This window comes from Hermetia illucens, chromosome 4, assembly GCF_905115235.1.
Source record: "Hermetia illucens chromosome 4, iHerIll2.2.curated.20191125, whole genome shotgun sequence".
NCBI classification, from domain to species: domain Eukaryota; kingdom Metazoa; phylum Arthropoda; class Insecta; order Diptera; family Stratiomyidae; genus Hermetia; species Hermetia illucens.
In genome coordinates, this window is record NC_051852.1 from 121,852,071 (window position 1) to 122,407,847 (window position 555,777).

Below are 555,777 nucleotides of genomic sequence, written 5' to 3' on the forward strand. Positions count from 1 at the left end.
AGTAGAATCCTCCGAAGAATTTTTGGCCCCCTACATGAGGATGGACGATTCCGTAGACTACATAACGACGAAATTTATGAGCGGTACCATGACCGTCAAGTTGTGGATAAAATCCGATTACGGTGGACGGGTCACTTAATCCGTATGGATGAGGATGATCCAGCCCGGAAAGTCTTTAAGGGCAATATCTATGGTAGAAAAAGAAGACGAGGCAGACCCTGCCTAAGATGGAGCGATGGCGTAGGTCAGGACGCCAGACAGCTTTTAGGGATATCGAGTTGGTGGACCTCGGCGCAAAACCGGGATGTCTGGAATTCCTTATTAAGGCAGGCCTAGACCAGATACCGGTTGTTGCGCTGTTGATGATGATGATACCGTATCACGATGAAACTTGCATGTGGTTTCAAATCTTTCGATGATACTGTGGGGTTATTAACGATCGACTCGTCATTCGAGGTTTAATTGGCAGACCAGGTTGGTTGTCGCTCTGGATCCTCCTGCATTGATCACATCAACACCGGATGCCGATCATTTTCGAACAGTGTGCGGAATTTAGATTTGCGCTTCACCAGCTCTTCATCGATTTTAGAAGGCTTCCAACACCACGAACAGGTAGTGTATCTGGAGCACTCGGTATCTGGAGATAGGCTAGGATGGCGAGCATCATTGTTCTGCAAAATATCACGTGTTGCATTAAGCTAAAATCTTACAGGAAGGTAAGGTCGAAAGGAGAGTCCGTCAGGTTTGCACTTTCGTCGGTGTAGCATTAGATAGATAGAGCGACAATTTAATTACTCGCTACGCCATTCAGTGGAATCTCCCAAGATGACCGATTAGTCGGTCGTCGGAGGTTTACTTGGCGCAAAATAGTGGAGGAATATTGCAAGCGTTTTGGAAAGTCTTGAGAGAGTTGCAGCGCATTTCAGCTAATCGTAAACATTGGCGCGATATGCTCCATTAAGTGGTGAATGGCAACCATATATTTCAATTTTTGAGTAACAGTGGTGGTCACTTTCCATGTACTACTCGTCTATTGTAGCACAGACAGCGTACTGGCCTGGAACAACCTTAACTTGAAGTTTATATTAAGATAGTTGAATTTCCGCATTTTGATATGCATTCTTCAAATAAATGAAATCTGGAAGCGTGGTCCGATCGAAGACATATTTATCGCGTTGCATTAAAGATTTGCGGAAAGCTCAAGAATCGTCCACTTCCTGAGATAGTTATTGAAAGCAGTCCACTTTGCTTCACTACCTTGCCCCTTGCTCAGTTGCCTTGTAGTCTATTCTTTTCCTTCTTTACAAGTTTTATGTTGGATTCTCTGAGCTCATGTGGCTCCATACAAGTTGAGCGAGGATTTCCGAAAAGTGCTACATAATATGTTTATGTAGGTTGTTTATCTAGTGTTGAAAAAAAGTCAGGAAATCTACATGTGCCATATATGGAAAAACGCCTCACTTTCTTTAGACTACACACATTGCTCTCCACTTTCCACTTGTAGCTGCGCATTTAAGATGCTTTCAAATTTCAGTTGCTGCTTAAATTATAGCGCCAATATTGCTTGAAGACAGAAATAATAAATAATCGTTACTCTAAAAGCACTATTCGCCCTAAATATCTAACTGAAAGTCAAGACTCCAAAAAAAACCAATTAACAAAACGAAAACTGTTAACAATTTCCACTTCGTGAAGTGTAAGTTCGACTTGATCGAATTAGCAAACAATAATTTTGTTTTTTTTTGCATTCTCGTCTAATATCCATAATTATGTAGTTGTTCGTAGCGTACTCGTTCTACAACAATAATTCGATGAGTCACTATTGGCAAGTTACCTATACGGAGGCTTTTTAAATTTGTCGTAAACAGAAATATGTAACCACATCTAAATGTGCATACTTACATAGCATCGATAGTATCTGTGAAAATCAGTAACTTTAAGCCTAAGAAAAGTGTTATTTGCGGATTATGGCTATTTAGTTAAAAACATTTATGCATTCGATCTAAAACATGTTTAAGATATATTCACACTTGTATTACGTGTGTGCGTTTTCCCACCTAACGGAATGATCAGTTAACTTAACTCGTTAACGTTTTATGGCCAATTTCAGATTTAGATAAAGGTTGTAGATATATGTATAAACCAGGTGTATACATAAATACAAACATTTTAAAAGCACAAATATTATGTTTGCATAAAGTTAAACATAACTAAATGGTGATTTGATGTATGTGCATGGATATACGAATGTAGGTAGATTCGTCCCAACCTTTACGTGTTGTTTACATTTCTACTAGAATTCGCTCAGTCTCCATAGCAGATGAAATGAAACAATCTTCGTTGCGGAATTTAAATTAACTGAATGGCTTATAAACAAGTGCAATTATATCAGACCTCGGTAAAATAATCCACAATGTCATATAAATCTCAGATGGAGTGATGTAACCGCATAAAATGCGTTTATATATTATGCCGCTGCATGCACACATCCATAAGTATATTTTATCCAAACATACATACATCTATCTAGATTCTGAATTGAACTCATACTATGAACAGAAATTAAGCCGGCTTTGCCAAATACATGGCGGAGGTTGGGGATCGGTTTGCCTCAAAAGACTCGAAATTTCATCCCATATTTGGATATGTGGCACAAATCTTAAGAGGCACTCTGAGGTAAGAAGTTGTTTATCTGAGTGACTTCAGCTTGGACATCGTCATCTTAAGGTGTTTTCACAGATTGCCATCATGATCGCAATCTTTCGTCTTCACTTGATCAACCTCAATTGTAGGAGGTTGTTTACAACGATGAACTTACTAGAACAGCTTCTTGGGATTCAGATGGGAGATGAGGCTGGCGGATCTCAGATACGAATTTTTACTTTTCGATTTTGGCTTCTGAATAACATGGTGAAGCAAAGTAATCCGATTTTAATTTTTTGTAGCAGATAAATCGCTTTAATGATTTGTAGTGCTGCGAAGGAGTTTCACTCTCGAGAGAAAAAATTAACAAGATTAAGTAGATCAATAAATCTAGCATAATATGGTTCGGTAAAATATGAGAAATTGACATGATTGGCGACGCCATAGTTCTGCTGTAGTAGTGCTTAGTATGCATTTCTTATTTCGATTAGTAATTTCTAATTTAGATTACGCAAAGTCAAGTTTAGATGCGACGAGCGACTGATAATTCATCTGTTACGCTATACCAACCCTAATTCAAATGAAGATACTTCAGGGACTAAAGTATGTCTGAGTGATAGAGCCGGTCGGGGAGGGGGAAGGGGTTGATTCCCCCCTGAACCCGGAGTTTTTCGTAGACCAGAATAGACACTTTAAGAATGTTAGATATTTTGATAATAATGAAGAGTCCTGATTTTCTCTCTGCATGAAATTTTGTCAAAACGTGCAGAAGGGTATTGAATGATCCGTTCAATGCAGGAGTTGTAAAGGTAAAGGACACAGGCACAGGGATCCATCCTAGGGTCGGACCTGTGGAAGAGTCGCGCATGGTTGGTTATGCAGACGAACAGGCGCAAAGCAGACTTGGCATATTGATGCGACGGGTAAGTGGACGGATGATTGCTCACGGTTTCAGCCTTGCGCTGGAAAAAATCGAAGTAGTCATCTTGATGAGAATGAGAATCCCGACCCTGCGTCCCATATCGATCGACGAGTTGACTATAGAGTCAAAACCTGTGGTTAAATACTTTGGTTTAATGCTCGACTCGAAGACGAGCTTCTTCGAGCAAATCAAAGCAGCAGCAGACAGGGCGAATGTCGCCGGTCCTATATCAACTAGGAGACGTCTCTTTGTGGGAGCAACGCAGTCGGTTCTCCTGTATAGTGCGGAGGTATGGACTGATGCCCTTGACAAGGAGATGCATCGTAAACGCCTTGCTCAAGAGCAAAGACGGGGAGCTTTGCGAGTGGCGTCTGCTTATCGCATCGCCTCCGAACCGGCTGTGATGGTAATCGAGCGCAAAGCTATCTACAGTCGAAAGGGCGAAAACTTAGGAGAGGTGGTTGTCCGGGAAAAACTTCAACGCACCCTTACCGGGTGGCAACTTTCTTGGCAAAATGAGCAAAGGGGCAGTGGACTGCGCGGCTCATCGAAAAATTGGACCCGTGGTTGAACAGAACGCACGGTGAGATTGATTACTTCCTTACCCAACTACTAAGTGGGCATGGAGCTTTTCAGTCTTACCTGCACAGAATCGGGAAGGCACGATCTCCTGATTGTGTGTTCTGCAATGGAGTGGTGGACGAAGCTGGCCATAGTTTTTTCTCTTGCGAAAGGTGAGATGGCTTTCGTCGGCAGCTTTATGCAGACACAGGAGAGCTCTCTCCAGACAACATTGTCAGAGAGATGCTGACGCTGGCAGCTGGAATCGTATTGTGCATTATGTTCGGGCTCTTCTTATTGCGAAGAAGATTGAACTCGACTGGCGGAGGGATCGGGCGGTGAGGGGGTCCCTGAGCTAACAACTTCCTTCCTCCTTTCCCCTCCCGTTGGTGAAAGGAATTCCCTGACTTGAAGGCTCCCAAAGCCGGGAGAGTAGGAGGGCAAACCCGAAGTAATGTGTCAAACGGTTCCAGGCTAGTTCTCTGATGACAAGGAGGTGTTTAGTTGGTAGTCCGCCAGCGTGCTGTTGCGGGAGTCCAACACTCTGTGCGTAAACGCATTCACCTACCCTACTCCCAAAAAAAAAAAGAAAAAACAAAAAAGGGCATATTTCTAAGGAATGCAACATGACCTCAGAGTTCAGAGTTTGCGTGACTTCTGCCAGCGCCAAATATCCAGAACTGCATTAGGTGTTAATGGAACATGAGTGTTCGGTTACAAAACCATTGAGGATAGTAAGAGGCAGGTAAGTAGCTAGTGCCCACTCCGAAAAACCCAATTTGCACTGTGGTATGCCGTTTTAATACCACAAGCACCTAAAACCATATTTGCTGCGGTAAGAGTAAGGGGAACAGAATACAACCGGTCCAGATCTTTAGAGCCAGCCCGAAGCATTCAGGAAATATAGGTGTTTTCGCACCCGCCAAGTAGAGATCTCCTTAAGATACTAAAAAAATGGTTTACCTAGTGTTGTTACCCTAGCTAGAGCTGGGTAATCGCAAAAGAAGTGAAGAAAGAATGTTGTATCATAATCTTGCAACACGTCGTCGGTCCTCTACTTTGCTGTGGTTTTAGAGTCCATAACATAATTCTTCGTAAAGCTCGGCTTGCATGGTGTGATCCATAGAGTTCCGAAGGTACTCCGTCTAATATTTTATTATGGCTCTGGGGCCAACATTCGAACTCACGTACTCTAACGACACTACACACTACAGAGTATTCAATGTGAAGGTCAAGGGAGAGGAGAAGCAGGAGTACATTGATGAAGCGTCTCCATATGCGGCTCTTTAAATTCTGTTAAGTTTCATTCTATTGTACTTTTTGCTCGGCGTCTGTTGCCACACAATAGAACCGTATATTAGGATGGGACGAACCACGGTTGTGTACATCAGGAGAAACATCCTCGGCAGTAGACCCTCTTTCCTTACAAAGGTCCTCTTGCCGGCGTAGAAGGCTATACAGGCCTTCTTAACCCTCAGTTCATCTTACGATCCAGGATCACACCAAGGTATTACACATTGGAGGAAAGAACCAATCTTTGTTCATTTAGCCAGGGAGGAGGAATTTTGGTACCCTTGTCGTGATGCTGATGCTATTCATCACAGCTCCGTATTGATTGGATTTGTCCCCAATCCACGCCCTCCATGATTTTGCTCATAATGGAGGGAAACATTCCTAACATCAATATCACCAAGCCGTTGACATGTGCCACCACCTTGCTCCTGTCCAATATGCGTAGAATTTCGCCGTTGATAACCTGATCCTCCAGAGAGATGGAGCCTCCCTGCGGCGTACCTCTGCCCACAGCTCTGGTTAAATGGCTACCTCCCGCATCAGACTGGATTATCCTAGTTCCTAACATGGTTACAATCTAATGCGTAAGATACCCTTCCAATCATATTCTGAGCTTGCCAGTGTATATTATTTGTACTGTAACGCCCTCAAACCCGTTGTAATTACTTCGTGAAAGGTAAGCAAGGAGATCATTTTCTCCATAATCGTCCTTAACTAGATATAAAGCACGTGGTCTAGATCCTTCAACACGAAAAATATGAGGTTGATTGCTCGAAAGTCCTTCTCTGACTCATGGCATCGCAATAGTTCACAATAGTTCTTCCTTTCCCATAACAGAATATATCGCAAAGAGTTGCCCCTATGGTAAACCCCGACAAGTCTCTGTACCTTGGCTAGCATTACGCCATCTGGGCCCGGAGGTTTATTTTATGCGGTGAAGCTGTTGATAGCCCAACCGATTTTACCCTCGGTAATTACCAATTTGATTGTCTCACATGAGTGGGACCTCCGGGCAGGGAAGAGAGCCCGAACTACTAACTGCAGGGTCTTGCCAGAATATTCCATCCAGGAGCCCTTCCGACTTTTTAAGAAAGAATGGGCCAATATGTTCCTTGGTCAGTAACGTACTGAATGTCGCAGATTTACTGGTGATTTCATGTTCTGGGCAACAGTCCAACCAGGACCGCTCTGGCAGTCTTGTCCATGCGGTTAGATAAATCTTATTTCTATCGCGGTGCCAATTATTCCTTGTTATATCTAGCAATGCATGAGGTTTTGAAAGCGGTTTCGTATGTCTTCTCTAGATCTCCGACATATGACTCCATGACTGCCAATTTGCAGAACAGACCATTTGTTCTTGATTACTTGATTAAACTTCCTCCAGTCGGTCCTCCTGTGATCTCTGAAAAGGTTGGAACCCTATATAGCGTAATTTGGATCTCTGGTCAGAGACTCTCCAGCTTCCCCCCCCCCCCCCCCCCAAGCACCAGTTTTGATTAGTGGGGAAGGGGGCCGTCACAGTTCTAAGTGTTTTGGAAGTAGAGGTTTGTGTATTGCCCCTAATAATAAATTCAAAGGAGGCTCACCTCTTTTGTGGATTTCCAAACTGCCCCAAAGGTAACTGTATTATGTTTTTCAACCGAAACCACTTAGAAGGGTCTGCTACGGTCGGTATGTAGTCAAGTTTCGCTCTACTGTACCAAAGACTCGATCCCGATTTTTCCACCTAGAGGTATAGTAGTGCAAATGTTCTCATCCACATAGGGCTTCATTTCTTCACAGATACCATTTTTTCTGTCTTCGAGTTAACGCCGCCTTCAGTTTACGGTGTCTGCTTTGCGTATAATCTCATGGCATGAAACCTGTTTTGTTCACATTTCTCTCGTTTATTTTCTTCCACTTATTTCGTTGAAGATGAAAGAAGGAGAAGTTACTAATAGGTAGGATTTGCCTTGAAGTCCCTCCATCAGTGCGAGAACCCGCATACGTGGGTTCCACCACTGTATACACTTTCCTCCGCGTGCAGTTCCATTGTGGTGAAATGCATTAAATATGCTGCAATTTTATCTATTTTGTATGAGTTGAAGATATTCATTGTTCTTTGTTCACCAAATAAAAATGTGTCTCTACAGTTTTCTGATACAATTGACTCTGAATCTTTCTAGGAAAAAGTGAAGCATCATGTTTTGATTGTCTCAGGGACAATCACATTTAGACTCTTTGGTCCAGTTTAAATACCAAACTCCACGTTTGCGGATTTGTTGTTCCTAGCATTCATCAGCTTTACCTTTCTACTGTCCAAAATCAATGCCAAATCAATGGTTCTGTTCACCCAGTATGCTAATGTTGTCCCCTGGCTTCCTTTAAAAGCCAGGTATTCGATATCCGACATGTTCCGTCCTACACAGCTCGGTATTCACAATTGTGAACTTGGGTCAGCCACTAGAACTCAAAGCTGGGATTACTGCTGTAGCCACTTCAACGTGGCCTAATCAGTACACTCCAAATGGATGAACTCCTATGAAATCTAGATTATTAAACCTGTGCTTCGTTTTAGACTCCAACTTTTTCTTCCGCAGGTACTTCCCCAGGATGGTAAATTATCCCTGTAACATTTTAGAGGAACCTTTCACGGCAATGGTCAAAATAAAGACTTCAGCTTGCGTTGATGTACTCTTCTTTCTCGACTTCATGTTCGTATTCCTATTCCAGGGACCGGCTTAGTTGAGAACTCTCTCGCTGAGTTGATCGCTTCGAAGCACACCGGGTCTTAGTCCTCACAACGGAAACGTGTAAGTAAGCCCTAATACAAAGCAAAAACAAACCATTGGCTACCACAGGTTTATTGGTCTTACGCTTCTTGCGCGCATTACCGTTGGTCCTTTCTGGTTGACTACACAGTAGGTATTAAGTGTAAGTTTTTCGTATTTCTCCATGAGGCGACATGAATTAGGCGAGGCTTCCAAAGATTTACAGCGTCGAAGAGTATAGCAAAATCAGCGTAAATAGTATCCACTTCCAGCTATGAATTTGGCGACAAAAATGGTGAAGTCTAGCAAGTTGAAGGCACTGGACCTAAACTGTGAGGAAGCCAAAGTGGGCAGACAACCAGTCGTTTGCATGCCTTTCCAAGAATTTGGAGTAGGAGGAACAGAGCGAAATAGAACGATAGTTCTCATCAAAATTGCGATTGCCACTTTTCTGAATGAGGATGATGAGAACCTGTTTCCTCGGACTAAGGAAATATTCCTCTTCGAGGCTTTTGCTGAAAATAATGGAGAAGGGAAGGGAATTGGACTAACCCGCTTCAATCAGAAAGAAGTTACGAAGACCGTCATGATCAGCGCCAACACTGGAGTCAAGGTTACCTATGAGGTGCTCGACAAGGAAAGGGCTAAGAAGGATAATGGCAGGAAAAACAAAGCAAGTTCATCCACCCACTCGTGCGAAAAAAGGAGTAGAGTGAACATAGACTGAGGAACAGCAGCAGCAGAGTAAATCACAAGATGGGGGATTAGCAGAGAAGACAGCGAATTTAATGAAAGGAGGAAAAGAGGAAAGGATTACAGGAGTTATGAATATGAGACCAGAATGGTTCAAGGTTTCCACGAGAAATGCAGAGTCTTGTAAAAAAAATCGGCGTGATTTCCAGAAGACAGGAATATTTCCCTTGCAGTAAGTTTTTGTAAATTTCAGTGGTAAACAATACTGGAACTTAAGGAAGGAGCGGGCGTAATAAGAAAGAAAATTTGATAACATGATATGGAAGATGCCTAGTGTTTGGTCCATAATAATGGTGAGAGGTAGGAATTAGCTGATAGTCGCTTGAGCGGAGGCTTTCAGGATAGTAGAGTCGGGTAATTTGAGCATCAAACTTCAGTGCAGAATGATGGGCGTTGGGAACAGCGAAATAAGGAGTATGAAGGGATTGGGAAAAGCAAGGCGCAGGAAGGTTGAACTGGATAAGATCAAGAGGGCAAGTTAAGTGATTCCTGGAAGGTTAAATTAAGCGGGGCGGCACAGGGAAAATATGTACAGGATATAATACAGAGCTCGAAGAGCTCGGAATCTAAAATCCGGAGATGTTGGCTTGATAAGGCAGATAAGTTGAAACCTGACAGCTCCTCATATTTAGCAAATCCTTCAAAGTAAGCGACACAAGCGGCCGGACCGGAACTTTTCGCGAAGCTTGGTCCACTGATAAAGCTCGATTAAGACCCCTAAGGATGGGGATATGTCACTTTGAAAGAAGCTCATTCAGTCACAAGCGCCATTCTTCATCAGTTTCACAAAGTGACCAAGTTGAGTTGGCCTTATATTTTATGTAGGCCAGGATATCGTTCGAAGTGGTGGAATAGGCTAACCTTAGCACGAAGCCTCGTTTGTTGCTTCGGTGATGATGCATCGTTCAGAAGGGGCCGCTGGAGCGGCATGAGATCGGTAGCAGCAGCGGGCAGTATGGTAGAAGAGGCTGCTTGATTCAGCAGATTGGATGGCAGCATTGCTGCTGCGTGCCGCTAAATAAGCCGTGTGTTGATGCAGCATAAAATGTGTCATAAGTTTATTGAAACGAGTCGGGTCCCATTAATAACTAGCACGTAAAATATGCATATACTATGTGAGAATATCCACTTCCGCATGAAAGTCTTGAATTTGCACAGAAACGACAACTTTGACCTATTATAACTTTGTTAGTAATAATGCAGTTTTCACCAAACTGGGTAGGGTCATGCTTGTAATATAGCCAATATCACTGTAAAATTTCATGATTCTAGAATGAACTTATGGGGAAAGGAGGAGGGTTGCAATAAATTACTAAAATTTATATGAATATAGTATTATTAACTTTATTTGAAGAAATATCGGTATGAAGGGTATTTCAGAGTCTAGGCAGGGTTTTACACAAAACCTTAAAAATAGTCAAGTTCATATGCAATATTTCAAAGCAATTAAAGCTGCTGTTCTAACTTTTCCATTACATATTACAACATTCCACGTGGCCATGATAATGCAAATTTTCTGGGGAAAGTTATGAATCATGCCTCAAGGTTTTTATTTGAAGGAAAAATGAAGGAACATGAAAAGTCAACAATATTCGTATCAAGTTTCCTAAATACCTATTTTCTTTTGAGGTCAGGATGTAATCCTATTTAACTATGTCGTTAGCAATTGCTTACAAAAAGTTCACATTCAATTCAGTAATTAAATTTTAATATTGTATACGTTCTTGACCTTTTCAAAATTATCAGTGCGTACCTCCAGACCTGAAAGTGTGAGCAATATTTCTTGGTAAAATAACAGCCTCTCCAAACTTCTATCAAAACTTTTTAAAATCCAGCACTCATTCAATATTTGTATTCGGATAAGCCTCCAATATAAACGACATATATAAGGGCAACTCGTCCTACTTTCAAATTGTATCATTTTACACTGAAAAAAAAAAATCAATACTCGGGAAACCCAGGCTCCAATTGCTTCCAAACTCCTCACTTAATATGAGGAACATTTTCGTAGAACATATTTAACCTTACCTCACAAATAAGGCCATTGATCCTACTCTAATTAACTCCCACAAAGCATAAGTAGATTAACACCACTACCTTTATCCCCATTCCCTAGAAACTATTTTCAGTACACACATGGCAGCCTATAATGACCGATATTGAGTCGATGTCCTTCATTTCTTAGGCAAATGACCTAAAATTTCGGGTATTCCATAGGGTACTGAAATAATGAATGCCAACTGCAGAAAGGTGTTACGTGTCCTTTTTTGTGTTCCATTGACCAATCCCCCGACACTACTTCAACCTTTTACCCCTTAGCAACTAAGTGAATTACATTTAACCTGGGAAATTTAGACGTAACAACCACCGCTTTGGGGTTGTTGTCCCTTGTTCGATGTACACGTTTCATCAATTATCTGGATTGAAAATCGCTTATTTGCGAGACAAACGACTTTACCAATGACGCAGGCTCGGGGAAGCTTATATGTGGTGAGTGATATACGAGTGTTTATATCCTACAGAAAAGGGACACATTAAAGTCGGCCTTTTCACACAGATGGCAAACTTTTATAAAGCACTAAAGACTTTTCTTGAATACTTAGATCATTATTATCCCATGGAACCCTTCCGGACCTCCAGCATTTGTTCGGTAAAATTATACTAATTAACTTGGAAAGAGTTCCAGAAGAACAAAAGTGCAGCCCAAGCATGAAGACTTGCCTATTACACAAGAAAATTATAATTTTCTCGGTTCTTTTTGTCCCAGAATAAAGGGTTTTCCTCGCTCTTGTGCTTTTTCATAAATTAAATTTTTTTCACTTGTACCACTCCTATTTGCTCTACAACTTTTCCGCCGAGTTTTAAATTTCGCTCGGGTAGATTCTTGCAGAGCACGTACCATGAGCCACAGTCATAATGCTCCCGACGGGGATGATGACTCATGCCACCCTTTCTCCTTCCAAATCGCAATGCAAGCCGCACTCTACGTCCAGCAATACAGTTCCAAATGAATCCGTAATTTTATCCTGCTAGTTGCGAGTTGCATGAGTCATCGATTGTACACAGTCTGGATATCTTTCTGAAATTGACTTAAATTTTTTATTTAAGAGGGAAAAGAACATAAAAATAAATAAATAACTCCTGTTCAAGTACTCGTACTGCAAATTTATGTACATATGTTGGCACATATGTACATAAATTTGCTAGAAAAAGGATGTTCGTCGGGCAATTTTCCACCTATGTAGATTCTTGAAATATTGAAACATGATTTCCTCCATTCGGCCTGACTTAATATATTAATGGCTAGTGGTTGGGGGCTTCTATTAATTTCTAATTGAAAGTTGTGGTAATATTTTTATATAGCAGTAACTAGGGTCTATATCAAATAATACTCTAGATCTAAACGCAGTGAAGCCCTCTTGGGCACTCCTCTCCCTCACGATCTGTTACTCTAGTAAGTCAGAAGAAAGTAAAAATCTGGTAAAGTTTTGATTTTTAAAGTTTTGTGTAAAATTTTATTAAAATCGGTTTACTGCCTGCCTGCCCTCTTTTTCTGAAGAAGAAGATGAAAACCTTCAAAGAACATTGGTCTGGAGACGCTAATGTGTATGATTTTTACCCACTGTCTCTTTTCTTCTATGCGCGGTGTTCGTAGTCGCATCTTCCAGACGTCTTTCGCAGTTTACCTTGGGTTGTTGCGATCATTCAGTTGGTCGATTTCCAGATAAAAATTTCCGATGATAACATTTCATCTAGAGTTTCCTCGAAGTCTCTTTTCTTTCACTAACCTTGGTCATTGGAAGAGTACTTCCTCCGGGACCCCATCACAATTTTGATAATCAGGTGAAGTGTCCAATTTGAACCAGTAGACGTGTTGATGGTATTCTCCATGGCCGGAACAGAGTAGGTGAGATTAGACAGAATTGATCTCCCCGTGCTTTCCCTCCAACCGCTCTAGAATGGCTGAGCTTAACAGAACGTACCTTTTTCAAGTGGTTCCATTGCTGTTGCCATTTACTTCCCGTTCCCTTTCGGTTTTGTTCACCTACGATAAGGGAGAGATGGATTTAACAAGCTCGCCGTCTTCTGCGCCAAGATGTTTCTGATATGACGCACGCCGCATCATCAGAGATGGCCTTAAAAGCAGAGCACACCCGTACAGCTGTTCTTCGGTAGAACGCACTCAGTTTATGTACATTACTTAAAGCATGCAACACTGTTCCCCAAACTGGGGTTGCCTACAGCAAGATTAAACTCACCACTCTGGCTATGGCTCCTACATTCGGCTCATTGCAGAAACCCCGCTACCTAGATATACAAATTGATCGACGCTTTTGATGTTCTGCCCGATATTGCAAATAAGAAGAGTGTGATGACCCGTCAAACTGAGAACCTTGATTTTGTTGGTGTTTATCTTGAGTCCAACTATACTTGCCTCTCTTTCTAAATCCAGGCTCATTTGACCAAGGTTCAAGATTCGGTGAGCGAGCAAACAGATGTCATCCACGTAGTCGACCTCAAAATTATCCCAGATTTTACCTCAGTGCAGCCGGTGACATTTTGCACCATCATATGTCGGTCTGAAAATAGTTATTAGTTTCTCTCGAATGTCCCTCTTGCGTAGAGCTCTCCAAATACACTCCCTGTTGACGCTATTGAAAACTTTCTCGAAATCGAGGAAGAGCAGGTTCAGCGAAGATCTAAACTCTACGCACAGTTCTAAAATGGTTGGTAGGGTGTTGATGTGGCCAATGCAGAAGGATCTGAAGCGGAAACCAACCTGCTCTGTACCCATCAAGCTTTTGAGATTGTTCTTTGATGCGTTCTAGTACGCAGATACCCCTCCAATTGCCATACTCAAAATGGGTTCCCTTCTTTGGGATCTTGACGATCATCCCCTTCTTCCACTCTCTGGGAAAGATCTCGGGCTCCCAAGATTTCTGTAGGAGTGAAAGCAGCAGATCAGTAGCAAGTGCGGTTGCAGCGATAAATGACTCCACGGGGAGCCGTCAACCCAGCGGCTGTACTTCGTTTGAGCGCATTGATGGCCGACAGGATTTCTCTTCTGTTCGGACGAACAGTCCATATCTGCATGTTACGGTAACTATTCATTTCATCCACAAGATGAGGAACTTCACCAGATGTGATACGGTTAAGAACCGTGGTGAAGCAATCTTTCCGCCTTCTTAGTTGTTCATCATCGTGGATGAAAATTCGACCGTTGACGCCCTTCAAAGGACCACCGAAAGATTTGCGACCACATGCAATCTGTTTCGTGATACAGTATACATTCCTGAAATCATGCTTTTCAAAAACTTTATCGTATGTTTGTTTGTTCTAACATGGTGTGCTTAGCAGCATTAAGGCTCAGCCACCTGTCATTATGGGAAGTTTGTTCCCAGTTTTTGATAGCAGCGTTAGCCAATGCTACTGACATCCCAATTGCTGGTTCCGATCCGGGCATGCCGGAAATTAAACCCTTTTCTGCAAAAGCGTCTGAGATTTCATTTCCCTCTACACCAGAATGATTGGGTACACATGATTCCGAAGTCAGCTAAATCTTATGACACCCTTTCGTGACGCCAAAGACTTGTGTAACACCTGAGAAAAGAGCACTTTTGATAGCGTCCCAGTGCTCATCGATATTCTCAAGTAAATTACTAGATATATCTTCCGTCGGTCAGTTGAAACCTAACTGATCTTATGGCAGGCTCTGCGCTCTAACAATGTGCTACCAATGATTAGGTGGTAAAATTTGCAGCAATCTACAAACCTCCCATCATTACGCTCCCAGGTCAAGAGAGTGCACGTTGGCGTAGAAGTCACCAGACACCGGATTCGCGTCTGTTACCACTTGACTTTCCAGAGTACAAAAGCACATTGCCGCAAGATGGAGAGGAATATTCTCTAGAGTCCCACCATCTTACTTCGCTTAGGCCCAGAATATCCAGCTAAAGCTATTCTGCTAAAGTTGGAGAAAGCGAGCATTCTGAGGACCCTTGCTACCGTTATCGAGGAGCGTACACACATCCCAGAAACCAATCATAGTCGGCTTTCGGTAGTCAAAAGTCGTTGTTGTCAGCTCAGTCCCTATCCGAGGCGTTGTTAACATTTCGGTAGCAATCAAGTTTCAAAATTTGCAGGTTGCTAGCGCACAAATTCTTATCCTCTTCAGTCGCCTCTTATGACAAGCAGGAAAGACTCTGAGTGTATTCTTAAGCCCCAGCTCGCAGGGCCCAAACTTCACGCGTGGCAATGAAAATTAAGTACATCATGTTATTTACCATAATCAATGGTGAAGTATGCAATATTGCACCAACACATTGTCAACCATGCACTGCTGCATCAGGAAATATTAACCAATGAAACTTGCAATTGGGAAACATTCTGCTGCTTTATCAGCGGAAAAGCTTGGCCAGTTTTGGCAGGAGGCATTGGTTATAATGGATAACACAAAAATCCATAAAGGCCAAGAAGTGGCTGAAATTCTACATACTGCCCGCTTATTTTTAACAAGATGTTAATTTTATTTGTTGGAGTGTTAATTTGAATTGTTGAAGTGTTAATTTCAGTTGAAAGAGATTTAGTTTGTTTGATATTAAAAGACGTTAATTTCATTTGTAAGAACGTTAATTTGACTTGAAAATGGTATAGTAGAAAACCGAGCTTAAAAGATCTTGGTTAGAAAAAATCTAATTGAAAGTTCCAACACTCACTGCGTAGTTTTGAACCACAAATCTAATCGACGAGACCTAAATTCTTCTAAATCATGTTCTTTTCTTTAAAGGTTAATAAGTAATAACGATTCGAATGAAAAATCATCATTCGAAAAAAATTAATGTGAATACATTCAAATTTCCACCAATTTAAGAAACTGTCTGGATCCCATGTAGTGAAAACTCACTCAAATCCTTGGTGTGAGAACCACGCCATTCCCACCTTTAACCCGGTCGGCTATGGAGCATGCGAAATCATCGTATCAAAGTGCTCCCGGCCCGAAGTCTGAAGTAGAATTGTAAACATGATTGCATAACAGGAAAGAGAGAGAGGGGTCGGGAGCGAATTGTTGTCCTTGCATAGTCTGCTTGACATCAAGATGTCTTTATACGAGTAAGACCAACTGTATTCAGTATGACTCCTTCGAAGTGAGTCATCGAAATCACGTTATTTCCAGTACTATATAGTTACAACTATATCCTTGCATGCTTATCCCATTAGCAAAGAGGGGATAGTTTTAACGACAGTTTTTGGACTAATAAATGTCCTGGACATGTTTTCGCAAATATGTGTTTTCCCAATCGATAATGCTATAAGTGGTATTTGCGCTAACGTTGGTTAAATAGACAAAAGGGATGCATTGGTTGAAATGGGGGGTATTGCTCCATACCTTCTATAAGTTATTCTACACATTCTTCTAGAAGAGAGTGACTTTTTCAATCCCACACAATGGAGAAATTTCAGGTTATATGGGGATAATGCGTTCCAAAGTATATGAATGGAAATCCTTTTTGAAATTGGGTCATAATTGCTGAAAAAGAGATATTTTCATTTGGATATGTAATATGATAGTTTTAAAGAGGATAGGCAGTTTTGTTGCTTTAGGCATAATAGCAAATGTGTGAAGGAGTATATTCTTTTGTTTCTTGGAGAACAAAGCGGCTTACAAACAACTCACTTTTTAAAGGCCCGCAGCTCCACTGAACAGACTTTAAGACGGGTCAAGGTATTTCTGTCCATCCATTTATTTTGCCGCTAGAGTTTTTCGAAAAATTCAGAATGTTCTGATTTTTTTTTTCATCCTTATAGTACCAGATAGTATCCATCAGTCTCATGGCATGCGACTCAGCTTCGCTTTCGGTATAAACCGGGTTATTCAATTTAATTTGTCACAGGAGCTCATTTCAATACCGTATTGCAATGCTATTTGTATTTCCCTACTTATGCACAATTAGATTTATTTTACCTAAGCAAGCCCCGCTCAAGCCAGGGTACGAGAATTACTTAAGCATTACTTTCGATCTAACGGTCAGGAAATTTTTATGGAATACGGAGATGGTCGACCGCTGGAAGAGTTTTTGGATAGCAAAGTGGATGAGAATGGAGTTTGTCGAATAGAAAAGTCCTTACTAAGTCCTTACTAATTTAAATTTTAAGGTTGCATTTTGTTCAATTTCTGTGATATAAATTTATCACTTTTCCAACGTCCAGTCACACCGCAACATTCATAAGCTCAAATCAAGTGAATAGTTTTGGAAGGAGATGAGCGCGTCGGCAATTTCATTATATGTTCGGTTGAAACGTACTCGTTCAGTATTTCAATGAATTTAGATTTTTCGGGAAATTTTGGCAATTCAAAAGGTTGACATAAAGAAAATTGAGGGACACTATGAAAACGGGGTGAAGCAAAGATGTTTGGCGGGTCATAGACTTTCAGGGTGAAGAAGAGTCACATTTGAGAGCTATGCGAAATGATCGTAGGGTGACTGAAGGAATATATTTCAATTTTTTATAAAGAGCTGAAGATTTAGGAGGCGGCAGCGGCAGCGGTAAAGTAGAATTGGAAATCGACGTTTAGCATATCGTGTAGTAGGAGGCGGTGAAAAAAAGAATTTCTCCATCTTATGAAGTTACCTTGTGATATATTTTCACCTCTCGCAGCGAGCAAGGAATCCTCATTCGAATCGATTAGGAAGTAAGTCTCAGGTAGCCCAAGAACGAAAGTAAGGCCATAAAACCCAGTATTAGCGTTGCTAGTGCGGTTAATAAGACTTGCTATTGTTCTACTCCCGCAGGAAAAGATCTTATCGTCAAGTAGATGTATACGGAATAGAATGCCAAGCTGGATTTCAGCGGCGCACGCTTTCAACCAAGTAAACGTAGACTCTGCAACGGAGGACACGGCAGAAAAGCTTAGAATCACTGTCCCTAAAATGTTAGGCTAAGACATGGTACCAGTCGACTTTCTCGGTATCCGCAGCAAAGATGATAGAGAGGCCTGTCTAAATCGTATGATTATTCAAAGTGAAAATGTTTAGAATCAAAGCAAAGGAAAAGTGCTCACGATTGGACCACTCTTAAATTCAATTTAAAGTATAAACGTCCCTTAGAGTTCCTAACTGTGACTTTCTAACTAATCAAGTTCCACTGAAAGCAGACGGGAAACTCACGAACTAGATCAGAATGAACCAACCCAATAGAATTGTGAAGTATTGCGAGAAGAAGGGGCTACTCTTTCTTCTCAACTGATACTTAGCATTAGGCAAGAGGTCTTAGATATAGAGAACACTCTCACGATTGTTCTAGTTAGAAAATTTCAAACGAGTGTTCTATGTCAGATCACAATATAAATCGATATGACGTCCAGGGCAATTCTGAAATATTAGGATGTTGCTATTGTTGTTAATTTAGTTTAAATTGGTGGGTTAGCTGAGATATTGTACTATCCCTTAAAATTCCCTACCCAATGGTCTACCTCTTGCGACTTTTGCGAATCTCAGCACACCTTTCAGAGCCAGAGAGTGGGCAGATTCTTCGTTAAAAAAACATTAGTCTGGACCCATATGAAGTGCATGCCCATCTCCCAATTTTTTTGCATGCGGTAGTTTAAGGAGCAGGTTTCAATATCCCACTCTTTGAGGAACAATAATAATGTCACTTTAGAGTCCGCATGTTCTTTAACAAAGATTTGCTCCAGTCGGCAAAAATTCGAATTTTTCTACTCGCTTGCAATTTCACCCTTGCAAGTAAACTGGACATTGGATGGTCGGATTCAAAAAGCTGCTTCCTTGGCGAACTAATCTTCAAATTCATCATTACAAGCGATATTTGAGTGCCCTAGCAGCACAGGCAAACACATTTCAGCAGCAACTGCTCGCAACTGTGCACTAACTGACTTGTTGTTGCTATTTAGTGCTGATAACGCTGCCCGACTGTTGGGACAGATTCGACTGATGTGACCCCACCATTTTTGTAGCAAACATTCTTCTGCTTCCAAGAAGATGATATATATTTCCGCCTGACATATAGTCGTCATATTTGAGAGGCCAGGCCAGTCCCATATTCGGATTTTCCGAAAACACCTCGAGTCCAATTCAGTACCAGAAAATTATTAAGTCTGTAGCCGAATCTTTAGAGTATCCAGGACATTCTGCTTCAACAGACTCTCTTTGAGGGCTATGTGCAGCTGTCGGTACTGAATTAAGATTACATGCTCCTGGGAAGAGCATTTCAAGCAAATGGTTTGCCGCTGCAGACTATGTTCTTTAGGGCTTTAATTTGTAGGTCACCTTGCGTGAGTAAGGGTCTTCGCAAAAGCGTCTACATGATGATCGTTTAGCTGATCTTATGTTCTTCTTTAGAACTTTCTTAGCCTCTTTGTATCGAGTCTACCCAACAGCTGAAACGGACTTCAAAGTTCGGTTCTTTGGTTCTGTCAAATCAAATTCACCCCATGGTGGTTTACCTTTCTTTATCATGTTGAGTTGATAGTTCTTTTCGAAACCATCTCTCATAATATTAGTGATCATCTAAGTTGATTTATCAATTTTAGCAATGGATATGATGTGCCTCTAGGGATCTAACTCGGAGGCAATTTTGAACGTTACGCAAAATGTCTTCAGCGGATTTCGGAGTGAAGAGGTTGAAGGTGAATGCGTGCCCATTTCAAAATCAATTCGGCTGCAATCTAAGAGCATGATATGATTCGATATTCTCCATTCTCTGACATGAGGCAGAGGCCGCCGATAACATGGCGGACGTTAAGATTGCACCCTGCTATAAGTGTCATGCATTTACTACACATACACATAGCATAGTCTGGTATCCAGTCCTAAGCCCATCGCTCCATCTCATGCAGGGTCTGCCTTGTCTTCTTTTTCTACCATACATATTGCAAATCCTCATCCATACGGATAAAGTTACTCGACCAGCAACGGTAATGGCATCGCTCATAGCATGGCTACGGAATCGTCCATCCTTTTGTAGGGGAGAAGTGAAGGGGGCTGCCAACAATCGTGCGCGGATTTTATTGTCATAGCTGTTATCGTTGTTATTGCCACTTAACATTCATTGTTGAACCAGCCATTCCAACTTTTTTTTGCGACTGTGGCCAAGTATGTTTATGGCCGTATAAATGATAACTTTAGATGATTGTGAAGATCATTTCTCGATGCTTAATCTCTAGGACATCTCTCGACTGCATTTCTCCCTTATTACGGGGGCTTGTATTATGGATCGGTGCCGATAGCAGCATGTTTAATTTTTTGACTGACTAAGAGACCTGCTGGTTAATTAGATGGAAACTATAATATATTCTGTAGTGGGCCTTCTCCAAGAAACCGGTCCCTACCCAGTGGATCTCTTGTGACGGTGTTACATCAGCCGTATGGACGTGGAATAGAGTATCAGTTAGCTGCAGGGGTTCCGTTATTCCATTTTCGTTGCCGAGTCCGTCGTTGTAAAATCTTTCCAGTCCAAGGCACCTTTTGTGGATTCGTAACTTCAGTTTTTCGTGTAGGGTTGTCAGTCCTACCTAACCCCCAACGTGGAAGGCACGTCTTCATCCTTTTCCGTCTGCAGTTTTTCGTTAAGAAGGAACCTCCAATGGTCACCACGTGGAGGTCGAGATAGAATTTTGGAGTAGAGCTGTTGGTGTTGTTTCAACAGGCGTTTCCTAGGTTTTATACTTCAACGTGGGTAAAACCACCATGGAGGAAAGGGGCTAGCACTTCTATTTGCATATAACATGCCAACATATCGAAAGTTTAAGCACTTGATTTCCTTACCAGCAACCTATGGTCCTTTTATAGGGAATATAAATGCCAGACAGATACTCATTCAACGACTGGTTAGTACAGTGGCCGCTTTATAAATGCCACAAGCTTTATTAAGCATGTATTTCACCTAATATGCGCTTCAGATACGCGTCCTCTACACTGACTTTAGGAACGTGACTTTTTCAAGCCCGTAATATAATCGGCAGCCCGTTTGTTCCTCCTCCTCTTCTCCTTTTCTCCCTCCTCCTTTTCTCTTTCCCGCCTTGTTGCTTAGCAGCATCCTAATGATTGTGTCAAAGGTTATTCTGGACACCAACAAATCATTATTGTAACCGGATGGGAAAGTGTCCTCGTCCAACACTCTTCTAAGATAGTAACAGCAAAAGAAGACTTAACCTTTGCTAGTCGAACCTTTTTTGTTGCCCTTTAGGGTGGGGAGTTGAGATCGTCAGAAAACCATCGCCACTTCAGTTTGCCCTTAGCTGCAGATACCACAGACGTTCTTTTCTCCTCGGCCTTGGCGCCACCTGGGAGTTTTCCCAAACGTGGTTTAATGTGAAGCATAATTTTGCCACAAGATAGTTTGACCGGAAGCTGTTTTTTTTTGCATGAAGGTACTTGCTTACCCGGACGTAAAACTTTCGCCTCAGCAGGTAGGAGCGGGGTGATAGAAAGAATAGATTCCCAATTGAATGAGCGGAATATCTGAGTATAGACTCGGATTCTCCATCGATGAGCTCAATGTTGCCCGCTCACTTAGGGTTGGATTGCTACGATCGAAATTTAATTTTGATTATGCTTTATATTTTTTTTTCTAATTCCATCATAATTGACTGACATGGCCGGAGGAATTGAATACAATTGTAAACACCGTTTCCCTCGCTAGGAAATTATGTTTTATTCTGTATATGCCACTATTTTGAGAACAACTTCCTTTCCGCGCAAGTTGTTTCCGAAATACTAAAAGTAGCAAAAATACACACAAAAGGAAAGAAAATCAACGTCGGCACAGTCCCTTTTCGCCGAGACAAAGCTAGTTGAAGCTAAGGGTCCCCTGGTACACATAGTTCACCGTTCACACCTCAACCCCCGTGGCCATTCAGCCTTCGGTAAGGAATTCACATCTTGGATTGAAGTGTTGATTTCCACTTAGCTTCAGGTATTACCTCTGGTTCCGTAGATGGGTTTCCTTCCTGACCTCATCAGGTGACTGAAGACATGTGAAAGTGATCTTCATTCCAAAAGCGAACGGAAGAGATCGTTCCCCAATTTCATACACATTGAGACCCAGGGGAAAGGCTCTGGACAACTATGTTACAGCGGATCTAAAGATAGAAAAGAAATTTGCAGGAGTAAATAGACAATCCGGTCAAGATCGCCGTAGGACCATTCAATAGGATGCATATGTTACAATACGTAAAGGCTACACTACTAGTTACACACACACACACACAGTTACGCGTAGGAGTAAAACAGGAAACAGACCTCAAATATTTAGGAGTTAGCTACTATGGAAAACGCACATCACACACATGTAAGAAAGCTAAAAGAACTTTGATAATTTACAAATCTATAGCAGGAAAGAAGTGACAATGTACCCCTGGTCTTCGTGTATATCTAGATGCGGGCACAGAGGACAATCTGCGAAATATCCAGGGGTGTCAACGAGACAGAGAACAAATTAACATTCTTCTTAGGCGTTGCCCCGAATTACTGATACCGTGAGATAGCTCGACAATGAAGCTTCATTTCAATACGAAATTCAAAATAAAATGAAGCAACATGCTAGATTGGGAGATTATAGCAGTAATCTACCGCCTAAACCAGCAACAGATTACCTGGTATACCAACAGATTCCTCACAGCAGAAGGAGCGAGCGAGAGTTAGTAAAGAAGATAAATTAAAAATACTTGGTTCGTTATACGTACGGATACTACTCTCTCATACAGGTGAGTTAGCCAGGTAGGGGGCAAGGACGCCGAAAGGGGACAGGGAAAGCGAGCTCCATGAGAAAATGAGCAAATCCTTTCTTCTTTTTCTTTGCGGGGCCGTCGTAGTATGTCTTTTGTATCTTCGTGACAGGTTTTCCCAAATGAATTTATCTGTCCAGTCCAAAACTTATTACTGCAAATATATCCCTCTTGTGAAATATATAATAAACAATGATTACGGAGGAGTAAATTAAGATTCAAGGTAATTTATTAGCGAAATTGTACGGATTTTTCACAACACATGAAGTCAATCAAAATTTCGTATCTCCGCTCTTCATTAAGTCGGAATTCATCAAATTTTTCAGTAACTCAATTGAATTGAAGCCTATCTCTGAAGCATATGGTGCACTAATTGCATAAATTACGTATGTATCTTCAAGTTGATTTAAATTTACCTCGGCTACATGCAAGCAGAGCAGAATTAACAGCCAATTGAAAGTTATGTGAACGGCCTGCCCCAAGACCCCAGCATAAGTTTTAAGAGCTAATAAAGAAAGGAAAACCCACGCAAGAAACAGCTATCGTTCAGTGGATGTCGTCTACTCCAGCCCCCACAGTTCCGAGCTGAGGTCTAGGTAGCAAGTGACAATGTTGTTCGCCTACTGACTTAAATGAAAATCTTGAGATATTTATTTGCTCGAGCTAAAGATGAATGTGATGTCACTAGACTGCATGAAGCACTGCCACACTTCGAGATAATGACGCCACATCAATTCTGCTTTTACACTGCAGCAGCGTCTCCAACCACAGGGCAACCTTGGAGAGAAGTTGGCGATAAATCAATTTCTTTTGTTCCTAGCTGATGACAAATAATAACACGATGGGCACTTTGTTCAATCTCCCTATCACCAACTCCGCACTCGTCTTTTCCGACACCCATTCATTCATCACTAAAAATTGCTTCAATTTCCGTCCTAGTTTTCCGGAGTTTTTTTCGGTAATTCAATGATAACCTTCAGCGGAAACGCCTACCTCATCTAGTATACATATGAGCGTAAGACGTTTGCGGACGACCGGTTAGGCGAATGTTTCCCTATGGGAAGCATAAAAAATTGCCCATTGTTCTCTAGTGGTTATTATGCGGCGCTTCTATGAATGTTGCTTCGTCTTTTCTTCCCACAACCTTTTGATTGCATTGAGCATTAAGATTTCACCTCAGCAAGCCGGTTTTGGACCACTTAGGCATGAAGAAAGTTAAATTCATCTAAATTGCAAAGTGCTAATGCAGTTTGATCGCATGCATGGCCCCGACTTTATTCATTTTATTGCGAACTTGGTTTTCTTTTGTCCCATTATGAGTGAAGGGAAGTTTAAAACCCAAAGGAAAGACATCAGTGGGTCTAGACGAGCTGCATTTGAAGTATGTGTCTCCTGAGGAATGTGCTGGTTACCTGTGAATTTACAACTGTAGCAATCGATTTGGGGCGTCATAAAAACGAACTGTAACTACAGTACTAGGAACCTTCACATTCACGTCTACGGGGTCAAGCAGTGTACTACAGGATAGAGTGACGCGAAATATATGTAACTCCTTGGGACCAACCTTTCTCTGAGTGATCTGTCTCTATTCGAGGGAATATGTGAGTCTCCAGGCAACTCTCACCTACCAAGACCGTTAGTGAGTGGTGATAGCCACACCTGCACGAGGCGACTCTAATATTAGCAAATCGCTACGAATCTAGACTGAAGCACGAAAAACCCCTTCCCCAACCCAAGGTGTCATACGAATGGTACCCTATGGATAGTTTGAACTCATCGCCTCAGTGCGTAAGTTTGACGTTACTATACTAAGGAGGGCTATGGGACAAGGGACCTCCTAACGCCGGATCGCCGGATCCAGCACCTAGCTATAACCCCCGTTATCCACCCAATTGCCCAAATCCACAGCAACCTAGCCTTCATTGTGTAAAGTCAAGTAGTTAGCCAGGCATAGCCTCACGCTAAGTACCCCTATTTCCAACCAAATGTGCGCCATCAACCAACATATTTCTCGTGACAATGGGAAAAAAGTCTCTTCGACGATCAACAATGGAAACGGGAACATCTCTACATCCGTCTATGACATCCAAAACGAAAAAGATCACATCCTCAGATTACGTGTCTCCACTTCCAACCTGATACTCGCAAACCATCAGCTTCTTCCTAGCCAAAGAGAAGAGAAAATGTTCCTAAAACCTTGAACAGTACAACCTTTCAGTCCCCAGTTGGTAAGACCTAACACCTTAAATATAACAGAAACAAATGTCAAGACAAGACAGCTTCAGACGCATCTGTCACGACTTCAGCGAGGGTTCTCTTTTAAAATCTCGCTTAAATCTCGAAACAATACCAAATACACTCAGAAGAATAATTATTCCTTTTATGGTATACTACTGAGGAAAAGTTAGGAAAATCTACTCTACGAGTTAAGATAGGGATGAGCTATATAAACTTAGGAACACTTGCTCCGTGGGGAAAAAACGTGTAACCAAAATCTTAGAAGATGAAGTCAAGTGCATGTGATCCCTGCCCAGAATTGAGAAATTAAAACATCTCTATCGATTACCCCAAAACTGGGAGCTGAAAAAGGCTATCCTCCACAAATTCATTTGGTTGGAACTTAATGAACCCAAAATTTACCACAGTGTGGTTCATTTAAGGTCCCAAATTGTAAGCAGCCACCAAAGACGATCAACACCATTGCAACACCGTCGTCTTCATAAACCCAATACGCCCAAATTATTACAGTGAATGAACGGTATAACTCGCTATGATCACTTTCGAAGCGAGGACATTCGCTATTTCAATGCTACCTGCGTTCATAATAACTGTCTAGCCGAGATCAAATCAATGAGAAACTTGATTCGCTAGATGACAGCGGACTCCTTCGTTTAGAGATGTACGGTTTATGGCGAGGAGAGCGTCCATACAATCCAACTTCCTCCAGACGATTTCTTATAGTCTTCGTTGTAATATAATTGCCCAGTTGCGGAAATACTATATTTCTATTAGAATATCCCTACTTGTTACAAAGGGATTGGCTGTACTCTGCCGACAAATAAGTCTGTTTTCCTTAGGTTGTTGTTGTGGTTGTGTGTGAAACATTGTGATAATTCCTAGTAGAATACGAATTGGGACGCAGAAATCGTTGATTATAAAAAAAACTCGACTTACGTTTTCTTCTCTAACATTTTTGATTTTATTTCCCCACTATAGGAATAGAATAGGGATCCTGCAATATGATGCGTACCCATCCTGTAATTAAGAAGCGGGATCCGTGGAGCATTTTCTATAGGAATGCCCCGTCTATGGCCGCATCAGTCGTCAAATTTTTGGTGCAATGTGATCCAGCTGTATCGGATAACATCACATATCATCATCATCAACGTCCCAACAGCCGGTACCCGACTAGGCCTGCCTTAATAAGGAACTCCAGACATCCCGCTTTTGCGCCGAGGTCCACCCATTCGATATCCCTAAAATCTGTCTGGCGTGACCTACGCCTTCGCTCCATCTCAGGCAGGGTCTGCCTCGTCTTTTTTTCCATCATAGATATTGCGCTTATATACTTTCCTGGCTGGATCATCCTCATCCATAGGGATTAAGTGACCCGCCCACCATAACCTATTGAGCAGGATTTTATCCACAACCTGACGGTCATGGTATCGCTCATAAATTTCGTCGTTATGTAGGCTACGGAATCGTCCATCCTCATGTAGGGGGCAAAAAATTCTTCGGAGGATTCTTCTCTCGAACGCGGCCAGTTCGCAATTCTTCTTGCTAAGAACACTGGTTTCCGAGGAATACATGAGGACTGGTAAGATCATTGTCTTATACAGCAAGAGCTTTGACCCTATGGTCAGTCTTTGTAAGCTGAAATAGGCTCTGTTGGCTGAAAACAACCGTGCGCGGATTTCATCATCGTATCAGTTATCGGTTGGGTTCCTGCTGCTTTTATCTGGCCTCGCACATTGGTCAGGGTCAGCCTAGTCAGTCTTATCAATTTCGCTGGGATACCGAATTCTCTCATGGCCGTGTACAGTTTTGCCCTGGCTATGCTATCATAGGCGACTTTAAAGTCGATGAAGAGAAGGTGCAACTGATGTCCATATTCCAACAGTTTTTCCATCGCTTGCCGTACAGAAAAAATCTGATCTGTTGCTGATTTGCCTGGAGTGAAGTCTCTTTATTATGGGCCAATGATGTTCTGAGCGTATGAGGCTATCCGGTCCAGCAAAATAGAGGAGAATATCTTATAGATAGTACTCAACAACGTGATACCTCTATAATTGCTGCACTGTGTGATATCTCCCTTTTTATGTATGAGACAGATAATGCCTCTTTGCCAGTCGTCAGGCATTGATTCGCTGTACCACACCTTAAGTATAAGTTGATTAACCACTTGGTGTAATTGGTCTCCTCCATATTTAACGAATTCGGCTGTAATTCCATCGGCTCCTGGCGACTTATGATTTTTAAGCCGATGAATTGCACGGACTGTTTCTTCTTTGCTTGGTGGTGGCAGTATTTGTCCGTCGTCTTCAGTTGGTGGGACCTCCAACTCGCCGATGTTCTGGTTATTCAGTAATTCATCGAAGTACTCAACCCATCGCTCCAATATGCCCATTATGTCGTAAATTATATTTCCCTCTTTGTCTCGGCAGGATGAACATCGAGGTGTATAAGGCTTCATCCAGCTGACTTGTTGGTAAGACTTGTGCGCCTGGTGCGGTTGCTCCCTGTAGTTCACAGACCTGTTTATTCTCCCAGGCTTCCTTTTTCCGTCTGTGAAATCGCTTCCCCACTCGCCGAAGTTCGTGATAAGTGTCTCCGCGCGTGCCCGCGTTCTTTAAGAATGCAACATTGCTCGGTATGCAGCATTCTTCTGTTCCGTTGCTAGCTTACATCCATCGTCAAACCAGCAGTTCCGACTCTTTTTGCGGCTAGGGCCAAGTATGTTTGTGGCCGTATTTATGATAACGCTCTTCAGGTTGAAGATCATTTGTTGATGCTGCATCTCCAGGATCTCTGTTGACTGCGGTTGTTGCGGCGTCCATTTCTCTGTTATAGGTGTTAAGAAGTACTGTATTGTGGATGGTTTCAGTGTTAACTCTCCTGTGATTGTCAGAGGGGATTCTGGGTGGTGTTGTTATTCGAGCTCGGAGCACCATGCCAACGAGATAGTGATCCGAGTTTCTATTGGCCCCCCTATATGTTCTGACATTCATTGCGGCGTTCGACCAACACGTGGTCAATTTGGTTGAAAGTGGTCCGTCTGCAGAGGCCCATGTATGTTTGTGGACCACTTTCCGCGCAAACCAGGTACTTCCAACAATCATTTCATGTGACACTGCTAATTGAATGATCCGCAGTCCGCTATCGTTTATAGTTTGGTGTAAGCTATGGGAGCCAACGTATCGCCTGAATACGGAATCCTTTCCTACTTGGCTGTTAAAATCACACAGGCTTTGAGGGTTCGTTCTACTGTCTCGTAGAAGGTATCCTTCTCCAACTTGCAGTCTCCTCTGTAGGGGCGTAAACGTTAATGAGGCATATATTTCTAAATTTGCCACGCATGCATAGCCGTTCGCTTATGTTTCCAAAGCCGATAACAGCAGGTTTCATTTTTTGGCTGACTAAGAAACCTACCCCGAGCACGTGGTTTACTGGGTGCCCACTATAATATATGGTGTAGCGACTCTCCTCCAGGAAACCGGCCCCTGTCGAACGCATCTCCTGTAACGCTATTACAGTTGGTACAATTTGTCGCAATCATCCTTCTCCGTCTGTAGCTTTTCGTTAAGTGGTCACCACGTGGAAGTGGAGATAGGGTTTGGTAGTAGAGCTGTTGGTGTTGGTTCAGCAGGCGTTTCCCAGTTCTTATGCTCCATCGTACCAATCCACGTTTCGCTCTGGGACCTATACTACCCTTTGACCATATTACATATGCTAGCGGAAATTCTGCAATACATAAACGAATCCAGGAAAATCCGTTAGACGAGGTTGTCTGAGTGCCTAGAGCCACCTCTCCTCTACTTCACACACACCCTCCAGGAAACTCAAAGTTTAACATTTTATCCTCAAGTCAAGTTTCTGAAATACAAGTGGCATGATGTTGAGCCCGCGTTGACCCCCCAGGCTGCTTCTTAAATGAGAATGTTAGGTAAAATAAACGGACAATGAAGGCGGAATCAGCTGTACTCCTCGGTGATACAGGCGGATAATATGAAATTTGCCCGCGAATTGGTTCGCTTGTACCGCTTGAAGAGCACACCTCACGGCCAGAAAAAAATACGATGAAGCCAAGGCTGTAGAGGTAAGTTGTTTTGAATGAAGCTACCACGCGTTTAGGGTTGGTGTCCTTTGTGAGTTCAACACATGAAAGTAGTGAATGTAATCAAGCCTTTATTATTTATGTACTCCGCTAGGGGGGTTTGGCTGGGCCGATTTCAGATTTATCACGTCGGGGTCGTTTAGTCAGTTGGAAAGACCGACTGGGAGCAAAGAAGTCCAGTTGGCGACTGCGACTACAAAAACAGAAACAGTAGCCACAGACTCTCATAATCGAGTGATAATGTGAAATGTAATCGACGAACAACATGAGGACAGTTTAATGTCCTTAAACTGCCCCAATGATATTACTTTTGATCAAGCTGTGTCTCCGAAAATGAGAGACACATGATCTCCTAAACTTAAAGCAAAAAGAAACTTCAAACAGCGGAGAACATAACTGGATGTCTGGATTCTTAAAGAAAAGTTCTCTCCTTAACTTTTCGTAGATCTTTTCAACTTTCGCCATGGGACCAGAACAAACGCTCCAATGCATCCAGCTGCCAATATCTATCACTTCAATCTTCATTGCCAATGACCCTTTAAACTTTTCTAAGAACAGTCAAGAGAAAATCAATCCATCCATTCCGAAGGGTATAAACTAATTCTATTGACCTCAATCTGGACACTTAAGTCGAATCTTGAAACGGTCTTCAAAGGAAACTGGTTGAAATGGAGTCAATTAACTGCAACCATCGGACGTTTCCATAAATCAGTCAAAATCAACAGAAATACCATCGAAGAACCAAGCATCGCCCTAAACACCGTAAAATAGTGCTCTAATTTTAGACCCACGTTCACGCGACCCCAGGAAAAGACCAAGGGACGAATCATTCACCACCAAGTCAACTCTAGGCGAAACGGGCTAATAAATCAAAAGACCAAACTTCTAAGTTGTATTTTCTTTTTCTTTCGTGTTTGTATATTTATGTATGTTTAACATTTTCACGTTATTCTGACGGATGTTCGTCACACAACTTATTATTCCATCTCCCCATCGCTCGCGGCCAAAGTGCCGGAGGTGAGGAGAATGGATTCGTTACATAAATTATTTTTCTTCGCTATGTGCTCGCACAAAAATGCTGCCTTGCTGTGGTTGCAGCCGAGCTACCATCGAGATTTCTTCTTTTCTTTACTCTAATTGAACAAATTAGTAGTGAAATTATACAAGAACTGAAATTAAGGCAATTTTCTCGTACGTGAACTTTATGCTAAATGCAAGAGAATAACCAATTGTTACATCGTCTTAATTTCATTAAATGCACAATGAATGAGAGAGCAACAATTGCGGAGCCAATGTGCGTTTAGGACGCTTTTTTCGAGTTACGCAGTTCAGGGAGTTCTGAGGGAGGCATACAAAGTTAGTTCAAGACGGGCATGCGTTCTTTTTCTAGTCATTGGTGGCCAAGGCGTGATGCTGATACTTTGGAGGGTCCTTCGATGGTATATGATATGGTGGAATGAATGACTGATAAGCTTCTAATTTAATCAAAGTATACTCCAACGTGCTGGTTGCAGTCTTATGGACGCTCTCCTCACTTTGCAATTGAGGCTGGACAACGCTCTTCAACGTCCCTGATTTCTAAAGCCAATTTACTACATGGCCAACCGGTCTAATTGCTTTAAAAGCCGAATTAACCACATTTGAAAAGAACCGAAAGTTTCTTGACGGATAGACTATTTATTATATTCTCGACTAAATTACGAGTCGCTCTAATGCACGATAGAATGTCTTGCCTACCCAGACGTAGGCGTAATCAGGTGTTCAAATGTGTTGCGGGATGGAAAGTGTCTCGGGAGCATGAGGAAGGCAATCACAAGCGGCATTCAGGAATGTTGGCGCCACATAGAAAAAGAAAGCATGCACTCCAAAAAGTTTAAAACCAAAAACTCCAATGTTCTGGCCTCCAATTGTTGATAAGAAAAAAAAAAGTTTCGTTTTTTATAAATTAACAAAAGAAGCTCTTTATTCCAGTTTAGACTTTACTTAACATTTTTTAAAAACGACTTTCTTTCAAAGATCTTTTTCTATCATATAAAAAAGATTATAATTAAAAAATCTGTAGTAAAAGGTTCGCTTTTCATCTTATTTCACAAAAACTTAAAAAAAGATCTTAAAAAGAGGAATGAACGGGGAGTACAAAAGTAGTGGAGTGGGGATGAAACGGGGGGATATGACGCAACTGAGAAAAACCCAGGATCAAGGGGATTAAATTAATCATACGGACCATTATACACAAGATTCGACAAGGAAGAAGGAGGCTTGGCAGTGAGTTCTAAGAGAGACATCATTTTGAAATGAATTAGTTCACTTTGTTTTAGATTTTCTTCACATTTATTCTTAAGATTTTAGAGATTTTCTTTGAGTGAATTCTTATCATCTTAGTTCTCATCGACTTCAGCTTCCTGCTCCTCCTCGAATTCGGCGTCTTCGTCGGCCGTGGCTTCTTGGTATTGTTGATATTCAGAGACCAAGTCATTCATGTTGCTCTCGGCTTCGGTGAATTCCATCTCATCCATACCCTCGCCGGTGTACCAATGCAAGAAAGCCTTACGACGGAACATAGCGGTGAATTGTTCGGAGATACGTTTGAACAATTCTTGAATGGCAGTTGAGTTACCAATGAATGTGGCTGACATCTTAAGACCTCTTGGTGGAATATCACAAACGGCTGTCTTTACGTTGTTGGGGATCCATTCGACGAAGTATGAACTGTTCTTGTTTTGGATGTTCAACATTTGTTCGTCGACTTCCTTCATTGACATGCGTCCACGGAAGATGGCGGCTACGGTCAAGTAACGTCCGTGGCGTGGATCACAGGCGGCCATCATGTTCTTGGCATCGAACATTTGTTGTGTCAATTCTGGAACTGTGAGGGCTCTGTATTGTTGTGATCCTCTGCTGGTCAAAGGTGCGAAGCCAGGCATGAAGAAGTGAAGACGCGGGAATGGAACCATGTTTACAGCCAGTTTCCTAAGATCAGCATTCAACTGACCAGGGAATCGAAGGCAGGTGGTAACTCCAGACATTGTAAGCGAAACTAAATGGTTCAAGTCACCGTATGTTGGAGTGGTGAGTTTCAGTGTCCTAAAGCAGATGTCGTAGAGAGCTTCGTTATCGATGCAGTACGTCTCGTCTGTGTTCTCGACCAATTGATGTACGGACAATGTGGCATTGTATGGTTCTACAACGGTATCTGATACTTTTGGCGATGGTACAACGGAATATGTGTTCATTATCCTATCTGGGTATTCTTCACGGATCTTTGAAATAAGCAAAGTTCCCATACCAGAACCGGTACCACCACCCAATGAGTGGGTAAGTTGGAATCCTTGCAGACAATCGCATGATTCTGCTTCTTTTCGTACAACATCCAATACTGAATCAACTAATTCAGCACCTTCTGTGTAATGTCCTTTGGCCCAGTTATTACCAGCACCGGATTGTCCGAATACGAAATTGTCTGGTCGGAAAATTTGACCGAATGGTCCGCTACGTACTGAATCCATGGTGCCGGGTTCTAAATCAACCAATACGGCACGTGGCACGTATTTACCGCCGGATGCTTCATTATAGTAGACATTGATGCGTTCCAACTGTAAATCACTATCACCATGATAGGCACCAGTTGCATCAATACCATGTTCATCGGAGATGATTTCCCAGAACTGTAAATAGAAAGAAAAGAAAGATAATTAGATTGGATTGAATTTAGTTTTTAATTAGGAAAGTTTTAGTTAAGATAGGAAAACTCGAGGTTGTGTGCAATGGATGATGCTGACCCTTCATATTATTAACTTCTTGGGTAGGCGAGCCTGAAAACTGCTCCAAACATACCAAATTTGGCAATCAATTTGGGGGCTCAATATTGCTAAGTACCAAGTTATCCGGTCGACAATCAAATTTGAGTTATATTGCGCCCAAATCATATGTCGTGAAATCAATGCTGAGTTAGGGCTGAACATACTCATTGGGAGAAAAGGCAGTCCCAGGTTCGTAGTGTTCTTCCTGTTCCCAGATTCGTCGGAAGTGTGAGCCCCTCCTGAAAATGAGCTGCTCAGCACTTTTACATGTTTTCTATGCGAATGATTTGATTCGTGTCACCGAGGTACCTAAGATTCGAGGTAACATCAAACGAACGTATTGATTAGAAGGCGAAAATGGCAGTGCATAGGTCACACATGGGAGAAGGGTTACTGTTCAATTGCTGTCTATTGATGTAATCAAATTCATCGCCACTTTAGGTTGGCTGTCGAATGAGTTGCTCTAGAAATACGATCAGATCAATAAGTGTAACCAGTCATAATTGTCACTTTCTTAATTGAATTCTAAGTTGATGTGATAATATGAGCTGATTGACCACAGTTGCAACAAAAAGCATATAATAGTGCCAAACTGCCCATATTGGTCAAAGTAGATTGTCAGCATGCGATTGGAGACGTATGCACTATTACAAGCCTGAGTCGAAAAGACAAGACATTGAACGGAAGTGAACACCTTCTGTAACATGGAAAACATCAAAACTAAATAGTCCAAGTCTAGGCTAAATGTTGATGAAGCAATGTTTACACTTGAACTTTCTTGAAGAACAATCGTATCTGGGCGATACAAAGAAAACATGCTCCAAAACTCTTGCATTTTTTGTCTTGATGTCAGTGTTTCAATGAATAAAGACGAATATCCCATAAGTGGTAACCTTTAAATGAAAATTTTCAAGGAGTCTGCTAAAGTGTCAACTGGAATTTGCGAGGGACCTCAATATCAACTCAAAAGAACGATTGGGTATTCTTCTTCAGTCTTTGTCCCGTTCACAAGCGGGATCGGCTCGTCGTGATCAGTTTCGCCATTTGCTCTATCAAATGCCTGATCTGAATGCAATCTCGAGGCTTTTAAATCCCCATCCATTGTTTCGGCCTGCCTTTTGGTCGTTTACCATCGACTTCGATGTTCAGACCAATCTTGGCAAGTGATTTTTTCGTTAGCATGAATTGCGAACTCAAAAGAACAATTGGGTACTAGCAAAAAAAGATGTAGACGAACGACGGTGGAACACTTCTTTTACATTGCTGAACTTGTTGGCACTTTCCGGAATCATGTCAATTCCAGATACCAACCCTCTCAAAATTAATTCACACATTAGTTTTAGTTAGTTGTTTTCAAATCTTGCTGAAAGAAAATATGAAATTGTCTTCAAGGAAAACAAGTCTCAAAACTATAAAAACTAGGAGTGGTAAAAAGAGTTGCTCAATGATCAAGTCTATGCAGACAAAACCCAATTCGATGTTATGGCCCCAAGTCCTACGATAATAGCAACGTTGAAATACATGGTGACAGCAGGGAATATGCAAACAGATAATCCCTGAGATGAGGATAACCAAAGCTGCAATATTGAGCTACTACAGCAGGTTCAGCAAAAGGGCTAGCACCCAGTGTACATCCTACGTCTGGATGCCCCGAACATCGAAATCGGAGAACTAGAGGAGCACGTCCCATTATGCTGGATAAGAGTTAGACTTTTGCCAAATGGATAGAAAACGCTTGTCGGAGAATGATGCAAGCCTACTTAGCTTCGACCTTTAATGGCATTGAGAAAGAATAGAATATAGCCAAATAACAATTTTCTATCTTTAATCACATTGCTCGAAGACATAGCCATGGGTAGCAATCATTCACCAACCTTGTATATTTGAACCAATATTTACCATCTCTTGGACCAAAATTGCACTATTATCTAAAAATATTCAAGTTACGGAGCTCAGTATGTCATCAGCCAAACCAGATTAAACATAGTAGCAGGTTATCAATCGACTGAACCACTTTAAAAAATAACTGCAAATTCTTCACGCTTAATTTGTCAATATCAGTCACAGAAGTAATCTTATGATATCATTCCTCGCTTGACTTTGACCTTATCATGGTGTTTATATTCCACTAATTCCATCCAATTCTGGGGCTAGACAGTAAGGTAACCTCGCTTCAAGCATTCATTTGTCCGAGAAAAAAAAAGGTATGACATCAGTGCACACAAATCCGAACAGCAAGTATGCCTTGAAGGAGAATCAAATTTTAATGAATCAAAATGATGCATGTATCTTTTCTCGCTAATGGTTTCCTGTGATCTGCACATGATTGCAAGCTGAAAAGACCTTTTAATTTGCTTTCGAATAAGACAAATTTTACGACTTTGGAACTAAGATGGAGTCAGTGGTAATCGGAACAAAGTATTGTATCCCATCAGTAATGAATAGGGTTAAATTGAATCAGCCCAATTTGATGAAGATATTTCTGGCATTTATCATCAATTTGTATAAAAATATGATTTGTTCTTTTTTGGATTATCGATTAAACAACATGCGCCTTAGCTTGACGTATGTCATTAAATTTACTCGTCACCAAGTGGTACCAAATAATGGTAAAGACCTGGGTCGGAGGGAAAAAGACAAGGCCTAGGGAGGAAAAATAAACACTCCTGGCGGGTACACATTATCAAATTCGTATTGACTAATCGAATTTCGTACAATGTGCGTGATTTCAATGCTGGGAATAGAATTTCTGCTGGCATTGACGCAAAACTCAAAGAAAGATTCTTAAATCAAGTGTAAATATGAAATGGTAATGTGAGGAGTAAATACCTCCTTGCGGAACTAAAATTTCGCGTTCTTATTTTTAGGAAAATGAACTCCGGCTGCCATCCAGAGCATGGAGGTATCACCTTAGGCGCTGCCTCATTATTTGATGGTGATTTTGAAGTCAACACAATCCAATTCAGGCCAAGAAATTTTTTGAACATCAGTCAACTTCCTGATTTCAGATGTTAATCGAAGCAGTTGTACAATTTTCAAGAAGCACATGAATAATGAGGTTTTTAAGAACTCAAGATAATTTTGAACCCCGCCTTTCAAGCAAAAGCAATTTATAAACCAAACCCATGGAGCTAATCCCATTAAACCCATTGAAAAGACGCCACGTTGGCTGATTTTTTTCCTATCGAACTTTTGATTGCATGCCAATAAAAAGCTTGACGCCGGAAATTGTTACTTTGAAAAGCAGACATCAGTGATCATCAGAGATACTTGAGGGAGATTCGGTGCTGAGAAATGCATTTTTCCTAGAATATACTTTCAAAATAGCAAACTAGTTCCTCTCCTCTGAATGGACATGCCACGCTTTCATCCATTGCATGTTCAATTCATGATACTGTCCAACCAAAAACGAAAACCCATCACACTGCCCATGAAATTTTTTAGAATACAACATTTTAGCTTATATTTAAGCACCGTGATGTCATGCTCAATTCCGCATAGGCATTCTCACTCCACTTTTTCTAGTCACAACCACTGAATACACACTGGTATTCGTATGTTTGTCGTACTCATACGTATATAGAAAAGATAATATACATAAATTTGCATTCATTGCCAGTCTCGCAAAAGTTGAGAGGAGATGACGTGATTATTATGGCTAGCCTAGCCCCCTGTCGTTGCCGACATATATGCTCTTTTCATGAAACTATCATCGTCACAAGCCAGCCGTGCCGTGAGGCATAAAAATGTTTTCATTAAAAATTACCACGATGACAAAACTGTTCAAAAGATATTAGCAGTAACGTTTTAAATGGACATAATATTGTACATATGCTGGAAACATAGTGAAGGCAATGGTAGTCGCTGCAGGCCATACGTGTATTGTGTAATCCTCCCATCCTGTATGATACAAACAAGTACAAATAGGGGATAGCTTGCTTGTTAGAGACAGTGACTAACCATTTCCATACGTGGAACAGAGGCATTTGGAAGTTTCTAGTAAACAAAATCATGGGATTAAGAGCTCATTCAAATAAGTAAGAGTTTCAACATTCTGATGACAAGTTTGGATCGTTCTAAACATAGAATAGATGATGCACCATGCCGGAATGCTACTAGCAACTCCCATTCTATGGTCATTCAGGGAAGTATGAAGTGCATAAGCGTACAACGCCCTGCTATTTCCACTTAATGACGTGGTTTCTAAGTATGAATTACTAGCCATAAGCGAATAGATTCATGCATATATAATTCATAAAGTAGCCGGTTGGAAAAAATACAATCTTTATCGGATGTACGTGACCATCATGCATCATGTAATCATTGACCTTTCCTGCCATAGCGAAACACGATACTAACTTTTTCACTCCATCCATTCCAACAACCTGCCGCCGGCCGGTCAGCCATTAGTACACCACCGTGATAATCTCTCAATTGTTTGTAAAAACATATGAATTATAGAATAGAAGCGAGAGCGTACATTTAACTGGAGTTGTAACAGTTATACTATGGGCATGCCTTGCTCAAGATAAACTGGCAACGGCGAAATACCTGACGGAAACCAATTAAAGGTTGTGTTCATTCAATTGAAAAGTACAGTAATGAAATATCTAAATGAGATGGTTCGTTCGACTTTATTTTCTCACTTCAAGCATAGACGCATCATGAATTCCTCATCGCCAGAGCCCAGCAACAATCCAAGATCAGAGAATGCGCTATTGAAATCTTCTACAAAAAGCCGGCCTACCCGAAAACCTATTTGTAAACTTGAATATATCTCACGAAAATGAATTCACACAAGCATCTTTCAAATTTCCCTCCGTAAAAAGCAAAAATATATACTACTTATGATTGTCTTTTGGAGAACAGGTTTTTACGGTTACAAGGCATGCGGCAACTTTGTATAATACATACAAAAGCCTCAGCATAAGAAAATCACCACAGAAGAAAGCCAGCCAGCCAATCTCTCCGCAACCCACCTTATTCCTTCCAAATGAATATGTGAAGCTGAGAAAGATACGAACAGCACACAACGTGGTGCCAATCAGAAGAGAAGTGTAATGTTAAAATATGGCATGTTGCCGGCTGGAAAGAATATCGAATCATGGAGCTTAAGGCTAAGACACGTCCGCAACGAAGGGAAGGGACGACCGGAGATTTGTGAAAATAGAAAAGAAAAAAATAGATATCGATTTGGAGAAGCAGCAAGCGAGATATTTCTATAATTACACCATACAAACAGTATAAGATCTGATATTGCATTGCCTGAGCCCATTTCGTTCCTTCGGCAATGCCACATACCGAACATAACTTGGCGGTATCATGGGGAAAGTTTTGCTCTGTTGCTATTCAGCTTCTGTCGCCTTAAGTTAGACTTTTGCAAACAGAAAAACATGAGATGTGATATGGGTGTTCGTTCGTGTAGGGAATAGGAAGGGAAATTGGCGTCAAGTTGCTGGAAGAAAGGAGAAGGGATGTAGCAATAAATAAACATGACCCTAATCCTCGGCTTGGCGGGAGGAAACTTATTTGTTCTAACGAGAAAAGAAGGAAGTTGTTTATTCTAACAAGAAAAACGTCCAACTCACAACCTTAATTCGACCAAAATCTAGGCCAATTATCAAATATCGTGCACATTCCAAAGCCAACAATTCAAACCTTTCAACCAACCCCCATTAGTCCCTCAATACAATTGTATTGACCTCTTTTGAAAATTCCACTCCCTTCCAGCTTAATGACTTTTGGATAAGTGTTGGACATTTCCTATTCATGCCTAATGTCCAAACAACCCTCGACAGACAACAAAATCGATCACTTAATTTGATTTCATTTGCCATCAGCCATTCAACCCCCTACATGACAACTATAATTGAACCACTAAACTTTCTCTTACTTACGAGCGCACCCTCGTATTTCCACTAAAATTCACGCCCATCTCAAAACCAAATTACCAACCCCCCCTGAAAAAAAAACTAATTTTCTAGGGTAACGAGGTAATTATGAATTTTTCTTTTCCTTCTGTCGGAAGTAGAGATATATTTTCACCGAAAAATACCAAACGGGAATAAAATGAAATTCACGGGCCACTCACACTCTCCCTGGTCATTGACTTACTTGGAAAGATGTGGTGAGACTTTGGGCGGCAAGCATTCAATTGCTTGAACGTAACAATATCTAGTTTCTAGCGCGGAGGGTATACGGTGGCAGTGCAAGAGAGCGCATGAACTGGGCTTTTTGCCAAGAAATTAGAAGCCAAATTATTTCGAGTTCATGGGATGGAAGGTTGGACGACGTACGAAACATGAAAAATTTCATGAAAATAGATGTCTGGTGGGTCTATTTGTATATTGCAGTTTGGATTAATTTAGAATAAAAGTAGAAATAGAATTTGCAATTCAGCATGGAGGTTGTGACAGCTATGATTGATATTGTGTGCGATAAACCTTCATCGTTAAGTGGTAAAATGCGCTATTTCTGCAGTTTTATAGAAAATTGTATTCTATTCTGCTGATTCAGGGATCTATTCAAGTCTCCAAAAAGCTTCAAAATAATTAAATAATAGACTTCTGGCCGCCATCGACTCGAGTCAGAAATGCTTCCGAAATACAAATCCATACAATCTTTGAGTAATATCTATCCTGTTTATTCCGTCGTGGAATGTACGGCATTACATACTGTCTCCCTATTTGACAAACCTACAACAGCAAGACAAGCACAAAGGCGAACGTAAATATTCATGACTACTAAGTATTCGAATCGGGAGCAACAAGATCGAGAGGCCGACACCTAGTCAACTCACTCATCGCGACATCTAGGGTTTATAGAATTAGAAAATTACACTGCTCAAAAACCCTTCAACAGTAATCGTTCAGTTCATATGATGATATGTAGACGGCGCCACTGTTGGCAAATCCATGTGAACCACAACTCTTCAAATGACACTTGTCAACATTTCATGATATTCTGACGTCTAGTTCACAAGTTATGGTCGTTTAGGTGACGCTACATTATTTCTCAAACAATGGAATATCTAAAATCCGAATTTCGGCTCTTGGTAAACCATTATTATTTTATGGAAAAAGAGCTCAAGAAAGCGATGGCAGTGTTGTTCGTTTCATTGATACAAATGATAGGGAACTGATTTGCTAATGTTAAAGGCATAAATTCCGAGAATGCTAAATGCTCTGGTGGCTCAATTTGTTCCAGGAGACTAGTCTGCACAATATGTATCTTCTGCTCATCCCTTTGTACAATAGAAAACACTTAATCTTTTTTGGACATTCCATTTTCAAAGATACTGTTTTTCGTTATCATCACACTTGATGTTATACAAATGACGACAAACAGACAGGAGTGGGACAAGTACGAAGGAGATTATAACATATGACCAACCAGAATTTGAACCCTGGACAACAAGACCGACGGGCTGAAGCTTAAACCAAGCTTTTTTAGTAATTTGTTAGGTTTGGTTTACGACATCATAGTGAAAGAAAGAAGGAAATCAGGTCCGTCATACTGGCTTCTTTACAAATGCTTATAGTTTCGTCAATGTTCCCCCTAGAAAGCGTTTTGGCGGTAAATATCAAAGCTAGAAATAGGTCCTCATATTGAAATAGCGAAATGTTGGCTGTATGATGTTCTCTGTTGCCCCTTTTAGGGAGCCGAGAGTAACCAGCCTTCTTTCTCGCTATTATTTCTTTCTTCTAGTTTTCATAATGCATAGGCGATAAGCCTGCATATCCAGAATAAACATAAAGACGAATAGAAATGAAGTACTCATGATGCAATTTGCATTCGATTCCTTAACAAGGATCGAGAGGCTTTTGATCAAGCACCGCAACCATCGCATCTCGCCAAGGAAACTGAGCCCTTTGATCGCCAGAAATCCAATCCGAAATAAAACTCTCAAGATTACCGCTCCTAATCAGGAAGAAAGTACAGTCAACATGCAAACTTACAGGAGTGACGGCACTAGCAACCAATCACTGCGACGGATTGCCAAAAACGGGCTTAGCCTCATCCCTTCAAACTCTAAATAATTCAATTCGTTACAGATACTGCGTTATTAAGCCATTCACCTCAAATATTGAGTTATAAGTCGCAATTAGTGCGCTTCTTTCTTGCAAACGATCAGTTTACCGAGCAGCAAATGCCAGAGCCTACGCTAAACGACACAAAATTTCAAGTCACTGGTGCGGTGCAAATTTCATGTGTGCAGCAGTGCTACTTTGGCTAAACGCATAAAGCACACAAAGCAGCCTTATACGCTGCATCCCGCTATGTTTGAAAAGCAAGTGTGGTGTACTTTGGAGACCAGGACCCGCGACATCTCACACAAAATTTACAGCGTCTAGTACACCGAGAGTGAGACCGAATGTTGACAGAAGGATTGCAGCAAATCGACCATTGAGCTTTGATACTTTCACGTGTCAAACGAGACACATTAGCTTGAAATAACTGCCTTACTCACTGAATCCCACTTAATAGATTAAAGAATGTGATCGACGTTGGAAGCCACTAGATACGGTAAACGACAGAATTTCAAACCACTGGAGCGAGTGATCCCTGCACCGAGAGCAGGACCGAATGTTGACAGAAGATTTGTTAATTGACCATTGTTTGGGCCGCGATACACTCTTATACGCAATAGTATTTTGGCGAAGTGAAACCCACATGAGGGTGGAATATGGCATTTAACCGATATTCACGGTAAACCCTCAGAAGCTTCATCACATTGCCAGCAAGAGAATTTAAAAACCAACCGCATACATTACCTAATGCCCACAACAAAGCATAGGACTTCAAAATTCCACCGGGAAACAGAACCGTTGAAATCTCTTTGATTGGATCAATATCACTGTGGTCGATCCTTCTCAAAAATTTCACATCGAGATTTCTTCTATTGGGATTTTGTTATAACTAACTTCTTCGGCACAGAGGAAGCTGCGACCTCAGATATCGTTAAGAATTCATTTGATAGTTTTTCAACATCGAAGGCGAAATCATGGAAGATAGCAGAGGTCATTGGCATAAAGCTTATCCTCTCAACCAAAAGCACCCAAACACCAAAATTTTGAAAAGACGCGTTCATCCCAAATCCATCCCTAAATCTCCCATGAATTCACGCCCTATTGAAAATTCTCAAATATTTCCAAAATTAAATTAACTCAGACCACTACTCTCCCAAGAGATGGAAGCAAATCCCTTCCAGAAACCACGATCCATCGCATCATATGAAAACTCAATAAATCATCAATTTTCTGAAAACTTCACTACACCATACCGAGGGGATTCCCTTTGGGGCCGGAGTTTATTGCTTCTTTCTCTGTCTTATTTGATCAGTGCTCATTGGGGCTTGCACATAAAGACCATGATTCCATAAACAAATATTCTTTCCCGTTCATGAATAAATGAAGGATGGCAAACGATTTTTTAAGAATTTCTAAAGCCTCCAATTACTAATGGTTAATGCATTGGATTTGGAAGCTGGCACGAATCCAACAGGAACAAAAATCTGTAAAACATATTTTCTGTGTGTGTTCTTACTGTAACTGTTTCTAGCGTTTTTACGTTATCTTTCGTTATAAGTTTTATTCTACACGAATGTTCGCCTGATGGGTGTCTACCTGTAAATTTCAACTGCTCAACGCAGAATATGCGCATATCCAACCCATTATAGAGAAATTTTCTTGAATATTCATTGCGTTCACGTTTTTCATATATTTTCCTAATACTTCAATAAATTTTTCAGCTTATGGCCAGAGCAAGCGGCTCATATTTTAATCCCAAAGAAGATCGCATATAATATGCATTCTCGTCATTCATATCTTACGATTGATATGAACCCTCGTTTATATCAAGGGAATTTCAGGCGGATTAAGTATGTACAGAACAGTTTCCAGACCATATGAATTACATTCCAGTGCAGATACAGAGGAATTTAAATACCCAGCCTCGTTCGTCATACAGAATGGAGTGGAATAAAGTAATCATGATAATGGTACGTGAAACTGAGCAAATTTCAGTGAAGTGCTCTAGCGTGACGAGAGCGATTCCAGATTCGAAATCATACGTAGTGGAAGAACTTGGATGTTTTTGCCCGCTGGAACTGTGGTGAGCGTTTGGAATAAACGTACAACAAATGGGATGAATAAAACACAAGCGGGATATACAGGCAAATTATATCGTTCTTTTCTAAAAAGTGCAATATTATCTCCATATAGGGAAGCCCCTAACGAATATATGATGCTATTTTAGAATATGCTTCGCCCTCCTCCGACAATTCTCAACTTCAGCATGACTGGTTATTCGACATCATCATTATGCGATGGCCTATCATCACAGGCATATGAGTTGTAATGTGTTCATCCGATATGGAACTAGATATACCGGTTACGGTTCAAAGAGTTTTTTGTCCATCCTTTGAACTAAATTAGTGCAGACAATGCTGCAGAATTATACATGATTCAAATGTTATCTATCTTTTTTCCATTTCGCAGTTTTCTGTCTGAGAGACTCCGTTCCAGTTCAATAAGATCCGGATATGTACCACCTGGTGGAGAGATCATGCTTTTCTGCGCTTTTTTTTAAATAGTTCTCCGATTTTTTAGAGCAAATAGCTGGGAGCACACCCATAAATAATTTTGACATAAGAAATTAGAGGAAGCCAATCTTGGCGGAAAGATTTGGTAAACCATTAGGTATGATTTCAATGCAGCAACAAACTTCTTTCATTGTTGGAAGTGAGGAGATGTTTTTCGGTTGTGATTGACCCAAAAAAGACGATTCTGACTTGTAACCCTATTCGCCAATTTTCTTTACGCAGTATCAAGTGCGCTGACCTTAACAGATACCGCTTCAGAGGAACTTTTCGAATTAAATCTAAAATGTCTAATCGCTGCTGCTTAAATGCAATTAGCAGTCACTTCTGGAGCCGGATTAGCCCCTTATCAATTCAACATATTATTCTAAAAAACTTCGCTTTAATCATCCTCAATTCCATTGCAAATATATTTTTAATATTCTCCAAATTAAATCATCAAATATTTGATGATTTCATTATTATTCATTTAGCAAGTGCACACATTTTCATGCGAAGAGCCGATCGTTTGTCCACATTCGGATGAGGTCACACCAACATTTTTATTTAATAACTTAAAAACCGCAATAACAATTCCAATTTTTCTTTCCTTCTATTCTCTATGAACTCAAAAAGACGACGAATCAATATTTATTTTCATATCATTTACAGAGCATACTTCCCTGCGAGCAAGTGTGAAGTTGAGTTCAGTTTTGCCGCAATGACTTCAACTATTGAATAACTTCGGAAAAAAAAAGATCAATCATCGGAATTCTACGAGTTCAAAGACTTACGTCAGCATCTTTTGATAAAATTCGATATCAAACTCAAGACAGGTGATAGCATTGTTGGCGAAAAAGAGAAAGACAAAGAAAGTTTCAGGCTTGATACTATCGTTCAATAGAAGAGAATGTTCAGAAAATTAACATATCGACGAGAAAACCAATAGTTTTTCTGCGCTAAAAACTAGATCGTGCTCAAATAAAGGTTAAGTTTGCAAATATTCAAAATCAGTAGGAAATAGGCGATTTCTATCAATCTTGTGTGAGGCCATAACTTCTCCAATCTCTTAAACTCGTGCTGTTTTATATTCCACACAAAAAACCCAAATGCAGCTGGAATATGAGTACTCCTGAATTCGGGTCTTTTTTTTGGTATGCTGGACGCATGGAAACAACGATAGAAATTCGCAATACGCTGCGCTTCTTGCTTGTTGGCCGCAATATATTTAGCGAGGTCCACGGTCTTTCAACTGATCATTTTATGTTACCCTCCAAATTTCTGCTCCAGTTGATTGTGCTTCAACCCAAGCGTTTATAAATCAGCGCTTTCCCAATCTAAATTAATTGATGACGTCCCAAATAGGATCAACTGCTGAAAGATAAACAAAGTCAAGGCGGAATTTACACCTCGCATAGTTATTCGCTGTTTGTATTGCATCCCAAGGTTGAATGTAGAACAACTTGAAACATCGATAACAACGCACTTAAGCTTGTGATCATGAAAATGTAACTGACCTATTATGTTCATTTAGTCATACTTTATATTTAGACATTTACAATTTTAGTTGTGATGTGTTGTTTTGGATAGAATTATGTAGAAAATTTATAGATTAAATGGAGCTGATTAGAAAGTCAGTTTTCCTACGAACTTAAATGAGATTTGTTCTTCGAAAATGCAGAAGCTGACTTCTGGGATTGTAAGATACAACTCTCATTATTTCCCACTAAATAACTACAATCTCCATGTTGGCATTTCGGGGTATTGGGTATTTCGCAAAGCAACCACTTTACTGACTAGCCTCACTCGAACCAACCAAAAAAATTGAAACTCCGTTATTTCCAATGTCATTTAAGCTAAGGAACATTACGCTTTCCTAGTAATTCTTTGGAACTGCACTCACGTTAGCTTGCTGGGTATGGCACGAACTAAGGTTTACCAATTCAAAAAAAGGCGGAAACTATGAAATTTCTTTGAAAACCCAAAACTTCGTCCACAGCAGCGGGAAAACTCATCAACTGTCTCACCTTTCTTTGTGGATTCGAGGAGCTTTGAATTCGCATCGAACCCACGGTAAACCGTACAAATTACAGTCTCCCATGTTTTTGGTACAAACAGAAACAAGTACTTTTCATGAAAAAGAGGGTGTCCCTGCACCAAAAACCACCACCAATCAGTACGGTTGGTGACAAGCTGAATACGAACTTAATAAATCGAATTTTCCTCAAATTCATGGAACATGAACATGCAGAAATTGCACTTTGCGAATGCCGTGCTTTCTTGAGGCTGTCCCGAGTCTGTATCAAGGCGATGACGGATAATACCAAGTGCCAAATGTCGCTCAAATCCTTACAAATCTGGGCACCTTTCATAAAAAGGAGAACACATAAATACATACCAGTAAGTTTGCGTTTTAAATACAGAATATTTTGTAACTCTGTTTTGTAAGAAACTCTTAGAACATTGGCTGGCACTAGCCACGAATGAACTTGCACTATACGAGTCTTCACTTTAATATGATATTAGCATTTAAAATGTCGCAAATTCCCGTAAGTTCCCATGGAAAACCACTGTGGCTCAATGCAAGTTTGTTGATAATATCAGGATTTCCACCAAAATTTCCACTTCTATATAGGACAATTGCCTCTTGATAAGGATTTCTCTGATCTAATCACGCAGAACTGGCGTATTTTTTGTCTGTCCTTTGTCTTCACACTGGATTTTACATGATACGGAAGATATCGGATGGAGAAAGCTCATAAAGTGAAAATTATTTCATAGTCGTGTTTCAAATTGGCCAAATTCTCTGTAGTTGAAGTTAATAGTACATGACCCTTTAAAAACATTGCTAGCTCACCAAGGTATGTGCATTTTTGAAGTAAGAAACCAAGTCCAACAACTTGCATTGCAGACATACCAAGGCTCCATACGTTTTATATAGATTTCTGAATACACGAAAATATCGGAAAACAAGCTCAACTTGCCAATACTGAGGAAGCTTTTTCGACATAATAAACATCATAAAGGTCTAGCGTGTTGGTGATGCCTTATCAACCTTATGCTCGAACTCCAACGCCTTGCCTGGATCGAGTTCGTCACCCCTTCGGGTCACAAAGTTGATCCGGGAGGAGTTGAACATTTCTCAAATCACACTACATGCCAAAAACTGTCAGGTCCCATGATTGCTCGATTGACTCAATTTTCCGCCAGATTATGTGGATAGTGTGCTTCTCCCTCAGTTACTTCTACATAAATATAATTCTCTATATCAAGACAAGATGATTTGATATAGCAGAGCTCAAATAGCACGAAACGAAAGAAGCATCCAGGTCCATAGTGGATGTGAACCCAGCAGGCACATCACTAAATTCATCCAGAGAGCTACTTTGGTTCCCGTGTTGCCAAATCAAAAACCCCGTCGATTGGCATCCATTTTCAGACAGCTAGGGAAGGTCGACAATGACTGTTCCCAAGTTGCTACTTCAAAGAAAAGTGGAAACATTGCTAGAATTTATCTGTAAATTCAGGATAATTTCCCTAAAGGTAGTGGGGCTGTAGGCCCGGTCGGATGTAACTTCCATGAATATCCGAAGCAACGAAGAGATATGGTGAAACGAACTCTCGGTTCGTAGCACCTCCCTCGATATTCTCAAATTGAAATTAAAAAAAATTGTCTCCCTAAACTTAGTTCCAGCTGCATTCATTGCACACATGCATTGATTTGGACCCAATATTCATAAAAAATCCTGGAACTGGCAAAAACTCAACTTTTCCTCGCCAAGCACTCATGTTTAAAGCTTACAAGTTTTGCAAAAACGGCCAATGACGGGAATTGATTTAATATTAATCTTAGGTCCGAATCCTATTAAGGCCATGCATGTTTATATTCATCTTTGTGCTTGCCCCATCCCTTTAGGCTTAATACTTTACAACATTAAGTGTGATGGTCAAACAGAAGCATATTTTCGTTGGTAATAAAATAGGAGAAGAAGGAGAAGATTAGAGACCCTGAATGCCCTGATGTGAATGAACAACGCCACAGGCTTCTATCAAAGGGAATGGCGGTGAAATGCCTCTTCAAATATCGGGAAACAACGACATTCCTCCAAACTGAAAACAGAAGCACTTTGAATGCTAACCTTTGGAGTAGAACAAATTTAGCTCCCCAGCTCAGTTTAAATGATGACCTCTTTCTGTTCACCACACATATCCAAGCAATCATCAGTAATCAATGAGGTCATCATGATTAGCCCCAAAATATAAATTAAAATGAATTGGTTCCGCCCTTCTTTCGACTCTGCTTACAGAAAATACATTGTGCTTTTTGGCAGAATGGGAAACCTCAAAATTAAGGAATAATAGTTCCTAATAACGCACTTTCCCATAAACCAAAATTACCATAAATGCTCTGCACAATTCATTGTAGGTCATTTTGACACTCCCACCTACAAGCCTACTCGTCACCATGAAAAACGCTTCCTATTACATCTTTCCCACATTCAGAACTAAACTAGCCCAAACTGTTTTCAACGGCTAACCACCTCATTAAGAACTGTGCATCCAAGCAACATAACTTAGCCATTACGTAACAACGGTTAATAGCCATGGACTCGTAATAACAATTGGATAATCTGAAGCTAACAATCGGCGTTTAGTCGACACCGCCTACGAATTCAACGAAGAAAAGGCCTCGTTTAGCGGCTGCGGTAATGGTTCTTTCCAGTAATTCTCCCTCTCGCAATGTATTCTGCATATGAATTAGAATTCAAGTAAATTAGTCAGTTCTGACCATCTGTTCGAGAGTTTAGAAGTTCTGGGTTTGATTGGAAGTAAAAAAGTTACGGCTGCCTCTGGCTTGATTTTTTCTAATATCGTTAATGCATTACCCATGCGTGGATCATTTTGTGCACTCCTAGGCTTATTTTTTTATTCCGATAAGCTACATTTGGTAATTAATTGGATTAATTCTGATCAAATTCCATTCTGAAGAGATCAATTTGAAAATCTTATAACCCGCAGGTAACTGCTTTGAGGAAAATATTCATTCTTCCTCGTTCTATCCGAAATCTCCATCCCAAACCCATTTTTGATCCCATTAGCATTGCAATTGGGATTTTATATTTGCCTTTAAGCCTTCTATCTGCAGCCATCCAGCGCATTCCAATCATTTCGGCGAACCTGCAGGCAGGATAGGAGTAAAGTTCGCTTAATGACCTCTAACAAGAAATAGTGTCGCCGCGAGTTAGAAGAACTTGTTTTCGCACAAACATTGACATAGTCTCGAAAGACCAGCTTCCTCCCATTCTCTTCCATGGCCTGATTGGTTTGAAATGTTGACGTGTTCGAATAAGAATGAATTGAAAGCCGAAAACTCGAATAGATGCCAAATTTGATATGGATCGCCACAACGTGTGTGTGAAATATAAATTATGCAAATAACAAGTGGAGATTCTTGACTTATTCTCAGATTTACGAGATGCTGTTTTATGGAACCGGTTTATGTGAAAATAAAAGGCAGGTAGACTGAAAACGTAAGAATTCACAGGAAACGTTCAGCTTTGGCACGGATATCTCATGTTTTACGAAGTTTTATGTTTCCTCTTGCTCCAATTCTACTTTTTTTTCTCGCTACAATGAGATCTCGGTTCCATGATAAATGTGAGACTTCAAAAAACATAAAAACAGAACTTCTGCGAAATTCCCCTGAAAATCGATTGAAGGCCAAATTGGATGAATCACCTCGACCCACGCCCACCGCGATTCCCTTTCGAGCGAAAAACACCCTTCGGCAGCCAGGATTCGTGCGTTACCTCGAAAATCCCAACAGGAGACGCAGCGTTGTCTACCCTGGGCCGTTAACGTCCCGCCAAATTCGAATCAGAAGTGTTATACGGAGGGCGAATGAGCCCTACGCGCCGTATAACACGCCAACATCCGTACGCCTGGCAATGACAAACGCGCCATTCCAACGTACACCTCTTGCGCGCCGACGCTCTGCTTACGTGTTTGCAACGCACACAAGCGCCTAGAGAACACACCTAGAAAATCCACCCATCCATACACGGGTTTTGTTGCTTGGCTGCTTGTATAACAGCAGTCGCCGCCATTTGGCCGGCTCTGACCGCGATAATCTCGCCGGTCGGCGTCACTCGCCCCTTAACGGCGGCATGATCTCATTGATTTTGCCATCTGCTGGCTATCACTCATCGATCCGATCAGGAAACTATCCAAAGTCTGCTGGGAATCATCGGGAATCGGAAATGGCAGCACAAGAAGTCAGACGATCGCTTTTTTCACACAACACTGCGCACGCCTCATGGTATCGATTTTTGTCCAGAGTCGCTCTAGATGAGCTCATTCGCAGACAAAAGCGAACACAGGAAATGAGTTAATTCCGCAACGTTAACGCACGACCAGTGCTAGCAATCGCTAGGGCCAGGTGTGGCCCACAGGCATATCCCTTGCGACATGTGTTAAGTCCCCGGTGCTCTCCATACGCATCCCAACTCGGCAGATGTTCAGAATTTTTCACAGAAACTTCAAACGGACAAATTCCTTTGAACCAGGACTTTGTCGAATACTTCTCAAAATCGCCAATTTCTCGACTACTTTGATTCACCACAAGGACATCAAGGGTTCTAACTTGCAACAGAAACTCTTTCGCGACTCACTCCGACACATTGCACACATTTTCAGTTGGAATTTTCCCGGAAAATCCACTTTGTCCGACCAATGTCCTTCCAACCAATTCTGTCCCTGGCACACGCAAACAGGAAACTTACCTTGGCTCCAATCTGGTTTCCGCATTGACCGGCTTGAATATGGACGATTTCCCTCATTTTTACTCACGAATTTACTTCACAAAATTACAAATCTTTAAACGACGCACGCTTCTTCTCTGAACACACAACTTTGCTGTGCGAGATTCGCTTACAAATTGAAGACTGCGAGGAATTCGAGTCGGGCAACGGTTTTTTAGCGACTCGATGGAGCGCTCTGATTGGCTGACGACCGGCTGGCCGGAGGGGAAACAGCGCCGACGACCGCGACAGCATTGCAGCCAACACACGAAATTGGAAAAAAAGAACAAGAACGCGAAAAAGCAGTTGATCGTTGACGAGGGAATGTGTGGTGGAATGGTGAGTGGAGTGTGTGGAAGTTGATTAACCGGCAATAAAATGTGGGATGAGAATATGGTGAAAATTCTACACTGCCAAAATGGAGTGTGATGAAATCCAAAAGAATTTAGGGTTGAAATTCATTTAGTATTTTTTCAGCTTGAAATTTATCAATGGTTGTAATATGATTTGAAAGGATAAAGCTCTTTCTCCAAAGTACCTTCGTAAAGTATGCATAAATATATTCGCCTATGCACTTCATAATTATACACTTCTCGTCACATGAATAGCGTCAGCATTTGTGTTTTAATTACCTTGGATGTTATTATCCTTTTAGAGCTGTGTTCCACCCTTAAATATTTTAATAGGGTCCTAGAATATCGCGAGTCTACCGCTGTTACTCGAAAACTTCAAACTTTCATCAACTCATGCCTGCGTCGTGTCATCAGGGTATTCTGACCAGAAACAGTAACAAATGAAGAACTCCTTAGGTTGACGAACCAGATATCCTTGGACGTTTTCGTTAGAAGGTAGAAGTGGCAGTGAATCGGAACTCAAGGAAGGGCGGAATTTTCGTCGTAGGTTAAGCGTAGTCCCATTATGCTTTAGGGCTGGATCACGCGACCCTCGGTGTTTGTTATTCCAATTAGCACGTTTGACAGTATACTGAGAACGGTCAACGGGGAGCATGGTTTCTAGTATGCACACTCTGAATTCTCTAATTGGAAAAAAATAATTGATAAGAAAAGCTGTTGATGCCAAGCGCATCATTGGAGGTAACAACCGATAACAACCGTCGAGGGCAATCCAAAGTCACCGATGGACACCAACTTTAGGGGTCGAGCAGAAAAGCCGGAAGTGCTAATTTTGCAAGGGCTCGGACGCTAAGCAACCTCTGCACACAGTAAAGCAGGAGCCGCGCGTCAACCCTTCAGTGACGTGGTCGATAATAACTCTACTGGAGATAAATTGGTGTCGGAGCTATGGTTTAGCGTTGAGGCCAGGCTTGCCATCGAGTATCACCTAGACGGACGACAAAAGGCGAGGAGGAAGCTTTATCTTCTAATTTGATTCATTTCAATGGTCTGTGGGAACCATTTAATTGCATGCGGTTCGGTGCATGCGTCGCTAAGATCAGCGACGCCTCGGAAGGGGTCAAACTTAAAATTGTCCTAGACGGCGGAACAAGAAAACCGTTAACTCACACCTGGTTGTCGAAGATCCACATGGATATGGGGGCAGATAATTAACTGTAAATGATACATCTCCTCCCTCTGTATATCATTTTCAACATAACACTCCCTATCCTCAAAAGCGAAGATCCTACTCCAGCTATAAACTACCGTCCAATCTCTCTTCTCTCCTTTTGCTCTGAAATCCTTGAAAAATACGTCAACGACTGGGCGCAGTTCGGTCACCTCATAGTGAAAAAGCACCATGTGCTTCTTTTTCTTTATCTTTTGTCGCGTTCAAAAGTGTTGTCGGCTCGTCAATCAATCAATCAAATTACTTTGGTGTGTTGGTGCTCAGTGAATAAGCAGATGCAACTGGATGTGCTACTCGCTGAAATTCTTCTCATCACACTTTTCCTATTAGTTTCTTCGGAATGCCCCTCCTGCGCAGAGCAGGCTTTTATCAGAGCTACATATGATGGCGCAAAATGTCACGTGGTGCACCGAGATAAAATCTCAGAGGATTGAGATCCAAATCGGAGTCCATTAGGCGTTCATCTTGTTAGCGATATTATTTCTACTTGCTATCGACGTCGTACTTCATTCTGCTTTGTCTGAAGGACCTGGAGGAATTCAATGGGCGTTGATATCTTTCGTCAAATACCTCCATTGCGAAGATTACATCTTTTTGCTCTCACACTGGGCACCGGCAAACAGCTCTGGATTTGTAGTAGAGTTGGACTGAAGATAAACACCAACAAAATTAAGGTTCTCAATCTGACGGGTCACAGACCATCGAAGGCTTCGATAAATTTGTATATCTAGAAAGCATGGTTTCTGCCGACGGTGGCACGAAACTGAATGTGGCCTGATGCATTAACAGCGCTAGATCCGACTTTGATGCTTTGGCTAAAATTGGAAATGCAGTTATCTTAATACCAATATCAAGTTGAGACTGTTTGGTGTTAGGGTTCTTTCTGTATTATTATACGGAAGCAGCACATGGTATAGAGATTCACAAACACACAGATAATTTCACAAATGAAGAACTTGGTCGGCGCGCAGGCCTGCCACTTATACGCAATGTGATCAGAAAGCGGAAATGGTAGTAGGTAGGTCACACATTAAGGAGGCATTACTGGCTACGTTAGGCAGTGCAATCCACTCTCCCAAGATGACCAACGAGTGAGCCGCCCCAAGGGCACATGGCGCAGAACAGTAGAGAAGGATGGCAGGGATCTCAGGAATTCGTAAGAGCAGTTGGAGCGCATTTTAGCTAACCGCAAACGATGACGCGTAGGTATTGTTGACGCGCTATACCCCATCAAGGGGTAAATAGCAACCATGCATCCTTTTCCTACTCTCTTGGTGGACCTCCCTTCCAGGCCTGGGTGTAATCTTCGATGAAAAACTTCGTTTTAATTCCCATTCACTGGCATCAAAAACCGCGCTTCCAACATGTTTGATTTTATCTAACGCTTTTCGATCCAGGCCTCCTTAACACTTTTCAAATATCTTGTTAGAAACATTCTTGAATATTACTGTATAGTCTGGCCTCTGTTTCGCAACTATGACTGTCACGCAACGCAAATTCGAGTCGACTATACTTCGCAATCTCAATCTCCACTCGCTGCAACATCATCGAATTTTCTTTAATATGTGTGCCCTTTTCAGAGTTTTTAATTGCTTGGTGGACTGCTCTTGCACCTTGGATATTATATTCCGCATTGATTCCCATAATACACGTATTGTGGACGGTTTTTAAAGTCCCCTTCGCAGAGCTCGACCACAACTTTCAATTTACGATCCCGAGATTATGCGCATCTGATAACGGCCAACAGGTGGGCTCTGTCTCCTTCTTTAGTTTTAAGCGTAAGTTAAGCTACTTATTTGCTTTTCTTTCTGAGGATAATGTGTAATTAGAAATTTACTTTTCCGGGTATTATTTGTTAAATAAATAAAATAAAATAAACTTGATTATGACGACAAACTTGGTTATATACGCCAGAAAGGATCGTATGCCTTTTCGTTCCTGAATATGAGTTAGTGCGGCCTGACTGTGATAAAACTTGAACAGGCGTGAGCGAAGAACGCGTATTTTTGTGTTGTTCACAATCGACCAGTTCCACAAGAAAAACTATAAAAGATCTAGCTCTGTAGAAGGCATTCGAAATCGCCATTAGAGTCTCGTGCTGTGCAAAAAAAACAACAAAAAAACATTGTCACCGTGGAGGAACGAAGATCTGTCTAATCTCATGAAGTTGGTTAGATTACTGTTAGAACATCGGCAGTATCAGCGAAACTGTGGGCTTCAGTAAGGTTCGAGGGAAGAAACATTGAGGTCGATTCTTTTTTAAAAAGTCGAAGGGTTCCTACTCGAAATATAGATCGTACACGAAGGATCTAAATCATCATCATCATCAACGGCGCAACAACCATTCACCAATTCGATATCCTTAAAAGCTGTCTGGCGTCCTGGACACGCCATCGCTTCATCTCAGACAGGGTCTGCCTCGTCTTCTTTCCTAACATAGATATTGCTCTTACAGACTTTTCGGACAGTATCATCCTCATCTATACGGATTAGGTGATCTGTCCACCGCAACCTATAGAGCCGGACTTTATCCGCAACCTGATGGTCATGGTATCGCTCATAGATTTCATTGTTATGTAGGCTTCGGAATTGCCCATCCTCATGTAGGGGACCAAAAATTGTTTGGAGGATTTTTCTCTCGAATGCAGAGAAGGGATCGCAATTTTTTTTGCTAAGAACCTAGGTCTCCGAGGAATACATAAGGACTGGCAAGATCATATTGTGTAGTAAGAACTTTGACCTTATAGTGAGACGTTTCGAGCGGAATAGTTTTTGTACACTGAAATTGACTCTGTTGGGTGCCAACAAACTCATTGTCATAACTGTTATCCGTTGTGATTTTCGACCGTAGATAGGAGAAATTTTTAACCGTCTCAAAGTTGTAGTCTCCTATCTTTATTGTACTCTTTTGACCAGTGCAATCCGATGTTGTTCGTTCTTTGGTTTTTGGCGCTGACGTTGCCACCATGTAATTTGTAATTCGCTGTCATTAATGTGCACCCCAAGATCTCGCGCCGCCTGCTCAATCTGGATGAAGGTAGACTGCACAATTCTGGTTGTTCTTCCCATAATGTCAATATCGTCAGCGTGGGCCAGTAGTTGGGTGGACTTGAAGGAGTGGTATCTCTTTCATTAACATGTGAATCGTGGATCACTTCCTCCAGGGCCAGGGTAAAGAGGACGCATGATAGGGTATCCTTTGTCTTAGACCGTTGTTGATGTTGAATGGTCTCGTGAGTGATCCTGCTGTTTTTATCAATTTCGTCGGGATATCGAAATACTTTATGGCCGTGTACAGTTTTACCCTGGCTATGCTATTATAGTGTCCGGGTAGCTGAGTGGTTAGAGCACTAGGCTACCGTACGGAAGGTCACGGTTCAAATCTCACTGGTGACAGTGGAATTTGAATCGTGATTTGACGTCGGATACCAGTCGACTCAGCTGTGAATGAGTACCTGAGTCAAATCAGGGTAATAATCTCGGGCGAGCGCAATGCTGACCACATTGCCTCCTACAGTCTACTGTAGTGTATCGTTACGGTCTTGAATGAAGTGCTCTAACACACTTCAAGGCCTAGATCCAATATGGATTGTTGCGCCAACGATTATTATTATTATTATTATGCTATTATAGGCGGCCGTTCAGTTGCTGATTTGCCTGGAGTGAAGCCTTTTTGTTATGGGTCGATTAAGTTCTGGGCGTATGGGGCTATCCGGCTTAGCAAAATAGCGGAGAATATCTTATAGATGGTACGCAGCAACGTGATACCTCCCTCTCTCTCTCTATAATTATTGCATTGCATGATATCTCACTTTTATGTATGGGACAGATAATGCCTCGTTGACAATCGTCAGTCATTTATTCGCTGTCCTACACCTTAATCATAAGTTGATGGACCTCATGGTCTAACTAGTCGCTCCCATATTTAACCGATTCCGCTGTAATTCCATCGGCTGCTAGCGATTTATGATTTTTAAACCGATGAATTGCGCGGACTGTTTTTTCTATATTTGGTGTCGTCTTCAGTAGACGAGACCTCCAACTCGCCGATGTTTTGGTAGCGGTTCATCAAAATACTTAACCCATCGTTTCAATATGCCCATTCTGTCAGAAATCAGATTTCCCTCTTTGTTTCGGTAGGATGAGCATCGAGGTGTCTAAGGCTTCATCCTGGTGACTTGTTAGTAAAACTTCCGTTCTTGGTGCGGTTGCTCTCTGTAATTTTTGAGTTTATAGACCTGTTGGCGCTCCCAGGCTTCCGTTTTTTGTCTGTGAAGTTGTTACTCCACTCGACGGAGTTCGTGATAAGCCTCTGCGCGTGTCTGCGTTTTTTGAGAGTGCAGTACCATCTGGTATGCAGCATTCTTCCGTACCGTTGCTAGCTTACAATCATCGTCGAACCAGCCGTTCCGACCGTAATTGCGGCTGGGGCCAAGTATGTTTGTGGCAGTATAAACGATAATGCTCCTCAGGTGATTGTGAAGATCATTTGTTGATGCTTCATCTCCAGGACATCTGTTAGCTGCGGAAATTGCGGCATCCATTTCCCTCTTATAGGTGTTACGGAGGGCTTTGTTGCGGATGGCTTCAGTATTCACTCTCACTTGATTGTCAGAGGGGATTGTAGTGCTGTAACTCGAGCGCGGAGCACTATACCAACGAGATAGTGAGTTTATATTAGCACCTTCCACCCTCCTATATGTTCTGATATTAATCAAGGGGGTGACGGCGTTCAATCAACACGTGGTCAATTTGGTTGAAAGTGGTCCGTTCTCGAGAGGCCATGTATGTTTGGGGTCCACTTTCGGCGCAAACCAGGTACTTCTAACAACCATTTCGTGTGATACTGCTAACTGAATAATCCACAGTCCGTTATCGTTGGTATTCTTATGTGAGCTGTCGGAGCCGACGTATCGCTTGAATGCGGGCTCCGTCCCTACTTGACTGTTAAAATCAGGCTTCAACTGCCTCGTTGAAGGTATCCTTCTCCGACTCTGCAGTCTCCGTGAAGCTAGTCTGAGCATTTCAACATCGGAACGGTTCAGAAGAGCCTACAACAATTAAACACTTGGAGGACACCATTCCCTGATAAATTGATAGAGCTGAAATTTATTTGCAATGTAAATCTGCGGGAAACGTGAGCCCCACAATGCGTGACTTCATACTTAAGGCTTTGAAGTTCCTAAACGGTGGTCGAAGAAGATCTATGGTTGCCTTTAAAATTGCACGCCCCAGATTCCTTGTGTTCGTTTTTGGCACCGGCTTTGGATATTTAATTTGACGTGGAAGCTTATATTGAAATAAGAAAAAATAGCAAGGAACCAATGACTAAATTGATGTTCTATGTCTTATGAAAAAATAGTTAGGAGGTACATTTCCACGTACAGCTCTCAGATTCTTAATACTATGTGTTTGGAAGGATTTTTGCAATGAGACCCACAATGACATCTTACCATGATTGGTGGATAGAAAATTTCATTTCAGTTTTTATAATTAAAGTTCTATGGTGCATAGGTCCATACGTATATTTCAAGCGAAATATAAAGTAGTTCAATAAGTTCAACCAAGGAAATAATTCGAATGGAATCTAGTTCAATGAAATCCAACCCGAACTGTTTTTATCAGTGTAACGTGTCTCACCAGCTCACCAGCAGCATGGTGACGTAATACACCCAATGCATAAACCGCACACAAACGGCTGTTTATTCTGAATTATTGAACTGGCTCCGAGCCCCAAGTTACCATAATGGGAAGCATGAATAAAGCGACCAACTCGTTCTCGCATTGCCCCGAGCTCCACTCGCCGCTGACTTCTTGCAGCACCCACAAATCAAAGTGCATTTATGGAAGTCGCGGACTTTTTTCTCTCTTCCTCGCCATAGTCGCCTTTGCCAGTTTGGGGAGATTCACCTTCCGGCGGGGTGAATGTTGGCGCGCGCGTACACTGATTCCGGCTCCACGCCGGTAGTCGTCATCCTTTTACTTTCTTCGTCATCTTGGGGAATATGAAAATGTCTGCGCACCGCCACTTGCTGAAAAAGAAAATTTGCACCGCGACAGAATCACGACTGCTTCATTTTGGCCAGTGGTAAGGAGACGTGGGGGTGGGTTATGGAGTTCGGTGCCAGATGGAATCGATTAAAGTTGCTCTTGGAGGCCAGAAAAGGAGTCCGCCCAACAGTTTACATACGGAAAATAGGCAGAAAAGTGCTTGGCAACGAGTCATTTGTGATTTTATCAGGTGATGGCTGCGGTGACGCGAACTCAAACCCACCCGGGCCCACTCTTCCTGGGCTGAACAGATGATAGCCGGTCCGCACCTCAACATGAAACAGCTGACGCCAGCCGTCGACGAGAGGGTGCAATTGGGACTTTATGATTCGAAAAAGGGTTTCCGCTGCAGTGAGTACTCCACAGTAACTGCTTGCACAATTCAAGAGTACACCACTCAGGATACCTTTGTATGTCTATGTTATATAAGAGGGCATGCACGCGACCATATCAATAATTTGAGATTTTATATAGAAATGCAGCCCTAAAATCAGGATCTAAACATTTCCCAAAGCACTTCCTCACCACTATTCTAATAATATGTACATATATGAGTCTGAATGGACGCCGGGGTAGCTAGCACTTTTTCGGGTTGGAAGCAAATTATGTAGGCAAAGATGGGATAAATTTTAATTCAATCTGCACCTGCATAGAAATTACCAGTATACAGATGCGATACGCTGGAATGCTCAATACCATGTGAGGAAGTTAACTCTAAGCAATTTCCAAAAGAAAATACCAAGTCAAAGCCCTGAAACTTGTTACTTCTCTGACCTTAATTTAGTAATAATTAATTGTTGATATAAATTAATTATTAACCATTATTAATGATGATTACTTTGGAGCTGTGGAGGAGCTGTTGATATTTCAAAAGTGGGTTTGTCCTTTAGGTGACCAGGAATGGTAATTTTGTATGTTCACGTATCCATTATAATGAAAATAGGCTGCCATTGCAAGAGAGTTTGTTTATTGTACGAAAACGCTGTTGTTATCTCTCGGAAGGACGAGCAAGCAGTAATCATTGCGCCTAAGGGCTAGCACAATTTAATTTTTGTGTAGTGAAATTTTATATCGCTTTTCATTACATACAATTTCGGCTTTAATTCATTTTCGGTTGAGTCTCGGTTGCGGTTGTCTAGTGGTGAACTTGGTCCCCGGAATCACCTCAAAATCACCTCAAGGAATGCAAAATAGGATAATACAGCTCCGTGGTATGGAATGTATGGAAAAACCGAAGATAAAAGGAACTTGATTTCGGTCACAATCAGCCACAAGCTGAATTTGGTTGTTCAAACTCAGGCATTTTTCATAGGGGGGGAGTTTCACCCACTAAATTCACCTTCCCTCTGCCCGGTGGCATCAACAAAATTTCCCGGTGATAACATTCCCTGTTTCGTTCCCTTCTTTCATTCTAGTCTGTACAAATACTCTGTCTGATTCACTTAGGGGTGTCTAATACTTTTAGTGAGAGACATAAAGCTCGTCTGAGATTCCGACGTTCCGATAATGCCGAAGGCAGGCCAAAGTTTATAGCCCTACTTCCGACAGCAAAAATTCTGATAAACAAGTCGCGAACCCGGAAGCTGGACGCTTCAGGTACGAAAGGTTTTGGGTATTCCTTTTATAAAGACATTGTTCATGCACTTTTCTTTTCTGACTAAGCTTGCTTATCACTGGTGCGTGGGTCAAAATGGCTCTGGGAGAGATACCCATAAAATAAAACCAACATGGAAAAAGAGAGAAGGAGGAAACTACAAGTGATTTAGAGTTAGAGAAGGTAGTGTTGAAGTAAGACCTTGCCAAGGACACCAATGACGAATGCAAAAAATGATGGGTTGAGGGGAGATCTCACCCGAATAAGGCGGATTCGACACCCACCGCATTTGTCCAAGAGGAACAACCACGAGACCAAGAAATTGACCTCCCCCCCCCAAACACGGCAAAATATAAAACGCAAGAAAGTACATTAAATGCTACGTAGAAGATGCGTTTAGAAGGAACAATCCGGCCAAGACCAATGGAGAACAAAGCTTTGACCCGGGGGAACTACTTTTCAAGCAGCTTGGAGCAAAAATAATTCAACTGTCCAAGTTCATCAAGGACAAAACGTGCACCAAGCTATTAAAAATATGGTGAGAGTCATTAGGGTCCTTTATAACAGGTTGCAGGAGGAGGAAAAAGGTTCCAAGGACACGCCGAACGCTGCTATTCCAACAGTGTCACAGGCGACCCAAGTGATATCGAACCGTAGTGTTAGCGACCTGCCAGCAAAAAAGTCCGGGAGACAGACGGTGATCTTGTAGGGAATCAGCAGGCGCCTAAAAAGAAAAAAGTACACAAGCAATTCCGAAGAACTAACAGTGCGGAAAGTAGAAAGCCAGTGCCTCAAGTGAATCTAAGAGGAACGAAAATGGTGGATAGACGAAGTTTGTTAATAAAAAGGCGAAGGAGAAAGCGAAAGTGTCAACTCGTCCAGAGGCAATCGTGATCTCTAGTGACTGAAATTTGTCTTACGCGGAGATTCTAAAAAAGGTGAAATCTGGCCCCGACCTAAAAAATCTCGGTGGAAATGTCAGGAAGATCCAAACAACCGAAAAAGGCGATCTCATGTTTGAGCTAAAAAATCTAGAGTGGGAAAAACCGTCGGCTTTCGCACCTAAGTGAAGAACTTGCTTGGGGAAAATGTGACAGTTCGGGCCCAAAAGCATGAGATCTACATACAGTGCAAGGATCTTGACAAAGTGACATTTATAGAAGAAATATGCATTGCTTTAAACGAGGAAGAAGAAGAAGAAGAATCCATCGTGAGCTTGAGAAAAGCCTATGGTAATACTCAGACGGCCGCAATGCGACTACCAAAGGAGGCAGCGCAGAAATTATTGTCGGCCGGAAAGGTTCGAATTGGCTTCATTAAAGAGGTGCTTCAAGTACTTCAAGCTTGGGCAACTTGCGGAGGCATGCATCAGTGATATTGATTGATCCGATCGATGCAAAAAGTGTGGGGAAAAAGGACATATTGCCCAGGAGTGCAATAGGGACCTCAAATTCCTATTGTACAAAGAAAAGGAAGGAAGAGATAACTAGCATATTGCCGGAAGTGGTAAATGCCCGGAATTCAGGAAGGCGCTGATTGCAATGAAAACAACACATCTTCGGGTATAAAGGTTTTGTGTTCACTTTATGTAACTTCACCGCACATTTTTCTATTCGTATATACCCACAAATCTAACATAATCCTTCAAATAAACTGCCTATTTCCGAATACCGTACATGTATGTATATCCACGTATATAAATTGATCGTACCCATATTTCCGATTTACTTCGTACGCAAATCATGCATATGTACATATATAGTACCTATATTAAATAGGGCTGCTTTAATGTACAAATATATCTATCTGAATTAGACACTACCTGCAAACTTCATTAGCACGCATATACTATATATCTACATATCGCTATGTCTGTTTGGAGTAATTGATATTCATATGCAAATGACTAAAAAACTAAAACAAAATAATTCTTTGCAACACCATTCATACGAACTCATTTCGTTATGGTATTGACGAATTTATATGTGATGATGACGTCATACACGTTGTAGAATGCACGAAATTCACCAAAACTGGCAATGGTTTCACCCCCTATAACTTTGTTAATAATAGTTGGATTTTTTCCAAACTTGACCAAGTTGTGCATTATGTTATTCCTACACCCATGCCACTTGTACTTCGGGGATGGACATAAGGGGGGTTGCCGGGTAAATTTCTAAAATGTGGAAATATACTGTTATTATTATTTTTTGAGCCCACACTCCCCAATGTTTCCCTCGATATCAAATATAGAACGAAAAGTACTAATTGAGCCCTTTTATTTGATACCCCACATGGCTACATTTTATGAAAAAAAGTGTTGCACCCTCCATTCACATGTATGGGGATTTGGATCATTTCTGCTCGGTTTTTATTTCTTCTGATTCCCTCAAATGTAGAATTCCAAGGCAGTTGCGGTCCGTCGTAGCCTTTTATATTCAGAAATGTTACTTTTTATGCTAATCACGAAGAACCTCTCCCTCGACATCCGTTTATTGTCTTGATGGTCAGCGCTTAGCTGTGATTGCCTTTTACAAGGACCTAGATTTGACTTTTGACAGCAGCATGTAAAGGCCCGGCAGCAAATATTGAAGCTCCGTCGGCCTCTGTGCTACTCAGGCCCAGGAATGGGGGGGGGGGGTTGTTTTTGAGCTATTTGATCGCTCATGTGTCATTATACCAAAATTCATGTTTCCTTTGCGGTGGGTGGGACCGCACCGGATTCAGAAAAACGAACAAGGGGATTTGCGCAAACCTATCGAAAATGAAAAATAAAATAAACAAGTCGGGGTACCGAAAGCTAGGCACTTCGGATATAAAGGTTTTGTGTTCATCTTATGTGAGAAACTCTCTAATGTACGATTTTGCATTCGTTCATAGCTAAGCGGACAAAACATTCCGTCATATTTTACCAAACTGCAAGGTACACATATGCACATACATATTAACGATTTAAATATTGTGCTCGTCCTAAATAAACAAACATTGTCTATTGCGGCATTGATAAATTTATCTAACGCATCTTTACCCATTTCCACTTTAACGAGCCTAGCCGACGTGGAGCGAACTTTGCCGTCCTCAAATCTTCATTGTACATTGAAGCTGCGTGCCGTCCGCAGCTTTTCTCGTAAACATTTCGCACGGAATCGTGTTTCCCGGTTATTGACACTGATATGCAAATGACTAAAAAAGTCAAAAAAGGAAAACTAAAACGTTCCTATGGACCCCGCCGTTCATATAAGTTTAGTTTATATGATAATGACGTCATACACTTTTTAGGGTGCAATAAATTTACCTGAAATGCGAAACTTTGACCTTTTATAAAAACTTTGACCTTATAGTTGGATTGCCTTCAGATTATGTCCTATATTATGACCAATGCTGGTGTTATTTCTTAACCATGGTAATATACTATTATTAACTTTATTTATGTAGATATCGGAATGGGATGTGTTTTGGGGCCTAGATATAGATGCATCACTGTGATTTTTTCAGATTTTTCGGTTGGATAGGTGCTGAGAGCGAGACCTCCTTCCCTTTTTGGGGCACACATTTTGAGCCCTATCTCCCTTATGTTTTACGCAATATCAGTATTGAAAGAGAGAGATTAATTTCGGAAAGTACTAATCGAGCCGTTTCATTTTACACCCCACATGACCATATCCGGTAAAAAAAGGTACACCTCTCTTTCGTGGAGAGCTCCTTTTCGAACTCAACCAATAATGGTCCCACCCACTTGTTTCACACAAAATCTTAAAATATTGGAGCTGCATTCCGGTTAAGTACATTGTAAACACGGACAATATCCGACTAAGAACCACATATGATAGCAGGCATTGTCCCCATCGGCATCTAGGCGAACGAAAATCGACGCATTTATGAGATAACTTATGTAATCGGCGTTTCTCATACCTACCGTCGGGAATTAGGACAGACAGACAGTGAACCGATTTTGTTTTGCCAAAATACTGAAAACTATTTTTTGATAGGCAAGTAGTGTACTGAGATGAGCGGGGAGTAGGTTTATCCAGTTGACAAACATTGTTGCTGGTTATGTTTTCGGGGCAATTGCATTAACTGAAGCAACAGCTAGTCGAGGACAGTGTTCTATATGAAGATTGTGAAAGGTGCTGGAAGAAATCCAAGCGAAGAAGGCGTACGTTAAGGACAGCGAATGCTGTTCCACTTTGAGACTGACCTTGAGTACGCCGATTCCAAACACCCTAGGCACCCATCCTATAAGCACGTTCCCTACAATTGGTGAATACCTCGTTGTAACATGGGGGAATCGGTTCTTAATTTTCTTAACTCACGCCTTGTTAAGATGAGCGTCGCCTAGGAGAGGTTAAAGCAGAGCTTATATGACGAGATCTTTAGGAGAGTCTGTTGCTCGAATTTGACTATCAAAGGTTTGCATTGACAAGCAAAAGCTTCTCTAGTGTCTGCCTCTGCGTCAGGTTCGTAGGTCCGACGACTGTGTGATGCTAAAGGAGGAAAACCCTCAAAAGAATAGTAGCAGGCCAAAAACTATGGTTGCCAGGAATGCAAATTTGAAATTTGTTTCAATCCTCCTAATCACTGGAGGAGCGTTTCCTTCATAATTTTTTTTCAGGCTATTGGGTCTGCACTTCTCAGAATTTCTATTGAAAGCGTTAGCAGCACCATAGACGAATGGGAAAAGGTAACGAGAGTCTCCTTTAGAGTTGCACACGAGAACACACGAGAAGTTAACCTCTTTTCAATTTTCAACACGCGTACCTGGGAAATAAATCTTCAGACGTACAAATATTTTTCAAAATGTTATTACTAATGCCATCCAAGAGAAATCAAGCAGAAAACAATTGCAGAGGTGGTTTAAACATTGACGAGTATCTATACAAAGAAGGGGGATAATAACGCTGGTAGTGTATGCTGACGTTCTGGTAGTATTGGCATCAGGAATGTTTTCACCGTTAGCAGATTTTGGTGGGAGCGCTGAGAAAAATGAACCTGCGGACCGCAAGATGTGGACTTCAACCACTGATCCAGTACTGTTCACAATTAAGACAAATATTATATATCCGGATTCCATCTCCTGCGAGTTAAAAGGCAAATACTGTGCTCCCTATAAAAATTATCTTGAAAGTTAAACTGGAGGTTGAAGATAGAACTGCGGGTTAAGAAATTCAACATAGGTTTATATGCTTGTAAAAATTCCCTGATGAACAAATGGGTACTTTGAAAAAGGTCCTATAGGTTTAGACAGCCATAGTTCGGCCGATTCTCGCCTATGGTTCTCTTGTGGTGGCTTCCGCTGAGCAGGACAATAAAATCAAGTTCAATAAACTCCAAAAAATACCTGGGTGTGAGAACTATTGGGAATATGCTGTCTTGTTCAACGCTTGCTCTCATAAGACGCTGACATTTTACCACTGTCACCACTGTCACCTGTCGCTTTTCCCTATGAGACCATAGCACCTCATTGATTGCCGTCCTGCGAATTAAGCCACCGATAAAACAGCGTGAGTAACCCACTGGCCCGCGGCGCATTAAATGGTGGCGATTTGGTGAGAAGAAAAAAGAAACAATTTCACTCACACGATTATCCACCATTACGAATGTGGAAGAATCGTGGAACCAAATGAAAGACACGTTCCACAAAGCGGCCTCTGTAACCCACGGGGTACCACAGTTCTAATATGGAAAAAGAAAGGTAGTCCAGCAGAATGTTCAAATTGTCATCCGATCCAGTTACTTTCCGATACAATGAAGATTTTTGAACGCATTCTCGACAACCGTATTCGCGAAAACGTTGAAATAACCGTGAATCAAGCCGGATTTGTCAAAAACTGCGGAACTACTGACGCTATACACCCTGCGCGGTTACTTATGGAGAAACACCGAGAGAAACATCGCCATCTTTACATTGCATTTCTGGATTCAGAGAAAGCTTTTGACCGTGTGTCACGCGAACTCATCTAGTATGGTTTACGACAACTCTTAGTGCCAGACGAACTCCTGCGCTGAGTTCAATTTTTCTATCACGATCCGAAAAGTAAAGTTCGAAGTATGGCGGGTGTATCCAAACCGCTTCGTGTCTCTGTTGGTGTTCATCAAGGAAGCGCCCTCTCACCACCTCTCTTTGTTCTTGTTATGGACACCGTCACATGGGATATCCAACGTCCAGCGCCCGACACCCTGCTTTATGCAGATGTTGTTTTCCTAGCATCACATAGCAAAAATGATCTCAAGCAACTTGTCCAAAAATCGAGTGATCGCCTCATGCAACACGGTCTCAGATTGAATATCAATAACCCAGAATTTTTACCGACCAATCCCCATGAAACAGGCACAATCACTGTCAGCGGCAGTGATTTAAATACCTCGGATCAACGCTATCAGCCAATGGAGAACTGCGTTATGAAATTGCTTCACGCAATGACGCAACCTGGATGAAGTGGCGTTCCACAACTGGTGTCCTTTGTGATCGACGTATCAACAAACGTCTTAAATCTAAAATTTACCGCAATGTCGTCCGTCCAGTCGCTCTCTATGGTTCTGAGTGTTGACCGACCATAAAAGACAATGAACGGCGTCTTGTGGTAATTGAGACGAAGATGTTACGTTTCCGTCTTCAATGGTATGATCATGTAATTCGTGTTAACGAGAATTCACTTGCCAAGGTCGGATGGGGATTTAAAAGCCTCAAGATTGCAGCCAGATCAGGCATTCGATAGAGCTTAATTGGCGAGACCGATCACGACGAGCCGACCCCGCTTGTGAACAGGACAAAGGCTGAAGAAAAAGAAGAAGATGCACTTTGGGCCAGCGGATGCGCTGTCCCTTAGGAGAAACTTCACTATGGGAATCCTAACTAGGGCGATGGATGAAAAAGGGGAGTGGAGTTGGTATCTGATTCTGAATCATATAGTCTGCCAAGGTATAGCAGCGTCTACTAGGCGGGCATGCTCGCGATACGGGAGGGTTGCTGGCTGATGAGTTGCGATCCGACTTCTAAGCGAAATATAGATATTTCGATGGAGAGCCAATCCATTCCGGGTTAAGGAGGCCCTTTGTGACTTTGTGAACTCATCATTTACAGGATTATAGCGACCTGCATAAGGAACTGTTAACAAGAACTTTTGCCCTGTAATTTTGAAATTAACTTTTTCGGTAGAGTACTAAAACGGTTTGCAAATTTAAGCCATTTTTTATAGAAATAATAAAGTTTCTTCGCGCTTTAGATGAGGATTCCATCTCTGCCTATATATCCAAATTATTGTTCGGCTGGTTCACACCTATAGTCATTGCTTTAATTAGATCTACTTCCAGCTTAAGTGACGAGTGTTATCTGCTGAAATTTCGTTTATATTTCCATATCACGGCAGCACTAGCATTCGATATACTTTAAGGCGAAATGTTGACACTGCATTGCGACGCCAGGATAAAACTGAATCGGGGTACAAGGTCTGCCCGGAATGTCCGTCTGCGCCGGATGACTCGTTTCTTCCATCCTTTTTCTACGACATACATATGTATGCCTTCCTATGTATAACAAGCCCCACGGCTGTCTGCAATCCACTCTCAACTACAACTCAAGTGGAAGGATGAGATCCTTAACTCGATTTTCGTTGGGGCTCTTGCCAAATTCCATATATGGAAAGGAAATTGATTTGCGAGTGAAATGGGCAGATATTCGCTATTTTTCGTCTTTTAATTGGGCGCCGATTTCCGGCAAGAAAAATTGATTGCGTCCACATTTAAATTGCCGAGGGATGAGGAAAGAATTTTCAAAAAGGACTTTTATAAACTAAATGGTTCTGGGTAAGTGGTTTCGTGAAATGAGGCGAAATACAAAAAACGCTGGCAGGTGTGATTAGACAAGAGAGTCCTGACGACGAATAGTAGGGTGCAGCAACGGCGGCGCCGATCCCTACCTATCTCAATAATGGACTGGTCACGTGTTTATGTGCCGGCGTTGGGGTTAGGGTAGTTCTGAATATTCGTATGAAGCAATTGTTACGAGTATGTCCGATGATGTCACGTTGCTCAACAATGAAGTCAGTTGTTGGAGTATTTCGTGATTGAAGTAAATTTAAAATTTATGGAATTTATTATGGAGGAAAACCGGAAAAATTTTAGTTTAAGAGGTTTTGGAAGTGGCAGAAGAGTTGATGAATATTTATAAGTGCTAATAAATCTCCGTAAAAAACTAAGGCAGTAGTAGCATATCTGAATAAAATGAAGAGAAGTAAATAGCTAACCTTTGTGCATTTCGTTTAGATAAGGGTAGGTCCGAGTTTGAGATTGACTTTTCTTCTGCGTGGGTCCGCATAAGTCTTAGAAAGACATGTCCTAATGATGACTTCTGAAGATTCTCACGTGGTGAGAACCATGATGAAATGGTGGCCCTTGTTTCTTTTTAGTCATCGCGAGCCAAATGGTTGTCCCCCTTTAATATTGAGAATTCGCAGGACACGGTGCATAGACTGAGATCGAAAAATTGAGTAATTTGTCAAAAATGGTATTTCACATTTATCGGACAGGGTCACCCTACGAGTCCGTACGTATCCCTGAACTAAACATGTACTTTCTGGGTATTTTGCTCGTCTCTTACATACTAGAAAACTGGTTTTTGAGGCGCAATTGTGCACGCCAAGAAATACTTAACTTGAAGAATGAATTTTTATCTAGTGGAATGAATATTCAACTTGGGGAATGAATATTTTATTGTACTTGATTTGGCGAAATTGGAAACGTAATTTATCTGTGACATTATCATTATTTAAAGAACTTTCTTGGCAGATCTTCCACCGTACTTTCTTGCATTTTCGCTACCATTTCAATAAGCCATACCCGTTCTATATGATAGAGGATAGTCTGCCGCAGGGTCTTCTGGTGATGTACATGGAGAAAAAGTAACAATTTAATCCTCTCCTTTGAAGGTGAGGCGAAAATATCGATTTTGAAATTCGCGTGCATTCTGAACTTTTTACAGTAAGATATAAGAGCGACACTTTTTCAGGTTTTGTGTGGAAAAAAAACCTTATTAGAATCGTCTCTCTATCTATCACACCTGATTTACACGGAAACGGTTAAAGGGGGTCCCTTTAAGTTCATCCTAAAAGTACAAGTTTGACAAAAATCCAACTATTATTAACAAAGTTATAGAAGGTCAAAATTATGTACTTCACATGAATTTATCGCACTCTAACATGTATATGACGTCATCATCATATAAAGTGAACTCATATGAACGAGTTGGAGTTTGGGAATATATATGTCATTGTGAAGTTATTGGAGTTTGGAAATGTTATATATCAAGGAACATTTTGAATTGAAGATATATGCGAATGGGAAAACCTTGATAGGGAATTACTCACACAAGGTGAACGCAAAACTTTTATACCCGAGGCGTCCAGCTTTCGATATTCCGACTTGTTTTCAGAAGGCGCAGATATTGCTTTGTTCTCTTGAAGCTGCCTTTTTGGCATTCGACTAGTTTTCTGGTTTTCACAATTGCCTATTAGTTTACTAATTTCTCTCTAAGAGCAGATCCAGCATTGCTCATGAAAATTAATATTGATGATCTGGCATTCCATGAAGCCCTGGGCAACCTTCTTTTTCTATAGTCCTGTTTAACCTGCCTATCTTCTGACACATCTACCAATATTAAAGCTGCGGTATGTTCCAGTGATTATGAATACTTCTACTGGGTCAGCCATCCTAATTCAATTTAGGATTTTTCAGCAATTAGGTACCGACTTACCATATACCGCGTTGTAATTATTTGTGAGGTGGCTGTTGCGCTGTATTCTTCCCATGGTTTAAGAATATCGTATAGACGGATTCATGGTCTCGTTTTTCCATACATATGTTATCTGAAATATCATTTTAGTGTAATTTCCTCTCTTATCCGGTTCATAAATTAATCGATTTTTGTTCGCCCAACTGCTGTAAATTCGACACATTACATCGGGCTAGGCCAATACAAATTAGGAGCACAAAATCTGTAGTTTAGGGAGTCACAACTATTCTACCTTTCTTCCTCTCCATCTCCTTACGAATGCGTGAAGTATAAGGGTTAACCTGAATCTATCATATATGTTTACGCTCGCTTTGCAGAGTGACCTCAATTAAAGTCCCCAGAGGTACTTGAGTTCCTCCAACAAAAAGGCGACTATAATTTCCCGATTTTGTACTTATAAGACAGGAAATATGTTAACCATGCCCACTGAATAACTGGGTTAGGCAGCAATCGATTTTACCCCACCCATAGCTAAACCACGATTACTTTTCTCTGTTGAGGTGCGTGAACCCCTTGATTCGCTCTCCCAAAATTGCTGTCATGCATTGAAAGTGCGAGGTTTCCCTTCACGACTGGCCGTTTCAATATTCTTATCGACTTATCTGATATATAGATTACCGCTTTGGAAGAACTTCTGCTGCTGTCCCAAATACCGCTGGCTCTAGAGCATCACGGTCCTCAGGCGCTACTCACAAAGCTCCCCATTATTGAACCTGTGCTGGCTCGTGCAATATATCTGCGTATTAAGAGCATCAGTTTACACTTTGGAGCCGTGTTGCAGAATAGACTGAATGCCCCATTAGCATATGATGCCAATTCTATACAAGACTTCCGATATTATTCATCAGCCAGCTAAGCGCAAACATTCCAATTGCAACCTTGTCCGCGACATTTCGTATCGTATTAATCTGTCGAGGTATTTCACTCCCGGCTTAGACTATGCTGCGATCTTATCAATTCGTATAGAAAGGATTCTCTTTGGTCAGGACGATCCCTTCCGCTTTTTCTAGAGCAAGGAAGAATCACAGTCCGATGTTCCTTCGAGTCCCCTTTTGTAGTCTGTAAATATCTGCAAACAGTGGACTGGATATGGAAAATAAAGAACCAATGCACCAAGTATGATGGACCATTTCGTAGAATTGAATGACGACTGTGTGTCATAGCTCGATCCATAATTTTATCAATTGTAGGCTACTCCGTTCTAAAATTATACTGCTTCGACGACAGGATCACGCCAGTTAGTCTTGGCTTGGTGAGCTTCTGGAGCATCTTCCCTGCGGTGTTCAGAATATGAGAGGGTGCTACGTTGACGGCACATTAGAGTCTGGTAATGAGCGATGCGTAAAAACCATCAGAGGTGGTCGGAATCGACCAAGAGGGAAGAACTATCCATAAGGACATAAAAACATAATAAAATTGGGGATTGTAGTGAGGTACTGTGCCCAGCCGCCTCCAATACTTTGGATTCGGTTTGTTGAAGAAAGTGGAAAAATAAAACGTTTTGACTTCTGTGTAGCGTTGAGAGAGGGGAGAGAACGTGTATTAGCTTGGAAAAGGGTGATTGTAGCGTTTAGACGTCCTTGCTTCTTTTCGCGGATGTCATCCATGCAAGTCTTCGCGTTTCGATCCCCACGGAGAGACGGGGTGGGGACAATTCGGCTGGAAACAGAGGTAGAAGTGTAAGGCTGTGATTGACTGTTTTTAATATTCCTGATTTTAAACAGCGGAGACTATATTGGCCGTTCCCAGTGTTGAATTCTCATCTGGTTTTCGGATCCCAAATAAAGATGAGTGAATTCTAGATAGGAAAAATGTTTGACATTTTCTAAATCTGTACTTTTCACTTTCTCTTCCGATTTCTTCGTTTCTTTTTGGGTTTTGTTGCATTATATGAGTTCTGATTTTTATATTCTCCTTTTATTGTTATTCACCTTCCCTTCGCGATTTTGAATTAATTTCTTTTAGGTTCCGTTGACTGACAATGAATTTTAATCGTTCTCCATCTTGCAATATATCGCATCATCCAGATCACTTACTACGAGACCAAGTTGACTTTCTCCTGCTCTTCCGTCAGGCCATTGGAGTTCCGCTGAGACTGACTCCCAAGCGACTTGCGACAATTGATGGCTGGATGAGGCCACGAGGAACCTACGGGTTAGGTTGTTCACGCAAGAATGATTTATAAGTTAAAGGATTGAAGAACGTTCCAATTTGCGAACCCCAACACGTACGGTTTACATCAAGCTGTATGACAGCTGCCTGCCTAAATTCGTGCCACACATTTAAGCAAGGTCTTACAATAGATTTGAGCCTGACTACATATTTGTATATGACGAACTGGACCATGACGCCTTGCCTTTGGGATGCTAGGAATGACTGCTTAATACTGTTGGCTTTATTATACACCAGAGTTATTGTTTATTCTATTAGAGGGAGTAGTACATATTTGTATATAGTTAAGTTTACCTAAAATGGATGTGTACCACTATCCGGACTGACGGAGACTTCCGGCCATCAGCAAACGATTTTGTTATACGGTGCACAATGCGTTATTACTTACTTCTGTAACCAGAAGAATTGTGAAATTTAACTTTGTCACGGGATGCCCGTGGTATCTGAGAACCAACCAACCCGATTATGAAATATTTCTAGGAATGGCTCGAGCAAAAGCTAAGTCTAATTAAATTGTCCCCCCCACATTACCTCAGGCCAAGCCTATTCTGTATAAGAGCAAAGCGCCGTGGATTCAGTGAAGCTCAGCTACCTTGGTATCTCTCTAATCCATCTCCCCCTTTTTCGCTCTAAGAATGCCATGAGAATAAGGTGCCACTTTGCTGCATGTGCCCTCATTCTGTAGCATGCCTTCAATTGTGGAATCCGGGGACGCAAGACACCTTTCCATTGAAAGGTGGTGACGACGGTGCTCCCACCTTCTGCAGAAGAAAAAGGTGTGGCAGATACCATCGATCACATCCTTGCAATAAACGCAGTCGGGCGGCCGTGACATCCCAATTGTGGGCAGCTAAGATTGAAAATACACATTTCCGTTGAGTAGCTGGGTCAGATAATAATAAACCTCACCGTACTTTCAATTGAACCACGGCCGTACGTCTTTCACGTTTCTTTTTCTCAAGATTGCTGCCATGAGCAGAGAATACGGGCTTTCTTATCACAAGCGACAGCTTCCTTATTTCTCTCGCTTTTTCTGAGATATGCAAGCCTCTGCTCGACAGTATGGAGGGGGACCGGGATAACTCCCGCTACACTATTACAGCTAACTCTGAGACCGTACAATAAGCGGGCACAGCTTGCAGAGCCCTTCTTCTTTGTACTTCCGCTAGGCGCTTACGGTACATTTCCTTACTGAGGGAGTTACCATCACCTCCTCAATGGCATCAATTGTGAATCGTCCCGCTCTACAATCATATTGTGTTGCAATATGAGCATGCAATGCAGCATGCATTTCGTCAACCAGTCGTGGCTTGATAAGCTTCTTAAGCAGCTTCCCCGCTGTATCCAGCGTACTGACGTCGCCTTGGGGTCGTCTTGCCTTTCCTTTTCAACACAAGTCTCGCAATCTTTCAGCGGGAAGGATTCGTTCGGTGTGATGGAAACACTGAAGAACGTCAATTCCACACATCAAACCCAAACGAAGCCGTCTGGGTCCTAGACTAGAAATCACTGCTTTCGTACCTAGAATGCTCTGGATTGTCTCGCAAAATTCTTCTTATCGGTCCTCGACCCAAGCTCGACAAGTATATTACCGGTTCGAGTCCGCCAGAGAGATTTAATATCTACCCCAGCGTCCTCGACTTCTCGAAGAATTTCCATGAATGATCTTCTTTCGTTCGGCTCTGACCGCGGTTTGCCCCCTTTCTTTTTCTTTAGCGCTGATGTTGCCACCGTAGTCAACTTCGACTTTGCTACAGTGAAGTGACTACCGTCGGTATTCAACTTAGGTTGTTGCTGCGCAGTTTTCTCCTTTTTTCGACGCTCTTTGTTCCGCTTGGTTATCATCTTGCGAAATTCTTTTTGCTGTGTCCTCGTTGGCATATCCACGCTGTTTTCCCCTCGCCTCCTTTTATCGATTATTTGTGCTCCTCTGACGTGTGTAGTGAAGGCACTGCGTTTTGTGTAACTAGCGGCTGCACTACTGCTGTCTTCCAGGAGTTTTGCTGGTGTGCAATAAGATCCAGCAGTTTTTCCATTTCCATTATGCCATTTGTGCCATCCATCTTTTCTCGAGGTCGAAGTCAGAAGCGGTAAGCGTAATATATTGTTGCTCCATCTAAAAATTTCGGCTATTGTCGGTTCTGTCGTCATGTTTGTTTGGATCCCAGCTGTAAGCCGCTATATCCGCTAGAAAGTGTAATCGGTTTAAAGGATCTCCGTGATTGTCTATGCGAGTAGGGAGTCACAGATGGGTTGCCACAGATCCTTATGGAAGTTTGTGTTCAGAACCGTTGTCATTGTCGCCGAACACTTTAATTCACCGCCAGGTTGACTACTGATTATTCTAGGCTACTAACTAGGAACTGTGTGTCGACTTGGTTCGGAAATAACAAGGATCGTTGCCATCCAGCAACATTGCCCTGTTTGTCTGAACACGTTTGTTATGTCCTATAGTAACACTTCCATAAATGAGCCTAATAGGTCTTCTAGGAATCCTTTCTTACCAAAATTTCATAAGGGGATATCTCGGATTAAATAGGAAGGCAACTAATCAGGCATCTCCGTACATTTCGTGATTATATAATCTCCAGGGACAGGGACAAATAAGTGGCAAAATTGGTGCTGTGCTACTATTCAGTGAGGTTTTCACTTTGTCTTTTTCTGAGTTCAGAACTCTTGACTGTCATGAAACTAAGAACATAATATTTATGTACGAATAGGTAACCAAACACAAACATTAAAGCTCATATTTTCCATCTAGCATACATCATTTATCACCAAAATATAGAATGAATGGATGACCCTGTTACTTTTGAGTTTGGGTCAAACTATTATGTAATAGACCACTTATAATAAAGTATCGATCAATCAATAAAGTCCTCTAAATTGTCCTATATTGAGTGAATATGAATTTGATATTTATGAGCCAATAGAGCGCGTATGGGAAGTATGCTAATGTGTTGCCAGAAAGCGTTCACGGGAAGGTAAGGGCATGCATATTGAATGCGTGATACTTTTCTTGGGGCTGAAATTGATTGGAAGTTGTCATCGTTCTGAGCCCCAATTGTATGAAGTAGTTAAACTTGCGTTGTTTATGTCCACTTACCTCACACAAGAAATAGTTTAACCCAAAGTAAGCAACTGTTCCGGTGCTTATTGGGAAGTACAGTCGTTTACATTCGATATCATAACAGTTTGCTGGAGTCTTTAGATTCTCTAGTTACTTTAATTCATAACAGTTTTCCAACTGCGGTGGTCATAGCCCCTTATTACTTCAATAGTAGTTGCATAATGCAATGTGCGCTAAAAATACTCACCACGTCACTCTGGAGTCCCAAAATGGAAGTCCACTGAGTGCTGTACATACTCCCTAATATGCTGAAGCGCTGGATGTTATTGCAGCTTGGGGATTGAATCTATTCTCCCATCTTATTCAATAACAAAAAGACTCGACACCCACAAGTCAATTTAGTTGATTACTCGTATGTCTCGTGCCATATGCCTTGAAGAAAGCAATTTGTCTTCATTTTTGGTCGTGACTGATGATTCGACTTAGAATTCGGCGAGCGGTAGAGAACATTTGTTCGGGGTGAGTGGTGGAGGCACTTTTTCAATGGGTGTCAAAGGAAAGAGAATCCATAAAGAGATTATGTAATTTCTTTGCATTTGTTATTCTTTTAAAGTGGCGTATGGATGTTCTTGGATTTAAGAAGTGGTTTTTTATTTCACTTAATATTCATTCCAGATTGGCGCATTTAGGCTTGTTTATGAAACTTTTTTAGAGAGAACCGATACCATATCGACTTGACTGTCTTTCTATTCCTCAGAGGTATTTTCCTATAGGAATCTCCGCCAACTATCACGGAGGGTAGAATTAGGTGATTGGGAGTTTTGGTTAACGAAAACAACCGAAAAGTTTATGAAAATGAAAAGAAAATCTTTATGTGGGGTACAACGCGTTTATCGCATGTGAATAGTGCCAGTTTCTAGATACGTGTTTCAACAACTCTTTTAGTCTATTTGGCTCTACCGATCTGCATTCAAACTAGAACATAGAAGTGAGGCTTGTATTTTGACGTAGTCTCCTTTTGAAATAGTGTCGGAACTAATTATTGCTTTAGAGAGAGAATATAAAAGGTTAATTAAATAGCATTCCACCATCAAGTTTCATACTGCGTTCATCGTTTGTCATATTTGTTTAAGGTTCCGTGGAACTGAACTAGCGATGGGTGTGTAACAGATGGAAAGCCTAGGGTTTTGTTGGTATTAATCAGCGTCGGATGGTCCTTGAGGCGACCGAAGCATTGACAAAGCTCTCTCCGGAAAATATCAACGTGTCCAGGAACCCAGAATATAGCCTCGGATTAGACGGATCAAACGGCAACGACTTCGCCAAATTAAAATGGACTCTTTTGGGTCTTGGAATGTACTGTCCATTTTTCGAACGGGTGTTCTACGGGCTGGCTCGGAATGGCTCGGAAGCGAAGTAAATGATTGCGGACCTTACACAATATTCATAAGCGGCAAAGATCGAGGAAGCAAAGAATTCGGTGTCGTCTTTATTGTAAGCAATATATTTAGGCAGGTGGTAACTGATTTCAAACCGAAGATGAAGTTTCTCAAAGTGTGATGTATCAGCTGCCATGCACCACTGGGGGACATAGTTGAGGATATTAAAGGCGAATTCTACACCCGACTGGACAGCATTTTTGACGGTCTGTCTTCCGATGAAATCAAAGTATTATTGTGAGACTTCAACGCTAAAATTGGCAAGGAATTGTTCTATAGAAGCATAACACACTAAAACAGACGATAATGGCCAAAGGCTCATCTACTTCGCCTGCATCAAAAATTTTGTTGCGAGCATTTGCTTGCCTCACAAGAACATACATAAAATGGCGTGGACATCATCAGACAAGCAGACATTCAATCAAATCGATCAAGTCCTCGTTGGAAAGAAAAGTATATTGGACGTGAAGATGCTACGAGTAGCTAACTGTGGCACAGACCATTCCCTGGTTATAGGCAAATACCATTGTCGAATACGTCCATAGCCACAAGAGCTGGACTCCTCAAATCAATGTGGGATAGTTGAAAGACGACACGTCAAAGTGGCTTATATGTGCGCAATTTCGATGCACAACCTCATGCTGGTCCTGAGGGAAGTAGTGACGAAATGTGGCGAAAAATTAGGGATGGTATCCAAACTGTTGCCAAAATCACCCTTAGGCAGAACGGATGTCTGGATGTCTGGATGCGATTAACAATAAAAACGACTAATAATCGAAATACGAACCCGAGCCAGAGAAGACAAGTATCACGAATGAAGGCGATACGATCTTAGATCTGTAGACAGAACAACGAAAGTTCAATAACAACAAAATTTTAACAATTGACGACAGCTTGAAAAAGAACGCCGTACAAGTAGAATTTAGTATAGTAAAACAGATAAGGATAGGTTTTCAACCGCGAACCACCCTCTGTAGAGATCAGAATGGCGATATCATCAGCGACACGACTCCAATAAAAGCAAAATGATTTCAGTATTTTCAAGGTCTCTGGAACCCAACGATGACATATTTCCACCGTAATTCCGTATGACCCAAATGAAGAACAAGTGCCCACACCCCGACATTATGCAAAGTAGAGGTAGCTTTGTTTAAATTAAAATCAAATAAACCTCTCGGAATTGATGGAATCTCAGCCGAGCTCTTAAAGAAAGGGGGAACAGTGGGTCACCAGTAGAATCTGCAAATTAGTCAGCACAATCTGGCCAACCGAACAAATACCTGATGATTGGACGTAAAGTGTAATTTGTCCAGTGTACAAAAGGAGCGATCGTTTGCGTTGCTGTGCAGGGAGACAAACTGCATGAAGATTTTGGAGCGCATCTTGTCAAACATCAGCCAACAGAGCTTATTTCAGCTTACAAAAGCTGTTCCGCTCGAAACGTCTCACCATAGAGTCAAAGCTCTTACTGTACAAGACTATGATCTTGCCAGTCCTCATGTATTCCTCGGAGACTTCTTAGCAAGAAGAATTGCGAACTCTTGGTCGCGTTCGCGAGAAGAATCCTCCGAAGAATTTTTGGCTCCCTACATGAGGATGTACGTTTCCGTAGCCTACATAACGACGAAATCTATGAGCGATACCATGATCGTCCGGTTGTGGATAAAATCCGGCTCAATAGGTTCCGGTGGGCGAGTCACTTAAGGGGCAATATCTACGGTAGAAAAAGAAGACGAGGCAGACCCTGTCTGAGATGGAGCGATGGTGTAAGTCAGGACGCCAGACAGTTTTTAGGGATATCGAATTGGTGGACCTCGGCGCAAAACCGGGATGTCTGGAGTTCCTTATTAAGGTAGGCCTAGGCCAGATACCGGTTGTTGCGCCGTTGATGATGATGATGATCTTGTCAAACGCATTCGTGAAAGCTTTACCGTAAACCAAGTAGGGGTTGTTAAGAACTATAATACTGCTGCGAAGCATACCACATATGCACATACAAGTATCGTGAAGAACATCGCCTTCCTTACATTGCTTTTCTAGATCTAGAGAAAACGGTACAGTACGGTAGGTACCGCAGATACTGGTACGCTTTGGAACAGCCGAAAAGAACCTCATTTTCGGCGACTCTCTCATATGCGAAGTTGACGAAGGAGTCGAGCCCATGTAATAGCTTTCTTTAAGATGTCGTATCCCCACAGCCATCCCAATTTTTAACGATGTATAAGAGCCTACTTGGGATGACTCCGCCTATGATATTACCCATTTTGTCTATGAGACAGATGAGGAAATATGATATTGGGTCTCCTGGTGGCTGCTTTTCCTTTGGTTTCGCACGATTTAAAGGTATTCTTGAAAAACGCGAGCCTAGTCTTGCTTAGTGTGCCAGCTTCGGAACTTATTTTTATATAAACCTAGAGCCTTGTTTTCGCTGATCCTTCCTCATATTTCTACAGCTTTTTCACCCTGATATATGGCCAACTGTTAGTATTACACAGTGATTTGCTTTTGTAGTTTTTATCTTGATGCGAAAGAGTGATGGTTCTGATTTTAACCCACCCAGGCTTTTTATTACAGCACTCGGCCTTTCTACAAAGCTGCTTCGCACAATTTATTTTACTTCTTCTTGGTTTTCTTTCCAATTGCTTTGAAGATATGTTTACGCATTGTTTTGTTAGACACTATGGCTAAATGCTCGTCCACAGGAAAGTATTCCCCTTCTGGGCATGCATGTTTTCATAATCAACCAGGTAGTTCGCACAATTATCTTCGCCCCTGTCCAGTTGTAGGCCGTAGGTCGATCTCGAAGGTTTTGGAAAATCTACTCTCCTGAAAACCCTTCGTCGTCCAACATCCGGACACACTATAATCATAGCTTGCCGGACACTATCAGTATATGTTTCATTTCTTCGTTTGGGGTTAATGACCATCTCTGATCGCACCCCTTTCTGGTCTTGATTTTGTTGGGGGCTATCTTTTTCTATAGCTCTGCGTCTACCTTTAAGGTTAATTCCCTTACACATGTAGTTTGGCGATATGTTTTTAGCGAACCAATGGTCTCCTATCCCAATATAGTGCCTTGAAAGGGATCGGGCGTCGTCTGTCGGTCTGATTCATTCAGGTATTCAACTCTTTCACATTCCTTTAATTTTGGGCCCGTTGGATACCTGATGGTTTCGGGGAGGCTTTTGAGACAGCGACAACAGGGAGTGTACCTGGGTACTCTGCATAAGGGACGTTCTTGAGAAATTAATAGCTATTCAGATGGCCACGGTTCCGTTCAGGGGAGAGCCAATTACTATTACCCCTTGATGGGGCATAGCGCGTCAATCACAACTCCACGCCATCATTCGCGTTTCAGCTTCTCCCACGACTTCCCAAGACCCTCGCACTCCTCCTCTTCTGTTCTGCGTCAGGTACTCTTGTGGTGATTCACTCGTCGGCCATCCTGGGAGAGTAGATTCCACTGCATTGCAATTGCTACCCCTTCTTAATATGTGATCTATCCATTGCTATTTCCGTATCCAGATTACATTGAGTACGGGTGCCAGGCCTGTGTGCCGACCAAGTTAATCAATTGAAATAGTGTTGGGCAGCGTACTCCGATGATACGACGCAGACAGGTGTTGACGAAGGCTTGGAGCTTTCGTGTAACAGTGTGGTTCACTTTCCATGTGCTACCCCCCATATGGCAATACAGAAAGAACACTTGTACAGAGCAGACTTAACCTGTGTTGAGATAACTGCATTCCCGTCCCCTGCGGTAGGCAGAAACAACTCGTCCTAAATATACAAATTGGTCGACGCTTTTGGTGCTTTGCCCATTAATGCAAATAGGCAGGGTGCCATGACCGGTGAGATTGAGAACTTTGGTGTTTATCTTCAGTTCAGCTCTACTTGCCTCTCTTTCCAAATCCAGAGCCATTTGGCCAAGATCCATGACTTGGAGAGAGAGCAAACAGATATCACCAGCGTAATCGAGATATTTGAGGAAAGATGACATTGTCCATTGAATTCCTCCATGTACTCCGGACAAGGCAGCATGAAGAATGTCACTAATAACAAGAGGAAATAATATCGATAAGAGGATGTAACTCTGGAGGACTTCAGGGCGTCGAAATCTTCCAAGATTTCACCTTGGTCCAGCATGAGTGCGAATTATAATAATAATAATAATAATAATCGTTGGCGCAACAATCCATGTTGGATCAGGGCCTTGAAGTGTGTTAGAGCACTTCATTCAAGACCGTAACGGTACACTAGGAGGCAATGTGGTCAGCATTGCGTTCGTCCGAGATTATTACCCTGATTTGACTCAGGTACTCATTCACAGCTGAGTCGACTGGTATCCGACGTCAAATCACGATACAAATTCCACTGCCACCAGTGAGATTTGAACCGCGACCTTCCGTACGACAGCCTTGCGCTCTAACCACTCAGCTATCCGGACACGCGAATTATATCCCAACGAAAAAACGCCAAGCAGTTCTGCCCTAACTCGGTTGAAGTTGAACTAACAATTCAAAAACCAAAATAATAGCTGTTTTCAGAGCAATTATATGACGATGCATAATGTGAAAATGCGCATGTTGCATAGAAGGAAAATCTCAGAGGAATTCAAGGTGCACAGTGGAGTCCACCAAGATTACACCCTGGTAAATTTTTGTACCAGAAATTATGCTTTCAGAGCAGGGCCTCTCCAGTTCCTTGAGGTATTTACTGGGATCTGAGGGGTAAAGTCCGAAGTTTGTCAGGTATAAAAAAAGCATTCAGCAAGGAAGCAGCGAACAGTCGAGAAATAAGCCAAAAGCCAAATGTGATACAAAATCATTTCACGTATGAACGTAACCTAGATGAAGTTCCACAACTGGCGTTCTTTGTGATCGGCGATCCAAGCAAAATCTCAGTTCTAAAATTTATCGTATCGTCCGTCATGCGGCCCTCTATGATTCGCAAACGTAGTAATGAAGGCAAAGATGTTGCGTTGGCCAAGTGGCGTGACGTGACATGATCACGTCTGTAATGAGGACATCCGATATCTACATAAGGTTGCGCCCAACGTGAAAAAATTGGTCAAGAGGCATCTTCGATGGTACGGACATGCAACTCGTACTGACCAGAACTTGATGAAAACGTCCGACTAAAACAACCATGACTTCAGATCAGGCGCCGACTCTACTTTTGAACAGGACAAAGGCTGAAAAAGAAGAAGAACCCTCCTTTCGAGTAACGTCAGCGAAATCCATGCTCGCCATAGCTTTAATGTGAGTGCCTTTGACCGTAATCCGTCTCCCATACTGCCAGGCGGGCATATCCAAAAGTCCACGTCAATATTCTTCTTTGATTTCTCCGTATCGCCCCAATCGACTAAATGTGACTGAGAGCTTCTGTTCGAGTGTGTTTAGATTTTTAACTCCAGTAAACCCTCTGGGCTCTATTTTTCAATTGTCCGTTGGTATTGCTAGCGCTAATATTTTTAACGAACTTTTCATAATGCATTTCATTGAAATTCCATGCTCGTCTATTGGGATACATCCTGACCACTAAAGAAGGCTTTTGTCTGGTGGTGAAGAATAATGCTTCGGTAAGCACGTGCTAAGGCAACCAAGTAAAGCGAATGGTAAAGAAGTTCATTTCTTCAGTTAGCTTATGGAAACCTGCTAAAGTGGTCATCACAGGTTCTCTAGAAGAAGCTTCAGCACGCTAAGCCACGCTACTGCGATTTCGACGTGATGATTCCTATTACAAGAGCCTAATTCCATTGGTTACAAACATTGGACATTAAATTCTCCTCCAAATATTGAATGGAAAGTAGCTGGAAAGTCAAAGTTCAAATAGAAAATTATAAACTGATCCCACCAACCAGACTTGTTAAGCTAAAATCTATGTTTTATACCGCGGACGTCATGAAAATTCAAAAGAAAGGCATACCAGACAGTTAACTTGTAACTGAAGCTCCTATAAAAGCTAGAAAACGGACAAAAAACATTTTTTCTAATAGTCATCAGCGATCCAAAATGGAAGTTCAACATTCTTGAAAAAAGAACTTCAAGATTAACTGGACATTGCGAATAAGACTAACTGTGAATTCTACTTAAAATTACTCTTCACACCAAGAGTTAATTTCCCATAGGAGTTGGTTCAATCCAAAAATTGTTAGGTTAGTGCCTAGTCGAGTGAGTCATTCATAAATTCAGCAATTCTATTCCTTTCCAATTCTAGTCCGGTGTACCTTGTATGCGGGTTAACAAAAAACCCACAAGAGTCAGTCACGTTTGGACATAAATCACCATTTTCATATGAAATCAAAATACTTTTCCCATTCAAAACGTACAAAATGTTAAGATCAAGATCCCCATAAGGCTCGTGCAACTTTCAGACAGGTTCACTTATAAGGATTTCTTCGATCCACATTAATGCGCACAGAAGACAACTTCCACGAAGTGTGCAGTTTCTGTTTTTGGCCAATATTTCAGACAATCAGCACAAGATCGCTTTTATTTATGAGATTTTTCACCAAAACCAGCGAAAGAAGTAATAAATTTGCGTGACATCGTCGCTGAAATTTGCAGCATCCAAAAGACTTCATTTAGCGTGAAAGAGAATGGGTCAGCGAAGCTCATATGATGGAAAATGCAGATATCTAATGGAACCATCCCAACGCAGCAGCGATAAAACCGCTAAACCCAAAATCCACCTGTAGGATAATTACCTGCTTCATTCCTTGTGCCGGAGATGTAGCTACTTCGCTGATAATTGCAGGAATTGCAAGCAGATGTGGAGCATATGGACGCAACGTCACCAAGTGCAAGATCACCGGCGTCATGATCGTGATTCACATTCTGGGTAATACGTGAGCATGTTTGCTTACCAAATGAGATCTTTATAAGTCAGGAAAATAGCAGCACAAAAAGATACAATGGAATAGCCAAACATTACATAAATATCAGATGACGGGGATGAGAGGGCAGACAAAAATTCGAATCGGAACAAGTTGGCACTTTTATTACACGAATTTCTGAAGGTGCAATGTGAGTACGTAAATCAGAAATAAGAAAAAAAGATTAATGTTTATTCGTGGATGTCTTGAGGGACATATAAACTTGGCCAAGAGAGGCTCGAATGCGAAACATTCACTGAATTTGCCGATATGTGTTTATATGTGGGCGGTCTCGTTCCTAGAAAAATTAACTTCAGGCAATAGTATCCAAATTGTTCGCTAACGAGTCAGGTACCATTAAAACTAGGCTGGGTCTTTCAATGGGTGAGACTGGATAGACCTCTTTGGCACCTCATGGTCGGAGAAAGTAAGAGTTTCGCCGATGAACTTTAATGATCTACCACAATGGAAGATTGTATCTGAAATTTCCTTTGGTTTCTATCTTCTAGATTGCTACCTTTTTCGGGATCACTCATTCTAGGGAAACATCTGGTAGAATTGTAAAACAAACACCTCCGCTAATTGTATACTAATTGAAATGCTGAACAATCTACATACTACAAGATAAAAGAATTTTAACAATTTTCTTTTCAATGTTTTGCGTAAAACCAGAATCGTTTTACAATCTGCCTGCCTGATTCCTTATGGGTGGTGATATACATTTTGTGATAGAAAGGTTGCTGCGCTGGGTTGTAACAGAGGGTATGACACACACATACGAAAACCGCTCGTATTTTCCTTGAGTCCATTTCGCGATGAGACTGCTGTATTACTTCGGGGGGAAGGATTAGGCTTCCACCGGAAGTTTCATGGGGCTTTCGTTTCTGCAGCTTGTGCTGTTCGCCAAATATTATGGACTTTATTGTGGTTTTGTTCTCTGATTTCTTATTCTATTTATTCGTAGCTTTAAAGAATATTTCGGGCCTTGACTTTCTTCAACATTTACCTCCGAATCCCTTGATTTAGTGCAGCACGTCTTGGAACTTCTTACACCTAATAATATTTGGCGTTCAAAGATAGCGAGGTAGCAGATAAGGCAGCAACCCCGTTTGTTGAGTCAACACCAAATGGCCAAAGGAGAACCTCAAAATGGTGGCACACGGAAACACTATATTCCCATCTACATACTTGTCGTGGATGCAGAAGGCGAATGCTCTGAGGCCTAAGAGGCCGATCAGACATGAGTCTGCAGGGGTCTCATTTGAAGTGGCTCCTGCCACGAAGCCTCAGGACAGGTTATGTGGCACCATGGGAAACCGGATGGTTATCTTAGAGCTTATGTCCCAGGATAATTGCTGGGGATGTGCTCTCGGCCCGGTTGTTTAAGGTTAGCCCTTTTGTGAAGGTTTGAAGGTAGTTCTGGTTGGGTCCATATTGTAGACAGAGCTCCTTGCGGGTTCAACCGTCGAGTTCCGCGGTACCACTCGGAGATAAATATGTTAAATAAGCACCACATCCATTGATAGATAGATAGATTCTACGTTGTTATTAGAAGGAGGGGTTTAGAAAGCGGAAGTGGGATGGGTAGGAAAGTTTTCTTACAGAAGAGGGAGCCGGTGAATTTACGTTGTACCTTTTCAAGTGCAGGACAATCACAGTTATGGCAGGGTGATCACGGATCAGTAGATGTTGAGGGGAAATCCCACGAGAGAGTTGAAGATAATTAAGGAGGGTTGGGTGTAATCAAAATCAGAGAAGGAAGGAAGTATAAAGCCCGACAATTTTGCTGCTCGAATAGTGATCCCGAGGCAGTAGTTGTTGCGAAGCGGACCTTATTGTCCAAAGTGACTCCGAGGTCTTCAATAGAGTTCTGATATGATAAGAAATGCCCGTTATGAATATAGAAAAAGGAAGCGGATGTGCATTTGAGCGGGTATATAAAGTGACCATCATGATTCTATAAGCACTCCCCCAAGGGTTTACATCCATTTCTGAGCAGGTTTTTACGGGTTTCCTCAAAGTCGCAATCTTTTTGCCCTGATCGAGTCTACCCGTCGCTATCTGAGCTGCGCTTCTGGTTCTGGCCAGTTTACAATTCCACCAATAATTTCATCTTCTTCTGGAAAATGAGCACCTCCTAGGCTTGGATACGTCACATGCTATAATAATGCAGTGGGCCACATGAACAGCTCAGGCAGATTGCCTGGTAATCGCCGTGGGTGTAGTGTTCGCTGATGTACCAGAACATACCACGCGCTAGTGTAGGTTAGCATAGGTCAGGTCTACAATCGAGCCAAACCCCCTTTATGAAATGTGTTTACAACAACTTCGCTAGCCAGAACTATATTCATCTGTGCAAAAGCTTCTAATAAACTGCGGCCCTGCATTAGATTCTATGCTACCCCACTCAAGAACCCAAGCGCTGAAATCACCAGCAATCACCTTTGGACTTTGTCCTCTCGCGTCGAGAACAAGATTGTCAGGTATTTCCTTGAATTCAAACAGTGTCAAACTTGGTGGGGCATAGCAGCGGTATAAATTATTGCACCACTTATTATCGCCCACATGGAGCCACTGACTCCTTGACTCGCAGTACATTGTCAAGCCCATCTCGCCGCTCCACCAGTTGAATCTGTGCCTCATATGTCATTCCCACCTCAGATTCGTACGTGGTCTACTGAAGTAAACCCTGAGTGACCTGCAATGATTGAGGTTTATTTGAGTAAACCTCATGTTCACATTGCAGTAGTCACTGACTTCCTGAATTCCGGGCATTTACCATTCCCGGCAATATGACGTTTATCCCGTCCTTCATTTACTTCGCACGATAGAGCTTTAGGATCCCTATTCCACCTCCTGAAAATATGGCCTACCCACACTTTCTGCATCGATCGCATCGATCAACGCCACTAGTGCATGCCTTCGCGAAGTGCCCAAACATGAGGCATTTAAAGCACCTCTTTAGTGAAGTTTGTTCTCTTAAACGGCAGACTACCCATCCAATTCGCACTTTTCTGGCCACTAACAACTTCTGCGCTAAGTGAGTGCGAAAGTCATAAGTTTTGCCTATGCTGGATCTTTTCAGTTTGAACATGAGATCCCTTGCTTGGTTCTTCGGTTTCTATTCACATTTACGTTCAGATCTTTTGGGTCGGGACCGTTTTGAGTATTTCCGCATAGGACAAATTGCTCTTACTGCAGATAACGAATTCGAACTTTTGCTTTTCTTTTCGCTTTTTTGTTGGTAACTTTAGTCTATCCATATTAACTACGTCGATCAGCACGTAGCCTACGTTTGTTTGTGAACCGCTTTCCGCACAAACCAAATACTTCAAACAACCATTTCGTGTGACATTGCTATAATAATTGAATAATCTGCAGTCCGTTGTCTTGTTATTCTTATGTAAGTTGTGTTAGCCAACGTATCGCCTAAATATGGGCTTCGTTCATACTTGGCTGTTAAAATGTCCAAGTTTGATTTTGATATCATACCTGGAATAGGCTTCAAGCGTTGGTTGCACTGTCTCTCCGATTCTGCAGTCTCCTCTGTAGGGGCGTGAACGTGAATGAGACTTATGTTTTTAAATTTGCCTCGCAAGCGCAGAGTGCATTGCCTTTTGCTTATGTTTTCAAAGCCGATAATGCAGTTTTCATTTTTTGGCTGACTGAAAAACCTATTCCAAGCACATGATTTACTGGATAATCACTATAATATATGGTGTAGTGGCTCTTCTCCATGAAACTAATCGCTGTCCAGCGCATCTTCTGGCCCTATTTTGGGACAGGGTATAGGCTAGCTATTTGACAGCTCCTTCTCTGGGTCGCTAGGACTTATACTACCCTTTCACCACAAATATACTTACATAAAAAACAAACAAAATTGTTCATACCTGAAGCGCTGAGCTTCCGGTTTCCGACTTGTGGTTGGCCTATCCTGATAACTGTTCATTTGTTTTAGAAGTTATGGTAGAGGATCAGTTCTGAGCTTTCAAAATAATCATTTCTCAAACTTTCCCTTCATTTTGTTCTCGTAGCCTTCCCCGTTACAATTCACCCAGGTTGTTTCCTTTGCCCCCATTAGTGAAGTATACCGGTTTTTTTCTGAGCTCCTGAATTATTTTCTTCTCTCGTGTGCGCTCGGATCATATTAGTGTTATGTTTCTTGAAGGCGTCTGCTATATAAGACTTTGTACATGATGTGAGGGAGAGTAAGGTATCAAAAAGGACTCTCCCACATAATCAAGGCTGGGTAGCACAAAAGTATGCATGCGCGTGTTGACGGTACACTTCCGGAGAGCTACACTTAGTTGCTTTCAAACCGCAATGCCACCTTTTCTGTTTCTGAGATAGCTCTGCCCTTAAGATTGACCGTAGTCAATTCAAATAGTTTTTGGACCAGCCTAAACTTCTACGTTCATTATAAATTGTAAAATGTATAATTTGTTGAATAAAACAAGGAAATATTATGTAAAAATGTAACGGAAATTTGATGATGAGTAAGAAAACTCATTTAATGTAAATTTCGATCAATGCTCTCTTGACAAGGTCAGGTAAGACTTTCATTTATGTAATATAGAAACGAGTATTCATTTTCGTAATTTCAAAATGATATGTTCCACGCATATCGACATGGAAAATCAAACATAAATCACTTTAATATCGGCCATTCTCAACGCATCATTTAATTCAAGTCAAAACCTTGTCAACTTTTCGAGACAGTCATTTGTAATCGACAATTCAATGTTCTTGAACTTGCCTTATGTAACCGCCATTTAGGAAACTTTTGGAAAACTTCTCGTTACCATCCGAAAATGATTCAATCTCAATAAAATTTCACGCTTGCAAAGTTTGAAACGATTCAGTAGTCAAGCGAATCTGCAAATTATCTTACCATATCTGCAATATCGAAATTTCTAAGGAAAAGATACAACACCAACAACATAAACATTTTTTTATTCAATTCAACATGGATACTAAGTCTTAATCAGAAGCATGGCTTCTATATGATATACAATTAATAACAATAATGCGAAAAATGGTAAAGAATTAGATATAAAATTTAATGACTATTTTCAAAAGGATGTCAATGATTGAATTGCTATTTGAACTATTTGCCAACTTTAAGAAAATTTCGTTCTAGGCTTTCTATTATTTATCTTATAAAAGTACTAGAGCATATAAAAAATTAAACAGATAAAACAATAGTGTTTATACATATATAAACATGTTGAACTATTTTCTAGGTATCAGCTATTTGGGAAAAAACTGTTTTCCGTTTTGATGAGGGTGAACTTCGTCCTTAAAATATAAGATAAATGCTTCAATTAGCAAAAACTTGTTCAAATTATTCGAAGAAATTTGTTTATAATCTTGCTACCTATCGTGAGAGTATTTCACACTTATGTAATATTTGATTGGTTTCTTTTTTTATATCTGAATGTCCGATTGTTAATGGTTATCATAAATGTTCGTTTAGTTTAATTGATGGCAAAAATTACGAACAATTTTTGGCGTAGTCAGCATTGGATCTGCAGACACTAAAACACTACTTACTTAATGATTTCTGGTGTTGATTCACTTGTTGTCCACTGCATTGAGAAGCCTATTTTCAAAAAGTAGTACACCGACATATATGCATATAAACCGGAATAGACATGTGGGGTATCAAATGAAATGTATCGGTAAGTACTTTCCGAAGCTGGTCTTGACTTTTGTTGGAAAGGTTGAGAGTGGGAAAGGTCGGATCGAAAGTGATAATTTCTTCCGCGGACTCATTCTCAGAAACTAACCAACCGAAAAGTCTGAAAAAAAACCGAAAGGATGCCATCATATGGTGCCTAGGCTCAGAAATACCGTCCATACCGATATCTATTTAAATAAAGTTACTAATAGTATATTACTATAATTTTTAGAAATTGACTGCAACCCGGTATTTGCAAGCTTGATAAATATTACCAGCGCATAGAAAAGCCAAGTCTTAACTATAAGGGAAGAAGATGTTCGGGTGTCGAAAATTAATTTTTGGAGGGGGGAGTGTTATGGTGTGGGGGGAATTTGAGAATTTTCAGCATCTGAAAAAGTGATACATTGCTTTGTTCCGTCAATGGTTAATTCCGTTGTGTACAATAAAGTGGACTACGTTTATTTAGCAAGTGAACGTTTCAAAGGCACCAATTTTGTGGTAAAGAGAACAAAATATCAATATTGCAGTTGCCAGCGTGCAATCCGAATCTGAATACTTTAACGCGACTGAGACTGAAAATTAGAACCAAACAGATCTTAGTTTTCTCCAAACCTTAGCAAAATCTATATCAAACCAAATATCTGGAGTTATCTGAATAAATTAAGATCTTTATTTTAACAGGTTTTCGTATGTGCGTTTAAACCTATGTATATGTGGCCTAATTTGATACAAAAATTTACAAAATTGTTATAAGAAAATGTAGAAATATTTTTGTTTGTTAAAAGTCTAAAAATATAATAGGAAATTTAAAGTTAAAAATAACTAACCCTTAGTTTTTATAATATTTAAAAGTTAGTCTAAAAAAATTTCATTTTTCAAATGTACGAAACAGAAGCAATTCGGCCAAGTGATTGCCTATTTTTGAGTTACTTCGTTAATCGTCAGCAATCAGCAATCAGCATTCGCAACTGCAATTTTGGTCATTTATCACCGCTTTTTAACCTTATTCAAATCGATTCAATGTCGGGTTGGGATTAAGTGTGAAAGGGGGGTGTAAGTTTCTTTTTCTTTAAATATAGTCATGTGGGGTATCAAATGAAAGGACTTAATTTGTGCAGTGAAACTGGCCCTATTTTTGATATTGGATGAAGCATAGGGGAGTGAGTGCTCAAAATGTAGGCTCCAAAAAGTGAAACAGGTTTTGTTTTCAGAACCTATCAAATCGCTAAATTTGAAAAAAATCACAACGGCATATCTATACGAAATCTAGACTACAAAGTATGTCCCATTCCGATATCTGTTCAAGTAAAGTTTCCTCACGCCTCATACTATAATCTATATTATTATACTATAGTCTACTTCATACTGTAATCTATATAACTACATTTTTGTAACTCTAGGATAAACTCAAGGGGGTTTCTAGTCAATTTCCCAAAAACATAGTAATATACTACTATTAACCTAATTTGAATAGATATCGATATGGAGAGTGCTGGAGGCCTGGACGCCGTATAGAGGTAGTTTCATTATTTTTTTTCAGAATCCCATTTCAGGCAATCCCTGCCTTTCCAACAAATATCAAAACCAAGACAGGCCTCGTGCCAACTTTGTGGCCAGATTTTGATCACGTTTGGTGTCTCAAATAAATCAAGTCGGAAACCGGAAGCTCGGCGGTTCAGGCATTTAAGGTTCTGTTGATCTTTATTGTAAGCATATTTGGGCATACGGTGGTTCCATTTCTACATAGCTCGTAGTGTATATACGTTGAATATAACCGACATTTAATTCGATGCGATGCTGACATTTCATCTTTTAGGAAGTAGTAACATGACGCGCAAGACACTACTATAACTTTATCAATAATAGTAAGATTTTCACTAAACTTTCCAGTATGGCGCTTCATAGTAAAATCTATATTATGAAGAAGCTGTGAAACATATCCCTCCAATATATATAAACCTCTCTAATGATGAACTACCTAAGCACCTTGTTGCGCACGCAAAATTCAAATGAGTTGTTTAGCTCGACAGGATGTCACATAACTCCAAAACATCTGCATTTAGGTAGAAAATAATTAAAATCGCCGGTTATATGAGTGCAGGACTGTTCAATGAAGGATATTCAGCAATTTTGAACACCATATAATTTTTGGATCGGAAAATTGGTTAGCTATGTAAAATGTTTGCTGATTAGATGGACGCGCAACAAACAGAAAGAGGAAACATATGGAACTCATTGTCCAGCAAGGTAGATTGTACTGCGTGCAGATTAGAGCAGATGTATGCAAACGAACTTTTTATTTTTATAGAAAATAATTTTTTTTTTAATGTTAAAGCACACAGAAAATTTTGCAGAGGTCAATTCATTTTATCCCTTTAAAAAAAATCGAGGAAAACCCCCTTTGAGACCTCCTAAGGCAGCCTCCCATCTTAGCTTCATTTTAGCAGATATCGTAACGGAGGTTATTTCGGGGCCCAGATGCCATATATATGGACCAAGCCCCTATACTTCTCACCTTTGCAACAAATATCAACATTTACTTCCATAAGTACTAATCGAGACCTTCCATTTGATACCCTACATGACCATATTCGGTAAAAGAAGGTATATGGGACTGGGATACACTGTATACGTGGACGTTTAAAGCTCCAACATTTCTACCGAATTTCGTGTCAATAGGTTTAACCAGTTCTGAAAAAAGTGCCTGTGACAGATGGAAAGACAGATAATGAAGCGATTTTATTAAGGTTTTGTTGAAAACTAAACCTTAAAAAAGGCAACATTTGGGAAATCGCGTTTAAGGATCAATGACGATGTAATATGCGATTGGACAAATTCACAACTAAATCTATATTACCATGGCCGTGCGGTTGTCCATTTTTGTTAAGACTGGATGATTAAATTCTATTGGGAAAAGATTCATAGATTCAAAGATTCAGGAATCTGACTGCAATACTTCGCTCCAGATTAAAGAGAATCACAACTCTACATTCTATGGGTGAGATAATGGTGGGAGCACAGAGCTTGCCGTGAGGTCAGTTAGGTTTCAACTGATCGAGACAATACGAGCAATCAATCACTTTCTGATCAGCAGTAGATTTGGGAGTTGTTTTTTGGATGCGGGTAATAAGAGAGGCGCTGATATCGGCCTCGAAAGGGATCGCCTTCTGATGGACGCTTACTTTCGCTTACGTGTTTCGTCCGCAACTTCGCTTAGGATTGGCTACGACCCCCAAGTTCAACATTAGTAGTCCTTTCAAAGTGGGAGAACTATCTTGCTGATCGGACGGCAGGTACACTGAGTATTGATGAACCTTGGGCCGTCATATAAAATGCTCTTTTGTTGGGTGCTACGCAAGTGGTCGGCCATAAGGTCTGACTGATGGCGGCATCGTGGAAGCGGATCGATAAACGGAAGCGATTAAAGGTTCTATTGACCACTGCAAAATCAAAAGGAAAAACCAAACAAAACAATATATTTTCAACACTAGAAGGGATCTTAAGTCGATCATACGGTTGCACTAGTCACATGCAGTGCAAAGAGTCCTGCATTACAAATGGTTGATTGTTTTGCTTCGAATTACACAATAAATCTCGTAAAATACACCACTCTATACGTATGTATTTGATATATTACAAAAAGATGAGATAATTTTATTGTATCAAAGTTTTTTTTGTTTTATTTTCTTACCTTAAACATTTTTCCGTTGACGTAGAAGACGTCTCGCTCTTTTTATAATATTTGCTACCGGCCTCAATCTAGGGCCTCTTTGGTGAATGAATTGCGGTCCAGGTGAAATATCATCCAGATTGATATCCTTATCTAATACATTAAATGGATATGTATTGCTTGTAATAGCGAATAATTCTCCTGAAACCATCCTGAAAATAAATTGGGACTTAATTAATTTTGTTAAGTAGCAACTATACAACAGTTCACCTATGAAGATATTGAAGTTAAAAATTGCACAACTCATTTTCAAAAAGGAACCTGCCAAAAATAAACTTCACAAAAAACATAACGCCTCAAATTATCCCCATTAGGGTGTTCAAATAAAGTTATATGGTTACCATAAGCCCTTACGTTGAACATAGCTAGACAATCATGCTAACGCGTTAATACTGCCGGTTCCTGGCAACGTGCTTAGGTCCCCCCTCATGGCTTTCCGAGAAGCTTGCACTCTCTCCACTCTCGGTCGTAGTGCATGGTATAATCGGTTTCAGTGCATAGTATAATCCATAATAGAGTTTTAACTCTTTCTCAACGTGTGACTTTTCCACTGTCATTTCGAGATTCTTGCCAATGTATCCATGGAGACTTGGCAAGTACGTTGTCCAAACTTTTCAATAGTTATTGCCTCAGGTCGGAATAACCTGATGATACGATGGAAATATAAGTTGATTCACACTTGGAGAATCCATATAAGAATGGCGGTCACTTTCTATCTACTACTATATATGTAGCTGCACAAATTTTGAATAAAGCAGCGAAGGCAGATTTGGTTGTTGTTTAGCTTGCGTGTTGTTTATTTCGATTGGTTCACGCGAGTCCCCGCGTTTGTGTACATTTTCTTTATTTTACCGAATCCAGTGCGGACCCACGCACCGGAAAGGTCACGTGAATTTTGAGCAATGACACGTGATGGATCGAAGGATCCGCACCCACATTCCCGAGGCGTGCAAACACGTATCGACGGAGGGCTTCGATGGAGTTTCAATATTTGCGGGCGGACCTTCACAGTCGATTTCGCCATCATTTTTTTAAGGTTTATGGATAGCTTCCTCCTCTTCGTCGTCTTTGGCCGCTTAGGATGGTCGTCTGACCATCGACAAACTATTTAAGTCACAACACTCTGCTGTTGAAGAAAGCATGCAAATATACTTTCAGTTATCACCCTTCTTTGGAATCTCAACGATAATCCCCTTCTTCCACTCGGCTAGGAAAGATTGCCAGCATTTACGAATGAGTGAAACTAACAGCTCAGCAGAATTTGCAGGAGTTGTATGGAAAGTTTCGCAGAAATTACGTCAAGGCCTGTGGCTCTACCACATTGACAGCAAACGATTTTCCTTCTGTTTGGAAGAGCAGTCTGTATCCGCATGTAATGCTGGCTTGCTTAGCTTCCAAATGATGGAGAGGTGCTTTTTCTACCTAGGGCTGGCTGGTGTGGTTACCCAGTTATTGTTATTTGGAGGAAAATAAGTTACTAGGTCTTGTTATATTACCTTCTGAATCATTGCTAAATTCAATTATGCGTACGTCGTATACTTCCCCACATGTACTAGAAGACAAAATGTATGCTCAATTGTTGCAGAATCTAAAGTTGTTTGATTGTGTAACTATGAAGACAGAATCGTTCAGCTTGTTATAGTCTCACTTAGGATAATGGCAGAGGACTGGTTTCTGTGTAGTAATTTTGAACGTCTTGGGTCATTTTCTCCTTCTTTATAGAAATTAGAACAAGAAATGCTGACTACATATGCTAGTCGTAAATGCACCACGGCTCTAACATTCAGAAATTTGGCGTTGATAGTGGAATTGTAAGTGTATTGAACCCAAATGTTTTGAAACCAAAACACCAAATACTTCATCCATTCAACCTTATAAATTTCATGTCGGTTTATTTTTCTTGATAAAAGATATCTATTAAATAATGCAATTTCGTAGCTTAGCTAGGGTTAAAATGAAATTATTTTCTGCTTAAATAAATCAACTTACGGCTTCCGTGTTTCTAAGTATCCCATTTTAAAATCTTCTGGCCAAAATGAAGCTGGTCTGGAAGATGAACATCTTCTCGGCTGATTCACAGCAAAGAATGGATGGTCAAATGCGCTTATATAAAAATAAGGGCATAATCCATGAGATCCCATTGGGGGTCTATCAGCTGCATCTTGTGACGCCCCACAATTTCCCATCCGCCAGTCTTGATGACAGTCGTAGTTTTTAGTTCCTTTATCACGAGATGTGTGAATACATTGAACATTTTGGGCAGCATCCTTATGATCAAGACTGGCCACTCTGAAATCAAATCCTGGACCGGCCATATCACAAGCTAAAGTGAAAAAGTATGGTCTGTGATTTTATTGTTAATAAAATATCACAATTTCTTGTAGTGAACTTACTATCAATTTCTTTTATTTGATTTGGCCCAAAAGTATTCCCAATTGCAGTAGAAAGCTGACCGCCAAAACTGAATCCAAACATGAATGTTTTGTCAGGATTTAGTCCTTGAAGATACATATACTTCAGCTTGTTTGTCATAATATCTGTTAAAGGACCGAATTTTCTAAGTAAGCGTACATATGCTTCTTGTGCTAGTGCTCCATAATCTATACAAACAATGCATCCTCCACGATGTGCTGTTAACTCTGAAATGTTGTTAAAATACTTTTAAATTAACTAGCGATGTGTTTTGTATGTATGTATACTTAACTAATTTTTTATTTTATACAACAGTGAGGAATTGATTCAGGTTTTGTTGAAAGCAAAACCGTACTCAAATCGGTTTACTGTCTGTCTGTCTGTCCGCCCGTCTGTTTATCTGTCACAACTTTCCCTCAGAAACGGTTACTCCAATTGGTGAATAGGTGGGAACTGTGAATCCCCTTATATGCAGGGAGTAACTTTGTTCTATATTGAGTTTAAGGGGGGTCCCCATACAGGCAAAAGGGGGGTGGACAATTTTTTTTCCCCGAACATAGTCACGTGGGGAATCAAATGAAAGGGAAGACTACGGGGCCCCGAAAGACGTCAATTATTTCAAAGATGCGTTCTCAGAAACCATCTAACCTAAAAATCTGACCAAAAATCGTGGTGGCCCGCGCGCATGGTATCAAGGCCTCAAAATACTCGCCGTTAAGATAGAGTAAATAATAAGATATGAAAATTTACTGCCTACTCCCCTTAAGTTTATCCTAGATCCGCAAAATTACTGTAAGATGGACTTTAATAGGAAGCATCATACTAGAAAGTTTGGTGGAAATCCTACTACTATTAACAAAGTTGCAATACGTCAAAATTGCCCCTTTCGCGGCAAATTACTGTTCTACACAAACAAAATGTCAGTATCATGTCGAATTGGATATCAAGCATATTCAGAAGTTGCGAAGGTGAAACGGCTTATCATAGAAAAGTCATCATTATCATAAAAGTTTAACAGTTTCACCCTAAATCGTACACAATACTCTTCGAAATTTTTGGACTTACTGAGTAGAGCTCGCTTGTTTTCGTTGTTAATTGTTCATCATAATGTGGTCGATCTATTACCAGGCCGATGGTAGAACTTTTGCTCAAATAGTAAGTTGCTGATGACAAAACAGCCAACGATGTGGAAATTTACAAATTATTCGAGAAAGGAATAGTCGAAGGAAGATGAGACCGTAGGTTATTATCATCTTCAAAAGTGGTGAAGGCTATACCCAGATACTCTCAGGAGATGGGATACTGTTAGCCGCATTTCGGAAAGGAGACCTTATGTTGGAGCTCAAGAAATTTAGAAGTGTAATCGCTGACAAATTGTTGAATCAAATTGGAGAGACCTTAGGATAGGAAACCGAAATGAGGACTAGCTGGCCGGAGATCATTATAGTCTGAAAAAGTAAAGATGAAATCATCACGACGGACAACAAGTAGCGGGGAAAACGCTAAGGAAAGCTTCAGGGGAATCACAAAACAACCATCATCAGCTTGCCTGTCAAGGCAGCACTCAAACTATTGATAGCAGGGAGAATAGGAATAGGCCGCAATATGTGTCAGCTTAGTGAGTAGGTGGTTTTGATTACATCGCAAAAGCATGAACCAGTTCGAAAGACATGTTGAAGAAATGCAGGAGATGCGGAGCAGAGGAACAAGGACTCAAATTTTCAATATGGAAAGGGAGAATGTGTGGCCCATCGGTAGATTTCAGGCAGCAGCAGGTGCCTGGAATACAGGGGAACTCTCAGCACAAGTCGAACCTAACATACGTAAGCGGCGCTTAAGCCCACATAGTTGTTTGGCAAGTTAGTGAGAATTATTACTCACAGTGGCCACCAGACAATCTGCATGGAAAATAAAGGCGAGGGTTTCTGGGGGCAACAAATTCCAACATATCCCATGGTAGTCCACTCAGATCACCCGATGAGCGACGGAAACATGCAATGATATTATGCCCGGGCGGCTTTTTCCCAGTACTGGTGTAGTTGCGAAATCGCAACTTTGCGACCCGCATATTTCCGGGCAAGGTAGCTTTGTCCAGAGCGAAAGAGACAATTCGCAGGAGCAAATCGAACTGCTTGAGACAGTTGTGCGACTATGCTTATTATATAGCATTTAGCATTTTTGATATAGAATAAGATGGGTAATTTTAATTTTTGAAAAAAGATGTCATAAAACAACCACTTTCAGCATTTCCCTTTTCTTAATTTTTTTTGGGCGGGAAAAACGTGCTCAAAGTAATTTTCCCAATTTATGGTTGATTTATTGGAGTAAAAAAAGTAATTTTCTTAGTTGATTGTTGAATTATTCTGTTTTTAGAAAACACTTGTCCGAGAAGTTGAAGCCCTTTATAGTTAAAGTGATGTAAAAAAATCCTAGTCAGAGAATAGTTGCTAAGGAATTCAGCATTTTCCGATTCCGTAACACGAACCCCGTTGGCAGAAAGAAGGGTAGCTAACATATGGAAATCAAGTGAGGCGCAGGACCGTCTGCTTGTCCTTATTGTGTGAAAATATTTGTTTAAAATGGCGTCCTCATGTCGCAGATTAGGCCGGCCACTCGTGGAAGTTGGGAGTCACAACAGGTATATTTTGCGGTGGACAACGAAATTTGTGTTTTTTTAATGTCTTATTTATGTTACATTATGTTGTTATATGTCTAGGCATGCGAAATCGATTTCCCCCTACCCGACCAACTTGAAAGCCATCAACATTGGGGAAAATTGTTATACATAATAATCATTCGCGAAAGAGAACGCTGAATGGAGTGTCAAAGGCTGGACCGACGTATCTTATGATTCGACTAATCAAAATTTATCCTCTTTTCAAAAGAAAGGATTTGTCATGTTCGACCACCTTCTGGAAAACGTTAAGACGTCAAACACCAACTGGCCGCGGTTAAACATGGACCTATGATGGTATTTTCTTGCTTTTCTCATGACATATTTTGCCCAATGTCTAAGGTTGTGGTTTTAGTGATTGCAGCCAAATACTGCGATTTATTATCGGAATCTATGTTATCTTATTCTCGCGACAAATTGGGTAACGATTGGATTTCTATACACATCAATAATCCGAAACTTTCAACTCGAATTCCGAAAAGTTTCCTGGAGGAAAATCATAGGAATAAACGACCTTCCAAGGCCTACACAAACCCCTCACTTGAATCTGACCGAACATCTGTGAGAAATCATTGACAAAAAGGTCAGGGAACCTTATTTCACAAAAAACGGAGACCCCAATGAGTAAGAGTGCGTGAGACGTCCAAAGGACCTGATTTTTTGGCTTGTTGACTTGATGCTCCATCGCTGTCGTGCAGTTATTACTACGAAATGATATGTGACCCTATTAAAATCGGGTTTCTGCCTATCTGTCCGTCACACGCATTTTTCTCGGAGACGATTATAGCGATTGACACCAAATTTGGTGGAAAGGTGAGAACGCTCACGCATACAGTGAATTACACATCATTAAATTTAAGAGGAGGTCTCCATATATGCAAAAGGAGGGTGTACATTTTTTTTCACCATATATAGTCACGTGGTATCAAATGAAAAGTACTTTCCGAAGCCGGTCTTAGGTTTGACATTTGCTAGGAAGGTTTAACCGATCATTATCATGAAACTACCTAACCGGAAAATCTGAAAAAAATCAAGAGGCCGTCACTATATGGTGTTTAGGCTCCGAAATAACCTACATACCGATATTTGTTGAAATAAAGCTAATAATAGTACATTATTATCATTTTTAGTAATTGGCTGCAAAACCCCCTTAAATTCATCCTAGAATCACGAAATTGTGCAGCAATATTGGTTACAGTATAGAGCATGATCCTACCTAATTTGGTGAAAATCGCACTATTACTAACAAAGTTATAATAGGTCAAAACCGTCGCTTCTGTGCAAATTCAAGACTTTGAATGTCAATACCACTTGAAAGTGGATATTTTCAAATAATATATGCATATATTACGTGTTACATACTAATGGGACAAATGCACACTCAAATTTCTCATAAAAGAAATACACAAAACCTTTCATACCTGAAGCGTCTAGCTTCCGGTTTCCCGACTTGTTATTCAAGTTTTTGGTAACAAATTCATAGTTTAAATGAGTGATGAAAATATGCTACAAAATAATAATAAATAAATATAAAGATTAAAGATTAAAAATATATTCTTGAACGAAAAACATCTTTGAAAATTCTGAGCACGTTTTTTTCCGGGACTGTAGGAGCCAAGGCACTCGAACATAGGCAAAAATGAAGAGGCTGGTAGATTGGCTCGGTAGGAGTCTGGTTCTACAATAGAAGTATCAGAATCGGTTTAAGTGGCAAGTCAATGTTAACTCCGCTGTGAAAGATAAAGCTGGATTCACGCAGCTGAATGGGGAAATTTGAACTCTTGCTGTCAGGCAAAAATATTTGGCAAAAACCCAAGGCAGGTAGACGGTTATTTTAATTGTTCCTCAAGAAGGAGGACATACAAAAGCTAGTAGAATTTTCGACGAGATACAGCTCCTCAAATACCTGAAGATAATTAAGTGTTGTGGGCTCTAATATCTGCATCTTTAAACAGCCCTCTGGCGACGTCTTCTTCAATGAAGGATTTGCACACTCCCTACCCTTAGGAAGCACCATCTAATTCGTGACAATTTACGACCGCCGTCAATTGGAATTCACCTGAATGGACGTTTTTAGGGTAATACAATATTGTCAATATATTAGATCTGAGTGTCTGGGGCTACGACGTTCCTCATTTCCTCTTTCCACCAACCCTGCACGCTAACTCATGCTAAAATGACTTCGTCTTGGATAAGCTCAGCGTTTTTATCCTGAATCAGATCATGGCAAGAATGAGAAACACATCCCAAAATCAGCTATATTTTATGGCAATTTTGAAGAACGACCAACTAATTGGTTTGCGCAAAATACAATCGCATCACTGCCAACGGGGGGAAAATTAAATGGTAAGGCCTGGGTTCAAGTAGTAGATTGCTGATGATATATTCTAGAGCCTCAAAGAAGCAATGCCTAAATGGTGGTTCTGTGATAGAAGGTCTGAAGATAAAAGGGTGTGAGAATTGAAAAGGCGCTCATTTCAAATCGGAATCCCCATAGGGGCTTCGGGCTGAAGCAGTTGTGCTGTTCTAAGATTTTTACCAAGCTTATTTTTTACCGATCAAATTCTCGGGACAACAAAATTTGATCGGTAGAAGAAAGAGAACTTTTCTTTATTCCGTTTAGATTAGTATCTTCTGAACGGAATATGAAGACATCGCGTTAACGAAAAGTGTTAGCACTAAGTTAGTATCAGATTCAAGTTTGTGCCGCAAAGCCGCAACAAGCAAATTATTCAGATTCCTTGCTAGAAATGGAAAAGATATGCATTCCGGGTATCTTTGAAACGATCCTGAAGGAATGAGCAATTCTAACTATGTTTTTATGATTTCTTCGACCTGTAAATTTTAAATGTGTCTTCATGTTTCAGTTTTTACTGCTCTTTCCCAACGGGGTTTCCTCCGGCCATATATACGACTTTTGAAACATTATCAAGGGGTCAATTCTCAAATCCTCTTATAGACTATCTGCTTCAATAGATTTAAAATATGACATTATGAACCGAAAACTTAGTGTAAGACAAAACAGGTTATTCCAGCAATAATATGTACATACATAAACTTTGTGCTAGTAAATTTGCATTTTGAGAGTCAAATCTTAAAAATGAAGGAATTTTTACTAAACACGTATCTGTATGGATGCTGAATTCCAACGAAGACTCCCAGACACAACCTATGAACTTATGTATGTGAAAGTTATATAAAACTCGTTTCTCCAAATGGTACTCCAATTAAAGGTATATCAATAAATATCCATTTTTGTTGTCGATAAAAAATTACTCTTCAATCCACTTCGCTAATTTTCATTTTATTAACCCATTTGAGGTGAATGTTCTGGCTTTTTATTAAACGAGTATCCCAAAATAAGATATTATAACCGAAAATTATTCTAGCTACAAATAGGACAACTTTTTCTAAATATTTCAGGTGGTATAAGTGACATTGAGAAAAAAGGTTATTGTCATTCAATCACGCAATTTGGCCTAACCATTTTCAGAAAAGTGTCTCACTTGAAAGTCAATCAAATCAGCCCCAATGTGAGAGAATTTTCTTAAGCCTCCTACACATGCACTTATGGGTCGATTACCTGACGATAGTTATTTATGATTCTTTCCTTAGAAACTTTCCATTTACATATGTAAATTTGATAATATCTGATTCTCGGCGTTGCGAAGACACGATGGTTTTTTAGAAATTGCGTATTGAGTATTTGAAGAATAGAAGATGTTGGAGTGATGGCCAACTGTAATGATGTTTGTATGGGTCATGAGTTTTAAATTTGGAAGAGTTAAATTATGGACCAGTGGTATATATCTATATGCTATTATAAATCACTTATTTGTAAAACTGTAACTTTGCAACTTTCGACGGGAAACGTGTTAATCCAGTTTTCCTCGATTAGACACAGCATAAGCCAACTGCCCCATATACCATCAAAGCGTCATCTCTCCCGTCCCTTCGTTTCGATGGAAAGGAAGAAATTTAAAAATTTTCAAGAAATTAAATGAGGAGGTTTCACATAAACGTCGGGAAAGAGACCCCTCAGATGTTCGGATGGCAACGCCTTCCAGCATATAGCCGCAAAAGCCCGTAAATCCAATATCTCCTCGGAGGAAATCACTTACGAGACGAGCCTTAATCAGACTGCAAGAAATGATAAGCTCGTACTACTAAAGCAAAGGAGAGGAAACTCTACCCTACAAGGTGGATGGTTATATATAATATATTTAAAAAGATTAAAACATCATAGTTAGATTTGCAGGTTCACCTAAATCCTAGTTCCAAGTACTCAGGCCACACAAAGCCCATTGCTCCTTGGTAAGTCTATTCAGACAGTTTTCCATCTGCTCCTCTAGCAAGCTTTAGGTTATCAAAGGATGTCTGCTAAAAGCAGATTCAGCCGCAAATCGAGTACCAGACGATCTCCTAATCGCTTTTTCATCGGCGATAAATAGCACCCTGATGGTAATTAAGAGAGAGTTTTCAGAGCTTTCTGAAGAGGCAATGAGAATGATGATGGTTAAGGTGTTAAGTTGGTAGTCCGACAAGGTGTCGTTGTCGAAACCCAACACCTTTCCTACGTGAATCCTCCAAGTTTGCCCTTGAGAGTAGACTTCATAGTAAATCGCATGACCAGCTCTCACTATTTAGAGGCTACTAAACGTCGCTTGATGTTACATGATCCAAAAAAATTTGGCAAGTCTATTATTCGACTACTTCTTGCCTTGGGGATGAGATCTTCATCGTTTCTACTGAGAATATGATTGGTGCCAACACAGATAGATATGTTAGACATTTTCTCAATTACAAAGGTCACTATCACTCCGCAGAGATAATTGTTCAAACTTTAAAGAAATTTTATAATCGAACTATAGTCACGGTACAACATTACAAAGTTGACAAAGGTTGCCTTTGCTTTCAAAGCACATATAAAAATGGTGCGGTTAATTACGGAAAATTCACGGTCCTGAGGTGGAAAGGGTAGTATAGGTCCCAGGGCGAAACGTGGATTGGTACCCACGAGGGAACATACAACCTGGAAAACACCTGCTGAACCAACACCAACAGCTCTACTACCAAACCATATCTCCACCTCGACGTGGTGACCGCTAGGAGCTCTTTCTTAACGATAAGCTGCAGACGGAGAGGGATGAAGGCGAGTCTCCCGCGCCTAAAAACGGGACAAAATGTACCAACTGGTCCTCCAATTTGGGGGTTGAGTAGGGCTGACAACCCCAAACGGAAAACAAATTGTTACGAAGCCACAACAGGAGCCTCGCACTGGACGGATAATACAACGACAAACCCGACAACGAAAAAGGAATAACGATTTGCGCATTTTCTCATGGAACATGCGCTTCCTGTACAGAGATGAAACTGCTGAGCAGCAAATACCCTGTCCCAATATAGGGCTGATGTAACAGCATTAGAGGAGTTGCGTTGAACAGGGACCGGTTTCTTGGAGAAGAGTCACTACACGATATATTGTAGTGGCCATCCAGTAAACCATGTGCTCGGAGTAGGTTTCTTAGTCAGCCAAAAATTGAAACCTGCTGTTATCGGCTTGAAAACATAAGCAAAGGGCTATGCACTCTGCGCTTGCGAGGCCAATTTGGAAATATAAGCCTCATTAACGTTCACGCCCCTACAAAGGAGGATACCTTCTTCGATGCAGTAGAACGAACCCTCGAAGCTTGTCCCAGATATGATATCAAGATGATACTTGGGGATTTTAACAGTCAAGTAGGGACGGAGCCCGTATTCAGTCGATACGTTGGCTCCCATAGCTTACATCAAAATACAAATGATAACGGACTGCGGATTATTCAATTAGCAGTGTCACACAAATGGTTGTTGGAAAGAGGTTCACAAACATACTTGGGCCTCTCCAGACGGGCCCACTTGCAACCAAATTGACCACGTGCTGATTGAAGGCCGCCACCTCTCAGCCTTGAGGAATGTGAGAACATATAGGGGGCCAATATAGGTTCGGATCACTATCTCGTTGGCATGGTGCTCCGAGCTCGAATTACGACACCACCCAGATTCCCTTCTGATAATCAGGTGAGAGCTGACACTGAAGCCATCCACAACACAGCCCTCCGCAACACCTGTAAGAGAGAAATGGATGCCCCAATAACCGCAGTCAACAGAGTTCCTCGAGATGAAGCATCAACAAATGATCTTCACAATCACTTGAAGAACGTTATCATAAATACAGCCACAAACATACTTGGCCCCCGCCGCAAAAAAAATTTGGAACGGCTGATTTGAAGATGAATGTAAGCTAGCAACGGAACAAAATAATGCCGTATACCGAGTGTGTGTGTGTGTATGGTGGGGAGAAGCTACAGCTTCTGAGCACTCAGGCCGTGTTGGCCCATTGTACTCGCGTTCCCCGTCTAACGGAATATTCCGGATTCGTTAAAGTATCGTAGGATTTCCGTTAGTGGATGTGATGCTACCCGTCGTAATTGGAGAACATCGGCACCAAAGATCTGATGCCTGATGCGTCCATAGGCGGGGCATTCACATAGGAAATGCTCCGTGGATTCCGCTTCCTCATTACAGGAGGGACACGTATCATCTTCGGTAATTCCTATTCTGAACATATGCCCAGCTAGTGAATTATGGGCTGTCAGAATGCTCACAATACACCTGCAAGTCCTCCTGCTTTTCGACAGGATAAACTTTGCGGTACGTATGTTGGGTTCTGGCAGGAAAAGTTTGGTGTGTCGAGTAGCATTTAGGCTCTGCCACCTGTCATTATGGGAAACTTGTTCCCAGTTTTTGAAAACCGATTTAGCCAATGCTACTGATACCCCAATTGCTGGCTCCGGTCCCGGCATAGGGGAGATTGACCCCTCTTTCGCTAAAGCGTCCGAGATTTCATTTCCGTCTATGCCACAGTGACCAGGTACCCAGAGTAGTTCCACCGTATTGAATCTAGACATAGAGTTCAAACGGTTTCTGCATTCCTGAACGATTTTCGAGGTGATCAAAGGACTGCTCAATGCCCTCAGTGCAGCTTGACTGTCACTGCAGATTGCGATGCGCCTGCCCTTCAACCGCTCGTCAATCACCCAGTTTGCCACCCTTAGGATCGCATAAACTTCGGCTTGAAAAACCGTTGCATATTGTCTCAAAGGAAAAGCCCTGGGTCTTCCAAGTCCTCTCTACGCTTCAGGGTAACTACATATCTTCTACCAAACAGATGTATGGGGACACGAGAATCGGAAGGCATTGTAAGAACTGGATTCAGTCCTCCCAGTAACTCTTCCAATGCTCTGTGTCCCCCACATCCGTTGTTTTCCCATAGATCTAATCAAATTAGCCTATGAGCTGCTCTCATTGCAGTGCTTTGAATAAATATATCCAGGGGCTGCAAATTGAGTAGGGCATTCAGAGCTGCGCCGGATGTCGTGCTCATGGCACCAGTGATACCCAGACAAACAGTTCTTTGCAGTACAGCTAGTTTACGGTGAAAACCCTTTTGTCTCACCTTAACCCACCACACTACGGATGCATATACGAACATCGGCCTAATGATGGCAACGTATATCCACATTACCACATGAGGCCTGAGTCCCCATGTCGAGGCAAAGGTCCGTCTGCACAGCCCATAAGCTGTGAGAGCTTGTTTCATCTTTACCTCTATATGTTTGTTCCAAAGAAGTTTTTTATCTAGAGTAACCCCCAGGTATTTCACTTCTTCGGAGAGTTGAAGGGCAGTACCCCTCATCTCAGGGAGACAAAGTCCATCCAGTTTTCTCCTTTTTGTGAATAAAACCGTTGTGGTTTTATTTGCATTAACTGACAAACCATGTCTAAGGCACCAGCTGTCTATCAAATCAACGGCACGCTGTATATTCCTATACACCGTTCCAAGATCCCGATCAACAGCAAGTACAGCCACGTCATCAGCATAAGCTTGAGCGTGTATTGCCAAATTTTGCAGTTCGCATAGAAGTGAGTCGATCAGCATGCTCCACAGAAGCGGCGAAAGCACACCTCCTTAGGGGCAGCCCTTCGTTGCCTCCGTAGTCAGGTAACGATCGACCCCTACCTCAGCGCACAGCAATCTTTGCGTTAGCATAGCATGGATCCACTTAATTAAAGCATCATCAATACCATGCGCTCTGGCAGCATCACAAAGTTTTTGAAAAGGCGCACAGTCAAAAGCCCCTTCAATGTCCACGAACACCCCCATCGCGTACTCACCATTCAAAGTTGCATCCTCTATCTTTGTGACCAAAGAATGAAGAGCAGACTCACAGGACTTTCCACGTTGGTAAGCATGTTGGTTTTCACTAAGTGGGTGTGACCTAAGCGCCTTTCCACGAATGTGACGCTCGACCAGTCTCTCCAAACCTTTCAGCAAGAATGAAGTCAAGCTGATCTGTCTGAAGTTCTTTGGATTAGAATAGTCATCTTTCCCAGGTTTCGGTATGAAAACTACTTTAACCTGTTGCCAAGAAGAGGGCACGTAGCCCAGAGCAAGACATCCTCGAAAAATATTTGTTAGAGGTCGCTCTAAATGCTCCATACCCTCCTTTAGCATTGCCGGATAGATGCCATCCATGCCAGGTGCTTTGAAATGTTCAAAGGACAGTATCGCAGCTCTCACCTTTTCAAGGGTAACAACCGCACTCGCAGTGTTCCAGTTCCTCTTGCAACACTTGCGTGTTGAAGGGGTTGCAAGAACCGTCAACCCTCCCCCTACCACTTCTCTCACCCGTTCCCCCGGGTGGTGTACTTCCAGGAGGGTCTGTACTGAGTCCAGTCTGGAGTTCGTGAAAGTACCGTCGGGTTTTCTAAGAGAATCCAACTTGGCCGACTCATCCCTTTTGAGGACTCTGCACAGCCTTGAAGTCTCCCTTTCGCCTTCCAGTTCCTCACAGTACGCTCTAAAGGAGTCTCGTTTGGAGCACCTCACGAGCCTCTTATATTAACGTTGTGAGTTCCTGAAATTTAACCAGTCTTCGTTCTTGTTACTTTTGCAAGCACGATTTAGAAGTCGCCTGGTTGATTTCCTGAGTTTTTGCAGTTCTCGGTTCCACCAAGGAACTGTTTTACCGCTTTGGCCTCGGGAAATAGGACAAGCCTCTTCATAACACTCTAAAAGTGTGTAGTTCAGAGTTTTCAATTCATCTTCCAGCAGCAAAGGAGTCCTTAGTCGCCTAGGGAACTGTACTTTATTGCCAAGAAATTCGTTGAACTTTGCCCAATCCGTTTTCCTAGGGTTCCGTCTTTGTACTGCAGACTGTTCGGCCGCAATAGTCAGATTGAATTCTAGATATCGGTGATCTGACAGTGAGACCTCGTCTAGCACTCGCCAATGTGTAATCAACTCTAACAATTTTGGGGTACAGATTGTTAGGTCAATTACTTCGCTTCTTCTCGGTCCCACGAACGTAGGGGCGCACCCTACGTTTGCAGTCATAAGACCAGCTGAAGTGATGAAATCAAATAGCTTCTCTCCTCTTGGATTTCATTTGCTACTGCCCCAACAAATATGTTGAGCATTCGCATCGCAACCTATTAAGAGTTCGAGACCACTTGATTCTGCATACGCCACCAGATCCCTAAGTTCTTGCGTCGGTGGAGGATACAAAGAATCATAGGGTAAATAAGCGGAGGCAACTATGATGTTTTTCCTCTCGCCATTTATCTGGTATTGTATGATGACCGTAGCTAAGTCCTGGGAACAATATTGTCTCAGCATAGTTGGCTCTAACCGTCTTGACATCAGGACGCAAGCTCTCGGTCTTATGGATCTTTCGTCGTAGAAGATCCTAGCCCCCTTTACTGATCCAATACCACAGATTCTGTTAAATCGAACCCACGGTTCTTGCACCAGAAAGATATAGGGGAAATCCTGTAGCTTTGTCATTCTCGCTGCCAACAGGTAGGAGGGAGCTTTGGCATGCTGCAGGTTGATTTGACCAATCTTTATGCTTTTCGACATAAACTTAGTCTATTGTTTTATGGAAAACAGTTAGAAGCGTATGCGGCAGTCCGCGTATGACGGGGTTTCCCCCACGCCGTACCGCCAGAGACTCGATCCCCTCGTGATTGATTTCTCTGAGAAAAGCCGTACTTGGGAGTACCGCAATTCCCATATTCTCATCCACGAAAGATCTCACCTCATCCCGCAGAGCATTCGTCTGTTTTCTACTTAGCAACTTACTTGGTTTGCGGTGTCCGGGTTGCATAGATTCGATCACTCGAACTGGCATCAAGTCAGTTTCGTTCACGTCTCTGGCTTCCCTTCCTTCCGCCTGTTCCTTGGAAGGTGTAGGAGAAGTTACTAGCAGGTAGGATTCACTCTGTAGTCCCTTCCCCAGTGCGAGCCCCCATACGGGGGTTCCGCCCCTGTGTGCACTATCCTCCGCGCACATCTCCATTGTGGGAGAGCGCACCGAAGATGCTGCAATTTGCTCTATGTTTTGTGTGTCGAAAACCATCATTGTTCTTCGCTCTCAAAATGGAGATGATGCCCTACAGTTTCCTGATATGACTGAATTTCAGTCTATATAGGAAAAAGTGGAGCACCATATGGTGACTTCCCCTGAGCACATTCAGACTCTGTTGGTCCAGTTCGAATACCAAGTTGAAGCCCTCCACGTTTGTAGATTGGTCCTTCCTGGCATTCATGAACTTTTCCCTCCAGTGCCCAAAGTCCATGCCCGGGTTCTGTTCACCCAGCAAGCGGATGATGTCCTCTGCCTTCCTTCGAGGACCCGGTAGCCAACATCCGACATGTTCTGTCCTGCGTAGCTCAGTGTTCACAATAGTGAACTTGGGCCGACCGCCGGAACTCAAAGTTGGGATTACCTGCTGGAGCCACTTTAAGGCAGCCTCGTCAGCGCACTCCAAATGTAGAAGCCCATCACGAAAACCTTGATCGTTAAATCGTGGCTTCGTTCCAGGCCCCATCATTTTCTTCCACAGGCATTCCTGGAGGATGGTAAATTGTCCCTCTGACATTTTGCCATCCTTGGAGGAAACTCCCACGGCAGCAGTCAGAACAGAGGCCGCAGCTTGCGCATACGTCCTTTTCCTTCCCGCCTTCGTGTTCGTATTCCTGTGGGAGGGACCAGCTTCATTGAGATCTCTCTCGCTGATTTGATCACCTCCCGGCACACCGGTCCTAATCCCCGCGAGACGCGTGGATGTAAGCCCTGGTGCGGAGCACAATAAAGCGTCGGCCACAGCAGATGTGTTGGTCTTACGCTTCTTGCGCGCATTACCGCTGACTGAAGAGTCTGGTGCGTCCAGTGTGGATCTTACCGGGGTTTCCAGTTTATCCCCACCTTCCGCCGGAGATTCCGCTACCTTGCGTCCGATTTCTCTGGGCGTTACCGCACCTAGTGGTACAGCCACGTCCATGTCCTCATCCCAAGGTGCTTCATCTTCCTTCGCAGTGCTCTCTTCTGCCGTCGGCTTAGGGCCTTTCCAGGTTCACGGTGTTCGGACCGCTTGGATCAATTTCCACATACTGGCGTTGAACCAGTAGCGTCCACGTCACCAGCTTCCCGTTCTTCCGCTCTTCCCAGTAAGGATGGCGGAGAAGGTTCTGACAGGCAGGATTCAGCCTGTAGTACCGCGGACGGGCCGGCCGTAGTCGGATTTCCAGTTTCTCCCAATTTGAGAGTTTCCGTACCTTCCTTTCCGGCTAACTTCGCCGTAGGCACTAAATGCAAACTTTCCACTGAGTCGGAAAGCATGCCTTCTACAAATTGCTCTATAGGCAAATATGAACGCGCCTCGGCCGCGACATGATTGCTCATGGTCGCGGGTGGATTCGAAGTCTGTGACTTCTTACCACTTGGAGAGTTTATATCCATCGTTTCCATATTCATATTTTTGGACACCCTTAGTGTAGTAGTAAACTACTACAAGCTCCCCCACCACGACAAGGTGGTGTCCGAGGGGGAGCGCATACCGAGTAATGCTGCATTGTCAAAGACCGCGGGCACGCGCAGAGACTTATCACGAACTCTGTCGAGCGGAGAAGCGACTTCACAGACGGAAAAAGGAAGCATGGGAGAACCAATAGTTCTGTAAACTTGAAAAGTTCAGGGAGCAACCGCACCAGGCGCGGAAGTTTTACCAACAAGTCAGCAGGATGAAGCCTTACATACCTCGATGTCCATCCTGCCGAGACAAAGAGGGAAATCTGATTTTCGACAGAATGGACATATTGGAGCGCAAGGTTGAATACTTTGATGAACTACAGAACATCCAGAACATCGGCGAGTTGGAGGTCCCGCCAACTGAAGACGACGGACAAATACTGCCACCATCAAGTATAGCTGAAACAGTCCATGCAATTCATCAGCTTATCATAATTCGCCAGGAGCCGATGGAATTACAGCCGAATTGGTTAAATATGGAGGCGTCCAATTACACTAAGTGGTTCATCAACTTGTGCTCAAGGTACGGGACAGCGAATCAATGCCTGACGACTGGCAAAGAGACATTATCTGTCTCATACATAAAAAAGGAGATATCACACAGTACAGCAATTATAGGGGTATCTCGTACCATCTATAAGATATTTTCCGCTATCTTGCTAGGCCGGATAGCCCCATAAACCCAGAACATCATTGGCCCATACCAAAGGGGCTTCACTCCATGCGACGAAATTGATAAGACTGACTATGCTGACCCTGACCAATGTGCGAGGCCAAATAAAAGCAGCAGAATCACTCTCAATACCATTCGACATCAACAAGGGGATGCCCTATCATGCGTCCTCTTTAACCTGGCCCTGGAGAAAGTGATCCATGATGAGGTAAATGCAAGAGCTACGATCCTCTTAAAGTCCACCCAACTACTGGCCTATGCTGACGATATCGAATCATGGGAAGAACGACTAGAGACGTACAAACTACCTTCATCCAGATCAAGCAGGCGGCGCGAGATATTGGGCTTCCCATCAATGAAGGTAAGACAAAATACATGGTGGCAAAGTCAGCACCAAAGAGCAACCAAGCAACAACATCAAACCGCACTGGTCAAACGGGACGAATAAAAATGGGAACCTACAACTTTGAGACCGTTAATACTTTCTCTTATATAGGATCGAAAATCACAACGAATAACAGCTACGACGATGAAAACCGCACACGGTTGTTGGCTGCCAACAGGACCTATTTCAGCTTACAAAAACTATTTCCGCTCGAAATGTCTCACCATAGGGTCAAAGCTCTTACTGTACAAGACAACGATCTTGCCGGTCCTCATGTATTCCTGGGAGACATGGGTTTTTAGCAAGAAAAATTGGGAACTCGTGGTCGCGTTCGAGAGAAAAATCCTCCGAAGAATTTTTGGGTCCCTATATGAGGATGGACGATTCCGTAGCTTACATAACGACGAAATCTATGAGCGATACCATGACCGTCTGGTTGTGGATTAAATCCGGCCCAATAGGTTACGGTGGGCGGGTTACGGTGGATGAGGATGATGCAGCCTGGAAAGTGCATAAGGGCAATATCTATGGTAGAAAAAGAAGACGAGGCAGACCCTGCCTGAGATGGAACGATGGCGTAGGTCAGGACGCCAGACCACTTTTAGGTATATCGAATTGGTGGACCTCGACGCAAAACCGAGATGTCTGGAGTTCCTTATTAAGGCAGGCCTAGACCAGATACCGGTTGTTGCCCCGTTGATGATAATGATGAAGTCCATACTCCTGGCAGTTTATCGACGCAGACGATCAGCAATTATTGTCGCAGATTTCCTATCGAAACGCTGACTGTTAATCGATATCCGAAGTAAGAGACTCTCGGACCCACTAACTGGGCTTGCCACATTCGACAACTTAAAAGCCCCTCGCATCCACATCACAAAAACCGCTACACCTTCCGGAGAGCACGGCTCTACTCCAAGAGTTTAAGGATGTTTGCTTCCCGCTCAGCACTGCCATCGCGCTTTCAGATTTGCCGGTATTTCACGTAATACACACAATAGGCCCACCGATCTTCGTGCGATCACGCAGGGCTAGCAGCCCCCGCCAAGGAGCAATTTCGCGAGTTACAGGAGTAGGGAGCCATCCGTCCATTATCTACCCAGTGGGCCAGCCCACTCCATCTAGTCGCGAAGCCAGACGGGACATGGCGAATCACTGGCGACTATAAGCGTCTGAACGCTCGGACCATTATCCTCTGCCCATCATCGAGGATATGCTGCACGGTCTTCTCCGTAATCGACTTTCGTAAAGTTTTTTATCAAATTTCAAGGTTTTTTAACGGATATGGTAATTTGGCAGGTGAAACTACTATTTCGACGTAAAAAAACATATAGTCATTTTCTAAATCGGGGAGTCTACCCGAGAATACCCGAACGAAACTGATTGCCGTCAGTCATTTTTCTTGCTCGTCAACAGAAAAATATTCGAATGCGATGCTCAAAGTTGTATATCCAGCTGTTTCAAAATGGTAGCAATAGAACAACAATAATGTTAACGCATAAAAAAAAATAACAGCACGTAAAAAAACGGTATATAGAACCTAGGCACTTAAGATAATCAGAATCTTAAAAAAAAATATTGCTGCAAAAAGAAAGAGAATGAGAACAACCAGATGGTGATGACAGATAAAGTAATGAACAGGTTACGAAATGACGGAGAATATCGGTAGGTCATGAAAATAGTAGACATTACATATTAATCAAATTAAGCCCAAAAGCGCTAGGATACCTCAGGCCATTCGAAGTGTGATAAAATCACGCCAACTAGAGACGATGCTACAGGACGGGGGAGGGACGAATGCATAGGAAACATTAGCATGTAAAGATGAAAGACTGTCTTCATAGCAGAATCAACACTCTTCTCACGTTTATGAAATACTTTGAAAGTATTCTCACTTGAGCCATCTTTCAAAAATACCCTATAATAACACATTCTGAAGATTGCTCAAATATTTACCATAATTAATTTCGTTGCCAGAAAACACAAAACCCATGTAACTTATTAAGATTGGCTAGTTTCGCTTTTGCCATCTTCCGTGTCGGCGTACAAATGAGATTTTTTTTTATAGATATTGCAAAAAAGAATATTTACGTTGGCAAGTAGCGTGATATTGTTAATCATTAGATACACAATTCTAAATTTGGTCAAACATTTTGGTAGATATACTAACAGAAACTGAAGCCAATATATTATATAATAGATTCAAGGCCAACTAGTGAATCTTATGTTGCGAAGGTAGATTTTTATGAGGGATATGAAGGTACTTCTAACTTCTCATCAAGAAACCCTTTCGTTTTATGGACTGGTTTCCATTATTGTTTATAGCAATGGATTGTTTCGTACTTCGGACAACTAATTACACATATTCCGCTTCAATAGTTCTTCGAAACCCAATTTGTTATTTTACTTACTTGCTATTAACAGCTTCATCCAATCGACATCACACGATTCTCTCCAGCCATGTAGTAAAAAAGCAAATCGATCATCTGGTGTGCAACCAGTGTCACCCAATTGCTCCACGTTAATACCATTGGCTATATACGTTAATTGCCCGTTTCTTGCAGAATTAAAATGAAAATCGCATTAACAACTCAACTGGCAAATTTTCCGCGAACTTACTTATAAAACTTGAAGAAAACGGCTTGCTCCAAAGTATCGTAGCCTTTACGTATAATTAGCGTTTCATTATTACCCTCGTTATCATCATCAAATGTTTGAAGGTCATTCGGATATTGGGCAACAACTTCCACTGACCCCAATACCGGTACCGATACCACGCTCCACAACGTTAACGTGAATAGAACGTTAAAACCACTATAAACAAACACCTGCGGCATTTTGTTTACTTTAATATCCAACCATTCAGCACTACTTCTACACAGAGGGTTTGGCGGTTAACTTAACTTTAACGGAATTCCGTAATATGGTTACTTTATATAGTACCAAAATTTAGTAGCTTGGGCTCAGCAACGAGCTTTGACCTCATCTTCTACCTTAAATCGCGCCAAGTACTGTGCAAAAGTACGTATAGCAAGTGTACATTATGGATTGATTCGAATCGATGGAATCATTGCGAAAATCGTTGAAAAATAAATCAATTGCAAAAAGAAGGCGCAATCATGCAACAACCTCTCGAATTTCAATTTGTTCACGGTGACAAAAAAACCGACACCGAAGAAAGGAGGTGAAAACGGGTTACTGCACTACACAATTCGGACGAAAGATTCCAACACAATTCAGAACTGTTACACCGAACCTTTGCTGGGTTTCTTCACTATCTGGGGCTGCTATTCTGGATACCTCCCAAAAGATACTTTATTGACTTTTTCGCACGTTAAGATGATTTGCATCACTTTAACCGATGTCTGAATAGTGAGTACGCTTATCACTTGTTAACGACCAAAGACTAAAATTGTGAATACGAATAGTAACCGAATGGAGTGGAAACATTGCATGCAGTTGAGTCTGCATTTTTTGAAAATATATCAAACTGGATAGTATTGAAATTGTATACATATTATATATTGATATGGGGTTACCTCATGCCAGCTAAGCCAAACAAGGTCTTGCCTAATATCTTCAGTAGCCACCGGTCATTTTAATTATGGAGATATTCCGTTTCGTATTGAAAGTTTCTTGTTGCATGCACTTGAATATATTTTCCGGTGCTTATTAGCGGAGATGCCGAGGTAACGATGATAATGTATTACCTGTGAATACGTTTTCAATGTTCAGAAAATTAGTATTGTTCCGCCCGCAGAAGGTGACTGAAAAATCGTTTCCTGAAAATACATTAGACCCCTTCGACAAGATATGGAGATTCATCCACAAAAATGAGTCTCGCTTGTGATGTCTGTGAACTCCTCTATGGGTATTCAATGTGCATAAGTGGTTTGTATAAGAGATGCTTAAATTGAAATTCGGCAAGTCGTTTATGACCTATTGTTAGCTCTATTATTATGTAACCCAAAATAAACTTTTCGAGTCAAGCTGGGAATGTTTTTCACAACAATTTTAGGATATTGTCTTCAGCGTCTCATTCAATATTTGGAAGCTGGTCTTATAATGGTGGTTTTTAACATACGTACTATTGTTAGTATTCCTGGGTTACAAAAATCAGGAGGGGGCGGCTTTCATACAAATTTTTAATACCGAACCTACCATAACTTTAGAATACTTATCAGATTTTTGGAAGGGCGAAACCCGTTCCATGTTAAACTCCTACTTTGATTTTGAGAATCACTGATTTCAAATTTCCATTCTTTCAGTAAAATCGGTTCAATGTCTGTCTGTCACACGCACCTTTCTCAGAAACGACTATATGGATTGACATGAAATTTAGTGAGAAGGTGGGAACTGTGAACGCCCGGGCATGCAGTGAGTAACATCTTTCTATGTTGAGATTAAGGGAGAGGGGGTTCCCCATACATGCAAAAAGAGGGGGTGTAAAATTTTTTCTCACCGAACATAGGTCTTGATTAGTGCCGGTCATAGTTTTGACATTTGTTGGAAAGACGGGGTGTGGGAGGAGTCGAAAGTGATGATTTCTTTATCAGACCCATTTTTAGATACTGAACACCCATATTCTATAGTTAGAAAAATGTGTAGTAATATAGATTATAGTATCAACCATGCTATCACCAAGTTTGATCAGTCGTACTGTTACTAACAAAGTTACAATAGCTCACAGTTGACTTTATCGTGTAAATTTACTGCAACTATATATCAATATCACACTAAGTGAGTAGTCTTATATGCTAAATGCATATACATAACGGGTTACATACAAATGGGATAGTTCTGCACTCAAATATCCTCCCAGAAGAAACAAACCAAAGCTTTCATACTTAAAGCGCCGAGCTTCTGGTTTCCTGACTTGTTTCTTCCTATTCTTTTACAGTTCGATCTATATCGGAACTTCAAATCTTGACCACTGTCATTTATGGTATATCATTATTTCAGAGTGGTAACAATTTTGACTGAGGCCGAATTTTGCCCCCAACAAGCACTAAACTTCAAGCAGATCGGCTTGGACGATCCTACTTACTTAAAAAGAATAGTAGGTAGAATATGATTCAATTTATTTAATATGAAGGTCCAGGGGTACGAAACACACGAGTAGATTAAGGTCATCCATCGGACAGGATTGCAGAGCCCCGGTAGCTCTTTGGATCCTGCCATACGAGCGCCTTACAGTAAAAATAAACTTGTAACGAGTCGACTTGGCACGGACATTGTCCTGCAATATCCACTAGGCCACTATCTCCGATGCCACGAGGGAACTTCATTCGCTACACGCAGAATTTTGATTATGGGTTCGGAATCGGAAATTTGTTTTTTCCAATTAGTTTTCGTGCACCACAATATTCCGAATGCATATGCCATTGGAACAATACATTCAATGCGCTTTTTAAGGCTTTGTAGAAAATAAAACCTTATTAAAATCGGTTTCTGCCTGTCTGTCTGTCATACTTTATATCTCAGAAGCGGTTACTCCTATTGACACGAAATTTGGTAGAAAGGTGGGACTTGTGAATTCCATAAATGCAAAAGCGGAGTGTAAAAATTTTTTTCCGCCGAGTGTAGCCGTGTGGGATACCAAATGAAAAGTTTCCAATAGTACGTTACGAAGCCGATATTAGTTTCGACATTGGTTGGAAAAGGCAGAGGTGCGAGGCTCCGAAAAAAGTCAGCTACATCAATAACATTGTATCTAGGCCTCAAAATACTCTCCATTTCAATATTTATTTAAATAATTAGCTTTATTGAAACAGGTATCGGTATGGAGAGAATTCCGAGGCCTAAATACCATGTGCATGGACCACCATATTTCTTCTCAGATATCTGGGTTGAGTACCTTCCGAGAACGGGTCATTGAAGTAACTGACCTTTTTCGGAGTAATATATTGCCAAATTCATTATGAGTATATTTTTTTAGAAATTGACTGGCATTAAGGGATTGTCTTTGCCTTGAATCATCAACTAGTAATATAGGCTAAACTACAGAGCATGATACTTCAGAGTTTGGGGAAAATCGCACTATTATTAACAGAGTCAAAGTTGACAGTTTTGTGAAAATTTCATGCCTTTTACGACTTTGAATATCAGTGTAATACCACAGTGAAAGGGACAAATTACCATTTAAATATACTTATATAAGCAATACACAAAACCTTTTGTACCTGAAGCGTTGAGTTTTCTATTTCTCGATGTGTTTATTTTTCATCGAGGAAGATAATAGGACGTTCTTTCCAACGCCAACACGAGCTCGGATTTCTTGCAGAGTTTCTAGGTTTTTGTAAAAATCCCTTATAGCTGTAATGTGGATCTCCGTAATGTTATGTCCAGTATAGGGCTCGTAATGACCTTGCCGGGTGCACTGAATTGGGCGCTGGTCCAAGCTAAATTCAAATGTGCCCTACTAGCATACAATTTGATATCTAAGTATATCAATTGTAATGGCTCCTTCTTAGCATATGAGCCATATTTAATTGCATCTGCCATCTGCCAATAGCCACGAAATAAAGTTCGCCGCTTTACAAAACTAAAGGGGATTCAATGAATTCCCTCGCAAAATGCTACCCACTTAGACATGGACTTTGGGATGTTATTCCCCTCGGATAAATATACTGACTGTCACCCTTCCATGACTGTCGCCAAAAACTACACTAGTTTTGAATCTATGCAATATAGACGTAAGACATCGTATATTTCCCCAATGACTACCGAATCGCCAATGAGGAATTCCTGGAAACTTCTCCATCTAATCTGGGAAGCCCGTCTGCTTTTCGTTCAGAATATTGTTCGTACCAAAGTGCGCACTGATCCTTCGACTAATAACGGACGTTATAAGTTAGTAGATGTTTGTCAAACAAATAATTGATTTTATGTCAGCATGCTTCTGTACCTGTGGAAAGATTTCTGGCCAACAATGACTTGATTTACCATATGTGCCAATGGTGTATACCAGTTAATTGCTTGCACTACCCGGTGGTGGACAAGACTCCCCAAGTTCCGTTACCGAAAGCATGTTAATAGGCTTCTACGTTGAATGATCTGAATAACCTTTACCATACTGTCGTTATCGACTGTATAGCACAGAAAGTTTCAATTTGAATATGTTCGGAATGATGCAAGCCTTTCAGTGGGGATGGAGCAGTTTCAGAAGTTTCACTGGGGATGGAATAGTTTAACGAAACCCCTATTTTTCACCCGTCTGTTAGGATTGCCAATGTTGATTTCAGCCGGGCTAACGATTTTCTGCCCCAATAATACAAAATCAGATCTTCTGGTCGTATAGCTTCACAGCCACACAGTTGCAGTTGCAGTAGCCGCATGTCAGCACACGGTCGAAACGCAATCTTATCACTGATTGAGATAAAATTCTTGGAGTTTTTTGAGATGTATAAAGCCTGGAGTTGCCTAGTTTATGACATGGACCCATTTCCGAAAACACTGCACACACTCTTTAAAATTCGTCCTGAACCTAAGCGGAGAATTCAGCCTCCGTCGCTTCTCATCCACTTTCGGTCATCAGCTATCGTGATGACCTCAAATTGAACACATTCTAACGACTTGCTAGCGGTGTGTGTGATAAAGCGGTGGTGGCCTATGACTGACTTCATAGTCACGTGTGCTTATTGTGAGAAACACTCGAAGAATCATTGATGGACCAAAGTTCTGTATGATGTTGTTTCTCCCCCCACCATTGTGATTTCAAATTCAGAGAGAATTTTGGTCCCTACAAGAGGATGGACGATTCCATAGCCGACGACGCCATAACGACGAAATTTACGTCAGATACCACGACCGCCTGGTTGTTATAAAATCCGGTTTCACAGGTGGAGGGCCACATAATCTGTATAGGTGAGGATTATCCAGCTCGGAAAGTCTATAAGGCCAATATCAATGGTAGAAAAAGAAGATGTGGCAGACTCTTTTTCAGATGGAACGATGGCTTAGAGTAGGTCACCAGACAGCTGTGAAGGATATTAAATTGATGTCTGCAGTTCCTTATTAAGGCAGGTCTAGACTGGATACCGGTTGTAATGCCGCTGATGATGATGAAGTACGAACGAGTGTGCATGATGTCCTGGTCCAGACTGTTTGAAATCATGATACTGATGTAGATGACATCTGCGAGTTATATAGTGAGCTATATATACATATAAGTCATATAGGGTGCAGCAGCATAACTTCCTTTTTCAAAACTCAATAAAAACTATTGTATGCATCGGAAAATATTTATTTATTTTTTATAATGTAGGTACATGTCTAAAGTTTTTACTTACATTGTTTTGAAGATCAAATCTGTTAGGTATACATACATTGCGTAAACCGATTTCTGGCGTTTGTCATGACTCTTGTTAGCATATCAGGTGTTATATTGGCAATTTCTTCTTTGATGTTGGTCTTCAAATCTTGTAGGGTTCTTGGACACAAATGAAAATGGGCTTCATCGCTAAAAAAACAATAGCACCCTCGGGAATGACATAAAGAAGAAGCTCACACGCGTTCATCCGAGAATTGTCACGTTCTGAAAGTTCTTGCACTATCGCCATCTTATAGGGATGAAAATGAAGATCATCACGAAGAATTCTTCTCACAGAACGATCGGATAGTCCAAGGGCAGATGCGTGTTTGCGCGCAGAACGCCGTGGCGATCGCAACATTGACGCTCTCACTGCTTCAATGTTCTCAGGTGATCTAACGGGCCGAGGGACTCCAGTTCTTCCTTTTGTCGCACTTGCAGTTTGTCTGAATGTAGTGACCCATGTAACAATTGATTTGCGGTCTGGGACGTGAGCCAACGGGGCTAAATTAAAGCGATTCCGAAATGCACGCTGTGTTGCAATAACCGAACATCCGCTTGAAAAGTAAACCTCAACGGCAAAGGCACGCTCCTCACTATTCCAACGCATGATGGCGACTGAACCGTGTCGGGACAAAACTTTACAGTATCCCCTCTTGAACGAGACCACTAGCGCTCCGCTATGACATCAACTAACTGTGTGGCGCGCATTTTAAAAAAGGAAGTTATGCTGCCGCACCCTGTATAAGTGTTCTCATTTATGTTGTACAAGAGAAATAGGACCCCAAACGTGGAAAACTTGCAACCCTAACAAGCCAAGAATAGCCACTGGTTAGTAGTTATACCACGCTTTAACACAACATTAAATATGACAATCTCGAAGTGTGAACGATTTTTACTTGATACGAATATGGGTGCAGATAGACGGTTTACAATAATCAGGAGGCTTCAATGAATAGTTTATCGAATCCAACAAGATCACATCTTTCATACGGGAAAATATGCTCAGACGAAGGAAGTTCTATACTAAAGAGTGAAACCACTGACCCGCAGTGTACTCGAAGTTATATTGCTCAGCATAATGGAAAAGAAAGCGATATTACACTAGGAGGAACATTACATCCTGTCAGATGAAACACTGGGGATTAAACAGTTATTCTCGCAAATATTCGGCCAACTGGTCTCAAGAAACACTGGGGAAGATATCATTATAAACGGCAGTCAACTGAGAAAATGATTCCAACGCACTGGTAATTGAAATAATTCTGCTCAGAGATATGTAGCTTATACAATACTTCCGAAGAAGTTACATAAAACAGTCTACGAGAGCAAAGATCTTTCAAAAATTATTCTAAACGGCCGACATTCATCTGTGGAAAAGAACATAAGCAGGGATTTCAAAGTTAAGAGGAAGTTGGGTACTTTGGATCAAGTGTCCAATACTCATATGCAGGATAATAACGACCTTATTTTCACAGCTAATGAAATGCTCAACTGAAACATTAGATTTTACTAGCCCAGTTGTGATTATGAGCCTAGCATTACCTGCGCATAGCTAACGGACATCAAAACATTCGCGCAGAGCGAACACTCAATATGGCTATGAAAATGGCAGTTTTAGCTAGTCTTTATTTCCACTTTCAAAAGCTGCATTAATGAGGTCACTTTTTTGAGTCAATGGAAAGGGTAACTATTGCTGCTGGTTCTAAAGAGAGATAAACCATTTAGAGTACCGCTCTTCTACGGCAATATTTACATATTGCAAGGCTTCGGGAAACTTCTAGAATGTATTATATGCAAAAGCTAAAGCCGGTTATACAACAGGGATGGGATACCGTGCGGATCCCATGCAGCCCAATCAATAACGGATTCCACCAAGGCTATAAATAGCCAGAAGAAGAAATAATTAGAAATATGAAGTCGGAAGACGGCATAAATAAATTGCTGCATTATTACTAATGAGAACAGACTATGGCACCCCTGAATCCTAAATGCCACCGTAAACATCTAAGTAGTCGAAGGTAATTCGGGCTGCGATTTGAGAAATACCGACATTCTAAAGCCGCAGTGTTCTCGGCCAAAAAGCTGACCAGTGCTATCACCAGACCTGCCTAAGGACGTAGCGCAGCGAGTTCTGTCGCAATTCAGTCAATATATAAATAAATTTCCCCGGCGATGTCCGTGTACTGACGCGATCTGGTCTATTTACGGATTTAACCCCATCACCACTTGAAACCCAATTCTGTTTAGGGCATTATAGGTAACACTGCTGCAAAAAATCATTTTCCCTTAAGTGGAGCAAATAAAGGGAAAACCAGAACCATCAATTCTTTGCGTCAATTCGGTTCGGTATAAATAGAATATGCAACACCTCAATTTCAGGGCAACCAAGCAAAGTGTCAGTCGAAATTACCTTTGCTGACTTCATGCCAAGTCTGATCTGGTACACGACCTATTTGTGGCAATTCTTTCGTTATGTATCCCTTCTGTTTTGTCCGGAAGAAAAAATTGATAGAATTAAAGTAGGTATTGTTGGAAGGAGAGGAGAGGCGAGGAAGAAGACAAAGAGGGAAATCTGATTTCCGACAGAATGGGCATATTAGAGCGCTGGGTTGAGTACTTTGATGAGCTTCTGAACAACCAGAACATCGCCGAGTTGGAGGCCCCGCCAACTGAAGACGACGGACAAATACTGCCACCACCAAGCATAGAAGAAACAGTCCGTGCAATTCATCGGCTAAAAACCATAAGTCGCCAGGAGCCGATGGAATTACAGTCGAATTGGTTAAATATGGAGGCGACCAGTTACACCAAGTGGTTCATCAACCTGTGCTCAAGGTATGGGACAGCGAATCAATGCGTGACGATTGGCAACGAAGCATTATCTGTCTCATACATAAAAAGGGAGATATCACACAGTGCAGCAATTATAGAGGTATCACGTTGCTGAGTACCATCTATAAGATATTCTCCACTATCTTGCTAGGCCGGATAGCCCCATACGCCCAGAACATCATTGGCCCATACCAAAGAAGCTTCACTCCAGGCAAATCAGCAACAGATCAGATTTTCTCTGTGCGGCAAGCGATGGAAAAACTGTTGGAATATGGATATCAGTTGCACCATCTCTTCATCGACATTAAAGCCGCCTATGATAGCATAGCCAAGGTAAAACTGTACACGGCCATGAGAGAATTCGGTATCCCGACGAAATTAATAAGACTGACTAGGCTGACCCTGACCAATGTGCGAGGCCAGATAAAAGCAGCAGGATCACTCTCAAGACCATTCGACATCAACAACGGTCTACAACAAGGGGATGCCTTATAATGCGTCCTCTTTAACCTGACCCTCGAGAAAGTGATCCGTGATGCTGAGGTAAATGCAAGAGGTACGATCCTCTTCAAGTCCACCCAACTACTGGCCTATGCTGACGATATCGACATCATGGGAAGAACCACCCGAGACGTACAAACTGCCTTCATCCAGATCGAGCAGGCGGCGCGAGATCTTGGGCTGCACGTCAATGAAGGCAAGACAAAATATATGGTGGCAACGTCAGCACCGAAGACGAATCAACCAGCAACATCAAACCGAACTGGTCAAACACAAACACGAAAAAGAATAAGGATAGGAGAATACAACTTTGAAACCGTTGACAATTTCTCCTATCTAGGGTCGAAAATCACAACCGATAACAGCTACGATGATTAAATTCGCGCACGGTTGTTGTCAGCCAACAGGGCCTATTTCGGCTTACAAAGACTGTTTCGCTCGAAACGTCTCATCATAGGGTCAAAGCTCTTACTGTACAAGACTATGATCTTGCCAGTCCTCATGTATTCCTCGGAAACTTGGGTTCTTGACAAGAAAAATTACGAACTCTTGGCCGCGTTCGAGAGAAGAATCCTCCGAAGAATTTTTGGCCCCCTACATGAGGATGGACGATTCCGTAGCCTACACAATGACGAAATCTATGAGCGATACCATGACCGTCCGGTTGTGGATAAAATCCGGCTCAATAGGTTACGGTGGGCGGGTCACTTAATCCGTATGGATGAAGATGATCCCACCCGGACAGTTTATAAGGGCAATATCTATGGTAGAAAAAGAAGACGAGGCAGACCCTGCCTAAGATGGAGCGATGGCGTAGGTCAGGACGCCAGACAGCTTTTAGGAATATCGAATTGGTGGACCTCGGCTCAAAACCGGGATGTCTGGAGTTCCTTATTAAGGCAGGCCTAGACCGGATACCGGTTGTTGCGGTGTTGATGATGATGATGATGATTGTTGGAAGGACGATAGTATTTGGTCTTGGTTTTCCGAGTCCATTCATCGACTCCAAATAAGGAAAATGGGAATTTACGTTCTCCTTTGAGTTGAATTATTGTCTTTCTTTTCAATCAAACCTTATTAAAATCAGTTTACTCTCTATCTGTCTGTCACACTTTTCTCTTAACCGTCTATACCGATTGAAACGAAATGGGATAGACGTATGAATACTATTAGTTTCCGCAATACAGTGAGTGGCTTTATTTTGAGTGAAGTTGCAAAAGCGGGGGCAAAATGTTCAATATACCCGTGTGGGGTAGCAAACAGAATTCTGAATTGGTATTTTCGCGGGTAGACGTTAGTTTTCACAACCGCTGCAAAATAAGGGAGTATGAAGTCAACAGCGTAAACCTAAACTGAGACAGGACCCAACTATCCAATTCCAAAATCCGAAAAAACACCCAAAACCGTTCATATCTGACCTTCCGGTTTCCTCACTTGTTCTATCTGTTTTTAGGAAACTTTTGTACACTTGCTTGATAATGTTGAATTCTGAGCTGACTGAGTTTATTATGATGCGGTAGTTTCTATAACAAATTAGTTGTGTAAATAGTTTCTAGAAAATAGTATACAATTAATTTTTGGTTAGGGATTGGGGCGTCCTAAGTCCACATTCACTTGATGTCGGACCGGACCAAATGAAGAGCAACTTGATACCATTCTTTATGGTTCACGGACTCATCTTTTTGGGTTTAACAACCAAGGTTCAAAAATTAAAATAGGGACGAAAACGGTTACGGTTACAAACTCTGGGCAGATTTACGTTGAATGTATTTCCCACCCTTTTCGTGTTTTGCGAATTATAAAAGGGACCGTATAATATCTTCGAGCCACTTCGGTCACGCTGCTCCCAGGACAGAGGTGAGGCAGCGTCTGATGAGTTGCATCTGCCCTGGTATGAAACCGTAGCCGTCTTCGTCCATCTTTTAACTACACAATTGAATTTGAACTATGTGCAAATGGAACTGCAATCAAACTTGCTCGCATAGGAAAGTCTAGACGTCCAGTTCCCGTCTGATATTTTTTTTCTGAACAAGTTTGTTTATGAGTATCAAATGATTTTCTTGCTGGAGGCGAATCTTTCATCGCAAATATTCAGCAAGCAACTAATCCTAAACTTACTGACGATCGCATTGCTCCTATGCATAAATACTCTTTCGTTAGCATAACATTTGGGTATTTTTTGTTAATACTTCCTTCTGGTAAAATAAAGATACACACCTAACTATGTTACATAATTTAATGGCACAGTCATGATTATTCATTTTGAAACCTTCCAGTAAGTACATACTGTCGAGACGCCAAGGTGAAAGGGGTTGATTCCCCCTGGTGAGTTTTCTCCATGGGCTTGGAATAAAAGCTTTAATAAAATTCGATTGATTTTGCTGGATGGCTGAATCATTATTATTTTAGCCGGAATTTTCTCTCTACAACCCTGCGAGCATTGGATACTTTTTTCATTGCGGTAGTTGCTTTGTACCCTAAACCGTCTTTTAGGCACAAGGTTACGAAGTTCCAACTTTGTGAAATTCTAATGGTTTTTTGCTATTCAAATATATGACCTACCCATATTCCATTCCTAATCATGTTTAGAAACCTGTATATCGGAGTCTGTTTACTTTATTATTTCAAGAATTTTGCATGATGTTCCAATTTCTTGCAAATATTCTAGTGCAAATTGTCACCCTGTGAAGCGGACTGAAATATTCATGTTCAATGGGTTATGGTTATTAAAAGGAACGGGGAAGGTTACTCTTGGAATTTTAAATTTACACTTCAACTGAGTTCCTCATTTATATAGGAATGAAATCACTGGAAAAGTCAATATGTTATTGTCTAAATAAACATAGACACTTTGTTCCAATTGGAAGACGAACACTTCATTTTCAAACCGCTTATACCATTTTACAAATAAAGATTAACATTATCGTGTACTCGTAAGTTGACAAATTTGCATATTATAATTAGCACTAACGTAGATGTTGAGGGAGGCCATTGGCGCAAGAAGTTACAATATTTTAATTATTCATAGATTATTTGAAATAAGAATATTGTATGATAAAAAGATATATTCATAACATAGTAGAAAAATCTCCTGAGTTAATAATTCCCTGCTTCACATAATTATAATAAGTGAATCCTATATCCAGGGTTTTCCAACATTCCTCACTCCTATTATCACCCAGCAACTCAACTTTAAATCGATGGTCGCTATTTCCGTCTTGTGGTCCATATTCCATATTAATCGATCCCTTTGTACAACCGAGGCTCAAGATCTAGAAATTCAGCTTCCACAAAGCCGATTTCCCAGCCCTTAATAAACTTTTTATCCTTTTCTTAGCACTTCAAAGTTTACCATGCTGTTCTGCCATTTGGAGACTTCTTGGAAAATTTATTTCTTGCTTTAACCACATCTAATTTGCTAAGCTGCGTACATACTCATGGTTGATATTAGGAATTCATCATGCTTTAGGCCTAGACCGGATACCGGTTGTTGCGCCGTTGATGATGATGATGAATTCATCATCCTTTACGTCTCAACATCGATCTCGGTTGAGATTCCATCATACAGTTGATCAAGTGCCCTATGTTCGTCCACATCTGATTTCCAAACATCTTAATGTTCAACCGTTCTTCCTAATCTCTTTTGAACACTTGTAAACAACACATTTCCGCTCTCCTTTCATTTCTCTGATGGGAGGAAGGAGACTCGTATCGTCCCTTTAAACCAGCAGGCCGGGAAACCGGAAGCTGGACGCTTTTGTGTATTTCTTATATAAAAAGATTTGAGTGGACATTTGTTCCATTTGTACCTAGCACGTAATGTATATGCATGCATTATGCCAGAATAATCACTTTAGCCTGATACTGACATTCAAAATCATAATAATGTTGTTAATAATAGTGTAATTTCACCAAACTTGGTGAAATCATATATCATAGCCTATATTACTGCAAAATTTCATGATTCTAGGATGAACTTAAGGGGAGCTTTACAGTCAATTACTAAACATTATAGTGCTATGCTATTATTAACTTTATTTAAGCAGGTACCGGTATAAATGGTATATTGGAGCCTAGAACAGTACGCAGACACATTCGGTGAAAAAAAAATTACACATAGAATCTACACAGACTTCTCCAAACCTTTTGATTTGCATGACCATACGATGTTCGTCAAGGAGCTCTGCTGGTATAGTGTCTGATTCTTTCTGTAGCCCTGTGAGTTGGGGCTTAAGAATACACTTAAATTCCTCCCTGCTTGTCGTAATCAGTGACTTAAAGGGGTGGCAACCTGCAAATTTTGAAACGTTACTACCATCGCCTCGGATAGAGGCAGATCTCATCCCAAAGTGCTTTGGCTATCGGGAATGGGCTATGATTGGTTTCTGCAATGTACATGCGTTTCTCGACAACTATATCGAGGGTCCTCTAAATCGCTTTCTTCTAGTTGAGCAGGAATTCCAACAATATATGCTGGACATTCTGGGTCCAAGCGAAGTAAGATGGTGGGACTCTGGAGAGCATTTCTCTCCCCCTGGCCACAATTAGGGCAATGTTTTTTGTCCGGTATTGTTTTAGGCGGCTACTAAAAGGTCTCTCTTGACCGGACAACCGGTTTCTGAAAAACTTCTGACTGCAAGATTCCAGTGAAGGTTAAGGAGCATTAGAATTGTACAGTACTATCCACTAACAGAGACCTCCGATTTAGTAGAGAAGTATGTTTTCTACGAGCAATTGCACACAGTTCAGGAGAGGCTTCCTAAAGGTGACATTGTGTTCTTTGGTGTGGGACAACACCTTGCTTAGGCATGTGATGGGGTAACACGGTTTTGCCGACCATAATGATAATGGCGGGAGATTCGTGGATTTCCGCAACTCCCACCGCCTCGTCATTGGTGGAGCAATATTCGTGCACAGAGCCTGCCATAATGTCAGTTGGGTTTCAACTCACGGGTACCGTGCGAACAACCAAATTAACTACTTCGTGATCAACAGTAGACTTTGGAGTTATCTCGTGGATATGCGTAACAAGAGAGGCACTGACATCGGCCTCGAAGGAGACAACCATCTGATAGTCGCTTATGTTTGAATGAATGGTGCCTCTGTGGCTTCCCGCAAGGAGACCTGCGACCCCTCAAGTTCCACGTCGGCTGCTTGTATGATCAAGGTGCCGGTCCACAATGGAAGGGCTATCTTGGTGATCGGACGGCAGTTGCGAAATTGAGTTTTGGACGACGCTTTTTTTTCTTGTGGAAGGTGGGCTAGGATTCTTCAGCAGCTCTATTTAAACACAGGGGATCTCCCTCCAGGCAACATTGTCGAAGATATGCTGAAGAGTGCTGACAGGTGGAGCCGTGTTGCCCATTACGTTCGGGTCCTTCTCGTTGGTAAGAAGATAGAGCTCGACCGGCGAAAGAGCCAGATGACAAGGGGTTTCTTGAACTGACAGTTCCCTTCCTCTTCTCTCCTCCTGTTGGCGAAAGGAATTCCGTGATTTGAAAGCTCCGCAAGGCGGGAGAATTTGGGGACTAGGCCGAAGTAATGTGACATACAGTTCCTGGCTAGCTCCCTGACGATGGGGAGGTGTTCAGTTGGTAGTCCGACGACGCACCGAATCGGCAGTCCAACACTGTGCAGGTAAATGCATGAACCTACCCCACCCGAAAAAAAACAACACTCCATTCCTTTTCTGTTTTTAGTCGTGCTTTGGATATTTTACTGAGGGTGCAGAATGGGTTCGAAAGGTGACGATTGTGCTCATTAACACGCTGCAGCCAAAGTGATAGTCAAAATTTCTGAACTGAAGTTTGGCTGATTTTAAAACTATCGAATAATTTTACTCGTAATTTCCTTCATTTAACAACGTAACAATACTATAACACTTTGCAATCAGTCCTCTGACCTCGCCCTATACGAATTTCCCAAAAGAGGAAGTCTTTCAAGCAATACGCTATTGACTTTTCAGATTGATTTATAAAAGACGTATAAATAAATAAATTATTGTATAATTGTATCTTCGGAAAACAGAAATAGCAGAAAAAAAATCAACTTTCAGTTTGTCAGTCTACTTCTTCTGTTGAAACTCATTTCAATAAAAGTCTGATTTAAAAATATCAAGTTTCTGTCTTAAGTCTTTCGTTTTAGAGGAAGTACATATGCTCTCATATACTCGCACGTCTCCTACATTAACATTTTAATTAAAAAAAATTCAATGTCATTATATAAATCGAACGCGTTTTTACCTGTTAAAAATAACTATGATTAAAATCGTAGGCTGTTGACCACTTTCTAAGTCTCCGGCGATTTGGATTAGATGTGCATACATAAGCACAGAAGCCCCCTATGAGTCACGGCGGTCCTACCATATGCGGTTGCTTTGAAATTTAATTTCGATATGCTTTAGAACTTGCATGGATGAATGCTAATTGAAACCGAATCAATGAATGATTCAAGAGATCATCAAATGGAGTTATTAGGTATTGATGTAAATTAACCCACATGATTGCTCCACACGAATGTCTGGTTTATGATAGAGGGCAGCATGAGGTGTTTGGAAGGAATGTGGCTGTAGTGTTACTTAACGAGCTGTTATTGGAGAAAAACTGCATTTGCCAGATTAAGTGCGATAATTCAACATTGACTTTTGTTTTCCAGTTAATCATTGATTAAGAGACCGAACAATATTTCAATAGTTGGGACCCAGACAAGGTATCATTGTTAACAGAAATTTGTGGGCTTATAGCTACCCACTGCCAAGCGGAGGCGATTAACCTCGACCGTCACGATCGATTGGACTAGAGTGTGCTCTTATTACGGTATCAGGCATGTTCTTAATAATACAATCTAGTTTTTTATTAAAAAAAATGTCGGAAATATGGTGTATGATTTGAAATTAGTCTTTCGGCATAAGCACTTTTATTTAGTATTTTTTTTAATACAGAGACACAAACAGAATCATAGGAAAAAATATATGGGAATAACATTTCGCTTGCTGGTGTACTTTGCATGCTGCAAATAACATTTTGTATATTTTACAAAGAACCGGTAATTCAGCAGTCGATTCCAAAAAGAGGTAAAGAAGCCTGTAGAAAGATGACACCTAAGAAAAGCAGAAATTGAAGAAGGATACGACCAGAGGTGATAGTTGTCTCCAAAAGAGGTGCAGGGGCATACAAAGGCTTCAGAAGCGTAAAGGCAGATTCAGCACTCACCAATTTGGCGAAAATATTAGCTGCAGAAATCTAAGGATGTAACCACCGATAAATTCTTGAAGTAAATCTTAAGGAGAAAGGATACATCAACGCTTGTCGGTAAAAGATGCATTACATTGCAAGCGCATAAATGAGTTTACCACGAAGGAAATGTTTACGAGGGACTGGAGCAATTTCACCTTATTGGACATACGTCTGTTTGTGGAGGCAGTTCTCAAACTTCCGACAAGAGGAAGCCTTAAAATAGGCAAAGTTATGTGTCGGCATAATGAGTAAAATAGGTGGCCCTGCAACGATGCTTCAAATGCTTTGGTGTCAGGCAAATGGTCAAGGCATAGACCAGTGCGAAAACAAGGTTCAAGCAATGCAGAAAATGCGGAATGGAGTGTAGTAGAAGCAAAGTCTGCCGAGCTGGCCTAAGTTGTACATTGTACAAATGGGTGGAATGTGTAGGCAGCAATACATGCACCGAGTACGAAATTACCCTCAACGTAAGTGGTAAATGAAATTTATACAAATCAACCTGAACCAGTTCGAGGTCCCACAGAATTTACTTCCGCAGACCATCTGTGAGAAATACGCCGACCTGATCATATTAGTGAATCTTATCGGAATCGTAGTGATAGCATTTTAGTCAGAAATTGAACCGAATATGTACCCAAGCGTCACATTAGCCAAAAAAATCGCCGTACATGTTTGTGAGGGCTACACTAGGCAATTTGCCTCGGAATAAAGGGAGTGGAGCTACAAAAAGAGCTTCTGCATAATGCCCGGTAGGCCGCTCGGATGAAGGGTGAAGCATTTTAAGGGTGCTACAATGCAAGGCTGTTATGTAGAGGAAGACTGCGCCCCAATAGGCAAACGCATATTTTCGTGCACGGAGACTTTACAAGAGGCTAAGATGAAAACCTAGCAGTAACGGTTGTAAAGCGGTATACAGGCTATTTCGAGCACCTTAAAAACAATTATTCGAAAATGTAAGTCAAACATTGAGGAACATCATCATCATCATCATCGGCGCAACATCCGGTATCCGGTCTAGGCTTGCCTTCAAAAGGATATGCAGACATCCCGGTTTTGCGCCGAGGTCCACCAATTCGATATCCCTAAAAGCTGCCTGGCCTCCTGACCTACGCCATCACTCCATCTTAGGCAGGGTCTGTCTCGTCTTCTTTTTCTACCATAGATATTGCCCTTATAGACTTTCCGGGTGGGATCATCTTCATCCATACGGATTAAGTGACCCGCCCACCGTAACCCGTAACCTGTTGAGCCGGGTTTCATCCACAACCGGTCATGGTACCGCTCATAGATTTCGTCATTGTGTAGGCTACGGAATCGTCCATCCTCATGTAGGGAGCCAAAAATTCTTGGGAGGATTCTTCTCTCGAACGCGGCCAAGAGTTCGTAATTTTTCTTGTCAAGAACCCAAGTTTCCGAGGAATACATGAGGACTGGCAAGATCATAGTCCTGTACAGTAAGAGCTTTGACCCTATGGTGAGACGTTTCAAGCGGAACAATTTTTGTAAGCTAAAATAGACTCTGTTGGCTGACAACAACCGTGCGCGGATTTCATCATCGTAGTTATTTCGACCCTAGACGGAACGGTCTCAAAGTTGTAGTCTCCTATCTTCATTCTTCCCGTTTGATCAATGCGGTTTGATGTTGTTGGTTGGTTCGTCTTCGGTGCTGACGTTGCCACCATATATTTTGTCTTGCCTTGATTGATGTGCAACCCAAGATCTCGTGACAGTTGCCGCCTGCTCGATCTGGATGAAGGCAGTTTGTACGTCTCAGGTCGTTTTTCCCATGATGTCGATATCATCAGCATAGGCCAGTAGTTGGGTGGACTTAAAGAGGATTGTACCTCTTGCATTTACATCAGCATCACGGATCACTTTCTCGAGGGTCAGGTTAAAGAGGACGCATGATAGGGCATCCCCTTGTCGTAGACCGTTGTTGATATCGAATGTTCTTGAGAGTGATCCTGCTGCTTTTATCTGGCCTCGCACATTGGTCAGGGTCAGCCTAGTCAGTCTTATTAATTTCGTCGGGATACCGAATTCTCTCATGGTCGTGTAAAGTTTTACGCTGGCTATGCTATCATAGGCGAATTTAAAGTCGATGAATAGATGGTGCAACTGTTGTCCATATTCCAACAGTTTTTCCATCGCTTGCCGCACAGAGAAAATCTGATCTGTTGGTGATTTGCTTGGCGTGAAGCCTCTTTGGTATGGGCCAATGATGTTCTGGGCGTACGGGGCTATCCGGTCTAGCAAGATAGAGGAGAATATCTTATAGATGTTACTCAGCAACGTGATACCTCTATAATTGCTGCACTGTGTGATATCTCCCTTTTTATGTATGAGACAGATAATGCCTCGTTGCCAATTGTCATGCATTGATTCGCTGTCCCATACCTTGAGAACAAGTTGATGAACCACTTGGTGTAACTGGTCGCCTCCATATTTAACCAATTCGGTTGTAATTTCATCGGCTCCTGGCGACTTATGATTTTTAAGCCGATGAATTGCACGGACTGTTTCTCCTAAACTTGGTGGTGGCAGTATTTGTCCGTCGTCTTCAGTTGGCGGGACCTCCAGCTCGCCGATTGAGGATACCAACATAAACCCCCACTTTGTTTCCTTACCACTAGAGTCAACAATGACTAATTCAAGGAGTTCGCGATTCTTTCAGTTACCTAGACGAAACTATATGCCGGAGGATCCATCCATTGGATCAGGGCCTTGAAGTGTGTTAGAGCACTTCATTCAAGACTGTAGCGTTACACTACAGTACACTGTAGGAAGCAATGTGGTCAGCATTGCGCTCGCTCCAGATTATTATCCTGATTTAACTCAGATACTCATTCACAGCTGAGTCAACTGGGATCCAACGTCAAATCACGATTCAAATCTCACTGTCACCAGCGAGATTCGAACCGCGACCTTCCGTACGACAGCCTTGTGCTCTAACCGCTCAGCTATCCGGACATGGATCGGATAAAGAGGCTTCAAATTTGGATGACTTTCGAGGCGTGCTTCAAGGATGGAATATTGCCACTCTAGTAGGAAAGGATAAAGTCGCTGTCGATTCCCAAAACCAATAAGAAGGCAAAAGAGCCAACCCATATCGCATAATCTACCTTGTGGATACAATGGCCTGTCCATTGTGATGAAGAGATTCCTCTACAACAGATGACTACCCATTATGAAAGTAGACGATGGGCTACCAGAGCACCAGTATAGCTTTCGGCATGTCCACTATAATGCGAATGCAATATACCTGACAAAGACGCGGCGGGTGCTGTACTGTGTTGCCGTTAAAAAGTGAAACCAAATCAAGAACACACGCGGAATTAAAAGCTCTTTGGCTAACATAGGTGTTCCTATTTCGAGTATTCAGTGACAAATCGCCCCTTCGTGAGAGTACCCTGGTGCAGGATATACGAAGGTCTCAGTGAGTACATTGTCAAAAGGCTAGGTCAAAGATACTAGGTCTTCTGTTCTGGATGTGATGTATAATGGAGTACTTCTGCCTCCAACCTTAGTGGACACTATGATTATTGCGATCTGCAACTGATTTAGCTGGGGTTGTTACAGTACAGTGGCCACAGGGCGTAGAGGTTTGCGGCCGAGATAGTGAGAATAATAAAGTCCTGACTGGAAAGGCAGAAGCTGAACCTGGCTGGTGAAACGGATGTGGTCTTAATAACGATTGGCAGCAAAATGAACAGCGGCTATCAAATGCTTAGAGGTTATGATTAACATCAAATTAAGGTCTTGGGAATGCCTAGGATATGCGTGGTGATTTGTGACATCATGATACTTGCTAGAATATTGGCGGCAGAAACATAATCGGAGAATTGCTTTTAGCTAGAGTGATGAGATCTAATCATTTATATGCGTCGCCTATGTAGACAGAGGTAGTTGCAAACTCACAAATGTGGAAGCAAGTGACTCTGAAGGTCTACAGCATTTGAATTACATTAGATAAGTCAATACTGGTGAAAACAGGTATGATCTCGGTTCATATTCTCGCACGAGAAATCTGTGTGCTGCATGATGCAAGATGGTTGCGCAGGACACATACATACGGTGAGGTCAGAGTGGCATAATTGCTGATAATACAGACAGGAATAGTCCAGCTACCTTATTACCAAGTATCTCACGGAACACGGTGGTCGCTGTTGACTATATCTGCACCGTTTAAGTTACCAAATTGTCATAGATACAATACCATACTAGAAGATCCAGAGATTACGATGTTTCACTGTTTGAGGTTAGCGAGCGGGAGAGGGAACCTGAAATAGATGCTTAAAACGAACCTGGGCCCGGGGCCTGTAATTGGATAAAGGTCGAAGGAAAACTGGCTTTCAGTTGCTTCTGTTGATGTTGATGACAAGTTGCTGAAGGAGGCAAGGAGAAGGAAAACTGAAAGTGCCAAAAGTGCAAGGTTATAAAGGCAAAGTTTTCCTACTAGGACATGCCTGAATCGTTGTCCTATGAGGTCGGTACTGGAGAGACCCAAGGGACGTTTTTGGTGGATGCGATTCCCACATGCGCGGCATACTAGACAATGATAATCAACTTTGAGAGTCCTCTTTCGAAATAAGCACAATATAGCACGATTTAGCACGAACTTCCTTAATATGACACTGTTTTCAGAACAGCGTAACTGACTGAATCCCAAACTAAATGTGATAACAAACTCAGGCATATAGTGAAATTTAGTTGTTGTGCTGCAATAGAAAAATTGGTTTATGGTTGTACGGGTGTCAAAACGTTAAAAATCGACTACAGCTTATCGATGGAAATCTGAAGAATTTCAAATGACACTTCATAACCATTCAGTCATATAAAATGGGGCGAGTTACATAGTTGCCCCCCCCCCCTTCTTGATGTAATGGTTGGCCAAAGTCGTATCGGTCATACCCATCGTCAATGTTTTTGATCAAGTCAATTGTGGAGTCGTGTTCAAAGCATCGTCCGTTTTTGTACTTTCACTCTAACTACTTTCTACGAATTAGTGGGAAAACAAGCTGCCCATTTCGGTGTTAAGAAAGTATTGATTATTTTGAGTATAAGCTTAATTGGCTATTAGTCCGAGAGTCACAATATAAAGCCTTAAAGGATTTTCAAGTCTTCAAGTTGTTACTAATATTGATACCGGAGCCCGGTAGATGCTCTCAATTCCTGAGCCCCAAGTGAAAAATAGCCATTCTGACCGACGTTCATATGACCATTAAGGCCTTGTACTCAGAGGCGACGTTCTCCAAGCTGGTGGGGCGTGCAGGAAAACGCAGAACAGTTTGGCGGCACGCTTAAGGTCACCCTCCTCAGGGTTCTCGGTCATAGGAACATAGAGGGGATTGAGCGGGCTGACAGACTGGCCAGGCGAGGCTCTGCTTTTGGCAGTCCTTCGGTGGGTACAGCCTGTGTTTCGCTGGCGATTCTCAAGAGTGAAATCTAGTCGCATTACTTAGCAGCCGCGGACCTCAGATGGCAAAAACTCACCGCCACTCGCCAAGTCAAGGAGGATTTGACCGCTTACGACAAAACTCAATCGCAAGAGCTCCTGTGGCAGACGCGTGCAAATGCCTACAAGATTACGGAGATCTGCACGAGCACTTGCCTATAGGGGGCCATATCGCCAGACTCGGCATGCCCTATAATTTGCATTGCCGATTGCCCAGAGTCAGGCTACGGACACTAGGTAAACGATACTTTGAGGACTCCAGAGAGGTCTCTAGCTACAGGATGGGAGATCTGCTTTTCTTCGTGGATGCTACAGATTGACTCTGAAGATCTGAACCAGCTGGACTCTGCCTCTTTTTTTCTCATAGCTGCAGTCATGGTCTTAGAAGTTTGTGCTATCAAAATGGTTCACCATAGCGTTAGTTAGGCTCCTCGGAGCTTCCACATACACAATGATCGAGGAGAAGGTTGAAATTCCAAAAGCAGCTATCTAGGGAAAAATCATTCCAAACTAATCTATCCGCTAGTCTCCACAATTAATAGTGAAGGCACTGTTCCCGCGAAGATCCGACAGTGATTGAAGCAATCGAAGCACCCAATTCAAAGAATATACCTCGTTTTATACAAGAGAAATTCCGACACGAAAGCGATGGGTAGTGGAGGCTCCTGCGCATACAAGACCAGGCATGCTTATAGGTGTTAAGCGAAAATGCCTTGAAAAACCGATGTTCCCAAGAAAGTAAAGGCAACAAATTTTGGCTTTGTTATAAAAAAGAAACGAATGAGCTGAAAATCATACTGGGAACAATCTTAAAATGAATATTTGTCAATAGATTTCTGGAAACAGGTGAAAGTAAAAACTTTATCTTATATGCAGCTTGGATTCGTAAAATTCGCTCTAAATTCGATGTAATGAATGACGAATACCGAAGCCGTGATCATACAAGGCGTAAGGTGGCGAAAAGAGTAAAGAGTAATGTGGGGTGGTCACATTGAATGTGATAAATGCCTTCATCTCAATAAACTGCTCGTTCATCAAAATGTCGCCTATCAGAATTAATCTTTAGCATCCGAAAGCTGGAATCCCTCAGGGGTCGATGTTGAGTCACTCTTATGGGAGCTCAGGTTCGACCAAGAAAATCAGAAGAAGTCGATGAAAGCCATGGGAGGTGTTCCCTGTGGGTAATTAGCGCCACTAGGAGATTGGCAACCGAGGACGGTGTGAAACTGATCAAGAAAGAGGGAAGTCAGTATGAATTGTCAAATGGTAGAACCGATGGGATTGCTCAAAGAAGGATTGGTGAAGAAGCTTATTCCAATAATTAAAATATGGGTCGGTAGGCACTGTAGAAACTGCAGTTACCAGTTAACTAGGTTACTATCTGGCCATGATGCTACTATAAATACGCACACAGGTTTGGTACAGAATCAATCGCTAGAATGTCCAACTTTGACAGGAAGAAGACATAGGGGTTGTAAAATTCTGTTATAATCACTTCGCCAACAAATATTTTTAGCATCTATCTCCTGGTGGTGCACATACTTCAGTCGGAAGGCAAACAGCAGAGCGTAGCGCAATTTGTAATAAACGTTCAAAAAGAGCTCCATACAACAATAAGGGAAAGGTGAACAATGGTCATACAGGAACAATAGCAATTGCTAACTGGTTCCGTGAAGTGGTATCTAACGACAGTTCCGCAAGGTGGGCGATTGAAGGGTACACTTACATAGTTTATTATGTAGGGGCGGATCTTCCGTCAACAACTTAATGTACAATTTACTATCCAAGTTAGTATTATCAGAGTCGTGTTTATCCCCGCCGAAAGTCCTCCGAGTCCTCCTAGATTGACAACAACTGAAGCGGATTTATGAAGTATTTTCTAATATTGGAGAAGTCTATTACCACTCCAAACGTAGTGGCTTTGATAGTACGAATAATAAAGAAATTTCATATAAACAGGAATCAGGAATATGGTCAAGCAGAAGATACTCCTAGGCTTTAACCTGAAGTCACCTTTTGGAGGATGTCGAATATCTTCTTAAGTTGATCTTATACTTATCTCACTCATGAGTTAGTTCTCCTATCTAGGGTCGAAAATCACAACCGATAACAGCTACGATGATGAAATCCGCGCACGGTTGTTGTCAGCCAACAGAGCCTATTTCAGCTTACAAAGCCTGTTCCGCTCGAAACGTCTCACCACAGGGTCAAAGCTCTTACTGTACAAGACTATGATCTTGCCAGTTCTCATGTATTCCTCAGAAACTTGGGTTCTTAGCAAGAAAAATTGCGAACTCTTGGCCGCGTTCGAGGGAAGAATCCTCCGAAGAATTTTTGGCCCCCTACATAAGGATGGACGATTCCGTAGCCTACACAATGACGAAATCTATGAGCGATACCATGACCGTCCGGTTGTGGATAAAATCCGGCTCAATAGGTTACGGTGGGCGGGTCACTTAATCCGTATGGATGAGTATGATCCCACCCGGAAAGTCTATAAGGACAATATCTATGGTAGAAAAAGAAGACGAGGCAGACCCTGCCTAAGATGGAGCGATGGCGTAGGTCAGGACGCCAGACAGCTTTTAGGGATATCGAATTGGTGGACCTCGGCGCAAAACCGGGATGTCTGGAGTTCCTTATTAAGGTAGGCCTAGACCGGATACCGGTTGTTGCGCCGTTGATGGTGATGATGATGAATTAATTATGAACAAATCAAATGGTACTATTTCAGTGTTTGCTTATTCATAATCCAAAGCTCGTAAACAATTCCGCATAAAAATCTTCTCAAATGAATCATAAATCCAAGTACCAATATGTATCTTTCCTCTCGTATGTCTACCATATATCGTTCGAATCTTGACTCACGTTAATTTCATTTTCGCACCTGAGCAAAGTGCAAACATGGATTAAAACCATTAATACTCGTCTAACACTGGATATAGAAGCAAGAACCAGGTGAGAGATGTTTGGGATGCTCTAAATGGTCTTGGAATTGTATTATTTCAGAAAAGAATGTGGGACGAATGGAACAAAGGCCGCCGCTCTAGTCGAACCCAAATTAGTAAATGAAATCGAGAAATATCTATTTGATATTCTCGAAAAAGAAATTACTTTGAATGATTTTCGTTGTTCTGATGGATTAGAGATTTCGGTTGATCTCAAAGAAATCTTGGCCATATTCGATAATTTTATCTCATCAGCGTATGGGAAAGATGCAACATTTCGCTGGAACGATATAGTTAAAGTCCAATTTATGAGTTCTATAAAAGAGAAAATGCGACTAAAGAACTTTCTTAATTTATGATACGTCAGGTTATTTGCATGCTATTATGGTAGCGTACGAATTGTTTATTCAAACTCCCTCCGAAAAACGAGGAGGTGAGTTATATTTGGCAGCTTTCTCATTATCGAATTCTAGAATTTTATACTGGGGATGATAACTACTTCCAGCAGAGTGCTACAAAATTTTCGATTTTTTTTCTTCCATTGGGAGGCTATATTAGATACGAATAAATGAAAGAAATACTTTCCTGTTTATGTTAGTTATTTCACTTTCGTCTTATATCAAACCACTGGGAAAACAAAGCCCGTTGGTGGCAGCGGCGGGATCTGCAATTTGCTGGCATTCTGGCTGTTGGGCGTAAAAGTGCTCAACCCATCGCTCCAATATGCCCATTGTTGAAATCAGATTTCCCTCTTTGCCCCTTCATCTCCTGACTTATTGGTAACATTTACTCACTTGGTGGGGTTGCACCCTGTATTTTTCAAGTGTGTGGAGAGATGCATGTTTGTTAGTGGATTTGCTGCCGTGCAAACCAATAATCCAATAATCATTTTGTATGGCACTGGTCATTGATAACCTTACGCAAGCTCCCTTTCTATTTTCCTATTGAAATTTACAAGTATGACTTTGGCATCATGCCTGGGGCACGCTTCAAGGCTTTCTTTCTCTCACTTTAAAGTCTCCTTTATATGTACGTTAATGAAGCTGTTGTTTCGAAATTTGCCATACAAGGGCAGAATGCATAGCCGTTCGTCGTTATTTTCAAAACTAATAATAGTAATAATAGCAGGATTCATATTTTGGATGATTGGAAAACCCATTCCGAACACATGGTTTACTAAATGGCCGTTATAATATGTAGAACGGTGGCTCTACTCCAGGAGACTGTCCCTGTCCTATGCATTTCCTACACCACCAACTAGTGAATATTATTTTATATCTTAAAAAGCATAGAAATGCATTGACTATGGTTATTATTTATAATCATAAGAGTATCGCCCTTGTCAGTCCATGGTACTATCGGTAAGGAGTCGGAATCGACCCGTTCAAAATTCCTTGAATGCGATGAATACTGTGGGAAGGTATGCTAATATAGTTTTCCTGGCCGCCTTTGAAGTTCGAATATTCTAACTTGAAATTAAACTTCGAAAGTTTAAATTTGAATCTTCGGACTTCGACCACGGAAAGGAAATTTATCCGTGTGGCGCCCTGCTCTGCTTTACGCGCTTCACGGCGGGGGAATTGGCCTTTTCGAAGAAAAGAAAGGTCAAGCACGGTGTGTGCCGGGAAGTTAAAAGTTCTTCACGTCCAAACTTGGATGTCACCGGTATCTAACTGCAGGTAGAGGTGTCTAGCTAATGTTCAGGTCGCATTGGCTTGCGGAATTGCCAAGCCTTTTTAGGCTCAGAACACCCGAAATTCCACCCAGCTCTCAACCACTTTCGCAAAGTTTCAAGGCTCCGCTGCTGACTCATCGCAAGTACTTCTCCTCGGTGTATAACTCATTTCCGCATTCTTCCTCTCTACTTCCACTAGGAGCAGTTTGCACCCTATCTTCTGCGATGCCCCTCCTCATCTACTCCTTGGTCAAAGATCTTATTGGCAATCTTGACACAAATGTTAGTTTCCATTTAGTCTGTGGAAAAACGCTATCATAATCTCTCTACTTAAAAGATTTCGGCCAGGCAGGGCAGAGGTGAAGCAGCTCCTGATGAGTTGCCGTCTTTTATTGTATAGATGTTTTCCCTTATTTCCTTATGATCACAATAGTCTCGAGCATGCCAGTATCAACATTTCCATAACTACATACTAATCTAGAACGAGAATTTTTCTGCGAAAACTTTAAAAAGTTACTACGTCTATTATTTAACCAAATTGCGCAAAAAAAACTGATCAATTCTAAAATGCCTTTTGTTGCTCATTCTCTCCCGGTTCGAATCCTCATAATTTTTACAGCGTATAATGATTATGAAACTGAAGCATTTTCTCATTTTTAATAGGAAACAAAAAAAGGTGCGTATGAAAAGACAAGGGGGTTCAGCGAAAAAGCAAGCAACTTTGGTAACCATTTCAGCAAAGCGCACCATTTCAACTCCACATAATTGGCCAAAGCTTTGGTGCTGAAATTGATGCATCAATTAGCTTCGATCCCTACTGTCTTAAACTCAAACCGCTAGCCACACTGGACTTTTCCAGCAGCCTCTCTTCTCAAACAGTTACAATAGTTTATTCCCATCCCATCGTCGGGCATAACAAACTCCCTTTCATAATCCTTAAAAGATGCTATGTGTCCATTAGTCCCTTCCTGTCAAAATTATTCAACTATTGCTTGCTGAACGCTCAGTTTCCTTCGAACTGAAAGAGAAAGAGAAGAAGAAAGAGAAACGAAAATCTCTCCTTTTGGATAGCTACAGGTCCATCTCTATCCTTTCAAACTCTGTCAAAATTTTCAAGCAGGCAGTCATTCATTGATGAGCGCTGCGATAGAAATAACTCTATCCCGGACTTTGACCGAATGGGTAGGGCACTCCTATTACAGAAACGTATTATAACTTCGTTAGTAATAGTGCGATTTCCACTCCAAAATGCGTGTGACAGACTGGACTCACAGACATAATAAGGGTGACTGCGTTTCACCTTATTCTCTCCTTAGGTTCTTGATGTCTGTTTCCTGCACGTCCTCCAGATTCAATTGGTGTGTGAACGCTACAAAAATTTCCTTTCTGGTATTGACCTCGCCAAGATCTTTACACTCTATTGTAATCATTGGCCGACTTACACGGACGGTCGCTTGCTCGCCTAGTGAAGCCTCGATATTCCTTTGTAAATCATCGTGATCCTTCTTTTCTTTCGATAGTTCGAACAGCAATCCTCCTTTTTGTGTTCGCCTAATTCCCGTTACATTGCCTTTCTTAAAATATCAGCATAGGACACACCTTCTTTTATTGTTATTACCAGCGTTTCTCGGCGGTTTCGTTTCGTAATCATTCTCCCTGCTTCACTCCGCTCCTTCCTTTATTTAACATACCCAAGTCCAACTTCGACTCGGGTCCCTTTGCCTTTTGGCTCGGGACCTTCCTTATAATTTTCTTTCGTAATTGGTCTATGGTTGAATCGTCAGCGAGTTCCCTGACACTCCTTTGTGTTTAGTGTCTTAACTGTGAAACGATCTACCGAAGCCGGGTTTCGGCCTGATCTTTTCTGTGGACCAGCGTCGTTGGGGATGTTTGAGTTGCTCTATCTGCCGTCGTCTCCTTTGGCAGTTTTAAACAAAATTATTACCGGCGACTTCAACGCTTGGGCAATGGAGTCGGGAAACAAATAAAAGGGGAAGAATCCTACTCGGGAAAGTAAACACTTATAGGCGTGGAGAGCTAGTTTGCGTCTGGGGATTTTACTCTCGTAAATGATTCGCTGTTCAAGTGTCTATACTGGCATGTTGGCAATGAATACACACATAGTGACCACCAAGCGATGTATATTACTATTGATAAAGGACTCAGAACAATAAATCCTCACCTGAAGGAACCAAAAACAAGTTGGAGCGCTTGAGCACTTGATGAGAATACATTTCTGGAGGTATTCAGTGGAATACCGAGTTTAATGGAACGGCAAAAAAAAGCATCGCAACTGTCCCAACAGATATATCAAGCATGTGGCGCTTCCATGCCAAGACGTGCACACTCTCGGAAATGCAACGCTGAAATAGCGAAATGTCGTGCGGAATGCTCGAAAGCTAAACGGCGGAATCAACGCCGAAGAGACATGCCAGAGTATGAAAAAAACACTTCGAATACAAACAAGCACGCAAAAAGTTGCAGTGGGCCATCACTAAAAGTAAAAATTATTGCTTCCAGCGACTTAGTGATGAGGCGAACTCCGATTCATAGGGAGGAGCGTACAAGTTGGTTATGTCGGCAACAAAAGACAACAGATCCCTTTTATTATGTGCCCTAGATTATTGTGGGAGATAGTTTTGACATTGTTTCCCTAATATCTCAATGATACTAAGAGCGCCGTTTATCTCCAGTAACCACAGACGAAATCTTGGACGCAGTTTGCACGGGTATTTACAGGCTGCCTAAAATAAGGGTCCCTCCCCACAGAGTTCAAAATACAAAAACTTGTATCGATTCCGAAGACAGTTCGCCGATAGGTGAACCAACATCTTATAGACCTATTTGTCTTTTGAATACAATAGGCAAGGACAACGAGCGGGTAATCTATAACCGACTATATTCAATAATTGATTGTGGTGGATATTTATTAAATAGGCAGTATGGCTTCCGGAAGGCTCGGTCAACAGTTGATGCTACCAAAATAGTTTCTGAGCTAACCACAAAAGCCTACGACGAAGGGAAATACTTCGCACTCCGACACTAAGAACGCGTTAAATTCTATCGTATGGAACCATATCATCGAAGCGCTCATCGTGGCACGAATGCCAAAATATATATTAAATATAAACTAAGCAAGCTGTCGTCGTTGGAGTTGCAGATGACGTTGGAGGGGTCATAACATCCAATTACCCCGACAAAGTATAGATATAATTACGAAAGAGACCATATGGACGATCAAGTCTTGGCTTAACGACCACGGGCTGGCGTTTGCCGAACCCAAGACGGAATTCGTGCTCTTTACAAAGCGGCGGAAGCAGAAAACTGTTGAAATTTGCATCGGAGCGCATGTTGTCAGTTAATACCTGGGAGTAACTTTCAACTCCAAGCTGAGCTTTAAACTCCACTTAAAGCTTACTGGGCAGAAAGCGACGAATATCAACTCAACATTGGCAAGGATGCTTCCAAAGTCGTCAACTCTGTGCTTTTATACGCGGCACCAGTGTGGGCGTTGCCAATAAAAATCGGGGAAAGATTTATCGCAGCGGATATTCTAACCGATGAGGTGAGTCATTTGTACGATAATCAGGAAGCGTGCCTAAACAGGCAAAGTGAGCATATGTCAGTCATTGGCTGCATGGCAAACAGCGTGGGACCAGGCCGGTGGACATACAGACTCATCCCAGACATAAGTATATGGACTATGCGGAACCACAGTGAGACGAATTACGATCTGACTCAGTTCTTAACCCGACACGGTTGGTGCAGGAAGTACCTCTACAGGAACGGTCTCGATGGATCGCCCCATTGTTCGAAGATGCAGAACACGTATTCTTCATCTGTCCAAGATTTAAAAACTCAAAGAGAAAGCTTGGAACAGAGCCAAATACTCGTTTAACGGGAGAAATCTGGTAAGGTACAATCAAATACAGCATGGGACGCAGTAGTTGCAAGGGTGAAGCAGATCCACCAGGAGCTAAAAGAAGCAGAAACGCAGCGGAGGTGTAGAAGGGCAACTATTGCAATTAACGCTACGCGAGGCGGTAGCAGCTCATTTAGAGTGAATAGCTAAAAACTAAACACCCCCGCAAATCAATACCAGAACGGAGGTCCCGCGGGAAGAGTGTTGAGAGGTTTTAGTCGGTCGATGCGAAGCTTGTCATCGAAAGCTATGCCAAGGTCTTAGACGAAGCTCCAATATAATAAAGGGTGGCAGTCAAAAAAGTAGGAAAAAGAGTGGGATTGGTTTTGAGAGAGTAGCACCTCGAATGGCACTTGATAATGTTTGACGCTAACTTATTTATAGAAAATGAGCGAACCAAGTTGCCTAACTTCCATTGAAGGGACACACGGGCTATAGGAAGAGCTACCCATGAAAAGATTAAAGCCATCGGCGTAAAACAAGCAATGGACTGTGACTCGTTGATGTAGGATAGAAATAGTAGTGGATCCAGAATGAAACCTTGTGGCACACTACGGGAAGGGAGAAAAGAACAGGATTTGCTACCATAAAAAAACGCGGCAGGAACGGTTAAAGAGGAAATGTCAATAGTGGCGAGTTTGGTCAAAAGTATCGTGTCGAAGGCCTTAAATAATCCGTGTAGATGACGTGCACTTCCTGCTGAGAATTTAGATGCATGGCTACAAACTTGATAAAGTGGGGTATAGCAGTAGACCAATGTTGATAACTCCCTTATTTGTAATTAGTAAACATGAGATGGATACGAATTATAAGAGTTGTTCAGACCTAAGATTGGCCGAAATAGGTTCTTTTTTTTAAGAATCCTGAGTCGGCAATCACTTGATGACAAATGTTGCATGACAATTACTATACGGAAAGCAGTATGGGAAATTTTCCGGTGAATCCCAGCGCCGGTTGAAATCTATACCAAATGGGTTGAAGCGATTGGGAAGGAGTGTGGGAAGAACTCAAATACCGAATTCGATACGAAGCTGGAACAAGAGAAAAATAAGAAGGTACGTCTGGTCTTATTTACTACCCTAAAAAGCCTTTTTGTGCTTCTTCAAAGAGCTATCCAGCCTCCACACTTTCTTTACAATGAATTTCATTTCAAAATAAAGTTACAATTTCTAGTTCTGTATGTGCTGTTATTAAACAAACCATACGTAATTACATAATTGTTGAGATTTGATAAATTATGTCGTCTGGAAGCCAATTGTTGGTTTTCTCTGCCATAAATTTAATTAAATTGAACAACGTCCATGATGTCATTTTTAATTATACCACTGTCTTCTGCTGTAACATTGCAATAGAAACAATAAACCGATAAACGTATGTAATATATCCTAAAACGAATCAACATTATAACAAAAATATATGGAAATTCTGTCATCTACTCCAGCAAAGAAAATACTAAATACATTTATGGTCTTGGGACTGATTGGAGTCGACTCCCAAGAATACGAGCCGAAGATTCGCCCACTGATTTATTTACCACAATATTTGCTGAGCCAAAAGGTCTTCGTCATATTTTCATTTAATTGGCCGTGTGGGCTTTAATACTCACATATACGGGTAGAGGAGTAAGAAGCCATTTGCTGGAAAATAGAAATAAAACGGTTACTCACGTTGAGCTATAAAAGTTTCATTTCTTACAAGTTTACGGTCAGACGGTGGGACCCCTCGGAGTAAATAAGTCTCTTGACGAGGACCGTGACCTAGAACTAAACAGATTGATTAAGTTTTATGGCACGGCCCAATTTGGTTTAATCTAGTGAAATTCGAAGGGGGAAATATACTTATGCAGATACATCTCCAAGTGCATCTAACTTAATAAATGAATCAGTAAAAACATTTACTGTTTTTATAACTAGGTTGAGTAAGCAATAGATTAACAAAATTTTAGCTTCAATTTTACCTGAATTAAGACCCATTGTTGCAAGCATTCTAAACTGTTCGAGTTTTCGATACAACCATGTCTTGTCAGCTCCAGATGAAAATGGGGTGATAAAACTATTACCCGAAAACTGGTAGTAATTGGAATAAACATACACCTTGGCAAGGTAGTAAAACTTTCAGTCCTGATATCTTTTTCTCTCTCTTCTTTCAAGTTCATATTGGGAAAGGAGGGGATTCCAACACTCATATTGGGGATTCCAACACTCAAAGTTGAGTATTTTTTATTAGATGGTCTTTATAATCTTTGTTCGAGTATATTTGATATCGGGGATCTTAGAAAACACAGGTACGTCAGGTTGCAGCAGGCTATTGGATTTTCGCTCGTTACAATAACCCAGCATAATCTCCTACCCAGCTACATTGTCGAAGCTGAATTCACTTCCCAAGTCTGAGATCTAAAATTTCGTCCTCGCGAGATATTCTAGTAGCCAGCATGAAGAATTTCATTCGAATAATAGGGGAAAGTAACCAGACCACTGTTGACAAATTGTAGTTAGTTAAACCGTTGTGTGTTCTCACATAGGCTTACAAAACATCAGCACGCCAAAAATCCAAGACAATATCTTTCCTTTCCCTTTCCTTTACCGCACCATTTTTCGCGATTTGAATAAGATACATGTTTTGCAGCATAAATTTCAAACACTTATGAGGCAATGATTTCTCTATAATATTGCAAATTCATCATCATCATCAACGGCGCAACAACCGGTATCCGGTCTAGGCCTACCTTAATAAGGAACTCCAGACATCCCGGTTTTGCACCGAGGTCCACCAATTCGATATCCCTAAAAACGGTCTGGCGTCCTGACCTACGCCATCGCTCCATCTTAGGCAGGGTATGCCTCGTCTTCTTTTTCTACCATGGATATTGCTCTTATAGACTTTCCGGGTGGGATCATCTTCATCCATACGGATTAAGTGACCCGCCCACCGTAACTTATTGAGCCGGATTTTATCCACAACTGGACGGTCATGGTATCGCTCATAGATTTCGCCATTGTGTAGGCTACGGAATCGTCCATCCTTATGTAGGGGGCCAAAAATTCTTCGGAGGATTCTTCTCTCGAACGGGGCCAAGAGTTCGTAATTTTTCTTGCTAAGAACCCAAGTTTCCGAGGAATACATGAGGACTGGCAAGATCATAGTCTTGTACAGTAAGAGCTTTGACCCTATGGTGACACGTTTCGAGCTGAACAGTCTTTGTAAGCTGAAATAGGCTCTGTTGGCTGACAACAACCGTGCGCGGATTTCATCATCGTAGTTGTTATCGGTTGTGATTTTCGACCCTAGATAGGAGAAATTGTCAATGGTCTCAACGTTGTATTCTCCTATCCTTATTCTTCTTCGTGTTTGACCAGTGCGGTTTGATATTGTTGGTTGATTCGTCTTCGGTGCTGACGTTGCCACCATATATTTTGTGTTGCCTTGATTGATGTGCAGCCCAGGATCTCGCGCCGCCTGCTCGATCTGGATGAGGGCAGTTTGTACGTCTCGGGTGGTTCTTCCCATGATGTCGATATCGTCAGCATAGGCCAGTAGTTGGGTGGACTTCAAGAGGATCGTACCTCTTGCATTTACCTCAGCATCATGGATCACTTTCTCGAGGGCCAGGTTAAAGAGGACGCATGATAGCGCATCCGCTTGTCGTAGACCGTTGTTGATGTCGAATGGTCTTGAGAGTGATCCTGCTGCTTTTATCTGGCCTCGCACATTGGTCGGGGTCAGCCTAGTCAGTCTTATTAATTTCGTCGGGATACCGAATTCTCTCATGGCCGTGTACAGTTTTACCCTGGCTATGCTATCATAGGCGGCTTTAAAGTCGATGAACAGATGGTGCAACTGATATCCATATTCCAACAGCTTTTCCATCGCTTGCCGCACAGAGAAAATCTGATCTGTTGCTGATTTGCCTGGAGTGAAGGCTCTTTGGTATGGGCCAATGATGTTCTGCGCGTATGGAGCTATCCGGTCTAGCAAGATAGTGGAGAATATCTTACAGATGGTACTCAGCAACGTGATACTCTATAATTGCTGCACTGTGTGATATCACCCTTTTTATGTATGAGACAGATAATGCCTCGTTGCCAATCATCAGGCATTGATTCACTGTCCCATACCTTGAGCACAATTTGATGAACCACTTGGTGTAACTGGTTGCCTCCATATTTAACCAATTCGGCTGTAATTCCATCGGCTCCTGGCGACCTATGAGTTTTTTAGCCGATGAATTGCATGGACTGTTTCTCCTAAACAGTATTTCTCCGTCGTCTTCAGTTGGCGAGACCTCCAACTCGCCAATGTTCTGGTTGTTCAGTAGCTCATCAAAGTACTCAATCCATCGCTCTAATATGCCCATTCTGTCGGAAATCAGATTTCCCTCTTTGTCTCGGCAGGATGAGCATCGAGGTGTATAAGGCTTCATCCTGCTGACTTGTTGGTAAAACCTCCGCGCCTGGTGCGGTTGCTCCCTATACTTCTCTAGTTCACATACTTGTTGGTTCTCCCAGGCTTCCTTTTTCCGTCTGTGAAGTCGTTTCTCCGCTCGACGGAGTTCGTGATAAGTCTCTGCGCGTACCCGCGTTCTTTGAGAATGCAACATTACTCGGTATGCGGCATTCTTCCATTCCGTTGCTACATTCATCGTCAAACCAGCCGTTCCGACTCCTTTTGCGGCTGGGGCCAAGTATGTATGTGGCCGTATCCATGATAACGTTCTTCAGGTGATTGTGAAGATCATTAGTTGATGCTTAATCTCCAGGTCCTCTATTGACTGCGGTTATTGCGGCATCCATTTCCCTCTTATAGGTGTCGCGGAGGGTTGTGTTGTGGATGGCTTCAGTGTTCACTCTCACCTGATTGTCAGAGGGGATTCTAGGTGGTATTGTTTTTAGAGTTCGGAGCACCATGCCAACGAGATAGTGATCCGAGTCAATATTGGCCCCCCTATATGTTCTGACATTCATCAAGGCTGAGAGGTGGCGGCGTTCGATCAACACGTGGTCAATTTGGTTGAAAGTGGTCCCGTCTGGAGAGGGCCACGTATGTTTGTGGACCGCTTTCCGCGCAAACCAGGTACTTCCAACAACCATTTCGTGTGACCCTGCTCATTGAATAATACGCAGTCCGTTATCATTTGTTTTTTCGTGTGAGCTATAGGAGCCAACGTATCGCCTGAATACGGGCTCCTTCCCTACTTGGCTGTTAAAATCCCCAAGTATGATTTTGATATTATATCTGGGACAGGCTTCGAGGGTTCGTTCTACTGCCTTCTTATATTTTTAAACTTGCCTCGCAAGCGCAGAGTGCATAGCCGTTCGCTTATGTTTTCAAAGCCGATAATTTCATTCTTTGGCTGACTCAGAAACCTTTGTCCGGATAGCTGAGTGGTTAGAACGCAAGGCTGTCGTACGGAGGGTCACGGTTCAAATCTCACTGGTGGCAGTGGGATTTGTATCGTGATTTGCCGTCGGATACCAGTCGACTCAGCTGTGAATGAGTACCTGTGTGAAATCAGGGTAATAATCTCGGGCGAGCGCAATGCTGACCACATTGCCTTCTAGTGTACCGTTACGGTCTTGAATGAAGTGCTTCAAGGCCCTGATCCAACATGGATTGTTGCGCCAACGATTATTATTATTATTAAGAAACCTACTCCGAGCACATGGTTTACCGGATGACCGCTATAATATATGGTGTAGTGGCTCTTCTCCAGGAAACCGGTCCCTGTCCATCGCATCTCTTGTAACGCTGTTATATCAGCCCTATATTGGGACAGGGTATCGGCTAACTGCTCATCAGCTTCCTCTGTACAGGGAGCGCACGTTCCATGAAAAAATGCGCAAATCGTTGATCCTTTGTCGTTGCCGGGTCCGTCGTTTTAAAGTCCGTCCTGTCCGAGGCTCCTGTTGTGGCTTCGTAACAAGTTGTTTTCCGTGTAGGGTTGTCAGCCCTACCCAACCCCCAACCTGGAGGACCAGTTGGTACAATTTGTCCCGTTTTTAGGCGCGGGAGACTCGCCTGCATCCTTCTCCGTCTACAGCTTTTCGTTAAGAAAGAGCTCCCAGCGGTCACCGCATGGAGGTGGAGATAGGGTTTGGTAGTAGAGCTGTTGGTGTTGGTTCAGCAGGCATTTCCCAGGTTGTATATTCCATCGTGGGTACCAATCCACGTTTCGCCCTGGGACCTATACTACCCTTTGACCACCAAATTCATGATAAGCGAAATCTTCATGAGAAGCATAGAAGAAGAAATTGAAAAACGGGGTATCATGTCAAAAATTTGGGCGCGTTATGTAGACGACATATTGGTTATAATCCCAAATGAAGATATCGGGAAAATATTGCAAGCAATAAACAGCATACAACGTAACATAACTTTCAGCGGTGGAAAATGGATATAGTAGGGAGGAAATAGATAGAATACTACGTAAAAGACAAAATAGAATGAATAGAGGCCAACTCACAACACTCTACAAACAGCAAACAAGTCGGGAAACTGGAAGCTTGACGCTTTAGGTATAAAAGGTTTTGTGTTTCTTAATATAAGGAGCATAACGCAGTTCTCCATTGGCTGATAGCATTGACTCCAAATATTTAAATCGCTTAGCTCTAATGGCAGTAACCTGCTCAGAACTGAGCGATTCAAATACCCCGGGTCTATCAGCCAATGGAGAACTGCGTAATGAAATTGCTTCACGCATTAATGCAACCTGGATGAAGCGGCATTCCACAGCTGGTGTTCTTTGTGATCGACGTATTAGCTAACTTCTCTAATCTAAAATTTACTGTAATGTCGTCCGTCTGCCGCTCTCTATAGTTCTGAATGTTGGCCTACTATAAAAGAAAATGAACGGCGTCTTGCGGTAATGGAGACGAAGATGTTGCATTGGACTAGTGGCGTGATACGTTTTGATCACATCCGAAATGAGGATATGAGGTTGCACCGATCGTGGAAAAACTGCGAGAGAGGCGTTTTCGATGGTATGGTCACGTAATTCACGCTAACAAGAATTCACTTGTCAATATTGGTCTGAACATCGAAGTCAATGGTAAGGGACCAAAAGGCAGGCCGAAACAACGGTGACTTGATACGCTGGATGGAGATTTAAAAGCCTCGCGACTATGAACGGGACAAAGACTCAAGAAAAAGAAGAAATGAGGAGCGTCACATAGTTAAAAATTCCATTGCCCTCTATTTTTTAGAAAATGATTTAAATAAATCATTTGATGAAAAACCCTGTATTGATAATAGTCAACCTCATACGCTTCACACTCTGAGTTTAATATTATTAGCAAATGCGAAGAATTTAACCTACAACAAAAATGTATTGATGAATTGACATGTAATGATGACGTCATACAGGTTGTAGAATACATGAAATTCACAAAAAATAACAAAGATTCACCCCCCCCCCCCTATAACTTTGTTAATAATAGTTGGATTTTTTCAAACTTGACCAAATTGTGCATTATGTTCTCCATTACACCCATGCCAAATTTTGTAACATAAGGCGGGTTGTCGGGTAAATTTCTAAAATGTGGAAATATACTATTATTAACTTTATTTGTGCAGATATCGGAACCGGATGTATTTTGAAGCCTAGATTTCGTATAGTTGCACCACTGTGATTTTGTTCAGATTTTTCGGTTGGATAGGTTCTGAGAACGAGACCTGTTACACTTTTTGTGGGTCATATTTTGAGCCCTGACTTCTCTATGTTTCACCCAATATCAAATATGGAACTAGTTTCGAAAAGTACTAATTGAGACCTTTCATTTGGTACCCCACATGGCCACATTTTATCAAAAAAAATTTTGCACCCTCCTTTCACATGTATGAGGAGCCCCCCTTAAACTCAACACAAAATGGTGCTATATGTAAAGGGAACAACAGATCACACACTCTTCCCGATTTTCGTGATAATCGGTCAAGCCGTTTCCGAATAAATCGGGTGCGACAGACAGACAGACAGACAAACAGGAGGACAGACCTGAGGGTATGCTCTGCCTTCAGGACTGTCACAGATGATGTAGCATTCGTCATCTCTGGAATGATGCCGATTGACATCTTGGCAGATGAGATGGTGAACATATACTATGCGAAACCAACCTCTTCCTCATCGCGGACGAAGAAGACTGAGAGGGAGAGATCCATAAATAGATGGCAAGAGTGGTGGGAACGCTCGGGAAAGGGTCGGTGGACTCACAGGCTCATTCCTGCCATCAAGGAGTGGTTGGAGAGACGACACGATGAGATTAATTATAATCTCACCAGCTTCTCACGGGGCATGGAGGATATCTCCAATACCTTCACAGGTTTAAATTTGAGACCGCACCCGATTACCCAAATTGCGATGGAGTCCCAGAGGACCCAGAGCATGTATTCTTCCACTGTCCGAGATTTGTGGAAGAAAGGAGGAATCTAGAGGAGACTCTAGAAGAAGTGCTGGTACCAGAAAATCTGGTGGCGAAAATGCTAGCACATCAAGAGAATTAGGTTGCGGTCAACTCCATGATCGCATCTATCCAAAATAAACTGCGAAAAGCAGAGGAGAGGAGAAAAACGCGGTGACTAAGCTAGAGTGAGCTGACTCCGCCCCGTGATGTAATACCTTATGGTGGTTCCGCGGGGCAGGGAGGAAGTCGGGGGTGGTTTTAGTGGGTAAAAATCCCACACGTTGGTGTGTCCAGACCAGACAAACAGATAGACAGACAGACACCGAATCGATTCTAATAAGGTTTTTTTTTCACACAAAACCTTAAAAAGGGCAGGGGAGAAGTAGATTCTCCGTGAATGAAACTTGGCGTGTGTATGCACTGTGACTGCTCTCTATGTCGGTACAAAATTTAGTACTCCTAGGATGAACTTAAGGGGAGTTTTTCAGTCAATTTCTGAAAGTTAGTAATCTACTTTTAATAAGCTGATTTGAGCAGATATCGGAATGGGACATATTTTGAAGCCTAGATTTCATCTAAGCATACCACTTTGATTTGTTTCGGATTTTTAGGTTGGGTAGTTTCCCAACGCACTTTAAGTGCGTGCAATTTATAAGGTCAGCTGTCTAGTATGTGAAAAAGTGTACATTGGTCAGACTAAAAGGCTAGTGACCACAAGATTCGAGGAACACATAAGAGAGTACACCAAACGGAAAAGCGACGACCGTAGAAACATCAAGTCAATGGTAGCAACTCATATGGTGGAAGAATGACATACCGCGACGATGGACAACGTTTATATTATAAAACGGGTGCAGAAAACACACCTTTTGGATGCAGTGGAAAGCATATGTATCATCAAAGAAGGGAGGCACGATGACGGAAACTGGGCAACGACCTTGATAAAAAAGGTATGCAGCAGGAAATAATAAATAGGGGAAAAAACGGAAAGGATGGGAAAAATGTAAAACAATTACAGAGTATTAAGTAGAGTTAAAAGTTACCGTATAAATAGGGGTAGTTTAAGACAGATTAATTAATTGATGAATTGATGATGAAGAAGGCACGTTGTCTTCGAAACAATAATAAGGAACAATACCTAGTTCTTTTCTTAATTTATTTATTGCAAATTCATTTGTGGGTGGTTATACAGCATTTAAATTTTAAAATATATATCGTCGCTTCTGGCTTGAAGTGCCAACATTATAAAGTGACTCTGGCCTTCTTGACATCAAGCCTCATCTAGTCACACAACTTTCCCTGTGTCATTGAGACAAGGGCAATACTAACATATTTACGCCAATTATTTGTGTTGTCTTCGGTAAAATTTACTTGTAATCTTTTACATCAACCTTTTGATTTCGAGATGACCAAAGAATTACCGACCATGACTTATTTTATTCTGGAGTCAGTAATAAGAAGCGCCTACGTCTTTCGTTTTGCCAAGTCCATTTTAACTGTCTTTAACCTCTACCACGTCTTCAGTCAACTTCACAAATCCAACGCCCGCTAGCTTCAAGGGTAGGCTTGTTTGTGTACCATCGTGACTACGTGAACATGTGGGATATATTTTTTAATCATAGATGTGCATTTCGGGCACCAATTGTACTCTTCTTCAGTACACTATCAACTCATTTAATATTTAAATGTTTCATCTTACCAAGTGATATTTTAACTGGGTTAACTAAAGCAATTGTGGTTTGAGTTAGAACGAAGGATATCTTGACTATCGTGGTAGGCGGTATTATTGTTGTTGTCCGTATCGTGGTTTAATCTACATATGTTTTACCCGCTGGTTCTCGTAGGATCGTTTTATTGTGAATTTAGCATTCTACTCTTTCCGCATTCCTTAAGCACGTTCACGTTGTCTTATATTATGTTGTGTTCTTCCTCCATGATGTGCCGTGCTACCATCGATTTCAGTGATGCGTATTTCCGTTTGCTTTCCTGGCCATTTCTGCTTATCTCGCGTGATCTATCTTCTAGTTTGTCCTATATAGCTCTTCTCACAGTCTGGATAATTCAATTCAATTTTCGGTCTTTGGAAGATCTTAGCCGGATTTTGATTTGATGTACCTTGGAACTGGAATTTCCAGCAACTCATCCACTTGTGATTTTAGGGAACAGGCCGTGGTTGGGCTTTGTTAGTTTGCCGAACTTTTTCTACCCTTTTAAGTGAATACGCAAAAGGATCTGTCATTAATTCAAAATATCTTCCCGACCGATGTTTTTCCGTAGCGTCGTAATTTGTTTTCTCCATTACTACTGCATTCCCTTTCTACGCTGTTAAAAAGACACCGGCTTTTTCTTCAGTCCCTTCATAATTCTCCTTTTTTTTGCGCTATCCGTAGTTCCTTGAGGACGGATTTAGTACATGAGGAGAGCATGTATCCTACATTATTTCGGGTTGCTTCTTTCAATTCGTTTAAATTTAATTCCTGCCTCAATATCGGATATCGGTAACACTGCTATTATTTTCCATGTCTCTGTAAGATGAAATACTTAAAAAGCAAACTAGACCTAATGTAGACAGTTGATAGAATAGGAGAAAGGTTCAACTGATGCCAGAAATGCGTATCTACGAATAAATAATATATTCCGTTTTAGGAAAAGTCAACTAGAGTGTTCCTCCTTTATAAATTGAAGGCATGGATAAAATCAACAAAATTGAAATTGACTCCGACTTGTTAGCACTGATGGAGGGAACAAGTGGTTCCCGAAATATCGCCATTTGCAAGAATAAATATCTACACCAACGAAAAGCAAACAACAAGTTTTTCATTATTTCAGATTGAAATTGACGTTTACTAAGGGGGACCGGTGTATTTCAGGCGGAAATTTACGGTATAAGGAGGTGTGCGTACTATAGTAGTCTCCAAAACAATTATAGGGGGAGAAAATCACAACCCTAATTAATAATTAGCCGACTATCAAAGCACTCAGATCCAATCACGTAAACTCTAGGCTGGTGGGAAAATATGGTTTTGTCCCCGTACATATTAGGTTGGAAGGCAATGAGACAGCGGATGAGGTGGCCAGGAATTGGGTCTGCACGATTAGAGGCCTTTTGTGGTGTGTCAGAAAGGAGTTCGTGGCCACGGCACTCAGGAAGGAAAAGGAACGACTGAAGGACTATATTGGGCGAGGTAACCAGGAATGAAACAGTCCAGGGGTCTTATAGTGAGATATGAATCAAAGCGCGCGCATGGTTGTTTAAACGTCACCAAGGACACCGTCAGGATAATAGTAGGAATGTCCGGTAATTATGCAAAGTAGGAGAAGAACATTTGGAGATTACTTCTTAATCTTAGACATAGACTAAAACACGTTGAAGTAGATAGAATCTGTCATCTTCCATAATACTATTTACTGTTGTCTACATTGCGATAAATTCTATACACGAAAAAGCAAACATCTATTTTCTGGAATTCAATAAAACGTTTATTATTCTTTTTCGATAAATCAACAAACCATAGTAATACAAAATTTTAGTTAACTTTTCAACCAATCAATTCTGAACAATAACGTTTCAAGTTTCTCTAACACAATAGAAGAGATGATAGGATATCTTACATTGATTGACAGTCGTAAGTTCTGGGAGAAAAACTTAACACCTAACAGATACGTACATTCAAAAAGACGTGGAAAGTTGTTTTCAAGACACGATAAGTACTGGTGTGAGAAAATCACTTTGCATATGTTCGCTCTCTTATTACAAAAATAGATATTGATCTCCCTGTGATTTAGACGTTTCTTTTCGCCAAAGAAAGACACAAGTGTTTGGAAATTGATGATCATTAATTTTAAAGAAACACAACAACCATAACGGATTAATTCCCATTGCAATATTTAATTAAACATTTCATCCAAATTTACAAAAGTGCAATGATGCCATCATTATTGTTATTTTCGTTTACAATTATGATTATTATTATTTGAAAGAAAAACTGAATTAGGATATTGAACAAGATAAACATTTCCAAGATAATATTATTTTGATGTTGAATATTTTAAACAAATCACGACGTCTCGTCGTCACATAACCAAATTGATTTCTGATCTTCAGAAATGGTCCAACAGTAGCACCATCCAGCCAACAAAATTTCACCTTGAACAAATGTTCTGAGTTTAATTCCTATCTGATGTGTTCTGCACCAACGAAAGAATAACAGAAATCTGTCGGCGAAAAAACAAAAGTACGTCCCTGTGTCTTCCGTCCGAATTTCAATCGTTCTCCTTGTGGAGGGCCGTTGTAATGGCCAGTGCTCCTCCGGGAATGAAGCGAACAAAATTGTCGCCTACAAGTGGTCCCATTGCGTACAGCCCTTTCGGGGCTCGCAAAACTTGGTAGGTATATTTGTCAACTGCTATTTGATTCGATTTGCAGTCAATTGGCTTCGAAGGATCGACACCCAATCCGAGCCCCGAGCCATCGACTGGACACGTCTTAACCTCCGTTTCTGGGCTCACGGTTTGCGATTTATTGCAGTCACAGACTTTTCCTTGCACGTGATTACATATTCTACCGTATTCGGCTCCGTTTCGTCGACTCCAATCGCAAATATTTAAATGCTTGCACTTGGCACAGATATTTTTGAACCATGATATTTTCCGGCCGAATATGGATAGATGTTCCGGTGACTTCTCCAGTTTTTCATTTAGCGAGTCAATGATCGATGTTGGAGATCCCTTTAAGGATGCACACTTGATTGCTGGTATCGTGAATCGTAGATCTGGCCTGGAACCTATTAGAATCGCGCAAAAAGATACTTCGAACGTTTTCTGTTCCCCTGTTGTAATATGTTCGACGGTTACATGATGGATGCCGTCTTTTCCATTAACCAAATCACATATGCGATGTTCAGGAAGTGGCATGTAATTTTCATATGTTTGCGATGGATCCTTCATCATTCGGTGAACCTGGAAGGGAAAGGAATAAAAATGGTAAGTAAATTTCAGAATATTCAGAATGTTAGTTGAAGTTCGAAAATAATTTACAATCATGTTAGGTATTAAAAAAAATGAGCTATGTGGGAAACTTTTGTAAAGATACATAGTTGAAAGAAGAGAGGTGAAGTGTTGCTCTTATTATCTCATAATCTAAGAGTGAACTCCAAATTAGAGTTAAATTTTTGTGTAAAGATTGAGGGAGCATCCACTTTATGATAGTTCGGACCAATTGAAGAGGAATTTATTCACCCTTTTTTCGGTCAACGGGCCCCTCCTTTTGGGTTAAGCACCCAATTTTTCAAAAAGGACGACTGACGGAAAATTTTTCAATAATTGGTCCAGTCTTTCATCTAGTGGAGGCGCCCTCAGAACTTACTTAATCCTTGAGCAAAAAAAATGCTTCGACCAAAATTAAGCATAAATGGGGCGATTTTTGCCCTGGTTATAATTCATACCAATGTCTTGTTTGGGAATATATTGGGTGTGTGCACGTTTTTTTTCGATTCAATCATCAAGTCGTCACATTCATCGCTTTGCAAGCGATTTTTTACTACCTACTAGCCCCATCGGTTAAATGTGGGAAAAGAGTTCCATTGAAAGAGACTGCCAAGGAAGGGATAGTTGACCCTTGTCTGTCTTGAATGAACGGCGACGTCTTCGACATGGAGATAGGTCAAATTCACTTAAGGCATATTGCTTGCCATATGAGCTTGGCGATAGATGGCGTACCACGATAAAAAAAAAATCTGATCGCTGTTTTATGCTGCGAATTCGATTCTTGGCTTACTCATGACCCAACAAGGATGGAAGGAACAAGGAGTAATTACTTTTCACACCTGAAATCGGAAGTTTATCTTTAATATTTGCTCACTCCGAGTAAGAAATGGGTTCTTTCCAAAAATATTAAACGCCGGTGTCTATTTGCAGGAAGAACGAAACACCGCCATCGACATGGAGAGCAGGATATCACCCCCAGAAGATCTTATTGTGCTTGGTAAAAGATCCACACATTTTTTTTACGCAACCAAGCCCTATTAGCGGAAGTCTACTGTGCCCAGTTGAGCGTCCCAAGGCAGCGTTGAAGAAGAGAAAAATTGCGGATTAGTTTGGCAGCAATTGGTCCAACCCTCGTACTCCCCTGACCGCTACTTCGAAAATCATTTCAAAGAAAAGGGTTTTTTTTTTAAACGGAGATGCCATAACAACCCGACTTACGGACTTTTCATCAAATCACTATGATTTCACAAAAGGGGATTTTGTTGCTATGAGACCGTTGAAAGCGCCTAATAAACCACATCATCATCAACGACGCAACAAATGGTATCCTCGTACTAAAGAGGAATAATGGCTTCAAATTCGACATTTATCGGAAGCCACTGAGTACACAACGTACCGTTGTCAGGACGTCTAACCACTCACATCAGCATAAAGTGGCCGCTTACCGATCCATGGTGCACAGACTTTTGTCTATACCACTTTCTAAAGGAAGGTTTGAAGAAAAAGCCATACATTGTGGATACAGCTAAGAAAAATGGATCTCGGCCAACGTTAATCCAAAGCCTAATTAGGAAGATGCAAGACACGAATGAACGAAATCGTCTAACAACTTTGTTCGAACAAGAAAGGATGAAGATGGACATACAACGGGCGAGCGTAACATACTCACCGGAAATGTTCCCAGCTTTGCGTCGAATCTTGGCCAAAGAAGGTGTCAAAGCAGTAGGATCAGCAGGATTCACAAGTTTAAAACGCAATTAGGCAAAGAAAAAGACCCGAAGAAGGAAGAGGAAACAAGCGGCATTTATAAGATGCCTTGCGAAGATAGACAATAATAGAACGTGGCCTTCGTTACACTTCAGGATTTTCAACTAAGTCGATCACATTTTCGTTGAAAACGGAAGTTGCGATAGCGACTGCTATATCGACTATCACCCCAGAGTGAAGCATTGATATCAGAGTAGGTCCTCTTAAGGTATAGAATTTCATACCGAACAATTCAGAATTCCTTTATTCTGGCCTTAAAGTACAATGAAGCGTTCGAAAAACGAATCCTGCTAACACTGAGCTTACATAAAGCAAGCGACAGCATTGAAGAGAAGCAGAATCAGTTAAAATACCTGTTTAAAGTAGCGGCAAGGGAAACCATTGGGTATGGACTTCAGCCTAAAAAAAGATCGATACCACTACGCGATTGATGAGACAAATGTTTCTTATAAGCAATACCAAGAGGGTCCTATAAGAGCAAAGCATAGAATATATATCGAATTAAAACGTACCGCTGACAAGACCCAGTGTTATAGGAGATATGGCGCAGATCAAAAAGCGATAGGGCTAATTCTTTGAGCATGATTGAGGTTAAGATATTCCTAATGAAATAAATCAATTTCGTAGACTGTAACCAAGTATATGATGATATACACCACTTGGTACTGAATAAAGTACTGTCTGAAGATAGGGTTCCTGCAAAGTCAAATACAATCTTTCAGTACAACTTCCGGATTAAAAGAAGACGATGGACTAGCGACATTACCATTCAACATCACATTGGAGCATCTTTCTATAAAAATTCTGTCTTTTTAAACCATTCAGTAGCGAGTTTAAAATTGAGCACCGAAAAAGCCTCAATGACATATGGCGAAATAGTGAAATTGCCTAAAAATAAGTGATAATGAAACGAAAGTTATGATGCAAATTCGAAAGAAAACCCCAGTTAAGCAAAATATGATATTAAGCAACCTCCCGATCCAGATTCCTGGACGTCCATTCAAAGATAAAGGGGAAAGTAGGCGAATAACTACTTAGAAATCCAAGAAACAGAAGGGAAGACTCGGTGGACACAGCGAGCCACCCTCTGATCGCGTTGCGCTAGAAAACTCTATACAACAGTCCAACCTGAATAAGGTAATTCTCCACAAGTGGCGATCGACGAAGACAGCTCCATCGCCCTTCGCGCTTTACGGTTCGGAGTGTTGGGCAATTCAAGTCTATAAACGCGATTATAGCGTCGAAGATATGATGTATAACTCCATCACGTCCAAAATCGCGTTGCACCCATCATAGAGATGTTGTGAGAAAAGCGCTTTCAATAATATGATTATATGTATTAATGATAAGTTAGCAGCTATGATTAATCTGAACATCCACGTCGATGATAAATGACTTAAAGACCACTTAAAACAGCAGTGATTTGATAGAGATAGATGGTACTGCTGGGATACTATCAGTGCTTTCAAACAAAGGAAAGTCGATTTTGATGGAGAATTATTCAAGCTTATACAACTTTTCTAAATTTTCCAGGTCAACTACTGAAAAGACATAAGAAACTCAGAATACATGGTAAAGGAAAGCAGAAAACCTATTGGAACAGGCAAGTAATTTGAATGCAATAATTTGCAGAGTGGTTTGCACGATCTTTACATTAGCAAGGATCATCATCAACGGCGCAACAACAGGTATTTGGTCTAGATTTGCCTTAATAAGAAACTGCAGATATCCTGGTTTTGCGCCGAGGTCCACCAATTCGACATACCTAAAAGTTGTCTGGCGTCCTGGCCTACGTCATCACCCTATTTCAGGCAGGGTCTACCTCGTCTTTTTCTACCATGGATATTGCCTTATAGACTTTCCGAGCTGGATCGGCCTCACTCATACGGATTAAGGGTTCCGCCCACCGATACTACGGTCTTGGTATCGCTTATAGACTTCGTTGTTATTTAGGCTACGGAATCGTCCATCCTCATGTAGGCGGCCAAAAATTCTTCTCCCAAACGGGGCCAAAAGTTAGCAATTTTTCTTACTAACAATCTAGGTCTCCAAGGAATGCATAATGACTGGCAAAATCATAGTCTTGTAGAGTAAGAGACTCTATGGTGAGACGTTTCGAGCGGAACAGTTTTTGTAAGCTGAAATAGGCTCTCTTTGCTGCCAACAACCATGCACAGATTTGACCGTCGTAGTTGTTATCGGTTGTGATTTTCGACCCTAGTTAGGAGAAGTTATCAACGGTCTCAATGTTGTAGTCTCCTATTTTTATTCTTCCCGTTTGATCAATGGGGTTCTATTCTATTAGTTGGTTGGTTTTTGGCGCGACGTTGCGACGTTGCCACCATATATTTTGTCTTGCCTTCATTGATGTGCAGCCCAATATCTCGCGCTAATTGCCGCCTGCTCGATCTGGATGAAGGCAGTTTGTACGTTTCGGGTGGTTCTTCCCATGATGTCGATATCGTCAGCCTAGGCCATTAGTAGAGTGGACTTAAAAAGGATCGTACCTCTTGCATTTACCTCAGCATAAAAGATCACTTTCTCGAGGGCCAGGTTAAAGAGGACGCATTATAAGGCATCCCCTTGTCGTAGACCGTTGTTGATGTCGAATGGTCTTGAGAGAGATCCTGCTGCTTTTATCTGGCCTCGCACATTGGTCAGGGTCAGCCTAGTCAGTCTTATCAATTTCGTCGGGATACCGAATTCTCTCATGGCCGTGTACAGTTTTACCCTGGCTATGCTATCATAGGCGGCCTTAAAGTCAATGAAAATATGACGCAACTAATGTCCATATTCCAACAGTTTTTCCATCGCTTGCCGCACAGAGAAAATCTGATCTGTTGCTGATTTGCACGGAGTGGAGCCTCTTTGGTGTGGGCCAATGGTGTGCTGGGCGTATGGGACTATCCGACCTAGTAAGATAGCGGACGATATCTTATGTATGAGCAAGGGAATACCACTAAAATTGCTGCACTGCGTGACATCTTCCTTTTTATGCATGAGACAAATTCCCAGTCAGCAGGCATTGATTCGCTATTCCATACCTTGAGCACAAGTTGATGGACCGCTTGGTGATTGACCGTTTCTCCTATACTTGGTGGTGACAGTATTTGTCCGTCGTCGTCAGTTGGCGAGACCTCCAACTCGTCGATGTTCTGGTTGTTGAGCAGTTCATCAAAATACTCAACCTATTGCACAAAATTGCCCATACCCTCTTTATCTCAGAAGGATAAGCGTCGAGGTGCATAAGGCTTCATCTTGCTGACTTCTTGACAAAACTTCCACGCCTGGTGCGGTTACTCTCTATACTTTTCGAGTTGGTTCTCCCAGGCTTTCTTTTTCTGCCTGTGAAGTCGCTTCCCAGTAGCAAAGATAGTATCCAAAATTATTGCAGAAATATCTAATAGTGCTCCAATGTTCATTCGATAGAACATATTTTGAAAACTCCAGCATAGAAGTTAATATCCAGTCAAAAATGAAAGGAAGAAGATATATACAATGCTGACGTTTCGAAATTTAATTACATACTATTTAGAGGACGGGAAAAAAGTGTTATAATAATAACTCAACTATAACCGGTCCCAAACCCAGTTGTGAAAGGAAGAAGAATGGATAACTTCAATCTGAATGCCTACAGACAACCTCAGCGTTTCAGGAGGTGGTTGAGGAAAGTGCATGAACTTTATGGTTCTGCAGATTATTCATTGAGGAAGCTAACATGGTACCTGGAAAGCAACCATCAACTAATGGGAAGAAAGAAGAATTTATGCTTCGGCATGGATGACCAACGAGAGTCGTTTGACTTTGGGACTGAGGCGGTGCGATGTCTACGCACAACTTTTCCAAAGAATTAATTGCGATCAGTTCAGAAAATTTGCGTAAGCAGCGGATTGAATGGACTAAGCAAAAGTGAGAATTGTACCTGAAATCAAGGATGAGTGTGCACGCCGGCTGTGTGCAGATATGCTGCAACTACAGTCATTGATGTATTGTGGTGGAGCTGTCAAGCTGCACGATCAGAAAATCCACTTTTGTGTTATTAATTTGGCAGAACGTTTCTAGGCTGACACAGCAAACAGGAGTTCAAATGAGATGCAGAGGGTTTACTGAAACTATATCTCAGCAGTAAAACATTAGCAGTTCAAATTTTTGACACTCCAACAAAAACTTTCTGTCGTCTGCATGCGTCGGCCATGGCGGTTTCTCCAGGCATGTTCAGAATACAACGTTCGCGAGGAACACGCGCAACTTTTTCAGATCATTCAGAACGTCCAGATAGTGAAGTTTTCGATGACGGAAGCAAAAGAATATTGAAGTCCATTTAGAATAGTGAAGTGGGTTAGCCACTTAGCATACTGAGTAAACTATTATACATAGTATAAATCATATCATTAGTCGGCCGAAGGAACTTCTAAACGAAAAAGATACGCAGGGCCGCAGACGCAAGACCGATCACTTACCTACCAAATTTCTACAAATTCATAACGATCATTATTAATGGAAGCATCAGTCCGCATCTCGAAACTAACAAAATACTCGATGATGATGCTAAAGGGTGTTGTTTTTCAATCAAATATAACCTACGTGATAAGTGTAAAGACGTACTTAGATGACATCAAGTAGTACGCTGGTATTGACGACCATCTTGGCAATCTGTCAACATGTTTAGTTTGATTTAAGCAAGTGCCGAATCCAAAGTATCCGCACAGAACATCACGAATTGCATACCTACAAGCACTTAGTAATTTTGCAAAGAACCCATACCCGAGTTGGTAATTTTAAGATTGACTATGATGCCCGAATTCCTGCTACGAGATCTCATTTCTCGGGAAGAACAAAATAAGTGCATTGAATGTTTCCGCTATTATTTAACTGGCATATGCATTCGAAATTTTGTCGTAAACGAAGACCGATCTGTCCAGTCCAATGAGAGATACGGAAAAAAATCATCCAAATCCTTAAAAAAGTGGTAGTCGGTTGGCGAAAGGTCCGCATAATATGGTGGATGATGCAGAGTCTTATACTGCGATTCGTTCGTGTGTTGTGAAGGAGTATCACATCATCTCTGTTGATTAATCTCGGCCGTTGAATACTCAATTTTTGGTGCATTTCCTCGAGTTTGGCACAGTATTTCTGTGCATTTATCGTTTCTCCAGGTGCCAAAAAAGAATACTGGATAACTCCAGCTGTAGATCACCAAACAGTCCCCCTACCCCTTAGCTGCGACAGAGGTGTTAGATAGGCCTCGCATCTATCGGTATGAATGCTGAGCCTGCACTCAGTATAAACCAGTACCGATGTGCTAGTCATGGCGGGGCTCTGATTGTGGTCCCAAAATCAATCCGTGTCCAAAGAGGACCGTGGGATTATGTCTACATGGCAGGTACTCACGTTAAATGCCGGGAAACTCTCGACTAGCGCACACCCAGTTTCTCTGCAATATCTCTCACACGCAGCAGTGACTCCTTGAAGAGTATTTATACTTCATTATCCGACACAACAGCGCCAACTGGTGGTGGTTTGATACAGCAAAATCGCACCTAACTTCACTCGATTGCCAAATCGGCCATTTCATATGCAACAACCTAATACAAAATTAGATTCTACCACAAATTAGACTACCGTTTTAGCTTAGCATCTTCTAATCATTATCAGAACATTCACAAAACTTCCAACCAAATATAGGTAGGACCTTCGACATCCTAATCCTAATCCCTGATCTATTCCATATTAGAATGAGAGAGTTCTTCAAAGTCATGCATGGTAAATAAAATATATACACATAAACTTCCGTACTGTTTTGTTGATGATCGATACAGGCTACATAATGGAACTAATTACTTGATAAAAGCGCATATTTAATCCCCGTGTACGTTCGCATTATAACATAAGCTAAATTAATTTGAAAAAAACCTTAACATGATAAGATACGTTCAGATAGTACATTACGGCACTTGAAATAAAGATAAATTCATTTAATTCTGTTTTCATTGGATCTGGCATTATGTCATTATATGATAGTTTTTCTTCTAGATTACCAGATTGCGTTCTCAGTTTTCTCAGCGTAAAAATGCACCTAGCCTTACGTAATTTCGCTCTCATTTTAGATCAGATTTAAAAACCAAATACAAACCTCATGATATTCTGGGTATACATTTTCCGGTAACATTTTATCTAGTCCAGCACTTCTACTTCGGAATACATGAATTACTGGAATATCTGATGATCTACAAATGGTTACAGCATCAGCAGCACTCAAGCCAGCACCAACAACAAGTACAGGTTTCAATTCTAAAAGAAATAGGAGTTGGTTACGTGAAAAGCAAATCGGATTAAATGTGATGATTTAATTTTCTTACGTGTTCTCTCCCGATCATTAAATGCTTCCAAGGCAGATTCTAATTGCGGTAACTCGTGTTTCACCCAGGAAACATTGTAGTCTTCATTACGTAAGCCTAGTCGGTTTGGTAAATCTGAAGCGCCACTGGCTAGTACGACATTTTTGCATACAAAACAGAATGTCTTTGAAGTAGCTTTGTTGAAGCTGAAATCAGGAGATAAAAAATTAGTTGGAGATGTTCAAAGTTTAGAGAAACATGTTTCATTTGATAAGAATAGCTACTCACCCATAAACAATCCATCTTGATGCCTTGAATTTACCCATAGGACAACCGTCCGGAATCGGAGCGATCATGGTCACAAGTGTATCGTTCAAAAAGTACTTTTCCAAGTTCACCTTCTTCACATAGTCCTCGTAGTATTTTGCAACTCTTGATACAAGAGCTCTAGTTTGTACTTCTTTTGAAACTTGTCGTTTCAAAGACAAGTTACGTCTCGGTGGCAATCGAGTGACAGGAATCGTTGCCTTAAGTAGCGAATCGTCCGTGCTTGTTTCTACGCTATTTACACTTTCTATCAAATTCGTATCATCGTCAATAGTTTGTTCTTCAGCAAGTGCTTTTTCGCACTGTGATACCAATATCGTGGGTTTTTGTGCCGTCTCCTTTGTACATTTACAACATAAGGCACCCATTTCGGATTCATTATTATTAACTAAACATAAATTATTCGAGTCTTCGATTTGTTCTTGTGGTTTTGGTTTTGTTCGTAGCTCTAAACACTTTTCACACGGCGTAGTATTGTTCATGATCGCCTGTTTTCGTAAGCCTGAATCTCCATCGCCGCCATTTATCCTATGGTCAAGAGGTTTTTGTGTGAGTTTGAGTTGAGACTCCTGTTTTTGGTGTTGTTCGATTTCCCAATCTCCGAAACTGTAGCCGGGTAAAGACATCCAGGCAGCCAATGACAGGGTTCGCAAGTTTGGATCCATTCGATGCCATGAACCTCCCGGTGGGCCTTTTCCGAGGACAATGTGGTCAACCTAAAATTAAAAGAGAAAATCAATGTTGGTAATCATCTTAAAGAAAATAGGTTAGTGAGGCTAGAATAGCGGATTTGATCAGTTTAATGTTTCATTTCGATGTGGTGTCGAGAATAAAAAAAAAGTTTCACATATGGAAACAGCCTTTTCTAATGGTACAGGGAAATATTAAGTCCACACGCTTTATAGCATTCCTTTTTCTTCGTATTTTGACATTTATGGCAAGAGGAGAAATGATTGTGATTCTGTGATCTGGTGTGTTAAAAAGTACACATTTAAATCAATGGTGTATGATGAGTCCCATCTCTTGTATGACATCTATCCCTCAGAATATCCTCCATTGCGATATCTGTTCAAATAGAGTTGATAATAGTATTCTACCATATTTCGGAAATTTATTTTAAAAAAGCTCTAAGTTCATCCTACGAATGCAAAACTTCAAAATAACATAATATAAGACACAATACTGAAAAATTTGATGGAAATCCTGCTACTATTAGCAAAGTTATAACAGATCAATGTTATCATTTTTGCGTGAATTCACTTCGCACTAAGCTAACACCAGACGTTAATATCTAAATAAAGTAACAAATCTGACTTACTCCTATAGTTCTAAAGGCCCATATATGGATGGCTACACTATCAATAACATACACTTGTCGCGCAGCGAGATTGGATTCATGGCAGAAGAAAAAAAAATTCTATTGCAGACGACCATCTACAACTACCTTTACTACAATAGCTGCTTCGACCCTAATATGAACATATGCAACGCAATATCTCAAGAAACAACTACAACAGTTAATGCACCTTAAGCCTACCCACAATCAATATTCGGTGCAAGTGCTTTTGCAAATGCAGCGTCAGCATCCGACAGCCTTGTGCTCTAATCACACAGCTATCCGGATACTCGTTCATATTAGTTCACTTTATATGATGATGACGTCATACACGTCTTAGAGTGCGATAAATTCACGTGAAATACACAATTTCGACTTTCTATAACTTTATTAATAATAGTTCGATTTTTTTCAACGTTCAAAATTGTGTATTATATTATTGCTTATAACGGTACCAAATTTTGTACTTCTAGGATGAACTTATGGTTCGTTTTCATGATATATTTCCAAAATATGGTAATGTGCCATTATCAACTTTATTTGAGCGGACATAGGAATGAGATGTATTTTGAGGTCTAGATAGATAGATCGGTTCTGAGAACGAGACCTGTTCCCCTTTATCAAAAGTAAGATCGACTTCGAAAAGTACTAATCGAGCCCTTTCATTTGATATCCCACATGGCCACATTCTGTGAAAAAATGTACACTCCCCTTTCGCATATATGGGGAGCCCCCCTTAAATACAATGCAAACTTGAGCTCCCCATTGCATGTAAAGGGATTCACTGACCACATGTTTTCACCAAATTTTGTTACAAATGGTTTAGCCATTTCCGAATAAATCGTGTCACAGTCAGACAAACAGACGGACAGACAAACACCGAATCGATTCTAATAAGTTTATGTTTCACAAAGCTTCAAGAGACGACGCAGGACCGTTTTCCTTGCTTCTGCCTTTTCTACATTCCTTCCACTTGCTTGTTGTTGATCTTTGTAGGAGGTTCATTTACGCTCAGAATGGCTACCGATATAATGGAGGCAAGTGCGGGTGCCGCCGTTTTGTCGAAGGAACCCGATAAATGTACGCCACTCCAGCTCGAAGTCCGATTCGCTTTCGCCGGCGTTACAATGGACGCCATTCGGGCTAGATGAAGAAACAATTGAGCTTCTCGAAAACTGCTCTTACAAAAAATTAAAGGAGCAGCTCATAAAGCACCTGTCAGTAAGTGCGACAGCTAAACTTAGCTACTTACTGCCCGAGCTAACGCTAGCTGACGTGTGTCAAGCCAACTGTTGCACGGTATGAAGTAGTTTGATCGTGACAAAGTCGGAACCGAGCACACACCCCATCCTGGCATCGGCGGATTGGGAGCCTCTCGACACGTTAGCCGCCACCGCGGACAAAATTCATGAGGCCCAGGTGCGATCCGTATTTGGGAGGTGTCTTGCGACACATCAAGTCAGGTGGCTCAGTTGGAGCAGATGGTGGCAGCATTAGCAGCTACCGTCTCTAAGTTGGTAGAGGCCGTCGGTGCTTTGCGTTCAGGAAGTAGGACTAGACCAAGGTCTAGATTCGTCTCACAAAATAGAAGATCGGATAGTACGTCGCTGGAACCTCGCTGAAAGAATTAGACTAGCCGGGAGTTCTGAAAACCACTACCCGAAATGCAGCAATACGTCATCTCACAATGTACGGCCCCTTTGAGCCGGTGCAACTACCTGATCGATGCAGATGCTGAAGTCCCGGTTCTTCCCGTATCTCGCCATCATAATTTAACACAGCATTCTTTGAAACTCGCGGTAGCAAATTCCTCGTCGATCCGCACGTATGGCTACAGGCAAGTAGGTTTGAGTATAGGACTCTGACCGGCGTATTCTTGGCGCTCCATTATCGCGGACATCAGTTTTCCCATCTTAGGCGCGGGTTTCAAGCGGTGTGTTTAACGTTGAATATAAATGGTTTGCTTTTTACTCCTTGCAGTAATTCTAATAGATGAGAGCCTATTTCGGGGGAATTTCAAAGTTGGCATAAATTGCCAGAAAAAGAAAATGATCGGTATAAAAGAACATATTAAAGGTGAGGAAGAACTCATTTTCAGAAATTATCTAGCTGAAGAATTTGAAAAAATCACAAAAACAATAAATTACCACATTTTCGAAGTATAAAATTCTGCAGCAACATGAAATTTGACATATTATATGATACTGGAAAGTTTGGTGGAAGTGCTCACAAATTTCCAATATCCTCGTAATCATCACCCCCGATGTGTGGTAAATATTATCGGTATTATCAGTTCTGATAGGAGGGGTCCAAAAGTTTTTTTCGGGAGCCCGGATTTCCCGCTTAATTTTTACCCCAAACGCGGGGTTCCCCTGTGCAGTTATGCCATTTACTGATTCAAGCCACCAATATCCGGTTAACTTTTCCAAAATTTCGGACAAATGTCGTATGAAAGTAAATCGTTCTTCTTCCTGGAAATTGATCTGATGCTAAAAAGAAGATTTTGCGTGGCAACTTGTGAATTGTATGAGCATTACTTTCAGTCAAGACTGCGCTGCTATATGGGTTAGATTTTTAACTTTATTGGACAACTGCTCTTCACTAGATTTTGTCAAGAAGAGGGCAATTTATATGTTGCTCTTCATTTATATAATAGTATCGAGTGAGAGGGTGGGTAGAAAGAACGCTAATTCGCCCCTGCCGTTGCCACGTCTTCTTGAGTTTCTATGGGGCCGTATTCATATTGACAATTGAATTGAATTGAATACGTGCCAACAAAGCTCTTTGCCATTATTTCTCTTCATGTCTTGATATTCCACTAACTCAACAATTTTATTTCGCCTCGGGATTTAGGCTCAATGAGATTTGCCGAAATCTAAGATAATTCTTACGTTGATTGGAAGCCAGTGATAGAAAGAAACTCCGGGCCGAAGCGAAAATATGTGGGCCCTTCAATTTCAGAATCATAGTCCTTATTCCCAGGCCCCTAAGAAAACCCCAGGTCTGGGGGAATTGTCCTCTTCCTATCTCCTCTTGACGACCCTGCAGAAGTGCTTAGCGACGGCTCTCTTATTCGCGTCCGAGTCTTAAGAAAAGCTTTGATAAATATACCAATGACCTTTCAGATACGCACTTCGTAACGCTAGGGATATTACCTGGTTGCTCAAAAGGAAGTATATCGTGGAAATTTTGGAAAGTTAAAGAGATTCAGGCTTATTTTTTAAAATGTCTTCTACCAAGGGCTTGAAACTTCATCAACTTCTGCACTTCAAACTTCACCTTCAAAAGCCCGAAGCCTTTTACAAAGTAAATAAGGCTATTTCGCCATGCATTTGTGCGCTGCGGGCAGGATCAAAGAAAAAATCTAAGATCGGGGTGAACATTTTACACCCCACCTTAGAATCGAGTAATCTAGATTGATTGTTGATTTTGTTGAAGTCCCTCTACTCAAGCCCCCTGAAAAAACTAGGGACCAGTAGAGAACCCACTTTTCTCTCCTCATGCCAAGTTAGCTTTCAAAAAGGACCTGTGATTTTCATTTACCTCAAGAATGGAAAGGAATTTTCATGTTCAAAATGTTTAATTGCGGAAGTAGCTCCCCCCGCGGAGTTTTCTCGAAATTTTGATCCCAGGCCGGATTTTTTCTCTTAAGGCTCGGATAGTCCTTGTCATTTGCTATGCAACATGACCAAATTCGCTGATAAAAAAAATTATACTTGCTACATATAGAGGATTTCATAGACTATATATTTTCTCCGATTGACTGATAAAAGCTTTGAGTGAATTGGGTGTGATCAACAGACAGACAGCCACCAAATTGATTTTAATTAGGTTTCGTTTTACTCAAAATCTTATCTAGAGCTGCCAGAACAAAATTAGTATTATTTTCCTAATCACTACTTTTGATTTGAGTGAAAGCGAAAGCGAACTGTGGAGGTCATTACGCCGTTGATCAATGTTACTTATTTTTTAATCTACAGAACAGTTTTTTGGGCCATTTCCTTTCTCTTTTTTTCTAATAATTTGAAGCTAAATTACCACATTACATTCAATATCTTATTTCGCAATGCACAGGAATCCATTTCCTCTGACAGTAAGTACTTGATGGATCCTCAGGGTTGGAGAATACAGAAATTAAGCGGTCAGCATTATTACAAATTGATTGCTGTACATATGTAAATACAGAAAGGGTGACTCTCTGCTTTCTTCATAGATTTCTTTCGAACCGTAAGAAGTCGTACTTATGCTTGCGGAAGAAAACTCAATAAATACAATTGAAGGTTACCATTTATAACGGCAACATCACGGCTTCATACATATAACATGCACGTTAGTCTATTCACGTGGACATTCAGGTCTTATAGTTTCACGTGAATATTCAGCCACCCAGACTGTTCAGACACGATATCGGATTGAACTTGAATTGTTGGTGCAATAGAAAATATTTAATCGAAAACAAGCAATTACATTGTGGAGATAAGAAAACACCATCGTTATCGTATGCCACTTCAACAGTACACAATACAATTGACTTCACAAGGAACTAAAAACCACGTGCATGTGACTATGTTTCTAAAAGTTGAAAAGAAGGGAAGTTTTTGCGTCTATATTTTTTGCATGATTTCTTGATTTCGCATGAATAAATTCTGAATCTGTTCCGGTTTATTCGCTTATTATTTCCTCGTTCCATTCGATGATATTGGTTGTGCGAATAACATAACAACGTTTGTGGATATATGCTATGTACATTTGCTATCCTTCCAGGAATTGAAACATTTAGAAAGTGGTAAACAAACTAAATTTGCTTGAAATCGGGGTAACTGGTTATTACATGGTGGCAAACGTTAAATCCGAATAAATGCAGCAACAGTATTGACCTATAAACTGCCAAATCCGATTGTGAGATATAGAGCACTTTCCAGGAGGTTAAATTTTTTTAATTGCCGCACACTGTTGAATAAGGCTTCTAGCTAACAGGTTTTTTTGGGCAAAATGAATGTCGCTGATTCCTGTTTAATCACTTTGCTTGGTCACTTCTTCCCTGTTTTGATTTCAAACGCTTGAGATACTCCTTAATGTTTTATTTAGTGATCTCACAAGGATATTTATTTGCTTTTTATTTTCGAAAACAGGTAAATTACGAATGTTGAAGATCCGCCGTTCTTCATTGTCCAACCCCATAACACTCCCAACAACAACCCTCCTCCTGTGCACATATGTACGTTTGCTGTTGTTCCAACCTCTCTGACCCTCCGATTTCTCCTTCAAGCTACTACTTCATAGTTTCTGTAGCTATTTCCTCCAAGTTGAGGAAAGTAAAATTCATTGGTGAATAGTTAAAGCGTGCCACTATGCCATATACTTCGGTCTGATTCTGCGTGACGCTACGAGGAGTTTCCCGGATATTAAAGGAAATGACATCTAGGTTGCAGAAATTGTTTTCAAACAGAATTACAAACTCCCTTATTTTTAGTTGAGTGCCGTTGCAAAAGATATATATATTGTCGATCTGTCCCTTAAAGATCACCCCTTGGAAGAAACATTTTTTGAGAGCACCAAACCTGCAGCCGACGATTCCCTCGTAAAATTTACTTTATACACGACGACTCAATTTTCATCAATCTCGGTTCCTAGAGTAGAGGTAGAACCTCCACCGCCTCCTTCTCGAAGAAGAGTTTATTATTGCCGTTCCTTACATATCCCATGACTCATTGTTTCTGTCAGGAGTTGCGATAACTGCAACGCATTTACATTTCCCCCGATGGACCAATGGAAATTTTATATTTGATTCTAACTAACTCATTTCTCAACCCTGCGGTTCTCTAATTCTAGCGACACAACGTCAGAAACCTCCTTATTAATTTTGTTCACATATTCTACAGACTCGTTTGAAGGTCGAAGATACCACAATAACTTATTCTTAGCTCCAATTTCCAAAAAGTCATTGACTCTCATACAAAACTCCATAATATCTTGCCGGAGTCCTTGTTCTAGAACCCTCTGAATTTGCCTTTTCACTCACACAGATATTCCAGGCTCGTAACGTTAAGTGTTAAAGTATAATAGCAATCTTTGCTTGGTGATGGCTCACCGCCTCCAACTCGTTACTAATGACTGGGTTAACAATTCCAGCGAAATACTTAGTGCTTAGTTTCAGAAGTCCCCTGCAAACAAAACTGCAAACGTGGGTCTCCAAAACCATTTTTAATCTTGTAGAATATTGTCAGCTCCCTAACATCATTCGCTTCAATCTCAACTGAAGATTTCAAACTAGCGCAATAATTTCGAATTTCGTCCTTTACTAAATCTCCACCTGACGTGTAATGAGTTTTAAATTGAACGCGAAATTTAGCCAGATGATAAAAGGAATACTTCAGCTCGAATTTTTTCGTCTAAACGTCCCCAATTTCAACTACCTTGGGTAATAATACTGGATACAGCACTGCCTTTGAAGGGTAGTCGTTATCGCATGCAGCCGTGTTATTCATAATGTTAATGTTATTCATAGTAACACTGCTGCATGTAATAATGATTGTTGATGTGCTTTGGCACTACCTTGTGTCTGAGCCTAGTAAGGAACATGGAACGCTTCTAGAGGCTGATTCCTCTTGAATAGCATTCATTCTTCCTCCTCCTTTCATTCTTCTTTCACACTCTAATAGACGTTGTCATTGGCGAATGTTGTCAACTATTCTTCAGCATTTGTGACATTTTCCAACTCAAAGGACTATCACAGTTTTCCTGTATGACGACTGAATTCTCTTAATTGACTTACCTGGCCGCGTTTTTCCATTTGAAGCGTTTTTGTGAGTACCCTAAATAGTGATTTTTGATTTTATCCCAAAAATTCCTTCACATTTTTTTTTATTTAAAGCCACCTTTTTGGAGCTTTGTGGCGCAAGCCGTCGCTCATCGCAGGGGGCAATAAACTTCATTGAATTATAAAATGAGCGGCAGTCAATACTTGCAAATTATGGCTACTGCCCACCAAAAAGTACAACAATCTGCTATTCAACATTGTCTCCAAACTACAGGGGGCGATATAGAAGCCTTCGCAACGTAGAGCGCATTCGTTTGATATATTGTTTTAAATTGCCTATAGCGGCTTCAAAATACCCTCCGCAATGGTTAGCTCTAAGGTCCTAGGTTTGCCTCTTCTACACAAGAATCTTTGGGTGACAGAAATGCATCCATCGCAAGATTTAGACATATCCTTAGATGGGCGGCCTCAATAGCCATGAGTTCTTGGTTTGAATTAGGAGGTTATTTGTTAGCCGAAGTCTTAAAATAAAAGATTGCCTTGGAAGATATTTTTGCGTTTTATTGGCTAAAAGTGTCTAATTTTAATAAATGCGTATTTCGGGGACCAACTGACCATCTCCGCCCAGAATCAAATGCCTCACCAAAATATATAAAGAAGGCAACGAGGTCAGAGAGATTATCGCAGCAACGAATTGACCGACTTGGAAGAAGTCAAAAAGTTAGGCCTTAAAATAGGAAAACAGGCAGTGGGAAACAAGAGAGAAGTCATTGCCAGACTCAACGAAGTCGGGGGATGCAAAGTAATGAAATATTGGTATCCTTAGGCGTAAAAGCGGTGTTCCCAAGGGTACCGATGAAGGAAGTTCTACACTTGTTCGAGGAATGGATCAGGACACACGAAAACTCATCCGAATGGAGGAAGAAGGCTAAATTGTACAAGAAACTGGCCTTCACCTGCATGAATGAATCCTCCGGGGCAGCAATGAGCAACACTCTCTCACCGCCGCTATGCGAGGTATTTATGGAGAACCTGGAGGATGAACTCGAGGAAGCTGGGATACTCCCGAGATGCTGGATCAGATACGTGGATGATGTGTTAGCAATCATCAAAAGGGAAGAAGCAGGAAAAATCCTCGAGAAACTCAATCGAGCATACAGGAACATCGATTTCACCATGGAGATCGAAAACGAAGAGGAGATATCGTTCCTACACTTAAAAATAATCCGGGAAAGAGGGGATTTTGAATTCGACATCTACAAGAAACCGACCCACAAGAACAGGTATAAAAAACTCAAATGGAGGAAACTTTTCTCAGAAGATAAAAACATCCAAGAAGGGGACAGTTGGTCCTCGAAATAGGTACTTGTTTAAATTAGACACTTCCAAGGCACTCTTTTATTATGAGTTCTTATTGTCCGCAGGCTCGATGTTTCCAACTAAAATGATCCAGAAAGATCAGTTCCAACGTTCTCACATATCATTTTCAGTTTTACTCGCTGAAGAAAAATCGACCATCTTTGAATTTACAGCCCCACCTTTTTATGTATTTGATGCAACCATTTCTTTACTTTTTACTGCAATCCACGTGTGTATTATTTTCTTCGTACTAGTGTCATTGTGAGTTCAACCCGACAATGTTAATTCGTCTCCTGAATGTGCTTATATACCAAATTAATGCATGTGCTCATAACGTATGCATTTCTAACCTAAACGTCCTTTACACGAAGTGGCCCAGTCGCCTCCTCCACAAAACGTTGAGGATCATTAACCTTCTCCGCTTCTCCGCCAACACGCTACAACGTGCCTTCCCCAATTGTTTTCCGAAAATTTAATTTGGCCGTTTGTACTCCAGTCCCAGCTTAAGAGTTTTTATTTAGAAGCCAATATGTCCAGCTTCATTTGCAATTTCCTCAATGTAAGTCGTCTACACAAGTGCATACCGAGATACTTTACCTCACTTAGTCAAGTTTTGTCCCTTCAGAGAGAAAGTGACGTGACAAGGCTTTTCTTCAATTACACGAATTCTCCATTTTGCTTCAATTTCAATTCGTCCTAAGTGGATTTGTAGATTCTTCGATGCAACCTGAGGATTGAAGTGGGCAATTAAAATGGCAGTACCAAACGTTCAGGTTATCTGGTTAGGGCCAGTTGGTAATTCCGGAGTGGAGACGAGGTCGAATGCCAGCGCAAGGAATCTTGGAGCCTTGAAGAACTCCAATTGAATGTCATTCCTTCCTCATTTTAAAAATCAGACCTTGGTGGTACACTCTACCGCTAAGCAATACATTCTATCCTTCAGTGCACTCCTTATCATAGAGATGATCCTGTGGATTTGTGCGATTCTATCCTGCTTCTTTCAAAACCCCGACTGATGCTTTGAACTTTTTTTTCACCCGCATCATCATATCTAGGTGAGATTTTTGAAATTAGTAGTTTTCTTGAGCACTTTTGAAAGGTGCCAAATATATGGGCCTATAGGATGCAACCTAGGTGTGATCCTTCCCATACTTAGGAATAATCACTTTGATTAGATATCAAATTGTTCTCCAATAAAAGTAAAAGTTGATGGGAAATAGATTACAACTACTTTAGTTGTTGTTATAGACATTGGTTTAAGATTAGGAATTTACTCAGATGTCAAGCATAAATCTGATTCCGTCACTATTACTTATGCCATCAACTGCGAATTGCTTCCAACTTATTCGTACACCACGCTCAGTTAAAAGAGAAGTACCCACTTGACTCAATGCTCACATACGAACATACATGCATTCATGTAGTTCAATATCATTAGTCACACAAGTTCAATAGAAAAAAAACCTGCAGAAATGTTGCAAACATTTATCATCTTAAAGTCATTGCTTTTCTAATATCCATTCAATGTCACGTTGCGGAGTTCAACATACCTTTCCAGTTGAAAGAGATTAGAAAACCCAATATCGTTTGAATAATGGTCAGTCATCCTTGAATGACTGATTGTTTTACTATGAATATATACATCTGTATCTATGTTTATACAATGTATCACAAGCCCTGTTGTATCATTAAGCCGGTATTGTTTTACTCTTTATTCGCTTAGCAATTATTGTGTATTATGTGGTACATACCTGAGTATTGGGATTCGCTTTGTACTCCAACATTGACGGCAATTCCATACCTAAGTCGGCGCAAGGGTGCTCCAAGCTATCTAACTGTAATTAAAAGAAAATTAAAGTATAATTAGTGACGTCGTTAAAAATAATGGGATAGGATTAAGTAATGTGGAGTGTAAACAATTTTATGATGACATGGATGGAATTCGGTGTGGGAATCAGAGTTGCAGGACGGACTCCTTGCAACTGAAATTCAAAAGAGTTGGGCCCATCTCCTAGTAACAAAACCGAGTTCTTCTTCAAATTGATACTCAGGCCATAAAGTGGAAGGAAGAAAGAGACGATTCACCCCAGGCGTGGAGTTTTCTCGAAAGACCTGAAATAATAGCTTGATTTTCCAATTTTAGAGGAGTCCTGCCTCATTTGCATCCCAGACCCGAAATTTTCTCCGTAGAACCCTGTTGATAAACCCTCTACTAAAATTAAAGGGTAATATTCGTTACTGGCTAGTGGTTCTATATTTTCCAATAGCTGTTAATGTAACTGACCGCAATTTTCCGTGACTTGTCCTAGCTTATGACCTTAAAACAGTTGACAATATGAAACAGGCACTTTCTGTAGCGGTGTCCTGTCTTGCTGCACGTAAAAATTTGCGAATTCTTCCTTCTGATGGTCCGGTTTTGGTTCACCCTGAGACACCCTTCTCTTTCCACTGCAATTTAAGTGAACATCATACCACTTCGAAGTCCCTTTTAGTGAGAAAGGAATTATTCAAATTGCGAACTCTTAGCTGCGTTCAACATAAGAATCCTCTGAAGAATGAAGGACATGAAGGAATTCCACTTAGAAAAGCATCACTGAAGCACAAGCTTACCGAATGGCCAAACCTATGAACAAATAGTACAAAGTCTATACTGATGAAAGCCCTCAAAAGTGACAAATTCGTAGTAGCCATTGTTTGTAATCCATTGCGGATGACGGGAGACGATGATTAAAAAAATGTGTAAATGCAAGCGATTTGATAAAGTTCACACATAATATATCTAACAATTTCAAGAATTACTATTAATAAAACACCAATTTTGTTTTAGGATTAAGGGAGTCTTGAGTCCGTACCCACTTGATGATAGACTGGACCAATCGGGAAGTAGGTTTCTCTTACTTTCCTTTTGATTCACGGACCTCTCGTTTTGGACAAAGCATCCAGCTGGCCGAACCAGAAATATTTTTTTTTATTAAGGAGCTGCCCTGAAGGCAGAAGTCAAGCAGAATCTGATAAATTCCCCGCTTTGGACGAAACCCGATGAATTCGCCTATCCAAAACGCAGTCTACACCTCGCGGACGAATGAGGTACCCAAGAAATACTCCAGGACAGTACAAATTGCTATCCCATCTCTGACGAATGATTGAGATACAAACTTTTGTAATTACCAGTGGTCAACAACAAGAACTATACCACTAAAAAGTAGACATTCAATGATCGATTAATGGCGTTTTCTTCTGGGCACACTGTAGGAAACAAATTAGTGTTCGTAGGAGTCTTCCTACGAAAGGAAAATCATGAAGAGGGTGATACCTTCTTAGCAGAGCTAAGAGGAAGACTAAAATAATGAGTGCCTGGTGAGGGGTAGTAAACTAAGGTTATCCACCTGGCTTGATTCCGTGGATTGCAGCAGGTGTTGAATTCGTAGCTCTGCTTGAGTGACATGATATTAATTAGAACGTATCTATTGTACTCGAGCGCTATTGTGGCTCCTAAGTTAACATACGAGAGGCATTGGATCTCGCAACTGTATATACATATCCGATGCCATTCGTCGAGCACAATGAATCATAGACTGGTTGAATGCTATGAAAAACAAACTGGCCAAGAAATTCGGGATCAGCTGTGAAGAATGAGTGGGTGCATTACCGGCTACTTGCATTTCATTGCATTGAGAAGGAGATGAAGAACTTTTTGATAGTACTCCTTGGTGATAGTAGACGTACTTCGGGTCTGGAAGGTAAATCACGGCACAATCCTTTCTAGTCAGCTATTCGCAACTTTGGCACAAACTGGGCTGAGACCCTCCTGGGGTAGGGTGTCAGGTAAGCGTGAGGTAAAGCCTCTGAGCACCCAGATCGTAATGCCTATTGTACTCCTGAGGGCTTAATTTTAAGTTAAAGTAGAATGAGTAAATCTAACGCTCAACAACAAGTTCGTTAAATGATTCTTAATAATTCGGCATCGCCAGAGTCTTCACTTCATCAGTGATAGCATCATTTTTGGATTCTGAGAGCTCCCCAGAATGTCCTTCACTCTCCACCTTTAAAGTGGCTATTCCACCTCTATCCTCCGTGTGCATGAATAAAAGGATATACTATATAAAGGATATAATTCACACTCACGTCGTGCTTGCGACTATACAAAATTTCGTAAACCTGTAGCCACTTTCGGTCACGCTGTACGCAGTTCAGATGTGAGGTACCGTTTGATGAGTTGCCTCTGCGTTGGGTGAAACATCAGTTATTTTTATGAAAATTTGGGTATTTAGCTGAAAAAAGGGATTCGTGGAAAAGAAAATCGGTATTGGCCAGGTGGCCAGGCCAATTGGCCACGTCCGACAGCAATAGCATGCGGACTAAGCACCCCCTCAATCCTCCAACAAAAGGAGAAAACTTTTTAAATTCTTAAAATTTATTGTGGATGTGAATTAAATAAATTTGTTTCCATTTTTTTACCCGCTAAATTTTAGATTCAAATTGCACTTTGTTGAAATCTCAGATAATGCAGAATCATTGTTGGAAAAAGGTATTTTCAACCTCACCTGCGGAATGTGTGGGAAGTTTATAGAGCAGGAAGGGAGAGACCACTCTCTGCAATAACATTATTAATCGTGGGAAAGCAGCCCCTTTTGGCGTCGTCTTAGATATATAAGGAGGGGCGACCGATGCCAGTTTTCAATTGACCTAAGAAGGGGGAATGATTCAATCTGAGACCGTATTGCATCATTCCATTTTTGGGCAATTGGGCATTATCTGCATAAAGCAGTGTATAGGGCGTTGGACATTGGATGTCTCGTGTGGCAGTGTCCATTACAAGAACAAAGAGGAGTAGTGAGAGGGCGCTTCCTTGATGAACACCGACGGAGGCAAGAAGCAATTTTGATACAGCCGCCACACTTCGAATTTTATTTTTCGGATCGTTGTAGAGCAACCCAAGGCACGGATTTTTCTGGTACTAGGTGTTGTTGGAGAGCATGTCAAATGAGTTCGTTTGGCACACGGTCAAACATTTTCTCCAGACCCAGAAATGCAATGTAAAGGGGGCGATGCTTCTCACAATCTTTCTCCATGAGTAACGTGTATTGCGCAGCGTGTATTGCGTCAGTGGTTCCGCGATTCTAGACAAACCTGTCTTGATTCATGGTCGTTTGAGCGATATAGCGAATACGGTTGTCAAAATGCGCTCAAAAATCTTCATAGTATGGGACAGCAAATAGATCGAATGGTAATTTGAACAATCTGCTGGAATACCTTTCTTTTTCCATATTGGTACAGTGGTGCTTTCTTACTAGTCAACTGGTATTCTACCTTCCTCCACAATCGGATTGAAGAACCAACTGACCTGTATATGTCTCCTTATGGGGCTTGGTTATAGTCGATCGATGAAAAAAATAACTAATCCTCGAAATCTAAACATTTCAGAAGTAAATTATACCTTTGGGCAATATGGGAAGGATTAGTCTTTTTTCTAATTACTCAAAGTAGACGCTTTGGCATGCCTGAAAATTTCCAGGATGCTTGATAATAAAAGAATTAACAGGGATCTACGTTATATCAACAAGGGGCTATTTCGATTACAAGGAAAAAAAATAATTAAGATTATGATATTCAAAGGATAAACTGGACAGTAGGTAAAATTCACTGAAGATGAGGACAACTGGTCCTCGAGAGATTGGTATTTGATGAATGAAAACTATGCTTTCGGAAACAACGGAAAGATTAATATAATTTTTCCTAACTAAACCGGTTATACCATCAAAATAGTTAATGTTTAAAGGGTAGTGACTGCAGCAATTTTTAACGGGATTAGAAAGAGGGATCCTTTTCTCCTATATATCTTCATTATCCCCCTCCCCAAGTTGCCGGTCTGAAAAATTTTACCGTGATGTTATCAAAAACATCCTCACTTTAAGCCTCCGTGGCTTTTTAGGAGGTTGAGTACCACTAGTTTCTATTGAAGGTAAAGAGAAGAAGCACTCGCTTCCGCTCCATCCTTTTTTATCCTTATCATTTTTCTGAATTCAAATATTCCATTTTTTCCACGGTCTTCATACTTAAGAGTTTTATCCTTTTCTATTTCAATCCTTTTGTCCCCGTTTTGCTGCTTTCACATTTTCCGTGTTTCGCATTTTGTCACCCTATTTAAAAAGCTGCTTTTAAAAATGCATATAGCAGTAAAATTCAACCCTCAAATGATCGCTTTCATCTGTTACTACGCGACTTAGCGCTTTGTGTTATTCTTTACCTTTGAATATTTCTGTATGGCTTCTCTCAGTCACTTCCTACTTCCCACTATCGGTTGTATTACAATTTTTCGATTTATCTCCCCTTACAGTTTTTCTCAAATGGTCACTTCTTCACCCGTTGGCACCTCCTGATTGATCCATTCTTGCCGGCAGGGGCAGACATTTTCTTTTGTGTATTCAGAGTTTTCGCTTATGATTCTATTTACAGCTTGCTATATTCCTTCGGTTTTTAAACTTCATGATGAAGGAGAAGTTTTCAACGTTCCGCATTGTCTTATCTTAACATTATAAAGCTTCCTTTGCTTCTTACTTACTGTTGTTTGGGGATTTCTTTCCATCCCTTCCATCAACTTTTGCTTATCGTTTGTCGCGGTTGACATTCCATGTAGTTTTTCCAAGCCTTGATAGAATATTCAACCCCTTGCAATTTTGGGGCTCCCCGAAATTTAATTTATAATGCTGCCTTCGTTTCCGATGTAGGAGCTGACGTTACTTAATTTTTCCAAGTAATTTTCAGGATAATATAAAGTCATATGTTGGTCGCCAATGTTACAATGTTCATCTCGTAGTATTGCAGTACATAGCTTCATTGTACATACATACGTATCTGCGTTATATCGCTGCCGCTTATAACCGCACACTATTGGCGTACCACGTTGGTTGAGTAGACCTTAAAACATGATGAAAATTGCCCTCACATACATGAATCAAACAAATGTATCTTTTCCTACTCCAGCGACTAAATAAGTTACCATGGCAAAGAAAGTATTAGACCCATTCAGAGAAATTAGCTATAATTGTCAATGGTACTTCCCTTTCTTTATGCCTTACACACAATACAGAACCTTGAAATGAAATGTCGATGAAATCTTGAACAACTGCGTTAAAGTGCCCTTTCCATGACACCCTCAGAAAATCTGTATAGAAATGGTATTTATAGTCATCTGAAGGTCAAATAAAAAATCAATTATTCATCATTACAGCCAGAAAGCAAGTTGCTAAAAGTGCAAAGGACAACTTACACAATTTACATATAACTGACCCTATCTAGAGATCCTACAGATGCATGACTGGGGCGTTTTATTCCGTTTTAAACTATCAATTATAGTCATATGCTGAGGTTCAGTGCAGGATATACGTGTGTTTATTGAGTACATAATAGAAAAGGTCCCCCCTCCCATTACCAGTGAAAAATGTAGTTAACTTCATAGAATTAAATCGAAAAAGTGACAGGGAAGCATTTTGGATGTGGGCAGAAGGTATTTAGGTAAATTACTGTAGATTTTAGTAACTGTTTCCTCTCCTACTTTTCACATTTTTCTAAGTTCTCCTTCAAATCGAAGTAATTTCAAGGAGCATTAAATTGGGGATTGAATACGGCATGAATCATTTTATCAAGTTTTATTTTATATCATATTTAAGAGGCATCAAACCATTCTTAGATTTAAATTTAAAAACATCAAAGGACATTATTAAATATTCAATACTCACCAGTAACGAAACAGGATTTGTACTTCGTCCTTCTAAGCCTTCTGCTAATGCCTCTAAGTCTTGTACAACTAAGCTCTTATTACTATCTGCGTAATTTAAACGAGCTCTCAATAACTCGTCCGGATGTTTCGTAATTTTATCTGGCTTCCAATAAGGCCAATTACCAGCTAACATATAAGAGAGCGCCAATCCACTTGGACCATTCCCTGTAAATTAACAGAAAATGTAAAATAGTTTATAAGTCTTTTTCAATTATACTAAGTAATTGAGATGTCATTGAGTAAATTGAAGCAGTACGAGAAGTTGAAAATTGAGGGATTTGTCATGGAAAACTTTCCGAGGTTGTGTAATCCAGATACTAAGCACCAATTTCATAGATGTCTGTTCATAAATTGTACGTTTTATTTCGAGTAATCATTTGGTATGCACGTTAGATTGTTTAGGTAAGCTCTCAGATAGTGGAAAATTGAATGCTGCACTATTCTTTAAACCACGATAGACAGCAATAATCATTGACATAACTTTTACAAAATTCTATTAAGCGCTACAACAACAAAAAATGCTACATTATCTACTAATACGGAATGGCGAGATTGGTGCCCGGACACTGAATTGTATAACAATTATAATGGAAAGGAATGATCAAATTGATACTACGACACTATAACTAGATGCCACCAATCGGATTCGAGTCGCAGTCGCTCTATATATGCTGACTGCAGTTGTCCTATTCTCTGAATGACGAAACTATAGCACCTGACGAGTTCCAAGAGCAAAGAGTTTTAAATTTCCATTTATTTCCACCTAAGACGAGATGTTATGCCTTGCCATTGTAAAGAATGGGAATTGTCGATTCCAAAGGCTCCTTGAGGAGCCGAATTCATTGAGGATTCTCAAGATCCTAATTTATCAGAATAGATTAAAAAAAAATAATGAAAAAACTTCGACACTGATAAACTAGGTGGTGAGAATCTAATGAAATTTAGTTGATCAAACCAGTTCGAAACTCTATCATGGTCACATCTGGCAGGGCACGGTATACTGGCTTCTTCTTATGGCGCCTAAATTAATATGCCCATTTCCGCTTCTCCTCATATGGATTTTAAATGGTAGCTGAGATTAAAGATACGTAAGACAAGTCTCTCCCCACCTCTTTTGTTCTAACGGAGGTTGGAGATCTGTTCTAACTATAGATTGAATGGTTGACAGCCTGTACTTGGCCTTGCATTGAGTGGTAATATCCTCTAGGCTGGTGGACGGAGCAATGCAAAAAGATGCTAAATTATTTGGGGGGCACGCTCAAAATCTCTTTCCTCTGGGTTCCCGGCTGAAAGAACAGAAAAGGAAATGAACACGCCGACGAACATGTTAGATGGGGCTTCAAAAGTGACAATCACTCGGTGGGCACTGTCTGCGATTTCTTTGCGATTCTTCAGTGCTAGATAAAGCCAGGCAGCGAACACTAGGTAAATCTTGTTTAGAAGATCTCTGGTTGTAGCGTTCGACGTTAATACCCTTGGACAGGCTTTGAATATAGGAGCCAGTCAACTTCTGTTTCCCCTTACCCTCTTATAGCAGTGACGGTCTTAGGAGTTTATGGCATCAAAACGGCGCACCACAGCGCTAAATTTTTCCTCGGCGCGGCAACTTTGACCTATCTAATTAACTGTGTACACCTTTGCAAATACTGATAGTGAAAAATTTGACTATATAGGAAAATTTTTATTGCATACGTTCCCCTACATTTAGTAAAAATCCACATCTCAGTCCGCGCCCTGCAACGGGTTTTCAACTAGGTTATGAAAGCGACAGGTTGGTCAAAGTATTGTCCACATTTTTTCCTGAGGAAATTACCCACTTTTCTTTAGATGCCTGATAGGTGCCTAGTTTTGCTGAAGAATTGTGGACTTTCCCGACGCAGTTAGAGAGTAATTTAATATTTAATAAGTACTACATTTATAACTCAATGTGTATTTCCAGTTCGCTTGTTGGAGATAAACGCAATGGATGAAGCTCGTGATGGGAATTTCACTTCTTTTAATAAATGTCCCACTTAAATTAAACTTTTATCCCCCAGGACATATGAACACGATTCGTTGAGATAATATTAACCAAATGCATTAGACGTCTTAATGGAGAATAGTCGTTAGAGTCCAAATCCTTGTGTTCGTCACATTGGCTATGAATCCAGCCAGCATCTTTGCAGTTATTGTCATATTCAGTATTTGTATGCGCTGTATGACCTGGGGCAAGCGGTGACGCAATTATGGTACTAACCAAGCAATGGGAAAATCCGTGATGCAATAAAGACGTCTGTCGTCATTCCACTTTTAGTAAAGCTCAACTCCACTCACAAAGCATCCTCACATTATTTTCACAAACTCAATAGAAGTAGAACCTTTTAGTAATAGGAAAGCGATGTTAGTCTTAGCTGAAGAACATAACAACATGTAATTCCCGAAAAGCAAATATACTGCAGGTGCGATTATCGGATTGTTTGAAGGTCAAATTTAAATGTCATTTGCATCATGGATTTTCCGCTGTTATAGCCCTTTTTGATAATGTTAGTCTGACAGCCACCTTGGAGAAAGTAACAAGAAGACAGGAGCGGCTGTGTGGATTTCGCATTTTCAATACTACTGGATCAGCAAGAAATCACTTAATACAGACTTAGCATCACTTCTACCGGAAAAAAAGCTATAAAAGAACATATAAGAAAAAAAAAGAGAAGAAAAATACCGCCGTTACCGTGACAGAGTCTGTCATAAAAGTTCCCAGAATGACTTTTTGTAGTTAGCAATGCTGATTAGGGGAGAGGAGGGGCGGAAAAATTGGTCGGGGATCTAAGGCCCCCGGTGTCAGTCACTTGCTCAATCAGAGTTACGTCCCACGCAGAGGTACCTACTGAAAAAGGGTCGGACACGCCGAGGTTTCAGGAAGTCCGTCAACAACAACAAACGCGCGGGACGACAATTGAGATCACAAACGAAGGATTCGATTCAAGAAGTGCGTCAAATTTTTGATAAAGACCGATGATTAAGTCTTCCGATGATTGAAGAGGACTGCGGGATACTCAAAGCAAGGGTTCATCGCATTTCAATAGATGATCTTCAAATGAGGAAAGTCTACACAAAAAAAGGAAATGAAGAAGCAGTGTTTATTGGAGTGTCAGGCATCTCATGTACACTAAGAAACGGCCCGAGGATTTTTGGGCAGAGTGATATTAGGGGCTGAGATGTCGATTTTTGAGCATGATCCCAAATCAAAGCTTCAGGGTAAGGAGTGGCATACTAAAGAATTTCCTCGTCCGGAAAAAGCAAGGATGAGCAAATCGCGTGTTCTTTAACCGAAAAGGTTCTATTGTGAAATACACACACGGCAATAAATTGCTGAGGTTATTGATCTCTACTCGGCGACCAAAGGATCAATGCTTGAACAGGTCACTGAGAAAAACTAATGAATCTGCGTATTGGGGTCACCGAAATTATATGTGTCACCGGGTTCCTTTGAATGGAAGGAACTACATGGTCATGATTTCCCTCTTTTTAATGCTCGTCGCAGTCAGAGCCTATATTATACATGGTCGAACCCCGTCTAAATTTAACACGGTCGTAGGTTTTCACCTCAAACTAAGAGGGCAACAATGAATTTCCATATGAAACGTAGGAAGTCAGGATAATATTGTACCGCCTCAAACATACCACTTTGACAAAAGTTACCACAGGAAAATAACCTGTGATTGCATTTATCAGTAAATAGCGTAATCGCAAAATATTTTTTAAATATTGGGTCTTTGAATATCATGGACGTATAATCACAGATTTGTTGAGATTAAGGAGGATATTCTTGCCATCCTTCCTTCGAGGACTTTCTATGAAGACCCCTTCAAATTAAAATCCAACATTACCACAAACAATGGCAAGTTTCGGGAACCAGTTGTTCGCATTTTAAGTAAGAGATTTACCGTTCCAAGGAAGACATTAACTGGTTTCTAATATGTGATATATGTTGGTGCTTCCAGCTGTCTTTAAGGTTTTGTTTTAACCTTATTAAAATCGGTTTATTGTCTGTCTGTGTGCCACACGCACTTTCCTCGGAAACGATTATAGCGACTGACACCAAATTTGGTGGAAAGGTGGGAACTGTGAACGCTCACGCATACAGTAAGTTACATCATTCTACTTAAGGGGGATCCCATACATGCAAAAGGAGGTTGTAAACATAGTCATGCGGGGTATCAAATGAAGGATCTCAATTAGTACTTTCGGAAGTCGGTCTTAGTTTTGTCATTTGTTGGAAAGGTGGGGAATGCGGGGGGGGGGGGCGAAAGTGATCATTTTTGTCACGAACCTATTCTCAGGAACTACTCAACCGAAAAATCTGAAAAAAAAATCAGGAGGTTGCCACTATGTGGTATCTAGGCTCCGAAATACCCTCCATACTGATATTTGTTCAAATAAGGTTAATAATAGTATGTTACTATAATTTTTAGTAATTGACTGCAAAACCTCCTACCAATGGGTATTATTGGGACAAATGTCCACTGGAATGTTTTTTATAAACGAAATACACAAAACCTCTCACATCTCAAGCGTCCAACTTCCGGTTTCCCAACTCGTTTTATATGCTTCGGATAGTGCTATTGAATCTTGAACTCTGGACAGGAATTTCCGAATTGAAAGCTCAGATTTTCGTTAAAGATGCTACTCGCATCATATCTAAAGAATTCTTATTATTTAAATGATATTAAGGGTGAGTAACACACGGAATAGAGTATCTGAATAGTTTCAGGAGAATGATTGCTATACCTCACTTTTCGAGGGAAGAAGCCCCAAATTCTCACAGACAATTTTTATTGAATTATTCCAAGGGAGGTATCTATTCCTGTGCTCGACAGAATTGCGCTTCCTTCCACCCAAATATCGACCCCTCAAGGACGAAAGATCTATTAAATAAATCCTACATTCATTGATCTAAGTATTAAGGATGTACTGACCGATATTTTCTCTTAAGAGTGGAAACCACATTAGGAGAATAGCTATCCCAGAATACCCTGCAGTAATTTCAAAGCGAAATTCGTGGTGCTTTAGATTTTATGGGCGTAGAACCGGGCGATTATCGGTTTACGAAGAATATGAACCAATATTTGCGATGATAGCATATTTCTAAGGGTGCGTTTTTGCATAATTGTTGAAAAAGGTGGTGGAAATTGAATTATTTTTTTTTTAAAAAACCTACAAAATTTTTGATTTGGACTATTTTCAGCTGCATTGAGGTTCATATATTTTTAAAAAATAAGTCGAATTGTAAAATTGACAGCATTTTGCTTTCAGATAAAAATTGGGGTCGCTATACGTCCTGCAGTTAGAAAACTCGGAATATTGTTGCACAACTCTTTTATTTTTGCCTTAAATTAAAAAAAATTCTCAAAAGCTGCTTGGAATATGATTAATATAATGTCAAAATTTTTGTTGAATTCCAAATAATTCATCACACTGAAAAAAAAATCTCAAAAAGTATGTGAAAAGACCTAATAATGTTTCCCCGAGCTTTCTCTTTTCGGACATATAGCTGTAGATACTTGCATTGAAAAAAATTAACAGCTGACTGATCTGTTGTTAACACGAAAACTGAGTCGTAAGTAGGTTCAGCAGGAAAGACAAAATGACACAGAAATAGGGTTGAATAGGGTTAAAAAAAATATAGTGCAAACTTGTAACGACATCCAATCAGAAAAAAAAATTAGACAAAAGTATTAAGGAAATGAGCCAATCATAGATCATAAATCTAAGAGCACTATTGAAGTCGTCAAAAATAGTACACGGCATAGTCAAATCAACAGGTGCCACCAATTAAAAGACAGAAATTTAAAGTCATCAAACTTTACCATCAATAACCAATAATTGATTGGACAATTATCAATAATGATTTGAACTTTGCGGATAGTGGACGACTCTACTAATTTTAATTGTACTATATGATAGGCGTAGAACCAATTTAAGATAATATGTCGTAGCTCCGATGTTGAGAAGATCATCAGTCAAGGTCAGACTAACTATGAACGAGCATATTCATCAATTAATTACTGCGAATTGGGTATTAGCAAGCCTGGACATATGTTAAATTATCGAAGATTAAGGAAAAAATGAATATAAATTACTTGCCAAATGCATTTATGGTAGATAAAAGTATTGCTGGACTATTTCATCACAGTCATTTTGTAAATCTACATATGATACATACCCAAGAATAATTTTCCATATGCAACTTGATTCTTTTGTGAATCTTTGAATGTAAAAATTTCAAGAATGTTCTTTTGTAAATATGGCCTTTACTCGACAAAATCATCCCATCAGCAGTACAAACATGATAATTCATAAAAGCGTTTATTAAGTTAGGCGGTTGTATCTCACTAGAAAATCAGGTATAACTAAACCTACACAAAATTCAACTGGCCCCAGAAGAAAACCTTCAAACAAAATGTTAGTCAAATCGGCTATAATGGTTGTGGCATTAATATCCTTTTTTTATCAGGACTACGCTCAATCCTCAGTGAACACTAATAATCCCCCAATTTTCAACAACATCAGTGAAAGTTTCACTGAATTCCAAATCCATTTTTGATAACATTCATTAAGATGACTCTCGTGTGAAGTTAAGGAGTGTGGATGTTATTCGAATGATGTTATCCTTCCAATTCAACCTACAGAATCCTCTGATTTTCAAGAATTTGTGAAAAACAAAACCTTAGTAAAACCGGTGCACTGGCTGCTATCTATCACACCCAATTTATTTTATTCAATTTCCAAGATGAGAATTTTATGATGCGGATTGAATTTTTCATCGAATATGAATTAGGGTGAAATATTTTCGCTATTTTTGATGTTATCGTTTTCATCAAAGCATTCACTGGAAGATGTGTTTATAAAGATGAATTATGCAATATTTTTACGTGATTAAAATAATCTTATAAGACTTAATGAAACTTATTTATAGAAAAATAAGTACATCAATCGCATGATTGACAGCATTGCTATTATTACAACAATAAACAAAAAACGCGGATTACATAAATCTGTATTCTTAATCCCCAGACCAGACGGTAAACTTTGATTATAATCAGAAGAGTAATCAGCACTTTTCATCCCATTCATAACGCTTCAATAAGCTCTATGAAAAAATATATGCTGGCGATTACAATACAGTATGAACGCATTTATCACTCTGATCCCATTTATCATTTCTAGAATTTTGGAGGGAAATATTACTCCGTTAAAGTCAGTTTAATACATATATAGAATTCACATATTGGAAGGGATTCATTTGATGGTTAGAGATATCACCAGAAGCTTTGATTGGGGATGAATACTTTAGACAATCAATAATAAGATAACTTTGCCGTGAATGGGCTTAGCCCACCTGAACTTAAATTATAATACGATTTACATTGCTTTGTTTTTTAGCTTGCCAAGGTATAATATTCTAAATTTTAGCAATCGCCAGTTACATCTTCTTTGATTTATAAAGCAACAAAATACATTTCTATATCGGAACTTGGAACTACTCCTTTTGCCCATATCCTCAAGGGATCATTATATTACTTCGTTCTCTTCTACCGCAGCAAACTTCAATCGCGAATTCCGGGTTCATTTCAGTTCTTAGCGTTTCTTTTAGATCACTGCCATTGTGACGTTTACTGCGGCCCAATTGGCCTCAGCATCTACGAGTTTGTGATTTCCGATGTTTGCATTGAACACGTCGCACACTCTTCTTTTCTCCACCATGAGCCTTAGAATAATAATCCTATAACCAGGTTGTCTCGGCTGAACCTATTTCTCAATATACTAGATCAGTGTTTGAATTCAACGGTCCTTATCGGTCTCCTGTATAGTTCCTTTCTAGTGGCTTCCCGAGAGTCCTCAGTTTTATAATAGTAATTAAAAATTGTGACAAGGACGTGACCGTAAAACGATAAGGAAGATGGAGCTTAGTGGTGGATGATATATTAAGGGAATCACTCGTAAATAGCCTGCCCGGCACAAATTTAGAGACACAGGATAGGATCCCAAATGGCATTGACAAGTGTTAACTACCGAGTTCTACCCGGGACAAGAGAAGAGGGCTGGATAGCCCCATGCGGGTATAAAACTATTACGTTCGTCCTCACCTGAGCCTACACGGCGGCTAAAAACTAAAGTTTTAACGAGGACGAGGGTAGGTGAAATAAAGCGAATATTAAACACACTTTGATAATAAGCCAGAAGTAGTTCCCAATGAAGATATAGGCATAGCCTTCACGGCAAGATGCAAATCTGAACTGTAGTCGAAACATTGTGTTGATTAACCCAAATCAATATAGGGCTCTAAGGCATAAGCATGGTGGGTGTCAACCAAGTCTATGGAAGGGGCAAGATTGGACAGAGTTAAAACTTGATCAAGAGCTCACATGTTAGGAAAAAAGGCCACCTGAACCAAAGGTGGAAAAGGATCTGACCGAATAGGTTTTCACCCTAAGAATATTTCAAAATTCTTTAAAAGAATTAAATGAAAACTTGTCTTCTCCAGAATTAGAAGATGATGAGAGGATTTTATCCGGATATACAGTTTTATTGATGTTCAGTCATCCAAACAGCAAAAACCATCTTTTCTCGAAGCCTTAACGATAACGAGCAGGTTTTCACAAACCTTAGAAGGAACACTAGTTGTTTATAAAACAAACAGTCGCGGGAAATACTTGCCTCTAAGCGTCAAAATGTGCGGTGTCGAAAGGCGCCGCTGCAAAACGACCTGCTTCGATCAGGGCAAAGAGGCATTTGGAATCTAGTGAGATGAAGGCTAGCTGTCCCCTGAAAGATGACCCCCCCATTGCTCGACTTACTCCTATATAGTGAAGTGTTGCTACGTTAGCGATGAAAGCGGAGGCGGGGAGGTTTGAAAAGTAGGACGGTTGCAGAAACAGTTCCCAGATAGCTGGCGCGAATAGTGTTGTTTACCGAATTCGTTGAATAGACTACGGTTTTTTTCGATGAGCGCATAGTTCATTTCTCGTTCGCGGTCATAACCGATGCAAAAACAAAAAAAAAGTAAACACGCACACACTGTTTTCTGCGTCTCAACCAACCTTTCTTTCGATCGGTGGGCCAACAACTATTCTAAATGACCATCCCCAATTGGCGCCCAACGTGGGGTTAAACATACATTTAATTTGAGAACTGTGGACCTTCGGACGATATCCTATTCCGACTCTAAATAAAGTTTTAAACTTTGTTTTTGATTTGTTGGATAGAGATGCCACCAATCGCTCAACTTTTTCCAACCTAGATATTACGTTAGATTGATTTCGACTTTACCCGCCTTTCTGCTATAAAGCAAGTGTTCCATTATGTTTCATCCTTCATCACACCTTAAACAGTAGAGTTTTCCTTTTCTTGGTTAGACTACCACAAATTTTTGTCACTTTGTTTGAGACTTATGGTGTGGAAGTTGGGTGCCTTTCAGAAGTCTCTGCAAATATAGGTCCTCGAGCCTACAAGATAAAAGGCATTGCCGTTCGAGCTTTTGAGTTGTGTCCTTTCTTTTAATTTTGATGAAGGTTGAATTTTCAGCCCCATCTCCGAAGGGGATGGACACTTTTGGAAGAAGCAGGAGAAGGTGCTCCCTCTTCAAACCCGTGGCGCCCATCCCCGTTAAAATGTTATGGTCACTCAAAGTGGTGTTCCATTTAGATTATTATGGCCAAGTTGAGTTTTTAAACCTATCTCGTGAGGGGGCAGAATGGGAAGGATATATAGAAGAAAGAGAAAGGTTCTGTTTTTCTAACTCTGTTAAAGGATTGCGGCGATCACTATCACTTTAAACGGTTTAATTTTGAACCCTGCTCCTGCCGTGGTAAGGGAGGTCCTTTCTCTCAAATCATCCCGCCCCCCTCTAATGGAAATATTTTGATATTATGATGATAAAGTTCGCTTTGCCAACAATACCGAGAAGAGGGTAAAGGAGGAAAGAAGATCCGGCCTTTCTACTTCTGTTAAAGTTGCGGCACCCTGAAAAGGGGCTATTTTCGAACCATAAATAAACTGATAGGGGCTACAGAGAGAGCCGCCTCCTTGCCTTTCCACCCCCTCCTGCACCTGCGCGGATGCTCTCCCCTTCCGTTAACACCATTAAAAATTCAACTTTTACCATAATTTTTCCTAGTGTTGATTGTTATGTTTATATATATGTTTGCGGAGATACCATTTGCAAAAGATCTCCGAAAGTATTTTGTTTTTAAAATTAAGAGGGGAAGATAAATGTAATTAGAGTGACTAAGAGTTGCACGCGATAGATAGATGCAACAGCATTTAATGGCATGTTACTCGTACAATTTCCAACTTGTAACTAATGTTTGAACAAAATTTCACTAAGTGTATGAGAAATACACTTGCACAACGTAACGTTGCGCAATTTGTTTCACAGCGTATGGACCCTATTAGACTTAATCAGACCACGGACGATTCACTCAGACGGCGGATCGAATATCGCAGATACTGAACTCGTGGGCATTAATATTCTCATGAACAGAAGCATCTCTGCCGATTAACCGATCCCTGTACCGAGTAAAAACCTCAACTCGTTCCAACTTGGAGAGAAATTTCCACCTGTGGAGCGAACACGCGCTTTTTGTAGGAGACACTTCCGATTGGTTTCGGAAGCTTCAGCAATGTCAGGAAGGAGACAACTGGCGGGTAGCCTCGCAACGCTCTTTGGGATCGATTCTCGAGTATCGATATCTTTGGATAAAATCTGAGGCCTTTGGGGATTTTTACTGTGACATCCGTTCGATGTTGCTAAGTCTCCAATATCCTTCAAGAAAAATAAAAGTATTATAGTATAAAATTAGCGATGCCGCTTACGGTCCGATTTAATGAAAACGTTATACGCCTTAAAAGCTTCTTCAGCGGCAAATATGCACGAACGGATGGAGCATCGCCTAAGCGTCCACAGGATAACTGCCAATTCAATTACAAGTCGGAATGCGTCAGAGATAAGTTCGGAAAAATTCTATGTAGAACAAGTCGGTCAAAAGCCTCGGAAGCCATAAACGCTCTCCATTCTAACTGCCAACAATTAGCACTTGGCTATCAAGAGTAAAGGGGTATCTGTCATTAGGGGTGTGGGCTTTCCAAAGTATTCAGGTTACAATGCAAACGGTGTTTAAATCCAAACAGCCAGTTAGGTTCAAGTCCATCGAGCGATGGAAACGCCAAAATTGAAAGAATCAATATGGTTTATCGGTTCCACTGCCAACTTTTTCCACCGCAGCCCATTGGTAACACTTGAATGCAACATATCTTCTTGGTGTGAAAATGAAAATAATATTTATGAATTCTATAAAAACTATCAAATCCGCGTTATCGCTATCAATAGTACAAAAGCACTTTGAAGCAATATTCATACTTACCGGCACATAGCGTAGCACGTATCGTCGAAACACAGAAATATTCTTGCATATATATGTATGTATCGACTATGCGAGTACATATGTATTCATATTTACAGATATGGAGCGTAGCGTATCCGTACGGCACGACACACGCCAGTATTGTTGGAAAGAATATTTCTTCTGTGCTGATATGATCCGTGCTATATATGTACGCTACGTGCTGGTAAGTAAGAATACTGCCTATTGGGTATTGATTTAAGTATTCTTCGAAAGTTTTGATGAAAGATAAAGAAAAACCAAAAATAAAGTCAGGCATAAAAACACTTTATTTCTCGTAGCATTGTAAATCAATTACACATGAGAGATTTGTGACCCAGTTGGACCCATTCGAGCAAGTGTATTGTATTGCTAAGAAATTATCTCCAAATAAAATATGAGGTACAAGATTTGGATTCTTGCCCCTTTATATCGAACTGGGCTATCAAACCACCCCCATAGATAGATACATCAAATTTTAGTATAGATAAAATCAGATAAGAATCCAATAAATTTAATCCACGCCATAAATTTTTTCCATAAATCAATTTTGTGGCCAGTGAATGATACATAAATGCACGTGAAGCACATACAATTCCAGTTATGAGGCCTTCCATCAATTAAATCAACGATAAATTATTGATTGTTTCATACCCACTATACACATGTGTACATACGTACGCGCTATAGACTCAGTTGATTGCCATTTTTAACCATACAATAAATTTCAAACACATGCTCCTACTGCAAATAAAAACGTGATTCGTCAGATGTATACATGTTGAAAGAAAACTTAAAACAGATTCTTCTGAATTTGTGCGGTTTCTTTACTTATCCCCCATAAGAAGTTGACTTAGGTCGCCACTTATCAGTAAGATTGGATTCAAGAAAAAAAACTGGATTTCGCTATCTATGTACATGGCAAGAAAAAGTTTGCACTAAAAGGAGATAATGTGGTTTTTGGGTTACACGGTTGCTATGCGCTGGAAGCGGTTATGATAATTCACCATCAAAGAATGTGTTCAACCGTCGAGCTTAACGACACTAAAAGGCTTTGACCTCGAAGTGTCGTTAATGTGGGCGAATTTGAAATGTTCACACGTGATTATTATAATTAGATGGAAATATATTCGATACAAGGCAGATTATTTGTCTATGTTGGGTGGTCTATGATGAGAAATTAAGGAATGCTATTTCGAATTATGGTTTTGAATATTGAAATGTTGGAACCATGGTTTTAAACTTGATAGAGAAATGAAGGATATATGAGAAAACATCGAAAGTTTTCCAGAAACTGAAGAAGTCGATCTAATTTTAGGTAAAAATTATAGAATACATTGGCTGCCTTAGGTATTTCTTCGAATGGAATTCGCATTCTTTCGGAAAGTACTGATTCGATTGAGCCTCGTTTTTAAAGTGTTTTCTGCAAACCAAACCATCTCTCTGCAACACACCTTTTTCTTAGAAATTATCAGACCTATTAAGTCATGTAATGAATGGCATCGTTTACGATTGAATTTAGGGCAGAGGACATATAAGAAATTTTTTTTTCCACCAAATATATTTGTGTGGGATACCAAATGAAATGCTCCAATTAGTACTCTACGAGTAGTTTTGAAATTAGTTGTAAACATTAGAAATAAGGGGGCTAGAAAGTAGTCACTTATTTAAGGACCCATTCTCAGAATATATACCAAACTGAAGCATAGAAAGAAAACGAAAATGGTGTTTGGATACGATACCTAGGCCTCAAAGTCATCTCCATCCCCATAACCCTTCAAAGGAAGTTAATAATAGTATATTGCTATGTTTAGGAAAGTTTGCAAATCCTCCGTCCATCCTAGAATAAACAAAATTTAGGCAATAATAAAGAGCACCGTACTGGAAAATTTGGTAGGAATCTTACTAATATTAATCGAGATAACAAATCAAAGTTGCCGTGCAGTGATACTCTAGAATATAAAATGTCGGTATAGGTATTTTTGCATAAAATAACCGACAAAACCTTTCATATCTGAAGCGCCGAACTTCCAGTTTGCGAATTATATTGAATCAAAAGTAACGCAAATCTTAGTGTTTCGACAGGCTTGATTGGTCGAAATTATGATCTAAATCAAACTTGATTTTTTTCTTATATTTAAAATGATAATAATTAAATCAGCTACAGAAAAAAATAATTTGCGAAACCGGAAACTGGACGGTTTTGTGTATTTCTTTTATAAAGTTATTTGAGTGTGCATTTATCCCATTGACAAGCAGACAAACAGAAAGTAAACCGATTTTGAAAAGGTTTTATTTTACATAAAACCTTAAAAAGAGATTCGACGAGCCATAAACAGCTCGAAGAACTGGAAGGTGTCTGGTCTGGATCGCGTGTGGAATTTCTGGTGCAGAGGTATACATGGTTGGTTGGCACATAGCATAAACCACGTCAATCTGAGGAATTTCAACCTTTCTCGCTGCTGGAATTACCTACCTTGTTCCTGAAAAGGACACAGAGCAGGACCCGGCAGACACAAGATCGGTTACTTGATTACCAACCTTATACAAGTTCCTAACGACCGTTATTAGTGGAAGAGTCAATGCAGAAATGGTTAGTACCGCCAACAACATTCTGCGCAAGGAGCGAAAGGGCTGCAGAATTGAGTCAAGGGGTTGCAAAGAGCAACCCATTATCGACTCGATAGTTTTAGGGCAGGTAACTAAAGGCCAAAGAAATCTTCTTAGTTGCTATATCGATTGCACCAAGGCTTTTGACAGTGTCTCAGACACTTAGTCGATGTCTTACGTCTGTATCGCATTGATCCCAAACTAATAAATCATCTGAGGGAAGAAGTTCATCCCCATATGGAGGGGAATCTTACAGAAGGAACTGCTGAGTGCCCTTTGGATTTGTATGGCACTGAATTCCCTTTCATGGCTACTGAATGATTCTAGATGGCATAGCTTCGCAATAGAATGTGGCCTACGTTTTAAGTAAGAACTAGCACACTTGATATATTTAAATGACATCAAGTTGTATGTTGATATTGAAGACAACCTTAGAAGTCTGTTGGGAATAGACATGTTTAGCCGTGGTATTTGGATGGAATTTGGATTAAACAGTCGTCCGAGGCTAAAAGCTTGACACTTAGTCTGTACTGTATTAGATAAAATCCGGCGTCTGCCGAGATTATAACAACACAGGAAAATAAAAATCTATTCGCGCTTAATGCTTACGACCTGTTCCCATCTTTCGACCAATTTGTTGATTCCGTTCCGCCAAAAAGTGTCTTGTGTCGGTGTCGCATAATCTGAAGATTCTGGTGAGTGGTAACGAACCTTCAACTCGAGCTCTTGGGATGTACCTTTGGCCACTTGTGCTACATGAGACCTAAGGTTGAACAATTTAGAGCTCCATGCTGACCATAGTTGCCTTTGGATGAAGCTTCTGTTTGACTCTCGACTTTTCTTCTTCTTCTTTTTGTCTCATATTGACCTATAGGCATCATTCCTCATTGCCGTCACAATTCGATACAAGAAACATTGCTCATGTCCACGTGTAGATCAGTGAGCGGCAAGATGTGGAGAGCGAATTTTTGATGTCATGAGGCACCCATGTTGTAAATTCGGGCAAATCTTATTGAATGAAGATGATTCAGCACTGTTACATGACTGCAGCTCATTTTTCCGGCGGAAGCAAGCACCTAACTGGCGAACTTCCTTTTTGAAAGGAACTTTGAGACGATCCTCGTCGAATTCCTCAGTGCTTGGATTTGAAACTTACTAACTGCTGACCCTCTAAGAAAACTGCTACTGTGTTTGAAAACAGCCACTGAGGCAAGCGACAAGTAATTTTTTTGTAATTTAATTTATTTTTTTTTTTTTAAATTAAAAAAATCTTGCAGAAAGAAAAAGTCGTGATTTTTAGCGATCTTGGTTTTAAGGTAAAATATTGTTCGGGAAATGACAATTTTTGTACAGTGGAACAAAGCAAGTCCTAAATAAATGTGGATGAAAGCAAACACGGGGGGTGTATGGCGTGATATAAGCTTTGTATACTCTCCCAGTACCTTAGTTCGTCTCTGAGGTTATAAAATGTAGAAACTTTTCCCTGAATAATTTCTTTCTTCGTCAATTTACTGATAGTAAGGCCTATTAAAAAAGCTTCGATTAATTTGTTAAATTTTAAATTTTCTGGAATTACAGACAAGGGTCGCATGGCAGTGAAACATTCTTCTACCCATGTTTGGGCGTTTAATGACATTCCTTTTATTTGCGTGCTAAATGCATCTCAACATATTAGAGGGCTAGGAATCATTCATTATTCCGGACGGGAGGGTTATTTTGCTAGCACCTTTCGTTTTTATTTGATGATGTAAAATTTCGGCGGCGGATGAGTTGATAGGGATATGACAGTGATAGGTTCCATTTGCCAAACCAGCTTGTTATGCACCGACCTCAAGCAGGACACAAAGCATAGTGTCACTCAACAGCGCTGTTTTTCGTTTCGTTCTTAAATTACCAGGCGAAAATCCAGACCGGTGCTCTGGTGAAAATTATGAGCTCCGCCCTCCATTCCTGAATCTAAATAATCAACTTAATTTTGATCAAGTTTCTTTCCTTCAGCCTCCCCCATTTACGTAATATATTTCTTGTCGGTATATTTTTGAAGTCAAAAAGTATCGTCCTTTCGACCCTCTATTTACATTGCTCCAGTAGAACGAGTGTTAAATATGAACTGACAACTGTTTTCCTAGTTTTCATCCTGAATTAAAATGCTTAGCTTAACACATATTTAAAATCATTACAATTCAAGTGACTTTGCATTAATTACGAGCACACTATCATTTATTCTGTTTACTTTATATAATAGTTTCTATCTTATCATGTTAGCTGACTAGCACTAAGCTGATCTACTCGGTAAAGCAAAAAATGTAAATAAAGCACTAACCCATCCACGTTCATGGAAACAATGTACTCAACTGAGTCGAAAAACTAATATCTGTAAAAACATACACAGGTTTTATCTGCCATCATTGTTTACTAATTTATTACAAATTACAAACCGACGACAACTACGATGTACTTTTGATTGATGGGAACTGAGGGCTCAACAAAAACCGGTCGTTAATGGTTACTCTTTTCCGGAAAAAAACTGAATGGAAAATTTTCATTGATAAGGTGAATTATAAGCATCTTATCGGACATCTTAGCAGGCGGAAAAATCTTTACGGTCTAATGTCAGGGAGGGCAAATGCTTTTTTCCTTTTCAATTTTTTTATAGCGCCTGATAATGGCTATCGCTTAAAGTTCACAAGCTGCATATAGTTCAATGAAAAAATATGATGGTCATTGAAAATAAAGCAGATAAAAGATAATGAATTGACCAACATTGATAGATCGCACGCTTGTGTGAAAATTTTTATGATAAATAAATACTAGTCACGTTCAGATACGAAGTGGATTTTATTGTTAATTCTGGGAAGTGAATCAGAAATAAATTTGCAATCTGTAGCTTTTTCTTGGAATCTACACACGTCATTATTGCGAATTTATATTGTTTTACGTTTTTGGCTTCGCCATTCATACAAAGGTATCAATCATAATTTTGGACTATCTTAGTTAAGCCAAAGCTTTATAATTTTTTGCTACAAATATTACACTGTCATGAGCCTCCGATTTGTCGCTTTCCTTTCATAATATCGTAAGTATTTATAACCAACCACGGTTTAGTAACATACTATATATACTTCAAATATGAGTTTGCTACTGATATTTACTATTCAGAGGTCCAATCTACATTGTAAATTGAATTTTCGAGTGTACATTCTTAATATTGACTAACACGTTCGTAACCCCATTCTTTTGAACTATGGTGAAGACGATTCGTCAATTATCTCAACTATACTTTCGTCATTATCCACTTTTCTTCGATGATTGACTCGACCGAGGACATTTCTCCTACAAGTGGTCACACTCGGCTACCCATCGAGACCTCCAATGCCGTTTCTTAGAATTTCCACAAAAATATAAAAATTATTTTCTTGTATATAAAGTGATGATAACCTCAGGTATTAGGTTTTTGCCTTTTTCCTGGGATTTAACCTCTTATTTATTGAGCCAGACTTCTAGTTAGTAATTGACTTGTTAAGGGTATTGCGGAATAACACTTTAATGTCGAAAGATATTAACATCTCAATCGCATTTGTTACCGACATTCTGTAGCTTACTAAGTTCGGACGTGTTTCTTAATGCATGTTTGCTACATCCATGTTCTAACCCAGAATCTTCCCGAATTAACCATTTTGCAGTATTGTAAGATGGAGATTTAGAATTAATGATTATCTCTCTCATTTTGTTCTTCTCTTTGTGTATCTTACGTTGACATGGAATGTTTAGTAGCGATAGGTTTGACATTTTGAACTTCATGATGTCCTTGAAGCGGTCGCACTACGCTTTTTAGGGAATCAGGCGTTAGCTCTTTTTGCAATTCGAAAAAGTCGCCCTTTCTTAATTTTGTAGGCACGACATTATCGTATTCAATTTTATCTACAATAACACCCCAGTTTTGAGGGTATATAATGGCTCGTAGTTGAGACACCATGTCTCAAGCCCTTCATTTACATTTTGATTCCTTTTCTGGCAAAGTTGCTCACATTGCGGCTTGTTTTTATAAGGATTTGATGTTATTCTGGTGTTGATATTTTCCGCACTTCTGTAGAAATTTAACGTTCTCTTTATTCCTTGACAACAATTTCTTCGCTTGGGTAATTGATTGTGTACCCTACATGACTACATTTTGTGAAGAAAAATATATGGGGAGCCTACTCAATTTCAACACAAACTGATGTCGGTTGCTGCATGTAATGGAACCCACAGACCACATGTTCTCACCAAATTCCGTGACAATTGGTCCAGCCGTTACCGAGTGAATCGGGTTTAACAGGCAGATGGACAGATATTGAATCGATTTTCATAAGGTTTTATCTCACACAAAACCTCAAAAATGAAATAAAAAAATTATTTTCCGATCCCAAACATATTGTGATCAGTGTTATCGGATGCGGAAAATTATGATAACGCCTTTATATGAGAGTACTTAAGTTCAAGCAAAAAGAAGAGATTTCCATCTGTGTTGTTGGATTTTGTGCCATACTCTTTTGCTACTGTCTTCAAAAAGTAAGATCAGTTTTTTTATAATCACGCTTGTAAATCGCACACCAATTTTTTTTGTTAGTTGGCAGTATTATGACAGACATCTGTGACAAGTTTTATGTCAAAACATTCATTACATTTCGTTTTACGCTTGGTATACGACGCTAATTTTTGTTCAATGTCTATTTATATTGAGCAAAAAAGTTGGATTAAATACTGTCTGCGAAACAAAATTTCGAGTGTAGAAACGCTCAGGATGATATAGAAAGCCTTCGGGGACTACGCTTTATTGGAATGGAGTGTTTCCATGTGGTATAAACACTCCAAAGAAAGTCGATAAACTGACGCAACTAAGAACCACATTAAATAAAATTTTATAACATTTGCTGCAAACTTCACATTGACGCAGTTAGGATGTCCAGCTAATTGTTACTAACGCTTCTTCCACACGTATGCGGTTCGATTCGGTTCAGTTTTGGTCACTGCAAACAAGTGTGGGGCGATGTTTCGGTTTCAAATCGGTGTCTATTCGGTTTTAGGTTGTATTTTCACTTGTCGGTAGAGACTTAAACAGAACCGAACCGAATGATACCCTGTACGTGTGAAACGATCCTTTCGCATATACACAGTTCTTATCCGGTAAACTGACCATTTGACTCAAATAAAATCCGACAACTTTTAATTTAACAACTCATCATTAAAATCCATGAGGTCAAAACTGAAACAGAACCTGCGTGTGTGAAAGCTTTGTTTGCCTTTTATTCCCTGCACACGAATTGGGATCGTATTGAATGAAACTTGATAAAACCTATTCGTGTCGTGGGAACATTTAGTGCTATACGGTTTCCATTAGGTACCGAATAAACACCGTATTGAAACCGAAACACTGTTTCACACTTGTCGGCAGCGGTCGAAAATAGAACCGTATACGAGTTGGCTTTTGGCGCATCGAAACCGTTGAGTGGGAGATCTTTGTAGCAAATTTGTTTGGCGGTGAGTTTCCACTTTATGTAAGGATATGTATTGGGACGTTGGGAGAAGTAATAATCGATAGGTTCAAAACTGAGACTCCGATTTCTAGCGAAGTTGACCTGAGGGACAGGGCAAATATTCTCGAAACAGGGTAATGGTACAGTGGAGCTAACGAATTATTAGAAAAGAGCGGAAAGGGGGGATGATTAGGCTAGTTCAGCATGTTAATTTTAAAATACGGCAAAGAATTAAAAATCGTCACCATCATATCACCAAGTTATCAAAGCCTGAATAATCCTTATTTCCGTCTAATGTGGGTTTAATAAAAAATAAATTTTCTGGGAAAAGTTAATTTGCGGAATAATGATCGACAAAATAATTTTAAACAGCCTTTCTAGGAGGTAGATAGCAGAAACTTATTTGTAACGCGGTATCATTTGCTAGGATGATCCGATGCTGTCAAGGCAACCAACAGTTTAAAGTGTAGTAAAGCATTCATTCAAGTCTCAACTTACTTTTGATGGAAGCTTATTTTTTGAAAGGGATTTCAGCATATTTAACGGCCTAGATTTTCCTCAGAATATCAGAATTTGCCACTCAGAGTATATCAGGGTAAAAGACAAAAAAAAAGAATCGTATATGGATATTACCTTTCTCCGAGAATTGAATAAATAGATTTAAACAGATTATATAATTTTTGAATGTTAATTAATCACGTTGCAGGAAAAGCACAGGTTTCAAGCGTTAAAAAATCGCGATTGAAACAATCTCATTGGCAAAGCAAATTTATTATAATTTATTCTTGGGGTTTCCGCCAATGGTTCAAGTTACGATGTATTACTATTCGTATGTATGAATGCGAGTAAATAGGGGAAAAACAAATTTGTCGTCAATGAATTCGAATGGCATTTCGCTGTTGTGATAAGAAAGAATGTGTGAGGAAAGATACGCAATATGGATAAAACACTAGCATTTCTTCCTAAAAAAATTTCCATAAGAGTCGGGTGCTTGTTTATTAGTCACCGTAAAGTCACATGTAAAATTATGAAATGCGCGACGCATTGTAGACCTTGGCGGAAAACTGTATCTGGAATTTCCATTTATCTTTTATCACGTTATGGATTTCAAATGATTATTGTGAGATGTTGGAACCATAATTTTATTTCATGACGTTTTTCCTATATAAGCAAAATAATTTCAATTTCTAAATATTAAAATAACTCCTTTTTTCCCTTTTTACGAGAGTACGGGTTTCATTTTACATACATATGTATATGGTATTCCGCCAGATATTTATTCGCTTCATTAGTGCTTAATAACTGATAATGCTAAATGCTGAAGAACAGTCTATACAATAGCATATATATATATATATATATATATATATATATCTCTTTTAAATAAAGAGAAATGCTTTGTTATTGGCGTTTAATACAGCAACGCAAATAAATTCAAAGTTTTCAACGTTAGAATATGATTCAGGCCTTAGTAGGTCAAAAATAGATTGAATTCTTCATAGATCTTATTTCTGCCGTAAAAAATCTGATTACCAATAAACCATATAAACTAACTTTCAACAAACATTGAAGCTTTCAATGAAATTTCAGTTGAATATTGATTTGATTTCAAAGTAGGCGCACATGATGATAAAATAATAAAAAATAAAAGATGTATACACACTTCCAACCACCTAAGCATATAATTTCTCCAGTAAGTATAATAATTGGCAACAAACACCATATTTTCATATGGAAGATTGTAGCATCTCCCAGAAATGTTTGTTTTAATAAGCGAAGGAAAAAATAACAGCCCCTGAGTGTTTTATCGCTTCGGCGAGAAAAGAATGTAATTTGTTCATTGAAAGTTTAAAAGTGTTACAAGGCAATGACTTCCTGGGAAGAGATTCCGTTTTCTTTGATACCAAAAGTACGCCGAAAGTAAGCAAGGAAAAGCTTTTCATTTTATTTCTAATTAATCTGTGGAAAATTTACTAATCTATTTGAAAAATGTACCTTGAAGTGTGTGGAAAATGTACTTTATATGCAGATAAATAAGATTTGAAATTTCAGTTGGAATGATTCCTTCAAGCAACAAATATGCATTACATTTAATAAGCATTATATCCTTCAATTCTTCAATCTTTGAGTGACTGTCAATAACTGTTTCTGTATCTTCATATCCTCGACTTAAATTCGATTGCACTTTGCCATTGCCACAAAAGTACATATCGATGGAAACAATTTTCACTTTAAGTTTGAATTTTGTTTGGAGCTAATTTTAGACTTTTTAAAAAAAATTTGGCATATCATATACATATTTCCCTTGTTTGCTCCTTTGTTCTTCAGTCGGTTGCTGATTGCTTTTTTTTTTCTTTAACGGAATTATATTTTAATTTCATAAGCGTCAGGTTTAATATTGAACAAGTGATTAGCCTGCAACAGTGAGAAAAATGTAAGGCCAAAGACAAAAGCCCCAACTATGTTGGACTTAAATGGTCTTAAGGTTCCTCCCACAATATGGGAATGTGCCGTGTGAACTATGTTGAAGCTGCTGGACGTGCAAGAATATTTGAGTGGGCATTTATCCTACTTTTACCAAGCCCATAAATGTTAATTCTCGCTTACACCAAAAGTAAACTGGCCCTGTCACCAAGGAATATTGTTCAAGTAAGCAAGACTAATTTCTTTTAAAGCTTTGGGTGAGTTTGCCCAAGCGCTTGGCAATATTCCTTGGTCACAGAGCCAGTTCGATTTTAGTGAAAGACAGAATAAACATTTTGGTCCTTCGAGCGGGCTGTTATTATCCGTGTTCGAGTTCTGATCCAAGTTATACTCACAATCTCTATCGATAGATAAAATTCCAATTTGGTGCAGACGAGTTACTCGACTCCGTCAGTATAAAAATGAGAAAGCGTGAGAGAGTGGTTCTTGTGCAATTCAACATGTCAAAATAAGGGGCGACAAGGTGCCATCAGGAAGCATTTATTATGCAGTACGACAGCTTTACGAGCATCGCAAGGATGTGAACAAACTTTGGGAAGCTTAGCAAGGAGCGGCAAACCTTGCCTATTTTCAGGCAGGCTCGAACGACTGTATGAGAACACCAGCATCCCCTAATGCTTGTGGAGACTGTAATCAATCCCGAGCGGCAAAATTTGAAGGGAACTATTCCCAGTGAAGCATGTTCATTGGTTTGTTCACATCGATGGTGAACAAAATGAGCTGCCTGCATTCGAAAAAATGCAATATTTACATTTGGTTGTAGAGACAGCAGTGCATTCAGCACATGGACATCAATAGCTAGAACTACGAGACAGTGCGGCGGACGGACGACTTGACAATAAACGAACTATTGCGTGGAATTATCTATAACCAGGGAAGTCAGGGAAGAGCACGATTCCATCATAAGACGTGAAGGCTCAATTTCTAGTAAACGTGAGCAGCATCGGTATAAGAACTGTGAATTGGCACATACATATCATACTCAGTTAAAATTGGATCGGCAATCCAGGCAACTATTGGAACCATTCATTGGGGCATTTGTAGATACACCTAGCTTGGACAGCCTGATAGTCTGAAAATTCAAACAAAAGGCAGCATATTATCAAATATCCACATAAGATCTGGAAGTGAGGTTATTAGCGTGTCGACATTGATTGTATCAAATATTACCAATATCTGCCATTCGGTTGATGCTCAGGCAAATCTCCCAAAGACGTTATCTCGCGCTGATTTAGCAGACACATCGTGCGATACACCTTAGACAGATCTATATTCCGCTCGGAGAAGACATTATACTTCAGTGGTATTGCCTGGATTCTCCAAATACATAAGACCGGCGAAATGGGATGAAACTGGGAGATACGTTGTTTGATTGCCCTTCAAGGCAAACGCAGAACCTAAGCACGCAATTCTCAACAAAAATGAGTAAAGATTCGTTCTTTCCTCCAAAGTAAAGTATGCCTATACCTCTTTGAGTACAATATAGGGTCTGAGTGTGTAGAGGAGTTGCCTTTCCCCCACTTCATACACCCCTTCTATGTTTAAAAGACGACTTCCGCAAGGAAGTGGGGTCTCCGGCCAAGGACGGTTTTCTGGATGTACATAGCCCATTCTAACGTATGATTCTCAGCTTCACAGGATTTAAAGAATCGCCTCCTGCCCAGCAGATACTATGACCCAGTACTCTTCACCGATAGATAATCAAAGATGGTAATTGGGGTCGGTGAGGAAGTTTTCTCGGATACATACAGTGCAGCTGGGTCGTAGTCTCCCAAAATCCGCCAGTGTATTCCAAGCAGAAGTGCTGACGATACTGGAAGCCCCAAGCGTAACATAACCATTCTGACCGACAGCCAAGCGGCATTAAGACCTTGAATTCATCGGCGACATCCCCAGGCTGGTGGACGCGGGCTGTCGAACTGGGCAGGCAGTCCCTTGGTAGGCACAGTCTGTGTTCCGGGTTGCGAACGCATCCTACCAAGGATTCATTTTCTTTCAAGATGTACCACGAGCCACTGAACAATAAAACCCTAACTGAACGTTAGCTAATATCAGGAATCGCGAAGCTCTTTAACCCAGTAGGATGGTCACAGCCTTGCATCGTAATCGGGCAAAATCAAGCAACAATAATGGCTAAAAAGCTCGACTAGAAATCGCGAAGGTAGCTCAACTGTTACCTTTGAAAGGGATTTTTATGGCTTGGTGGTTAAATTAAACAAGCGGAGAATCTATGTAAATGCACGAATTTTGCAACACCTATGAAGCTGCTAACGCGGTTGTTTTACGTACGCATAGAAAAGTCAGAAGAAAAATCTATCATCGATAAAATACATCTATACCACGCCATGAAACGTGTGAAGAGGTTCTACTAAGTGAACTGATGAATTGTAGCCTACAGGCACATGAATGGTCACTGCGTCTTCAATCATACTCAACTATGTTGAAATTTTTCGTTAATTTCGAAAAAATACAGTAATATACGATTATTAACCTTATTTGAGACGATGTCGGTATGGAAGGCATTTCGAACCTAAGACACGGTGCGGTGGAAGCATCTACATTTTGATGCCCCATTAAAGATCTCCATTGTGTGTGAAAGTCTCCGTAAAGGGCAGTGACCCGTTATTATTATTCATAGCTTCGAGGGTTTTAATCCGTCGTTCATTCTGTAGTATTTACTTGCTATGCCTATAACTGTTTGAGTTCCTAATCTCGAATGGTGTTTAGGATCACTTCCTTGCAAGTTTATCTACCCTCTCATTGCCATCAATGCCTTTGTGCCCTATTATCCATTTGAATGATAGTGTCGCTTACTATCCCCGTACGCTACAGATGCCCGCATGTTGTTAAACCAAACCTGTATGATGGAAGTCTCGCCTCTTTCTTTGCTAAGAGGTCTAAGGATGGTAATTGCAGCAGCGATTCTAGTGCAAGTCTGACGTGTTTTTCATGGCATCCGGGACGCTTGTGTCTAGGCAAGTCTTTGGAGCGAGGACTGTCTATGACAGCTTAATTCTACTCCGCCTCTGGTCACCATGCTAATGTTGCATAGGTGACCACGGGCTAGCACACTATGTGTGGTTTCACTTGGTTTTATCTTCAGCGCAAAGTCCTCAATTGCTTATATTACACACTCGAGATATTCGCTTCGTATCCAAGATGATATTTTGCTTCATTTGATCGTTGAAACCGTTCACTACAAAAAGGGGGAAAAATTTGAGTTCATCAAGCTTTTTCCTTTTGATAAACGCTAAGAGACTGGCCTTGTTGGGATTTAAAGTCAGATTTTCGCATTCACATCACCCTTTTACTGCACTCCTACTTACACTTAAAGCTTGTAGTACCAGCTCCGAACTCGTTGGCAGGAATTTTCCTATATGAATTTGATGATGCCATAAGCATATCATTGGACATTATTTCCCGTAAAGTTCAGTTGTTTGCAGTCGCACTTTCGTTCCCAAGATATCCGGTTGATAAGCATGTTTGTTTCGATACATGGGGAGGATATCAACCCCTCCCCAATGTGTCTCTGAACCAGTGAAGGAGGTAAAACTTATGGACCAATCGGGTTGGATCTTATCCTGATTTTCTTAAAAATCTATCAGAACATTTGTTCAAGTCGTTGAACTGGCTACTGGTTCTTTATATTTTAACTATTATACATAGATGCTCGGGCAGAAAGGGAACCAGTTTGGGATAGATCCCATCTAGAGCAGGTGATCTATACGACTTAAATGGTCTTAACACCCAGTACACCTTATCCAATCCAATTTCTCGCATAATTGCCCTCTATAATAAAGACTGAGTGAATTTAAGATTTTCCACCCCGCGCCACTATCGCGAAAGTATCAAGAAATGTATTTATGCATTTGCTTTCTTTGCCTTGCATTCCAATTTGTTGCCGCATACGCGTACACCCGCTACTGTTTCATTAGTCACTAAAAGCAAAAATAAGATTAATCAGCACGTGTAATTAAAAATTGCATTTTTTAATTAGATCATGGCATTGATAGTTTTGGAATTCCAATCCGGGTTGGAGGCCATGTGCTTTATGTTTGCCACCTGGTATATATGGCCCAAATTCAAATGCAGTTCGAAGAGTAATTGAGGTGGGAAAAATAATTTATTTTCACCAGATAATTATTTCCTTTCGAAATCAATGGTTTTCATTTTCATATAATAAATTTACCATTGATTATTTATGCTGGTTTATTATTTTGGTTCAGAGATTTATCTGGTCTGTTTTTTTTTTTAGAAAATTTTTACCTGTTTTTCGTGAGTTTTAATCGATCTAGTTTGAAAGTATAATTCAAATAATAAGTGTAAAAAAATTTATTCAAAAATTTCCTTGCAACGAAAGTCTGTTTTATTACTAAAGAAGCCTTGAGTCATGATAAATTTGATTTTAAATAGATGATTTGCAAAGCATTGATTCAATTACTTTTTTGCACTCAGTAATTTAGCATGTCCTTGCTAAAACTACGTTCTATTTACTTTTCTTAATTAAAATTGCTACATCATTAAAACACAGGTGCTGTACACGATAGGCTGAATGATGAGGCTCCGTGAACGCTATTAACAACGGTAATTAAAAGAAACTTAACAATCGAGCACATCAGATAAACCTAAAGCACAGTACAGTAATTTTATATTAGGTTTTAAATAAACTTCCGAATTGAATGTTTAATGAGATAAAACATTTTTTTTTGCCCTGGATGTTCAAAATTTTTCGTTTCTAAGGTTTTGTGTATATCTGTCTGTCTGTTGTGTATGGCTGGCTGTCACAAGTATTTTGCTTGGAAATAGCTACACGTATGCAGGAAGTGACATCATCTATGTTGAGTTTATGAGTGATTGCCATACACGCAAAAGGAGGTGGGAGTGGTGCTGCAATTTTTTCCGAGTATACCCATGTGAGATATCAAAGATCTCGATTATTACTTATCGAATAAGACTCGGCTTCAACATTTGTTGTAGGGAGAGGGAAGTTAAGGCTGGGAAGTGTAAAAATCCCTTGCCGGAAACTACCAAGAATCCTTTGCCGGAAACTATGACGCATACGACAACTAACCCTCGAAAGACATCCATCCCCAGCCATATCTGGTCAAAGTTACAAACGCTGTGTTATTATACTTTTTAAATTTATTGTAGACCCCCTGGAGTTTATCCTAGAAGTTGCGTAGAGCATGAATTTGACATCACTGGGCTCAATGGAACCACCAGAATTCGCAGTTGGCATTCTACTTAGAATTATAAAGAAAAGTAAGCAAATAAAAAGGCTAATTCTAAAGAGCAGGCTGATTTTGAAAGTAATTGGCAAGAATTACCAGTCGCTCTGCTGGACGGTCAATGTTCTTTAGAATTAACTGAAAGATTCTAATTACCAAGCGTAATCGCTATCGACTTCCGACACTGGAGACATATTTCAGTTTTATATAAACTGCTGAATTTATTATGACGGAAATATACTTGAATCGCACCTTTAATCGATGATCCACAATTCGTATATGCAAAACTTGGAAAAATTGTGGAAATGAACGCCGCCACCACTCTTTTTAACAAGCAGCAACATGACAAAATGAACCCCGGAAGATACGGTTAGTTGTAAAAGCGGTTCTTCAATCACCTGGAAAGAAAACTCAAGAATAAAATTGCAAAAGTGTTGGCTAAAGTAATGATGGAGAAAAAATACACCCGAGCTGATTTTTATCAAAAAAGGATGTGGGTGTTTCTTTTTTTTAGCGCTGCAGTGTAGACTTCACAAAGGAAGATTTCCAAATGTTTCTGGAGATTCGACCAGGCGCCGGGAAGTGCCTTGGCCTGATGTTTGTTGGTGTTGTATTTGAGATCCAAGATCTCAAAAAGGAGATTTTTTGGATCTATGAAACATGGGCCTTGGCAGCTTGGTGAACAACGATTCTTTTAATAACTTCCGAAGCGCAGTCACTGAACTTTTCTGTCTTGTAGCGAGAAGAGGTAGATGGTTTAAGTGTATTTGTTTGCTAACAGAGTGAGGTACTATGGCCACTCGTAACAATAGAAAAGGGTGAAAAAGAGAACAATTCTTCTTATGCATCGGATTGAGCAAACGAGGGGAAAGCATAGCAGAGGACTAGCACGTATTTCATCTTTTTGTGGGAAGAAGGGGCAGACAGGTGAGCAGCACTTGGTTGGATAACGTCGATCACAAATAGGTGATCTAGTTGTCAACCATAGTGCGTCCTTTTTCAATTGTCGGATCCCACACAAACAAGAATAGATTATTTTTTCTTCTCCTCAAATAGGGCGAACTAATTCGACGTTTTCTTCCTCTATTCAGGACTTTATCTGAATTCGTCGTACATATTTTATAAAATTTTGGGGTTGGGGGTGAAGATGGGGATGGAAATGGTCTCGAGATGTTTTTTCCGCATTATATGGATTTTCTTTATTTTCTCTCTTTTCTGTGAATTCCTCTCTATGAAAGTTCTTTGCATTTTTTTTTTAAGCAGATTTATTCCTTTTTGTTTGTTTTCTTGAATGTCGGTTCAGTTCATTTTTTTTAAGAAAGAAAATACCTGTTGCAGCTTCAAATAACTCTTTTCATCTAAAAATGATGGTAATCTTCCAAATAGTAAATCCTAAAAATTTAAATTCGAAATTATTATTATTTTAAGTTATAGCTTTTGAAGTGTTCGTGCCTCTACTGGAAGCTTTTTTTTACTGTTTCACATAAAAATTAGGGACGCTAGGATGCACACCGATTTGGCATTCCGATAGCAACATCCTTGAAACAGGTGCAAATAATACTTTTTCGAGAGTCAAGGAAAATTAAAAATTTCATTTAAATATACTTAATTAAGACTATAATATTTAAAATATATATTATAAATTGTGAAGTTTCTGGATGAAAATATGTTGAATATTGGTTTATTTTTTCAAACTCTATACAAGTGGATTATCCAAGCTATTGTTAACAAAGTATTTTTCCGAATTAATCGTCTTTGAAATTCCAACCCAATTGAATTTTTAGCTGTATACCAGGGTTGTAAGAAGTAAAGCTTGGTCCAGGGTTAACTTTTTTCGGGTCCTCGATATTGTACAACCTAATTTCGTTAAGGGAGATTTCTTATGTGATGCTTTCCAGAAAACGATTTTGTTTATAAGCAGAATATATTTGTAATAGACTGTGGAAAGTTTGGACGGAAATTTAAAATATTTATCAAGTTGCAGCAAACAGAAAAGCACGCGGCATATTGAGGGGCATACAATAATTTTAAAAAATTTTAAACGTGTTTTCTCTAAACCACATTTTTTAAACTGGTGGGAAGCACAACTGAACTTCTGTTGAACCGATTGTGCTGAAATTTTTACCAATATTCTACACATGAATAGTTCTGGTTCGAACCACGATTATCTATCTTCGTTAAAAATTTCTTATTTTAGCTCTGGATTTTTAATGAAAAATAGAAGCGATTTTTAAAAATCTTCATTTTAATATTTAGTAGGTCATGAAGATCATTAACAAGAAGACGTTTCAATTTTTGGTTCCCGATTACTACAAATAGATATGTTCTTTCAACTAATCCTCCAACTGTTTTTAGAGAAGTCCACTTTGACCGCAATTTTATAATCAAAGATCTCAATAACAACATACAAAATTATTGACAGTAGTACATTTCTTTTTATTGTCAAAAAAAAAATCTAAAAAAAGTCGGAATATCAGAAGCTGGACGCATCTGGTGTAAAGGTTTTGTGTTCATCTTGAGTGAGAAATATTCTATGCACGTTTTCCTTAGCTCAAAATTTAAAATATTTCTTGATATAACTCCACCATTCATATGAGTTCACTTTATACGGTGACGACGCCATACATGTTTTATATTGCGATAAATTCACGTGAAATTCAAAATTTTGACTTTTTATAATTTTGTTAATAATAGTTCGATTTCCTTCAAAACTTCCAAAACTGTGTATCATATTATAAGTTATAGTGGCACCAAAATTTATAATTCTATGAACTTAAGGGGTTTTTCCAGTAAATTTCTAAAATATGATGTTATGCTATTATTAAGTTTATTTGAGCAGATATCGAAGTGGGATATATTTTGAGGCCTAGATTTTGTATAGATGCTCCATCGCATTTTTTTTCTAGATTTTTCGGTTGGGTAGATCGAGACTTGTTACAATTTTCTGGGCATATATTTTGATCTCTTACTCCCCTTATGTTTCGCCCAATATCAGAAATAAGACCAGTTTCGAAAAATACCGATCAAGTCCTATTTTGTAAAAAAAATATACACCCCCTTTTTGCATGTATGAACCCCTCCCCCTTAATTGCAACAAAAAATAGCGCTATATATGTAAAGAGATTCGCAGACCACAAGTTCTCACAAATTTCGTGACAAGGGAGGTTTGCAGTTAGTTATTAACAATTATGGTAATATGGAGGGTGTTTGGGAGCCTAGGTATCATATAGTGGCAGCTTGATGATTTCTTTCAAATTTTTCAGTTGGGCACTTTTTGAAAATCGGCCCATAAAGGGAATGGTCGCTTTCTACCCCCGCACTCCCATCTTTCTAACAAATGCCAAAACTAAGAACGGTTTCGGAAAGTACTAACTGAGACCATTCATTTGATACCCCAGACGTAGAATAATTTAACACAATACAACATATCACTGTATTCGTGACCGTTCACAGTTTCTACCTTTCCACCAAATTTAGTGCCAATCGCTGCAGCCGTTTCGAAAAATGCGTGTGACCGACAGACAGGCGGACAGACAGACAGACTGTAAACCGATTTTAATAAGGTTTTGTTTTACACAAAATCTTAAAAATGGCAAAAACACGCAAAATAAGTGATATCGACAAAGGAAAAATAATTACCTTATTCCATGAAAAATGTAGCACACAACAAATAGCGGTCGTTGTGGGCTTCATTCAGTTCTCTGTAACTGGCTTTTTAAAAAAATCCGGACCATTGGCTCTACTGCCCGAAAACAGGGTTCTGGAAGGCCGAAAAAGACCACATCAGTCAAAGACAGATTGATGCGGAGTTCTGCCTGCGGGATCGGTTCAAAAGTTCGTCGGACATTAAAAAGAGATCAAGGATGCAATTGGGACGGAAATTGACGCATCAACGATTCGCCGGAGGTTCAGAGAGGGCAAATTTCATTGCCGGCGTCCCGCAAGAACTCGGAAACAATTCTATTTATAGGCAAAGGACCATGAAAATTAGACACTGAAACAATGGCAAACTGTAATATTCTCCAATGAATCCCAATTTAACATTTTTGGGTCGGATGGAATCCACCACATATGGAGAGGGGGAGAAGGGGGTATTTCCAGACCATAGTATGTCAGCCGGTAAGTAGGATGATCTGGGGTTGCTATTCGTTTAATGGTGCCAAAAGACTTTCATTAATTGATGAAAGAGTCAATGGTGAAACCTATAAACGAATTATGGAGGACCATCTGATACCTTTGCACTTAAGAGCAATATCAGTATTCAAGTGAGGTCATCTTTCAGGAAGATTCTGCACCTTGTCACAGGTCTCGCATTGTAAGTAATATTTTTTTCCCCTTCTCTAGCTGTTGATTTTCTAATTATTTGACTTTTTTTGCTTTGGAGGTGCGCAATTTTCAGTAGAGCAACTGACTTGGCCCGGGAATAGCTCGAATTTAAACCCCATATGAAACTTGTGGGCACTAATGAAGAAAAAGATAGCTTAACAGAAACCGAAACGCCAACATAAGCTGGATATAATCCTTTTAAGGAACCATATTTCATCAATGACAGCGAGGATTAGAGCAGAGAAGACAAACGGAGATACAACAAAATTCTATATAATTAAACATTTATGAATTTATTATTTAATTATTAAGTAAACAACGATCCGACGAGTTTTGTGATTGATATGAAACATAAACCAAATTTCCCAATTTTTCGTAAAGTAGACTCATTTTCAATAAAAGCCCCTCCTGAAAAATTTTACATAGGTTCTTTTTCTACAAAAAACTATTTTGAGTGCAAAATATCAATATAAAAAACCCTCATATTTACTTTTTTTGAACAGCTCGATATTTTTTCTCAAAAATCATATTTTTTTACTGATCGGGTTTTTTGCCCAGAATGAATCCTCCCTTTCCACCCCATCTCGACCAGCCTGTTTCGTATAAATGGGTCAACATTTAGCTTTTGGTTTCCGACCTTTTGTAAATTTTCTCAGAAAATCTAACATATCCTCGAAGTAAAAAGAGATGAGAAAAGAAGGGTAATCCCAGGATAGAAGGGCTTCTTATAATAGCTAACATCTTCAATGCATCTACAATTTTTAAATTTCCCACGGTCACATGAACAATTTTAAACTCATAAAGTTTGAAAATGTATTTTTAGTATTTTCCGTGATCAGAGTCACATGGCACTTGTATCAAATGGTTCAAAACCGAAACAAAAACAAAAAACAAAGTTGTTTCACCCCAAAGTGATTAATCTTTTTTTAAACTGTTGACAATGATTCTGTGAGGCTATTCATTCACCACCATCTCATTCATCTGGATCGATTACTATTATTACCAATTATTAGTCCGATTCGATCGCTTTATCAGAAATACCACTTTAATTGCAAAAGATCAGAATTCCAACAAGTGCACTTGAAAACATTTGCCAAACATTAATACCCACAAGCACATAAAACTGAATGAATTTGTGACAAAATCCCGATTCAAAATATTACAAAAACCCAGAGTTTCTGTGGAATGATTCAACAAGAAACACACCCCAGCTCAAAGATACTTTATTATATGAGTGCCTTGTCTTCTGGGTGCATACTTTGATTGCGATATTATGTCTAGAGGTGCACTCAGCCATTCAAATGTGTTAAAATTGTAATAATGCAACTTACAAGATTGCGAAATAACGAAATTCAGCTCAGGAGCGCAATCGCCCAACACGACCGTACACATATATTGTGTGATATATAAGATGTGAAGTTCGAGGTTGGCAGTTTGCACATTTACCCAAATATTTACATTTTATAATTCTGTATACATCAAGAAATGCCGGTTAATTAATATTCTTATCAGGACTGCGTGATTTGCATGAATGAATAAATTTACTGAGGACTTTATTCGAAAACGGAATAATCTCGATTAAATATGCTGAAGGAATCATTGTCAATCGGTCAACACCAGAATCCATGGAACTGACACGAGGTAGGGACTTCGTTAATTTGAGCCACTCGAGAAAGTGTTCAATGAAATCATAAAGATTTTATGGTTTTTAGTATCAATCATCACAAAACACCTCCAATTCATCGGAATATTACCAAATAATGATGAAATATGACTATAATATGTGATCACCGAGATATAGTACTCACCAATTATGACAACATTCTTGTAAACCGCATTCGCTGGTATACTTCTAATATTAATATCCTTCATTGTGTCGAAGTTCTTCTGGCTACTAATCTCGAACTTACATGGACACTACCGCACTAGTCGAATGCTAACCGACGAACTTTCATACAATATAAATATTATAATTTATTCCACTCATATATAAACTTATCTGCTATTAAAATCACACTTTTTCTTCCGCAATTTCTTATTTTATCTTTAGCGCCCGATTTTATTTTTATAGAGATAAATATGTGCACTGAACAGCGCCGCCTCACGGCAATTTATTAATCACTCGCGCCCACTAATTTCAGATTTTTTTTCAAAGAAATGAAATGACCCAACTTAACATTCGGAATGGAAAATGAAAAATGAACAGAGAGTTGCGGGCAAACTGCTCTCAAGTAACGCGTCTTAAAAAGATAAACTTGCAGTTGGCCCGCTAAGCCGGCAACGTCTTATCCAAAGTGAATAAACGAATCAAATTAACTGGATTATTTTTAAATTTAAATTAGTTCGGGCAATATATATCCTACGCAGGTATTTTTATGTATTTATCTCTTGTTGCTGTCTATTCTTACGAACCACTCGGGGAATAGTTTAGTTAGGTTGGATTAGTTTGTATCTATTTTACATGCTGTCTTAGCTTCGCAACTTGTGACGGTTGTTAGTACGTATTGGATGTTTGATTCCGCGATTATAGATACTGTCCGCAGCGAATCGATGTGTTCACTACGAAAGCTTTCCTACACGAGTGGGTCATAGCCTTGGGTGGGAACGCGTTATATACCACCGGCCGTTTAGAGTCGTTCTACTCGCAAAGCTTAGTGAATCGGGCCGCTCGTATCTGACTCAGTATCAATTTTTACTTAGACAGAATTACTAATTCGAATCTACTGATAAGAGCAATAAAAATACTCAGATATTCTCCTTTTGCGTATTTGCTCTGGATCTAGCGCAGTTTGTTTGGCTATGGCTTAATTTTAGAGATGAGTTTAGCTTTAGTAGGCTCCTTGCTGGTTCATTTAAACCACATGGTCTTCGCTTCGTTTATTGTCGAGATTACAAATGCCGGTTCAAGTGCAATTTGTCAACCTTCCAGAATATGACCTCACTTCAGTCGTTCGTCGATTCTTGCAAGTCATACTGTCCGTACCACAAGAAATTCCATCAATAATTTTGAAGCATGTTGCGACCAGTACATTCTCCTCCTACTCTACGTATAATTGAACACAAATGCTGATATGAAGGCTGGCACACGGTTATTTCTCACAAATTAGTTAAATTCGTTGTCTCTTGTGCTGATAAGATGGACAAGGCTTCGTCTGGAATGAGAGGAAGAAAGATATTTTAGAAAGATATTTTTTAGTTTTGTTTGCCTGAATTACATGGTTCTACTTCGCTAGGCAACGTTACGTGGGTAGAATTTCATAATATGAGATAAATAAACCTTACAATTATTGCGAAATGGATCTTTTTAATGTTTATATGCTTAAATATTTGGTTTCGACGAAGGAACATTTGCTTAGTAAAGATAAATTGCAAGACAACTGAGATAAGAACGAAATTGTAGAGTTGGAACATTCTTTGCGAATGACGAAGGATATCGTTTTGAGTTTATTACATTGAAAATAGCGGTCACAAAGGTGTCCGGGGCTGTACATTATATACACTCCACGAAAAGAAGCTAGAACACTTCTCAATTTTTGCTGATTTCTACAATTTTTTGAACCTAGAATTTGATTCAATAAACTGCACTCTTTTAATGAAGAAGTGAAAGGTAGCAATACTACAAAATTATTCACTTCACGAGAAAGAGTGAATGACAGGAACTCTTCTCCCTTAAGGGAGTCATACGAGCTGCTGGTATTCTAGGTTGAGAGCTGTGAAACAGGATGAACATCTACTCACAAAAGTTACAGTCTCATAGAAGACGAAACTGAATTTATTATACAAAGACGACAATGACATCAAAAGACAGGGTACAGATATAGAATCTGGAACTTACCTTCCTTGTTAAGAACATTATTCCAACTGGTCGAAAAGTACAACACTGAAATTTTGGCCATCTATGCAACGAAATTGCTAGTGGAAAGTTTTGTTGGCTTGGAGATCGTCATTTAAATTGAAACAAGTCGGGATACTGGAAGCTGGACGTTTCGGGTATAAAGGTTTTGTGTTCATCTTATGCAGGATTTCAATTCGTACATTTCTAAGAATACAAAGCATTCCATCATATTATGCAAAACTCCTAGATATATACATACATATCAACGACATAAATGCTTTTTTTTATGAGTGGAGGTGGAAATCTAAAATCTGCGTCAGGTTGCAGCAGTATGTGGGATTCTTACCCACCAAAACCACCTCCACTTCTCTGAACATATCCCCGCGGGACCACCGTGAACTATTACTTCGCGAAGAGGGTTCTGATTTAGACCAGCGCAACTAAGTCGCGCTTTCCGGGCTCGATCCGGTCCCTGCAGCTTTTCTTGTATCACAGTTACTGTTGCGTTTATCGCACTCCAATTTGTTGCGAATCTCCGCATCTCCTCCATGAAATTACGGGGTCCGATAACTGCGTTGAGGACGTCGTTTAACCTGCCTCTTTCATACGCGAATCTTGGACAATGGAACATAACATGCTCCGGGTGCTCGGGTGAAGCGCCGCATTCGGGACAGTCTGAGGTTTCATCCAATCCGAAGCGATGCAAGTATTTTCTATATCCCCCCGTGTCCTGTAAGGAACTGCGTTAGGTGCTCGACCTATCTCTCAATATACGGAATCAGTGTATGGGTCCACCGGCTTTTTGCAGAATTATCCCACCGTTGCTGCCATCTCCTGTACAGCTCCTCCCTAGTGGCCTTTTGGAAGCCCGCGGTCCCTTCGGCCGGATTCGCCCTCCTTCTCCAGTAGAGATAGTGTGGCTCATTCGCTAGAAGATCCAAGGGAATCATCCCCGCGATGACACACATTGCCTCGCCAGATTCCGTCCTATATACATTGCACATCCCCAGCACCATCCTTGGTTCAATGTGATATCCAGTGCGCACGCCTATACAGGAGCCGCGTATAACCGGATGGATTCTACCATCCCTGTAATAAGCAGCCAGCGACTAGATTTTGGCCATTCAATATTAGGCATCATCCTTGCTAGAGATGAGCCAGCTTTTGTTGCCTTTTTGCGAGCATAATCCAGGTGCCCCTTGAAGCTCAACTTGGCATAAGATCATTACCCCAAGTATCTAATGACTGATTTTGAAACGGCATCATAACTACCAACCCGGATTTTGAGAGTGGTGTTTTTCCTGCGATTGGTAATAAGGACCGCCTGCGTCTAATGTTCCACCAGGTCCAGTTTCACCATCTGGAGCAATGCTTTGATGGTGTGAATGGTTTCGCTTGCATACAGTTCCACGTCCTGGTGGTTTTTGACAACTAGTACCACTAGCAAGCCGTCTGCAAAACCAATCATTATTGCCTCCTTTGGCACGCTAAGGCCGATCACTCCGTCGTATATTATATTCTACAGCAGGGGCCCCAGTACGGAAACTTGCGGAACGCCTGCTGTCACAACATATGCTTTTGGCCCATCGTCCGTCTCGTACCAAAGAATTCTCTCCGAGGGGTAACTCTCAATTATCCGGGCTACGTAACCAGGCACACCCAGTTTAGCCAAGGTACCTTTAATCAAACCCCGTTACCACCGCGAAGCACTTACCAGCGGCTGATGCCTCCCGGGCTAGGCCTACGACAGGTAGGGCGATATGAGGAGGGTACGGCAGGTGGGTTTTGGAGCTTCGGTGGCAGAACTAACTTATGCCTCTTCGACTGCACGGGAAACACTCCTTCCACCATGCACGATTCAAATGTACTTATGAACCATGCGGGCCTAATTTTTACTGCCAACTTCATGGTTTTGTTCGGAATCCCATCCAATCCCGGAGCCTTATTCTCCTTAATTCGTTCACAGATATACCGTAGTTCCTCCTCGGTAGCTCCTGGGATTGTGAAGACGTCCTGTTGCACCGTTGATTGAGGTCCACTTTCTTCCTGTTGTGGGAAAAGAATTGTGATTATTTTGAACAAGAGTTGCGGGCACGTCACTTGGGGTGATTTTTGTACACGAATCTTGTTCATTACAACCTTGTAAACAGCGCCTCACGGGTTCGTATTTCAAGGCACAACTGCTTGTAGCAATTCCGCTTACTTGCCCGTATAGCCTTCTTAAGGCTACGTCGAAGATCGAGGTATTCGTTCTCCGACTGCCGATGTTCTGGCTTCCGCCTGGTCCTTTGGCAAAGTTTCCTCGCTCGCAGACAAGATGTTCTCAATAGCGCAATTCTACCAGTAGTCTGGTTTCCTACTGTGATGAAACTTCTGTCGCGGCATTGTAGAGTCGCATGCCTCAGTTACCCGTTGACATAACTGGCCCATTTTTTCGAGCGCCGTTCCCTTTGGGTCGTAACCTCCTTCTAAGGCCGCCAAAAAGTCTCTTCCTCGAAAGCTTCAATGGAGCAATCCTAGTTTTTCTGTTTCTGTTGCTGACTCGACTGCAACGTGCCGATCGTCCACTCCTTTTTTCCCTTTGCATAACATGCATCGCCGATTTCCCGTGTGGTCTTTGATAAGGTGGCCCTCTTCTCTTCTTATGTTGCTTTCGAGCGTTCACGTCTGCTTGCTCACCTAGCACCTTTTCCACCTGAGCAGGAAAACTATCCACTGTCTTTTCGCTAGATTTGTTTAGTCTTATCAGGCGTACGCAGAAAGGGGATCTGATGCTGATCCCCTTTTTGCGTACGCGAGTCCTTTCATTTGACACCCCACATGACCATATTCTGTAAAAAAATATACACCCCTCTTTCGCAAGCATGGGGAGCTCCCTTTAAAATTTGGCACAAAATGGCGCCACTCGCTGTAAGTAAGACAACAGACCATATATTCTCACCAAATTTCGTGGCAATGGATTTAGTCGTTTCCGAGTAAATGGGGTGTGATAGACAAATATTTTGTTTCACACAAAACCTTAACAACACAATACGTTCTCATTATGGTCAATCACGACAGCAAACCTATATTAAAATCTGAAACTGGCAAAAAAAGGTTCATCACATGCTCCATCAACTAAATTAACACGCATTGCAATCCTTTGTGCTACCCAGCCCTCTTTGAATACGTCTTTTATTAGTTATTCATGAAATTCACGTGCCTTAAGTCAGCTGCGTTTGGGGTCCGACCAAATGGATCTAAAATCCATCTAGATGATGGAAATTGCATTAAAAACAAGCCAACCAAAAAATCGACATTTCATATTTGACTTTGGGATTCTACATATGACGTCTTAGAATGAAATGAAGCTACGCAAAAAGGCAAGTTTGACCTCGTCGATAATGACAAGATTCCTACAAAACTTTCTAGTATCGTACTCCTTATTATTATCATCATCATCAACGACGCAACAACCGGTATCCGGTCTAGGCCTGCTTTAATAAGGAACTCCAGATATCCTGGTTTTGCGCCGAGGTCCACCAAATCGATATCCTTAAAAGCTGTCTGGCGTAGATCAGCCATCGTTCCATCTCAGGCAGGGTCTGCCTCGTCTTCTGTTTCTACCATAGATATTGCCCTTATGGACTTTCCGGGCTGGATCATTCTCATTCATACGGATTAGATGACTCGCACACCGCAACCTGTTCAGCCGGATTTTACCCACAACCAGACGAACGTGCTAGTGCTCATAGAGTTCATCGTTATAGAAGCTGCGTAATCGTCAATCCTCATGTAATAATAATAATAATCGTTGGCGCAACAATCCATATTGGATCAGGGCCTTGAAGTGTGTTAGAGCACTTCATTCAAGACCGTAACGGTACACTACAGAACACTGTAGGAGGCAATGTGGTCAGCATTGCGCTCGCCCGGGATTATTACCCTGATTTGACTCAGGTACTCATTCACAGCTGAGTCGACTGGTATCCGACGTCAAGTCACGATACAAATCCCACTGCCATCAGCGAGATTTGAACCGCGGCCTTCCGTATGACAACCCAGTGCTCTAACCACTGAGCTATCCGGACATGTAGGAGGCTAAAAATTCTTCGGAAGATTCTCCTGTCCGCCCAGAGCTCTTCTTGCTAGGAACTCAGGTCTCCGAGGAATACATAAGGACTGGCAAGACCATTGTCTTGTATGACTCTTGACTCTATGGTGAGACGTTTCGAGCGAAATAGTTGTTGTAAGCTGAAATAGGCTCTGGTAATCGGTTGTGATTTTTGACCCTAGATAGGAAATTTTCAACGGTCTCAAAGTTGTAGTTGTATATTTGATGTTCTCGTTTGACCCGAACGATTCGATGATGTTCGTTCTTTGGATACAATGCAAAAGAATCAACGAGAAAGGATAAAATAAAACTCTTGCTGAGTGCGACAAACAAAAGAAACTCTATTTTCGTATTCAAAAATGAAATTCGGACAGTGCTAAAAAATCGTAATAATGACATTAAAAGTTCAAGAAATTACTAGTTAAGGGGGTCATCCCGTTTGTCGGATCCAATGAATCGAATTTTTTTTGGCGTTCGGAAATTATAGTGTTAAATAGGTAAAGTGTCACATGTCAAGTTTATGCCGGTCGCCGTAATAAAGGGCGTATTTATCAGTCTGAATGACGTTCGAATGGCTTCGCTGAAATCATAAGCATTGATGCTAAGGTTTTACGTGTGTTTCTTCAAGAAACCTAAGGTTTGCGGACTAGGTAGGGCAGATTAATGGTCAGTTAAGATTTTATGGTTAAAAATCGCATTCTACTTTTTAAATGCGTTTTTCTCGAAACTGCAAGTTGATAATCGGCTGCCACCATAGCCCAAAATCTATCTAACAAAATTCTTTGAAATTTTCACGATTTATTCAGAACATATTTCTACGGTCCGCAAACTAGGATAATTACGATTCATTAAGTAGTTTTTTTTATTCATTAAAGAAACCTTGAACAAATAATATGATAATAATAATCGTGGGCGCAACAATCCATATTGGATCAGGGCCTTGAAGTGTGTTAGAGCCCTTCATTCAAGACCGTAACGGTACACTACAGTAACACTATAGGAGGCAATGTGGTCAGCATTGCGGTCGCCCGACATTATTACCCTGATTTAACTTAGGTACTCATTCACAGCTGAGTCGACTGGTATCCGACGTCAAATCACGATACAAATCCCACTGCCACCAGTGACATTTGAACCGCGACCTTCCGTACGACAGCCTTATGCTTTAACCACTCAGCTATCCGGACAAAACCAAAGTTTTTTTTGATATAATTTAACAAGGCACCAAAACTTTAGCTTTTAATATTTTTTAATAATCCTAGTTTACGGACGTTAAATTGCCGTTTATATTTTTTCTTTGACATGAGCGCCCTTTTGCGTGGCAACAGAAAAACCCTTTTCCTTTGGAGATGAGTGTATAAGTTGCTCTGTATTTAAATAATGAATTATGCTACTGGGCTGGAAAAATTACTACACATGCTTAAGATATTGATAAATATATGGTTCCATCAAGTATTTTTTGTTCGGGACCTTTGTGAAGCCTACCGTTGATATAATTCTGATCAAGGATCAAGTCGAAATTGATATCCTGGTACTCCCGTTTGGAGATTATGGTGGATGGATGCTGGTGGATGGTGGTGGTTTCATATTCGACTTTTCCACACTTTTAGAGACGTTATGTGGTCTAAGCATGTTTCGCGTAATCCAGCGAAAAGTCAGGTGTTATGGTATGAAATCTCGCTTCAGGCATTTTCAAAAAAAGCAAGAAGAGAATGGAGCGAGTGTCAAAATGGCCTTCTTTTCTTACTACTAACTGGAACTGTGTTTCAAGAGAATCTTAACTAGGTGCGTGATATTTAGACATGAACTATTGCGAGGGCCAAGAGTAGCGGACACCTTGAATACATTAAAAAATATCGGCTGACATTCACTTATCAACCATATAAACTGTTATCGATTGCTACTAACAAACTTTGTCTTTCTTCGTAATTCGACTCTCCATGGCGTAGCCAACAATCCAGTTGTGCCCCCCCCCCCTTATTTGTGAGCTATCCACTGCTGCTTCCCACTTCAAATTTTTCGTTTGCAACAGCATCAGGCTAGCATACACCGATTATACGGTGCAGGTAGGTGTTCACGAAGGCCTAGAGTCTTCAAGTGACAGTACCGGCTAGTTTCCATAACATATACTCGTAATAATAAATTAAGAAAAACATTAGCACACAACACTCTCAACTTGGCCTTGGTATTGAGGTAACTGCATTTCCAGATTTTAGATATGACAGCGAAAGCGGATCTAACACTATTAATGCATCAGACAACATACAGTTCGGTGCCACCGTCCGCAAAAACCAAGTTTCTAAACATATAAATATGTAGATCAACGGTTTCGAAGTTCTTTCCATCAATGCAGAGAGAAAGTATGTCAGACTGAAAATCTCGACTTTACAAAGAGATGTCATCAGCGTAGTCGAGGTGTTTCAGGAACGATGTCAAAGTCTATTGAACTTCTTCACGTCTTCTAGTTAAAGCAGCATGATGAACGGCACCAACAACAAGAAGAAAAATTATCGGTGACAAGATGGAAAGCTGGTCGACCTCAAATTCGTCTGAACACCACTTTTTGTGTCGCTCTTATAATAGCTATTCGTTTCTCCGGAAACCTCCTCTATTTAACACACTCAAAACGGGTACCTTTCTTTGGAATTTGAGCATCATCCTCACTCTGGGAAAGGTCTCAGATTTCCAAAACTTTCGCACGAGTGAAAATAAAGCAGCGATAAATAACTCTGCAGGGAGAATGTTAATCCCAGCGGCTTTACTCCGCTTTAGTGTATTGATGGCCGAAATGGTTTCTCTACTATTTGGAAGGATAGTCCGTATCCGCTTGTTATGGGGACTAGCCATTTCATCCGCACGAGGGGGAGCTTCACGGAATGTGATACGGTTAAGAACTGTGGGGAAGTAGAAAAACCAAAATTGTTCCTTTGTATCCATCACATGTGCTTCTTTAATTATGTGTTTCGCCACGGTTGATTTTATATGCTGCCTATTGTGTCTTTTGGCTAATTTTGCTTCCTTTAGGTGCTCTTTGGCTCGAGCATGCACCAGTCGTTTTGTCTGGGCAGACTGGTCAGTTATGGCACTTTATCCGGTATATCCCGCATTTTCTTTGCCTTACTTCGGGTTCCTTTCTGGAGTCAACCGGCTCTTGAGCGTGTATGCCTGCTGGCTCAATGTCAGATTTAGACAAATTTGTCTGCATATCGTTAAAAACCCGCCACGATTTCGATGTCACCTTTAGGAAGTCTCTCGTAAGCTGCGGGTAATTGCTTCTCCACTATATCGGAAGTCTCCATTGATGCATAGCACTGTACAATTGTGCGGTCAAAAGTCTTTCAGAAGTCGGCTTTCAGCTCAAGAGAGCCTTGCGGTAGCCGTCAGAAAGAACACGACTTCAAGTTCGCATTTGCTACCAATCGGTTTTCAAGAGTGAAAAAGCATATTGCCGCAAAAAGGAGAGGAATTTCAAGGCGTTGTTGATGTTTCGGTGCAATAAAGTTTCAAAATTTGTAGGTAGTTAGCCCACAAATGTCTATCCTTTTTCGTCGCCTCTTACGACGAGCAGGGAAGACTTGTATTCTTGGACCCCAATTCATAGGCCAAACAATTTTTTTATTGCTGGCGAATGTTATATCTCGGCAACAGTTGGTTGCCGGAATAGAACCTTTGTAAACAGTAAAAATTATTTTAACCAAAAATAAAGCAAGCATTCTTTTTCTCTAAAATTCAAGCATTGGCTTCTAAGAAGTCACTTTAAACTTCAACAAGAAAACATCCTTTACCTTGCTTTATAGAGAGAATTATTATCATTCCAAATATGCAACTATGATGACCAATCTTTCTGGCCCAAAAAGAGAAGTCTCGAAGTTTTGGAGTCGCGAGGTGATAACGTTGAGGAACGTGAATTCCATCATGATCCTGCATCGACTATCGAGAGTCCGGAGGAAGTTGTTGGAACTTTCATGATAAATGACAACGATATGAAAGTTTTATTGCAAGCTTTATCAAGTATGCAAGAAAAATTTATATGAGAATCTAGAAAGCAACTGGAAGAATTTGTAAGGCAACACGAAGAATTTAGAAAAGAAACTAGAAGACGACTTGAATGGTTGAGACGTCAAGACGAAAAATACAAGCAATGGTTGGAAGCAATATTTAATGAAAAGGAGGTGAACGAAGAACAAAGGGAAAGCGCTTAGGAAGTAGCGTGCCGAGAGAATGAAAAGTCGCAGTATGAAAGTTCTCCAGAAGTAGTAGAACAGATAGCAGAAACTACAAAGCAATTGGGAGGTTTCCCTGAAGAACCTCAGGTAAGAAAAGAGGGAACTGTAGTGTGTCAGAATGAAAAGCCGATGTAGGAAGTGAGTATATAAAAGGAAGTGTACAGTACAGCGTGAGGACGCCAATGATATTCCAAAGCCGATGGAAGAGATGATGAAAGAAGTTGAAAAACGGCAGGGGGAAGTTGACAAGTTGCAGTTCAGTCAGGATATTCGAGAATCACAGAAAGTGATCAGTCAAGAGGTGACTAAAGAGGAGGGGCGAAACTGCCGAGAAGCAGTAGACCATCGAGAGGTCATAAATGAAGCTGTCAAATGGCAAAAGGAGGCCATAAGAGAAGGTACGAAACAGGAGGAAGAAATTTGTAAACAGTGCAAAGCCGGAGGAGATGTCTATTCGAGAAGTGATACGTCGGCAGACGCAAAGAGTGGCAGGAAGCGATTGAGAGGAACTTGAGACTTTTACGGATAGAGGTAGCAACAGGCGTATGCTGGACGGCAAGGAATCTAGTAACAGTCTACAATTCGCTTAGTGACTTGAAGACAATGGTTTGCCGAGTTGTGGAATTCATGAACGTAACACTTATGCGCATTTTGAGAAGCGAGTGTTATGATTGGAGTAGAGGAAGGTTCCTAACACGGAATTATAAGAAGCGTCGGAAGAAGCGGAAGAGATCACAATGGACGGATGAATGGACACGACAATGGCAAGAGTTTTGGGATAATTATAATGAAGACAGTGAAGTGAAAAATAGAAGGAAATTGAAGAGTAAGGAGAATACAGGAGGGAGTATCGTGGAGCGATCCAGCAGAGTTTATTGTTTGAGTGCTACGGCAGAGAAAGAGCTGACTTTCGAGCAAGTATGGCAACGCTCTGGAAAAGTGGTGAAAGTACAGGAAACAAATAATCTGAAGGAGCAGAATCAAAGTGAAAGCTGGCATTATTTCACGATCAAAAGTTGCATCGTTAAGATTTATGCGGCACGACGGCAGCATCTTCTGAAAGTGGGTAAATGTGTGTTCAACGATTCGGAAAATGAAGGTCGTAGAGTATTGCAAATTTTGATGGTTGTGTTACGGGCAACGACACGGGGCATCATTTTGAAGCATCATGAAGTAGTAACCAGTGAGTATTTGGATGTCACCGGAACTTTAGCGAAGAACGAACAGCAGTTCTATGGGGCTACATGTTTTGGATCAGATTGAGATTATGTGATCAATACAGTTCGCAAAAAGGCCCAAGATACGAAGTTGAAGGGAGCTGCTGATATGGCTCCTTGGGAGACCAATTAGCATTGTTCCAGAGTCTACAGCCCAAGAGGGAAGATAAACGAGAGTCGCAATCGAAATTGGAAGAACTTCGTTGGGAAATTAATGAATTTAATGACGCTGTTAACTAAATTAGGCGAAGTGGATAAATGCCGAATGAAGATGGAATTGGATTACCTGGAGAAATGGTCACGATTCGGAATACCAGGCAGATAGCGATGATTTTTGTTCGGGACGAATAAGTTTAGGCAGTGGGCAGGGTGACGAAAATCACTTTGGAAAATTATGTGTGACGTCAACGTAAATCGTAGTTATGACAATTAGCCAAGACGCCAAAACTGTATAACAGTAGGGCGAATATTTAGTTACGATAATTGTTAACAGATGACTCTAATGGCGGTAGGAAGATTTTGTCGCAAAGTAGTTGTCTAGTAAAGTGTTTACATGCCTTTCTGGAATGTTCCGCGTGGTATAAAACGGCCGGAAATCCGCCCACAAAGTCAGTCTAGTTCTAGAGTTAGAACAGATCGCGTCGGGTATGAATACTCCTTGAATTGTACTAGTTAAAGAATTGTTCTATAATTATTTATAGAGACGATTGTATAATTCAGTGTTTAATAAACGCTTGCATTAAAGTTATAGAACGGGTTTTTGTTTAGTGCTGCGTAATCCAGTGATACGAGCCTATGCAATGCAAGTAATGTAACTAGTGATGAGTATGAATAGCTAAGAACATAATAATTGGTGACAGCGACGGGATTACGTAAAGGAAGAAGTACGTAAAAGCAAATTCGTAACAATATGTTCTCTTCAGTGCTTTGTGCAGTATAGGATATCCGCAAATTACGTCGTTATTTATATTTTTATCCATTTTATTTTGAAACCGTGTTTCACTATCATCACAGTTAATGCTGCGCAAATGATAAGCCTACAGCTTACAACCAAAAAAAAAAAAACGAACACTATCATCCATGATGGCTGCGATTCGAACCTGGTGCAACAAGACCGGGAGGTCGCCTAACCTAAGAAGTACACCTTTGCTTTCGGTTCACATTACTGGATGACCTCAAAATCTACAACCTTCTTAAAATTTTCTTAGCTATCCACATCGCCTTCAACACAGAAGCTATACAACCTGAATTATAATAATTCATAGGGATGTTATGTTAATATCGTATATACGAGTAAATACGATAAAGCCGCAGAAGTAGTTCGCCCGGCTATACTTGTATTCTCTTTTTGAGGCTCGAGTAAAATGCAACACCTTGAATTTCTCTCGTTAGAAGATTAGTACTGGTCAAAGAATGTATGAAAAATGAGTGTAGTCCACAGCAAAGTGTAAAAATACTATTATTAATCTTATTTTATTATAGTGAAAAGTTGTTTCCACAAAACTATGAAAAGATAAAAAATGATTGAAATTATGTTTGTCAGCATGTCTGGTTTTTTTAAATAAACAAAAATTTATTCCCAACAAAAATTCATGAATACTAAGTTTCCATTCATTCTCTTTTGAATAAACAGTCCCAGTCAATTTGAATACCATTGGTATTCTGTCTACTTGAAATAAAAACAATTTGTATTTCAGTAAGTTATCACACTTTTGAGAGAATATTTCTGATTTATGTTCTTCTTTATGGCAGTTTTAGGAGCAATAAATTTGCGAAATTATTGAAAAATTGAAAAGATAAAGAGTGAAATAATGGACGTAAAAACTATCTCAAAATAAATAAAGCATCCAACGTATAAATAAAACATCCAAAAATTGTTAATATTTTTGCCTTTTGCAATTATTACTATTTCAGCTGTAATCAGATCCTCAAATGTAGTGAAAATTTTCCATTCCATGTTCACCAGCACATTTTTTTTGGTTCAGAAATGTTATAAAAATTTCATTAGAAAAAAAAGCTTAAAAACATGTCTCCTAAAACTTCAATCATCACAACTGAACCGATAATTAATCCAAACATTTATGTTATTTTTATAATTCTGTCTACGTGGTTCAAGGCTAAAAAATCGTCTTTTTAACTGATGGATACGCACGGGCCACTTTATCTTCTTTCGCCCGGAGTACCTGGCAGCAATCAAATTAAAAGCAATATCACACCAAGGAGAATAAAATCTTTTATTGCCGTGAAAAATAAATACTCTTGGGCCTTTTTATATTTAAAAACAGTTATTTATATTTTATATCGAGGAGACTAATTGAATTGAATGCTTGTGGTTAGAATGTTGAGACGCTAAAAATTAGCTCTGAATATTACACTTAATACTCATTTATGAGATTGAATAGGATGCAATAAAATTTTGTCTGTTATAGTTTCAAAACCCACAAATAAGATAATTTCATAAATTGCGTATTAATTGTGATTATTTATTTAGCAAAAATTGCTTTAGACCCTGTCATCTGGCTTCTATTTCAATTAAATACAGAATGTAGTATTATAGATATTGCCGATTTTGGCATCGGCCCAAAGCCAAACGTGGATTGGTGCCCACAATGGAGAATAAAACCTGGGAAACCTCAGCTGGACCAAAGTCAACAGTTCTACTAGCAAACCCTATCTCTAACTCCACGTGGTTCTTAATGAAAAATCGCAGAGAGAGGAGGATGGAGGCGGGCCTCCCAACCCTCAAAAGTCGGGAAACCAGAAGCTGGACGCTTCAGGTACGAAAGGTTTTGTATATTTCTTAGTACGAAGCACGTATTATATGCATATATTATGTGAGAGTATCCATTTTCAAGTGGTATTGACATTCATAGTCTTGAATTTACAAAGAAGCAACAACTTTGACGTATTATAATTTTGTTAGTAATAAAGCGATTTCCACCAAGCTTGGTAAGATCATGCTCTATATTATGGCCTGCACCACAGCAATTTCGTGGTGCTAGGATAAACTTAAGGAGGGTTTTGAAACCAATTACTAAAAATTATAGTAATATACTATTATTAATTTTATTTAAACAGATATCAGTATGAAAGGAATTTCGGAGCCCAGGCATCGTATAGTGGCAGCCTCCTGATTTTTTTTTGAGATTTTTCGGTTGGGTAGTTTGTGAGAATGACCCTCTTAAAGAAATGAACCTCCCGCACTCCACACCTCTCTAACAAATGTCAAAACTAAGACCGGCTACGAAAAGTACTACCCCACATGACTATATTTGATTGTCTCCGAGAAAAATGCGTGTGACGGAAAGAAGGATGGAAACCTTAAAAATGAAACGAGCTGTACCAAATGACCCTCGAATTTGGAAGTTGAATAAGGCTGAAAACCCTTCACTGAAAACCAAAGTTACGGAGTCACTAAAGGAGACTCGAACCAGACGGATTCTAAAATGGCGGACCCAGCAATGGAATTTGGCAGACGATTTGCGCATTTTGACGTGGAACGTGCACTCGTTGTATGGAAAGGGAGTAGCCAAGCAGCTAGCGAATACCCTATCCCAATATAAGGTTGATGTAACCGCGTTACCAGAGATGCGCTGGACAGGGACTAGTTTCCTGGGGAAAAACCACTACACCGTATATTATAGTCCCCATCCAGTAATAGTGTTGGTTTCCTAGTTAATTATAGAATGAAACCTGGTGTTATCGGCTTTGATAATATAAGCAAGCGGTTACGCACTATGCCTTTAGCAGCCAAATTTTGATATATATGGGTCTCATTAACATTTACGCCCCTACAGAGGAGACTGCAGAGTTGTAGGTATGATATCAAAATCATGCTTGAAGATGTTAACAAGTACGAATAAGCCCTTATTCTTGCGATATGTTATCTTCTATAGCTTACATAAAAATATCAATGATAACAGACTATGGATTATTCAATCAGCAGTATCGCACGAGATGGTTGTTGGAAGCACCTGGGTTGGGCGGCAAGCGGTCCACAAATAAATGTGGACCTCTCCAGACGGCACCATGTTCAATCAAATTGACTACGTTTTAGTTGAAAATCCGTCCTCGGCAGTAGAGTGCTCCGGGATCAAATTCCAACTCCGACTAGAAACCCCTCTGACAATCAGGTGAGAGTGAACAATGAGTCCATTCACAAAAACCCTCCGTATTACCAAACAGAGGCCTTGAAAATGAAGCATCAACAAATGATCTTCACAGCCACCTGAAGAATATTATCATTGATACGGCCACAAACTTGGCTTCAGTCGCGAAAAAAAGACGAAACGACTGATTCGATGATGAATGTAAGCTAGCAATGAAGCGGAAAAATGCTGCATACTTAGGCAATGCTGCTCTCTAAAAAAAATGCGGGTACGCTCAGAGACCTGTCACGGACTTGGTCGAGTGGATAGGTGATTTCACAGAGAGAAGAAATAAGCGCAGGAGAACCAATAGGTCTGTGAATTCGAGAAGTACAGGAAGCAACCGCACCAGGGACGGAAAATTTACCAACCAGTAACTAGTAAATAGCCTTACATAAAGAGGGAACCGCAAGTCGTCTAAATATTTTTGGGATACTAGTCTAGTCTATAACAGAGGCGTCTGTGTAATGAAAATGGAGAAAAACAGTTTCTTTCCAATTGGCCCCGTGCTTCATCAAGTGGATGGCGGACTCAGCGCTCCCTCATATTCAAGACCTTTGGACTTATTGGAGTAGTGGGTTGAGTACTTTAAGTTAGCTAACTGAAGTCGACGGGCAAATGCTACCCCACCCAGTTTCGAGGAAACAGTCCGTGCAATTCATCGGCTTAAAAATTAGCTTACAAAAACTAATCCTCTCGAAACGTCTCACCATACGATCAAAGCTCTCACTATACAAGACAATGATTTTTTCAGAACTCATGGGTTCTTAGTAAGAAAAATGTAAAACTCTTAGCCGCGTTCGAGAGAAAATAGCTCCGAAGAAATGAAGAGAATGGAGGATTCCGTGGCCTATAAAACGATGAAATTTTTTGAACAATATCGTTACATCTCGGTGGGTATAAGTCAGCTCAATAAGTTGGGGTGGGTGAGTTACTTAATCCGTATGGATGGGGTTGATCCTCCTCGAAAAGTTATAAGAGCCACATCTATGGTGGAAAAAGAAGGCGTGGCAGACCCTGGATGAGATGAAGTGATGGCTTAGGCCAGGACACCAGGTAGCTTTAAGGGTATCAGTGGTTGGTATATGATGGGCTTCAACGTAAAACAGGGATGTCTGGAGTTCCTTACCAGGGTAGACCTACCAGGTGGACTAAAAAGTTCGTAGGCTCACATAGAAATTTTTCTGATAAAATTTGATTTTATTATTCAATATAGTTGCCTTCGAGGGCAATACAATAGTTATAGAGGCCATACAATTTTTGGATACCATTTTTATAACACGATTTCTCTTTAGCCTTAAAATAGACCTCAGTTTCAGCGACTACCTCTTTACTGGCGCTAAATTTCTTTCCAGCGAGCATTCTCTTGAGGTATGGGGACAGGAAAAAGTTACGGGGGGCCAGAATTGGAGAATACGGTGGATGCGGAAACAACTTCGAGCTCAATTTATGCAATTTTGCTAGCATTTTCATTGATTTATGACAAGGTGCATTGTCTTGATGGAACAGCACTTTCTTTTTCTTCAAATGGAGCCGTTTTGCGCGATTTTATCGTTCAAACGCTCCAATAACGCTGTGTAATAGTCACTGTTGATGGCTTTTGAATATTATACAATGCCCATTCCAACATACTGATGCCATAGCCGTGCTAGCGGACTGTTGCATCTTTGTACGCTTTGAAGTCGATTCATAACGTGCAGTCTACTGAGATGACGATCTTTTTGATTCTGGTGTGATATAATGAAGCGTGTTTCGTCCATTGTCACATATTAACGCATAAATTAGGGTTTTTTATGTAGAAAGAGCGTCAAATACTGCTCAGAATCGTCAACCCGTTGAACAGAGCCTTCGCATACTCAAACATTCATACACGATATTTCCAATACGTTCCTTTGATATCTGTTGAGTCTCAGTTATCTTGATCAACTCACTTTGCGGTCATTCAAAATTATTTTGTGGAGTTTTTTTTGTTTTCACTGGTAATAGCCTCTTTGGTGCGTCAACTGCGTGCATCGTCCTCAGTGCTCATTTCGCCTCGTTTAAACTTAACAAACAACTTCTCACCGGGTGATTTTTTGTGGTGCAAAATCGGAATAATATTTATCAAGCCAAGCCTTGGTTTCAACTGTATTTTTTTCCGCCAAAAAAGCAAGCAAAAACACATAAGATTCCACTTTATCCATTTTCTTCAAACTAACAAAAGTTGATTCACTCAAAATGCTCTATCCCAGAAACTAATAGTCCGACAGCTGTCAAATTTGTGTACGTGGCTTCTGAAGGTTAGGGTTAACTAAAAATCATATGGATTTATTATAATACTAGTAGCGTCATATATGTGTTAGCCAACGAACTTTTCAGCCCACCTGGCATAAGGACAGTTAAGTCTAAAATTGATAGACCAGTAGCTTACTCCAAACTACAATTTTATTTTATAGTATATCTATCATAAATTAATTATAATTAATTAAATAAATTAAGGCTCTGTTTGTATTCTTCTGAAGATACGTATTTTCACTTTTTTTTTTGTGATTCTCTCTGACATTGGCTGTCAACACGTGTTCAAAATCAAAACGATGTTGCCTTATGAATTTAAATGCTGACTACTCCAGTGAAACCTAATTTTTTATTAGCACCATCAATTGATTTGAGATTTCTATCTTTCGCTCTCCGGCGAATTGAAATAAAAATGATTACTCTGAATGGAGGCACGCTGAAAATACGTTTGGTGACAACTTTAACAGTTCGTACCTGATGAAAGTCCTGAGGGTTTAACGTGAGTACCTGCCGTGTAGGCATAATCCCACGATCCTCTTCGGACACGGATTGATTTTGGGACCACAATCAGAGCCCCGCCATGACTGGTACAGCGGTATTGGTTTATACTGAGTGCAGGCTCATTATACCAGTGGATGCGAGGCCTATCTAACACCTTTGCCGCAACTAAGGGATACGGCGCATGAGTTGTACAGCGCAACTCCACGCTTGATCCCCGAGGAGCTCAGCCCGCGGTGTAGGCATAACCACAACCACCATGAAACTCCCACAAGGGGCCAATCGCAAATAACCGCGCCGAGAACACATCCTCCAGGAGTTCTCCCGGAGCATATGCTCTCAGAGGGCCGTCCCGCTTCCCATGGTACCAGATAACCTCGGGTGAGGCTTCGTGGCAGAGCCACTTCAGATGAGTCCCTTGCAGACTCGGGACTAATCACCCTCCTCGAGTACGCGGGGACCGCACTCCCAAACGTGTTAACTGGAATCAGCGCAAAGCGGAGAACCGCAACGGAACCTTTCACAAAATAACTTCCGTTCTGCGCACAACACAACATAAGAGACATCACAAGACAACACTAACACCAAACACGCAAGACTGGTGGCTAACCACCGCGACCACTAGACCATTCGCCCATCATACTGCAGACGAAGCAGCGTCGAGGAACAACCTCCTTCGTTGGGAGGCAGCACGCGTGAACTCATCAGCGCATTCAAGTGTCCCACTGCTAGCAAGGCACTGGCTAACATCGCAGATACCGTTCGATACGTGACCGCCCATGTCGTCTAGATTGCGGATGTCACGGTACGCTGGGCAGACACAGAGAACATGTAACCAGTCCTCCGAGTCAGCCCCACATAAAACACAACTCTGACTGGAGGCAAGGTTGCGCTTGAAGAGGAACTCATTCAAGCTACCATGCCTCGTCAGGAGGAAGCCCATCTCGAGTCCACGACGGAATTTCCTCTGGCAGACACATTTCTAACGTACTCATACGTGAGCAGACCTTTCCCACATTCATCCCATCTAAGCTGCCACTTAGATGTAACACATTCATTTAACAGCCTTTTTCCCGCAAGCGGTTCTATCTCCTCCACCTGTACATCACTAGCTAAATCCGTTTGCAGCAAAGGTACGCCCCTCCTGATCCTGTAGGCCGTGGGACGCCGGAATACCTTCAGATCAAGAGGAGGAACACCCAACAAGACCTGCATGGCGTGGGTCGAGACCGTACGACACACAGGAAGACACGCTAAAAAAGCCACTCGCTGGCAAGTGTAGAACTACTGCCTGCTCTGCACCGTCGGTGCCAAATCATACAACATAGCGGACCTATACGTAGAACATGCAAAAAAGAGTCCCACATAAATGGATATAGCAGCTTCCTTACTTAGACCCCACCCACACCTCAACATACACACCAACTTAGTAAGACGCGGCTTGAGTTCGCGAAGGTGCGCGCTCAAAGACATGCGTTCCGCGATCGTGGCTCCCAAGTAGGTCACTTTCTGCCGGTTTTTCAAAGAAACTCCGTTCAACCTGACGTAAGGCGGACCACGTAGGATTCCTTTTAGAATCATCGCAACGGTTTTTTCAGTTGAGATCACGGCACCGACTTTAAAGGGCCAGGCGCTAACGATGCGCATGTATTCGATAGCCTGCTGCTCGAGCTCAAGGCGCGTGCTCCCCTCAACAAGAATGAGGAAATCATCCGCGTATGCAACACACTCGAGGACGGAAGAAAGCTCGTCCATCATCAGGTTCCATATAAATGGACTCGCGATAGATCCCTGCGGGCAGCCGCGCTCAACATTCACTCACACACGCTCATTGACACCTTGGACGAATGCCTTCCTACCATGGAAGTAGCTCTTCCACAGAGCTAATTCCTGGCAGTCACACCCACGCATTTTGGACAACACAGACGACCAACTTAGGTAATCAAATGCGCCTTTGAAATCAACAAAGATTCCACGGACGTACTTGCGAGGACAACTGACAACAAAGTTCTTCACATGCATCAAGGAGTTCGTACCTGATGAAAACTTTTAGACGGATTGTTCGAGGTAGTTCTTACCTTATTGGACTCAGCGAGAGAAGCTTAAAGTAGATGAATGCAACCTATGCCCTGTGAAAAGAAGGATGATCTACCCTATGCTATATACTTACTGTAAAGTTCCATATTTACTGAGGCAGTCAGAATACGATGAAGTTATAGGCTTAGAACATTTTTTTTCTTCTAGCCCAAGCTTAACTTATCTACCATTCTCTGACGTAGGAATACAGAAAATACTAAAAGGCTATGCTATTAATACCATACATATGCGGAATTTTACGTCTATGTCGCACCTTAAGTGAAAGGATAAAGAAGGTATGAGGAGCAGGGTCTTGAGTTCCTTGAATCAATGAGAGAAAAGATACAGGAAAAAAAGATGGAAAGTTCAGGTAAGGAAAAGCTATAAAGAGGAGTAGATGAATGTAATAATTCGTAAAAGATGTGCATTGAACCAATCTTCTATTGCCACATTTGGTCAATCGAGACTAGGAACACGAGAGCGCAAATTTGACTAGAACCAATTGGCAGGGAATCATCAGGAGGAATGAAAATTAGTGCTTGAATGCTTTCGTTGATACCTACCAAATGTTTCGAATAGTTTATGAGGAGAAATTTAAACGAGGAAACATCCGTATAACTGAATATAAGCTGACTAAAGATGTGCATATGAGTACATATGTATATGTATATATTCAGCGTAGAATATGATGCAAGATTTGATATAGGTTGCAACCATAAACAAAAATGGGTGGCAAATGATTATATTATAGTTTAACTTTCAGAGCTTCAATGAAATCATTCTACCTCATCTGTCTCACTTTAATATCAACGATTGAAATATTTCACAGGAAATATAAGAAAATAATAATGGTTTATGGCCAGTCATGATGGCTATGCATATCCAGCTTAGTAAAAACATTCCATACGCGTAACACATATGTGTCTGACCGGTTTTGTTGCCGGTAAAAAAATCCAGGAACAAAAAACTCCATGAAAAACATGAATGAGTGTAATTTAAAGGCTTCTCGCTTATGTTTCCGACAGGCGTTCTTAGAAATCAAGTTGGCCGTTGTTAAACTGCGTCAGTTAATTGAAAATTTCCCAGGTTGATGTCTGAGAACTGGATGAAACCGGTTGGCGAATATTTGTGTAATTGTAAACTTCCACAGAACTCACATAAGTTATTGATGGATTCAGCTTCCGCTTGCAAAAAAACTGAATTACATTTTTGCATGTTGTTCTGATTTATCGTGTCAGCAACATAATAATAACAAGTCGGGAAACCGGAAGCTAGACACTTCAGGTACGAAAGGTTTTGTGTATTTCTTTTATAAAGAAATTTGAGTGTGCATTTGTCCCATTAGGATGTAACACGTAAGATATGCATATATTATGTGAAAATATCCACTTTCAAGTGATATTGACATTTATAGTCTTGAATTTGCAGGGGAGCGACAGTTTTGACCTAGTATAACTTGGTTAGTAATAGCGCGATTTTCAGGATCATGCTCTATGCTGTAGCCTACATTGCTGCAAATTTTATGATTGTAGGCTGAACTTAAGGGGGGTTTTCCTTTCAATTACTAAAAATTATAGTAATGTACTATTATTAACTTTATTTAAACAGATATCGGTATGTAGGGTATTTCGGAGCCTAGGCACCATATAGTGGCAGCCCCCTGATTTTTTTCAGATTTTTCGGTTAAGTAGATTCTGAGAATGGGTTCGATAAAGAAATGATCTTTTTCAACCCCTCGCACTCCGCACCTTTTCAACAAATGTCAAATGTCGAAAAGTACTAACCGAGACCTTTAATTTGATATCCCACATGACTATATTTGATGAAAAAAAAATGTACACCCCCCTTTTGCATGTATAGGGACCCCCCTTAAATTCGACGTAAAAGGATGTAACTCACTATATGCGTGAGCGTTCACAGTTCCCATCTTTCTACCATATTTGGTGCGAATCACTACAACCGTCTCCGAGACAAATACGTGTGTCGGACAGACAGACAGACAGACAGTGGTTACTGGCTTGGCCGAAGATGCAATCCACGGAAGGGGCAGTACTAGCAAATATTGCATAGTGGTGACACCCTGGATGTGAGAAGTGCATTCAATTCGGCCAATTGGAACCTAATACGGGAATCTCTGGCGAAGATTGATGTTCCCGCTTATCTTGCAGCTATTATTAACAGTTATTTACAAGAACGGAGGCTTTGGTATGACACCGATGACGGACCCCAAGAGTACGTTGTCTCCGCGGGTGTCCCACAGGGCTCCGTACTGGGCCCACTGCTGTGGAACATCATGTACAACGATGTTCTTAATCTTCCCCTTCCGGAGGAAGCCACGGTGGTGGGCTACGCCGATGATATAGCGCTGGTTGTTGTCGCAAAGCATCTCGAAGATGCTGAGTTATACTCATGCGAAGCGATCAGTGCTGTTAAGGGTTGGCTTGAGAGTTCTGGTCTGACACTTGCGGAGGAAAAAACCGAAGCGGTCCTTATCAATAAGCGCCGTAAAAGAAATTTATCCCGTATTCAAATTGGGAATCATATCATCACTTCTAAGCCTGCGATCAAATACTTGGGAGTGATGATAGATGGGAAGCTTAGCTATAAGGCACACGTGCAGTATGTCTATGACAAAGCATCCACTGCGAGTGTGGCCCTGGCAAGAATGATGCCGAACGTGGGAGGGCCACGGCATGTTTCCAGGTTGCTTATAGCTAGGGTAGTGAGTTCGATCCTGCTCTATACAGCCCCAGTTTGGGGAAAGGCATTGCAGGTTACATTTAACGGTAACAAACTGAATTCAGTCAACAGAAGAACAGCCGTAAGAGTGTGCTCGGCATTCAGGACTGTCTCAGACGATGCAGCATTCGTCATTGCTGGAATGATGCCCATTGACATCTTGGCAGATGAGATGACGAATATATATAATGCGAAGTCTATCTCTCCTTTATCGCAGACGAAGAACGCCGAAAGGGAGAGATCGCTAAATAGATGGCAAGAGCGTTGGGAACGCTCGGGAAAGGGTCGGTGGATACACAGGTCCATCCCTGCCATCAAGGAGTGGTTGGAGAGACGGCACGGTGAGATTGATTATAATCTTACTCAGTTTCTCACGGGGCATGGAGGATATCGCCAGTACCTGTTCAGGTTTAAACTGGATACCTCACCCGACTGTCCAAACTGCGATGGAGTCCCAGAGGACCCAGAGCATGTATTCTTCCACTGTCCGAGGTTTGTGGAGGAAAGGAGGAACCTTTTTTTTTGTGCGTACACGGAGGTGGAAAATCTTAGAAAGACACGTCCGCCGCAGCTCCGCCGCCCGAACGGCGGAAACAGCGGGCGCGTGTGGGATTCACACCCACTAAAAACCACCCCCGGTCTCTCCAGCCCCAGCCCCGCGGGACCACCATTGAGGTATTACTTCGCGGGGTAGGTTTGCTCTTAGGCACTCATCCTTCTCCTATTTGCAGCTTTCCTCCTTCTTTGTTCTTTCAGCAACTCCTCCTGCATTTGGATGATTACGGAGCTAACCGCAAGCCACTTCTCTTCGGACTCCAGCATCTCAGTAACCAAGCTCTCCGGGGTCCCGTTCCTGCCCAGCACCTGGTTTAAGCTCCTTCTCTCCATCGCAAATCGTGGGCAGTGAAACATCACATGCTCTGGATCCTCCGGTATGCCATCGCATCTGGGACAGTTCGGAAAATCATCCAACCCAAAGCGGTGCAGATACTGCCTGTAGCAACCACCGTGTCCCGTGAGGAACTGGGTAATGTGGTAGTTGGTATCCCCATGTTTTCGCTCAAGCCACACCCTAATGTTGGGGATGAACCTGTGCGTCCACCGACCTTTCGCAGACTCGTCCCATCTGCGTTGCCAGAGATCAAGCGACTCTAACCTTGCCGCATTTCTACGCTGTGCATGCCCCTCCATATGTCTTGCATTGTACAGGACACTCATTTCTTTGGCCAGAATGTCAACCAGGATCATGCCTGCCACCACCAATACTGCCTCATCTGATGTGGTTCTAAAAGCACTGCAAACCCTCAAAGCCATCCGCCGGTAAACCGAGTTCACCTGCTTCCGTCTCTGAGAGTTTGCAAGCGCCTCTGCCGACACAGGCGACGAGTAGAGCAGGATGGAGCGCACCACTCCGGCTAGCACCAACCTCCGGCAATGTTTCGGTCCACCAATATTTGGCAACATTTTTGTAAGTGCCGTGGTGGCACTGGCTGCCTTTTGGCATGCATACTCTAGGTGTTCCCGAAAACTCAATTTGGTGTCATTTATTACCCCCAGGTATTTGATAGCCGGCTTTGATATGACCGTATGTCCACCGACCTCCACTTTTACAGTATTATTTTTCCTGCGTTTCGTTATCAAGACCGCTTCCGTTTCCGCGCCCGCCAAGGTCAGCCCGGCCTTTTCTAGCCAGGACTTTACCGCTCTCACTGTTTCCGTTGCGTAAGCCTCCACATCTTCTGGGTGTTTTGCTGCAACAAAGTCGACAATCGTAGTCCCCTCTGGGACGGGAAGAGCAAGCACCTCATTATACATGATATTCCACAACAGGGGACCAAGTACCGATCCCTGTGGTACCCCGGCTGTGACAATGTACTCTTTGGGGCCCTCATCCGTCCCGTACCAGAGAGTCCTCTCTGAGAGGTAGTTTTCCACCAAATTCGCTAAGTATCCGGGGACACCTATGTCAGCCAACGCCCCTTTAATTCTATTCCAGTTGGCCGAGTTGAATGCGTTTTTGACATCCAACGCCACCACGGCACAGCAGCCGCCAGAAATTAGTGCACCTTTTGCCAGGTTTACCACCATGCCAATTGCGTCCACCGTAGAGTGGGCGCGTCGGAAACCAAACTGGCGTTCCGACAAACCATTGTTGGCTTCGACGATGGGCGGGAGTCTGTTGTAGATGACTCTCTCCATCATCTTCCCCATTGTATCCAACAGGCAGATAGGACGATACGACGCTGGGTTTCCAGGTTGCTTGCCAGGCTTCGGAAGCAACACCAACTTTTGCTTTTTCCACTGGGCAGGGAATATTCCTTCTTTTAGGCACGCCTCGAAGGTGTTGGCGAAAAGGTCGGGCCTAGTCTTCACTGCCAGTTTCAAAGCTCGGTTGGGGATGCCATCCAAACCTGGGGCCTTGTTGTCACCGAACCTACCACATATTTCTCGCAGCTCCTCCACAGTTACGGGCGGTATTATGCCGTCATTTAGCTGGACAAAAATTTGCCTTCCCCTATTTTCGTGGTGAGGGAACAGAGTGGTAACAATCTGTTTCAGGAGGCGCGGACAAGTCACCTGGGGTGATTTCCACAGCTTTTTCATCACCACTCTGTAAGCCTCGCACCAAGGGTTTATGTCGGCATGGTCGCACAGCTGTTTGAAGCAGTTCTTTTTGCTCCTCCGAATGGCTTCCTTTAGGCGGCCACGCAATTGCTTGTGTGCCTCCTCTCGACCGTCGCCACCGGGTTTTCCCCTGAGCCTCTGGCAAAGCCTCCTTGCCCGAAAACATGCGGCTCGCAAACTTGCGATTTCATTGTTCCACCAGTAGTTGGGTTGCCTACTGGGGAGCAATCGCCTTCTGGGCATAGTAGTATCGCATGCTTCCGTCACCCATCGAGTGATCTGGGTGGCTTTCTCTCCAGATGTACCATTCAGGGATATGTCGGATTTGAGCAGCGCGGAAAACGTGTCCCCCTCGAACGCTTTCACTGTCCAGCCAAGCATACCACCCGGCATTTTGCGAAAACTCTTTTTCGAGCTCGATCCGCCCTTGATCTCTATGCAGATTGCCTGGTGGTCACTGTGAGTATAGTCCTCACTGACATGCCAAGCGATTCTACTGGCTAAAGTGGCACTCACGTATGTCAGGTCCACTATAGACCCCAGGCCCCTTCCCCGGAAAGTGTACGAAGACCCAACATTCGCCAGTGCCACGTCCAGCTCCGCGAATGCTTCGAGGAGAACACGTCCCCTCACATTAGTTATCCGGCTGCCCCATTCAAGAGCCCACGCATTGAAATCGCCTCCTATTATGATTGGCTAACGTCCTCTTGCATCCAAAACAAGAGCAGCAAGCATCCGCTCATACTCGACGAGTGTAGCGCTGGGTGGAGCATAGCAGCTGTAGATGTGGATGCCCTTCACCTTCGCTCTGATGAAGCCGCGCTCCGGGTGCTCCATTATTTCCTCGAAGGCTTGTTCTCCACAAGTCCACAGCGCTGCTTGGCCCGTTTGGTCTTTGACCCAAACGCTACCACCGCGGTTTCGGTATAGTTCACTTAGTATGGCGACATCGATGTTTTTCTCGCGGATGGTTTGCGCGAGTAGATCCTGCGCCGCCTCGCAGTGGTTGAGGTTGATTTGTATCAACCTCATCTGCGATTTGTGCTAAGGGCTCTCCTGTATTCCGGGCACCTGCTGCTGCCTGCAATGTGCCGATGGTCCACACCCTCCTTTCCTTTGCACAGTAGACAATTTGGGTCAGCTCAGCAGTCCTTGCTGATGTGGCCCTCCACTCCGCATCTCCTGCATTGCTTTGACCTGTCATTTGGGTTAGTGCATGACTTCGCAATGTGACCAAAGCCAAGGCATCTAAAGCACCGTTTTAACGCCACCTGTTCCCTAAGGCGACACATAACCCAACCTATTCTCACTCTCCCTGCTGCTAACAGTTTGAGTGCATTCTCCACTGGTAGGCTGATGATGGCGGTTTGTGTTCCCCCATAGGCTTTCCTTAGCGTTTTCACCGCTGACTCTTGTATTCCGGCAAGATCGAACTGTTTCTCCAACGCTTCACGAACCTCCTCCTTCGTCGTGGTTTCATCTATATCTTTGCAGATTATAGTGATCTCCGGCCTGCTAGCTCTTATGTCGGCTTCCTGCCCTAAAGTCTTCCCGAGGTGGCTTAAGAATTTGTCCGCGGTTACATCCTTGGATTTCTTAAGTTCCAACATAAGATCTCCCTTCTGCGACCGTCTAATACGGCTGACGTTGTCTCCCAACTTGGTGAGTCTTCACTGCCTTCACTTTCCTGAGAATGTCGGCGTATGACCCTTCGCCTCGTTTGGAAATGAAAATCACCTCCGGTCTAATCTTCCTCCGATAATTTCTTTTCCGCGGTTCTACCTTCCTCCAAGCTTCCGCATCTGCCTTTGAAGGTTCGATCCCTTTTCTCGAGGTAGCCACTGCAGTATTTTCCCTGGTAGCTTCAGACATACTTTTCATGAACTCCGCCTTTTCGGGAGTTGAGTCCTTTCTTCTTTTCGGGGTTTGCTGGCCTGTTGAGTCATTCAGCTTCTCGCGCAGCCTCTTCCCCGGTTTCTCCCCTTTTGTGTTTTGAACCGGCGTTACTTGAGTTGCCTGGTTCACTTTGCCAATCGGCGACTTCCCTACTCGTTCATCCTGGGCCTTGCCGTACGTCAAACGGATGCCTCTTATCATGGCCCTTATATTTTGGTGAATGTTCCTGCGCTCCTTCATAAACTCACACAGCTTCATGATCTTTTTACCGAGGGCAGTAAAGGCAGCTCCAGACTGATCATTGCCCAAAACATCGCTCGGGTGAATCGGCGTCAGCGATTCTTCCTCATCGAAGACTCCCGTTATACGCTTCCCACTGGGGGGATCGTGGGGGCTTGTGCCCGTGTGGGAGGGGATCTGCGAAAAATCGAGCTCCTTCTGAACGGATCCATCACTGGAGCCAGTTCAAGTTCCTCCCGTACGCTTGTAACATTAGATGCCACAGTAGCCAAGGTTCCCACTACTGAAGCACTGCGGTCGTTGGATATCGACGGCCGGGAGCCCGCTTGCTCACTCCCAAAAACCGCCGGCACTGGGTTTCCGAAGCCCTGCACCGTAACTTCATTCTTCTTCTGCTCCTCCATGTTTGGTTTTATTTCTGAGTATCCTTCCCATAGCCAATTTTTATCCACGGGTGGGCGTTTACTTCCCACCTACCCGGCCTGCGCATAAACATGCCCATACACGCACATCTCCGGATGCGTGCATGTCATGACACATTCGCCGAGCATTCCCTTATCCGCACGAAGGGACGCGCCTGATGGGAGATATGGCAACTCCACACAGGCGCCGAAAGGGAGAGATCGCTAAATAGATGGCAAGAGCGTTGGGAACGCTCGGGAAAGGGTCGGTGGATACACAGGCTCATCCCTGCCATCAAGGAGTGGTTGGAGAGGCGGCACGGTGAGATTGATTATAATCTTACTCAGTTTCTCACGGGGCATGGAGGATATCGCCAGTACCTGTTCAGGTTTAAACTGGATACTTCACCCGACTGTCCAAACTGCGATGGAGTCCCAGAGGACCCAGATCATGTATTCTTCCACTGCCCAAGGTTTGTGAAGGAAAGGAGGAACCTAGAGGAGACTCTAGGAGAGGTGCTTGTAACGGAGAATCTGGTGCGAAGAATGCTAATATGTCAGGAAAACTGGGATGCGATTAACTCCATGGTCGTATCTATCCAGAGCAAACTGCGAAAGGCAGAGGACATCAGAAAAGCGCGGTTACGAGACGAAAGGGGACGAAGCTAAAATGAGCTGACTTCGCCCTGTGATGTAATACCGTATGGTGGTTCCACGGGGCTTGGAGGGAGTCGGGGGTGGTTTTAGTGGGTAAGAATCCCACACGCTGGCGTGGCCAGACCAGTGTCTTTTGAAGAGTTCCACCTCCAAAAAAAACAAAAGACAGACAGACAGACAGTAAACCGATTTGAATAAGGTTTTGTGTTTTAGGTTTGTGTTTTAAAAATGAGGAGGAGGAGTCTTGAAGTTTCAGCACGAAAATATTGTGTTAAGTGTCATATAGGTATTCGTCATGGATGTTCATGTTCGTTTTTGTGCTTGTTTCGCCGCTCTCGGTTTATCACTTGCAAAGTATAAAGACAGGAAATATTTTGCATTTTCTCTGGACATCCATGATTTTCTGAACAAAGAAAGGTGAAAGGGTCATTGATTATCCGAGAAGCGCGAAAAGAATGGAACCAGTTGTGATTAAGATACAGGAATGTGGAAGCGATATGGATCAGAAAAATAAAAAAAAAAATAAATAGACTACTAAAATATAATATTGGTAGATACATTAGAATTGGGCGAGTCTCAAAACTACACCTTCCAGTTCTGGAAACATTCAAATTGCACAAAAGGATACTTCAAATACATTTAATATCCTGGTTGGGGCACTCACGGTAGCAACACATCTAAGCACTTTCCCCATAGGACATCCGAATTGATCCGAATCCTACCAAAGAAATTATTAAAATTTATTCAATGTATGTAATGTATGTAATGTATTCATTTGAAAACAACTAAATACAAATTAGATGAGGGACAATTTTGTTTTTATTTTTTCAATCAGTTTGGAAGCAAATTCAATTAAAAAAGTAAACTCATCACATACTGTATCATCTCTATCCTGGAGTCACGATAACTGCAAGTGGTCCCTGGGTATTATTCGCTGTGGACTTCTCTGTCATATCAAGATCATTCACTTGCGCAATTGGAGCTTGCATCTTATAGTGAGACATTTCAAACACAAAAGATTCTCTTTCATGGCCGAGCAAGATTTTACCTTGGCTGTGCTACCATAGTTGCCCTTAAATTGAGGGCCATATTTCAAGAGTTGTCCGTCGATTGCTTCAAAGAGGAAATTTGATTTGTTACTACTATCTCTATCTCTAGTAAAGCCTCTTTCCTATAATGTTTTGAGTGTATGGGGCTCTATGTGGTCTAATACTGGATTTCATCCAGCCAGCAGAATAGCAAAGAATATCGTATATACTTATGTCTATCTGTCACAGTTTACCATGCGGGTAAAAAAAACGGGAACTGAATTCTGGATGGAATTTGGAGCACTAGACCACCATCGAAACCGTCTTTATCTTTGGCTACGTCCTGAAAGCACGTCACAGCACTTTTCTGACTGCGAAAGCAAAAGGCGGATTGATGGACGTAAGGAGTTGCGAGCTCTATTTATGGCTGCAAGCGGGGTTGAACGCGATACGTTCGAACAAGGTTACTGTGAATGAATAGGAGAAGTATAGCGTAGTGAATGCTGCAATAAAAGGGATTCCACCAGTGCGTTGGTGGGCGAACCATATATCCAATAACGAAAGAACATACATTCTTATCCAAGATGAGCAACTGAAAATGTGGAGGAAGTATTTTCCGATGATTTTCAACCGTATAACATCCGGTAAAATTCCACCTCTTTTGAATCATACAAAAAAAGCCACCGTAACATGTTAAACCGGATCGTCCCTTTCTCCCGGAGTCCAGAAAAATCTTTTTTGCAATCAACGCGCTCAAAGGGAATTCTCCTATGGAACACTTTCACGTACTTCCTGAAGTTTCAAATTTGCTACTGCCACTCGTTCATATATTCTGGAAATCAGAGACCTTTCCCAGTGAGTGGAAAAGGGGATGATAATTAAAACCCATTTAAGGGGTTGGACCATTGTAGCGGTCTAATAGAAAAGCATATTTTGGGATTTCTTTCGATAGGGATATCGACTTTTGAGTCCAAGCCATATACGCTGACAAGTATAAATTTTAGCATTTTCAGCTCCAAAGGCTATTCTTATGTGTGGCGTCATATTGCGAGCTGCAAAATAAAAATCTAAAGTCGACAGTTAAGCATGGGGTGCCAGTGTCATGGTTTGGACCTGCACGTCAGCACCCTTCGTTGGGAATTTGGAGTTTATGAAAAGCACTATGGACAAAACTTCCCACGTTAATATATTGAAACGAAATTTGATGAGCTGCTGACCAAATTAGGAATAGGGCGCAATTATCTGTTTTACCATGAGAATGAACCAAATCGTGAATTGAGCTTTGTTCAATATTGGTTCATTTAGAATTGCCCTTAGTTTTTTTATGGGTGGAGTTGGAAATCTTAAAAAGACGCTGCTATGTCAGGTTGCAGCAGAGTGTGGGATTCTTCCCCACCAAAACTATCCCTACTTCCCCGCACATAATTTCGCGAGACCACCGTGAAGTATTACTTTGCGAGGACGGCTCTGGTTTATACCAGCACAAGTAAGTCGCGCGTTCGTCGCGCTTTCCAGGCTCGATCCAGTTCCTGCAGCTTTTCTTGTGTCGCAGTTACGATTCCAGCATCTCCTCCACAAAATTGTGGGGTCCGATAACTACGTTGAGGGCATCATTTAACATTCCTCTTTCATTGGTGAATTTTGGAGAATGGAATATAACATGCTTCGGGTCCTCCGGTGTAATGGCGCATTCGGGACAGTCTGGGGACCAATCCAATCCGAAACGATGTATAATAAGTATTTCCTGTATCCACTGTGTCCCATAAAGAACTGTGTGTAATTCAACTTTCTATGCTTCCGCTCAACCTATCTCTCAATACACGGGATTGGTGTATGGGTACAGCGGCCTTTCTCGGAATTATCCCACCCTTGCGATTGGCCGGTATGCTGAACTTACCTTTTCTTGGTTCACTATGTTATGCAGTGGAGGAAAAACAGGAGCCGCGTATAGCAGGATGGATTTCACCACCTCTGCGATAAGCAGCCGGCGACTAGATTTTTACCCTCCAATATTAGCCATCATCCTTGCTAGAGATGAACTAGCCTTCACTGTTTTTTTGGCGTGAGTTAAATTATTAATCGCAGTTAACTGCTAAAAAACAAATGATACTGCTTAAAAATAATACTTTATTTGGGATTAAGATGGGTTGGACATAGGTTCAACTGAAGTTCTTCCTTACAAGTCCATCGTGGACTGGCAGTTCTCGAGTATTTGTACTTTTCACTAATCATAATTCTTATCTGCTAGCCATGAAGTCATAAATCTGGATTGTGGCGTATGGGACAATTCCCATATTTAACAAGTAAAGAATTAGTGACTTAGTGGATAATCTTATCTCTATTTGAAATGTTTCTAAATAGTTAATCCTATTTATATTTGGGATATTTTTTTTCGGGTGTTGACGGACTATGGGTCCTTAATTTGCGTTTAACCCAGGTGTCCCTTGTAGCTCAACTTGGCATCGATCATTACCCTCAGGTATCTGATGATCAATTTTGAAACGACCTCATGATTACCAACCTGGATTTTAACAGTATTGTTTTTCCTGCGCCTCCGTTTTATCTTCCGTCAGGTCCAGTTTCACCATTTGGAGTCATGCTTTGAATAGTGTCACTTCCATACAGTTCCACGTCCTGGGACTGTTTTGCAACTACTACCGCCGTCAGGTCGTCTGGAAAACCAATCAATGTTGCTTCCCTTGGCACGCGAACACTCCGTTATACATAGCTCGACGAAGGGAAGCAGCCTGTTGTTTATAACCCTTTCCAACATCTCCTCCATAGTGTCTAAAAGATAGAGCAATATGAAGAGGGTGCGCCCACGGGTTCGTATTTGTCTCAAGGCACACTTGCTAGTAGCAATTCCGCTTACTTTCTTGTATAGCCTTCTTAGGTCTACTTCGAAGATAGTGGTATTCTTTCTCCAACTGCCTATGTTCTGGCTCCCCTCTTGTCCTTTGGCAAAGCCTCCTCGCTGGCGGATAGGATGCTCTCAATGGCGCGATTTTTTTTGGTTCCACTAGTAATTTGGTTCCCTACTGCGGTGGAACTTCCGTCGCGGTATTGTAGAGTTGCATGCCTCCGACATAGCTGGCTTCGGGTCTTGACTTTCTTCTAAAGCCGCCAGGAAAGTTTCTTTCACGAAAGCTCCAGTGAACCACCCAGCTATCCTGGTTTTCCCGCTTCTGTTGCTTACTCGAACGTAGTTTCCTCTGTTCCTGATGTCGAGAAAGATGGCCTGGTGGTCACTGTCGGTGTAGTATTCATTTACCCGACAGACCATCCTTCTGGTCAAGGAGGTACTGAGGCACGTCAGATCGACGATCGAGCGTAGCCTGGCCCCTCTCCTCGGAAGGTGGGCACGCATCCAGCATTGTTTAGTACTATGTCCAGCTTGGGGCTTCAAGCAAGATTTGATCCTTGGGATTTGTCACTCTACTTCCCCAGTCTAAGGCCCACGCATTGAAATCGCTGGCAATGATTTTGGGGATATAGTCTCTAACGTCCAACACCAAGATGTCTAGCATCTCCTCATATTGTGCTAATGTTGCACTGCCGAGAGATATGGACGTCTTTGACTTTTGCCTTTGCAAAACCGGCTCCCGGAAATGCCATGGTTTCTTAAATGGCTTGTCATCCGCATGACCATACCGCCGCGTTTCCCGATGTATCATTCACCCACGTAGCATTACCGTAATTTCGGTAAGATTCACATATTACCGCCACGTCCACATTCGATTCTCAAATAATTTTCGACAGCAAATCTTGAGCTGCCTCGCATTGGTTGAGGTTAATTTGTATCAACTTCATTTAACCCTACGATTTAGCTTACTTCTGTATGCCGGACACCTACCACAACCTGCAATGTGCCGGTCGTCCACACCCTTTTCACTTTTGCACAATATGCATCGCGGATCTCCAGTGCAGTTGATAACATGACCCTCATCTCCACAGTTGCTGCACCTTCTCGACCTATCGTGCTCACTAGTACATGCTGCAAAGTGACCGAAATCGAGGCATCTTGAACATCAGAGATATTTGCTCCCTAAGCTGGCACACGACTCAGCCTATTTTTACCTTGCTAGCGTTAATCAGTTTAATCTCTGATTCAATTGGCAAACTAGTGATAGCGATCTGTGTACCTCCATACGCTTCCTTCATTCTCTTCTTCGCACTTTCTTCTATTCTGCTAAGGTTGAATTGTTGCATTAGCGCAGCACAGATATCCTCTCGTGATGCGACTTCGTCTAGGTCTTTACACATGATTACTATTTATTGCTTTCGAGCTTTTATTTCAACTAGCTCAAATAGCACCTTCTCCATCTCTCTCACAGACCTTATGTTGAGAAGGCGTCACCTGCTTGTAGTTTTTCTAAGGTTTTGAGTAAGTGCTGGTTGAAATTAGCGATGACTCACTATACGTGGTTAAAGAAGTACATAGACTTTTTTCAAAATGCCAATTGTTGCAAAAATGCCGCACTTTGAAAAAAATCAACATTTTATTCAACAATTTCTACGTACTTCCATGCAGAATGTAATCATAAATGTAAAGTTAAAACGTCAAGCCAATTGATCAAGATTTATTTGGGTTATGAGTTCGGCCAACTTGAAAAATTTCGAGCATAACACATCTGAAATTTTTGGAATGCCCGCAACGGACAAAGAAGTTCTTCTAAATAGAAGTATTTAGATATTTTCTCCAACTTAAACCTTTAAGTATATAATTTTTTGTGTTAGGGCATTTTTCAACAAGAAAATAAAAGATTGATTTTTTTCAATTTCTACACCGGTCTAATGGTACCCTTAAGAATATTTCGAAGGTTCGATCGACAGAGAACAGCCTGGTTTCTGCTCTGAATCTATAATACCTGTACCCTTAACACTTTTCACATCATTGTAAATCATTGCAAATGCCCAACCCACTCCTTCATCGATCTCCAAAAAGCTCTTGATAGCGTGACAAGAAAGTATATCGGAGTCCTTTATGCAACAGGGACATTCCAGAGAAACTAGTGGCTATTATCAGCGACACCTATTTTCGAAGCAATTTGCTGGCCAAAGCGGAGTCCACCAAAGTTAGCCCTCTTCTGCGGCAGTTTTCTCTCTGTGCTATTATACGGGAGTAGTATATGAAAAGTGACCACCTCTGCTATTCAAAATTCCATAATTTTTTATTAGTTCATGTCTGCGTCGTATCATGGTGCCATTCTGGCGATAAACATGGACGTGTTTCTCAGGCGGCGGAAATGGTAGTGAGCAGGTCACACATTGAGGAATTGCGACACCTAAGTATTCGAAACTCAAGAGAATCGTGCAGCGCCTATTAAAGGGCTGTATCTAATTGATAGTAGTTCAAATGCAGACACATGATGGAATAATTTGCAACGACAAAAAGAAGAGGGGCTGATTTTCCCTTCTTGTTTTCTTGCATAAACTCCACCTACACTTCATTTATCATAATGTTTCAGTGGTTACCAGAAGATAATACTCTGCTACCAACATAACAATGATAAATTTGTATTCTTTCAGAAATTTTTATGACATAGATATTTTGTTCTCTCAGAAAATCGGTCAGTTTTGGCTTAAAAAACTGGTAGAATAGATTAAACAGAAAAAAAAACAAATATAGTGAAGAACCAATGACTCAGACAACCGGCTCACTGCATTTTGCGCTGGAAAATGTTCAATTACTAGGAAAGTCTTATAAGAATCATAAATGTTTGATATTCCCAAAGATTAGAGATGTACATTGGAACAAAGAATCATAAAACTTTCGATTGGTACACTGGAATTTTTAATCGAAAAAAAAAAAAAAACAAAAATTGGGGAAAACCATAAATTTCAGGGAGATAAAAATATCGCACCGGAACATTTCAAGACAAACGTAATTCGCCATTTTCATGAAAAGATACTGTCGATTTCGTATCGAAAACCATGACTGAAGTTATTTGGAGAGAAACTATTTGGCCTGTGTGTTGGTCTACGGAGCGAAACACCCAATCTTGATAAAAATTTTTTTTATGCTCCATGTAGCACTTTTTTTATAATTAAGGTTTTAATTATTAAGCGATGTTAAATCTTTTCATGAATATCACTACATTTGACAATGAAATACAGCATTAACGGTTTCATAACACGCAAATGTTTTCTCTGGTCTGGAGAAATTTATCTAATATTTTCCCTTTCCTTGCGACATAGCATCTTTTATCATTTTTATTATTCCATTTTGAAATTTAATTGAAATTAACCCGTTTCAAATATATTCTTGTTAAGATGATACTTTCAACCTTGCTTTAAATTTTCCACTTAAAATTTTCCACAGCCTGAAATTTTATTTAATAATCGTATCATTTCATAGTGAATCATCATGGACTTTTTCTTATTGTGATTAACATTGCCATGTACCTGCCTATACTAGCTTACAATTACATGGACTTTGTCTGAGCGTTTTTCCTCCGGTAATATAAAAACATTCATGTTAGCATTGTTTCGAAAGTGTGAATGTGCGCTACACTTGCCATACGAATCAAGTGCAGCGGAGTATCAACCGCTATTTGTGGAGGACAACTGACTCGGGTCATGGTTTGAGGAGGTAAAGTGTAAATTTGACTCAGTTTAGACCACAAATACGCAGAAGTGTTTTTTTTGTATTTATAGACATTTTGATAACGCTACTTTTGGGGCTCGATTCGCGATAAATTCTGCCGTTACGAGACTAGCATATCAATCATCTTTGCCGGTATATTTATATTACAGTGACGAATTTGCAATTTATTCTGGTATGTTGATTTATATTAGAGGGGGAGGCTACGAGGACCTGATTTAGGATAGGAGAGACTCAATGGTTTTGAATAGAGGAGACTCTCTTAAAGTCACATAAAAAAAATAGAGGATGGTAGATTCCATGATCAGTAGGATAGCGGCAAGTGTTCTCTCCAGCAAGGAGTGGGGCAAGGATTTCTCTAGGTTGCTCGGAAAGTGGTTTATCTTCTTGCGTAGAATTGTGTATGCGAGGACCAATATAGAGCCTGAGATAAGGAGAACGGGATTCGTTTTGTAGAGGAAGATGTTAAGCTTTGCCATTTTTTTGAAGAAAACTACTTCACATTCACTGATTTATTACCGCTTACTGAACTATTATTGCGGGAACTGCGGAAAGATAAAGGTAAAGTGTGTAGCGCTGCCACAAATTTACTCTGGGTGTTATCTATAGCTATATATAGGTACAGGATACCGATAGAGTTTCAGAGGGTTAGTGTTGTATTCAAAGGACGGACGGATAGATGGTGAGAATATTTTGAACAGATTTCAAATGAAATATTCGTTCATCCTCCAATTCCATAATCATTGCCAGTATTTGAAGCAGTTCCACCTGTCAACGGAACTGAAGTCGAGGCAGCAATACAATGAGTGAAAACGGGGAAAGCAACAGGACCTGACGCATCAAAGCTCTGGAAACCTAAGCTGTGACTCAGTGAATTCTTTAATCGGTTTATCCAGGAAGGTAGAACACCATCTGACTGGCAACAAAGAACCACAGAATTCCAGCCCGATTTGGTTATTTTCCCGCACTTGAAAATTTTTGAACGCACTTCTTGACAATCGTATTCGCGAAATCGTTGAAATAACCGTGAATCAATCCGGATTTGTCAAGAACTGCGGAATTACTGACGCAGTACATGCGGCGCGGTTACTCATGGAGAAATATCGTGAGAAGTATCGTCCTCTTTGGATTGCATTTCTGGATCTAGAGAAAGCGTTTGACCGTATGCCACACGAACTCATCTGGTATGCTCTATGACAACAATTAGTGCCAGAAGAACTCGTGCCTTGGGTTCAATTGCTCTACCATCTCACCTCATCACCATCAACGGCGCAACAACCAGTATCTCCTGCCTTAGTAAGGAACTCCAGGCAACTCAGTTTTGCGCCGAGGTCCACCAATTCGATATCCCTAAAAGCTGTCTGGCGTCTTGACCTACGCCATCGCTCCATCTTAGGCAGGGTCTTTTCTTTTTTTACCATATATATTGACTTTCTAGACGGGATCATCCTCATCCATACGGATTAGGCGACCTGCCCACCGCAACCTGCTTTGCCGGATTTTATCCACAACCAGACAGTTATGGTATCGCTCATAGATTTCGTCGTTATGTAGGGTACGGAATCGTCCATCCTCATTTAGGGAGCCAAAAATTCTTCGACCAAGAGTTTACATTTTTTTGCTAAGAACACAAGTCTCCGAGGAATAAATAAGGACTGGCAAGATCAAAGTTTTGTACAGTAAGACGTTTGATCCTATGGTAAGACGTTTCGAGCCAAATAGTTTCTGTAAGCTGAAATAGGTTCTGTTGTTGCCAAAAATCATGCGCGCATTGTTTTCCCACGATTCAAAAAGTAAAGTTCGAAGTGTGGCCTGTGTATCAAAACCGCTTTGTGTTTCTGTTGGTGTTCACCAAGGAAGCGCCCCCTCACCACTCCTCTTTGTTCTTGTTATGAACACTGTCACACGAGACATCCATCATCTAGCGTCCTATACACTGCTTTACGCAGATGATGTATTCCTAGCGTCTAATAGCAAAAATGGTCTCGAGCAACTTGTCCAAAAATGAAATGATCGCCTCATGCAACACACATTAATGCAACCTGGATGAAGTGGGTTCCACAACTAGTGTTCTTTGTGATCAAAGTATCAACGAACGTCTCAAATCAATGTCGGCCATCGTGTCGCTCTTTATGGTTCTGAGTGTTGGCCGACTATAAAAGACAATGAACGGCATCTTGCGGTAATGGAGACGAAGATGTTGCGTTGGACTACTGTCGTGACACGTTTTGATCGTATCCAAAATGAGGATATTCAGGATCGGTGCAACCCCATATCGATCGTGAATATCCTCATTTTGCGAGAGAGGCGTTTTCGATGCGCTGGATGTGGATTTGAAGGCCTCGCTACTGCATCTAGATCAGGCATTCGATAGAACCAAATGGTGAAACCGATCACGACAAGGCGACCCGCCCAGCTCTATAGTGCTTAATTCACTAAAGCTTGTCTAAAGATGAAGATAAATTGATGGACACATAGTAGAAGAATTTTACATATGGATCAAAAGTCGACAGAGTCTATTGACGGGAAGCATCGACCTGCTATCCAAAGTTGAACAGATTTGGGAAGATCCTGCACCACCACTGCAGGTCAAGAAAATGTTCTGGTCTGACTCAGTTGCGCATTGATTAGAAGGTGAAAGAGCGAAAATATGTGGGCATGTATTATGGTATATATTGTTCTGTATTATACTTTCAATGGAATTTGCTTCCTGAGGGTTGCCAATTAATGTGTCCTCAAAGAAAAACATGGCGAATGACGGAGGACGAAAAATGTAAAGTTCTAACGACGTCCTGGTAAAAATTGACATGTATAACCAATAATTTGAGTTGATTCAGTCTTCCGTTACCGATTTAAATGTATAAATATATTAATAATAATTAGAAGAAAATAATTAATAGTTGCATATCAACCAAACCCCTTTACTTAGTAGCAGAACATTATTTGAAGAAAAACATCTGGTACCATATGTAACATAACGACTGCAATAAATCACTTCTATTTAATTGTGTGCTAAAAACTCTATTTATTCACCTTATGATTTATTTCCACAGACTAACAGATAAATTGGTTAAACTGGATTCAAAAATTTCAGCGCTGGAAATGAGAGAAGATCAGAAGCTGCGAATATTTTATTAATGAAACAATGCAAGTGATATAGGATGAAAGCTAATTCTTGACTTAAGTATTTGAAGAATTTTAATAGACAAAAGGAACCAAGAAAGCAAAATACATATTTGCTAAGAAATTTCAAATGGATCAGCAATTCCGTTACTCATTATTTCGGTATTTCAATTTTTGAGTCTTTGGTAAAATGATAGACTTTGTATTCACTCTGATTAATTAATTAATTTAAGAAGAAAACAGAATCTATTCATGTCTCCCCCTATCTTGTTCGTTATTCCAATTTATAATTTACATGCTGTCGATATTAAAAACACTACATTTTGGTATTACTGATTTCGTGATGGAAAATTTACTTCCTATCTTTCTGTTAATCAGTCAATGTTTTGCAACAGAGTATTTGACATAAATATTATCTTGAAAGTTGGTTTTTTTCCGCAAAAAACAAGTTTGAATCATTTCCACCAACTTATATCTCGTGGCATCACCGGGGACTAATGTGAAGGAATATTTTTATAAAAGGGGAAAATTGATAGAGAAAAAAGGTCGCAAATAATTATTTAGACGAAGCCAAAAGTTTACCTAAATATATAGATAAATTGAAAACATGTTTACCTGAGGAAAGAAGTTGCGCAAAGTGCAATAAAAGCTTGTAAACATTTGCATGATAAAAGGAAGCAGGCAAAGGAGGCTCCCAATGACGTTGATGCTATAACAAAATGGCCCCCGAGGGGTAGTAGAATGCCAATATATTTGAAAAATATCTTCAACAAAGTCAGAGGCGATTGTAATGGTCCTACAATTTGAAAAGGTTTTTCTATCGAAATAAAGCCTTGAAGCAAGTAACTATGATTGTCATTACTTTGCAATTGGCGCCAAATTTGGAAAATGGGTTTATGATTTCAGTGTACAGAATAAATTTCAAAAATTTGTAAGGAAAAACAACGACCAGTACTGCTTTTTAGATGAGGTTCATAAGAGAGGAAATACGAGTCAAGAGATCCTTGCCGAAGGCGTTGTCAATTTTAGAATGCTAAGACTGACTCTAGGTCTATGAAAGCATGAGACATTACTATACTATCAGCTATATAGTTATATAGTAGGCTTTTTTCAAATTCATTTGACGTTTAATCATCCGAGTCGGCTGCTGATCTTTTACTCTACTTTTTTCTTTATAAATAACTCTATGGAACGATAGTATTCAAAATACTTTACATAATTGGTCGATATGATCTGCTCTACATTACTTTGAATCTCCAGATTCATGGCTTGAGTGGATTGCTTGAGACATCGCGAGAGGATTGGCTTGGCAAATTTCATTTATTGAAGTATGTGCCGCTTTGGCGTGACCATATATTTTCGGAAGTATAAAAATATTTTTTTTTTATTATTAAGTTTTATTTAAATTTGTTTGCATAATTTAATTTTCATCCAGCCAATACTCATCTAATTAATGAGATTTCGCATTGGCAAACTTTCATTCCTTTAAAACTTTAAAATTGCGTTAGAGAAATGTGAGCGTGATGGAGGATATTGCCGTTCGTTTTGGGATTTCAATCTGTAGAGAAGTTGAGGCGACACCGAAGAGGAAAGTAAAAGCGTCGAGTAAACATTTTTGTCTTCAAATGAACAGTGTTCTGCTATGATTTCCATGATTGGCCTTCCATGAAGTTTTGCGGGAAATTCCAGAGGAAAAGTGGGGACGTGGGATTGGTGTAGTTCTCGAGTGTGAAGATGAAGGGGAGAAAGTCGAAGACGGACAAACTGGAGTATATGTGTTGTTGGCAGGAGTCCCCTTGCAACGGGCAGGAACTATACACGATTTTTTTTAAAAATAAATGTGAATTAGTTGACCATACATAGCAAGTTTCAAATATATTCCAATTTTTTAAATTATTCAATTATTTACATAGTCCCATGCCATTGCTGGAAATTTTGTTTTAACATTACTATATTTAGGCTTTTTCCAGTAATTTAAGTTAAGTTAAAGAGTAGGTTTTTAGAGAATGCAGGCCAATATTAGTTTAATTGTTAAAAAAGAGAAAAATTTTGATATTAGTGCAGATACCTTTTGAGGTCCAGGGGGTCAACTCTTTTCAGCCGTTTGGATTTTCTGAGACAAAATTCTTTTGGCCATTTTGTTGAGGGGACTCTTTAGTCTGGCTAAGTGTTTATTAGCGGAACCTTCACTTTTTTACTATTTTCGTAGACTCTAAGTCTTTATGGAGGTCAATGACGCGGAAATACTAGAACGTGCCAGATATACATTTCTGAATTTTAGACCAAGACGATTGAAGTAAATTAATGGTGGATGATTTTGCAGAGCCTCAAAGTTGAATCGCCTAAGTCCATACAGGCTTAAGCATCGATTTGCAGATCAACACTTTACATTTCAGAGAGAGAGTGGTGATTTTGAACTAAAGTTAAGTTTTCTATCCTCGTGTATCTGCAGGTATTTAGCGTCATCCAATTGGGATATAGAAATATTTTTGATTTTCACTTGAGGGCAATTTCCTAATCGCATGTTCGCGGCATTTCTAGCAAAACGTTTTTAGGAATTAAAACTCAACTTCGACTGGATAGGTAGAACGGGGCCTGTTTCATTTTTTGGGGAACATATTTTGAGCCCTCACTCCTCATGTTCCCCGAGTACCACAAATAAGCTCAATTTCGAAAAGTACTAATTGAACCTTTTCATTTGATATCTCACATTACCATATTTTGTGAAAAAAAAATTACACATCTTTTCGCATGTATGGCCAGCCCCAACTCGAACTCAACACAATAATTAATTAATTAAGAATATAAGTATATAAGTTCCAAATTTTTCTTACATCAGCCAGTATACACCCGGCACTGAAGAAGGGAATAAGTTGTTCTCCAAATATCTATACTTGCTGAATAAAAAAAAATACTAATAGCGCCGGAGACGGTATTGAGTTTTAATTCTAAAGACAGTTTCCTCTTCGCAAAGTAAAAATTTGCAACATTACACACACTTCGACTCGTTGACTTTCATCTTCTACATCTGGATTCAGATTTCTACTTCCATTAGATGCCTTAGATACAGACAAGCTAGTTTTGGGTCAGCATGTGAACTTAACTTTGCGGTATCGTCAGCAAAGATAGCTGTGGTGATTAGCCCGCTAACAGTACAGGACCGAGTACACTTCCCGATGGAAGTCCTGCTCCCATCTCATGTTTTTATCTTTTTATTTCAATTATTTTAAATGTTTTTCTGTTCCCCCTCCACCGGTCCGCCATGTAAAAGTTCGGTAAAAGTGTAGTTGCAGGCGGATTTCTAAGGTCAATATTCGGCAATTACCGTGGATGATTTAACTTTGCGATTTTGGTCCTCCGATAGCCACATGGACTTAGTTATTATATAAGGTATTAACGCATTTTGGCGGTGTCCTTTATATTTTAATTGCTAGGATTGTCCACTTATAATGGGGATTTCTGTTAAGATGTTGTTGCAATTTATTGCGCAGGGCCTCTTAAACTCGCGGATTCTAAAAAGAATATTTGGGTGATGGCTTATAGTAGGACAAATTGGTGAATTCCATCAACGCGCAAATCGGTTAGACTGTTGGGATACTTCATTCCTTGTAAAAATCTCTACTCAACTCGTCGGGCGATATGGAACGCAGGTTCGGGATTCTCTTTCTGGTCAAGATGACTACTTTGTTTTTTTCCGCAGCTCCGACTTTTCTGGCATGTTAAGTTTAAGAAAACTATCATAGGAAGTGCTCCAGAGGTGCGGCCCTAGGATGGATCTCTGTCCTACTCCTTCCTCGGATCCTACAGCGTCTCATAGAGCAGGGTGCGCTTCCTCAGATAATGCCCAATATCTGTAAGAGATCTAGTGCAGTGTCCTAATATCTGACGTTCGAAGGCCATTGAACTTTAGGAATTCATTGAGTTGGGTTTTTAAGCACTTGATCGATTCTGAGCTTCAATTGCTTAGCAATCTTGTCGGTGGACTTGGAATCAGAATATCTAGATTTTATTTGGAAAACACAGGCTTGCGTCTTTACCTCGTTTATTTTTATTCGCATTCCATGTAGTAGTTGCAGAGAAGTAAGACGTACTAGTCTATCGCTATAACTGCTTTGTTGAACCGGAGGGCTGAAGAATAGACTAATATATCTTCGCCAAATTGAATCAGGTCAGTGCCGATTTCAGGGGACAGGACGTGAGCCATGTTTGGGCCAGAAACGGATCCTTATGGGACTCCAGATATTACCGGCAAGAGATCGGAAAATTCATTTTCAACTCTGACGTAGAAGTGTCTATCTTTGAAAACATGAATAGCAAGTCTTATAATAGGAATAGTTAATTTTCAATTAATTTATAAATGAGTTCGTTTACCGACATGGACTAAATGTCAAGACCACATGCTATCGTAGGTTTGCTATTGTTCTTTAGTCAGGTACTTACGGTATCATGGAGGTTGAGTGTATGAATTGGAATCTAAATCGTTATTTATGCAGTTGTTGTGATAAATTCAGAAAATTTCGCGAAACCCACGGATTTGTGAGCAAGAATGAGTTATGGAGTTGTGAGTTTAAGATGAATTTTTTGAAAATTGATTAAACAGTCACAACGAGGGTTGAAAAATACGTCACTACTTTCCCGACGTACTGAGGCCTGTTGAATTATTATTATTACTGTAACTGGAACTTATCGACTTTAACATGCCTGGGGGTTTTACAGGAGACCACCTGAAAACTTTGCCTTGTTTCCTCAAACAGTAGAAAGTAGTCAAGCAAGGATTGACTAGATGGTCTTGTGGTAAATTCGGTAAGACTATCTCAACGTCGGTTGACGTGAAAGGGCCTTGGGTGCATTGCAGTATGTTTTCCCCATATCTGTTGACTGCCGTATCGCCCCAGAAGATGTGCCCCGAGTTGAAGAAACCACTGAAAATAAGATATTTTGACTTAACTTGAGATTGCCTAAGGCTTTCAAGTCTTGGCTAGTTGCTCAGTGTGATGAATCCATCTATTATGTATCTGTCATTTCTTATGGGTGTGATGGGTTTAGTTGGTGGCTCGAATGTTTGTATTCAACTTTGTGTCGCTCCGTAGCTATAATGTTATCACTTAAACAGTATTTAGTGCGACGACAATGAAGCCGAAACGATCTCATTGTCAAATCGGGAGCTCGGCGCTTCAAGTATGAAATATTTTGTTTATTTCTTATGTATATATAAGTAAGTATATTTGAGTGCCGAACTATCCCATTTGTACATAGCTTGTAATGTATAGGTGTATTTAGCATGTCAAACTACTCATTTTAGTGTGATATTGATATTGACTATTTTGTGTGGAGCTTTTGTAACAGTATGATTTTAATTAAACTTGGGGATATCATGCTCCATACTAAAGTCTATATTACTATGAACTTATAACTCTAGGATAAAATTAAGCCGGTTTCTAGTCCATTTCCTAAAAACGTAGTATTATACTATAATTAACTCATTTCGAGTAGATATCGAACCCCCCCCCCCCCCCCCCCACACACTAAGTTGGCGGGTCATTTTTCGGAGCGGCAGGGTTAGTTTCACAGAGAGCGATCCAGGATCGATGCCATTACAACGGTCGTAGACTGAGTTTACCTGGTTACTTAGCTCGAATAATCGCGAGTTACCTCTCAGAGATACTTCTTTAGTACGGAACGAACAACGTGCCGAATGATTATGTTGTGGCAGCAGATGTTCCCCAAGGGTCCGTACTGGACATTGATTGGTTTTGCAGGCAACTTCACAGTGGTAGTAGTTGCAAAAAACCACCAAGGCGTAGAACTGTATGCAAGTGAAGCTTTTCATCCCATCAAAACATCGAGATGGTGGAATTAGACCTGGCGGAAGACAAGATGAAGGCGGTTTATATTACCAATCGCAGGAAAAACAACAGTGTCAAAATCCGTATTGGTAATCACGTGGTTGTTTTAAAATTGATCGTTAGACACTTGCGGGTATGCCAAGTCGAACTTGAAGGGGCACTTGGATTAAGCGTGCAAAAAAGCAGCAAAGACTCATCTCTAGCAAGGATGATGCCTAATATTGGAGGACCAAAATTTGTTCCGCTCGAAACATCTCATCATAGAGTCAAAGCTCTTACTGTACAAGACAATGATCTTGCCAGTCCTCATGTATTCCTCGGAAACTTGGGTTCTTAGCAAGAAGAATTGCGAACTCTTGGCCGCGTTCAAGAGAAGAATTCTCCGAAGAATTTTTAGCCCCCTACATGAGGATGGACGATTCCGTAGCCTACATAACGACGAAATCTATGAGCGATACCATGGCCGTCAGGTTGTGGATAAAATCCGTATGTATGAGGATGGTCCAGATCGGAAAGTCTATAAGGGCAATATCTATGGTAGAAAAAGAAGACGAGGCAGACCCTGCCTAAGATGGAGCGATGGCGTAGGTTAGGACGCCAGACAGCTTTTAGGGATATCAAATTGGTGGACCTTGGCGCAAAACCGGGATGTCTGGAGTTCCTTATGAAGGCAGGCCTAGACCGGATACCGGTTGGTGCGCCGTTGATGATGATGATGATGAAAATTTAGTCGCCGGATATTTATCGCAGGGGTGATGAAATCCATCCTGCTATACGTGGCTCCTGTCTGGGTGTGCACATTGAGTAACACAGTGAACCAGGAAAGGATAAGTTCGACATACCGGCCAATCGCGCTAAGGGTGTGCAGTGCATATAGGACGGTATCAGGTGAGGCAGTGTGTACCATCGCTGGGATGATTACCTTTGATCTTCTAGCGAATGAGGCACATTGTCTCTACCGTGAATTCGGCCGAAATGACTACGGGCTATATAAGATTTTCACTTCCACCCAAAAAAAAGTAAACATCGATATAGAGAGTATTTTGAGGGCTGGACACCGTATAGGGGCAGTTTCATGATGTCTTTTTTAGATTTTTTGATTTAGGAGTTCCTGAGAGTGAGTCCATTCAAGATAGCATCACTTCCAACCCCCCCCCCCCCATCTCTCAACAAATGGGAAAACTAGGACTGGGTTCGGAAAGTATTAATCGAGGCTGAAAAAAAATGTATACCCATCTTTTGCATATATGAAGACCCCCCCTTAAACTCAACGTAGAAAGATATGGTTTCTTACATGTGTGGACGTTCGCCACTTTTTCACCAGATTTCATGTCAGTTCGTGTGACAAATAAACATAACTGAGTTTTACAAACAAGACCTTAAAAACTGAGTCAAATCTATCGGAATTAATCCGTATGAGGATTTACGAATTGGATTGTTAAATCTTGCAGCGTTCTCTATACACTCTCGACATTGTGGTCTGTAATTTTCATTTATTTTCAAACCTTGATTCCTGGATTAGAGAAATATAATCACACATGCTATAGAGCCATTTTTGGCGTTCCTTTATTGCAAGGGGACGTACGGCTTGGTATCCTGCGGAAAAATGATAGTGGGCGAGCAAAATTTAACCCCCTTCCACATTGTAGTTTGACAACGGTAACTGCCGCTAGTTAACTTGAATAAATATATTCCGAACCACCCACGAAGCACTGTCGATTTATCCTAACTAAGTCTAACGTTAACTAGTTCTTTATTCGAACTACTTTTCAAAATAAAAAAGATTCCAACAGAGTAATGAATTTTTTTAAATTTTTCCTAAATAACAAGCGTACCGCCTACATCTTCACACTTTTATATAAGAAATAATTGAGCTATAATAATAGTGATGTTTCTAACAAATTTTCTGATAGTCATTAGAATTTAACAGCAATGACTATGCAATACTAAATAGAAGCACAGAAGCTTCCAGATATACCAAATTAGAATAAAATTGATAACCTTTGCAGGGTTGAAGGCGTGTGCAAAAAATTCAAACGAAACGTTTAACTTAAAAGCACAATTGCATGACATCATATGTGTGTGTTGTATGTACATAGCAAGTTTAAGTTTTGATATCGTCAAACTTGATAACAATCTTGAATGGATTTCACCATCGCAATGAGATTGCATATTTTTTGTCAAATGTATTTGTTTTTAAAGATAACATTATCGAAGATTGCTCAGTGAATAGATGGGTGTAGCACTGGTGAATGCTTGCGCATACATGCTACATGAGTATGTACGTCACAGGGCATTCCGATTTTTATCACATTTATGATATAAGGTATACAATCATAGAACGCGAAGCAAAAAAAAAAAAAAAATAAACAAGATAATGAACAAAAAATCGACCTTAAGGGTCCTTGGTGGAAATTATCTCGTACTGTTTGCCATGTGTGTGTACATTCCACGATATTCACTTTGATTCAACTAGATTTTGACTTTTTCTAACTTTGCAGTAGTATGTTCTAGAAGTGGGGTGCAAATTCCTAGAAGAAGGGGTGTACATTTTTTTCGTTGAATCAAATGAAAAGTATTGATTGAATGAGCACTATCACATACCCAAATATTCTTAAATAAAAAATCTACAAAACCTTCAATACGTGAAGTACCAACTTACTGGTTTTCGACTTGGCTTGGCTTTCAACAATGTTTGACGTTTGAGATTGTCAACAAACAAATTGTGTTAGTATGCGTTTTCCAATTTTATTAACTTTTCGTTCTATGCTAGGATTTTTATATCGGGTAGTCATACCAATCAAATTTTCGAAAATGCATTTGATTTCACGTGGAGTAGCTAAGCGGGTGGGTAAAAGCGGCGTCGACGTTGAGTCGAAGCTGAACCGTATAATGGCATAAACTCAAACATTGACGGTTTTGAATGAAAATACTAAGTTATTTAATAAGTTTTGCGGTTCGATAAGAGAGGGCGTTTCTACTAGCCCAACTTTTTTTTGTTATATTGGTACACTCTTCATATTCAATTCATTGTTTGTTTACAAACCATTTAGTATCGACGTGTCACAGTATGTTTTACAATGGAAACAAGTCGGGAAACCGACACCTGGAGGCTTTAGGTACAAAAGGTTTTATGTATTTCTTCGTAGGTAGCACGTAATATATCCATATATTATGTGAGAATATCCACTTTCGGGTGATATTGACATTCATAGTCTTCAATTTTCAAAGAAGCAACAACTTTAACGTATTATAACTTTGTTAGTAATAGAGCGATTTTCACCAAACCTGGTAAGATCATGCTCCACATTATAGCCTACATCACAAAATTTCGTGGTGCAAGGGGGGGTTTCCAATATAGTAATATACTATTATTAACTTTATTTGAACAGACATCGATATGGAAGGCATTTCGGAGCCCAGGCACCATGTACTGGCAGCCTCCTGATTTTTTTTAGATTTTTCGGTTTGGTAGTTTCTGAGAATGGCCCCCTTAAAGAAATGATCATTTTCAACCTCCCGCACTCCCCATCTTTCCAACAAATTTCAAAACTAAGACCGGCTTCGAAAAGTACTAACCGAGACCTTTAATTTGATACCCCACATGACTATATTTGATTAAAAAAAATGTTACACCCCCCTTTTGCATGTATTGGGACCCCCCTTAAATTCAATGTAAAAGGATGTAACTCACTGCATGTGTGAGCGTTCACAGTTCCCACCTTCCTACCAAATTTGGTATCAATCGCTATAACCGTGTCCGAGAAAAATACGTGTGACGGACAGGCAGTAAACCGATTTTAATAAAAATCAAGTATCGTGCATTCGTGATTGAATTTTTATTTTTAATAATAATAATAATAATCGTTGGCACAACAATCCATATTGGATCAGGGCCTTGAAGTGTGTTAGAGCACTCCATTCAAGACCTTAACGGTACACTACAGAACACTGTAGGAGGCAATGTGGTCAGCATTACGCTCGCCCGAGATTATTACCCTGATTTGACTCAGGCACTCATTCACAGCTGAGTCGACTGGTATCCGACGTCAAATCACAATACAAACCCCACTGCCACCAGCAAGATTTGAACCGCGACCTTCGGTATGACAGCCTTGTGCTCTAACCACTCAGCTATCCGGACACACATATTTTTGGAAGGTTTAAAAGCAAAGGAAATTTATGAACGAATATTGAACGTGTATAAGGACTCTTTGCCTTTAATAAGTACAGTACAGAAATGGTTGTTGTACAAGCCTTGAAGACGATCCGCGTCAAGGACGTCCAAAACAGTAACAGCACCAGAAATCGTAGAAAAAATTCAGGATATCGTATTGGAAAATCGTTATGTGACTAAAAAAAATTTGGTGGAAGCCTCAGGCATCTCATTGGGCAGTGTAAGCAATATTTTGACTGGAGTATTGGGTTTCAGAAAGCTTTGTGCACAATGGGTGCCGCATTTGCTAACAATGGAACAAAAACACATTCGAGTGCGACTTTCTCAGCAACATTTAGAGTGTTTTCGAAAGGATAAATTGGATTTCGTCTGTCGATTCGTTACTATGGATGAGACTTGGGTCTATCACCATGATCTTGAATCAAAGCAAGAGGCAAAGAGTGCAGTGAACCTGGTTCTTCGGCTCCGAAATGAGTTCGTGCCCAGAAGCCGGCCAAGAAGGTGTTAGCATCAGTTTTTTGGGGTGACAAAGGAATTTTGTTCCTGGATTACTTGCAAACTGATAAAACAACAAATTCGGAATATTAATGTAATCTTTTGGACCAGCTGAAAGAAAAAAATCGTGAAAAAACCAAGTTTGCAGAAGAAAAAAATTCTTTTTCATCAGGACAATGCACCGTGTCACAAGAACATTTTGACAATGGCTAAAATCCATGAATTCAAGTTCGAATTGTTGGAGCATCCACCGTATTTACCCCTAGCGACTGATAAGCAACCAAAAAGCCGGCCGAAACAACGGTGGCTTGATACACTGGATGGGGATTGAAAGGCCTCGCGATTATATCCTGATCAGGCATTTGATAAAATAAAATGACGAAACCGATCACGACGAGCCAACCCCGCATGTGAATGGGACAAAGGCTGAAGAAAAAGAAAAAGATGTGAGGAGCGAGGAGTGCACGACAGCTCCGTGTCACATAGCTAAACATTCCATTGCCTTCTATTTTTTAGAAAGCGATTTAAATAAATCACTTGATGGAAAGTCCTGTATTGATAGCAGTCAAGCTCATACGCTTCACACTCACACTCACAGTCTAATATTATCAGCAAATGCCAAGAATTTAACCAACATCAAATATAAACAAGTCGGGAAACCGGGTAGTTTCTGAGAATGGCTCCGTTAAAGAAATCATCACTTTCCACCCCTCCCACTATTCGTCTTTCTAACAAATCTGAAAATTAAAACCGGCCTCGAAATACTAATCGAGACCTTTCATATGATACCCCACATGACTATATTTGATGAACAAAATTTTTACACCCCCCTTTTACATGTGTTTACACAAAACCTTAAAAAAGGCTGGGGAGAATTAGATTCTTCTTGAATGGAGTTTTAATATTTCACTCGAATATCAATTATTCTCGTTAATTATGACGTCAGCATCTTATTTGTATGGCTTAGGATGCTGTAATTCGCACGAAATTGTTAAGTTTGAACGACTATAACTTTGACACTGATAGTTGGATTTTCACGAAACTTGGCATGTCGCAAAATTTAGTACGCCTAGGATGAACTTAAGGAGAGTTTTCTAGTCAATTTCTAAAAGTTGATAATATACTGTTAGTAAATTTATTTGAGTAGATACCGGAAAGGGACATCTATCGAAGATTAGATTTCACATAAGTGTTTTCCACAAACCTTTAAAGAGGGTTGTAGATAAGTAGATTCTTCATAAAAGCGACTTTAATATTTCACGCGAATGTCAATTATTCCCGTTAATTGTGACGTCAGCATCTTATTTGCATGGCTTTGGAAGCAGTTAATTCGCGCGAAATCGCTAAGTTTGAACTGTTATAACTTTGGCCTTAATGGCCAGATTTCCATGAAATTTAGTACGTGTATGGAAATATTGTCCTCTATGCGGGTACAAAATTCGGAAGTCCTAGGATGAATTTAAGGGGGGTTTTTCAGTAAATTTCTAAAAGTTGGTAATATACTATTAGTAAGTTTATTTGAGCAGATATCGGAATGGGACATATTTTGAGGCATATGTTTCATCTAAGCGCACAACCCTGATTTCACTTTAAGTGCGTACATTTTGACTCCTTACTCACGTACTTTGCAATTCATGCCAAAGCTAATGTCAGTTTCAGAAAGTACAAATCGAGACTTTTCATTTGATACCCTACACTACTATATCCGGTGAAACATTTTTTTGAATCCCCTTTGCATGTATAGGGAGCCCCTCTTTAAACTCCACCTAAATTTATGCCATTCGCTGTATGCGTGGGATTTCGTAGTACCCATCTGTCCACCAAATTTCGTTCGGATCGGTTTAGCCGTTTTGCATAAAATGCGTGTGACAGACGAACCGACAGATATTGAATCGATTTTAATTAGGTTTTGTTTTACACAAAACCTTAAAAACAAGTCGGAATACCGGAAGCTCGCGCTTCGGGTATAAAGGTTTTGTGTTCATCTTATGTAAGAAATTTCAACGCACATTTTTCTATCCGTATATAGCTACAAACCCAACATTCCATTCATAAGAACTCATTTGGTTGGGGTATTGACGAATTGATATGTGATGATGACGTCATGCAGATTGAAGAGTGCACGAAATTCACAAAAAATGGTAAAGCTTTACCCCCTATAACTTTGTTAATAATAGTTGGATTTTCTTCAAACTTGACTAGCTTGTGCATTTTGGTCTTCATTATACGCATGCCAAATTTTGTACTTCTGAGATGAACGCAAGGGGGGTTGCCGGGTAAATTTCTAAAATGTGGAAATATACTATTATTAACTTTATTTGTGCAGATATCGGAACTGGATATATTTTGAGGCCTAGATTTCGTAGAGATGCACCACTGTGATTTTTCTCAGATTTTTCGGTTGGATAGGTTCTGAGAACGAGACCTGTTACACTTTTTGGGGGTCATATTTTGAGCCCTCCCTCCCCTATGTTTCACCCGATATCAAATATGGAGCCAGTTTCAAAAAGTACTAATTGAGACCTTTCATTTGATATCCCACATGGCAACATTCTATGAAAAAAAAATGTGTACCCTCCATTCACATGTATGGGGAGCCCCCCCTTAAACGTAACACAAGATGGCGCCACTTACTGCATGTAAAGGGAACACCAGATTGCATACTCTCACCAACTTTCGTGATAATCGGTCTATCCGTTTCCGAATAAATCGGGTGTGACAGACAGACGGACAGACGGACAGACACACCGTCTCGATTCTAATAAGGTTTTGTTTCACACAAAACCTTAATTATGCGTGGAAAGCGTTTTTCATCAAGTGATGAGGTCATAGAAGCTGTGGTAGCACATTTTTCAGTTCTTCTAGATTCTCACTTCAGGGATGGAATTCATAAATTAGAATTTCGTTGGAACAGGTGCAAAACTTATTGAACAACCTGGTATGTACTTCTCTTAACATTTCTAGGCAATGAGGAAAGAAACTCAAAAGCAATTGTGAATGCTCTCAAAAAGGAAAGATCATGGGCCGAGTTAAGACATCTTAATTTCATACTATTTGTGTATTTTATTCTTTCTCGCTTTTGAATATCGATAAAAGCCTTCACAGTAAGCTAGCCTAGCTACATAGAACTGTATGAACAGTATCTCTTTCTTAATGTTTCACTTATCCACTGTCTGTGCATATTGTTATGATCAATGTGAACCTAAATACATGACACAGAGTGTATAACGCAAGTAGAACCATTAGTGGGGGCGATTATCAATATGGTAGAAATTGCTAGTCATGATGAATAATTCAAGCAATTTAATTTACTTTTTACAGATATGTACATGTATTATATATGTATATACCTGAAATCGAATCAATTGAATCTCTCGAATCGAGTTTCTCTCTTATATAAATTTATGTACATTATGGTGCAGAGATGAATGAATACGAATTTTTCACAATCTCATTTTTTCGGCACTATTGCTTTCCTGGTATATAATAGGGTATATGCACTCATCTAAACATTTTTAGGATGCATGCAAATTTAACTAGCGGCAATCTTTTATTATTATATCTCATTACTGACACACCATTTTGTCAAGCGGTCTCACTGATTCGTTTCTTTCCAATGGATGGTCTGTCGTAGGTTTGTAAGTCAGACTCCGATTCCAGAATTTCCGACTTAATTTAATATTTTCCAAACAAATTTTAAACTTTCCAAATTGATTTTAGAAATTTCCAAACGAATTCAGAATTCTTCCTTTCAAATTAGTCAACCATCTTTAACCATAACAAAGTTTCGGCTGTTTTTGCTGGTTAGGTAATTTAAGTGTAGATTGCTTTCCGTTGTATGTCTCCTACGTATTGGTACACGGTTCCATAACGATAGTAAGAAAGAATACGTTAAATGAGTGTGAGAAAGGTCAGGTTTCCGCGCTGAAACTAACCTCTCTAATCATAAAATTGATAATTTCGTTGTGAGTTATTAATTATCGGCGTCAAATTACCAAAAAAAAATTTGTCCCAGACTCAATAGTGAATTTGATAATTTAAAAAAAAAACAAATACAAATGTAAAAAAAAGAAGTAGCAATTCCAGATAGATGTGTTAGAAAAGAGGGACTAACGGTGTTGCCCAGGGCAGAGGCAACTCATTAGACACTGTCTGACCTCTTTTAAGCTCATTAAGAAGCCAAGACAAAGTCTTAATTTAAAAACTACCAAAGTGGATGAATTTGTTTTATTTTAGCATCCTACATTCAACAGTTACACCCTTCGAAAATTTAGCCAGGTTCGGTGTACGATTAAACTTAAAGGGTTTACTCTCTTCAGATCCTCAGAAAAAAAGGTATTCCAGCTCTTTGATGGCCCGGGTTCAGGAAGAGATTGATTTCTTTAGAATAACGTCAAAATTAAAGTATTACAATTCAGTAAAACTTTTTTTCCCGCCTACAGGTTCGAACTAGACTATCTCAACAACTATTTCTCCACTGGCTTGACTTCGTCAATTAATGATGTTAGATTAAAAACGGTCGCAAATTCTATTCAGTAGAGCGAAACTCCAACTCCTAACTTGCCCAAATCAAATTCCCTGAAACCACTGTCTTCTACGATTGGTAATTAACTACTGGGCGTGCATTGACAGCTCTCCATACGCTTAAAAGAGAGCTGCGTAAGTTAGTTTCGTATTAGTTGGAAATGGGATTAATGCGGGGGTCCGAAAGAAGTTAATCACCCAACCCGAAAATCTGAAAAAATGGTGGGGTCCATACACATGGTAGCTAGGCTACTTATTAAGACCCCTCCCCCCTTAAGTTCATCCTAGATCCGCAGGATCTGGGTAGTAATATGGGTTTTGACATGAAGCAGCATACTGAAAAGTTTGGTGGAGACCTTACTATTATTAACAAAGTTATAGTAGGTCGAAGTTGCGTCTTTCACACAAAATTACTAATCCCTAGGAGATAAAAGTCTATGGAAGAAATTAACACCGCCACAATAATCTCCTGTAAGTGATTGAGTGCAAGGATATCACGATAATTCAGCTGGCCCTGCCGTGATGCCAGCTGATGGTTTGTGGTGTTATTGTTGAACTGCGGATAGTGTACGAAATTACTGAAGTCCTGCCTGATAGCAATCAGCAAATCTAACTCGTCTGTTAGATTTCGTTGAGTTGCCCACTGCAGGTTGTTAAACGCGAGTTTGGCCGGTTTTCAAGATGTCTCTCTCGGGACCGTGTATTGTCACGATGGCTTCCTGGTGTTGGTTCGAGATCGGGTTTCCTTCGATGTCGTTGGTCATCGCGTGGGGAGATCGCACTATCTAGCAAATTCAAGACAGCAGCACTGTTTGTGGATTCGTTTTGCGACGTGCTTTGATGAAACAGTTGCTGAGATATTGATGACACTGCTTGCATATCTTGGTCAAGTGATCGTTGCAGAGTTTGAGGTTGCTGATCTATTTGGTTTCGTCTGGCTGCCTTGGAACGTCTCTTTTTACATGCTTGCGATATAATGAAATGGGGCCATCTGCATGCACCAAAGTCCAATGTGCATTTAATGACTTCGGGATTGAACCTCCAGTGGTACCAACATATACCTTCGGGGCGAAGATTTTTGGAGTTGCGTTGTGTACGCGACCTGGACCGAGAACGTTGAGGTTTCCGTCTGGATGAATTCACGGAAAGAATTTGCTGTGTTTATATATGAACTGTGCGAATCTCCGCTCGCAATTCCGTGGGTTGGCTTAACAATTGCTGGGGTTGGGTTAAGCTTGTTTCTATTGCTGAAGGCGATGGTGTTTGTATAGCTGACGTTGCTTCCGCGAGGCATGGTGTCGAAAGAAGTGCGGCGTAGACCTTGTCAGCCACGTCGGCTGCGGTTTGGAATGGCTGGTCATCAACCGTCGGCACAATCGTTCGAAGAGTAGTTGGTAGGCGTCTCACCCACACAATATGCATTAGCGGCTCAGGAACTTTGGTACCGCCGACACATTGTAGACGACGGAGAAACTAGGAGAGTTTTTCGTCACCCATGGAAGTGCTTTCCATGAGCTTCCTTGTTTTCCTGGCTGACATTCAACCGCATTATTAGTTATATGAGATATCTGTCACCGATTCGAAAGTTATGCCGCGGACTTCGGTGGCATACCGCGATGGTAGCACTGCTATGACTTGGAAATATTGCCGTCGCGGATTTGTTATGTTACCCCTCACAAAGCTTGCCTCCATCGTTTCGAATCAAATTTCGGGCTCCGGGGGATTGAAGTCCGGAATTTTTGGAACACAGCTTACCGTGGCCGTCATCGTCGTACTCGTGTCTACAGGCGTGCTGCTTGCTCTAAGTATTCTGGTTGTCATTACTTATCTTCAGTCCAGCAATTCTCCTTTTGAGCTCGAGTTTACCACTTTCAGAATTGTCGGGTTAAGCAGATAGCACAGGTTGAATGAGAGCTGTGTTTATATATGTAACATGTTTATTTAAATTCAATATCAAACCTGTTTTCTCATTGTGTACTCTAGCAATTGGCTAATTTTTAGGGAGTCGATCGCTTAGGTAGAAGAGAAAAATAATTAAAAGTTCTAATGCCAGGCATGTGTTTGCAGGTAATTAGCACACACACAAGTATTCTTACAGAGAAAATCAACAAAGCCTTTCATACCTGAAGCGCCAGGCTTCCTGTTTCCCACTTGTTTGTATTTATTATGCTGGTTTGGTTTGATGGCTGGCATGATTAGACCTCTTTATTTCGTTTATTATTCTTATATTTTTAAGGTTTTGTGGGTGTGGCTGAACCAATTCATTTAACGGACAACAAACACAGTAAACTTCAATTACTTATTGTCCTCAGAAAGAGTTGAAAGCAATAATATTATCCTATTAAACTACTAGAGAAGTTAAAAGGACCAAGCTGTTGTGCGTTGTAATTTCGACAAAGCCCAGGAATCGGGGAATGGAAGTAGACCTCGAGGTCTGCGAAGGGCACGTTGAAAATATCTGCGTTACGTTAGCGGCGCAGCAGTCCATCAGACCCGAGGAAAGTTTAAAAAAAAATGTGCATAGAGTCAGATAGGATCTACGTTGTTGTAGGATGGGACGTTTTAGAAAGCGGAGGTGGGAGAAGTAGTCCACACGAAGGAAGCTTTTCTTAAAGAAGAGGGAACGGGTGAATTTACGTTGCACATTTTCAAGGGCAAGACAATGACAGTTACGGGAAGGTGACCTGTTCACGGAGCAGTACTCGAGGGTATTCCTCACGAGGGAATTGAAGAGAGCTTTGGTTTGGATGGAATCAAAAATCGCAGCGAAGTATAGTCGACAATTTTGCTGCTCGATTGGTGACTTCGAGTCAATGGGTATCAAAGCGGAGGTTATTGTCAAAAGTGACCCCGAGGTCTTGAGTGAAATTTAAGCAGGATAAGGAATGTCCGTTAAGAGAGTAGGAGGAAGAAGTGGGTGAGGATTTTAGGGAGTAGCACATAGAGTGACATTTTCTGACGTTTAGCGCTAAACTATTAATCAAGCACCAACGAACCAGAGTGTCTAGGTTAGATTGAAGGGAAACACAGTCCATAGGCGACGACATAGCGGAAAACAGCTAAAGGTCGTCGGCATAGAGCAAACAGGGATAAGTAAGGGGGGAAGGTCGTTGATAAAAAATGAGCCGTGTTGGAGGAGGGAAATGGAACGGTAATTCTCGGTAAGCGTACGATCGCCACTTTTGGCGGTGGATGATGAGACTTTTGTTGAAAATTAGAGATAGGGGAAGGGAGATGGATATGCCAGTATATAGGAACTTCTTCCACGCAGTGTGTTTTTGACGTAGTTTTTGTGGACGTTACCCCCACCTTTAACGATGGATGGGGCAGAAGAAGAAGAAATGCTCGTACAGAGAAGGCGGGCTGAGGCAGGGAAAATATACGTACGATATGATAAAGGGGCATACGTTTGGCGTAATATCTCGTGTGGTGACAGAATCGTAGGTGGAGGAGGGGGAGGAAAAGATTATTTCGGCACGAAGAGGGGACTTAACAGCTATTAGGACACCTCCACCGGTTGTCTTGCCAAGCGAAGCGCAGTCCCTGTCACAACGAAAAACAGAGTAACCCTCGAGGAGCTCGAAATCTAAAATCCTGTCATCCAGCCAGGTTTCGGAAATGCAGAGGACATGATGTTTCCAACATCATGCTAAGGCAGGCAGTTTGAAATCCGACAGCTTGGTCCATAGACCTCTTACATTTTGATAAAAGAGTGTAAAGTTGTCGGAATCATTTAAGTTCGGCGGGGCAAGCGGGGGGGCCAGAAATTTTCACGAAACTTACTCCCCTGATAAGGCTTGACGAAGACCCCTTGTGGCCAAAAGGAAAATTAGACGATAGGATCGAAGTCGTGGGGATATGGATGTGAAGGAAGCTATCACTCGATCAGGAGAACCATCCTTCGTCAGCTGTTTCGGCGGTGAGGCAACGTTCAATTGGGGCCCGCTTGAGCGACATCAGGTCAGAAGGGCCTGCGGTTCAGCGGTGGCGGGCGTCGATGATGTACAGGAGGAAGCGTGTGGTGGTGCTAATGCAGAGACAGTAGGACAATCGTCAGAAATGCGTAGCGCAGCCGATGCTGAGTAGGGAACGATTTTTCAGTTGGCTAGCGGACGTCGTCGGGTTGATACAATCTTTTATAGACGCAGTGGAACAGTTCGTGGCAAATAGAGGCAGAGAATGAGTCGACTTAGGCGACTTAGGTATGACGCCAGTATTGTTGGCCACAGTCGCCGGCAGGGTATAAGCCAGTGAGCGGCGAGTCAGGAGCTGAGAGAAGCAGCAGCTTGAGGGAGCAGAATTGACGGTGATTTTGAAGCAGCATGCAGCATTGACGCTAAAGTCGCCGAGTGTTGATGCAGCGGTTCAATTGTATCAGATAGCGTGGTACCATAGCAGGCGTTACAACGATAGGTAATTTCGGTGAAAATTTTGCACCAGTTTCTATGAACTCAGAGGGAATCCCCAACCGTTTGGCGTGGGGGGACAGATTGATGACTATTTATATACATACTTCTTTTTACCACGAACCCCGCATCGTGATATTCACTTTGTTGAGCAAGCGCAATATGGTAACATAGGCCTCTTGCAACAGATACAGATATTGTAGTTAACAAATTTTGTTAGTGTCGAAGTACAAATGTATCTGACTTTCGATCACTTGCAATCAATCTGCTCCCAGGATCCACATTTTACTATTTTAGGTATCGTCTGCCAATACCATTGATTGGATTTTCTGGTTGAATTCAGTGTATGAATCATAACCCGCTTGAACAGCTTTTTAATGATGCTTGCCTGGCTCTAGCCAACGATAACATCGATTTAGCATCCGGCAACATTAGTCTTAAATAATTTTGCACATCAAACAACTTTCAAGATTATCTCAGATTAACAGCAAATTAACATTTCAGAGCATTGCTAATTATATCGCCGCAAGACCACCACCACGTCCGAAAGTCTATTCCACCGTATAATCTTTCTCTCAATTTGACGCAAAAGTTTGCCAATGATTCATAGTAGTATTTCCGAATCAGTGATTATATCTTACGTTTTTATAGCAAAATCTTTTCATGTTTCCATACTTTATATTCCTCAGATAATTTAGTTACCTTAACGTTTCTGGGCGAGGTGCAAGCTCCTAAGATTGTATGTTTTCAAAAGATATTCCAAAGTTCATGCAAGCAATTTATGGATTTAGAATTCAAATGTTCGCAGCGTGGTTACCAGTGAATGGATACAGACATACAGACAGTCTGTCTATTTTTCTTTCGGTCTATGAACTGATTTATTGATGAAAATTATTGTTTGGTTAAATTTCTAATGATTTGCAGTGTAAAATTAAAATGATCAGAGATTATTTTGCAATGGTTTTCGAAAATAAAAGATTATTCCAGGAAATATGGGTTTTCGCAGCCTACGCGCCTTTAGTGTACTAAACGTAAAATAAATCTTGTTGTGAAGAAATTGTATTGTGAGGTAAATATATTTTTATTTGCAATCATTCCTGCAGAAGACTTGTTTATGGCAGCGATTCCGACATTTTTTCGGCGAATGTAGACCGCATGTGTGTCCTCCTTGAGGATTATTGCCACCTTAATCTTGAGTCTGAGATCGATTTCTTGTTCAAAATACACGTCAAGAGGTTCATTGTTTCGGGTAGCTTGCAATTTTGTATACATTTTCCCTTCCACTTTACTATATACTTTTCCATTCATTTAATGTTTGTTTATACACACTTTAATTATGCATTTGCAGAAAAAGCAGATTTCATTTATTGTTGCAGGTATCCTGCAGGTCACAGCGGATTTTAAAACTTTTGCGTATAATTACGGACAAAGATACTTGTTTGTTTGAAATTGGCTGCCTATTGAAACGTTCTATATTTATATTTTTACTACTTTATATGTCTACCGGATACGGGCTGAATTCCAAGCGTCAGACTCTCATACAACCTTGTTACTTGAGGTAGGTTGACAACACTTACAATATCTGAATCTTTAATACACAAGAAATACAATCTGATTGGAAAAATTTAATTGCCTGGGTTAACGCATAATTAAGTTTTTATTTGTTGTTATATTGGATTGAATTAGAATATAATGGTATGAGAGGGGGCGCAATTTAAAAGGTATTTTTCTAGGAATTTTGGATCTCCTTCTATGTATTTAATACAAATTCTAGAATTTTCTCGGAAATCATGAAATTTAAGTATTTATCTTTGGAGAGCATTTTCGTGGAAAAGGTAGAAGATAATGTCCATTCTCAAACAAATCAAAGAGTAAACAATATTGCGAAATAAAGCTGGCAAATCGGTAAAAAAGAAATTTTAACGGATTTTTTGAAAATGAAGATTATTTTTTAGCATTTTTTTCTACAAAACTTATTCACCAACCCAATTATAACTTTCTATTTGCTGCAAGCAACTTTTGGTAGATGTTGCATTTTTATACCTTGAGGGAGTGAATTGGTTGACCTCGGCGCAAAACCGGGATGTCTGGAGTTCTTAATTAAGGCAGGTCTAGACTGGATACCGGTTGTTGCGCCGTTGATGATGATGAGGGAGTGAGTTGCCTTCGAAAACTCGTGGCGGCCACCCCGCTAAACACCAATGGGCCCTTAAAGTATTTTTTTTATATTATTATGATAAAGCCTGAATTTTCTACGCTACTTCATGAGGGGAAGAGAGCGGGGAGAATATGCAGAAGAAAGTTCTTCCTTTCTAATTTCGCTATCCCGCAATTTAGCCCTTTGAAAAGCCATGGTGCCTTAAGTTGGTACCATGTTTATTCCAAAACGGTAGGATTTTTGAACCCTTTTCCTGCAATGCTTCTTAATCTCAATTGAAAAATCGCGGCGGTCACTTGAATAAAAAGTTACGACAGTAGTGATCACTGTGGGTTTTTAGTAGAAGCAAAAAGGCGTACCCTTTTCTTCCTCTTACATTCCCCTTCCCTCCGAAGATGGGATTAGTAAATCCAACTTTACCATGACCATACCGAAATACTTTCTATTTGCAGTATTATAACTTTTTAAGGTGGGGTGAGCGGTTATGATGAGATTTTTTAAAGGGGATTGAAGGAGAGGATCTTTCCTTTTCTTTTTTTTTTACTTCCTTTGGGCCCATGGTTGAGGAGATGACTTGGTTTGCGTTCGCTGTGTAGCAATGAGACTTTTCTATGTTTACTTCATACCTTTAAGGAACAGACAGCCGCCTTGGGAGACGAGATTAGAAACACGGAAGGGGGAGTTCTAGTTGGAGGATAATTTAGCGCCTGAGCCCTTGAATAGGCATGTTTCAACCAGATCCTTGAGGCAAATAGATTTTAGAGATGGCCGCTAGGTCAGAACTTGTCCTAAATTCCGGTAGCATTCCGACATTCGGACGCCCTGGTTGGGAGGGCACCATCCCTGACAGAACTTTTGGTATGGCATCCTTAGTGTCAGCGATCCAGCGATGGAAGGTACTGGACAATTTTACGGCCAGTGATCATCAGTAAATTTCCTTTAAGGGGGTCATCCCGTATGAAGGCCGTTTTTTTTTTGCCTTTTTTTGAAAAATTATTTTGGAGGACTGGATAAAGATAGAAATGTGATTTTTTTCACCATATGTTTATTGATATCTCTAGTATATGTGATAAATTCTTCAGCTTGATATCGTAACTAGTTTTTAGAATACGTGTCAATTTATCCACTCATCTCCAAAAAAAGGTGTTTTTCTACTGCCACGCTGAAGGGCGTGGTGTTCATCTGAGGAAAAAAAACTAAACGGCATTTTAATGTGGACAATATTCCACGGTCCGCAAATTAGGATAATTAGAAAATATTAAAAGGTAAATTTTTGGTGGGCTTTTAAACTTTTTTTTTTGGATTTTGGTGTTTTTTGACGTCTTTTTTTTATGAATAAAAAAAAAACGACCGGTCCGATTGCAATTATCCTAGTTTGCGGACCGTAGAAATATGTATTAAAGAAGTCGTGAAAATTTCAAAGAATCTGGTTGGATAGATTTTGAGCTATGGTGGCAGCCGATTTTCAAGATGCAGTATCGAGAAAAACGCATTTGAAAATTTAAATATGATTATCAATAGTAAAATTTTAACTCACCATTAATCTGCTATACCTGGTCCATAGAAAGCACACTCCGTTTCTTCAAAAAAGTCTTATAAGGCCGATTGTTGCTCTCTAGTTTCAATTCTAGGTCTTTTAGCGAGGTCAGTCGATCGTATTTCGGACCGCCAAATTCGCGCTTCATTACGGCGGTCGACAGAAACCTGACATATGTGACCAACTTGACATCCCATTGTCACTAGGATTTTGAGAATGCCATTGAATCCTTCATTGAAAATAATTATGGTCAGAAAAGTGGCTATTTCTACGATCTTGGCCCCAGAATGAAGGTATTTAAGAGCGAAAGTCCAGATGAATGCATTTAACAACTCATTGTTATTCTGGGTCTCTGCTCCTAAACATTTGTTCAAGAGATCATCTCGTGACAAATCTTCGTAGATTGGTTTGATGACTGTTTGAACTTCTTCAGTCAAAGGTGCCTTCTCGTGGTGGAAACTATCCAGTTCTCCTTTAGCTTCCGCTTTGCGCCATTTGCACCAACTGTCCTCGCTTGCTGGACAATTTTGATGCTGAGGATTTTCGTCTGTAGAACATTTATGGAAGAAAGTTGCCCAAATTTCTTGCTTCATTCCTTCTATCGAATTTGCGTGTCGACGAATAGCTAGCCCAAAAAATGTAGCGAGGTCGTTAATAACCTTATCAGTAAGTTTTCCGGACTCTTTTCCACCAATGCCTTTGTGATTCTTCTTTGCATTTCTAAGCCGCGTTCCCATTCTTTTCTCGACATGTCCTACGCATTCCTTTTTTACTACTACTAAAATATACGTAATATTTTATTATTTGCAGAAATACCGGAGAAAACTCCAGCAAAATTCAATATATATTGTATAATATACAAAACTTGTCGCAATTGGAACATCCATGTTCATGCTTCCTAAAAGTTTCTTTACTGATGTTGATGCGAAGTCCTTTTTCTTCTCTGATAAGTATTGATTCCCATGAAATACTCGTTTTTTAGTGCGAGTATGATGTTGAATGTTAAAGCGATCTCCCTTCGTACGATCCATTTAAAAAAATCACTGAACACACACAACAAAATATAACTGAGTATAACTTGAACGCCTTTCAGTGCTCACTCTAGACTGGATTATCCTTTTTATTCCAAACAGCAAATAAGTTTAGACAATTTATTGGTTTTTATATTTTTATATTTATACATGTGTTCGAATTTATAAGGCTCAGGTAAAAAACTAACAGGTAAAAAAAGATTCGATGCTTTTTCTCATCGAGTACTCTAGCCGCGGCTGCAAACTCCTTACCTGTTTAACAGTGTAATTTCTGAACGACTCGGAATATCGGAAAATCTCTTTGCCCACATATTCTCCACTATATACAGATATAATTCACGCAAAAAAAATCGATTTCTCCAACCCGACACACGGGATGACCTCCTTAAAGTGACAAACAGCTCCTCTCAATGTTCTAACGTCCGGCAAACACCTACTGGGTGGAACATCGGGAAAATTAACGTTGCCTAATTTGTACACAAAGTACACTTAAGGGGGTCATCCCGTGTGTCGGATCCGATGAGTCGATTTTTTTTCGCATCAATTGTATCTAGATATAGTGTACAATATATGGGCAAAGTGATTTTTTTATATTCGGAGTCGTTCGGAAATTATAGTGTTAAATACGTGATAAGTCACATGCCAGATTTATGTCGATCGCCGGAGTAAAGCTCGTATTTATCGGTCCGAATGACGTTCGAATGACTTCGCTAAAAGGACAAGAATTGAAGCCAAGGCCGTACATGCGTTGGTTTATGGACCAGGTATAGCAGATTAAAGGTCAGTTAAGCTTTTATGGCTAAAAATCACATTTTACTTTTTAAATCCATTTTTATCAAAACTGCAGGTTGAAAATCGGCTGTCGCCATAGCGCAAAATCTATCTAACGAAATTCTTTGATAGTTTCACGAGTTATTCAGAACATATTTCTACGGTCCGCAAACTAGGATAATTGCGATTCATTCAGTAGTTTTTTTTTTTTAACCATTTAAGAAACCGTAAGAAACACCAAAATCCAAAAAAAAAGTTTAACAAGGCACCAAAAATTTAGTTTTTAATATTTTGTAATAATCCTAGTTTAGGAGAAACAGTCCGTGCAATTCATCGGCTAAAAAATCATAAGTCGGCAGGAGCCGATGGAATTACAGCCGAATTAGTTAAATATGGAGGCGACCAGTTACACCAAGTGGTTCATCAGGTGAGGTTTAGATCCAGAGAATATAAGAGAGAGCACGCTGCTGGCAGGAGCTAATCAATGACATTAACAAAGATGCATGGAGCCTCGGGTATAAGCTGGTTACCAAAAAACTCGGTGCCCATCGGTCACCCTGTTTCATACAGACAGTGAAGATGGACGAAATCGTGCAGGCCCTTTTTCTTATCCGTTGCATTCAAACTGACGCTATCGATAAAGGAGTAAGTACGGAGGAAGGCCTACTCTACACTGCAAAGCAACTAGAAGAGGCGGTCATGTGGCACTAGAAGAGGCGATCATGTCCATAAAGGACAAAAAAGCACCAGGACCAGATGGGATTCTCAAAGAAGTCTTGAAACTTGTACGTAAATACAAGCCAAACTTGCTGCAAGATTTCTCACCAAAGCAATATTAGTTAGACTGGGACCAAAACTACTAGAAACTCCCAAGACTTGCTTGCGATACAGGGGCCATGAGCGCATGCGTAATCGCATCGTTAAAGTTCTTCCTAGGATCGAATTCTTCTGACCTTCACATACAGATGTAGACCATATCCAATCCGACATATCACATTTATTGATAAGGAATGGTAAGATGAAAACAGAAATTCACTTCGATGGAAATTTGAAATATGAAAAAGCTACAAGATAAACTGGCAGACTACGAGTATGACAAAGGGTACGACTTCACCATGGTATACCCGCGGTTCCCTTGTAGTAGACGAACCGGGTGCATGAGTTATTGGTCTAAGGAAAAATATGTTAGACCAACGGATGAACACACAAACATAATGTAAGTGGAAATATAGTCACAGGCAGGTAAGCATACTTCGACCTCCAAACAACCTATATGAAGTTGAACATTACAATTCTAACCGACGAAACAGTTGGGGGGAAAGCGAACGCCTGAATAAGTTCAGGATATTGTGTTTTGGGTCATATTGACGTAAAAGGCAATGAAGTAGTGGACAAGTTAGCAAAGATGAACTGGAACGCCAAGGTTTTAGGCTCATAATGGGCATGTTTATTAGCTATTGTAGGCTAAACTACCACTTAGGGAAGCTGGGTATGTTTGAGGACATCATCTGCAGATTCTGTGAACAAGACAATGAAACCTACGTATGCACAGAATAAAAATACACCTGGGAGAATATCTAATACCAGGTGAAAAGTGCCTTAAATCTTAAAATTGTTGTCGTGTATATGACAGATTGTTATATGTAACAAATGTATAACAGTTGTGATAGGGATACTATAACACATCAACATTAAAGGGAAACAGTGGTTCTTTTGGATTTAGTGCACAATTCCATGATTATTATTATTAAGTACAATGAATTCTGATCCCCAAAAAACAAGAGGCATTATCTGTCTCAAACATAAAAAGGACGATATCATACAGTGCAGCAATTATAGAGGTATCACGTTGTTGAGTATCATCTATACGATATTCTCCACTATCTTGCTAAGCCGGATAGCCCCATACGCCCAGAACATCATTAGCCCATATCAAAGAGGCTTCACTCCAGGCAAATCAGCAACAGATCAGATTTCAGATGTGGCAAGCGCTGGAAAAATTGTTGGAACATGGACATCAGTTGCACTATCACTAGCCAGGGTAAAACTGTACATGGCCATGAGAGAATTCGACATCAATAACGGTCTACGACAAAGGGATGCCCTATCATGCGACCTTTTTAACCTGGCCCTCTAGAAATTGGTCCGTGATGCTGAGGTAAATGCAAGAGGTACGATCCTCTTTAAGTCCACCCAACTACTGGTCTATGCTGACGATATAGACACTATGGGAAGAAACACCCGAGACGTACAAACTGCCTTCATCCAGATCGAGCAGGCGCGAGATCTTGGGGTGCACATCAATGAAGGCAAGACAAGGTATATGGTGGCAACGTCAGCACCTAAAGCCAACCAACCAGCAACATCAAACCGCACTGGTCAAGCGGGAAGAATAAACACAGGAGACTACAACTTTGAGACCGTTGAAAATTTCTCCTATCTAGGGTCGGAAACCACAACCGATAGCAGCTGTGACAATGAAATCCGCGCACGGTTGTTGGCTGCCAACAGAGCCTACTTCAGCTTACAAAAACTGTTCCGCTCGAAACGTCTCACCATAGGATCGAAGCTCTTACTGTACAAGACTATGATCTTGCCAGTCCTTATGTATTGCTCGGAGACTTGGGTTCTTAGCAAAAAGAAACTGCGAAATCTTGGCCGCGTTCGAGAGAACAATTCTCCGAAGAATTTTTGGCACCCTACATGAGGATGGACGATTCCGTAGCCTACATTACGACGAAACCTATGAGCGATGCCACGACCGTCTGGTTGTGGATAAAAGCCCGCTCAACAGGTTGCGGGGCGGGCCACCTAATCCGTATGGATGAGATTGATCCAGCTACTTTCCGAGCTACTATAAGGGCAATATCTATGGTAGAAAAAAAAAGACGAGATAGACCTTGCATGAGATGGAGCGATGGCGTAGATCAGGACGGCAATCATGATATCGAACTGGTGGACCTCGGCGAAAAACCGGGGGGAATGGAATGTCTTACTAAGGCAGGCCTAAACCGGATACCGATTGTTGCACCGTTGGTGATGATGTTACTGTAACTCTGACAGAAGAAAACAAGGGGGTAGATGTGCTGCTTATTGAGATGGAGAAAGTGGATCTCCTAAGGGTCAAAATGGACAGCGAACACTAAAAAATGGTAAAGGAAGATGGGGCGGAAAAAAATTTAGGAAATATCGCAATAGTGTCATCTACTGTGAACTATAAGCGGAAACGTTGGACGTCACATTGTGCGGTACAAACGTTCAACAGTAAACAGAGTTCAACAGTTATAAAACACTCCGGATCAAAAGCTATCCTGCAATATAATATGTCAGTAATAAGGAAAGCAGGAAAGAAATGGAGAAAAAATAAAAAGTATACAAACTCCAAGGACTTGTTTGCGATGCAGGGGCCATGAGCGCATGCACAATCGCATCTTTTAAAATCTTCCTAGGATCGACATATATATGCAGATGTAAGCGAAGTCGGATCCGAAATCTCACTTTTATTGATATCGAATGGCAACATGACAATAGAATTACATTTAGATAAGAAATTTTAAATATGAAAAAGCTACAGGTTAAACTGGGATAGTACGAGTCTGACAACGGGATATGGTTTCACCATGATATACCGGCGGCTCCTTTCTAGTAGGCGAACCGGGTGTAGGAGTTATTGGTCGAAGGGAAAAATATTTTAAGTCAACGGATAAACACACTAGCATATTGGAGGTGGAAACATATGTCACAGGCAGGAAAGCTTACTTCGACCTCCAAGTAACCTACATGAATTTGAACATTAAACTTCTGACAGAAAGCTAGGCTATCATCAAAGCATTTAGATCCAACTAGGTGACCTTCAAGCTGGTATGGGAATGCTTTGATAAATTGAACAGGCTTTGTCTTTGTACAGTCATTCGCTTTGTTTGAATTAAACGTTATGCTTTACGGCAGCCAACTAGCTTTCCGTGAGACGAAAGGTCACTACATATCCTAATCGACAAACAGCAATCTTCTTGGATCCATAGTGTCTGAAATATGATAGTTCGCTACTATCACTAGAGTCAGGGCGAAATATAAAGGGCCAACCGTCAACAATTTCTACAAAGCACCATTTTGGAATACGAATTTTCCAGTCATATCTCAGTCGTAGCCTTCAGACCGGAACGATACAGATCTCAATAATTCTCCTAATTTTTATTAAGACAGACTCAAAAGCCACCCCAATAGCAAACCATTTCGGCTTTTTAACGTGGGCACTATTGCCAAGGAGCACTATTGGTGAGCCATAGTACATTTAGTGAAAGGACCTTAGTTCATTAAGCTTTTCGTATTAAATTGTAATTTACTCTAGGAGTAAGGAATAATATTAAGTGCAGTAATAATGAAATTAAAGCTGAACAAAAAACGTTAAAAAAGAAACTAATTCAAAAGAAGAATCTGCGCGGAGGCTCTAGCTTCACAAAGAAGTAAACAGGGGCATATTTGCATAGATAGATATGTCTTAAAAAAACCTAACACACAAAGGCATAACCCCTTTATTATGTAGAAGAAAAACCACAGCTTGTGAGTAATTGCTAAATACTTATGGTTCTATCACCAACCACTTCTAGGTAAGAGATTGAAGTACGCGCACTTAGGTAAACCAAGCAGTTAACAGAAGGCGTTACTCTTACTTACATATGAACAAGGAATTCACTTAAGCGTTGACATACCATCTAATTTTTCATTCAGTTCGTCAAGCAATTCCACAATTTGAACTAATGAACTTGAACAATCGAAAACAATTTCACAACTGATATCGGAATTTCTTCTTATGCAGAAAGTGCTATCGAACAATGTCAATAAAATCATTAGCAATAGGTACGGCATGGCAAGGAGCAATCAAAATTCCTCGACGAGAATGGTTGCCAAGGTGACAGCTGAAATCCAAAACAAAGCATTATTTGCTCATATATTATCTTGAATTTCGCTCCCACTCGAAAGTGAAAGGAAGGATGAATATGAATTGTGGGATGTTTTTGTTTATGGGGCCTGAAATCATATCATATAAATCGGTTTTCAGCTTCTCAGGGAATGTGAAAAAAAGAAAATAAATCTTTAATAGGAAATGGCATGTGTATATGAGTAGTTATTTGTTGCAAATCTTCCAAAATACTAAACCGCATAGAAGACTACCACTCCTACAAATAAAAGGCAAGTTGAGACGGGAAGGGCAGATGCACAGATTACTAGTTCTAAAAACTAGCTAGCCAGCGCTAAGAAGAATAACTGCAAAGTACTTACGAAATTTATCGGCTACCCGTGGAAAGTTGCTAAACAAGTCGCAAAACGGAATCTCTAAGTTTGAGATATAAAAGGCTGTGTGGATTTCTTAAGTAAAGATATTTGCGTGCTCGATTATTCCATTTGTAGCTCGCAGTGTATCTATATTAAGTCAGGTTATTCACTTTAATATAATACTAATATGCTCTCTGTAAATTTGCGCGAAAGAGGCAATTATCACCCATTGTAACTTCGTTACTATTAACAGGATTTCAACTAAACTTTTTGGCGTTACACTTCATATTATCGTTTATATTATTGTGAAATTTGGTGCTTCTTGGATAAGATTAGATGGGTTTCCAGCAAGTTTATTATTAACTATTAATAATTAATTTATTAATAATTATTAATTAATAATTATTAATACTATTAACTATTAATAATAATATACTATTATTAGTGGTCAAAGGGTAGTATAGGTCCCAGGGCGAAGCATAAAGCCTGGGAAATGCCTGCTGAACCAACACCAACAGCTCTACTACCAAACCCTATCTCCGCTGGGAGCTCTTTCGTAACGAAAAGCTGCAGACGGAGAAGGATGAAGGCGAGTCTCCCGCGCCTAAAAACGGGACAAACTGTACCAACTGGTTCTCCAGGTTAGGGGTTGGGTAGGGCTGACAACCCTACATGGAAAACCGATGTTACGGAGCCACGAAAGAAGCCTCGGACAGGATGGACTTTACAACGACTAACCCGGCAACGACAACGGACTAACGATTTGCGCATTTTCTCATGGAACGTGCGCTCCCTGTATAGAGATAAAGCTGATGAGCAGCTAGCCGATACCCTGTCCTAAAATAAGGCTGATATAACAGCGTTACAAGAGATACGATGGACGGGGACCGGTTTCCTGGAGAATAGCCACCACATTATATATTATATAGCGGTCATCCAGTAAACCATGTACTCGGAGTAGGTTTCTTAGTCAGCCAAAAAATGAAACCTCCTGTTATCGGCTTTGAAAACATAAACGAACGGCTATGCACTCTGCGCTTGCTAGGCAAGTCTAGAAATATAAGCCTCATTAACGTTCACGCCCCTACAGACGAGACTGCAGAGTCGCAGAAGGATACCTTCTACGAGACAGTAGAACGAACCCTCGAAGCCTGTCCCAGATATGATATTAAAATCATACTTGGGGATTTTAACAGTCAAGTAGGAACGGAGCCCGTATTCAGGCGATATGTTGGCTCCCATAGCTTACACGAAAAAACAAATGATAATGGACTGCGGATTATTCAATTAGCAGGGTCACACGAAATGGTTGTTGGAAGTACCTGGCTTGCGCGGAAAGCGGTCCACAAACATAGGTGGGCCTCTCCAAACGGGACCACTTTCAACCAAATTGATCACGTGTTGATCGAACGCCGTCACCTCTCAGCCTTGATGAATGTCAGAACATATAGGGGGGCCAATATAGACTCGGACCACTATCTCGTTGGCATGGTGCTCCGAGCACCAATAACAATACCACCTAGAATCCTCTCTGACAATCAGGTGAGAGTGAACACTGAAGCCATCCACAACACAACCCTCCGTGACACCTATAAGAGGGAAATGGATGCCGCAATAACTGCAGTCAACAGAGGACCTGGAGATGAAGCATCAACAAATGATCTTCACAAGCACCTGGAGAACGTTATCATGGATACGGTCACAAACATACTTGGCCCCAGCCGCAAAAGGAGTCGGAATGGCTGATTTGACGATGAATGTATGCTAGCAACGGAACGGAAGAATGCCGCATACCGAGTAATGTTGCATTCTCAAAGAACGCGGGCAGCGCAGAGACTTATCACGAACTCCGTCGACCGGAGAAGCGACTTCACAGACGGAAAAAGGAGGCTTGGGAGAACCAACAAATCTGTGAACTAGAAAAGTGCAGAGAGCAACCGCACCAGCCGCGAAAGTTTTACCAACAGGTCAGCAAGATGAAGCCTTATACACCTCGATGCTCATCCTGCCGAGACAAAGAGGGAAATCTGATATTTCCGACAGAATGGGCATATTGGAGCGATGGGTTGAGTACTTTGATGAGCTACTGAACAACCAGAAGCTCGGCGAGTTGGAGGTCCCGCCAACTGAAGACGACGGACAAATACTGCCACCACCAAGTTTAAAAGAAACAGTCCGTGCAATTCATCGGCTAAAAAATCATAGGTCGCCAGGAGCCGATGGAATTACAGCGGAATTGGTTAAATATGGAGGTGACCAGTTACATCAAGTGGTTCATCAACTTGTGCTCAAGGTGTCCCATACCTTGAGCGAATCAATGTCTGACGATTGGCAACGAGGCATCATCTGTCTCATACATAAAAAGGGAGATATCACACAGCAGCAATTATAGAGGTATCACGGTGCTGAGTACCATCTATAAGATATTCTCCGCTATCTTGCTAGGCCGGATAGCCCCATACGACCAGAACATCATTCGTCCATACCAAAGAGGTTTCACTCCAGGCAAATCAGCAGCAAATCAGGTTTTCGCTCTGCGGGAAGCGATGGAAAAACTGTTGGAATATGGACATCAGTTGCACCATCTTTTCATCGATTTTAAAGCCGCCTATGATAGCATAGCCAGGGCAAAACTGTGCACGGCCATGAGAGAATTCGTTATCCCGACGAAATTGATAAGACTGATAATGTGCGGCCAGATAAAGCAGCAGGATCACTCTTAAGACCATTCGACATCAACGAAGGTCTAAAGCAAGGGTATGCCCTATTATGCGTCCTCTTTAACCTGGTTCTGGAAAAAGTGACCCGTGATACTGAGGTAAATGCGAGGGGTATGGTCCTCTTTAAGTCCACCCAACAACTATGCTGACGATATCGAGATCATGGAAAGAACAACCCGAGATGTACAGTCTACCTTTGTCCAGATCGAGAAGGCGGCGAAAATCTTGGGCTGCACATTAATGAAGGCAAGACGAAGGCCACCATATAGTGACAACGTCAGCGCCAAAAACCAACCATGATACCATGACCGTCAGGTTGTGGATAAAATTCGGCTCAATAGATAACTATGGTCGTGTCCTTAAACCGTATGGCCGAGGATGATCCAGCACGAAAAGTCTATGTTAGGGTATCTATAATAGAAAAGGAAGACGAGGCAGACCCTGCTTGAGATGGAACGATGGCGTAAGCCGAATTGGTGAACTGGGCGAAATGCCGGAATGTCTGGAGTTCTTTATTAAGGCAGGCTTACACCGAATACTGCTTTATATTAAAGCTTATATAACTGCAACTTTACCAATCTTGAATGACTTTAAGGAGGGGATGGTGTATGGTAAATTTTTAGAAAATAATAATATACATTGAAATTAAATTACATTACATTAAATAATAATATAATTTTTCAAATATAAAAAAAATTATTAACTTTATTGGAATAGATATTGTAACAGAAAATATTTCGGAGCCTAGATACAATGTGTATGGATCACCATATTTCTTTTCCATTTTTTCGTTTGAGTCACTTCTGATAACCCCATACGCCCAGAACATCATTGGCCCATACCAAAGAGGTTTCACTCCAGGCAAATCAGCAACAGATCAGATTTTTTCTCTGCGGCAAGCGATGGAAGAACTGTTGGAATATGAACAACAGTTACACCATCTATTCATCGACTTTAAAGCCGCCTATGATAGCATAGCCAGGGTAAAACTGTACACGGCGATGAGAGAATTCGGTATCCCGACGAAATTAATAAGACTGACTAGGCTGACCCTAACCAATGTTCGAGGCCAGATAAAAGCAGCATGATCACTCTCAAGACCATTCGACATCAGCAACGATCTACGACAATAGGATGCCCTATCATGCGTCCTCTTTAACCTGGCCTTGGAGAAAGTGATCCGTGATGCTGAGGTAAATACAAGAGGTACGATCTTCTTTAAGTCCACCCAACTACTGGCCTATGCTGACGATATCGACATCATGGGAAGAACCACCCGAGACGTACAAACTACCTTCATCCAGATCGAACATGCTGCGCGAGATCTTGGGCTGCACATCAATGAAGGCAAAACAAAATATATGGTAGCAACATCAGCACCGGAAACCAACCAACCAACAACATCAAACCGCACTGGTCAAACAGGAAGAATAAGGATAGGAGACCGTTGACAATTTCTCCTATCTAGGGTCGAAAATCACAACCGATAACAGCTACGAAGATGAAATCCGCGCCACGGTTGTTGTTAGCCAACAGAGCCTATTTCAGCTTACAAAGACTGTTCCACTCGAAACGTCTCACCATAGGGGTCAAAGCTCTTACTGTACAAGACTATGAGCTTGCCAGTCCTCATGTATTCCTCGGAAACTTGGGTTCTTAGCAAGAAAAATTGCGAACTCTTGGCCGCATTCGAGAGAAGAATCCTCCGAAGAATTTTTGGCCCCCTACATGAGGATGGACGATTCCGTAGCCTACACAATGATGAAATCTATGAGCGATACCATGACCATCAAGTTGTGGATCAAATCCGGCTCAATAGATTACGGTAGGCGGGTCAGTTAATCCGTATGGATGAGGATGATCCCACCCGGAAAGTCTATAAGGGCAATATCAATGGTAGAAAAACAAGACGAGGCAGACCCTGTCTAAGATAGAGCGATGGCGTAGGTCAGGACGCCAGACAGCTTTTAGGGATATCGAATTGGTGGACCTCGGCGCAAAACCGGGATGTCTGGAGTTCCTTATTAAGGCAGGCCTAGACCGGATACCGGGTGTTGCGCCGTTGATGATGATGATGGAGAGACCGCCTTTCTCTAAGGTTCAGCAAGCCTACTTTAAAGGCAAATCCACAGAAATCGCTCTACTAGTTAGTTATAATGACATGACATCATGGAAGGGCGCATTGTGAAGGGTGTGACTGTAGGCCGGAAGGTGCGGACTCGGCATAAACTCAGCCAAAACGGAACTGATGCTATTCACCAACAAGAAAAGAGTACCTGAGTTCCACCTACCACAGTTGAATGAACAAAGATTGGTTCTTTGTAATGTAAAGTATCTGGGTGTAATCCTGGATCCAAAACGAAATTGGAGATTGAATACAGAACTGAGGGTTAAGAAGGCCTGTATAGCCTTCTATGGGGTCTCCGGCCGCCGTTGGTTCTCTATCGCTGTGGTGCCGCCAATCTTAACCTACGGCTCTATTGTATGATGGTAGGCTTTGAGCAAAAAGTACAATAGAACGAAGCTTAGTAGGATTCAAAGAATCGCGTGTGCAGGTGCTACTGGGCTCTGCAGTCTTGCCCGGCCGATGTTCTCAATGTAGTCCTGCATCTCCTCCCCTTAGACCTCCACATGGATAGGTGGACTTTCCAACCAGGACAGAGTGGAAGACCGGCGGTGTGTTGCAAGGCTATGACAAATTATTCTTCAATGGTGGATCAAAGATGGTCTGTGGAGTCGATGCGGAGGCTTTCTTGAATGCACACAGTACATCCGAGTCGGATGGTTTCTCAGGTTGCGCCAGTGTATTCGAAGCAGAAGTACTGGCGATACTGGAAGTCCGTCGATGGCGGGAGCATGACCCGAGTCCCAAGCGAAACATAGCAATTCTGGCCGACAACGACAACGACAACATCCTCCTGGTTGTATTCTATCGCCGTTACTTTTCCCGTTATGCTCTTCATGCGGGCTTGTTTGGAGAATATGGATGGGTTTAATGGATGATATCAGCTTGTTTCAAATACAAGAGTTTAAACCTGCATTAACTTCGGACTTCAATGTGTTATAATGGTACAATACTGCGATACTATCTCGAAGAAACAAGACGTCGAAGTACAGACCATGTTCCAGTAGATGTGCTGATTAGCAGTCGGAAGTCGTCGGTTTAAGAGAGGGCGAGAGGTTCATTGCTGTAATACCTCAGAACGACTAAAATGTTGGTCGCTCTAGAAGCATATGACGCAGTAGGAGAGGTGTATAGGCTTCTCGTGAAGAACTGTAGGGAGCTGAAATGAGTTTCAGCAAACCGAAAGGGACTGTGCGGGGGGTGTCATTGACACGATGTGTCCTATTTAGGGAATAATGGCAACCACAATGCTTCATAAACACATCCTTGTGGTGCTTTCTTATTTCGAGATTTAGTCATCGAGGAACACACATATACGACTAACCGATAGTTAGTTAGGATTTCCAAATGCTGAATAAAAACTCTTGCAGCAGGTGAAACCAAATTCACAGGATTGGGGCATTCGAGTTAGAACAACGATGAGGAATTCGTTTTATATTATAAAAAATACCATAGGAGAAGGGAGCGCAAACCGACCCAAGCAAAAATAAAGTCTATTTTCCTTACCGAATTTCAAGAACAGACGTAACAAGTGGAAATGCATACAAATAAGGAGGGTTCCTGAAGCTTATTGCGAACTGGACCTGAAGGAAAGGGAAACGCGTAGAATAGAGCCTACAGGAAAGTGAATAGGTAACAGATCAATGAAAGCGAAGAAGGGGTACCAGCGCATAGGATTTTCGCATAAGATAGGAATTTCGCGAGGGAGGAATAACACTAATATAAATCCCCTACGTTGTTACAAGTATGTGTGCCTCAACTTCCTTCTATAGCTATCAAGTGTTGGCGATTATCGGTTCCACATGAGAGGCATGGGAAGAGAACACTTGGATCCTTATTACAAAACACTTTTTGCATTCATATCACAAATTATTATTGGGTGTGTGAATTAATTGTAGCCGTTTTCCATTAGATATCGCAACTACTAGTGGTTTCATGGAAAAATGCTCTGATAGCGCTTATGTACGAAAATATTTTTGTTTATCGCATTGAAAATGGAAAATTTTGTGGCAACAAAACAGCACTTACGGGAAACATTGCTGCTTGCAATTTTGCTTTTTTTGTGTAAACACAAAACCTTATTAAAATCGGTTTACCGTCTGTCTGTCTATCCGTCTGTCTGTCTGTCCGTCACACGCATTTTTCTCGGAAATGGTTATAGCGATTGACACCAAATTTGGTAAAAAGATGGGAACTGTGAACGCTCACATATACAGTGAGTTACATCCTTTTACGTTGAATTTAAGGGGGGTCCCCATACATGCAAAAGGGGGGTGTAAAATTTGTTTTCATCAAATATGTGGGGTATCAAATTAAAGATCTCGATTAGTACTTTTCGAAGCCGGTCTTAGTTTTGACATTTCTTGGAAACGTGGGGAGTGCGGGGGGTTGAAAGTGATCATTTCTTTAAGGCGGCCATTCTCAGAAACTACCAAACCGAAAAATTTGAAAACAATCAGGAGGCTGCCACTATATGGTGCCTTGGCTCCGAAATACCTTTCATATCGATATCTGTTCAAAGAAAGTTAATAATAGTATATTACTATAATTTTTTGTAATTGGCTGGAAACCCCCCTTAAATTCATCCTAGCGGCACGGAATTCTGCAGTGATGTAGGCTATAATGTAGAGCATGATCATACCAAGTTTGATGGAAATCACACTATTACTAACAAATTTATAATACGTCGAAGTTGTTGCTTCTTTGAAAATTGAAGACTATGAATGTCAATATCACCCGAAAGTGGATACTCTCACATAATATATGGATATATTAAGTGCTACGTACTAAGAAATACACAAAACCTTTCGTCCAGCTTCCGGTTTCCTGATTTGTTACTTTTGCAAAGAGTGGTTTTGAATGGTTATGAATCCAACCCCGCAAACTTTCCACTACTTTGTAGGTTTTTCTTGTGTTGATGCTCACAATGTTGCCGTCAATTTTCTTCAACTATTTCTTAAAAAAATTTGTCGCTTTTTTGCTTCAATATTCCCGTTTTCCTTTTCAAAAGCTTCCTGACATTCATCGTTAAACCAACCATCTATATATGTATGTGTGTATTATGTGAAGAACAGGTGAGGTCCCAAACATTCCATGGCAGGATTTCCCTTAGCTGAGAGGATAGGAGAGGAACTCATACGATATTGATCCGAGGACCCTGCTTTCTCATTGCAGGATGGACACGTATCATCTTAAAAACACATTATTCTGAACATGCATATATGGGTCCCGCTAGTGAATTACGACCACCCAGAACGCCCACAATACTTCTGCAAGTCTACCTGTTTTTCGAAAGAATAAACTACTGCATACTGCGAGTATACTTATTTGTTTCTGACAGGGAAAGTTTGATGCGCTAGCAACATTAAGGCTCTGCCACCTGTCATTATGGGAAGCTTTTTCTTAGTTTTTACTAGTAGCATTAGCCAATTCTACACAAACCCCGACTGCTGGCTTGGGTCCAGGGCATAGGGGAAATTGAACCCTCTTTTGAGTTGCCGCCTAAGAATACATTGAAAATCTTTCCTCCTCGTCGTAAAAGACGACTAAACGGGATAGAAATTTGTGGGTTAGCAACTTCTAAATTTTGAAACTCTATTTCTACCGAAACTTCAACAACGCCTCATGGTTTCTGGAATGAACACACGCTCCTCGACAACTTGAAAGTTAATTCCAACTATATAAACCGGACATCCTAGGCCTAAGCGAATTAAGATTGGAGGGCTCTGGAGGTTACTCCTCATTCCTTTACGGCAACATGCTTTTGTACTTTGGAAAGCCAGGTATTAACAAACGCTTATCCGGCGTCAGATTGCTTCGGACGGCTATCACCATCTGAAGGTCGCTTTCAACATTAACCGCTTGAATAATCCAACTGCCGATCGCCAGTGAGGGAGCTATCTTGCAGATCAAATGTTTTTTCTCGGGGGGCTGCATAGCTCGTCGACCAAGTTCTGATGGTCTGGCTGGCTGCGGAATCGTGGAAGGGGACCGATGAACGGTAGGGGTTAAAGGCCCTGAAACTCCGATTCCTGCGATATATCAAGAAGTTCAATGGCTAGTCACCGTATCATGCGGATGCGGACTGGACTGTGGAAATTGGAGGCATATCTGCGTGCTCTCTGTCGTCGCAAAGACAATAGCAAAAGTAATCCTGGAACGTGTCAGAAAACATCCCGGAAGCCTGATCGACAGCATGCAGGCCCCTTTTCACTCCCGTTTCTCCTGCATTGACCACATCAACACCGTGCGGATCAATTTGGAACAGAGGTTAGATCTTCGCTTCACCTGTTCTTCATCACTTTTGAGATACTTTTCGATAGCTCGAACAAAGAATGTATCTGGAGTGCTCTACGCAGAAGGGACATTCCGGGGAAACAAATAGCAATTATCAGAGCGACATATGATGGCGTACAATGTCACGTGTTCCACCGGGGTAAAATGTCGGAGGATTTTTAGGACCAAAGCGGAGTCCACCAGGCTTGTATCTAGTCACCGATATTATTTCTCCTTGTTTATAATTTAAAGAAATGTGCAACTGAAGTCATCGTTTACTTGTTGAAGTTGACGATGAACATGCTCTATACGATAGTATGTGCAAAAGATGGGTTAGACAATTCAAAAGAGTTTGTGATGTTAAAGCGCAAAACGTCCGGGAGCACCAAACCAGTTTAAGGATGAAGCATGGGAATTATTGCTTGATAAAGATCCACGCCAAATAGAATCTGAAGCGGCTTCTGCATTCAATGTTGATCGACCAACTGTTGCCAAATGTTTGAAAGCAATGGAAACGATTCAAAAGCTAGTTATTGGGTCACACGTTTGTGAAATGGTTCTTCAACGATAATAAAGTAAGGGGCTCGGCATCGAACTTTTACTGGAGGTGAAAAATGGATTTACAACGAGAATAACTATATTGATAATCGTTGACGTGACAATCTAATTGAATCAGGGGCTGTAAGTGACACTACTGGATTAACAGTACCCTGTAGGAAGCACTGTGACCAGCATTGCGCTCGCTCGTGATTATTGCCCTGATGTGAATCAGGTACTCATTCACAGCTGAGTCGATTGGTATTCGACGTCAAGTCACTCACAAGCCACTCTCAGCGGTAAGATTTGAACCACGACCTTCCGTACAACGAGAAAGCTAAACGCAAAAAAAAACTAGGTGAAGCTGGGGGAACCAGGTTATGTTACGTATTTGATATCTGTTGCTTTTGATGTCAAAACCTCCTTAGAAGGGCAGGACTAGGAAATCTCACCCCACCCGCCGTACTCGCCAGACATAGTTCCTTTAGATTACCACTTGTTCCGGTCGATGACGTTAGCTCTTGCAGACCAATGTGGACTAAAATGTGGACTTCCTCAGCCAATTGCAGATGGAGTAAATTTGCATAAAATTCCTATGTAACAATTATTTTAAATAAATATTTGATTTTAACAAAAATCAACTCGTACATCCAATATGTTCGCTATTTTGCGAAGTATTTTTCCTGCTAGTTGTTGATCGTTGAAAATGATGCGTTTTTTGCTAATATCTTCCCGTCAAAATATGTACATGGAAAACATCTTCTTTTATCTTGATAACACTACACATACCTACATTCGCACTTTCGTCAAAATGAAGAAACAATACTCAGTTGTATTCTTGATTAACTAAGTTTGTTTAATTTTTGGACAATGTTTTCTTCGCCGGAATATCGGCAATACATAACTATGATCTCTGATGAAAAGATAACAAGGAGCGCATATCGGTAATTGGGAATTTTTAATGACAACTCGACAACTCAGTATCAAGGTCTATGCCAATTTTAGAAGGTTTTTGGTAGATACTCCTTGGGAACATTAAAGGTTAATTGAAGAGATGCAGCAGCTAGTGACATTTTTAAGAAACACCTTATTGCACGAATTAGAAAATGGCGCCATTTTGTTTTAAGTCGAAATCGATCATCCTGACCAATAACACCATTGAATTCATAATTCAGGCATGTCAACAATAACTTTCCGTTTCTCGTTCTGACTCCATCTTTGAACATCTTTCGACAGATATTCGCGTGACCATCTTTGTCAGAATGTATTTTTTCATTAATCTGATTCCATTGCATGCCGTAAATTGGCGTTTATTGCCTGGACGTGTACACCCACTGGATTAGCCCTCGTGCATCTCCCAGAGTTCTGCATGATGAATGTGCTGGCTGCCTTCCGAAATCCGGCAGTAACCGTACCAGACGCCATCGATCCTGTGTTTATTTCAAGGCGCTAATCTTTTTGTTGCCGTTCCAGGTTCGGTATATAGACGCCTTATTTGGAATTCATCTATCGTGGGTGTCTAAGCTGAATCTAGTGTCTGCACATTTCTCGCCCATTTTGACGTTACGCTGTGTGGCTGGTCCTCAACAGCAAACGTTCTGAAAGAGGTTCTTGTTTTTCGCAAACAATATGCGAAGCTTGAAACCTGCTGATTTTAAGATTGTGTACAGTTGGTTTTGGTTCTCAATTGCTTCAGAAAGGGCGTTTGCATCTTATATCATATCGTCCGTATAACAACCCTCTTTTAATGTAGCCGAAACAAAAGGATATCTATGCACTGCAAGTGACGTGGCTAATACAGTGCAGAGGCAGTACAATACATGAGCGTATTCAAGTTTGCATGGAAGAATAAAAAAACAACTGTAAGTTTACCGGTTGTGCTATCTGATTTGAGCACGCAATGGTGCGGGAGAAAGTATTGAAGACTTGGAATACTATATCAATTTCAGTCATGTGACCCAGTGGCCTGTATTCGTCCATAAATTTTCTATATTCTTCTTCAGCCTACATCCCCCAAAAGTGGGGAGAAATTGGAGAAAGTGGCTCATTGGAGTGTCCTTAGATGCGGCTAGTTTCCCAGGATCGTTCTTGAAAGTAAGTCTTATTGCGAATCCTCCTTTGTTCATTCTTTTTATGGTGGATGGTTCAGAATGCCGACACACTTCATTATTTGCACTGTCATTGCAGGATTCTCAGTAGATTCCATTTTTTATATATGTCTGGAAAGTATGTTGCAACTCTTCCGGAATTGGAAATCCGTTAGCTAAAGATCGCTCAGAATGCATCAGAGTATAACATCTACTTTTCTTGGGAAGGCGGTAATTCTTCATTTTTCACCTAGACCCAGAATATATGTATATGTGGGCTGTAATCCCTGCTTTCTTACATCGGTTTCTGCAGTGATACCAGTGTCCAGCAGAACTCTCGTTTCCATCGAATTGCTTTTTTGGTGTACCGCCTCCATTGAGAGTGCGATGAAATGGTTGACATCTGGGAGACGATTTGCGATTGTAAAGGCTGCTATTTTGTCCTGATTGGTGGTATCCATATGTAATAGTATGTTGTCTTTCTGAAAATTTAAGGTAACTTCTTGTGCTGTACTGTGTATTTCGATGTCATTCGCATAGACAATTTAAACATACACGTTGGATTTCCCCGCCGATTCGATGGGGTCTACAGTTCTTGCGCGTTAGAGTTTGGTTGCCTTTGGTGGATATTAGGACCGGGGTTCAGTTCCTCTGAGTTTGTTCTGAGTTGTAATTCCCTTATTACTACCCAAAACCTCTAAAGATGAAAATCGTCTTCCCAGAAAGGTTGCAGTTCGCGTGGTGAAGTTTTGTTGGTACAGAGCCCGAATTAGATTGTCGAGCTTTTTGGGCGAAATATATAATAAAATGGGATCCCAGTTTACAATATTGATGTGAGGGTCCAGATCTTTCGTACCATCATGAAGCTTTTCAAGGCACTAGAGAAATTTTGAAGTGATCGTAGGCTGCTATGGTAGCCTATCCAATAATGTAGACCACAGTAGTCGTTTGCTGTAACTCTTTGTTAGTGTCTTCCAAGCATAATTTTTGTCTGTGATGGGAAGATAACGCATATCTTGCAACGCTTCTCCTTTTAAATTACTCGTCAAGTATCACATTTTTTAGCATTCCCCAATTGATGCTCGTGAATCATCTGACGAAATAAGCGAAGGAATGAAGGACTCTTGCGGAGGAGCCGCATTGCTTACCAACCCCTTTGGGAACGAAATGTTGCCATATGTTGTGATGGCCGGGACGGAACTCATCAACCCGTATTTTCAATTCTAAATAATAGTGCCAAGGGAAGTTATATCGTGTCCTAGAAGAACTATTTTGCCTCTTTAATGATGACAGTGTGCTTATTAAATACATATGTCGACTAATATATAAACGACAGAAATTGTAAGACGTTCGATATTTCCAGGTGTGTTAACTGTTCTTCCATTGGGTACCTTAACCTACTTTACGCAAGTGCCGGATACTGCCTCAGATAGTATTCACAGGCATCCCTAGCTTCCCCAGGTGATAATTCAGGCTACAGTTAATAGTGAGTGTTCCTATTACGATCTTGAGCGTTTGGGTTCATAGCCTCCCATGCAGACCTTGGACTGCTCGATTCCAGGTAAATTCGCCGTCACTGGTTCCTTTTCAGTCCTTAGCGTGAAAGCCAGGGACCACTTTCGGATTTCATAAAAGGGTTCTGGTCCGTATGCAGACTTTCCTTATCCTCCTTCGGCCAGCTCATTCGCTGTTTCTTTACCTGCTAACTAATATAGCCTTCGATTCTTGGTGCCTTATGAATACGAGATCATTGGAAATAGAAGACTGATCAATGCTGGTTGCTTGGGCAGTCTCTGTATCTAAAGTACCTGCGGTTGGTGTATAAGATTCTGCTTTAACATGTCTTCTAACCTCTGAAGGTGTTTGAATATGTCATCCATATACATACTTGGTGTACTCATGTTGTCAAATAATCTCCGAAGTACGGGTGCTCTGGAAATTAATGCACAAGCTGCTTGGGCTTCTTGCAAAAGATGCTGTGCAGATGTCCTCGAGTTGTTTTAGTTGCGACGCGGGATAATTCCTAACTTTCGGAACCACTGGAGTATTTCGATGGTTGCTTAAGACGCATTTCTTGGCCAGTCACATCTTTCCGGCGAATCAGTTCGTGCACCTTCTCATGCATTACCTTCATGGCTGGCAAAGATGCCTTTGCCTATGCTTGTGTAGATCTTGGCTTAATTATTTACGGCGCTTGTTCTTGCCGTGATCGCGGTCGAGATCACCAAAAAATATATTGATTATTGCGAGTTTATTCGGTGGAAAACCGTATGCATTTTGTCCTTAATTCAGAGCAACACTAAATAGAGGTACGAACAATAGAGTGTCTCTTAAATGCTAATAAAATTGATTGTTGGATGCCTTTTTGATTATGACTATGAGGTGAGTTGGAACAACAATAGGAAAACCCTTGTGGAATTAGCCTTATAGAGACCCTCGATTTTGCGTAGTTTTTCAACTTTCGACTTACGAGGTTCAGCCAAATATAAATGGGAATTTGATTATCAAGCGTTGTTGGTGAGTGTGAAAGCTCTGCATTTATTACATGAATATCGTCTGAATCTGGCTACTCCAAGCACCCACTACCAATATTATTTCTGTTCAGTGAGCAAGAAGCTCCTGCTTCTGCTGGAAAATGATCTGTTGTAAAGTTTTCGATGCAAGAAGAAGTGAAACCTTCAGAATTTTTAGCAAATTTACGGGTGAAGTTCGAGACTGGAACACTCTCTAAAGCCCGCGTGTCTGAGTGGCGTAAAGGTTTTTCTAAAGGACATGGAATGGTAGAAAATTACTAGTTACGAGCGATATTCTTAAGTTTTCATCACTGACGAAAACATCCGCTTAATTAGAGAGTTTTTCCTCCAATGTGAAGTATCTAGGTTTAATCATGGATCCAAAGAAATGAACATAGAATTGAGGGTTAAAATGACCTTCTATGCCTGCATGAGAACCTTTGCAAAGAAATGGGGTTTCCGGCCGAGGATGGTTCTCTGGATGTACACAGCTTTGGGATGTCCAATCCTAACGTATGGTTCTATTGTATGGTGGCTTTGAGCAAAAAGTACAATAGAACGAAGGTTAATAGGATTCAAAGAATCGCATGTGCAAGTGCTACCAATTCTGCCCGACAGATGCTCTTAATGTACTGCTGCATCTCCCACCCATAGACGTCCACATTAAATACGCGTCCAGTGTCGTCAGACTACCTGAGTTCGGATTCTGGACAGGGAAGCCCTACGGCCATAGTAATATCCCAGGCGAAGTACCCCACCACCTGTGCCAAGTCACGGAGGATTTGGTCCGCTTATAACAAAAACCAAATGCGTACAAGATTACGGTGGTCTGCACGGGGAAGTGGGCCATAGGAGCCTTGGCGCCTTGGCTTGGCATACCCTACAATTTACATCGTCGGAAAACTCTCACGCACTTCCTTTGCGATTGCCAGGGTCTAGCTAGAGTCAGGCTACGGGCACTGGGTAAACCATTCTTTGGGGAGATAGAAATTTCTAGATGCAGGGCAAGAGATGTGCTTTTCTTCTTGAATGCTATGGGCTGGCTCTGAAGATCTGAGTCGGCTGGGCGCTGGGCTTAGGGAGTTTGTGGCATCAAAATTGCGCGCCACAGTGCTAACTGGGATCCTCGGAGCGGCCACTGATACCTACCTACTTACCCTAGGGAGCCCTAGGGAGGAAGACAAGGGGCTCACCGTCTACGAAAATGCTTCTTCGGTAGGTCTAAGCCAACGAAATGTAGACTCCATTATCAGATAGGAGAACTTGGGTTCTCAGAAATCTCACCTGTGATGAGATATGGGTTCACCACTACACGTCAAATGAACAAAGAGTGGCAATTAAGATATGAGGCTGCACCAATAATGGCGAAAATTCGATTGAACTCTAACTCTTTCTGAGGCATTCATTAACGTCTTAAATTTTTTATGACGAGAGATGTATTTCAGTACAAGGAAACTATGTAAGTCGGGAAACCGGAAGCTGGACACTTCAGGTAAGAAAGGTTTTGTGTATTTCTTTTATAAAGCCATTTGAATGTGAATTTGTTCCATTAGTACGTAACACGGAATATACGCATATACATATTATCTGAGAATATTCACTTTGGGCTGATATTGACATTCAAAATCTACAATTTCCAAAGAAGTGGCAACTTTGACCTATTGTAACTTTGTTAGTAATAACGTGATTTTCGCCAAGCTTGGTAAGATCATGCTCTATATATAGCTCTATATATATGCTGCTAGATTTCGTAGTACTAGGATGAACCTAAGGGGGATTGGACAGTTTCTGAGAATGGCCCCGATAAATAAATGGTCACTTTCGACCCTCCGCACTCCCCACCTTGCCAACAAATGTCAAAACTAAAAGCAGTTTTGGCGAGTAATCGCCGAGATCTTTCATTTGATACCCTACATTACTATATTTGATGAAAAAAAATTAGCACCCCCCTTTTGCATGTATGGGGACCCCACCTTAAATTCGACGTAAAAGGATGTAACTTACTCTATGCGTGAGTAAAAAAAGATGTACACCCCTTTTTTGCGTGTCTGGGGACCCCCGCTTAAATTCGACGTAAAAGGATGTAACTTACTGCATGCGTGAGCGTTCATAGTTCGCACCAAATTTGGTGTCAATCACTACTATAGCCTCTGAGAAAAATGCGTGTGACGGACAGACAGACAGACAGCGCCGGGCCCGGACGAAATACCGAATAAGGCCCTTAAGCTCGTCGTGAAATCCAGGCCGGACATATTCGCTGAATTGTTCGAAGCGTGCATGTCCGAGGGTATATTTCCAGCGGCATGAAAGCGGCAGAAGCTGGGAATTCTGCCTAAGCCCGGTAAACCTCCAGGTGAACCATCCTCAAACCGACCCATATGTCTTTTGGACACTGTGGGGAAAATGTTAGAGCGAGTAATCTACAACAGATTACTTCCTGTTGTTGAGAGCCAAGGCGATCTTTCAGATCGGCAGTATGAGTTCCGTGAAGTCAGATCAACCACTGATACCATCGAATTGGTTACTGGCTTGGCCGAAAATGCAATCCACGGAAAGGGTAGTGCCAGCAAGTATTGCGTCTAAGTAACCCTGGACGTGAAAAATTCAATTCGGCCAATTGGAATCTAATATGGAAATCCCTAGCGAAGGTTGGTATTCTCGCCTATCTCGCTGCAATTGTCGATAGTTATTTAACTGAAAGGAGGTATGACACCGATAACGGACCCCAGGAGTACGTTGTGTCCGCGGGTGTCCCGCAGGGCTCCATATTGGGCCTTAAAGTACTTAATCTTCCCCTTCCGGAAGAAGCCAGAGTGGTTGGTTACGCTGACGACATAGCACTGGTTTTTGTCGCAAAGCATCTCGAAGATGTTGAGTTATACTCAAGCGAGGCAATCAGTGTTAACAAAAGTTTGCTAGAGAGCTCTGGTCTGACACTGGCGGAGGAAAAAACAGAACCGGTCCTCATCACTAAGCGCCGGAAGAGAAATTACGCCTGTATTAGAATTGGGAATCATATCATCCTCAAATACTTAGGGGTGGTGATAGACAGGAAGCTCAGCTATAAGGAACATGTGCAGTATGTTTGCGATAAATCATCCACTGCTAGTATGCCCCTGACGAGGATGATGCCGAACGTGGGAGGGCCACGGCATACCTCTAGGTTGCTTATAGAGATTAATTATAATCTCACCCAGTTTCTCACGGGGCATGGAGGATATCGTCAATACCTGCACAGGTTTAAATTGGAGACCTCACCCGACTGTCCAAACTGCGATGGAATCCCAGAGGATCCAGAGGATGTATTCTTCCACTGTCCGAGATTTGTGGAAGAAAGGAGGTATCTAGAGGAGACTCTAGGAGAGGTGCTGGTACCAGAAAATCTGGTGCCGAAAATGCCAGCACGTCAACACAATGATCGGATCTATCCAAACCAAAACTGCGAAAGGAAGAGGAGAGGAGAAAAGCGCGGTCGCGCGCGCCGCGTATAGAAGAAAGGTGACTAAGCTAGTATGAGCTGACTCCGTTCCGTGATGTAATACCTTATGGTGATTCCGCGGGGCAGGGAGGGAGTCGGGGGTGGTTTTAGTGGGTAAAAATTACACAAAACCTTAAAAATATTTGATAATTACTGCGTACTTAGAAAAATCATTTAAAAAAAATCTCGCTTATATTTGACTGACCCTCGTACTTATTGCCACGTGGTTATGAAGACAGAGATTTTGCTTGCTCCAGTGGCGTAATTATAGTCAGCACAGCGCCAGGGCCAGAGGTTCCCAGAGAAGAGTCTTTTTGTTCACTTTCGTGGCGACCACCCTGACGGTAACATCTGAATTGATGGAACCTACTTAAAGGCCGCTCGACAGAGCCATGGAATGGATGGATGAAAACTAACTTGATTGTACTCGGACCAAGTCTACGGCCGGGTTAACTTGTCTAAGATTTATTTTGATAGACATCGACCAGAATTCTAATTATTCACAAAAACATTTAGATATAGTATCCAATAGAATTCCAGAAGCTCCGAGAAAATATTAATCGAAAGTAAACTCTTGCATGAAGTGCGGAAATGATATCATCTTCAGCCGAAAATATTGCGTGCCGCTCGTCTCATCAGATAAAATATTTGCAAACGACGCAATTGCAATCAAGATTCAGATTAGTGTATTCAGTGTTCATATTTCATCAGCCAATCTATCAAATCAATTGCGAGCATTTGGTTTGCCAAAGAACGAAAAAGAAAGTTTGAACAAATCCAATCAATTTATAATCTGGGGAGGCTTGGTCACAGTGAGTACTCTTGATAATATAAATATCAACTTGGCAGCTTCTATGTTTTACCATAACATCAACCATTTTTAATCCTCACTAATCCTACTACCTGCGCCTAAATTCACAGAAATATGCCTTTCATAAATTACGACCACGATTTGGCATCTATTGTTGAAAGTGTCTCGTAAAAACAAAAACATTCTGAGATCAAGCCATCATCTTAGGTGAAGGTATGTTGAAATTGGGAATTTATTTTTCTTGGCACCGAATGGATCGCCAGCAACTGTTACTCATCCTTGTTGTGGCTTCAAGATAATGTTCTACATTTCATTGGTACAGGCATGAAATACAGACTCGTAGACTGTGGACAAAAATGCGTATAGCAGGTTTTTAAAAAAAATTACTGATTTGCAGCAATTTTATGCTATTGCATGTTGTGGCTTCACATTAGTGGGAAAGCACCGTTAGATAATGTCTTTTGAATAATGCATTTGAGAAGGAAGGCCTGCTGGGCTACCGCCATCTCTGATCATCGGCGGCTAGTGTAGTCGCAACTGACAAGTCAGCTTGGCTCCAGATATGATCCGACCACCGTTGGCGGTGAACTGACAAACATGACGGAGCGTGTAGGGCGGGCCTTACAGTCAGCCTGTTTCTAGGGCGAAGGTCTAGTCTGTCTGTCTGTCTAGTATGTTGCCTCTACTATGGAGAAGAACAGTGAACAGTTTTTCAATGATTGATGCCTCATGAAACTGTACACAATTTGTTCTGCCTCTAAATTGTAAGAAGCATCATCAAAAATCAGAATGTTCATTTCATGAAATAAATTTCAGGTTTGTCAATGCTTTTAAACTTACTGAAGACAGATATAAATGAGAAGAAATCTTCTATGAAATAGTGAACCTTGCAAGTATGCAATGAAAACAGGTGTAGAAGAGGATAATGGGTCCAAAAATCTGCTGGTTGTCACTGTGGCGAAAAAGTGGTCCTAAACTTCTTAATGGAGTAGTACCTACGAACGATAATGACACTGGCAAGGTGTTTCAGGTTCTTATTATGTCGACGTCCTATCATTCCGGACTCAAAATGTGACAAAAGCCATGAAGACTACTAACAATAATATATTAGTAGGCCGACATTTGTAGAGAACGGACGTGTCTACAAATTAATATTATTAATAAAAAGAATTTAAAATTTAAATTAAATTTTATCAATAATATACCTTTTTATATATTTTAGATACTTAACTAATACAATATAATTTAAAACTTAATTTAAACTACTTTACTTTTGATTTGTTATCTAAGTAACTTTTCCCAAAAAAATTGTTTTTTTGGCTTGTGTGTGGTTGACGGGAATGAACGGCGAACCGCCAGCCGGGTGGCGGGCTAGACCGGCCCCCCACCATAAGGCCTAGGAGCACTCGGATCGGTAGTGGAGTCCGTAACGAGGAGGATACAGACCTCAAAAGAGCCAAAGTAAGGATAGCCAACCTTCAAAGAAGAAATGGCGAGCTGGCGAAGACATTCGAAGATCTTAAAAGTCAATGCAGCAGCTAATGGCTGAGTAGGCGGGCCCGCCGTCTCCAAAGGTAGCCAGGAAAAAAAGTGAAGCTTTCTTCGAATACTTCTGCAGCCATGGAGGGGGATGCCTTCAGGGCGAACAAGTTTTCAGCTGCGAATCTGTTCGTATAGAGGACATAGAAAACAATCAAGCTGACGGTACGAGAGACAGTGACAACAGTTGCTGTGGAAATGTCCCAGAGGAGGGTGCTAACCAGGCTGGTTGTAGCAGTGACAAGTGCGGCAATGATAGCCCCGCAAAGGGAAAACTGGGTGAGTTTTTGCTCTATGTATAAAAATAAAAATGAAAAAATATCAACCAATGTAAAGAATAACATAAGTAGGATTGAAAATTTAAAAAATGATCCGACCGGGGCCACAAGTAGCACCCAAAATAAAGAAAAGGGGAAAAGGGTGCGCCCCATTAATGTAGGTTGTAGAGGTTTAGCCACTCTACTTAATAGGAGCGCGGGGCTCTCGAATTTTATTATCAAAAAGACGGGGGCCGTGAGAATTCAAATCAAATGTAAACGAATAGCGGATTACAAGAAAGCACGGGAGGTCCTGGAGCGAGTGAAGGCTTCCTCACTTCACCTACACTCCAAAGGAAGAGAAGGAGCAAACCTTCCTTCTGAAAGGCTTGGATGCGGAGGAAGAGCCCGATGAGGTGTCTGCTCCGAGAAACAGGAACTGAGGTCAAGTCCTTCTCAGTGCCACGCTTTAGCACGAGGAGATCCGTTTTGGAAAAACGAATTCTGTCGCACTTCCTCGTGCAGATAAGCCCGGAGAGCCAGGGAAACGATCTGATCGGCATCAGGTCACTTAATTACCAGGCGATTGGTTTGAGCGCCTGCTGAGGGGTAAAATAGCCCAGTGCTGAAGATGCCAGCACTATGGTCACTCGGCAGTGAACTGTCAAATGACCTTGTGATGTGTAAAGTGCGGAAAAGACCATACCCCAGCCGAATGTTGACTGAGTGAAGCAGACGGCAAGGAAAAAATATTCAACTGCGGAAGCGGAAGGCATCTGGCTTCGTACCGTGGATATTCTGTATAACGATCTTAAGGTCACAAGGCAGCAGGCGTCAAGATCGGCCCAAACGACGAAGGTGTCTGCGGCGTCGAGCGGTACCGTCCCGTCGGTACCAATCGTCACGGGGATCCCGTTTGCAGCAGTAGTCCGACAAGGAGGAGATAAGAAGCCCCAACAAGATGCAAGTGGCGGGATGAACACAATCCTCAATAAAATATTAACCATGTGTGGAAACATGCAGCATACACTACATGTACACAATACAAAAATAAACAGTATAATAGAATATTTACACAAACAGCATGCCCGCTGCCAGGTCTGCAATCACATCGGTACCACTGGGTCTCCGGATCATCGCGATTAATGTGAATTCCATCGTAGGAATCCACCGAAGAGCGGAGCACTGACATTGTCTTGATTTCAGAAACCCACCTCAGTCCGAGGCATTCGATAACATTGAAGGATTTTGAATTCGTGAGGAACGATAGACGAAATTGTGATGGGGGAGCTGCTACCGGAATATTTGTGGGTCGGCATCATCGTTTCAGGCATATTAATAGGCCTGAATTTGAAACCTTTAAATGAAACAATCGAGCCAAGTTCAAGGAAGAATTCTATTCTCTCTGGCGACTTGAATGCTAAGCATGCATCGTGGCTGAACGCCACAAAAAACCACAGAGGGGTATTTCTCAAATCTTGGATAGAGCAATACAAGATAGAGTATAAATGCGAATTATATGGGTCAGAGAGTCCAACCTGGCCCAGGGTAAATTCCTATCTGGATTTGTGTTGAGGAATGCCCACCTTTTGATGGGGAAAACGATAGTACAATTGTGCCAGGTGATACGAACTTGAGCAACGGGGACTACCTCCTTGATTACTTTGTCTCATGCGTGGAGCTAACTTCCATATTTAGAAGGGTAAACAATAAGAAATCATCCGGTATGGATGGCATTCCCAACGTGGTCCTCAGGCATTCACCAGACATTGCCATTCGTAATTGTTGCATTTTGTTCAATAATTTATTGAACAATTCCTTCATTCCAGGGTAATGGAAGAAAGCCCGAGTGTTCCCAGTTTTAAAGAGTGGGAAGGATTCACCCAGTCCTAAGAGCTACCGCCCAATCAGTTTGCTGCCTAACATCAGCAAGATGTTTGAGGTTTTGGTATTGAAAGCCTTGAACATATGCCCGTGCAAGAGGAAGGAATTATTATCGAATGCGCAATTCGGGTTTCGATCTGGACATTCGACAATACATGCAATATTGAAGGTAACGTCTGATATTTGCTGGCGGATTAACAATGGTGAGTGCGTAGGCGCTTGCCTTATGGACATGGAGAAGGCCTTTGATATCGTCTGATTGGATGGACTAATTTTCAGGCTCCTGAAGAACGAGTTTCCCACCCACTTCGTAGCGGTGATGTGTAGTATGCTGTATGGCAAGTTCTTTGTCATTACGGACGGAAATCTCACTACTGCTTGCTTGCACGGGACTTAATAGGACTGCTTCATCAAACGATGAGCATTATGTAACTACTGAAGTGATGTATGCAGCTGCTGTGCCGAGAATCGACAAAGTAAAAGTCAGATTGATTCGGAATCATATAGTGCGATCTGTTTCACATGGCGAGAACCATTGGGTTTCGCAGCGTACCAAGAATATAATATACCTCGAACTTAACTGTGGGGGCTCCGGAATTCGACTGGAGATACTCCAGAGAGAGAGAGCAATTGATGAAAATGATTGATGATAAAAATTAAAATTACTAATAATAGAGGGTGCGGCAGCATAACTTCCTTTTTTAAAATGCGCGCCACTCAGTTAGTTGATGTCATAGCGGAGCGCTAGTGGTCTCGTTCAAGAGGGGATACTGTAAAGTTTTGTCCCGACACGGTTGAGTCGCCATCATGCGTTGGAATAGTGAGGAGCGTGCCTTTGCCGTTGAGGTTTACTTTTCAAGCGGATGTTCGGTTATTGCAACACAGCGTGCATTTCGGAATCGCTTTAATTTAGCCCCGTTGGCTCCCGTCCCAGACCGCAAATCAATTGTTACATGGGTCACTACATTCAGACAAACTGCAAGTGCGACAAAAAGGAAGAACTGGAGTCCCTCGGCCCGTTAGATCACCTGAGAACGTTGAAGCAGGGAGAGCGTCAATGTTGCGATCGCCACGGCGTTCTGCGCGCAAACACGCATCTGCCCTTGGACTATCCGATCGTTCTGTGACAAGAATTCTTCGTGATGATCTTCATTTTCATCCCTATAAGATGGCGATAGTGCAGGAACTTTCAGAACGTGACTTCAATTTTCGGATGAACGCGTGTGAGCTTCTTCCTGATGTCGTTCCCGAGGATGCTATTGTTTTTTTAGCGATGAAGCCCATTTTCATTTGTGTGGGTCGGTTAACAAACAAAACATCCGCTACTGGGCTGACACCAACCCTCGAGAATTGCATCAAAAGCCTTTGCATTCACCCAAAGTCACAGTGTGGTGTGCAATTTCCTCATCTGGAATTATTGGTCCCTGGTTTTTTGAGGAAAATGAGGTTACAGTGACAGTGAATTCGGACCGGTATGTAAACATGCTACAGTATTATTTTTCCCACGGCTAGAAAATTTGGATTTGGGGGACACTTGGTTCCAACAAAACGGTACAACAGCACACACTTCAAGAGCATCGATGGCTGTTTTGAGGGAACACTTTCCAGAGCGCCTTATCTCAATTAGAGGCGATTTGGAATGGCCGGCACGCTCTCCCGATCTGTCCCCTTTTGATTTTTTTCTATGGGGTTTTTTGAAATCCCGTGTTTATGTGAACCGTCCAAGAACCCTACAAGATTTGAAGACCAACATCCAAGAAGAAATTGCCAATATAACACCTGCTATGCTAACAAGAGTCATGACAAACGCCAGAAATCGGTTTACGCAATGTATGGAGAATGGGGGACGTCACCTAACAGATTTGATCTTCAAAACAATGTAAATAAAAACTTTAGACATGTACCTACATTATAAAAAATAAATAAATATTTTTATTGAGTTTTGAAAAAAGGAAGTTATGCTGCCGCACCCTGTAATAATCGTTGACGCAACAATCCAATTGGGTCAGGACCTTGAAGTGTGTTAGAGCACTTCATTCAAGACCTTAACGGTACACTGCAGGATTACAGTGCCCTTTAGGAGGCAATGGGGTCAGCATTGAATTCGTCCGAGATTATTACCCTGATTTGATTCAGCTGTTTCAACTGTTATCCGAAGTCAAATCACGATACAAATTCCACTGCCACCACTGAGATTTGAGCCGCGACCTTCCGTACAACAGCTTTGGACTACTGCGCTCGAAAAAAATGGACACTATACTTCGAAACCCCAACACTGAACTCTTCCCTAAATTTGCTACTATATTCAAAGTTGTTCTTAAGTCATAAAATGCAAGCTGGGACTGCTGCAAAGTATAACGAAGCTAATTTGGGTTAAATACTTTTACCCGTATCTTTTTTTCCTGTTAATGTCATGTTATGTTTCATATGATAGATTTTTAGAAGTACCAGAAAATTAAAAAATGTGGACGGTAGCGTCTTCGAAAAACAGTGGCGATAACTTTCCATTTTTTATCGCCATATAACAGTAAACAGAGATATTAGAATTGTTCGCCGCCTTCAATGTTCGGTCCGTTAATGTAGATAGGAAGAGTGCGATGATCCATCAGACAGGGAACCTTGGTTGTGTCGGTGTTTATCTTTATATGTGGTAATCATTCACACCATGGTGGGGTATAGTTCGTCGCCATTGCTCGCGGTTGTCCGAAATGCGCCTCAGCCCCCTACGACTTCCCGAGACGATCGCATTCCCCTCTCTACTGTTTTGCGCCAAATGCCCTTGCGCCAACCTACTCGTCGGGATAAAGAGAGTGGAATTCACTGCTTGGCGTAGCTGACAATGCAATTGTCGTCCCTCCTTAAAGTGTGACCTAGCCACTGCCACTCCCATCTTCCAAATACAATGCGTACGAGTGACACGCCTGTGCGTCGTCAAAGTCCTTCGTTTGAGGTAGGGTCAGGCCAGCGTCTCCGATGACATGACGCAGACAAGTATTGACAAAAGGTTGGAGCTTTTAGGTAACAGTTGAGTTCACTTTCCATGTGCTACTCCGATATAGCAACGCAGAAAGAACAGTCTCAACTTGATCTTGGTGTTGAGATAACTGCACTTCTAGATTTTAGACAGGGCGGCGAAAGGGTCATACTGAGAACCTTGTTTTTGTTGGTGTTTATCTTCAGGCCGACTCTACTTGCCTTTCTTTCCAAATCCAGTGATTTAACCAAGGTCCTTGGCCCGATGGGAGAGTAAGCAGATGACATTAAGGTAGGCAATGAGTCTTTCTTGATGTTTTTTTATGCATTCCAAAACAATTTTCAATTAATGTCTTTGCGGCGGCATCGTTACATGTATTCACACGTGCTAAAGTGATTTGGTATGAGCCGAGTAAAAAAAGCTGACACCAGTAAAAAGCTAGAGCAGAATCCAACCAAACACCCTTTTCGGTAAATATGAAGTCTCTCCATTATATAACTATTGTTGTTGCTGTTGGTTTTGTTCATTTATCTCATAGCTATATATGATTTATAATAGTACCTGATTGTGATAATGTCCGAGGATTTGAAGAATACGTACCTTTCTGAAATTAAAAAAGAATATATACATATGAGGCATTTATGTTCGAGAAAAGATTGTAGTAAAATAATATGAAACGAAGTCGTTTATTGAGATAGAAAAAGCCTTCCCTGATATAGAAGAGAGAAGAGATAGAAGGAGCCTTCCGCGCTCTGCAAGAAACCCGATGGTCTGATGCCAAAGCTGCGACATAGAATGCGACTGCGGTAAAAATGTCTATGAACTTCTCTACTTTGGTAGCGCACACACTTAATACGGTGTTGGCATTGTCATCTCAGAGGGTTTCGGTGATGCTATTAAAGTAGCCGAACGATTCGATGATCGGCTGATGAAGTTCACCATTATATCAGCTGATCGCACTATACGCTTCTTCACGGCGGTGGTGCGTATATCACAGACAGGTCGACCTGATGCAAAGAAAGATGCTTTCTGGCAACTTTTCGATCCAAAGACTCGTAACGTGCCTGCTGATACCTATATCATCATTGCCGCCGACCATAATGGTTATGTGCGTGAAAAGACAGACGGTAACAATTGCCATGGGGAAATAGGGTTGGAGCACGCAATGAGTGTGGCGAGCGTATAATCGACTTTGCAGATACCCATGACCTTGTACTTATGAATACATGGTTCATCAAACGATTGTCTCATCTTCCCACATTTTATAGTGGGAACAGTAAAACGCAAATCGACTATATTCTCATAAGACGCCAACATTTTACCGTTCCCTATGAGACCATCGCACCTCAACATCCGCCATTGATTGCCGTCATGCGAATTAAGTCACCAATAAAACAGCGTGAGGAACGCACTGGCCCGAAAGAAGAAACGATCTCACTCACACGATTACCGACCATTACGAATGGGGAGGAATCGTGGAACCAAATGAAAGACACGATCCACACAACGGCCTCTGCAACCCTCGGGGTCACCAAGCCAGGTAAGCGGTACATAAATCGAACTATTTGGCTTTGGAATGATGAAGTTGAAAGGACGGTCCGTGAAAAGAAACACTGCTATCAAAAGTTTCTCGACGATAAAGCGCTCGCCGATTGGTAAATTTATAAGAATGCCGAACGCTGCCATCCGAGCAGCCCATTACAAAAATCTTTACGATGAACTGGACACTCGGGATGGCGAGAGAAATCTGTATCGACTTGCTGAAACACAAAACGAACGCACACGGTCTATCGAACACTTCTGTTGCGTTAATGACAAGAACGGTACTTTACTTACTAACCATCGAGCCATGACGAATAGATGGCGAGAATATTTCGAGCAGATTTCAACTGAAGAATTTGCTCATACTCCACTTCCACAATTACTGCCATTTGAAGCAGTTCCACCTGTCATTGCAATAAGGTGCTCAGAGGTGGCGGCGAGGAAGATGGGGCGGCAACCCTATCGGCCAAACCAAAACCTAGTGGCCGAGGAGAACCTCCATAGTGGTGGCACGGGGAGACGCTGTAATCACTTTGGTTTGCCGGTCATGATTGAGTAGGCGCATGCTCCAAAGGCCTAATCAGGGCGATCAGACCCGACTCTCCACGGGGACTCATTTGAAGTGGCAAATTGGTCACGAAACCTTACCAGGGGTATACTGGTACCATGGGAACCGGGAAAGCCCCTGGACTCACATACTTCGGGTGAACTCCTGTTGTATGTGAGCACAGCTCGGTTATTTGCGGTTGGCCCCCTTAGTGGGAGTTTCATGGTGGTTGTGGTTATGCTCAAGCGAGAAGAGACCTTCGGGCCTCGACGTGGTGTTGCGTATCAACACGGGTGCCGTACTCCATAGTTCGGTAGAGATTGAGGTAATTCTTGCATCCACAAGTATGCATGCTAAGCCATGCACTTGGTATAGACTGGTACCGTTGTTGCTTGTCTCAGCGGGGCTCTGATTGTGGTCACAAAATCAATCCGTGTCTTAAGAGGACCGTAGGATTAAGTCTCACGACAGGTGCCTACGTAAAACACCATGGGCTTCACTGTCATTGCAGTAAGGTGCTTAGAGGTGGTGGTGACGAAGACGGGCCGGCAACCCTGTCCGCCAAACAAAAGCCAAATGGCCGAGGAGAACCTCCGTAGTGGTGGCACCGGGAGACGCTGTACTCACTTTGGTTTGCCGGCCGTGATGCAGTAGGCGAATGCTCCAAAGGCCTAATTAGGGCGATCAGACCCGAGCCTGCATGGGGACCCCCTTAGTGGGAGTTTCATGGGAGTTGTGTTATGCTCGAGAAGAGACCTTCGGGCCTCGGCGTGGTGTTGCGTTTCAACACGGGTGCCGTACTCCTTAGTTCAGTAGAGATTTAGGTATGTCTTGCATCCACCAGTATGAATTCTAAGCTATGCACTTGGTATAGACTGGTACCGTTGTTGTTTGTCTCAGCGGGGCTCTGATTGTGGTTACAAAATCAATCCGTGTCTTAAGAAGACCGTAGGATTAAGTTTCCACGACAGGGCTTACCTGTCAGTGCAATAAAACAAATGGAATCGCGGAAAGCCACAGGACCTGATGACATCGCATCTGAGCTCTGGAAAGTGAAGAGCTGGGACCCAGCACTGTGGCTCAGTGAATTCTTTAATCGGGTTATTCAGGAAGGTAGAACACCATCTGACTGGCAAGAAAGTACCACAGTTCCAATATGGAAAAGAAAGATAGTCGAGCAGAATTTTCAAATTACCGTCCGATCCGGTTACTTTCCCATACCATGAAGATTTTTGAACACATTCTTGACAACCGTATTCGTGAAATCGTTGAAATAACTGTAAATCAATCCGGATTTGTCAAGAACTGCGGAACTACGGACGCAATACACGCTGGAGAAAAAACGTGGGAACATTGCCTTCTTTACACTGCATTGTTTGATCGTGTACCACACGAAGCCATTTGGTATGCTCTACGACAACACTTAGTGCCAGAAGAACTCGTGCGCTGAATTGCTCTACCACGATCGGAAAAATAAAGTTCGAAGTGTGGCAGGTCTATCAAAACCGTTTCGTGCCTCTGTGGGTGTTCTTCAACGAAGCGCCCTTTCACCAACTCCTCTTTGTTCTTGTTATGGACACCCTCACACAGAACGTCTAACGTCCAGAGCCCTATACACTGCTTTTCGCAGATGATGTTTTCCTAGCGTCTAATAGTAAATACGGTCTCTGATTAAATCTGAATAAAACTGAGTTTTTGACGACCGATCCCCATGAAACAGGCACAATAACTGTCAATGGCGTCTCGGGTCAAAGCTATCAGGCAATGGAGAACTGCGTTATGAAATTGCTTCACGCATTAACGCAACTTGGATAAAGTAGCGTTCCATAACTGGTGTTCTTTGTGATCGACGTAACAACGAACGTATCAAATCTAAAATTTAACGCAATGTCGTCCCTCCTGTCGCTCTTTATGGTTCTGAGTGTTGGCCGACTATAAAACACAATGAACGGCGTCTTGCGGTAATGGAGACGAAGTTGTTGCATTGAACTAGTGGGGTGACACGTTTTAATCACATTCGAAATGAGGATATCCGCGATCGATATGTGGTTGCACTGGGGCATCGGCGAACGGGTGGCGAGTCCTAGAAGACTTCTCGGCAAATGATTACCAGTACATCGCGTTCGAAGTGGTTGACTCTTCATGCGACGTTCCCCATGCTTATGGAATGTCGCAAGGGTGAACATCGAGAAGTTCGTCGAAGCTCTTGGAGCAGGCCGAGCCGCGCTAGAGGACGCTCCGGAGGGGTGGTAGCGTCGCAGCTGACACCGTCGTAAATTCAGCGATTAACCCGATAACGACGGCGTGTGAGGCTTTCATGTTCCGGAGGTGCCCCAGCCGCGACAATCCTTCTGTGTACTGGTGGACGGCAGAAATTGCCGACTTACGAAGGGAGTGTCATAAGTTCCGCCGTTTGGCACAACGTTTGCACGCCAACGAGGAGACATGTGTCATGAAGACACAGTATAGGTTAGCAAAAAGGAGACTCCGCAGCGCTATAAATAAACGCAAATCTCGCGGCTGGTAGAACCTTGTCAATGAGGTGAATGAGGACCCGTGGGGACCTGGCTATAAACTTATCACCCGGAAAATCGGCGCTCTGCGGAGGCCCTGCATATTAAGTACAGATGAACCGCATTGCACGGGCATTGTTCCCCAGACATCCTGTACGAGTTGATGTCAATAGCGGCGAAGCGTCGAGGATTACCCCCTTTTCACAATGAAAGAGCTCGAAAAAGCGGTTCTCACTATGAAAAGCCAGAAGGCGCCAGGTCCTGATGGCATCCCGGCGGAAGTTTACTAACTGGTGTTCCGCCAGAATTGCTGCTTGAGGCCTTCAATGCTTGCTTGAAGGAGGGCATTTTTCGTTGTCAATGGCAAATGGCGAGACTTGCTCTGATCAGCTAGGGTAAAAGAGACCCAGAGCATCCGTCTGCATACCGACCGCTGTGTATGCTTGACACCGCCGGGAAAGTGCTCGAGAAGCTCAACAGGAGTAGACTCATTGAGTGATCCGCGCTGCCGGGGACTTCTCCCCAAGGCAGTTTGGGATCAGACCAGGGGGATCCACAGTGGATGATATTATGGAGGTCGTAGATGCGGGTCATCGAGCCGAGGCACACATCCGCCGATCCCGACGTATAGTGCTCCTTATAACGCTTGATGTCAGAAATGCCTTCAATTCCGTAAGATGGACAGATATGCTAGGCACATTAGAAAACTCATTCCACGTGCCAAGCTATCTTTTGCGGATATTGAGGGACTATCTAAAAGACCGCTCCCTGCTCTATGAGATGCTGGAGGGCGAAATGAGAATGCAAATCACGTTGGGAGTAGTACAGGGATCCATCCTAGGGACCTCTGGAACGCTTTCTACGATAGTCTGCTGAGACTCAATATGCCCGACGAGTTGCGCCAGGTCGGTTATGCAGAAGATGTTGCGGTACTTGTTGCCAGACGCACTGTTGAACATGCGCAAAGCAGACGTGCATATTGATGCGACGGGTAAGCGGATGGATGAATGCTCATGGTTTCAGTCTTGCGCTGGAAAAACACTGAAGTGGTCATCTTGACCAGAAGGAGAATCCCGACCTTGCGTCCCATATCCAGCTGTTAAATACCTTGGTTTAATGCTCGGCTCGAAGGTGCGTTTCTTCGAACAAATCAAAGCAGCAGCGGACAGGGCTGCAGTTGGAGTCGCAGCCTTGACTCGGCTAATGGCGAATGTTGGGGGCCCTATATCTATTAGGAGATGCCTCCTTATGGGAGCAACGTAGTCGGTTCTGCTCTATGGTGCGGAGGTATGGGCTGATGCCCTTGCAAAAGGGTGCATCGTAAGCGCCTTGCACAAGTGCAGAGGCAAGGAGCTTTGCGAGTGGCATCTGCTTATCGCAACGTCTCCGAACCGGCCGTGATGGTGATCCTCCTTGCCCTCCTTGCTAAGGAGCGCAAAGCTATCTACCGCCGTAAGGGCGAGAACTTACGAGAGGTGGTTACCTGTGAAGAATATCAACGCACCCTTACGGAGTGGCAACCCTCTTGGCAAGATGGACTGCGCAGCTCATCGACAATTTGGGTCCGTGAGTGAACCAAACCCACGGTGAGATTGATTACTTCCTTACCCAATTTCTAGCGGGCATGGAGGTTTTCAGTCAGGATTGGGAACGCGCAATCTCCTGATTGCGTGTTTTGCAATAGAGTGGTGGACGACGCTGAGCACACCTTTTTCTCTTGCGAGAGGTGGGACGGCTTTCGTCAGAAGCTTTATGCACACGCAGGGGAGCTCTCTCCAGACAAAATTGTCCGGGAGATACTGAAGAGCGCTAGCAGCTGGAATCGTGTAGTGTATTATATTCGGGCTCTTCTTATTGCCAAGAAAATTGAACTCGTTCGGCGCAGGCATCGGATGGTAAGGGGTTCTCTGAACTAACAACTCCCTCCCTCCCCTCCCCTCCCGTTGGTGAAAGGGATTCCCGGGGAGCTCAAAGTAATGTGTCAAATGGTTCCAGGCTAGTTCTCTGATGACAGGGAGGTATACTGTTGCGGGAGTCCAACACTCTGGGCGTCAACGCATACACCTACCCTACTCCCAAAAAAATTATAACAATGTATATATGTACATACATATATTCCGCGGACAATGTTTGGGCAAATTGCGTGCAGAGAAATGCTAGGCCATCGAAAACTGTCCGAATTTATTTAAAATTTGAAAGAATAGGCGCCATCCCCAAAGCTTCAACAGATTTAAGTAAAACACTTTTCTGGCGCATATTTTCGGTGTCTGTTTGCTTAGGTGATTGCTCTAATTTTCCGATAAAAATCTTAAAACAAACAAAACCCAAAATTGAATCCGAAATCGGACACAACTGAACGTTTCCTTTTGCTCCAAATCACTATCAATTACGTGAATATTGAGTGCACTGTCCATGTAAATTCCTGTGAATTGCGATTAGGCACATCTAGATTGAATGCGTATGTTTTTGTTTTCGTAATAAAATTTCCGGAAGGAAAGAATTATACCCAAAGTCCAAGTAAATGAAGTCGGCACAGTTCCAAATTGGCATCTTGTAACGGGGGCATCTTCAGAAATGTAATCATTAGCCAGGTTATTAATGAATTACAGAATTTGCTTTCATCTGGTCCACGTCTAAATGTAGCAACTTTCTGACGTATGTAACATGTACGCTTGCTTTAGAAATTAGGTCAGACACATACGCTCCTAGGACATATCTACATACGAGAATGTACTTTCACGAAGAGTCTTTCGAGTGTCTAGCCTTAGCTATTCTGGTGAAGGTAATTTTATGATGAAGCCATTTTCGAAGGATATTTGGATATCAGATTAATAAGCGATTTGGCAAGAGCTCATTCAAGAGTTCATGTCTTGGGAGATTTAGGGGTGAACGCCTTCTCAGAACACAAGAATATCGTCATTGCATTAATAATTCACGTTAGCTCTGGGGATTTCGATCGATTTGCCATCATCGATTCGGTGAAGGTAAAGTTATTGTTCATTGGCACAGATATGTAATTAATCATGTTGACAATTGTAGCCTCAATTCATGACCATTACTTGAAGTAGAAATTATAGGCATTATCCACGAATTGACTATTCGTTATCATGTCTAGGTTGAAAAGGGGGGGTGGTTCGATAGGAACCACTTGAAAGGGTGTACCAACATTAAAGACAACACAATGAACAAAGTGTTTCTTTCGCCAGTGACTTTCAATGTAAAAAATGATTGTGATTGCCATTTGAGGGGCTTTGAGAAATTTGACCAAATTATTATATGAAAGAAGACCCTCTATCAGGCCAATTGTCCTTGACCTTGAGCTCCCCTATGGACACATTCAATTGCTAGTCATTTGAGAGTCAGACATGGACACAACAAATTGTCATTACTCGATGAATTGTAGTCAGTTTCCATGAAAACACGCTTTCGGAGCAGCCACTTAAGGCTATTAGCCTTATTATATGATTCAAACTCCAAATTGTCTGTAGGAATATATTTTGATTTATGAAATCGTTCAGTAGACAAGAGTCGATTGTTTTTTATTAAACACTGGTTCTGGGGTTATTTTGGATCGCCGTACAAAATGAAGTGTTCTATTAAACCTAGTCGAGACGTAATGAGTCTGAAGGACACACACAGCCATCACAGGAATACCTCGATTTAGGACACTTATTAGTTTTAAGGGGACTTTTTTGGTTAAAAAAAAAAAAAAAAACCCTTTCAAAATCATTTATTGTGAGAAAGCTATTATCTGTTGACATAAATCTTTTTCCACATTGAAGTACTTGTCAAAAAGTATCCGAAACATTTTTTATTTCATTTTGGCTCCTGTGGGGGGCGTTATCCAAAACATGTGTTTTAAACGAGGAGACACTTTTCTCAGCACCTGCAACAGATAGAGTAAAAATTCCAACGGGATTCGATTCACAAGACTCAAAACTAGTAAACCTGTATTATGTTTTTATACGAATCTATTTGAAAAAAACGGAAAGATGGCACGTTTTTTGAATGGAGTTATCCATATATAAACAAGTCGGGAAACCGGAAGCTTGACGCTTCAGGTATAAAAGGCTTTGTGTTTGCCTATGTGAGGAGCTTATAGCATTGACCCGAGATATTGAAATCGCTGTTCTGGGCAGGTTACTGCCATTGCCAGAACTGAGCGATTTAAATATCTGGAGTCAATGCTATCAGCCAATGGAGAACTGCATAATGAAATTGTTTCACGCATTAATGCAACCTGGATGAAGTGGCATTCCCCAACTGGTGTTCTTTGTGATCGACGTATCAGCGCACGTCCCAAATCTAAAATTTACCGTAATGTCGTCCGTCTGCCGCTCTCTATAGTTTTGAGTGCTGGCCGATAATAAAGGACAATCAACGGCGTCATGCGGTAATGGGGACGAAGATGTTCCATTGCACTGGTGACGTGACACGTTTTGATCACGTCTGAAATGAGAATATCCGCGATCGATATGGATTTGCACCGATCGTGGAAAAACTGCGAGAGAGGCGTTTTCGATGGTGTGGTCATGTAATTCACGCTAACGCTAGTTGGATTTTCATGGAACTTGGCATGTGTATGCACGAGACTGTCCTCTATGTCGGTGCAGTACACCTGGGATGAACTTAAGGGGAGTTTTTTAGTCAATTTATAATAGTTGATAATATACTATTAGTAAATTTATTTGAGCATAGACCGGAATGGGACATCTCTCGAAGATTAGAGTGTTTTACACAAAACCTTAAAAAGGGCTGCAGATAAGTAGATTCTTCATAAAACCGACTTTAATATTTGACGCGAATGTCAATTACTCCCGGTAATTGTGACGTCAGCATCTTATTTGCATGGCTTTGGAAGCAGTTAATTCGCTCGAAATTACTAAGTTTGAACTGCTATAACTTTGGCGTTAATGGCCAGATTTTCATGAAGTTTAGCAGGTATATAGAAAATATTGTCCTCTATGCTGATACAATTCGGAAATCCTGGGATGAATTTAAGGGCAGTTTTCAGTAAATTTCTAAAAAGTAGTAATATACTATTAGTAAGTTTATTTGAGCAGATATCGGAATGGGACATATTTTGAGGCCTAGATTTCATCTAAGCGCACCACCCCGATTTTTTTCGAATTTTTAGGTGGATAATTTCTGAAAATGAGTCCTGTCTCACTTTAAGTGCTTACATTTTGACTCCTTACTCACGCACTTTGCAATTCACGCCAAAATTAATGTCAGTTTCGGAAAGTACAAATCGAGACCTTTCATTTGATACTCTACACGACTATATCCGGTGAACAAATTTTTGAATCCCCCCTTTGCATGTATGGGGAGCCCCCCTTGAAACGCCACTTGCTGTATGTGTGGGATTTCATAGTTCCCATCCGTCCACCAAATTTCGTTCGGATCGGTTTAGCCGCTTTGGAGTAAAATGCGTGTGACAGACAGACAGATGTTGAATCGATTTTAATAAGGTTTTGTTTTACACAAAACCGTAAAAAGGCGAGGGGGGGGCTATTTTCTGAAATGTGAGAGGGTTGGTAACTATTATAGTATTTTTTATGAATATTCGAAAAAAAATTTGATTTGTGTAAATCGGTTGAGTAATGCTCAAACAATTTGTCTGTCTTTGTTTTTATTTATTGTAAAACAAAACCTTATTAAAATCGATTCAATGTCTGTCTGTCAATCTGTCACACCCGATTTACTCGGAAACGGCGGAACCAATTGTCACGGAATTTGGTAAAAATATGTGGTCTGTGTGCCTCTTTACATGCTGCACCATTTTGTGTTAAGTCTGAAGGGGACATGCAAGGGGGGGGGGGGGGGGGTATGTGACACACTTTAAACCATTATACCCCGAGCCGAGAATTCTAACCACAAACACCAGTCTCTGATTTATTTCGTATATATGTTTACCTATATACTGGGAATTTTTAATAAATTGCCTACCACAGGAAAACTCAACACATAGCTTAACAAGTCGGGAAACCGGAAGCTAGACGCTTCAGGTATGAAAGGTTTTGTGTATTTCTTTTATAAAGAGATTTGGGCGTGCATTTGTCCCATTAGCATGTAGCACGTAAAATATGCATATATTATGTGAAAAAAGCCACTTTCAAGTGATATTGACATTCATAGTCTTGAATTTGCAGAGGAGCGCAGATTTGACCTAGTATAACTTTTTAGTAATAGTGCGATTTTCACCAAATTTGGCAGGATCATGATCTATACTGTAGCCTACATTGCTGCAAAATTTTGTGATTCTAGGGTGAACTTAAGGGGGGTTTTCCTGTCAATTACTAAAAATTATAGTAATATACTATTATTAACTTTATTTGAGCAGGTATCGATATTTAGGGTATTTCGGAGCCTAGGCACCATATAGTGGCAGCCCCCTGATTTTTCCCAGATTTTTCGATTGGGTAGTTCCAGAGAATGGGTTCGTTAAAAAATGACCACTTTCAACCACCCGCACTCCCCACCTTTTCAGCAAAACTAATACCGGCTTCGAAAAGTACTAACCGAGACCTTTAATTTGATACCCCACATGACTATATTTGATGAAAAAAAAATTTACACCCCCCTTTTGCATGTATGGGGACCCCCTCTTAAATTCGTCGTAAGAGGATGTAACTCACTATATGCGTGAGCGTTCACAGTTCCCACCTTTCTACCAAATTTGGTGTCAATCGCTATAACTGTCGCCGAGAAAAATGCGTGTGACGGACAGACAGACAGACGGACAGACAGACAGTAAACCGATTTTAATAAGATTTCGTTTTACAAACAAAACCTTAAAAACGACATCTCTCTCAAGTGTTCGAGAAAATGAAATATCACAATTTTTGCACTTGATATATTCAGAGAGAGTTAGAAACACAAGATTAAAACACCATGTGTCTGTGTGGTGGGGGAGAAGCTACAGCTTCTGAGCACTCAGGCCGTGTTGGCCCATTGTATTTGCCACCCCGTCTAACGGAATATTCCGGATTCGTTAACGTATCGCAGGATTTTCGTTAATGGAGAACATCGGCACCAAAGATCTGATGCCTGATGCGTCCATAGGCGGGGCATTCACATAGGAAATGCTCCGTGGATTCCGCTTCCTCATTACAGGAGGGACACGTACCATCTTAAGTAATTCCTATTCTGAACATATGAATGAATTATGGCCTGTCAGGATGCCTATAATACTCATGCAAGCCCTCCTGCTTTTCGACAGGATAAACTTTGGGGTACGCATGTTCGGTTCTGACAGGGAAAGTTTGGTGTGACGAGCAGCATTTACCCTCTGCCACCTGCCATTGTGGGAAGCTTGTCCTCAGTTTTTGAAGACAGACTTCTACTACTCCACTACTACTACTGATACTCCAATTGCTGATTCCGTTCCCGGCATGGGGGAGATTGACCCCACTTTCGCTAAAGCATCCGAGATTTCATTTCTCTCTATGCCACGGTGACCAGCTACCCAGAGTATTGAATCTAGGGATAGAGTTCAAACGATTCTGCATTCCTGAACGATTTTCGAGGTGACCAAAGGACTACTCAATGCAGCTTGGCTATCACTGCGATGCGTCTGCCCTTTAACCGCTTGTCAATCAATGTGTCCGGATAGCTGAGTGGTTAGAGCGCAAGGCTGTCGTAGCGGAAGGTCGCGGTTCAAATCTCACTGGTGGCAGTGGAATTTGTATCGTGATTTGACGTCGGATACCAGTCGACTCAGCTGTGAATGAGTACCTGAGTCAAATCAGGGTAATAATCTCGGGCGAGCGCAATGCTGACCACATTGCCTCCTAGTGTACCGTTACGGTCTTGAATGAAGTGCTCTAACACACTTCAAGGCCCTGATCCAACATGGATTGTTGCGCCAACGATTATTATTATATAATCAATGTGCCGCCCTTAGGATCGCATAAACTTTGGCTTGAAAACCCGTTGCATATTGTTCCAAAGGAAAAGCCCACTTGTCGTTTTTATTCGAGGGGTAGACTCCGGCTCCAGAACCCTCTTCTGTTTTTGCGCCATCGGTGTAGAAGACTTCCGTATATCCCGCCCTGCATTCCTCTGGAACTTCCCAGTTCTCTCTACGCTTTAGGGTAACTTCAGTTCTTCTACTAATCCGACGTATGAGGACACGGGAATCGGAAGGCATTATAAGAACTGGATTCAGTACTCCCAGTAACTCTTCCAATGCTCTGTGCCCCCCACATTCGCTGTTTCCCGCAGCTCTGCCACCTGTCATTGTGAAAAGCTTGCTCCCAATTTTTGAAATCAGATTTAGCCAATCCTACTGATACTCGAATTGCTGGTTCCGGTCCCGGCATAGGGGAGATTGATCCCTCTTTCGCTAAAGCATCCGAAATTTCATTTCCCTCTGCATTCCTGAACGATTTTCGAGGTGACCAAAGGACTACTCAATGCAGCTTGGCTATCACTGCGATGCGTCTGCCCTTTAACCGCTTGTCAATCAATGTGTCCGGATAGCTGAGTGGTTAGAGCGCAAGGCTGTCGTAGCGGAAGGTCGCGGTTCAAATCTCACTGGTGGCAGTGGAATTTGTATCGTGATTTGACGTCGGATACCAGTCGACTCAGCTGTGAATGAGTACCTGAGTCAAATCAGGGTAATAATCTCGGGCGAGCGCAATGCTGACCACATTGCCTCCTAGTGTACCGTTACGGTCTTGAATGAAGTGCTCTAACACACTTCAAGGCCCTGATCCAACATGGATTGTTGCGCCAACGATTATTATTATATAATCAATGTGCCGCCCTTAGGATCGCATAAACTTTGGCTTGAAAACCCGTTGCATATTGTTCCAAAGGAAAAGCCCACTTGTCGTTTTTATTCGAGGGGTAGACTCCGGCTCCAGAACCCTCTTCTGTTTTTGCGCCATCGGTGTAGAAGACTTCCGTATATCCCGCCCTGCATTCCTCTGGAACTTCCCAGTTCTCTCTACGCTTTAGGGTAACTTCAGTTCTTCTACTAATCCGACGTATGAGGACACGGGAATCGGAAGGCATTATAAGAACTGGATTCAGTACTCCCAGTAACTCTTCCAATGCTCTGTGCCCCCCACATTCGCTGTTTCCCGCAGCTCTGCCACCTGTCATTGTGAAAAGCTTGCTCCCAATTTTTGAAATCAGATTTAGCCAATCCTACTGATACTCGAATTGCTGGTTCCGGTCCCGGCATAGGGGAGATTGATCCCTCTTTCGCTAAAGCATCCGAAATTTCATTTCCCTCTGCATTCCTGAACGATTTTCGAGGTGACCAAAGGACTACTCAATGCAGCTTGGCTATCACTGCGATGCGTCTGCCCTTTAACCGCTTGTCAATCAATGTGTCCGGATAGCTGAGTGGTTAGAGCGCAAGGCTGTCGTAGCGGAAGGTCGCGGTTCAAATCTCACTGGTGGCAGTGGAATTTGTATCGTGATTTGACGTCGGATACCAGTCGACTCAGCTGTGAATGAGTACCTGAGTCAAATCAGGGTAATAATCTCGGGCGAGCGCAATGCTGACCACATTGCCTCCTAGTGTACCGTTACGGTCTTGAATGAAGTGCTCTAACACACTTCAAGGCCCTGATCCAACATGGATTGTTGCGCCAACGATTATTATTATATAATCAATGTGCCGCCCTTAGGATCGCATAAACTTTGGCTTGAAAACCCGTTGCATATTGTTCCAAAGGAAAAGCCCACTTGTCGTTTTTATTCGAGGGGTAGACTCCGGCTCCAGAACCCTCTTCTGTTTTTGCGCCATCGGTGTAGAAGACTTCCGTATATCCCGCCCTGCATTCCTCTGGAACTTCCCAGTTCTCTCTACGCTTTAGGGTAACTTCAGTTCTTCTACTAATCCGACGTATGAGGACACGGGAATCGGAAGGCATTATAAGAACTGGATTCAATACTCCCAGTAACTCTTCCAATGCTCTGTGCCCCCCACATTCGCTGTTTCCCGCAGCTCTGCCACCTGTCATTGTGAAAAGCTTGCTCCCAATTTTTGAAATCAGATTTAGCCAATCCTACTGATACTCGAATTGCTGGTTCCGGTCCCGGCATAGGGGAGATTGATCCCTCTTTCGCTAAAGCATCCGAAATTTCATTTCCCTCTGTATTCCTGAACGATTTTAGAAATGATCAAAGTACTACTCAACGTCCTCAATGCAGCTTGACTATCGCTGGAGATTGCGATGCGTCTGCTCTTCAACGGCTCGTCAGTCACCCAGTTTGCCGCGCTTAGGGTCGCATAAAATTCGGCTTGAAAAACCAGTGCATATTGTCCCAAAGGAAAAGCCCTCTTCTCGTTTTTATTCGACAGGTAGACTCCGGCTCCAGAACCCTCTTCTGCTTTTGAGACATCGGTGTAGAAGACTTCCCCCACGCATTCTTCTAGGACTTCCAAGTTCTTTCTAAGCTTCAAGGTAACTTCATATCTTCTACCAAACAAATGTATGGGGAGACGAGAATCGGAAGGCATTGTAAGAACTGGATTCAGTGCTCCTAGTAACTCTTCCAATGCTCTGTGCCCCCCAAATCCGGTGTTGCCCCATAGATCTAATCGAGTCTAGTCTATGAGGTGCTCTCATTGCACTGCTTTGAATAAATATCACCATTCAAAGTTACATCCTCTATCTTTGTGACCAAAGAACGATTAGAAGACTCACAGGACTTTTCACGCTGGTAAGCATGTTGGTTTTTATTAAGTGGGTTCGACCTAAGTCTAAGTCCACGAATGTGATGCTCCACCAGTCTCTCCAAATCTTTCAGCAAGAATGAAGTCAAGCTGATCTGTTCTTTGGATAAAAATAGTCATCTTTCGCAGGTTGCGGTATGAAGACTACCTTAACCTTCTGCAAAGAAGTAGGCACATAGCCCAAAACAAGATATACTAGAAAAATGTTTCTCAGCAATCGCTCTAAGTGATCTATACCTTCCTTTAGCTTTGCTGGATAGATGCCATCCATGGCAGCTACTTTGAAATGTTCAAAGGACATTATGACAACTCTCATCTTTTCATGGGTAATAATCGCTTTCGCAGTGTTCCAGTTCCCCTTGCAGCACTTGCGTGTTGAAGGGGTTGCAAGAACCGTAAACTCTCCCCCTGCCACTTCTCCCATCTGTTCCCCCGGGTGGTGTACTTCCAAGCGGGTCTGTACTGAATCCAGTCTGGAGCTCGCCCGGTTTTCTAAGAGAGTCGAACTCGGGCGACTCATCCCTTTTGAGGACTTTGCACAGCCTTGAAGTCTCTCTTTCGCCCTCCAGTTCGAACACCTAATGAGCCTTTTATATTCACGCTGCGAATTCCTGAAATTTAACCAGTCTTTTTATTACTTTTGTAAGCACGATTCAGAAGTCGCGTGGTTGATTTACTGAGTTTTTGCAGTTCCCGGTTCCACCAAGGAACTGTTTTGTCGCTTTGGGCGCTAGCTCTTTATAGCCCTCTAAAAGTATGCAGTTTACATTTTTCAATTCATCTTCTAGCGCGAAAGGAGCCCTTAGTCGCCTAGCGAACGAAGTTCATTGAACTTTGTCCAATCCGTTTTCCTACGGTTCCGTCTTTGTACTGCAGACTGTTCGCCTGCCTCGTCTAGCACTCACCAGTGTGTAATCAACTCTAACACTTTTGAGGTGCAGATTGTTAGGTCAATTACTTCGCTTCTTCTCAGTCCCACGAACGTAGAGGCGCACCCTACGTTTGCAGTCATAAGACCAGCTGAAGTGATGAAATCAAATAGCTTCTCTTCTCTTGGATTGCATTTGCTACTACCCCAACAAATATGTTGAGCATTCGCATCGCAACCTATTAAGACCACTTGATTCTGCATATGCCACCAGATCCCTATGCTCTTGCGTCGGTTGAGGATCTCAGCATGGTTGCCTCTAACCGTCTTGACATCAGGACGCAAGCTCTCGGTCTTATGGATTTTTCATCGTAGAAGATCCTAGCTCCCTTTATTGATCCAATGCCACAGATTGTGTTAAATCGAACCCACGGCTCTTGCACCAGAAGGATGTGGGGGAGAGCCTGCAGCTTTGTCATTCTCGCTGCCACTTGGAGGTACCGCAGTTCTCATGTCTTCATCCATGAAAAATCTTATCTCATCCCGCAGAGCATTCGTCTGTTTTCCACTTAGAACCTTGATTGGTTTGCGGTGTTAGGTTTGCATAGATTCGATCATTCGGACTGGCATCAAGTCAGTTCCGTTCAGGTCTCTTGTTTCCCTTTCTTCCGCATGTTCCTTGGAAGGTGTATGAGAAGTTACTAGCAGGTAGGATTTACTCTGTAGACCCTACACCAGTGCGAGCCCCCAGGCGAAGGTTCCGCCCCTGTATGCACTATCCTCCGCGCACGGGTCCATTGTGGGAGAGCGCACCGAAGATGCTGCAATCTGCTCTATATTGTGTGAGTCGAAGTCCATCATTGTTCTTCGCTCTCAAAATGGAGATGATGCTCTACAGATTCCTCATATGACTGAATTTCAGTCTATGGTGATTTCCCCGAGGCCCTTTCAGACTCTTTTGGTCCAGTTCGAATACAAAGTTGAAACCCTCCACGTTTGTAAATTTGTCCTTCCTGGCATTCATGAACTTTGCCCTCCAGTGTCCAAAGTCCATGCCCAGGTTCTGTTCTGGATGCCCTCTGCTTTCCTTCGAGGGCCCGGTAACCAACATCCGACATGCTCTGTCCTGCGTAGCTCAGTGTTCACAATAGTGAACTTGGGCCGACCGCCGGAACTCAAAGTTGGGATTACCTGCTGGAGCCACTTTAAGGCAGCCTCGTCAGTGCTCTCCAAATGGAGAAGCCCATCGCGAAAATCTTGATTGTTAAATCGTGGCTTCGTTCCAGGCTGCAGCATTTTTTCCACAGGCATTCCCGGAGGATGGTGAATTGCCCCTCTGACTTTTGCCATCCTTGGAGGAAACTCCCACGGCAGCAGTCAGAACAGAGGGTGAAGCTTGCGCATACGTCCTCTTCCTTCGGACCTTCGTGTCCGTATTCCAAGACATAATAACGTAATTAATAGAGGAATCTATAGGAGGTTTCAATTCATTACTTGATTTTAGTTTTCTTAGCAGGGGAACTTGACAATTCGGGATTATTTTCTCCAGAAAACTGATTTCCTTGATATTTTCTTTTTTAGGCGTTTTTTCTCAATGAGTTCCACGTTGGCCTTTCTTTCGACCACCCATTAATAATATTTTAAGGGGAAATTTACGAAGTTCAAGGGAACCTATTTATTTAAAAAAATTGACAAAGACAATTCACTCTCGCCATAATTATTACTCCTGTCTTGATATGTAGGATCTTCAACAAGATTAGATGCCGTCCTGTGCCAGAAAACTCTGACAGAATCGAACTGACTTACTCCAATTGGAGGAAACGAAACGCTCTAATCCCTTAACGGCCTGCAATAATGCTATTGAACTTCTTGGCAACAAAGTGGAGCTCCTGGAGAGCATTATAGTCCAGTGGCTGGGAGCGGGAGTATGCCAAGCAACAACGCCTTGATGCATGTGAACAACTTTGTTGTCCGTTGTTTTAGCAAACACGGTGCTGAAATCTCTATAGATTGTAACGGCGCATTTGATTACCTAAGTTAGTCGTCTGTGTTATTGAAACTTCGTGAGTATGGCTGCCCCGTAGAGGAGCTACTTCCATGGTAGGAAAGCATTCATGCAAGGCCTCAATGGCACTGTGTGAGTGAATGTGGCGCACAGGGATCTACCGCAGGCCCATCTATATGGAGCTCAATGATGGATGAACTATTGAGTGAGCTTAGTTCAATGGCTGATTATCTCGTCATTCTTGTCAAGGGGACAGCTAACTTAAGCTCGAGTCGCAAGTGCTAAGTGCATGCGCATCGTTAGTGCGTAGTCTCATAAAGTGATCGTTGCGGTCTTAATGGGAAAAACCGTCGTTTTGTTCCTGAAAGGCAACTTACGTCGTCCGATATCGGTCAATTTGCAGGGAGCGAAGTTGAAATTCCAGAAAAATTCGTGCAATTCATCGGCTTAAAAATTATAAGTCGCCAGGATCCGAGGAAATTACAGCGGACTTGGTTAAATATGGAGGCGACCAATTACACCAAGTGGTTCATCAACCTGTGCTCAAGGTGTGAGACAGCGAATCAATGCATGACGGCTGGCAAAGAGGCATTATCTGTCTCATACATAAAAAGGGAGATATCACACAGTGCAGCAATCATAAAGGTATCATGTTGCTGAGTATCATCTATAAGATATTCTCCGTTATCTTGCTAGGCCGGATAGCGCCATACACAAAGAACATCGTTGGCCCATGCCAAAGAGGCTTCACTCCAGGCAAATCAGCAACCGATCAGATTTTCTTTCTGTGGCAAGCGATTGAAAACTGTTGGAATATGGGCAACAGTTGCACCATCTATTCATCGACTTTAAAGCCGCCTATGATAGCATAGCCAGGGTAAAATTGTACACGGCCATGAGAAAATTCGGTATCCCAACGAAATTGATAAGGGTGACTAGGCTGACCTTGACCAATGTGCGAGGCCAGATAAAAGCAGCAGGATCACTCTCAAAACCATTCGACATCAACAACGATCTATAACAAGGGGACGCCCTATCATGCGTACTCTTTAACCTGGCCCTAGAGAAAGTGATTCGTGATGCTGGGGTAAATGCAAGAGGTACGATCTTCTTTAAGCCCACCCAATTACTGCCTTATGCTGGCGATATCGACATCATGGGAAGAACGCCCCGAGACGTACAAACTGCCTTCATTTAGATCGAGCAAGCGATGCGACACATTAATGAAGGCAAGACAAAGTATATGGTGGCAACGTCAGCACAAAAAACCAACCAACCAACAACATCAAACCGCGCTGATCAAACGGGAAGAATAAAGATAGGGAACTACAACTTTAAGACCGTTGATGATTTCTCCTATCTAGGGTCGAAAATCACAACCGATAACAGCTATGATGGTGAAATCTGCGTACAATTGTTGGCAGCAACACAGAGCCTATTTCAGCTTACAAAAGCTGTTCCGCTTGAAACGTCTCACCATAGGGTCAAAGCTCTTACTGTACAAGATAATGATCTTGGCAGCCCTCAAATATTCTTCGAAAACTTGCGCACTCTTGGCTGCGTTCCAGAGAAGAATCCTCCGAAACAGTTTTGGACCCCTACATGAGGATGGACGATTCCGTAGACTACATAACGACGAAATCTATGAGCGATACCATAACCGTCAAGTTGTGAATAAAATCCGGCTCAATAGGTTACGGTGGGCGGGTCACTTAATCAGTATTGATGAGGATGGTCCAGCCCGGAAAGTCTATAAGAGCAGTATCTATGGTAGAAAAAGAAGACGAGGCAGACCTTGCCTGAGATGGAGCGATACCGGTTGTTGCGCCGTTGATGATGATATATTCTGACATTCATCAATGCGGGTGCAAGTAGTCCCGTTTGATGAGGTTCACGTTTATCCATGGTCCGTTTTCCGCGCAAACTAAGTTTGGAGATACTTTCAACAACCAATCCAGTCCAAGACTCCTCTTGTGGCTCTGTAACTTTCGTTTTTCGTGTAGGCTTGTCAGCCCTAGACCATACTCTACCTGTAAAACTATTTAGTATTCATCCCGTTTTTATGCGTGGGGGGACCACCGTCATTCTTCTCCGTTTGAAGTTTTTCATTAGGAAAGATCTCCAAGTGATCGCCACGAGGAGATGGCGATAGGGTTTGGTAACAAACCTGTTGGTGTTGGATCAATCGGTGTTTTTGAGGTTTTGCGCTTCATAATAAATATCAATCAACGTTTTCGTAATGGGGCCTATTCTGCCATTTAACCGTACTACCTAGAAAGTAAGCAATCAGGGAACGCACATAAAAGTAAGGATCAAACTGTCAAATAAAGCATACTATGGCCAAAACGGAAACACAAGAGGGACCTTTCCTCAAGTAGAAAACAAACATTAAATGCTTTTGAAAGGAAGTTATTTAGCAGAATATTGAGAGTCGATCACTTTAAAGATGGATTCGAAGAAAGAAGATTAACCAGAGGTCCCAACCAACCATACGATGCGGGAATACCAGAAGGTAAGAGAAGGAGATAGTGTCGTTGATGGTCAAATATTACTATTTGTAGGGAATCGGAGGACACGGTCATCGAACCGAGATAGTTAGAAGCAAATTTTGAAGGAAACTAAGGACTGAAACGAGCTGCAATTCTGCAAACAAGAAGGACAGGGACTAATTGAATGATCTAGCGCTTCGGCTCTATATTTATCTTATCTATGGAGTAGTTCCTGGTTTGTAAATCTACAAAATGGAACCATAACGAAGCCTTGGTTTTTTTGTTGAAGTTTTTATTCGATTCGGTACGTGCTTTTTGAACACACTCTGTAATGGACTCTGAAGTCAATAGGAAGGAACGTGATTTAAATGACGTAAAGACACTAGGGGTAGCAGGGGCTTGCAAATATTTTCTCGTGATTGCTTCTGTGTAGTTGGTGGTCCCACTGAAAATGCTCACCATTTCTGAATTTTACAACTCTCCTCTCTTGATTAAGAAAGACTTCAAGGCTTCAAGTGGCTTACTAGCTTGCATGATTTTTATTAATAAAATTAAAGAAAAGTGAAAAGTTGTCAGATGAATGGATGATACAATATTTCTTTAGGCTAGGTTAGAATGGAACCATTTTCGATTTTCAAGGCGGTTACCACCAAAATGAAGAAATCGCTCTGGAAAAAGTAGAAGACGAGTCTCCGGAATTTCCGGAAGAAATTGGGAAAGATTATCGTGGGATGTTAATGGTTTCAAGAAAATTGCCTAATTCGTTTTTGAAGCTAATAGAATATCACTCTCGCCCACCAATTACTCTAAATTTTAGTCATGGAGCTAATTGAGGCACTTCTGATACCAAGAAATCTATTAATAATCTATTCTACATAAATTCACTGGATATTTTCTGCATTTTTCCTGCAATGATTTCCTCGCGTGCCTTTTACGAGTAAACAATAATTGAGCTAAGAAAAAAGCAACAGTTTTCAGTTAATTTTAGTGACGAGGGCTCTCGCTCATGTAGGACTTAAAATATTTAATTGACTCCATGCTTCTGACATTAAGACATGAATATGACTTTTTGCAGCCAAGACATCTGGGCTAGATCAAACAGAAAATTATGTCGATCATTTATGTGAATGAGGATATCCTGCAACATAGAAATATTAATAGAACTGCGATGCCTCCGAATGTTGGGTGAAGGCAGTTAAACGCAAAGTTGAAGTATGAACGGAATATCACTGAGGAAGCTGCCAAGAGGCAAATAATGTTTATTCCACAATTTCACCAAATATATTTTCACGATGTGATCTTGTAGGAAAACATATATCAATCATTTGTTTGATAAATTTGAAGGAATAGTCGTTTATTTTACAATAGCATGACATTAACACTAGATTTATTGGTGTTATATTATTAGGCCCCCGCATAGTGTCTCGCCATTCAGTCCTCATTTTTAATTCAATGTCTCCTCTAATTCGATGGTTCGTTGTTAGATGAAATAGAATTTCGGGACATTCTGAATGATGGGATGTGTGAATTTTCTCGAGCAGCAAAATAGATTTCTTACTATAAACAAGAAATGCAAACCGATATTTGGATTCGGATAATATTGAAAGACGGATCAAAGCAGTATTTCTAGATTGAAATATTTTTTTCGACACCGTAATTTTCTCACAATTTGTTCATTTCGATGAGAATGAGTGAAATAATCATAAAAATGCTATTTTGTGTGAAAACTTTTGCTGAATGCGCCATTGAACATGTTAATCCTTGAAAAATGTCAGAATTTGATAAAATGTTCTTCCTGAAATTCTTCAAATGCGATCAAGAGGAATTTAAACTCAAAAATTGTACAATTCCTTGAACATGCGATTTGGGGCGTTCTCACTAAAATAAATTCTTAAAATTTTCAAATTCAAATTCAATTGTCAAATCTAAGAACTAATTCATTTGACCGGAATGGTCAAGACGTAGTAACATTTCAGAAGAGCAATTCGAATTCATTACAGAAGCCAGAAAACTATTCCCCTACTTTGCAAAATGTACATCTGTAAAGATGAGTACTGGTTAAGACCTTTAATTTGACACCACTGAAATTACCCTACTCCTTTGCGTGCATAGGGAGTTTCCCTAAACCCCACATTCATCAAACCATTTACTGAATGCCCCTGGTGGTCAAAGGATAGTATAGGCCCAGGGCAAAACGTGGATTGGTATCCACGATGAAGCATAAAATCTGAAACCAACACAAGCAGCTCGACTACCAAACCCTATCTCCACTTCCCCGTGGTTACAGCTGGGAACTCCTTCTTAACGAAAAGCTGCAGACGGAGAGTAATGAAGGCGAGTCTCCCGCGCCTAAAAACGGGACAAATTGTACCAACTGGTCCTCCAGGTTGGGAGTTGGGTAGGGCTGACAACCTTACACGGAAAACCAACGTTACGAAGCCACAGAAGGAGCCTCGGATAGGATGGACTTTACAACGACGAACCCGGTAACGAAAACGGAATAACGATTTGCGCATTTTCTCATGAAACGTGCGCTCCCTGTATAGAGATGGGACAGCCAAACAGCTAGCTGATACCCTATCCCAATATAGGCCTCACGTAACAGCGTTGCAGGAAATACGTTGGACAGGTTTTCTGGAGAAGAGCCACTACACCATATATTATAGTGGCCATCCCGCAAATAATTTACTCGGAGTAGGTTTGTTAGTCAGCCAAAATATGAAACCCGCAGTTATAGGCTTTAAAAATATAAGCGAAAGGCAACACACTCCGCGCTTGTGAGGGGAATTTAGAAATATAAGCCTCATAAACGTTCACGCTCCTATAGAGGAAACTGAAGAGTCGGAGAAGGATACCTTCTACGAGGCAAAAGAACGAACCCTCGGAGCCTGTCCCAGGTATCATATCAAAATCATACTTGGGGATTTTAACAGCCAAGTAGGGATGGAGCCCATATTAAGGCGATACGTTGGCTCCCATAGCTTACATCAAAATACAAATGATAACGGACTGCGGATCATTCAATTAGCAGTGTAACACGAAATGGTTGTTGGAAGTACCAGGTTTGTTCGGAAAGCGATCCACAAACAAACCTGGGTCTCTCCAGACGGAACCACTTTCAATCCACCTCTCAGCGCTGATGAATGTCAGATATATAGGGAGACCAATATAAATTCGGATCACTATCTCATTGGCATGGTGCTCCGAGCTCCGAGAATCCCCTCTGGCAGTCAGGTGAGAGCTAACACTGAAACCATTCACAACGCAGCCCTACACAACACCTATAAGGGGAAAATGAATGCCGCAACAGCGATCCTGCAGATGAAGCATCAACAAATGATCTTCGCAATCACCTGAAGAACGTTATCATAAATACGGCCACAAGCATACGTGGCCTCAGGCGCAAAAACAGTCGGAACGGCTGGTTCGACGATGAATGTAAGCTAGCAACGGAACGGAAGAATGCTGCATACCGAGTAATGTGGTATTCTCAAAGAACGCGGGCACGCGCGGATACTTATCACGAACTGCGGCGAGCGGAGAAGCGATTTCACAGACGGAAAAAGGAAGCCTGGAAGAACCAACAGGTCGAACAGGTAAACTTGAAAAATAAAGGGAGCAAAGTTTTACCAAAAGGTCAGCAGGATGATGCCTTATACACCCCGTTGCTCATCCTGCCGAGACAAAGCGGGAAATTGGATTCCCGACAGAATGGACATATTGGAGCGATGGGCTGAGTACATTGATGTACTGCTGACCAACCAGATTATCGGCGAGTTGGAGGTCCCGCCAACTGAAGACGACGGACGAATGCTGCGATCAGCAAGTCTAGAAGCAACAGCCGAATTGGTTGATATGAAGGCGACCAATCAGACCAAGCGGTTCAACTTATGCTCAAGGTATGGGGCAGCGAATCAATGTCTGACGATTGGCAACGAGGCATTATCTGTCCCATACAAAAAAAGGGAGATATCACGCAATGCAGCAATTATAAAGGTATCACGTTGCTGAATACCATTCATAAGATATTCTTCGCTGTCTTGTTACGTCGGATAGCCCCATACGACCAGAACATCATTGGTCCATACAAAGAGGCCAGTCCAGGCAAATCAGCAGCAAATCAGATTTTCGCTCTGCGGGAAGCGATGGAAAAACTGTTGGAATATGGACATCAGTTGCACCATCTTTTCATCGACTTTAAAGCCGCCTATGATAGCATAGCCAGGGCAAAACTGTACATGGCTATGAGAGAATTCGTTATCCCGACGAAATTGATAAGACTGACTAGGCTGACCCTGACCAATGTGCGAGACCAGATAAAAGCAGCAGGATCACTCTTAAGACCATTCGACATCAACAAAGGTCTACAACAAGGGTGTGCCCTATTATGCGTCCTCTTTAACCTGGCTCTGGAAAAAGTGACTCGTGATGCCGAGGTAAATGCGAGGGGTATGGTCCTCTTTAAGTCCACCCAACAACTATGCTGACGATATCGACATCATGGGAAGAACAACCCGAGATGTACAGTCTACCTTTGTCCAGATCGAGAAGGCGGCGAAAATCTTGGGCTGGACATTAATGAAGGCAAGACGAAGGCCACCATATAGTGGGGTATCGTAAATTTTTAGAATATATAATACTAAATATACTATATTTTTGACTATACTACAGTTACAGTTATTAGTTTTATTGGAGTAGTTATTGGAACGGAAAATATTTGGGAGCCTAGATACGGTGTGTATGGATCACTATATTTCTTCCAGATTTTTCGGTTGATTCACTTCTGAGAATAGGTCCTTGAAATAATTTGCTCCTGGCAGCGCCTAGTCGACGAGGTGTGGTAGGTATCAACGGGGACTTGATTAAAACTGAAAAGTCGCAGCACTGGGGAAACCCTATCAACTTATTGCCGAACAAATGGACCGTGCCGTATGGGCATTATTCGCTGCGCATCCCGGCCGAATTGATGTCAATAGTGCAAATGGCCCCAAGGATTGCCCAGTTTTCCCCATAAAAGAGTTAGAAGAAGCAGTCCTTTCTATGATAAATGAGAAGGCACCAAGATTCGATGGGATCTCGGCAGAGTTACTCTATCATCCATTGGACTTGGTGTTCGGCGCATTCAATGCTTGTTTGAAGAAAGCATTTTTTTTAGTCACTACAAAGAACGAGGCTTGTGCTGATCAGCAAAGGGAAAGGAAACTCTGAGCTGCCATCAGCATCCGAAACGGGGGCACTGTCTCAGAGCCGGGTCTAATAATGACCTCCATCGCTCTTTTTGTTAAAGAGCCCCAGAAAATCTATAAGCATAAGAGAGCTTCTAAGCGGGCATGAAGGTTTTCCGTCTTACCTGCACAAGATTGGGAAGGCACGGTCTCCTGACTATGTATTTTTGAATCGCAGTTTTCTTGTGGAAGTTTGGATGGGATTCTAACTCTATGTAGACACATGAGAGCTCCTTTCGGACAACAGTGTCAAAGAGGTACTGACAGATAGAGCTGTGTTGTGCATCGCGTTCGGGTTCTCCTTATCGCGAAGAAAATTGAGTTCCACCTGAGGAGGGACCAGATCATCGGGGGATCTTTGAACTGGCAAATTCCTTTCCACTTCCCCACTATCGTTGGCGAAAGGAATTCCTGATATGAAGGCTCCCTAAGGAGAGAGAAAAGGAGAGCTAGTCATAAATAATGTATCAAACAAATTATGATAGTTCTCTGATGACACGAAGGTGTTTAGTTGGTATGTTTACTGTTACGGGAGTATGTCAACAGATTCCCCAATCAACTCCGAAAAAATAGTTGCCAGCAGGTTAGCCGACGTCGAAACTAATTCTGCCTGACGGTTAGGTTTAAATTGAACCGGAAAGGAATGAGAAAAACCATATTATGACTCACAAACGACGTCTATACCACTACCAAGAGAAGCAGCTGACAAGCTCCTAAACGTTGGGATAGTGTGTATTGGATGGGTATTCAGTCGCCATAGAGAATCTCTTTGAAGAGAGTGTTTTATGTGTGCGGATGTTCCAAGGGCATGTGAAATGTTGTCCATAAATTTCACCACTGTGGTATAGACGTGCGGTAAAACTAGACGGCACATACTTCTTCTGTACGAACAAGTCTCATATTGGCCAAGTTCGAGAACATGTTGGGCTCAGTCTCGGCCGCAAAGAAAAGAAAAAATCATTGTTGTTGTTGTTTTCTTCTGGAGGCTTTCAAGCAGGATCTGATTTCTTTGTTGACCTAACTTTCTTTTGTCCATCAGTAATTCGCGATATGTTTTGGAAATCAGTGAAGACTACACAGATATAGAAGGATCTTAGAGAGGCCTACCCGCGAAAAAGTGAGGGAGACTTTGCAAAAGTAATGGAAAAGCCAATATTTATTAAAACGCGAAATCGCGCGCGAGGATCGCGAAATGAATGCAACTCATGCTTGTCGAAACAATACATATCTCCCATTAGGAGGGTCATCTGCTAGTAGGATAAATTATTGGCTGATCTACGAGACTTGGGACCCCCATTATGTGGATGGAATCTAATTTGCGGCTTCGAAACGTCCATACCTAGTGCTGGTGTTTAAAGCTGGAAAAACTAATAAAACATCGCCGCAAAAAACTGTGGCTGCAAAACAAGTCATTGCTATAAAGAAGTAGTTAAAGAAAGCTGAAATGGTACTTGTGGAGAATAAAAGGAAGGCAATAAAGGACCTAACCAAGCATAATAATAATGATTCGAATTCCAAAGAACGTGTATAGAATTCTCGGATATGGATCCTTTGCATAGACCAGTTATTCCCAGGCTCTATGCATCTCCAGCAACTCCGGGAACTCTATCTCAAATCAATGATGAAATTGCATCCCGACTGTGTGCTGATATGTCGCTACTGCAACTACAATCACTTGTGTATTGTGGTGCAGTTACGGCTGTCAGATTGGATGGTCAGAAGATTCGTTTTCGTGTTATTGATTTGAGTGACCAAAGAGATCCACCATGGAAAATTTGTCTAGAACGGCGGCGGGACTCACTAAGGCCGGACATTGCTGGACTGATTCAGATCAGAATGCAACATACGCGAGGAACCAGCCCGCTCAGCATACTATGCATACTGAGTGGATCACTGCCGAAGACACCCGCCATGCCAATACGCCTGGCATGAATTTTGCGGATGTTACCGTGGAAGTGGAAGTTCGTCGAGCCATCAACAGCTCGAAAAACTGGGGGGGCCCAGGTCTGGATCGGGTGCAAAATTTCTGGTATAAGGAATTTACCAGCGTACACAGTTGGTTGGCACGCAGTATAAATGAGGTTATGAGTCGGCCGGAGGAATTTCCACCCTTCCTCACTGCGGGAATTACCTACCTTATCGATAAGGACACGGTGCAGGACCCGCAGACACAAGACCGATTACATGCTGACCAACCCTCTACAAACTCATAACGTCCATTATTAGTGGAAGGATCAATGCGCACCTCGTGACCAACGACATTCTGTCCGAGGAGCGGAAGGGCTACCGAGTTGGGTCAAGGAGTTGCAAAGAGCAACTCATTATCGACTCGGTAGTTGTAGGACAAGCAACTAGAGGCCAGAGAAACCTCTTCAGTTTTTATATCGATTATGCCAAGGCTTTTGATAGCGTTCCGCATACCTGGCTAATCGACATCCTACATTTGTATCGCATTGATCCGAAACTAATAAAATTTTTTGCCAACAGTCATGGAAGGGTGGCATACCACCTTATCAGTGCGTACATCTGAGGGTGCTAATACCTCAGAGCCCATCCGTATGCGGAGGGCATCTGCCAGGGGGATTCGTTGAATCCCCTTTGGTTTTGTATGCACTGAACCCCCTTTCATGCCTACTGAATTATGCTAGAGGGCATGGTTTTGCAATAAAGTGTGGTCTATGTGCTAAGTGCGAACTGACACACTTGATGTATTTAGATGAAATCAAGCTGCATGCTGGTACTGAGAATCAACTTAGAAGTCTGTAGAGAATAATAGACATGTTCGGCCGTGATATTTGGATGGAGTTTGGATTAGACAAGCCATCTGCAAAGGTCATCACGAGCCGCATGCCGCATGCTTCGGACCTCCACATCGAAGCTATGACCGACACAGAATTCTACAAGTATCTAGGAATTCTTCAAGGAACCCATGCTCGAGTTGGTAATCTGAAGGATGCTCTGCGACGTGTAAAGCTGGTGCTGACATCGCATCTCTCGGGGATGAATAAAATAAGCGCGTTGAATGTGTTCGCTATCCCTGCACTAGCTTTTGCATTCGGAATATTGCCGTAGACGGAGATCGATTTGGAAAACGTCCAGCCGCGGATACGTACAACTGTGTCCAAATTCCGAACGCATCATCCAACCGGAGGTAGGGGCGTGGTTGACGTGGCGGCGCAACATCATCGCTTAGTTGACTCGCTGCGCGCTTATTTTTATAGCAAGGAGCAGGCGAGTCCTTTGTATGCGGCTGTTTGTAAGGCAGACTGTGGACTGACTCCAATTAACTTGAAGGATCGATCATTCAATCCTCTCAGTGAGGTGAAGTCGGACCAAGAGCGGGTCGATGAATAGAAGTCGAAGGCAATGCATGGTAAACACGTGAATTGTCTTTGGCAGCCATTTGTCGATTTGCATTTGTTGAACAGATGGCTGTGCTGGGGAACTTTTTGCTGAGACGGAGAGGATCATGTGTGCCATTCAGGACGGCATGGTCGCCACCCGAGCTTATTAAAATCTCATCAGGAAAGAACGGGTGGAGAACGACCAGTGCAGAGTGTGTAGTTCGGCGTAAGAGACGTTGAACCATCTCATTTCTGGCTGTACTATTATGGCACCGGTGCACTACATCACCAGGCATAATGCTGTATGTAAGGTTATCCATTAAAACCTTGCATACAAGCATGGACTGTACACGGGAACATGTCCGGTTTGCCGATATGAACCAGAAACAGTACTTGACAGTTCTGCTTACAGCATGTATTGGGACCGGCAAGTTCTGACTGATCGCCATACTCCACACAACAGGCCTGACGTACTGTTAGTTAACAAGTCGGATCGCTCCGCGTATATTATTGATGTTGCTATCCCCCATAATAGCAACATTGAACGGAAGTACGTGGAGAAGAAGGTGAAATATGAGCCATTGGCTCAGGAAATCAAGGAAATTTGGCGTCTTGATCGGGTGGTTGTATAATAGTTCCCATAATATTGTCAGCTACAGGTATTGTACCTAAATCCCTCACGGCTTCCCTTGATGTCCTGGGACTTTCGTAGTCTAGTTCAAACCATGCAGAAGTACACCATTCTGCATACGTGCTCGATGATGCGGGGAGTACTCGACGGATTCTCCCATTGACCTAACACCGGCCACCACCACCAGCGCCCCTTTAGTTTTTAAGTAGGTAGGATCGTCCGAGCCTAAAAGCTTGTCCCTTAGTGCTAGTACTAGGTAAAATCCGGCATTTGCCGAGATTGTGATAACTCGGAAATAATAATAACCGTTGGTGCAACAATCCATATTGGCTCAGGGCCTTGAAGTGTGTTAGAGCACTTCATTCAATACTGTAACCATACACTGCAGTAATCCCTATATTAGGCAATGTGGTCGGCATTGCGCCTGCCAGAGATAATTAGCTTGATTTGAATCAAGTACTCATTCACAGCTGAGGCGACTGGTATCCGACATCCAGTCTGCTCTAGCCACTTGAACCATCCGAACAGCAACCATAGTAAGGTAAGCTCACCAGAACTCAGAATCACATCATGACCTCAAAACCAGGTGTTAAATACCTTAGAGTGATTATAGACTGCTTATAGCGAGAGTGGTGACATATGGCATATTCAACGTAGTGTGAGGGGAGCAACAATGGCAAGGAAGGTTCAGTTGGGAGTGTAATCGATATTTCTCGGTTGTCCGCGGAGAAAACGGCAGCACTACCATCTGCAAAACACACATATAACTAGTTACAGTTGGCATTTTATGTTACAAAAAAGCTTACAAATGGCTAAATCAGTGACAGATGGGTATCGGAACATTCTTAGGAAATATTTCCTTTTCGATTTGATGTTAAAGGGATACATACTCAAATAGAAGGTAGATAATCACTTGAAAAGCACAGAACAGATAAGAGGTCTTAGTAGATAACGTAAGTTACACGATGCTCTCTTTTTCGAAAATTGGCGAACCCGGATACTCGATCGAAAAGAGTACAGACAATGACTTCGGAAGGTCAACTAACGACATCGGACTCTAGTGCTATGGAAGAAGAAGATTAGGAACATGTCCACGATTTCGAGTAGTTTTAGATATCAAACTCTATCAAGATGGACACCAAAATCTTTTTGTATGATAGCGTTTAAAGCCAGCAGTATTAAGTAAGTATCCGGATGCCTCAAGTGGTTAGAGCGCTGGGCTGTCGCGGTTCAAATTTCACTGATTGCAGAGGGATTTGCTATGTGACTGGATCTCGGATAGCAGTCGACTCAGATGTGAATGAGCACCTGAGTCAAATCAGGGTAATAATCTCATGCGAGCACAATGCTGGCCACATTGCCTCCTATAGGGTATTGTAATCCTGTAGTGTACCGTATAAAGGGTCGCATTGAAATCATTCTTTGGTAGATGCGTAGATGGTAACAAAGGAATGTCGTCTGAGGCTTAAGCGCCCTCAATAGTTCTATTTAAAATTTTTAAAAGGGACATTGTTGAATAATGGCTTTAACTTGAGGATTTGAGGTTCCTATTGGCGAATTCCTGATCTAATCAACACTGTCAATTACAGAAACTCATTTTGAAGTAACTTTTCATGAAACAAGCTGGATCTTAACAATGATCATTGTTCTGTGGGTTACTAATTTTCACCAGGTTATTGATTAGTAGATGCGATTTAGTTAAATGCTACAATGCAAAAGTGTAAAACGAAACAATTGAAGTGAACATGTCTGTCCTACACGACAACGCGATCCTTCTGGCATCATTGCAATTGCCTCTCTTTTTATATTAATTTACGTGAAAACCACGTTATGTCGGATAAAAAATTGCTATCGCGCTTACTGGGAACAACGGAAATATTGTTGAGCAGATAATTAGCTGCAATTAACGAGCTGTCCAGTATATAGGTCATCATTGATGTTTCCCAACTTGAATCTATGATTTTGGGAAATGTTTTGCTCCTGCAATATGTAATCATGACCCATTAAAGAACATAAACATACCTAATTCTAGGAAAATACAGTCCAGTTCTAACAAATTCAGGTTAATTGGCTTAGAAGACATAAACACAATTGACCCAAAGATCTCAGCAAGTGGGAAGGGTGTTTATGATCCATCAAAACATAATGCGGTTGTAAAAACAATCTTTAAACGTTTTGTGATTTCGATATAACAATAGAAAATTGCCCACATTTTGGACTATTTTTAAAATGGAATAAAATTTGGGCACGGGTGATCCCGGTGCGGGTCAAAAAACAGGAAATCTAGTTCTGAAGTAGCTGCTGAATCATTCCTCTATGAACTGCTGAGATTTTCAATTCAATATTTACCTTTTGTTTGAGGCGCTTGTGACGGTGATGGGTATCTGGAAAATAATTTTTAGTCTATTAGTCAATATGTTCCGTATAAACGCTTGAAGATAATTAGAAATTTTGATTATATTTTCAGGATTTGTTTGGAAGTGAACACCAAAAGAACTAATAAGATATTTTTTAGTATATGCATGATCGTAAAGAACTTTTTCATAAAGTTTACATAGATGGACGTTAAGGCGCTCTATTGATTTTCAAACTCTGAAAAACCCATTTTTTCATCATTTCTTATATAATAACACTTATCAGATGGAGATAAGAAGGGCAACTTACTAATACCGAGGGGTAGCATCACAACGAAATTTCATTCCAGTAAGCAGGTTCAAATAATATGGAGCAGTAGACCAAACTGGGAGAGCTTGAGACTGACCTTTTGTTTAAATCACTGTAACACTGACAAACTCTTATAGCAGAGGGAGCGGGGGCAAGGGTCATTAGTCTAAGGAAAATTTCATCATCATTAACGGCGCAACAACCGGTATCCGGTCTAGGCCTGCTGTAATAAGGAACTTCAGATATCCCGGTTTTGCGCCGAGGTCCACCAATTCGATATTCCTAAAAGCTGTCTGGCGTCCTGACCTACGCCATCGCTCTATCTTAGGCAGGGTCTGCCTAGTCTTCTTTTACCACCATAGATATTGCCCTTATAGGCTTTCCTGGCTGGATCATCCTCATCCATACGGGCTAAGTGACGCGCCCAGCGTAACCTATTGGGCCGGATTTTAACGGGGATGGTCATGGTATCGCTCATAGGTTTCGTCGTTATGTAGGCTACGGAATCGTCCATCCTCATTGGAGGAGGCCAAAGATTCTTCGGAGGATTCTTCTCTCGAACGAGGCCAGGTGTTCACCATTCTTCTTGCTAAGAACTCAAGTTTCCGAGGAATACATGTGGACTGGCAAGATCATTGTCTTGTACAGTAAAAGATTTGACCCTATGGTGCGACGTTTCGAGCGGAACAGCTTTTGTAAGCTGAAATAGGTTCTGTTGGCTGACAACAACCGTGCGCGGATTTCATCATCGTAGCTGGTATCGGTTGTGATTTTCGACCCTAGATAGGAGAAATTATCAACGGTCTCAAAGTTGTAGTCTCCTATCTTTATTCTTCCCGTTTGACCAGTGCGGTTTGATCTTGTTGGTTGGTTAGTTTCCGGTGCTGATGTTGCCACCATATATTTTGTTTTGCCTTCATTGATCTGCAACCCAAGATCTCGCGCCAAGCACCGCCTGCTCGATCTGGATGAAGGCAGTTTGCACGTCTCGGGTGGTTCTTCCCATGATGTCGATATCGTCAGCATAGGCCAGTAGTTGGGTGGACTTAAAGAGGATCGTACCTCTTGTATTTACCTCAGCATCACGGATCACTTTCTCCAAGGCCAGGTTAAAGAGGACGCATGATAGGGCATCCTATTGTCGTAGATCGTTGTTGATGTCGAATGGTCTTGAGAGTGATCATGCTGCTTTTATTTGGCCTCGAACATTGGTTAGGGTCAGCCTAGTCAGTCTTATTAATTTCGTCGGGATACCGAATTCTCTCATCGCCGTGTACAGTTTTACCCTGGCTATGCTATCATAGGTGGCTTTAAAGTCGATGAATAGATGGTGCAACTGGTGTCCATATTCCAACAGTTTTTCCATCGCTTGCCGCACAGAGAAAATCTGATTTGTCGCTGATTTGCCTGGAGTGAAGCCTCTTTGGCATGGGTCAATGATGTTCTGGGCGTATGGGGCTATCCGGCCTAGCAAGATAGTGGAGAATATCTTATAGATGGTACTCAGCAACGTGATACCTCTATAATTGCTGCACTGTGTGATATCTCCCTTTTTATGTATGAGACAGAGAATGCTTCTTTGCCAGTCGTCATGCATTGATCTCTGTCTCACATCTTGAGCACAGTTTGATGAACGACTTGGTGTAACTGGTCGCCTCTATATTAAACTAATTCAGCTGTAATTCCATCGGCTCCTGGCGAGTTATGATTTTTAAGCCGATAAACTGCACGGACTGTTTCTTCTATACTTAGTGGTGGCAGAATTTGTCCGTCGTCTTCAGTTGGTGGGAACTCCAACTCGCCGATGTTCTAGTTGTTCAGTAGCTCAACAAAGTACTCAACCCATCGCTCTGATATGCCCATTCTGTCGGAAATCAGATTTCCCCCTTTGTCTCGGCAGGATGAGCATCGAGGTGTATAAGGCTTCATCCTGCTGATTTGTTTGCAAAACTTCCGCGGCTGGTGCCGTTACTTCCTGTACTTTTCTAGTTCACAGACTTGCTGCTTCTCCCAGGCTTCCTTTTTCCGTCTGTGAAGTCGCTTCTCCGCTCGACGGAGTTCATGATAAGTCTCTGCGCGTGCCCGCGTTCTTTGAGAATGCAACATTACTGGGTATGCGGCATTATTCCGTTACGTAGCTAGCTTACATTCATTGTCAAACCAGCCGTTCCGAATTTTTTTGCGGCTGGGGCCAAGTATGTTTGTGGCCGTATTTATGATAACGTTCTTCAGGTGGTTGTGAAGATCATTTGTTGATGCTTCATCTCTAGGACCTCTGTTGACTGCGGTTATTGCGGCATCCATTTCTCTCTTATAAGTGTCGCAGAGGGCTGTGTTGTGGATGGCTTCAGTATTCACTCTCACCTGATTGTCAGAGGGGATTGTAGGTGGTATCGTAATTCGTGCTCGGAGCACCATGCCATAGATTGTGGTGCGAGTCTATATTGGCCCTCTATGTGTTCTGATATTCATCAAGGTTGAGAGGTGTCGGCGTTCAATTAGCACGTGGTCAATTTGGTTGAAAGTGGTCACGTCTGGACAGGCCCACGTATGTTTGTGAACCGATTTCCGCGCAAACCAGGTACTTACAACAACCATTTCGTGCGATACTGCTAACTAACTAATGCTCAATCCGTTATCATTGATATCCCTATGTAAGCTATCAGAGCCGACGTATCGCCTGAACACAGGCTCCGTCCCTACTTGACTGTTGAAATCTCCAAGCATTATTTTGATGTCATACTTGGGACAAGCTTCGAGGGTCCGCTCAACTGCCTCGGAGAAAGTATCCTTCTCCGACTCTGCATTCTCCTCTGTTGAGGCGTGAACGTTTATGGGGCTTATATTTGTAAACTTGCCTCGCAAACGCAGAGTGCATAGCCAGTCGCTTATATTTTCAAAGCCGATAATTGCAGGTTTCATTTTTTGGCTCAGTATGGAATCTACTCCGAGCACATGGTTTACTGGATGGCCGCTATAATATATGGTGTAGCGGCTCTTCTCCAGGAAACCAGTCCCTGTCCATCGCATCTCTTGCAACGCTGTTACATCAGCCCTATATTGGGACAAGGTATCGGCTAGCTGCTCAGCAGCATTCGGTCTGTACAGGGAGCGCACGTTCCATGAGAAAGGGAAAGGAAAACTTACTTCGAAATAATGAGAGAACATACTATACTAGGCGAAAATATAAGCCATAGATCGCTGTGCCTACTTTAACCTCTAAATTAGTAAATTAAATACACTTGGTTCACACAAGAACGTCTGGATACACTGGACTCCAGGCCGTATTGGGTTGGAAGGTAACGATGCAGCGGATTTGCTAGCCAAGAAGAATGTAGGAACGCTGTTAAATGGACTAGAAACGATTGAAAAAACTACACTGTCTAAAGTTACCAGGAATGGAACAGTCTACGATGTTCATGGAGAAATGGTCCTGCAGAATTATTTAAACTTCACCAAGAAGAACCTTAGGGTTATAGTGAGAAGTGTCTCGGCAGGCCAAACCACCACTGGAGAACCTAAGGAAATTTGCGTAAACTGTCTGCAGATTCGATGAGGTGAATTCCATAGGGGAATGCTAGCTAAAATAGCTAGAGATAGGAAACATCCTCAAACTCAATTCGACATACTATATTTAATAGGTACACTATAGCTACAAGGAAACACAGTCCAACGGAGGAAGACAAGCAATTCTAGGTAATCTGTGTAAATCAAGCATAGGCACAAGAGGAAGGAGGTAGTAGGGTAGTAGGAATAACAGAAATGTTACACAAAAATCGGTGTAAATGGCGTGTACCTTCTATTGATTCGCATTAGAAAATTTAGCAATAAGGCTGGTAAAGTCAAGTAAGTTGGAGGCAGCATACAACCGCTATACGTCAACTAGTCGGAGGCACACTGGAATCAGAACATCTAGGACAGTTACCTGGTGCACTGGGGCTTTTGATATTGAGACATTTCTGGCGGTCATAAAAAGGAGTCGCGTTTCGAAGGGTCACAGTTCCGTTTGGGAAAGGTGGAGCAATAATGTCAAGGTTTAACTGACACTACAATGCCTCGACGGCGTTTACACCACAGCAAGAACTAAAACTACTGATGGAATCAGGAAATCTTGATGTTTAGTGCATACAGAATTGTAATAAATATAAATACGCGGGTAAAAATCACTCCAAATTACACCAACTTTTCTTTAAAATAAATGCAATGCTTTTCCAAAGCAGAAACAGAGTAGACCTCGGGCAATGGTTCATCAGAACGTCTTTTTGATCCGCGGATTTACCAATGAGGAGCTTCAAGAGACACTATGGACCACAAATTTCCAGGATTGGAAACCTAGCGGTTCATAAGCACATTTGAATTTGAAATATGAAGTGCTTCCCTCTTAGTGCGGGAGGCAGAAATTGGTGCTGCTACCGAAGCCTCAAAGATCATCCGGTGCAATTTCTTCATATCGTCTGTCTTTTTATACGTGTGACCGACGGCAGTACTCTATGTCGGCTCTTAATGTTGAAGACCAATTTTATATTAAACCCGCTCCTTATTGCGTACAGTCGGCTTTAGACTCAGTGCCTTTAATTACTGCTTTATTGCTGTTGTGATATACGAAGTCTCTGCAGTAAGTAGTAAAGATTTTATCGGTATGACACATCATCTTATTCTCAGCCTATCTCTGGTTAAGAACATTGTTCAAAAGCCTGAACCGTAGGAAAATATTTTAAGCGTTACATCCATTTAGGTGTTGTATGAATTCAGTGGTTAAAAGGGTTGGGACACAGGGCAAAGTTGTTGCTGGGCAGCGATCCTTATTTATTTCCTCACCAAGCCGATTCACAGCTCATCTAGGGCTGAAATGCGAGTACCGTCATGAAAATAATCTGGACAGGGCTGTAAACTTTGATCCATAAATCTAATGATAATAACAACAATACCAACAATAACAATCGTACAACTGGAAATCGCCCTTGCAACTAACCCGATGGATTCTTCCACAAATTCCTTTGCGAAAAGTGCGAAATCACAGGAGTCTTCTACCCGGGCTTCTAAGGAAGAAGTGGGGAGGCTTACTGTTAAATCCATTGCAACAAGGAGTATAGCACCGCAGATTGTAACAGCTCTGGTGGTCAAAACCGAGGTATGCCAGGGACAGGGAGAGAAGTTTTGCAAAGACCTTTCGGGAAATATAACGCCAAGCGGATTCAGAGCGATAGTATAGTTGCCAAACTTGCGTCGAGGACTGTCAAGAAGAACACATTCCGTGGATCAGTTCAATGCTTCCCGGAGACGAAAGCAGAAGTTTCCTGCTCGAAAGGACCGCCATCCTTTAAATAAAGAATTCGGACTATCTAATGGACATGGTTTGGAGGTAGGGGAAGCGATCAAAATGGAATGCAATGATGTGCCCAATATTAAGATGCGAGTTAGATTTGCCAATTGCAAAACGCAAAACCTAGTCGTTGTCAGTGTCCTCCAGAAAATAGCGATGGCGGAAAAATAAAGATAGCTCATTTGCAGGAAACCGAGAAGGTTCTGACCTAGCGTTTTAAGTATTGGGCTTATGGACATTACCAGCGTATGCAATGAGTACAAAAGGAACAATCGGCGTTACAAATGTGATTAAACAAGGACTTAGAAGTGAGCATCGCAAACATATTTTTTCTCTACAAAGAACGTGGTATGCGGAAAGAAGATGTGAGTTACGTTCCTGGCTTAAGGCAATGACAGGTCTTCAGAAAAGAGTTGCAGAAAGCGAGGAACCAAGAACAGGGTGATCAAAAGTGGCAACAGGTGGTAATCACTCCATTTATATGTAATCGTAAACACGACATGAGTGGGAATTATATTGAAGTGAAATCCGTCGTATGTTCAGACCTAAACTAGGCCCAAGAGAATTTTTTGTTGATCAAGTGTATGTGGACTCAGAACTTCAGGACATCATCCTTATCCTCAATAAAAAATCTTGGTATTTCCATAAACGTATGAGTATATGGGCATGAGCGCAGAGATGGATTCTTCTGAGTTCGCTGTGCTGGGATAACCATTTCCAGCTTGTTTGATTTTCGAGATATCTTGGAGGATGAAATCCGAAACATGGAACAGTAAGTCTTAGGTCGAATTGACATTAATGCCGGACTAATTGGCTAGGGTATGGCTCAACTAGACTCTAAAGAATGTTGTTTGATATGATCGTTAAAATGGGTCTCAATATCTTAAATCTCGTTAGAATTTCGACATTCTGTCTGATTATGAGAGCACTACCCCCGTGGGTGTCTCTATTACCTGAAATGTAGTTGTGGAGGCTACTGGAGGATAGCGTAGTGTAGGATTGAAGTGATATACGGTGTTTCTCAGTGAGAAAATATCTAATAGGTCGAACGTCGAGAAAATTGACGTATTTTGTGAAACCTTCTCGAAAATGGTAAATGAGCCACAAGAATGGGCTGTGAATTTAAGGACTGACACTGAATCAGTAGTGGGTGATAAAAAAAAAGGAGAGGGGAAGTTGACCTTTTGCTGGAAAACAGCTGAAATTGCCCATTTCCGAAAAAATTGGTCGTAGGTTTCCGCGAATTGAATTCCCAGCCGTGTTTGACGTATGCTTTTGCCCCCAATGGAATATTGAGAAGCTAATGTTGTTGAGCTAAGGCAGATGAAAACTTAATCTGCCATCACCGTACAATACCTGAGTACGTCGAATAGAGCGAAAAAGTTACATTGGAAGTTCATCAAACCAAGACTGATTGACGCAAGTCGTACTGCAGAAAACCAGTCGCCAAAATGATAAAATTTTACGCGCGGCGACCGGCAAGTAATGCGATTGATGAAGTGATTCAAGCGGTCAGTTGAGTCAACGAGTGTTAGTGCGCGGGATGAAAGAGATGACCTCAATTCTGTGAAATAGACTGAAATGTTGAAAAATTGTTTTCTTTTTACTGGACCCTTCTCTAGTAGGCAATAGAGAATAAACATCACACAGGGGCGTCTCTGGAACGATTCATATGATAGTCTGCTGCCGAGACGCTCGAAGAATTACATCTGGCCGAATATGAAAATGATATTGCCGTGCACGTTCGGTCGAACAACCTCAACATTGGGAATGATGAGGCAGCAAGTCAGCAGGTGGATGATCTAGACCCACAAAAAAACTGAGGTAATCCTCCTATCCAAAGACAAGTTGGTGATATCACTGTCGCTTTGGTGGTATAATGATGGCCTCTAAGATTAGTTTCGTTGAGCAGATTCGGTATCGCGAATAAGGCTGCAGTTGGATTGTTTGCGATCGACGGGCTGATGACCAATGTCAAAGGCCCAGAATTTAGTAAGCATTGAGCGTAGTTTAGTCTGCACTTCTTTACCACTTTAATGTGCAGTAAGCAAATGTATCACAAGTGCATAACGAATTGGCCAACTGCAGGGAGCGTCCACTTACCGCAGTGCCTCAGAGTCAGCGATATATACCACAGAAAAGGCGAGGAGGAGAAGCAAGGAATCAGTTGTGAGGAAAGGACTAGAACTCTCAGCTTATGTCAGCAATCCTGATAAAGTGAATCACTGTGTTGAAGGACCGCCTAATGGGAGACGTGCAGCACAGTAAAAATATTTATTACTCAGCACAGCTATTCAGTAGGAATAGGTAATTCCGGTCTTACCTGCACAAAGTTGGGAAATTATGTTTTTTCTTAATAATTAATAAAATGAGACCCCATGTAGTTCTAGGGCAACTACTCGTCGGGAATCCTAGGATAGTGGATTCCATTCCATGACATAGGCTATTTCCTCTTTTTGATCCAGATATCCACAAGTACTCTGGCGATTTTATTTATTTGCTTCAGGCCATGTGGCTACGATGGCATTCAAAGTTTCGAGTACCAATGAAGGCTACTTTCTATGTTATACTCCCACACAGTAGCACAGAAAGAACATTGTCGCGGAAAAAACTCATCTTGATGTTGTTGTCGACATAGTTGCATTTTCAGATTTAATACAAAACACCGAAGGCAGATCTGGCTCTCTTAATTCGTCGAGAGACATCAAAGTTGCTCTCACCGTCTGCAACGTCACCTAGGTAGATGGATTGTAATAAGCCGTCACTCTTGAAACCTAGATTTTGTGGTGGCAAGCTTGCCTCCTTTCTAAATCCAGAGCCATTTGTTCATAACTCGATAAGAGATCAAGCAGACAGTTGTCAATGTAGTTGAAGGATAACCTCATGAATTCTTTTTGGTTCGTCAATAAATATATTGGGTTGGGGAAAAAGTAATGTCGTATTTGTGATTGAATTTTAACGCTTTATTTAACATACTTAGAATTATCCGATTCAAATCAAATATGTGCTGTTTTGTTCGCAAACTTGTTGCCATTTAGAAGACAACTCCATTATCCCCCTCTTATAAAACCCCCCTCGTTATTTGCAAAAAAGTCAGACAGCCAGTTTTCGCAAGCCTCTTTTGAGGCGAACTTAGTAGCACCAAGAGCGTTTTGCTTGGACCGGAAGAGATGATAATCACTTGGTGCCAGGTCCGGACTATACGGTGAGTGCGATAGGACATCCCATCCGAGCTCCTGTAGCTTCTGGAGGGTCATCAAAAATGTGTGAGGCCGAGCGTTGTCCTGGTGGAACAGAACACCATTCCTATTGACCAATCCTGGCCGCTTCTGGTCAATCGCCTGCTTCAAACGGTCAAGTGGCTCACAGTAGAGGACCGAATTGAGGGTCTGGCCATAGTTGAGCAGCTCATAGTGGACGCTGTGCTGTGCGAATCATTACAGTATCGGACCCATAAACTTCACAAATTTTTTTAGCCGCCTTCGTTGCAGTTTTACCTCTCAGGTAGTAAAAATGTAAAATATGACGAATTTCTTCCTTGGTGGACTCCATTTTTGACGCGCTATAATTTGAGACTAAAACGTACGACCATAAAATTGTCAAAGAGACACTTGTAGCCCAGATTGTCGTCTTCAAATCGCCGTATAGTAAGACCCGATGTGATAAGTACAACATATGATATGTTTAAGTGCGCCATCTATTGATAAAATACGACATTACTTTTTCCCCAACCTATATTAAATTGAAACGATGCAGAAGCTTAAGAGAAATAAAAACAAAATAATTCGCGGGATAAGGAGGAGGAGTACAATTAAAATTGGGTAATAGAAATTGTGTGTGAAACCAAAATGGTTTGAAATTTCTGCGCACTAGAGTGGCCTATAAGAAGGTGTGATGGTCGAGATGGCTACTGCTAGCCTCACGATCCCGGATTCGAATCGCGGTCGCCATGGGTGTTTATGTTTCTCGTTGTGCTGTCCCGCTGCTATATGCTTATTGGTTATACAGCAATCGAAAATGGACATTGTTTAGATGACCTATATTTTCTAAAAGGAGTGAGAGGGACCTATTAGAGCGCCCCGAATGCTCATCGAATATCATCGGTCCGTTATCAAGTGGAGTCAGTTATGTGCCTTTTTTGTTATCGATTTCATGAGAAAATTCCTGCAAAACAGTTTTGTTTGGATTTCTGTAGGCGGAGCAAAGGCGGACGCAACTGAGAAACAGATGGAAAGTAGTGATGTAAATCGTGCTGAGAGCTCAACAACTCGTTAAATTAGGTAGCTTTAAAGAAGTTAGTTAACTTAGCTGCATTGCGTGTCGGATGGAAGTTCAACCGAAAGGCTTCGAGTCGTAGAGCTGTGTACTGAGTGTCAATTTTGACATACGGGAATGTACAAGGAAATGACATGATGTAATGCTGGAAGATAGAATGATAAGATGAGTTTTGCACAGGTTACCACAGAGAAGCAAAGAGAGGGGCGAATTATAGTTAGGAGTTCAAACAAACTATCAAAAAATTCCTCGGTGAGGCAAATAGTAAATGAAGCAACAAATTGAACAGCTTTAGACAGTGCAACATAATCACAAGAGGAACAGGAGAAAGAGAAGTAGGTTTCAGCTTGAAATTGATGCTTTGCAATTAGGGACTCCTCTGTCAAGAACTTAGATGATAAGTGAAGTCCCTGATGCAGCAAGTATCCTTCAGAATGCTCGGAGCATAATATTTATTTTGTTACCCAAGCAGGTTTTTTTACTATAGATGGCATGATGCTGATGAACCAACAAAGACGAATTATAAGCTCCCAGCCTGGTTTTTAGGGCCCTAATACTTTAACAGAGCAAATAAAAAATGTAAAGGGAATCATATAAATGTCGCTGGAACAGGAAGGCTGTCCTAGAATTTATCCGCGAATTGATGCAAAGATGAGTCAACTTTACTCTTAGTGTAATCCAGTATCTAATCCCAGGAGGTGGCATACCTTAGCTTCGAAGCACAGAGCTTTTTTATTAGCAAGACCATCTTTATCTTAGGGCTACTGTTACGAGTAAGAGAAATATCTGGGTTGAGAATAAATTGGCGGCGGAGCAAAGTTGAGAGTAGATTGAATTGGACTGCTATGCCGTTTCCGTGTACTGCAGGCGGCTGGGAATATTTATCCTGGCATAGGTACGCGATAGTCAGGTAATTCCAGGTAAAGAGAAGACAGGATAGGCAGACAAAATGTGCCAGTGAGGCTAACCCAAATTAACTTAATTCCTATCAAGGCACCTCCAGACTTGTGTGTCTGTGTGTGGTGGGGGAGAAGCTACAGCTTCTGAGCATTCAGGCCATGTTGGCCCATTGTACTCACCACCCCCGTCTAACGGAATATTCCGGATTCGTTAACGTATCGCAGGATTTTCGTTAGTGGAGAACATCGGCACCAAAGATCTGATGCCTGATGTGTCCATAGGCGGGGCATTCTCATAGGAAATGCTCCGTGTATTCCGCTTCCTCATTACAGGAGGGACACGTATCATCTTGAGTAATTCCTATTCTGAACATATGCCCAGATATTGAATTCTGGCCTATCAGAATGCCCACAATACACCTGCAAGTCCTCCTGCTTTTCGACAGGATAAACTTTGCGGTACATATGTTCGGTTCTGGTAGGAAAAGTTTGGTGTCTCGAGCAGCATTTAGGCTCTGCCACCTGTCATTATGGAAAGCTTGATCCCAGTTTTGGAAAACAAACTTAGCCAATGCTACTGATACTCCAATTGCTGACTCCGGTCCCGGCATAGGGGAGATTGACCCCTCTTTCGCTAAAGCATCCAAGATTTCATTTCCCTCTACGCCACAGTGACCAGGTATCCAGAGTAGTTCCACCGTTTTGAATCTAGACATAGAGTTCAAACGGTTTCTGCATTCCTGAACGATTTTCGAGGTGATCAAAGGACTGCTCAATGCCCTCAATGCAGCTTGGCTGTCACTGCAGATTGCGATGTGCCTGCCCTTCAACCGGTCGTCAATCACCTAGACTTCAGACTTACTCCCACATGCAAAACAGGAAAGTTCAAATAAATTTCCAGTCAGAGTAATTTGCTTAAGGCCTGTTTCGTAAACTTAAAGCACAAAGGTGCATACACACCTACATGACGCTCTCAGGTTTTGAACCCGGGGCACCAAATCGAGATGTTGGCGCTCAGTCAACTCCGCTATCGCACTGGCCGTTAGAAATTTGGAGTAATCAATTTATTACCGAGCCCATTAGGTTGAAAATCCACATTACCGAAACCTAGAACGTGTCGGAAGTCAGCTTCCAATACGATTCGTAAACAGTCAATCAGCAGTTCCATTTACCTTTACAAGTACGTCTCTATAATATTTATCACATCAATCAGGGAGTAATGTTTATTTTGCCAGCAGACCACAAATTACAATCAAGAAATCTGTTCAAACAAATGGAGAATCGATAATCAATACATAATTCCTAAGCTTGAATATTCCACATTTGCAAAGAATTCAAAACACAGTTGAATGAAGTTTATAATGTTTACATAATTAATGCTGGGAAGCCCACAACATAATAAGAGAACTCCATAGTTTTCCCTGAATATAAAGTAAGCAAGATAATTGTTCTATTTACGTAAAAGTAAAATTATTATTTGCGCCGTATTTGTGAACATTCATCAGTGCTCAGGATTTACCCGAAATTTTGGTTCGCAGGGCATAAAAGGATGTTCCACTTTATTGGAAGGAAGTAGGTTTGAATGACAAAAAAAATTGAACAAAATATTGTAATCCTTCCTTCCTTTTTGCATGCCCACGCATATTTGAGACCATCTGTACACCTACTTCAAGTTTTTACAGGAAGCAGTTCTGTCCAGTTTTGCTGACAAAATTGTACACTTTTGCCGGTCTCATGTGGATGCCATGCCATAGTACTCGTAATTTGGGGATAATAATTATCGAAATATTCTAAATATAACCCCGCCTAGACCACTGACTTCCGACAAATTCCACGCCGAGAGACACAGGAACGTACAGACATATGTACATATGTTGCGTTGTTGCATAGGGGGTGGTATTCGCTGCGTTCAGCTAAAGCCCGTGAAATTTCGGATAATCACTTCTCGTTCTCAAGGTTGTGTTTACAATAATTCTTATTTTTATGTTCGCAATTTATTTTGTTTCTGGTTGTTATTCATTTCATACGTGTACAGTGTCCGAGGAAGCATCCACAATTGCCCAGCGGGAAGCTCAGAGTAGGCGGCGGCAGTTTCGATTTCGATTTTACGAGTCTGAAAAAGCAAATGACGAAAGGGTGAAAACTGACAATTCTTGGATTGCAGCCAGAAAACAGTTCTTTGTTGTGACAAACCGTGTGTAGGTTTTCTCGCTAATAAATGATATGCGATGAAAGCATAGACTAGACATTCGTTATCTAGGAAAATCTACAATGGGGGCTGCACATGGTAGAAATTACTTGAATTAATGAAAATGGGCTTGGCCAACCAGAGAGAGATTGTTTCAGTTTGAGAATCCGAGCAAGAAGCCTATTGAACCGGCGATCTTGATTCATATTAAATTTCAATAAATCTGGAATGAAGTTAGAGTTCCTAAAGTAGTTGAAGAGTAAACGTCTGTCATGAAGATTCCTCAACTGACACAACAGACTAGAATTTAACATGTTATCAACCAGTAGCTATTGAGGTCCAAATTCAATCCAGGATTATAATCACAGCTCAATCGTCAAAGCTGAAAGTGCACCTTAAAATAGAAATCAGTCACATCATATCATGAGTAGCACAACCACTAGTGTCAGTTGACAACAATCTTGCGTGGACTTCGTCATCCTAATTGTTAGTTCCCTAACTCCCCCCACCCTTTTTGTGAATCCATCAAGTCAGAGAATTCCTTTCATCAAAAGAAATGAATGGGACACACACAGTGCATTAGTGCCGCTCTGTGTTAAAGTCACCATCTAGCAGAGCATTAAGTCTGCTTCAAAACTTTGACATCGCCTCATTCAGTGTCAAATATTCGTTGAAAAACGTTATCCCAAAATACCAAATTCAAACAAAGTCATTCCTGCAACCTTGGGCCTGAAACCGAAGACGGGTGTCATCCTAAACCCAACCAGCAGCAGTATCTTATACGCCAAGATGCCATGTGGTTGATACTTGCTCCAATGCCGCTCGCAGATTAGCACTAGATTAGCTTTGCCGTTGCACACCGATGCATGTTGATTTGTAAGGTGCGGATCATATTAACCGCACCACGGCTTTTTCCAGTTTCACCTTCAAGGTCGGACGCTCCTCGAGCACACAGTAAAAACACACTACCTGCAATGCTATCGACAAACGGGCCACAAATCCCTGTAGAAAATGCATTCCTATTTGTTGATTATTTGTTGATGACCACCCGCAGGTTGTAAAAAATTCGCAAAACTGATACCTATCCAGACATTGGTTTGGACAATCAAGGGCGAAAACTCTTATGAAGGTGCCAGAAGACTAAGGGTCATATTGTGTCGTTCTGCAGTGTTATGTAAAACAAGTCGGGAAAAAGGAAGCTAGACGCTTCAGGTATTAAAGGTTTTGTGTATTTCTTTTATAAAGTCATTTGAGTGTGAATTTTTCCCATTAGTACGTAACACGCAATATATATGCGTATATTGAGTCCCGAACGCCTCACCTTTCCAACAAATGTCAAAATTAAGACCAGCTTTGGAAAGTACTAACCGAGACCTTTCATTTGACAGCACACATGACTATATTTGGTGAAGAAAAATTACACCCCGCTTTTGCATGAATGGGTCGGCGTTTATTTTCCTGAAATTAGTGTCTTCAAAATTTCTAGTTCAAACCACTTGCTATTGATTTGGCTTTATAAGTGCTACCCCGGACATTAGAGTGCGGATATTTCAAAATATCCTATTTGCAAAAAAGTTGTCTGGCCCACCATCTACTGTTAATTGGTTTTAGATAGATGGTTTAGATATACCATTCTGTGTGGAGTTGCCAAATCTCCCATCAGGCGCGTCCCTTCGTGCGGATAAGGGAATGCTCGGCGAATGTGTCATGGCCATGCACATGCACGCATCCGGAGATGTGCGTGTATGGGCATGTTTATGTGCAGGCCGGGTAGGTGGGAAGTAAACGCCCACCCATGGATAAAAATTGGCTATGGGAAGGATACCCAGAAATAAAACCAAACACGGAGGAGGAGAAGAAGAATGAAGTTATGGTGCAGGGCTTCGGAAACCCAGTGCCGGCGGTTTTTGGGAGTGAGCAAGCGGGCTCCCGGCCGTCGATATCCAACGACCGCAGTGCCTCAGTAGTGGGAACCTTGGCTACTGTGGCGTCTAATGTTACAAGCGTACGGGAGGAACTTGAACTGGCTCCAGTGATGGATCCGTTCAGAAGAAGATCGATTTTTCGCAGATCCCCTCCCACACGGGCACAAGCCCCCACGATCGCTACCCCCAGTGGGAAGCGTATAACGGGAGTCTTCGATGAGGAAGAATCACTGACGCCGATTCACCCGAGCGATGTTTTGGGCAATGATCACTCTGGAGCTGCCTTTACTGCCCTCGGTAAAAAGATCATGGAGCTGTGTGAGTTTATAAAGGAGCGCAGGAACATTCACCAAAATATAAGGGCCATAATAAGAGGCATCCGTTTGACGTACGGCAAGGCCCAGGATGAACGAGTAGGGAAGTAGCCGATTGGAAAAGTGAACCAGGCAACTCAAGTAACGCCGGTTCAAAACACAAAAGGGGAGAAACCGAGGAAGAGGCTGCGCGAGAAGCTGAATGACTCAACAGGCCAGCAAACCCCGAAAAGAAAAAAGGACTCAACTCCCAAAAAGACGGAGTTCATGAAAAGTACGTCTGAAGCTACCAATGAAAACGCTGCAGTGGCTACCTCGAGAAAAGGGATCGAACCTTCAAAGGCGCATGCAGAAGCTTGGAGGAAGGTAGAACCGCGGAAAGGAAATTATCAGAGGAAGATTAGACCGGAGGTGATTTTCATTTCCAAACGGGGCGAAGGGTCATACGCCGACATTCTCAGGAAAGTGAAGGCAGACCCCGAACTCACCAATTTGGGAGACAACGTCAGCCGCATTAGACGGTCCCAGAAGGGAGATCTTATGTTGGAACTTAAGAAATCCAAGGATGTAACCGCGGACAAATTCTTAAGCCAAATCGGGAAGACTTTAGGGCAGGAAGCCGACATAAGAGCTAGCAGGCCGGAGATCACTATAATCTGCAAAGACACAGATGAAATCACGGTGAAGGAGGAGGTTCGCGAAGCGTTGGAGAAACAGTTCGATCTTGCCGGACTACAAGAGTCAGTGGTGAAAACGCTAAGGAAAGCCTATGGGGGAACACAAACCGCCATCATCAGCCTACCAGTGGAGAACGCTCTCAAACTGTTAGCAGCAGGGAGAGTGAGAATAGGCTGGGTTATGTGGCGCCTTAGGGAACAGGTGGCGTTAAAACGGTACTTTAGATGCCTTGGCTTTGGTCACATTGCGAAGTCATGCACTAACCCAAATGACAGGTCAAAGCAATGCAGGAGATGCGGAGTGGAAGGCCATATCAGCAAGGACTGCGGAGCTGACCCAAATTGTCTACTGTGCAAAGGAAAGGAGGGTGTGGACCATCGGCACATTGCGGGCAGCAGCAGGTGCCCGGAATACAGGAGAGCCCTTAGCACGAATCGCAGATGAGGTTAATAAAAATCAACCTCAACCACTGCGAGGCGGCGCAGGATCTACTCGCGCAAACCATCCGCGAGAAAAACATCGATGTGGTGAAGGTCAAGGTGAAGGGCATCCACATCTACAGTTGCTATGCTCCACCCAGCGCTACACTCGTCGAGTATGAACGGATGCTTGCTGCTCTTGTTTTGGATGCAAGAGGACGTTGGCCGATCATAACAGGAGGCGATTTCAATGCGTGGGCTCTTGAATGGGGCAGCCGGATAACTAATGTGAGGGGACGTGTTCTCCTCGAAGCATTCGCGGAGCTGGACGTGGTACTGGCGAATGTTGGGTCTTCGTACACTTTCCGGGGAAGGAGCCTGGGGTCTATAGTGGACCTGACATACGTGAGTGCCACTTTAGCCAGTAGAATCGCTTGGCATGTCAGTGAGGACTATACTCACAGCGACCACCAGGCAATCTGCATAGAGATCAAGGGCGGATCGAGCTCGAAAAAGAGTTTTCGCAGAATGCCGGGTGGTATGCTTGGCTGGACAGTGAAAGCTTTCGAGGGGGACACGTTTTCCGCGGTGCTCAAATCCGACATATCCCTGAATGGTACGGCTGGAGATCACTCGATGGGTGACGGAAGCATGCGATGCTACTATGCCCAGAAGGCGATTGCTTCCCAGTAGGTAACCCAACTACTGGTGGAACAACTAAATCGCAAGTTTGCGAGTCGCATGTTTTCGGGCAAGGAGGCTTTGCCAGAGGCTCAGGTGAAAACCCGGTGGCGACGGTCGAGAGGAGGCACACAAGCAATTGCGTGACCGCCTAAAGGAAGCCATTCGAAGGAGCAAAAAGAACTGCTTCAAACAGCTGTGCGACCATGCTGACACAAACCCTTGGGGCGAGGCTTACAGAGTGGTGATGAAAAGGCTGCGGAAATCACCCCAGGTGACCTGTCCGCGCCTCCTGAAACAGATTGTTACCACTCTGTTCCCTCACCACGAAAATAGGGGAAGGCAAATTTTTGTCCAGCTAAATGACGGCATAATACCGCCCGTAACTGTGGAGGAGCTGCGAGAAATATGTGGTAGGTTCGGTGACAACAAGGCCCCCGGTTTGGATGGCATCCCCAATCGAGCTTTGAAACTGGCAGTGAAAACTAGGCCCGAACTTTTCGCCAACACCTTCGAAGCGTGCCTAAAAGAAGGAATATTCCCTGCCCAGTGCAAAAAGCAAAAGTTGGTGTTGCTTCCGAAGCCTGGCAAGCCACCTGGAAACCCAGCGTCTTATCGTCCTATCTGCCTGTTGGATACAATGGGGAAGATGATGGAGAGAGTCATCTACAACAGACTCCTGCCCATCGTCGAAGCCAGCAATGGTTTGTCGGAACGCCAGTTTAGTTTCCGACGCGCCCACTCTACGGTGGACGCAATTAACATGGTGGTAAACCTGGCAAAAGGTGCACTGATTTCTGGCGGCTGCTGTCCCGTGCCGCGTTGGATGTCAAAAACACATTCAACTCGGCCAACTGGAATAGAATTAAAGGGGCGTTGGCTGACATAGGTGTCCCCGGATACTTAGCGAATTTGGTGGAAAACTACCTCTCAGAGAGGACTCTCTGGTACGGGACGGATGAGGGCCCCAAAGAGTACATTGTCCAAGCCGGGGTACCACAGGGATCGGTACTTGGTCCCCTGTTGTGGAATGTCATGTATAATGGGGTGCTTGCTCTTCCCGTCCCAGAGAGGACTACGATTGTCGGCTTTGCTGATGACCTAGCTGTGGTCGTTGCAGCAAAACACCCAGAAGATGTGGAGGTTTACGCAACAGAAACAGTGAGAGCGGTAAAGTCCTGGCTAGAAAAGGCCGGGCTGACCTTGGCGGACGCGAAAACGGAAGCGGTCTTAATAACGAAACGCAGGAAAAATAACACTGTAAAAGTGGAGGTCGGTGGACATACGGTCGTATCAAAGCCGTCTATCAAATACCTGGGGGTAATAATTGACACCAAATTGAGTTTTAGGGAACACCTAGAGTATGCATGCCAAAAGGCAGCCAGTGCCACCACGGCACTTGCAAAAATGTTGCCAAATATTATAATAATAATAATAATCATTGGCACAACAATCCATCCAACAATCCATATTGGATTAGGGCCTTGAAGTGTGTTAGAGCACTTCATTCAAGACCGTAACGGTACACTAGGAAGCAATGTGGTCAGCATTGCGCTCGCCCGAGATTATTACCCTGATTTGACTCAGGTACTCATTCACAGCTGAGTCGACTGGTATCCGACGTCAAATCACGATACAAATCCCACTGTCGCCAGCGAGATTTGAACCGCAACTTTCCGTACGACAGCCTTGTGCTCTAACCACTCAGCTACCCGGACACTGCCAAATATTGGTGGGCCGAAACATTGCCGGAGTTGGTGCTAGCCGGAGTGGTGCGCTCCATCCTGCTCTACTCGTCGCCTGTGTGGGCAGAGGCGCTTGCAAACCCTCAGAGACGGAAGCAGGTGAACTCGGTTTACCGGCGGATGGCTTTGAGGGTTTGCAGTGCTTTTAGAACCACATCAGATGAGGCAGTATTGGTGGTGGCAGGCATGATCCCGGTTGACATTCTGGCCAAAGAAATGAGTGTCCTGTACAGTGCAAGACATATGGAGGAGCATGCCCAGCTTAGAAATGCGGCAAGGTTAGAGTCGCTTAATCTCTGGCAGCGCAGATGGGACGAGTCTACGAAAGGTCGGTGGACGCACAGGCTCATTCCCAACATTAGGGTGTGGCTTGAGCGAAAACATGGGGAGACCAACTACCACATTACCCAGTTCCTCACGGGGCACGGTGGTTGTTACAGGCAGTATCTGAACCGCTTTGGGTTGGATGATTCTCCGAACTGTCCCAGATGCGATGGCATACCGGAGGATCCAGAGTATGTGATGTTTCACTGCCCACGATTTGCGATGGAGAGAAGGAGTTTAAACCAGGTGCTGGGCAGGAGCGGGACCCCGGAGAGCTTGGTTACTGAGATGCTGGAGTCCGAGGAGAAGTGGCTTGTGGTTGGCTCCGCAATCATCCAAATGCAGGAGGAGTTGCTGAAGGAACAAAGAAGGAGGAAAGCTGCAAATAGGAGAAGGATGAGTGCCTAAGAGCAAACTTACCCAATGGTGATCCCGCGGGGCTGGGGCTGGAGAGACCGGGGGTGGTTTTTAGTGGGTGTGAATCCCACAGGCGCCCGCTGTAGTTCTGCCGTTCAGGCGGCGGAACTGCGGCGGGCGTGTCTTTCTAAGATTTTCCACCTCCGTGTACACACAAAAAGAAAAAAGATATATCAGTATTGGTTGGCCCTACGCCTTGAATGAAACAAAGCGCGTCAACTACGTCTCCGCACCATTGTTGCCATGGCTGAAGTCTGTTTCAACTCACTCCTTGGGTAGATGGTTTTAATGAGGTGTGTTTCCTGCACTGGTGAATCTGGTGTTCCATGTCATGAGTTTGGTTTCAATGCTCTTGTTGCTGTCGATGCCTTATTGGTTTCCCCGGAGAGGTACCTACCTACCTAAGTTCGTGTACCACTAGGGATAGGGGGTACATTTTCGTATTTCTCGGGACCGTCTTTCAGGCGCTTCAGGCATTTCTTGCGAATGTTGGACTTGGTTTGGTTTCTTGTTTTACTTTCGATGCGGTGCCGCGGTATCAACGGGAGATTTGGGTTTGTTTGACGTCTTTTTCTTCAGATGCCGCTGAACCCGTTTGTGGGTTTAACTGCTTGCTGCTGAGCCTACTTAGAAATCGAAGGAGAAAGCGTCAATAAAGCTTTAAATTGCACAAGTCTAAGTGGTTCCAGCGGCTGGCGTGTTGAAGTATTGGGTAGGTGGTAAGAGCGACTTGACAGAGGTATACGACGATTGGATGAATGCTTCGTTCTCGAGGGAGAATGTTAATGGTGTGTAGTGAGGTAAATATTGGAGTTTACAGTATTTGGCGAAGTGGGCAAAATAACATCGATTTTGAGCTTTATTGCGTTATTTTTTTACTAGTAATATGCTTAAGTCTGAGTTATGGAATTAGATAGTTGCTATCGCTGCGTATGTGGCTACTGTTGTTACTGGGATTTAGCAGATACTTCAACCTCGTCCGCGTTGGTATGCTATTGTGGACTTGGGATGCTTAAGGACGTATAACTTTTCCTCTAGTTTCCTACCATGAATTTAAATGCAGTATAATGATCATCTTATTTAGATCGAATATAAGATACTAAGACAAAGCAATAACCCCATAGACCGCAACTTATTAGTGGCAAAAGAAATAAAAGCTGAGGATTTAATCCGTGGTGGATTATCCTTTCGTAAACTGTACCATTTAGGTAACGATTAATTCAGTTCTCGCATAATTGATTCGCTGATGTTGTCCCTAACTTTCAATTCATATCAGGCTTACCATTTTTCTTTCTATTCCAAAGTTAGCTACACATATTTTTGGAATATGACGCTCATATTAGTTCGAGCCCTGTAACCATCAGGACTAAAACACATACATTCTCGATAAAGATAGAGCGAAGCATTAAAGAGCTCTAAACTTTTAAGGCAAACAAAGGCGTGTCGACAAGTGCTTGGCATAGCTGAACTTAGGTGTTGATGACCTAAGCGGGTAAAACTCGAAGTGATCACACAATTGCCATTTCCACTTCCACTTGGCTATATAGAATTGCCCTCATGATTGACAACGACATTTGTCAACACGGATGCTCCTCTCGAGCATCTCCTACTACCTGGTTCATTACAGGCGCTTTATTGCGAAAAAACTGACGGGTACTGAATTATCGGCGGTAATAGAAGACTCGAGCAATCGAGATCACGATCAATGAAAGTCAGCAAAAAAAGAAAAGGACTAAAAGGATACCCATCCAGAAATACAAATTATGTCCTCCAATGATACTCTTTGAAATGCTCAGCTAATCAGAAACTGCGGTACTTGGATGAACGTAAGCCGTATCTGACTAACTGAAAACGGGATTTGACACTGGAATTATCATAAATAAATCAAGCAAAAGGACAATGAACACTATCGTGGAAAAATAGAGTCCAAAAACACGAAAATAGTGTATTGTTCGAGGAAATAGATGAAATCAGTTCGCAGAAAGTATCCTCATTGCATCTTGAGAAAAGTTACGTTTTAATGATTTGGAGCAAATTGTCGTAGAGGACATGAATTTGTTGGTGGAATTAGCACTAAAACTAAATACTGCAGATAAAAGGAAAATAGGCTAGGTCCTTTGCGTGCTCAAAAAGGGAACATCTTTGAGAAAAAGTTGCCTCTAATTAAACTACTTTATAGTAGCGGTCATCAGCGACTACAACAGGTCAAAAAGGAGTAAAAGAAATACGGAGAAGAAGAATATTTAATCAAGGATTATATTGGGGAGCCAAAGTGGTCGTCGTGCAAAGGGCAAACAGTTCTGGACAACTACCTATTTCAAGTAGTGGAAAATTTCCGGTGAATGCTACTTGATGACGCAGGACTGCTTTCGTCGACGGTGGTAATTTGCAAACCATGTCGAAATAATGCAGCACTAGTTAGACAAGAGGTGAATGAAGATGGGAATGAAAATCGAAACTCGTGAAGCGAAAAGAATTGAATCAATATTTGGATCCTGAGATACTGAAACATAAGAGGTGAAGTACAGAACGACAGAGGTCTGCGCCGCTGAAACGAAAGTCCAATGAAATAGCATCACAATTACCCAAAAAGAGTCGTACCGCTGAGACCACTTGACTTGTTAATATTAAATAATGTTTCCTTTGTAAATAAATTTTCTTTCAATGTAATTAATTTTGTCTTATCAAAATCCCCCTCACTACCCACCTTTCCAAGAAATGTCAAAATTAAGACCGGCTTCCGAAAGTACTGCTCGAGACCTTCCATTTGATACCCTACATGACTATATTTGGTGAAAAAAATTTACACCCCCCTTTTGCATGTATGGGGACCACCCCCTTAAATTTGACCGAGAATGATGTAACTCACAGTATGCGTGAGCGTTCACAGTTCCCACTTTTCAAACAAATTTGGTGTCAATCGCTATACCGTCTCCGGACAGAAAACCGACTTTAATAAGGTTTTGTTTTACAGAAAACCTTACAAATGGGATATGCCTAAACAGAGGGCCTTTTCTTTATTTTATCCACTAAACTCTTTGCGTCCGCGTCGTAGTTGGCGCCTTAGGATCGGTCGTTTTTAGCCTCGGTACTCCGGAAGGCGGACGTGAATCAGCGTATGATGCATATACTCCTGCCCTGCCCCTATAGCCATTTGATCTCTGGATCATCAAGACATTATTTGTGGAACGAAATCGACATTAAGCTTGTTCGTTGTAACTTTTGCTTCCATTGCTGTATATTGCGCTGGCTTTACCAGGGTACCCCATCATACTCCCAGTAACTTCTTGCATTCATTTGTCAGTCAGAACGTGACCAATAACCTGATCATTAGCGACCCTGTGTTAATGGATATTCTGTAGTGGCCGCAGCTTCGCGACGGGAGCAGAATCTGATTCGCCTTTTGTGAATTAATTTGCTCAAATAATGCATTCTATAATGTACAATTACTTTAGCTTAACGTTATTGAATGGATTTGGGCGAATTGATCTTGACAGAGGGGAATAATGTGCCGCATCCGTAAGCGCATGTAGCTGCAACAAGAACTCTCGGAGTTCAAGGCGAACTACAACCACCCACTCGAGACGCCAAATTTCTTTGATTTTCGACCCACTGGTCATAGTTCACATTCTTCTCCAAGAATTTCCGTTCAATGTTGCTGTTATGAGGGATAGCAACATTAATAATATACGCTGAGCAACCCGTATTGTCAACTAACAGTACAGCAGTGTGGAATATGGCGATCAGTCAGAACTTGCCGGTCCCAATACATGCTGTAAAGAGAACTATCAAGTACTGCTTGCGGCTCATATCGGTAAACCGGACATGTTTCCGTGAACAATCCATGCTTGTATGCAAGGATGAGCTTTTTATAAGTTCGGGTAACGACGCCGCCATCCTGAATGGCACACATGAATCCCTCTGTCTCAGTACAGAGCTCCCTAGCATGCAACCATCTGTTTGACAAATACAAATTGACAAATGGCTGCCAAATACAATTCACGTGTTCACCGTACATTGCCTTCGACTTCCATTCATCGATCCGCTCTTGGTCCGCCTTCCCCTACCCAGAGGGTTGAAAGATCGATCCTTCAAGTTAAATGGAGTCAGCCTACAGTTTGCCTTACAGAGAGCCGCCTGCTTTTTGCTATAAAAATAAGCGCGCAGCGAGTCGACTTGGCGATGATGTTGTGCCGTCACGTCAACCACGCCCCTATGTCCGATGTCACGAGGCAGGTTCATCCGCTCCACGGCAGACTTTGGATAATGCATTCGGAATTTGGACATAGTTGTGCTCATCCGCCCCTGGGCGTTTTCCGGATCGAATTTCGTCCACGGCAATATGCCGATTGCATAAGCCAATGAAGGGATACCAAATATATTCAATGCGCTTACTTTATTCTTCCCCGAGAGATGCGATTTCAGCACAAGCTTTACATGTCGCAGGAATTTGGACAGCAGAGCATCCTTCAGATCACCAACTCGACATGGGTTCCTTGCAGAATTCCTAGTTATTTGTAGAAGTCTGTCTTGGTCAGAACTTCGATGTGGAGGTCACCAATGCTATGTCCGGCATACGGCTCGTGATGACCTTTGCGAATGGCAATCCAAATTTCAGCCATTCTTATTCTTTCCCCATTATTATTCTTATTCTTTTCTTTTGTATTCATATTTCCTCCTTTTCTCCTCCTCCTTGACCCCGGAAAACTTGTTAGGGATATCCACCAAATAATGGCCTGAGGATGTCAAGGATGGGAGGGAACTTCAGGGGCTGCGCCTCAAGAGCCATCTGAGGCAGGAAAGCAAGGATCGAGACTGTCATCCGTCGTGGATCTTACATCTCGGGTCCGGAGACTTACGGCTCTACGCACGCGTTCGTACCGTTCTTCTTATTTTCCAGGTTCAGCTCGCGTTCTGGTTTATTTCGTTACGCCGACGCGAATTCCCTTGTTCGCTATGTCATTTCTAGATCCGGGGCGGACCCACACATCGGCATGGACATGTTTAGTTTCTATAAATGACACGTGAGGGATCAAAACGCTCAAAGGAACCCTCATCCCCAACTTTCCCGAGCCTGGCTAGCAAAACGGCTTGCAAGAAGGTGGCAACCTAGCATTTTGATGGAGCTTCAGTATTTGCGAGCTGACCTCCACGTTCACTTAGCCAATGTTTTTTAGGTTTTGGGTGGCTCTGCCGTCTAGGTTGCCATTCGGGATGGTTGTTTGATCATCCTATTTCCTACAGGTTCACTAAAATTCTCTCTCAATTTCTGCCGTTCTACTGAGCGAAAACTAGATTGCGCAGGGAGAAATTTCGTTAACTTCGAAGGGAAAGCAAAATTTCGTTAAATTTGAAGGAAAATGCACACACATGACAGGGGATTGCGAACTGAAAATAATGCAAATAAAATATTAACCACTAACTGATAAGAGTCACCATGGCAATAGAGCGACTGAGACTTTTCATATAGTGACCTTCTCTTCGTTTTCGAACTGATCTCGAGTTTTCACGAAAACTAAGTGAAAATATGCTGACAATCTCTTCGAACACAACAATTTCTCCTATCTAGGGTCGAAAATCACAACCGATAACAACTACGATGATGAAATCCGCGCACGGTTGTTGTCAGCCAACAGAGCCTATTTCAGCTTACAAAGACTGTTCCGCTCGAAACGTCTCACCATAGGGGTCAAAGCTCTTACTGTACAAAACTATGATCTTGCCGGTCCTCATGTATTCCTCGGAAACTTGGGTTCTTAGCAAGAAAAATTCCGAACTCTTGGCCGCGTTCGAGAGAAGAATCCTCCGAAGAATTTTTGGCCCCTAGATGAGGATGGACGATTCCGTAGCCTATATAACGACGAAATCTATGAGCGATACCATGACCGTCAGGTTGTGGATAAAATCCGGCTCAATGGGTTATGGTGGGCGGGTCACTTAATCCCTATGGATGAGGATGATCTAGCCAGGAAAGTCTATAAGGGCAATATCTATGGTGGAAAAAGAAGACTAGGCAGACCCTGCCTAAGATGGAGCGATGGCGTAGGTCAGGACGCCAGACAGCTTTTAGGAATATCAAATTGGTGGACCTCGGCGCAAAACCGGGATGTTTGGAGTTCCTTATTAAGGCAGGCCTAGACCGGATACCGGTTGTTGCGCCGTTGATGATGATGAATCTCTTCGAACTAATTCTTCCCCTATCGCTAAATAATAGATTGCATCTTCTTACCCTGAATACATAAGTGTGTAAGTATCCAATTGATTTAAAAATCCAGATAGGACTAAGAAACCACGGAAACTGTTTCACATGTATGATCCCCTTTCACCAAGTAGTGGGCGAGCCACTTTATCTTTGCAGAATGTACGACATGATTAACCACTCCTCAGGGGAGGCAAAAGACAACAAACAAATCGATGATAAAATTTAGTGTATAGCACGTGAGTGAGTTTTCAATTTCAAGCCTAATAATGTACACAAAATTGTTAAAGAAATATCTTCCAACCTACGCCAGACCAATGTTGTTTCAACTTATTTACGAGTTTTGTGGTGTTTTAGCAATCTTAATTGCCATATGATGTTCATTAGATGCGAAAGGAATTGATTCAACTCGGTTGCAGACGAAAGAGGGTTCATTTGCTTTCTTTAAAAAATAAAATGTCGGCTTGTGCCTGCGTGATGGACAGCAGGTCTACACATTTATTTGTCGGATTTAAAAATAGCAAATGTAGATACATAAATTCGCTGGTTAATGAGGACATATAAAGTTTCAACATAAATTGGATGAAAGTATCTGGCAAGGCATAGATAACTTTTTGAGGAAACCAGTTACAATAGGTTGTATTCTGGCCAGCGAAATAAAAAAAGGGGCAATGAGGTTCCCGCGAAATTGAATACGATTGTGACACTCTCCCTCATGAGATTCACCACCTACCTAATCTCGTGGATGGAATCATTCAGTAGTTTTCTCATTATAAACACTTTTATGAGATCGAAAGCTGTTGGGGATAATATCGTCTTTTTGATAAGTCAGGAATAATAACCCTCTCGTTCTCCGTTTTATCTACTGCATTATACATCGATCGAACGCACACGAACACAATAATATCCGCACACGTAAATATATATATGGTTGTCTTTCACCTCTTGGTGGGGTATTAGCGCCTCAACCACACCTATGCGCCATAGCTTGCAGTTACCTGAAATGCCCTGCAACTTCTGCCACGACTTCTCGAGACTGTTCTGTGCCAAGTGTCCTTTGGGCAACCCAGTAGTCGGTGACCTTGGGAGAGCAGATTTCGCTGCATGGCGTGGTCAGCAATGCAATTATCGTCTCTTCTTAATGTGTGACCTATCCACTGCTACTTCGATCTTCCAATCACAGCGCGTAGGGATGGCAGGTTTGCACCGACCAAGTTGATCGTTTGAAATTGTGTGAGCCTAGCGTACTCGATTCAGATAGGGAGAGTACCCGTAAGACTGAAAACCTTGGCTTTCTTGGTATTTATATTTAGCCCAACTCTACTTGCCTCTCTTAACAAATCCACAGTTATTTGGCCAAAGTCCATCAACCTGTGAGAGAGCAAACAGGTGTCGTCAGTGTGGTCGACGTGTTTGAGGAAAGTTGCCAGAGTCCATTGATTTTTTCCACACCTTCCAGACAAAGCAGCATAAAGGACGTCCCCCATAATAAGATGAAATAATATCTGGACCTCAAAATCGGCATGTCACAGTGACTAGCCATTTCATCCACAAGAGAAGGAATCTCACCAGATGTGATACCGTTAAGAATGATGGTGAAGTGTTCTTTCCACCTCTTCAGTTGTTCATCATCGTGGATGAGAAATCGATCGATGGCGTTCTTCACAGGACCATCGAAGGATTTGCGATCACATGCAAGCTCTTTTGTGATGCGGTGTACACTTCTGAAATCATTGCGGCTGCAGCATCTCCTGTTTCCCTGACAGCGCAATAGGAAATTCTCTCTTGTTACGGCGTACCCTACGCTGAACTTCTCGGAATTTCACTCGTTGTTGGAGTTCGAGCGTCACGTCCGCGATCATTCGCAGCGGTCAGTAGAGCGTTCAAGCCCGTCCGTTCATTGATCCGCTTCCGCCAGCTAGATCTTATGACGCCTCTTCGGGACGTGGAAGACGACTTGTGTAGCACCCGAGAAAAAAGCATTTTTGATGCTCAATGCTCATCGACATTCTCAGGCGAATTATTCAGTATATTTGCCGTTCAGCAAGATAGCTATCCCACTATCGAGTGACATCTGAGTCGTAAAAGCGGTCGATGTTAAACGGAGGGAGATTGAGAGGTCGTTGATCTGATTGTTCGTAAGGCGCTGACCAGCTGAAACCCAACTGACCTCAGAGCAGGCTCTAAGCTCGAACAAAGTGCCACCAATGACGAGGCGGTGGAAGTTGCAGCAATCGATAAACCTTTTACCATTACCGTTGCGGTCGCCAAGACATTGCCTCCCCATCACATGTCCGAGCCAGGTGTTGTTAGACCCCACCTTGGTATTCAGATCAACCTTAACTGTTTAACCTGGAACAGAATCTTGGAGTTAAAAGTCTGTTATAAATTGGCTAGCCGTCAGAAGCAACCCAAAACCAAATTCGCCTTTGCTACCACTTGGTTTTCCAGAGTACAAAAGCACATTGCCATTAGTGTGGCAAGAGGGAGAGGAGTACTCTCCAGGGTCCCACTATTCCACTTCACTTAGACGCAGAATGCCCGCTCAAGTTGGAGAAAGCGAGCATTTTGAGGACCCTCGCTACCGTTGTCGCACATTCCAGAAACCCTATGATTGGTTTTTGAGAGCCAAAAGTCGTTACCATGAGGTCAGTACCTATCCGAGGAGTTGTTGACGTTTCGGTAGAAATAAAGTTACAAAATCTGCAGGCTGCTTGCTTGTGCACTAATGCCTATCCCTTCTAGTCGCTGGCTCAAGAAAATGGCAGCAGATCGTCGGGGAAATGTTGCTGTTTTTGGCGGTTTTTAAGGTTTTGTATGAGACAAATGCTGATGTTGTTGGTTAACTTCGTTACATTTGAGAATAATATTGAACTCATAGTGTGAAGCCTGTAAGATTGACTACTATCAATACAGTGCTTTCCAGATCAATTTTTTGTGTAAATGGTTCTTCAACAGATAGTGCACGGTTGAATACTCAACTATATACACGCAAAACTGTCATGCATTCATCATTCCTCACATAGGAAAACACAAAACCTTTTGAATCCTCTAGCTTCCGGTTTCCCGACTTGTTTAAATTAGCCGACACACAAACACACAGTGTCAAAGCCTACCCGGACAGACTGGACACGTGTTACAAACTTAACAGGTATTAGTTATGAATGTTTTAGGGTTATGATTGACTTGATAATACTCAAGTTGAAAAAATTAATTCACGCCATGATACATGTTAGTGCTTTTTAATCGTTATTGTAGTTGATGATGATGAACAGGATGCATTATAAGTTTTAGTACACAAAAAGGTGAGATCTGGGAGAAGCAGGTTGCATTATAGAATCGAGGGAGGTTGAAGTCCGGAAAACCAAGCTTCAGTATTCCTTCAAGTGAACTAAAGGATTGTCTGCATCCTCCATCCGAAAGGCCCGCCCAGACCAAGAAGCCGATAGCAACTTGACGCACGAACACATACAGGCTGCTCGGTAGCTTAAACGTATCTGACACCGTGTGGATCAGGCACTTCTCCGCGACTCAAACTAGCCATTGCGGCCCATTGGAGCGCCGAGGGGTAATGATAGAACAATGCAAGAAACAAGAATGGGGATGGTAGAAAATGCCGTGCCCGCGAAGAAAATGAAACTATATATATTATAATCTGAATCTAGCTTTCATAAAGAAATATAAAATGTCATTAATCATGCGAGGATTTCTACTCAAAAAACTTATAATACCACCTACACTTAACCTGAAACTGAGTAGTATAGTAGTATATTACTTTAATGTTTGGTATGTGGTTGCAGAACCCCCCTTAAGTTCAAGAAATGCATTGCAGTAACGTAAGCTATAACATAGAGCATGATCCTATCAAGTTTGGTGGAATTCGCGCTATCAGTAACAAAGTTATAATAGATCAAATTTGTTGCTTCTTTGCAAATTCAAGACTGAATGTGGACATTCTCACATAATATATGCACATGTATATTAGGTGCTACGTACTAATGGGACAAATACATGCTCAAATGATATTTTATCATAAAAGAAATACACAAAACCTTTCATACCTGAAGTGTCCAGCTTCCGGTTTCCCTACTTGTTTTAGTTAACCTTCAATGTTTCTATGCATTGCTTTATGTAATGTGCGTTTGAGTTGAGCACTGTCATAATTTTATTGCCACCAATTCGATTAGTTGTACTGACCGAGGAGGATCTTTAACATTCAAATTTCCAGCGTAAAAGAAGCGAAAGTCCACTATTCTCAGCAATATTGCTAAGAATAAGGAGGCCGGTACTGTTGACGAGCGGGATGAAAAAGACCTCTCTAAATACCAAGGTATTGTTGACGAATACAATAGCAAACGCCTGGCAGACGAGCAGAAGGCGAAGCCGATCGCTCTGAAACGCAGTCGATCTCAAGGCGAGGTCGAGCAAGATAAGAAGCGGAGCAGAGTGGGCAAGAAAACTGCGCAGTAACCGTAAGCTGACGGGCCATGAACTGCGAAGCCCTTCAGCGACGTGGCCAGGAGCCACTTACGTGTGGCGCTGGCGGATGGTAATTCTGCTAGCGGCAAACTAGCGCCGGAGGTGTGGACCAGTGTTGAGGCCAGGCTGTCGGGCATGGTCTATGAGCATCCCCTGGACACCGAAGGCAAACACGCGGGACTCATCTCCTTTTTTGATTCCTCTCAGGTGGTCCGTGGGTTCCACGTTATAGCTCGTATGGACCAGTTCTCTAGGAATTTTCTCGGTTCATGTGTCGCTAAGATCAGCGACGCGTGGGAGGGCGTAAAGCTCAAGATTATTTCTTACGACGAGATTCCCCGCAGACCGGTCGCTCGCATCTGGTTGCCGAAGATCCGCATGGATAAGGACAAGCTCGTCCAATTCCTACGCCTTCAAAACCCCGGGATTCCCATGGACGACTGGGTTGTTATCAAGGAAGGAGGAACCTCAGACAAACAACCAACCCTTACTACTCCGTATCAATGAAGAGTGCCTGGAAGCACTAAAAAGGGCCGACTATAAAATGTGGTTCGTAGTCAGGAATGCAAAGATAAAATTGTTCAGCTCTGCAAAACCGAACGACTACCTAGATCCAATCGACGCCGCCAACGAGCTGTTGGAGGAGATGACGATCGACGGTCCGACTGGGACTGACAAACCCCCCACGCAAGCAGATCATGCACACGCAAATAAATCTGCAGCACTCGAAGTGCGCGTCGGCTAAGATTGGGACGACAGACGAATTGGAGTCAAAGGTCGGAGCTCTGGAAAAGGCATTCGATACCGTCTTTAAAGTCTCGTGCCCTACTAAGTACAGCAAAAAGACCCCGTTACCGTGTTGGATTGAAGATCTCTCCAGCCTCAGGAAGTTGACCAGAGAAATCTTCAACATCTGCTATAAGTAAAAATATTGACAGCCATACAAGGACTGTCTGAAGTAATACAAATCGGCCATCAGGATCGCCAAGAGGCGGTCTTGGTTGGACTATTGTCAGCGCATCGAAAGTTTCAGTGAATCCGCGAGGCTCAGTAAGATTCTGTCCAAAAAACATAAGAGCCCATCCTTTCTTAAAAAATCGGAAATCTTGGACGGAATCTTCTAGCGAAACCTTGGAGCTGCTGGTTCAAACGCAGTTTAACGCCAGCGAGGAGGACTGAGTCAGAACCTTGCGTGGAGGGTTTGCGACCACCCCAGCTGTGGGAGACTATCAAATCGGTAATTAACGAAGATAAGATCGGCTGGGCTATAATCAGCTTCTCCGCATATAAATCTCCAGGCCCAGATGGCATGCCAGTCAGACTACAGAAGCAGCAGGAAAGGGTTGTGGTGTGACTTGTTGAGATTTATCGGAGTACATCTCTTTAGGATACGTAACACAGTCCTAGAGGCGCGCACAAGTGGTTTTCATACTGAAAGCGGGCAGGCGCGGTCATGAGTCCGTGAAGAACTTTCGACGAATCAGCCTAACCTCTTTCGTGCTGAAGACCCTAGAGCGCGTTCTGGACATTCACTCCAGGCCAATTATGGAGAGAACGCCTTTCTCTAAGTCTAAGCATGCCCACCTTAAAGGAAAATCCACATAAACCGCCCTCGACGAGGTAATTGACTCGGTTGAGTGGTCGCTGCAGTACAAGCAGTATACCCTAGCTGCCTTCTTGGATATAGAGGGAGCTTTTAACAACGTTAGTACCAACGCCATCAAAGAAGCCTTGACCGGTATTGGATTGGAGGGGTATCTCACGCATTGGATTATATCCATGCTAAGTACCAGGATAGTCCAGTCGGATCTGGGAAGCAACCATTTGATCAGCTGTGAACAGAGGCACGCTCTAGGGTGGCGCCATCTCATCGGTGCTCTGGTTATTAGTAATGGACAAAATTTTACGTACATTGGACAGTAGCGGGGTGAAGGTGGTGGCGTATGTCGACGACTTGGTGATATTAGTATCAGGGATGTTTCTGTCCATTATGAGCGACATCATGGAAGGAGCGTTACGAAAGGTCTGCCTGTGGGCCGCAAGATGCGGACTCAGCTTAAACCCAACCAAAACGCAACTGATGCTATTCACCACCAAACCAAGGATACCTGAATTCCATCTACCACGGCTGAATGAACAAAGATTGATTCTTTCCTCTAATGTGAAGTATAATATCTGGGTGTAATCCTGAATCCAAAGCTAAATTGGAGATTGAGCATAGAACTGAGGGTTAAGAAGGCCTGTATAGGCTTCTATGCCTGCAAGAGAACCTTTGCAAAGTAATGGGGTCCTCGGCCGAGGATGGTTCTCTTGATGTACACCGCTGTACTGCGTCCGATCCTAACGTGTGGCTCTATTGTACGGTGGCAGGTTTTGAGGAAAAAATACAATAGTATGAAGCTTAATAGGATTAAAAGAACCGCGTGTGCAAGTGCTACAGGGGCTTTGCAGCCTTGCCCGGCAGATGCTCTCCTCCCCCTAGACCTCCACATTAAATACGTTGCATCGTGCAGTGCCGTCAGAGAATCCGGATGCTGGGCAGCGAAGTTGTACGGCCACAGCAAGATCCTAGACAAAGTACCTCGGGAAATCTGGGCATCCCCCACGGACTATGTCACACGCAAGCTGAACTTCACGAGAAACTTTGCTGTGGACCTTCCAACCAGGGCAAAGTGGAAGACCGGCGGCGTGTTGCAAGACTATGATACGGTATTCTTTACGGACGGATCAACGATGGTCTGTGGAGTCGGCGCGGGGGTTTTCTCGAATACACACAGTGTATCCAAGTCGTATGATTTCCCAGGTTTCGCCAGGCCTGGCTCTGAAGATCCGAGCCGGCTAGACTCTGCCTCCCTGCTTCCATAACAACAGTCACGGTCTTAGGAGTTTGTGGCATCAAAACGGCACACCAAAGTGCTAATTGGGCTCCTCGGAGCAGTCACTGATACCTGCCTACTCCCATGATTTTCATATCATATATCCTTCTCCGACTCTGCAGTCTCTTCTGTAGGGGTGGGGACGTTAATGAGGACTATTTTTCGAAATTTGCTCTGCAAGTGCAGATTGCATATACTTTCGTTTGTTTTCAAAGCCCATAACAGCAGGTTTAACTTTTTGGTTGACTTAGAAACATACTCCGAGCCCATGCTTTACTGGATGGTATCTATAATATATGATGCAGTGGCTCTTTTTCAGTACAGTGCATCTCTTGCAACGCTGTTATACCAGCCTCACATTGGGGCACGGTATCGGCTATACGATATGTACAGGGAGCCCACGTTCCATGAGAAAATGGGTAAATAGTTTGTCTGTTTATGTTGTCGGGTTCGTCATTGTAACATCGTAACAAGTTGCTTTTCATGTAGAGTTGTCAACCGCTAATTTGGAAGACCAATTGGTACAATGTATACCGTTTTCAGATGACAGAGACACTCGCCTTCATCGCTCTCCATCTGCAGTTTTTCCTTAACAAAGAACTCCCAACGGTCACAACATCGAGGTGGAGATAGGGTTTGGTATTAGAGCTGTTGGTGCTGGCTCAGCAACCGTTGCCCAGGTTTTATGCTCCATCTTAGATACTAATCCACATTTCACACTGGGCCCTATACTACCCTATGATCGCCAAGAATCTCAGCTCCATCCTTACCCAGTGGTAAAAATTTGGTATAACACTTTATAGTAAATTATTGGAATGGAAAAGTCTGAATTTGAAATGGGAAATTCTGAAATTGATTTAGAAAACTGAATTAGACTTACAAAATCTATATGTAACGTGCCGGCAAAACGACCCAAGCAAATTTGCATACAGGCGACCTTCGACTAAATGCCACTGGGTTAAAAATCCTCAGAACATAACAACTATCGGCGAATAGTATTTACACGTGTGTGGACCAAGACGTTTTTAACTGCTAATTCCATGGACGCGCTCAATTTACCCCTAAATTAGTAAAATGCGTTTGCATCATCGAATATTAGCGGAGGCTTTAAGTGGATTTCGTTAAAGGAAGCGTATTGCACCCTTGGTCTCTTGATCCTTTGGTTGAGGGAAGGCTGAAGCAACCATGGTTGGCTATGTGGACTGTTATTGCTCTTCCCAGCTCCGGGCGGAGACGTAATTTCTTTGGCTTCAGTCGGATAGGGTTACACGTGTAAAACACGGTTTTTGAAGGAACTTCCAAAAAAGGAACTAATTTGAATTCTGGGTGTTTCTGAGAATTAACCTTGAGAACCCTTGAGGGAGGAGTCATGCATATGCGCTTAAATTTATCTATGGAAGAATCTTTTAGAATCAGGCACGAGTCTCACGGAAAATCCTTTCCGAAGGATCCTTATCCCACCCCAGATGGAAGCAGTCAGGTCCGAATTGAACTAAAAAGGGCAAACTTACATCACCAAGGCAACAGCCACTCATTGATTTCCTCGGGAACGAAATCCCAGCATCTCCGCGTCAACCGGGGCAGCTCGAAATGTCAAAGCACCGAAAATTCATGCGGCCCACGCTGTGAGCTGAGCACCACGGGCACGGGGTCCGACCCAGCCACGGTCGCTCCACTACCGGGAAACCACGGCACCGTAAACACTCATTTTCTCAATGGACTTTTCCTCCGCCACGCACAGATCACACGAAAGGGCACGCAGTTCGTCACGCGGAAGTCGTTCGTCAAAATCTTCGCAAAGTTCGATTTCAGATTTGCATAATTCGCAATAAAAATCTTATCGAGGAGCGTAAAGCGGACCCGCGGCAGCCACTACGCTCGGGAACTCAGGTGAGAGACTGACATTTGTCGCCTAGACAAGGAGAGCAGCATGTGCAGAAAGGGAGGCAAGGAAAACAAAAATAGACGGAGGAACCGCCGCTACGCCGCTGCTAACCCTATGTTAGCTTTCAACGGCGCATCTACAGAGACGTAACATTCCGAATTCTCTCGAACTGAACTCTCTCTTACCTGCCTTCGGGAGCGTGGAACGGGATGGCTGTACCCGCATTCAAAACGCACATGGTCCTCTCAATGACATTTCAACCACGGAGAGGACGAGAAAACTCCAATCTGCTGAAAGTTCCACGTACGTAAGTACAGCGCTGCTACCTAGTTATGTAACACGTCTCTTTCAAAATTCCATCGATAAATCTTTCTCGTTTGATGTGAACAAATGATTTTGCGGACCAGAAATAGAAGAATGAACTGTGGAATTTGGATAAAACCGTGGAAAATTGAATTCTAAAGAAAATGTTTAAATCCAACGGAGAATTTGCAATCTGGCTGACAACGAATTATGAGTGACAAGCACGATCAAAGTAAACCTATAATTGGGAATTACAAAATTGTAATGGAGAAAACTCAAATAAGATCTGTCGTTAAGTTCCCCTGCTTGCAAAATACCTATTGTTGGACATATCAGAGAATTCTCTTCTTTCCTATTAAAGTTTTGTTGAAAATAAAAGTACTAAGATCGGATTACTGTCAATGCGTCTACTATTTTTAATGGAAAACTTAGGAAGACATACAATTATTTTTAAGGTTTTGTGTAAAACAAAACCTCAAAAAATCGATTCGTTGTCTGTCTGTCTGTCATACGCACTTCTCTCCAAAACGACTAAACCGATCCCAACGAAATTTAGTGGACACATGGGAACTATGAAATCCAACGCATACAGCGAGTGGCATAAATTTAGGTGGAGTTTAAAGGGAGGCGTGCGAAGGGGGATTCAGAAAAATTTTCAACGGATATAGTCGTGTATGGTATCAAAAACGCTTAAAAACGGGACAAATTGTACCAACTGGTCCTCCAGGTTGGAGGTTGGGTAGGGCTGACAACCCTACACGGAAAACCGAAGTTACGAAGCCACAACAGGAGCCTCGGACTGGACGGATTATGCAACGGCGAACCCGGCTACGACAACGGAATAACGATTTGCGCATTTTATCATGGAACGTGTGCTCCCTGTACAGAGATGAAGCTGATAAGCAGCTAGCCGATACCCTGTCCCAATATAGGGCTGATGTAACAGCGTTACAAGAGATGCGATAGACAGGGACCGGTTTCCTGGAGAAGAGCTGCTACATCATATATTAGCGTGCCCATCCAGTAAACCATGTCCTCGGAGTAGGTTTCTTAGTCAGCCAAAAAATGAAACCTGCTGTTATCGGCCTCACTAACGTTCATGCCCCTACAGAGGAGACTGCAGAGTCGGAGAAGGATACCTTCTACGAGGCAGTAGAACAAACCCTCGAAGCCTGTCCCCGATGTGATACCAAAATCATACTTGGGGAAGGAGCCCGCATTCAGACGATACGTTGGCTCCCACAGCTTACACGAAAATACAAATGATAAGGGCTTACGGATTATGCAATTAGCAGGGTCACACGAAATGGTTGTTGGAAGTACCTGGTTTGCGCGGAAAGCGGTCCACAAACATACGTGGGCCTCTCCAGACGGCACCACTTTCAACTAAATTGATCAAGTGCTGATCGAATGCCGCCACCTCTCAGCCTTGATGAATGTCAGAACTGGGGGGCCAATATAGACTCGGACCACTATCTCGTTGGCATGGTGCTCCGAGCTCGAATTACCACAACACCTACAATCCCCTCTGACAATCAAGTGAGAGTGAATACTGAAGCCATCCACAATATAGCAATCTGCGACACCTATAACAGAGATCCTGGAAATGAAGCATCAACAAAGGATCTTCACAACCACCTGAAGAAGTTATCATTGATATGGCCACAAAGATAGCAACGGAACGGAAAAATGCCGCATACCGAGTAATGCTGCATTCTCAAAGAACGCGGGCACGCGCAGAGACTTATCACGAACTCCGTCGAGCGGAGAAGTGACTTCACAGACGGAAAAAGGAAGCCTGGGAGAACCACCAAGTCCGTGTACAGGGAGCAACCGCACCAGACGCGGAAGTTTTACCAACAAGTCAGCAGGATGAAGCCTTATACACCTCGATGCTCATACTGCCGAGACAAAGAGGGAAATCTGATTTCCGACAGAATGGGCATATTGGAGCGATGGGTTGAGTACTTTGATGAGCTACTGAACAACCAGAACATCGGCGAGTTGGAGGTCCCGCCAACTGAAGACGACGGACAAATACTGCCACCACCGAGTTTAGGAGAAACAGTCCGTGCAGTTTATCGGCTTAAAAATCATAAGTCGCCAGGAGCCGATGGAATTACAGCCGACTTAGTTTAATATAGAGGCGACCAATTACACTAAGTCGTTCATCAACCTGTGCTCAAGATGTGAGACAGCGAATCAATGCATGACGACTGGCAACGAGGTATTCTCTGTCTCATACATAAAAAGGGAGATATCACATAGAGTAGCAATTATAGAGGTATCACGTTGCGAGTACCATCTATAAGATATTCTCCTCTATTTTGCTAGGCCGGATAGCCCCATACGCCCAGTACACTATTGGTCCATACCAAAGAGGTTTCACTCCAGGCAAATCAGCAACAGATCAGATTTTCTCTCTGCGGCAAGCAATGGAAAAACTGTTGGAATATGGACAACAGTTGCACCACCTACTCAAAGTCGCCTATGATAGCATAGCCAGGGTAAAACTGTACACGGCCATGAGAGAATTCGGTATCCCGACGAAATTAATAAGACTGACTAGGCTGACCCTGACCAATGTGCGAGGCCAGATAAAAGCAGCAGGATCACTCTCAAGACCATTCGACATCAACAACGGTCTACGACAAGGGGATGCCCTATCATGCGTCCTCTTTAACCTGGCCCTCGAGAAAGTGATCCTTAATGTTGAGGTAAATGCAACAGGTATGATCCTCTTTAAGTCCACCCAACTACTGGCCTATGCTGACGACATCGACATCATGGGAAGAACCACCCGAGACGTACAAACTGCCTTCATCCAGATCGAGCAGGCGGCGCGAGATCTTGGGCTGCACATCAATAAAGGCAAGACAAACTATATATGGTGGCAACGTCAGTACCGAAAACCAACCAAACAACAACATCAAACCGCACTGGTCAAACGGGAAAAATAAAGATAGGAGAGAAGAAACTTTGAGACCGTCGAGAATTTCTCCTATCTAGGGTCGAAAATCACAACCGATAACAGTTACAATGATGAAATTCCCGCACGGTTGTTGTCAGTCAACAGAGCCTATTTCAGCTTACAAAAACTGTCCCACCCGAAACGTCTCACCATAGGGTCAAAGCTCTTACTATTCAAGACTATGATTTTGCCAGTCCTCATGTATTCCTCGGAAACTTGGGTTCTTAGCAAGAAAAATTGCGAACTCTTGGCCGCGTTCGAGAAAAGAATCCTCCGAAGAATTTCTGGCCCCCTACATGAGGATGGACGATTCCGTAGCCTACACAATGGCGAAATCTATGAGCGATACCAATAGGTTACGGTGGGCGGGTCACTTAATCCGTATGGATGAGGATGATCCCACCCGGAAAGTCTATAAGGGCAATATCTATGGTAGAAAAAGAAGACGAGGCAGACCCTGCCTAAGATGGAGCGATGGCGTAGGTCAGAACGCCAGACAGCTTTCGGGGATATCGAATTGGTGGACCTCGGCGCAAAACCGGGATGTCTGGAGTTCCTTATTAAGGCAGGCCTAGACCGGATACCGGTTGTTGCGCCGTTGATGATGATGATGAAGCTGAATGAACAGTTGCCCATATCGGTGTTCAACAACGTGGCGTTAGTCTGTTGAAATGTTCCCAGGTTTTCTGCGGCGTCTAGTTTGTGTATTTTATGGAAATGTTATGGCCGCTCTCTACTATGTGTTTTGCGACTGCTCACTTGACATGCCGTAATGATTTTTTTGCCGGTAGTTCCGCTTCTTTGGTATGATCTGTGAATCGTGTTTTTACCAACTGCTTAGTCTGGCCTATATATATACTGGTGCATTCCGGGTATGTGATCCTATAGATCCTGCTCTCTTCCTTCCTAGATTTCGGGTCCTTTACGCTCCTAAGATGGGTTTTAATGGTTTGAACTATTAGGTAGTTTGTTAGCCGAAGTCTTTAAATGAAAGATTACCTTAGAAGATATTTTTCCTTTTTATTGGTTAAACGTATGTGGTAATATAAACAAATAACTATTTCGGGGACCAACTGCCCCCTTCTTAGGTGTTTTATCTTTTGAAACTTTCCTCTACAATTTGGGTTTTTGACTAGCTATCATGTAATTATAATACCTTAATTAAGCTTATATTCTTTCCTAGTCCTTCCTAAGAGTTCCACCAAGGTTGAAAAATTGTTGATAATTTCCGTGTTTAACCTTTTTTCGGGAGGTGGAGACTCTCGTAGGAGTCGTTCACTTCCTTCAAAATATTGGCGTTGTCCAACGACAAATGGTGCCTCTGCTCTATCATCCTGCCAACCGCGGACTTTATGTGTGGGTTATTCTTATTTTTTAGCGGATTCGGCCTCCTTTATGTGTTCTAACACCCTGGTGTGGACTAGCCGTTTCGTTTGCCCTATGTAAATCTTGTCGCAGTCTGGGCAAGAAATCTTATGAATAAAATTAAAAAAATTGGTAACCTGGTCAGAGATTAGAACACATCTAATACAATGAATCGGTGGAGATGAGTCTTGTAACCACTACGCCCTGACAGGAATGTAGTCAGGTGGTAGTTAGTATCACCGTGTTGTCGGTGAATCCACTCCTCAATACGGCGAATCAGAGTGTGGCTCAAGCGAACCTTCTGTGGAGTCATCCCACCGTTGTGCCCACTTTTCCAGCGACCACCGCTCTGTGGCTTTTGGTATTCTCGTTTGGTATATCCTTTTCAGATAGATTAGTGTCTCACTTACCAGTATCTCCATTGGGATCATTCCCTCAATGACACACGCTGCCTCGCCTGAGATTGTCTCGAAGACGTTGCACACTTTCAGCGTCACTAACCGGTAAATCCTGTAATCTTCGACTATATCTTGAACCACCAATGTTAGGCATCATCCATGTTAACGATACGCTAGTATTTGGCGTCTGCTCACCAACATAACCCAAGTGTCCCTCAAAATTGATCTTCGCGTCAATCATCACCTCTAGGTATTTGATAACCAGCTTTGAAGTCATGGTGGTACCACCAACACGAATACTAATCGTATTCCTTTTCTTAAGGCTGAAAATTGTCCGCAAGGTCAGGCTAAACCACCTCCAGCCACGTTTTTATTATGCTGATGATTTCGCTAGTGTACGTTTCCACATCTTTAGGCTGTTTTCATTAAATTAAGCACCGCTAGATCATCTGCAAAACCGATTATCGTAGCCTAATTTTACATTACGTTCCACAGGAGATGACCCAACATTGGGCCCTGTGGTATTCCTGCTAAGACGATGTACTGCTTAAGCCCTTCATCTGTATAGTACTACAGTGTCCTTTCCGAGAGGTAACTTTCGAGAAGCTTAGTCAAATAACGAGGGACACTCGTTTTAGCCAGTGAGACTTTTATTCATCGAACAGCGAGTTTAAGAGCTCCACTCTGAACAGCATCTAAACTAGGAGCTGCGTTGTCACTAATCCTCCGGCAAAGTTTCACCTCGACTACGTGAAGACGTCCTACGCTTGTTTATATTTTTTTCGCTCCCCTTTATACAGATCACTATATTGAGAGGAAGATGCAGGTAGGTCAGTTGTGGTGGTCGCCCTGTTATCTTCTTCGTAACAACCCTGCACACTGTTCACCTGGGGTTTTGGTTTGCCTCCACGCAAAGAACTTTGAAGCCTGGTTCGCGTATACATCCCGTTTCTCGTCGAAGTCTGATCTTCCTCCATATCCTTCTTGCTCGGAACCATGGAGCCCACGACTCTGCGATTTCTCTGCTCCACCAATAGTTTGACCGGAAAAGGAGAGGACTTGCTACCTCGGCATGGCAGCATCACATTCTCCCATTTTGTGGCTCATTATTTCTCATTTTACTGAAGCTGTTTCATCGGGATTGTGCCCTCCCAGCAGGATCCCTGTGAATGTATACATTTCAAAGGTTATCACGGGCCAGCCCTTATTTCTAAATTTTCACCCAATATAGCTTTGTGGGGTATCAAATGAAATGTCTCGATTAGTATTATCCGAAGTAGTTATTAGTTTGAACATTGATTGCAAAGGGGAGGAGTGCCGGGGTCCAAAAAGGATTAATTACTTCATGGATCCATCCTCAGAAACTACTCAAAGGAATAATTTGCAAAAAAATGGTGGTGGTCCGTGCACATGGTGTCTAGGCCCCGAAATACTCTCAGTTACAATATTTGCTCCAATAATGTTAATAATTGTATATTAGTATATTTTGAAAATTTATTGCGAACCCTCCTTAAGTTTATCCTAAGCAGCACACTGGAAAGTTTGGTGGAAATCCAATCATTATCAACAAAGGTAAGTCAGAGTTGCCTCTTTCGTATCAAATTACTACTCCCTAGGAGATAAAATGTCAGTACCACGTCGATCACTATGAGCTTCATGCATATAGATGAAAGCATAGTCCATCCTAATATTCTTATATAAAAATAAAAAAAACCTCTCATATCTGACTTATATTTCGGTTACATCTCTCTGCAAGAAATTTAAGATGAATCGAACTTCTACAGAAGATGAAGATGTGGCGAAACATGCATAAATAGGCCGTATCCCCGAGGTCCGTCATGAGCTTCGAGCATGAGGCCGTTGTAGGTATGTGATCGATAAAAAAAAAGACAGGATTGCTCAAATTACAATTTATTTTTTGTAAGTTTAACGTGAGTAGGAGAGCCTTCGTTGGTTGATTATTACAAAAAAAAATACTCGTGCTGCAAGTCCTGTACTTCGATTTCGCAACACAAACTAGAAACTGACGAGCTGCTGACTCCATGAGCGTTGCGATGCCAAAAGATTGAGAGTGAGTGAGAGAGCAGGGGTGTCGTTGTGACTCCCCTTCTGAAGTTGCCTGACCTGAAGGCAAGTCAGATCCTAAATTAAGCTCGAGCAGGTGGAGACGATCCCTGCGAATTGGTCTGATTTTCGCTGTTTGCTGTAAGGGGTAGTCAGCGACGCATCGACGATCCATTCTAACGGTAAGGGATGTATCAAATAGTGTTACCCGCCAGAAGAAAAACGCTGCTGTAACCGTGACTGCTTGAATGTTTCTGAACGGAATTGGCTGTAGCCACCGAATAAATCTATCAACAATGGTAAAGCAGATTCCTTCCTTTAAGGACATTGTTATAATCCAGGTGAATATGGTTGAAACGTGCCTTCAACTTGAATGTTCATGCGGTGGTTGCAAGTATATCTGTGGATTTTGACCCCCTAACACGGAGTGTACTCGCGCTACTAGATCACCTTCCTGCTAGTCTCTCCTGCCACTATGATGCAGGATGACCTCAAAAGCTGTTCTTTGAAACATAAGCAAATAGGGACGCAACGCGCCTGATGACATATCGCAGAGGACACGCACTTCTTCAATTTCAAGATGCTGGAGTTTGAAAGACGATATTCCTTTGTTTGGCATGTCTCCGACTTGTGACACTAGAACATTGTGATTGCACAGATGAGAAAGAATGCGTCTGCAACAGTGTTTTCCTCTCCTGGGGTGTGTCTGATGATGGTGGCGAACTGGCCGATGAAGTCCAGTTGTTGCACTTGCTTCCTCCAAAAAGAACCCGAAAGGGTAGCTTTTCCTGTGGATTAACTGCTGCAATGAACCAGCAATTGCGGTTGAAGTGGCGTCAGCAGAAAGGCTGATCTTCGCGTCTGGATGAAAGGAATTTGATGTTGTGGTGTCGGTCAGTACCTGTTCCGAAGACTAAATAACTTCTACAAATTGTGGAGGCCAATCGACTTTTCGATTGTCGTGCTTTTTCGCAAGTTCTTTGTTCAGTTGTGCTTGAGATTGAGCAGTAAAATGTTCCTTTTGATGTATTTTCCTGTTCCAAGACAACACTCATCATCATTGCCATAAGGTTTTCGCTCACCAGTAGATTTAGGAGTTATTTCTTGGATGTGCGGAACAAGCAAGGCGCTGACATCGGATTCAAAAGAAATCACCATCTGATGGTTGCTCTCGCTTGCGTGTTGCGTTCGCCATTTCTTGCAGGACTGGAGAGCTGCGGCCCTTCAATATTGACCGCTTGTATGGGCTATTGCTCGGCAGTGGGTGAGTTATCTTGCTAAACAGACGGACAGGTCGTCGGTACGTTCCGAAGGAACTATATCAGATCTGGCTGACTGCGGAATTGTGGAAGTGATTCGATGAACGAAAGGAATTTGAGGTTTTATTGAGGTTATCTGGTACCATGGAAACCGGGATAGCTGTCGGAATTCATATGTCCCACGAGCATTCTTGGACCATGTGGTTTTAGCCAAGTTATTAGTGGCTGGTCCTCTAGTAGGAGTTTTATGGGGGTTGTGGTCATGTCCCAGAGGACAAGAGCCCTTCGAGCCTCAAGCGTGAAGTTGTGCTTACAACTCAGATGCGGTGCTCAGAGGTGGCAGCGAGAAAGACGGGGCGTCAACCCTGTCGGTCGAACCAAAACCAAGTGGCCGAGGAGTACCTCCATAGTGGTGGCACCGAGAAACACTGCATCACATTGGTTTGGCGGCCGTGATGCAGTAAGCGAATGCTCCAAAGGCTTAATTATGGCGATCAGACCCGAGTTGGCACGGGGACTCATCTGATTGTCGTCACAAAATAAATCCGTGTCTTAAGAAGACCGTGGGATCAAGTCCCCGAGACAGGTACCCACGTACAACTATAGAGACGTTCAACTCGGGTACCGTACGCCTTAGTTCGGTAGAGATCTGGGTAGGTCTTGCGTCCCACAGCATGCATGCCGAGCCATGCATTCAGTATAGAGTGATACCGTCGCTACTTGTCACACGGGAGCTTTGATTGTAGTCACAACTTCAATCCGTGTCTTAAGAGGATCGTGGGGTTATGTCTAAATGACGGGTATTCACGTAAAACCACCAGAATGTAGCTGACCACTGCACGTGATGGTGGGCGTGACGCACTCGAACTCCAGTTCCGAGCGAAATCCCGAGAAGTGTAGCATACTGTGCACTGTGACAAAAGGGGATTTGTTATTGTGCTAGTCAGGGAAGTGGAAAATGTCGGAAGGGTTGGACTCAAGATAAAAATCAACAAAATCAAGTTCCTCAGTCTGACGGGTCATCCCACTCTCCCTATTTGCATTAAGAGCTCTTGACGCAGAACAGTAGAGAGGGAGTGCGGGTATCTTGAGAAGTCCTGGGGGTAATTGAAATTCATCCTTAAACTGAAAACTTGAAGGTGTCCGGGACACTGGGTTTTCTCTGCTTATCAACAGCATGTGAAGGCGATGAATTCCCTTTATTGGGTGGCAGTGCTCCTTTTAATGCCTATCTTGGTCCAAATCCGGATACTTTCTACGTTTTTGGCTTGTTGAATATTTTTACCCTCATAGTCCACAATGGGTACTTCGAATGTCTATTATCGAGATAGTCATTACAGAGCAAAAACTTACGTCTATCGTAGGATTTCTATGAACATAAATTTCATTGTTCAAGAACGAATTTTTGAGTGATGTTATTTAAAATGTAACAGAAAATTAGAAAAAAGTTCAAAAAAAATATTCAAAGAATTGATCAGGTGTCTTTATCAATTCAATTAACAATTTAAACCTAAAAATTAAGATCTCTATTATTCAGGTCATTGAAAATTATTTAGGTTATTCTGAATATTACCATATGGGGTTATTTTTCATTTATTGCAAATCAACTTCCATTAAACAAAAGACTTACTTATAGAACTTAAACATTATTGACATGACTTTAATGAATAAGATCTGCATGATATAAATAGTTTGCAATTAATGAGGAGTTAGTCAGTTGTGAACCGCCTTAGAATAGCTTCTGCAAGTGCTTACAACGCCTTATTGAAGGATTAGATATTTTCTGTCAAATCAAAATGAAAGTTTTCGGCCTTTTGCTGGTGCTTTGTGTGTTTACTCTGTCAACATCTTCTAAAGATGTAGAATCTGTAAGTATTGAAAGTCAAATCTACAATCGACTTCAACCTTTTTGTTATATATCTTTTATATCCTTTTTTACTTAATTTTGTTACCTTACGTTCCACCTCATTTTTAGCCACTAAAACTCGGTTCGATCCTCGATCCCGATCCTCCTGGCATGCCAGGATTCTCTGCACCAGAATTTCGGGGACGACCACCAGCCTAAACTTTTTTTTGGTATTCGTCCTATTGTCCGCAAATCTCCGACAATGTAAGAATACGTGGTCAGCGTATTTTGAGACTCCATCGCAATCTGGGCATCTTTCAAGCCCTGTGAGTAACTGGGCGAGATTATTTTGGTCTCCGCAATTTCTGAGCGTTCCCACTGCTGTTGCACCTCAATTTACAGGTCTCTTCTCGTCGGCATTCTTCGCCTGGGAAAAAGAGAGATTATCATCTAGTCTGCCAAAATGGAAAGATTATCATCTCGTCTGCCAAAATGCCAATGGTAAATTCCTGGAATGACGAACGCTCCATCATTTGAGATAGTTCCATAGGCGGAAAACATCTTAGGGTTGTGCTTTTATAGACCGAACTCAGCTTACGTGCTGTAAATGTGATCAGTACCTCCCTTCCAACTCGGGCTATATAAAGTAAGATTAAGCTTCCTGCCGCTACAAGTATACCACTCTCTTCCTACGTGCGACATCATTCTTGCTAGAGCCATACTCATCGTGGATGCTTTATGCTGAGCTTCGTGTCTATCATCCCAAGTATTTGGTGATACAGGATGCTATGTTTCCCAATTCTAATCCGAGCGTAATTTCTCTTACGGTGCTTGGTGACGACCTCTTTTTCTGTTTCTTCCTTGGCAAGTGTACTCTTGGCAAGTGTACTCTAACCAAGCTTTAACAGCACTATCTGCCTTGCAAAAGTACTACCGCTATGCTACTATGTTTTGCAATCCTAACCAGTCAGATGTCGCTGGCGGAACCCGTCACCTTTGGAACCGGGATATTAAGTGCATCATTGTATATAAGGCTCCACACCAGTAGTCCTAGTATGAAGTCCTGTGGGGCAGCCGTGGGCATAGCATACTTTCCGAGCCCATTGTAAGCGTCCTACCAGAGCCTGTTTTCTGCTAAATAGCTATCAAACACTATCATCAGTATCAGCTAGTAGGAACTATCAATGCTCTTCAGAGATTTACGTAGAAAGATCGGTATTTTTCACGTCCAGGGCCGTAACAAAGTAATATACGCTGGCGCTACCCTTTTCCTCAGTTGCACTAATGCAATGCAATGCCAACTAATTTATGGTGTCGATGGTTGATCGGGGTTTATGGAATCCTTTTAGGTCCTCTTAGCACTCAACAACTAAAAGCAATCTATTGTAGATTACCGGCCCCAACATTTTTCCATTGTGCTTAGAAGGCATATGGGTCTGTACAGAGGTAGCCCATGTAGGAGTGTACCAGTCATAGGGAACAGTGCCAGCTTCTACAAGGACATAGATGAGGTCATTTTGTGGGAATATATCCGTGCTGTTTTGAAGGAGCAATTCAGTTTTATTGATATAGGAGACAGTTCTATAGAATGATAAGGAAGGCATACGAGTTATGCAGACAGTTATTATCAATTTGGAAGCAGTAGTTAACCGGGCAAAGTAAGGACAGATTTGTTCGTGGGTATACTTAGGTGTCTCACAAGGGATGCTTCACATACTTCGATTTTGATTACTTTGTAGTGGTATGCATTAGCGAACATCATCATCATCATTAACGGTGCAACAACTGGTATCCGGTCTAGGCCTGCCTTAATAAGGAACTCCAGACATCCCGGTTTCAAGCCGAGGTCCACCAATTCGATATCCCTAAAAGCTGTCTGGCGTCCTGACCCACGCCATCGCTCCATCTTAGGCAGGGTCTGCCTCGTCTTCTTTTTCTACCATAGATATTGCCATTATAGACTTTCCGGGTGGGATCATCCTCATCCATACGGATTAAGTGGCCCGCCCACCGTAACCTATTGAGCCGGATTTTATCTACAACCGGACGGTCATGGTATCGCTCATAGATTTCGTCATTGTGTAGCTCGAACGCGGCCAAGAGTTCGCAATTTTTCTTGCTAAGAACCCAAGTTTCCGAGGAATACATGAGGACTGGCAAGATCATAGTCTTGTACAGTAAGAGCTTTGACCCTATGGTGAGACGTTTCGAGCGGAACAGTCTTTGTAAGCTGAAATAGGCTCTGTTGGCTGACAACAACCGTGCGCGGATTTCATCATCGTAGTTGTTGTCGGTTGTGATTTTCGACCCTAGATAGGAGAAATTGTCAACGGTCTCAAAGTTGTATTCTCCTATCCTTATTTTTCTTCGTGTTTGTGTTTGACCAGTGCGGTTTGATGTTGTTGGTTGATTCGTCTTCGGTGCTGACGTTGCCACCATATATTTTGTCTTGCCTTCATTGATGTGCAGCCCAAGATCTCGCGCCGCCTGCTCGATCTGGATGAAGGCAGTTTGTACATCTCGGGTCGTTCTTCCCATGATGTCGATATCGTCAGCATAGGCCAGTAGTTGGGTGGACTTGAAGAGGATCGTACCTCTTGCATTTACCTCAACATTAAGGATCACTTTCTCGAGGGCCAGGTTAAAGAGGACGCATGATAGGGCATCCCCTTGTCGTAGACCGTTGTTGATGTCGAATGGTCTTGAGAGTGATCCTGCTGCTTTTATCTGGCCTCGCACATTGGTCAGGGTCAGCCTAGTCAGTCTTATTAATTTCGTCGGGATACCGAATTCTCTCATGGCCGTGTACAGTTTTACCCTGGCTATGCTATCATCGGCGGCTTTAAAGTCGATGAATAGATGGTGCAACTGTTGCCCATATTCCAACAGTTTTTCCATCGCTTGCCGCAGAGAGAAAAACTGATCTGTTGCTGATTTGCCTGGAGTGAAACCTCTTTGGTATGGGCCAATGATGTTCTGGGCGTATGGGGCTATCCGGCCTAGCAAGATAGTGGAGAATATCTTATAGATGGTACTCAGCAACGTGATACCTCTATAATTGCTGCACTGTGTGATATCTCCCTTTTTATGTATGAGACAGATAATGCCTCGTTGCCAATCGTCAGGCATTGATTCGCTGTCCCATACCTTGAGCACAAGTTGATGAACCACTTGGTGTAACTAGTCGTCTCCATATTAGCGAACATGGTAGGCCAAAAAGGAAAAGAAAGCGAGGGGAAGAGGGTTACCTAAGGTAGGGTTGAATCGGAGGTCTAGGATGTATGTTTCGCAAGGTGAAAGCGAAGAAACAGAAGAAATCATCGCATTTCCAGAAGGTGATTTTAGGGTGAACATTTATGGCGTCCAAATCGATCGCTCCTACTGATGCCACAATAGCACAATGAGAAGATGTTCGATGGTTTGGCTTTGGTTGTTAGTGATTGTAGCCCTAAAATAATTGCGGAATTGGGTAAACCGGATAATGAACGTCAAGGGCTAAACTCTCATCAAAAGCTTCGTGAAGCTAAACATCGCACTAACCAGCATTTGCTGTGTGCCAAACTTCCGAGGTAGATATCTCTGACATACCTCACTACTTCACTGGTAAAAAAAATGGTTCGGTAGTTGAATGAACATTACACCCACAGCGACCATCAGCCCACACTTTTCGACATTTTAAACCAAGGAACCGAACGCGCGACTCTAAATGATGGAAAATTTTAGCCGGCCTAAAATGGAGATCGCCATCCGACGGAGACAGTAGTGAAATTGCTCGATCAGCCATATCAGCATATAACAAACCAGAAAGTCTCTATGTTATGATCATCTGGTCTGTCAAAGGGTAAGAGAGAAGTGTAAATATCGTAAACTGGGGAAGGATTATTCTGGTTTTCGAAATAATCTAAGGACAGTTATACGGAGAAGTGGTCGGCCATGGTGCCTTGATGCTAATGCCAACTCTCATTTCGCTGCCTACACGACTGTAATGAAAAAGATACGTGAGCAAAGATTAAGCCGAGTGACGAATCCGTGGTTCTTCATCATCATTAACGGTGCAACAACCGGTATCCGGTCTAGGTCTGCCTTAATAAGGAACTCCAGACATCCCGGTTTTGCACCGAGGTCCACTAATTCGATATCCCTAAAAGCTGTCTGGCGTTCTGACCTACGCCATCGCTCCATCTCAGGCAGGGTCTGCCTCGTCTTCTTTTTCTACCATAGATATTATCCTTATAGACTTTCCGAGCTGGATTATCCTTATCCATACGGATCCCTGGTTCTTATTGAGTATAATTGCAACACTTTTTTCAAAGTAGGAGGAACCTCTCCAAATACTCTAAGAAAACATCTACTTGATCAGTGAAATTACTGAGAATCTGCAAAGGTATTGGAGATAATGAGGTTTAGAATTCGATGTGATTCGAAGTAAAGCCCTCAAGCTTGTTGCTATGTCCAGGCATGGATGGTTCACAAGCACCTTTGAATCATGCATGGTAGAAGGAGAGTTTCCTGCTAAGCGAAAGAGGCATCCCCTCTTCATGTCGCCCTATCTCCCTTTAAGACACTATAGGGGCGATGTTAGAGAGGGTGATATACAACTGGTTGTTCCAGTTCATCAAGCCTGAACCTGATCTATCAGAGGGACAGTCTCTGTTTCAGCGAAGTCATTGATAGGGTCGATGCGATAGAAATGGTCGCCGATGTGACTCGAAAGACGTTAGGCATTAGTAAGTGCTACGCAATGGTGACACTAGATGTTCAGAATGCCTTTAGTTCGGCTAACTTGGACTAGATTGACGCCATTATGGCTAAAATAGACGTCCGTGGGTACTTGGCTCCACTAATCGATGCTTCTGTGGCAAGAGACGGAGTACATTGTGTCGCAGATATACCACAAGGTTCCGTATTGGAGTGCCCGTTGTAGAACGTCACGTGTAATTGAGTGTATGGCTTTGGACGGTCAGATGGACAATGTTGGTTGGTTTTGTAGACGGCGCCAAACACCCATAGGATGCGGGAATATTTGGAGGTAAAACCACGGAACCATTCATGCCATCAAATCATGCTTGCGAATGGCCTGGTGAACGAAAAGACCCGTCACTCCCTTTTTTCAGGAAAAGCTATCATGTGATTGTCTCCAAATCCATCCTTAAATACCTGCGGGTAATGATTGATATCAAGTTTAATTGCAAGAGACACCTCGACAATACGCGAAAAAAGGCAGCAGAGGCTAGTTCATCTCTAACCAAAATGATGCTAAACATCGGAGGGAAAAAATATAGCCGTATGGGTGAGGATTATTCATCCCAGAGAGTTTGTAAGGGAAATATGTTCAATGGGAGGCACCATCTCTAACAGAGAGGGAGTGCTAATCCGTTCAATTCGACTTGGGAACTGTGGCCTCCTGAAAAGCCGAAGGAACTTTATAGAAGAAGGCTGTTGCCACCGGATGATTTTGAAAAAAGACGGTGGACCCATATGCTGGCACGAAGGGTTGAATTACCACCTGGCACATTTCCTCACGGGGTAGAGTGGTTATCAGAAGTATATGTGTCGTCCCTTGTTCAATGAGTTTCCCTCCTGTCCCGAATTCGCCGCTACATAAAAAGATCCAGAACACACTATCATCCGTTCCCGAAGTTCATGGAGGAGCTGTCAACGTAGACATCGGAACTCACAGCTTTGTGAAGGAGATGCGGAGATCAGTGACTAGCTGGATTGTAGTAAACGCCGCAATAACTACAATCCACAAAAAAACTCCAAGAACTAGAAAGGTGTGTCGGGCCTATGGCCTAATCGAGGAAAATGGACCGAAGAGCAGATGTGGTTTTATCAGGTTCAAATCCTACACATTGCTGCAAGCTGGTACAATAGCTTTTTCTTTGGGGAATATCAGGAATAACAATTTTGAACAAGAGGATGTAGTATGTGATCTGTGGAGGTAAACGCCTTCTTCCATCAAAATATGTAAGCACTTCCTCGCCTCGGAGCAGAGGTCGTGCATTCTCAACTTGAGGTTCCTTCGAGACTCCTTACAGGTTTCGCCTGATCAGCCGTACTTTTCGCTTTTCCTTTGGCTTCGGGACAACCGGCAAACCGGAGTTGTTGGGTTGGGTCTTCTACTGGGAAATATACATCTCTCAGGCATGCACCGGGAGCTCCTTGCCTAGTGGCCCTGTTTTAGAACATTTGTGGAGCCACATCTCCATGAAGATTTGTTCATTCAGAGTTTGTAGACAAACCTGTCACAATTCTTGGTTTAGAGAGCATAGTTTTCGTGATTCTCCCAATTGTTAAAAAACGGTTGTCTGGTGATCGCTCTGGATGCAATCTTAGCGAATGTACCATGTTCAGTACAGCGTTGGTAAATGTTACGTTTACAACTGGGCCAGACCCCCTTTTAGATAAGTGTTTACATCTTCTTCCTTGGTCAGAACTAATTCTAAAAACGCAATAGCTTCTAGTAAACGGCGCCTTATTTCATTTCCTTCTCTAATTCTCTCCCCTCTTCGAGGGCCTAAGATTTCGAAACAGTGTATTTCGTCTGGGCGTGGTTTGTTTGAATAAATTTTATTTGCTAATTGCGGTTAACGCCTTTCTAAATTCTTGATAGTTGCTATTTCCCGCAACATAGTTGTTATCCCACTTTTCTTTTTTTTCTTACAATATAAGAATAGTGACTCCGTTGCATTTTTTGGCAATGCGCCTTTTGTAACCAAACTTCCTGCATCGATAGGATCGGGCGATGCTGATGTCCCAGCGGTTTTCAGAAAGTGTTCAAAGACGAGGCATGCGAAGCACCCCTTTAGAAAGTCAACTTTCTTAGTCGGCTGTACGTCTTTGTTGTTTTTTAAAGGGGAAGTTTACCATGAATTTGAATCTGGAATAGAGAATAGGCATCCGGGATTACTACCGTTTAATCGTTAATTGCTCTTCCTAATTGCATTAGCTGCTAATGGCTGGCATAGTGTTATTTCTACACCTCCGGCGAATTGCTACATCTTTTACTCATTGATGTATCCGATTCAGAGAAAATTATTCGATAAAAACGGGTCCGGGGTTGGAATGATGTAGTTTCCCATATTATCCCTTTTTTCAATGAAACTTCTATCCCGGTCCACCGAGAAAATTTGTGGCCCGGAAGAAATTCCCGCTTTCCCCATCCCCTCTCGTCAGGCTTGCCCGCGGTTTATGCAGCATCCGATCCCGCCAGTAGCTTACCATATTTACGGTAGTTAAGTGGAACTCTAGCTCAGTCTCAAGGTCCCGAATTTGTAGAGTTATTTCCTGCTTTCACCGTGGTTACTTAAGATTTGAGTCTAATTGTAGCTCGTCTTTCCATGGCTTCGCTTAGTCCATATACTTTGGGATAAGCCAAGTACTATAGATTTCCTACACAAGGAAATGACCTCGCGATCATGCATGTTGCCTCGGGTAGACCCAGCATATCTGGAAAGCGCCTTCTCAACATGCAGTTTGAATCTGTCTATAATTTTCTGAAAAGTTTAGTGCTGACCCCGCGGATGAAAAAACTCGCGATTGAAGTAATCTTCGGCCGCTTATATTTGGAGGCTTCCTTACCGAAGTCGAGCTGATGATAGCTGCTTTCTGCCCAAGGTACCTCAATGATGGCTGAAAGTGACTTGTTAACTGATGCAAATTTGAATAGTTTTCTGTTTCGGCGCTTTGTAATAAATACCATCCCAGTTTCAAATTTGGCTGATTACAGCTCGAAGTCCTCAAGCCAAGTCCTTATCCTCCAGGTAATATCGCTCGCATAAATTTAGACTCTATCAAGGGAAGGGAATCTTATGATCACCCCCAGATCAACTGCGAATCCAACGATAACTGGATGTTTGGGTACCGGGAGCCGCAAAAGGCTCTCATACATTAAGTTCCATAGAGAGGACCGAGAACAGATCCCTGTAGAACGTCCGAATCGTAAAGCAACTGTTTAAAGTAGTGTTTATCATAAAGTTTGCCGCTTGTGTTGCGATAAGCGCTTTAATGGCGTAAACTACATACATGAGCTGGGTAACCTCATTGTATTTTGAGATTGAGAGGTGGAGAGGTTCCAAATATGCCAGAACAAGGTATCAAATTTATCGAATATAACCAAGTTGGGTATGAAATGAAAGGTCACAGGAGTAGAGTACTCGGAAATGCGCCCTTAAATCAAGGATATCGGGTATAGGACGTCTGAAAGTACTCTCCATTCCGCAATATGTTTTAATAAAATAACGTTATTCCCTAAAGTTATTGAAAACCTCAGTTGAATTTACCCCAGAAGCATGTAGACGGTATTGAAAGGTTTGGTGTAAATCTAACTAAATTTAACATGCTCATGGTAAGTCAAAGCTTCTTTCTCGTAAATTTACTGTACACTTTAAGCATAGTCTATATCCAGGGCGTGTTGCGAATTGTGAACTACCTATTAATAAGACCGCCGTGTACTAAAGTATTTTTGAATAAGGAATACACAAAACCTTTCATATCTCAAGGGCCGAGCTCAAAATTCAGATTCTGATTCTTGAATCGGTTGAGTTTTTTTTGTTCTTCGATTTTATTTCCCGAAAGCTTTATATTTTATCTATTTAAGATTTCACATATCTGAAAGGAGTCCATGCTATCATAATTTGGTTTTCTTCTAGAAGGACAAAAAGAAAAATGAGGAGGCAGAACCGTATCGTCCACAACCCAAAATTTTCTTCAATAAATTCACTACAACGACAGCAGCTACAACGACCCAACAGCAATACCAGCTCATCATTACCAACACTGGCACTGGTACCGGTACTGCCACAGCTACTGGTACAGGTACAGGAACAGGAGGCGATTATTATTATTATGTTGATTATGCAAATGGACGGCGGCGTAGGTTCAGAAAACGTGCTCCTAGGCGTAGACGGGGACGTGGACGTAGACGTGGACGTGGGCGAAGACGCGGAGGTCCTAGGCGACGTAAAGTTGTTTTGACGAAAGGTGGCAATCGAAATAGGAGAAATCGAAAAGGAAAGCGAGTTATTTTAAAGCCGGTTGGAAAATGAATGAAATTCGAAGGAATTTAGTTCGTTTTGTTTATATTTATTATATTTATTTCTTATATATAAAAAAGGACTAAAGCAGGAATTCTTCTTTTTTATTACGAAAACTCATAAGATTTAGTAATCCATGCAGCTTCTAGTGACAAAGTGGCAGTAGTAGATGAGGACGCTGATTCGAACATCTTTGGGGTAAACCTTTCAGCTGGTCACCGTGTCGTCCCGCCTTTTACAGTCGTTAGATATCTAGCTGGGAAAGAAATTGGGGAAGCCAAAGTTTCAATCACTCATATCTCATAAATTAGTCATGGCAAGGAGTGCTCATATTTCTTGTTGAAGAAGACCTTTTCGAGGCTTATTAGTCTGAAGTCTGCGAGAGCTAGGCAGCTGCAAACGAAATAGACGACCGCGTCCTCAGATTTTCAACCGCCGCCGTACTTTGCCGGTATCCTTGCAGCTTCACACTGCAAAGCAGCTTTAAAATTAAAAGTGAAAACCCATCTCTAGTCTCGTCATTGTGGAATCAAACCCTAAGACCCCAAATCTGTCGGCTCCATTATTACCAACGTTGTTATTAGTTTTCGCACTCTGCTATGTTTTGTTCAGTAGGTTCAGTCTAACCAATAACTGATGGAAGCTTCATGCGACCTGGCTTGACATGGTGTTAACGCCGGTTGACTGTTGGAGCGGGTTTGAATGGAACCAGCCCATGAACTATTTCATCGTTGCCATTAAAATGAAGTGTACCTTTATTTGGAATGTAGTCGTGATTTTTCCGAGAGTTGATCTATTTTCATAATCGAAATTTCAGAGGTTCCATGACTAACCTGCTCGGAAAGCTTTTTTGCCCGCAGGCCCAGGAGACCCGTGGCCATCTGATGACCGCTTTTCTCTTTTGGTTATAATGACAGAGTACACATTCTCAAAGGTAAATTTGAAAATCGTGACATTCGAAAAATGTTGTGAACCCTTTGTTCTCTCAAGCATCTAAGTGTAGTGTGTAACTGGCTTTCATAATTATATCATTGACCACAAGTATTTCAATCTGTGAGTGCGCTTTGGAGACACTACTTGGCGTCCATTAGGAGTCGTAGAAAAGATGAGAGAATCTCAATCTGTGAACATTTTCAAAGAAATGTTGGATGCAATTTCAGCTTCCTTACGACATCTCAGGCAGCTTGCACTCCTTCTATACTGTTTTCCGCCATGTATTTCTTTGGACAACCAACTCATCGACGTCCATGGATGGTGAATTGTGGAAGTTGATGATAGTGTTTAGATATCTGCACTTTACGATTTTAAATAAAACAACAGGTGGATGAGTGGAGCGCTGTTAATGCGCCGCGTGACATCAACTTCAGAGTTGTTGCAGCCGAAGCAACGTAATCATAGACACATATATCTACAAATTGGTCGACGTCTTCAATGCTGTACCCATTACGGTAGTCAGACTGAAAACCTGGCGGTCAAATAGTGGAATAGGTCCCAGGGCGAAACGAGGATTAGTACCCACGATGACGCATAAAACCTAAGAAGCGCCTGCTTAACCAACGCCAAAAGATCTACTTCTACACCCTATCTCCACCCCCATTAGGTGATCGACGGAGAAGGATGAAGGCGAGTCTCCCGCGCCTAAAAACGGAACATATTGTACCAAATGGTCCTTCAGGTTGGTTGTTGGTTAGGGCTGACAACTCTACATGGAAAACCGAAGTTACGAGGAAATGGAATAACGATTTGCGCATTTTCTCATGGAATGTGGCCTCCCTGTATCGACTGAATGCTGCTCAGCAGTACCCTATCCCAATATAAGGTTGTTATAACAGCCTTGCAAGAGATGCGTTGGACAAAGACCGGTTTCAGTTTAGATTATTTGGTTAACAGTATCGTACAAAATGGTTGTTGGAAGTATTTGGTTTCCGCGGAAAGTGGTCCAAAAACATATGTGGGTCTCCATCACGTGATGATGGGACGCCGTCACCTCACAGCCTGATGAATATCAGAACATATAGGGGGCTAATAGTGGCATAGTGCTCCAAATTACAACCCCGCCTACAATCCTCTCTGACAATCAGCTGAGAGTGAATACTGAAGCGATTCACAACACAGCCCTCCGTAACACCAACAAGTTTTGGTCTGCCGTTCTCTATAGTTCTGAGTGCCGACTATAAAGGACAATGAACGGCGTCTTGCGGTAATGGGTACGAAGATGTTGCATTGCACTGGTGGCGAGACACGTTTTGATTACGTCTGAAATGAGAATATCTGCGGTCGATATGGGATTGCATCGATCGTGGAAAAACTGCGGGAGAGGCGTTTTCGGTGGTGTGGTCCCGTAATTCACGCTAACGAGAATTCAATAACCAGTATTGGTCAGAACATCGAAGTCAATGGTAAGCAACCAACAAGTCGGGAAACCGGAAGCTAGACGCTTCAGGTATGAAAGGTTTTGTGTATTTATTTTATAAAGAGATTTGAGTGTGCATTTGTCTTAGCACGTAAAATATGCAATATAATATTATGTGAAAATATCCTTTCTACCAAATTTGGTGTCAATCGCTATAACCGCCTCCGAGAAAAATTCGTGTGACGGACAGAGAGACAGACAGACAGGCGGATAGACAGACAGACAGTAAACCGATTTTAATAAGGTTTTGTGTTTACAAAGGGCTAGGGAGAATTAGATTCTTCTTGAATGGAGTTTTAATATTTCACTTGAATGTCAATTATTCTCGTTAATTATGACGTCAGCATCTTATTTGTATGGCTTAGGATGCTGTTAATTAGCACGAAATTGGTAAATTTGAACTTCTATAACTTTGACACTAATAGTTGCATTTTCACGGAATGGAATGGCATGTGTATGCACAAGACTGTCCTCCATGTCGATAATATATTATTAGTAAGTTTATTTGAGCAGATATCGGAATGGGACATATTTTGAGGCCTAGATTGCATCACGACTATATCCGGTAAAAAAAATTTTGGAATCCCCCCTTTGCATGTATGGGGAGCCTCCCTTTAAACTCGACCTAAATTTATGCCACTCGCATATCATCAACGGCGCAACAACCGGTATCCGGTCTAGGCCTGCCTTAATAAGGAACTCCAGACATCCCGGTTTTGCGCCGTTCCCATCGGTCCACCAAATTTCGTTCGGATTGGTTTAGCCGTTTTGGAGAAAAATGCGTGTGACAGACAGACAGACAGACATTGAATCGATTTTAATGAGGTTTTGTTTTACACAAAACCTTAAAAAGAACAATTGCTCATTTTGGAAACGAATTTATTTTGGACGATAAATTGCTTAATTGAACTTTCAATTCTAATGTCTGGGACCATTCGCTTGATTTGTTCCTGGTAATGGTATACCCGTGTTATCGCTTGTATAACCCATGTCTAACTGAGCTGGTTTTCACGATCATACAGTTATGCAAGCATAAGCAAGAAATGGTGTAAAACTTTTTAGCTGACATTTTATGTCGTGGAGAGTAATAATTTGACGCGAAAGGGGTAAATTTGACCTAGAATTTCTTTGTTAATTGTGATAGGATAGTCACCAAACTTTCCAGTGTGACACTTGCTATTGAAGTCTATCTTCCTGCAGAATTTCGGATCTAGGATGAACTTAAGAGAGGTTCCCAGTGAATTCTCCAATTATAATAATATACATACTATTATTCACTTATTTAAACAGATATTTTAACAGGGAGTATTTTCAGGCCTAAATACAATGTGCACCGAAACAATGATTTTCTCGGGTGGGTAGTTTCTGAGAACGGGTCTTTGAAATATGTGCCCCTTTCCGAACCTCTAAAAATTAATGTCAGCTTCGAAAAGTACTAATCGAGGCCTTTCATTTGATACCCTACATAACTATATTCGGTGGTAAAAAATGTACCCCCCCCCCCTTTTGCATGTATGGGAACTCCGCTTTAATTTCAACATAGAACGACGTTATTCATTGCATGCAATAGGGTTCTCACCTTTCGACCAATTTGTGTTTAAATAAAAGTAACCATTTCTGAGGAAATGGGTACCACAGGTAGTCAGTAAACAAAATGGAAAAAATGGAAAGAAATGAAAGCTAAAACTAACTCCGTTCGGACGACCTTCAAATTCAAAATTGATTCTTAGAGTCTAGGATTTTCCATTTCATATTTAGTTACTCTTCTACATTTGCGAAATAATTCCACTTGTAAATATTCTCCCCGGATGCTTAAGCAGATCATTCAGATGTTCACCTTGACTACTAATGAAAATCCAATTCCATATTTCGGAAAATAAATATTTTCTCATGTGTTTCACTGAAAGTTTGATAATTTTGCAAATTCGAGACCTACTTTTGTTAAACAAATATTCAGGGGGTTGGGTTGTGATCTGCTCAGTGATATGAAGTGCATTGGAGAGGGTGCACTATCAGTTCTAGTTCTAAATCCAAAAAAAGTGACTATAATATGGATTGGAGAATGGAATGTGGTGCTCAAATTTTGCACCCTTGGCCAGCTCTCAGAGTATCATGTAATTTTCGCAGAAATCAACTCCATTTCTGTGACGCTGTGGACGCGATAAAAGTCCGCCAGATTGGACAGATGGTGACTTTTCACTAATTTGCAGAGTAAGATATACATAGTATTGTCTTGGTGCTTGCCAGTTCCAGTCATTCTCTGGTTCACTATGGACTATCAGCAATCGGAAAATTTGATGACGTTGGCATACCAACCAATACCATACTACTTTGCATGAAGCACCGAGATGGCTCCGATCAAGAGTTCTTCCACTTGGTGATTCCAATTCAAGAAGTATATGCTAATTAGAACAGAACAAACAATAGGAGGAATAGGAAAGAAGTATATGCGACAGTTAACGTGAAAGAATAATCTGTCTCCTGTGGTAATTAGGAGGCATATACATATTGTCTGCAATATTTAAACTTAAAACAGAAATGACTCTAATCGTATGTAGAGGTGAACCTTTCATGGGGCGGCAGTGAAAAGAACGGTGTCCTTGATGTTTTCCAGGATATTTTCAGATAATATCTTCGCGGATGCACACAAATACCATTTCTCTAGTCGCATTCAAACGGGTACCCTTCTTCACGATCTTAGCGATCATAGTGGTCCCTTTGAAGACTGACGTTATGGAAAGCTTCGTGCTCGAAACATTTGCCGCCAGTGGTGAAGCGGAGAGCATTGGTGAAGTCTATAGAGCTTTCACTAATATTGCTATGATCAGGAAGAGCCTGGCTTCCCGTCACATGCCCGAAAATGACGTTCAGATCACCTATAATGATCACAACGTCACTTATAGGACACTGCCACAGATGCGTATAATAGCTCATAGAAGACATTCTTTTCTCAAATTTCAACAGGTACGTAGTACTGCACAATTACGATGCTTCTTAACTTGGACCAAATTCTTGCAATCATGATCCTGCCAGAAACCAGGTCTAGGGTGAAAAGGGCAGCAAGTGTCTGCTACCACTTAACTTTCAAGAGTGCAAAAGCACAGCGCAAAAGGTGTGGCAAAAGGAAGAGGAGTAATATCCAGAGTCCAAACATCTCGCTTCACTTAGACCCAGAAAGTCCAACTTATTCGGGGCCTCCAATAAGTTCTCGGGGAGCGTGAGCACATGCAAATCGTAAGTCATACCCGATACCCGTGAGAACAGTCCTCATCTGAGGTATTGTTGCCGTTTCGGTAGCAGTAAAATTTCGAAATTTTCAGGATGCTATCCCAAAAATTTCTATCCTTTTTTATAACAAACAGGGCAAACAGGAAATGCTTTGAGCGAGCGCTTAAATCCCAACTCACAGGGAAAACAGAATCTTAACTTAGTGAAAAAAAACATAATCTGCACCATTTTGCTTGATGGGTAATATCGACTCGAGTCGTTATGCCTAAGGCGCTAAAGATATTTGGGGCAACAGGTTGCAACCATAATAAATATCACTAGCGAATAGAAAAAAGTCGGGAAACCGGAAGCTGGACGCTTTAGGTACGAAACGTTTTGTGTATTTCTTAGTACGTAGCAATGTATCCATATATTATGTGAGAGTATCCACTTTCGGGTGATATTGACATTCATAGTCTTCAATTTTCAAAGAAGCAACGACTTTGACGTATTATAACTTTGTTAGTAATAGTGCGATTTCGACCAAACTTGGTAAGGTCATGCTCTACATTATAGCTAGGATGAACTTAAGGGGGGTTTCTATCCAATTATAAAATACACTATTATTAACTTCATTTGAACAGATATCGGTATGGAAGGTATTTCGGAGCCCAGGCACCATATAGTGGCAGCCTCCTGATTTTTTTTCAGATTTTTCGATTAGGTAGTTTCTGAGAATGGCCCCTTAAAGAAATGATCACTTTCGACCCCCCGCACTCCCTACCTTTCCAAAAAATATCAAAAGTAAGATCGGCTTCAGAAAGTACTAACTGAGACCTTTAATTTGATACCCCACATGACTATATTTGATGAAGATAAATTTTACACCCCCCTTTTGCATGTATGGGGACCCCCCCCCTTAAATTCGACGTAAAAGGATGTAACTCGCTGTATGTGTAAGTGTTCACAGTTCCCACGTTTCTACCAAATTTAGTGTCAATCGCTATAACCGTTTCCGAGAAAAATTCGTCTGATGGACCGACAGGCAAACAGACAGACAGACAGCGAGTAAACTGATTTTAATAAGGTTAAAAATAATAATATAATCGTTGGCACAACAATTCATATTGGATCAGGGCCTTGAAGTGTGTTAGAGCACTTCATTCAAGACCGTAACGATACACTACAGTACACTGTAGGAGGCAATGTGGTCAGCATTACGCTCGCCCGAGATTATTACCCTGATTTAACGCAGGTACTCATTCACAGCTGAGTCGACTGGTATCCGACGTTAAATCACGGTACAAATCCCACTGCCGTCAGCGAGATTTGAACCGCGACTTTCTGTACGACAGCCTTGTGCTCTAACCACTCAGGTACCCGGACACAAAGCCTTAAAAAGCAAGTTTTAATTATTTCAAATAATTTAATACCTGGAAACACCGCGAAATTGCACTTAGACAAATAGGTTGCTGTTCCCTAACCTATAAGATTGAAACTCGAATTTTATTATTAAGATCCGATCAACATTATTTGACTTTCATTTTTAAGGTTTTGTTTGCATGGTGACTCGTCGTGTCCAAATCGATGTAGATAAGCCCGATAACCTCCATGTTCACTTAAAAGCTGTGTTACCTCGTAGCTTAGTTCCCCGTGACTCCTTTCAATCCATTTCCGAATATGTGGAATGATCCGGTAGGTCCATTGGCCAGTTTGTGCCTTGTTCCATCTCTTTTGCCATTCTGCAATGGATTCCCGACGTGCTAGTTGCTAGTTGGCCGAACTGGAGTTGCGGAACTAACTACACTTGAAATAAGACGACGTCGACTTTGTCTTGGTCCACCAACGTTCGGTAGTATCCTCGAGATCGTTACAGCGATGGAAGACGTTTTAGTTGCAGGGCACTTGTGGCGGAGCAGGGTTAGAAACATTTGAAATTTAATTCGACTGACAGATGCCACCACCGGTGCTCTCCGTGGCGTGCCATGCCTTGCTAATTTTGAATTGTAAAAAAAATAATCGAAAAGATTAAGTTGCGAACCACCGACCAGGCAGGTCGTTATAATTTAAGAGAAAGTTTTCATTTTAAGTCTATTGTAAAATAATCAAAAGTTGGAAATCGGTTTTGAGACGTTCGAGCACGGCGGCCCAAATTTTTCCCAACCCAGAAGAAAAATTCCACCGGCCACCGGCAACAATCCATATTGGATCTAGGCCTTAAAGTGTGTTAGAGCACTTCATTCAAGACCGCAACAGTACACTACAGTATACTGTAGGAGGCAATGTGGTCAGCATTGCGCTCGCCCGAGATTATTACCCTGATTTGACTCAGGTACTCATTCACAGCTGAGTCGACTGGTATCCGACGTCAAATCACGATACAAATTCCACTGTCACCAGTGAGATTTGAACCGCGACCTTCCGCACGACAGCCTTGTGCTCTAACCACTCAGCTATCCGGACACTGGACGCTTTTCAGCGGGTGAAAAAGAGCGGAAATATTCAATGGCGACGATTGTGTCCAGGTGGAGCGAGGCAGCGCAGCCAGGACTTGAGCGGGAGCCGACATCGTCGCAGGACCAGTTTCGGGCTGCTTTTTGTGTGGTGGCTAAACCGTGCGCCAGAAGGAGCCGGACGCAGCACCGCGATCGCGGCTTCGAATGGGCGATCGCAAGGAATTCTGCCGAGGACGCCCCGTATCAGCGCCGACTGGAAGGTTCGTGCCGTTTATTTCGCTGGCAGAGACGCGAAAAATTCCGTCGGTTTTTGTGTGCTCCCGATGTCTAGTGCTGAAATCATTGATCAGAACGTTGAGCCGCCAGCCTCTAAGAAGCACCCCAACAACAATCTTTTCGTACTTTTGGAGGACATTACTGTTTCTCGTGTTCGGGCACTCCTCTAAAAATTCAGCCAGATTACTACCGAATATAGTCTCTCTAAATCAGTGGAGCACAATGTGCAGCACCGCATTAACACCACTGGTTCCCCGATCATCTCAAAGGTGCGTCCTCTACCACCCCAGAATTTGGTTATTGCACGGAAAGAATTCGAGCAACTTATACAACAGGGGATCTGCAGACCTTCAAACAGCTGTTGGTCTTCCCCACTCCATATGGTCCCCAAAGCAAAAGGCGAATGGCGCCCCTGTGGGGATTATAGAAGGCTAAACGCACAGACTGTTCCTGACCGATATCCCATTCCACTCATCCACGACTTTGCGCATCATCTCGCAGACTGCCGCATCTTTTCGACCTTCCATTTAATCAAGGCCTATCACCAAATCCCTGTAGCTCCGGAAGACATTCCAAAGACGACAATATGCACACCCTTTGGACTCTTCAAATTCACACGGGTGACTTAAGGGTTGTGCAATGCTGCGCAAATCTTTCAAAGGTTTATTCACTCGCTCCTGAGAAACCTCGACTTCTATTTCGTGTATTTCAATGATGTTTTGGTCACTTCTTCCTCAGAGTCTGAGCATTTAGCCCATCTCGAGTGCATTTTTCAAGGTCTCCTTCAGGCCGGTTTAGTTCTAAACGTTGATAAATGCAAGTTTCTCCAGACACAAGTGAGATTCCTCGGCCACTTCATTTCCGCTGACAGAATATAGCCCGACCCAGACGAAAACTGGGAAGGAGTTGCGGAGGTCCTTCGGCATGCTAAACTTCTATCGTCGTTTCCTGCCCAACTCCGCCCAACACCAGTGCGTTTTGAACGCGTACTTGTCTGGCTCCAAAACAAAAGATACACGAGAGATTGTGTGATCTGAAGTGGCTGCCCGCGCGTTTGACAAATCCAGAGAACTGGCTGATGCTACACTCTTGGCATTTCCTCGGCAAGATGCATCCCTAGCCGTTTCTAAAATCGAAGTAGATGCTGCTCTTCACAGAAAGGTGAATGAAGTCTGGCAACCGTTGAGCTTCTTCTCTAAACAGTTGAACCCCGCTCAACGCAACTGCAGTACTTACGATCGAGAACTGTTCGCCGCATTAAATACTTCCGCTTCTCCCTAGAAGGCAGGCCGTACACTGTGTTCACGGGACATAAGCTTCTAACGTATGCTTTGAAACAGAAGCCCGACAAAGCGTCCCCTCGTCAGTTTCCACACCTGAGCTTTATAAGCCAGTTCACGGCCGACATATAGCACGTGTCCGGCAAGGATAAGATAGTTGCTGACGCTTTGGTCATGTGTCTTCGAGGTGAAAATCCCCGCCTCACTTGACTTCTCGGCTATCGCCAAGGCGCAGGAGGATGACGCAATACTTCAGAGCCTCAAATTCACCCCCAAATACAAATTTCGGGAATTGCCCATCGGCTCGAACCTGTCTCTCTGCTGCAAAGACTCGGAAAAGGGACCCCGGCCATACATTCCGGCCACCTTTCGCAAGGAAGTGTTACACGCGGTTCACGACTTAGCGCATCTAGGCATCAGGACGACAAATTGGCTAGCCACCGAGAAATACTTCTGGCGCTCCATGAATAAGGGCATCAACTCCTGGGCCAGAGAGTGCATCGCATGCCAGAAAGTTCACATCCTATGGGAACAGAGGGTTCACTACGTTATATAGTAATTTAGGACAGGTAATCGGTGGAGAACGTGGATCAGAGTTAACTTCAGTACACATCCGCTTGAAATGTTCGGATTTGCTCTTCGTGATAGCTACTTGCCATTTTTTCCTCGCGTTTTTGTATTGCGTGTGTTTTTCCGACATTCCTCAATTTCTGAATTCCACCAGAAATTGGGATTTCGTCTTCGGAAAGCGCTATGCCGAGGCATTGAGGCATCACATGCCCGCTGGCCCTGTGAAACTTTTTCTTGTGCGCTTCCCGATAAGAATGTGTCATCAAGAAATACCTCCTTTAACATTTCTGCATCGAATTTGTTAGTTACCCAGCTCATCGTTATTCTCTTTGGTGGCTTCATATAATTCCCATGCGAGGTTTGGAAGACCAGACTGTCTATCTGTCTGTCTATCTGTCACACACATTCTTCTCAGAAACGACTATACTCATTGACACGAAATTTGGTGAAAAGGTGGAAACTGTGAACGGCCAGACATGTATTGAGTGACATCTTTCTACGTGGAGATTAAGGGGGATCCCCATACATGCAAAATGGGCGTGTACATTTTTTTTGTACCGAATATAGTCATGTGGGGTATCCAACGCAAGATCTTGATTAGTACTTTTCGATGCCGGTTTTGTTTGAAAGGCGGGGAGTGGGAGGGGTCGAAAATGACGATTTCTTTAACGGACCCATTCTCAGAAGCTACCCAACCGAAAAATCTGAAAAAAATCAAAAAGCTGCTTCTATACGGTGTTCAGGGCTGAAAATACTCTCCATATCGATATCTGCTCAAATTAAGTTAATAACAGTATATTACTATATTTTTGTGGAAATTTAGTAAAACCGCCTCTTAAGTTGAAGCTAGAATTATAAAAATTTGTAGTAATATAGATTATAGCATGGAACATGTTGATCAAAATCGTACCATTACTAATAAAGTTACAGGCGCTCCAAGTTGTCTTTACCGCGAAAATTTACTGCAACCCAAAGCACTTAATATCAATATCACACTAAAGAGAGTAGTCTGACATGCTAAATGCATAATCTTAACGCAGAACGTACAAACGGGATAGTTTTGCACTCAAATATACTCACAGAAGAAACAAACAAAACCTTTCATACTCGAAACGCCTAGCTCCCGGTTTTCCGATTTGTTGTAATTATGAGGAAGACCGAAGTTGACGCCCAGAAGGACCGAAAGTATCTGCCAGTGAGTGTCATGGCTCCGTTGCTTCCCTACTTCTGTAAGTCGCGAAATTGCCTACGGCCGCTTTGCGGAGAGGGGGGTGCCACAAGCAATCGTCCTTAAACTCTTGGAGTAGAGCCGTGCACCGAAGTCCGAGTTCTCCTGAAGGTGTAGCGATTTCGCTGATAATGAAGATATTGTGGATGGTCCAGTTAGTGGATCGATAATAAATAAAATATTAAAATGCGCGGATGATCGCTGATTGTCGGTCTGCGACGATAAACTACGAGGAGTATGGATGTCACAGGTCCGAACAGTGAGATGTTGGCGTTGGGGGGAATGTGATTTAGGGAGTAACGAAATAAACGATCCAGAGTCTATTAGGAACTTGATTTGGGTATTCCTGTCGAACTCTTGCAAGCGGTTTTCTTCAGGGACTGTAGCGCCGCTGAGTTATACATATATGCACTGCTTTATATGTAGAAGTTCAGGAAATGCTTCCGAAACAGGATATTGAAATCATGTTGGGTGAACTGAATGCCAATACCTTGCTGGAACACGTAATGGGGAAATACGGTATTGGCGACTGTAGCGACGATGGTGGGAGGTTGGTTGATTTCTGCAGCTTCCACCGCTTCGCCATTGATGGCACATTGTTCGAGCACTGAGCCTGCCATAAGGTCAGTTGGGTTTTGACTGACTGACACCGCATGACCAACCAAATTGATTACATTTCGAGAAGTAGATTTAGGAGTTGTTTTCTGGATGTGAGTAACAAGAGAGGAGTTGATATCAGCCATCGGATCATCATCTGACGGTCGCTTACTATCACTTGCGAGTTTCATCCATCGCTTATCGCGGTTGAAGATCTGCGGCTCCTTAAGCTCAACAATTTTCTAGTGGTCAGAGAACGCGATTATTTCAGACTTCAATATCACGAAAGAACTTGAATGTAGTCGCATATATTTAACGGTGCTGTGAAGGATGTCATCCACGATCACGAGCAGCCGAAGACGTGGAAGGAACTTTTCCCGATGGTTCGTAACCCTATCACTTCCGATGAAATTCCGCTTCTTCTGAATGGAATGGCTAGTCACCGTAACATTGGGATACGGACTATTTCTCCAAGCAGAAGAGAAATGATTTCGGAAATTAATGCGCTCTAGCGAAGTAAAGCCCATGGGCTTGATGGTCTCTCCGCAGAGTTATCTACCGCAGGGCAGATTTGTTACTTCTACTCGTACGGAAATCCTAAGAATCCGTGGCAATACCCAGAGAGTAGAAGAAGGGAATGATCGCTAACATTCCTAAAAGGGTACTCGTGTTGATTGTGACGATTGCAAATGTTTCTGTGTGCTCCCTGCCGTCGCAAAGATATTCTTCTTTTTCTTCAGCCTTTGTCCCGTTCACAAGCGGGGTCGGCTCGTCGTGATCGGCTTCGCCATTTGGCTCTATCGAATGCCTGATCTGGGTGCAATCTCGAGGCTTTCAAATCCCGCAAAGATAATAGTTAAAATAATCTTGGAGCTCAGCAAGAAACATCTCGAACGTTTGGTCGACTGAGACCAGGCTGGTTTCCGCTCACCATCTTCCTGCATTGATCACATCAATACCCTGTGGACCATTTTGGAACAGTGTCCGCAGTTTAGATCTTCACTTCACCTGAAAAATCGATCATGTGAGCAGGGAGTGCATTTAGCGTGTTCTGTGCAGGACGCGGAGCAATTGTGGGAGTGACATATGATGGCGTAAGATGTCACGTGTTGCATCAATATAAAATCACAGAGCAATAGCGCATGGAAAGTGACTATCATTGTCACTCAAAAATGGCAAATCTTTGTCAACACCTGTTTGCGACATAGAATTGGTACGCTAGTTTGATACTATTTGCGCTGGTCTGATACTATTTCGAAGCATTATCTGTCTCATACATAAAAAGGGAAATATCACACAGTGCAGCAATTATAGAGGTATCACGTTGCTGAGTACCATCTATAAGATATTCTCCAAAGAGGGAAATCTGATTTCCGACAGAATGGGCATATCGGAGCGATGGGTTGAGTACTTTGATGAGCTACTGAACTACCAGAACATCGGCGAGTTGGAGGTCCCGCCAACTGAAGACGGACAAATACTGCCACCACCAAGTTTAGGAGAAACAGTCCGTGCAATTCATCGGCTAAAAAGTCATAAGTCGCCAGGAGCCGATGGAATTATAGCGGAATTGGTTAAATATGGAGGCGACCACTTACACCAAGTGGTTTATCAAATTGTGCTCAAGGTATGCGACAGCGAATCAATGCCTGACGATTGGCAACGAGGCATTATCTGTCTTATACATAAAAAGGGTGTGCAACAATTATAGAGGTATCAAGTCGCTGAGTACCATCTATAAGATATTCTCCACTATCTTGCTAGGCCGGATAGCCCCATACGCCCAGAACATCATTGGCCCATACCAAAGAGGCTTTACTCCAGGCAAATCAGCAACAGATCAGATTTTCTCTCTGCGGTAAGCGATGGAAAAACTGTTGGAATATGGACAAATATGCACCATCTGTTCATCGACTTTAAAGCCGCCTATGGTAGCATAGCCAGGGTAAAACTGTACACGGCCATGAGAGAATTCGGTATCCCGACGAAATTAATAAGACTGACTAGGCTGACCCTGACCAATGTGTGAGGCCAGATAAAAGCAGCAGGATCACTCTCAAGACCATTCGACATCAACAACGGTCTACAACAAGGGGATGCGCTATCATGCGTCCTCTTTAACCTGGCCCTCGAGAAAGTGATCCGTGATGCTGAGGTAAATGCAAGAGGTACGATCCTCTTCAAGTCCACCCAACTACTGGCCTATGCTGACGATATCCACATCATGGGAAGAACCACCCCAGACGTACAAACTGCCTTCATCCAGATCGAATAGGCGGCAATTGGCGCGAGATCTTGGGCTGCACATCAATGAAGGCAAGACAAAATATATGGTGGAAACGTCAGCACCGAAGGCGAATCAACCAACAACATCAAACCGCACTGGTCAAACACGAAGAATAATAAAGATTGGAGAATACAACTTTGAGACCGTTGACAATTTCTCCTATCTAGGGTCGAAAATCACAACCGATAACAACTACGATGATGAAATCCGCGCACGGTTGTTGTCAGCCAACAGAGCCTATTTCAGCTTACAAAGACTGTTCCGCTCGATACGTCTCACCATAGGGTCAAAGCTCTTACTGTACAAGACTATGATCTTGCCAGTCCTCATGTATTCCTCGGAAACTTGGGTTCTTGACAAGAAAAATTGTGAACTCTTGGCCGCGGTCGAGAGAAGAATCCTCCGAAGAATTTTTGGCCCCCTACATGAGGATGGACGATTCCGTAGCCTCCATAATGACGAAATCTATGAGCGATACCATGACCGTCCGGTTGTGGATAAAATCCGGCTGAACAGGTTACGGTGGGCGGGCCAGTTAATCCGTATGGATGAGGATGATCCAGTGCGGAAAGTCTATAAGGGCAATATCTATGGTAGAAAAAGAAGACGAGGCAGACCCTGCCTACGATGGAGCGATGGCGTGGGTCAGGACGCCAGACAGCTTTTAGGGATATCGAATTGGTGGACCTCGGCGTAAAACCTGGATGTCTGGAATTCCTTATTAAGGCAGGCCTAGACCGGATACCGGTTGTTGTGCCGTTGATGATGATGAAGATGATGATACTATTGCAAACAAAGTGCTTGGTCGGTGCGATTTGTTCGGAAGGTGGAAGTGGGTCTTCTCTATTTTTTTGGCCTTACTGTGCAAAATGAAAGTAGGGACTCCAGGTAGGAGACACATTGATGGTTGATGTGATTCGTCATGAATCTACACCTGCGTTCAAGCCATTATTTGTTGTATTTTTCTGATGTAGCTCATTTGTTTTCTGGTTCCACAACGGATCCAAGCATCAATGAAAAAGGACATGTTTGGGACTGAAATGTTCAAAAGTACACCAGCCCCCCCTTGCCGAGTTGCAGCGAGAGCGCACAGTGCAGTTCCGTGTGGTTCTTCATGATTAATTTCGCAAACTTTTTAAACTTTTGAGCTGTCTCTCTTCTAGGTGGATTCCGGCAAGTCCGGATGATCTTTTTGATCGTTAATCAATTCTAGGCTAGGCTAGGCTAGAGTCCATATTTACTTTGACAGTCTGTCATCACCCTAAACCCAGGTGGTACTACCTTACCAGGTGGTAAAGCATGCTATTTTACTAGACCGTAATCTTGCAGCCAACTCTGGTTGAAAACCGACTCCTAAACTACGAGAGCGTGCCTTATGTTAGCATTACCATTATTTCGATATCGAATTCGCGTCTACTATAACTAGGCTTAACAGAGTATAAAAGGGAGGTGTTGTAATAGGCAGAGGAATGCTCTGTAGAGTACCACATTCTTACTTGTGAACGGGACAAAGGCTGAAGAAAAAGAAGACTTCGCTTAAGCTCAGTATGTCCAACCGATATCGTGGTGATTTTGGCTCAAATTGGAACAAGTTATCATTTTGGGGACCTTTAATACTGTTGTCGAGCGTATACACATTTCAAAAGCCAGTTAGTTCTTTTTCGATAGTCGAAGATCATATCCGTGATGTCCGTTCCATTCCGGGACGCATTTGACGATGCGATAGTTTCGGAGTGTTTAATGTGCTAGCGTACAAAACTTTATCCCTTTTTGTCGACTTTTATGGAAAGCCTAGTATCCGATATCCACTTCGCGGCTTAACAATAAGCATTATCAGTTATTGTTATCTATCTACTCACTGAGAACCCAAGGTTTCACAGCCACTATAGTGGCGCTTCCTCCTCATTTTTGAAACCAGTTTGGCACCGTATACTGCGGAGTTAGGAAGAAGTGGGGTCGTGGTGCGTTGACATTGACAATGCTTACTTCTTTCAATGGCTATTTCGCTTGGTTTCTGAGGCTCTTCGTCCCTTTTAAATCCTACTTAAAATCACCTTTGAAGCATCCCATTTAACCTCGGCTTACCTCAATAATGGTTTCCGCAAACGTAAGCTATTATGCGGAAACCGACCTTGAAGATTACTAAAAATTCTAATTCAAATTAGCATTAACCCATATTTCCAAAGGCAAATATTGATGTCGTGTGCTCTACTGAAATTAATATCTCTAATTCGAGGCCAATTTTTCGAAAATTTTCAATTAATTAAATAAAATGAACAAATATTATTTGTTGCGTTCTTTTTTTTTTGAGGTAGTTTAATTGCTACCGCAGCCTCTATATAAATAATGTTCAGTGCTGACACAATTGATTAGTTGTGGAGTGCATTGGGTTAACTTATGCAGCCGAACGAGTCAAGCTAAGGCAAAATGAAGGCGTTCGTCTTATTGTTGGTAATCGGTCTATTCGCAGTACCAGGATCATCGCAGGTAAGGGACAGCTAGGTAGTGGTTTATTTGACAAAGTGTGGGCGTATGAATATGTGCGAATAAGTAGCACGGTATCCTTTGCGAAAGTGCAGACACATGGATAGACTGTAAGGATCAAGGGTTTTCCGACATTGTGGATTCGAAGCAGATGGAAATGGGGGTTCGATTATCATTTTTTCAACTTCCCTCTATTTGAGTGGATATTCTTCGTACATTCACTTTTTGTAAAACTATATGAGGATGACTACAGCATTATTCACGAATTTTTATAGATAATTCGAAAAATAACTTTACTAGTAACTTAACTACATCCATTTCAGCCACTGAATAAAGGACAAGCCGGTGCTGCAGGACCTGGAATAAAGTCTAAATGTTTCATCCTCCTTGCGACAGCGGCCCCAGCAGCTACTCAGCAACCACAATATCAACTTGTAGTAACGAATGGAGGAAACGGTGGAACTGGAGGGGGGGACTACTACTATTACTATACAGCCCCTGCCAATGGGAACCGACGACGGCTAGGTCGCCTTCGTCGCAGACGTGGTCGAGGTCGAAAGCTTATTTTAAGGCAAGCCGGTACTGGTAGAAGGCTTAGAAATGGCAAGCGTGGGCGGCGAATACGCCTCAGGGCTGCCGGAAAGTAGGCCGATAAAATATGTGTAGTTAACATTGAACTTTGCATTCTGATTTGCTTTTGCTAGAATGAATTTACTTGTTCATAGCCACTGACAAATATAAAACACAATCTGTTAGTCATCTTTAAACGATTTGCCAGCACTTATAAATAAATTAAATTAATATAAAGGAACATCTCTGTTATTTATAAGAGTAGAAGTAGGAGATACCACTTGCAAAGATTTGATTGATGGTTGTAATACGACCTAAAGATGCTCAATGAGACTGTGCTTCAGTTTCATTATCATCATGGAAGTGGTAAGCCTACATCAGTGGGACAGCACGGCTACGAACACAAATATACAAGACGACTGCGATTCGAACCAGGAAACGAGATCAAGAGGGTCATCAACATCTTGACTACTGCATCCAGTAGTATCTCCTCTATGATCAGGAGAATATGGTAAAAAGCCTCTTAAAGAGATAGAGATTTGTGAAGTACCAACCAGGAAATTTGGAATCTTATTACCTTTTGGAAATGGCTACCATGTCTTATAAGCCCACTAATTTTTGGCTTTCGACAACATTTTATGATTAGATTCTGGAATGTAGGAACGCTTCGCCAAGATGTGACGGTAAAAACGTGCTCCAGGGTGCTCCTAAGCTTCTACTTCACCTTGAATTCTCTTGTAAACCTGCTCGAAATGCGCGCGAGTCTGGTGTCGACGTCTGCTTCCGATGTCCTGGAAACCGATATCAGAGAAAATATTGACCGGTACATTCCAGCCCAGAATGCGAAATATTTCTATAGAATAGAGCTACGCACCGAAGGAAGTCTAAGAAGATACATAGAATGCTGGGTTGGGTTTCAACTGACCAGACCACCAGTATCTTTATTCTGAATAAGCGAAACGAGAGAAACGCTGGCATGTGTTCCGAGAGAGATCTCCACTTGATAGATGCTTGCTTGTTCGACTATTGTGTCCACATTTATGAAGCTCAACACGGCCTGCTTTCATAATGAAATTACCGTTCCATAGATCTTGAACAACTCGCCGGAGAATGTTCAGGAGGGTTGGGCTGCCAGTGTCAAAGGGTGGTATAGGTCCCAGTGGGAAACGTGGATTGCTACCCCTGATGGAGCAGAAAAACTGGGAAACGCCTGCTGAACCAACACCAACAGCTCTACTACCACACTCTACCTCCACCTCCATGTGGAACGCTGGGAGCTCTTTCTTAAAGAAAAGCCGCAGACGGAGAAGGACGTCACCTGCACGTAAAAACGGGACAAATTGTATCAACTGGTCCTCCAGGTTGGGGGGTTGGGTAGGGCTGACAACCCTACACAGAGAACAACTTGTTACGAAGTCGCAACAGGAGTCTTGGACTGATAATACAACAACGAACCGGACCCCGATAACGGAATAATGATTTAATAACGTGCGCTCCCTGTACAGAAATGGAGTTGCCAAGCAGCTAGCCGATACCCTGTCCCGGATTATTTAATTAGCAGTATCACATGAATTTGTTGTTGGAAGCACTTGATTTGCGCGGAAAGCGGTCCACAAACACAACGTGGGCCTCTCCAGACGGGAGCACTTTCAACCAAATTGGCCATATGTTGATCGAACGCCGCCATCTCTCAGCCTTGATGAATGTCAGAACAGGGGGGCCTATATAGACTCGGATCACTATCTCGTTAGCATGGTGCTCTGAACCCGAATAACAACACCCCCAGAAACCCCTCTGACAATCAGGTGAGAGTTGAAGTTGAAGCCGTCCACAACACAGCCCTCCGTAATACCTAAAAGGGGGAAATGGACACGGCAATAACCGCAGTTAACAGATGTCTTGGAGATGAAGCATAAGCAAATGAAGAGCATTATCATTAGTATGTGCACAAACATACTTGGCCCCAGCCGCAAGAAAAGTCGGAACGGCTGGTTCGACGATGAATGTAAGCTAGCAACGGAAAGGAAGAATGCTGCACACCGAGTAAGTTGCATTCTCAAAGGACGCTGGCACGCACGGAGACTTACCATGAACTCCGACGAGCGGCAAAGCGACTTCACAAACGGAAAAAGGAAGCCTAGGAGAACCAAAACATCTTTGAACTCGTAAAGTATAGGGAGCGACCGCACCAGGCGCGCAAGTTTTACCAACAAGTCAGCAGGATGAAGTCTTACACACCTCGATGCTCATCCTGACGAGACAACGAGGGAAATCTGGAGCGATGGGTTGAGCATTTTGATGAACTACTGAACAACCAGAACATCGGCGAGTTGGATGTTTGCCAACTGAAGACGACGGAGAAATACTGCCACCACAAAGTATAGAAGAAATAGTCCGTGCAATTCATCGACTTACAAATCATAAGTCGCCAGGAGCCGATGGAATTACAGCCGAATCGTTTAGATATTGAGGCGACCAATTACATCAAGTGGTTCGTCAATTTGTGCTCAAGGTGCGGTACAGCGAATCAATGCCTGACGACTGGTAAAGAGGCATTATCTGTCTCAACATCAAAACGGAGATATCACACAGTGCAGTATTTATAGAGGTATTACCTTGCTGAGTACCATTTATAAGATATTCTTCCCTATCTTGCTAGGCCGGATAGCCCCATACGCCCACAACATAAATGGCCCATACCAAAGAGACTTCACTCCAGATAAATCAGTAACAGACCAAATTTTCTCTTTGCGGCAAGCTATGGAAAAACTGTTGGAATATGGAGATCAGCTGCACCATCTATTCATCGACTTTAAAGCCGCCTATGATAGCATAGCCAGGGTAAAACTGTACATGGCCATGAGAGAATTCGGTATCCTGACGAAATTGATAAGTCTGACTAGGCTGACCTTAACCAATGTGCGAGGCCAGATAAAAGCAGCAAGATCACTCTCAAGACCATTCGACATCAACAACGGTCTACGACAAGGGGATGCCCTATCGTGCGTCCTCTTTAACCTGGTCCTGGGGAAAGTGATCCGTGCATCTGAGGTAAATGCAAGAAGTACGATCCTCTTTAAGTCCACCCAACTACGTGCTTAGGCTGACGATATCAACATCATGGGAAGAATGACCCAAGACGTACAAACTGTCTTCATCCAAATCGAACAGGCGGCTATCGGCACGAGATCTTGGGCTGTTCATCAATGTAGGCAAGGTAAAATATATGGTCACTTACGCTGCCTTCATTGGTGAATTTGGAGGACTTCAATGAACCATGACATCTTTTTTCAAAGCATCGCTTATGCTGATATTCGATGTAGCGCTAGACCCATCTGCGCTGCTTTGTCTAATATATGGAAAAGCAGAAGCTTCAACACCGACATCATCTTATCCTTCTGCTGTTATATACGGTGAACACATAGAAAGTAAACACCACTGTTGGGGCACAATAGTTCTTCAAGGACGTGGTGTGACTTTTCCTTAACAGAATAATAACCGCCACCGTTACTCAAAAGTTCCAAGCTTCCTTAAACTCATGTCTATGCCGCGATGGTCTGACTTTAGACAGAAACAAATGAAGAATGGCAAACTTCTTTGCAAGTGTTATACTGTTCACTCTAAACCCATGCAGGATCAGTGTTCGTCTGCGATGTTAAACGAGTCGGTCAGGATACGGAGAGTGATGTTCCCAAAGAGACCGAATAAGTAGTTCTGACCCTCTAGCTGGCAATACACCTGCATCCTAGGCAGTAGTCTTGAGAAAGCCCCTCGGTGATGAACGAACTGCAAATGATTGGTTCACGTCGCGACACACTAAGAGTCCTCATAGTCGAGACAGGTCTTTGCCGACGTCGATGGAGTTTTGTGCGCCTAGCGCTGTAAAGGTGGTAGTTGTGATGTGCATTGAACCGGTATTAGTATCAAGATGACCATTAAACTTCAGAAAACCTACGAATGAGCAGGGAAGGATTAAGAGTTGATTACGTTTGACTCCAGTACGAAAATGTGTCACTCACAGCGAGGCAACAACGGCTGAAACACTTGAGTGAATAGGAAGCCGTGCAACGTGACGTGGCTGCCGGTGCAGGACGACAACATTAGCATTATGAAATGCTTCTGTTCCTGAAAAAAACCGAAACAAAATCGCTAGATCTGAGCGATTCGGACACAAACTAAGTTGGAGCGCAGTTCCTGTTAAAACGGAAGAGGAAAGAATTATCAGCAAATGCACGGCAGTAATCAAGTAGATGCGTTGGGCAGCATCTTTCCAGAAGAACGTCCACAAAGGCCTGAAAAGCAGGCTGAGGGAACTGGGAGAACTCCAGGATCGCATTTCTTTCTACAGGCAAATATAGACAGCAATGGGAGATGTAGAAAAAGCAGAAACAGTCCCGCTTCCCACGGAGAACACTGTACGGATCGAATACAGCCCACTGCAAAGCGAAGTGGGGAAAATCAGAGAAAGGAAGACCCGTCTGAAGGACACTTCATCTAAGTAGTTTCTAAGGCTAAAAAAAAAGAAGGCGAAAAACCACGAAAAGGAACGACACGCCAAAAAAACCGTCTATCCAAAGCCAAGGCAGTTATGAATGGTAAATCACCAACGAAAAAGACGCGAAAAAAGGACTAGACGGTCGGTTATGCTCACTAATCCGACGAAAGGCAAGACATTTGCAGAAGTTCTCTGTAAAATCCGCTAGAAAATGAAGCCCGAGGACAGTCACGTAAAATTATCTTCCTGACGGAAAGCGAAGAGAACTAGAGTCCTCGTTGAATTAGGCCTGAAGACAACTATCAATAGTATATTCAAGGGCTACCGCAAGAAGGCTCTGGCTACTAGTCTGGGCTTTTCAAAATATTGGCCATTTAACAGAAGAGGTCGAAATACAGGAAGACATCAAGTGGAAGTATCCAACGTCCAAATAGCTAACACTTGTAAGAAATCTCGAACAAAAACTAACTGTGGTGGAAGTTGCCGAGCTATATCTCCTTAACAGTGGGAAAATCTGGAAAATCCGCTGGAGGGAACTTCGAGGGCATTGCAAATGATACTGTCGTAAATATAGTCATGAATTTGATAACGACCGCTTGAGAAGCTTCGATGTCTCTAAGAAGCCTGACCCGGGATAAGCAATTTCCGGCGGAAATGGAGGATTTACGAAAGATATGTCACAGCTCCGGGATGCATGCGCCACAATGACAAAATACAGATCAGCTGCAAAGAGACTCTGCTGTGCGATAAACGAAAGCATACGTCGGAATTGGTAGAATCTACTCAACGAGGTAAATCCGTGGGGAAACGGCTATAAGCTTGTCACTCAGAATCGGGGTAATGCGGCAACCCGACGTACTTACTACCGACTAAATGGATCATATTGTACGAGCGAGATTCCCCAGACATCCGGAAGGGGTTGATGGCAACAGCACTGAAGGCGTTGATGGCCCATTTTTCACCATGAAAGGGGTTCGAAGAGGTAGTTCTCACTCTGAAAAATAAGAAGATGCCAGCTGGTATCCCGACAGAAGTACATAAGCAGGTCTTCCACCAGCGGCCAGACTTGCTGCTCAGCGTGTGGAATGCTTGCCTGAAGGAGGACATATTTCCAGACTGTTGAAAGGTGGCACCTGCAGTTATATATATTGGGCGGGTGAGGCCTGGATTTTAGCATAGGCTCAGGTGACCGGCGGGAGTCCCGCGATTTTTTGTAGGATGTGCCTTCCGTAGGAGCTGCAAATAGATATCGGCTGACGTGAACCCCGATTGTCGTCAATTTGCTCAAGGGAAGGTACAGATCAGTGCTTGTCAATAGCCAACTAGGATAGCCGTTTCGCCACCCTGATATTATTTATTATTATATAAAAATTGCAGCGGAAGTTTTACTCAAAAAAAATATATTCTGTTTAGGTTTTATCAAATCACTTGTTGAGACTTGGGAACGTGCGGTTTAGTTTGCCATGGGTTTTTACGACGGATAAGGGTGGACAGAATATTCCGTTGAATAGTTTTTAATTTTTCTCCATTTTAGACTTAGAAATTATTTTATGGTAAGAAGGTGAACACAATTTTCCAAGTATTTATCGCATACGTGCGGCTTATTTTTCATTGCAGGTTTTAATACCGGACAGTTTCAAAATTATTTGTTTATGAAGAATGTTGATTTTTACTACTTCAAGGCAGGGTAGTAGCGGATAGAGTACAAGCTGGGAATTCTTTCATTATTTTACAGGTAAGCAATCAGAACCATCGTGTGGATTTCCGAGTCATAATACTGCTCTCCGAGAGTGAAAGAACCTATGTACATATTTGCGTTTATTTTGGAAAAGCAAGAAGTTGAAATTGTTTCTTCCAGTCAAGATGCTGCCATTATCCAGCCAATGAAGTGAGCGGCAAGGTATTTCTGTTGTCCACTGGATTTCCTATCTGAAAATTCTTCGGCAATCTTTCTATATCGGTTAGCTATTTGAATGTTGTGTCTAACATGCGTGGTCGTACCTAACACAAAACTCTATTGTCTGTTGGACGGGGTCTCCTACTCTCTTTTTTCTGTAAAGGAATGGAAACTTTCAGAATGAACTGTCAAAGCATGATGTTCGCCATGAAACCACATTACATCATGGGGAGGATTTTATTTACTCTGGCTAGTTTTCTACCTTCATGGACTCCTTCGCTTTTTGCACCTAACTGCGCACCTGACTGCGCACCTGACTGCGCACCTGACTTTCAGTTCACCTAGGGTTACCTCGAAGATACCCCTTTCGTCGACAAACCTGTCAGGGGAAGAATATGCGAGTACTCCGCGACTTGTGTCTTGGACAGTCACCCGAACTGTTCAATTTAAGCTTGAAGTTTCCTGCACTATCGTCCATGCCTTGCGGAAAACAGCTTGCCTCGTCCTTGCGCTCTTCAGCAATCTTTTCACTGTCAAATTTCTTTGTGGTTGATATGGCGTACTCACTGGATTGGATTACATTTTGCTCTTTGCTCCTAAATAAAACCCTGTGTGCATAGCATGTCAACCACATGAATGTGTGCGATTGTTGCCGATCCCTGGTAATTTACTTCAACTCGAATCCAAATTTTCCAAGAAGCTTGCATTAGGCGTCCACTGCTTCATGCCGCTTAGTTCTGAGACGACGCACTCAACTATCCTCGTGGTTTAATCTGTTCGATTGCACGACATTTCGTACAAAAAGAAATTTGGAACCATGGATTCCTGGTTTTTATTTTCAGTTAGGCTTGCCTCCATTTCCAGATCCGCAGCTATTTGGTTAAGGTTCATGACAAGGTGGCAGGGACAACAAATATAATGAGCGAAGTAGCTTTGTTTGGGGATAAATAACAATGTCGATAGAACCTCCAATGTTTTTTCTTTTCAAATGACCCTGAGACAGAAAATCGCCAACGTGGTCGTTTTCGAAGGATGCGGGACGGAAACCGGCCCCTTTCGGTCGATTAAGGACTTCAGACCTTCCAGGATGATTTTAGCTATTATAATATCTCCGTGGCCGCAGGAAGCACGAAAATCCCTACCCAAGTGAACTTCTTCGGAACTTAGCGAACATACCGCTCTTAGATTCGCTGAGAAATACTATATACTATATATTCTGGGTTTACGACTGAGGTAATTACGGAGATAGGGATTGCGCACAAAAGCTCCACAGGGACCCCGCCAAGATTAATTGCATTGATATTTACGGTTACCATTCTCTGTTAATGGGGCATACCGCGTCAATCACGCCTACGCTGAAATGCAACTCCAACGCGACTTGTTTAAAACTCAAAAATCCTCCTCAACCGCTCTCCACTAAGTGCTCTTAATGTGACCTACTCGTCTGCCATCATTCCACTGCATGGGGTAATCAGCAGAGAGACCGTCGAGTCCAGCGACCTTAGTGAGTTTGAGTACATTGGTGATTCCTTTTCTGCTTGGAAGAAGAGTCCGTATTCTAAAAGTATGCTCATCGATATTCTCAGGCGGGTTATTCACTTGTACTCGGGGGACAAGCGAACGTAATCGACAATCAGATGCTGATCCCTTTCGAAGTCGATGTCTGCACCTCTCTTGTTAAGTACATGCAGAAGATAACTCTAAAATCTACTGCCGATGTTATGAAATCTGATTACACGAGTGGTGTCAGCCAGTTGAAACCTAGCCGACCTTATGGCAAGCTCTGTGCTCGAACAATATGCCACGAATGATGGTGCGGTGAAGCTACAGAAGTCTCCAAACCTTCCACAATTATCGTTCCGATCGCCAAGACCGTGTTCATCACATGTCCGAGCAAGGTGTTGTCAGATCTCATCAGATCGCTCATCGCGATTACAATATTACCTGAACGGGTTTATTTCCATGAGAGTCTACACTAATTCCCTTCTGGAGCTCGTGAAAGTACCATCCGGTTTTCTAGGAGAGACTTGAAAGGACACTACATAGCTTTGAAATCTCTCGTTTGCCTTACAGTTCCTCTCAGTATGCTCTAAAGGGGTCTCGTTTTGAGTCTCTTATAATCACGTTGCAAGTTCCGGAAGTTTAACCAGTCTTGATTCTTATTGCTTTTGTAAACAGTTTTCGGTTTTGTATTTCCCTTATAGCACTTTTAAAGTATGCGATTCCCCAACGGGAATCCGCGTAGGGAACTGTAGTTTATTGCCAAGAAGTTCAGTGAACTTTATCCAATCGATTTTCATAGGATTTCATTTTTGTTTTAAAGATTGTTATCGTGCAATAGCCAGATTAAATGGTAGGTATCGGTGATCTAACAACCTGTAATCAACACTAACTTTGAAGTGGTCAATTATTTCACTTGTTCTTGGCCGCAAGAAAGTAGGGGCACACCCGCTGTTGCGACAATCCAATTGCCTCAGGGCCAGTGGCGTGTTAGACGTCATTCAAGACAACCTATTAAGAGTTCAAAACCACTTGAATGCTTGCATATACTACCAGATCCCTTAGTACTTTTATTGGCGGGGGTCCCAAAAAATCTAACAATAATAATCTTGTATTGTAAAATGACTGAACTAGGTTCTGGGAGCAGAACTATCTCGGCATCATCATCATCATCAACGGCGCAACAACCGGTATCCGGTCTAGGCCTGCCCTCTTTTTCTACGATAGATATTACCCTTATAGACTTTCTGGGCTGAATCATCCTCGTCAATACGGATTAAGTGATCCGCCCACCGTAACCTATTGAGCCGGATTTTATCCACAACTTAACGGTCATGGTATCACTCATAGATTTTGTTGTTATGTAGGCTACGGAATCGTCCATCCTCATGTAGGGGGCCAAAAATTCTTCGGAGGATTCTTCTCTCGAACGCGGCCAAGAGTTCGGAATTTTTCTTGCAAAGAACCCAAGTTTCCGAGGAATACATGAGGACTGGCATTGTCTTGTACAGTAAGAGCTTTGACTCTATGGTGACACGTTTCGAGCGAAACAGTTTTTGTAAGTTGAAATAGGCTCCGTTGGCTGACAACAACCGTGCGCGGATTTCATCATCGTAGCTGCTATCAGTTGTGATTTTCGCCCCTAGACAGGAGAAATTATCAACGGTCTCAAAGTTGTATTCTCCTATCTTTATTCTTCCCGTTTGACCAGTGCGGTTTGATGTTGTTGGTTGGTTGGTTTTGGTGTTTCCATCATTATTTTGCCTTGCCTTCATTCATATGCAGCCCAAGATCTCGCGCCACCTGCCCGATCTGGATAGATCTATCTCAGCATAGTAGGAAAGCGTACAGGCTCATATGTAGTGAAATAAATTATAATTTTTCTTTTGGAGCCCCCGACCCTGGGCTCGTGTATTAGTGGGAAGAAGACCAGCAGATTAGCTGAGATGCTCTCTCAGTAATAATAATAATAATCGTTTGCGCAACAATCCAATTGTATCAAAGCCTTAAAGTGTACTATTAAGAGCGTAATGGTACACTACAGGATTACAGTATCCCGTAGGAGGCAATGTGGTCAGCAGTGCGCTGATTTGACTCAGGTACTCATGCATAGCTGAGTCGACTGGTATCCGATGGCAAATCACCATATACATCCCACGGCCGCAGTGAGATTTGAACCGCAACCTCCCATACGACAGCCTTGTGCTCTAACAACGGAGCTATCCGGAATGTCATTTTGCAGCAGTTTGAGTGGCACGGGTTTACCTACGCTACCCTCAGCATGATCTACTTGTGTAGGGGGTACTTCACTTCCCATCAGGCCGTCGATCTTCATTGGCTCAAATAGTTCGTTAGCGTCCGGTTTCGCGGAGTGAAACACTTTCACCTTTGCGTTCCTTTAAATCCCACTTTGTAATCCGCTCCATTTTCAAGAAGCAGGAAAAGTTGTCTTTCCGTCTAAGTTCCCTTCTCCTTCACGGGAAGTCTGGGATTTAGATTTGGGCGGAGGGATTGGACGAGCTTGACTTTATTCATGCGGATCTTCGGAAACAAGGTGCAAGCGACCGGTCTCCAGGGGATTTTGTCGGATGGGATTAATTAGAATTTTACATTCTCCCAGATGTCTCTGATCTTAGCAACAATATTGACATATTTGTCCTTTCAAATCTTGCTCAGAATGTGTATGAACTTCTGTAACTGACAGGACTCCAGTGGACATACGCTTCTTTGCTGGCTTCCGGTGACTGGCATTCTTGTCAGCCGTTGATTTTAAGGGACCCCCGACGTTGAGCGTTTCTAGTTAGGAGTACTATGACTGGCACTAATTACACTCAGCTCGAAGACACCGGTTTCGCTCCTGGAAGTCTTTGTTGTTGGCTTCAGCGCAACGAGACTACGGCCGGCACCGGTTGTACTGTCCTCGACAGCTACTGTGTCCTGGCTGGATGCCAGCAGTTTATCCGCGATGATGCGCCTGGCATCATCTATTTTACTTCGTTGAGTCCATGCCTTGATCCCACAAGTAGTCCGGGAAAAATGTCCACCTCGCTAGGCCGGCTATCATGATAAGGGCCTTATTTGAATCTGAAGGTGTCCAAAGTATTCAGAGTCCGCATACTAAAGAAGCTCTCCATTGACCTCGCAGTTCCCGGCGTATGCTGCCCCAACTTGCCTTGGAGTCCTTTTAGGACCTTTTCCAGTACAAGGATGATGATCCCCGGGCTGCTTCAGCCCATCCCCCTGCTTGCCTTTACCATATAAGCAGCAGATCCTCATCAGTTAGATGAGCCTAGTCCCAACCTGGCTCGACACACTCTTGACTCGTCCGAAGACGGTTTACAACGGCCACCGAGAGAACGTCGTGTGGGGACTTTCCCCTTGGTTGATTTTTTTGAGAATCACCTAGTTTGGAGGCGCAGCGTTTCTTATGTCCTCTCTCATAAAGGGTTTCATTTCTTCAGGCAGAGTGCTTAACATTTTCGTTTCGTTTACGGTGTCCGATCCCATAACCTTATATCAAGTCAGTTTCGTTCACGGCTTCGGCTTCCCTTTCTTCAGTTTGTTATGTAAAATGTGTAGGCGAAGTTACTAACATGTAGGATTTACTCGGTAGTCTCTCCGCTCGCAGTTCCATTGTAGAGGAACGCACCGAAGATGTTGCAATTTAATAATATTTTGTATGAGTCGAAGGCCGTCATTGCTTTTTCGTTCTCAAAGTGGAGATGCAGTTTCCTGATACGATTGAATTTGAATCTATCAAGGAAAAAGTGAATCACTTTATGGCGGTTATCTCTGAGCACCTTCAGACTCTTTAGTTTCAGTTATCATCAAGTTGAAACCCTTAACTTTTGCAGGTTTGGCCCATCTGATATTCATGAACTTTATCCTCCAGTGTTCGAAACCAACGACCGGGTTCTATTCATATAGGACGGAGAAGCTAGGGAATCTTCCTTTACGGGCTAGATATCCAACATCCTTGGTATTCACATTGGTGAACTTAGACCCATCACCAGAACATAAAACTGGGATTACCTATTGGGGCCATTTCGGGGTGGTCCCATCAATGCACTCTAAACAGAGAGGAGCCCATTGTGAAATGTTTTAATGCCAAAGTTTGGCTTCATTCCAGACTCCTAACACTTTTCTTGTCTCTCTGATATTGCCTATCCTTGGCGGAAACTCCAACGGCAGTGGTTAGAAATGAGGCTGCAGTTTGCGCAAATGTCCATTGGAGGGACCAGCCCCCTTTCTCTTTCGCTGATTGTATCACTTCTCGGCGAACTGGGTATTAGTGTCCGCTGGAAGCGTTGATGTAGACCCTAGCACTGAGCACAGTAAAGCATTCCTCACCACAGATGTGTTGGTTCTATGCTTCTTTCGTGAATTTTTGCAGACAGTAGAGTCTGGTGCGTCCAGTGTTGGTTACCAGTTAGTCTTCATATTCCTCCAAATATTTCGCTTCCTTCCGTCCAATTTCTATGGAAATTTCCGCTTCCATGTCCTCATTCCTAAGGAGCTGCCGCCGACTGTGAGGCTATCCAGATTTATGGGGTCCAGACCGCTTACCTTCATTTTCACATACCGGCGTTTGGCCAGTACCATCCACGTCACCTTCTTTTGCTCTTCCTGGTAAGGGTGAAGCAGAAAGTAGGATTCAGTCGGTAGTCCCCTTTCCTTAGTGGGCGAAGTTTCCTTCTGCCGAGCCCTCCTATTCCGCTTAGGGGTAGATAAGGCAGTAGTACCGCCGACGGTTCGACTGTCGGATTTGCAGTTTCCCTCAAAGTGAAATTTGCCGTACTTGCTTAATGTGCCGTAGGCACTAAATGCAAACTTTGGGTTTGAGGGGGTCTCCTTGTTCCGCGTCTCGGCCACGACCTGATTCCTCATAATCGTGGTTGGTTTCGAAGTCTACGACTTCTTACCACTTCGGGGGCTCAAATCAAAAGATTACGTAATGTTGTGGACACCCAAACTATAATGCACGCTCCACCAGGTATGTTACACTTAAGGTTCCCGTCGCCCCAACAAAATTCTATGTTTTGATCATGCATTGCTCGAATATAGCAACTCATTGGCAGCGATGGCAGCTCAACTATATGATACAAGTTGGCTACAGATCGGGCATTCAATATAGGCTTTAGGAGCATTTGCCGTGCATGGGGTTTAATTCAATGTTGTCGGTACTTTTTCTATGGTTTTTAGTCCTTGCCAACCTGTATTCATGAATAATTGATTTGATTGCAGTTTTTGCGGACGACTATTCTGCAGTTTATACAGAATACAAGTTTCCCTTCGAAATGGACCAAGATAAAGTCATTGAAGAACTTACCGCAGAATTGAAAAAACTGACAGAGGAGTCAATTCGATTGGAAAAACAATTACAGCACTGTGAAAGAGAGTTAGCCCAACAAGACCGAGACCAAGATGACTTCTATGAAACGCTTCACAAAATGCAGTTGGAGGCAGCCAGGGCGCGTAATTATGCCATTCAACAAAGACTAGATCAAGCAACGGCAGAATATAATGAAATGAGGAAGCAGCTTAAAATCTTCTGCAATGAGGCAGGCTTCAACAAAGGTCCAAAACCTCCAAGGCAGGAAGAAGTTGATTATAACTTTTGTAAAGCTAACCGTGAAGATGAGAGGTGCAAAACACCTGAGCACGTAACCCCATCTTACTGCAAATTACGCCCAGATAAAAGATGCGAAAAAACTATTTCTTTCTGTAAAAGAGCATTTGATGATGACAGTAGATGTCAGCTGCTTGACTATGTATTCTGTAAAATAAAGCCAGAGCATGAGAAATGCATCGCAGGTGAAAATATAACTAAAAGTTTCTGCAAACTGCGCGAACATCCCCTATGCAAAGCGACCGATTCTTATTGCAAAAGATTCAAAGGATATGATCCCAGGTGTGCATCTGACGCACATCTGGTCAATCATCTATTTTGCAGAACCAATAAAACTCATCCACTGTGCAAAACACCGGAGATAGTCACTTCCAGTTATTGTAAAAGGCGTGAAAACGCAAAGTGCAAGATAACAAAATCGTATTGTGAAAGATTCGTCGGGTATGATGAAAGGTGCAAACAAGAACCAGATGGTCCTCCCAAACCAGATGGCCCTCCCAAACCAGATGGTCCTCCTAAACCAGATGGTCCTCCTAAACCAGATGGTCCTCCTAAACCAGATGGCCCTCCCAAACCAGATGGTCCTCCTGAATCGATTTATCCTCCCAAACTGGTTAATCATCAAAAAACGGTTGATCCGGTTGAACCCGATCGATCTTTCAGGCGTAGCGATGAATTTAAGGGTCGCTATTTTCTGGAAACAACAGAAAATGGTTGTTCTTGCCAAGGGTGCGAAGAAATCGAAAATGAAATGGCTGAATCTTATCAATTACGAACAAGGACAGAATCCGCAGAATCCGAACATGCTCCCTCCTCCTATGCAGAATCTGAACATCTTCTCTCCTCCTATGCAGAATCTGAACATTCTGACCTTTCGTACGAAGAATCTGGAAAACCAGGGTATCCTGCAGAGCGGAGAAGATATCAAAAGTTGAATTTTGAGTTGTGTCGAAAATATGCAGATCCCAGGTGTGCGTACAATCGTGATTGGTGGTCGCTTGACAGTTATTGTAAAATAGCATACCATCCCGACTGCAAGAAGACAGCTTCGTTTTGTGCTAAATTCGAAAAAAAGGACGAGAGGTGTCGCGTTATAGACCACATATATTGCAAAAATCATAAGAACGATCCTCGATGCGCGTCAGCGGAAGTAACCGATAGCTACTGCAAACGACGTGCTGACAAAAAATGCAGAAGAACAACCTCCTATTGCCAAAGGTTTGCAGGAGACGACGAAAGATGTCCAAATATTGATCACGAATGGTGCGCGAAATATCCTGAACATGAAAAGTGCCAAGTTAGGTATCCTCCTACTCACAGTGGTTGCAGACTTCTTCCTAATCAAACTGCATGCAAGCCCACCCTTTCTTATTGCAGGAGATTCTTTGCAATTGACCAAAGGTGTCGTAAAGTTAATCACACTTACTGCCTACTCAAGCCTAGTGATGAGCGTTGTAGGACACGAACGGAGGTGACAAAAAGTTATTGTAGACTTCGACCCGATTGCAGATGCCCTTTGAACGAATCTTACTGCAAAAAGTTTTGGTTTTTCGATATCAACTGTTACGTTTACCCTAAACCTCCGAAAGAGTTCCTCAATGAACCCAGTGAGCATAGTGAATATAGGAAGAAGATTTAAGCAAAATGATTTTTGTACTGAATTTTATTTGAAACGTTATGGGACAAAATCCAAATTTTTTTAAATAAAGTAGATAACATTCGAGATTCTGATTTGATGATTTCCATTTTGGGCGACGTACCTTTGGAAAACGGAACTATATTACAAAAACCTACGGTGGCGAAACTAAAAACTACCAAAAATACCGACTCAACCGTGGACATGTAGTCACAAAACTGAAGATGCAAGTTCCCCGATCGAGAGGTCCCAGGTTCCCTATCCCCTGCCTTCGTTGGTGTCGCTAGAATACTCGACGAGTAAGTTAGTTGCGGTATAATATATATATGGTTGCCATTCAACCCTTGGTAGAGCGCGTCAACCAAACCAACGTATCATCGTTCGCGGTAACCTGAAATGTGCTTCAGATCCCCCACGATTTTGCACTCCTTCTCTACTACTCTGCGTTAAGTGTTCTTGAGGTGGCACTCTCATCAGTCACCTCGAAAGAGCGGGTTACATTACATGGCTAGCCCACAATACAAGTCACCCCTCTATAACTTGTGACCTACCTCCTGCCACGTCCGCTTTCCGATCACAACGCAAACGGGTGCCGCGCATGTGCATCTGAGTTCCTCGTTTGTAGAAGCATCAGTCCAGCGTACCCCGATTGAATAACGAAGGTTTGGAGCTGTGGGTTCACTTTCCATATGCATACATACATGTGCATGTCCATACAGCAACGCAGAGAGAACATAAGCATAGCAGTCTCAACTTGATTTTGGTGTTGTTATAACTGCATTTCCAGATTTTAGACAGGTCAGCGAAAGCGGATCTAACGCTGTTAATGCCTCGGGCAATATCCAGTTCGGTGGCACCGTCAGAAGAAAACAATGCTTCCTGGACATATAAATTGATCGATGAATTAATACAGATAGGGAGAGTACCATGAGCCGTCAGACTGAAAAAATTGGTTTTCCAATCCAGGGCCATTAGGCCTAGGTTCATTAACCGGGAGGGAGCAAATCTATATCATCAGCGTTGGTGTGGTCAACGCAGGAGGATCAGGAGCGGAGACCAGCCTGCTCTTTGTCGATTAGGCTGTCGATATGTTCTTTGATGCACTCTAGAATTATCTTAGGTATTATCTATGTGACGGCAGATAGCACGCAGATACCATACAATTATCATCCATTTGAATGCCTTGATGACCGAAATGATTTCTCTTCTATTTAGAGGAACAGCGCCCATCTGCGTGTTACAGTGACTGGCCATTTGATCCACAAGAGAAAACGTGAGGTTCAGATGTTGGCCGTTAAGTTTATTTACATCATTATCATCAATGGCCCAACAACCGGCATCCGTCTAGGCCTGCCTTAATAAGAAACTCATTTCAGGCAGGTTCTGCCTTGTCTTCTTTTTATACCATAGATATTGCCCTTATCGACTTTTCAGGCTGGATCATCCTCATCCATGCGGATTAGATAACCGAGCCGGGGTTTATCCACAACCAGACGGTCATGGTATCGGTCATAGATTTCTTCGTTATGTAAGCTACGTAATCGTCCATCCTCATGTAGGGGGCAAAAAATTCTTCAAGGGATTCGTCTCACGAACGCTGCCAAGAGTTCGCAGTTTTTCTTTGCTAAGAACCTCTCCGGAGAATACTTTAGGATTGGCAAGATCATAGTCTTATACAGTAAGGGCTTTGGCACTTTGATGAGACGTTTCGAGCGAAACAGGGTTTCTAAGTTGGAAAAGGCCCTGTTGCAGCCAACAACCATGCGCGGATTTCATCTCCATAGCAGCTATCGGTTGTGATTTTCGACCCTACACAGGTTAAGTTTTCAACGATCTCCAAGTTGTAGTCTTTATTGTTTTCATTTGATCAGTGCAATTCCCTGTTGTTCGTTCTTTGGTTTTTGGTGCTGATGTTGCCACGATATACTTCGTCTTGCCTTCATTAATGTGCAGCCGGGGATCTCGCGCAACCTGCTCGATCTGGATGAAGGTAGACTGAACATCTCGGGTTGTTCTTCCGATAATATCAATATTGGCAGCGTAGGCCAGAAGTTGGGTGGACTTGAAGAGGATGCTGCCTCTCACATTAACATCTGCATCGCGAATCATTTTCTCTAGGACCAGGTTAAAGAGGACGCATGATAGGGCATCCCGTTACCTTGAAAAACGTTGTTGATGTTCAGTGGTCTCGAGCGTAATCCTGCGGCTTTTATTTGGCCTCGCTCACTGGTCAGGGCCAACCTATTGGCCTTATTAATTTCGTTGGGATACGGCCGGGATACGGCCGACTTTATTATAATAGGCGGCTTTAAAGTCGATGAAAAAATGGTGCAACTGGCATGGTCATATTCCAACAGTTTTTCCATCACTTTCCGGATCATCGGCCCATGAAGATGATCAGGTGCTGATTTCCTGGAGTGAAGTCGCTTTGGCAAGGGACTATTCGGTGAAGCAAGTGCGGTCTATAGGATATCTCATGGTTGGTACCTGCCTTTTTTAAGAGTCATCAGGGATTGGTTCGCTGTAATACCTAGAGCATAAGATCATAAACCGTTAGTATTAGGTTGTTGCACATCAAATGGCCGATTTGGTACTAAAATTTAAAACGACTGTAGAGCTTACAAAAATTTATTTAATTAATCAAAATGTCAGTCGATTTAAAACACTTCTCCTAGCGAGATACAAAAGTATGTATGCCAGTTTCGTAAAAGTCCATGTTTCAGGTGTTGATAAACTCGTGGAAGACAATTTTGATGACCTCTTCATTCCTCAATTGTTATTCCGGCCAAAAATGATCCAAATGTTTAAAAAAGTGGTAGTCGGTTGGTGAGAGGTCCGGTGAATATGGTGGATGAGGCAGAGTCTCATACTGCAATTCGTTCAACTTGTGAACCGTTGTTCTGGATTCATGAGGTCGTGCATTGTCGCGAAGGAGTATCACATCATCTCTGTTGACTAATCGCGGCCATTGAATACCCAATTTTTGGTGCATTTGTTCGAGTTTGGCACAGTATTTCTGTGGATTTATCTTTTCTCCAGGTACTAAGAAAGAATAGTGGATAACTCCAGCTGTAGACTACCAAACAGTCACCATTACCTTCTTCGGATGGGGACTCGGTTTCGGCATATGCTTCGGTGGCTCATCACCATCTTGCCATTGTGCTGATCGGCGTCACTATTCTGTGCAAAAAGGGATCGCTTCTGTTGCGGGAGAGTAAATAACTGCAAATTTTCATTCGAAGGGCCATGTTTTGCTCCGTAAGAGCATTTGGAACCCATTTGTTGAGCTTTTTCACCTTTCCAAGTTGTCCCAAGTGCCGGGAAACTGTAGAAGAGTGTACGCGCCCTTTCTCTGCAATGTCTCTCACAAACTGACGTGTGTCGGATTCGACTAGCAAACGCAGCTCGTCGTTATCAACCGATGGTCCTTGATGTCCGCGTGGCTCACTTCGAAGGTTTACGTAGTCTTACCGGAATTTTTCGAACCACCGCCGTGTGGCTCGTTCGGTTACTGTATCAGCTCCAAATGAGCTGTTAATGTTCCTGGTCGCCTTCGCTGCTTTATAACCGAGTTCAAACTTATATAGGAAAAAGTATATGTTGTTGACTCTTTTCCATCCTTTTTTCCTTTTTATTCACTGTTACCGCAACGATGGTCCAAACTGAAATGACTCCTTAATTAAATGTAGGACTATTTGTACTTCATTATCCGACACCAACAGCGCCAATTGGTGGTGGTTTCCGAACCTGCAAATAACAGGTCTGAAAGTAAATCCCTCAGACAATACACTCTCAGAACACTATCTATGTTCCTATGACACCAGATAAGTAAAACTTCATGGTAAGAGTCACTTTCGGATTGGGGCTAATCGCCTTCCTGGATAGGAAGCATACCAGATGAGTTCGTGTGGTACAGGGTCAAACGCTTTCTGTAGATCCAGAAATGCAATGTAAAGAGAGCGATGCTTCTTACGGTGTTTTTCCATGAGTAACCGCGCAGCGTGTTACTCACGCACACTACTACCGCGCAGTAGTTCCGCAGTTCTTGACAAATCCGGCTTGATTCACGGTTATTTCAACGATTTCGCGAATACGGTTGTCAAGAATGCTTTCAAAAATCTTCATGGTATGGGAAAGTAATCGGATCGCACGGTAATTTGAACATTCCGCTGGACTACCTTTCTTTTTCCATATGGGAACAATGGTACTCTCTTGCCAGTCAGATGGTGTTCTTCCTTCCTGAATAACCCGATTAAAGAATTCACTGAGCCACAGTGTTGGGTCCCAGCTCTTCGCGTTCCAGAGTTCAGATGCGATGTCGTCAGGTCCTGTTGCTTTCCCAGATTTCATTTGTTTTATTGCCTCCTCGACTTCAGGTGCGTTGACTAGTGGAACTGCTCCAAATGTCGGCAATGATTGTGGAAGTAGAGGATGAGCAAATTCTTCAGTTGAAATCTGCTTGAAGTATTCTCGCCATCTGTCCGTCGGGGCTCGACGATCAGTAAGCAAAGTACCGTTCTTGTCATTAACGCAACAGAAGTGTTTGATATCCTGTGTACGTTCGTTACGGCTTTTAGCAAATCGATACAGATCTCTGTCGCCGTCCCGAGTGTCCAGTTTATCGTAAAGATTTTTGAAATGGTTCGCTCCGGTGACAGCGACCGCTTTCTTTGCTTCCTGGTTGGCATTCTTATAAATTTGCCAATTAGCGGGCGTTTTATCATCGAGAATTTGTGGTAGAGGCGTTTCTTTTCACGGACCTTCATTTCAACATCATGATTCCAAAGCCAAGTATCTCGGTTGATGTACCGCTTACCCGGCTTGGTGACCCCGAGGGTTGCAGAGGCCGCTTTGTGGATCATGTCTTTCATTTGGTTCCATGATTCTTCCACATTCGTAATGGTCGGCAATCGTATGAGTGAGACCGTTTCTTCTCACCAAATCGTCACCATTTAATGTGCGGCGGGCCAGTGCGTTCCTCACGCTGTTTTATCGGTGGCTTAATTCACAGGACGGCAATCAACGGCCGATGTTGAGGTGCGATGGTCTCATAGGGAACGCCTTGGCAATCAGTGACAGTGGTAAAATGTTGGCGTCTTATATAGTCGATTTGCGTTTTACTGTTCCCACTATAAAATGTGGGAAGATTAGACAATCGTTTGATGAACCATGTTTCATAAGTACAAGGTCATGGGTGTCCGCAAAATCGATTATACGCTCGCCCACCCTCATTGCGCGCTCCGAACCCCTTTCCCCCATGACACCTGTTACCGTCTGCCTTTTCACCCACATGACCATTAAGGTCGTCGGCAATGATTATATAATCGTCAACAGGCACGTGACAAGTCTTTTCATCGCGAAGTTGCCAGAAGGCATCTTTCTCGGCATCAGGTCGACCTGTCTGCATATGTGCATATGCGGTGAAGAAGTGAATAGTGCGATCAGCTGATATAATGGTGAGCTTCATCAGCCGATCATCAAATCGTTCAACTATTTTAATGGCATCACGGAAACCCACTGAGATGGCAATGCCAGCATCATATTGAGTGTGTGGGTTACCAAAATAGAGAAGTTTGTAGCCATTTTTACCGTAGCCGCGTTCAATGTCGCAGCTTTTGGCACCAGACCGGGTTTCTTGCAGAGCGCAGATATCAATGCGCCTTTTCCGAAGGGTTCTTGCGAGTTCCTCGGTCTTTCCAGTTAAGGTACCAACATTTAGCGTGCAGACACGTATTTGTTTTGTTCGTTGTGTGTGGACTAACTTGCTCACGTCCTGCCGCCGTCCATACGTCAAGAACCCTTGCCCATTTCTCGACAGGACCGGGGCCCGTCCTGCCGCGTCGACTGAGGTGGATGCCCTAGCATTTCTCCGAGGCTTGTGACTCAATCCGATCATCATATTTGTAACGACATTGCATGCATTTTCTTGGTCGACTTGTCGCGGGGCCTGTCACCAAGAGAGATCAGGTAGGATTTAGCATAGTAGAATAACTCCATCTATACTCTATTTATCTCTTTCCCTGATCTCAGCATTTTATTTTTGTTTTACTGAGGATAGTACAGAGTACGTTGCCTCAAACTCTCCTCCTTTACCTGGGCTTGGGACCAGCATACTATGTTAATAGCATGGCGGAGTTAAACTTCTTGCTTCCCATATAAATCATAAACATTGTCATATTCTCAGAACGCCAAATTTGAATGGGCGAAACCAGATCCACGTCAAGCCCAGCGTTTCTCGTCCAATACCTACTTCATAAGCCCAGCATCTGAGCTATTGGGAAACGCACTTCAAAACACTATTTTCAGGTTTGCTTCAAGATAAAGACGCCTTTACCCTGTCAGTTGGAATTAAGATAGGATTATAAGTTTGTTTGCAAAAAAAAACCTTATTAAAATTGGTTCAATGTCCGTCTGTCTCTGTCTGTCTTGTTTTTTTTTTGTTTGAGGAAGTGCAAATCTTCAAAAGACACTGGTCTGGACACACCAGCGTGTGGGATTTTTACCCACTAAAACCACCCCCGACTCCCTCCCTGCCCCGCAAAACCACCATAAGGTATTACATCACGGGGCGGGGTCAGCTCACTCTAGCTTAATCCTATTTCTTCTATACGCGGCGCACGTGACTGCGCTTTTCTCCTTTCCTCTGCCTTTCGCAATTTATCTTGAATAGATGCGATCATGGAGTTGACCGCATTCCAATTCTCGTGATGTGCTAGCATACTCCCTCACAGCGTTCTTCGTCTGCAATAAGGGAGAGATTGGCTTCGCATGGTATATGTTCGCCATCTCATCTGCCAAGATGTCCATCGGCATCATTCTAGAGATGACGAACGCTGCATCATCTGAGACAGTCCTGAAGGCAGAGCATATCCTCAGGGCTGTCCTGTAGACTGCATTCAGTTTGCTCCGCAACGCATCGCTCCAAACTGGGTTCGCATAGAGCATGATTGAAGTCACCACCCTGGCTATAAGCAACCTAGAGGTATGCCGTGGCCCTCCAACGTTCAGCATCATACTAACAGTGGATGATTTATCACAAACATACTGTACGTGTTGCTTATAGCTAAGCTTCCTGTCTATCACCACCCCCAAGTATTTGATGGTCGGCTTGGAAGTGATAATGTGATTCCCGATTCAAACACAGGCGTAATTTCTCTTCCGGTGCTTGATGATGAGGACCGCTTCTGTTTTTTCCTCCGCAAACGTCAGACCAGAGCTCTCTAACCAGCATTTGACAGCACTGATTCCCTTGCTTGAGTATAATTCAGCATCGTCGAGATGCTTTGCGACAACAACCGGCCCTATGTCGTCAGCGTAACCCACCACTGTGGCTTCCTCCGGAAGGGGAAGATTAAGAACATCGTCGTACATGATGTTCCACAGCAGTAGGCCCAGTACGGAGCCCTGTGGGACACCCGCGGAGACAACGTACTCTTGGGGTCCGTCATCGGTGTCATACCAGAGCCTCCTTTCAGTTAAGTAACTATCGACGATAGCAGCGAGATAGGCGGGAATACCAACCTTCGCTATGGATTTGCGTATTAGATTCCAATTGGCCGAATTGAATGCATTTTTCACGTCCAGAGATACTACCACGCAATATTTGCTGGTATTACCCTTTCCGTGGATTGCGTCTTCGGCCAAGCCAGTAACCAATTTGATGGCATCAATGGTTGATCTGGCTTTTCGGAACCCATACTGCCGATCTGAAAGGCCGCCTTGGCCCTCAACGACCGGGAGTAATCTATTATAGATTACCCGCTCTAACATTTTCCCCACAGTGTCCAAAAGACATATGGGTCGGTATGACGATGGTTCACCTGGAGGTTTACCAGGCTTAGGCAGAAGTACCAACTTCTGTCGCTTCCAAGCCGCCGGAAATATTCCTTCGGACATGCACGCTTCAAACAGCTCAGCGAACATGTCAGGCCTGGATTTCACGGCAAGCTTAAGGGCCTTATTCGGCACTCCGTCCAGGCCCGGCGCTTTATTGTCTCCTATTCTGCTGCAGATCTCCAGCAGCTCGTCTCTGGTGACTGGAGGAATTGCCGTCACATTCAGAGGTGGTTGGAATATGTCGGTGCTCTCCTCTTGCTGGGGGAATAACCCCTGGATGATTTTCAGCAAGAGGGTGGGATACGTGATCTGCGGAGAGGAGCGGCCTCTGAATCGTCCCATCACTATTCTATAAGCACTCCCCCACGGGTTGATGTCCGCTTCTGAGCAGAGCTCCTTAAAGCATTTTGTCTTGCTTCGCTAGATGGCGAGCTTGAGGGTTTTGCGGGCTGCCTTATAGGCGCACTCTTTCTGCCCCTGATCGACTCTACCTACCGCCCTCTGAGCCGCTCTTCTGGCTCGGTGGCAGGCTGATCGAAGACCGGTCAGTTCATCATTCCACCAGTAGTTTGGTCTTCTACTGGGGAATGAGTACCTCCTAGGCAAAAATGCGTCACATGCTTTAGCGATGCATTGAGCCAGATGGACGGCTCTTTCCGTAGAGGCGCCCGCTATATCAGGTTGATCTAACCACGCCTCTAAGAAGCTCTGCTCATCCAAAGATTTTGCAGACCAGCCTGAAACCTTTTTCGGTTTCGGGCATGATAGCTCTTTGCCCTGTGGCTCGACACATGTCTCAAAGAAGATTGCCTGGTGATCGCTGTGGGTGTAGCGCTCGCTGACGCACCAGGACATACCACGCGCCAGGGCAGGGCTGATAAAGGTCAGGTCTACAACCGACCCTGACCCCCCTTTCTGAAAGGTGTTTACGACACCTTCGTTAGCCAAAACCATGTCCAGCTGCGCAAAAGCCTCTAATAGACTGCGCCCCTTAGCATTTGATTCTCTGCTACCCCACTCTAGGGCCCAAGCATTGAAATCACCAGCAATCACCTTTGGACTTCGTCCCCTTGCGTCGAGAACAAGATTATCAAGCATTTGCTCGAATTCAGGCAGTGTCAAACTTGGTGGGGCGTAGCAGCTGTATACATATATACCACTTATTTTCGCCCACACAAAGCCACTGGCTGCCTGACTTGCAGTACATTGTATGGCTTGTCGACCACAAGCCCATATCGCCGCTCCACCAGTCGAATCTGTGACCCATACGCCACCGTGGCGGTTTCTGTACGGTTCACTTATGATGGCAACCTCCATCTTAGATTCGAACGTGGTCTGCTCAAGTAAATCCTGAGCGACCCTGCAATGATTGAGGTTTATTTGAATAAACCTCATTTTCTCATTGCAGTGAGCGCCTTCCTAAATTCCGGACATCTGGCACTTCCGGCAATGTGCCGGTTATCCTGTCCCTCTTTGGCTACGCACAATAGGCATTTGAGGTCCCTATTGCACTCTCTGGCAATATGGCCTTTCTCCCCACACCTTCTGCATCGATCGGACCGATCAATGTTGCTGGTGCATGCCTTCGCGAAGTGCCCAAACATGAGGCATTTAAAGCACCTCTTTAGTGAAGTTTGCTCCCTTAAACGGCAGACAACCCATCCAATCCGAACCCTTCCGGCAGCTAACAACATCTGCGCTGCCTCCGCTGGCACTCGTATGGTGGCCGTTTGAGTGCCACCATAGGCTTTCCGTAGACCGACAACAGACTCCTCTGTAAGTTCTTTCAACTTGAATTGCTCCTTCAGAGCAGTACAAATTTCTCTTTTCGATGTAACTTCATCGAGATCCTTACATTGTATATAGATCTCATGTTTTTGGGCACGCACTGCGGCATTCTCCCCAAGTGAGTTTTTCACTTGAGTGCGAAAGTCATCAGTTTTGCCACCGCTGGATCTTTTCAGCTCGAACATGAGATCCCCTTTCTGGGTTCTTCGGATTCTGTTCACATTTCCGCTCAGATCTTTTAGGTCGGGATCAGCTTTGACCTTTTTGAGTATCTCCGCGTAGGACAGATTGCCCTTACTGGAGATAACAATCGCATCTGGACGAGTTCGCACTTTTGCTTTTCGTTTCGCTTTTTTGTTGGTTACTTTAGTCCATCCATCGTTTTCGTTGGTCTTGGGCTTCGCAACGCTGGTCGAGTTTCCTAGATTCGCTGTATGCTTTCCTCCTTCTGAACTGTTGGTGCTGGTTTTCAGGATGTCCTGTCCGCCTTTTTTTCTCTTAGGCGCCTGCTGATTATTTAAAGGATCCCCCTCTTTTTCACGTACTCGCTTATTTCGCTGGGATTCGATGGTAGTACGGTTAGGCGTCACTTGGGTCGCTTGTGATACTGTTGGCACAGCGGGGTTCGGCGTGTTGTTATTATTCTTCTCCTCCATCTGTGATCTATTATAGAGGACTCTAATGGCCCTCACCATATTCTTTATGGCTTGGTGCACGTTGTGCTTGTCCTTGATAAACTCGGACAGCTCAACTATCTTTGCCCTAAGCTGGGTGAAGGGTAATTCCTCCGGATCGGGACTCCGCTCCTTATAAGCCCCGACAGGGTTACTCCTTTTATACGCTGTTTCACTTTTGCCAGTTATTGATCTTGCCTGTACTTTTTCCTTCATCGCCTTTAGCATTGGTGGAGATCTCAAAGTTGATGAGCTTCTTTTGAATGGATCCTTATCTTGTTCCTGGAGCACCTCTTGCTGTCGTGCATCTTGATCATATGCTGTGGGTGTTGTTACAGTTTTTGTCGTCCAACGATCCATCTTCAGTTCATCCTTGGTTGTTCTTGCTACTGGTGTTCTCGGTAAGGTCGTACTTCGCTTGAACACTTCCTTCTCCAGATCCAAATCACTTGTAACATTATATGCCAAGGTGGCCAAGTTGTCCACCACCGAGGCACTGCGGTCGAGGGATATCGACGACCGGGAGCCCGCTTGCTCACTCCCAAAAGCCGCCGGTACTGGGGTTCCGAGCCCCTGCACCGTAAGTTTACTCCTTCTCTCGTCTTCCATGGTGGTTTTATATTCTGGGTATCCTTCCCATAGCCATTTTGGTCCACGCACCAGAGATGAGCAAACACTAGCCCATACACAGTCAAAAAAGAAAAGTGCATGAACACATATTTACACATCAATAGGTATGCCCCTATCCGCCACCTGGGGTCGCGCCTTATGGGAGATCTGGCAACTCCTCACAGGCTGTCTGTCTGTCTGCCTGTCTGTCTGTCTGTCTGTCTGTCACACCCGATTTATTCGGAAACGGCTAGACCGATTGTCACGAAAATTGGTGAGAGTATGTAATCTGGTGATCCTTTTACATGCAGTAAGTGGCGCCATCTTGTGTTTAGTTTAAGGGGGGGCTCCCCGTACATGTGAATGGAGGGTGTAAATTTTTTTTTCACAAAATGTAGCCATGTAGGGTATCAAATGAAAGGTCTCAATTAGTACTTTTCGAATCTGGTTCAATATTTGATATTAGATGAAACATAGGGGAGTGAGGGTTCAAAATATGACCCACAAAAAGTGTAACAGGTCTCGTTCTCAGAACCTATCCAACCGAAAAATCTGAAAAAAATCGCAGTAGTGCATCTCTACGAAATCTAGGCCTCAAAATATATCCGGTTCCGATATCTGCACAAATAAAGTTAATAATAGTATATTTCCACATTTTAGAAATTTACCGGGCACCCCCCCCTCATGTTCATCCCAGAAGTACAAAATTTGGCATGCGTGTAGTGAAGAATATAATGCACAGGTTGGTCAAGTTTGAAGAAAATCAAACTATTATTAACAAAGTTATAGGGGGTGAAACTTTACAATTTTTTGTGAATTTCGTTCACTCTACAACCCGCATGACGTCATCATCAGATATCAGTTCGTGAATATCACAACGAAATGAGTTCTTAGGAATTGGGACGCAGACAATTATTTTGTTTTAGTTTTTTAGTTATTTGTCAGCCAGACATGTGTGTATGTAGGTATATATGATAATATATGCGTGCTAATGAACTTTGCGGGTAGTGTCTAATTCAGTTAGATATAAGACGTAAATCGGAAATATGGGTACGATAAATTTAGATACGTGCATATATGTGTACAGTAGGTAATAGGCAGTTTGTTTGTTTAGGGTGAGCGTGATATCTATGGCTCTAATATGTACGTATGTCTTGTAGTTTGGAAAAATATGAAGGATTATGTTGGATTTGTAGCTATATACGGACAGAAAAATGTGCGTCTGAACACAAAACCTTTATACCCGAAGCGCGAGCTTCCGGTATTCCGACTTGTTTTTTTGTTTGAGGAGGTGCAAATCTTCAAAAGACACTGGTCTGGACACACCAGCGTGTGGGATTTTTACCCACTAAAACCACCCCCGACTCCCTCCCTGCCCCGCAGAACCACCATAAGGTATTACATCACGGGGCGGGGTCAGCTCACTCTAGCTTAATCCTATTTCTTCTATACGCGGCGCACGTGACCGTGCTTTTCTCCTTTCCTCTGCCTTTCGCAATTTATCTTGAATAGATGCGATCATGGAGTTGACCGCATCCCTATTCTCTTGATGTGCTAGCATACTTCCTCACAGCGTTCTTCGTCTGCAATAAGGGAGAGATTGGCTTCGCATGGTATATATTCGCCATCTTATCTGCCAAGATGTCAATCGGCATCATTCCAGAGATGACGAACGCTGCATCATCTGAGACAGTCCTGAAGGCAGAGCATACAATCAGGGCTGTCCTCTAGACCGCATTCAGTTTGCTAGTGTTAACTGACATCCGCAACGCCTCGCTCCAAACTGGGTTCGCATAGAGCATGATTGAGGTCACCACTCTGGCTATAAGCAACCTAGAGGTATACCGTGGCCCTCCTACGTTCGGCATCATACTAACAGTGGATGATTTATCACAAACATACTGTACGTGTTGCTTATAGCTGAGCTTCCTGTCTATCACCACCCCCAAGTATTTGATGGTCGGCTTGGAAGTGATAATGTGATTCCCGATTCAAACACAGGCGTAATTTCTCTTCCGGTGCTTGATGATGAGGACCGCTTCTGTTTTTTCCTCCGCAAACGTCAGACCAGAGCTCTCTAACCAGCATTTGACAGCACTGATTCCCTTGCTTGAGTATAATTCAGCATCGTCGAGATGCTTTGCGACAACAACCGGCCCTATGTCGTCAGCGTAACCCACCACTGTGGCTTCCTCCGGAAGGGGAAGATTAAGAACATCGTCGTACATGATGTTCCACAGCAGTAGGCCCAGTACGGAGCCCTGTGGGACACCCGCGGAGACAACGTACTCTTGGGGTCCGTCATCGGTGTCATACCAGAGCCTCCTTTCAGTTAAGTAACTATCGACGATAGCAGCGAGATAGGCGGGAATACCAACCTTCGCTATGGATTTGCGTATTAGATTCCAATTGGCCGAATTGAATGCATTTTTCACGTCCAGAGATACTACCACGCAATATTTGCTGGTATTACCCTTTCCGTGGATTGCGTCTTCGGCCAAGCCAGTAACCAATTTGATGGCATCAATGGTTGATCTGGCTTTTCGGAACCCATACTGCCGATTTGAAAGGCCGCTTCGGCTCTCAACAACCGGGAGTAATCTATTATTGATTACCCGCTCTAACATTTTCCCCACCGTGTCCAAAAGACATATGGATCGGTATGAGGATGATTCACCTGGAGGTTTATCAGGCTTAGGCAGAAGTATCAACTTTTGTCGCTTCCATGTCGCTGGAAATATTCCCTCGAACATGCACGTTTCGAACAACTCAGCGAACATGTCCGGCCTGGATTTCACGGCAAGCTTAAGGGCCTTATTCGTTACTCCATCCAGGCCCGGCGCTTTATTGTCTCCTATTCTACCGCAGATCTCCAGGACCTCGTCTCTGGTGACTGGCGGGATTGCTGTCATATTCAGATGTGGTTGGAATGTGTAGGTGCTATCCTCTTGCTGGGGGAATAACATTTGGATGATTTTTAGCAAGAGGGTGGGACACGTGATCTGCGGAGATGAACGGCCTCTCAATCGTCCCATCACGATTCCATAAGCTCTCCCCCACGGGTTTAAGTCCGCTTCTGAGCAGAGCTCCTTAAAGCTTAAAGCTTAAGGCTTCGCTGGATGGCGAGCTTGAGGGTTTTGCGGGCTTCCTTGTAGGCGCACTCTTTCTGCCCTTGATCGATTCTACCTACCGCCCTTTGAGCCGCTCTTCTGGCTCGGTGGCAGGCTGATCGAAGACCAGTCAGTTCATCATTCCACCAGTAGTTTGGTCTCCTACTGGGGAATGGGCACCTCCTAGGCATGGACGCGTCACATGCTTTGGCGATGCATTTGGCCAGATGGACGGCTCTTTCTGTAGAGGCGCCTACTTTATCAGGTTGATCTAACCACACTTCTATGAAGGTCTTTTTCGGTTTCGGGCATGATAGCTGTGGGTGTAGCGTTCGCTGATTCACCAAGACATACCACGCACTAGAGAAGGGCTGACAAAGGTCAGGTCTACAACTAAGCCTGACTCCCCTATCTGGAAGGTATTTACAGCACCTTCGTTACCCGAAACCATGTCCATCTGTGCGAAAGCTTCTATTAAACTGCGCCCCCTAGCATTTGATTCTTTGCTACCCCACTCTAGAGCCGAAGCATTGAAATCACCAGCAATCACCTTTGGACTTCGTCCCCTTGCGTCGAGAACTAGATTATCAAGCATTTCCTCGAATTCAGACAGTGTCAAACTTGGGGGGGCGTAGCAGCTGTATACATATACACCACTTATTTTCGCCCACATAAAGCCACTGGCTGCCTGACCTGCAGTACATTGTATGGCCTGTCGACCACAAGCCCATATCGCCGCTCCACCAGTCGAATCTGAGACCCATACCCCACCGTGACGGTTTCTGTACGGCTCACTTATAATGGCGATTTCCATCTCAGATTCGAACGTGGTCTGCTCAAGTAAATCCTGAGCGACCCGGCAATGATTGAGGTTTATTTGAATAAACCTCATTTTCTTTTTGCAGTGAGCGCCTTCCTAAATTCGGGACATTTACTACTTCGGGCAATATGCCGGTTATCCTGTCCCTGTTTACTTCGCACAATAGGCATTTAGGGTCCCTATTGCACTCTCTTGCAATATGGCCTTCCTCCCCACACCTTCTGCATCGATCGGATCGATCAATGCTGCTGGTGTATGCCTTCGCGAAGTGCCCAAACATCAGGCATTTAAAGCACCTCTTTAGTGAAATTTGTTCTTTTAAACGGCAGAAAACCCATCCAATCCGAACCCTTCCGGTAGCCAACAACATCTGCGCTGCCTCCGCTGGTACTCGTATTGTGGCCGTTTGAGTACCACCGTTGGCTGTTCGTAAGCCCACAACAGACTCCTCGGTAAGTTCTTTCAACTTGAATTGCTCCTTCAGAGCAGTACAAATTTCTCCCTTCGATCTAGATTCCTACATTGTATATAGATCTCATGTTTTTGGGCACACACTGCGGCATTCTCCCCAAGTGAGTTTTTTACTTGAGTGCGAAAGTCATTAGTTTTGCCACCGCCGGATCTTTTCAGCTCGAACATGAGATCCCCTTTTTGGGCTCTTCGGATTCTGTTCACATTGCCGCTCAGATCTTTTAGGTCGGGATCAGCTTTGACCTTTTCGAGTATCTCCCCGTAGGACAGATTGCCCTTACTGGAGATAACAATTGCATCTGGACGCACTTTTGCTTTTCGTTTCATTTTTTTTGTTGGTAACTTTAGTCCATCCACCGTTTTCGTTCGTCTTGGGCTTCGCAACGCTGGTCGAGTATCCTACATTCGCTGTACGCCTTCCTCCTTCTGAGCTGTTGGTGCTGGTTTTCAGAATGTTCTGTCCGCCTTTTTTTCTGTTAGGCGCCTCCTGATTATTTAAAGGATCCCCCTCTTTTTCACGTACTCGCTTATTTCGCTGGGATTCGATGGTAGTATAGTTAGGCGCTACTGGGGTTGCTTGTGATACTGTTGGCACAGCGGGGTTCGGTGTGTCCTTATTATTCTTTTCCTCCATCTGTGATCTGTTATAGAGGACTCTAATAGCTCTCACCATATTCTTTATGACTTGGTGCACGTTGTGCTTTTCCTTGAAAAACTCGTACAGCTCAACTATTTTTGCCCCAAGCTGGGTGAAGGGTAATTCCTCCGGATCGAGACTCTGCTCCCTATAAGTCCCGGCAGAGTTACTCCTTTCACATGGTCCTTCACTTTTGGCGTTTATTGACCTTGCCTGTACTTTATCCTTCATCGTCTTTGGCATTGGTGGAGATCTCAAAGTTGATGAGCATCTTTTGAATGGATCTCCTCCTTGTTCCTGGAGCACGTCCTGCTGTCGAGCATCTTGAACATGCGCGGTGGATGTTGTCACGGTTTTTGTTGTCCAAAAAGCTGCTTTTAATTCATCTTTGTTTGCTCTTGTTATTGGTGTTCTCGGTAAGGTCGTACTTCGCCTGAACACCTCTTTCTCCAGATCCAAATCACTTGTAGCAATATACGCCAAGGTGGCCAAGTTGTCCACCACCAAGGCACTGCGCTCGAGGGATGTCGACGACCGGGAGCCTGCTTGCTCACTCCCAAAATCAGCCGGTACTGGGGTTCCGAGCCTCTGCACCGTAAGTTTCTTCCTTCTCTCGTCTTCCATGGTGGTTTTAAGTTCTGGATATCCTTCCCATAGCCATTTTGGTCCGCGTACCAGAGATGAGCAAACACTAGCCCATGCACAGTCAGAAAAGAAAAGTGCATGAAGACATATTTACACATCAATAGGTATGCCCCAAGCCGCCAGCTGGAGTCGCGTCTGACGGGAGATCTGGCCACTCCTCACAGGAGACGGTGTCTGCCTGTCTGTCTGTCACACTCGATTTATTTGGAAACGGCTACATCGATTGTCACGAAAATTGGTGAGAGTATGTAATCTGGTGTTCCCTTTACATGCAGTGAGTGGCGCCAGCTTGTGTTAAGTTTAAGGGGAGGGGGGCTCCCCATACATGTGAATGGAGGGTGCAAATTTCTTTTTCAAAGAATGTAGCGATGTGGGGTATCAAATGAAAGGTCTCAATTAGTACTTTTCGAAACTGGTTCAATATTTGATATTGGGTGAAACATAAGGGAGTGAGGGCTCAAAATAAGGCCCACAAAAACTGTAACAGGTCTCGTTCTCAGAACCTATCCAACCGAAAAATATGAAAAAAATCACAGTGGTGCATCTCTACGAAATCTAGGCCTCAAAATATATCCGGTTCCGATATCTGCACAAATGATGTTCATAATAGTATATTTCCATATTTTAGAAATTTACCCGGCATATGTGTAGAGTATTTGGAAATAGCCAGTTCTGTAATATGTACGTATGTCTCGAGTTTGGACAAATATGAAGGGATATGTTAGATTTGTAGCTATATACGGATAGAAAAATGTGCGTTGAAATTTCTTACATAAGATGAACACAAAACCTTTATACCCGAAGAGCGAGCTTCCGGTATTTTTTTTAACGAGCAACCTGTCTTCATGATCGTAATATCTTAGGCCTATGTATTTTGTTTTTGTTTTTATTCATTTTGAAATTGCAAATTAATTTCAGAGAACATAAAAACATCACAAAACTGTCCTGGATAAATAACAAGGCAAGTATCATGATGATGATGATTCTTTATGAGCTTTGTAGATATCTTCATGATCATGCTTTTAGCGCAAGAAAACTCAGCGCCAACTTTATGTATGGGTCGCTAATATTTCTTCCATTTTAATTGTAAATTGGTTTTAAAATAAAATTCGACGCACCCTTAGCGCAAGAGAACCGAGCGCCAACTTCAAGTTTGGGTCGTCAGTACAATTTTTTTGATTTACTTAAGAAAATATTTTACAATAGTGTATTATTTGTTTCCTTAGAATACCATCGAAATCCTGAACAATGTCAGCGAAACATTACCCCAAACCTATATATCAATATCCAGTTTAGAGGTGGGTAAAAAATATCTCATCACCGAATTCAAGCTTCAAGCTAAATTTGGACAACATTTGACAGTCCGTTTAAATAATAACAACTTTGTTTTCCTACCCCTTCGCTTCTCCGAAAGGAACACTATTTCGTTTTCGAAGGAGTGGATGTGCAGGAACACAATTATTTCAAAATAAAATTTGTTCAAAATAATAATTATTCAGTTTATGCACTGTAATTTAAAGTAATATTCAAAATGTCGAATAATATTGTGAAATAGTTTTATAAGAATTTTAAATAACATCACCACCCGATTTGTAATGAATTTCATAATTTGTATATGAAATTTTCACGTTATACAGTGAAATAAATTTCTAGAGTCATTGTTTGATATCGAGAAAGATATATAAATAAGTGTACACATATTGTTAATTCTAAAGAATATTGAATGATGTATGTGTAAATAAGTATAATAAAATAAATATTTGAACTTTATCAACGAACTTTTCCATTTAAACTTAATCCCATTACCTAAGTCAGCAATGATAACCGCAAAATCTGCACCGGCCAAGCCAACCGCCTCAAGCCCGCGGCGAAGCCTACCACCTAAAGCCCGCACAATAGCCGCCCGCCGTGATCCCCACAAACCCCACTTCAACCAAGCCACTCACCGCAAAGACTGATACCCAGCCAAATACATCAAAACAGCTTAATAAACCGCAAAAAGCACACCAAAAAGATCAATACCCCCATAAAAGCACCACATAAAACTTGACACTCCCCAAAAACACTTGAAAAAGATCGCCATCTCAGAAACACACCAAAAATATTATAGCTTGACATCTCCCAAGACGCCCATTGAAGCTTCATATCCCAGAAACACACCAAAACGTAACTCGGTATTATCCAAGACACACAGCGAAACTACTTATCCTAGAAAAACAGCAATAGAGCTTAATATCCCCAAGCTACAAACCATCCACCCCAAGACACGACCCGCCGACAGAAGCACACACCCCCACAGGCAACACCCTGTACCCAAGTCGCATACCCCAAAGCTCCCACCAAAGGCACGCCCCTCACCCAAGGCACACACCCAAAGCCCCCACAAATGGCACACCCCTTACCCAAGGCGCGCACCCGAAAGTTCGAAGTGCGAAAGCTTAAAAACTCTATCGTGCTATCTCACTCTAACACACAGAACCTATTGGCAGAGCATCCCACTTACTACTGAGGACTTCAATGAACCATGACATCTTTTTTGAAAGCATCGCTTATACTGATATTCGATCTAGCGCTAGACCCATCTGCGCTGCTTTGTCTAATATATGGAAAAGCAGAAGACTCAACACCGACATCATCTTATCCTTCCGCTATTATGTACTACTTCTGCTATTATATACGGTGAGCACATAGAAAGTAATTACCACTGTTACTCAAAAGTTCCAAGCTTCCTTAAACTCATGTCTATGCCGCGATGTTCTGACTTTAGACAGAAACAAGTGAAGAACCGCAAACTTTTTCGCAAGTGCTATACTGTTCACTCTAAACCCATGCAGGATCAGTGTTCGCCTGCGATGTTAAACGAGTCGGTCAGGATACGGAGAGTGATGTTCCCAAAGAGACCGAATAAGTAGTTCTGACCCTCTAGCTGGCAATACACCTGCATCCTAGGTAGTAGCCTTGAGAAATCCCCTCGGTGATGAACGAACTGCAAATGATTGGTTCACATCGCGACACACTAGGAGTCCTCATAGTCGAGACAGGTCTTTGCCGACGTCGATGGAGTGATGTGCGCCTAGCGCTGTAAAGGTGATAGTTGTGATGTGCATTGAACCGGTATTAGTATCATGATGAGCATTAAACTTCAGAAACCCTACGAACGAGCAGGGAAGGATTAAGAGTTGATTACGTTTGACTCCAGTACGAAAATGTGTCATTCACAGCGAGGTAACAACGGCGGAAACACTTGAGTGAAGAGGAAGTTGTGCAACGTGACGTGGCTGCCGGTGCAGGGACGACAACATTAGCATTATGAAGTGCTTCTGTTCCGGAAAGAACCGAAACAAAATCGCTAGATCTGAGCAAGTCGATTCGGACACAAACTAAGTGAGAACGCAGTTCCTGTTAGAACGGAAGAGGAAAGGATTATCAGCAAATGCACGGCAGTAACCAAGTAGATGCGTTGGGCAGCATCTTTCCAGAAGAACGTCCACAAAGGCCTGAAAAGCAGGCTGATGGAACTGGGAGGACTCCAGGATAGCATTTCTTTCTACAGGCAAATATACACAGCAATGGGAGATGTAGAAAAAGCAGAAACAGTCCCGCTTCCCACGGAGAACACTGTACGGATCGAATACAGCCCACTGCAAAGCGAAGTGGGGAAAAGCAGGGAAAGGGAGACCCGTTTGAAGGACACTTCATCTAAGTAGTTTCTAAGGCTAAAAAAAAAGAACGCGAAGAACCACAAAGAGAAACGACACGCCAGAAAACCGTCTATTCAAAGCCAAGGCAGTTATGAATGGTAAATCACCAACGAAAAAGACGCGAAAAAAGGACTAGACGGTCGGCTATGCTCACTAATCCGACGAAAGGCAAGACATTTGCCGAAGTTCTCTGTAAAATCCGCTAGAAAATGAAGCCCGAGGACAGTCACGCAAAATTGTCTTCCTGACAGAAAGCGAAGAGAAGTAGAGTCCTCGTTGAATTAGGCCTGAAAACAACTAACAATAGTATATTCAAGGGGCTACCGGGAGAAGGCTCTGGCTACTAGCCTGGACCTATGGGCTTTTCAAAATATTGGCCATTTCACAGAAGAGGCCGAAATACAGTAAGACATCAAGTGAAAGTATCCAACCTCCAAATAGTTAACACTTGTCAGAATTCTCGAAGGAACAAAAACTAGCTGTGGTGGAAGTGGCCGAGCTATAGCTCCTTAACAGTGGGAAAATCAAAATTGGGTGAGCAGTTTGCAGGGCAAGAGTGTGAAAAACCTTTGTCAAGTGTTACAGGACTACGGATATAAGTTTATAAGTTGCTGGGAACCCGGCAGGAGGACACCATATTGTAAATGCGGTCAGCTAGATCGCTAAGCGAAGACCTGCAACGAACACTAGAATTGCGTTCTGAGCATGATGCACATTCTGCAAATTAACAAGGGCGGAATGCAACCAATGACGAGTTTCTAGCGTAGCGCTAATCTAGTGCTAATCAGCGAGCGATACCGGAACAAGGACCCAACCTAATGACATCTCGACTTATGGGGTATCGCTGCCAGCTGGGACGCATTCAATATCGAGTTTTTTCCCAAGGCCGAAACCGAAACGGTGGCTTTGTCTGGATTCAGTGTAGGGCTAACGTTGTTTAGAGTTTACTAAATGAGACGATCGGGGGCGCGGAGGAATGTATTTTGCTAGGGAGTGACTTCAATACTAGCGCCCTGAATGGAGGAGACTACAGAAGGAAACGGATCCTGGAAATGGCGGGGAGAACCGGCTTGGTAGTTTTAAACACAGAATCCACGCCAACATAGATCAGAATCTGTGGCGTTGTTGATTGACGGGTGGCGACTTTTGGAAAAATTCTTCGAAAGGGACCGCAATACATTGCATTCGAAGTGGTTAACGCTATTCGTTGACATGCGCTAACCCGCCGCTCCCCAGCGCGTAGAACGTCACGAGGGCCAACATCGAGAGGTTTGTCGAGGTTCAAGGGCATTGCAAATGATACTGTCGTAAATATAGTGATGAATTTGATAACGAACGCTTGAGAAGCTTCGATGTCTCTAAGAAGCCTGACTCAGGATAAGCAATTTCCGGCGGAAATGGAGGATTTACGAAAGATATGTCATAAGCTCCACCGTTTGGCGCAACTTTTACAGCCCCGGGATGCATGCGCCACAATGACAAAATACAGATCAGCTGCAAAGAGACTCTGCTGTGCGATAAACGAAAGCATACGTCGGAATTGGTAGAATCTACTCAACGAGGTAAATCCGTGGGGAAACGGCTATAAGCTTGTCACTCAGAATCGGGGTAATGCGGCAACCCCACATACTTAGTACCGACTAAATGGATCATATTGTACGAGCGAGATTCCCCAGACATCCGGAAGGGGTTGATGGCAACAGCACTGAAGGCGTTGATGGCCCATTTTTCACCATGAAAGGGGTTCGAAGAGGCAGTTCTCACTCTGAAAAATAAGAAGATGCCAGCTGGTATCCCGACAGAAGTACATAAGCAGGTCTTCCACCAGCGGCCAGACTTGCTGCTCAGCGTGTGCAATGCCTGCCTGAAGGAGGGCATTTTTCCAGGCCGTTGAAAGGTGGCACCTGCAGTTATATATATTGGGCGGGTGAGGCTTGGATTTTAGCATAGGCTCAGGTGACCGGCGGGAGTCCCGCGATTTTTTGTAGGATGTGCCTTCCGTGCTCCTAAATAAAACCCTGTGTCCATAGCATGTCAACCACATGAATGTGTGCGATTGTTGCCGATCCCTGGGAACTTACTTCAACTCGAATCCAAATTTGCGAGGAATACATGAGGGCTGGCAAGATCATTGTCTTGTACAGTAAGAGCTTTGACCCTATGGTGACAAGTTTCGAGCGAAGCAGTTTTTGTAAGCTGAGATAGGCTCTGTTGGCTGACAACAACCGTGCGTGGATTTCATTGATATGCAGCCCAAGATCTCGCGCCGCCTGCTCGATCTGGATAGATCTACCTCAGCATAGTTCCCTTTCAGTGCTTTGACATCAGCACGTAAGCCTTATGGAATCGAAAAAGATCCTAGCCGGGTCCACTGGCTCTTTTACCAGAAAAATATAACGGACGCCCTGCCGCTTTGTCACCCTCACTGCCAGCGGTAGGTTTTGGCATGTTTGTGGTAAATTTCACCAACCTTTATGTTTTTCAATAGCGTTTCTCTTGCATCGTACCGCCAAAGACTCGAGCCCTTCATGTTTGACAGGTAGTTAGGTATCAGTGGCGAGACCACCAACCAATTTGTGGAGGGCCATTTTGCTGTCACAAATTCCTTAGACCATGACTGCTGACTCAATACTTCAGAGTTAGCCCTTTGCATTCACTGATGATAGCAGCATTCCTTCTCTGCAGCTAGAGATCTGTCGGAGATGTCTCAAAGGTTGCTTTACTTAGTGTCCGTAGCTTGGCTCTAGCTACGTAGTCTCACACGACTGGAGTTGCATACCCCCCAAGAAAGGCTCCGACTGGCAATCGTTTTCGCTAGGGGAAAGTGCACCTCAATTAACAGCCCTAGGGTTTCAACACAAGATTCCTGCCTGCTCCAGTTTGACCACAACTAGGTCACTGAAACTCAGGTCCGTTCAAAGAAAAGCGTACAGACTCATATGTTGTGAAACAAATTATAATTTTTCTTTTAGAGCCCCCGATCCTTTGCTCGTGTATTAGTGCAGCATCGATGTCTCCTTCTAGGAAGAAGACCAGCTGATTAGCTGAGATGCACGTTCAGTAATAATAATAATAATAATAAGAAGAAGTAGAAGTAGAAGTCTCTTGCGAATAATAGACATGTTCAGCCGTGATATTCGGATGGAGTTTCGATTAGACAAATGTCGAATCCAAGCCATCCGCAAAAGTCATCACGAGCCGCATGCCGGACATAGCATTGGTGACCTCCACATCGAAGCTATGACCGAGACAGACTTCTACAAGTACCTAGGAATTCTGCAAGGAACCCATGCTTGAGTTGGTGATCTGAAGGAAGCTCTGCTGTCCGAATTCCTGCGACGTGTAAAGCTGGTGCTAAAATCGCATCTCTCGGGGAAGAATAAAATAAGCGCGTTGAATGTATTCGCTATCCCTTCACTGGCTTATGCATTCGGAATATTGCCGTGGACGAAGACCGACCTGGAAAACGTCCAGCGGCGGATACAGACAACTATGTCCAAATTCCGAATGCACCATCCAAAGTCTGCCGTGGAGCGGATGAACCTGCCTCGTGACATCGGAGGTAGAGGCGTGGTTGACGTGGCGGCACAACATCATCGCCAAGTCGACTCGCTGCGCGCTTATTTTTACAGTAAAGAGCAGACGAGCCCCTTGCATGCGGCTGTCTGTAAGGCAGACTGTGGACTGACTCCACTTAACTTGAAGGATCGATCTTAGAATCCTCTGAGTGGGGTGAAGTCGGACCAGGAGCGGATCGAGGAATGGAAGTCGAAGGCAATGCACGGTAAACACGTGAATTGTCTTTGGCAGCCATTTGTCGATTTGCATCTGACGAACAGATGGCTGTGTGCTGGGGAGCTCTTTGCTGAGACGGAGGGGTTCATGTGTGCCATTCAGGATGGCGTGGTCGCCACCCGAGCTTATAAAAAGCTCATCATGAAAGAACTTGTGGAGAACGACCAGTGCAGAATGTGTGGTTCGGCGTTAGAGACGTTGGACCATCTCATTTCTGGCTGTACTGTTATGGCACCGGTGCAATACATCACCAGGCATAATGCTGTATGTAAGGTTATCCATCAAAACCTTGCATATAAGCATGGGCTGATCACGGGAACATGTCCGGTTTACCGATATGAGCCGCAAGCAGTGTTTGATAGTTCTGCTTACAGCATGTATTAGGACCGGCAAGTCCTGACTGATCGCCATACCGCACACAACAAGCCTGACGTACTGCTAGTTGACAAGACGGGTCGCTCCGAGTATATTATTGATGTTGCTATCCCCCATAATAGCAACATTGAACGGAAGTACGTGGAGAAGAAGGTGAACTATGAGCCATTGGCTCGTGAAATCAAAGAAATTTGGCCTCTCGAGCGGGTGGTTGTAGTTCCCATAATATTGTCAGCTACAGGTATTGTACCTAAATCCCTGACGGCTTCCCTTGATGTCCTGGGACTTTCGCACAGTCTGGTTCAAACCATGCAGAAGTACACCATTCTGCATACGTGCTCGATGTTGCGGGGATTACTCGGCGGATTCTCCCACTGACCTACCACCGGCCACCACCACCAGCGCCCCTTTAGTTTTTAAGTAGGTAGGATCGTCCGAGCCTAAATGCTTGGCACTTAGTGCTAGTATTAGGTAAAATCCGGCATCTGCCGGAAAAATAATAATAATCGTTTGCGCAACAATCCAATTGTATCAAGGCCTTAAAGTGTGCCATCAAGAGTGTAATGGCACAATATAGGATTACAGTATCCCGTAGGAGGCAATGTGGTCAGCATTGCGCTGATTTGACTCAGGTACTCATGCATAGCTGAGTGGACTGGTATCCGATGTCAAATCACCATATAAATCCCACTGCCGCAGTGAGATTTGAACCGCAACCTCCCGTACGACAGCCTTGTGCTCTAACAACGGAGCTATCCGGAATGCCACTTTGCAGCAGTTTGAGTAGCGCGGGTTTACCTACGCTACCCTCAGCATGATCTACTTGCGTAGGGAATACTTCACTCCCCATCAGATCGTCGATCTTGATCTCCTCCAATAGTTCGTTAGCGGTATCGACTGGATCCAGGTCGTCGTCCGGTTTCGCGGAGTGAAACACTTTCACCTTTGTGTTCCTTTAAATTCCGCTCCATTTACAAGAAGCAGGAAAGGTTGTCTTTCCGTCTAAGTTCCCTTCTCCTTCACGGTAGGTCTGGGGTTTAGATTTGGGCGGAGGAATTGGACGAGCTTGGCTTTATTCATGCGCATCTTCGGCAAAAAGGTGCACGCGACCGATCTCCAGGGGGTTTTGTCGGACGGGATTAATTGGAGTTTTACATTCTACCAGATGTCTCTGATCTTAGCGACAATATTGGCCTATTTATCCTTTGAAATCTTGCTCAGAATGTGTATGACCTTCTGTTACTGATAGGACTCCAGTGGACATACGCTTCTTTGGTGGCTTCCGGTGGCAGGCATGCCGCATACTAAAGAAGCTCTCCATTGACTACGCAGCTCCCGGCGTGTGCTGCCCCAACTTGCCTTGGGGTCCTTTAAGGACATTTTCTAGTGCAAGGAGGATGATCTGCTTGCCTCTACCATAGAAGCAGCAGATTCTCACCAGTTAGATGAGCCTACTCCCAACCTGGCTCGACACACTCTTGACCCGCCCGAAGACGGTTTACAGCGGCCACCGAGAGAACGTCGTGTGGGGACTTTCCCCTTGGTTGATTTTTTTGAGAATCACCTCGTTTGGAGGCGCAGCGTTTCATATGTCCTCCCTCATATAGGGCTTCATTTCTTCAGGCAGAGTGCTTTCCACTTAACATTTACGATGGTTTGCGGTGTCCGATCCCATAACCTTATATCAACTCAGTTCCGTTTACGCTTCGGCTTCCTTTTCTTCCGTTTGTTCTGTAAAATGTGTAGGCGAAGTTACTAACATGTAGGATTTACTCGGTAGTCTCTCCGCTCGCAGCTCCATTGTAGAGAAACGCACCGAAGATGCTGCAATTTAATCTATTTTGTATGAGTCGAAGACCGTCACTGCTTTTTCGTTCTCAAAGTGGAGATGCAGTTTCCTGATACGATTGAATTTGAATCTATCAAGGAGAAAATGAAGCACTTTATGGCGGTTGTCTCTGAGCACCTTCAGACTCTTTAGTTTCAGTTTCCATCAAGTTGAAACCCTTAACTTTTGCAGGTTTGTCCCATCTGATATTCATGAACTTTATCCTCCAGTGCTCGAAACCGACGACTGGGTTCTGTTCATATAGCACGGAGAAGCCAGGGGATCTTTCTTTACGGGCGAGATATCCAACATCCATGGTATTCACATTGGTGAACTTAGACCGATGACCAGAACATAAAACTGGGATTACCTATTGGGGCCATTTCGGGGTGGTCTCATCAATGCACTCTAAACAGAGGGGAGCCCATTGTGAAATGTTCTAATGCCAAAATTTCACTTCATTCCAGTTTCCTAACACTTTTTTTTGTCCCTCTGATATTGCGATCCTAGGAGGAAACTCCAACGGCAGTGGTTAGAAATGAGGCTATAATTTGCGCAAATGTCCATTGGAGGGACCAGCTCCCTTTCACTTTCGCTGATTTTGAGGGGGTCTCCTTGTTCCGCGTCTCGGCCGCGACCAGATTCCTCATAATCGTGGTTGGTTTCGAAGTCTACGACTTCTTACCACTTCGTGAGCTCAAATCAAAAGATTACGTAATGTTGTGGACACCCAAACTATAATGCACCCTCCACCAGGTATGTTACACTTAAGGTTCCCGTCGCCCCAACAAAATTCTATGTTTTGAGCATGCATTCCTCGAATATAGCAACTCATTGGCGGCGATTGGGGGCTCAACTATAAGATACAAGTTAGCTACAGATTGGGCACATGAACGCTACCGCATTCAATATATGCTTTAGGAGCGTTTGCCGTGCATGGGGTTTAATTCAATGTTGTCGGTACTTTTTCTATGGTTTTTAGTCCTTGCCAACCTGTATTCATGAATAATTGATTTGATTACAGTTTTTGCGGACGACTATTCTGCAGTTTATACAGAATACAAGTTTCCCTTCGAAATGGACCAAGATAAAGTCATTGAAGAGCTTACCGCAGAATTGAAAAAACTGACAGAGGAGTCAATTCGATTGGAAAAACAATTACAGCACTGTGAAAGAGAGTTAGCCCAACAAGACCGAGACCAACATGACTTCTATGAAACGCTTCACAAAATTCAGTTGGAGGCAGCCAGGGCGCGTAATTATGCCATTCAACAAAGACTAGATCAAGCAACGGCAGAATATAATGAAATGAGGAAGCAGCTTAAAATTTTCTGCAATGAGGCAGGCTTCAACAAAGGTCCAAAACCTCCAAGGCAGGAAGAAGTTGATTATAACTTTTGTAAAGCTAACCGTGAAGATGAGAGGTGCAAAACACCTGAGCACGTAACCCCATCTTACTGCAAATTACGCCCAGATAAAAGATGCGAAAAAACTATTTCCTTCTGTAAAAGAGCATTTGATGATGACAGTAGATGTCAGCTGCTTGACTATGTATTCTGTAAAATAAAGCCAGAGCATGAGAAATGCATCGCAGGTGAAAATATAACTAAAAGTTTCTGCAAACTGCGCGAACATCCCCTATGCAAAGCGACCGATTCTTATTGCAAAAGATTCAAAGGATATGATCCCAGGTGTGCATCTGACGCACATCTGGTCAATCATCTATTTTGCAGAACCAATAAAACTCATCCACTATGCAAAACACCGGAGATAGTCACTTCCAGTTATTGTAAAAGGCGTGAAAACGCAAAGTGCAAGATAACAAAATCGTATTGTGAAAGATTCGTCGGGTATGATGAAAGGTGCAAACAAGAACCAGATGGTCCTCCCAAACCAGATGTCCCTCCCAAACCAGATGGTCCTCCTAAACCAGATGGTCCTCCTAAACCAGATGGTCCTCCTAAACCAGATGGTCCTCCCAAACCAAATGGTCCTCCTAAACCAGATGGTCCTCCTAAACCAGATGGTCCTCCTAAACCAGATGGTCCTCCTGAACCAGTTAAGCCTCCCAAACCGGTTGGTCCTCAAAAATCCAATAAATCTGACGAAAGTGGCAAAATATTTAAGGTTTCCCATTTTCTGGAAACAACAGCAAATGGTTGTTCTTGCCAAGGGTGCAAGGAAAACGAAAATGGAGTGACTGAATCTTATCAAAGAAAATTACGAACAAGGACAGGTCAAAAGGTTTCCCCTTTCTATGCAGAATCCGAACATCCTCCCTCCTTCTATGCAGAATCTGAACATCTTCACTCCTCCTATGCAGAATCTGAACGTTCTGACCTTTCGTACGAAGAATCTATAAAACCAGAGTATCCTGCAGAACGGAAAAGATATCAAAAGTTGAATTTTGAGTTGTGTCGAAAATATGCAGATCCCAGGTGTGCGTACAATCGTGATTGGTGGTCGCTTGACAGTTATTGTAAAATAGCATACCATCCCGACTGCAAGAAGACAGCTTCGTTTTGTGCTAAATTCGAAAAAAAGGACGAGAGGTGTCGCGTTATAGACCACATATATTGCAAAAATCATAAGAACGATCCTCGATGCGCGTCAGCGGAAGTAACCGATAGCTACTGCAAACGACGTGCTGACAAAAAATGCAGAAGAACAACCTCCTATTGCCAAAGGTTTGCAGGAGACGACGAAAGATGTCCAAATATTGATCACGAATGGTGCGCGAAATATCCTGAACATGAAAAGTGCCAAGTTAGGTATCCTCCTACTCACAGTGGTTGCAGACTTCTTCCTAATCAAACTGCATGCAAGCCCACCCTCTCTTATTGCAGGAGATTCTTTGCAATTGACCAAAGGTGTCGTAAAGTTAATCACACTTACTGCCTACTCAAGCCTAGTGACGAGCGTTGTAGGACACGAACGGAGGTGACAAAAAGTTATTGCAGACTTCGACCCGATTGCAGATGCCCTTTGAACGAATCTTACTGCAAAAAGTTTTGGTTTTTCGATATCAACTGTTACGTTTACCCTAAACCTCCGAAAGAGTTCCTTAATGAACCCAGTGAGCATAGTGAATATAGGAAGAAGATTTAAGCAAAATGGTTTTGGTACTGAATTTTATTTGAAACGTTATGGGATAAAATCCAAAGTTTTTGAAATAAAGTAGATAACATTCGAGATTCTGATTTGATGATTTCTATTTTGGGCGACGTTTTTTTGCAAAACGGAACTATATTACAAAAACCTACGGGGGCGAAACTTAAAACTACGAAAAATACTGGCTCAACAGTGGACATGTAGTCACAAACCTCAAGCTGCAAGTTCCCTGATCGAGAAGCGCCACGTTCCCTATCACTTGTCTTGGTTGGTGCTTATGTATATAGACGGTGGTGTCCCTGGAATAGTCGACGTGTACGTTAGTTGCGGTATAATATATATATGGTTGCCATTCAACCCTTGGTAGAGCATGTCAACCACACCTACGTATCATCGTTCGCGGTAACCTGAAATGCGCTTCAGATCCCCCACGATTTTCCGAGACGCTAACACTCCTTCTCTACTACTCTGAGTTAAGTGTTCTTGGGGTGACACTCTCATCAGTCACCTTGGCAGAGCGGGCTACATTTCATGGCTAGCCCACAATACAATAGTCACCCCTCTATAACTTGTGACCTACCTCCTGCCACGTCCGCTTTCCGATCACAACGCATACGAGTGCCGGGCATGTGCATCTGAGTTCCTCGTTTGTAAAAGCATCAGCCCAGCGTACCCCGATTGAATAACGCAAACAGGTGTTGACGAAGGTTTGGAGCTGTGGGTTCACTTTCCAGGTTGATACATACATGTGCATGTCCATACAGCAACGCAGAAAGAACATTGGCATAGCAGTCTCAACTTGATTCTGGTGTTGATATAACTGCACATTCAGATTTTAGACAGGGCAGCGAAAGCGGATCTAACGCTGCTAATGCCTCGGGCAACATCCAGTTCGATGGCACCGCCAAAAGAAAACAACGCGCACCGTCAGCAGAAAACAACGCTTCCTGGACATATAAATTGATCGATGAAGATGATCTCTCATTAATACAGATAGGGAGAGTACCATGAGCCTTCAGACTGAAAAAACTGGTTTCACAATCCAGGGCCATTAGGCCTAGGTTCATGACCCGGGAGGGAGCAAACAGATATCATCAGCGTGGTTGAGGCGTTTGAGAACTGAACTGAACTGAACTCCTCCTTCTCCTCCGGACAAGGCAGTATGAAAAATGTTATCGATACCAGGAAGAAATAATATCGATGACAACATGCAACTCCAGCGGACCTCGGTACAGCGCGTGAGATTTACCGCCATCATACATAACTCTGATGATAGCTAGCTAGTTTCAACACTATGCCCCTCCTGTGTAGAGCAATCCAGATGCATTCCTTTTTCACACTATCGAAAGCTTTCTCGAAATGGCTGAAGAGCATCCATTGGGCGTTGGTGTGGTCAACGCAGGGGGATCAGGTGCGGCGACCAGCCTGCTCTTTGTCGATTAGGCTGTCGATATGTTCTTTGATGCACTCCAGAATTATTTTAGGTATTATCTATGTGACGGCAGGTAGCACGCAGATACCATCCAATTATCTTTGAGTGCCTTGATGACCGAAATGATTTCTCTTCTATTGAGAGAAACAGCGCCCATCTGCATGTTACAGTGACTGGCCATTTCATCCACAATAGAAAAAGCGTGGTTCAGATGTTGGCCGTTAATTTCCTTTACATCATTATTATCAACAGCCCAACAACCGGTATCCGTCTAGGCCCTTCTTTTCCTATCATACATATTGCTCTTATCAATTCTTCGGGCTGGATCATCCTCATCCATACGGATTAGATAACCCGCCCACCGCAACCCGTTGAGCTGGGGTTTATCCACAACCAGATGCAATGGTCATAGATTTCGTCGTTATGTGGGCTACGGAATCGTCCATCCTCATGTAGGGGGCAAAAAATTCTTCAAGGGATTCGTCTCACGAACGCTGCCAAGAGTTCGCAGTTTTTCTTTGCTAAGAACCTCTCCGGAGAATACATTACGATTGGCAAGATCATAGTCTTACACAGTAAGAGCTTTGGCACTTTGATGAGACGTTTCGAGCGAAATAGTTGAAAAGGTCCTGTTGCAGCCAACAACCATGCGCGGATTTCATCTTCATAGCAGTTATCGATTGTGATTGTCGACCCTACACAGGTGAAATTTCCAACGATCTCAAAGTTGTAGCCTCCTATCTTTATTGTTTTCATTTGATCAGTGCAATTCCCTGTTGTTCGTTCTTTGGTTTATGGTGCTGATGTTGCCGCCATATACTTCGTCTTGCCTTCATTATCTTGCGCCACCTGATCGATCTGGATGAAGGTAGACTGAACATCTCGGGTTGTTTTCCCCATAATATTAATATTGTCAGCGTAGGCCAGTAGTTGAGTGGACTTGAAGAGGATGCTGCCTCTCACATTAACATCGGCATTGCGAATCACTTTCTCTAGGACCAGGTTAAAGAGGACGCATGATAGGGCATCCCGTTGCCTTGAAAACCGTTGTTGATGTTCAGTTGTCTAATCCCGAAGCCAAAAAACCTTTGGGTGATCTTTCGTCTTATAGGCCTAGATGCCTGCTAATCGCCATTTGCAAACTTGTCCAACGGGTCATCTTCAATAGGCTTGTACCGATCACAGAAAAGGAGGGTGGTCTCTCACCCAGGTAGTTCGGATTCCGAAGGCAAGATCTACTGTCAATGCCATCAACACGGTGACGAAAATTGCTGAAAAAGCAATGGAGGCCAATAAATCTTGCGCGGTAGTTACTCTCGACGTGAAGAATGTCTTTAATACGGCAAAGTAGAGCAAAATAACTGCGGCTTTTGCCAAATTGGGCGCTCCTAAATACCTGGTACGATAAAGATCAGGATTCGTGAATACATCATACAGTCGCAGCCAACCCTTAAATACCTAGGGGTCATAGTTGACCAAAGACTGAAATTCAAGTCCCATTTTGAAAATTTAGCAACCAAAGCTTCCGGAGTGGCTACATTGTTAGCAAGAATGTTACCAAATCCAGGTGGTCCTAGGCAAAACCATCGGCTGCTTATCTCGAGAGTTGTCAGCCCCATTTTGCTTTATATAGCTCCAGTTTCGGTATCGGCATTAAATCTGGGAGCAAATAGAAGAAAAATCGCACTTGCCGTACAACATGAAACGAAGTAGCTTGTGGGATAGCACGTATGACCCCCATCGACATCTTGGCTTACGAGGGTCGAAGCCTCTATGACCCTTCATATGCAATCGGCGAGTCCTACCTATCGTCGGCAATTGGCACGAAGTGAATCTATTTTGGAATGACAAAAAAGATGGGATGATTCAACTAAAATACGCTGTACAGAGGATTATTCCAGATGTCTATAATGGATCAAACGAAGGCACGGTGAGATTAGTTACCACCTAACCCAAGTTCTAAGCTGATACGGAGGGTACCGTGAATACCTTTATCGCTTTGGGCGTGACGACTCCCCGCATTGCCCGGCATGCATGATGAATCCGGAGGATGCGGAGCATTTTGTTTTTAACTGCCCGCGGTTCGCCGCACACAGAGCGGCTGAAATTGACGCCGAGGCACGGTGGACACCTGAAAATATCGTGGACCATATGCTAGCCTCTGAAACATCTTGGTGGTGGAAAAATTAATCTGCTGAAGAGAGAGGAGCTTTGGAGGAAATTTACAAATAACGACATGAGCTGTAGCTTTGACCTACTATAACTTTGTTAGTAATAGTGCGATTTCTATCCAACTTGGTAAGGTCATGTTTATAGCCCATATTGCTGCAAAATTGGTGAATGATTCAAAGATGAACTTTTTAGCACCCTTTCTGAATTAAATATCAAAACTGAGATCAAAAAGCGTTTAACCGTATGCCACACGAACTCATCTGGTGTACTCTACGACAACACCGAGCGCTGGAAGAACTCTTGCGCTGGGTCAAATTACTCTACTACGATCCGAACAGTAAAGTTCATAGGTTCACGTGCGTATCAAAACCGCTTTGCGTCTCTGTAGATGTTCATTAAAGAAGCGCTCTTTTAACACTGTTCTTTGTTCTTGGATGGGGACACTGTCACATGGGACATCAATCCTCCAGCGCTTCATACACTGCTTATGTTTATGCAGATGACGTTTTCTTAGCGTCTAATAGCAAAGATAATCTCGAGCAACATGTTCAAAAGTGGAATGATCGCCTCGTGCAACACGGTCTAAAATTGAAACAAAGTAAAACAGAATTTTTGTCAACCGATCCCCATGAAATAGCTACAATAACCGTCAGTGGCAGTGACCTGCCCAGAACTGGGCGATTTGGATATCTCAGATCAGTGCTTGCTTCAAGCATTTGCGCAACATAGGTGAAGTGGTGTTCCACAGCTGATTGACGTATCAACAAACGTCTTTAACTTAAAATTTGCAGCAGTGTGTTCCGCTCTGTCGCCCTCAATGTTTTTGAGTGTTACCCAACTATAAAAAACAATGAACAGCGTGAAATGAGGATATCTGCATCGGTATGAGGTTGCACAAATCGTAGAGAAATTGCGGGAGAGGCGTCTTCGACGGTGTGGTCGCGTAATTTGCGCTAAAGAGAATTCACTTGCCAAGATTGGTCTGAACATTGAAGTCGATGGTAAGCGACCAAAAGGCTGACCGAAACAATGGTGGCTTGATACGCTAGATGGGGATTTGTAAGCCTCGCGACTACATCCAAATCAGTCCAAACGTTAAAGAAAAGCGTTTCATAAAAGTTTTTTCGACGGATTTGTCAATAAAAGAGATGAATCTACCATTTCGAAACAAAAAAATATACATACGATGTAAGGAAATTCGCAAAGTCAGGACTAAAGAAAGAAAAACACAAAAACAAATGATAGCTAGGGGGATAAACTATTGCTCGAATGATGATCTTTCAGGAGAGGGACCGAATTTCGGCAAAAAAAAAGCATTAAGCGTACAGAAATCTTTGGAGTAGGTCAAAGCAAGCCTAAGAGATTAGATATTGTCTATTTGTAGTTTAGCCTAAAATTTATAGACCAGTAGCTTCCTCCAAACTATAACACTTTGTACTGATGAAGGGGGTAAGTCGCTCCCGAAATATATATTTACATTGAAAACTAAAAATTGTAGTTTAGAGGAAACTACTGGGGTATCAATTTCAAGCCGTATACATACTTTAATCCCTGGAGAACAGGATTCTTAAAAAAAAAGTTGGGTGAGCGAACACCGCAGCTGACGTGTCCTTAAGTAATGAAGTCAGAGATTAGCTATGCAATCCATCTGCTTATAAGCATAGAAAATGTTTTGCCTCTATGATAAAGTCTCAGCGTTACCACCGAAGTCTTTAGCTAAAGCTGATATCACTACCGATGCGATCATGTTGATTAAAGTACTCATACACCGATACGGAAGGAAGCACTAGTGTTTAAGAAAACGGAGGAGGTAAACATAACCTACTGCCTAATAATGCAGCGTTTCCAAAACAACCAAAGGGGACAAAGTGTGCAAAGATGGTGCTGGAACTGAAGTAGAAGAACAAAAAACAAGTCGGGGAAGGGGGGGGGGAGACCGGGAGAAAGTTTGGTGTTTCCCTATGTGAGGAGCGATGAGTACATGACAGTTCCGTGTGTACATAGTTGAAAATTCCATTGCATCTATTTTTGAGAAAGCGATTAAAAAAAATCATTTGAAGGAAAGCACTATAAGTTTAATATTATTAACTTCAAAGTTTAATATTATTAACCTACAACAAACACAAAAAGAGGGCTGGAGAGAAGTAGATTCTTCAGGGATGGAATTTTAAGGAAGGTTCCGAACTGTCCGACAAACTTTCTACAGCTGATTGGTCCACTTTTGCCAATTGCGTTAATCTTCTTCGTTTAGAACGTTCACTGGAATCCGGAAAACGCTTGAGCGGGAACCCCCCCCCCCGTCTGTGACGCGGTTCCATAACAATAATAATAATGGTTGGTGCAACAATCCATACTGGATCAGGGCCTTGAAGTATGTTAGAGCACTTCATTCATGACCGTAACGGTACACTACAGTACACTGTAGGAGGCAATGTGGTCAGCATTGCCTCCCCCGAGATTATTAGCTGAGTCAACTGGTATCTGACATCCAGTCACGATTACAAATTCCACTGCCACCAGTGAGATTTGAACCGCGACTTCCCGGTACGGCAGCCCAGCGCTCTAACCACTTGAGCCATCCGGACACACGTGGTTCTATGTTTGGGCAAAATTCCAAGACCTCCATTGGACACCAATTATTATGCATTTACTTATATGATAAATTCACAAATTTGCATCTTTTCTGCTTCGTCAGGAGCAAGACAGTAATACATCCATAAACCAATAAATTAACTGTGACATATTCGGCAAATATAATAATAAAATTGTCAATTTTTAACACAGTGGCAATGTCGTCAATATTTCCATAAAAAAAAGTTCAGTTTCCTACAAATAAATAACTTAATCAGTAAAATACCAGAAGGAATTTGTCGCTCCATTATTTTACAGTAAATTGTTTTGAGTTAACTTGTGATGTCATCAGATCATATTGTGGGTTTGTGGAAGTGAAGATACAATTAACTTTTTACTGAAGATAAAGAGCAGAAAATACCCACGCTCTCCACTTTCCGCGAACAAAGTATATTGAAGACTTTCGTCCTTTCTTATGAGAAACGTTGCTAGGGAGGCGAAGGTCTTTTCTTTTTAGGCGAACATTTGATTTTGTGCTGATCCAAGTGCGTTATGGTCGAGAAAGATCTATCACATGTGTTGCATTTTATGGTCTTCTTCGTATTGAAGTCAATGTTTTGCAGCACTTAAGATATCAACGGTCCCTCCTCCGATTGCGTCATCGTCCGACTCGAACATGGCAATGATGCGTTTGTGGTCTTTCAGCTTCTGGAAGTTATTGTGATATTTCAGCTTATGCTCCTCTAGTGATGCTATCGACTCGAAAATTGTATCACAGGCGTTACAGCGTGCTTGTCTGCTTATCTGCAACTTGATTAAAGCTATCAAGCAGTGATTTTCGCCTGTTAGGATTGCTTCGGATTGTTATATTTTGTTCGGTATTCGTTGTGCCTGAAGAATGATCAGAGCTTGTGCTTATGCTGGTTATCGATGTCTGATGAGCATGCGGAGACTGACATAGAGATGTGCTTCCGGTATTCCGACTTTATCTCTCCGAACTATCACTTACATATCGGATGGTCGAGAAATCAGCCTTCTCTCGCAGAAGATTCATTAGCGGAGCAGACTCTAGCGAATGACATCTCGTATGCTTTCCTTCACCATTTTTCTGCTGCTTATCGTCGGTCTCTGACCCGGTCTGATCCTTCCCCGTTGATTCCGATTGACCTCCGACATTCTTCGGCTCTCCTTTCGTCAACAGGTCTGGCATTGATATTTCCTCACCACTCGAATTAGTTAAGTATTGACAAGTGGCACGCAAACTAAAAATTGTTCTTCGTATAAATTCGTGGGATGAGATAGCTTTATTTCGACGAAATCCTGCCAACCGATTGAGATTTTCGATAAGACTTAAAAACTTATATTCTAAACAACTATTCATATGGTCCTTATATGAGTCCTCAAACATGAAACGACGGAAGCACGCTGGACATTTTCGCTCCTTCATGTGTTCCGGAATGTTAATAACAATATTGGCGTCTTTAATAAAATCTAAAGACATGATATCTTCTTCGACGAAGCTTTTCTCCTTATAACTAAAATAATCTCTATTTTCTGCACCCTCAGTATCATCGCTGGATGCCGTTTGGAATTCATCCCCGCCCAGGGAATCTGTTTGATCGAACATGGTGTCTTCAACGTCGTTGCGCTTATTTTTCATAGTGTTTCTTCTCGGCCGTTCGGCCTTGTGGTCGAAGAGCAGGTTGAGATATGCTGTCAAATTAGATGTATTTGCTACGTTATCGTGTAAACGTGTTAACACAAAACCTTATTAAAATCGGTTTACTGTCTGTCTGTCTGTCCGTCACACGCATTTTTCTCGGAGACGGTTATAGCGATTGACACCAAATTTGGTAGAAAGGTGGGAACTGTGAACACTCACGCATACAGTGAATTACATCCTTTTATGTCGAATTTAAGGGGGGGGGGGTCCCTATACATACAAAAGGAGAGTGTAAAATTTTTTTTCATCAAATATACTCATGTGGGGTATCAAATTAAAGGTCTCGATTAGTACTTTTCAAAGCCGATCTTAGTTTTGACATTCGTTGGAAGGGTGGGGAGCGCGGGAGGTTGAAAGTGATCACTTCTTTAAGAGGGCCATTCTCAGAAACTACCAAACCGAAAAATCTGAAAAAAATCAGGAGGTTGCCACTATATGGTGCCTGGGCTCCGAAATACCTTCCATGCCGATATCTGTTTAAATAAAGTTAATAATAGTATATTACTACAATTTTTTGTAATTGGTTAGAAACCCCCTTAAGTTCAGCCTAGTACCATGAAATTTTGCAGTGATATAGGCCGTAATATAGATAATCTTACCAAGTTTGGTGGAAATCACACTATTACTAACAAAGTTATAATACCTCAAATTTGTTGTTTCTTTGAAAATTGAAGACTATGAATGTCAATATCACCCGAAAGTGGATACTCTCACATAATATATGGATATATTACGTGCTACGTACTAAGAAATACACAAAACCTTACGTATCTGAAGCGTCTAGCTTCCGGTTTCCCGACTTGTTCAAGAGTCACCAGGGATTGGTTCGCTGTAATACCTAGAGCATAAGATCATAAACCGTTAGTATTAGGTTGCTGCACATCAAATGGCCGATTTGGTACTAAAATTTGAAACGACTGTAGAACTTACAAAAATTTATTTAATTAATCAAAATGTCAGTCGATTCAAAACACTTCTCCTAGCGAGACAGAAGAGCATGTATGCCAGTTTCGTAGAAGTCCATGTTTCAGGTGTTGATGAACTCGTCGAAGGCAATTTTGATGACCTCTTCATTCCTCAATTGTTATTCCGGCCAAAAATGATCCAAATGCTTAAAAAAGTGGTAGTCGGCAGAGTCAGAGTCTCATACTGCAATTCGTTCAACTTGTGAACCGTTGTTCTGAGGTGCATTGTCGTGAAGGAGTATCACATCATCTCTCATCTGAATAATCGCGGCCATGGAATATTCAATTTTTGGTGCATTTCCTCGAGTTTGGCACAGTATTTCTGTGCATTTATCGTTTCTCCAGGTGCTAAGAAAGAATAGTGGATACCTTCTTCGGATGGGGACTCGGTTTCGGCATATGCTTCGGTGGCTCATCAGCATCTTGCCATTGTGCTGATCGGCGTCACTATTCTGTGCAAAAAGGGATCTCTTCTGTTGCGGGAGAGTAAAGAACTGCAAATTTTCATTCGAAGGGCCATGTTTTGTTCCGTAAAGGCATTCGGAATCCATTTGTTGAGCTTTTTCACCTTTCCAAGTTGTCCCAAGTGCCGGGAAACTGTAGAAGAGTGTACGCGCCCTTTCTCTGCAATGTCTCTCACAAACTGACGTGTGTCAGATTCCACTAGCAAACGCAGCTCGTCGTTATCAACCGATTGTCCTCGATGTCCGCGTGGCTCACTTCGAAGGTTTACGTCGTCTTACCGGAATTTTTCGAACCACCGCCGTGTGGTTTGTTCGGTTACCGTGTCAGCTCCAAATGAACTGTTAATGTTCCTGGTCGCCTCCGCTGCTTTATAACCGAGTTCGAACTTATACAGGAAAAACTATATGTTGTTGACCCTTTTCCATCCTTTTTTCCTTTTTATTCACTGTTATCGCAACGATGGTCAAAACTGAAATGACTCCTTAATTAAATGTAGGAGTATTTGTACTTTATTATCCGACACCAACAGCGCCAACTGGTGCTGGTTTCCGAACCTTCAAATAACAGGTCTGAAAGCAAATCCCCCAGACAATAAACTCTCAGAACACTATCTATGTTCCTATGACACCAGATAAGTAAAACTTCATGTGTAAGAGTCACTTTCGGATGGGGACTGATCGCCTCATTGGAAGTGAAACTTTCCAATGAAAATTTGTGTCTAATGATTTAATTAAAACGCAAACTTCTTGCTTTCGATGTAAATCATAAACATTGTCATAATCTCAGAACGCCAAATTTGAATGGGCGAAACCAGAAACCAGCCCAGCATTTGAGCTATTGGGAAACGCACTTCAAAACCCTATTTTCAGGTTCGCTTCAAGATAAAGGCACCTTTACCCTGTCAGTGGGACTTAAGATAGGATTAGAATTTGTGGGCTAGAAACCTACAAGAAGTACCTTGCTAACGAAACGTCAACAGCGCTTCGGATGGGGATTCACCTGACCTTTAGCTATCGCGGCATTCATTTCTGGAATGTGCGCACGCTTTTCGGCAACGGTATCGAGGGCTCCTATAATGGTCGCTTTCTCCAACATGACCGAGTAGTCCTGTGATATTAGCTTAGTGTCGCCCTTAGTTAAACGAAATGATGGGATTCGATAATGGCTCTTTATTTCGAAAAGGAGGTAAGAATCTAACTGAAGATAAACTCCGAAATGAGGGTTCTTAGTCTGACAGATTTTCACATTCTTTTTACATTAATGGACAGAATATCAAATCCTTCGACCGATTCGTCTACCTTGGCACCGAACTCGATATCACAACCCATAAAAAGCACTAAATATACCTTCCCTGCCTTGTCTAAAATTTGAAATCTGAGATTTTTCCGAAGTCAGGGAGTCATATTACATCGCACAGAAAGCGCTGTAATATGAGAGCAGCAAAATCACCCCAACTGTTACTCGAAGGCTTCGTCTCATTCTTGGCAGCCTCAGGCATTATTTGGAGGACGTCCCTACTGGAAATGATTCTCATGGCCGCGATGGTTATTGAGATCTGAGGCAGGAGAAGCAAAGATCGAGACTGTGATCAGTCGTGGTTCTTCCTCCTCGATCCGGCACTCGGGTCCGGAGACTTACTCTACGCGGTTTCAGATTTAGCTCGCATTCTGGTATATTTCGTGAGGCCGTCGCGAATTCCCTTGTCCACTTTGCCATTTTTAGATCCCGCGCGGACCCTCGCTTCGGTATAGACACGTTGATTTTGTACAAATGACACGTGAAGGGATCAAAGCACTCAATGGACCTCCCCACCCCCACATTCCCGAGCCTGACTAGCACAGAGGCGTGCAAGATCGTGTCAATCGAGCGCTTTGATGGAGCTTCACTATTTGCGGGCTGACTTTCACGGTCACTTAGCCAATGTCTTTTAGGTTTTCGGATAGCTCTTCCCTCTAGGTCGTCTTCGGCCACTCAGGATCGTCATTTGGTCATCCTATTTCCTCTCTTAGTTTCATTATAAATGGCGCCCAATGTAGGGCACGATATTTCCTAGATTCAGGCCCAATATTTCTGATTTGCAGGTTTTCTGAATCAGTAGAAGGTAAGCCTATTCCGGCTCACAACTTCGTTTGGTGATGTCGGATGGAGGACATTTTCCCGGCTAGACTCCACGTACACTTCACATTTCTAGTTTTAGGTTTCACGCTTTTTCCCCCGGAAGCAAGTGTTCCTAAGCCTCAATTTCCTTTCCCACCTTGTAATGTAGAGTTTCCTGCCCTATCCTTGGTAGAATACCACAAGATCTAGTAGTTTGTGTTGTTTGCTTTGAGACTTAACGCCTCGCAGGTGATTGTCTTTCAGTAGTATATAGTAGTATTATATTATAGTAGTATTTAGCTATATGCTAAAAGGTATTGTCGTCTGGGCTTCTAAGCAGTGTTCTTCCCTACCTTTATGTGAAATGGCTATCTGTTCGATTCAGAATTTGATAAACTAAACATTCTTCCTTCTTCGTAGGGATGAAGAAATCTTTGTTGGATTACGGAGGTAGTCGGCTTCAAGCTGTGCCGCTCCGTCCACGATGATTCATCCTTACTTTCCTCTCTGATTCCAAACGAAGAGGATTGAATTCTCGTGATCCCTTTTGCTTATTTTATTATCTGATTTTCTGCAACGGGGAGCAACTCGATTGTTGTTTCTTCCTTAATGTGGACTGTGCACGGAGGCTTCTCTGCACACATGTATAACACAAGCGCTGAGGTTGGAATGGCATTTCGATCATGCGAGAGGTTTACGGAATTGGTCAGAGGGTAGTATAGGTCCCAGTGCGAAATGTGGATTGGTACCCACGACGGAGCATAAAACCTGGGAAATGCCTGCTGAACTAACACCAATAAATTTACTACCAAACCCTATTTCCACCTCCACGTGGTGACCTCTGGGAGCTCTTTCGTAACGAAAAGCTGCAAACGGAGAAGGATGAAGGCAAGTCTTCCGCGCCTAAAAATGGGACAAATTGTACAAACTGGTCCTCCGGATTGGGGGTTGGGTAGGGCTGACCACCCTACACGGAAAACCGAAGTTACCAAGCCACAACAGGAGCCTCGGACTGGACGGATAACACAACCACGAACCCGGAAACGACAAAGGAATAACGATTTGCGCATTTTCTTATGGAACTTGCACTCCCTGTACAGAGATGAAGCTGCTGAGCAGCTAGCCTATACCCAGTCCCAATATAAGGCTGATGTAACAGCGTTACAGGAAATGCGTTGGACAGGGACCGGTTTCCTGGAGAAGAGCCGTTACACCATATATTATAGTGGTCATCCAGTAAACCATGTGCTCGGAGTAGGATTCCTAGTTAGCGAAAAAATGAAATCTGCTGTTATCGGCTTTGAAAACATAAGCGAACGGCTATGCTCTTTGCGCTTGCGAGGCAAATTTAGAAATATAAGCCTCATTAACCTTCACGCCCCTTCAGAGGAGACTGCAGAGTCGGAGAAGGATACCTTCTATGAGGGAATAGAAGGAACCCTCGAATCCTGTCCCAGATATGATATTAAAATCATACTTGGGGATTTTAACAGCCAAGTAAGGACGGAGCTCGTATTCAGGCGATACGTTGGCTCCCATAGCTTACATAGGGATACTAATGATAACGGGCTGCGGATTATTCAGTTAGCAGTATCGGACGAAATGGTTGTTGGAAGTACCTGGTTTGCGCGGAAAGCGGTCCAGAAGCATACGTGGGCCTCTCCAGACGGGACCACTTTCAACCAATTGACCACGTGCTGATTGAACGCCGTCACCTCTCAGCCTTGATGAATGTCAGAACATATAGGGGAGCCAATATTGACTCGGACCACTATCTCGTTGGCATGGTGCTCCAAACTCGAATTACGACACCACCTACAATCCTCTCTGATAATCAGGTGAGAGTGAATACTGAAGCCGTCAACAACACAGCCCTCCGTAATACCGATAAGAGGTAAACGGATGCCGCAATAACCGCAGTCAACAGAGGACCTGGAGATGAAACATCAACAAATGATCTTCACAATCACTTGAAGAACATTATCATAAATACGGCCCCAGCCGCAAAAAGAGTCGGAACGGCTGGTTTGACGATGAATGTAAACTAGCTACGGAACGGAAGAATGCCGCATACCGAGTAATGCTGCATTCTCAAAGAATGCGGGCATGCGTGAAAACTTATCATGAACTCCGGCGAGCGGAGAAGCGACTTCACAGACGGAAAAAGGAAGCCTGGGAGAACCAACAGGTCTTTGAACTCGAAAAGTAGAGGGAACAACCGCACCAGCCCCGCAAGTTTTACCAACTAGTCAGCAGGATGAAGCCTTCCACACCTCGATGTTAATTCTGCCAAGACAAAGAGGGAAACCTGGTTTCCAACAGAATGAGCAGATTGGAGCGATGGTTTGAATATTTTGATGAACTACTGAACAACCAGAACAACAGACGACGGACAAATACTGCCACCACCAAGTATAGAAGAAACAGTCCGTGCAGTTCATCGGCTTAAAAATCATAAGTCGCCAGGAGCCGATGGAATTACAGCCGAATTGGTTAAATATGGAGGCGACCAATTACATCAAGTGGTTCATCAACTTGTGCTCAAGGTGTGGGACAGCGAATCAATACCTGACGATTGGCAAAGAGGTATTATCTGTTTCATACATAAAAAAGGAGATTCACACAGTGCAGCTTTTATAGAGGTATCACGTTGTTGAGTACCATCTATAAGATATTTTCCGCTATCTTGGTAAGCCGGATAGCCTCATACGTCCACAACATTATTCGCCCAAACCAAAGAGGCTTTACTCCAGGCAGATCGTGTTTTCTCTCTGCAGCAAGCGAAGGAAAAACTGTTGAAATAAGGACATCAGTTGCACCATCTCTTCATCGACTTTAAAACCGCCTATGATAGCAAAGCCAGAGTAAAACTGTACATGGCCATGGGAGAATTCGGTACCCTGACGAAATTGATAAAAGGTATACGATCCTCTTTAATTCGACCCAACTACGTGCTTATGCTGACGACATCTACATCATGGGAAGAACGACCCAAGACGTACAAACTGTCTTCATCAAAATCGAACGGGCAGCTATCGGCACGAGATCTTGGGCTGCTGATCAATGAAGGCAAGACAAAATATATGGCCCCTTACGCTGCCTTTATTGGTGAACTTGGAGGACAGTAGTAAGTGGGATACTCTCCCAATAGGTTCTGTGTGTTAGACTGAGATAGCACGATAGAGCTTTTAAGTTTTCATGCTATCTCGCTCGCTCCGTCTCTTTCGTACTGCGAGCTTTCGGGTGCGCGCCTTTGGTAAGGGATGTGCCTTTGGGTATGTGTTTTGGGTGATGGGCGTGTCTTTGATAGGGCTTTGGGGTTTGCGACTTGGGTACGGGGTGTTGCTTAGTGTGGGAGGTCTGTGCTTTTGTCGGGGGTCGTGTCTTGGGGTAGGTGGTTTGTGTCTTGCGGATATTAAGCTCTATTGCTGTTTTTCTAGGATAAGTAGTTTTGCTGTGTGTCTTGGATAATACCGAGTTATGTTTTGGTGTATTTCTGGCATATGAAGCTTCAATGGGCGTCTTGGAAGATGTCAAGCTTTTGTTTTTGTGTTTTTGAGATGGCGATCTTTTTCAAGTGTTTTTGGGGAGTGTCAAGTTTTATTTGGTGCCTTTATGGGGGTATCGATCTTCTTGGTGTGCTTTTTGTGGGTTATTAATCTGGTTTGGTGTGTACATGAGATAGCGATGTTTTCCGAGTGCTTTTTGGGTAATGCGGAGAAACATGCCCTACCTTCAAACTTATCATTTGCAAACATTGAATTCGTAGTTTCTATTCCAGATGAATTTACCAACATCCAAAATGAGCCGACACTAATTGTATTAGACGATATGGCAGGTGTGTGAGCTTTTCACAAAAGTCAGTTTCTCCATCTTGCTAAACAGATTTATCCAGAGAATAGTAGAGAACTAGTGAAAATATATATATCACACAGAGGCCGTACAGTTATTCACTGGTGGATTTAACCCAAGGTATAAACGAAATCCTTAGATTTCGGACCGATATTTTTAAATAAAGTTTCCGCACATGCTATTGTTCACCAGACGGTATAAGGAATAATCATGGTGTCGAAAGTGAGACGATTAAAGGACAACAAGCATATATTGTGCGTTCTCAAGAATGCTAAATCCTGTTTAAGAAATGCAATAATCAAGACGGCTGATCCAGAAGTGATAAAAGCGATATGTGAAATAACACTAAACACCCTCAATGGTAACCACCTTCCAAGCAGAAAAGTATTTCACCAACTCTGCGAGGATAAAAAGGATATGCGAAAGTTGGCTGGAGCAAAACGCTCTGTTCGAAAACAACGGAAAGTGCTTATACAGCGGGGTGGCTTTGTTCTCATATTATTAGATAGTCTACTTTCAAGTCCTTTAGGAGCAGTTATTCAAAAGCAAATATGCAGAGAAACAATGTTCTTAACAAAATGCTTCTATTATCACCCGAGGTATACGGAAACCTCAAGGACGTTATTGAAGAATCAAACAATCAGACTTTGTTTGATAAGGCGATGAGTAAGATACTGAAGAATAAAAACCTTCCTGATATGAATAAGTATTATAGCTATAGAAATGAGCTAATAAGATTTTCAAACACCAAACGACGAGGTAGACATGTTCCATAGCTAAAAGGCGATTTTCCAGCAGCTAGTAGAGGTTTGAGCAAAAAGGAAAGTCTTCGAGACAATCAGGCGCAGACAAAATTGATTTTTAAAGAAGATTTATCAACCCAGACATCACCAGAAAGGGAACCGTTCTTGACGGGAGAAAAATACTTTGAGGCAGAGGCTGAAGAAATAACGCCACCCAGAAAATCCCTTTCACCTGCAGCTAAACGACGTTTATCAGCAAGTAGTATTGCCAAAAATCTTCAGCAACCGAAAATGCAGAAAACTAGTACAAGTAGATCAGGCACGGATGACTATAGGATAATAACAGCTGATGATGGTATAACTCAATACACAGTTCGTATAGACATGAGTCCTGGTGAAGTTGCCAGAGCTATGGAGAAGTTAGATGAGAGAGAAAAGGAAGGGTATAAAAGGAAGCAAAAAGGTGCTGTCAAAAAGACTACATTAAAACCTTCACGTCTAGATCCTGGTCAATATGAAATATCTTTTCCAGTGAAAAAAAATTGCAAGGCAAAGTGAACGTTTGAAAGGTAGAAAGGAGCGAGCCGCTAGTGTACCGGATTTTGATTGGGAAAGGATATAAAGTAGTAAAGATGTCCGTCGATATAGAAAGCAATGACTTTTATATTTCCCTCCTAAGTAATAGTTCGTTGCTCTTTTAGCCTGATAACACACGCGCACGTTTTCGAAATATATTACCAAGATTGTGTAAACTAAACGATACCTGGTGTGTGGGAATCACAGAAGTAGCATTGCCAGTGCAAAAGGTGAGCACAAAAAGATTTCCCGGCGAGTCAATTGAGGAAAGTGGTAAGAAGAGAACAAAACGTGATTTACCAGAAATAACTAAAGCTGATCCCATAGCTTTGAGAATTGTACTGGACTTTGATGACTTTCATGTTCACTTAACTGGACGCAAAAGCAGCTCACATAGATAAGCTTGGGTCAATTGATTTTACAGCGTTGCTTTATTCTTTTCTAACCAGAATAGATCCTCCTGATCCAAGTAATCGGGGGGTCACCACAGTAAAAGAGAAAATGTGGAAACGTGTAGAGACTGATTTAACAGATAAAGTCATAGCTGAAGCTTCTTACGAGGCTCTTCCGACTGAATTTATACTGAACATAAAACAATCCGAGACTGCTGCAGAGAAAGTTATTTTGAAAAGTTATACATATCCCTCTATTGAACACATCATTAATGTGATTGTAGGTCAAATCCCGAGGAAACGAAGAATGTATGACAGTTTAGAATCCATTATTGTTTTAGGTGCAACTTTGCCGCCACCATCCGCTGAATCTCTTAGCAAGATTCCAACTACTGACAGTGCAATATTATTAGAGAAGTCTTAATGAATTAATTGGTGAAGTTAGTGGAAAGCTTGATAAGAAAACCTCTGATTCTGGTAGAGGCTTTAGCAAAGAACTTTCAATGATACTAGATGCAATTCGATATTTGGCTAAAAAAGTTGGGGGAATACCGAGAGTACTTCAGAAAGGTCGCCTACTGTATCTAGCAAATACGGCAATGGAGGAATGGCTTTTATCTCCAGTGACATTGTAAGACCGACAATGGTGGGTGATAGATTCATACGATGCCTACGTGTAATACCACTGGAAGAGTGTGGGAAATTGTTAAGATTTGAACATATAGAATATCATCCGATCGAAAAAACTTCTATTGAAAGTATTTCTGTGGAAGTATCATAACTAAACAGCGAGTCGAATTGATTGAATTCCGTGCAAGCGAGGCTCCATCATACCTCATGCTGCATTTCAAACGCCGTCTGGATGTCAACTAGCTATACTCTGATTGGAAGACTTAAGGAGTTTCTTTAGAGGTTTAGTGCGACAGGCAAGCCCCCTGGTCTTAAAACAACAAGCAGTAAAAACTGGTAAGGCAATACTATCAGAAGTAGGTAGTAAGCCGATTGAGACCATTCTAAAGAGGCAGGCTAAAACCACTGCCCGGGAGCTAACCCAGAAAGGTATAAACAAACTCTTCAGAGTTTGTAGTTGTAGTTGTTGTTATCAATAATCATTCATCTCGAAAAAGAGCCAATCCCTTTGAGACGAAAAAATCAAGATCGATTTCGAAGTTTAAACGCAGGCGGTATTCTAAAGAAAGAAAAGCTGTTAAAAAATCTCCGTCTTCAATGTGGTGGAGTTTATGGGGAAAGTTCATGGAGATACCTTAAATCAAGGTAAGTTGCTAATCAACGGAGTAGATTTGCGTGTCATTTTTTCGCTAGAAAAATCCGAATTTTACTTGCATTGTAAAAACGACTTTCAGCCATCACTAATAAAAATTATAGAGGCGATAATATGCATGAACCATGTAACTGTCAATCCGAAACTCCCATTAGTACGCCATGATATTTAAGCTTGTTCAAGGGTACTGGAGTGCATTATTCCGACAAGGATCATCAAATATCAAAAAAAAATCTTCGATAATGGAGCGTTCTTGTTGGCGTTTCATCTCACTCCGGACAATACCTACAATTCAACATGTGGAAGTCTACTCAACCAGGGCACGATTAGGATCGAGGGGCGATTCAAAGACGCTCTAAAGAAAAGCGTCACATACGTTGTTTACGCAGAGTATGATAGCAGTATCGAGATAGACAAGGCTCGGAATGTTTTCACAAGCTATTAAAATCTAAATATAACTCATCGTTCGATAAGTCCCGGGACTAACTATGAAAACAACATTTTATCGGCAAAATTCTTTATTATTCATCAACATAATCTCCTTCAAGTGTAATACAATCATTCCAACGCTTCTCTAACTTTTCAATGCCATGTTTGTAGAACGATTTGTCTTTTGACTCAAAATGAGCCTCAGTAGCAGCGATCACCTCCTCATTTGAAGCAAATCTTTTTCCCTGGAGCATCTTTTTGAGATTCGCAAAGAGCCAGTAGTCGCTGGGGGCCAGATCCGGCGAGTACGGAGGATGAGGAAGCAAGTGGAAGCCTAATTCGTTGAATTTGGTCATCGTTTTGATTGACTTGTAGCACGGTGCGTTGTCTTCATGTGTGGGCGTTTTTGCGCTATTTCGGCCTCCAAACGATCCAATAACACCATGTAGTAGTCGCTGTTGATGGGTTTTCCTTTTTCGAGGTAGTCAATGAAAATTATACCATTCACATCCCAGAATACGGACGCCATCACTTTGCCGGCCGACTGTTGTGTTTTTGGACGCTTCGGGCAGCTTTTACCGGTCGTACGCCATTCAGCAGACTGCCGACTTGACTCCGGAGTGAAATGGTGAATCCATGTTTCGTCCACTGTCACATATCGATGCAAAAAATCCTGTTTATTGCGAGTAAACAGTGCCAAACAGCTCTCCGAATCATTGATACGTTGTTCCTTTTGTTCCATTGTGAGCAAATGCGGCACCCATTTGGAAAAAACCTTTTTCATAGCCAATTTTTGGTGCAAAATAGTAAATGCACTACCAGTTGATATGTTCACCATCTTAGCTATCTCGCGCACTTTCATTTTGCGGTCACCCATCAATACTTCAATACTTGCTTGGTGTTTTCGGGAGTTGCTGCCTCATTTGGCCGACCCGAACGTTGCGCATCATTTGTATCAGCACGACCGCGTTTCAAATCAGGATACCATAGACAAATGATTGTTTTCGACGGAGTAGAGCCCGGATAACGTTTTCCAAGCCATTGCTGAGCTTGTGTGTGTTTTTCCCCATTAGAAAACAATGTTTTATCAACACACGAAACTCGCTTTGGTCCATTTTTTCACGATTGCAAAAGGTAGCGTCACTTTAACCACTATAGCTTTCTTGGTTATGTTTCGAATTACATCAAATTTTGACACATCTTATCTGAAGGTTGGTACTTCTGAACCTTGGTATATAAATGGCATTATTAGCGCCATCTCTACGCTAGTCCCGGGACTTATTGAACGATGTGTTAGTGCCGACATTCCGACATTCTTCCACATTTAATCAAAAGTCGAAATGAGCTGTTTAGTGAATGTTGACTATCTCCCTGGAGGTGATTTAGCTTTCTTTAAAAAGGTGTCGTTCTCTGGTATTAATGCGGATAATAAATTGTTCACCAGAGAGAGTGGAACAATTGGGAAGATGCGCCAACTTGGAGCTGAGACGGTTGGATGAAGACGTTATGAAAACATTGGCGAAATTTACTACGGTATTTGTTCAAGATGATGGTGTAAAAGAATTTATAAAGTACTTTGTAACATCGCACTCGAAAATTATTAATATTGAAGCTTGCAACTTTTCTGAACAGGAATGAACACGATTGAACTAAACAGAACACTCAGAACGAACAAAATACCATCAAGATTTTTCAAAGGCGTTTTTCCATGTAATTATTTACCGAAGCGGCATGTGTGATAGCTAATACAGATTCTTCTTATAAAAGTGGAACCCATTGGGATGCTTTCTTCATTCCGAAAAAAGGACCTGCGGAGTACTTTGATTCATTTGGAGGATACCCGGTTAATAATTTTTTTCAAAAGTTCTCCTGACTAATTCGTCCGTATTTATAAATAATAAGAAACGATTACAAAGTGCGTTTGCATCCACCTGTGGGTATAACTGTTGTATGTATCTTTACTGGCGTTGTAAGGGACGAAGTCTTGGAAATTTTCTAAACCAATTTTCATCATATGATTTCACTTGGAATGACACTAAGGTTGTTACTTTATACAGAAAAGTGTATTTAAAGAATCATCAGCGAGATGAAAACTAAGTATAAAAACCCGAAACGACATGGATTGCATCCAGTTTCGCAACTATATTTGTTCACGATGAAGCCTGACCAACGACCAAAACGGTGAAAGAAAGAAAATCTGCAGTGCCGGGAGAACAAGTGCTATTAAATTACACCACTTGGACGGATGCCAGAACCGAAAAATTGTGTTCGGTTTTGATCCTTCAAACTTTGAAGCCAAAATCATTTTTCATCTTCATGGACGGTTTCCAGTCTCGACAAATTATTCAGGATGGTGTGCAGTGTTCGACCATATAAACAAGCTTAAAGCGGAAACAGGAGACTTTTACTGGAAAATCAGTTTGGGGTTTCGAAAAAATACAAAATTCCAGTGGGTGAGGGCAGTATTCAGTTGCAGACACTTGAACTTTTGAAGCTATATGAGATGATGCGGTTCTTTAATATTGTTATGTGCCACAACAACAGTGCATCAGAGAGCGTGAAAGAATACTATAATGGATACGTCACAGAGTGCCGAGAGAAAAACACCATCAAACTGCCAGACGAAGCCTTCTTTATACCAACGAGAGCATCATACGTTCTTCTTAATTATTCCAGACTTTTTTATGAAATTCCAATATTTTGTAGCGCTAATGTACTGTTTAATACTTTATGTTTATAAAGAAATAAAAGAGCAAATTAAATAAAAGGCAATATTTTCTGTTTTATTCAATGATTTTATTTTTCAGCAGATCATCATCATCATCAACGTGCCGTTGATCCGGTCTAGTCCTGCCTTAATAAGAAACTCCAGACTCCCGGTTTTACGCCGAGGTCCACCAATTCGATATCCCTAAAAGCTGTCTGGCGTCCTGACCTACGCCATTGCTCCAATTTTTCTTGCTAAGAACCCAAGTTTCCGAGGAATACATGAGGACTGGCAAGATCATTGTCTTGTACAGTAAGAGCTTTGACCCTATGATGAGACGTTTCGAGCGAAACAGTTTTTGTAAGCTGAAATAGGCTCTGTTGGCTGGCAACAAGCGTGTGCGGATTTCATCATCGTAGCTGTTATCGGTTGTGATTTTCGACTCTAGATAGGAGAAATTATCAACGGTCTCAAAGTTGTATTCTCCTATCTTTATTCTTCCCGTTTGACCAGTGCGGTTTGATGTTGGTTGGTTTTTGGTACTGACGTTGTCATCATATATTTTGTCTTGCCTTCATTGATGTGCAGCCCAAGATCTCGCACCGCCTGCTCGATCTACATGAAGGCAGTTTGTACGTCTCGGGTGGTTCTTCCCTTGATGTCGATATCGTCAGCATAGGCCAGTAGTTGGGTGGACTTGAAGAGGGTCAGCTAGTGTATAATATAAATAATAAGACAAGTATATTATTCGCAAGCATTTGGTTGCATAGCATTATGAAATTGCAGATGTCGGGTAATTAATTTCAGAGAATATAAAAATATCAAAAAAATTGCACTTGATAGTTTACGCCGCCGCGGTTGGAAACAGAAGAGACCGACTTATTTCCATGCGGTCCTTACTGTCCCAACCAACGGCATTTTTCCACCGCTAATTCTCCACTCCCCCGGTGCGTTCAGAAAATGAGTGAGTGGAGAGTTCCGCGCCATCTACCCGTCCGCGCCACAACTCAAAGAATCATCCCCATACATGTGAATGGAAGGTGCAAATTTTTTTTTACAGAATGTAGCGATGTGGGGTATCAAATGAAAGGTCTCAATTAGTACTTTTCGAAACTGGTTCAATATTTGATATTGAGAGAAACATAAGGGAGTGAGGGCTCGAAATAAGACCCACTAAAAGTGTAACAGGTCTCGTTCTCAGAACCTATCCAACCGAAAAATCTGAAAAAAATCACAGTGCATCTCTACGAAATCTAGGCCTCAAAATATACCCGGTTCCGAGATCTGCACAAATAAAGTTAATAATAGTATATTTCCATATTTTAGAAATTTACCCGGCATATGTGTAGAGTATTCGGGAATAGCCAGTTCTGTAATATGTACGTATGTCTCAAGTTTGGATGGAATGGATATGAAGGGATATGTTGGATTTGTAGCTATATACGGATAGAAAAATGGCCGTTGAAATTTCTTACATAAGATGAACACAAAACCTTTATACCCGAAGAGCGACCTTCCGGTATTTTTTTGATGAGCAACCTGTCTTCATGATCGTAATATCTTAGGCCTATGTATTTTGTTTTTGTTTTTATTCATTTTGAAAATCGTGCAAATTAATTTCAAAGAACATAAAAACATCACAAAACTGTCCCGGATAAATAACAAGGCAAGTATCATGATGATGATGATTCTTTATGAGCTATATAGATATCTTCATGATCATGCTTTTAGCGCAAGAAAACTCAGCGCCAACTTGATGTATGGGTCGCTAATATTTCTTCCATTTTATTAATAGTAAATTGGTTTTAAAATAAAATTCGACGCGCCCTCAGCGCAAGAGAAGCGAGCGCCAACTTCAAGTTTGAGTCGCCAGTACAATTTTCTTGATTTACTTAAGAAAATATTTTACAATAGTGTATTATTTGTTTCCTTAGAATACCATCGAAATCCTGAACAATGTCAGCGAAACATTACCCCAGACCTGTGTATCAATATCCAGTTTAGAGGTGGGTAAAAATATCTCATCACCGAATTCAAGCTTTTTAAAACCAAATTTGGACAACATTTGACAGTCCGTTTAAGTAATTACAACTTTGTTTTCCTACCCCTTCGCTTCTCCGAAAGGAACACTATTTCGTTTTCGAAGGAGTGGATGTGGAGGAACACAATTATTTCAAAATAAAATTTGTTCAAAATAATAATTATTCTACTTATGCACTGTAATTTAAAGTAATATTCAAAATGTCGAATAATATTGTGAAATAGTTTTATAAGAATTTTAAATAACATCTCCATCCGATTTGTAATGAATTTCATAATTTGTATTTGAAATTTTTACGTTATACTGTGAAATAAATTTCTAGAGGCATTGTTTGATATCGAGAAAGATATATAAATAAGTGTACACATATTGTTAATTCTAAAGAATATTGAATGATGTATGTGTAAATAAGTATAATAAAATAAATATTTGAACTTTATCAACGAGCTTTTCCATTTAAACTTAATCCCATTACCTAAGTCAGCAATGATAACCGCAAAATCTGCATCGGCCAAGCCAACCGCCTCAAGCCCGCGGCGAAGCCTACCACCTAAAGCCCGCACAATAGCCGCCCGCCGTGATCCCCACAAACTCCACTTCAACCAAGCCACTCACCGCAAAGACTGATACCCAGACAAATACATCAAAACAGCTTAATAAACCGCAAAAAGCACACCAAAAAGATCGATACCCCCTATAAAGACATCCAAACAACTTCACACTCCCCAGAAAGCACTCGGAGAACATCGCTATCTCATATACACACCAAACCAGACTAATAACCCACAAAAAGCACACCAAAAAGATCGATACCCCCATAAAGGCACATGTGGTGCCGTTATGGGGTATCGGACTTGACACTCCACAAAAACACTTAAAAAAGATCGCTATCTCAGAAACACACTAAAAATAACTTGACATCTTCCAAGATGCCCATTGAAGTTGCATATCCCAGAAACACACCAAAACAACAACTACTTATCTTAGAAAAACAGCAATAGAGCTTGATATCCCCAAGACACAAACCACCCGCCCTAAGACATGGCCCCCCGAGAAAAGCACAGACCTCCACCCAAAACAACACCCGTTCCCAAGTCGCAAACCCTACGCATTACCAAAGGCACGCCCTCACCCAAGGCACACACCCAACGCCCCCACCAAAGGCACACAGCCCAAAGTCCCCAACGAAGGCACACCCCTTACCCAAGGCGCGCACCCGAAAGCTCGCAGTGCGAAAGAGACGGAGCGAGCGAGATAGCATGAAAACTTAAAAACTGTATCGTGCTATCTCATTCTAATACACAAAACCTATTGGGAGAGCATCCCACTTACTACTGAGGACTTCAATGAACCATATCTTTTTTCAAAGCATCGCTTATACTGATATTCGATCTAGCGCTAGACCCATCTGCCCTGTTTTATCTAATATATGGAAAAGCAGAAGCCTCAACACCGACATCATCTTATCCTTCCGCTATTATATACGGTGAGCACATAGAAAGTAACCACCACTGTTACTCAAAAGTTCCAAGCTTCCTTAAACTCATGTCTATGCCGCGATGTTCTGACTTTAGACAGAAACAAGTGAAGAACCGCAAACTTTTTCGCAAGTGCTATACTGTTCACTCTAAACCCATGTAGGATCAGTGTTCGCCTGCGATGTTAAACGAGGCGGTCACAATACGGAGAGTGATGTTCCCAAAGAGACCGAATAAGTAGTTCTGACCCTCTAGCTGGCAATACACCTGCATCTTAGGTAGTAGTCTTGAGAAAGCCCCTCGGTGATGAGCGAACTGCAAATGATTGGTTCACGTCGCGACACACTAGGAGTCCTCATAGTCGAGACAGGCCTTTGCCGACGTCGATGGAGTGATGTGCGCCTAGCGCTGTAAAGGTGGTAGTTGTGATGTGCATTGAACCGATATTAGTATCATGATCAGCATTAAATTTCAGGAAACCTACGAATGAGCAAGGAAGGATTAAGAGTTGATTATGTTTGACTCCAGTACGAAAATGTGTTACTCACAGCGAGGCAACAACGGCTGAAACACTTGAGTGAAGAGGATGCTGTGCAACGTGACGTGGCTGCCGGTGCAGGGACCACAACATTAGCATTATGAAATGCTGCTGTTCCTGAGAAAACCGAAACAAAAATCGCTAGATCTGAGCAAGTCGATTCGGACACAAACTAAGTAGGAGGCAGTTCCTGTTAGAACGGAAGAGGAAAGAATTATCAGCAAATGCACGGCAGTAACCAAGTAGATGCGTTGGGCATGTAGAAAAAGAAGAAACAGTCCCGCTTCCCACGGAGAACACTGTGCGGATTGAATACAGCCCACTGCAAAGCGAAGTGAGGAAAAGCAGAGAAAGGAAGACCCGTCTGGAGGACACTTCATCTAAGTAGTTTCTAAGGCTCGAAAAAAGAAGGCGAAAAATGACAAAAAGAAACGACACGCCAAAAAACCGTCTATCCAAAGCCAAGGCAGTTATGAACGGTAAATAACGAACGAAAAAGACGCGAAAAAAGGACTAGACGGTCAGCTACGCTCATTAATCCGACGAAAGGTAAGACATTTGCAGAAGTTCTCTGTAAAATCCGCCAGAAAATGAAGCCCGAGGACAGTCACGCAAAATTGTCTTCCTTACAGAAAGCGAAAAGAAGTAGAGTCCTCGTTGAATTAGGCCTGAAAACAACTAACAATAGTATATTCAAGGGGCTACCGGGAGAAGGCTTTGGCTACTAGCCTGGACCTATGGGCTTTTCAAAATATTGGCCATTTCACAGAAGAGGCCGAAATACAAGAAGACATCAAGTGAAAGTATCCAACGTCCAAATAGTTAACACTTGTCAGAATTCTCGAAGGAACAAAAACTAGCTGTGGTGGAAGTGGCCGAGCTATAGCTCCTTAACAGTGGGAAAATCAAAATTGGGTGAGCAGTTTGCAGGGCAAGAGTGTGAAAAACCTTTGTCAAGTGTTACAGGATTATGGACATACGTTTATAAGTTGCTAGGAACCCGGCAGGAGAACACCACATTGTAAATGCGGTCAGCTAGATCGCTAAGCGAAGACCTGCAACGAACACTAGAATTGCGTTCTTAGCATGATGCTCATTCTGCAAATTAACATGGGCGAAATGCAATCAATGAAGAGTTTTTAGCGTAGTTCGCTGCGAAGGAAAAAGCTAATCTAGTGCTAATCAGCGAGCGATACCGGAACAAGGACCCAACTTAATGACATCTCGACTTATTGGGTATCGCTGCCGGCTGGGCCGCATTCAATATCGAGTTTTTTCCCAAGGCCGAAACCGAAACGGTGGCTTTGTCTGGATTCGGTGCAGGGCTAACGTTGTTTAGAGTTTACTAAATGAGACGATCGGGGGCGCGGAGGAATGTATTTTGCTAGGGAATGACTTCAATACTAGCGCCCTGAATGGGGGAGACTACAGAAGGAAACGGATGCTGGAAATGGCGGGAGAACCGGCTTGGTAGTTTTTAACACCGAATCCACGCCAACTTAGATCAGAATCTATGGCGTTGTTGATTGACAGGTGGCGACTTTTGGAAAAATTCTTCGAAAGGGACCGCAAATACATTGCATTCGAAGTGGTTAACGCTATTCGCTGACATGCGCTAACCCGTCGCTCCCCAGCGCGTAGAACGTCACGGGGGCCAACATCGAGAGGTTTGTCGAAGCTCTTGGAACAAGCAGAGTGACACTGGAGGGCATTGCAAATGATACTGTCGTAAATATAGTGATGAATTTGATAACGACTGCTTGAGAAGCTTCGATGTCTCGATGTCTCAATGACTCGATAAACGAAAGGATACGTCGTAATTGGTAGAGTCTACTCAACGAGGTAAATCTGTGGGGAAACGGCTATAAGCTTGTCATTCAGAATTGGGGTAATGTGGCAACCCTACATGCCAGCTGGTATCCCGAGAGAAGTACATAAGCAGGTCTCCCACCAGCGGCCAGACTTGCTGTTCAGCGTGTGCAATGCTTGCCTGATGGAGGGCATTTTTTCAGGCCGTTCATGTGACCGGCGTGAGACCCGTGATTTTTTGTAGAATGTGCCTTCCGTAGGAGCTGCAAATAGATATCGGCTGACGTGAATCCCGATTGTCGTCAATTTGCTCAAGGAAAGGTACAGATCAGTCCTTGTCAATGGCCAACTAGGATAGCCGTTTCGCCACCCTGATATTATTTATTATTAAATAAAAATTGCAGCGGAAGTTTTACTCAAAAAAAATATATTCTGTTTAGGTTTTATCAAATCACTTGTTGAGACTTGCGAACGTGCGGTTTAGTTTGCCATGGGTTTTTACGACGGATAAGGGTGGACAGAATATTCCGTTGAATAGTTTTTAATTTTTTTCCATTTTAGGCTTAGAAATTATTTTATGGTAAGAAGGTGAACACAATTTTCCAAGTATTTATCGCATACGTGCGGCTTATTTTTCATTGCAGGTTTTAATACCGGACAGTTTCAAAATTATTTGTTTATGAAGAATGTTGATTTTTACTACTTCAAGGCAGGGTAGTAGCGGATAGAATACAAGCTGGGAATTCTTTCATTATTTTACAGGTAAGCAATCAGAATCATCGTGTGGATTTCCGAGTCATAATACTGCTCTCCGAGAGTGAAAGAACCTATGTACATATTTGCGTTTCATTTGGAACAGCAAGAAGTTGAAATTGTTTCTTCCAGTCAAGATGCTGCCATTATCCAGCCAATGAAGTGAGCGGCAAGGTATTTCTGTTTTCCACAGGATTTCCTATTTGAAAATTCTTCGGCGATCTTTCTACATCGGTTAGTTATTGGAATGTTGTGTCTAACATGCGTGGTCGTATCTAACACAAAACTCTATTGTCTGTTGGACAGGGTCTACTAGTCTCTTTTCTGTAAAGGAATCGAATCTTTCAGAAGGAACTGCCAAAGCATGACCTTCGCCATGAAACCACATTACATCATGGGGAGGATTTTATTTACTCTGGCTAGTTTTCTACCTTCATGGACTCCTTCGCTTTTTGCACCTGACCGCGCACCTGACTTTCAGTTCACCTAGGGTTACATCGGAGATACCCCTTTCGTCGACAAACCTCTGTCAGGGGAAGAATATGTGAGTCCTCCGCGACTTGTGTCTTGAGCAATCACCTGAACTGTTCAATTTAAGCTTGGAAGTTTCCTGCACTATCGTCCATGCCTTGCGAAAAACAGCTTACCTCCTCCTTGCGCTCTTCAGCAATCTTTTCACTGTCAAATTTCTTTGTAGTTGATATGGCATACTCACTGGATTGGATTACAATTTGTTCTTCGCTCCTTCTGTGGAGAGGAAGTATATCTACTAAATAAAACCCTGTACGCATAGCATGTTAACCACATGAATGCGTGCGATTGCTGCCGACTCCTGGTAATTTAGTTTGGGTCCGAATGTTTTCTCCAACCAAGGCTGCGTAAATAACGTCACTGATAATGAGAAAATAAATTCGTGACAAGACGCAGCCTTGGAGACGCCGCGTCGGTCCTCAAATGACCCTGAGGCAGAAAGTCGCCAACGTGGCCGTTTTTGGAGGATGCAGAGCGGAAACCGGCCGCTTTCTGTCGATTAAGGGCTTGATACATCCCAGGATAATTCTAGCTAATATCTTGGTGACAGCAAGAAGCACGAAAATGCCTACCCAAGTGAACTTCATCGGAACTTAGCGAACATACCGCTCTTTCATTCGCTGAGAATTACATAAGATATTCTGGGTTTACGACTGAGATAATTGGGGAGATAGGGATTGCGCAGAAAAGCTCCACAGTGATCCCGCCAAGACTGATTGCATTGATATTTACGGTTGCCATTCTCTGTTAATGGGGCATGCCGCGTTAATCACGCCTACGCTGAAATGCAACTCCAACGCGACTAAAACTCAAAAATCTTCCTCAACCGTTCTCCTCTAAGTGCTATTCGTCTGTCATCATTCCACTGCATGGGGTAGTCAGCGACGGAATTGTCGTGTGCGCTTCATGTGTGACCAATCCACTGACCAATCCAAGTTCGCAATTTTTCTGGCTAAGAACCCAAGTTTCCAAGGAATACATGAGGACTGGCAAGACCATTGTCTTGTACAGTAAGGGCTTTGACCCGGTGGTGACACGTTTCGAGCGAAACAGTTTTTATAAGCTGAAATAGGCTCTGTTGGCTGACAACAACCGTGAGCGGATTTCGTCATCGTAGCTGTTATCGGTTGTGATTTTCGACCCTAGACAGGAGAAATTATCAACTGTCTCAAAGTTGTATTCTCCTATCTTTATTCTTCCCGTTTGACCAATGCGGTTTGATGTTGTTGGTTGGTTGGGTTTTGGTGCTGACGTTGCCATCATTATTTTGCCTTGCCTTCATTGATATGCTGCCCAAGATCTCGCGCCACCTGTTCGATCTGGATAGATCTATCTCAGCATAGTTCCCTTTCAGCGCTTTGACATCAGCACGTAAGCCTTATGGAATTGAAAAAGATCCCAGCCGGGTCCACTGGTTCTTGTACCGGAAAAATATAACGGACGCCCTGCAGCTTTGTCACCCTCACTGCCAGCTGTTGGTTTTGGCATGTTTCTGGTAAATTTGACCAACTTTTATATTTTTCGATATTAGCTCAGTATAGTATGTAATAAAAGATATCTAGCAGCGAATGTCATACGTGTAACCACGTTTCTCATGCACCGTACCGCCAAAGACTCGATCCCTTCATGTTTGACAGGTAGGTAGGTATCAGTGGCGAGCCCACCAACCAATTTGTGGAGGGTCAAGAACTCCTTAGACCATGACTGCTGACTCAGATCTTCAGAGTTAGCCCTTTGCATTCACGGATGATAGCAGCTTTCCTTCTCTGCAGCTTATGATCTGTCGGAGATGTCTCCAAGGTTGCTTTACTTAGTGTCCGTAGCTTGGCACTAGCTAGATAGTCTCACACGACTGGGGGTACATAGCCCCCAAGAAAGGCTCCGACTCGCAATCCTTTTCGCTAGGGGGAAGTGCACCTCAATTAACAACCCTAGTATTTCAACACTAAGATTCCTGCCTGCTCCAGTTTGACCACTACTAGGTCACTGAAACTCAGGTCCGGTGAAAGAAAAGCGTGCAGACTCACATATTGTAAAATCAATTATAATATTGCTTTTGGAGCGCCCGATCCTGGGCTCGTGTATTAGTACAGCATCGATGTCTGTTTCTAGGAAGAAGACTAGCAGATAAGCTGAGATGCACTTTTAGTAATAATAATAATAATCGTTAGCGCGACAATCCAATTCTATCAAGGCCTTAAAGTGTGGTATCAAGAGCGTAATGGTACACTATAGGATTACAGTACCCGGTAGGAAGCAATGTGGTCAGCATTTCGCTGATTTGACTCAAGTACTCATTCATAGCTGAATCGGCTGGTATCCGATGGCAAATCACCATATAAATCCCACAGCCGTAGTGGGATTTGAATCGCAACCTCCCGTACGACAGCCTTGTGCTCTAACAACAGAGCTATCCGGAATGCCACTTTGGAGCAGCTTGAGTGGCGCGGTTTTACCTGCGCTACCCTCAGCATGATCTCCTTGTGTAGAGGGTACTTCACTCCCCATCAGACCGTCGGTCTTGATCTCCCCCAATAGTTCGTTAGCGGTATCGATTGGATCCAGGTCGTCGTCCGGTTTCGCGGAATGAAACACTTTCACTTTTGTGTTCCATTAAATCCCACTTTGTAATCCGCTCCATTTACAAGAAACAGGAAAAGTTGTCTTTCCGTCCAAGTTCCCTTCTCCATCACGGGAAGTCTGGGGTTTAGATTTGTGCGGAGGAATTGGACAAGCTTGGCTTTATCCATGCGAATCTTCGGCAACAAGATACAAGCGACCGGTCTCCAGGGGATTTTGTCAGACGGGATTAATTTGAGTTTTACATTCTCCCAGATGTCTCTGATCTTAGCGACAATATTGGCCTATTTATCCTTTGCAATCTTGCTCAGAATGTGTATGTGGCATTCTTGTAAGCCGTTGATTTTAAGGGACCCCCGACGTTGAGCTATTCTAGTTAGAAGTACTATGACTGGTACTGGTTACACCCAGCTCGAAGACACCAGTTTCGCTCCTAGAAGTTCTTTCTTTGTTCTTGGTTTCAGCGCAACGGGACTACGGCTGGCACCGGTTGTACTGTCCTCGACAGCTACTGTCTCCTGGCTGGATGGCAGCAGTTCATCCGCGATGATGCGCCTGGCACCATGTTTTTTATTTTACTTCGTTGAGTCCATGTCTTGATCCCACGAGTAGTCAGGGAAAAATGTCCACCTCGCTAGCCCCGCTATCATGATAAGGGCCTTATTTGAATCTGAAGGTGTCCAAAGTATTCAGAGTCCGCATACTAACGAAGCTCTCCATTGAATACGCAGCTCCCGACGTATGCTGCACCAACTTGCCTTGGTGTCCTTCTAGGACCTTTCCCAGTGCAAGGAGATAATCCCCGGGTTGTTGCTTCAGCCCATCCCCCCGCTAGATCCCCTTGCCTCTACAATAGAACCAGCAGATCCTTATCAGTTAGATGAGCCTACTCCCAACCTGGCTCGACACACTCTTGACCCGCCCGAAGACGGTTTACAGCGGCCACCGAGAGAACGTCGTGTGGGGACTTTCCCTTGTTTGATTTTTTTGAGAATTACCTGGTTTGGAGGCGCAGCGTTTCATATGTCCTCCCTCATAAAGGGTTTCATTTCTTCAGACAGAGTGCTTTCCACTTAACATTTTCGCTGGTTTGCGGTGTCCGATCCCATAACCTTATATCAAGTCAGTTCCGTTCACGGCTTCGGTTTCCCTTTCTTCCGTTTGCTCTGTAGAGTGTGTAGGAGAAGTTACTAACCTGTAGGATTTACTCGGTAGTCTCTCCGCTCGCAGCTCCATTGTAGAGAAACGCACCGAAGACGCTGCAATTAATCTATTTTGTGTGACTCGAAGGCCGTCATTGCTTTTTCGTTCTCAAAGTGGAGATGCAGTTTCCTGATACGATTGAATTTGAATCTATCAAGGAAAAAGTGAAGCACTCCATGACGGTTATCTCTGAGCACCTTCAGACTCTTTAGTTTCAGTTTTCATCAAGTTGAAACCCTTAACTTTTGCAGGTTTGTCCCATCTGATACTCATGAACTCTATCCTCCAGTGCTCGAAACCAACGACCGGGTTCTGTTCATATAGCAAGGAGAAGCCAGGGGATCTTCCTTTACGGGCCAGATATCCAACATCCTTGGTATTCACATTGGTGAACTTAGGCCGATCACCAGAACATAAAGCTGGGATTACCTATTGGAGCCATTTCGGGGCGGTCTCATCAATGCACTCTAAACAGAGAGGAGCCCATTGTGAAATGTTCTAATGCCAAAATTTGGCTTCATTCCAGTCTCCTAACACTTTTTTTTGTCCCTCTGATATTGCGATTCTTGGAGGAAACTCCAACGACAGTGGTTAGAAATGAGGCTACAGTTTGCATAGATGTCCAATGGAGGGACCAGCCCCATTTCTCTTTCGCTGATTGTATTACCTCCCGGGGAACTGGGTATTAGTGTCCGCTGGAAGCGTTGATGTAGACCCTAGCACGGAGCACAGTAAAGCATTGCTCACCACAGATGTGTTGGTTGTATGCTTCTTTTGCGAATTTTTGCAGACAGTAGAGTGTGGTGCCTCCAGTGTTGGTTACCAGTCAGTCTTCATCTTCCTACAAAGATTTCGCTTCCTTGCGTCCAATTTCTATAGAAATTACCGCTTCCATGTTCTCATTCCCAAGGAGCTGTCGCCGACTGTGAGCCTATCCAGATTTATGGGTCCGGACCGCTTACCTTCATTTTCACATACCGGCGTTTGACCAGTACCATCCACGTCACCTTCTTCTACTGTTCCTGGTAAGGGTGAAGCAGAAAACAGAATTCAGTCTGTAGTCCCATTTCCTTAGTGGGTGAAGTTTCCTTCTGTCGAGCTCTCCTATTCCGCTTAGGAGTAGATAAGGCAGTAGTACCGCCGACGGTTCGACTGTGGTCGGATTTGCAGTTTCCCTCAAGGTGAAATTTGCCGTACTTGCTTAATGTGCCGTAGGCACTAAATGCAAACTTTGGGTTTGAGGGGGTCTCCTTATTCCGCGTCTCGGCCACGACCTGGTTCCTCATAATCGTGGTTGGTTTCGAAGTCTACGACTTCTTACCACTTCGGGAGCTCAAATCAAAAGATTACATAATGTTGTGGACACCCTAACTATAATGCACGCTCCACCAGGTATGTTACACTTAAGGTTCGCGCCGCCCCAACAAAATTCTATATTTTGATCATGCATTGCTCGAATATGTATAGCAACTCATTGGCAGCGATTGAGGCTCAACTATAAGATATAAGTTGGCTACGGATCGGGCATATGACCGCTACCGCATTCAATATAGGCTTTAGGAGCGTTTGCCGTGCATGGCTGTCGGTACTTTTTTTATGGTTTTTAGTCCTTGCCAACCTGTATTCATGAATAATTGATTTGATTACAGTTTTTGCGAACGACTATTCTGCAGTTGGTACAGAATACAAGTTTCCCTTCGAAATGGACCAAGATAAAGTCATTGAAGAACTTACCGCAGAATTGAAAAAACTGACAGAGGAGTCAATTCGATTGGAAAAACAATTACAGCACTGTGAAAGAGAGTTAGCACAACAAGACCGAGACCAAGATGACTTATATGAAACGCTTCACAAAATGCAGTTGGAGGCAGCCAGGGCGCGTAATTATGCCATTCAACAAAGACTAGATCAAACAACGGCAGAATATAATGAAATGAGGAAGCAGCTTAAAATCTTCTGCAATGAGGCAGGCTTCAACAAAGGTCCAAAACCTCCAAGGCAGGAAGAAGTTGATTATAACTTTTGTAAAGCTAACCGTGAAGATGAGAGGTGCAAAACACCTGAGCACGTAACCCCATCTTACTGCAAATTACGCCCAGATAAAAGATGCGAAAAAACTATTTCTTTCTGTAAAAGAGCATTTGATGATGACAGTAGATGTCAGCTGCTTGACTATGTATTCTGTAAAACAAAGCCAGAGCATGAGAAATGCATCGCAGGTGAAAATATAACTAAAAGTTTCTGCAAACTGCGCGAACATCCCCTATGCAAAGCGACCGATTTTTATTGCAAAAGATTCAAAGGATATGATCCCAGGTGTGCATCTGACGCACATCTGGTCAATCATCTATTTTGCAGAACCAATAAAACTCATCCACTGTGCAAAACACCGGAGATAGTCACTTCCAGTTATTGTAAAAGGCGTGAAAACGCAAAGTGCAAGATAACAAAATCGTATTGTGAAAGATTCGTCGGGTATGATGAAAGGTGCAAACAAGAACCAGATGGTCCTCCCAAACCAGATGGCCCTCCCAAACCAGATGGCCCTCCCAAACCAGATGGCCCTCCCAAACCAGATGGCCCTCCCAAACCAGATGGCCCTCCCAAACCAGATGGCCCTCCCAAACCAGATGGCCCTCCCAAACCGGATGGTCCTCCCAAACCGGTTAATCCTTCCAAACCGATTGGTCCTCCCAAACCCGGTGAATCTGGGAAAGATGAAGGAACATTTAAAGTTTCCTATTTTCTGGAAACAACAGCAAATGGTTGTTCTTGCCAACGGTGCAAGGAAAACGAAAATGAAATGGCTGAATCTTATCAAAGAAAGTTACGAACAAGGACAGGTCAAAAGGTTTTCCCTTTCGACGCAGAATCCGAACATCCTCCCTCCTCTTTTGCAGAACCTGAACATCTTCACTCCTCCTATGCAGAATCTGAACGTTCTGACCTTTCGTACGAAGAATCTGGAAAACCAGGGTATCCTGCAGATCGGAAAAGATATCAAAAGTTGAATTTTAAGTTGTGTCGAAAATATGCAGATCCCAAGTGTGCGTACAATCGTGATTGGTGGTCGCTTGACGGTTATTGTAAAATAGCATACCATCCCGACTGCATGAAGATAGCTTCGTTTTGTGCTAAATTCAAGAACAGGACGAGAGGTGTCGCGTTATAGACCACATATATTGCAAAAATCATAAGAACGATCCTCGATGCGCGTCAGCGGAAGTAACCGATAGCTACTGCAAACGACGTGCCGACAAAAAATGCAGAAGAACAACCTCCTATTGCCAAAGGTTTGCAGGAGACGACGAAAGATGTCCAAATATTGATCAGGAGTGGTGCGCGAAATATCCTGAACATGAAAAGTGCCAAGTTAGGTATCCTCCTACTCACAGTGGTTGCAGACTTCTTCCTAATCAAACTGCATGCAAGCCCACCCTCTCTTATTGCAGGAGATACTTTGCAATTGACCAAAGGTGTCGAAAAGTTAATCACACTTACTGCCTACTCAAGCCTAGTGACGAGCGCTGTAGGACACGGACGGAGGTGACAAAAAGTTATTGCAGACTTCGACCCGATTGCAGATGCCCTTTGAACGAATCTTACTGCAAAAAGTTTTGGTTTTTCGATATCAACTGTTACGTTTACCCTAAACCTCCGGAAGAGGTCCTTAATGAACCCAGTGAGCATAGTGAATACAGGAAGAAGATTTAAGCAAAATGATTTTTGTACTGAATTTTATTTGAAACGTTATGGGATAAAATCCAAAGTTTTTGAAATAAAGTAGATAATATTCTCGAGATTCTGATTTGATGATTTCCATTTTGGGCGACGTTCCTTTGGAAAACGGAACTATATTACAAAAACCTACGGGGACGAAACTAAAAACTAACAAAGATACCGACTCAACCGTGGACATGTAGTCACAAAACTCAAGATGCAAGTTGCCCGATCCAGAAGCCCCACGTTCCCTATCACCTGCCTTGGTTGGTGCTTATGAATATAGACGGTGGTGTCCCTGGAATACTCGACGAGTACGTTAGTTGCGGTATAATATATATATGGTTGTCATTCAGCCCTTGGTAGAGCGCGTCAACCACACCTACGTATCATCGTTCGCAGTTACCTGAAATGCGCTTCAGGTCCCCTACGATTTCCCGAGACCCTAGCACTCCTTCTCTACTGCTCTGCGTTAAGTGTTCTTGGGGTGACGCTCTCATCAGTCACCTTGGAAGAGCGGGTTACATTACATGTTTAGCCCACAATACAATAGTCACCCCTCTATAACTTGTGACCTACCTCCTCCCACGTCTGCTTTCTGATTACAATGTGTACAGGTGCCGGGCATGTGCATCTGAGTTCCTCGTTTGTAGAAGCATGAGCCCAACGTGCCCCGATTGAATAGCGCAAACAGGTGTTGACGAAGGCGTGGAGCTGTGGGATTCACTTTCCATGTGCATACATATATGTGTGAGCCCATACAGCAACGCAGAAAGAACATTAGCATAGCAGTCTCAACTTGATTTTGGTGTTGATATAACTGCATTTCCAGATTTTAGACAGGGCAGCGAAAGCGGATCTAACGCTGTTAATGCCTCGGGCAACATCCAGTTCGGTGGCACCGTGAAAAGAAAACAACGCTTCCTGGACATATAAATTGATCGATGAAGATGCTCTCTCATTAATACAGATAGGGAGAGTACCATGAGCCATCAGACTGAAACAATTGGTTTTCCAATCCAGGGCCATTAGGCCTAGGTTCATGATCCGGGAGGGAGCAAACCGATATCATCAGCGTGGTTGAGGGCTGGGTTCATGACCTACGAGGGAGCAAACAGATTTCATCAGCGTAGTTGAGGCGTTTGAGAACTGCATTGAACTCCCTCATTCTCCTCCGAACAAGGCAGCATGAAGAATGTTATCGATACTAGGAAGAAATAATATCGATGACAACATGCAACTCCAGCGGACCTCGGTACAGGACGTGAGATTTACCGCCATCATACATCACTCTGATGGTAGCTAGCTAGTTTCAACACCATGCCCCTCCTGTGTAGAGCACTCCAGATGTATTCCTTTTTTACACTATCGAATGCTTTTTCGAAATAGATGAAGAGCATCCATTGGGCGTTGGTGTGGTCAACGCAGGAGGATCAGGAGCGGAGACCAGCCTGCCCTTTGTCGATTAGGCTGTCGATATGTTCTTTGATGCACTCCAGAATTATCTTAGGTGTTATCTATGTGACGGCAGGTAGCACGCAGATACCATCCAATTATCACCCATTTGAATGCCTTGATGACCGAAATGATTTCTCTTCTATTTAGGGGAACAGCGCCCATCTGCATGTTACATTTCATCCACAAGAGAAAAAGTGGGGTTCAGATGTTGGCCGTTCACTTTCTTTACATCTAAATAAAAATAAAACTAGGTAGCTTTCTCCTACTACAATATATTTTAATAGATAGTAAATACGTATTTCGGGAGCTAGTTACTCTCTTCCTCAGTACTTAAGATACTTACATCGCACAGAAAGCGCTGTAATATGAGAGCAGCACATGAAAAATCACCCCAATTGTTACTCGAAGGCTTCTTCCCATCCTTGACAGCCTCAGGCCATTATTTGGAGGTCGTCCCTACTGGAAGGGATGGTTATTGAGATCTGAGGCAGGAGAAGCAAAGATCGAGACTGCGATCCGTCGTGGATCTTCCTTCTCGATCCGGCACTTGGGTCCGGAGACTTACTCTACGCGCGCGGTAGAGCCTTTTTAAGGTTTTGTGTAAAACAAAACCTTATTAGAATCGAGACGGTTTCTGACTGTCCGTCTGTCTGTCTGTCACACCTGATTTATTCGCAAACGGCTAGACCGATTGTCACCAAAATTGGTGAGAGTATGTAATCTGGTGTTCCCCTTACATGCAGTAAGTGGCGCCATCTTGTGTTAAGTTTAAGGGGGGGCTCCCCACACGTGTGAATAGGGGGCGCAAATTTTTTTTTCACAGAATGTAGCCATGTGGGGTTTCAAATGAAAGGTCTCCATTAGTACTTTTCGAAACTGGTTCAATATTTGATGTTGGGTGAAACATAGGGGAGTGAGGGCTCAAAATATGACCCCCGAAAAGTGTAACAGGTCTCGTTCTCAGAACCTATCCAACCAAAAAATCTGAAAAAAATCACAGTGGTGCATCTCTACGAAATCTAGGCCTCAAAATATATCCAGTTTCGATATCTGCACAAATAAAGTTAATAATAGTATATTTCCACATTTTATAAATTTACCCGGCACCCCCCTTATGCTCATTATAGAAGTTCAAAATTTGGCATGCGTATAATGAAGAACAAAAGGCACAATTTGGTAAAGTTTGAAGAAAATCAAACTATTATTAACAAAGTTATAGGGGGTCAAACTTTGCAATTTTTTGTGGATTTCATGCACTCTACAACCTGCATGACGTCATCATCACATATCAATTCATCAATACCACAACGAAATGAATTCTTACGAATTGGGTCACAGAGAACTATTTTGTTTTATTTTTTTAGTTATCTGTCAACCAGACATGTGTGTATGTAGGTATATAATATATGCGTGCTAATGAACTTTGCGGGTAGTGCCTAATTCAAATAGATATAAGAAGTGAATCGGCAATATGGGTACGATCAATTGATATACGTGCATATATGTGTACAGTATTCGGAAATAGGCAATTCGTTTGTTTAGGGTGAGCGTAATATCTATGGTTGTAATATGTACGTATGTCTCGTAGTTTGGAAAAATATGAAGGATTATGTTGGATTTGTAACTATATACGGATAGAAAAATGTGCGTTGAAATTTCTTACATAAGATGAACACAAAACCCCCCAATGTGGGGCACGATATTTCCTACATTCAGGCCCAATATTTCTTATTTGCAGGTTTTCTGAATCAGTGGAAGATAGCCCATTCTGGCTCACAACTTCGTTTGGTGATGTCGGATGGAGGACATTTTCCCGGCTAAGCTCTACGTACACTCGATACTTCTAGTTTTAGGTTTCACGCCTTTTCCCCCGAAAGCAAGTGTTCCTAAGCCTCAATTTCCTTTCCCACCTTGTAGCGTAGACTTTCCTGCCCTATTCTTGGTAGAATACCACAAGATCTAGTATGTTAGTTTGTTTTGTTTGGCTTTGAGACTTAACGTCTCGCAGGTGATTGCCTTTCAGTAGTATCTGGACCTACGGACTTTTCCGGCTGTATGCTGAAAGGTATCGTCGTCTGGGCTTCTAAGCAGGGTTCTTCCCTACCTTTATGTGAAACGGCTATCTCTTCGTTTCAGAATTTGATAAAATAAATATTCTTCCTTCTTCGTAGAGATTAAGTGATGGGTGAGATAAATCTTTGTTGGGTTACGGAGGTAGTCAGCTTCAAGCTGTACCGCTCCGTCCACAATGATTCATCCCTACTTTGCTCTCTGATTCCAAACTAAGAAGATTGAATTCTCGTGATCCCTTTTGCTTATTTTATTATCTAGTTTTATGCAACGGGGAGCAACTCGATTGTTGTTTCTTCCTTAATGTGGACTGTGCACGGAGGCTTCTCTGCACATATGTATAACACAAGTGCTGAGGTTGGGATGGCATTTCGATCATGCGAGAGGTTTACGGAATTGGTCAAAGGGTAGTATATGTCCCAGGGGGAAACGTGGATTGGTACCCACGATGGAGCATAAAACCTGGGAAATGGCTGCTGAACCAACAGCTCTACTACCAAACCTTATTTCCACCTCCACGTGGTGACCTCTGGGAGCTCTTTCTTAACGAAAAGCTACAGACGGAGAAGGATGAAGGCGAGTCTTCCGCGCCTAAAAATGGGACAAATTGTACAAACTGATCCTCCAGGTTGGCGGTTGGGTAGGGCTGACCACCCTACACGGAAAACCGAAGTTACGAAACCACAACAGGAGCCTCGGACTGGACGGATAACACAACGACGAACCCGGAAACGACAAAGGAGTAACGATTTGCGCATTTTCTCTTGGAACGTGCACTCCCTGTACAGAGATGAAGCTGCTGAGCAGCTAGCCTATACCCTGTCCCAATATAGGGTAACAGCGTTACAGGAGATGCGTTGGACAGGGACCGGTTTCCTGGAGAAGAGTCGCTACACCATATATCATAGTGGTCATCCAGTAAACCATGTGCTCGGAGTAGGATTCTTAGTGAGCGAAAAAATGAAATCTGCTGTTATCGGCTTTGAAAACATAAGCGAACGGCTATGCTCTCTGCGCTTGCGAGGCAAATTTAGAAATATAAGCCTCATTACCCTTCACGCCCCTTCAGAGGAGACTGCAGAGTCGGAGAAGGATACCTTCTACGAGGCAATAGAAGGAACCCTCGAATCCTGTCCCAGATATGATATTAAAATCATACCTGGGGATTTTAACAGCGAAGTAAGGACGGAGCTCGTGTTCAGGCGATACGTGGGCTCCCATAGCTTACACTGGGATACTAATGATAACGGACTGCGGATTATTCAGTTAGCAGTATCGGACGAAATAGTTGTTGGAAGTACCTGGTTTGCGCGGAAAGCGGTCCACAAACATTCGTGGGCCTCTCCAGACGGGATCACTTTCAACCAATTGACCACGTGCTGATTGAACGCCATCACCTCTCAGCCTTGATGAATGTCAGAACATATAGGGGGCCAATATAGACTCCGACCACTATCTCGTTGACATGGTGCTCCAAACTCGAATTACGACACCACCTACAATCCTCTCTGATAATCAAGTGAGGGTGAATACTGAAGCCGTCAACAACACAGCCCTCCATAATACCGATAAGAGGTAAACGGATGCCGCAATAACCGCAGTCAACAGAGGACCTGGAGATGGAACATCAACAAATGATCTTCACAATCACCTGAAGAACGTTATCATAAATACTTGGCCCCAGCCGCAAAAAGAGTAGGAACGACTGGTTTGACGATGAATGTAAACTAGCTACGGAACGGAAGAATGCCGCATACCGAGTAATGTTGCATTCTCAAAGAACGCGGGCATGCGTGAAGACTTACGATGAACTCTGGCGAGCGGAGAAGCGACTTCACAGACGAAAAAAGGAAGCCTGGGAGAACCAACAGGTCTTTGAACTCGAATAGTAGACGGAGCAACCGCACCAGCACCGCAAGTTTTGGCAACTAGTCAGCAGGATGAAGCCTTCCACACCTCGATGTTCATTCTGCCAAGACAAAGAGGGAAACCTGGTTTCCGACAGAATGGGCAGATTGGAGCGATGGTTTGAATACTTTGATGAACTACTGAACAACCAGAACAACGGACGACGGACAAATACTGCCACCACCAAGAATAGAAGTGTGGCGCGGAACACTCCACTCACTCATTTTAGAACGCACCAAGGGAGTGGAGAATTAGCGGTGGAAAAATGCCGTTGGTTGGGACAGTAAGGACCGCATGGAAATAAGCCGGTCTCTTCTGTTTCCAACCGCGGCGGTGAACACAACTAGAAAAAGTGTAAAGTTTTAACTGTTAAAATAACATATAAAAGGCGACTGCCTAACTGATTGAAATCGATAATACGTTGAATGAAATTCTGATTTACTCGGACGACTATTAATGAAAACAAATTAACACTGACCTTCCTTGCTAATTATCGAAATTTGTTTATATTACTTGGGTTATAAAGCATTTGACACTGAAAGTCATTGCGAAGAAAAACAAAATAAACTTTATTACAATTCCTCTAAAAATCAAACACATTTGTTTGCTCATTCATCAGTGATCAGTGTGGGTGTAACTGCGTCTCCCATTTCAATTAATTATTTATATAATAATCTGGGTGTGATGGTTGACACAATGTTTTGAAACAACAGTTTAAATTGGTGACCCCGACACTTGAATTAGCATAAGCGCCGCCGCCACAGACATCGCTACCGCAGCAACGGCCGTCCCCAGCACCGCCAGCGCCGCCGCTACAGCCCGACGCTCGAATTCGCACCAGCGCCGCCGCCGAGGAGAACCCCAAGGCCATCAAGTCTGGTGATTCCGCCATCGTTATCCTCGTCCCAACCAAACCTTTGTGCGTTGAATCGTTCCAGGAGTTCCCTCCATTGGGTCGTTTCGCTGTTCGTGATATGAGACAGATCGTCGCTGTCAGTGTAATCCAGGCTGTAAACTTCAAGGACGTCAGCGGTGGCAAGGTGACCAAGACTGACGAAAAGGCTACCAAGGGCAGGAAATAGCTGCGATTCATCAACATCTTCCTACGCACAATACAACTGTTTGGATTGCCATTTGTTTGACTCGGACGTGGTTTTGCCTTTGTGCGGTTTTACTAAGTTGGAAAATTTGTGAATACAGAAGCATACAAAATCCCATCGAAGTGCTACGAAAACATCTGTGCTACGAGCCGACGACGTGAACAACGTCGCATAGCAAACCTTCCGCACTCTACGACGGGCACAGGCAGGCACTTCGCATAAACTTTCTTCGTTTCAATTTTCGTCGAAGGCGCATAAATCTCCGTCCGTCTACGGGTCCAGTCGGCTCGGCTTGAAAGTAGCACACGCAAGGACAACTAATTATATCCGATAAAAAAATATAATATAATTGCTTCCCTCGCAAGGAGTTTCGCAGGAAAGGAGACGGCCAACAACTTCATTCCAACTAATGCTACAACAACCACACCTTTTACTGTAAAAACCACATAGAAGTTTTCTACACTATTTATTCCGCATTTGTATGATATATTTAATGTATAATACATTATTATATTATATTCATAGTTCAGATAATAATAATTGAAAATCGCTGCAAGAGACGGCGTTGAAGTGTTTCTCATCGCGGGTTCTCCGTTTTCTGGGTGGTGATTTCGGTCTGCGCTGGAGAGCGTCCGCTTCGGTCGTCATTTCTGTGTTCGTGCGTGCATTTGTGGGTGCGGCCTGCCGTGTCGGAGCAAAATTCACCGCGTTTCATTATAAACTCACCGCGTGTTCATTGCAAACTCGTACTTTTCGTTACTCAAGATGTCGTTCGACAGCAAAGACGCGGCAGGCCCATCGGACCCGCAAGTGACCGCCCTCGCCGTACGCGTTCCTCCGTTTTGGCGGCGGAACCCGGAACTGTGGTTCGTGCATTTGGAAGCGCAGTTCCAAATGTCCGGCATCACATCGGACGCGACCTGCTTCAACTACGCGGTGGTCGGCCTGGACGAAGAGTCTATTCTTCTGGTGTCCGACGTAGTGAAGTCGGCATCGTACACACAGCTCAAGAGCGAGTTGATCAGGCGCCTGTCGGCAAGCGAGTCGGCAAAATTAGACCACTTGCTGGCGGGTTTAACGTTGGGTGATCGAACTCCCAGCCAATTGCTTCGCGAAATGAGGCAATTGGGTGGGAGCAAGATTGGCGATGACCTGATCAAGTCGCTCTGGCTGCGACGGCTCCCGGAGGGCACCCAGGCGATCCTAGCTTGCGTCTCCGGTTCTTTGGAGGAACTGGCAGCGATGGCCGACCAGGTACAGGAGGTGTACGTTCGCCCAACCATAGCGGCCGTTCAACCACAGTCGGATGAGGTGAGCGACTTAAGGCGCGAGATAGCTGCTTTAACAGCCAGCGTGGCCGAGATACGGGCGACGTTGGACGCTCAGCGTTCGAGTGCCAGATCGCGAGCTCGCTCACGGTCTGCCACACGAAAAGGGCGTTCGGGTAGCAGGTCGTCAAGACAGCCTGCGGACAAAGGTATTTGCTGGTACCATCTGAGATTCGGAGATAAAGCGACAAGATGTACGCTACCTTGTAAATTCGCGTCTACCGCAAAAAACTAGGTCCGCGGGGGGTCTTGGCGACGGCCACCCAGAGCGCAGCGCCACGTCGCCTAACTATTTTCGACCCCCTCAGCAGGCGCAACTACCTCGTCGACACGGGTGCGGAGGTTTCGGTTCTTCCCGTACCCCGGCATCATAAACTTTATCTACAACCCCTCAAACTGGCGGCAGCAAATTCCTCCCGCATCAATACATACGAGTACAGGCAAGTGGACGTGAGTCTTGGCTTGCGTAGGACGTTTTCGTGGCGTTTCATCCTGGCGGATGTCAGCTTCCCCATATTAGGCGCAGACTTCTTGTGTCACTATGGGTTGCTGGTGGACTTGCAAAATAAGTCCCTTATAGACCCCACAACCAACTTTAATTCGTCGGGCCAAATGGTATCTCACGCTGACAATAACCTTTCCGTTCTTTTGGAAGACATCACCGACTCTCGTGTTCGGACACTCCTCCAAAAGTTCAGCCAGATTACTACCGAGTGTAGTCTCTCGAAACCAGTGAAGCACAATTTGCAGCACCACATAAATACTACTGGTTCCCCGTAGGTGCGTCCTCTACCAACCCAGAAACTGGCTATAGCGCTGAAAGAATTTGAACAACTCGTTCAACAGGGTATCTGCACGCCCTCAAACAGCTGTTGGTCTTCCCCATTACATATGGTCCCTAAGCCAAATGGCGAATGGCGCCCCTGTGGGGATTACAGAAGGCTAAACGCACAGACTGTTCCTGACCGATATCCGATTCCACTCATCCACGACTTTGCGCATCGCCTCGCGAATTGCCGCATCTTTTCGACCTTGGACTCCTGGAGCTCCTGAAGATATTCCAAAGACGGCAATATGCACACCCTTTGGACTCTTCGAGTTCATCCGAATGACTTTCGGATTGTGCAATGCGGCGCAAACCTTTCAAAGGTTCATTCACTCAGTCCTGCGAAACCTCGATTTCTGTTTCGTCTATTTGGATAATGTTTTGGTCGCTTCTTCCACTCAGTCTGAACACTTAGCCCATCTCAAGTGCATTTTTCAACGTCTCCTTGAGGCCGGTTTAGTCCTAAACGTTGAGAAATGCAAATTCCTTCAACAACAGGTGAGATTCCTCGGCCACTCCATTTCCTCTGAAGGAATACAGCCCGACCCAGACAAGGTGTAAGCAATCACAAGCTTCCCGCGTCCAAAAACAGTGAGGGAGTTGAGGAGGTTCTTGGGCATGCTAAACTTCTACCATCGTTTCCTGCCCAAGGCCACCCATCACCAGTCCGTTTTGAACGCGTACTTGTCTGGCCCCAAAACAAAAGACACACGAGAGATTGTGTGGTCTGAAGTGGCTGTCCGCGCGTTCAATAAATCCCGACAGCAACTGGCCGATGCTACACTTTTGGCATTTCCTCAGCAAGATGCACCCCTAGCCGTTTTGTTGATGCCTCTGACATCGTAGTAGGTGCTGCCCTTCACCAAAAGATGGATCAAGTTTGGCAGCCGTTGAGCTTCTTCTCGAAACAGTTGAATCCCGCTCAACGGAACTACAGTACCTACGATCGTGAACTGCTCGCCGCGTACTTGTCCATCAAATACTTCCGTTTCTCCCTAGAAGGCAGGCCGTTCACAGTGTTCACGGACCATAAGCCTCTCACGTATGCTTTGAAACAAAAGCCCGACAAAGCGTCCCCTCGTCAGCTTCGACACCTGAGCTTCATAAGCCAGTTTACGTCAGACATCCAGCACGTGTCCGGCAAGGACAACATAGTTGCTGACGCTTTGTCTCGTGTCTCCGAGGTTAACATCCCCGCCTCACTCGATTTCTCGACTATTGCCAAGGCGCAGGTGGATGCCGCAGCACTACAGAGCCTCAAATCCAACCCCAATTACAAATTTCGGGAGTTGCCCATCTTCGGCTCAAACCTCTCGCTCTGCTGCGAAGACTCGGAAAACGGACCTCGGCCATACATTCCGGCCACATTTCGCAAGGAAGTGTTCCACGCAGTTCACGACTTGGCGCATCCCGGCATCAGGACAACAAACCGGTTAGTCACCGGAAAATACTTCTGGCCCTCCATGAACAAGGATATCAATTCCTGGGCCAGAGAGTGCATCGCATGCCAAAAGTGTAAAGTCTCCAGGCATGTAAGGAAAGAAGTGGGCTCATTCCCCCGCACTACCAAGCGTTTCCGCACGATACACCTCGACATAGTAGGGCCTTTGCGAGACTCGCACGGTTACAAGTATTGCCTTACAATCATCGACAGGTTTACGCGGTGGCCTGAGGCAATACCTCTGAAAGACATTACGGCGCAATCATGTGCCGAAGCCCTCTGTCGAGAGTGGATACCTCGCTTTGGCGTCCCTGCAGTGGTCATCACTGACCAGGGAATGCAATTTGAGTCCACCCTTTTCTCCGAGTTAGGCAAACTCCTTGGTTTTAAACGTCAGCGGACTACTGCATACCACCCGCAATCCAATGGGATGCTAGAACGTTGGCACCGGACGCTGAAAGCCGCCATTATGGCACGTGACGATCCGTCCTGGTCCCAAGTCTTGCCTCTCGTCCTACTCGGCCTACGTACAACCCGACGAGAGGAATTTGCTGCCAGCCCCGCAGAGCTGGTATACGGGGAGAACCCAAGACTTCCAAGCGATCCGGTCTTCGACAAGAGATCGGGTCTCATGGAGTCGGGGTTGGTGCGTCTGCTGAGGGACAATCTCCGACGCATCAAAGCGCCACCACCCACTCGACACTCATCCATACCTGCTTGTTCGCCCAAGGAACTGGACACATGCACGCACGTGCTGATCAGGACGGATGCTCATTTTGGAACGCACCAGGGGAGTGGAGAATTAGCGGTGGAAAAATGCCGTTGGTTGGGACAGTAAGGACCGCATGGAAATAAGCCGGTCTCTTCTGTTTCCAACCGCGGCGGTGAACACAACTAGAAAAAGTGTAAAGTTTTAACTGTTAAAATAACATATAAAAGGCGACTGCCTAACTGATTGAAATCGATAATACGTTGAATGAAATTCTGATTTACTCGGACGACTATTAATGAAAACAAATTAACACTGACCTTCCTTGCTAATTATCGAAATTTGTTTATATTACTTGGGTTATAAAGCATTTGACACTGAAAGTCATTGCGAAGAAAAACAAAATAAACTTTATTACAATTCCTCTAAAAATCAAACACATTTGTTTTCTCATTCATCAGTGATCAGTGTGGGTGTAACTGCGTCTCCCATTTCAATTAATTATTTATATAATGTGTCCGGATAGCTGAGTGGTTGAGCGCAAGGCTGTCGCCCGGAAGGTCGCGGTTCAAATCTCACTGGTGGCAGTGGAATTTGTATCGTGATTTGACATCGGATACCAGTCGACTCAGCTGTGGATGAGTACCTGAGTCAAATCAGGGTAATAATCTCGGGCGAGCGCAATGCTGACCACATTGCCTCCTACAGTCTGCTGTAGTGACTTGAATGAAGTGCTCTAACACACTTCAAGGCCCTGATCCAACATGGATTGTTGCGCCAACGATTATTATTATTTATATAATAATCTGGGTGTGATGGTTGGCACAACGTTTTGAAACAACAGTTTAAAGAAGAAACAGTCCGTGCAGTTCATCGGCTTAAAAATCATAAGTCGCCAGGAGCCGATGGAATTACAGCCGAATTGGTTAAATATGGAGGCGACATCAAGTGGTTCATGAACTTGTGCTCAAGGTGTGGGACAGCCAATCAATACCTGACGATTGGCAAAGAGGTATTATCTGTTTCATACATAAAAAAGGAGATGTCACACAGTGCAGCTTTTATAGAGGTATCACGTTGTTGAGTACCATCTATAAGATATTTTCCGCTATCTTGGTAAGCCGGATAGCCTCATACGTCCACAACATTATTCGCCCAAACCAAAGAGGCTTTACTCCAGGCAGATCGGGTTTTCTCTCTGCAGCAAGCGAAGGAAAAACTGTTGAAATAAGGACATCAGTTGCACCATCTCTTCATCGACTTTAAAACCGCCTATGATAGCAAACCCAGAGTAAAACTGTACATGGCCATGGGAGAATTCGGTATCCTAACGAAATTGATAAAAGGTATACGATCCTCTTTAATTCGACCCAACTACGTGCTTATGCTGACGACATCTACATCATGGGAAGAACGACCCAAGACGTACAAACTGTCTTCATCAAAATCGAACGATCGAGATCTTGGGCTGCTTATCAATGAAGGCAAGACAAAATATATGGTCCGTTACGCTGCCTTTATTGGTGAACTTGGAGGACAGTAGTAAGTGGGATACTCTCCCAATAGGTTCTGTGTGTTAGACTGAGATAGCACGATAGAGCTTTTAAGTTTTCATGCTATCTCGCTCGCTCCGTCTCTTTCGCGCTGCAAGCTTGCGGGTGCGCGCCTTTGGTAAGGGGTGTGCCTTTGGTGGGACTTTGGGTGTGTGTCTTGGGTGATGGGCGTGTCTTTGATAGGGGCTTTGGGGGTTTGCGACTTTGGTACGGGGTGTTGCTTTGTGTGGAAGGTCTGTGCTTTTGTCGGTGGTCGTGTCGGGGATATGTGGTTTGTGTCTTGGGTATATTAAGCTCTATTGCTGTTTTTGTAGGATAAGCTGTTTTGCTGTGTGGGTTGGATAATACCGAGTTATGTTTTGGTGTGTTTCTGGCATATGAAGCTTCAATCGCCGTTTTGGAAGATGTCAAGCTTTTGTTTTGGTGTTTTTGAGATGGCGATCTTTTTCAAGTGTTTTTGGGGAGTGTCAAGTTTTATTTGGTGCGTTTAAGGAGGTATCGATCTTTTTGGTGTGCTTTTTGTGGGTTATTAATCTAGTTTGGTGTGTATATTAGATAGCGATGTTTTCCGAGTGCTTTTTGGGGAGCGTCAAGCTGTTTGGGTGTCTTTAAAAGGAGTATCGATCTTTTTGGTGTGCTTTTTGCGGTTTATTAAGCTGTTTTGATGTATTTGGCTGGGTATCGGTCTTTGCGGTGAGTGGTTTGGTTGAAGTGGGGTTTGTGGGCGGCTATGGTGCAAGCTTTAGGTGGTAGGCTTCACCGCGGGCTTGAGGCGTTTGGCTTGGCCGATGCAGATTTTGCGGTTATCATTGCTGGCTTAGGTAATGGGATTTATTTTAAACAAAAAAATTCGTTGATAAAGTTCAAATATTAATATTATACTTATATATATTATATATATTTTATTATACTTATTTACGCATACATCATTCAACATTCTTTAGAATTAATAATATGTGTACACTTATTTATATATATTTTCTACTGTGTATCTAAAATGTGTGCAATTCGTAATGTTTGATGAAGCCATTACAATTTTGGTGTATATAATAGGCAAAACCTAGGGCGATAACTACTGCCGCTATAGGCTTCATTAGGTCGAAAATATGGCTGTGACTCTTCGAAGACGATGATTTAACACTCGGTTGATTCTCACCGCACACATCTTCTCCGTTAACATAAACACATGTTGGTAAAAGACGCAGATGTTCAGCTTCAATGGCTGAGGGAATGTTGAATGCGTTGACTTCTAACGCGCAGAAATAGCACTTAACATAGTCTTTTAAATTTGGGTAAAAAAAATCCACTTTTTGCAAATTTTTCTATCCTCAATGTTCAAATTGCTGAAAGTTTTCAGACGATCGTATTCACGTTTTAAGTTTAACATTTGCGAGTTTCCACTTTAAATGACGCCTTTTATATTAATCCAGGAGTTGTGGACGGATGTGAAACCACTTGACAAGAACACGATCCCCCCCCCCCCCCCCCCTTCTTTTCTACGAGATATATATCTGGTTGTTTTGTTTGCAGTAATTCCAGTTCATAGAACCCTCCTTTTATTAAATTTCCTTGGTAATCTTTAAGAGTATAAGTACGCGGTTCTGTATTTTTTATCTGATCTCCCCTGAATATTTCTGTTGACCAATTTAGAGTGTAGCCCTTTTCCACATAAAATGTTTTAGCGTACGGTTAAATCTTTCTACCATTGACGCCTTCAAGGAACTGTAGGTAGAGTAGTGATTGATCTGGAATTTCTTCATCAATTGTGTAAACGTTCTATTAAAAAATTCTTGGCCATCATCTGTCTCAAACTTCTTGGTACACGTTTTTGGTTTAGAATTGTCTCCATAACTCTTGCCACTTCGCCCCCGCTTGATTGGCGCTGCCCAGGCAAATTTCGAAAATGTGTCGATGACTGTAAGGAGAAATTTGAATCCTTGGCTATCACTCCAAAATGCACTCATATCAACCAAATCTGCCTGGCATAAGTCATCTATACCTTTGATAACGACGCCTCGACGTCTAAAATTTCTGCGAGCCGGTTTATGTAACTCGTTGATAACCTGTCTCCCACTCATTTTCATAATAAATGCGTATCGGCTCGTGTGTGAGCTTTTCACAAGAGTCAGTTTCTCCATCTTGCTAAACAGATTTATCCAGAGAATAGTAGAGAACTAGTGAAAATATATAAAGATATCACACAGAGGCCGTGTACAGTTATTCACTGGTGGATTTAACCCAAGGTATAAACGACATCCTTAGATTTCGGACCGATATTTTTAAATAAAGTTTCCGCACATGCTATTGTTCACCTGGCGGTATAAGGAATAATCATGGAGTCGAAAGTGAGACGATTAAAGGACAACAAGCATATATTGTGCGTTCTCACGAATGCTAAATCCTGTTTAAGGAATGCAATAATCAAGACGGCTGATCCAGAAGTGATAAAAGCGATATGTGAAATAACACTAAACACCCTCAATGGTAACCACCTTCCAAGCAGAAAAGTATTTAACCAACTTTGCAAGTATAAAAAGAATATGCGAAAGTTGGCTGAAGCAAAACGCTCTGTTCGAAAACAACGGAAAGTGCTTATACAGCGGGGTGGCTTTGTTCCCATATTATTAGATAGTCTACTTTCAAGTCCTGTAGGAGCAGTTATTCAAAAGCAAATATGCAGAGAAACAATGTTCTTAACAAAATGCTACTATTATCACCCGAGGTATACGGAAACCTCAAAGACGTTATTGAAGAATCGAACAACCAGACTTTGTTTGATAAGGCGATGAGTAAAATACTGAAGAATAAAAACCTTCCTGATATGAATAAGTGGTATAGCTATAGAAATGAGCTAATAAAATTTTTAAACACCAAACGACGAGGTAGACATGTTCCAGAGCTAAAAGGCGATTTTCCAGCAGCTAGTAGAGGTTTGAGCAAAAAGGAAAGTCTTCGAGACAATCAGACGCAGACAAGATTGATTTTTAAAGAAGATTTATCAACCCAGACATCACCAGGAAGGGAACCGTTCTTGAGGGGAGAGAAATACTTTGAGGCAGAGGCTGAAGAAATAACGCCACCCAGAAAATCCCTTTCACCTGCAGCTAAACGACGTTTATCAGCAAGTAGTATTGCCAAAAATCTTCAGCAACCAAAAATACAGAAAACTAGTACAAGTAGATCAGGCACGGATGATTATAGGATAATAACAGCTGATGATGGTTTATCTCAATACACAGTTCCTATAGACATGAGTCCCGGTGAAGTTGCCAGAGCTATGGAGAAGTTAGAGGAGACAGAAGAGGAAGGGTATAAAAGGAAGCAAAAAGGTGCTGTCAAAAAGACTACATTAAAACCTTCACGTCTAGATCCTGGTCAATATGAAATATCTTTTCTAGTGAAAAAACTGCAAGGCAAAGTGAACGTTTGAAAGGTAGAAAGGAGCGAGCCGCTAGTGTACCGGATTTTGATTGGGAAAGGATATAAAGTAATAAAGATGTCCGTCGATATTAAAAGCAATGACTTTTATATTTCCCTCCTAAGTAATAGTTCGTTGCTCTTTCAGTCTGATAACACACGCGCACGTTTTCGAAATATATTACCAAGATTGTGTCAACTAAACGATACCTGGTGTGTGGGAATCACAGAAGTAGCATTGCCAGTGCAAAAGGTGAGCACAAAAAGATTTCCCGGCGAGTCAATTGAGGAAAGTGGTAAGAAGAGAACAAAACGTGCTTTACCAGAAATAACTAAAGCTGATCCCATAGCTTTGCGAATTGTACTGGACTTTGATGACTTTCATGGTTCACTTAACTGGACACAAAAGCAGCTCACAGAGATAAGCAATAAAGATGGATCAATTGATTTTACAGCGTTGCTTTACTCTTTTCTAACCAGAATAGATCCTCCTGATCCAAGTAATCAGGGGGTCACCAGAGTAAAAGAGAAAATGTGGAAACGTGTAGAGGCTGATTTAATAGATAAAGTCATAGCTGAAGCTTCTTACGAGGCTCTTCCGACTGAATTTACACTAAACATAAAACAATCCGCCACTGCTGTAGAGAAAGTTATTTTGAAATCTATACATGTCCCTCTATTGAACACTTCATTGATGTGATTATAGGTCAAATCCCAAGTAAACGAAGAATGTATGACAGTTTAGAATCCATTATTGTTTTAGGTGCAACTTTGCCGCCACCATCCACTGAATCTCTTAGCAAGATTCCAACTACTGACAGTGCAATATTATTAGAGAAGGTTAAAACAATGGAAAGCGATATTCATCGTATAATGGAAAGGCTCCCGGATGAAAAAACCGCATCATCTGAAAAGATTCATGAAGAATACACCTCAATAATGAATAAAATTAGTGGAAGTTAGTGGAAAGCTTGACAAGAAAACCTCTGATTCTGGTAGAGGCTTTAGCAAAGAACTTTCAATGATACTGGATGAAATTCGATATTTGGAGAAAAAAGTTGGGGGAATATCGAAGAGTACTTCAGAAAAGTCGCCTACTGTATCTAGCAAATATAGCAATGGAGGAATGGCTTTTATCATATCTCCAGTGACATTGTAAGACCGACAATGGTTGGTGATAGATTCGTACGATGCCTACGTGTAATACCACTGGAAGAGTGTGGGAAATTGTTAAGATTTGAACATATAGAATATCATCCAGTCGAAAAAACTTTTATTGAAAGTATTTCTGTGGAAGTAACTAAACAGCAAGGCGAATTGATTGAATTCCGTGCAAGCGAGGCTCCATCATACCTCATGTTGCATTTCAAACGTCGATAAAGTATAAATATACTGTCTGGATGTCAACCAACTATACTCTGATTAGAAGACTTAAGGAGTTTGAATTGTCACAGACATGGATTCCTATTTCACACGTTATTACCTAATCCAGAGCGGCGGGAATTCCTCAATTCAGAATTTATATCGGTGGCCAGATATTAGTCAGCATGGTGGAGGTGTTGGGAGTTTCTTTAGAGGTTTAGTGCGACACGCAAGCCCTCTGGTCTCGGCAGGGGCTACAACCTTAAAACAACAAGCAGTAAAAACTGGTAAGGCAATACTATCAGAAGTAGGTAGTAAGCCGATTAAGACCATTCTAAAGAGGCAGGCTAAAACCGCTGCCCGGGAGCTAACCCAGAAAGGTATAAACAAACTCTTCAGAGGTTTACATAATGTTGTTATCAATAATCATTCATCTCGAAAAAGACCCAATCCCTTTGAGACGAAAAAATCAAGATCGATTTCGAAGTTTAAACGCAGAAGATATTCTAAAGGAAGAAAAGTTGTTAAAAAATCTCCGTCTACAAAGCAAGGCAAACCACGCAAAAAGCAGATACGTAAACGTGTGATAGACATTTTTGATAAGTAGAAATATCGTACAAAGAGTGCATGAAATCTGAACTAGATCTTTTCTCAAGTTCGCCAATTCAAAGTAATATTTTAAAAACAGAGGAAGTAGCATACAAGCCCATAGCTTCATTAGATAACTCTACCGTTTTAGAATTTGTGTCGTTAGGTCATGGCGATATATACCGCGATCTGTCTTGCATATATCTTCGACTAAAAGCACAACTTATTAAAGTAAAAGATTGGAAAGAGGAATTGTACGATAAAGGTGCTCCACCAATTGGAGTTGTCAATAATGTTCTGCATTCGTTGTTCAGACAATGTACAATACAGTTAAATGGTAGGCCAATAGCGCAAACTGACCACAATTACCAATACAGAGCGTATATTGAAAATTTGCTAAATTATGGCAAGAATACCGCCGAAACCCACTTGGAGTCTGTCGGATGGTATCTCGATGAGAATGAGATGGACATAGTTGAAAGTGGAAAGCCATCTGATTCAAACCAAGGATATAATAAAAGATCCAAATTGCTTGCACACAGCAATGTGGTGGAGTTTATGGGAAAAGTTCATGGAGATATCTTAAATCAAGATAAGTTGCTAATCAACGGGGTAGATTTGCGTGTCATTTTTTCGCTAGAAAAACCCGAATTTTACTTGCATTGTAAAGACGACGTTCAGCCATCACTAATCAAAATTATAGAGGCGACAATGTACATGAACCATATAACTGTCAATCCGAACATCTTGCTTGCGCATGAAAGTGTTCTCCAAAGATCTAATGCAATATATCCATATAAACGTGTAGAAGTGAAGACATATACTCTACCTGCAAACACATTTTCACTTTCACTCGATAATGTGGTCATTGGACAATTACCTAACTTGCTAGTGTTTGGTATGGTAGACAATGAGGCATATACAGGAAAACGGTCGAAAAATTCATACAACTTTAAACACAATAATCTGACAAGGTTCAATTTATCAGTCAATGGAGTACAAGTACCGAACCAACCTCTAGAGTTTGACTTTTCAAATGAAACTCCCATTAGTACGCGAGGATATCTAAGCTTGTTCAAGGGTACTGGAATACATTATTCCGACAAGGATCATCAAATATCAAAAAAATTCTTCGATAATGGAGCGTTCTTGAGGGCGTTTGATCTCACTCTGGACAATTCCTACAATTCAACATGTGGAAGTCTACTCAACCAGGGCACGATTAAGATCGAGGGGCGATTCAAAGACGCTCTAAAGAAAAGCGTCACCTGCGTTGTTTACGCAGAGTATGATAGCAGTATCGAGATAGACAAGGCTCGGAATGTTTTCACAGGCTATTAAAATCTACATATAGTGCCGACATTCCGACATTCTTCCACATTTAATCAAAAGTCGAAATGAGCTGTTTAGTGAATGTTGACTATCTCCCTGGAGGTGATTTAGCTTTCTTTAAAAAGGTGTCGGTCGCTGGTATTACTGCTGCTAATAAATTGTTCACCAGAGAGATCACATGTAGATATCCTACTACAACAAGTAATCTAGCAGGTGTGGAACAATTGGGAAGATGCGCCAACATGGAACTGAGACGGTTGGATGAAGACGTTATATAAAAACATTGGCGAAATTTACTACGATATTTGTTCAAGATTGCAACTTTTGTGAACAGGAATGAACACGATTGAACTAAACAGAACACTCAGAACGAACAAAATACCATCAAGATTTTTCAAAGGCGTTTTTCCATGTAATTATTTACCGAAGCGGCATGTGTGATAGCTAATACAGATCCTTCTTATAAAAGTGGAACCCATTGGGTTGCTTTCTTCATTCCGAAAAAGGGACCTGCGGGGTACTTTGATTCATTTGGAGGATACCCGGTAAATAATTTTTTTCAAAAGTTTCTCCTGACTAATTCGTCCGTATTTATAAATAATAAGAGACGATTACAAAGTGCGTTTGCATCCACCTGTGGGTATAACTGTTGTATGTATCTTTACTGGCGTTGTAAGGGACGAAGTCTTGGAAATTTTCTAAACCAATTTTCATCATATGATTTCACTTGGAATGACACTAAGGTTGTTACTTTATACAGAAAAGTGTACTTAAAGAATCATGTGCATATATAACAGGAGGAAATTTATGTACTCAGCGAGATGAAAACTAAGTATAAAGACCCGAAACGACACGGTTTGCATCCAGTTTCGCAACTACATTTGTTCACGATGAAACCTGACACCAAGAAGGTTAAAAGTGAGAAAGAAACAACGACCGAAACGGTGAAAGAAAGAAAATCTGCAGTGCCGGGAGAACAAGCGCTGTTAAATTACACCACTTGGACGGATGCCAGAACCGAAAAATCGTGCTCGGTTTTGATCCTTCAAACTTTGAAGCCAAAATCATTTTTCATCTTCATAGACGGTTTCCAGTGTCGACAAATTATTCAGGATGGTGTGCAGTGTTCGACCATATAAACAAGCTTGAAGAGGAAACAGGAGACTTTTACCGGAAAATCAGTTTGGGCTTTCGAAAAAATACAAAATTCCAGTCGGTCAGGGCAGTATCCAGTTGAACTTTTGAAGCTATATGAGATGATGCGGTTCTTTAATATTGTTATGTGCCACAACAACAGTGCATCAGAGAGCGTGAAAGAATACTATAATGGATACGCCACAGAGTGCAGAGAGAAAAACACCATCAAACTGCCAGACGAAGCCTTCTTTATACCAACGAGAGCATCTTACGTTCATGTTAATTATTCCAGACTTTTTTATGAAATTCCAATATTTTGTAGCGCTAATGTACTGTTTAATACTTTGTGTTTATAAGGACATAAAAGAGCAAATTAAATAAAAGGCAATATTTTCTGTTTTATTCGATGATTTTATTTTTCAGCAGACACATATACATATTTACAGTATTTTCTAAAGCACATCTAACATTTGGCGATTCCCCATGTATCATACAATTTGCTTTATACTTTTTTGAAAGACCGAGTTTGGGGATATCTGCCTGAATAATTTCAACGTCTTTAAGGTATTTTTTCAAAACTTTTGCTTTCTCTTCTCCTTTTACATATATTACTGAACCTTCTAGGGTTGATAAAATTTCTGGTAAATGATTATAATCAATGACGCCATTCGACCACGTTAATCCATTTATGAATTTATAATTAGAATCTGATTGCCATGCATTTTTTGCGTTAAGTTCTTCCGTCGGGAACGGAGGTGTGAAATGATACAAAACTGGGTTAATAGAGTCAGTGTTCAATGTATAATAACTAGTTCTTTTACAAACATTTGCTCATTGTTACCAACTACAAACTGGACATCAACAATAACCGACTTTTTGTTAGATTCCGTAATGTATTGCACTATCTTTTTCGAGTCTGCCATCAGAATACTAAAAAATAAAAGAAGCATCCCTATTTATATTTATTATTCTCCTCTTTTCATTCTTGTAATTTAATTCTCTTAAAGCCGTATGGATAGGATAAATGATTATCCACGAGAATTCTTTTATTAAAAGTAAATGCCAGAGTTTTTTTCTGCGGTTCTGTTATAACAATTCCTGCTCGTTTTCGCTTAATTTTATTCTCATACGGGTCCCATTTTCTTCCTCAGCTTCTCCCATTAATTATTAAATTAATTGTTATGCGCTTACATTTTGTTATATATTGAGCATCAGGAGAAATTTCAACTTTAAAACTATATGTTTTAGGACCAATGGATACAAATTCCGAAATAAATGCATTAGGACCAAAGGATTCCACTTAAGGGGGTCCCGTGTGTCGGGTTGGAGAAATCGATTTTTTTTTTTTGCATGAATTGTATCTATATATAGTGGAGAATATGTGGGCAAAGGGATTTTCCGATATTCCGAGTAGTTCAGAAATTATAGTGTTAAACAGGTAAGGAGTTTGCAGCAGCGACTAGAGTACTCGATGAGAAAGAGCGTCGAATCTTTTTTTACCTGTTAGTTTTTTACCTGAGCCTTATAAATTCGAACACAGGTATAAATATGAAAAGATGGAAAACCAATCAATTGTCTAAACTTATTTGCTGTTTGGAATAAAAAGGATAATCCAGCCTAGAGTGAGCACTGAAAGGCCTTCAAGCTATACTCAGTTATAGTTTGTTGTAAGCATTGTGCTGTTTGTGTGTTCAGTGATTTTTTTAAATGGATCGTACGAAGGGAGATCGCTTTAACGTTCAACGTCATTCTCGCACTAAAAAACGAGTATTTAATGGGAATCGATAGTTATCAGAGAAGAAAAAGGACTTCGCATCAACATCAGCAAACAAACTTTTAGCAAGCATGAACATGGATGTTCCAATTACGACAAGTTTTGTATATTGTATATTGGATTTTGCTGGAGTTCTGCAAGTTTCTGCAAATAATAAAATATACGTAGTAGTAAAAAAGGAATGCGCAGGACATGTCAAGAAAAGAATGGGAACGCGGCTTAGAAATGCAAAGAAGAATCACAAAGGCATTGATGGAAAAGGGGCTGGAAAACTTACTGATAAGGTTATTAACGACCTCACTACATTTTTTGGGCTAGCTATTTGTCGACACGCAAATTCGATAGAAAGAATGAACCAAGAAATTTGGGCAACTTTCTTCCATAAATGTTCTACAGATGAAAATCCTCAGCATCAAAATTGTCCAGCAGGCGAGGACAGTTGGTGCAAATGGCGCAAAACTAAAGGAGAACTGGATAGTTTCCACCACGAGAAGGCACCTTTGACTGAAGAAGTTCAAACAGTCATCAAACCAATCTACGACGATTTGTCACGAGATGATCTCTTGTACAGATGTTTAGGAGCAGAGACCTAGAATAACAATGAGTCGTTAAATGCATTGATTTGGACTTTCGCTCCTAAACACCCTCATTCTGGGGCCAAGGATGTAGAAATAGTCACTTTTCGGGCTGTAATTATTTTCAATGAAGGATTCAATGGCATTTTCAAAATCCTAGTGACAATGGGATGTCAATTTGATCACATATGTCAGGGTGATGCCGACCGCCTAAATGGAGCGCGAATTTGGCGGTCCGAACGACGATCGACTGACCTCTCTAAAAGAGCCAAAATTGAAACCAGAGAGCAACAATCGGCCTTACAAGACTTTTTTGAAGAAACGGAGGGTGCTCTCTATGGACCAAGTATAGCAGATTAATGGTGAGCTAAAATTTTACTGTTGATAATCACATTTAAATTTTCAAATGCGTTTTTCTCGAAACTGCATCTTGAAAATCGGCTGCCACCATAGCTCAAAATCTATCCAACCAAATTCTTTGAAATTTTCACGACTTCTTTAATACATATTTCTACGGTCCGCAAACTAGGATAATTGCAATCGGACGGGTAGTTTTTTTTTAATTCATAAAAAAAGCCGTAAAAAAACACCAAAATCTAAAAAATTAAGTTTAAAAGCCCACCAAAAATTGACCTTTTAATATTTTCTAATTATCCTAGTTTGCGGACCGTAGAATATTGTCCACATTAAAATGCCATTTAGCTTTTTTTCTTCAGATGAACACAGCGCCATCTAGCGTGGCAGCAGAAAAACAGCTTTTTTTGGAGATGAGTGCATAAATTAACACGAATTTCAAAAACTAGCTACGATATCAAGCTGAAAAATTTATCACATATACTAGAGATATCAATAAACATATGGTGAAAAAATCACGTTTCTATCTTTATCCAGTCCTCCAAAATAATTTTTCAAAAAAAGGCAAAAAAAACGGCCTTCACACGGGATGACCCCCTTAAGTCCCCTAAATAATCTGATATTTTACAAACGGAAGGTGTTTTTTTTATTTTCAATAAATATTAAACTGTCAGTGTCGCAATAAAGAAGCGCGTCACCGATATTTTCCATTGCTTCATACAGTTTTATCCGTGCAAAGGCAGTTGTGTATGCTGCAACGGGAATATTAATGTGCGGGAGCATGTTTAGATTTTCATCAAAATATCTCCAGTTTACCCACATTGTGTCCTCATTGATAGGTAAAATGGATGAGATCTCTATTCCTGGTGATTGAATAAAATTGCAAAACTCTTTGAAATCACCAAACACGCTTGTAAATGATTGATTTTCCCTTTGAGCAAACTTATCCAAAAAACAATTCAAAATCAGTTTTGTCGCTGCTCGCTTTCCAGAATTTTTCTTTATAATGTCTATATCCAGTTTAATACTTTCACGCTCTTCAAATTTTTTCAAGATATTCTCTTTATCTACTTCTGTTTTACATTCTCTACCCCAACCGCTAGCTTCTCGCTTGATTTTGAAAAATTTGTTTACATATTCGGTGAATAACCCACCATTTTGCGTTTTCGGGTCAAATATTGTGTAATCATATTTCCATAACTTCAAAAACCTTAAGTATTTTATAACATTGCTTAACTACCAAGGCTACTTCAGGAATCGCCCATGTGCCCGTAATTTGTCTTTCACATTCTTCTGTATTTAAAGACATTATTATCTTCTGCCGACTATAAAAGACAATGAACGGCGTCTTGCGGTAATGGAGACGAAGATGCTACGTTGGACTAGTGGCGTCACACGTTTAGATCACATCCGAAACGAGGATATCCGCGATCGTTATGGGGTTGCACCGATCGTGGAAAAGTTGCGAGAGAGGCGTCTTCGATGATATGGTTACGCAATTCGTGCCAACGAGAATTCACTTGCCAAAATTGGTCTGAACATCGAAGTCGATGGTAAACGACCAAAAGCCAGACCTAAACAACGGTGGCTTGATACGCTAGATGGGGATTTGAAAGCCTTGAGATTGCACCCAGATCAGGCAATCGATAGAGCCAAATGACGAAGCCGATCACGACGAGCCGACCCCGCTTGTGAACGGGACAAAGACTGAAGAAAAAGAAAAAGAATTTTCTTCACATTTTCTACAAAGTGGGAAATATAATTTATTGTCATATTTGTAAGGTAAAACGGGTAAGAAGAGATTATCAGGAGGGAGAACAGAGCAAGAAATAAATCCATGCATTTCTAAAATGTCAGAAACTGGTGGTGTTTGGTTTCTGAATATTGTAGGATGCCCAATCGGGTATGGTACGTATTTATTAATGTATAAATAAATAAATAACGAATTACTTCGTGTTCACCATTAATTTTTGCGTAAGTCCTAAATACTTCCGTTCTTCTTCCATAAAAGGCGTCGCGGGGGGTCAAAGGTAAAGTAAAATGTGCGAGATCTTCGGTTATTTGTTTGTCTACTGCGGGGTTCCTTTTTAAAAAGTCTACAAAATTGCATTCCCAAATGTATTCCAAATTATAACCGTTCTTCCTGACTTAAGGGTGTCACACTTACTACCCTTAATAATATCGAACGAATTGAATTTGGAACAGTCTGGGCATCCATGGTAAAAACAACCAAAAAAATCGTAAACAGTGTTTGTTTTTGGGTTAAACCCATCGACGAAGAGTCCGCCTTTCTCTAATTTCACTTCACCTGTATTTAGTGCGGATAAAATTCCATGCCTTTGAAATGGAGCCATTTGAGTGAAGCAAATGAAAACGGTTTTCCTTTCAAATATTTATTTTTTGGCATGATAGCCAAGGTTTGAGCTTTTAAGAAATTTTTCCGAAATACCAGCATGCAGGCAGATGCTATTGTTAAGGATTCTGTGAAAGGGTTAACCGCAGTTATTTCCAGAAATTCTTTCATAAAAGATAAGCATCCTAAACGTAAAATAGTGACATCATTGATACAGTACTTTGACATTTCACTTTTATTATCAAACATTTTTGTATTATTACATTTGAACTGTACCATTCTAAGAATTTCTGTCTCTCTTTTTGCTTCATTGAATTGTAACCATACATTTTTGGTGTCGGGTATTTCCCAATATAATTAAAATTTTCCTTTGTATTGAAAAAGAATGAGTAGTAACCCTTATTATGATTTTCAAATTCAAATACATCAGAAAATTTGGATAAAGGAAATGGCAGAAAATCTAAAGAATCAATAAAACTAACATTTTTACAAGTTAGTTTCATTATTTTAGTGCCATTCATTACAGGATTAATGGCGAATTTTCTATTGAAAAGTTCTGATATTAGAAAGTGTCCATCGAAGCCTTGAAAATTATGCGCAACGCAAATAATGTTTGCCACATAAGATCACGTCATAAACACGTAATCGATAAATTGCTTCACAACATCCATGTCTTCATTATTTTGGAAGATATGTTCTCTTTTACCACAATTGACACAATCATTTGATTTGTCAGAGTCATTATTACGTGAAAAACACACTTGATGGGCAGTTATTAAATTTACAATATGTAAATGTGTATCTGGAGATGCACCGTAAATAGTATCTTGTGTGGTTTCGCAGTCGAAAAAGATAATTAGAAAACGTTAATTACCTTTCCTCCGGTATGGTTGAATGTAACATAGACGTTCTTGTGGAACGACTTTATAACACTTTAGGCAATCCCTCAATGTAAAGGAAGGGAAACCCTCATGCACTTTCTTGCCCAGCTCTGGCTCGAGTCAGGCTGCGGACACTGGGTAAACCATTCTTTGGGGACCTAAGCGAGATTTCTAACTGCAGAGTCGGAGAGCTGTTTTCCTTCGTAAATGCTACGAGTTGGCTCTGAAGATCCGAGCCGGCTGGACTCTGCTTCCCTGTTCCCATAACAACAGTCACGGTCTTAGGAGTTTGTGGCATCAAAACGGCGCACCAAAGCGCTAATTGGGCTCCTCGGAGCGGCCACTGATACCTACCTACCTACCTACCCCTCAATGTAGAAGTAAATTGGCAAGGGCACTTCATTGCACATTTATGAAATTTGTAATTGCTGGCATTATCGCAATAATTGCAGGCATAATTCTTATTAAACAAGTCAGGAAACCGAAAGCTAGACGCTTCAGGTATGAAAGGTTTTGTGTATTTCTTTTAGAAAGAGATTTGAGTGTGCATTTGTCCCATTGGCATGTAGCACGTAAAATATGCATATATTATGTAAAAATATCCACTTTCAAGTGATATTGACATTCATAGTCTTGAATTTGCTGAGGAGCGACAGCTTTGACCTAGTATAACTGTGTTAGTAATAGTAAGATTTTCACCAAATTTCGTAGGATCATGCTCTATACTGTCGTCTACACTGGTGCAAAATTTTGTGATTCTAGGGTGAACTTAGGGGGGGTTTCCTGTTAATTACTAAAAATTATAGTAATGTGCTATTATTAACTTTATTTGAACAGGTATCGGTATGGAGGGTATTTCGGAGCCTTGGCACCATTTATTGGCAGTCCCCCGGTTTTTTTTAGATTTTTCGGTTGAGTAGTTTCTGAGAATGGGTTCGTTAAAGAAATTATCACTTTCAACCCCCCGCACTCCCCACCTTTTCAACAAATGCCAAAACTAGAACCGGCTTCGAAAAGTACTAACTGAGACCTTTAATTTGATACCCCACATGACTGTATTTGCTGAAAAAGAAATTTACACCCCCTTTTGCATGTATGAGGACCCCCCTTAAATTCGACGTGAAGGGATGTAACTCACAACATGCGTGAGCGTTCACAGTTCCCACCTTTCTACCAAATTTGGTGCCAATCGCTACAACCGTCTCCGAGAAAAATGCGTGTGGCGGACAGACAGACAAACAATAAACCGATTTTAATGAGATTTTGTGTTTACACAAAACCTTAAAAAGGCTGATGATAACGTAGCAATGGTTTTGTAATGCGGAATAATATACGTAAATTTTTTTTATTTCGGTCATAAAAAAATTATATGGAATTTTAAATAGTATAGAATTTGGATCAGTGATACCGCTGAACCCAACAATCTGATAATGGTTGAGATACTTTTGAAATTTATACAGATCTAGTAAGCTACAGCCATTTATTTCACTTACATTTACATTTGCAAGTTTACAAAGTTTTTTTTAGCTGCCTTTCTTTAACTATTTTCTGCTATTTCACTATCCAAAACATAGCAAATAATTCTCGGAAGACAATGGGCATCCCTTTCTTTGCCAACATCTACAACGGTAGTTTCTTTCAATTCTACCCTTCCCAAAGGGAAAATTGACGATATTTGCATCAATCTGTATAATATCGTCTGAAAGAAATGTTGAATTTGACTGATTAATGCTTGATATTAATGATGGAATGTGTTCGCCATTTAGCTCGCTTACAGGTCTTAAACTAGACCATATAGGTTTCTCGTGCGGCGTACATTGAAATTTTACTACCCTCCTTAGAATGTTTCACGATTTCATTTACAACTTCGTTAAAGGTATTTCTAAGACCTTCCAAAATATTTTCCTCAGGATCTTTAAACTCATTCAGTCGGAAAACCATTTTCACTGCCATCACATTAAATTTCTTTAAATTTGTCACGTTTTTTGAAATTATTTCGATTTTTTCTTTTAATCCTGAACCGGATTGATAATTTTGATTATTGCTATTACTACGCACATTCGTAACAATAGTACGAGGGTAGTTTAATAAGTCTTTAGAATAAAGTGTAAAAACAATTTTTTTGAGTAAATTTTTTTTTTATTTTTCAACAGAATCTCCTTGGAGCTCTATTCACTTGGTCAATCGTTTTTCTAGTTTTTTTAATCCTTCAGAAAAGTGTGTTTTCGGAAGTTCCTCAAAATAAGCATAAGGAAGTTCCATTTTTTTAACAAGCAATTTTTTTTTTCAATTGATTATAAAAACACGTAAACTCAGAAGATGTGGACTGTGACTGCACTATGTATCTAGTCGGGAGTGGCGGGAGTGATTTAGGGCGATTCGCGCGCCATCCGTTGGTCATTCTAAGGACAACACATATCGATGTAGTGGAAGCTGCTGGTATATTTGTACTATTGCTTATAGTTGAACAATCTGACAATTTTACACACTCATCTATAATTTTGAAAAATTTATGAAAATCTACGTCACCCTGATTTATTTTCAACTCCCTGGAACATTCAAGAAGAATCTTGAAAAATGAATTCTTTTCTTGCACTGTTATTGAAACTTTTTGTTTCTCCAGGTAACTAATAACAGTGTTCATCACCTCAAAGCAAAACTCTTTACCCAAAGCAACAGACTTTTGTAAGAGCTGAATTAAATTAACAGTTAAAGACATTTTTAGAAAATTTTATTTTACTGTCTTTTATTTTGTTTCTGTTTTCTCCTAATCTATACATAATCTATACAAGTTAGGAAATGCAGAGCAATAGAACAAGTTATTTTAATTTCCTGTTGGTCTAATTTATTATTGGTTAAATCTGAAATAAAGTTAGAAAACCTGTTAATAATCGTTAAACAAATTTTACGGAAGAATCTTACCCCACTGCTACCTTCCTGGCCGGTTAAAAATTTCTGCGGATTTCCCACTTGAAATTTGCACTATTTATACGTTTTCTTTAGGGAGTCAAAAAAATAAAAGATGAAACTATACTGGATAAATAAAATCATAATGTTCACAAGCAACAAATCTTCATTATCGCAATCTCTTGGTTCCGTGCATTTTTTCATGGGAAATATTGCAATAAATCAACAGACAAATGAAATTGTAGGGAGTTTACATTCGCAGATGCTGGGTAATTTATTTCAGAAAACATAAAAACATCACAAAACTGTCCTGGATAAATTACAAGGCAAGTATCATAATGATGATGATTCTTTATGAGCTATTTATATATCTTCATGATCGCTATATGATGTTGTCATGTAGCGAATACGTGTATAAAAGGAATTTCTTCTGGAGGTAATTATCATTTGCAAGGCTGCATTATACCAACATGGTAAGTTTATTTAACATCCCTTTAATTTTTACCATTGATTCAATTCGCTTTTAGCGCAAGAAAGCTGCGCGCCAACTTTATGTTTGAGTCGCTAATATTTCTTCCATTTTAATTGTAAATTGGTTTTAAAATAAAATCCGACGGGCCCTTAGCGCAAGAGAACCGAGCGCCAACTTCAAGTTTGGGTCGCCAGTACTATTTTCTTGATTTACTTAAGAAAATATTTTACAGTAGTTTATTATTTGTTTCCTCTAAGGAAATACCATCGAAATCCTGAACAATGTCAGCGAAACATTTCCCCAGACCTACATGTCAATATCCAGTTTAGAAGTGGATAAAAAATATCTCATCACTGAATTCAAGCTTCAAGCTAAATTTGGACAACATTTGACATTCCGTTTTAGTAATAAAAATTTTGTTTCCGTACCTCTCGCTTCTCCGAAAGGATTCGTAATCAGAAGCAGATCGATGAGCTTAACGCTATACAAGAACACTATTTCGTTTTCAAAGGAGTGGATGTGCAGGAACACAATTATTTCGAAATAGAATTTGTTCAAAATAATAATTATTCAGCTTATGCACTGTAATTTAAAGTAATATTCAAAATGTCGAATAATATTGTGAAATAGTTTTATAAGAATTTTAAATAACATCACCACCCGATTTGTAATGAATTTCATATTTTGTATAAGCAATTTTTTCGTTATACTGTGAAATAAATTTCTAGAGTCATTGTTTGATATCGAGAAAGATATATAAATAAGTGTACACATATTGTTAATTCTAAAGAATATTGAATGATGTATGTGTAAATAAGTATAATAAAATAAATATTTGAACTTTATCAGCGAACTTTTTCATTTAAACTTAATCCCAATACCTAAATCATTTAAACTTAATCCCATTACCTACCACCTAAAGCCTGCACCATAGCCGCCCGCCGTGGTCCCCACAAACCCCACTTCAACCAAGCCACTCACCGCAAAGACTGATACTGAAAGCCAAATACATCAAAACAGCTTAATAAACCCCAAAAAGCACACCGAAAAGATCGATACCCCCTATAAAGACACCCAAACAACTTCACACTCCCCAAAAAGCACTCGGGAAACGTCGCTATCTCATATACACACCAAACCAGATTAACAACAAAAAGCACACCAAAAAGATCGATAAAGGCACAAAATAAAACTTCACACTCCCGAAAAACACTTGAAAAAGATCGCTATCTCAGAAACACGCCAAAAATAGCTTGACATCTTCCAAGACGCCCATTGAAGCTTCAAATCCCAGGAACACACCAAAACATAACTCGGTATTATCCAAGACAAACAGCAAAACTACTTAACCAGAAAAACAGCAATAGAGCTTAATATCCCCAAGACACAAACCATCCACCCCAAGACACGACCCGCCGACGAAAACACACACCCCCACAAAGCAACACCCCGTACCCAAGTCGCAAACCCCCAAAGCGCCCACCAACGGCACGCCTTCCCCCAAGGCACACACCCAACGCCCCCACCAAAGGCACACAGCCAAAAGCCCCCACAAAAGGCGCACCCCTTACCCAAGGCGCGCACGTGAAAGCCTGCAGTGCGAAAAAGACGGAGCGAGCGAGATAGCATGAAAACTGAGAAGCTCTATCGTGCTATCTCACTCTAACACACAGAACCTATTGGGAGAGCATCCCACTTACTACTGAGGACTTCAATGAACAATGACATCTTTCTTTAAAGCATCGCTCATGCTGATTTTCGATGTAGCGCAAGACCCATCAGCGCTGCCTAGCACATAGAAAGTAGCCACCACTGTTACTCAAAAGTTCCAAGCTTCCTTAAACTCATATCTATGCCGCGATGTTCTGACTTTAGACAGAAACAAATGAAGAACCGCAAACTTTTTCGCAAGTGCTATACTGTTCACTCTAAACCCATGCAGGATCAGTGTTCGCCTGCGATGTTAAACGAGTCGGTCACGATACGGAGAGTGATGTTCCCAAAGAGACCGAATAAGTAGTTCTGACCCTCTAGCTGGCAATACACCTGCATCCTAGGTAGTAGTCTTGAGAAAGCCCCTCGGTGATGAGCGAACTGCAAATGATTGGTTTACGTCGCGACACACTAGGAGTCCTCATAGTCGAGACAGGTCTTTGTCGACGTCGATGGAGTGATGTGCGCCTAGCGCTGTAAAGGTGGTAGTTATGATGTGCATTGAACCGGTATTAGTATCATGATGAGCATTAAACTTCAGAAAACCTACGAATGAGCAGGGAAGGATTAAGACTTGATTATGTTTGACTCCAGTACGAAAATGTGTCACTCACAGCGAGGCAACAACGGCTGAAACACTTGAGTGAAGAGGAAGCCGTGCAACGTGACGTGGCTGCCGGTGCAGGGACGACAACATTAGCATTATGAAGTGCTTCTGTCTCGGAAAAAGCCGAAACAAAAATCGCTAGATCTCAGCAAGTCGATTCAGACACAAACTAAGGCAGTTCCTGTTAGAACGGAAGAGGAAAGAATTATCAGCAAATGCACGGCAGTAACCAAGTAGATTCGTTGGGCAGCATCTTTCCAGAAGAACGTCCACAAAGGCCTGAAAAGCAGGCTGAGGGAACTGGGAGAACTCCAGGATCGCATTTCTTTCTACAGGCAAATATAGTCAGCAATGGGAGATGTAGAAAAAGCAGAAACACTCCCGCTTCCCACGGAGAACACTGTACGGATCGAATAGCCTACTGGAAAGCGAAGTGGGGAAAAGCAGAGAAAGGAAGACCGTTTGCAGGACACTTCATCTAAGTAGTTTCTAAGGCTAAAAAAACAGAACGCGAAAAACCACAAAGAGAAACGACACGCCAAAAAACCGTCTATCCAAAGCCAAGGCAGTTATGAATGGTAAATCACCAACGAAAAGGACGCGAAAAAAGGACTAGACCGTCGGCTATGCTCATTAATCCGGCGAAAGGCAAGACATTTGCAGAAGTTCTCTGTAAAATCCGCTAGGAAATGACGCCCGAGGACAGTCACGCAAAATTGTCTTCCTGACAGAAACCGAAGAGAAGTAGAGTCGTCGTTGAAATAGGCCTGAAGACAACTAACAATAGTATATTCAAGGGGCTACCGGGAGAAGGCTCTGGCTACTAGCCTGGACCTATGGGCTTTTCAAAATATTGGCCATTTCACAGAAGAGGCCGAAATACAGTAAGACATCAAGTGGAAGTATCCAACGTCCAAATAGCCAACACTTGTAAGAATTCTCGAAGGAACAAAAACTAGCTGTGGTGGAAGTGGCCGAGCTATAGCTCCTTAACAGTGGGAAAATCAAAATTGGGTGAGCAGTTTGCAGGGCAAGAGTGTGAAAAACCTTTGTCAAGTGTTATAGGACTATGGATATGGATATGGATATAAGTTGCTGGGAACCCGGCAGGAGGACACCACATTGTAAATGTGGTCAGCTAGATAGCTAAGCGAAGACCTGCAACGAACACTAGAATTGCGTTCTCAGCATGGTGCACATTCTGCAAATTAAAATGGGCGGAATGCAACCAAGGACGAGTTTCTAGCGTAGTTCACTGCGAAGGAAAAAGCTAATCTAGTGCTAATCAGCGAGCGATACCGGAACAAGGACCCAACTTAATGACATCTCGACTTATTGGGTATCGCTGCCGGCTGGGGATTCAATATCGAGTTTTTTCCCAAGGCCGAAACCGAAACGGTGGCTTTGTCTGGATTCGGTGTAGGGCTAACGTTGTTTAGAGTTTACTAAATGAGACGATCGGGGGCGCGGAGGAATGTATTTTGCTAGGGAATGACTTCAATACTAGGGCCCTGAATGGGGGAGACTACAGAAGGAAACGGATGCTGGAAATGGCGGGAGAACCGGCTTGGTAGTTTTTAACACCGAATCCACGCCAACTTAGCTCAGAATCAGTGGCGTTGTTGATTGACGAGTGGCGACTTTTGAGAGAATTCTTGGAAAGTGACCGCAAATACATTGCATTCGAAGTGGCTAACGCTATTCGCTGACATGCGCTAACCCGCCGCTCCCCAGCGGGTAGAACGTCACGAGGGCCAACATCGAGAGGTTTGTCGAGGTTCGAGGGCATTGCAAATGATACTGCCGTAAATATAGTGATGAATTTGATAACGACTGCTTGAGAAGCTTCGATGTCTCGATGTCTCTATGTCTCGATAAACGAAAGCATACGTCGTAAGTGATAGAATCTACTCAACGAGGTAAATCTGTGGGGAAACGGCTATAAGCTTGTCATTCAGAATTGGGGTACAACCCTACATGCCAGCTGGTATCCCGAGAGAAGTACATAAGCAGGTCTTCCACCAGCGGCCAGACTTGCTGCTCAGCATGTGCAATGCTTGCCTGAAGGAGGGCATTTTTCCAGGCCGTTGAAAGGTGGCACCTGCAGGTATATATATTGGGCGGGTGAGGCCTGGATTTTAGCATAGGCTCAGGTGACTGGCGTAAGACTCGTGATTTTTTGTAGAATGTGCCTTCCGTAGGAGCTGCAAATAGATATCGGGGGAAGGTACAGATCAGTCCTTGTCAATAGCCAACTAGGATAGCCGTTTCGCCACCCTGATATTATTTATGATTATATAAAAATTCCAGCGGAAGTTTTACTCAAAAAAAATGTATTCTGTTTAGGTTTTATCAAATCACTTGTTGAGACCTGAGAACGTGCGGTTTAGTTTGCCATGGGTTTTTACGACGGATAAGGGTGGACAGAATATTCCGTTGAATAGTTTTTAATTTTTCTCCATTTTAGAAATTATTTTATGGTAAAAAGGTGAACACAATTTTCGAAGTATTTATCGCATACGTGCGGCTTATTTTTTATTGCAGGTTTTAATACCGGCCAGTGTCAAAATTATTTGGCAAGCTTCACTCGTGCAGCTGCTCCTGTGTTTATGAAGGATGTTGATTTTTACTACTTCAAGGCAGGGTAGTAGCGAATAGAGTACAAGCTGGGAATTCTTTCATTATTTTAGGTAAGCAGTCAGAACCATCGCGTGGATTTCCGATTCATAATACTGCTCTCCGAGAGTGAAAGAACCTACGTACATATTTGCGTTTCTTTTGGAAAAGCAAGAAGTTGAAATTGTTTCTTCCAGTCAAGATGCTGCCATTATCCAGCCGATGAAGTGAGCGGCATGCGTGGTCGTATCTAACACAAAACTCTATTGACTGTTGGGCAGGGTCTACTACTCTCTTTTCTGTAAAGGAGTCGAAACTTTCAGAAGGAACTGCCAAAGCATGATCTTCGCCATGAAACCGCATTACATCATGGGGAGGATTTTATTTACTCTGGCCAGTTTTCTACCTTCATGGACTCCTTCGCTTTTTGCACCTGACTGCGCACCTGACTTTCAGTTCACCTAGGGTTACATCGGAGATACCCCTTTCGTCGACAAACCTCTGTCAGGGGAAGAATATGTGAGTCCTGCGCGACTTGTGTCTTAAACAATCACCTGAACTGTTCAATTTAAGCTTGAAGTTTCCTGGACTATCGTCCATGCCTTGCAAAAAACAGCTTGGCTCCTCCTTGCTCTCTTCAGTAATCTTTTCACTGTCAAATTTCTTGTGGTTTATATGGCGTACTCACGGGATTTGATTACAATTTGTTCTTCGCTCCTTCTGTGGAGAGGAAGTATAGCTCCTAAATAAAACCCTGTGCTCATAGCATGTCAACCACATGAATGCGTGCGATTGTTGCCGATCCCTGGTAATTTAGTTTGGGTCCGAATGTTTCCTGGAGCCAAGGCTACATGAATAACGTCACTGATAATGAGAAAAAAAATTCGTGATAAGACGCAGCCCTGGAGACGCCGCGTCGGTCCTCAAACGACACTGAGGCAGAAAATCGCTAACGTGGTCGTTTTTGGAGGATGCAGAGCGGAAACCGGCCGCTTTCTGTCGATTAAGGATTTCATACATCCCAGGATGATTCTAGCTAATATCTTCGTGGCAGCAAGAAGCACGAAAATGCCTACCCAAGTGAACTTCATCGGAACTTAGCGAACATACCGCTCTTTCATTGGCTGAGAAATACATAAGATATTCTGGGTTTACGACTGAGATAATTACGGAGGTGGGGATTGCGCAGAAAAGCTCCACAGGGATCCCGCCAAGATTGATTGCATTGATATTTACGGTTGTCATTCTCTGTTAATGGGGCATACCGCGTTGATCACGCCTTCGCTGAAAAGCAACTCCAACGCGGCTTGCCTAAAACTCAAAAATCTTCCTCAACCGTTCTCCACTAAGAGCTATTCTTCCGCCATCATTCCACTGCATGGGGTAGTCAACGACGGAATTGTCGTGTGCGCTTCATGTGTGACCGATCCACTGCCACTTCTGTCTTCTCATCATATGCGCTTTCTCAACACATGCGCCGATGAAGTTCTTTTTCCGAAGCAGTATCAGGCCAGTGCACCTTGGGACTCGTCTTCTTTTTCTACTATGTATATTTCCCTTATAGACTTTCTGGGCTGGATCATCCTCTTCCATACGGATTAAGTGACCCACCCACCGTAACCTATTGAGCAGGATTTTATCCACAACTTGACGGTCATGGTATCGCTCATAGATTTCGTCGTTATGTAGGCTACGGAATCGTCCATCCTCATGTAGGGGTCCAAAAATTCTTCGGAAGATTCTTCTCTCGAACGCGGCCAAGAGTTCGCAGTTTTCATTGCTAAGAACCCAAGTTTCCGAGGAATACATGAGGACTGGCAAGATCATAGTCTTGTAGAGTAAAAGCTTTGACCCTGTGGTGACACGTTTCGAGCGAAACAGTTTTTGTAAGCTGAAATAGGCTCTGTTGGCTGCCAACAACCGTGCGCGGATTTCATCATCGTAGCTGTTATCGGTTGTGATTTTCGACCCTAGACAGGAGAAATTATCAACGGTCTCAAAGTTGTATTCTCCTATCTTTATTCTTCCCGTTTGACCAGTGCGGTTTGATGTTGGTTGGTTTTTGGTGCTGACGTTGTCATCATTATTTTGCCTTGCCTTCATTGATATGCTGCCCAAGATCTCGCGCCACCTGCTCGATCTGGATAGATCTATCTCAGCATAGTTCCCTTTCAGCGCTTTGACATCAGCACATAAGCCTTATGGAATCGAAAAAGATCCCAGCCGGGTCCACTGGCTCTTGTACCAGAAAAATATAACGGACGCCCTTCCGCTTTGTCACCGTCACTGCCAGCGGTAGGTGTTGGCACGTTTCTGGTAAATTTGACCAACCTTTATACTTTTGGATATAAGCTCAGTATAGTATGTAATAAAAGACATCTAGCAGCGAATGTCACACGTGTAACCACGTTTCTCTTGCACCGCACCGCCAAAGACTCGATCCCTTCATGTTTGACAGGTAGGTAGGTATCAGTGGCGAGCCCACCAATCAGTTTGTATTGGGATAGTTTGCTGTCACAAACTCCTTAGACCATGACTGCTGACTCAGATCTTCAGAGTTAGCCCTTTGCATTCACGGATGATAGCAGCTTTCCTTCTCTGCAACTAAAGATCTGTCGGAGATGTCTCAAAGGTTGCTTTACTTAGTGTCCGTAGCTCGGCTCTAGCTAGATAGTCTCATCCGAGTGGGGTTGCATACCCCCCAAGAAAGCTCCGACTCGCAATCCTTTTCGCTAGGGGAAATGCACCTCAATTAACAACCCTAGGGTTTCAACACAAGATTCCTGCCTGCTCCAGTTTGATCACTACAAGGTCACTGAAACTGAGGTCCGGTCAAACGAAAGCGTACAGGCTCATATGTAGTGAAATAAATTATAATTTTTGTTTTGGAGCCCCCGATCCTGAGCTCGTGTATTAGTGCAGCATCGCTTTCTCCTTCTAGGAAGAAGACCAGCAATTTAGTTGAGATGCACTTTAGTAATAATAATAATAATCGTTAGCGCAACAATCCAATTGTATCAAGGCCTTAAAGTGTGCTATTAACAGCGTAATGGTATACTACAGCATTACAGTATCCTGTAGGAAGCAATGTGGTCAGCATTGCGCTCGCCCGAGATGTTTATCCTGATTTCACTCAGGTACTCATTCATAGCCTCCGTACGACAGCCTTGTGTTCTAACAACGGAGCTATCCGGAATGCCACTTTGCAGCAGTTTGAGTGGCGCGGGTTTACCTACGTTACCCTCAGCAAAATCTACTTGTGTAGGGGGTACTTCACTCCCCGTCAGACCGTCGGTCTTGATCTCCTCCAATAGTTCGTTAGCGGTATCGACTGGATCTAAGTCGTCGTCCGGTTTCGCGGAATGAAACACCTTCACTTCCTCTTCACGGGAAGTCAGGGGTTTAGATTTGGGCGGAGGAATTGGATGAGCTTGGTTTTATCGAGCGTAATGCTGACCACATTGCCTCCTACAGTGTTCTATAGTGTATCGTTGCGGTCTTGAATGAAGTGCTCTAACACACTTCAAGGCCCTGATCCAATATGGATTGTTGCGCCAACGATTATTACTATATTCATACGGATCTTCGGCAACGAGGTGCAAGCGTCCGGTCTCCAGGGGGTTTTGTCGGATGGGGATAATTGGAGTTTTATATTCTCCCAGATGTCTCTGATCTTAGCGACAATATTGGCCTTTTATCCTTTTTATCCTTTGCAATCTTGCTCTGAATGTGTATGACCTTCTGTTACTGACAGGACTTCAGTGGACATACGTTTCTTTGCTGGCTGATTTTAAGGGACCCCCGACGTTGAGCGTTTCTAGTCAGGAGTACTATGACTGGTACTCGTTACACCCAGCTCGAAGACACCGGTTTCGCTCCAGGAAGTCTTTTTTGTTGGTTTCAGCGCACCGGGACTACGGCTGGCACCGGTTGAATCTCAAGGTGTCCAAAGTATTCAGAATCCGCATACTAAAGAAGCACTCCATTGACTACGCAGCACCCGACGTATGCTGCCCCAACTTGCCTTGGGTTCCTCTTAGGACCTTTTCCAGTGCAAGGAGGATGATCCACGGGCTGCTTCAGCCCATCCCCCCGCTAGATCTGCTTGCCTGTACCATTGAACCAGCAGATCCTCATCAGTTAGATGAGCCTACTCCCAACCTGGCTCGACACACTCTTGACCCGCCCGAAGACGGTTTACAGCGGCCACCGAGAGAACGTCGTGTGGGGACTTTCCCCTTGGTTGATTTTTTTGAGAATCACCTAGTTTGGAGACGCAGCGTTTCATATGTCCTCCCTCATAAAGGGTTTCCTTTCTTCAGGCAGAGTGCTTTCCATTTAACATTTTCGCTGGTTTACGGTGTCCGATCCCATAATCTTATATCAAGTCAGTTCCGTTCATGACTTCGGCTTCCCTGTCTTCCGTTTGTTCTGTAAAATGTGTAGGAGAAATTACTAACCTGTACGATTTACTCGGTAGTCTCTCTGCACGGAGAAGCCAGAGTATCTTCCTTTACGGGCCAGATATCCAACATCCTTGGTATTCACATTGGTGAACTTATGCCGATCACCAGAACAAAAAGCTGGGATTACCTATTGGGGCCATTTCGGGGCGATCTCATCAATGCACTCTAAACAGAGAGGAGCCCATTGTGAAATGTTCTAATGCCAAAATTTGGCTTCATTCCAAACTCCAAACACTTTTTTTGTCCCTCTGATATTGCGATCCTTGGAGGAAACTCCAACGGCAGTGGTTAGAAATGAGGCTACAGTTTGCGCAGATGTCCATTGGAGGGACCAGCTCCCTTTCTCTTTCGCTGATTTTATCACTTCCCGGCGAACTGGGTATTAGTTTCCGCTGGGAGCGTTAATGTAGACCCTAGCACTGAGCACAGTAAAGCATTGCTCACCACAGATGTGTTGGTTTTACGCTTCTTTCTCGAATTTTTCCAGACAGTAGAGTGTGGTGCCTCCAGTGTTGGTTACCAGTTAGTCTTCATCTTCCTACAAAGATTTCGCTTCCTTGCGTCCAATTTCTATAGAAATTACCGCTTTCATATCCTGATTCCTAAGGAGCTGTCGTCGACTGTGAGCCTATGCAGATTTATGGGGTCCAGACCGCTTACCTTCATTTTCACATACCGGCGTTTGACCAATACCATCCACGTTATCTTCTTCTGCTCTTCTTGGTAAGGGTGAAGCAGAAAGCAGAATTCAGTATGTAGTCCCCTTTCCTTAGTGGGCGGAGTTTCCTTCTGCTGAGCCCTCCTATTCCGCTTAGGGGTAGATAAGGCAGTAGTACCGCCGACGGTTCGACTGTGGTCGGATTTACAGTTTCCCTCAAGGTGAAATTTGCCGTACTTGCTTAATGTGCCGTAGGCACTAAATGCAAACTTTGGGTTTGAGGGGGTCTCCTTATTCCGCGTCTCGGCCACGACCTGGTTCCTCATAATCGTGGTTGGTTTCGAAGTCTACGACTTCTTACCACTTCGGGAGCTCAAATCAAAAGATTACGTAATGATGTTGGACACCCAAACTATACTACACGCTCCACCAGGTATGTTACACTTAAGGTTCGCGTCGCCCCAACAAAATTCTATGTTTTGATCATGCATTGCTTGAATATAGCAACTCATTGGCGGCGATTGGCTCAACTATAAGATACAAGTTGGCTACAGATCGGACACATGACCGCTACCGCATTCAATATAGGCTTTAGGAGCGTTTGCCGTGCATGGTTGTCAGTACTTTTTTTATGGTTTTTAGTCCTTGCCAACCTGTATTCATGATTAATTGATTTGATTACAGTTTTTGCGAACGACTATTCTGCAGTTGACACAGAATACAAGTTTCCCTTCGAAATGGACCAAGATACAGTCATTGAAGAGCTTACCGCAGAATTGAAAAAACTGACAGAGGAGTCAATTCGATTGGAAAAACAATTACAGCACTGTGAAAGAGAGTTAGCCCAACAAGATCGAGACCAAGATGACTTCTATGAAACGCTTCACAAAATGCAGTTGGAGGCAGCCAGGGCGCGTAATTATGCCATTCAACAAAGACTAGATCAAGCAACGGCAGAATATAATGAAATGAGGAAGCAGCTTAAAATCTTCTGCAATGAGGCAGGTTTCAACAAAGGTCCAAAACCTCCAAGGCAGGAAGAAGTTGATTATAACTTTTGTAAAGCTAACCGTGAAGATGAGAGGTGCAAAACACCTGAGCACGTAACCCCATCTTACTGCAAATTACGCCCAGATAAAAGATGCGAAAAAACTATTTCTTTCTGTAAAAGAGCATTTGATGATGACAGTAGATGTCAGCTGCTTGACTATGTATTCTGTAAAATAAAGCCAGAGCATGAGAAATGCATCGCAGGTGAAAATATAACTAAAAGTTTTTGCAAACTGCGCGAACATCCCCTATGCAAAGCGACCGATTCTTATTGCAAAAGATTCAAAGGATATGATCCCAGGTGTGCATCTGACGCACATCTGGTCAATCATCTATTTTGCAGAACCAATAAAACTCATCCACTGTGCAAAACACCGGAGATAGTCACTTCCAGTTATTGTAAAAGGCGTGAAAACGCAAAGTGCAAGATAACAAAATCGTATTGTGAAAGATTCGTCGGGTATGATGAAAGGTGCAAACAAGAACCAGATGGTCCTCCTAAACCAGATGGCCCTCCCGAACCAGATGGTCCTCCTAAACCAGATGGCCCTCCTAAACCAGATGGTCCTCCTAAACCAGATGGTCCTCCTAAACCAGATGGCCCTCCCAAACCAGATGGCCCTCCCAAACCAGATGGCCCTCCCAAACCAGATGGTCCTCCCAAACCCGATGGATCTGGCATTGAATATATAACATCCATTCACTATTTTCCGGAATCAACAGAAAATGGCTCTTCTTGCCAAGGGTGCAAGGAAAACGAAAATGGAGTGACTGAATCTTATCAAATAAAATTACGAGCAAGGACAGGTCAAAAGGTTTCCCCTTTCTACGCAGAATCCGAACATCCTCCCTCCTCCTATGCAGAATCTGAACATCTTCCCTCCTCCTATGCAGAATCTGAACGTTCATACCCTTCGTACGAAGAATCTGGAAAACCAGGGTATCCTGCAGATCGGAAAAGATATCAAAAGTTGAATTTTGAGTTGTGTCGAAAACATGCAGATCCCAGGTGTGCGTACAATCGTGATTGGTGGTCGCTTGACAGTTATTGTAAAATAGCATACCATCCCGACTGCAAGAAGACAGCTTCGTTTTGTGCTAAATTCGAAAAAAAGGACGAGAGGTGTCGCGTTATAGACCACATATATTGCAAAAATCATAGGAACGATCCTCGGTGCGCCTCAGCGGAAGTAATCGATAGCTACTGCAAACGACCTGTTGACAAAAAATGCAGAAGAACAACCTCCTATTGCCAAAGGTTTGCAGGAGACGACGAAAGATGTCCAAATATTGATCACGAATGGTGCGCGAAATATCCTGAACATGAAAAGTGCCAAGTTAGGTATCGTCCTACTCACAGTGGTTGCAGACTTCTTCCTGCATGGAAGCCCACCCTTTCTTATTGCAGGAGATTCTTTGCAATTGACCAAAGGTGTCGTAAAGTTAATCACACTTACTGCCTACTCAAGCCTAGTGACGAGCGTTGTAGGACACGAACGGAGGTGACAAAAAGTTATTGCAGACTTCGACCCGATTGCAGATGCCCTTTGAACGAATCTTACTGCAAAAAGATTTGGTTTTTCGATATCAACTGTTACGTTTACCCTAAACCTCCGAAAGAGTTCCTTAATGAACCCAGTGAGCGTAGTGAATATAGGAAGAAGATTTAAGCAAAATGATTTTTGTACTGAATTTTATTTGAAACGTTATGGGATAAAATCCAAAGTTTTTGAAATAAAGTAGATAACATTCGAGATTCTGATTTGATGATTTCCAGTTTGGGCGACGTTTTTTTGCAAAACGGAACTATATTACAAAAACCTACGGGGGCGAAACTTAAAATTACCAAAAATACTGGCTCAACCGTGGACATGTAGTCACAAACCTCAAGCTGCAAGTTCCCCGATCGAGAAGCGCCACGTTCCCTATCACTTGTCTTGGTTGGTGCTTATTTATATAGACGGTGGTGTCCCTGGAATAGTCGACGTGTACGTTAGTTGCGGTATAATATATATATATGGTTGCCATTCAACTCTTGGTAGAGCATGTCAACCACACCTACGTATCATCGTTCGCGGTAACCTGAAATGCGCTTCAGATCCCCCACGATTTTCCGAGACGTTATAACTGCATTTCCAGATTTTAGACAGGTCAGCGAAAGCGGATCTAACGCTGTTAATGCCTCGGGCAATATCCAGTTCGGTGGCACCGTCAGAACAAAACAACGCTTCCTGGACATATAAATTGATCGATGAATTAATACAGATAGGGAGAGTACCATGAGCCGTCAGACTGAAAAAATTGTTTTTTCAATCCAGGGCCATTAGGCCTAGGTTCATTAACCGGGAGGGAGCAAACAGCTAGCATCAGCGTGGTTGAGGGCTAGGTTCATGACCCACGAGGGAGCAAACAGATTTCATCAGCGTGGTTGAGGCGTTTGAGAACTGAACTGAAATCCCCCCTTCTCCCCCGAACAAGGCAGCATGAATAATGTTATCGATATCAGGAAGAAATAATATCGATGACAACATGCAACTCTGTCGGACCTCGGTGCAGCACGTGAGATTTACCGCCATCATACATCACTCTGATGATAGCTAGCTAGTTTCAACACCATGCCCCTCCTGTGTAGAGCACTCCAGATGTATTCCTTTTTAAGGTTTTGTGTGAAACAAAACCTTATTAGAATGGTGACGGTGTCTGTCTGTCCGTCTGTCCGTCTGTCTGTCTGTCTGTCTGTCTGTCTGTCTGTCTGTGTGTCTGTCTGTCTGTCACACCCGATTTATTCGGAAACGGCTGGACCGATTGTCACGAAAATTGGTGAGAGTATGTAATCTGGTGATCCCTTTACATGCAGTAGGTGGCGCCATCTTGTGTTAAGCTTAAGAGGGGGCTCCCCATACATGTGAATGGAGGGTGCAAATTTTTTTTTCACAGAATGTAGCCATGTGGGGCATCAAATGAAAGGTCTCAATTAGTACTTTTTGAAACTGGTGCAATATTTGATATTGGGTGAAACATGGAGGAGTGAGCGCTCAAAATATGACCCCCAAAAAGTGTAACAGGTCTCGTTCTCAGAACCTCTCCAACCGAAAAATCTGGAAAAAATCACAGTGGTGTATCTCTACGAAATCTAGGCCTCAAAATATATCCGGTTCCGTATATTTCCACATTTTAGAAATTTACCCGGCACCCCCCCTTATGTTCATCCCAGAAATACAAAATTTGGCATGAGTGTAATGAAGAATATAATGCACAGTTTGGTCAAGTTTGAAGAAAATCCAACTATTACTAACAAAGTTATTGGGGGTGAAACTTTACAATTTTTTGTGAATTTCGTGGACTCTACAACCCGCATGACGTCATCATCACATATCAATTCGTCAATACCACAACGAAATGAATTCTTATGAATTGGGTCGCAGACAATTATTTTGTTTTAGTTTTTTAGTTATTTGTCAACCAGACATGTGTGTATGTAGGTATATAATATATGCGTGCTAATGAACTTTGCGGGTAGTGCCTAATTCAGATAGATATAAGACGTAAATCGGAATTATGGGTACGATAAATTTAGATACGTGCATGTATGTGTACAGCAGGTAATAGGCAGTTTGTTTGTTTAGGGTGAGCGTGATATCTATGGCTCTAATATGTACGTATGTCTCGTAGTTTGGAAAAATATGAAGGATTATGTTGGATTTGTAGCTATATACGGACAGAGAAATGTGCGTCTCTTACATAAGATGAACACAAAACCTTTATACCCGAAGCGCGAGCTTCCGGTATTCCGACTTGTTTACACTATCGAATGCTTTCTCGAAGTAAATGAAGAGCATCCATTAGGCGTTGGTGTGGTCAACGCAGGAGGATCAGGAGCGGATACCAGCCTGCTCTTTGTCGATTAGGCTGTCGATATGTTCTTTGATGCACTCCAGAATTATCTTAGGTATTATCTATGTGACGGCAGATAGCACGCAGATACCATACAATTATCATCCATTTGAATGCCTTGATGACCGAAATGATTTCTCTTCTATTTAGAGGAACAGTGCCCATCTGCGTGTTACAGTGACTGGCCATTTCATCCACAAGAAAAAAAGCGTGGTTCAGATGTTGGCCGTTAACTTTCTTTACATCATTACCATCAACGGCCCAACAACCGGTATTCGTCTAGGCCTGCCTTCTTTTTTTACCATAGATATTTCCCTTATCAACTTTTCGGGCTGAATCATCCTCATCCATACCGATTAGATAACCCACCCACCGCAACCCGTTGTGCTGGGGTTTATCCACAACCAGATGGTCATGGTATCGCTCATAGATTTCGTTGTTATGTAGGCTACGGAATCGTCCATCCTAATGTAGGGGGCCAAAAATTCTTCAAAGGACTCTTCTCTCGAACACGGCCGAGAGTTCGCAGTTTTTCTTTGCTAAGAACTCAGGTCTCCGGAGAATACATTAGGATTGGCAAGATCATAGTCTTATACAGTAAGAGCTTTGGCTCTTTGATGAGACGTTTCGAGCGATACAGTGTTTCTAAGTTGAAAAAGGTCCTGTTGCAGCCAACAACCATGCGCCGATTTCATCTTCATAGCAGTTATCGGTTGTGATTTTCTACCCTACATAGGAGAAAGTTAAAGAGGGCGCGTGATAGGGCATCCCGTTGCCTTGAAAACCGTTGTTGATGTTCAGTAGTCTCGAGAGTAATCCTGCGGCTTTTGTCTGGCCTCGCTCACTGGTCAAGGTCAACTTAGTTGGCCTTATTAATTTCGTTGGGATACCGAATTCTCTCATGGCCGTGTTCAGATTTACCCTGACTTTGTTATTATAGGCGGCTTTAAAGTCGATGAAAAAATGGTGCAACTGGCATGGTCATATTCCAACAGTTTTTCCATCACTTTCCGGATCATCAGCCCATCAATATGATCAGGTGCTGATTTCCTGGAGTGAAGCCGCTTTGGCAAGGGACTATTCGGTCAAGCAAGTGCGGTCTATAGAATATCTCATGGTTGGTACCTGCCTTTTTTAAGACTCATCAGGGATTAGTTCGCTGTAATACCTAGAGCATAAGATCATAAACCGTTAGTATAGGTTGGTGCACATCATATGGCCGATTTGGTACTAAAATTTGAAACGACTGTAGAACTTACAAAAATTTGTTTAGTTAATCAAAATATCAGTCGATTCAAAACACTTCTCCTAGCGAGATACAAGAGCATGTATGCCAGTTTCGTGGAAGTCCTTGTTTCAGGTGTCTCGTCGAAGACAATTTTGATTACCTCTTCATTCCTCAATCGTTATTCTGGCCAAAAATGATCCAAATGCTTAAAAAAGTGGTAGTCGGTTGGTGAGAGGTCCGGTGAATATGGTGGATGAGGCAGAGTTTCATACTGCAATTCGTTCAACTTGTGAAAAGTATATGTTGTTCACTCTTTTCCATCCTTTTTTCCTTTTTATTCACTGTTACCGCAACGATGGTCAAAACTGAAATGACTCCTTAATTAAATGTAGGAGTATTTCTATTTCTATCTATGTTCCTATGACACCAGATAAGTAAAACTTTCACTTTCGGATTGGGACTGATTGCCTTCCTGGACTGGAAGTGAAACTTTTCAATGAAAATTTGTGTCTAATGATGTAACTAAAACGCAAACTTCTTGCTTTCCATCTTCTTCTTTTTTCTTCAGCCTTTGTCCCGTTCAGAAGCGGGGTCGACTCGTCGTGATCGGCTTCGCCATTTGGCTCTATCGAATGCCTGATCTGGGTGCAATCTCGAGGCTTTCAAATCCCCATCTAGCGTATCAAGTCATCGTTGTTTAGGTCTGGCTTTTGGTCGTTTACCATCGACTTCGATGCTCAGACAAATCTTGGCAAGTGAATTCTCGTTTGCGCGAATTGCGTGACCATACCATCGAAGAAGCCTCTCTCGCAACTTTTCCACGATCGGTGCAACCCCATAACGGTTGCGGATATCCACATTTCGGATGTGATCTAAACGTGTGACGCCACTAGTCCAACGTAGCATCTTCGTCTCCATTACCGCAAGACGCCGTTCATTGTCTTTTATAGTTGGCCAACACTCAGAACCATAGAGAGCGACAGGACGGACAAGATTGCGGTATCGAACATTTACATTTACATTTACGTTCGTTGATACGTCGATCACAAAGAACACCAGTTATGGAACGCCACTTCATCCAGGTTGCGTTAATGCGTGAAGCAATTTCATAACGCAATTCTCTATTGGCTGATAGCGTTGACCCGAGGTATTTAAATCGCTCAGTTCTAGGCAGATCACTGCCTCTGACAGTGATTGTGCCTGTTTCATTTGTTTAGATTCAATCTGAGACCGTGTTGCATGAGGCGATCATTCCATTTTTGAACAAGTTGCTCGAGATCATTTTTGCTGTCAGATGCTAGGAAAACATCATCTGCATAAAGCAATGGGTAGCGCGCTGGACGTTGGATATCCCGTGTGACGGTGTCCATAACAAGAACAAAGAGGAGTGGTGAGAGGGCGCTTCCTTGATGAACACCAACAGAAACACGAAGCGGTTTTGATACACCCGCCATACTTCGAACTTTACTTTTCGGATCGTGGTAGAGCAATTGAACCCAACGCACGAGTTCTTCTGGCACGAAGTGTTGTCGTAAAGCATACCAGATGAGTTCGTGTGGTACACAACCAAACGCTTTCTGTAGATCCAGAAATGCAATGTAAAGAGGGCGATGCTTCTCACGATGTTTTTCCATGAGTAACCGCGCAGCGTGTATTGCGTCAGTAGTTCCGCAGTTCTTGACTAATCCGGCTTTATTCACGGTTATTTCAACGATTTCGCGAATACGGTTGTCAAGAATGCGTTCAAAAATCTTCATGGTATGGAAAAGTAATCGGATCGGACGGTAATTTGATCATTCTGCTGGACTACCTTTCTTTTTCCATATTGGAACAATGGTACTTTCATGCCAGTCAGATGGTGTTCTTCCTTCCTAAATAACCCGATTAAAGAATTCTCTGAGCCACAGTGTTGGGTCCCAGCTCTTCGCTTTCCAGAGCCCAGATGCGATGTCGTCAGGTCCTGTGGCTTTCCCCGATTTCATTCGTTTTATTGCCTCCTCGACTTCAGTTGCGCTGACTGGTGGAACTGCTCCAAATGTCGGCAATGATTGTGGAAGTGGAGGATGAGCAAATTCTTCAGTTGAAATCTGCTCGAAGTATTCTCGCCATCTATCCGTCGCGGCTCGACGATCAGTAAGCAAAGTACCGTTCTTGTCATTAACGCAACAGAAGTGTTTGATATCCTGTGTACGTTCGTTACGGCTTTTAGCAAGCCGATACAGATCTCTGTCGCCATCCCGAGTGTCCAGTTTATCGTAAAGGTTTTTTAAATGGTTCGCTCCAGTGACAGCGACCGCTTTCTTTGCTTCCTGGTTGGCGTCTTATAAATTTGCCAATTAGCAGGCGTTTTATCATCGAGAATTTGTGGTAGAGGCGTTTCTTTTCACGGACCTTCATTTCAACATCATGATTCCAAAGCCAAGTATCTCGGTTGATGTACCGCTTACCCGGCTTGGTGACCCCGAGGGTTGCAGAGGCCGCTTTGTGGATCGTGTCTTTCATTCGGTTCCATGATTCTTCCACATTGGTAATGGTCGGCAATCGTATGAGTGAGACCGTTTCTTCTTTCTTCTCACCAAATCGCCACCATTTAATGTGCGGCGGGCCAGTGCGTTCCTCACGCTGTTTTATCGGTGGCTTAATTCACAGGACGGCAATCAACGGCCGATGTTGAGGTGCGATGGTCTCATAGGGAACGCCTTGGCAATCAGTGACAGTGGTAAAATGTTGGCGTCTTATGAGAATATAGTCGATTTGCGTTTTACTGTTCCCACTATAAAATGTGGGAAGATGAGACAATCGTTTGATGAACCATGTATCCATAAGTACAAGGTCATGGGTGTCCGCAAAATCGATTATACGCTCGCCACCCTCATTGCGCGCTCCGAACCCCTTTCCCCCATGGCACCTGTTACCGTCTGCCTTTTCACCCACATGACCATTAAGGTCGCCGGCAATGATTATATAATCGTCAGCAGGTACGTGACAAGTCTTTTCATCGAGAAGTTGCCAGAAGGCATCTTTCTCGGCATCAGGTCGACCTGTCTGTGGTGCATATGCGGTGAAGAAGTGAATAGTGCGATCAGCTGATATAATGGTGAGCTTCATCAGCCGATCATCAAATCGTTCAACTTTTTTAATGGCATCACGGAAACCCTCTGAGATGGCAATGCCAACACCATATTGAGTGTGTGGGTTACCAAAATAGAGAAGTTTGTAGCCATTTTTACCGCGTCCGCGTTCAATGTCGCAGCTTTTGGCACCAGACCATCGGGTTTCTTGCAGAGCGCAGATATCAATGCGCATTTCCGAAGGGTTCTTGCGGGTTCCTCGGTCTTTCCAGTTAGGGTACCAACATTTAGCGTGCAGATACGTATTTGTTTTGTTCGTTGTGTGCGGATTAACTTGCTTACGTCCTGACGCCGTCCATGCGTCAAGAACCCTTGCCCATTTCTCGACAGGACCGGGGCCCGTCCTGCCGCGTCGACTGAGGTGGATGCCCTAGCATTTCTCCGAGGCTTCTGACTCAATCCGATCATCATGTTTGTAACGACATTGTATGCATTTTCTTGGTCGACTTGTCGCGGGGCCTGTCACCAAGAGAGATCAGGTAGGATTTAGCATAGTAGAATAACTCCATCTATACTCTATTTATCTCTTTCCCTGATCTCAGCATTTTATTTTTGTTTTACTGAGGATAGTACAGAGTACGTTGCCTCAAACCCTCCTCCTTTACCTGGGCTTGGGACCAGCATACTATGTTAATAGCATGGCGGAGTTAAACTTCTTGCTTTCCATATAAATCATAAACATTGTCATATTTTCAGAACGCCAAATTTGAATGGGCGAAACCAGATCCACGTCAAGTCCAACGTTTCTCGTCCAATACCTACTTCATAAGCCCAGCATCTGAGCTATTGGGAAACGCACTTCAAAACACTATTTTCAGGTTCGTTTCAAGATAAAGACACCTTGACCCTGTCAGTGGGACTTAAGATAGGATTTGAATTTGTGGGCTAGAAACCTACAAGTTTCGGAAGTACCTTGCTAACGAAACGTGAACAGCGCTTCGGATGGGGATTCAACTGACCTTTAGCTATCGCGGCATTCATTTCTGGAATGTGCGCACGCTTTTTGGCAACGGTATCGAGGGCTCCTATAATGTTCGCTTTCTCCAACATAACGGAGAATTCCTATGATATTAGCTTAGTGTCGCCCTTAGTTAAACGAAATGATGGGGTCCGATAATAGCTCTTTATTTCGAAAAGGAGGTAAGCAGAATGTAACTGAAGATAAACACCGAAATGAGGGTTCTCAGTCTGACAGATTATCACATTCTTTTTACATTAACGGACAGAATATCAAATCCTTCGACCAATTCGTCTACCTTGGCAACGTTGTTCTTGCTGATGGTGGCGCCGGACTCGATATCACAACCCATAAAAAGTCGTATTACATCGCACAGAAGGCGCTTTAATAGCAGCACATGAAAAATCACCCCAACTGTTACTCGAAGGCTTCCTCCCATCCTTGACAGCCTCAGGCCATTATTTGGAGGACGTCCCTACTGGAAGGGAAGGATATTGAGATCTGAGGCAGGAGAAGCAAAGATCGAGACTGTGATCCGTCGTGGATCTTCCTTCTCGATGCGGCACTCGGGTCCGGAGACTTCCGGCTCTACGCGCGCGGTCGAGCCTTTTTTAAGGTTTTGTTTGCAAAAAAACCTTATTAAAATCGGTTCAATGTCTGTCTGTCTCTGTCTGTCTTGTTTTTAAGGTTTTGTGTGAAACAAAACCTTATTAGAATCGAGACGGTGTCTGTCTGTCCGTCTGTCCGTCTGTCCGTCTGTCTGTCTGTCTGTCTGTCTGTCTGTCTGTCTGTCTGTCTTTTTTTTTTTTTTTTGAGGAGGTGGAAATCTTCAAAAAGACACTGGTCTGGACACACCAGCGTGTGGGATTTTTACCCACTAAAACCACCCCCGACTCCCTCCCTGCCCCGCGGAACCACCATAAGGTATTACATCACGGGGCGGAGTCAGCGCACTCTAGCTTTGTCACCTTTCTTCTATACGCGGCGCACGTGACCGTGCTTTTCTCCTTTCCTCTGCCTTTCGCAATTTATCTTGAATAGATGCGATCATGGAGTTGACCGCATCCCAATTCTCTTGATGTGCTAGCATTTTCGGTACCAGATTTTCTGGTACCAGCACCTCTCCTAGAGTCTCCTCTAGATTCCTCCTTTCTTCCACAACTCTCGGACAGTGGAAGAATACATGCTCTGGGTCCTCTGGGACTCCATTGCAATTTGGACAATCGGGTGAGGTCTCCAATTTAAACCTGTGAAGGTATTGGAGATATCCTCCGTATCCCGTGAGAAACTGGGTGAGATTATAATTAATCTCACCGTGTCGTCTCTCCAACCACTCCTTGATGGCAGGAATGAGCCTGTGCGTCCACCGGCCCTTTCCCGAGCGTTCCCACCGCTCTTGCCATCTATTTATGGATCTCTCCCTCTCAGCGTTCTTCGTCCGCGATGAGGAAGAGGTTGGCTTTGCATTGTATATATTCGCCATCTCATCTGCCAAGATGTCAATCGGCATCATTCCAGAGATGACGAATGCTGCATCATCTGAGACAGTCCGGAAGGCAGAGCATACCCTCAGGGCTGTCCTCCTGTAGACTGAACTAAGTTGGGTAGCATTCCCTGACATCCACAACGCCTCCCTCCAAACTGGGGTCGCATAGAGCATGATCGAGGTCACCACCCTGGCTATAAGCAACCTAGAGGTATGCCGTGGCCCTCCCACGTTCGGCATCATCCTCGCCAGGGCCATACTAGCAGTGGATGATTTATCACAAACATACTGTAAGTGTTGCTTATAGCTGAGCTTCCTGTCTATCACCACCCCCAAGTATTTGATGGTCGGCTTGGAAGTGATGATATGATTCCCGATTCTAACACAGGCGTAATTTCTCTTCCGGCGCTTCGTGATGAGGACCGCTTCTGTTTTTTCCTCCGCCAGTGTCAAACCAGAGCTCTCCAACCAGCATTTGACAGCACTGATTGCCTCGCTTGAGTATAACTCAGCATCTTCAAGATGCTTTGCGACAACAACCAGTGCTATGTCGTCAGCGTAACCCACCACTGTGGCTTCCTCCGGAAGGGGAAGATTAAGTACATCGTTGTACATGATGTTCCACAGTAGTGGGCCCAATACGGAGCCCTGTGGGACACCGGCGGAAACAACGTACTCCTGCGGTCCGTCATCAGTGTCATACCATAGCCGCCTTTCAGTTAAGTAACTATCGACGATAGCAGCGAGATAGGCGGGAATACCAATCTTCGCTAGGGATTTGCGTATTAGATTCCAATTGGCCGAATTGAATGCATTTTTCACGTCCAGGGTTACTACCACGCAATATTTGCTGGTACTACCCTTTCCGTGAATTGCATCTTCGGCCAAGCCAGTAACCAATTTGATGGCATCAATGGTTGATCTGGCTTTTCGGAACCCATACTGCCGATCTGAAAGGCCGCCTTGGCCCTCAACGACCGGGAGTAATCTATTATAGATTACCCGCTCTAACATTTTCCCCACAGTGTCCAAAAGACATATGGGTCGGTATGACGATGGTTCACCTGGAGGTTTACCAGGCTTAGGCAGAAGTACCAACTTCTGTCGCTTCCAAGCCGCCGGAAATATTCCTTCGGACATGCACGCTTCAAACAGCTCAGCGAACATGTCAGGCCTGGATTTCACGGCAAGCTTAAGGGCCTTATTCGGCACTCCGTCCAGGCCCGGCGCTTTATTGTCTCCTATTCTGCTGCAGATCTCCAGCAGCTCGTCTCTGGTGACTGGAGGAATTGCCGTCACATTCAGAGGTGGTTGGAATATGTCGGTGCTCTCCTCTTGCTGGGGGAATAACCCCTGGATGATTTTCAGCAAGAGGGTGGGACACGTGATCTGCAGAGAGGAGCGGCCTCTGAATCGTCCCATCACTATTCTATAAGCACTCCCCCACGGGTTGATGTCCGCTTCTGAGCACAGCTCCTTAAAGCATTTTGTCTTGCTTCGCTGGATGGCGAGCTTGAGGGTTTTGCGGGCTGCCTTATAGGCGCACTCTTTCTGCCCCTGATCGACTCTACCTACCGCCCTCTGAGCCGCTCTTCTGGCTCGGTGGCAGGCTGATCGAAGACCGGTCAGTTCATCATTCCACCAGTAGTTTGGTCTTCTACTGGGGAATGAGTACCTCCTAGGCAAAAATGCGTCACATGCTTTGGCGATGCATTGAGCCAGATGGACGGCTCTTTCCGTAGAGGCGCCCGCTATATCAGGTTGATCTAACCACGCCTCTAAGAAGCTCTGCTCATCCAAAGATTTTGCAGACCAGCCTGAAACCTTTTTCGGTTTCGGGCATGATAGCTCTTTGCCCTGTGGCTCGACACATGTCTCAAAGAAGATTGCCTGGTGATCGCTGTGGGTGTAGCGCTCGCTGACGCACCAGGACATACCACGCGCCAGGGCAGGGCTGATAAAGGTCAGGTCTACAACCGACCCTGACCCCCCTTTCTGAAAGGTGTTTACGGCACCTTCGTTAGCCAAAACCATGTCCAGCTGCGCAAAAGCCTCTAATAGACTGCGCCCCTTAGCATTTGATTCTCTGCTACCCCACTCTAGGGCCCAAGCATTGAAATCACCAGCAATCACCTTTGGACTTCGTCCCCTTGCGTCGAGAACAAGATTATCAAGCATTTGCTCGAATTCAGGCAGTGTCAAACTTGGTGGGGCGTAGCAGCTGTATACATATATACCACTTATTTTCGCCCACACAAAGCCACTGGCTGCCTGACTTGCAGTACATTGTATGGCTTGTCGACCACAAGCCCATATCGCCGCTCCACCAGTCGAATCTGTGACCCATACGCCACCGTGGCGGTTTCTGTACGGTTCACTTATGATGGCAACCTCCATCTTAAATTCGAACGTGGTCTGCTCAAGTAAATCCTGAGCGACCCTGCAATGATTGAGGTTTATTTGAATAAACCTCATTTTCTCATTGCAGTGAGCGCCTTCCTAAATTCCGGACATCTGGCACTTCCGGCAATGTGCCGGTTATCCTGTCCCTCTTTGGCTACGCACAATAGGCATTTGAGGTCCCTATTGCACTCTCTGGCAATATGGCCTTTCTCCCCACACCTTCTGCATCGATCGGACCGATCAATGTTGCTGGTGCATGCCTTCGCGAAGTGCCCAAACATGAGGCATTTAAAGCACCTCTTTAGTGAAGTTTGCTCCCTTAAACGGCAGACAACCCATCCAATCCGAACCCTTCCGGCAGCTAACAACATCTGCGCTGCCTCCGCTGGCACTCGTATGGTGGCCGTTTGAGTGCCACCATAGGCTTTCCGTAGACCGACAACAGACTCCTCTGTAAGTTCTTTCAACTTGAATTGCTCCTTCAGAGCAGTACAAATTTCTCTTTTCGATGTAACTTCATCGAGATCCTTACATTGTATATAGATCTCATGTTTTTGGGCACGCACTGCGGCATTCTCCCCAAGTGAGTTTTTCACTTGAGTGCGAAAGTCATCAGTTTTGCCACCGCTGGATCTTTTCAGCTCGAACATGAGATCCCCTTTCTGGGTTCTTCGGATTCTGTTCACATTTCCGCTCAGATCTTTTAGGTCGGGATCAGCTTTGACCTTTTTGAGTATCTCCGCGTAGGACAGATTGCCCTTACTGGAGATAACAATCGCATCTGGAGGAGTTCGCACTTTTGCTTTTCGTTTCGCTTTTTTGTTGGTTACTTTAGTCCATCCATCGTTTTCGTTGGTCTTGGGCTTCGCAACGCTGGTCGAGTTTCCTAGATTCGCTGTATGCTTTCCTCCTTCTGAACTGTTGGTGCTGGTTTTCAGGATGTCCTGTCCGCCTTTTTTTCTCTTAGGCGCCTGCTGATTATTTAAAGGATCCCCCTCTTTTTCACGTACTCGCTTATTTCGCTGGGATTCGATGGTAGTACGGTTAGGCGTCACTTGGGTCGCTTGTGATACTGTTGGCACAGCGGGGTTCGGCGTGTTGTTATTATTCTTCTCCTCCATCTGTGATCTATTATAGAGGACTCTAATGGCCCTCACCATATTCTTTATGGCTTGGTGCACGTTGTGCTTGTCCTTGATAAACTCGGACAGCTCAACTATCTTTGCCCCAAGCTGGGTGAAGGGTAATTCCTCCGGATCGGGACTCCGCTCCTTATAAGCCCCGACAGGGTTACTCCTTTTATACGCTTTTTCCCTTTGGCAGTTATTGATCTTGCCTGTACTTTTTCCTTCATCGCCTTTAGCATTGGTGGAGATCTCAAAGTTGATGAGCTTCTTTTGAATGGATCCTTATCTTGTTCCTGGAGCACCTCTTGCTGTCGCGCATCTTGATCATATGGTGTTGTTACAGTTTTTGTCGTCCAACGATCCATCTTCAGTTCATCCTTGGTTGTTCTTGCTACTGGTGTTCTCGGTAAGGTCGTACTTCGCTTGAACACTTCCTTCTCCAGATCCAAATCACTTGTAACATTATATGCCAAGGTGGCCAAGTTGTCCACCACCGAGGCACTGCGGTCGAGGGATATCGACGACCGGGAGCCCGCTTGCTCACTCCCAAAAGCCGCCGGTACTGGGGTTCCGAGCCCCTGCACCGTAAGTTTACTCCTTCTCTCGTCTTCCATGGTGGTTTTATATTCTGGGTATCCTTCCCATAGCCATTTTGGTCCACGCACCAGAGATGAGCAAACACTAGCCCATACACAGTCAGAAAAGAAAAGTGCATGAACACATATTTACACATCAATAGGTATGCCCCTATCCGCCACCTGGGGTCGCGCCTGATGGGAGATCTGGCAACTCCTCACAGGCTGTCTGTCTGTCTGCCTGTCTGTCTGTCTGTCTGTCTGTCACACCCGATTTATTCGGAAACGGCTCGACCGATTGTCACGAAAATTGGTGAGAGTATGTAATCTGGTGATCCCTTTACATGCAGTAAGTGGCGCCATCTTGTGTTTAGTTTAAGGGGGGCCTCCCCGTACATGTGAATGGAGGGTGCAAATTTTTTTTCACAAAATGTAGCCATGTAGGGTGTCAAATGAAAGGTCTCAATTAGTACTTTTCGAATCTGGTTCAATATTTGATATTAGATGAAACATAGGGGAGTGAGGGTTCAAAATATGACCTACAAAAAGTGTAACAGGTCTCGTTCTCAGAACCTATCCAACCGAAAAATCTGAAAAAAATCACAGTGGTGCATCTCTACGAAATCTAGGCCTCAAAATATATCCGGTTCCGATATCTGCACAAATAAAGTTAATAATAGTATATTTCCACATTTTAGAAATTTACCGGGCACCCCCCCCTCATGTTCATCCCAGAAGTACAAAATTTGGCATGCGTGTAATGAAGAATATAATGCACAGGTTGGTCAAGTTTGAAGAAAATCAAACTATTATTAACAAAGTTATAGGGGGTGAAACTTTACAATTTTTTGTGAATTTCGTTCACTCTACAACCCGCATGACGTCATCATCAGATATCAGTTCGTGAATATCACAACGAAATGAGTTCTTAGGAATTGGGACGCAGACAATTATTTTGTTTTAGTTTTTTAGTTATTTGTCAGCCAGACATGTGTGTATGTAGGTATATAATATATGCGTGCTAATGAACTTTGCGGGTAGTGTCTAATTCAGTCAGATATAAGACGTAAATCGGAAATATGGGTACGATAAATTTAGATACGTGCATATATGTGTACAGTAGGTAATAGGCAGTTTGTTTGTTTAGGGTGAGCGTGATATCTATGACTCTAATATGTACGTATGTCTTGTAGTTTGGAAAAATATGAAGGATTATGTTGGATTTGTAGCTATATACGGACAGAAAAATGTGCGTCTGAACACAAAACCTTTATACCCGAAGCGCGAGCTTCCGGTATTCCGACTTGTTTTTTTGTTTGAGGAGGTGCAAATCTTCAAAAGACACTGGTCTGGACACACCAGCGTGTGGGATTTTTACCCACTAAAACCACCCCCGACTCCCTCCCTGCCCCGCAGAACCACCATAAGGTATTACATCACGGGGCGGGGTCAGCTCACTCTAGCTTAATCCTATTTCTTCTATACGCGGCGCACGTGACCGTGCTTTTCTCCTTTCCTCTGCCTTTCGCAATTTATCTTGAATAGATGCGATCATGGAGTTGACCGCATCCCTATTCTCTTGATGTGCTAGCATACTTTCTCACAGCGTTCTTCGTCTGCAATAAGGGAGAGATTGGCTTCGCATGGTATATATTCGCCATCTTATCTGCCAAGATGTCAATCGGCATCATTCCAGAGATGACGAACGCTGCATCATCTGAGACAGTCCTGAAGGCAGAGCATACAATCAGGGCTGTCCTCTAGACTGCATTCAGTTTGCTAGTGTTAACTAACATCCGCAACGCCTCGCTCCAAACTGCGTTCGCATAGAGCATGATTGAGGTCACCACCCTGGCTATAAGCAACCTAGAGGTATACCGTGGCCCTCCTACGTTCGGCATCATACTAACAGTGGATGATTTATCACAAACATACTGTACGTGTTGCTTATAGCTGAGCTTCCTGTCTATCACCACCCCCAAGTATTTGATGGTCGGCTTGGAAGTGATAATGTGATTCCCGATTCTAACACAGGCGTAATTTCTCTTCCGGTGATGATGAGGACCGCTTCTGTTTTTTCCTCCGCAAGCGTCAGACCAGAGCTCTCTAACCAGCATTTAACAGCACTGATTGCCTCGCTTGAGTATAACTCAGCTTCTTCGAGATGCTTTGCGACAACAACCAGCGCTGTGCCGTCAGCGTAACCCACCACTGTGGCTTCCTCCGGAAGGGGAAGATTAAGTACATCGTTGTACATGATGTTCCACAGTAGTGGGCCCAATACGGAGCCCTGTGGGACACCCGCGGAAACAACGTGCTCCAGGGATCCGTCATCTGTGTCATATGAGAGCCTCCTTTCAGTTAAGTAAATATCGACGATAGCAGCGAGATAGGCGGGAATACCAGCCTTCGCGGATTTGCGTATTAGATTCCAATTGGCCGAATTGAATGCATTTTTCACGTCCAGGGTTACTACCACGCAATATTTGCAGGTACTACCCTTTCCGTGGATTGCGTCTTCGGCCAAGCCAGTAACCAATTTGATGGCATCAATGGTTGATCTGGCTTTTCGGAACCCATAATGCCGATTTGAAAGGCCGCCTTGGCTCTCAACAACCGGGAGTAATCTATTATTGATTACCCGCTCTAACATTTTCCCCACCGTGTGGAGGTTTATCAGGCTTGCGCAGAAGTACCAACTTTTGTCGCTTCCATGTCGCTGGAAATATTCCCTTGGACATGCACGTTTCGAACAACTCAGCGAACATGTCCGGCCTGGATTTCACGGCAAGCTTAAGGGCCTTATTCGGTACTCCGTCCAGGCCCGGCGCTTTATTGTCTCCTATTCTACCGCAGATCTCCAGGACCTCGTCTCTGGTGACTGGCGGGATTGCTGTTACATTCAGATGTGGTTGGAATGTGTAGGTGCTATCCTCTTGCTGGGGGAATAACATTTGGATGATTTTTAGCAAGAGGGTGGGACACGTGATCTGCGGAGATGAACGGCCTCTCAATCGTCCCATCACGATTCCATAAGCTCTCCCCCACGGGTTTAAGTCCGCTTCTGGGCAGAGCTCCTTAAAGCATTTTGTCTTGCTTCGCTGGATGGCGAGCTAGAGGGTTTTGCGGGCTTCCTTGTAGGCGCACTCTTTCTGCCCTTGATCGATTCTACCTACCGCCCTCTGAGCCGCTCTTCTGGCTCGGTGGCAGGCTGATCGAAGACCGATCAGTTCATCATTCCATCAGTAGTTTGGTCTCCTACTGGGGAATGAGCACCTCCTAGGCACGGACGCGCCACATGCTTTGGCGATGCATTTGGCCAGATGGACGGCTCTTTCCGTAGAGGCCCCTACTTTATCCGGTTGATCTAACCACACTTCTATGAAGGTGTTTTTCGGTTTCGGGCATGATAGCTGTGGGTGTAGCGTTCGCTGACGCACCAAGACATACCACGCACTAGCGAAGGGCTGACAAAGGTCAGGTCTACAACTAAGCCTGACCCCCCTTTCTGGAAGGTATTTACAGCACCTCCGTTAGCCAAAACCATGTCCATCTGCGCGAAAGCTTTTTTTAAACTGCGCCTCCTAACATTTGATTCTCTGCTACCCCACTCTAGGGCCCAAGCATTGAAATCACCAGCAATCACCTTTGGACTTCGTCCCCTTGCGTCGAGAACTAGATTATCAATCATTTGCTCGAATTCAGACAGTGCCAAACTTGGTGGGGCGTAGCAGCTATATACATATACACCACTTATTTTTTTTGCCCACACAAAGCCACTGGCTGCCTGACCTGCATTACATTGTATGGCCTGTCGACCACAAGCCCATATCGTCGCTCCACCAGTCGAATCTGTGACCCATACCCCACCGTGACGGTTTCTGTACGGCTCACTTATGATGGCGATTTCCATCTCAGATTGAAGTTTATTTGAATAAACCTCATTTTTTTATTGCAGTGAGTGCCTTCCTAAATTCGGGACATTTACCACTTCCGGCAATATGCCGGTTATCCTGTCCCTGTTTTACTTCGCACAGTAAGCATTTGGGGTCCCTATTGCACTTTCTGGCAATATGGCCTTTCTCCTCACACCTTCTGCATCGATCGGATGCTGGTGCATGCCTTCGCGAAGTGCCCAAACATGAGGTATTTAAAGCACCTCTTCAGTGAAATTTGTTCTCTGAAACGGCAGAAAACCCATCCAATCCGAACCCTTCCGGTAGCCAACAACATCTGCGCTGCCTTCGCTGGTACTCGTATTGTGGCCGTTTTAATACCACCATAGGCTTTTCGTAAGCCCGCAACAGATTCCTCGGTAAGTTCTTTCAACTTGAATTGCTCCTTCAGAACAGTACAAATTTCCCCTTTCGATATCGCTTCATCTAGATTCCTACATTGTATATAGATCTCATGTTTTTGGGCACACACTGCGGCATTCTCCCCAAGTGAGTTTTTCACTTGAGTGCGAAAGTCATCAGTTTTGCCACCGCTGGATCTTTTCAGCTCAAACATGAGATCCCCTTTCTGGGTTCTTCGGATTCGATTCACATTTCCGCTCAGATCTTTTAGGTCGGGTTCCGTTTTGACCTTTCTGAGTATTTCCACGTAGGACAGATTGCCCTTACTGGAGATAACAATCGCATCTGGACGGGTTCGCACTTTTGCTTTTCCCGTACCCGTTTATTTCGCCGAGTTTTGATGGTAGTACGGTTAGGTGTCACTTGGGTCGCTTGTGACACTGTTGGTGCAGCGGTGTTCGGCGTATCCTTAGTATTCTTTTCCTCCATCCGCGATCTATTATAGAGGACTCTAATAGCCCTTACCATATTCTTTGTGGCTTGGTGCACGTTGTGCTTGTCCTTGATATTTTTGCCCCAAGCTGGATAAAGGGTAATTCCTCCGGATCGGGACTCCGCTCCCTATAAGTCCCGGCAGGGTTACTCTTTTTATACGCTTTTTCCCTTTGGCAGTTATTGATCTTGCCTGTACTTTATGCTTCATCGTCCTTAGCATTGGTGGAGATCTCAAAGTTGATGAGCTTCTTTTGAATGGATCCTTTTCTTGTTCCTGGAGCACCTCTTGGTGTCGCGCATCTTGAACATATGCTG

The 555,777-nt window shown here is 42.3% G+C and overlaps 9 protein-coding genes across 16 annotated transcripts; 6 read left to right on the forward strand and 3 right to left on the reverse strand.

Moving 5' to 3' along the window:
• Positions 1–29,883: 29,883 nt before the first annotated feature.
• On the reverse strand, positions 29,884–50,339 carry LOC119655171 (tubulin beta-1 chain). The gene is made up of 2 exons (XM_038060921.1): positions 50,162–50,339; positions 29,884–32,665 (listed from the first exon to the last, which is right to left on the reverse strand). The coding sequence occupies exons 1-2, from the start codon at positions 50,216–50,218 to the stop codon at positions 31,379–31,381; spliced, it is 1,344 nt and encodes a 447-aa protein (XP_037916849.1). The 5' UTR covers positions 50,219–50,339; the 3' UTR covers positions 29,884–31,378.
• A 37,346-nt stretch (positions 50,340–87,685) lies between these two features.
• Positions 87,686–113,642, reverse strand: LOC119655994. Its single transcript, XM_038062232.1, has 6 exons — positions 112,845–113,642; positions 112,637–112,782; positions 94,560–94,805; positions 94,156–94,489; positions 92,128–92,318; positions 87,686–88,051 (listed from the first exon to the last, which is right to left on the reverse strand). Exons 1-5 carry the CDS (start codon positions 113,060–113,062, stop codon positions 92,129–92,131), a joined length of 1,134 nt encoding a protein of 377 aa, XP_037918160.1. The 5' UTR covers positions 113,063–113,642; the 3' UTR covers positions 87,686–88,051; position 92,128.
• A 41,315-nt stretch (positions 113,643–154,957) lies between these two features.
• Positions 154,958–377,981, reverse strand: LOC119654183 (oxidative stress-induced growth inhibitor 2-like). 2 transcript variants are annotated; one of them, XM_038059373.1, is made up of 10 exons: positions 377,614–377,981; positions 343,046–343,080; positions 322,105–322,108; positions 215,546–216,889; positions 182,113–182,318; positions 176,125–176,208; positions 164,880–165,634; positions 164,613–164,797; positions 164,387–164,544; positions 154,958–156,459 (listed from the first exon to the last, which is right to left on the reverse strand). In XM_038059373.1, exons 4-10 carry the CDS (start codon positions 215,607–215,609, stop codon positions 155,764–155,766), a joined length of 2,148 nt encoding a protein of 715 aa, XP_037915301.1. In that variant the 5' UTR covers positions 215,610–216,889; positions 322,105–322,108; positions 343,046–343,080; positions 377,614–377,981; the 3' UTR covers positions 154,958–155,763. The 2 variants fall into 2 exon arrangements, with proteins under 2 accessions (XP_037915301.1, XP_037915300.1); XM_038059372.1 differs by lacking the exon at positions 322,105–322,108.
• Positions 377,982–388,049: 10,068 nt separating this feature from the next.
• Positions 388,050–397,322, forward strand: LOC119655129. 2 transcript variants are annotated; one of them, XM_038060863.1, is made up of 2 exons: positions 388,050–388,215; positions 396,845–397,322. In XM_038060863.1, the coding sequence occupies exons 1-2, from the start codon at positions 388,144–388,146 to the stop codon at positions 397,238–397,240; spliced, it is 468 nt and encodes a 155-aa protein (XP_037916791.1). In that variant the 5' UTR covers positions 388,050–388,143; the 3' UTR covers positions 397,241–397,322. The 2 variants fall into 2 exon arrangements, with proteins under 2 accessions (XP_037916791.1, XP_037916792.1); XM_038060864.1 differs by having other exon boundaries at positions 396,848–397,322.
• Positions 397,323–413,868: 16,546 nt separating this feature from the next.
• On the forward strand, positions 413,869–414,834 carry LOC119654897. The gene is made up of 2 exons (XM_038060517.1): positions 413,869–414,029; positions 414,350–414,834. Exons 1-2 carry the CDS (start codon positions 413,970–413,972, stop codon positions 414,671–414,673), a joined length of 384 nt encoding a protein of 127 aa, XP_037916445.1. The 5' UTR covers positions 413,869–413,969; the 3' UTR covers positions 414,674–414,834.
• Positions 414,835–420,504: 5,670 nt separating this feature from the next.
• Positions 420,505–459,234, forward strand: LOC119655980. Of its 4 annotated transcripts, none has more exons than XM_038062216.1 (4): positions 420,505–420,644; positions 420,709–420,826; positions 427,733–428,626; positions 458,033–459,234. In XM_038062216.1, exons 3-4 carry the CDS (start codon positions 427,786–427,788, stop codon positions 459,148–459,150), a joined length of 1,959 nt encoding a protein of 652 aa, XP_037918144.1. In that variant the 5' UTR covers positions 420,505–420,644; positions 420,709–420,826; positions 427,733–427,785; the 3' UTR covers positions 459,151–459,234. The 4 variants fall into 4 exon arrangements, with proteins under 4 accessions (XP_037918144.1, XP_037918143.1, XP_037918141.1 ...); XM_038062215.1 differs by lacking the exon at positions 458,033–459,234 and adding an exon at positions 420,924–420,991 and having other exon boundaries at positions 427,733–429,840; XM_038062213.1 differs by lacking the exon at positions 427,733–428,626 and having other exon boundaries at positions 457,067–459,234.
• A 27,685-nt stretch (positions 459,235–486,919) lies between these two features.
• LOC119655982 lies at positions 486,920–495,190 on the forward strand. Of its 2 annotated transcripts, XM_038062217.1 has the most exons (3): positions 486,920–487,005; positions 487,070–487,187; positions 493,142–495,190. In XM_038062217.1, the coding sequence occupies exon 3, from the start codon at positions 493,195–493,197 to the stop codon at positions 494,662–494,664; it is 1,470 nt and encodes a 489-aa protein (XP_037918145.1). In that variant the 5' UTR covers positions 486,920–487,005; positions 487,070–487,187; positions 493,142–493,194; the 3' UTR covers positions 494,665–495,190. The 2 variants fall into 2 exon arrangements, with proteins under 2 accessions (XP_037918145.1, XP_037918146.1); XM_038062218.1 differs by lacking the exons at positions 486,920–487,005; positions 487,070–487,187 and adding an exon at positions 487,278–487,352.
• On the forward strand, positions 494,756–501,750 carry LOC119654052 (elongation factor 1-alpha 1-like). The gene is made up of 2 exons (XM_038059218.1): positions 494,756–494,785; positions 501,413–501,750. Exons 1-2 carry the CDS (start codon positions 494,756–494,758, stop codon positions 501,728–501,730), a joined length of 348 nt encoding a protein of 115 aa, XP_037915146.1. The 3' UTR covers positions 501,731–501,750.
• A 27,694-nt stretch (positions 501,751–529,444) lies between these two features.
• On the forward strand, positions 529,445–537,623 carry LOC119654978. 2 transcript variants are annotated; one of them, XM_038060639.1, is made up of 5 exons: positions 529,445–529,557; positions 529,622–529,767; positions 535,502–537,204; positions 537,276–537,283; positions 537,321–537,623. In XM_038060639.1, exons 3-5 carry the CDS (start codon positions 535,555–535,557, stop codon positions 537,535–537,537), a joined length of 1,875 nt encoding a protein of 624 aa, XP_037916567.1. In that variant the 5' UTR covers positions 529,445–529,557; positions 529,622–529,767; positions 535,502–535,554; the 3' UTR covers positions 537,538–537,623. The 2 variants fall into 2 exon arrangements, with proteins under 2 accessions (XP_037916567.1, XP_037916568.1); XM_038060640.1 differs by having other exon boundaries at positions 529,622–529,763; positions 535,496–537,204.
• Positions 537,624–555,777: the final 18,154 nt, after the last annotated feature.

Bases quoted from the DNA above. Each gene is read 5' to 3' on its own strand.
- LOC119655994 (XM_038062232.1), bottom strand. From the start codon at position 113,062: ATGCCGCAGGTGTTTGTTTATAGTGGTTTTAACGTTCTATTCACGTTA. The intron at 94,490-94,559 runs GTAAGTTCACTA...TTTTCACTTTAG, and splicing joins TCAAATAAAAGAAATTGATA to CTTGTGATATGGCCGGTCCA. The intron at 92,319-94,155 runs GTAAGTTGATTT...ATTTATTTTCAG, and splicing joins TACTTAGAAACACGGAAGCC to GATGGTTTCAGGAGAATTAT.
- LOC119655171 (XM_038060921.1), bottom strand. From the start codon at position 50,218: ATGAGGGAAATCGTCCATATTCAAGCCGGTCAATGCGGAAACCAGATT. The intron at 32,666-50,161 runs GTAAGTTTCCTG...TTCTATTTACAG, and splicing joins GAAACCAGATTGGAGCCAAG to TTCTGGGAAATCATCTCCGA.
- LOC119655129 (XM_038060863.1), top strand. From the start codon at position 388,144: ATGAAAGTTTTCGGCCTTTTGCTGGTGCTTTGTGTGTTTACTCTGTCA. The intron at 388,216-396,844 runs GTAAGTATTGAA...GTTTTCTTCTAG, and splicing joins CTTCTAAAGATGTAGAATCT to AAGGACAAAAAGAAAAATGA.
- LOC119654183 (XM_038059372.1), bottom strand. From the start codon at position 215,609: ATGAAGGATATTAATATTAGAAGTATACCAGCGAATGCGGTTTACAAG. The intron at 165,635-176,124 runs GTATGTACCACA...TTTTAATTTTAG, and splicing joins AAGCGAATCCCAATACTCAG to GTTGACCACATTGTCCTCGG. The intron at 164,798-164,879 runs GTGAGTAGCTAT...TCCTGATTTCAG, and splicing joins TCAAGATGGATTGTTTATGG to CTTCAACAAAGCTACTTCAA.
- LOC119654897 (XM_038060517.1), top strand. From the start codon at position 413,970: ATGAAGGCGTTCGTCTTATTGTTGGTAATCGGTCTATTCGCAGTACCA. The intron at 414,030-414,349 runs GTAAGGGACAGC...CATCCATTTCAG, and splicing joins CAGTACCAGGATCATCGCAG to CCACTGAATAAAGGACAAGC.
- LOC119655980 (XM_038062213.1), top strand. From the start codon at position 457,120: ATGGACCAAGATAAAGTCATTGAAGAGCTTACCGCAGAATTGAAAAAA.
- LOC119654978 (XM_038060639.1), top strand. From the start codon at position 535,555: ATGGACCAAGATACAGTCATTGAAGAGCTTACCGCAGAATTGAAAAAA.
- LOC119654052 (XM_038059218.1), top strand. From the start codon at position 494,756: ATGCAGAAGAACAACCTCCTATTGCCAAAG. The intron at 494,786-501,412 runs GTTTGCAGGAGA...CCGCCGCCACAG, and splicing joins ACAACCTCCTATTGCCAAAG to ACATCGCTACCGCAGCAACG.
- LOC119655982 (XM_038062217.1), top strand. From the start codon at position 493,195: ATGGACCAAGATAAAGTCATTGAAGAACTTACCGCAGAATTGAAAAAA.